Below are 576,716 nucleotides of genomic sequence, written 5' to 3'. Positions count from 1 at the left end.
CCATATGCCAAGGGTGCAGCTCTGAAAGAAAAACAAAAAAACCTGAAAAACAAAAAACCCAGGAGAGTCTTGGGCAAACTGAGACATGGTAGGTGACCCTCCAAGGGTGCCTTTTCCTCAACTCTGCCTGGAACTCAGAAGGGCTTCAGCACCCTGACGACTACAGGGCCTCTGCTTTCATCCAGGAGTCAGTGTCAGGGGTCTAGCCATTACCATGGTACAGGGGTGCCAGCAATAGAAATAATGGGGGTGATCTTGCTACCTCACCTCAGACACCCCCAGAAGTAACGGAGTGAAATGTTACAGGAGGCTGGAGGCAACATAGCAGAGGGGAAGAGCCGGCAAAATATGGGTTGTGACTACCATGGTGACCCAGGCAAGGCCTGGGGAAACTTGGGTTCCATGGAAGGGCTAACCCAGAATGTGGCACTTAGTGTGATTTTTGTCATTGTATTTTCTAATTGGCTGTTGATAGTCTAGAGTACTATTTTTTTTTTTTTCCACTTCGAGTCTGGTCTCTTTAGAAAAATCTTTCATCTTAATACCTCTTGAGTTGACTGCTAAATATCTTGGATATAAAGCCATATCACCTGCCATTAGTGATAAATTTTCCCTTCAGTTCCTCTATCTGTGCTCTAATTTCTATACCACGTCTCATTGCACTTCTTGGACCATCCAGACAACATTGGATAATAGCAGTGATGGTGTTGCCCTTTTTAAATTTTTGAATCCATTAATTATGCTCTAGTCAAATGCTTCTTGGTCTGGGGACACATTTTTTTTTTTTTTGGTCTTTGTAGGGCCGCACCGAGGCACATGGAACTTCCCAGCCTAGGGGTCCAATCGGAGCTGTAGCCACTGGCCTGTGCCACAGTCACAGCAACACCAGATCTGAGCCATGTCTGTGACCTACACCACAGCTCAGGGCAATGCCAGATCCTTAACCCACTGACAGAGGCCAGGGATCCAATCTGTGTCTTCATGGATGCTATGGATGCTACTCAGATTCATTTCCACTGAGCCACAACCACGACAGGAACTCCTGTCTTTTTTTGGGCAGGGGGGCCTGCACCTGAGGCATATGGAAGTTCCCAGGTTAGAGGTTGAATAGGAGTTACAGCTACTGGCCTACACCACAGCCACAGCAATGCTGGATCCTTAACCCACTGAGGGAGACCAGGGATCGAACCCATATCCTCATGGATACTAGTTGGGTTCATTACTGCTCAGCCACAACTGGAATTCCTGGGGACACTCTTTAGAAGGAGAACAACTGAGTTCGAGCCCTGGGGGCTTCACTATTAAATATCTTGAAAACTCTTTGCTGGAAATAAATATAATTCTTTGTACAAAGAAGCATCCTTCTATATTTAAGAGCCTTTATAAAGGATGGGTATTGGGTTATTGAAGACCTACATCAACCTCATTCTAAAAAAACCTCAACATCTTCATCTGTAAAAGGGGGCAGGGGTAGGAGAGTGGGAAGGATAGTAACTACTCACAGGGCCTTTGTGAGGATTAAGCGAGCTCATATACATGAAGTGCTTAGCAGAGAGCCTAACACAGTCAGGTTGGCCAGTGTCATTGCTGTCACAGGTCCCATCTTGGGACTGTCCTGACACTCTGCTCTCCTCCTCCTCCAGGCCGGGAGACCCTGCACTGCTCCCCTGCTTCTGCCATCAAGGAGGGGCAGCCAATAGTGATCCCAGCCCCCAGAAGCTCGATGATCCTTTCAGGTGGAATTGGGCTGAGGGCCACAGGCTGAGTGGTTGGGAGGCTGGGTGGGTGGGGATGAACCCCAGGGAAGGAACAATAGCTGGATGACCTCAGGGGTCCTGGCCCCATCCAGCTGTGGGACCTCAGTGTGTCATTGCCCCCCCCCCCCCCCCGTGGCAGCAATTCCTGAGGAGATCTGAGGCCCGTCCCACCTACTGGTGTGGTAGAGTGAGGCTGGCCACTGAGCCAGGGCTGGGTGGGTCTATGGGTCCAGTGCAGAAAGAGGGGAGGACTGTTGTTATTAAATAACAACATGACTGGAGTTCCCTTCATGGCTCAGCGGTTAATGAACCCAACTAGGATCCATGAGGTTGCAGGTTCAATCCCTGGCCTCACTCAGTAGATTAAGGATCCAGTGTTGCTATGAGCTGTGGTGTAGGTTGCAGATGAGGCTCGGGTCCTGTGTTGCTGTGGTTTAGGCCGGCAGCTGTGGCTCTGATTCGACCCCTCGCCTAGGAACCTACATAGGCCGAGGGTGTGGCCCTAAAAAGACAAAAGACAAAAAAATAAAAATAAAATAAATTAAAAAAAAAATAACAGGAGTTCCCGTCATGGCGCAGCGGAAACGAATCTGACTAGGAACCATGAGGTTGCGGGTTCGATACCTGAACTTGCTCAGTGGGTTAAAGATCCAGCGTTGCTGTGGGCTGTGGTGTAGGTTGCAGACGTGACTTGGATCTGGCATTGCTGTGGCTCTTGCGTAGGCTGGCAGCTACAGATCCGATTAGACCACTAGCCTGGGAACCTCCATGTGCTGCGAGTGCGGCCCTAAAAAGGACAAAAGACATTAAATAAATAAATAAATAAATAAATAAATAACAACACAACTGCAGGAGCAGCCCTGTCAATGTCTCCCCAGATGCCAAAGCTCTCCCTTACACTCCCGCAGACTTCTCTCCCCTGCACAGACTGCCCATTTTTTTGGGGGGAGGGGGGCTCGTAGGCAGAACCAGCATTGGTGTAAGTTGCAGATGAGGCCCCAGCATTTGTGGGCCTGGTGCAAAATGAAAATAGGAGGCTCCCTGTTTAACACTTGTTACAAATTTCAAGATGGTTGCAGCCAAGCATTAAAGCGAGAGTGGGGCCCTTCTAAATATGGGGCCCGGTCTTGGGAGAAGATACTCAAGTTAGGAACCTAGGCCGAGGAAGCTCCTCCCTGGTAGAAACCTGCCGTGTCGTTGTGGGGCTGTGAAAGTGGAGACACAGCTTCTGAAGGCCATGGTTTCAGCATCCCAGCAAACCTTGTCTGGAAAGTCAAGGTGTTAGGACTGTGAGGCACCTCCAGTGGTATCTGGGTCCCGGATCTGAGCTCCCCTTACCCTTCCTGTATTCTGGGGGACTGATGCAATCAGAACCCACCCCAGCTGAACTAGTGGAACTGGGCTTTGACCCTTTAAAACCAAATACAGAGTGAAAGAATTTTGGGACTTTCTCTGGTAGGTGAGAGATGATGTGACTCCTTGGCCTAGGATGGAACCCAGGTGCCGGCACATGCAGTCACTTGGTGGGAAGTAGAAGAGTCTGAGATGCAGGAGCTCAGACAGTCATTTTGAGAGAGGAGGCCCACACTGGGTTGTCAATCCCTGTCTGCAGGAGAACTGTAAATACAAGGTCTTGAGCCACATAGAAGAGAGCAATGCAGGTGCACATCTGAATTCTGGAGTCAGAGGACAGCATCCTGGGGGCTCCCTTCCACTGTTCTCACCTGCAGGAAGCACGGCTCCTTCCTTAAAGATCTGGCCTAGGGGCAGATCATCCAGTTCCTCCCTTATCTGAGGAAGGCTGGAACATTTAAACACTTCACTGAGGTACTGAAAGAAATAAAGATAAGGAGGCCCAGAGCCTGGAGAGGATGATCAGCAGAAGCCTTACATCTGGAGGCGGCTGGATCCCCTTATCTAGGAGCTGAGGGGGTGTCCAAAGAGTTCTGCTTCTCAATCCTTTAGCGCAGCCGGGCTCTATGTTTCCATTTCCCTTCTTCCTTCTGGAGCTGGGATGGGGTGAGGGGGATACATACCTTTTATTTTAATTTTAACTTTAATTTTTTTTTTCTTTCTAGGGCCATATCCACAGCATATGGAGGTTTCCAGGCTGGGGACTGGATCAGAGCCATAGCTGCCAGCCCACACCACAGCCACAGCAGTGCTAGATCCGAGCTGCATCTGTGACCTACACCACAGCTCAAGCAACACGGGATCCTTAACCCACTGAGCAAGGTCAGGGATGGAACCCACATCCTCATGGGTCCTAGTTGGATTTGTTTCCCCTGCGCCATGATGGGAACTCTCAGGATACATAACTTTTCACACAATTCAACTTTTAGGAGTCCATCTTCCTCCAGAAAAAGATACATTCAAGGATGTTCACTGCCCTGTTTTTGATACTCTTAATAGCTCTCTCTCTCTGAAATATATTTAACATAGAAATAGATCTGGAAGCATATGGTCCCAACTGTTCACAATAGTTACTCTAAGGAAGGAAGGGAGTGGGAAGGAAGAGAGACTTTCCTTTGCCTCTGCACATTTATGTACTTCTGCTTGGTTTGGTTTTTTTTTTTTCACTATTTTTTCCAGTATGTATTCATGTGTAAATTATAGAATTTTTTTTTTTTTTTTTGGTCTTTTTGCCTTTCTAGGGCCGCTCCCATGGCATATAGAGGTTCCCAGGCTAGGGGTCCACTCGGAGCTGTAGCCGCTGGCCTACAACCACAGCCACAGCAACGCAGGATCTGAGCCATATCTGCGACCTACACCCTGGCTCATGGCAACACCAGATCCTTAACCCACTGAGCAAGGCCAGGGATCGAACCCGCAACCTCATGGTTCCTAGTTGGATTCGTTAACCACTGAGCCACGATGGGAGCTCCTAGAATGTGTATTTTTTTTAAAAATTTTAAAAATCACCTGGCACAAAATTTTGAAAGGTAGAGAAATGAACCTGGTGAACTGCGATGCCACAGATTTGCAGGGGAACTGAATCTCGGGTAATTTCAGGTCCTGCAGCAGTTTTCAGCTGTCTAGGGGCAGGCCTGGAGGAAGGTTGTTGAATGGACCCAGGAGAAGGTGGAGAGCCAAGATGCAAGCACTCACTCATTATTCTAGGCATTTGATATCAGTTAGCCCATTTAATCCCTGTGCGGTAGATATCTTTAATCCTAGATTTACAGTGGAGGAAAGCAGCTGGGAGGGAGGGAGTCTGGCAGGATGAGGATTCAGACCTCAGGGCTGATCTTGTGGCTGCCTCAGCCCTCTACAACAGGGAATGCAAGGAGAGGAGTAAAAAATGGAGAGCCAATAGCAGTCTTTTATTTATTTATTTATTTTATTTTTAGGGCCGCACCCGAGGCATATGGAGGTTACCAGGCTAGGTGCTGAACTGGAGCTGTAGCCGCTGGCCTACACCACAGCAATGCAGGATCTGAGCTGCATCTGCTACCTACACCACAGCTCACAGCAATGCCGGATCCTTAACCCACTGAACGAGGCCAGGGATCAAACCTGCATCCTCATGTATGCTAGTCAGATTCCTTTCCACTGAACCATGATGATAACTCCTTTTTTTTTTTTTTTTTTTTTTTTTTTTTTTTTTTTTTTTAAGGGCTGCACCTGCACAAATGGAAGTTCCCAGGCCAGGGGTGGAATTGGAGCTCTAGCTGCTGGCCACAGCCACAACCACAATACTGAGCCACATCTTTGACCTACATCGCAGCTCACAGCAATGCTGGATTCTTAACCCATTGAGCAAGGCCAGGGATTGAACCTGAGTCCTCACAGGTAATAGTCAGATTCATTACTGCTGAGCCATGACAGGAACTCCCAATAGCAGGCTTCGAATGCTAACTCTTCAGTGTGGAAGGAAGTAGAGCCAAGAGGGAGCACTGACTGTATAAATGATCAGCTTAGGTATAAGAAGTGTGGAAACAGAGTCGGTTTGGGTTTTAGACAAATAAAGCTGTGTGGGACCCTGCATCTTCATGTCCCTCACGAACTGGTGAAGGGGGCCACAGGAGGAGTCTCCCGGGAATGGCCTGTGCTAGTGGGTGGACAGGGCCCAGGCTGGCATCTGTCCTAGCCCCACTGACCTCATGCCTGAGTCTGAAGAGTAAGAACTGAAGTTGACATTCAGCTACAACTCTGAGCCTGGTGGGGGTCAAGCAGCTCTGCTTGGGGGTCCATGCACCTGGGTGGAAGGCACGGGGGGTTGTGGCGGAGTGTGTTCCTGTGTTGCCCAGAACTTCCAGGTGCCCACAGAGCTGGGGTGCCTCTCTGCTATGAACTTCACCTTGAGAGATTCAACACAGGGGCTCGGGAGTCCTGGGTAAGCCAGCAGGTGGCACATTCAAGGTTTGGGTTATTTCTGTCATTGTAACACCTTTTGTGTCCCCCGTCACTCAAAATGCAAGTTATGGCCAGGGAAGAAGTAGGAGGCATCCGATGTAAGGCGCTTGAAGCTGGGATGGGAGGCAGGTGGCGGGAAGAGACTGTGACTTCCTGGAGTGTCCCAGGCTGAGTTCCAGAGTATTACAGAAGTGAGTGGGGGGTTACTCCTTGTGACCCCAGAAGCGGGCAGATGATTCCTACCTTTCCTGTCTGTCCCTGCTTCATTCTTAGCCTTAGGTCTTTAAGTCTAAGTCCCCAAATTGCAGAGCTGGGAATCAGTCAACATGGCTGTCCAGCAGTTCTCTGAGCACAGAGAGGGTAAGTGACCAGCTCAGGATGGCAATGAAGGTAGCCAGTGAGGCAGGGGCTGGGGATAGAAGTCCGCACTCCTAATTAGAAAAGGGGTTGCTCAAGAATTTCCAAGGAGAGGACAGGATGCTGAGGTTCTGCCTGTGAGGCAGGGGGGTGGGGGCGAGAGGGCAGTCTATAGTGGCAGGAGGAGGCAAGGTCAGTGCTGGGAGTCATCAAGGCCAGACTTCTCAGCGCCAGGAGGGGAGGACAGAGGGCGTGAGATAGTCTTTCAAGCACTCTGATGGTTCAAAGCGTTTTCTGCATGAATTACTCTTTATTTAGAAGGGTCCAGATTCTGCCTGGAAAAATTACCTTCTAAAATCTGCAGAACAAGCACAGAAAGCACACTACAATTTAGATGGAATAACCGATGACAGAAAAATCTTTTCCTGTGCCTTTCAACTGGGTACTTTTATAGGACGAGGAGGCATAAATCCCTAATTATTGCTTAAACTTGATAATGCTCGTCACGTGCCAGTGGTTTGGGCCAGCTCGGCTAGTAGAAAGGGCCAGCAGCACAAAGCTGCTCTCAAGTTACCGGTCATTTCTACCCAGTGCGCACCTCGGGCCCAGAAGATCACGGCTTGAGGTGCGCCGCCGGTTTGGATCCTAGCTCTTTGAAGCCCAAGCCATCGCGGAATCCGGCGCCCGAGGCTGTGTGATCCTAGCGCCGCAGAAGGGACTCCAGCCCAGAGCACACCTCCGGGTCTTTACAGTAGCTGGGCGTCCGGCTGGAGAGGCGGCAAACCAGGGTCGCTCCGGGGCCGCGCTAGGAAAAGGTGTGGACCGCGGGAGAGGAAAGGGACCCGCAGCGCCAGAGTCTCCGCGGACTTGGAGCCTCAGAGAGGGCGGGAGTGCGGGCAGGTCCGAGGTGGGCTGCGCCGGGGTACGTGATGGGACACCCAGGGGCGCCACCCTCCAGCTGATCGGGGGAGGGAAGACTCAGGCACGGAAAGGTTAAGTGATTCGCCCAAGGTCACACAGCGAGCTGGCGGCGATCTGTGTGGGATTGCAGTTCTGAAAGCGCGTCTGGCATCATCACAACCCTCGCCCTGCACGGCGGACGCCTGGTTCTGCTCCAGCAGGCCAGGGAGCCTTTGGGGTCTTGGGCGCCCCCGTCTTTGGTTCAGATGAGTATCATTGGTTGGCATCCCCAACCTGTCGCGAAAGTAGCTTCTCAGCATCCCAGCATCGCAGCCTCTCCGTTGCCAGTGCAGGCAAGCATGGTGCCCCAGGTCTTGGCGCGCGAGGGAGCGCACAGGGACTGAGACCCCCGACCATAACGCCCAGTCCCCACCTGCCTGGGATCGGAGTACGGGTGCCCTCATTGCCCTGTCCCCCCCGCCCCATGGAGATCCTTCCAGAGGCCTCTTTAATGGATGCGCGCTCCAAGGCTCAGAGATAGTGACCTGAACGAAGTCATGCAGCTGCTAAGTTATACAGTTGGGGGATTCGAACTCAGGGGCTTGGGTTTTGGCGGCCGCGGAACCGAGGTCAGAGCCCACGCGCCCAGGGTGGCTGTGTGTGGCCTTGGGCAAGTCGCTCTCCTACTCCCGGCATTGGGGCAGCGCGCCCCTCCCGTCGTGGCCGCGCATGCTCAGTGGCGGGCGGTGCCGGGAGGCGGCGGCGGGCGCCCCAGCTGCTTTGCATTGACGCCAGCACCCGCTGGAGGTCACCGCTGGGGGCTGGGCGCGGCAGGCTGCCGGCAAGACCCGGCCCGGAACACGGAGCCGGAGCTGCAGCCCGCAGCTCCCGGGTGAGCGTCGCCGCTTTTCAGCGCTTCTCGACGGCGCGGCCCCAGGTCCGGCTGGAAGTAAGGGCTCTCCTTCCCCACCGGGGCGTTCGCAGCCTCGCAGCCCTGAGGGGCTTCCTCAGGCCCCCACCCCTCAACGGCGAGAGACCTAGGCTACCTCTCTCCTCTACCAGCCCTCAGATCAGGGGCATTTATTCGTGGGACAGCAGGCGGAGCGGCGTGGGTGCCCGGGCCAGGGGAGGCAGCGGCTGCAGCGCCGCGGAGCGGGCGCGGGCTTGGCGGAGAGCTCACCTCCCCTGGGGGTCGCACCGCCCCACGGCTAGGGCGGCGTCGCTCGCGCGGCGCGGACTCGCCGGCTCTCGGGTCGGGAGAGCGCAAATCTCCTCCCCCGAAATTCCCCGGAAGCGCGGTGCGGCCGAGGCGAGCGCGGCGATGTGAGGGAGGCGGCCGGCGGCTCCCGCCTCAGGAAGGGCATGTTCGGAGGGGCGGCCGCGGCGCGCCGCCCGCCCCAGCGCCCCCTCCCCACCGCTGCCGCCGCCGCCGCCGCCGCCGCGCCCGCACCACGATAAAAGGGGCGGCCGCACTTCCTGACGCGAGACCCGCGCTCGCCGCCGCCGCCCGCCCAGGCGGCGATGACACGGCGCCCGCGGCGGCCCCGAGGCGCCGGGCGGGCCGTTTGCTGACCGGATCGCGGCTGCCCGCCAGCGTGTCCGCCGCGCCGCCGCCAGCATGGGCTGCGCCCCGAGCATCCACATTTCCGAGAACCGGGCGGTGTACCACGGCGGCAAGGAGGCCGAGGACGCGCCGGGCCCCGCGGCGCCGCCGCCGCTGCCGCCCGGCGGGCCGCGCTTCCCACACGGCCCGAAGACCGCCGCCTCGGCCCGGGCCCGAGGCGCCAGCCTCGCGGAGTCCGAGCCTCGCGGCAGCGGCGGCAACCAGGTAAGGGGCGCCAGGCGGGCGGCCGGGGGCTCTGGGGCTGCGGTCCGCCGTGAAACTCAGGCCCTGCGGGGCAGCCGCTTTCCCGCAGGGCCGGGCGGGGCTCCCTCCCGGGCCGCGGTGCCCTCTTGCCGGGCTTTGGATGACTTTGACGGACCGGGGGCAGCAGCGGAGGAGGACCGCCCGGGGTCCTAGGGATCCTGCTTAGTCGAGTTGTGATTGGGACGCTCCCCGAACGGCGGCGTCGGTTTCTGGGGCACATCCGACGTCTCGAGCAGGGACCGCTGTGAACTTGACCTGGGCGCTGGAATCAGTTCGCTACCAAACATTTGGTACAGGGGAACCCCCAGGGTATTCTGGCGCGACCCTGAGAGTTAACTCAGCATGAACTTTAATTCTTTTGGTTCTCGTAGTGGCCGGGGAGGGGTGACTAGCACTGTGAAGCCGGGGCTCTGGACCCTAGCACACCGTTGTGTTTTCCTCTGTCAGCTTTGCACAAGCATGCGGTTGCAGTTTTCCATTTTGTAGGGAACTATTAAAATGTAATCTGGAACATCAGCTTTGCTTCATTGCACTTGTATTTGAGGTCCATGTTTATTGGCATACATGTTGTACTTAAAGCATATGTAATTAGAAAGTATCATCACAAACGCGACTTTTGAAGCATTCAGCAGAACTTAATTTTTTATTAAGCAGTCTTACTGGGACATCCTGCGCCTGTTTTTTTAAATGGCGTGTCTTCTCCAGCCCTTATTGCTTTGGTTGTGCTTTTGTCAAAGTTTCTGAGCTTAGTCTTTGTTAAGGTTTTCTAGAGGAAAGGTAATCTCTTTTACAAAGGAGAAAATGTTCATGAAGACGAACTGCAGCGGCTTTCCGGATCTCTGATGTGAAGAGCTGAAATTAGGCATTTGTTTCTGTGATATTAAATTAGGGGAAAGTGTTCCTGTGTGCGTGGCTGTAGATTGTTGAAGATCATCCCTCTCATTGCCGCTGCGTTTTAAGAGTCATTTGCAAAATTGCCTTGATTTTCTTACTTACTGAGGACTGCTAGACCTCCCATATTAGAGAGATGGAAATTGATTCACTTGCTGTTTTAAATTTCTAGCAGTCATCATAACTTTTCTATAGGAAAGTGTAAAGTTTTTTTTTTTTTTTTTTCAGGGTGGCATAACATAGATGAAGTGATCTCTACCCCTCTTATACCCTATCTGAAAATTCAACTTAATTCTAATTATCAGGGTTTGGATTTCTTCCCTGTAGAGTCCTTGAAGAAACCTGGGATAGTTTTAAACGACTAACCTAAGCTGCTCTTAATGTCATTGTAATGCTTGTACATTAAGCTACCTAATTGGTTTTTTTAATGCATTACACAGGTGAAATTAAATATGGAAGTTTAACAGCTTTCAGGTTTTTGACCCAAATTTAATATTGGTTATCTTGCATTAATTAATATTGAACTTTTAGTTCACCAAAGTAGCTCTTTTAGAAAGGGTCCCTTGTGCTTTATTGGCCTTTTTATGGCACTTTGAGTGTCCTCAATTCACCCAGGTGTCTTGTAAGCATCTCCAATACAACAGCTTGCTCTTCTGCCATCCACACTGCCTAGAGGTCCCCTGAATTTCTAAGAGTTTCAAGTATTCTGTCCCATTGTCACACCATGAAATGGGGCCCAGAAAAATACATTGATCATTACACATGCCTCATGTAGTAGGTGCTAAATGAATGTGTGTTGAGTTTTGATTTTTGTTGTTAACTGAATGATGACACTTCTTCAGTTACTGGAATTTGATTCTGTAAAACCTCCAATGTAGGCTTTAAGGTTAGTCTCAAGAGGAGGAGCTAAATTATTATCAACGCAGTGTCATAGGTTACAGCTGAGCATTGGATGTAGTCCCTGGGAACTTCCATATGCAGCTAGTGTGGCTGAAAAAGAATAAATAAATAAATGAAGCAAGCCACGGTCACAGAGATAATAGCCCCATGCTTGTTATTCATGAACTATACATGTTGATAATGCATATCAGTTACAGATATTTGTAATTAGGCATAACAGGCGATAGGCAGAGGTAAAATATCAGCATTTATTTTAGTTCTGTATTTTTTTCTTTAAGGGAATGATTCTTTTGAAATTAAGATTTTCAATATACTATGGAAATTTAAAAACGCTTGTTTCCTCTTTAGAGAAGATAAGCTTTCAGCATTTTAGCAAAGTCAAATTATTATATAATGAATTTGTGTTCCTTTATATTAACATATTGAGATCCAATTTTCATTTATTAAAAAATGTCTCTTAAAATACAGTAAGTCAGCTTATTGTTGAATGAATTTCAGTCAGAAATTCATTGGGGGAAGTTTTTGTATGTTTATGGCTTATAGTAAACTCCAATTCAGCAGAATGCTTGGGAGGTTGATAATCAGTTACATTTTCGGATTAATTAAGTACAGTGTCCCCTATACTGTAATGTATCCCACATGTGTTCCCTGAAGCAATTTGTGGACCATAAAAAGTATTAGATGAAAAATGGGCCCATGGTCAAATTAGTTTGGGAAATACTGGCTCAGACTAAGCTTGGCAGATTTCTTTCACACAGCATTTGTCAGAAAACTTAATTTCCTAAAATACACTGTGAACCTCCAAGTGGTGTTTAGAGTGTGAAACATTTCCCGAGCTTGTTTGATTCTGGAGCCTGTTGATTGAGATATATCTTAGGCAGGCCACATGTTAAAGACACTCCTAACATGAGATACCAATATTCAAAGCACAAGAAATATATTTAACAGTAAAACTCAAAAAATGTAATTTACTTCTTAATGATTCCAAAGGTACTGTAGGATCTTGTAGTACCTTAGGCTGGGTCATCTTTATGAACATATTTCAGTATTACTAAAAATACTCTAGCTGTTTATTCATTTCAGGAGTTATAGTCTATGTGGTTACAGATAATGAAGGCTGTGTTCAGTTTGAACACTTACAGTTTTGTTTTGTTTTTAATCAGGGTGTGCGTTAACTGTAACATTTCATATTTTCTTGTCAGTCTCAAGTTTACTGTTTTTCCCTTTTCTTAGCTAGGACTTGAGTTGCCCTTGAAAGATCTGAGTGTGGGGGCAGGCGTGTCTGAGGAGACCCTATGCTTGCCCTCCCCTCTGTCTTTGCAAACACCCAGTGCACTGCTAAAGATGTGTCCCCACCATGTGTCACTCATCAGCTCTGTGAGGGGGCCGGCACGCCTGTTTTGTTCACTGCTATGTCTCCCCCCACCCCCAGCAGGCCTTCCACAAACATTGGTTGAATTGGAGAATTGTGTGAACCAGGCTGTAGAAGTGGAAAATCCAGCCAGCCCATATAAAGGAGAAATAGAAACCAGTTAACTAGAGTGGAGACTGTAGAATGTAGATTTGGTTTTTTGGAAGTCTCTGGTATTGCTCTTTCAGTAAGAAATATATTTCCACCCTGGTGAGCCAAGTAGATTTCCCTATAAAGATTTAAGGATTCGTACAGCTGAGTGGGCAGTACACCACAGGTGACAGATATTAGCGTGGCCACACACTAACCTCTAACCAGAGGTTCCTGCCTTCAGCGTTCAGAATCCTCAGACCGACTTTCCAGGTGTCTGTCTCTAGTCTTTGCTTCTGTCATTTTTTTTCCTCCACCCAGTTTTCTCTTATTTTTCACTACCTTTCCCTTCTTTCTAGTTTCCCTCCTTTTTCTTGCCTGCCCACTATCCTTCACAAAATGGATGAAATTAACTGCCCCATTTGACCAAAGTTTAATGGTTTTTTTGTGTTTCCTATCTATGGGATGAGATTTGTTTTGTGCTTTTAATACACAGAATGGATTAATCATTTTTCAATATTACCCCCAACAAAAGCAAATTTCTCTTGTGTGTGTTTTGACTTATCTCCCCCTACCCCCATTGGGGGGTCATTGACCCTTGATAGATTGATTATATGGTATTACTGAAAGTTTCCCTCTGAAAGTGTAGTTGAGAAAATGAGACCCAAATTTCTATTTCTGAAATAAGTGACTAGAACTTATCTCTGGAGCTCATGGGCTATGTGTTCTCTCATTGTGTTCTTATGCCTTTTGGTGTGTAGAATCTTATCTTGCCAGGCCTTGCTATAAAGGTACTACTTATAAAAATTTCTTGGATGCCTATTATATACATAAAATACTTTGTATTATATGTTTTTTAGCACTTAATATCATAACCACCATAACTTGAAAGTGTGGTTCTTAAGGGAGATAATATGAATGTCACAGCTCCATCAGCTCAAACCTGCCCTGGGCTGCCCTTGACCTTCTCCTTGCTGAAGTGGTCCCATGTGGCACACATGTTCCCTGTGACACTGGTTTTTTCTTGGACAGCTTGCCCATTTGGATCAGGTACTTCAGTAGGGGAAAGTTTGAGATGTGAGGCCACAAGGTGAGGCAGACATCTCAGAATAACCTAAAATGCCTTGACAGAGTATTTTTAAAAATTAAAAAGAAATCAAGAGAGGGATAAGTGGTTTAGGACAAGAGTAAGCCCTTGGTCTTGTTCAAAGTCAGTGACTTCAGCCTGATTTCCTAATGCAGTGAGACAGTAAGAGGCACTGTAACCTGAAGTTCTTAGAGTGCAGACTGTTTCACACTAGTAATATCCCCCACTCCTTGATGCCTTCTCTCGTAGGCACTGTACTGGATGCCTTACAGATGTTATCTCATTTCAGCCCTGTGAGGTGACTAGTATCATTTCCCTTTTGCAGATAAGGCACCACAGATTAGAAACTCAACCCAAGGCCATACAGTTAAGCTAGATTCAATCCCGTTGTTCCTGCCCTCATGTCCTGGGTTCTTGCTCTCTGCCAACCACCTGTCTCTGTTACATCTACCATTCTCTGGCCTTCTGCTAAGTTACAGTTGTCGCAGGTCCACTTGGGTTTTAAGGAGGCATCGTGTGTGTGTGTGTGTGTGTGTATAATTATTATTTTTTTTTGTCTTTTTTTTTAGGGCCTCACCTGCGGCATATGGAAAGTTCCCACATGGAATCAGAGCTGCAGCTGCTGGTCTACACCACGGCAACAGCAACTCGGGATTGAACCAGCATCTTCAACCTACACCACAGCTCACCACATGGCTGGATCCTTAACCCACTGAGCAGGGCCAGGGATCAGACCTGCATCCTCATGGATACTATTTGGGTTCATTACCACTGAGCCACGATGGGAGCTCCCTGAATCTATGTTATTAAGGTTTTGTTAATTTTTGACTTATGGGGAAATTGGCTCCAGCCCTACCTTGGGTTCCAAGGAAGTTGCAGCCACATTCAGCCCTGTCACAGTTAATTCCTGAAGTCAGGCATTTTGTGAGGCCTTCTAATCTGTCCTCATCACTCTAAGTGAGTTGGCTGGCATCTCTTAGGAGTACTCTTTCCTTTCACTTCCTCCTGCTTAGGCTGCCCTCCTTAGCCAGGAGCTCCCTAGGAGCCTATTCTTCAGCCTTTGCTCCGAGAGCCCCTTGCCCCCCTTCTTCTGCCCCAAGTTCTGCACATACATGTCCTCTCAGACTAAGGCCCAGTTGAAATCTTTCTTGAACCCCCAGCTGCACTTGCACGCTCTTTTCTCTGCTCTTGGGACCTTCCCCTATAGCCCTTTGAGCCAGGATTTCTCTGTTGAGCCTCCTGCTGGATCATAGGCCGCTTGAAGGCAAGGACTGTGTCCTAGTTTCATTCTAGTTCCCAAAGTGTTGGCGCACTAAGTAAATGTTTGGCTAAATACACCGATCTCTAGGCTGAAAGGTCTTTTACTCATATTCCATGGGTCTATCTCATTTGTTTAAATTTAACAAAAATTATTGGGGTGTGTTATTATATGTTTTAACAAAAAGCAAAAATACCCTGAAGCCAGTGATTAATCTGTATGATGATTAGTAAAGCTTCTGCCTCTCATTTTGGCCATGTCAGTGTTGAGCAATGTTCCTGGGTCCCCTCCTTCTGTCTGCTTTTGCTCTGCTATGGTAAGGAAAGTAGTGGAATATTTTGTCAGAGAGCTGTTTTGACAAGTTCTGTATTACAGTTTCTTAGCTACAGGCCTCATATGTGGTTTGCCCATCTACCCAGACAGGGAGGCTGTCACAGGTTTCCTTGAGCTTTGGGGATGGCCTCAAAGAACTCAACGAGAAGGGCTTGCCAGTGCTTTATTCCCTGTGGGTTGGAAATACACCTTTAGTCTTTTGAATCCCTGCTCATTTTCTGTCTGTGTGTCTCCCTTTCATGTCCTGCTAGTTCGTAAGTACAGCAGCTGTTTCAGCTTTCCCATTGCTCATGGGACAACCAAAGGGCTGGTGGCATATCCATAGTTTCCATATGGTTTTCAAATGTTTGAAGTTGATGGCAGCTCCTTGGTGAGGTGTGTTTGAAAGAATATAGGAGGAAAAGCTGGAGGTGTTCGTTTTAAGTCCAGCACCATGAAGTACTGGCTGTGTAGTATTTGGCAAGTTCTGATCTTAAGTTTTCTCAAGCATAAAATGAGATTAGGATACCTGGGTTTTGATGAGGACCACTTAAAATAATCTATGTGAAAGCATTTTGTAAACCACAAAGCACTAGCACATGTAAGAGTTGATCTTTTCCTTTCAGTTACCTTTTTCAAAGGCAAACTTTGCTCAAATATGTCTGCTTACTTTTTTTTCTCTTTTCTTCCTTGCCCGCTGTATGTGCAAGTTTCCAGGCCAGGGGTCAAACCCTTGCCACAGCAATGACAGCTGCACCACGAGGGAACTCCCTCCCTGCTTACTTTTTAAAGCACATGTCTTCCTTTTTAAAATCGACTTTTGTCTTTTTTCTGATGTTTTACTGTGAAAGTTTTCAAACACATAGCAAAGTTGAAAGAATTATCACATATATACCTACTACTAGATTCTGCAGTTAACATTTTCCTATTATTTGTTTTATCACATCTCTCTATCCCTTTACACACCCAGAAATCCATTTTATTTTTGGAATCACTTCCAAGTAAGTTCCATACATCATTATACTTAACTCCTAAACTCTTCAGTATGCATGTCACCTATTAGAATTCAAAATTTGTTTCTCTCCCACCTTTTTAATTTTGACAATTGTTTATACCCATGCAGTGCAAATCTGTCAGGAGACAAAATATTGCTATCACCCTGGAAAGTACTCTGTGCGCCTTCTTCATTCCTAACTCCACCCACTGACAACCATGGTTCTTATTTTTTTCCCTTATAAATTATTTTTGCCTATTCTAGACTTCATATAAGTAGAATCTTAACATATTCTTTCATGTAAGGCTTCTTTCACTCAGCGTAGTATTTTTGAGATTCAACTATTTGCATGAGTCAGTAGGTTCTTTTTTCTTACTGAATAGTATTCTGTTGTGTGACTAGATTAGAGCTCACTTATTTATTCTGTTGTTGAGGGATACTAGGGGTGCTTTTAATTTTTGGCTATTAATACAGCTGCTATGAATATTCTAGTATACATTATCATGTGGGTATATGTTTTCATTTCTCTTGGGTGACTACCAAGAAGTGGAACTGGCTGCGTCATATGATAGCTATTATGTTTAGCTTTTTAAGAAACTGCTTGACCTTTTTCCAAGGTTATGCAGTTTCACATTCCTGCCAACGGTGTATAATAAAAGTTTGGTTGGTTTACATCCTTGCCACGGTTTGGTGTTTTATCAGTCTTTTAATTTTAGCCATTCTGTAGTGGTATTTCCTTGTGGTTTTAATTTGCATTTCCTTGATGGGTAATGATTTTGAGTATGTTTTCATGTGCTTTATTGATCATTTATATAACTTTTTGAAGTTTTTAACACCTTTTTATGAAAAGGAAACATAAATATTGTCATGATCTCTGGATAGTGAACAGGTTACACAGAGCATTTACCATAAAGCAAAGGGTTGATAAAATCAGCCAAGTTAAAGAACTTTTCATCAACAGAAAGTGAAAAGGAAGGAAGCCATAAACTGAGAGAAGATGTATGCAACTCATAACACCAGTGAAGGATTAGTATCCAGGATATATATAGAACTCCTACAGTCAGTAATAGGCAAAGACTTAGGGAGGTCATTTAAAGAGGAAACCAAATTGCCAATAAACGTTTGCAAAGATGTCAACCTCCTTGGGGAAATGCAAATTAAAAGCAAAATGAACTAACACTCTACACCCACAAAATTGGCAAACTTTTAAAAGCCTGACAGTGTTTTGAGGAACTGTAATACTGTAGGTAAAAGTGTAAATCAGTTCAGCCACTTGGAAAACTATTGTCATTACCAAGTAGAGTTAAATATGTGAGTTCCCATCATGGCTCAGTGGTTAACGAATCCAACTAGGAACCATGAGGTTGCGGGTTCGAACCCTGGCCTTGCTCAGTGGGTTAAGGATCCGGTGTTGCTGTGAGCTGTGGTGTAGGTTGCAGACTCTGCTCGAGTCCTTTGTTGCTGTGGCTGTGGTGTAGGCCGGTGGCTACAGCACCAATTAGACCCCTAGCCTGGGAGCCTCCATATGCCATAGGAGCGGCCTTAGAAAAGGAAAAAAAAAAAAAAAAAAAAATTAAACACGTGACCCTGTGACCTAGCAATTTCAATCCTAGAAACCCACATATGTATTGAAAATATGAAAAAGAATGTTCACAGGGGCATTGTTTTGTTTTTGTCTTTTTAGGGCCACACCCCTGGCATATGGAGGTTCCCAGGCTATGAGCAGTCGATCGGAGCTCTAGCCAGTGGCCTGTGCCACAGCCACAGCAATGTGGCATCTGAACTGCATTTTCGACCTACACCACAGCTCATAGCAAAGCCAGGGATCGACCCGCATCCTCATGGATGCTAGTCAGATTCCTTTCCCCAGAGTCATGATGGGAACTCTGGAGTCTTGTTTTTAATAGCAAACTTTTTGATAAAACCCAGGTATCCCTCAGCAACCTAAGTTTTGATCTGCAAAGGAATGTTTTTCAGCTTTGGAAGTGAATGGCTTGGAAGTTTCCGTGTGACATGGTGGGTTAAGGATATGGCATTGTCATTGCGGCAGCATGCATTTGATTCCTGGCCCTGGGTGTGGCCAAAACAAAGCAAAAAAAAAAAAAAAAAAAAAAAAGAAGATGAATGGCTTATAGCTATAGTTATCAACATAGATCAAACTCACAAACTTAATGTTGAGAAAGAGAAGTTACAAAAAAATGTTAGAAAGTATAGTTCTTTATATTTAAAATTTAATAGCTAAACAATATGTTATGTAGGAATATACATAATAGCATACACATACATATAAATATTACAACTATACAGAAAACCAAAGAAGTAATTACTGTAAAACTCAATTAGGCAGAGAAAGTTTGTTTTACAGACTAAAACGATGAGCAGGTTAATTTGAATGCCTAGTATAGAGGATATTGGGAATTCCCATTGTGGTCGAGCTGGTTAAGAACCCAGCTAGTATCCATGAGGATTTGGGTTCGATCCCTTGCTCTCTCTCTAGGTTAAGGATCCAGCATTGCCTCAAGCTGCAGCATAGGTTGCAGATGCTGCTAGGATCTGGAGTTACTGTGATTGTGGTATAGGCCGGCAGCTGCAGCTCTGATTCAGCTCCTAGCCTGGGAACTTCCCCAGGCCGCAGGAGTGTCCCTAAAAAGAAAAAAAATAAGAGAGGATATTGGAGCAAAGAAGCAGGCCCTGCCCTCAGGGCAGAAATAGTGCTGTCTCTGGAAAGGTGGGGCGGGCCTCTGACCTCGAAGAGAGGATGGTGCCTGAGGGATGGAGTGGGTGTTCAGAGGACAGGCTGGAGCTTGGTCTGGCTTGATCATAAGGTGTGGAGAGAAGGGAGGGAGGGAGAGAGCGGTTTTGCCTGGGCCGAGAAGACTGGGAGGACCTGGACGGGCAGAGGGGCAGAGAATAGGGGATGTGTGTGGGGTGGGTGTTGGCTTGTTCTACAGACTGTCAGGAGGTCCACCGGGGATAGGAGGTCAATCCTGAAAGCCAGGTTGAGGAGTTTGAAGTCCATCCTGTAAACCTCAGAGAACTTTCATTTTCAGCACAGTAGTTAGGATAAACATATTTTATGAAGACTAAGTTTTAGGAGGAAATTGCAGTGGGTGGGGTGAGGAAAAGTTAGAGGTAGAGCACCACCCAGGGGGCTGTTGTGGTGGTTTGGGCACAAGGTCTGACCAGGTGTGACTACTTAGTGCAGTGGTTTGGAGAGAATGAGCAAAGGAAAAGCTGACAGGCTAGGGAATGGGTTGGATTTGGGGAGTGAGGGGTGAGGGAAGTGGAGGGTGACTCAGAGGTTAGGGTTTCCAGGCTTAGAAGGACTGTGATAACATGCCACAATTTGTACAGTGCTTTATAGTTGACTGAGTTATTATTTTTTTTAATTGAAGCATAGTTGATTTACAGTGTTGTGTTAGTTTCTGGTATATAGCAGTAGTTCTGTGTGTGTATGTGTCTATTCAGTTTTGTATTCTTTTCCAGGTTCTTCTCCATTACAGTTTATTACAAGATACTGAATATAGTTCCCTGTGCTATATAGTAGGACCTTGTTGTTTATCTGTTTTGTGTGTAGTAATTTGTATCTGCTAATCCTCCCCAACCCTTGCCCTTTGGTAACCTTAAGTTTGTTTTCTTTGTCTCTGAGTCTTAGGATTGTTTCTATCCATAGAAATCTTTAGTGAAAGGCAAAAGATTAGATCTGAAGAGAAACCAGAGTATACCGAGTGCTAATTTTATACATTATCTTTATTGGATGTTCCCCCAACTCCTATGAGGTGGGAAGGAGGGATTGTATCTTCCCTGTTGAAGACCTAAAAGAAGCAAAGAAGCAGAAGATCAAATGACTTGCCCAAGTTTGTGGTGACCACTTACAAAAACAGGTTCACTGTAATAGCATGGGGTAGAAGCCAGAGCAAAGAGAAGTTAGGGAGTTGTTTTGTTTTTGTTTTTTTTTTTTGTCTTTTTGCCTTTTCTAGGGCCGCTCCCACAGCATATGGAGGTTCCCAGGCTAGTGGTCTAATTGGAGCTGTAGCCACCAGCCTACACCACAGCCACAGCAACGTGGGATCTGAGCCACGTCTGCGACCTACACCACACAACTCACGGCAACGCCGGATCCTTAACCCACTGAGCAAGGCCAGGGATCGAACCCGAAACCTCATGGTTCCTAGTTGTATTCGTTAACCACTGAGCCATGACGGGAATTCCAAATTAGGGAATTTTTAAAAAAACCTTTCTTGTCTTTTGGTTCTGTATTTTTTTTTTTTAATAAAAATAAACTTGTATTACTTTTTCTCATTGCAAAAGTAATGTTCATTTTAGAAAACTTGAAAAATACAGAAAAGGACAAGGATCACTTAAATTTCACAATTACATTGCACAATCAGGAGATAGCTTCTCATTAAATGGTGGTATGAATCCGTGTAGATTACTTTAAATAACTATAATTGAAAACTATTTTTTAAATGGTTTTATTATTTTAGTTCTAGGTAACATTTAGCTGTTATTTCTTCAAATGTTGTCCCCCATTCAATTTCTTCTCTTCCACAGCTTCCTCCAAATGATTCAATTTAAGCAATCTTGATCTGTCCTCTGTCTTTTCCCTTTTCATTGACTTCCCATCTCTGTGCTGTAGTCTGGGAGATTTCTTTAGCCTGTTCTCTTAGTTCACTGATTGATTCCTGAGTTACCTAGTCCATTGGGCTTTTAAATTGGACAGTTTCTGTATTCAAGATTTATGGTGTGCTCCTTTACAACTGCTTACTCATTTTTTTGTGGGAGGGTTGCCTCATCCTCTCTTATCTTTTTGAGGATATTAATTATATACCCTTTTTTTTTTTTGTCTTTTTAGGTCCGCACCCATAGCATATGAAGGTTCCCAGGCTAGGGGTCTAATCAGTGCTGTTGCTGCCAGCCTACGCCACAGCCAAAGCAATGCAGTCGGAGTCGCATCTGCGACCTACACCACAGCTCACAGTGACGCCAGATCCTTAACCCACTGAGCGAGGCCAGGGATCGAACCCGCAACCTCACGGTTCCCAGTTGGATTCGTTTCTGCTGCACCACGATGGGAACTCCTTAATTATATACACTTTAAAGTCCTATTCTGATTGCTATTTATTTGAAACATTTTTTGAAGTTTAAATGCAGTTAGCAAAGTATGCAAAGTCTTGAAGTGAAGTGTACAGCTTGATAAAATTTTACCGGTATGCTGCATATAATGACCACCCAGATCAGGATAGAACATTTCCCGCACTCCAAAAGACTGCCTTGTGGCTGTTGACCTTTTTTTTTGTTTTAAGTACTGTAAAAATTTTATTATGAAAAATCTCAAGTATGTAGCATTCCTGAAGGACTTTTGCAGTGAACTCTTTTTTTTTTTTTTTTTTGTCTTTTCAGGGCTGCACCCAAGGCTCGTGGAAGTTCCCAGGCCAGGGGTCAAATTGGAGCTATAGCTGCTGGCCCACACCGCAGCCACAGCAACACGTTATCTGAGCTGCGTCTGAGACCTACACCACAGCTCACTGCAATGCTGGCTCCCTTAACCCACTAGATCCTATGGATACTAGTCAGGCTTGTTACTGCTGAGCCACAGCAGGAACTCCTGCAGTGAACTCTTGTACACCCAAACTCCTGTATTTTATGGTAGCATTTTACTGTAATTGTTTTATCACATATAGTTGGCCTCTGTATCCATGGATTCTTTATCTGGGGATTCAACCAATGAGGGTGGGGGTGGGGGGGTGATCCAGAAAGTTCCAAAAAGCAAAACTGAATTTGCCTTATGGTGGCAACTATTTACATAATATTTATATTGTATTTACAGTAATTTACATAACATTTACATTGTATTAGATATTATATGTAAAGTAGGGATTCACAGTATATTAGAGGACATACATAGATTATGTGCAAATACTATGCCATTATAAGGGATTTGAGCATCTGTGGATTTTGGTATCTGAGGTAGTCTTGGAACCAATGCCCTGAACATACTCAGAGACAACTGTATGTCTGTCTGTCTGTCCTTTTATCTATCTCTTTTTTTCTCTGTTGGATTTTAAAGTAATTGCATACATTGGTACCTTTCCCCTAAAATATTGCAGCATGCATATCATTAGAGTTCAGTATTTAGTTTTTGCTTTTAATGTAAAATTTACATGCAGTGAAATGCACAAATATTTATTGTGCATTTGCTGAGTTTGGCAAATGCATATATATCCCTATATAATCCAAACCTCTATCAAAATTAGAACATTATCATCATTCCAGAAAGTTCCCTCATGCTCCTTCCCAGGCAGCCGCTCCTTGCCATTCCTGCAACCACCTTCTAATTTTTCTCCTGCCATAGATTAGTTTTGTTTGTTCTAGAACTTCATATAAGTGGAATTATGTATCATCTACTCTTTTATGTAAGACATTTCACTAAGCATTATGTTTTTAAGATTCATCTTTGTTTCAGATGAGTAGTTTATAGTATTGTGACTGTTAATTTTTAAAAGCTCTTAATACATATTATTAAGTTGCCCTCTAGAAAGATGTGATCAGATTTGAATATCACAGCATATGAGAGTGCTTGTTATGCTTTCAACAATCTGATTGTGACAGAGTGGTGTTTTATTGGTATTTTACTGATATTTCATTTATCGTTACCTTTTTCTTTGCAAAGTGTTTTGGACCCTTGAATTTCCTCTTTAGTGAATTCATGTCTGTTGCCTACTTATCTGGGTTTTAGAGTTTAAAAATTTTTATTTATAAGAACTTTTTTTTTCATTGCGGCACTTTAAATTTCATTACACTCAAATTAGGAGATATATCTAGAGGACCATCAGCACCTGGTTAATAAAATACTGTGTATCAGTGAAGCCAGTGAATAGAATGAAGTAGCTCATAATGTATGCATAATGAAAGATCTCCAAAATACTTTTAGTAAATAAAAATATGAGTGGTTGTATGTCAGTTTGGTCCTTCAAGAAGCAGATGCCAGAGTTCCCATCGTGGCTCAGGCGTTAATGAACCCAACTAGCATCCTCGAGGACGTGGGTTCGATCCCTGGCCTAGCTCAGTGGGTTAAGGATCCTGTGCTGTGGCTGTTGTGTAGGCCGGTGGCTATAGCTCGGATTCAACCCCTAGTCTGGGAATCTCCATATGCCTCGGGTGTGGCCCTAGAAAGACCCCAAAAAAAAAAAAAAAAAAAAAAAAGAAGCAGCAGCAGATGCCAAGATGAGATTAGACAGGTAAGAGACTTGTCGCAGGAAATGCCTGTGAAGTATATAGGAGGAGAAAAACAATAATAGCCAATGAAATCTTTCAGACCACGGTGGTCTGACATCTGAGGAAGCAGAGAGGAAGGAAGGATGGGATAAAAAGAGTCTTAAGCCATAGTGAATTTAGGGAAATCCCTGGCTAGGCCTATAGGGAATCTGAGTAATGATTGTGAGTTGAAGGAACTCCATGATGGGCAGGATGGAGCCTTCGTGTGCTCAGTCATTGACTGAGGCCAGCCTGGGGGAGGTGTGGCCTCAGTGTGAACACTCTGGTAGATCCAAACAGGTGGCAGGTGGAGGCTCTCAGTCAGCTCTAATCAGAAGAGGTTTTCTTGAATGAGATCTAAGTGGTGCATCTCCACAACTAACCCAGTCTACTTAGGCCATGTCGATTTACTTTTCGAAACACCTTTGGAGGCAGTTCTTCTTGATGCCTGTGGTCCTCTCTTCCTGAGAAGAAACTGCTGTCTGGACTCACTGAGGTTCAGGTTCTTCATGCCTCCTCATGGAAGGAATTCAGCCAGAGACAAAGTGATAGGCAAGAAATAGATTTATTAAGATAGGATGCTTGGGAGAGATGCAAGTAGGCAGGCAAGGAGGCTCTGCCTATAAGAACTTTTTAATATGTTTGGAAATTAAGTTTTAATCTCTTATGTTTATTGCAGATCTTTTTCTCTAGTCTTTTTATTGGATATATTTTTAAAAATGTAGACTTTTTTATGAAATCAAATCTAGCACTCTTATTTTTTTATTTGGTTTATACAACATCCTCTTTTATTATAGAAGCAGTGCATGAATTGTGGAAAATTAGCAAATGCTTTCACAACCTAGAGATCATTTATTGTAACATGTCTGTACATATCCTTCCATATTCTTTCTCCCTCCGTCTCCCTCTCTCCTTGTCTCTCACACCATCTATATGCATTTTTTTCACTGAAAGTAGGTTATATAGTAAACATTACTGGGTTTTTTTTTTAAAGTAGTAAAGTATACATAAAATATACCATTTTGGTGTATAGTTTAGTGGTATTAAGTATATTCACACTGTTCTGCAACTATCACCACTATCCATCTCTAGAACCTTTGAACTTCTGGGTTCATCTTACAGGTTCCTTGTGGTGTCTTTTAGCTTTCCTTTTATCTGCTATATCTCATGCGAACTAGATATTATATGCAAAATGGATTAAAGTTAAATGTTTTGGATTAGAATACATCATTGGTGATTGCTGAGTCACATCAGAAGATAAATGATATCTGATTGCCCCACCATTATAAATCACTGGGTTAGGATGATGAGAATATGACGCCTCCACTAGAACCATTAGGTTCTCCTCATATGACCATTAAGTGACCTTGCAGCACTTGCCTCTATTCAAATGTTTAATTTACTGTAGGCTATCTAATGCCCTTCCTCCCTCCTGTTCCTTCTTTCTTTCTTCACCAATTGGTAATCCTTATCTAAAATGATAACTCTTGGAGTTCCCTGGTAGCTTAGTGGGTTAAGGACTGGTGGTGTTACATCTGTGGCTCGGGTTGCTTCTATGGCGTGGGTTCAGTGCCTGGCCTGGGAACTTTGGCATGCCACAGGTGCAGACAAAAATAAAAAAATAAAGTAACAGTTCTCATTAGGGTTAATAGATGATGTTTCCTAATTCAGTTTACTTTTCTACGTGCAGTAGTTTGCGATCTTCTATAAAGAAATTTCTTTAATCAGGTCGGCCTAGAGCTTTGTGATTACTATAAAATACAGTTCCTATTAGAAAACCAGTATATTTGCTTAATTTTTCTCTTTAGTTAACAGTTTTAATAGTGAGGAGTTGTTGCCTCAAATGGTAATGAATGTGTTGGGTTTTTAAAATACCCCCTTTCTTTTTTTTTGGCCATGCCTGCAGCATGTGGAAATACCCCAGCCAGAGGCTGAACCTGTGCCACAGCAGTGGCCCAAGCCACAGCAGTGACAATGCTGGATCTCCAACCCGCTGAGCTGCCAGGGGACTCCAGAATATCACTTTTCAAAAAATGTAATTATGGACATATGGAGTTTCACTAGTTAGATATATTTGGATCTATTACAGACTTATTTTCTTTTTGGCAGCTGAAATTGTAACACCTTTGGCTATTGGGGGCTCCAATCGATCCTATATCCTTTTGATACATTCTTCTAATCCTTAAAATCACAACCAGTTGTCCCTGGCTGAACTTGTTGTATCTATCTTGTCTGAGGCTGGCAATAAGCTGGGGTTTTTTTGTTTGTTTGTTGTTATTGTTATTTTTTTGTCTTTTAAGGGCTGTACCCACAGCATATGGAAATTCCAGGGTCTAACTGGAGCTGCAGCTGCTGGCCTACACCACAGCCACAGCAACGCCAGATCCCAGCTGCATCTGTGACCTACGCCATAGCTTATAGCAATGCTGGATCCTTAACCCACTGAGTGAAGCCAGGGGATTGAACTTGAATCCTCGTGGATACTAATCAGGTTCTTAACATGCTGAGCTACAATGGGAATTCCAGCAATAAGCCTTTTTTCCAAGGAGCCCTGGTCCCCTTACTGGGAAATGGTGTTGGAAACTACAGTAAAGGTGCTAGGAGTACTACTTATTCAAGCTATAATATTGTTTTGGAGCTATTTTGGTGGATAGACCTAGAAAATCTATACATTTAAAAAACTATGCAATTCATACATATTTTCAACTTAGATTTAATAATTCAGCATTTTACCTTTTTTCTTTCTTTCTTTCTTTTTATGGATGCACCTGTGGCACATGGAAGTTCTCAGGCTAGGGGTCCAATTGGAGCTTCAGCCTGCTGGCCTATGCCATAGCCACAGAAACACCAGATCCGAGCTGCATCTGTGACCTGTGCTGCAGCTTACAGTAATGCTAGATCCTTTAACCCATTGAGCAAGGCCAGGGATTGAACCCACATCCTCATGGCTACTAGTCAGATTCTTAACCCGTTGAGCCACAGTGGGAATTCCTTTTTTTTTTATCAGTTTAAAAATTAGATTCCCAGAGTTCCCGTCGTGGCACAGCGGAAACGAATCCGACTGGGAACCACGAGGTTGCCGGTTCGATCCCTGGCCTTGCTCAGTGGGTTAAGGATCTGGCATTGCTGTGAGCTATGGTGTAGGTCGCAGACACGGCTCAGATCCCTGTTTGCTGTGGCTCTGGTGTAGGCCAGCAGCAGCAGCTCCAATTGGACCCCTAGCCTAGGAACCTCCGTGTGCCACAGGTATGGCCCTAAAAAAAGACAAAAGACAAAAAAAAAAAAAAAAAAAAAAACCAGATTCCTCATATTAGCAGTCTAGTGATATTTGTCTTTGTCTAACTTCACTTAGTACAATAATTTTTAGCTCCATCCATATTGCTGGAAATGGCATTATTTCATTCTTTTTTCCGTGGCTGAGTATTATTCCATTGTATATATTTACCACGTCTTCTTTATCCAGTCCTCTGCTGGTAGACATTTAAGTTGCTTCCATATCTTGGCTATCGTAAATAGTGCTGCAGTGATCATTGGAGTGCATGTATCTTTTCAAATCATGTCTTTTTCTGGATATATGCCCAGGAGTGGGATTGCTGGATCATGTGGTAGTTCTGTTTTTAGTTTTTTAAGGGCCCTCCATGCTGTCCTCCATAGTGGTTGCATTATGCTTACATTCCCATCGACACTGTAAGAGGGTTCCCTTTTCTCCACACCCTCTGCAGCATTTGTTGTTTGTAGACCTTTTGATGATGGCCATTCTGACTGGTGTGAGGCAATACCTCTTAGTAGTTTTGATTCTTAATGAAACCTTTCACTTTATGTATTCCAGCTTCCTCCTTTCATGGAGGAGGAAATTGCAAAATATACTCTTTTCTATCAGTTTTATTGTATCAGAAGCAATAGAGAGATTGAACACTTGGGATTTCTGATTTCATTTGGTTATCAGATTTGGGTATCACTAATGGAGTTGCTTAATTATTGCAAAATGGTTCTGTTTTCATTTTAAAGCCATGTATAGATACCTATTTTTTTTTCTTCTCAGTTTGTAACCCTAACATTTGTAGTTGGAGTTGTCATGCTGTGAATCTCTAGTATTGTGTAGGCATTCACCACATATTGGACCAGTTTCCTTTACTCTGCTGTAACATTATTATTATTATTTATTTATTTTTGTCTTTTTGTCTTTTTAGGGCTGCACCTACGGCGTATGGAGGTTCCCAGGCCAGGGATCTCATTGGAGCTACACCTGCCCACCTACACCACAGCCACAGCAATGCCAGATCCAAGCCACGTTTGTGACCTACGCCACAGCTCACGGCAACACTGGATCCTTAACCCACTGAGCGAGGCCAGGGATCAAACCCCCAACCTCATGGTTACTAGTTGGATTTGTTAACCACTGAGCCACGATGGGAACTCCTGCTCTGACATTTTTAAGTAAAAGCAGGAAGTCTTGTTCCTTTTTCCTCCCTAAGCCTTTATGCCATGTCTTTTTGTTATTCTAGTGTCAAAAGACACAGGATCTTGAAAAGCCAAAGATTCTCAGTGAGGTGAGCTGCAGTAAAACCTTGTCTGCAATGAAGGCAGGCATGAGGTTCGCCTGATGCTGTGGGCCGGCGGTATTGATGATAAATCGATCATAAAGGGCCCAGAACACCATTATGGGGATAATGATAGTTGACAATATGAGCAAACATATACACGTTTTTAATACTAATGAATGTCAGCACTTCTATTTGACATTAATCTCTACAGAGAGATGAATTTTCAGAGACAAGTTGAATAATGTTTTAGAGGCCTTCTAGTCTCACTTCTCCCCCATTGTAGGAATTCCATCATCAACTTTCCATCTATACAGAGAACTCTGATAAGTTTGTGTGATAGTCACTGATTCCTTTTTTTTTTTTTTCTGCTTTTTAGGGCCACACATGCAGCATATGGAAGTTCCCAGGCTAGGGGTCGAATCAGAGCTGCACCTGCCAGCCTACACCACACCCACAGCAATGCGGGATCCAAGCTGCGTCTGCAACCTACACCATAGCTTGCTGCAATGCCTGATCCTTAACCCACTGAGCAAGGCCAGGGAGCAAACCTGCATCCTCATGGATACTAGTTAGATTCGTTTCTGCTAAGCCATGATGGGAACTCTTATTTAATTAATTAATTTTTTTTTTCTTTTTAGGGCTACGCCTGAGGCATATGGAAGTACCCAGGCTAGGGCTTGAATTGGAGCTACAGCTGCCAGCCTACAGCCGCAGCAACACAGGATCCAAGCCATGTCTGCAACCTATGCCACAGCTCACGGCAACACGGGATCCTTAACCCACTGAACAGGTAACCTCCCACTTTAGATGAAACACGGGCATTAGGGAATAGGCTTTCCTCTAATTGTCTGTGTCTCCCTGACCCCTCATTCTCCAGTGCTTGTTTAGAAATCTGAACATACCATTGCTGGGCTATAGTCAAAGAGGGCAGGGGAATTAGAATTAGACTTGGGTTTGAATTCTGGCCTTGGTACTTACCTAACTGTGAATTGGAACAAAGTCACATAACTGTCTGTGAGCCACAGTTCCTTGTATGTAAAATGAGTGAATGAGAGAAGGTGTGGGAAGATACCTGTCATGCACCATAGATGTGACAAACTTTTCCAGTTATTCTTTTCTTATTGATTAGAATTGTGTTTTCTCACCAGTGGGTCAGGAGAGAAGGAAGCTCTGTTACAGTCCTTTTCCGTGCTGCTAAATATACTGATAATGGAAAAATAAAACAGGGGGTTAGTGGCTTTCTGACCTGTAAACCAAAAAACAGTTTTCAGAGCCAAAAGCAGTGTTTGCCTTGAGAGGCCAAGAATATTTCTGCAATGTAGGACAGCTTCAGATCTCACGTGAATCTCTGGGGTAATCACAATTCCCGTTTGGGTTCACTTGTTTATAAGGCTCGCTTTGCTACAATGTGAAGTTTGCTTGTTGTGCTCAGTTTCTGCTGGAGTGAAATAGTGTAGGCTGACTGGAGGTGGTCTCCGGTAGGGGCTGGTAGGAATTGAACTTGTTCTTCCAGTGTGTAGGCACTGGCCAGTTAGAGCAATATGTTTGTCCCATCACAGGCTTTAGAAGATCCTGGGGTCATGACATTCTCACTGGGCCCTGGCTCTCGCCCACCAGGTTGTTTTGGAGTCAGCAGTTTCTAAGTCATGGCGCAAGGGCTTTGTCCTGCTCCTAGTAGGACTACTGTAGAGCCAGGTTGCTAAAATGATCTCCCTTATTTCTCCCTCATGAGGAAACTTTCTGGAATTTCTACCCGACCTAAGCTATTCTTCTGAAAAACTTGTCTTCAGACTTTTTCCTCTACTTCCCAGGTAAGTGGAACCCACATGCAGAGGTTCGGAGGAGGTGCAGAGTGATCAGACACAGACCTGATCATGGCATTCCGTGCCTCAGACCCTCTGCGGCTCCCCATTGCCATCTTCAGACTGTGTGACCTCAAAGCCCAGCCTGATATGGCTTCTCCTGCCTTCTTTAGCTTCATCTCGCGTCGTAGACATTGAATACTTCAAGTACTTATACTTCCCGGGGGCTTAAAGACCTCTGGCTTTTGACTATGTAGTTTCCATGCAAGCGCTCTGCTGAGAATTCATCCCCAGCTTAATCAGCAGAAATAGCAGAAAAACTTTGGTAAAGGTACAACTCTAAGAAGGATGTAGTTTTGTTGGAGGAAGTGTCGTATGACTGGAAAAAATGCCCTCACATTTTTGTGTTTGTGAAGTTCCATTACCAAAAAAAAAAGACAAGACTAAGATAGGATGAGGGTTCAAACTGTCAAAGTCATGCATGCTCAGAAGATGGAGAAGTCCTTATAGGCTGCTCTGGGACAGCATTTGACCCCCTGGCTGTTTTCACCCTAGCCCTGAGGACCCAGGGAATTGAAGGAGGTCAGACAGGGTGGATATCCTGTGGAGCAGAGGAGTGTGCTGGTGGCTGATAGAGCTTATCCTTGCTCCCTTCCCAGAGGAGTCTGAGGCTTCTGACATGGTCTCTCCTTGGGGGGCATCTGAAGAAGTTGTCTCTTCATTATAAATGAAAGCGCACTTGGATTTGACAGTGCACTTTGTTGTGTGGGACGAACATGCTTTTCTGTGGTCATTGTGGTGCCAGTTTTCACCTGGTTCTTCTACCTTGACTTACCGTGGGTCACTAACCTAGAAGTCAACTATGATTGATCAAATGTAACAATAAAACCATCATGTATGGAATGTGTGCTGCATACAAGGTACTGTTCTAAGTACCTTGTATTAATTAATCCTTACGAAAACCCAGTGGGTTTGGTGTTACCCTAAAGGTTCATCTTAGAGAGTAAGAAAACTGAAGCAAGTGGGAGGTTTTAACAATTTCCCCAAGGTTTCCTTACACCCAGTACCCTGGTTTCTGAGTCTGTACTAGACACTGCTACTTCCGTACTTTTCATTTTTACTTTTGGAGATTTGTGAAATGTTATGAATTTTTTTTTTTTTTTTTTGTCTTTTGTCTTTTTTTTTTGTTGTTGTTGTTGTTGTTGTTGCTATTTCTTGGGCCGCTCCCGCGGCATATGGAGGTTCCCAGGCTAGGGGTTGAATCGGAGCTGTAGCCACCGGCCTACGCCAGAGCCACAGCAACGCGGGATCCGAGCCGCGTCTGCAACCTACACCACAGCTCGCAGCAACGCCGGATCGTCAACCCACTGAGCAAGGGCAGGGACCGAACCCGCAACCTCATGGTTCCTAGTCGGATTCGTCAACCACTGCGCCACGACGGGAACTCCTGTTATGAATTTTTTTGTCTTTTTTTTTTTTTTTTTTTGAGACAATTGTCATGATTATATTGGTCAGGATTCTTTTGATTGCAAGTGACAGCAACCTAATCTAAACTAGCTGAGGCCAAAAGTGAAATTTGTGGATCACTGTTGTCTGGTTTACCTAACCAAACCATGGGAAGGGCAGGGGCATGGCAGCCTCTGGGACAGATGAAACCAGACTCTTTCTCCTCTCATGTGATGTCATCTTCATTTTCTTGGGCTGCTTTGATGTCATCTTCATTTTCTTGGGCTGCTTTTCTGTTCAGCAAGAAACAGTACCCACCAATAGCTCCTAGCCTCACATATCATAGTTTCATCAACAGAGAAGGATTGAGCCTCTTCCTTTAATTCCAATTTGAAAGTCCCTGGTAGGAACTAAGACAGGCCTGGCTTGGAACACCTGCCTGCCCAGCAGCCAGTGGTGGCTTTTATGATGGGCAACCACTTTCACAGAAGTGGGTAGTTGGATGGGAAGGAGCAGCTCTCAGAGGAAGGGAGAGAGCTGGTCAGACAGACGATAGCTGCTCCTGCTCTGGGGTTCAGCCTAAGCCCTCAAACACTTTTCAGTGTGAGAATTAATACCCCTTTTGTATGTAATGGGAGTTATTGGTCCTAATTCCGACTCTGAGCCAGTTTGCTATACAGCAGGTCCCCTTTCCAGTAATTCTGTTTGCTAAAAAGAATGGATACTAACTTGTGGGAAAATTGCCACAAGTTTTGACATAGAAAGGGCTTCCCAGTTGACCTTCCTCCTTACTTGTGTGTCCTGCCTGAAAGATACTTAGTGATGCTGTTTGCTCATTACTTCTCTTTTTATCCAGTGCTTTCATAGCTATTACTTGTTTTCATTCTGTTTTTGCATTCCCAAACGAGATCATTGCATCCTGTGTTTTTGTGCTTCTGTTTTGCCAGCTAACTGTATCTTGGACAAGTTATCCAACCTTCTGGGCCTTAATTTCTGGCCTAATAGAAGAGATTTACTGTTGTAACAAACCCCCAAATATACAAAAGTATCAACCTTGAAAGATGTTGCTCAGTCACCTAAAATTTAGAATAGGTGTTGCTGTTCAGTGGAGGACTCTTCTCTAAGTGGCAGTTCAGGGCTCCTTCCATCTTGTGGCTCTGCCATCTTTAGCACCCTTGCATGTCTGCACAGACAGCTTTCTGAAGGAGAAAGAGCGTGAAGGATTGTGGGTTGAGAAGTTTTTAGGGACCAGACCTGGAAATAATCCATATCAATTTGTTCCTTGGCCACTGGGCCACACACCTAACTTCACTGGAGGCTGGGAAAATAGGATCTGGCTATATCTATTTTTGCTCAGGAAGGAAAAGAACTGGGTTTAAACAGCCAGCCAGTCTCTGCCACACTTCTTTGGTGACCTTTGTAAATGTTCCCCTTTCCCTTCTCCCATGCATAGCAGTTGTGAAGCTTGGGTGGGATTGAGCCTGCCCCTCAGTTCCAGGGTCATCCCTAATATCCTTATCGCTACAGTTATTTGTTCAGTAGTAGATACATAGCCCAAGTCTAAGTCAGGCAGGACGTGAAATCCTTTTGTCCTAGCCACTAGTTCAGCGGCAGGCGTGTGATGTAAACTGTCTCATGAGACTGTAGAGTGGATGGGGGGGGGGTAGATGATGTCATTGCCTTTCCCCATTCCTGCAGTGAGGACGCAGCAGGCAGGCTCCAGGATGAGCATGAGTTCGCAGGATTGTAGTCGAGCATCAGAGTCCTACAAACCTCTCCTGAAGCTCAAAAGATCTCACTGTGGACTTCTGCATTTGCCTTAGTTGATAAATTCACTTTATCACACAGTAATTAGAAGTTAATTTTCCTTATTTGCAGCCAGAAGCATCCTGACTGATAGAATTTATGAAATGGAATGGGATCAGGGTGAGAGAAAAAATGGAGTTTGGCTCTTTAAGTTCTGCTTTGGTTTGTTGCTGCCACGCCTGTGATGTTTCTTCAAATACTTGAACACCTAAGCAGGGTCTGAATGGATGTTATCCTAGTTTGACTCCCACTTTTCTGGAATTACAGCTGAGATAAGTATTTTTAAACATTCTTTTTTTTCTACCTTTAGAAAATGATTTCTCTCTGGATTGAATGATAGTTTCATTGAAGAATAAATTCAGACATTTTTTCCTTCTGTCAAAGTGAAGGGAACATAGTTCATAAGCTTTCTTTCTCCATGTTTCATTTTAGCAACTTCTCTAAAGTTTACCTTTTCATTAAGAAAGTATATGGGGAGTTCCCGTCGTGCCCAGTGGTTAACGAATCCGACTGGGAAGCATGAGGTTGCGGGTTCAGTCCCTGCCCTTGCTCAGTGGGTTAAGGATCCGGCGTTGCCGTGAGCTGTGGTGTAGGTTGCAGTCGCGGCTCGGATCCCGCGTTGCTGTGGCCCTGGCGTAGGCCAGTGGCTACAGCTCCGATTCGACCCCTAGCCTGGGAACCTCCATATGCCACTGGAGCTGCCCAAAGAAATAGCAAAAAGACAAAAAAAAAAAAAAAAAAAAAAAAAAAAAGAAAGAAAGTATATGGAATAAATATATCATATGCATTGCAGGATGCACTTGGTTTATAGCAGCATATTATCTCTGTATTTTATAGGCCTTCTTTATTTCTTGAGTTGGTATGTTCCCAGCCCTTTTGGAATTTGAACAGTCAAATTTGCTGATTTTAGAGCACCTCCATCTTCAAAAAAATGCCACATGCCACATGGTATCCCTGAAAGAACATTTTGAGAGAATTATATGGTATTCAATAAGGCAATTTAAAATAAACTGTTGGAGTTCCCTTGTGGTGCAGCAGCTTAAGAATCCGACAGCGACTTGGATGGCTGCTATGGCTCACCCAGGCACTTCCATATGCCACCGTGGGTGCAGCCAAAAAAAAAAACAACAACAACAACAAAAAAACCACTACTACTACAGCAATAAAACAAAAACAAACCTGTTAAGTATTGAGGAATTGTTGTTCAAGAAACTGATTTGCACAGCCAGAAGCCATTAGCTCAGCACACATACTGCTGTGGTGACAAATGTGAGCCATGAAGCTCCAATCTGACTCATTCCTCTTAGATTATGGAGAAAGCAGTGGGCTCACATCCTCATCATTAGAACTGCCCTCCTTTCCTTATTTCAGAAAAAAAGTTGAGGTACTGTAGGATGAAGAAGCAAACAGATAAGAGAATTGGGGCCAAGGGAAACTAATGAGTTGAGTCAGGAGTCAGGTCATATGTGGCAATGCATGCCACAGGGACTTGCATGGTTCCTGGGGTAGGATCACACATTTGGCTCTGAGCTTCTACAGCCTCAACAAATAGGAGACAGTCCCAGAATTCTTGAGATTTAACAGAAGCTAGTGACTCAGGAGGAGTGTACTTTTTGAGCCAAGGCCAAAGGAAATCACTGTCCTGGGCCCTTTTTAGGGGACAAAACTCTTAACAGTGTTCACATAATAAATGCGGTGAGTGATCCTCACTGCAAGCTGAGGGCATAATGCTATATGTGGGTTCTAGGTCAGGCCAGAGTAAGTGGCCCAGGCACCCTGCTAATTTGATTCAGGAATTAAAATTTAGTTTGTCTGGGAGAATGTGATATTTATCAGCTTTTAATCTCAGCCAATTTTATGTATATGTATGTGATTAGAAGTGAAGATTGGTCTTCTTCCAAATGTGTTCAGCCATATGTGATTTCTCTTTTGTATGTTGCCTGTTACTTTTGGCCATTTCCTATTGGAGAACTGGAAGGGTTTTTTCAATTTGTGTGGAAGTTTTTTTTTTTTTTCTTTTTTCTTTATAGGGCCGAACCCGTGGCATATGGAAGTTCCCACACTAGGGGCTGAATCACAGCTGCAGCTGCCAGCCACAGCAACGCCAGATTGGAGCCACATCCGTGACCTACACCACAGCTCATGGCAGCGCCAGATCCTTAATGGACCAAATGAGGCCAGGGATGGGATCCTCATCCTCATGGATACTAGTTGGGTCTTAACCAGCTAAGCCATGACAGCAACTACATGTATGGAAGTTTTTTAAAAGTTAAGGATGTCATTAATTCATTTGTCATTTGTGGTAAATAACTTTTTCTGGTTTGCCTTTTACATTTGCTTATGATGAATGTTTCTAGGATTAGTTACTGAAATGGGATAAGTGATTGTCCTGGGAGTGGGAGGATGGGGTTCGGGATGCTGGCTTGAGAAGGGGGAACATTTGGAATAGTCTTTACATGGAGGGGAGGAGTGGTGAGGGATGTAGAGAAAGCTTCCGGGGCAGCACTTCTTGGCACCCAGCTGACGTTGCACATCGTGCATTTCTGTGCTATTCTGCAAGGTTGTGTGATTCTTCAGCAGTGCTTGGCCCTCTTGCATATTTAGTCACAAGCTAGACAGTTGGGCTGTTGGAATTGGAGTTTTGCTTTTCTCAGACTGTCCACTGGCTATTGACATGGCAGGTAAGAGTGAGGGCTGTGAGTCTGGGTTTGGCAGAAGTAGTAGACGCGAGAAGAGGCCTGGCAGTCTAGGAGAACAGGTGGGAGAAGGCCTGATAGCCTCGGTGAAAGGAACAAAAGGCTCATGCTTAGGACAGCACCTGCTGTGTAGACCGCTCAGCACTAATAACTTTCACAGCAGCGTGTACTGGTGGTGAGCAGTGAGGACTACAGAAGAGGCTGCCATGTAGATGAATTTTGCTGTTCAGGATCACACAGGGGCACTGGAAAAGGGAGACTGAGGGGCTTCTAGTATGCTTGCTGGGAATGGTGTTTTTTGATCTGTGTGCTGGTTACACAGCTGTGTTCCGTTTGTGAAAATCCATCTATTAGTACACTTATGACACATGTACTTTTCTCTCTGTGTTCAATACAACATAAAGAAATGAAAGAGTGCACACTTGGGTGCTAGTCCACACATTTTCAAATCCCAGCTCTTTCTGGCCACTTTACAGCTGTGGGGCCTTGGGAAAATTATTCAACCTTTCTGTGCCTCAGATTTCAAATCATAAGATGAGAAGAATAATAGCACTTACATCCTAGGAGTGCTGTGAGGATTAAATGAGTCAATACACGTCAAGGGCTTTGAATAGTGCTTAGTGCATGGTAAACACTTCCTGATATTAGTTATTTTTGTGAATAATGGTTATTGCTGTTGTAAAGCAAAGAGATATGAGAGGGAACTGATGAATTGGGAAGTTGCGGTCAGAGAAAGCTAGTGGATAGTCTGTCAAATGATGTCCTGATGTGGCAGTGCAGTGTGCCTGGAGAGGGGGTGTGGAGTTGGGGGGAGTCAGAATTAAATGGAAGGAACTGTGGTGTGGTGGTGTTGCTGCGTGAACCCTGACGTTACCTAGGACTTGAAGTGGAGAAGACTGATCTTGAGTTGCTAAGGCCCTTAGCAAATGTGAGTGGCCTGTGGCTTTGTGGGGTGACTCGAGTCTCAAGGGTCAGAGCTGGAGTGGCAGTCGGGGAGGGGGGATAGGAGCAGCCTCCCCCCTGGCAGAATAGTCTGGAGGAGAGCAGCCACAGCCTGTGTGGGGTCTTATTCCAGGGCTCTCCTAGGAGTCTCGGTGTCACACAGTTAGTGGCCCAGAGAGGTGTCGGAAGCCAGGTGACGTTTGCTGTGTTGTGACAGTGAAATATAGGTTAATTATATCTGCTTTATTTAATGTGTTTTCAGGGTTCCACTCTCATTCTGCTGATATCTGTAATGGTCTCCCTGTCACTGCCTTTCTCCTTGAAACTTGCCTGGATTTTGTCCCACTAGACCCTTCCTTCTCATTGGGTAACTAACCCCCATCCTCATTTTTTTTTGGAGGAAATTAAAGTCATCCTAGTTCCACGCTCTGGGACTTAGGTCTCACTTCTAGCAACTGGCCCTTGTTGGACATACTCCTGTCTTTAATTCCACTGTCAGATGTGGGTCCTGCTATTATATTCTATCTAGATCCTTGCCAATGTCCTGGCCTCCCCTGGCCTCCTCTGTTTAGTTGAGGCCTCCTTTGCATTTAGTTATCTCCCTTTTCTGACTCCAGGCCTCAAGGATGAAGTCCTACCAATACTCAATGACTCCTCCCCCACCCTTGCTGATCAGCTACCACTACCTACTCCTTTGCTCCCACCTTCCGCCCCGCCCCATCCTATCTTGCCCTGCTTGCTGAGCCATCCGCCTTCTGCTGAATCTCCTGAAAGCAGTGTCTGCCAGCATTGTTTGCCGGGGATACAGTGCTCTTCCTGACTGAGGGAGCCTCCCTCTCCCGTGTCTGAGTAGCCAGGCATCTACTCCACCTTAGTCGAGGCTGCCTGGCCACCTCCTCCCAGGCCAGCCCGTCCTTTGTCTTCAGGGCTCCTGTTCTGACAATGGGCACATGGGAGGGACAGGTTTTGAGTCCTGAAAAAAGAAAAAGGAAGGAAATGTCCTTCACACAACCTCTGCCCATTTTTCCTCATTCTTCCTGGGATGTAGTGTGTGTGATGTTTTGTTGTTTGGGGCGGGGGATATTCAAAGTGGAGAAGGATGGGAGAGTTGAAGAGTAATTTTTACTTTGTAAGTGGGCAAAGGAAGTCTTAAAAAGTTAACATTGGAGACCATTTTAGCTTTCTTCTCTCTGCCTTTTGATATGATACTGGAAGACTATTGGGCAGAATTTACTAAAGTTGAACATATGCATGTTCTCTCACTCATCAGTTCTACTCCTAGATATGTACCCCACAGAGATGTATATACGTTCACCAAAAGTCACATACTAGAATGTTCATGGCAGTATTATTCATGATAGCTAAAAGCTAGAAATGACCCCAGCGTTCATCAAAAGGAGAATAAATTGCTGTATAAGCGTACAAGGCCATACTTGGTAGCAATGCATACACGCTGCATGCAACAGCATGGATGAATTTCACAGGCAAAGTGTTGAGCAAAAGAAGCCAGAGGAGGCACAATGGTGGTGTTTTGGGAGCACTGGGGTGTAGGTTCCATCCCTGGTCAGCACAGTGGGTTAAGGATCCCATGTTGCCGCAGCTGCAGCTTGGATCTGATCCCTGGCCCAAGCACTCTATTCATTATGCTGCAGGATGGCCAAAAAACAAAAGGAAAAAAAAAACAAAAAAAAAAACCCAGGAAGCCAGATGAAAAAGGTTCCATACTATATGACTTAATTTATACGAAGTTCAAAATCAGGCTGAGCTGTCGAGTTGGGGGTCAAGATGGGGCTGACCTTTGGGGAGGAGCGGGGGGTGGTGACTTAGGGAAGGCGTGAAGGCTTCTGAGTATGGTAATGTTGATTTCTTCCCCTTGATGGTAGCTCTAAGGGTAAGTTCATTTTGTGATAATTCATACTTAAGATTTATATTCTTTTCTGTAAATATGTTAACCTTCAATAAAAATCTGTATTTTGAAAAACCCCTCAATATGTATTATACTTGATTCACAGTTTTCATAAATGTATATGGTCCTTCTGGTCTCCAGGACTTGCCTGGCAGGTGCTTTTGCCTCAGTCTGAAATAGTCTTTTACTTCCTTTTCACTCAGTTCCTTTTCTTCTTTCCCCCATCAGCTGTTTCCCTCCCTCCCCCAAACATGCAGGGTCCCGTTTCCCTATTACATACTCAGTTGGCACCATTTCCTGAAGCATAGCTCTGATTTCCCATGTCTGTGTGAGTATTTGCTTGCTTTTCCTCCTGATTTGTAGGCTTTAGGAGGGCAGAGGCCAGGCCTGTCCGGGGCCAGCCATTGTGTCTCCAGGGCCACCACTGCCCACATCCACTGGTGGTGGTCAAGTAAAAGAACTGAATGGACTGACTTCAAAGAAAGCAGCCTTTTTTTTTTTTTTTCTCTACCATTTTCAACTTTTAGTTTTGGGAAGTGCAAACTTGAAGGAACCATGAAGTTGAAGCCCCTCTGAAGTTGCGTGGAACATTTTGGGATTACAGTAACTTTAATTGCCTTAAAGTGTGACCTATAGAAAAACTGAAGGAGTGCAGTAATACTGGCTAGTCAGTTAGTGTCCCCTCACCTAGTTCTGTGCCCACTAGTCATGTTGTCGAGAACAGTTTATATATGATGACTTCATTTGTTCTGGCTTTTCTCATGACAATCCTAAGGTCAAGCCTATTTTAAGCCTGAGAAATATGTCCTGGAAGTTAGTTCCAGAGTCCCTACTTCCTTTTTCTTTCCTTAGTATCGAAATCTTGGCTGTCTTCCCTATCCTCTCTCTCTCTCCTAAACTGTTCTCAGAAACAACTTTGAAAGTAACGTAAATATCCTCTCTGTTGATTTTCTCTGAACTTCAGTTGTTCTTTTTCAACTCCATGTGGGAAAATGACTTGCTCTTATTTACCATTCTAACTGATGGAATTAAGCCAAAAGCCATGTTCACGTTGATGCAGAAAGAAAAAACGTAAGATAGTACATTTATATTTAGGCTTTATTTGTTGGATGATTTGTGTGTGTGTGTGTGTGTGTGTGTGTGCATTTCCTTTTTGTATAAAGTAGTCAGGAGACAATTTTTGGAGCCAAACAGTATGGTTCTGCCACTCCCTGCCTTTTGACTTTTGGCAAGCCATGTAGCTTCTTTGGGCCTAAGCCTTTTATTTGTAAAGTGGGGGTAGTCATCAAGATTTGATTACATGATTAATATAAAACAATCTATTCAGTTCCTAAAAAATTATATAAACACCCAATAAAAAGCAGTTATCCAAAATGGAGAATTCAACTTTGTCATTAGGAAAATAAGGACTTTAACATATATAGTATCCATTAGATTCTAAAATATAGATTAAGGCTCTCTTTTTAAGAATATGTTTGGAAATTAGTTTTGGTGATTCTAAGTGATTATGTAATACCCAATTATAGAGTTTACCCTTGGGAACAGGAAGGAAATATAATATCATTATATTGATTTGCATAATTATTCCCCCCATCCCCAGTATCCTTAACTTGGGAAACAAAAGAGTGGTAGAGAATTTTGGAGAGTCTGATTCACTGTCAACTGTAATAATATTTTTTCTTTTTTCTGACATTTTTTTATTTAAGTATAGTTGATTTATAGTGCTGTGTCAATTTCTGCTATACAGCATAGTGACCCAGTCATACACATTTATATACACATTCTTTTTTTGATTGTTTGTTTTGCTTTTTAGAGCTGCACCTGTGGCATATGAAAGTTCTCAGGCTAGGGTCAAATCAGAGCTATAGCCACTGGCCTACTCCATAGCCACAACCGTGCAGGATCTGAGCCACGTCTGAGACCTGCACGATAGGTCATGGCAATGCCGGGTCCTTACTTCACTGAGGGAGGCCAGGGATCAAACCCATGTCCTCATAGATACTAGTCAGATTCGTTAACCACTGAGCCATGATGGGAACTCCAGGTGCTGTGTTAAATTTGTAAATTAGTACACACAGAACTGACATCTTTAGGTTGATGTATTTTTCTCCAAGAACATCATTTATCTTTCCATTTGTTCAAGTCTGTTGGGTTTTTCAGGTGTGTTTTTATACTTCTATAGAGATTCTTATTAAGCTTATGTTTAGGCATTTTGTGGATTTTTTTTTTCCTTTTATACGTAGGATTTTCTCTTCAATTTTATTTTATAACTGTTTCTCTTATTATAATTGAAGCCTATTGGTTTTTTATGTTTATTGCATAGCCTGCTAAATTTTCTGATTTATAGTGTTTTTTCCATCAGTTCTTTTGAATTTTCCAGATACATCTTTTTTTTTTTTTTTTGCTTTCTAGGGCCACACCTGCAACATATGTAAGTTCCCAGGCTAGGGGTAGAGTTGGAGCTGCAGCTGCCAGGCTATGCCACAGCCATGGCAACACCAGATCCTTAACCCACTGAGTGATGAGGGATCGAACCCTCATTGTCATGGATACTAGTTGGGTTTGTTACCAGTGAGTCACAATGGGAACTCCCGATTTTATCAGTATTTTAAAACATATTTGCAACATGTCTGGAATAAGCGTGGTTTGATGTTTTGATTGCTGGGAAAAAAGCCCCAATCACTTTTGGCTACTGAGAGGAAAATGGATTATAGGGGCACAAAAGTATCAGTAGGCTAAGTGGAGGACTTTCACAGCTGTCCAGACAAAGAGGTAGTTTGGGTTCAGTGGTCGCAATAGATGTGGAGGGATGTGGGCAAACTTGGGCTGTTACTTGGGGAGGTAGATTCTATAATGGTGCTATTCACGGAGTCAAATAGGCAGACTGTTTCTGACAGTTTCACGTCAAGGTAAGGAATTTGTTTCAGGTGTAAATCAACACACTGGTTTCTTTAATGCAAATATCTTGCTGTTAAATTTCTTTTGTGGTTGATCTACATTCTGGCTTAAAGTCTTTATTTTGTTGTGGGCTAGTAACGGTGGGTCCATGGACCACACTTTGAGCAGCACCAATCTCTAGTATTTTTCTCTTAATACCAGTTTATTTAACCAGTCTCATGCTGTTGGACATTTAGGTGGTTTAGTACTTCTTCCCCACATCTTTTTTTGGTGTTAGAAATAAGTAATAATGCTTTGAATTCTTATTTATATAATCAAGTATACATTTCTTATGATTTCTTTAGCACAGTTCCTGGAATAGAATAAGAGTTTTGGAACATATTGACAAGTTGTTCTTCAAAAACATTGTACCTACTTACAGAGCCATATTTTTTTGCCATCATTGAGTTTTTTTAAGACGTTTTTGCTAATTTAGATGACACATAGCAAATCATTATTTGAGTATGTATTCATTTGATTACTAGTAAGACAATGTTTTTCATGTATTTTTTTGGAATTGATATTTCCTTTGCAAATTTTTTATGTTCTTTGATCATTTTTATTTTGGAATATAGAATATATTTTGTGTTAGGAATATTTACTCTTTTTTTTTTTTTGTCTTTTTGCCTTTCCTAGGGCTGCTCCCTTGGCATATGGAGGTTCCCAGGCTAGGGGTCTAATCGGAGCTGTAGCTGCCGGCCTACGCCACAGCCACAACAATGCAGGATCCAAGCTGTGTCTGCGACCTACACCATAGCTCACAGCAATGCCAGATCCTCAACCCACTGAGCAAGGCCAGGGATCGAACCTAAAACCCCATGGTTCCTAGTCGGATTCGTTAACCACTGCACCACAATGAGAACTCCCAAGAATATATACTCTTTGACTCTATAATGAAAATATTTTCCTACATTAAAAAAATAGATTTTCGCATTTTTGTGTTATATAGGATGTTGTTCCATTTAACAGAGTCTCGCAGCATAGTTACTTGGCTGGAGGTGCTCCAAGCTCTCTGAGTCCATGTCTAAAGAGGCTATCCTCTGAGGCAGCAAGTTCACTATTGGTCCACCATGCTGGGATGAAGGTTTTGGCATGAGGAACTTGGGAGTTAAGGCTCTCGTGTCTGGGAAATGTGAATGGGTGATAGCTATTAAGAGAGTACTTTTAATTTTGTTATATGTAATAATGAAATTGTTGGGTAGAAACGCACACACACACCATACACGGAAATGTTGAGGGGTGAAAAATGTCAGAAATTTGTTTTAAAATACTGCAGTAGGGAGTTCCCGTCGTGGGTCAGTGACAATGAATCTGACTAGTGTCCATGAGGATGCAGGTTCGATCCCTGGCCCCGCTGAGTGGGTTAAGGGTCTGGTATTGCCATGAGTTGTGGTATAGGTTGCAGACACGGGATCTGAGCTGTGTGGCTGTGGCTGTGGTGTGGGCCAGCAGCTGTAGCTCTGATTGGACCCCTAGCCTGGGAACTTCCGTATGTGGTGGGCTCAGCCCTAAAAAGCAAAACAAAACAAAAACTACCAAAAAAAAAGGGGTAGGCATAGCAAGTATGTCTCAAATTATGGTAATTATTAAATCTGAGCGATGGGCATATGGAGGTTCTTTATACAATTTATTTTTGTGTATGTTGGAAAACATTAATGATAAAAGTTTTAAGAAGGCTCTTCTTGGATCTTTGCAGTGCTTTTGGGGGATTTCCTTTGGAGTATCTGGGATTCTCTTCTTACCCCCTTTCTCTTGGCACTCTGTAGGTGATGTGATGTTCTACACACAAATGGAGCCAGCATTTAACTCAGCAGTGAGTCAAAGGTGGAGGCCCATTATTGTCCCTTCATTTAAATGTCCACAGTCATTTGCAAATAATGTATATTCTCTCTCAGGTACAAAGTTCTAAGTATATCAGTTAAATCAGGTTATTAATCTTCTGAATCCTGTGTCTGTTTGAGACAGTTCTTTTGTATTTGTCTATTGGAATCTAGGCATTTTTGAAAAGTACAGCAAGTTATTTTGTAGAATTTTCCTTATTTTAGATTTGTCTGATGTTTTCTCATGATAAATTCAAGTTATGCATTTTTGGCAGGAATACTACAAAAGTGATGTTGTGGTCTGCTCAGTGCATCATATCAGAGGGCATCATATCCTGTGTCCCTTTGCTCCATTGCTGGTGCTCTTCCCTGTGTTTTCATTGATTAGGATGGTATCCTCTGGGTTCCCTGTTTTTTTCCCTTTGAAGTTAATATTTTGTGGGCAGATATTTTGAACCCATGTAAATCTCCTTTTTCTCATTAAACTTTTCACCAGCTAGTTTTATTATCCATTAATGGTTTTTGCCTGAAACATTTACCATCATGCTTACCAAATGGTAAGTGTAAATGCTGGGTATCATGTTTTGACATTTTGTTACTCAGCCACTCCAGTTCTGTCCCAGATCTTTTGGGTTGCAATGTATAGCAACTTTATGAAAAAGAGCAACTAGTTCCCCACAGTGGTCCAGGCACATGGGTACCTGGCAGTTGTGTTATGCTTCCTTAGGACTGGTTAAGTCCTTTTATCACCCCTGCTTCAGTTGGGCACCAAGTTGCCTCTGCCTGTCTGCTGTCCTCTTAGCTCTAGCACCAATCCATGGCCCAGGCAGCTATGTCTGGGTATTGGGATCTGTGACACAGATGATATCAACGAGAATAAATGAGCTGAGGTGGCTGTTTTCAGAAGGGTAAATGGCATGATGGCCTGTCATGGATATGTGATGGGGTCATATATCTAATGGGGTCAAGAGAAGATTTGTTCATTTTTGTTAAAATGAGAGCTCTATGAGCATGGTAACATGCTAAAGGGAACAAGTCAGTAGACGAGAGATTAATGATGAGGACAGAGGGGACCGTTGTGGGGATCCTTGAAGAGGTAGGTCTAGGCTCTGGGGAAGAGGATGGACACTTCTTTCAGGAAGGCATTGGAAGGAAAGAGGTGAGTATGGACGTGAACATCACTGTTTTATAGGCTAGTAGGCACAGATATTAAGGTGTTATTGCCTGATGGCCTCATTTTCCATTATGATCTAGAAGTGAAGATCATATCTTGAGAGTGAAGAGAATATATCCTAAGAGTGAAGGGGCACAGACCTTGAGGACATCAGTGAATAGGGAAAGAGTTGTGAGGAAATAAGAGCTGCCTGGGCTCACAGAAAGATTTCCAGGTAGCTGGTGGTAGAGACCATGAGTTTTTGGTGGCCTCAGTCTATAAGGCTTTGTGATTTTTTTTTTTTTTCCCAGCAGCCCAGGTAGGAGATGGATAGTTTTTCCAGCAGCCCAAATGGACAGATGCATTGATGGGGGCATGTGGCTTTGCCACATACTGTGTTGGCAGGACATGAGGAGGTGGGAGAGCAGACGAGGGGTTGGAGTGTAGAACTTTGGAGAGGTAGGTTTGAGTCATGGATCGTGTGGTCTCTATAGGATGGGAGAGGTGGTGAATTGGGAAGAAAGAGGAGTGAAAAGATTGAAGTCAGAGAATTATAAGAGGAAGTATAAGGATTCCAGAGAACTGGCAGGATAGGTACATTGGTCAGGCTGTTGAAGCTTAGCATTTCTTATGTGGGACACTTCTGGCTGATGAGGGACTGGAGTGAAATAGGATGGAGGTAAAGATCACAGGGTTGTGAGGGGCCTTGCTGAGGTTGATGAATGGGTTATTTACATGGATGTTGCCACTACCAGATGATAGCAGGACATTGGTGGAGGTGGGCGGGTGACTGTGTTGCAGGTGTTGAGGGAGAGAGGGAGAGGTGAGCAGGATTGAAGCATGATAGCAGAACTGCATGGACAAGCTTAAGGGAAGGTGGCATTTTGTCTGCCAAGGGATCAGAGATGGTTGGATCTGGATGTATGCTGGAACTAGCTGTCCACAAGCCTCCAAACTTGCCTTGAAGCTGGTGGGAAATGGCATTTACTCAGGCTTCCAAAAGTTAGTCATTGAGTCTTTGCTTATATAATTTCTTCTTCCTATTGCCCCCTTCCCTGCACACCATATGGTCATTGTCTGTCATTCTTTCCTCGAGACTATAAGTTCCTCGGATGGAGGGAAGTTATACTGTGTCTTTGCATCTCTGGCACAGTGCCTGGCGTATATTTGGTTGAACTGTATGGAATTTCCATTTAGTAAGTGAATTTGGTCTAGTTTATCATTTCTTTCCCTAATCCGTGACTTTCCGTTGTTAGCTCTTGTTGAATCTTTTTCTAAAATCGTAAGACCTTTTCTTAGTTTGACCTTAGCCAAGTGCCATGAAGATGAATGGTTGTTTCTTAGTGACCAGCTAATTTCTATGCAGGCCACAGTCCATCACTTCACCTGCTTAGGCTTTTTTTGTTTGTTTTGTTAACTCCCCTTTTGCTCTCCTCTACATGTGGTAGAACTAAAAAGAAGCTAGTTTGTACTCATTCTTCCCCAGTTGCCCCAAATTTCCTAGCCCATTTGCCCATGTATTTCATTCTCTTATTGATTCTTACTGAGTACATGCATGCCAAGCAAAAATCAGGACCTTTTCTGTGTCTCGTGCCAGTGCTCACTGTCTTAAATGTGTTAGTGAACCTGCTGCTGCTGTTGTGGTGGTTAGTTCCTCTGAATGGTGACTTTAGTTTAAAAGTTGCCCCAGACAGCTTTTCAAATTCCTAATGGCCTGTGTGCATTACACATTAAAGAATTCATTGAATAGCCATATATCTAGATTAGAAACAACTCAAACCAAATTTATCTCATGTAATAGTACAACATTTTCCTTTATAGGTTAGGGGAAGACAGGTATAATTCAGTTAAGTTGGTTTAGGCTTTTTCAGGGGTTTCCAGTTCTCCTTTCTGGTTGCTCTTTCATTGTCTTGAACTCAGAGGTGTTTGTTCTTGCTTTCGTGGTCACCAAGAATGTAATATGGATATGCTCTTCATGTCCCAAGGCCACCATAAGTCTTGGATCAGACTCCTCCTCGAAGTGACCTGAATACTGACTTGAGAATTTCCTTAGCCCCTACTCCCACTACTCTCTGATCTGGACCTTTCCTTTCAAGGGGGACTCCCTTGAGGTCAGTTCCTTGAGAGGACCTACTTCCGTGAGGAATACACGCTGAAAGACCTTCCCTTCCCTTCCCTTGGAGGGTTTCCTCAGGGCTCCCACTCCCATGCTGGCCTTCCTGGGAGGTCTAGCCTAGTCATGAATTTCCTGGTTTTTTCCCCTCAGGGCCAGTACTATAGTATTAATAAAACCAATGACATTTAAAGAAAGAAAAGCTCGATTAACCAGTTATAGATCAATTTTCTGGCTCCAGACCTGCTGGACACTCTCCTTTTACCAGAAATGCTTTTCACGTCCCCCTTCTCTGCCTAAAAGAATCTACTAATTCTTAACAGATTAATCTGAGTTTATATTTAGATGAGAGTTATCCATTAACATAGAAGTCTGAAACTAGATAGGGCTGACAGCGTTGAAAGTGGCTAGAAGTTAATATGCAGCTTTTAGACCACAAAGTTTTTGTGGAGACCTCGGGTATCTGTTGCCTGGCCATTGGCCGTCCTTAGAAAGCTGGGAACACCTTGAGACTCAGACCAGAAGAGTATGATCCACCTTTGAGTTTGAGAGTTTGGCTCCAGTGAGTCTTGAGACTTTTTGATGCTGGCACATTTGTATGAGGTCAAACATCCCACTATCTACCTTACCCCACTCCACCCATCCCATTCATTTCCAGTTACAAAAATTTCAACCTGTCTGGGTATGTACAGAGTCAGCAGGAACTTTGTAGTGTTGAATGCCAGGCTTCCGATATTGAATCAGAGTCCACTGAACCAGTGTTTGTCAAACTGCCCTAATGGATCATGACATCAGTTTTGCAGATTATGCCCAGCACTGTTGTTCTAGGTATTATGGCTGTGTACCCAGCCACCCCAAACTTAGTGTCATTAAACAACAACCATTTTATTATGCTTATGGATTCTGGACCAGGAATTTGGACAGGGCATGGTAGGGAGTGGTTTGTCTCTGCTCCAGGATGCCTGGGGCCTCAGATGGCAGGGAGTGATTCCAATGACTGGGAGTTGGAATCATTTGGAGGCTCTATCACCTACGTGTCTGGTCCCTGGGCTGAGATACCTTGAAGGCTGATGGGGTCAGCTGGGGCTGTTGACCAGAGCACCTATACTTAGCCCCTGTGTGTCTATGTGTGGTGTGGACTTCTCACAGCAAGGTGGCTGGTTTTCCAAGAGGGCGCTTGTAAAGGATGTATCTAGAGAGCAGATAGTCTCTATTGGTTGAGGCAGTCTTGAACCTGCCCAGATTCAAGGGGAGGGGACAGGGTCAAAATAAGTGCAGCTGTCTTAAAAACTACCATAGGTTGCTTTCAGAGTTCCTGTCGTGGCTCAGTGGTTAACAAATCCGACTAGGAACTATGGGGTTGCAGGTTTGATCCCTGGCCTTGCTCAGTGGGTAAAGGATCTGGTGTTGCCGTGAGCTGTGGTGTAGGTCACAGACGCGGCTTGGATCCTGCATTGCTTGTGGCTCTGGTATAGGCTGGCAGCTACAGCTCCTATTAGACCCCTAGTCTGGGAACAGCCCTAGAAAAGGCAAAAAGACAAAGACCAAAAAAAAAAAAAAACAAACAAAAACCCAAAAAACTACCATAGGTTACTTTAAAATGAGATGGACTATAAAATAACAGAGCGCCTCATGTAGTAAGAACAGGTACTGTTGTGAAACTTCAGTTTTTATCCGTGTCTGTGTGTTCTGGTTCATGATGTAACATGTTTTACTGTGGACTACAAAATGTTTTTTTTAAAGCACTGCTTACCTGTAGTAACGTCTCATTTGGTTTATGAACACCGCATTGTATCTTAATACATCAGTTAGTAAGACCCCAAGGAGTTGATTGTCACTTTCCCATAAGGCCTTTGCTTTTTGGATCCATTGTCATCCCTCACCAGGAAGACCTTGAGGTCCTGTTGGAGAGTCACTGCATTTCAGAATGAGCTGTGGTCTGGACTGGCAGCTACAACTTCCCTAGAGTTTTAATCTAAGCTTTGCCAGTCAGTTTCCTAAAAGATTAGCCAACAGATGTGAAATGAAGAGGGCATACCTCTCTTTGTAGATGATCAGAAAATATTTAGGGATCTGGAGGCTGAAGAATGACCCATAATAGGAAAAAGTCTGCCTTTTCTGCAGAGAGTGGGGTTTGAAGTAAAACGGTCTCAGGAGGGGTGTTCCACCGTCGGTGTTGAAACCACAATGAAATATTGAGATTGAGGTCTGCTAAAACAATCAGCTTTCCTTTCCTTCCTCCCTGTAGTTATTTCTATCCTTGCAAGGAATTGTGTAAAAGTTGACTGAGCAGTGGCATTCGCTATCATCTTACAAAACATTGTACTGTATTTGAGGAATAGTGCCATTAAAAAAAACCCTAAATTTTTACTCTGATATCTTAGAACATTTACATAAATTTGTGTTTTTATTGGTGTGAAAAGGATACATGTTCACATTAGAAAAACTGGAAAATACAAATAAGTAAAAATAAAAATCATCTTATTTTACCACTTAAAGAAAATCACTGATTTTGTTGTTGTTGCATATCCTTCCTGTCATTTTTCTGTGGAGATGTGTATATAATGATGGGCTCTTGCAGTACACTGTTCTGAAACCTGCTTTTAAATTTTTTTAAATTTTTTTGCTTTTTAGGGTTGCACACGCAGCATATGGAAGTTCTCAGTCTAGGGGTTGAATCGGAGCTGCAGCTGCCAGCCTTCACCATGGCCACAGCAACTCAGAATCTGAGCCGTGTCTGCAACCTACACCACAGCTCATGACAACACCAGCTCCTTAATCCACTGAGCCAAGGATGGAATCTGCATCCTTATGGATACTAGTTAGGTTCATAACCCGCTGAGCCACAATGGGAACTCCTTAAATTCTTTATTTTTTTAGATTTAAAATTTTATGGGCACACCTGCAGCCTATGGAAGGTCCTGGGCCAGAGATTGAATCTGAGCCTCAAGTGCTAAGATGTAGCTTCGGCAATGCTGGATCCTTTAAGCTACTGCTCCGGGCCAGGGATTAAACCTGTGCCTCCACAGTGAGCCCAGGTGCTGCAATAGGATTCTTATTAACCAACTGTGCCACAGTGGGGACTCCTGAAACCTTCTTTATTTATTTTTTAATGAAAAAAAATTTTTTTTTGCTTTTTGGGGCTGCACCTGAAGCATTTGGAAGTTCCCAGGCTAGGGGCGGAATTGGGGCTGCAGCGGCTGGCCTATACCACAGCCACAGCAAACGCGGGATCAGAGCCGAGTCTGTGACCTACACCACAGCTCACAGCAATGCCAGATCCCCAACCCAATGAATGAGGCCAGGGATTGAACCTGCATCTTCATGGATTATAGTTGGATTTGTTTCCGCTGCGCCACAAAGGGAACTCCCTGAAACTGCTTTTAAAACTTAATGTTGGAGTTTCCATCATGGCTCAGTGGAAACAAATCTGACTAGGATCCATGAGGACGCAGGTTTGATCCCTGGCCTCACTCAGTGGGTTAAGGATCTGGCATTGCTGTGAGCTGTGGTGTAGGTCAGAGATGTGGCTTGGATCCTGCATTGCTGTGGCTGTGGCATAGGCTGGCTGTAGCTCCTATTTGACCTCTAGCCTGGGAACTTACATGTGTGTGAGTGCAGCTCTAAAAAGCAAAAATAAAAGTGAAGTGCCTTGTTAATAATTACTAACAGTTTGTCAGTTTTCTTATTTCAGCCGTAGGTAGTAGAATCCCCTCAAGGTAGAATTTTTTTTTTTTTTTTTTTGGCTGTCCCACAGCAAATGGAAGTTCCTGGGCCAGGGAACAGATCCAAGATGCAGTTGGAACCTATGCCGCAGTTGTGGCAACACTGGATTCTTTGACCCACTGCGCCGGGCTGGGGATTGAACCTGTGTCCCAGCGCTCCAGAGACACTGCCTATCCCGTTGCACCGCAGTGGAGAACTCCAGAATTTTTTTGTTTGTGACCCAACTTTCCATAATAGTTACTTTCTCAATAAATCAGTATTGGCTACACTCAGAAACTTACATTTCTTTCTTATTTTACTGCTTTTCCCTTCCCTCCACACCATGTATTTGCTTTCAGACTCCTTCAGATCTGTTCTGTCCTCATGGGTCTTTTTCTTTTCTAAACTTTCTTACTTTGGAGAATCTTTCACAAGTTTGCAGAGATAATTTTTTTTAAACCAAACTCTTTTCTGTACTTATAACGTCCATTACATTTGCCTTTTATCATACGTCTTCTCAATTATACAGCATTTTGTTTCCATTTATTCTCGTTTTCCATACTGGAATTCTTCTGGTGATGCTGGGTAAAATTATGAGGACAGTAGTAAAACAATCTATAAAACTTTAGGATAGAAACAGTTTCTGGTGTCTGACTTTGCCTTATAGTTTTCTTGCCAAGCCTTAGCCAGGACCTTTCTTTTTTTCTTTTTTCTTTTTTTGCTGTTTGCTTTTTAGGGCCGCATCTGTGGCATATGGAAGTTCCCAAGCCAGGGGTCTAATTGGAGCTACAGCTGCCAGCCTACACCATAGCCACAGCAATCGTCAGATCCAAGCCACATCTGAGACCTACACCACAGCTCACAGCAACACCGGATCCTTAACCCCCTGAGTGAGGCCAGGGATCGAACCTGCTGTTTCCTAGTCAGAGTCATTTCCGCTTCACCACCATGGGAACTCCCAGGACCTTTCTTTGAAACTGCTCCTTCCATCTTTGTTCATTTCTGAGCCTTGGACTGTATCAGCTGCAGCTAGTATTTATAACTACAAAACTACTTGCTTTTTTCATGTAACAAGAAGTTTGGAGGAGAGGTTCTGGGATGGTTAATTCAGCAGCCCTCGGGCAGCTTGTCTGCCTTCACCTGCAAGGTAGCAACTCTGTCTTCAGCATCATGCACTCGCACAACATGGTCTCAGGCAGGAAAGGACACTGTTTTAGCAGGGAGAAAGAGGTTTCCTATAAGACCTCCACCCATCAGCGGGCTGCCCCTCAGTTCCTCTTGGCCAGGGCCTCTATGTGCCTGTGCTCTGCTTCAAAGAAGGCTGCAGCAATGAGCATCTGGTGGTCTCTGCTGATGCCAGGGGAAAAGGCAAAAAGTGAGATGTTACTGAGAATGCATCCTGCAGAGACTGTCTACAGGTATAATCCTCTCTTGTGTTGAGCTCAAACCTACTGTTACTGCCATAGGCTAGTTCTATTCATTGGAGCCCCCCCTCCCACCAAGACCATTTTAGCTCTTCTTTCTGCATGTGAAGTTTTCAAGATATCTGACAATGGCTGTTACGGCTTTTCCTGGAATATTTTCAGTAGCCTCCATTGAATCCACCCTGGTTTGGCTTGGTCTTCTAGCCACTGCCTCCCTTAGTCCCCCAGCCACACTGGTTTCCTTCTCCAGTGGACTTACTTCCAATTCTGGCCTTGATCGGAGTGGGAGATGTGGGAGCAGCTCTAATCTGCTAGCTGCTGGTATTTGGAATCTGTTTTACTGTTTTCACCTGGTATTTGTGCTCTGGCATTTGAGTACTTGCCTGATTTCAGCGCTGTTAATTGCTGAGACCTGCCAGTGAACTAGGCCCTCTATCATCTGACCTAGCCCCTCTGCAGCCTCAGCTGCAGTGGAATCTTCCATCTCAACCACATTCAGCCAGTTGCTATTCGCCGTTGTCTGGGTGGCTTCACATCTGCCTTTGCATATAGTATTTTCTCTTTCTAGAATGCTTTCTTTCTTTCTTCCTTCCTTTCCTTTCCTTTTCCTTTCTTCCTTCCTTTCTTTTGTTGTTGGTCTTTTTAGGGCTGCACCCGCAACATACACAGGTTCCCAGGCTAGGGGTGGAATCAGAGCTGTAGCTACTGGCCTATGCCACAGGCACAGCCACACCAGATCTGAGCCTTGTCTGTGACTTACACCACAGCTCATGGCAACACCGGATCCTTAACCCTCTGAGCGAGGCCAGGGATCAAACCTGTGTCCTCATGGATACGAGTCAGATTCACTTCCACTGAGCCATGACGGGAACTCCATCTAGAATACTCCTTTCTTTCTTCTTAGCTGGCATAGTCCTACATTTCCTTCAAGATGGTGATCCCCCTCCCCCACCTTCCTGGGCGGAGTTAATCAGTTACTTCTAAATCACACTCTGTACTTGCTTTTGTTGTTAAACATTCACAAAGTGTTGTAATTACTTGTTTATATTTTCTACACTTCTATATTTAGCTTCTGGAAGATAAGATCCATGTTTTTATTTCTATAACTTCAGCATTCAGGGTTAGTGCATAAAAAGCGCTCTATAAATATTTGTTGGGGGAATTCCCAGGGTGGCACAGTGGAAACGAATCCAACTAGGAACCATGAGGTTGCAGGTTTGATCCCTGGCCTTGCTCAGTGGGTTAAGTAAGGATCTGGCATTGCTGTGAGCTGTGGTGTAGGTTGCAGACATGGCTCAGATCTGATGTTGCTGTGACTGTGGTGTAGACCGGCAGCTACAGCTCCGACTGAACCCCTAGCCTGGGAACCTCCATATGCCACAGGTGAGACCCTAAAAAGCAAAATAATAATAATAATAATAATAAAATAATAAATATTTGTTGGAATAAATGACAATTTCACATCTGAATTTGCTGATCGAATAGCTATTTCATATCCTTTTTTTGGCGGGGGTGGGGCATACCCATGGCATGTGGAAGTTCCCTGGCCAGGAATTGAACCCGAGCTGCAGTTGCAACTTGCGTCACAGCTACAGCAATGCCACATCCTTCACTCACCATGTCCTTTTCACAACAGGAAATCTATGTATATTAAAAGATTATACAATACAAAATACATGAGATTGTATTATGCTACCTAAACCTGGACCTGATAGCCCATTACATTTCTTATTTGGCAGTCTAGACTGAGGCCCAGAGTGGTACATGACTAACCGAAGGCCACATAATGAGGAGAGGCAGAGCTGGGATTTGCCTTTCACATATCTTCCAGTTTCTAGAGCAGGAGCTTCCCAGGTACATGGGGGAGGGGAGAGGTGGATAATTAGCATCACCCACGTGGCTTTCAAAGACTCTGCCTTTGCTTTCCTGTGTGCTTTTGCTTACATGGACTTTGATCTTTCTCTGCCTCTTCACTTGCACTCCTGCCTGCTTTTCCAGACCCAGCGTGGCTCTTGCCTTTTCTGCCTTCCTTCATCAAAGCCACTTACCCCTCTTCTGAGTTCCCATAGCTGGTTAGCACATGAGGCAGAATTGTGCAGTGCAGGTATGAGGCTTGGGGTCACACAGCCCTGGGTCTAGGCTCCACACTCTCACTTATTGGTTGTATGGCTGGCAAGTAGATTAACCTTGTTGAGTCTGTGTTTCCAGTCTGTAATGAGGAATAATAACAACAGTTCCTACTTTATAGGGTTGATGGGAGGATTAAATTAGACACTCCTTGGTACATGGTAAACACCCAGATGTTACAAGCTCTTGATGGTGGTGGTGGCTTGATTATAGTAAATCACTGGAAGTGGATTACCCACCTTCTCTGGCTCCAGTTCTTCTTGGGCCTGGCTGCTGGCTGCTGAATCAAGGGCTACCTAACTTTGTAAGGGGTTTGCTAACCTACAGGCTACACTCAGGCACTTGTTGGAGTATTTTGGTGAATTGTGAGCCACATGGGAAGTCCATGGAGTATTTCAGTGAGTAATGTTCACTTATAATTATTGTTACTTGGCACGTGCCAGTGCTTTGCCATCTGGAGTTTTGCTCATTTGTGTAGGGGACGTTTCATAGAAGAAGTTGTTGTCTCGGGTCTACTGAAAGAAAGAACAGAATGTTTTCTCTCTTTATTTCACAGCTACAACCAGCTTTGAGATTCAGTGTTTATATAGCCCTAAGTCTCTGTTAATTAAGGAAATGGATTAGAAGAACCAGTTTAATGAAAACTCACAGACTGCAGGCAGTTTACACACATTCCCTTGTTTGACACCATAGTACAGGCTCACCTTGAGTTGTGAAAGGAGCAGCCTGAAATTCTTTTGGCTTTCTTCTTGATTAATAACCTGTAGATTGTCTGTCGTTGGTATAAAAACTTGGATAATTTTGTTGTTTGGATTTCTCCTGCTTGTAAATGAGAAACCAGAAAAATACAGTGTATTTATTATAAGGGGAACAAAGGTCGTGGAAACAGTAACTTTTAAAAAGAACCCATAGTTACCTAGCTTTTAAAGGCCTAGACCTGCTTGTTTTAGTCCTAAAAGACTGTGGAATAAACCCCTCATTTTCTCTGATTTACAAGGAAACTAAAATGTGGAAAATTTGATCTTTTAAGAGGCATGACTTCTGGTTTTATGGGATTGTTTATTTTAAAGTTTAAACATTTCAGTGTCTCATGGTACTCTTAGTTAAAAGGAGGTTCTCGTGAATATCATGTAGCTATTAAAATTATAATTTTAGATCTATGTTGCAAGAAAATACTCAGTTTTAAGTGAAAAGAAGCAGGGGAAATGGTCACTTTATGAAATGTATCAGGATATGTGCTCATTTGTTAACAGGGATTACTACTTGAGGTTAATAACTTAGATTTCAGGTAATTAGCGTTTTATTTTTCTCCTCTGCATCTTTTCTGTATTGTCTGGATTTTGGAGTAACTATGTATTACTTTAGATTCAAAGAAAGTATAAAATAATTTTCTTTACTGAGGAAAGAAAGTAAAACCTAAGATTTAAACTTTCTACACCCTTCCCTGGAAAATTATCCCAAGAAACTAGGAGGGGGAAAAAAAAAACAGAAATTAAGGGTATCTTTGAAGAAATGAGGAGATGTCTGAAACTCAAACCAAAAAATAAATGAAAAGCGTTTTTGAAAGATTGGACCAGATCTATGAGAGGAAGTAAACAGAAGATGCTTGCAGCTGCAGACTTCAGGAAAAGAAAAATCAACTAGCAAATAACACTTTCCAAGGTGAAGGATATATACCCTGGGGTTCAAAACCAAAATGTTTGGTTTGAAATAGTGGAAACGAGTACACAGGCTGGTGGCAGTAGCTTCGCTGGATCCAGTTTGATTCCAAGATGCAGAGGAGTCTGGCCTGAATGAGGACTTACACAAGTAGCATTTGCAGGGAGCAGGCTGAGCTGTGGTGGCAGGAAAGAGCGCAGTCCCCACAGTGCACATGTACTGTCCTGCCAGAAAAAGAAAGAACACTCCTGCTTCCCTAAATGTGGCTCTGGCTCTTCTCCCAAATAAGTCTTCAAATAACTGGTCTAGGAAGAACTGCCTTCAAAAATGAATAATCAAGGAGTTCCCGTTGTGGTTTAGGGGGTTGGTATCTGTGAGGATAGATAGTATCCATGAGGATGTTTGATCCCTGGCCTCTCTAAATGGGTTAAGTACCTGGTGTTGACCCAAGCTGTGGTATGGGTGGCAGACATGACTCTGACCTGGTGTTGCTGTGGCTGTGGTGGAGGCCGGCAGCTGCAGCTCTGATTCACCCCCTAGCCTGGGAACTTCCATATGCTGCAGGTGCGGCCGTAAAAAGAAAAAATTAGTAATCAAAAACTGGAGCTCTCCTGTGGCTCAGCTGGTTAAGGATCTGGCATTGTCACTGTAGTGGCTTGGGTTGCTGCTGTGGCGCAGGTTCAGTTCCTGGCCTGGGAACTTCCACATGCTGTGGGTGCGGCCAAAAAAAAAAAAAAAAAAAAAAGGACCAGTTTAGGATCTAGTCAAACATAATTATTTAAAAAATGTTGAAGAAACATGAAAAAACAAAAAAGATGATGGATAACACTCACTAGAAAAATACTGCTGGCACATGACCAAATGTTTCGTAAATTAAAGAAAAATGTCACTGCTGTAAAGAGCTGGAGCACAAATCAGAAATACAGGCACTCAGGGAAGAGACAGCAAGTCATTAGGCAGAAATACCTAAGTTCAAGAAAGAAAGGAGTTCCCGTCATGGCTCAGTGGCTAACGAATCCGACTAGGAACCATGGGGTTGTGGGTTCGATCCCTGGCCTTGCTCAGTGGGTTGAGGATCCGGCTTTGCCGTGAGCTGTGGTGTAGGTTGCAGACACGACTGGGATCCCATGTTGCTGTGGCTCTGGCGTAGGCCAGCGGCTACAGCTCCTATTAGACCCCTAGCCTGGGAACCTCCATATGCCTCGGAGGGGGCCCCAGAAAAGGCAAAAAGACCAAAAAGAAAAAAAAAAAAAATGAAAAAAAGAAATGAAGTGAGTGAATGTGAAAATAGATATAGTTAAGAAAGATATGAATGACAAGTACAAAAATTCCCTGAAGAAAACAAATAATAGACAAAATAAAAATTTAAAGATATAAATCAACAAAAGTTCCCAGAAACAGAACTTGAATCTACAGTTTGAAAGGTCATACTGTACTCAGGAAAAATTAATGTAGAATGGCTAGGTTTGCTGTGTATCCCAGTAAAGTTATTGGACTTCAACGTAAAGAATTATTTGGACCCAGGCCAAAATATCAACTCATTTATAAAAGGGGAGATTTTGTCTGCTCCTTATCATCTAAGAACACTGACAAAATCTTTACGAGAAATAAATTTGACCTAAGGAGTTTATATTCATTGAACTTGGGTTTGTTTTGTTTTGTTTTATTTTTATAAAAGACAAGTTTTTAGATAGAAGAAATTGAGAAAGAGGAGTTCCTGTTGTGGCTCAGCAATAACAAACCCAACTAGTATCCATGAGAACTCGGGTTCGATACCTGGTCCTGCTCAGTGGGTTAAGTATCTGGTGTTGCCGTGAGCTTCAGTGTAGGTCACAGACACAGCTCAGATCCCAAGTGGCTATGGCTGTGGTGTAGGCTGGCAGCTGCAGCTGTTTTGACTCCTAGCCTGGGAATTTCCGTATGCTGCAGGTGTGGCCTAAAAAAAAAAACTTGAGAAGGAATATCCCCATGATCTCTTCTTGAGGAATCTAATCAAAGACAAATTTCAGTCCACCAACTGATAACTGGAAAAACTGCAGCAAAAGAACCATTATAAGCAATGAGTCTGTAGGATCTGGTGTTGCTGTGAGCTGTGGTGTAGGTTGCAGACGTGGCTCGGATCCCGTGTGGCTGTGGCTGTGGCGTAGGCCAGTGGCTACAGCTCCAATTAGACCCCTAGCCTGAGAACCTCCTTTTAGAGGAGGTGTGGCTCTAAAAAGACAAAAAATAAAATAAAATAAAGCTACCAGACAAACTATAGAGCTGTAGGTATATTTAAGAGTACAAAGTTAAACAGGATATAGTATGATGGATTAAAGTATGATGGTAGAGGAATGGTACAAGAGAATTAGATATCTTGAATCCATCATTTATTTTAGGGGATTAAATAGATACTATCTAAAGAAATAAATGTTCTCAGATACTAATAAAAGTAACCACTGGGAGTTTCTTGTGACTCAGCAGGTTAAGGATCTGACATTGTCACTACTATAGCTCAGGTAGCTGCTGTGGTGCAGGTTTTATCCCTGGTCCCAGAACTTCTGCATGCTGTGTGCGGGGCAAAAAAAAAAAAAAGTCAACTAGATTAAAAATAAGCCATCTTATTTAAATATCAAAGTATACACACAAAAGAAGACAAATAGACCCCATTAAGGATAACAAAAATAATTGATAGGACGAAGGCCACTGTCTTGTCATAGCAGTAAATATAGCTGGAAATCGGAGGTCATCAGCTTGGTCATCAGGAAGTCGAATCTCATACTCCACTAACAGGGTTCTTTAACAGGAGAGGCACTGCCCATCAGAAGGGATGGATACAGCACGAGACTCTCCAGAGAAACCACAAAAATGCTCCCTCCATGAGAGAAAAAGCTTTAAAAATCCGTCAGGCTCCAAGAGTAAGAAGTCATTGAATAGTACCAGTCAAGTGAGTTCTTCTCTCTGGTCCTTTTCTGTGCTCCCTGCTCCAGAAATTGCAGTTAGCACATACAAGGGAGGTAACAGGGGCAGGGGGTGGAGGGAGTAGCACCCCCTGCTCCACAGCTGGCCCTGTTGGTGAGGAGAGAATCTTCTTCAAATGAAAACTGAAGTGCTGCTAAGATACTGGACTAATGTCAGATAATGTTTTGCCTATGTTCTCTTCTAGGAGTTTGATGGTGTCCTGTCTTATATTTAAGTCTTTAAGTCATTTTGAGTTTATTTTTGTGCATGGTGTGAGGGTGTGTTCTAGTTTCATTGATTTGCATGCAGCACTATTGCCTTTGGAATGGATAAGCAATGAAATCCTGCTGTGTAGCACTGGGAACTATGTCTAGTCACTTACGATGGAGCATGATATGTGAGAAAAAAGAATGTATATACATGGTATGTGTAACCGCATCACCATGCTGTACAATAGAAAATTGATAGAACACTGTAAACCAGCTATAATGGAAAAAAGAAAAATCATTATGTATATATCTTTATATATATATAAAGATACCAGACTGATAATTTTCTTTTTAAAGTACCTAACCTCTTTTTGAAAGTTAATGCAATTAGTGCCTAACTCATAATTACACAACTTGATAAATTTTTGTAAATGTGACCAGCACTCAGATCAAGGACTAGAACATTCCAGGAACCTATAAGGCTTCCTGGTATTCTCTGTCAGTCACCCACTACCCTCACCCCCCAAATACTCTGAATTAGTTTTGCTTGATTTGAACTGTAAATGTAGTAGATTGCTTACTTCTAATTACAAAATTGAGGCTTATTTGTGGCTTCTTGAGTGTACAGGGTTGAATAGTATCTTCTCAAAATTAACGTCCAGTGGACCTCAGAATGTGACTTATTTGGAAAGAGTCTCTGCAGATATAATTAGTTAAGATAAGGTCATACTGGATTAGGGTAGGCCCTAAATCCAATAACTTGTTTCCTTATAAGAAGTCCATGCTATGACAGAGGCAGAGATTGGAGTGTGGCAGATACAAGCCCAGGAAAGCCAAGGATTCCCAGCAACCACCAGAAGTTTGGAAGAGAGGGACATGAACTAACTTCTCCCTCAGATCCTACAGCAGGAATCAACTCGGCCTACACCTTGATTTTGGACCTCTGGCCCCCTGAATTGTAAAAGAATAACTTTCTGTTGTTTTCAGCCACCTAGTTTGTGGTAATTTGTTAGGGCAGCCCTAGGAAACTAATAAACTCTAGGACTAAGCATAAAATTTATGAGACTCGTCCCAGTTTTAGGAGTAGAGGAAGCACTATTTCCATTAGACAGGTTTAAAGTGGGAGAATGACTTAAAATCACTTTTGGTGATTTTAAGAGCCTTGCATTTTCAACATACCAATTATAGAAGCAAACTCTTGGCTCCCTGGAATATCAGACTCTTGTATTATGTTCACTTTCCAGACGGGCAATGCCAGTAAAACCTTCAGATTTATTTCATACGTTTCATTCTGCCAAGCTCTTTTGCGGGGGGTGCTTTTTAGGGCTGCACCCGCAGCATATGGAAGTTCCCAGGCTAGGGGTTGAATTGGAGCTGTAGCCTCTGGCCTACACCACAGCCACAGCCACGCCAGATCTGCGTGGCATCAGTGACCGACACCTACAGCTCACAGCAACACCGAATCCTTAACTCACTGAGCAAGACCAGGGATGGAACCCGAGTCCTCATGGATGCTAGTCAGATTCATTTCCACTGAGCCATGATGGGAATTTCACTGCCAAGCTCTTTTTTCAAAGTGAGTCCTGTGACTCAAGCACATTCACCTCTGGAAGTCCATTCTTTGAGAAGTTCTTCAGTGACTCCTGATGGGGCTCTGTCCTCAGAACCACCACAGTTCAAATGATTGCTCTGCCTTGCAGTGCGTATAGCTAATCCAAGTTAAAAGATCATGAAAGCAAAACTGCATATTCAGATTTGTTCTCTCCCTTTAAGTCTTTTCTCAGATCGCCTGTAGTATGGTGAATTAAGCCAGCCCCATGGACCTGGCCCCACAGTGACAATCTCTTGAGAAGTCTTCAGTGTGCTAGGAATCTGTGTTTCTCCAAAACACAGCCACCTGTTTACTGAAAACAATTTAGGAAGAATTAACATATAAGTGAAACTAGCTACTTACAGAAGTGGTCTGCCCTAGTTTCATTTTCTGAGGTTAATTATAACTTCATGTTTTTGATTTGTGTCTTATCACAGTGATATATGTTTGATACTTTAATACTTTTTCTAACAACTTTTTATTGGGGAAATTTTCATACACCATTAAATCAGCATGATAAAATTCAAAATTCTTTAACTTGCTACATGAAGATATTTTGAGCATATGTAGATGAACATTCAAAATTTATTTATTTATTTATTTTTGTCTTTTTAGGGCCGCACCTGAGGCATAAGGAGTTTCCCAGGCTAGGGGTCTAATCGACGCTACAGCTGTCAGCCTGCACCACAGCCACAGCAATGCAGGATCCAGGCTGCATCTGCAGCCTACACCACAGCTCACGGCAACGCCGGATTCTTAAACTCACTGATCGAGACCAGGGATCGAACCCGCAACCTCTTGGTTCCTAGTCGGATTCTTTCCACTGCATCACGACAGGAACGCCTCAACATTTATTATTAATTTCCGAAATATTTTTGCTTTTATTTGCTATTGGTCCTATAGATTTTTTCTACAAAATCACATGGTCATAATCTAACATTTTTATATGAAAATTGTGCCTTTAATTGAAATGGAGAAGGCTTACTTCCTGTTTTCATACATCATGCTTTCTTATGAGATTCAGCTAAGTGTGGTGAAAACCAGTGTGGTTTTTCACGTATATGTTATAATTTAATGTAAAGCAGTTTTTCAAAAGGAGATCAGGAACTTTCTGTGATATCTAAACAAAACTGGTTAACAATAGCAATTAATCTGGGGAGTCAAAATGCCAAGAGTAGCAACAAGACAAGAATCTAATCAATCAGAACTTTGAATATTTGGCTAATTGAGAATATACTCCACTGTAACAAAATTGGATCATTTCTTTGGAGACCTTGGAGAGTGAGATAGAATATCCATTCAGCTGGAAGGATTTCGCAGTGAAATTAGAAAAAGAACAATGATTTATAATACAAGCCTGTCAGGAAATCTAGCCAGTCTTTTTAAAAATTTTTATTTATTGAAGTATAGTTGATTTAAAATATCATGTTAGGGAGTTCCCCATTGTGGCTCACCGGAAGCGAATCTGACTTCCATGAGGATGCAGGTTTGATCCCTGGCCTCTCAGTGGGTTACGGATCTGGCATTGCTGTGAGCTGTGGTGTAGGTCGCAGATGCAGCTCAGATCTGGCAGTGTTGTGGCTGTGGTGTAGGCCAGCAGCTACAGCGTCTGTTAGACCCCTAGCCTGGGAACTTCCATATGCCACAGGTGTGGTGGCCCTTAAAAGACAATAAAAATATCATGTTAGTTTCGGGCATACAGCGCAGTGATTCAGTTATACCTGCATATATATATGTTCTTTTAAAAATTTTTATTGGAGTATATTGACTTAGAATGTTGTGTTATTTTCAGGTATACAGCAAAGTGAATCTGTTATACATAGGCATATATCCATTCTTTTTCAGATTCTTTTCCCATATAGGTCACTCAGAGTACTGAGTAGATTTCCCTGTGCTATACAAGTAGGTCCCTGTTCTTACCCGTTCCATATATAGTAGTAGTTATATGTCAGTCCCAGTCTCCCAATTTATCCCTTCCCCCAGCATTTCCCCTGTGGTAACCATAAGTTTGGTTTCAAAGTCTTTTAAGTCTGTTTCTGTTTTGTGAATAAGTTCTTTTTATCATTTTTATTTTTATTTTTTTACTTTATTTTTTTTTAGGGCTGCATGTGAGGCATATGGAAGTTCCCAGGCTAGGGTCAAATTGGAGGTGCAGCTGCCAGCCTATAGCAATGCTGCCACAGCAACTCAGGATCCAAGCTGAGCCTGTGACCTATACTGCAGCTCACAGCAATGCCAGATCCTTAGCCCAGTGAGCAGAGCCAGGGCTCCAACCTGCAGCCTATCCTTGTGGATACTAGTCAGGTTCATTACTGCTGAGCCACAACAGGAACTCGATCTTTTATATCTTTCTTTTTTTATTAGATTCCTAGCCAGTCTTGATTTTTACTCTCACAACTGGGCTTTATCCTTTTTTTTTTTTTTTCTTAGCTATTTCCTTTAGGATCATTTATTATGAAAATAAGGGGAAATGTTGGAGAGTTCAGTTATTTGGTAATTGAATTCAGAATATAGTAATTTCATTTAGCAGTTACCAAGCATTGTACTTTTTTTTTTAGTTTCCACTTTTATGAAAGCAAGTAGAACTCAGAAGCTCAGTCCAGTCAGGGAAACAAGTGAATATGATCCCACTGTGATGATTATAAACCCCAGGATGCTTTGGGAACACGTAAGTGTGGCGCCTCATCCAGATGGAGTTTGGAGCTAGAGGCATAGTTAGAGTTTCCCCATGATTGAATCTGGAAAGAGGAGGAATTAAAGGAGAAGAGGAAGAAGGGAATATGCCACTCTGAGTGATGTGGCCATGGCAAGAGACAAGGACTTTTAAGGACTTCTAAGTGGTTGGGGCAGGTGGTTGAAGTTTAGGCTTCAAGCACAACAGGAGCCTTGAATGCCCTACGAGAGGGTCCAGGCTTTACCTAGGGCAATGTAGAGCCCCTGAAGGATTTGACACTGTAAAATCCTATTTTTTACTATATTTATTCATCATATATTTCACTCCTTTTGAAACAACATTCTGATGTTTTTGTGCTTTTAATATGCATTCGTATCCTGTCCCACCTCCCCACAGTATACAGCTTATCTGGTGAATTCAGATAGTGGTTATGGAAGATAGAACTGACTTTTTTGTCTTTCTGTTTACACGGTTAATACAAGAGAATGTTTAAGTGTAAGAGATATGAAATGAGCAGAAAGATATTTTGAAATGTTTTGTGTTCTTTATGTATTTTTGTACATCCTGTAGAAATATGTCATTCCCTATATATTTTCAGGCACTTAGGAAATTTTGGGGATATGAATTCCGTTTTAGGACTTGTGTGGATGTATTCTTATTAATTATTACTGAAGTAAAGAGGAAATGATATCAGCAGATGTGCAGAGCTTTTATTTGCACTGAATACACTATTCATTTAGACAAAAAGATCATTTCTCAATTCAATCGAAATATTCTAATTTAAGGCCTAAATCATTTGTGTCATAATCTCTATGGAAACAAAGCTTTCTACTGTGTAGTAATTGCATAAGTAACTCATTTCCCCTTGTAGACACACAAATTGTAGATGCAGATGCCGCTTTTTCCATTTTCTCTCAATAACTCTCTCAAAATAGAAGAGACTTTAGCTGATGACGTTTGTTTATATGTTTTATAAAGTTTAAAATATCTGTTCAAATTTCCTGCTTACATATATTTTTATCAAATTGTCAAAACTTAAAAATTGTTGATGAGCTCCCTTTCTTTTCCTGGTTGAAATTCCAGTGCAGAGGGTTGAATTATCTTGCTTAGTTCTTAGCATATTAACATCATCTGTGTGTGCAAGGCTCTTTCCAGTTGGATTGTCTAGTTTTTTTTTTTTTTTTGTCTTTTTTGGCATTTCTTGGGCCGCTCCCGCGGCATATGGAGGTTCCCAGGCTAGGGGTCCAATCGGAGCTGTAGCCACCAGCCTATGCCAGAGCCACAGCGACGCAGGATCTGAGCTGCGTCTGCAACCTACACCACAGCTCACGGTAACGCCAGATCGTTAACCCACTGAGCAAGGGCAGGAACCGAACCCGCAACCTCATGGTTCCTAGTCGGATTTGTTAACCACTGTGCCACGACGGGAACTCCTGGATTGTCTAGTTTTGCCTCACTGATCTTCAGGCATTCTTTATATATTATGGGTATGAGTCTTTTGTCAGTTATATGTTTTGCAAATACCTTCTTCCCCCCTTCTGTGATCTAGCTTTTCAGTCTCTGACTGGAGTCTTTTGGTGAACAAAAGTTCTTAATTTCGAAATCTAATTTATCAGTATTTTCCTTTCTGGTTTCCTTTATTTAAAAATCCTTGCCTACCTTCCAAGGTTCCTCTCTTTTTCTTGTTTTTTTTTTTTTTTTTTTTTTTTGTCTTTTTGCCTTTTCTAGGGCTGCTCCCATGGCATATGGACCTTCCTAGGCTATGGGTCTAATCAGAGCTGTAGCCACCAGCCTTCGCCAGAGCCACAGTGACGTGGGATCTGATCTGCATCTGCGACCTACACCACAGCTCACGGCAATGCCAGATTCTTAACCCACTGAGCAAGGCCAGGGATCGAACCCACAACCTCATGGTTCCTAGTCGGATTTGTTAACCACTGAGCCACCTCAGGAACTCCGTTGTCTGGTTTATTTTTATCTGATTCTCCACTCCCTCCCTGCCTAACACAGGTAACCATTCTAGTGTGTTTAATATATGTCATTTTGTTTTTATGTGTTCTTATAAAGTATGTATTGTTATATGTTTATGTATTTTAATTTATGTAAATGGTATTATAGATCTCATTCTGTTTTTTACTTTTTTCACTTTTAATATCTGCCATATTACTGTCCCCAGTTAGATATATCCATATTGCTTGCAACTCCCTGCCATTATGATTAACCTTGGACAAATGTCTTTGTACATGTCCCCTTACAGGTCTTTGTGAACAGACCCAAAGTTTTCACTTCTGGGTCATAGGATATGCAGGTATAGGCAGTGTTGACTTAACCTTAGTAATTAGTTCCTTAACATCAACTGTAAAAGTTTCAACCAGGAGTCATTTCTTACTTTTTTTTTTGGTCTTTTTAGGACCGCACTCATGCATATGGAAGTTTCCAGGCTAGGAGTCGAGTTGGAGCTGCAGCACCACATCACATCACACCACAGCCACAGCCATAGCCGCACCAGTTCTGAGCTGTGTCTGCAACCTACTCCACAGCTCACGGCAATGCTGGTTCCTTAACCCACTGAGTGAGACCAGGTATCAAAGTCAACTCAGAACCCTGAATTTATTTCCTAAAGCATAACTGAAACTTAGTAAAAAACTATACTTAAATAACAGTCTAGCATATTAGGCAGTAAATTGCTTAAAACCTCACTTTCTAACCACCAGTAGTTGTTGTTTTTTTTTTTTCTTCTGTTGATTTACAATGTTCTGTCAATTTCAGCTGTACAGCAAGGTGACCCATTCATACATACATACATACATACACATGCACACACATACATACATTCTTTTTCTCATATTATACTCCACCACATTCCATCACAAGTGGCTAGATATAATTCCCTGTGCTATGCAGTAGGAACCAATGGTTATTAACAAGCAGTTGCTTTGCATTAACAGGGGCCGTTTGCCTGCCTTCCTATAACCTGCCAAACAGAGGAAGCAGAGAGCAGCTCCCAGGAGGATGGTGCTGGGGTGCCCTCTCTGTACCAGCTTCAGGGATGCACACCCCCTTTAACACTGCCCGCTTCCCAAAATGCTTATGCAGTTGTGACTGCTGTATGTTCTAAAAAGTGTATTTGGATTGTAATCCTGCACATCATTTTGTTTACAATGTATTGGACTTCTGGTTTCTAGTTCTTTGCATAAGAGCTTAGATGTCAACACTCTGTCCTAACAACAAGCAAAGCTTGAATAGACTGAAAAATCAACAATGGTTCAAAAGTCAATAAGAGAGGGGAAGACACAGGGCAAACTGTAGCCCCCAAGACTGGGTAGGTAGGTGAATACAGGGGGTCACTGCTTACGAGACTCATGAGGAAAAACCTCCACACCAGTCCAAGTCAGGATAGGAAACCTGAACTGTGACTGATGCATTACTGGCAGCTCAGTGAAGACAACTCAGAGTTGAGATCTCCAGGGGCACTGTGGCATGGGGGACCCCCCACAACAATGTGAGATTTATCTTTAGGAGCTTGACCACATTCCCACAGTCAATACCAGAAAAGAAAATACTGGCTTTAAGAAATACACTTTAGGAGTTCCTGTTGTGGTTCAGTGGGTTAAGAACCCAACTGGTATCCATGAGGATGCGGATTTGATCCTTGGCTTTGCTCAGTAGGTTAAGGATTGGATGTTGCCACAAGCTGCTATGTAGGTTGCAGATGTGCCTCTGATCCGGCATTGCTGTGGCTGTAGCTCCAATTCGCCCCCTAGACTGGGAATTTCCATATGCTGTAAGTGCTGCCCTAAAAGATTAAAAAAAAAAAAAAAATTAGAGCAGAAATCAATTAAATTGAAAATAGGAAATCTGTAGAGAACTCTTGAAACCAAAAGCTGGTTCTTTGAAAAGATCAGTAAAATATATAAGCCTCTATGGAAGGCTAATTAAAAAAGAGAGAAGACACAAATTACAATATCAGAAATGAAAGAGGAGACTTCACTACAGATCCCACGGAAATTAAAAGGGTAGTAAAATAATACTGTGAACAGCTCTATGCCCACCAATTTGATAACCTAGATGAAATGGATCAATTCCTTAAAAGACACTGTCAAAACTCACATGAGAAGAAATAGATGATCTGAAGAGGCCTATATCGATTGAAGAAATTGAGTCAGTAATTAATAACATTCCAAAAGTGAAAGCACCAGGCCCATATGGTTTCATTGGTGAATGCTACCAAATATTTAAGGAAGAAATCTGTTCTCCACAATCTATTTTAGAAGATGGAAGCTCAATGAGTTAGAAGCTTTCTAACTCATTCTGTGAAGCCAGCATTCCCCTGACAAAGACATTACAAGATAAGAAAATTATAGAGCAAAACTTGTCATGAACATAGATGCAGAAATTCTCAATATTAGCAAATGAAATAGAAAAAGTATAAAAATACCCAGGTAAACATCAGAAAATCAGTTAATGTAATTCCTAACATCACCAGACTAAAAGGGAAAAAATAACATGATCATATCAGTATATGGAAAAAAGCATTTGAAAAAATATGAAACCCATTCATGATTAAAAAAAAAAAAAACACTCGGTAAACTAAGAATAAAGAGATTCTCCCATTCTCATTTCAAGGAAAAATATTATTTTGTATCTGTGGGAAACTGAATTATTATGGCAATCATTTTATGAGATATATAGGTCAAGTCTTTATGCTGTACATCTTAAACTTTTCCTGTGCTCGTGTCAGTTATAGCTCAGTAAAACTGGAAGAAAAAAAAGAGAAACTCCCTCAACTTGATTAAGAATATCTATAGGAAGTTTCCCTGTGGCACAGCAGGTTAAGGATCCAGCATTGCTTCGGGTGTGGTGCAGGTCGAAACTGTGGTGTGGGTTTGACCCCTAGCCCAGGAACTTCCACATGCCATGAGTTCAACCAAAAAAAAAAAAGGTGTATCTGCAAAAACCTATAACTCACATCACATTTAGTGGTGAGAAACTTGAAGCATCGCACTAGAAGTCCTTGCTAATGCAGTAAGGTGAAAAAAAGGAAATTAAAAATTTGTGAAGGATGACTTGTTCACAGACGACATGACTATCTATGTAGAAAATCCAGAACAATAGACAGAAAATTTCCTAGAACTAGTAAGTGATTATAGCAAGGTTATGGGATACAAGGTTGATATACAAAAGTTGATTGCTCTCCTATATGCTATTAATGAGCAAGTGGTATTTGAAATTAAAAACATGATACCACTTAACATTAGCACTCCAAAAAACAAAGGAAATACTTAGGTATAAATCTAACAAAACATGTGCAAGGTCTATATGAGGAAAACTGCAAAACTCTGATGAAGAAAGAACCAAGTAAATGGAGAGATATTCCATGTTTATGAATAGGAAGACAGTATTGTCAAGATAGCAGTCTTTCCCATCTTGATCTATAGATTCAATGCAATCCCATAAAAATCCCAGGAAATTACTTTATGGATATTGACAAACTGTTTCTAATGTTTACATGGAGAGCAAAAGACCCAGAATGGCTAACACAATATTAAGAACTAAGTTGAAAGCCCAGAAATAACACCCATGAATATAGTTAAGTGAGCTTTGACAAAGAAGCAAAGTTAATACAGTGGAGCAAAAATAGTTTCTTCAAATGGGGCCTGAATAACTGGACATCCACACACTAATGAATTTAGATACAGATGTCACACCTTTCACAAAAATTAACTCAAGGTGACACATAGGCCTAAAAGTAAAATGCAAAACCATAAGGGTCCTCGAAGATAATATAGGAAAAGACTTAGATGATCTTGGTTATCATGATACTTTTTTTCCTTTTTTTGTTTTCTTAGGGCTGCACCCGTGGCATATGGAAGTTCCCAGACTAGAGGCCGAATCAGAGCTACAGCTGGTGGCCTATGCCACAGCCACACGGGACCTTATGGATAGTAGTCGGGTTCATTACACTGAGCCACAATGGGAACTCCAGTGATAGTTTTTTAGATATAACACCAAAGATGTAATCTATGAAAGAAATAATTGATAAGCTAGACTTAATTAAAATTAAAAACTGCTTTGTGAAAGTATCAAAAGAATTAAAAGACAAGTCACAAACTGGGAGAAAATATTTTCAAAGACACATCTGATAAAGGATTGTTGGTCAAAATATACAAAGAACTCTTTTTTTTTTTTTTTTTTTTTTGTCTTTTAGGGCCACACCTGCGGCATATGGAGGTTCCCAGGCTAGGGATCAAATTGGAGCTACAGCTGCCGGCCTCCACCAGACCCATAGCAATGCAGGATCTGAGCCGCATCTGCAACCTAGACCACGGCTCATGGCACCGCCAGATCCTTAACCCACTGAGCGAGGCCAGGAATCAAACCCGTGTCCTCATGGATGCTAGTCGAGTTCGTTAACCACTGAGCCACGAAAGGAACTCCACAAAGAACTCTTAAAAACTCTACAGTTAGAAAATGAACAATCTGATTAAAAAATGGGCCAAAGACCTTAACAGACACTTCACCAAAGAAGATGTACAGATGGCAAATAACTGTATGAAAAGATGCTTGTGTCATATATCATCAACGAAAAAGCAAATTAAAACATCAGTAAGATACTACTCCACACCTATTTAAGTGGTCAAAATCTGGGACACTGACAACACCAAATGCAGTGTTATGTTGTGCTGATGTGGAACAACAGAGAAGGAATGCACACAGTGCTGGTGGAAATGCAGAATGGCATAACCACTTTGAAACATAGTTTGGTAGTTTCTTATAAAACTAAACATAGTCTTATCATATTATCTAGCTGTTGTTCTCCTTGATATTGACCCAAAAGAGTCGCAAACTTATATCCACGCAAAAACTTGCTCGGGGATATTTATAATAGCTTCACTCATGATGGTCAAAACCTAAGAGCAACCAAGATGTGCTTCAGTAGGTGAATGGATAAACTGTAGTACATCCAGACAATAGAATATTATTTAGCACTAATGGAATATTGGTCAAGCTACCAGAACAGCAGCAACAACAACAACAAACCCATAGAGGAAACTTGCATATTACTAAGTGAAAGAAGCCAGTCTGAAAAGGTTACATACATACTTGTATGATTCCAACTATGTGGTAGTCTAGATAAAGCAAAACTATGGAGACAATTAAGAAAAAATGGTTGCCAGTGGTAGGGGGTGGGGAGAGATGAACAGGCAGAGAACAGAGGATTTGTAGTGAAAATACTCTATATGATATTAAAATGATGAGTGTGTATCACCATATGTTTGTCTAAACCCATAGAATGTACAATAGCAAGTTTGAACCTGAAGGTAAAGTATAGATTTGGGATGATTATGATGTGTCAATATAGGTTCATTCTTGGTTAAAAAAAAAAATGTTCTGTTGAAATAAGAGAAATCTCTTACCACCCTCTCAATCTTATTGTAAACCTAAAACTACTCTGAAAAAATTGTCTTAAAAATATGTTGTATTTGGAGGACATAAATAAATACACATTTTTTTTCTATATAAATACCAGACAACTTCTGGTCAAAATTTTACCTTGAGACTCTCAGGGAGAAGCAGCCCTGGGAGAAGAGTCTCCCTTGCAAACCTCTAATCTGGGCTGTTGCTGTTTGCAATGAAGGGGGACCAGTTGCTTATTCATTTTCTCCTCCCCCCCACCCCCCTTCCTTGATCCAAGACCTTCATCAGCCCCAGGGATTCTTGACACTCTGGTAATGTCGTTAGTGCCTTTACTATATAATATACTTGCCTCTCTTCCCTGTGGTTCTTCTTCTGGCATTTAACTGTGTGCCAGGCACCATGCAGAAAGCATGGTTATCTGTTACTCAAGTCTTCACCATCACCTAACAACTTGATCTCCAGGTGAGACTTAGCAAAGTGAAGAGACTTGCCTAAAGTTAATAGTTTTTCAGGGGAGAGAGGTCAGAGTTCAAACCCTTATCCGTCCCACCTCAAGAATACTGGTTATGGGAAGTTTGGGTGATTCTAGATAATCTGTTCTGTTGTGCGGGTTGTCATTCTCAGTGTAATCTATCACTGAGGTTCATTAAGCTAACCTAGTAAAACTTAGCCTGGGGTTTGCAGTCAGGATAATAGGTGTGGTCAGGTAGGCAGGCAAACAGCTGTAGAGCCTTCTGAACCAGGCTCACTGCTGTCTGAGTGATGTAAACAGCATGGTGTAAACATGATTGATAAATGTAAATATGCCTGAAATAGGCTCGTCCCAGAGAGAAGCAGGATACAAATTTATTAACTTTTAGTTAGGAATATTCCTGTTGATATCCAAATCATCAGTGCATGTTGATTCAGTTTTTCTTGGGGAGGGAGCTGAATAAATAGCATTGAATTCTCAGCCTCTTGCCTCCCTCTCCCAGGCAACCTGTACACCTTCCTTCTCATTCTGATGGTTGGATACAAGCGACCAGTTTCCTCATTTTTGAGGGCATGGAGGAGAAGTAGGTTCTAGTCTGGCCTCCATGATGTTATATCTCTGATTTCTGCAGTTGGGCAGTTGGATTTGAAGCTTCTTTTTTTTTTTTTTTGCTTTTTAGGGCCACACCTGTGGCATATAGAGGTTCCCAGGCTAGGGGTCTAATTGGAGCTGCATCTGCGACCTACACCACAGCCACAGCAACGCCAGATCCGAGCTGCATCTGCGACCTACACCACAGCTCATGGCAATGCTGGAATCTTAACCCATTGAATGAGGCCAGGGATTAAACCCACAACCTCATGGTTCCTGGTTGTATCCGTTTCCGCTGTGCCACGATGGGAACTCCTGGATTTGAAGGTTCTTAAATTTCAGTGACACCCAGTTAAAGAAAGTCTCATGGGCTGGGTTATCCTTCACCTGGCTATTTTCATTGTTTATGGGTCAGTTCTTTCTATTTTCACCTTCAGAAGTAATCTTTCAGAGTTTCAGGAAAACTTTTATTTGTCCCCTGTACCAAATACATTAATATATTAAAGAAGAGCATCTGGAATTCCTGCTATGGCTCATTGGGTTAAGAGTCCAACCATAGTGGCTTAGATTGCTGCAGAGGTACAGGTTCAACCTCCCCCACCCCCCGCCCCACCTTGTGCAGTGAGTTAAAGGATACGGCATTGCCACATCTTCAGTGTAAGTAGAAGCTTCAGCATGGATCATTCAATCCCCGGCCCTGGAACTTCCATATCTGCAGGTGTGGCCATTAAAAAAAAAAAAAGTGTGTCCTATTTTTTTATACAGTATTTCAGGGCATTATGAAGTTAATTGTTTGATTACCTTAGTGCCTTGAAAGAAATAATTCTTTGGGGAAAGAGAGTTTTAAAAATACCTGCGTATGTATTTGTGTGTGGGTGTGTTTCTATGTGTGAAATTATAGTTTCATAGCAAAAACTTCTTAGAAAACCTTTTCTGTAGAGATTTAGAATTTATTGGGCATTTTCACTGTCAGGCGTTGTGTTAAGCTCTTTAAATAGCTCATCTAATCCAGATAACCATTTTTTGTCCAACACTATGGGTTTGGGAAAAAGGGACCTGAACGGTTTTATCCTAGCACACATCTCAGTTTTGGCATCAAATTGGGTAACATATACAAGGTTTCTTGTAAATATTTGCTATTTAAGTTTACTTAAGGGCAAATTAGAAACAGGTGAGTGGACAATAAAGCCACTAGGACGTTGAGGGTGGTTATATGGAATATTTTGCTTGCTCTGGGAGAAGGACCAGGGGAAGCTGCTAGGAAGGAACTTTGCCTCAGGGTAGATCTTGGTGCCATCTTGTGGGTGGATCTGGAAAGGACCAAGCAGATCTCTGCCAGCTTCTACCAGGATGCCTTGCAGAACCCCAAATTTCCATACAACACTGATATAAAACTGCAAGTCACGAATAAAGCTGCAACTCTGGTCTGAGAAGTAGTGGATTTGATTGTGTCCTCTCCCATCAGCAAGTCCTGATCTCTCTACCTCCAAAACACACCCCACATTCATCTGCTCTTCTGCTCTTCTCCATGGCCGCTGCTAGGCCAGGCTAACCATCCTCTCTCACTCGGACTGCTACAGAAGCTGCCTTACTAGTTTCTTTGCCTCTTCTCTGACTCTCCTATGGACCGAGGTAGCCAAAAGGATCTTTAAAAAAAACAAAAAAAAAACAAAAAAAAAATCAGATCATGTCCTTCTCTTGTGTAAAACTCTCTAGTGGCTTTTCATGAAATTTAGAGTAAAACCCAAGTTTCTTGTCCTGGCTTGGGAAGCTCTGCATCTTAACAGCTCCTGCCTAGCCATGAGCTCATCTCAGTACTCTTCCCTTTCCTTCCCTCCAGTGTTCCCCTATACCCACCTGAGGTCCTATGCACCAGCTGTTCCCTGAGCCTATCTATGCTCCCTCCCTCTTGGCATGGATGACACCTTGTCATTCAGATCTCACCTTCCACAGTGCTGCGTCAGAGAGGTCTTCTTTGATTCAGAATAGCAACCCAGTTACTTGCCATCAAATCCCTCCCTGATGGAGTTCCCGTGGTGGCTCACTGGGTTACAAACCCCACTAGACTCCATGAGGATGCAGGTTCAATCCCTGGTCTCGCTCAGTGGGTTAAGGATCTGGCATTGCCGTGAGCTGTGGTGCAGGTCGCAGACATGGCTTGGATCCCGCATTGCTGTGGCTGTGGTGTAGGCTGGCAGCTGTAGCTCCAATTCAACCCCTAGCCTGGAAACTTCCATATGCCACAGGGAGGGCCCTAAAAAGACATTAAAAAAAAAAAAAACACAAAAAAACTCTCCCTGTTGTATAGAGATATTATCTGTCTTGTTCTCTGTTGTATTCCCAATCCCTTGCTTTGGAAACCATTTAACAAATAGTAGACGTTCAGCATAGATTTGTCGTATGCCGCTTTGTAGTTTTTTGGTCTTATTTCAGGTAGATACACCTTGGGTCAGGTGATTTTAGGCCTTTCCCAGTGAAGCATGAGAAGATCACAAAAATTAAGTTCCCATGAATTGGGCCCAGTTCTGTTACCAGAGATTTAACCATACTGCTCTGAGCTTCAGTTTGGTCACCAATAAAATGGAGTTACGAGCTTCCCTTACTCATAGGGTAAGGAGTAATTTGGATTTAAACATAATTGGCAGCAAAGTATTTAGCACATAGTAGATACCTTCTTTCTCTTAAAATTGCGTCATGTTGTCCTTTTTTTTTTTTTTTTTTTTTTTTTTCCTTTTTAGGGCCACATTGGCGGCATATGGAAGTTCCCAGGCTACGGGTCTAATCGGAGCTGTAGCCACCGGCTTACGCCACAGCCACAGCCACTCCAGATCTGAGCCTCGTCTGTGATGTACACCACAGCTCACGGCAACACCAGATCCTTAACCCACTGAGTGAGGCCAGGGATCGAACCCTCAACCTCTTGGTTCCTAGATGGATTCGTTTCCGATGCATCACGATGGAACTCCGATAAATCCCTGTTCTTTTTGTCTTTTTTTGCCTTTTCTAGGGCTGCTCCTGCGGCATATGGAGGTTTCCAGGCTAGGGGTCTAATCGGAGCTGTAGCCACCGGCCTACGCCAGAGCCACAGCAACTCGGGATCCAAGCCACATCTGCAACCTACACCACAGCTCACAGCAACGCCGGATCCTTAACCCACTGAGCAAGGCCAGGGACTGAATCCACAACCTCATGGTTCCTAGTCGGATTCATTAACCACTGTGCCACGACAGGAACTCCTCCCTGTTCTTCATAGAACTTACATTCTCATGGGAAAGACACTCCTTTTTCTTTTTTCTTTTTTTTGGCTGTACCTGCAGCATGCAGAAATTCCTGGGTCGGGGAGTCAAACCTGCATCACAGCAGTGACCTGAGCTCCTGCAGTGACAACAGTGGATCCTTAACCTGCTGCACCACAGGAGAAGTCCTGACACTCCTTTATTAAGAAGGCAAATAAAATATGTAACGTGGCAAATGGGGACAAAAGTTACAGTAAAAAAAATGCATACAAGAGACAGGGAGCTTCAGGGAGTATAATATTTAGGCAGCTTGGAATTATGTGTCTCTCTTCTCTCCTACTCCCAAAGGATTCATAACACAGTCACTTTGCCCTCTAGTGTCATGATGTTAGGTCATTTAGGCAAACAAAATAAGTCTTATAGGTGGTTCACCAAAGCATCTAATAATAATTTATTTCTGATTTCTATCAGCCATATTTACAAAAAATTATTTTGAAATATTAAAATACAGACATCTGATGTCCCAGTTTAACAATCTTTTTAAACAGTAAATCTTAAATAAATATTTAAAAACTGAACAGCTTGTATGATTGCTGATTTAACTCATGAATAAATTGTTGTTTCTATATTACCTGAAAGTATTAGTTGCTTTGAAGCTGACAGATATGTTGTTAAAATTGATTTGAAAATAAAAAATGTTAAAAGGTCTCTGGCCTGAAGCACTAGGATAGTTGGATTCTGATTTCATACACAGAGAAAGGATGAATACATGAATTCTAGTAGTTCTGATCCCCTTTATCCAGAGCGGCTGCGAAGTTGTTTACTCTGAGGGCCCACTGCTGACGTCTGCTCACTGAGTAATGTCATCACATTTCCTGGCGGTGGTTATTTGGGGGGGCAGCAGTGGTAAGTAGTTGTCCTGCTCTGCTGGGACACTGCTCGGCAGAGGTCCCGAGAGCCGGATATACCCCGTAGACAGGATGTAAGGTTAAAATGCAATGTAGTTAAGTAAATAAGTGTTCAATGGTAAAATGGCATTGCTCAAACAGTAACATTTTAAAATAATACCACTAAAATTATATTGAGGCAGAGTCCATGATCTTTAAAAAATTAGTCTATAGCTTCTTTTATTTCTTAAAATTAAGGGAGTGGTGAGTTATTTAACAAGTCGAGATCATAAAGTTATGCTTTCCTTTGTAAAAGTTATTTTACCCGCCTGTGGTGTAGATCATGTACTCAGAATTGTTTCCCAGGTGAGATGAGACCTTGCCTCAGCCACCTATACTTTTATCTTGCCCCTCAGCTTGTTACTAATACTGTATATACACATAAATGTATTTTTTAAAACCAAATTAGTCACTAACATTTAAAAATTTTATTAATTGTTACCTTTAACTTAATTTTCTCCTCCTGGTTTCCTTAAGTTTGTATTGTTAACTTTCTCAAATTTAGTGATTTGAAAGCTTAGTATAATTACTTAATTCTTGTTTCATGATAAGAAGATTTAAGACTGAATTTTGCCTCTAACCATAATTTTGATATTATTTTACTAATATCTTAGTACATGACATTCTCATTTTTGTTATTTTCAAAGTAATCATAGGTATAGTTTTCATTTCCTCTTTAATCCAATATTAACTGAGTTAATATTTTAAAATTTTCCGGGGAGGGGGTATTTTTTTAACTTACATTTTTAATTTTGTCCTGATTGCATTGTGGTTGAAAATAAAAACTATACAAGTTTTTGTTTGTTTGTTTTGTCTTTTTAGGGCTGCATGCGAGGCATATCGAGGTTCCCAGGCTAGGGGTCGAATGAGAGCTGTAGCTGCTGGCCTACTCCACAGCCACAGTAACGCCAGATCCGAGCTGCGTCTGTGACTCTACAGCTCACGGCAACACCAGATCCTTAACGCACTGAGCAAGGCCAGGGATTGAACTCACATCCTCATAGATTCTAGTGGGATTCAGTAGCCACTGAGCCACGACGGGAACACCTAAGTTTTTACTTTTACGAATGTGTTTTAAGGTTTTCTTTGTGACCTAGTATAACATGTTTTTATGCTCTTCATGAATATTGTCTTCCTCTCAGACTTTATTTTTTATCTGCTTAATAATACCTCCTAGCAAATCTCATGTGTATCCTCTGTGAGAGGCTGCAGTCCCCAGTTTACACAGAGGACCCAGATGCTGTCTAACAACCACTTTATCCTGGGCAGAGGCACATCCCTCCTACTGATGGGTTTTCTGCTTTCTTTTATGAAACTGCACCCCCTCCCCCAATACTGTAGAAAATTAGCAAAATGGTTTTCCTTTCATTTTTTTTTCTTTCTTTTTTCTGAGTAGTTCCACTGTCTTCTCCAAGCAGTAGGCCTGTATCATTTCTTGTTCATTCATTCATCCATTTCTTTAAACTTTGTTCAGAAAAACCCACAAAAAACTCATTGTTCAGACTGCTGTCTCAGCGTGTCTCTTGCTTTCTCACTGCTCTGTGGGAGTATGATTACATAGAGCAGATCTCTGGCTTTCAAGTCTTTCTTGGCCCTCCTAGATCATCTTCTCTCAGAACCTCTGGCTTTAGCATCCAGCTGTGCGTCTTGATACGAGGCTGGCCTGTTGCTGCCCCGCTCAGGAGGTTAGATGGTGCCATGGGGTGTCTGTGCTCACGCTTCTCCCTACTGCAGGCCTTCCTCCTCAGTCTTAGGTCCAGAGTAGTAGCCACCCTCACTCTTACACCTTCTGAGATGAAATTACTACAAAGCAAATCAGAAACTGAGCCTGTGTCCCATAATTAGTAGACATCAGCTTCTAGCAGTTAAAGATATACACAGACTTCCTCTATCACTAGAAGGGTTTCGTTTTCTGTATTTAGTGTGGGTTAGATCACTGCTTGAGAGAGAGATGGGAGGTGGGCAGTCAGGGAGTATCTTGTGGGAAGGTGAGTAGATCTAGTTCTGCTGCTGCTCTGTTCTCAGTATGGAATCACACCGTCACTCAGAGGCCGTAGGAGGGTAGGGGTCCCTTCAACACATATAGTGTTTATGGAAAAATTGCAAAAATGTGTCTCTTTTGGGTAGCCACAGAGGGCCAGGGGTTATGGCTTGATGCTGGATTTCAGCCCTATATTTCCCTCCCTTGTGTTCCTTTGTGCAGTGCACAGACTTCCCAAACCTTCCAGGGGCCCTGGGTCTGCAGCACAGGTTATAGAACTAAACAGACTGGTCAATGGAATCCCAGCCGCCACTTGCTTCTGTGTGGACATAAACTGCTGGGAAACTGAGTTTTCCAACTGAAATCTCTCATCATGTTACGAAGATCAAGATCATGAGATGACATGTTCAGCCCTTAGCACAGTGCCCAGCGTGTGCTCAGCCCTCCATTGGCACTATGACTATTACTACTCACTGAGGTTTGGTTGTGACATTGTGTTTATCTTTGTGTCTTGGTATTAAGTTCTCAGATAAGCATGTATTGATAAGCATTGACTGCTCCTCTGTATGATGAAAGTGGCAACAACGTCTCAAAAATCTTTGGCTCTGATGTCTTGTGTTTCTGATTTTTTTATTTCATTATTTATGTGCCATTCTAGATGTAAGATTTCATTGTCAGGGGAAATAAGTGGACATAGAAGGAACAGTGTTTATTCAGTGTCTAATTTAGGGGGGCTCTTTATATTGTAATCTTGTTTGATCTTTGTAACAAGGGAGAAATCAAGGCTAAAGGAAGTTGAGTAACTTGCCTAAAGTCACACACAGCTGGGGAAAAAGAGGCAGGGATCACTCATTTTATTTCTCCTGCTCTCCACCTTTAAAGCAAGCTTGCCTTTTTTCATTCTTTTCATTTTTAAGCAGTTCTTTTTCTTACAGGTAGCAATAGCTGATGTGCAATTTGGCCCCATGAGATTTCATCCAGATCAACTTCAGGTAACAATATATACCACACTGTAATTTCCATGTTGGTTTTCTTTACAGAGGGGGAAGGAGTGGGTTTAGAGTTATACCTTGAAAATAGTCTTCTGTTTTAAATAAGATATTGAAGCAATGTTCAGTTTCCTAAACTTGGTAATAGTACTCAAGCTAGAGAATGTACTTTTCTTAGGAATATGCATTGAGGTATTTAGTGATGAAGAAATGTTTGCAACCTATTTTAAAAGGTTCAGCAATAAAATAATGTGTATACTTGGGAGTGGGGGGAGCAAAGGTGGCAAAATGTTAACAACTAATGAAACTAGAAGAAGGATGTACCAGCAGTCGTTGTCATTCACAGCTTTTCTGTAGGTTTGAAATTTTCCAATATAAAAAGTAAAGGCATGGTCCACTCTGTGTTGCTGAATCAGCTCTAGCAGAGAAAAACTATCTATAAATTATCTAATCCAGAATATTAAATAAAATAGCCAAGTGAAATTTAGCTCCAAATTTAGGTGATGCTTCCTCTACACAAATGCATGCTCATCTTTTAAAACATGAAGGGACTGGCAAAACATGCTTGCTTTTAATTCTTTCCATTTGTGGTATTGGTGCATTATTTAAAGTATTAGGTGCATTATTTAAATAAAGTGCATCATTTAAAGTGTTAGGTATTCTGGGAGTTCCTGTTGTGGCTCTTAGAGGGTTGTGAACCTGACTAGTATCTGTGAGGATGTGGGTTCGATCCTGGCTGCACTCAGTGGGTTAGGGAATCTGGCATTGCCACATGTAGCACAGGTCGCAGATGCTGTTTGGATCCCATGTTGCTGCAGCTGTGGTGTAGGCCAGCTGCTGTAGCTCTGATTCAACCCCTAGCCTGGGAACTTCCATATGCTGCAGGTGCAGCCCTAAAAAGAAAAAAAAAAAAGTATTCTAGGAGTTTGACTGAAATATTACCATAGCATTTGCCATCTAAGGACCTACCTAGTTAACTTATTATTAACTAAAATAAATGTTTATATGTTTCAATTGATTCAGTTTTAAGATAAAATACATAATCAAGTCTTTGTTGAGTTCTCCCAGTGAGCTTGTTAGCAAAAGAAATAAGTATATGATCCATGCACTGGCTTCTAGACTAAGAACGGATAGAATAGCACTCATTTCAGGGAGCTGAGTGATAACATCTCTGAGTTACGTGTAGGAAAAGGATTTATTCAACAGATGGTAATGTTCACAGCTGTGTACTTGCCTTGAAAACGCTTCAAGTTTTCTGTGGCTTGTTAAGAAATGACAATTCTAGCAATATTCTTTTTTTTTTTTAAAGTATTCATGCTTTTTTGATTCAGGTACTTTTAGTGTTTACCAAAGAAGATAACCAGTGTAATGGATTCTGTAGGGCATGTGAAAAAGCAGGGTTTAAGTGTACAGTTACCAAGGAGGCTCATACTGTCCTTGCCTGTTTCCTGGACAAACATCACGACATCATCATCATAGACCACAGAAATCCCCGGCAGCTGGATGCAGAGGCGCTGTGCAGGTAAGCCTGAGACCCAGGCCTCACTATCCCCACTCGCATTTGTGACAATAAAGTCAGCCCAGAAATCTGTCGGGTTAAATTCAGTGTCTTTTAAGTTGCCTTCCATGCATGTAAAATAAGCAAGGTATTAGAGTAGCATTATTTCTAGGACTGATCTTTGATCTTTATCTTTTTTGTTTTGCTTTGCTTTGCTTAAAACAGTAAGAATTTGTGAATGAGAACCATTAAGGGTTAAGATGAAACCCTATGTGTAATTAACGACAACTGTCACCTTCATAGTACTGCAACAAGGCATATTATATTATATTCTAGATGTTTTTAAAGTTATAAAAAATTTGGAAAATTTTGTCTCCTAACATTAGATGAATGTGCTTTTTACTGACACTGCAGATATCAATATCAAAAAAGAATTCTGGGTATCCAGACATAAATCTAAGAAAAATGCTTTTTAAAGAAAGTCATTTGCTGCTGATGGAAGCAAGGCAAAAGTGAAAGATCCATTTTATTTAAAAGAAAATTTTATTTGAGGAAGAAAAATCATCATTTTAATATATGATCTAAAATTTTATGATGTATTAATTTTAAGGACATTTAAATCTTGACTTTCAGGAGATGGAAAAGACTAAAAACCAAGTATAACAGGAGTTAAAAACTGAGCTGCCAGAAAGATGACATCTTATCACAGGGTTGTTTGCAGGAACATGGGCATTTCCATGTCCTTGTCTCCTTGGTGGTGAGAGTTCACCTTTCAGGTAGTCAGATGAGGTGGCTCTCACCCCGTTGCGACCCACCTCCAGCGGTCTCAAACTTCCCTGTGGTCTGAATCTAGTGCCTGCTGTGCTACTTGTGTTTCTTTCCTATTTCCACATTGTCACTGTAGCCTAGTTGGTTTTTGTGTGTGTGTATGTGTGTGTGTGTGATTTTTGGCTGTGCCACAGCATATGGAGCTCCCAGGCCAGGGATTGGAGCCACTGTTGCAACCTAAACCACAGCTGTGGCAGTGCAGGATCCCTAACCCACTGTGCTGGGCCAGGGATCGAACCCACCCCAGTGGCTCCTGTTGTACCACAACAGGAGCTCTCCCTCACCCCCACCCCCCCGCCCACTTTTTTTTTTTTTTTTTTTTGGTCCAGCCCAGATTTTTTTGATGTGTTATCTGATGCCACATCCATGGGAGATGTGGAGAGAGCTTTGGGCCCAGCACCGGGCTCTTCCCTGCCCAGCTGTTTGCCTCTGGGTAACTCTCTGCCTTCTCTGGGGATGTGTTTTCTCAGCTGTAAATTTGGAACCCTTGGTTTCCAAGATTCTTGCTATCGCTAACTTTTGATGGGGAGCACTCGGAGAAGGTTAGTAAAACATCTTAGTTTTCTGGTGCTGGCAGTCTTGGGGGACCACTGCGAGGCAGGAGAAGTATCTAAGGAGGGCTGGGGGGCACAAATAGAAAAGGTGACAGAGGGGCGAGGTGCTGAGGAAAACTTGGCTTCTTTGTCTTGTTCAGTCAGGTCCATAGCCGGCCACAGATAACGTGCTAGACAGTGGAAATTCGTACTCACAGAGATGGCTCTGCTGGGTCATCTTGTGTTTATAAAAGAAAGATTAAGTTGTGCTAGCCATGCCCTACTTTCTTTTTATTGTGGTGAAATACACATAACATATGATTATGCTCTGTTTTTTGAGGGAGGAAAATATGCTATTGTTACACATTTGGGGAATATTGTAAACAAATAGGGTTAATTTGTTCAGCATATTTTTAAATGTATATAAAGTTAAAATTGGTACAATTTAACAGGGAGTTCTCTGGTGGTCTAGTGGTTTTAACACAGTGCTTTGACTGCTGGTCCCTGGTGTGGGAACTGAGATCCCACTCCAAGCCACCGCACACTGCAACCAAAAAAAAAAAAAAAAAATTATACAATTTAAAAATAGAGACAGTGACGTCGGTTGCTTACTATGTGGTTTTAGAGAAGCATAGACTGTCATGTGTGCATGTCCTCTCCCAAATCCCTCCAGCTTCCATCCAGCCTCTGCTCAGGGTCAGGGCTTCCCAAGGGAAAGCTCTGAGTTTCAGAAGTTTCACCTTCGTATTTGGCTCACAGGTCCCTGGAACTGCTCTCATCCTCTTTCCCAGATTGCTGCCATTTGAGGGCAGGAATGGTCTTTTCTGGGTAGAGCACATCCTCACTGCTGTCAGTGGCTTCTCGCAGTGGTTTCATATTCCAGACCCAGCAAGGGGGGCCTCCTCTGAGGACCTTCTTCCCTTCAAGAACTCTTTTAATCATGGCTCCAGAACTGAAAATCTCACTCTAGGTTTGGTGGATGAGTGAAGAGGAAGCATAGCAGTCATCCCCCTGTTATCCAGAGAGCAGACCTCTGCAAATGCACCTCAGTTACATTCCTTCCCTGATGGCTGTGTCCTGGCCAAGAATCTGACATCTTTCCCATTTGCTGTGTTCTACCACATCATCTTTGTCTTGTTGGCTGAGGATTTGGGGGTCAGAGCTCTTGTGCCATTTATAGTGAGTTTTCTAGGGGTAAGAGTGGGCCCTGGTTTCTCTCCCTTTAGATCATCCATTTATGGGTGCCTGCCCACCAAGGGACTGCTCTTTCAGGAATCTTTCCAGTCTCCCCTTCCTGAACCTGCTTGCTCTCTCCATTCACTTACACAGCTCACAAGACCTTAGCCCTGGCAGAGCTCTGTCCCTTAATCTTCCTTTTGGGATACCCAGTTAACACCCCCTGTGAAGGATTCTTCATCGTTTGCTGACTTGTCCAAATGATTAGCATTCACCTGTATCTCTCTGTTGGGGACATTTGGAAGTCTTTATACACCTTATCAGATGCCTTCCTCAAGGCTGAGTATTCTGTGTCTGTGGTATTTTCAAATTCACCACTTGAGGGATCCCAGCTTGGCAGAGCTTTTTGGCTCCGGGCACTGTGAGTAAGATACGGTTCTTGCCTGTGAGGAATGAATGCTGTAGTTGGTGGGGCAAGTGAGAGATTGCAGTACAGGCTCATAAATGCCCTCAGAGGGGGTATGTACAGAGCAATGCAAGTGGCATGTGTCAAGGCAGGCTTCACAGGGGATATTTGAGTTGAGTCCTGAAGGAAGAAAGGTGGACAAAACATTCTGGGTGGTGGGAGCAGCCTGTGTAGAACAGGCAGGGCAGTACTGCCTGGTGTTGGGTGGCTGCTGGGTCGGGCAGGGCCAGGATGTGGCTCAGACTGAGGCTGGAGCAGCAGACGAGGCTGCTTGTGAGGGCATGTGTGCTGAGCCAAAGGCTTTGGACTTTGCCCTGTAGGCATTTGAGAGCCTGGTTTATGCTACACAGGGGAGCATCACAGGCATAATGGGAGATCACTCTGGCCCCTGACTGGAGAATGGAGTAGAAGACAAAGCAGCTGAGGAAAATCAACCAGCTATGAGGCTGATGTCAGTGCCCCCTCCCAGCCTCCTATCAGAATACTCAGGAAGGTTACAGAAGAGACAAAAACTGACCACTGCAATTAACCATCCCAAGATAAGATGTCAGAAGTTGGGAGACAGAAGAGGACAGGGATTCTCCTTGTACCTCTTGTGCTCTGGGGACAATAAAGAAGCCTGTTCCTGGAATGTCCTTTCTAGAGTTGAGCCTCTGAAGCTGAAATACCAGCATCCCTGATAGGAAGGAAGTGGTGAAGAGTCTTTGCTTTACTCCCACCCTGTCGGGCTGAGCCTGGGATACTGGAGTTGCTGGGTACCACCCCTTCTGTGACTTACCTTCTACATCCTAGTAGAGAGCTGGAAGCACCCTCTGAGTAGGAACTTGTACCTGCTGACCTGATCTGCAGGCCCAGACCTGAGAGGAGAATGGCTACTAATGCCAAGGATCTAGCAAAGGGGTGCAACTCCTCTGACCCCTCTGCTGCAGACGCTCTGCCTGGGTTGATGTTGTTGCTGTTCAAGGATGAAGAAGGGGATCTCTAAAAAGCTGGCAAATTATGAAGGGGGAAGACCAGCCATGGAGACTAAAAAAATTATTTTCTGTAAGAAACTGAAGAACCTTTTAGAAAACATATACTTAGTATACTCAGAAAAAAATGAAGGAAAGATTCCTCTGTGCAACAGGAGCAGAGCTCTGTAATGAAAGGCAAGATTTTATAGAGGGAGACGAAATAAAGCACTGTGTGGACACTCACAATGCGTTAACAGCATTAAAGTCTGTGTTGACTGCAGAAGCGAGCTTGAATTCAGAGTGTCAGGTGCTTTCACACAACCTCTAGATTAACCTAGTTGTGAAGATCCTTTTTTACGATTGTAAACTCCATACTTTTCAATCTGAAACTCCTTCCATGTGGCAGAGGGAACAGTGGTGAAATACAAGCAATGGAGTTGAGCTTCTGTAAAATTTAACTCATTGAAAGACTTTGCTATGTTCTTAAAGTAAATCTCCATCATGGGGCCTTTTTTCCAGTTTTGTTTCAAGGCTATTATTAGAATTATTTGTAATTGCCTAGTATCGTGAGACTGGTAGTTATCCCCTAATACCGACTTCTTTTTCTTTTTCTTTTTTTTTCCTTTTTTGGCCACACCTGAGGCATATGGAAGTTCCTGGGCCAGGGATCAAATCTGAACCATAGCTGCGACCTACACCACAGCTATAGCAATGCTGGATCCTTAACCTGCTGCCAAGCTGGGGATTGAAACCAGGCCTCCATAGAGACAACACCAGATCTTTAACCTGTTGCTCCACAACAGGAACTCTTCAATACCCATTTCTACTCCTTCTTTTTTCTCTTCCATATGGCACCTGTACCATATGGAAGTTCCTAGGCCAGGGGTCAAATTGGAGCAGCAGCTGGGCCTACACCCCAGCCACCAGGTCTGAGCCACATCTACGAACCATGCTGCAGCTTGGAGCAATGCCAGATCCTTAACCCACCGAGTGAGGCCAGAGATCGCACCTGTGTCCTCACAGAGACAATGCCGGGCTTTTAACCCACTAAGCCGCCATGGGAATTCCTCTTTTTTTTTTTTTTTTTTTTTTTTTTTGTCTTTTTAGGGTCCACCCCTGGGAAATGGAAGTTCCCAGGCTAGGGGTCAAATCAGAGCTATAGCTGCCAGCCTATACCACAGCCACAGCAACGCCAGATCCTTAACCCACTGCATGAGGCCAGGGATTGAACCTGGGTCCTCATGGATACTACTTGGGTTCATTACTGCTGAGCCATGACGGGAACTCCCTGCTCTTTTCTTAATAGTAGGATTTCTTGTGTTCAGCTGAGGAGAATACGACCCCTAGAAGATACACTGTATTCCCTAGCTTTTTTTCGAGCTGGCCAGTGGAAGTGTCATGGGAATCTTCTAAGTATCCTTGAAGGGAGAGTGCATGTCCCTCTTCCTGCTGTCTGGAATGTGGAAGTTTTGGCTGGAGCTCAGCATCTATCATGGGTCATGAGAAAGAAACCATATGTAGGTAATAATAGAGAAACAGAAGGTGGAATGAGCCAGGTTCCTGGTGTTGCAGAGTGCCATTGCAGCCTTGGGCTGCTGACCTCTGCACATCTTTTACGTGGGAGCCAAGTCTTGTCTAAGCCACTTTCTTTGGAGTTTTCTGTTATGCATAACCAAACCAAACCCAAATGTTATGCCAGGTAACATGGCTCTGAGAGCTTTCTGGTATGTTTGTGCAGACTTTGAGAACCTCACGCCTTGTCTTTTTTTCTGACTTCTTGAAATCAGCCTTCCTAATGTCTGAGTGTACATTCTGATGACACCATGTCATTTCTTCCTTAGTTTTCATGAATTCTAAAGTAAGGAATGTTATTTTTCAACCCAGGTTCCTGACATTTCTGTTTCCTGGCCAGTTCTTCCTTCTTAATGAACCAGGAAAACCTAAGAATACATCTCTGCCTTTCCATACAGTGTTAGACCCCTTTGCAGGGATCTCCAGGAAACATGGTCTTTCCTGCCACTTTGTCCTTATCCTAGTGCCCCTCATCCTTATGTCTTATGCCCAGATTGACTTACTGAGATCATTTGCATGATTGCCTACTTGATATTGTACCACTCAGACTCTTGTGGGGTTTTTTTGTTTGTTTGTTTTACTTTTTAGGGCCACACCCACGGCATATAGAAGTTGTCAGGCTCGGAGTCAAATCAGAGCTTCAGCTGCTGGCCTATACCACAGCCACAGCACTGCGGGATCTGAGCCATGACTGCAGTCTACACCACAGCTCATGGCAACACCGATCCATGACTCACTGAGTGACTCCAGGGATCAAACCCGCATCCTCTTGGATACTAGTCAGATTCATTTACACTGCACCACACAGGAACTCCCTCAGACTCTGTTTTTCTTGTAAATAGATGAGAGCTAGTTTGAGATGGCTGGCTGCATGCTCAAATTGCCCTTTCCCCCTCTAACTCTTTTGTCTTTTTGCTATTTCTTTGGGCCGCTCCCTCGGCATATGGAGGTTCCCAGGCTAGGGGTCGAATCGGAGCTGTAGCCACTGGCCTACGCCAGAGCCACAGTAACGCGGGATCCAAGCCGCGTCTGCAACCTACACCACAGCTCACGGCAACACCGGATCGTTAACCCACTGAGCAAGGGCAGGGACCGAACCCTCAACCTCATGGTTCCTAGTCGAATTCGTTAACCACTGCGCCACGACGGGAACTCCTCTAACTCTTTATGATACAGTAGAAGGATAAACTGTAAGAACAAATACAGTATCCTAAGAAGTCATGGCAATACCATTTGTGAGTCCATGTCATTCATTCCTTCTTAAGATTACTGCTAGGGTGAATATTAGTCAACAAGTTTGAAAAGTGAGTCGGCTTTGTTTGTGGGTGTCTGCCATGCCAGTGACCTTTCTGAGCTTGAACAGCCTTTCTTGTGGCTGCTTCTCTAGGAAGGTGAGCTTGGTTTTTCTCCAGGCAGAGAGACCATGGTTGGACCAGGGCTTGGCACTTGGTCAGCAAGCCCTGCAGTGACCTATTGAGAGGGCTCTTCTGGTTGAGCCATGCAGTGAGTGCCCTTTAGGTTTGGCTCCCTCTGTAGACAGTAGGCATATGGAAGCTGGAGGAACAGAGTAGACAGTAGAAATGTTGACAGAAGAGAGGGAGGGTGTGGGAGAGAGGGACGGGGAGAGAGAGGGGTGCCAGCCACATGGCCCATGAGAGATCTGGCTGGTCCCTAGGGCTGCTTTTCCATCCCTGAGCAACTCTCCTACCCCAGATCTAGTCTGCATCCATTGCTGGACTGTAACCTCTTCTCAACCTGAGCTCCATGAGAAAATGAAGCCCAGTGCCCCTAAGGCAGGAGTAGGCAAAGGGGAACAGAGATAGGCCCTTTCATTTATGTATTGTCTGTGGCTGCCTTTCATGCTACAGTGGCAGGATTGAATAGTTGTGATGGCCCAGAAAGCCTGAAATATTTGCTCTCTGGCCCTTTACAGAAAAATTATGCCCAAACTGAGGCATCCATTGTAGATGATGAATTGACTTCTCTCTTATGCATATAGAATGGTTGTGTTATATACCATCCCTGGGAGAATTGAGAAGTGGTCGCTCAAATCACTTCCTGAGTTGTATGATTCAGAAGTGACACGAGTGATTCTTGAACTAGCAGAACTGAGTAATGTAGTGAGTCTCGGCTGTCCTCTGTCCCACCCTGGACACATTCTCCAGGAGGCCAGCACGCTTCTGACTGCTGGGCAGTCTGGGTCTGGTCCTCTCCATTTCCCTCCCTCTGAAGTCACCCTTCTGTGAGCATCCACTTCCTTCCAGGCTGAGGCTATTTCCTCCTCCCTCCTGTGGCCTGGTTCTTCTTCTCCAGAGTCCTTTCCCCCAGTTAGGACGGTCAGAGTCATTGCATATCTCCAGTGGAGCTATGTCTTTTCCTTTTACTCCTCTCTGTTACATTTATCTCACCCTTCCTGAGCTCTTAGCGGGATTTTCATTCCCCATGGCTTCCTGGGGAGCTGCTTCTCCAAAAGGGTTGAATTCAGTTCCTGTGGGCAGCCTCATACTCACTCCTTGGGTAATTTCAATGGGGTGTCTTCTATTCTTAATTTTTCCTATCAGGTATTGATTTTCCTCTTCCTGACTGATAAGAATATCTTGCATTTCCTTGTGTTGAGTATTTATTGTTACTGTTTTTGCCTGCATTCTACCTGAAAACTCTTCTTTGTACCGCTTAGAATACAGTGGAGAGCCGACCCTTGGGCTTCTTAACTCCCCCCTCCCCCACTGTAATCGTAGCCATTGGCTTGTGGTGATACACATAAACCTTCAATTTCCTTTGGTAGGAAGGGACAAGCCCTCTCATGTAAGCCCCAGGGAGGGAAAATTCTCCATCTGAAACAGCTTAGGTTAACAAAGACCAGATCAGGTAGAAGGCACATCATCTCAGCTAGCTGTTATCTTCACACCTCATAGTTGTTGGGGTTAGCACAGGGCACTAGTTAGGATTGTCCCCAAAAGAGAAGAAGATCAAGTGGCCAAAAAAGGCGAATCCAGAGTATGAAGAGGTCTTTTGCTCTCCCTCTCCCCCAACTTTAATTATTCTACCAAAATTAGGTGTGATTTTTTAATAGCTTTATATTTATTTTAAAAACTTTTTTTTAAAGGTCTATCAGATCATCAAAACTGTCAGAAAACACAGTTATTATTGGTGTAGTACGAAGGTAAGATTTTTCTTTTCTTCTTTCTTTCTTTTTCTTTTTGTCTTTTTTTTTTTTTTTTTTTTTTTTTTGTCTTTTTGGGCTGTACCCATGGCATATGGAGGTTCCCAAGCTAGGGTTCGAATCAGAGCTGTAGCTACCAGCCTATACCACAGCCACAGCAGTGTGGGATTCAAGTCCTGTCTGTGACCTATACCACAGCTCATGGCAGCGCTGGATTCGGAAACCACTCAATGAGGCCAGGGATCGAACCTGTTCCCTCATGGATACTAGTTGGGTTTGTTACCCCTGAGCCACAACAGGAACTCCTTTTTTTTTTTTTTTTTTATATTGAAATTCAGATGTCAGTGTAATGCTTGCTCATAACAGGGGCTTAAGTAACAGTTTGCAGGTTGTGACAGGCATCACCCTTTTTAGTTTGACCTTTTTTTTTCTGTTTTTTCTTATTTTCTTTCACTTTGCCAGTTAAATTCATGGTGGGCGTTTGTATTCTCTCACTCGGTCTTGTGATTTTGGGTTGCCTTTCACTTTAGAAATAGGCAAACCACAAGAGAATTCCATTCCTAAAGTATGTATGAATGTTTTTCCAGGTGTATTTCCTATGGGCTCCTAATACTACATATCTATGAGGTTTTGAATTATACATAATTGGGGGAAATCTAATATTTTTTAATTGGGGATAAGGAAAGAATGGAAATAATTTATATTAAATTAAAATTTTTATGTATCAAGTAGATATATGGTCATTCCTGTATCCTGGCTGTAATCATTCCTGTATCCTGGCTGTAATCCTAGTGTAATCTCAGTATTTAAAGCATTGCTATATACTGCCAAAAAGCCAAATGTGAAAACAGAAAACTATTTTCATCTTAATGAATGTGTATTAATCTAATTCACCTAAAAGTAGTCATTGTATGACAATGATAATATTATGTAAATTAGTGAATAACGATGTGAAATATAATTGATAAAAACTGTCTTAACCATTTACTGTGTTCTTTTGAAGGGTGGATAGAGATGAGTCATCTGTAATGTCCCTCATTGCTGCTGGCTTTACAAGGGTATGTACCTACTTCTTTTTTACGCAAGTATAATTCAGCACGAGAAATTATTTTATTTCACTTTAGAGCTCAGCAATAGTTTTGAATTAATTCAAAGAAAAAAAAATGTTGTCCTTGTGCTGTGTTATAGTTTGGTTTAACTTTATAATCTAGTAATCTAATAATCCACAACACTTTGCTTTCTTGGTCTCTCAAAACCATGCCTGCTAAAGTCATCTAAACGTAATAAAATCTTCTTTAATGGCTGACTTGTTAAAAGTCATACCATAAGATATGTTGTTTTAATGCTTACATGTATATGCACAACTTTAAAGCTAGTTCAGGATTCTGAAAATAAGGCCACCCCAGCATAGCTTCCTTTCTCTTTAGCCTTAGCAGCTCCAACCTGTTGGTTTCTCTCATGCCAAAAGGCTTCTGAAGGCTTTGGTCAGCTTTGCCAAGGAGCCTCAGGAATCATGATGGAAAGAGCTTATGTGAGGCTGATCTTTAGGGTAGATTTGCAGCCTAAATTAATAGCAATGAGGTAGTCCAGAAACCTCACCCTTGATTTAATTAAAGTGATTCTGGGTGGTGGCACTCCCAGGTATCTGGCAGAAGCAAATACACATCCTCCCAGAGGAAGACACCTTCTTCTTTGGCCTCAGAGAATTTCTTCAAATAATCATTCCAGGTCAGCAGGCAGCACTCAGTCAGTGCTAACCAGTCCACAAGGAGATAACATTGCAAGTGAGAACTAGCAAGGGGAAAAAGGCAGCAGGACAGACTCCCACTCTCCTAAGAAATCAGAATGATCAGACATGGTTTATAAAGCAATTATGCTTATTGTATGTAAAGAAATAAAGACAAGCTTGGTAATATCTGTAAGGAATAGGAAGCTATAAAAAGTGACATAAATTTTAAGCAGAACATAATTGAATTTTGAGAAATGCACACATAATAACTGAAAAATTTAAAACTTAGTAGATCAGAAGAAAATATCCACTGTCTAGCACAAAGATACAGTAATAGAAAATAAGTTAGAGAGGTTTAGAAATGTGGTAGAGTACATAGGTTTAGCATATATGTAACTGGGGTTGCAGAAGGACAGGAGAGAGAATGGGGCAGTGTGTATGGAGAGAATTTTCCAGAACTGATGAAAGAGAGAGTCCAGAGTTTCTAAAATTGCAAAGTAGAGTAAATAAAAAGAGGACACAGGAAGTGAAAAAAACAAAACAGAGAAGATTCTGAAATCAGAGAGAAAAAATACCACCTTCAAAGGAATGGCAAACTAATAGCTAGCTTCTCAGCAATAAATGGAAAATGGAAAACAGTGGGAAAATATTTTCAATGGGATTAAAAAAAATAACTGCCAACCTAGAAGGTTATACCTAGTATAAATACTTTTTAAAATGAGGGTGAAATAAAGACTTTGAGAAATATGAAAATTGAGGCAGTTTGCAATTCGCAGATTCTCACAAGGAAATTGTTAAGGATGTACTTCAAGCAGAAGCAAGATAAATCCCAAGTGGGAGGCCTGAAAGACAAGGAGGAATGAGAAACAGGAAAATGTGAATATGGGGCCGATATAAACCCATACTTACTATGTAAAAGACCAATAATAGTGTCTCATCCAATTAGAGATTACAGTGAGAAAAGGACTGCAACCTGAGAGTCATACACTCAGTCAAGTTACTGTTTGCCCTTCAGGGCAAAAGAGATACTCTTCTGGGGGATATACATAAAATTCATAGATGTTTGTTCCCCAGAAGCCCTATCTGAGGAAAGTAATTGAGTAAGGACGTCGACTGTACAACAAATGAGCCAGAACAGAAACTTGCAGATGAGGGAGAAAGCCGTGGAGAGGAGAGGTGCTGAGCAGTGAGCCTGCTGTTTGCTGCACGCTCTCCCCTCTGCCTCCCTCTTTCTCTAGATCTTCCTTTTTATAATTTTTTTTGTTGTTGTTGTCTTTTATCTTTTCAGGGCCACACCCACAGCACATGGAAGTTCCAAGACTAGGGTTTGAATCAGAGCTGTAGCCACTGGCCTATGCCACAGCTATAAGCAACACAGGATCTGAACCGTGTCTATGACCTACCCCACAGATCATGGCAACGCCGCATCTTTAACCCACAGAGCGAGGCCAGGGATCAAATCCACGTCCTCATGGATACTAGTCAGGTCTGTAACCCATTGAGCCACAATGGGAACTCCTCACCTGTGCTACTAAATCAGGGTGTCCTCTGAAGCTTTTATTGGAACCACGGTTAGGTACATGTCCCTGTGAAAACACTTCCATGCAAAAAACATAAAAGATTTAAGATAGTCATTTTAGAGGTCACCGACTTAGGAAATATGGAGGTATCAGCACACTCACCACTTCGTAAGTGACAAATCCAGTCCTCAGAGACCCCACATGGTAGCTAACCTTCTCATGCAGAGTCCTGTACCTTCATGTAACAAAAGGATTTCAAGGTGACAGAGAGCACTGAGGCAGAGCAGAGCATCTTGACCTAGAGGGAAGGTGATTCTCCCACGTCTCATGGCTGGTGGGCAGTGGGGCCCAGGCTGGAGGCTAGCCCTAGACGTGAAAGCCATCACTGCAGTGAGATTTCTGGGATTCAGGGGACGGTCAGCTCTTTTGTGGATTGGCTATACTTCCAGATTTCAGAGTGGGTGGAGACTTGCTTGCCTCCTCAGTTGGACTTAGCAGTTGAGCATTTGCTGACTCAAGATCTCAAAGGTTAGGTTTGGTTATCTCTCAACACAGGCTGTGCATTAGGAATGCCCCAAAAAGTTCCCCTGGAGATATGTTGTAGTTGGTGTGAGGAGGGGCCTGCATGTTGGTATTATTTTTTAAGATTGCAGGGGATTCTAATATGCAGCCACGGGTTGAGAAGCACTGGATGGGGCCCAGCATGGTGGGCGTGTTATGCTGTGGAGAAAGTGAGGTTGAGTCAGCTCAGGAGTTGGCAGGATTTGTGGCCCCAGCCCCTTTTGTGGGTTGTGTTGGAAGAGGAGACCAGCTGCTGTTTAAGCAGAGGGAGTAGCAGCCTGATTGCTGAAGTGATGCTCTTCTTCCCCCCCCCGCCCCAATGGAATGTTTGGGACATGAATGGAAGTTGGAAAAGGGCAGGAAAGACAGGATATTTAGACATACAGAACAAAGCAGAGGTAGTGAAGGGGAAGGGCAGAGAGCAGGAGCAAGATGCTCTACTTTGAGTCACTTGTGTGTTTTTTAACCTTGATGTCCACCTTTAGGGTAAAAAAGTTTGGATATGTATATTCACACCCAGTGAAAATTCTGGTTGCATGCATGGGAGGCCATTATACATAATACACATGGCTCCATGTCCCAAGATCTTGCCTGCCAACTAGGTGAGGCCAGGCAAGCACTTGGACAGCTGCGTACCCCCATCCCTCTCAAGTCCCCACCCCTTGTCTACTGGTAGGGGCACAAGCACTATGCCCAGAAATCTCTCCTCCCCATTCCTGCCTGGTCAGCAGTAGGCACCTCTGCAGGTGGGCAGCATTCTTGGGTGTTCTTGTGGGGTCATGGCTGACAGGGGTGAGCAGCAGGGCTAGCACTCTTCTCCCCATCTCAGTGGATGGGAGCTGGCCAGGGATCGAACCTGCATCCTCATGGATACTAGTCAGGTTGATTACCACTGAGCCAGGACAAGAACTCAAACATTTTTTATATCTGAATGCAACTACGTGACAGAAGACAGTGACTTACTTCTAAGATGTCTTCATGAAATATACAATTTGGTGGTGGAAATTCAAGTTACATACAAAGAAGTTCAGCCTTCTCATTGTACATAACTTGCTTTGTTGAGATATGTTCATTATGTAAAGGTTATTATACAAAATAGTTACAGTGCACAGCATTGAGAGAAGACTGGGCAAAGCCATGGCTCTGCCAGTACCTCCTCTGTGAACAGTAATGCTTTGTTGGCTTAGTTAAGCTGCTGTTTAAAGTTAGTGTAGGAAAATGTTTTCCAAGTAGGAGTGATCTTTGTGAAATACAGCTGCAAAGTGATGTGCAAGCATACTTTTGCTTTCCATGAGCTTGTTCAACTTGAAAGAGGACAACATACTCCTCTTAAATAAGTGAATAGTCTCTGAAAGTTAATATAAATAAAACTTTATTAATAAATTTCTGCCTTTTGCATTTTCTAGGCTCTGCTACTGACATGCAGACACCAAAAATCCTCTTCAAGGCATTGAAAGAAAAGTAGCCCTAAGCCCTCTTCTTTTCTAATTCCATTTATTTAATTATTGAGATACCATTCATATATCATGATGTGGTTCCACTATTTTATTTTAAACTTGATGTAATATTATTTTAATAAAAGATATACATAAAATAATTATAATAGTCTTCTATTTCCTCATTTCACTTGACATACATCTCATACATCATTCATATGAACAAATATTCATGTCATTCTTTTTAATAGCTGCATGCTATTCCATTGAACGTTATGCTGTAGTTTTTTTTAATTTTGAAAATTTTTATTATAGTTGATTTACAGTATTTTGTCAATTATGGTGTAGCACAAAGTGACCCAGTTATACATATATATATATACACACACACACACATTCTTTTTCTCATATTATCTTCCATCATGTTCCATCACAAGTGATTGGATGTAGTTCCCTGTGCTGTACAGCAGGACCTCACTGCTTATCCACTCCAAGTGCAACAGTTTGTGTCTATTAACCCCAAACTCCCAGTCCATCCTGCTCCCTCCCCTTCCGCCTTGGCAACCACAGTTCTCCCTGTCCATGAGTTTGTTTTTGTTCGTAGATAGGCTCATTGTGCCATATTTTAGATCCCACATATAAGTGATATCATATGGTATTTGTCTTTCTCATTCTCACTTATTTAATATGAGAGTCTCTAGTTCCATCAATGTTGCTGCAAATGGTATTATTTTGTTCTTTTTTGTGACTGAGAGTATTCCATTGCATATATATACCACATCTTCTGATCCATTCATCTGTCAATGGACACTTAGGTTATTTCCATGAGTTAATTTATTTTTTAAATGTTTTTTATTTTATTTTTTCTCTTTCCAGCAATTATCTTGCCCTTTCTGTCTTTCTTTTTTTTTCCTTTATTGAGGTATGGTTGATCAGGTCAGCCACTTAAAGTGTATAACCCAGTGGTTTCATTCTCAGATAATGTACAAGTCCTATCTTTTAAAAGCTAATTTAGTACCCATAAGTTTTCACCTCTTACTTCCTGTTCTTCATTAAAGATAAATTATTTTTCAGATTTCAGGTAACAAGTTGAGAAGTCTGTTGGAAAGAATTATTTTTATATATGTATATAATAATTTAAAAGTACACATGTGTTTATCCACAAAATCCCCTTTCTGTTTGTAGAGGTATGTAGAAAACCCCAGCCTCATGGCCTGTTACAATGAACTGCTCCAGCTGGAATTTGGAGAGGTGCGATCACAGCTGAAACTCAGGTAATTCTGCTGCTTCTGGAAAGCCCCCACCATACCACATAGGGCATGGTTGCAAGTGAGGACTTTGGCTGTGGGCAGCTACACTTTGGCTGTTACTGAACTCCTGCTAAGATGGAATGGGTGGCAGGAAGGCATCTCTCCTCACATAGACTTTTGGAGTCTGCTTGGATGTCTAACAGTTGGTCGAATTAGTGATTAGAGACTAAATATTTAAAGATGAGGCTCCAGGAGTTTCCATTGTGGGTCAGTTATGGGTTCAATCCCTGGCCTTGCTCAGTGGGTTAAGGATCTGGCATTGCTGTGAGCTGTGGTGAAGTTCGCAAATGCAGCTCAGATTATGTGTTGCTGTGGCTGTGGTGTATGTAGGCTGGCAGCTGCAGCTCCGATTCAGCTCCTAGCCTAGGAACCTCCATATGCCAAGGGTGTGGCCCTAAAAAGCAAAAAAAAAAAAAAAAAGGTGAGCCTCCAAAATAATAGCAAATGAAAAAGCAGGATGTAAAAGTATATATACTGAATTATCTGTTTTGTTTTTTAATTTAAAAAATTTTTACTTTTTTTTCACTCAATGTTATTATATTTATAGGTGTACAACAATCATCACAACCAAATTTTATAGCATTTCCATCCTAAACCCTCAGTGCCTCCCCCCACCCCCCCAACCTGTCTCCTTTGGAAACCACAAAAAAAATTTTTACTTTTATCATACATGCGTGCGCACGCACGCTCACACACACACACACACACACACACCCCTCAACCCTTAACATTGTTTCTGATAGGTGATGTTTTTTCTGCATAATAGCATTTTGTAATTTGCTCTTGATAAATAGGTTTTTTTTTTTTTTTAATGTGAAATGAGTGGAAACCTGGTTCTTTGTAGAGTGAGAAAAGTAGAAAAAATAGTAAAATTATATGAGGTTGACAGAAGTGAAAAAAATGTCAGTAGCTCTATTTCATCCTAAGTCTCTTTTTTGGGTGGTCTGCTATTCTTTTAACATTTCCTTTTACCAGGATCAAAAAGAGAATAAAGTCATTCTGTTTGTATGTACCCAAGACAGAGATAATGGGATCAGAATTTGGAGTATTAAGATTAGTAGGAGGAGTTCCCATCGAGGCACAGTGGAAACAATCTGACTAGTATCTGTGAGGATTCGGGTTCAATCCCTGGCCTCAATTAGTGGGTTGGGCATCCATGAGCTGTGGTGTAGGTCGCAGACTCAGCTGGTATCCTGTGTTGCTATGGCTGTGGTGTAGGCCAGCAGCTGCAGCTCCGATTTGACCCCTAGCCTGGGAACCTACACATGCTGTGGATGCAGCCCTAAAAAGCCCAAAAAAAAAAAAAAAAAAAAAAAAAAAAAAAGATTAGTAGGGATACCACAAGATTCTACTTGCAGGGAGGAGAAATACTTCATAGAGAAAAGTGAAATGAAATATGAGGTAGCAAAGAAGTGCTGCCAAGCAGAGATGTTTTGCAGCTAAGGAAGCCTGCAGAAAAGCTCCTTTTGGTGGTCAGGAAAACTTGGGATGGATGGTTGGCCTGGGGTCTACCTTGTCTCTCTCTCCTGGGTCTTCCGCAGCCTGGCTTCAGTGCTCCCACAGTGAATTGGGCCACCATCCTCTCTCAGAGGAGAGCAGAATTATGGAGCAGGAGAAGTTAGAGCTTATTTTTTTTCGAATCAAGATGCAGAAGCTGAGTTCTGGAAGGTTAACTGACCTATATTCAAGGTCTCACACACAGCAAATGGCAGAAGTGGTCCTTTAGGTTGTAGCCCACATTTGCCAAACTGAACTCATTGTCTCTTTGTCTCTCTTCATGCTCTGCTTTGTTCTTTGTGCACCAGCTGACAGCCAAAGGGAGATGTCTACTATAAAGGGGGGTAGGCAAATACAAGGGGAAGGCGGGAATGTGGGGCTGGGGAACTGGGAAGAATAGAGACTTGTTCTGCCAGATAGTAAAATGTACTAAAAAGCTATAATAAGCAACTTTGTGCTCCTTCCAGATTGGTAAATTAGAATGTAAAGTCCAAAAATAGATGTGAGTATATTTAAGAATCTAAGAATTAAGAACGTAAGTATATGTGTTCAACATGGCAATTTCAATCCATGTAGAAAACGGTGGACTTTTCAGTGAATAGAATCATGACAACTTGTTAACTATTTGGAAAGAAAATTAAGTTATATCCCAGTCTCACATCCAATCCCCAAATAAACTGAGTGAATTAAAGACTTAATGTTAAAAAGTAGTGCCACATATCCGACATTGCTGTGAGCTGTGGTGTAGGTCGCAGATGGGGCTTGGATCCCATATTGCTGTGGCTGTGGCATAGGCCAGCAGCTGCAGTTCCGATTCAGCCTCTAGCCTGGGGACCTCCATATTCTGTGGATGCAACCCTAAAAAGACCAAAAAAAAAAAAAAAAAAGGGCCACATAAGTACTAAAAACATACATGAACACATGTCATTGGATGATGAAGTCTTTTTAAACTCAGCATGGCGTAAAAGCCAGATTCCATAAAGGAAGAGAACCAGACAGTATAAGAGTGTTAACCTTGGAGTTCCTGTCGTGGCACAGTGGTTAACGAATTCGACTAGGAACCATGAGGTTGCGGGTTCAATCCCTGCCCTTGCTCAGTGGGTTAACGATCCGGTGTTGCCGTGAGCTGTGGTGGAGGTCGCAGACGCGGCTTGGATCCCGCGTAGCTGTGGCTCTGGCGTAGGCCGGTGGCTACAGCTCCGATTGGACCCCTAGCCTGGAAACCTCCATATGCCTCGGGAGTGGCCCAAGAAATGGCAAAAAGACCAAAAAAAAAAAAAAAGAAAAAAAAAAAAGTGTTAACCTTGTCTCAGTAAGAAGCAGACAAACAACAACTTTAAATAACGTTAAAAATATAGACAAAAAATAAACTGGGAAAAATACATTAATAACATACTGGCAGGTTAGTATCCTAAATAGTTAAGAGCTTTGATTAATCCGTTTAAAAATGGAAACACCCATTATACACAGGAAAGATTGCTTTTATTTAGAGGGGTGAGCAAATAACCTAGAATGATTGTACTTGCAAAGTTCTAGGTTTTATGACTCAGAAACCATGTGGATCGAACTTTGAATCTAGCCAAGAGGATTTCTGGTAGGTCCTATTTTAGGACGGATGCAATACTGTTGAAACGCCAACCTGCTTTGGTTCAGACAGCTGGCTTTTCAGCTAGGTCGCCATTTCTTCTTCTTTTTTTCTTACTGACTTACTGAACTATGAAACCGTGGCGGAAGGAGAGACACAGTCACCTGGACCCAAAAAGTGTGGTCCCTCTATCTCATCTGTGACTAGCCAGAGTGTGAACTTGATGATTCAAGCAGTAGTCCTCTTTTTTATTGGTGTATTTCTTGCATCAGTGTTAAATTTGCTTCAGATTCAGAGAAACGTGACACTCTTTCCACCAGATGTGATTGCAAGCATCTTTTCTCGGCATGGTGGGTACCACCGTGCTGTGGCACAGCTTCAGCTGTGATTGGGTTATTATACCCCTGCATTGACAGGCATCTAGGAGAACCACATAAATTTAAAAGAGAGTGGTCCAGTGTAATGCGGTGTGTAGCTGTCTTTGTTGATATAAATCACACCAGCGCTGAAGTGGATTTTGATAACAACATACAGTTGTTTCTCACACAGTCCCATTGGACTGTGGTGGACTTGTGATAGATCTAGAAGTGGTTTTGGCCTTGGAGTAGGAATTGCTTTCTTGGCAACCTTGGTCACTCAACTGCTAGTCTATAATGGTGTTTATCAATATACATCTCCAGATTTTCTCTATGTTCATTCTTGGTTACCCTATATATTTTTTGCTGGAGGCATAACAATGGGAAACATTGGTTGACAACTAGCAATGTATGAATGTAAAGTTATCGCAGAAAAATCTCATCAAGAATGAAGAAGGCAAAAATATATCTTTTGTTCAGAAAAACAAGATTAAATGCCCTTTATACACACACACACACACACATATATTAGTGCAATCTGTGATTTCTTCATCTGTAAATCAAGTACAAACCTGTATGTATTTGACTTAACTGTAAAATATATATGCACTACTTTAAAAAAAAAAACACCCAGTATAAAAAAATAGGACATGATTAAGCAGTTTACAGGAGATATAAATGGCCAATAAACATGAAAAGATGTTCAGCTTCATTAGTAATCAAAGAAATGAAAAAGATGTGCCATTTTTTTATTTACCAGATTTACAAAAATTAAAAGAGTGATAAAACCCAGTAGAGCTTCTCACAGATCTTTTTCCTCTAAGCTTGTTATATCAGAGGTGGGAACTTACTCCTTGTTGTTTTATGGTTCTTCTTTTTTTCTAATTAACAACTTTAGGAGTTCCTATTGCTTCTCAGTAATAACGAATCCGACTAGTATCCACGAGGATGTTGGTTCGATCACTGGGCTTGTTCAGAGGGTCAGGGATCTGGTGATGCTGTGACGCTCACAGATGCGGCTCAGATCCCCAGTTGCTGTGGCTGTGGTGTAGACTGGCAGCTGCAGCTCCAATTGGACCCCTAGTTTGGGAAACTCCATATGCCACATGTGCAGCCCTAAAATAAAGGGGGAAAAAAAGACCTCCCCCCCAAAAAGCCCCCCAAAAATTAAAATAACAGCTTTATTGAGACATAATTCACATATCATCTGTTGATTTTTATATGCCAAGAAATAAGAGCCATTTTTTTTTGTTGGCTAAGCTGCTTTGTCACATTTAGATAGACAGTTTAGTAATACCAAGAATAATGTAAAAGCATTGTAATCGTTATCATCTCTGCACTATATGAACGGGTTGCTCTCTTTTTTTCATCTTCTGAGACATATGCAAGAAACAACCTGGAAGCGACCTAAATGTTTGGTCATGGGGAATTTGTTGAATAAATTATGGTATGACTTTATAGTAGAATATCATCATATTAAAGTGATGATAAGGCACTTAATTACTGATATGGAAAGACATTAATGTATATTGTTCAGGGGGACGAGCAGATCATAAATCTAGAGTATGATTCTATTTTTATGAATACATATATTACAGAAATTGCTTAGAATACCAGTTGATATGTCTAGGTATTGAGATTTCAGATAATTTCATCTCATTTATTTTTAAACAGATTTATTGAGAGATAAATTCACATTTGATACAGTTCACCTATTTAAAGTGCACAGATCAATGGCTTTTAGTATATTCATAGAGTTGTACAACCTTTGCCACAATTTTAGAATGTTTTCATTACCTTCAGCCCTAGATAACCACTAATCTAACTTTTCTCTCTATAGATTTCCCTGTTCTGGACGGTTCATATAAATAGAATCCTATAATATGTGGTCCTTTTGTTTTTGGTACTGCACCTGCAGCGTATGGAAGCTCCTGGCCTAGGGGCAGAATCCGAGCTACAGGCCTATGCCACAGCCATAGCAACACCAGATCCGAGCTGCATCTATGACCTACACCACAGCCTGTGGTAATGTTGGATCATAGTACACTGAGTGAGGGCAGAGATTGATCCCATATCCTCATAGACACTTGTGTCAGGTTCTTAACCCACTGAGCCACAATGGGAGCTCCTATGTTGTCCTTTGTCACTAGCTTCTTTTAAGATTCATCCATATTATGGCATGTATCAGGACTTGGGTTTGTTTTTTCTGGGTTTTTTTGTTTTTTTGTTTTTTTGCTTTTTAGGTCTGTACCTGTGGCATATGGAAGTTCCCAGGCTAGGAGTTGAATTAGAGCTGCAGCTGCTGGCCTACACCACAGCCACAGCAATGCCAGATCTGAGCCACCTCTGCAACCTACACCACAGCTCATGACAATGCCAGATTCTCAACCCATTGAACAAGGCCTGGGATTGAACCCACATCCTCATGGATACTAGTTGGGTTCTTAACCCTCTGCACCACCACGGGAAATTATATTTTTATGTCTGCAAAATATTCCACTGTATGGTTATACCAGATTTTACCATCTATTCATCAACTGATGGACATTTGAGTTATTTTCTTGGACAACTATAAGTGTTTACATGGACTTAAGTTTTCATTTCTGCTGGGTATCTACCTAGGCGTAAAATTGCTGGGTCGTATGGTACTCTGTGTTGAGCAGCTTGAGGAACTGCTGGACTTCTCCAAGGGAGCTGCACCACTTTGTGTTCCCACCAGCACTGTATGAGAGCTCCTTACCAACACTTGTTTTTATATGTCTTTGGTTATAGCTGTCCTCGTCGGTATGATATGGTATCTCATTTACATTTATTTGCATTTTCTAATTTAAAAAATAAACCTTTGTTGTCTGTGCATTTAAGAAGTGTTTTCAAACACGAAGGACATGGGAGAATGCTTATAATACAAGGCTAAGTGGAAACAGGGAACAAAACTAGTGATCTTGATGATCCCAGTGTTGTAAAAGGAATTTATTGAAAATGATAGCTGTTGGAGTTCCCATCATGGCTTAGCAGTTAATGAATCTGACTAGCATCCATGAAGATGCAGGTTCAATCCCTGGCCTCACTCAGTGGGTTAAGGATCAGGTATTGCCATGAACTGTGGTGTAGGTCACAGACTCGGCTTGAATCTGACGTTGCTCTGGCTGTGGTGTAGGCTGGCAGCTATAGCTCCTGTTTGACCCCTAGCCTGGGAACCTCCACATGCTGCAGGTGCAGCCCTAAAAAGCAAACAAAAAAAAAAAAAAAAAAGAAAATGATAGCAGCAAATGATTGGCTGCCTCCTTTCTACCAGACTTTGTGTTGGGTTCTTGACTTCATTTTCTCATGGAGTCCTCACAAGGGCCCTTCAGATGATGAAAACAGAGACTCAAGGCGGTTCAGACGTGTCCCACAGCCAGTGAAGGGCTGTGATTTGAATGCTGGTGTGTGATCCACCTGGTCCACTAGTCTTTAGAATGGAAGGAAAGGCACCAACTTGTGCATAGTCCTGATCCCAAGTAGTACAGTGGCAAGTGTTTGTTTCTTCCTTACACTTTTTATTATTTCCCTTCTACTTTTTCTTGAATTAGTATTAGTTACCTTTATGATCAGAGAACATATTTGAAATAAGTGAATGTCTTATCTCTCAAGATTGTATTACACTTTGGAATATTTACATTAATCCTTTTTCTTTTCTACCCATAAAGGGCTTGTAACTCAGTATTTGCTGCATTAGAGAAAAGTCAAGAAGCAATTGAAATTACAAGTGAAGACCACATTATACAGGTTTGTCATTGTGGAATTTTGTCCTTCTAGACTTCTTGTTGGCTTATGTGTATTTTTAGGATTGAACCCTTCTGGTATGATTTTTTTTTTCTCTCTTTGAAGTTCAGGGGGACCAATTTTTTATTAGAGGATTATCAGAACAAAATTATTAAATATTTACTTCAAAGTAAACTCCCTATAGGTTAGAAAATATTCTAATAATTGGTTAATATGCTAGAAAATATTCGGTAGAAATACAGCATTTGCACTTATTATTTCTCATTTTTTTGCTCGCTCATTTTATTTAGCAAGGAGGGACTTCTATCCAGAGTATTATTTCTGGGGTTAGGTGGGGTGAGACTATTCCGACAAGGAAAGGCTCTGACTGTAGGGCCGCATGCTCTACTGTTTTGAAGATTGTTTACACCTATAGAAATTGCCTGGAAACTAGTCAGAATTTCAAAAATAAACTAGTAATTACTGACCCATTATTAGTGAAGTGGGTTCATATAAGTGACTTAAGTAACATGGCTTATACTTCCAGGTAACAGCAAAAGAGGGAGTTGTACCAGAAGAATGTTCCTTTTGTCAGAGAATTAGCTCTACTTTGATTTGGTTCTGAGCACTCCAGTTCTTCATTTTAATCTGACTAGTGACTTTCTTGGTAAAGACTTGATGATGTTGACGTTCAGGAGTTTGTGTCCCGGGGTTAATGAATCCGACTAGGAACTATGAGGTTGTGGGTTTGATCCCTGGCCTTGCTCAGTGGGTTAAGGATCTGGCGTTGCCATGAGCGTGGTGTAGGTTGCAGACGTGGCTCGGATCCCGAGTTGCCATGGCTCTGGCGTAGGCCAGCGGGTACAGCTCCAATTCGACCCCTAGCCTGGGAACCTCGGTATGCCATGGGTACAGCCCTAGAAAAGGCCAAAAGACCAAAAAAAAAAAAAAAAAAAAAAAGGAGTTGGTGTCCTGAGAAGCAACCTGGGCTGGTGGTTGAGGAAGCAATTAAAGGTTGATACCAGGCTTGGTATCAAGTCAGGTCTGATCTCTTTTCAGCCTCAGCCCCTTCCTTGCTGAGCATCTATGGGTAGATTACTTAATCTGTCTGAATCTGTTCTCTCATCTGTATAAATAGGAATAATTATTTTTTTTGCTTTTTGAGGCATGGGGTGCACCTGTGACATATGGAGGATCCCAGGCTAGGGGTCAAATCAGAGCTATAGCTGCCGGCCTACACGACACACAGCCACAGCAATGCAGGATCCGAGCCGAGTCTGTGAACTCCACTATAGCTCACGGCAATGCCAGATCCTTAACCCACTGAGCGAGGCCAGGGATCGAACCCGCAACCTCATGGTTCCTAGTCAGATTCATTTCTGCTGCTCCAAAATGGGAACTCCTAAATAGGAATAATATTAACACCAACAACTATATGTACCTTTTGTAAGGATGTTCTGAAGACTAAATGAGTTAATGTCTGTAAAGTGCTTACTGTAGTGCCTAATGAGAAAAATAAACCTTAAACAGTATAATTATTGCTTTAATCATTGTTATTATTTGTTATTATTAGCACATGTATAGTTTACCCATACATTTTCTTCTTACAGTCCTATTTGAAATTTAACCATAAAGCCTTACATTTGTAAACACTTCCTAGTTCATAGTCTGCTTTCCAAACACATTGTTCATTTCCATCATGAGAGAGGCAGAAGCCCAGCCCAGTGTCACCAGAGCAGAGGGTTTCATTCCCATTAAACAGATGTGCAGACTGAGACTTGGGGTTGTGTGATTTGTTGGCACAGAGGCTGGGTGTTTGAGCCTCTTGGTCTGGTACTTTTTATATCCACTGTGTCATACTCTAAACAGCTCTTTGGGAGCAGTCCCTGGTCAGTCTCCATGCTGCTTCTCTCCTCTGCTGGTGTTTGAGTGGCAGCAGGCCTGCTGTCCTCCCTGGAGTCTCAGGAGAACAGGGCAGCAAGCCCAGCCCAGTGTCACTAGAGCAGAGGGTTCTATAGACCCAGGGTTTTTCTAGGGTTGTGGTCCTGTGGCTTTGGAACCATGGTAGTGAGGGCCAGGCTCCTGAGCTTTCTGAGGAAAAAGTATGATGGTTTCAGTTGAACAACTTTGATTGTCCCTTTTCAAAATTTCTTGTAATTCTCTTGATGTGTTTTCTTTTGTCTGTCCCTAGTATGCAAATCCGGCATTTGAAACAACAATGGGCTATCAGTCAGGTGAATTAATCGGGAAGGAGTTAGCAGAAGTGCCTATAAATGAAAAAAAGGCTGATTTGCTTGACACTATAAATTCATGCATCAGGATAGGCAAGGTAAGTAAGAGGTCAGCCCTTTGTTACTTTCATATGACAGAGAGGGAAGGACGAAGACTTGGTGCTAACTGAGCGTTGCTCACCAGGTAGTCTCCGGTCTCTTCCCAGGAGCCTGGGGAAGTGTAGGTAGTGTTATCCTGTTGTGTCCATTTTGCAGATGCGGGAACTGAGGCCAAGAAAGTATATAACCTGATCAGCCATTTCTGACACTTAAAATCGTTGTTGTTTTTGGAGTTCCCACTGTGGCACTGTGGGTTAAGAATCCAACTTCTGTGGCTCCAGTCACTGTGGAGCCCTGAGTTCGATCCCTGGCCTGGTACAGTGGGTTAAAGGATCTGGCCTTGACACAGCGGCTGTGGCTGAGGTTCAGTCCCTGGCCCAGGAACTTCCATATGCTGCTGGTGTGGCCATTAAAAAAAATTTGTTTTCATTTTTGTAATAAGTTGATCTTTCTAATAGTCGATCTTCTCTAAGTGGTAAATGTTGGCAAATGGTCTGGATAAAAGATTACCAATGCGTTGACACTTTCTCAAAGCACATCTAAGCCCGTTGGCTCTCCAAGCCTCTTTTCATTCATTCGACATTTTTTTTTTTTTTTTTTTTTTTTTTTTTTTTTGGTCTTTTTGGGGCTGCACCTGTGGCATATGAGGTTCCCAGGCTAGGGATCACATTGGAGCTGTAGCCGTCAGCCTTCGCCACAGCCACAGCAATGCAGAATCTGAGCTGCATCTGCAACCTACACCACAGCTCATGGCAAAATCGGATCCTTAACCCACTGACCGAGGCCAGGGATCAAACATCCATCCTCATGGATACTGGTTGGGTTTGTTAACTGCTGAGCCATGACGAGAACTCCATTATGACAATTATTTTGGATGTATTTTTGATAAGAAATATGGTCTCTATTAAGTAAATATATTTTGTTTCCATTGTTGACTGGAAAACTTACAGGCAAACTGTTACCCAAGCAGAGTCATTGTCCTCCATAAGCTGAACTGTCCAGCTTTGGCTAAATTGGCTTCTGGAATCTGGCAGCTGCCCACATCTGTTCAGAAAGGATTGGAGGAGGAAAACCTAAATATATTTTATGAGTGCTGAGTGATTGACTGAATTGGTCTCCCACATTCCCTCCCCCCTTTTGTATATAACAGCTCTACTGAGAGATAATTCATGTACCATACAATTCATCCATTTAAAGTATACAATTCAGTGGTGGTTGGTACATTCACAGAGTTTTGCAAACATCACCACAGTCAACTTCCCATATTTCTCTTGATTGTGAACTTCAGAAATAACTCTTAGACCTGTCTGCTGAAGCCTTCTGAGATGGCTGCTTGGGGCTGTCCATTCCTGCCTAGGGATCCCTGTCTAGTGCTTGTCTGTTTCAGGCATAGGCCACTCTCCCTCAGAACTGTAGTGAGTAAGGCTTGCACCTCCCTTCTGCTCCAGGGCAAGTAAGCACCAAGCTGGGCTCTCAGGCTGTTTTTTAAATTTAGTCCTTTCTTGATGCCCATTGTTTTCAGAAGTGTATCAGGAAGTGTCAGTAACCGTCCTTTACTTCTATCAGAGTGTCCTGGTTTCTCTTGGATCCATTTTCCCAGAGGAGTCTAAAGATGAGATTTTTACCATTCGCTTTTGCAGGCAGGTGATTTCAGAATTGACTTTGTGTATGTGTATGGGCAGGAGGCTTGAGCTAAGCTGTCAAGGCTGCCATGGTGATCCACTTCTCTCCTGGGTCAGCTCTAGATCCCCAGGGACTCTGGAAGGTCAAGAAGGGTATGAAATACACTAGGAGTTCACTAGGTGGGCTTTAGGGATTTTTATAGTTAGGGACCTTGGTGACTTTTGGATGAATTTAGAGCATTTTAGATGGCCGCAGAACCCAGCTCTTTCCCAGGCTTCTCTCCACTATCCCAAGAGTAAGGGAGCCACCTGTAGCCCTTGTTTGCTCACCGTGGTATTAGCCTGTGCATACCTCTTCTCCCCGATTGCAGTCCCTATATTCTTTCTGATCAAGAGCACACACAACTAAAGCAATTGCAGCTCTGGCTTTTAAGGTCTACCTGAGCCCAGTCCTGGCTGCTATCTCCTCATCCGCACCCTACCTGCAAAGAGTACATAGAAGGTGGTAGCAGCCATCCATGCTTACGGCCACAGAATAGACCCTTCTCTGCCCCAGCCCTGATTCTCCCCCTCCAAATGCAGGGGGCAGAGGCCACACTCCCCCCACTCCCTCACCACCACCACCACAGCAGTCAGGAGTTATGAGAGGAGGATCCTGTGTGTGGAAGTGAAAGAGTGCGCTTCATCTGTGGGCCCAGAGCCAAGCAGAAAGCCACTGAAAACACATGACCATTTAGGCTGGCTTTTGTTGGCAGTCTAGGAGGAGATGGACTTGGGAGGTTGAGGAAGAATTTTCAGCTTGCTCAAATTGCGTTTGGGCTATTTGGGATGATTTTATTGTCCTAATTGCTTTGGTGGCCCCAGTGAATGAATTGAAACCTGAGGTGAAAAATGCGCCTGGGTTTATGTTTTGAACACAGTGTGTAAAGATGCTTACATTCCATTTATAGGAGTGGCAAGGGATTTACTCTGCCAGAAAGAAAAACGGAGACAATGTACAACAGAATGTGAAGATAATACCTGTCATGGGACAGGGAGGGTAAGTGAAAAAAAAACAAGTACTTCAATCAACATACATGTTTGACTTATTGCAGAATTTACTTTGAATACTTAATTAAGAACTGTATGCAGAAATTTATAAGAAGGACTTGCACCAAGGTCAGGTATCATCAAAGAATGGACTTCCAGGGTGGCTTCCTCGTGGTCACAGCGTGCGCCTCCAGCTGGCAACTCAGAGCCACCAGATCCCAACATCTTGCTTAAGCTGTGTGAATCCATATAAGAATACAAAATATTTAAATCCCGAATGTCACCTTACTGAGCTGTGTGCTAAGAACACTCACTGGTAGACTCCCTATATTTAAAATATTTCTATCTAGTTTGATAGCCCATGTGCTGTTTCTGCCCAGAAGTATCGAACTAGATAAAAGTATTTTATTTTATTTTATTAAATTATTATTATTTTTTGTCTTTTTGCCATTTCTTGGGCTGCTCCTGCGGCATATGGAGCTTCCCAGGCTAGGGGTCGAATTGGAGCTGTAGCCGCTGGCCTATGCTACAGTCACAGCAGTGAGGGATCCGAGCTGCGTCTGCAACCTACACCACAACGCCGGATCCTTAACCCACTGAGCAAGGCCAGGGATTGAACCCGCTACCTCATGGTTCCTAGTCGGATTCGCTAACCACTGAGCCACAACGGGAACTCCTAGATAAAAGTATTTTAAATACTATCATATAAGGAAACTCATGGAAAACAGATGTGACCACAGATTGGAAGGCAGTATATACCAGGAGCCTACAAATTTCATATGGTTTGTCTCAGAGTCTATCTTTAAAGCAAACAGTGGAAAATTATGAATATGAATTGTAGAATACCCAACAAGAAAACATGCAGCCATTAGAAATGATAATAATTAAACTATAAGGGGAAATGTTTATGATAAATGCGAAAGTATAAAATCATACCTAGTATGCGATCTCAATCACAAAAGCAAAAGAAGGAACAAAAGAGCAGGAGGAGGTGTGGCGGTGGTAATGAGGTCAACACTGATCATCTCCATCTGACAGATGAGGAAACTGAGGCTTAGAGAGGTGAGGTGTCAGCCGGGTGGTACTCGGCTCAGCAGACCTCTGCTGACTGCATGGCTCACATGCTTGGTCACCAGGCTTTGCTGCCAGTTGGCGATTGCCTCCCGGAGATGGATCTGTGTGGGCTCTCTGTTCTGATTCTTTGCCTTTTTATGTCCTTTCCAAATTTTTTTTGGATAACTTTGTAGGGATTGGATTATCAAGGGGAAAAGCTGAAAAAAATCAGAGGAACAATAAGTAAGTGAGGAGAGTCAGCAGCTTCTGAGATAAGCAGATTGTTCGTTGAAACTTGAGGAAGAGCATCAATATAAAGAGTTGTGAAAAGGAAAACATGTTAAGGAATTGAAGGCCTTTGGCTGGTTAAACATGTAGTACCTTTTTTTAAACATAGGTATTTTTTATTGTATGTTGTGATGACTCAGGATTTTGTTGTTTTTACTGAAGAGTCAACTTCTTTTTTACAGAGACACTAGAGAATATTCGTAGATGCTTATTGTTTGTTTATTGGTGGCCTTGGCTGCAAACAATAGCTCTCCTTGAGGCATTGTGTGTATTGTGAAAGAGAAATGCTCTATTCATAATGAAAAATAAGCTGCATGTCCATCAGAATAGAGAGCCGGGAGGGAAATAATGCATTGTTTTCTACTTGCAGAAAAATTAGACACTATGTGTCCATTATCAGAGTGTGCAATGGCAACAGTAAGGTATGTAAGGAGAGCCCTGGGGACCCCAGGGACCCAGCAAGATTTCCCTTATTGCATAACTAGGCACCCAGAACTAATGCCTTCTCAAATTCATTTTTAGGCTGAGAAAATAACTGAATGTGTTCAGTCTGACACTCATACAGGTATGGTGCCCCATATTCATTCTTAGGGTTCACTGAGCTTTTGAAAAAAAATAAAAACAGACCCTCCCTCTGACAGGCTTGCCTGGTGTGTAGGCAGGACTGTATTTCTCTAGCGCCGTGGCAGCATTTCTGACTCCCAGGCTGCTTTATGAGTCAAAGGACCTGAGCACTGGTGGGTGTTCCAACAGGTGTCCTGGGGTGGGTCTTAGCCTATGGGGGGAGAACTGGTCTCCTCAGTGCATGAACCTATGGAGTGGAGTGTGCTTTTTTGGCCTGATCTGTGCTTTAAGGGACAACAGTACAGTACTTTAGCAGAGATACTTTCACCTCCAGCCTGCAGGGAGATAGGTGGACCCCATCAGACCTGCCTTACTTGGTATCTGGCTCATAAGGACTAACTGTGCCTTGGACACCATCTGCTTATCCTATGTCTGTGTTACTGAAGATGTTTTTTCCTAGCTTGGAATCACCTCTTTCCTTCCAGCGTATGTCATGGCTTCAGCAAGCCACCTTCCTACTCTGGCCTTTACCTGTGATGGTGCAGGTCCTCTCCAACTTCATGCCAGAGGCTGCCCATCAAGCCTGTGTGGATGCTTTACAGCACCCTGCCCCTCCCAGGCACCTCTCGTTGCTCAGCTAGTCTGTCCATGGAAAAGACTGTCTCCCATCCCTTCAGCTGTTGATGTGCTTTCAGCAATACCAGAGCAGTTCACTCTTTCATTCTAGGAGTGTTTCCTACATGGTTTTCTTTCTTTTCTTTTTTTGGTTTTTTTAGGGCGGCACCCGTGGCATATAGAGGTTCCCAGGCTAGGAGTCTGATCAGAGCTACAGCTGCTGGCCTACACCAGAACCACAGCAGGGCGGGATCTGAGCTGCATCTGTGACCTGCACCACAGTTTCATGGCAATGCCAGATCCATAACCCATGGAGCGAGGCCAGGGATCGAACCTGAATCCTCATGGATGCTAGTCGGGTTCGTTAACCACTGAGCCACAATGGGACCTCTGCTACATGGTTTTCTAAGTGTTTACTGTGTACAAGGCACTGTGCCAAGTGCTTAACTTACAGTGTATTTAACTGAAGACTTGCAGTAACCCAGTGGGGCAGGAACTTGATAGATGAAGTTACCTTTGTACAGATAAAGGAGCTGAAAGGCCAAATAATTTGCCAGGGATACCCACTTAGGAAGTGGTGGAGCGGGCACTTGAATCCAGACAGCCAGCTCCAGAAGCTCTGAAGCATGTGCTGGGACAGTTCCACACCCAAGAGCCATCTTAGTCGAAAAAGAGTGCACATTGATACCGAAGGACATATAGCAAGTGATCAGAAGTCGGTGAGGGAGGACCAGTGGTGCCATGGTGGCTCAGAGGAAGAAAGAAGCTCCAGACAGGGAGAGGCAGATTTGAGTAAGAGGAGAAGCGTGGGAGGAAAAGCATTCCAGAGATAAAAACAGGCACTGAAGAGGAAAAGTACAGAGTATATTCTAGAAAGAGCCGGGTTTAAATTTGACTGGTATAAAAGGCTGGTGTGGAAGGGAGTTGGGATCATAAAGCCTCCTTAGATGCCAAGTAGAACATCAGGATTTTCATCCAGAGGCAGTGGGAGTCTGAGGATTTTTGAGCAAGGGAGTAGCATGGAGACATCTGAGCACGAAGAAGCTCTTAGAGCCTGTCTGTAGCAGATTACACGGAATGAGGGCCCAGAAACAAGACTACTAACCTTGCCATGTAAGAGGAAGAAAACAGGCCAGGGCATCGTTCAGCGAAAGCTCAGTGCACGAGCACCACGTGCAAGGCCAAGTGGATGTCTCTGCCTGCGAGAAACCTGCGTTCTGTGTTTCTTGAGTAGGGGGATGGGTAGTGCAGGGGACAAGGAGGTGGTCAGGAAGGTCTTTGCCACTAAGGTGACGAGTTCTGGGCTAGGTGGTGTGGAGCAGGGAAGGGCTTCAGCATATTTTACAGGTATTCTCGCTGCCAGAGTTGGGCCATTGATACTGGCCTCACAAACCTGAAAGGAGTGTTATCTGCATCAGGAGAAAGTGAGATTCTCAGGGGCAGGGGGCGGGTACAGTGTCTGAAGCTGCAGGGAGCACAGGGCTGACTATCAGCTCTAGACAGGGCAGATTGGAGGTCAGTGAAACCCTGAGAGCCTGGTCTCCATACTGAGCAGGCGCTCCCCAAATGCCTGGACTCTTGAACAGTGTCCAAGAAAATTCTCTGAAGACTGGTACCAGCATTTTACATAAGAGACCTGGTTCCCATCTTCCTTGTACCCAAAATGGAGCTTATCCTGGCAGATAGCAGCATTAGTGCAGGGATGAAGGCAGCTGCTGTTCCTGGGGCAGCTGACTAGTTACTGGGCCTCACAGCTTCTCCAGGGTTTCCTGGGTTTACCCAGCAGGCCAAGGAAGTACTGCTGACTTTCCTCTGCTAACAAGATGGGCAGTGCAGAAGGATTGCGTTTCACGGAACAGGAAGCCAAGAGCGGAGACACGAAGTTGCAGGTGATGCTGAGCCCAAGCCCAGGTCTGAGGAGGCCTATTTGGCATTGTCTCCACTGCCAGGCCAGATGCCTCAGGTCAGTCCCTGTGTGTGGAGCTCTTGGGAGGCAGGAGGGCCTGTGTGGGGCTCCTTCAGGGGCCCGAGCTCAGGTTGAGATGTCAGGCCCACATTTCTGCTCGAATCCCCTCAGCCCAGAAGATGAAAGTGCTTTAAGAACCATTGACAAAGTGCTGTAGGGAATCAGAGGGGAGCAGTGATCTCAACGGGGCTGTCAGGGGTAAGAACGTTGAATATTTAGGGTGAGGAAAGTATTTAGGGTGAGGAAAGTATTAAGGGTGCCGAGTGGAAGTTAAAGCCTGCTTCGTCTCCTTCCACTCCTGCCCCAGCCTGTCCTCAGGACACCAGCTGGTCTTGCTTCCCTCCAGCTGCACTCTGCGCCATCTCCGAAAGCAGCTTCCCCCTAGAAGTGCCTTCCTCCTCTTTGAGTTCCATCTACAAAACATCAGTCATCTCCTTCCTGCTCCCTCTCCCAGAGGAGGCTCTGCTCCTTCTGCACTTCCAAATTACTACTGTCACTCTTAGGCCACCCGCCTTTGTTCCCCTCCATACCACCCTCTTTGAGGATGTGGACCTGACCTTATTCATCTTCACATCCCTAATGCCTGGCTTAGAGCCTGACACATGGTAGGTGCCCTCCAAGTGTTTGTCGAGTGGCAAAAAGGGAAAGAGTAAAGGGACACCAGAAAGCTCACAGCAAAGTCTTAACAGCCAGCTGTGTGAGCGCTCATCTCCATGAAGCTCAGAGGAAGGAGACGTGCTGGTGTCTGTGTGTGGTTGAGAGAGGTGTGATTGGAAAGGGTGAGCATTTAGGTAGGGCACAGTGTCATACGTCAGAGGCAGAAGGAGCCGATGTCCAGGCTGTTCCTGAGACAGAGCAGGGAGAGCTGTGCTGACCCAGCCCACGTGTGGTCAAGAAAGTGAGAGATGAAAGGCAGGCTGTTGCAAGCAGACGCTTCCTGTCCTTGACTGCCAGCAAGTTTCTCTTTATCTCTGAAGTGCTGAAGGGTTTTAGAGTGGTTATATTAGTGATACTTTGACTTGTGCTCAGGCATATGCAGATGTTTGGAGAAGCAGACGTGTGTCTGTTGAGCATCTGTTATGTGCTGGCAGTGCTGGTGCCCTAGGAAAGGGAAAGGAAGATTATTTCTGCCTTCATGTCCTTCACAGCTGGTGAGGGACACGGACAGTAAAGAAGGCAGTTACTGGAGGGTTGAGGGGTAGACATTAGGGAAAGGTTTCCTAAAGGAGATGATCCCTGAACCTCATCTTAGCTGCATCTTCAAAGAGGCTCGGGAGTCAACCAGGTGAAGAAGGTGGCGGGGGGGGGGGGTTCCTAAGCGGAGGTAACTGGTTTGTACCAAGGCATAGAGGTTTGGGAGGTGAAATAGCATGTCACTTAAGCAGTAGTTGACTTGGCTGTAGTTGATGATGGCCAGAGAGAAGAGGTCCAGATAATCATGGGACTCTGGGTGTCACATTGGGGAATTTAAATCCAATCCTAAAAATAATAGTGACCCATTAAAATGTCTTAGTCAGGAGAGTTAATCCGGTCAGATTTTCGTTGTAGAAGGACCCCTTGGCTGCCTGTAGAGAATAGGTTGAAGGGTACAAGGTTGGGGCCTGAGGGACAAATGAGAAAGGCCGTCATTACAGTGACAGTGGCAAGTGTCTGAGCCAGGACAGGGACTGAGCAGGGAGAGACTGGAGAGTATTTAGGATGTAGGATCTACAGATTTATCTGACCAGATGAGGGGGAGAAGCGGGTCTGACCTGTCTCCAGCTTAAGCAAAAAGGTAGATGCTGTTCAGAGACCTGGGAAAAAGAGTGGATTGGGAGAAGATAATGAGTTCATTTGGGTAATGAACTCGTTCGAAGTACTTGAGGGGTGTCCAGGTGGAGGTGACGAGTGGTCAGTTAAGATGTAAGTCTGGGGCTCAGGAGGAAGGCCTGGGTCAGGCCAGCAGCACGGGAATTAGTTGCGGCTGTAGGAAGGAATGCGGTCTCCCGGGGAGATTGTGTTATCTGAGAAGAGCAGGGGTGCTGAGGAAGAGGGGATCATGATGGAAACTAGGAAGGAATAATAGTAAGAGATGCAAGGAAAGCCAGCGTGGACTTGTGTGAGCCAGGGGTTTGCAGGAAGAGGGATCAGTGGTGTCTAGGACCACAAGTCAGTCAGTCAGCTAAGAATTGAATTGTGTCCTTCAGATGTAGTGACAACCAGGTCCTCAGGGACCTTGACAAGGTCATGCCAGTGCCCACATAGAAGGGAATGTAGCAGACAGCAAGGGAGCAGCTTCTCAGTGGTGGGGAGGCATACCAAGGGCCTGCACTTGGATCCTGTTCATGAGAGGATTCCTGGTGAGGAAGCCAGGAGAAGACAGAGAAGTTACAGGAGGGGAGACCTGAGCTCAAGCACCTGCTTTGTGCTCACTCATCTGCGTGGTGACTCCCAGTTTCCTGGCCTGTGAAATGGGGACAGGATGGAGAGGCTTGGGTCCCACATGTGACATCCAGGAGGAGCACAGAGGAGGGCATAGGAAGGAAGGTTAAGTTTGCCTTGTCGTTGATTGGCGTGGGGTTGAGGTTAGGGACTGAGAGGAGTCGAAGACAACCCCTGTTTGGAGCCTCAAAGAGCAATGGTGCTGTCCACAGGAAGCAGGGGCAGAGGAATAGACCCCAAACTCATGTTCCTTGTACTACCCTCCAAAAGAGAGGCACCTTCTTCTCTGGAACATTTTATTTAGAGCTTGTATTGTAGGAAAAAAAATGCAAGATTTTTTTTTCCTTTGGGGCAAGGGTGGATGGGGATCAGAATTATATAGAATCATGATAGGTGAGTTCATTTCTGCTAGTTTTTGCATTATGGGACTCAGTAATTATGTAACCTGGCAACTGTAAAGCACTTGTTTATGTCAGTACCAGGTAGGACATTTTGAGAAAGTCAGCCTCCCTTAAAACCGAGTTGCTGACAGTCTTCACGTCTGTGCACTGTGTTGATTTTTGTGGCATCCTAAATGGTATTCTAATTCTTAAATTACGTCTTAAAACTTTTAGATTGGTAATTTTCCTAATGTGTTATTGCAGTCTCTTGGGAGAGGTAATTTATAATTTAATTGTTTCCACAGATAATCAGACAGGCAAACATAAAGACAGGAGAAAAAGCTCCCTGGATGTCAGAACTGTTGCCTCTCGAGCAAGCGAAGGTAGGTGACAAAGACCAGAGAAGAGAACACTCTTCTCTCAGTGTGGAACACGCGGAGATGTCTAATGCTCCCTCCCCAGCCTCAGCTTCTGGCGCTGCCTCCCTCTGGCTGGCTCCCTCACTGCCACCCCCCCACAACTCCTTTGCCAGTGGGTTCCATCCTGACCCTTTTGATGGAGTCAGGGAATAAAAAAAAATAGTGGATACTTTTTACCATCTATTCTGTAGTTGATTTTCTAAACTGTAACAGCTTAAGGTGTCAGTTTATCTGCTATAATTGTATGAGCAACGATTTCCAATCATTGGAAATTCTTAATGATTTATTCTATTGTAGGTTACAGTCTGCCATGGAAGCTTGCCTTTTGGTGGGGAAGTGAGCCGCATTTGGGGATGTAAAAGACTCTTATTAAGCAAATATTCTTTAAGTTCTAGTTGGAATATGATTTTTTAAAGATTATATAGCTATGTGGCCTGAGACATCTAGGAGTTTTTTGTTTTTGTTTTGGGGGGGTTGCTTTTTAGGGCCGCACCCGAGGCATATGGAGGTTCCCCCCAGCTAGGGGTCGAATCGGAGCTACAACTTCCACCTGCACCACAGCTTCCAGAAATGCTGGGTCTTTAACCCACTGACCGAGGTCAGGGATTGAACCCGCATCCTCATGGATACTAGTTGGGTTCATACCACTGAGCCACAACAGGAACTCCTAGGAGTTTTTGAAGTGCAATGAAAATTATTTGTAGATAGTGTGAAGGCAAATATTCCTGCTAGCTGTGTACTTTCTTTGACTGAGAGATGAATTGGGAAGCATATGGAGTTGATTGTTACTAGATAAAAAGCCAAAATTTGCCTGTTTTACAACTGAGATCCAGTGCCTGCCCTCACTTCTCTCGTGGGTTTGTTGCGAGGACCAGAAGACATGCTGCGTATCCCTCGCATTGGAAGGACAATACAGATCCCACCCCTGCTGCAAGGCCAGGGAGCAAAGTGGTCTTATAGAGAAGAGTGTGGACTTGAGCCTCAGAATGACCTTGATTCAGGTCCCAGCCTCATCTACTTTTTGTCCATCCTTGGGACTGGACTTCCATGCTTGCATTTCCTCGTCATAAAATGGAGATGATTGTGCTGTCCACAGAGGATTATGTGAGGTTCCGTGTGGCACCTGGCAAGGTTAGGGGTCACTGCCATCACCACATGTTAGGGCCCTTGGGCAGAGTAGAGCAGAGCAGGGTCAAGGTCACTGATGCCCAAAACCGTCTTCACTCCCACATGCTGACTTCTTTTTATCCTTTGGATTACTTTGTCCATTTCTGTATTTTTAAGAGTAAAACATTTTTCTTTTAGTGTGTTTGGTTTTTAACCAGTGTTCTTTTTAATTGACTTATAATTCACATGTAATAAAATTCCTATTAAGTGTTGAGTTCAGTAAGTTTTGGCACTTCTGTACATTGAACTGTATAGAATGTAACCACCCAAAATAGATATAGAAAATGCATGCATGCACTCGCATTCACACGTTTCACCACAGAGGCAACCACTGATTTTGCACAGAAGTTAATTTGGCCTCTTTTTGTGCTTCAGAGGAATGGAATCGCACTCTTTGTGTTTGGCCTCCATCACTCATTTTAATGTTCTTGAGATTCATCCACGTTGTTAGGTATATCAGGAGTTCATTCTTTTGTATTGCTTGGTAACATTCCATTCTATGAATATGCCGCAATTTGTCTATCCATTTTCTTACTAATGGCCCTTTGTGTTCATCTTTCTGCCTTGCGGCTGTTAGTATTTTGGCTGTTAAGAATATTTTGGAATGTAAGGCTGTGGTGAATATTTTGATACTGTCTTTTTTTGTGGAATGTGTGTTCCTCTCTTACCTAGGAGTGGAATTGCGGGGCCTTTGGGTAGTTGCAGACAGTTCTTCCGTGTGGGATATACCATGTTCCTTTCCGTCACTGTCTGGGAGAGTTCCGGTTGCTCTGCACGCACCCCCACCCCCCCGCCCCCCGCCTTGGTTCCCCAGAGTTTTAAACCTTAGCCATGCTACTGGATATAATTTGAACTTAATTCGCCTGATGACTACTGAGATCGAGCAACCCTTTCATATGCTTATTGGCCATTTGGATATCCTCTTTTAAGTGCTATTTAAATATTTTGCCCATTTTTTATCATTGGGTTATTTATCTTTTTCTTGCTGGTTTGTAGAAATTCTCTTTATATTCTAGATATGGATATAAATATTCCAAGTATATTGTTCTTAGTCTGTAAATTGCCTTTTCACTCTCTTAATAGTCTTTCAGTGAATAGAGGTTCTTTTTTTTTTCTTTTAACTTCATTTGTTTTATTTCCAACTCTTTTCATGTATTTTCTTCTCACCTATAACTGTTCATTTTCAGAATTTTTCTCATGCTTTCTCTATCTCTCTTGAAACACATATAAAAAATACAAAAGCTGGAGTTCCCGTCGTGGCTCAGTGGAAACGAATCCAACTAGGAACCATGAGGTTGTGGGTTCAGTCCCTGGCCTTGCTCAGTGGTTAAGGATCTGGCGTTGCCATGAGCTGTGGTGTAGGTCGCAGATGCGGCTTGGATCTGGCATTGCTGTGGCTGTGGCGTAGACTGCAGCTGCAGCTCTAATTAGACCCCTAGCCTGGAAACCTCCTTATGCCACTGGCACGGCCCTAAAAAGACCAAAAAAAAAAAAAAAAAAGAGAGAGATAAAAAAATACAAAAGCTGAATTCAGTGACAATTTACATCCAAATTATGGAGCCTTATCAATTTCCAAAATTCTGTCACTCCTTAAGAAGATATTACAACATTAAACCAAGGTTTCATTGCTCTTATTATTTTTTTTTTACTGTTTGTTATCACTTATATATGGAATCCAAAACATAATACAAATGAATCTATATACAAAATGGAAATAGACTTACAGACATAGAAATCAAACCAGGGGCTACCATAGGGGAAAGCGAGGGCATAGTGATAAACTAGGAGTAGGATCAGCAGGTACAGACCACTACGCATAAAGTAGACAAGCAACAAGGATTTACTGCATAACACCAGGAACTCCATTCAGTATCTTGTAATAACCTATAATAGAAAAGAATTTGAAAAAAAATATATATATATATGCACACATAACTGAATCAGTTTGCTGTATACCTGAAACTAACACAATGTTGTAAATCAACTATACTTCAAAAAAATATATATGTGTGTGTGTGTGCATATTGAAATTATTCAACCTCTATAGTACCCACAGCAAAAGTGCTTTTTTTCCCCAAGGACCAATATTTTTTAACTGACATTGTTTAAAATTGCTAGTTTATGGTGGTAATAAAAAGCAAACCAATTACCAGACAGCTTTATTACTGTTTATAAGTTCTCCACAGACAATGCATCCCCCTTGTTGCTTATACATGCAACAGACAACCCAACACCACCACTCTTGGACCTCTGTTAAGGGATACTCTTTTTATTTATTTATTTAAATGATTTTAATTTTTTCCATTATAGCTAATTTACAGTGTTCTGTCAATTTTCTACTGTGCAGCAAAGTGACCCAGTCACACAAACACAGGTTCTTAAATTATCAGTGTTTTCTATTAAGGTACTGCTTTTTGTTCTATTTTAAGAAATCATTCTCTGTACCAAAGTCATGAAGAATATTCTTCCATGTTTCCCTCTCCCATGTTTTTTCCTAGAAACTTTATTTCTTTATCTTTCACTTTGGGTCTGTGATCCATTTCAAATTAATTTTATATCTAGTGAGGATAGGACTCAAGAATGAATTTCCCCCCTTCAGGGAAACCCAACTGGCCCAAAACCATATTCAAAAACCATCTTTGGAAGTAACATCCATTTTTGTAAACCATGTGACTATAAATAGATGGTCTCTTTCTGGACTCCGTTCTGTTTCATTGTTCTGTCTGTCCTTGGTTGTATCAATACCACCATCGATTACTACAGCCATTTGGTAAGCCTTGGTATCTGGCAGTATAAAGTTCTCCTTCAGCACTCTCTTGGCTATTTTAGGTCTTTTGTGTTTCCATATAACATTTAGAATCAGCTCGTCAGTATACATACCCACGGCCTCCTGGGAGTGTCTTAAATCTGTATGTAGATTGATCTATTTGGGGAAAATTGAAATCTCTATGTTCATTGTCGTTATTTAGACTATCTTTATTTTTTCTCAGAAATACTTTGTGTTTTCAGCCATATAACTCTTGCACATCTTTCCATTACATATATCCTTAAATATTGATGTTTTTTGATGCTATTGTTACAATGTTTTTTATTTCAACATCCAGTTGTCTGTTGCTGGTATATAGAAAAAAAATTGACTTTTATGCATTGGCCTTGTCCCCAATAACCTTGATAAACTTACTCAAGGTGTTTGTAGGTTCTTTCAGACTTTATACACACACAGTCACGACAATCTCTATACCATCTGTTTCTTTTTCTTGCCTTATTACATCCACAGAATTGTTTTTTATAAGTATATGTCACTTTCATTCTATTTTTAAATGAGAACAAGTTCTTTTATGACATGGTGATAGAATAGTGGGTTTTTTTTGGTTTTTTTTTTTTTTGGTTTTTTTTTTTGGTTTAATGGCCTTGTTAGGTAAAATAGAAAGTTGGAAACCATGTGCTAGTCACCAAAATTAGATTTAGGAGTTCTGCTGAGCTCCGAAATGTAAAGCATTCGAGAGCTCCTGAGTTGGTTCATCTTGCACAGTGTTTCTCCTTGGGCCTTAGTTTGGTAAAAATAAGGCTGACACATCAGGCTGTTGAACAGTCTGTGGTCCTTTAAGGTCTTTGGTAAACAGCATTTGGCCTGACAGTGGGGCTTTCAGGGAGATACACAGAACACTGTGTGAATATTTCCTCCTGCCTGTGTATTGCCCAGGCTTCTCCCCACCCCAGAGGAACTGGATCTTGATAGGAGCAACAAAAAATTAGCACATTTTAGAGCCCAAGATTTGCTGCCCTCCTCACTTACAGTATTGACCCAGTCACTCTAGATAAAGTATGACAGTGGAAATCACTAACAGATGCCTTGAAAAATTGAACCAGAGATTCATTATTTCAGTTCATTGAGTTGTGTTTATTGCTCACACCGTATATGAAACCAAGAGCCTGCGGGGCATTGTCTTGCAGAACATTTGCACTCCTGGATAGTGGCAAGCTGAGTAATTATAAAGCCTTATTGTTGTAAACACAAAAAGAGGCTGTTTGGCTCTGACTCGCTAGATTGTTTTCTCTCTTTTCTCTCTGGCCTGTGACCTCAGATGTTGTCTACAGGGACACATGCATCCTAGTGCCTAGAACTGAAGGAAGCAAGGTTGGTCATGCCAGAATCCCAGGCTTGTTAAGATAGAAAGGAAGTTCAGGGACCATGTAGTTGTGCTTCATCATGCAGCTGAGTACTCTGGGGCCTGGGGAAGGAGGGGAGACAGGTGCACAGCCCTGATTTCTGCATCACGTGATCTCTCCACAGTTTCCAGCCAGAGACGACACTCCTCCATGGCCCGGATACATTCCATGACGATCGAGGCGCCCATCACCAAGGTGAAACAGTTTGTGGTTGGTTTCCACTGAGCAGAGCAGTCTCTCGTTCTCCCAGTTGATTGTTTTCAGCGAGAAGAAACAGGGACCCACCGCAATAATAATGCACTCCTGATTGTATGGAGCTGCCTGACACGCACATTTTAATAGTCTGAAGTTAGCACTGAGTACTGCTGCCAGCCTGACTCTCTGGACTGCTTTTTCATTGTCTTTAATGTTATGAAACTCAGGCCTTGTCTTAACATATTGTAGGTAATCAATATCATCAATGCTGCCCAGGAAAGCAGTCCCATGCCTGTGACAGAAGCCTTAGACCGTGTGCTAGAAATTCTGAGAACCACTGAATTATATTCACCACAGTTTGGTGCTAAGGATGATGATCCTCATGCCAATGACCTTGTTGGGGGCTTAATGTCTGTAAGTATATTCCACCAGGCTGCTGGCTAGATCCTGCCGTTCTTGTGTGTTTTCCCAGAGGTGATTTGTTTGTGGGCTGGCCTACACAGCACTCTTTGTGTGTGGAGCTCAGTCGAGGCCTAAAGCCTCCACTGCCTGGGCTTAGCTGCCCTCTGGCTGAGCTGTCACTCACCTGCTGCCTACCACCCAGGAGAAGGAGGAGCCTTCTCAGTCTGCTGAGCTGATTCTTCACTTTGGCTCAGGGGTTCTGCAAGTGATTTATTTAAAGAAAATTGAATTGTTTTAAGATTTTGAAAACTGGGGCAGAATAAAAAAATATATATAAAATGATCCATACCATATTATAAAACAGAACTACTATATATGTTTAAAGAGGCACCAGGAGATAGGGCATGTGGTTTTCCTCCAGAGCATCCTACAGATTTGGGGAAGTCCACAGATTTGATGACTTCAGGGGAAAGAAGGGCTTGGGACCATTTCATTAGAGGGGGGCTTTCTAGTGGGCTCTTGAGGGGTCGTGGATCCCCCTCCAGCCCATCTAGCATAGAGGTCTCACAGGGAAGAACAACTTCATGGAAAACAGATCATTCCCTTGCTATCTGTCACTTTTAGAAAAATTCAGAAATAAAAAATTTACTTCCCCTCCTAATTCCTGCTTTCTGAAGTCACTTGATTCCATAAAATAAGGTTTCAAGCAGTAATCTGAAGGGTAGAGCAATTCCCAGAGATGGTGTTGCCTATTTGAGACAGAGGCTTCTCCAGCCTGTGCGTGTGTTGAGGGTTGGGGGAGCTGGGACGGGGGTGATGAGGGATGGGGTGGGATAGCGTCCCAGGGATGAGGGGAGAAAAGAGGCAAGGCGGGGAGAGAGCAGCCGCAGGCCTGAGGAGGGGCCTGCCCAGGGGCATGGGCAGTGGTCTGGGAGCAGCTCTCAGCCCGAGAGGCAGCTGGGCAGTGTGTGGGCACTTAAGAGAGCAAGGAAGGGTCTAGTTTTCCAGAGGAAGCCTGGTGTCCATGAGCCAAGTGTGAGGAAGATTAAGGGCAGAGGCGTGTGGTCCCTAAGAAAGAAAGTGGGTCCTGAATGCCAGTGGGCTTTGGGGCATCTCTTGCACTCACCTCCCTGATGCTCCCCCTGCCCCCGAGTTTAGCCAGTCCTTCCCAGCATCTGGCTCTGTGCTCTTGTGTAAGTGACTGAGCGTGTGGTTGACCACGGTGGTGATCACAGCGGAGCCTTGGCATGCGTAGATGGCAAGGCCTGCCCTCATCTCTCCTCTGGGACTGGCTGTTCTGGGGTTTTCGAAAAGTAAAAAAGAGTTGTGACTTCCCTTTTCCTTGTTTCCTTCATTTTTATCAGGATGGTTTGCGAAGACTATCTGGGAATGAATATGTTCTTTCAACAAAAAGTAAGTTTTCCCTTTTTAACTTTTTGGATCGCTATTAATGCTACAGCTAAGCTGGGAGCTCCCGTTGTAGCTCAGTGGGTTAAGAACCTAACTAGTATCCATGAGGACGTGGATTCCATCCCTGGCCTCACTCAGTGGGTTAAGGATCCAGCGTTGGCCTTAAGCTGTGGCATTAGGTCACAGACGTAGCTTGGATCTGGTGTTACTGTGGCTGTTGTGTAGGATGGCAGCTGCAGCTCCATTTCGACCCCTAGCTTGGGAACTTCCATATCCCACAGGAGCGGCCCTAAAAAGAAAAAAAAAAATTACAACTAAGCTTAAATGATGAAAATAAATTTTTCAGATGAAAATTTTCAGGTAATTTTTTTCATCAAGTTTGTTAGTATATCATAAAACCTGAGAAACAAAGCAACTGTCCCCTTAAGCCGTACTGTTCTCCCTAAGGAACAGTTAAAGCTATAAAGCCTATTAATTTTGTTCTCCAAATCACATCACTTTGTAGGCCTTCAACAAGTTTCCAGCAGTATAATCACCCCCATCTCCCTTCACGACATCCCACCACGGATAGCTCGGGCCATGGAAAATGAGGAATACTGGGACTTTGACATTTTTGAACTTGAGGCTGCCACTCATAAAAGGTGAGTCTCTGTGGAGCTCAGCAGACAGAGAGCTTGATTCCAAGGACTGATACGGAAAGAGCCACCCAAAGAGTGTGGCTTCTGCACAGAGCCAGTCCCTGGTCAGGGAGGAGGCTCAGGAAAGAGCAACGGGGCCCAGGCCTTGACCAGAGATCTGTGGGAAGCCAGGGGGACTTCTGTGGAAAGAGCAAGCATGAACCTGAGCAAGTGACTTAATCTCCCCAAATAGCCAAAGTTTCTTTTTTCTTCCTTCCTTCCTTCCTTCCTTCCTTCCTTTCTTCCTTCCTTTCTTCCTTTCTTCCTTCCTTTCTTCCTTCCTTCCTTCCTTCCTTCCTTTCTTTCCCTCCCTCCCTCCCTCCCTTCCTTCCTTCCTTCCTATAAAACATAGTAGTTAATTTCTCCTGTAGGTAGCGATATGTTGAGATAGCAGGCAAGAGCCCCACTCAGAGCCTGGAACTAAAACTTAGAAATACACAAATGCACATTTGATAGGAGCTATTCCCAGATCTTGGTTGCTATGTTGGCGACAGGCATGGGGACACTCAAAACTCCAGTCCTCCTGATCTGGGTGGGGTCACAGAGACTAGTGTGGTATTGGGGTTTTACCTTCAGCGTTATACCTTGCTGGAAAAGAACAGTTAGTCAGAGGGGTGTGATTGGCTTGGCATGCAGAAAAGGGTGTCCAGGGCCCATGCCAGCCAGAGCTGACCTTCCAAAGGGTGAGGCCCTGACCCCAGCAGACAGAAGGCAGCTGCAAGAGAGGCATGCTCTGTCGGCTGTGGGATATCTTAGCAGATCTCATCCTGGTCTGTGTGACTGTCCCCAAGACAGGCCATACCCTTTGCTCATGCTCACAGCGAGTCAACCTTCTGATACATTCTGCATCCATGCACCCACCATGGACAAGGACAATGGAAAAGAGTATTTCCAAAACAAATCTTTGGGCACCTGGTTAACATACTAGTGAGACTGTATTCACATGAACTGGTCAAGGCAGGTCAGTTCAAATCCTGGGAGCCTGACTGTCTCTGGATACTGCCTCAGCAGAGCCAAGTTTCTTGACCTTCCAGGCAAAGGCCAGATGCTGGATGAAGATGACTTCTCAAGGATGGGTGATCAGTTGGGAAACCTCTGGGAAGCTTCTCTGGGAAACCTCTTCACACTGTAATGCACACCTCCAGATTGTCAAGACCATTACATGACATGCGACGACATCTGGCTCATATGCCATCATCAGGAACTGTAATTTTCTCCTAGGCAGGACATCTGGCCAATGACATAGGTCCTACAAGTCCAAAGGAGGGGATAGGGTTCAAGGTAGCACAAGTCTAGCCTGGCAACACTTTGTTTTGGGGGATCCTCTAGTCCAACAAGTAGGGTCTGAGCCAGAAAGGGCAAGAGGAGTTCCCATCTTGGCTCAGTGGTTAACGAACTTGACTAGCATCCATGAGGACACGGGTTCAATGGCCTCTCTCAGTGGGTTAAGGATCCAGCATTGCCATGAGCTATGGTGTAGGTCGCAGATGCGGCTCGGATTTGGCATGGCTGTGGCTGTGGCGTAGGCCAGCAGCTACATCTCCAATTCAACCCCTAGCATGGGCACCTCCATATGCTGCAGGTGCAGCCCTAAAAAAACAAAAAAAAAAAAAAAAAGAAAGAAAGAAAAAGAACAAGAGAGCAAACCTCACCCCAGTGGGGAGCACCAGATGAGTGCTCCCAGAGTTGGGGCTAGGCTCCACCCAAGGTTGGCGGTGGCTACCAGGAGGAAAGGCAACAGTGTGCCACTCATGCAGGCCCCACTTTGCAGCCCTGCACACTCTCTGAAGTCTGGTTCTAGTTTTTCTCTTTGATTCTGTTCAGATCCAACACTTTGCCTGTTTCCTTGCTTTGTTTTAATGTTGTGGGTGTTTTTTCTCTATAGGCCTTTGATTTATCTTGGTCTCAAAACGTTTGCTCGCTTTGGAGTCTGTGAATTTTTAAACTGCTCCGAGACAACACTGAGATCGTGGTTACAAATTATCGAAGCCAATTATCATTCTTCTAACCCCTACCACAATTCTACACATGCTGCCGATGTGCTTCATGCCACTGCCTATTTTCTCTGCAAAGAGAGGATAAAGGTGAGTGGTGTTGGTGCGCCATACTTAATAGGTGGGAGCAGTGGAGGGGTTGCTCTGCGGTGCGATTGCTCGGGAGGGGCATGTCCTGCGCATGTGCAGCCTGGCCTGGGGGGGGCGTGGCCACACGAGGAGTCAGGAAGGAGGCCATGCCTTGGCTGTGGGGAGGTGATAAGTTAATTCATGACTTGTTCCCAGTCATTCCATAGCAGGGAATTTGGTCCCCAGGGAAAAAGCCAGCGAGAACAGGATAGGACTGCTTTTCTGGGAGTCTCTGAATCTCCAGCAAGTCTAGCCAGCTAACTGTCGGTTGTTCCCGCTTTAGGGTCCCCATCTACCTGTCAGAGTCAGCAGGGTTTGAGGCCAAGTTCATCATCTTTGCCCAACACTGCTCCCACCCACAGTTGCCTACCTGATCCAGATTTTCATCATCCAAGCAGATACCCAAGTCAGAAATCTGGCGTCATCTTCAGTTCATTCCTTTCAAGCTCCCAGCATCTGGTAGATATCTGACCTTGCCTGCTACAACCTCTCCATGTCCTCAGAATTGTTGCCTGCACATAGTGCCCCTGCTGCTGTCCCAGTGAGGGCCCCCTCATTTGTCATCTAAATGGTGCCAAACGAGAATTCCTGACTTGCCTCCTAGGGAACTCACTCTGACCATATTGTTCCCAGGAGCAGCCTCCCATCCTCCTTCAGGGTTTAAACTTTAAACTCCATGGACAGTGTATACAGCTCTCATCCCGCAGGCCATGTTTGGGCCGTGCTATACCACTTTAGTTTCTGAAGCTCCCATCCTTGCCATACTGTTCCCTTTGCTGGTGCTGGCTTCCCTTACATCTCCCCCGTCCTTCAGGGATCTATCTCGGTCTTCATTCCTCTAAGAAGCCTTCCCTAGAAACCCTCTACCTCCAACCCTGACTTGGCTGCCCCTCGTCCATACTCCCACACCCTCCTGGGCACTCTCCTGATTTTGCTGTATTAGAATGCTTACCTTCCACTTCCTTTGGACAACAAGCTCCTTCAGGATCCCTGATGCCTGTCCCTCTCTGTCCAGGGAGTGCAGCGGAGGAAGGATGAGGACCGTTCACTCAGAGGCTCCTAGTATCAGGTTCAGTGGCCACTGGCACCTGCTGGTGGCCAGTTGGAACTGGCCCAGAGACATTTAGCAGCTTTAGCTCCAGCTTTGGGGCCTTTGGAGAATGGGGGATAGGAAGAGGCCACAGTAAGAAGAGTTCACAGAAGAAAGGTTCCTTCAAGGAATGTTACTCACTACACACTCCTAAATCGAGCTTCCCAAGAAAGCTTTCCATGTTGTAAACTATTTCATTAGGGAATTTTTTGAAGTAGTGACTAGACTTGCACTATTTGTCAAAGTATTTGTGTTACTTCCTTAGGTGTCCATCATAAAATGGCACAGAGGGTCCAGGGCGGTCTAGTGAATGGCCAGTTCACTTTCAGAATTACTCAAGAGCAGAAGAATCAAACCACTGGTTTTGTGTCTAAGAAAATGGCCTCCTGAGGAATAAGACAGTGAGGTGTCATTGCCTGATGTCCTGGCATCTGGGGAAGGCCTCGTGGTGGCCAGGACCAGCCCAGGCAGGCAGCAGAGCAAGGACAAGTGCCTCCTGGTCCCGCCTCCTCACCTGTGACCAGGGGCAAATGTAGGGAAGAAAACAACCTGAAAGGATGATTCTAGCACATGGACGTGCTGAGCAAATGTTATTAATGCCTTACCCTGAAGTCACACCCTCTCAGAGTTGGGTCTCATGTCTCTGCTCCCTCTGTTTTTTGTTTGTTTCTTTTTTGTTTTTTGTTGTTGTTTAAGAAAGGTCATGACTAAGACTGTAGGTAGAATAAGGATTTAGAAATAGGACTATTTTTATAGTGTGAATAAAAATGGCAGAGGAGAGATGTCTGTGTCAGTATGGTTCCGCATATAAACAACCTGATTTTTGCTGTTTTTTGGGGGTTTTTTTTTGCTTTTTAAGGCCACACCTGAGGCATATGGAAGTTTTTAGGCTAGGGGTCAAATCAGAGATGCAGCTGCCGGCCTACACCACAGCTCACTGCAACGCCGGATCCTTAACCCGCTGAATGAGGCCAGGGATCGAACCCACAACCTCATGGGTATTAGTTGGATTTGTTTCTGCTGTGCCACAATGGGAACTCCAATTTTTGCTGTAATTTATTGCTTTTGAATTACAATATAGGTAACATACAACTATATATTCCGACAGCTAACTTAATTTTTAATTGCATTTGTTGAGATATAATGAACATTGTCAAATTCACCCATTTAAAGTTAAAACTATTGAATTTCTTTCTTTTTTTTTTTTTTATTTTCCCACTGTACAGAAAGGGGATCAAGTTATCCTTAAATGTATACATTACATTTTTTCCCCACCCTTTGTTCTGTTGCAACATGAGTATCTAGACATAGTTCTCAATGCTACTCAGCAGGATCTCCTTGTAAATCTATTCTAAGTTGTGTCTGATAATCCCAAGCATATAAATTTATAAGACTGATTTATTAGCTGTACACCTTCTTTTCATGTGTCCATAGAATATTTCCAAAAATGATCTTTTCACTAGGGCACAATGAATGTCTTGATAAACTTAAATTTCATAGGCTAGATTTTCTAACCACAACAAAAACTAGAATTTAATAACTAAAGGTTAATTTAAAAAAATGTCATTCACTACAAATGAGAAAATATTTTGAAAAATTTGGGGAGAAATAAGACATAAACCAAAAGTAACAGATTATTTAGAAAACAGGAACATGAGAAGTCTATATATCAAGACCTATAGGATGGAAAGAGCAAAATGATAATCCAAAAGGGTTTTTTTTTTTTTTTTTTTTTTTTGAGAGGAAAAAAACCCAGAAAAGTATGTTCTAGCCAAACTAATAAAAAAATACAGAAAACACAGAAATATACTTGAAATGGAGAATGACAGAAATGTATACTTTTGGGTTTTTTTTGGTTTTTTTTTTGTCTTTTTGCCTTTTTCTAGGGCCACTGCCACAGTTCCCAGGCTAGGGGTCTAATCAGAGCTATAGCCACCGGCCTATGCCAGAGCCACACCAACACCAGATCCGAGCCACAACCTACACCACAGCTCACGGCAACACCAGGTCCTTAACCCACAAGCAAGGCCAGGGATCAAACCCGCAACCTCATGGTTCCTAGTCATATTCATTAACCACTAAGCCACAACGGGAACTCCTAGAAATGTATGCTATATACTTAAAATAGATGGTTTCTATACTTCTATACTTAAAATAGATGGTTTCTTACAGAAAGAAAAGAAAGTTTTAAATCAAATTAGTTCTAGAAGTAGAAAACTGAAAGAGGTGAGTATCATGAGAGTTGTTTTTAAACTATCAGTTTCTTTAAAACTTGCCTCCTGCCCCAGATGGACAGGTGAGTTCTTTAGCCCTTTAGGGAATTTTTCCTTGTTACATAAAACTTTTCAAAGTCTTGAAGAAGATGGAAAACTTCCAGATCATTTTATCAGACTCATAAAACCCTGACATCAACCTGACAAAGCACCAGAAGTGGGGAGAAAATTGTAGACCAATCCCCAGTTAATGAGTGATGCATATCTTAAAAAATTTTTTCCTTTCTTTAAATTTAGTGATTCTAGTTTCTTTTGGTCTAAGTCAGTATGTCAGACTAAGGACTTTTATTGTGATGGGTCTAGAGACAGGCTGGCTGAGGGGGTGACTCCTACCTGTATCTTGGTAAGTCCTTAACTTGTGTGAGACTGAGAATCAGATAATGTTTCCTAATAAACATATGCAAAGATAGAACTGTTTCAGAGTGGAGACAGGAAAACTGGATTTGCTCAACAATATCCTTTCTCAGAAATCCAAAATATTCTTAATAGGGCAAAAAGAAAACTACACAGAAGGCTTCCTTGCTTTCAATGCCATGCCCCAGTTTTTAAAAGATCTCTTGTTTTCAGCAAACTTTAGATCCACTTGATGAGGTCGCTGCCCTCATTGCAGCCACTATTCATGATGTGGACCATCCCGGGAGAACCAACTCCTTCCTCTGCAATGCTGGCAGCGAGCTGGCCATCTTGTATAATGACACTGCAGTGCTGGAGAGCCACCATGCGGCCTTGGCCTTCCAGCTGACCACTGGAGATGATAAATGCAATATCTTTAAAAACATGGAGAGGTAAGAAAGCATAGGAAGGTATGTTTCCTTTGTCTCTCTCTCTCTTTAAACAATTTATTAAGGTATAATTCACACACAGTACAGTTTACCCATTTAAAGTGTGCTGTGGATTTTAGTCTATCCGGAGTTGTGCAGCCATCACTACAGTCAACTTTAGAACATTTCCATCACCCCTAAAAGAACCTCAAGCCTGTTAGCACTCACTCCCCATCGGCCCTCCCCCCCAACTCCTGAAGTTCTAGGTAGGCAATTACTGATCTACTTTCTGTCTCCATAGATTTACCAGTTCTGGGCATTTCATATAACTGGAAGCAGCCCCAATGTGTAGTCTTCTGTGACTGGCTTCTTTCACTTTAGCACAATGTTTTCAAGGTTCAGTTCATTTGTGTCTTGACATTTCAAGACACTTTGAGCCTTGAGAGATTCAGAGAAGCTGTCATCTATATCTCTGTCTGAAAGACTCCACTGTTCCCAGCAAACTTTTTTCAGGGGGTGGGGGTGGGGGTGGGGGGCCCTCACCTGTAGCACATGGAAGTTCCCAGGCTAGGAGTTGAATCAGAGCTGCAGCTGCTGGCCTGCGTCACAGGCATAGCAACAGCAGATCTGAGCCACATCTGTGACCTATACTGTAGCTTGCAGCAACACCAGATCCTTACCCCACTGAGCGAGGCAAGCCATTGAACCCGCACCCTCACAGACACTATGTTGGGTTCTTAACCTACTGAACTACAATGGGAACTCCTACCCTGCAAACCTATCATTGTCTTTGTTCACACGTCGCTTTCTTGAGGAAGCCTTCCCTGACCCTCACACTAATTATTCAGTCCTAGGTTCCTTCATAGCACTTGTCACACTTTAAAGTAACCATTTTTCAGAGTTCCCCAGTGCTTCATCAGGTTAAGGACATGGTGTTGTTACTGCTATGGCATAGGTTTGATCCCTGGCCCAGGAACTTCTGTGCGCAGCCAAAAAAATAATCATCATCATTTTTCATTATGTATCTAGGATCTAGTTTGATTCTTAAGCTCTGTCTTTTTGTCATCACTGTGCCCTCTGTGTCACAGAAGGGACTTAAATGTTAGATGGCAGAAGTATTCTATCATTAGGAATATTTACTCATTTGGATTTTTAAGAAAAGTTTTAAAACTTTTAAGGGATTGAAAAAAAAAAAAACCTCTCTTTTGCTATGCTTTAGAATTTCATAGGTGGAGTTAAAAGTTGCCATCAGAGTTGCTTGTATAGACAACAACATAGAGTTATCTCTGGAAAAACACACAAGACGCTGATAACTTTGTTGTCTCCAGAGAAAATCTCTATTCAGCTGGGGCTGAATAGAGATTTCAGTTTATATTCTGTGTGCCTTTTAAATTTTTATTTCTATGGTTTGCATCCTCAAAAAATAAAGTTTTTTAAGTAATTAAATAGAATTAAGGCCTGAAAGAAGCGTTAACAAGTACTCTGTGATCCTCTCAGCTTTCAGAAGGTCTGGGTACTAAAGTTGCTGGGTCTCAAGGTATCTCTGTGTGGGAGTACATTCTTCATAACCCCAGATCTCTGTCTTCATTCAGAGAACTGGCTTTGCTCACCCTGTCTACGTTCCACCTCATTTTATCCTAAGAACTATACGCCCTGCACTGTAGGATGACAACAGCATGAACAGTGTTTCTATAAAGCCTTGTCCATAAGCTTCTTTTTTATTTATTTATTTTTTTTTTTTTTTTTTGTCTTTTTGCCATTTCTTGGGCTGCTCCCTTGGCATATGGAGGTTCCCAGGCTAGGGGTCTAATCGCAGCTGTAGCTGCCAGCCTACGCCAGAGCCACAGCAACGCGGGATCCGAGCCACGTCTGCAACCTACACAGAAGCTCACAGCAACGCTGGATAGTTAACCCACTGAGCAAGGCCAGGGATCGAACCCTCAACCTCATGGTTCCTAGTCGGATTCGTTAACCACTGCGCCACAACAGGAACTGCTAAGCTTCTGATTTTAATTTGTTTGGGTTTCCCTTTATAACAACAATCTAGGCAGTAACCTAAAACTTCCACAGTCTTTTAAAGCATGCCCTGCCACTGACGTCCAGTGCATTCGAATTTTAGCTGCAGTGGACAATATCCCAGGTAACAGGTAGCTTTCAGGAGCACCTGCCTGGTCTGGATCAGTAACCGGCAGCAGCCTCTCATTTGTCGTCTGAAACAGGAATGATTACCGGACGCTGCGCCAGGGTATTATCGACATGGTCTTAGCCACCGAAATGACAAAGCACTTCGAGCATGTCAACAAGTTTGTCAACAGCATCAACAAGCCCTTGGCAGCATTAGAAGAAGATGGGGTAAGAGAGCCGGCGGCAGAGGGAGCCTGTGTTTGAGCCCTTATCCTGGTGCTGTGGGAAACATGGGCGTAGGAAGTCATGATTGTGGAAGGGCTCATTGAATTTCATTTCCATTGGTAAAAACATTATAGAAAATACATAAACTTGGCAAGAAAAAAGAAGACATAAAAATAGACGTGAAAACTCTGAAGGGAGGGTCAAGTTTTAGATAAACTTGCTTTAGATGGGTGGACCGTTCCTACGTCCTTTCTCAACAGTTGTTCCCTTCCCCTCCTTTTTTTTTTTTGTTTTGGTTTTTGGTTTTTTTGTTTGTTTTTTGTTTTTGTTTTGGTTTTTTTTTTTTTAGGGCCACATGCACAGCATATGGAAGTTCCCAGGCTAAGGGTCCAGTCAGAGCTGTAGCCACCAGCCTACACCACAGCCACAGCAACACAGGATCCAAGCCACGTCTGCGACCTACACCACAGCTCACAGCAATGCCGGATCCTTAACCCACTGAGTGAGGCCAGGGATCAAACCCACATCCTCATGGTTGCTAGTCGGGTTCATTGACCGCTGAGCCATGATGGGAACTCCACCTTCCCCTCTTCTTGAGCATCCTGGGGTCAGCTGGGGCCCCTGAGGTCTTTTAGCGCCACTCTGCACCATGCATATTCTGTGGTAGCAACAACTGTCCCATTGGTCTGTGTCACAGGAGGGTGGGGGTTGGAAAGATTCCTGTATTTCAGCCACAAAGGTGATGTTATTGTTGCCACTCACTTCTGGATTTGAGGCATGGAGTCCAGAGCAGCTTCCTGTCAAGGAGAACATAAAATCTCTCACCAGGTAGGAGACCACCGCTGAGGAGGCAGGGCTCTCTGAGTTCCACTTGTAGTTCTCCTTCACCATCTCCTTGTCTGCAGAGTGGGCATAATGGTCTCAGGGCATAGGACTGAGGAGCATGGCACAAGGCAGGCACTTAAATGGTACCTGTTGTACTAGATCCATCGTGAGATCAGACCTAGAGCATATCTTCTTCCAGGGGCCCTCTTCCTTTGAGGTCCACAGGTCTGCCCTCCCACCTACCCCCCCAACACTGCATCTTGGCATCAGCTCACAGCCTTTTCAACATTCCTCCTCCCAACTCCTATCACCACCTTGTGAGTCTGCCACAAGCAGGGATGACCTATCCTATCAGGCTGGGATGACAGTTCCCTGAATTCTGACTCTACTTCTGCACTCATTTGCTCAGCCATAGCTTTTCCCTGTCCTTTAGCTTATTACTTCCCAGCCTGTTACTGCCCTTCATGCTTGTTCCAGTTTAACCTGATTTAAAACCTTGAGAATCTGCTCCCTTCCCCCTTCCCTGTTCTCCAGCGTGTCCGTCTGCCTTTGACTACACCCCCTTCCCAAGGACTTCCAGTGCAAGGGCACCCACTCCGGCCTTTCTTATTGGCTCCTTCCCTGCCATCCAGGCTGGTTGTCACCTGGGACATTTCTCCTGGCAGACCCCATTCCCACAGAAAGAAACCACATGCCTTATAGACTTGGTTTCCTCCAGCTAGTCTGGGCAGTTCCCAGACTCAGTTGAGTCCTCCACTCCCCTGGACAGTCATGTTTCTCATCTCTGTCGTCAGTACTTGGGGTTACTTCTGAGACTAGAAATCAATATCCAGTGGTTCAAACAAAGCAGGGAAAACGTATCATGAAAAGAAGTGGCTTCCAGCTGGCAGTACTGAACTGTGGTCACACATCTGAGAGAGAAGGGTCAGCACAAAGCTGGCCAGCAGTGGGACACAAGGAGCACTGAGGATACTCTGGCACTCTCCAGAGATGGGGCAGCCTAGGCTCAGTATGTCACCTACCCATATTTTTCTTTTTCTTTTCTTTTCTTTTCTTTTTTTTTTTTTTTTTTTGCTTTTTTGGGCTGCAGCCATGGCATATGGAAGTTCCCAGGCTAGGGGTGGAATCGGAGCTACAGCTACTGGCCTGTACCACAGCCACAGCAATGCCAGATCTGAGCCTCATCTGCAGCAGCACCGCCAAATTCTTAACCACTGAGTGGGACCGAACCCTCATCTTCATGGATACTAGTTGGGCTTGTTACCACTGAGCCATAACAGGAACTTCCACAACCTCCCCATCTTGATGGTAGATCTGTCCCCACTGAGATGGGACCATCAGGCCTTCTTGGACTACTGGGACTACTCACTGAAATCACATGACTGACTCCTCTGGAAAATTGCCCGATGGGCACACAATCAAAATGAGAGGCCCGCTCACATCTTTGATTGTGTTCTTTGCCCCAGTACTCCGTCTTCCAACCTGCGTTCACTTCAGAAGGCCTGTAACCAGAGGGTCCATCACACCGTGGGTTGAGAATCCATATCCAGAGGGGCTCCTTGTGAATCAGGCAGCATACAGTACTGAATGGACAGAATCCAAGACTAAAGGTAGAACTTAGGTTCTTATTCTGGCTCAGCTAGGTAGATTTGGCTAAGCGTCTTTACCATTCGGAGTCCCATGTCCTCCCCTGTAACATGTAATAGTAAATAATACTGCTTTTCATGTCTGCTGCAAAATCTGGTTGTGAGCACAGATAAGAAGGGAATGACTGAGTCCTCTGTACACCGTAAGGGCAGTGTTTAGGAAGCACCACTCTATCTGACACGTCTGCGTTGACGGCCCATTCCAAAGATCACACCGATCACAGAGCTGACTTAGGGATTAGACTATGAGAAACACAGCACGTCTTTTTGTTGGGAAGGCAGAGAAATCTTTTATTTTTCAGTTTACACTGTCTTTTAGTGAATGTAATACAGTCTTTGAGTGCTTACCAAGGGAGAGTGATAGACATAGTAGAACAGAAAGAAGAGGTAACTATGAGAGATCAAGTGAGAGAATGAGCCAGGAAGGCAGGGAATGCAGCCTGCAGTGCACCCTCTACTCCTGGCCTGGCTGGAATCGCATCTCACTGGGCAGTGGTTTTCCCCCTTTGAAAAGTGAGGAGCCAAGCTCAATGGTCAGAGTATCTTCAGCCCTGTTTTGTGAGACAAGGGTCATTCACTTGTACGTCCTGGATAATGCCTTACTGTGGTGACAGTGGGACCACACCAGTAGAACAGGGCTTGGTACCTGGGGACCCATTTTGATTGCTTTGAATTCCACTCATGTTTTAGGAAACTGATAAAGGTCAAGAAGCCATAAACACTATGCTCAGGACTCTAGAGAACCGGACTCTGATCAAACGAATGCTGATTAAGTGTGCTGATGTCTCCAATCCCTGCCGACCCCTGGAGCAGTGCATTGAGTGGGCCGCACGCATCTCAGAAGAATATTTTTCTCAGGTAAGATGCAGCCTCTTAAGTTTCTTAAGTAAAAGAGAGAGAAACAACAGTAAGCCCCTATGGAAGCCATCAGCTTAAAACTAGGAAGTAGAGTTCTAAATGAGATTCTGTCCTTAAGTAAAAGAGAAAAACAGTAAGCCCCTACGGAAGTCACTGGCTTAAAACTAAGATGTAGAGTTCTAAATGAAATTCTGCTCTTGAATTCGCTCTTGAATTCGCTTGTGTACACCCTTACTGGTAATGAATTCCATTCGTTTTTCCTTATCTGAAAGTGTTACGTTGCCTTCCTTCTTGCAGAATTATCTTCCCTGGATATTTGATGTTTTCTCCTAATAGAACTTTGAAGATGTTATTACACTTTTGTCAGCCCATCATATTCTCTGGATAGAAAAACGTTCCCGTAAGGCAGAAAAAAAAGTTAGAAAATACAATGGCTAAAATTTTTCCAAATTTAGTGAAAGATATATACATACAGATTTAAGAAACCCAGCAAATCCTAACCCTTGTGCAGGCATGTCATAGTCAAGCAGCTATAAGCCAAAGATAAAGAGAAAATTTTGAAATCACCCAGAGAAAAATGACACATTACTTCTATAGAGAACTTTGATTCTCATTTTTTATGGCCTCATGTTAGAAACTATGAAGGCCAGGAGACACTGGAACAACATCTTTAACGTGGTGTTAGGAGAAAACCGTCACCCTAGAATTCTGTATCCATTGAAAATACCCCTTGGTAATGAAGACAAAATAAACGTATTGTCAGATAAGGAAAAGCTAATAGAATTCGTCCCCAGTAAACCTGAAGTATAAGAAATGAAGTTCTTAAGGCTGAAAGGAAATGATACTAGATACGAACTTGGATCTTTGGGAAGAAATGAAAAGTACCCAAAATGGTAAGTATCAAGACCACAATGAGATATCACCTGTCATCTGTTAGAATGGCTGTTATCAAGAAGATAAGAAATAACAAGTGTTGTCAAAGATGTGGAGAAAGAGAGTCCTTGTGCACTGCTGGTGGGAATGTAAATTGGTGCAGCCACTATGGAAGAGCATGGAGGTTCCTCAAAAAATGAAAAATAGAAATACCATATGATTCAGCAATTCTACTTTGGATATTTATCCAAAGAAAGCAAAAATACTAACCCCAAAAGATATATGCATTCTTACGTTCACTGCAGTATTATTTACAATAGCCAATGTATGGAAACAACCTAAATATCCACTGACAGGTGAATGGTTAAGAATATGTGGGTGGGTAAGTGGGTGTAATAATAAATAATAATGAAATATTATTTAGCCATTAAAAAGGAATGAACTCTTGCCATTTATGACAACATGGGTGGACCTTAAGTGTTTTATACTAAGCAAAAATAAGCCAAAGAAAGACAAATTCTATATGATCTTACTTATGTATGGACTCTAATAAGCCAGAAAAAGACAGCTTCTGTATGATCTTACTTACATATGGAGTCTTAACAGAGAACAGATTGGTGATTGCCAGATGAGTGGGTGTGGGTGCAAAACTGGTACAGGGAGGGAGTCAAAAGGAACAAACTTCCAGTTACAAAATAAGTCATAGAGATGTAATGTATAACATGTGACTGTAGTTAATAATACCATACTGCATATTTGAAGACTGCCAAGAGAGTAGATGTTAAAAGCATAATTACAAAAAAAAAAATTCTGACTATGTATGGTGACAGATGTTAATTAGATTTATTGTGGTGATCATTTTGCAGTGTATGCAAATCATCACATTGTACACATGAAACAACAATATCATGTTGTACGTCAATTATATCTCAATAAAAAGAAAAATTTTAAACACTTTAGGAGTTCCCTTGTGGCCCAGTGGGTTAAGGACCAGTTTTGTCACTGCCGTGGATATGGTTATAGCTGTGGTGTGGGTTTGAGCCCTGGCCTGGGAACTTCCGTAGGCCACAGGCATCCCCCCAACCACCTGCCAAAAAAAAAAAAAAAAAAAGATACAACACTTTTTAAAATGGTAGGCATTCCCACTGTGGCTCGGTGGGTTAAGAACCTAGCTAGTATCCATGAGGATGTGGGTTCTATCCCTGGCTTCGCTCAGTGGGTTGGGAATATGGCATTGCGGGAAGCTATGGTGTAGGTCTCAGATGTGGCTTGGATCTGGTGTTGCTCTGCCTGTGGCAAAGGCCGGCAGCTGCAGCTCCAATTCAACCCCTAGCCTGGAAACCTCCATATGCCACAGGTGCAGCCCTAAAAAAGAAAAAGATTTTTTTCCCTTTGTGTAATTTCTCTAAATGTATAGGACTGTTTTAAGCACAAGTGATAACATTGCATTGTAGAGGATATAATGTGTGTAGCTATAAGATACATGACAACTATAACACAAAGGACGGGGAAGAGTAAAATGGACTATGTGAATCCAAGGTTTCTACATTTTAGGTGAAGTGTTTGTTGAAGGATATATTTAGTAATCCCTAGAGCAACCAGTGTAGCTAATAGATATAATAGAATTCTAAAATTTATTAAATTATACAAAAGTGGCAGAAAGGATAAATAGAAGAACAAAAAGGAGAGGAGTAAATGGAAAAAAAAGTGAAATGGGGACATTCCCTGGTGGCCTAGTGGTTGGGGATTCAGCCTCTTTACTGGCTTGGGTTACTGCGTGACACAGATTCGATCCCTGGCCATCAGTGCAACCAAAAAAAAAAAAAAGGAAAATAGTAGCTCTAACTCTAATCATGTCAATACCTACATTAAACGTTAGTGGACTAAACATGTCAATTAAAAGAGATCATCAGAGTGGATTTTCAAAAAATAATGCTGACTATATGTAGTCTACAAAAGATATACTTAAAATGTAAAAAGCAGGAGTTCCCTTAGTGACTCAGCAGTTAACGAGCTTGACTAGCATCCATGAGGTTGTGGGTTTGATCCCTGGCCTTGTTCAGTGGGTTAAGGATCCGGCATTGCCGTGAGCTGTGGTGTAGATTGGCGGCTACAGCTCCAATTCGGCCCCTAGCCTGGGAACCTCCATATGCTGCAGGCACGGCTTTAAAAAGACAAAAAGGCAAAAAAAATTTTTTTTAATTATATGTAAATGTTTATATAAGAACAGATAGGTGCAAAGTAAATGGATGGAAAAAAAAGATATATTGGAGTTCCCATCGTGGCTGAGTGGTTAACGAACCTGACTAGGATCCATGAGGATGTGGGTTCAATCCCTGGCCTCGCTCAGTGGGTCAGAGATCCGGCATTGTCATGAGCTGTGGTGTAGGTTGCAGATGAGGCTCGGATCTGACGTTGCTGTGGCTGTGGTGTAGGCTGGCAGCAATAGCTCCTATTGGACCCATAGCCTGGGAACTTCCATATGCCGCAGGTGAGGCCCTTAAAAAGGGAAAAACCTTTTTAAAAGATATATCATGCAAATTGTAAATATAAAAAGAACTGAAATGGCTATGTGAATCTCAGACAAAATAGACATCTAGACATCAAGATAAACAATATTACCAGAGATAAAGTGGACAGTTCTGATAAAAATTGTATAGGAAGATAAAACACATAAATATATGTGCATCTAATAACAGAACTTCAAAATAAATGAAGCAAAATTGACAGCAGCAAAGAGACAAGTAGAATCATAGGGATATTAATACCGTCTTTCAGCAATTGATAGAACAGCCAGATTAAAATTTTAGTAAAAGAAAAAAAAAAAGCAGATAATCCAGACAACACTGTTAATCATCTTACCTTAGTTAACATTTATAAAACACTACATCATAAGTCTGCAGAATATACATTAAGTGCATGATATGTTCACCAATATACATCATATGACGGGGCCACAAAAAAGCTTCAATAAATTTAAAATATTGGAAATACATTAAAACTGTGAGATGTAACTAAAACAGCAATTAGAGGGACATTTATAATTAGAGAAAAAGCCCTAAAGTTAATGACTTAGATTTCATCTTAAGAAACTAGAAAAAGGAGTTCCCATCATGGTTCAGTGGTTAACCAATCCGACTAAGAACCATGAGGTTTCAGGTTCGATCCCTGGCCTTGGTCAGTGGGTTAAGGATCTGGCATTGCCATGAGCTGTGATGTAGGTTGCAGACGTGGCTTGGATCCCGCATTGCTGTGGCTCTAGCATAAGCCGGCAGCTACAGCTCCAATTAGACCCTAGCTTGGGAACCTCCATATGCCTTGGGAACGGCCCTAAAAAAGACCAAAAAAAAAAAAAAGGAAGAAACTAGAAAAAGATGACAAAGCCAGCTCAAAGTAAATCGGATATAAATAATAAATAAAACAGCAAAAAATGAGGAAATAGAAAACAGTTGAAAAAATTACAATGCCAAAAGTTGATTCTTTGACAAAATTAACAAAATTGGTTAAGTACCTAGCTGGAATAATCAAGGGGAAAAACAAAATTGCCAGTATCAGGAATGAAAATGTATTGTCACAATAAATTTGACAACTTTTTTTTGGGTTTTTTTTGTTTTGTTTTTTTTTGTTTTTTGCTTTTTTAGAGCCACACCTGCGGCATATGGAGGTTCCCCAGGCTAGGGGTCTAATCGGAGCTGCAACTGCCAGCCTGCACTACAGCCACAGCAATGCAGGATCCGAGCCACGTCTGTGACCTACACCACAGCTCACGGCAACGCTGGATCGATCGTTAACCCACTGAGCAAGGCCAGGAATTGAACCTGCAACTTCATGGTTCCTAGTCAGGTTCGTTAACCACTGCGCCACAACGGGAACTCCATGATTTTTTTTTATGTTGAAAACGCAAGTATAAAAAAACAATCACTAGCATTGATAAGTGGATATTATTTAGCAAGGATAGGACACAAGCTCATTATACAATGTCAGTTGTATTATTTTATATACAAGTTGCAAACAATCAGAAAATGAAACTAAAAACATTGCTGAGAAATTAAAGAACATTTCAGTAAATGGGGAGTTATACCAGGTCCACAGATGGGGAGGCTCAATATTGTTAAGATAAAATTCTTTCCAGATTGATGTACAGACTTATGCAATCCCATTCAAAATCCCAGCAGGTTTTTTTTTGTTCGTTTGTTTTGTTTTGTTTTTTGGTAGAAATTCACACATTGATTCTAAAATTTACATGGAAAGGTGAAAGACCTTGAATAAATAACACAAACTTGATAAAGTTGGATGATTAACAGTCTTTGACCTCAGGACTTACAGTAACCAAGCTAGTAGGGTACTGACATAAAGATAAATACATTGATGGGACAGACTCGAAATCCCAGAATAAGGCCACATTTATACAATCAGTGGGGAAAGGAAAATTTTTTTAGCAAGTGGTGTTGGAATATTTGGATATCTCTTTTCAACAAAAAATGAACCACAACTCCTGCCCTTTACCGTGGAGACGTATCAGTTCACAGTGGATCACTGACCTAACTACAAAACCTAAACCATAAAGCTTCTAGAGAAAACACAGGAGAATGTCCTCAGTTAGGTAGAATCGGACAAGTGTGTCTTAGGTACAGAAAACAACCACCGTAAAAAGAAAATTTGGTAAGAATCAAAATTCAGAAATTTTGCTCATTTAAATACAGCTAAGAAAAGGAAAAGGGAAACCACACTAGAAGAAAATTTTCACAAATCATATTTGACAAAGGACTGTATTCAGCGTATGTAAAGAAATGTTGCTCAATAATAAGACAAACCACCTAATTTAAAATGGCTAAAATTCTTTTTTAAATTATAGTTGGTTTACAGTGTTATTAGTTTCAGCACAGATTCAGTTTTACATATATATGTGTGTGTGTGTGTGTATCTATTCTTTTTCAGATTCTTTCCCCTGAAAGGTTATGACAAAATCTTTAGTTTCCTGTGCTATATACTAGGTCCTTGTTGCTTATGCATTTTATGAACAGTATTGTGTATATATTAATCCAAAACTCCTAATTTATCCCCCCCAACCCTTTTCCCTTTGGTAACCATAAGGTTGTATTCTGTGTCTTGGGTCTGTTTCTATGAAATGGCCAAATATTTTAACAGACACTTTACCAAAAATGATATGTGAATGGCCACTAAGCATATGCAAAAATGCTGAACATCATTTGTTATCAGGGAAATGCAAATTAAAACCACACTGAAATACCATTACACATCCACTAGGATGGCTAAAAATTTAAAAGACTGACAACATCAAAGGTTTGTGAAGAGGAGTTCCCTGGTGGCATGGCAGGTTAAGGATCCAGCGTTGTTACTTCTGTGGTATGGATGTGATCATTGGCCCGGGAACTTCCACATTCCACAGGCACAGCCAAAAAAAAAAAAGTTTGTGAAGATGTGAAGTGAATGGAATTTATTCATCAGTGATGAATGTGTAAAATGCTCACCACACAGTGATGAGGTGTAAAATTACTCTTACTTTGAGAAGCAGTTTTATTTTTGTTTTTAAACCGTGGCAAAACAAAATTACCATTCTTTTTTTGGTTGCATCTCTGGTGTGCAGAAGTTTCCAGACTAGGAATCAAACCCATGTCACAGCAGTGGATCCTTAACCCACTGAGCCACCAGCCTCTAGCTTTCATTCATTCATTCATTCATTTATTTATTTTCCCCGCTGTACAGCATAGGGATCAAGTTATTCTTACATGTATACATTTTTCCCCCCACCCTTTGTTCTGTTGCAATATGAATATCTAGACATAGTTCTCAGTGCTACTCAGCAGGATCTCCTTGTAAATCTATTTAGCTCTCGTTTTTTTAATGTGATGTTTTATAACCAAGTTATTTCAGATGCTGTGTCATCCTTGCATTGCAGGACTAAAATCCCACTTGGTCATGGTGTTTGATCCTTTAATTTGCAACTGAGTTCTGTTTGCTAGTACTTTGTTGAGGATTTTTACAGTAGCATTCATAGGGGATATTGGTCTATAGTTTCCTTGGAGTGCCTGTCAGGCTTTGGTACCAAGGTAATGCTGGCCTTATTGATTGACTTATGTTCCCCCCTCCTCAGAGTTTTAGAAGAGTTTGAGAAGGATAGGTCTTCATTCTCTTTTTAAGAGCTCGGTAGAATTTGCAAATGAAGCCATCTAGTCCTGAACATTTCTTTGTTGAGAGGGTTTTTTTGGTTTGTTTTTTGGTTTCTGGGGTTTTGTTTTTTGTTTTTTGTTTGTTTGTTTGTTTGTTTTGTCTTTTGTCCTTTTAGGGCCGCACCTGCAGCATATGGAGGTTCCCAGGCTAGGGGTCTAATCGGAGGTACAGCTGCTGGCCTACACCACAGCCACAGCAACACCAACACCAGATCTGAGCCGCATCTGCAATCTACACCACAGCTCACGGCAACGCCAGATCCTTAACCCACTTAGTGAGGCCGGGGATCGAACCTGCAACCTCATGGTTCCTAGTCAGATTTGTTTCTGCTGTGCCATGGCAGGAACTCTAGAGGGAGGTTTTTTTAAAATTATTATTACAGACTGAATATTCTTACTAGTTATGGGTATATTCAGATTCTCTCTTCATGATTCAATCTTAGTAGGTTGTTTCTAGGAATTTGTTCATTTCATCTCGGTTATCCAGTTTGTTGGCATATAGTTGTTCATAGACTCCCTATAATCCTTTTATTTCTATAAAATCAGTAGTAATGTCCCCCAATTCTCTGATGGTAGTAATTTGAATCTCCTTCTTTCCTTCCTTTCTTTTTTATTGAAGTATACTTGATTTACAATATTGTATTAATTTCTGCTGTATAGCAAAATAACTCAGATATATGTACACACGTACACATATACATATATTCTTTTTTGAAATTCTTTTCCATTGTGGTTTATCAGGATATTGAATATAGTTCCCTGTGCTATACAGTAGGACCTTGTTGTTTATCCATTTTATATATAATAGCTTGTTTACTTTTGCTAAATAACCCCAATCCCCTCCCCCTTGGCAACCACAAGTTCTTTCTATCCATGGATCTGTTTCTGTTTTATAGATAGGTTCATCTGTGTCATATTTTAGAGTCCACATATAAGTAATATCGTATGTTTTTTGGTCTTCCCTTTCTGATTTACTTCACTTAGTATAAGAATCTCTAGTTCCATCCTTCTTTCTTTTTTCATAATCTAGCGAAAGTTTTTTTCAATTTTGTTGATCTTTTCAAAGAACCAGCTTTTGGTTTTGTTGATTTTCTCTGTTTGTTTTTCTGCTATTTTACTTATCTCTGCTGTAGTTGATTAGTTTCTTCATTCTGCTAGCTTTGGGTTTGTTCTTTTTCTAGTTCCTTAAGGTCTAAAGTTCAGTTTTTGGTTTGAGAGCTTTCCTGCTCTTTAACACAGGCATTTGCAGTCATAAATATCCATCTTACTACTGATTTTACTGTATTCCATAACTCTGCATATGTTTTCATTTTTATTCATCTGAAAGTACTTAAAGAGTATGTTAATTTCCACATAATTGTGAACTTTTCAGTTTACTTTCTGTTATTGATTTCCAGTTTCATTCAATTGTTATTGGTAAAAGTACTTTGTATGACTTTGAAATTTTAAGATTCATTGACTTGTTTTGTGGCCTAACATATATTCCATCCTGGAATATGTTCCATTTGCACTTGAAAAAAATATCTGTTCTGTTGTTGTTCTGCATATGTCTATATGGAAGTACCCAGGCTAGGGGTCAAATTGGAGTTGCAGCTGATGGTCTACACCACAGCCACAGCAATGCAGGATCCAAGCTGCATCTGTGACCTACACTGCAGCTCACAGCAACGCCAGATCCTTAACACACTGAGCAAGGCCAGGGATGGAACCTGTGTCCTCATGGATGCTAGTCAGATTCGTTTCCCCTGAGCCACGATGGGGATTCCTTGATTCCTTATTGATCTTGCATCTATATTATTCCTTATTGATCTGGTATCTGTAATTGAAAGTGTTATTAAAGTGTCCAGCCATTATTGTAAGTGCCTGTTTCTCCCTTCAATTTATACTCTGGAACTCTAATTGTTTGGTGCATATGTGCTTAAAATTCTTATACCTTCTTGGTGAGTTTACCTGTTTATTAATAATGTCCTTTGTCTCTTGAAATGATTTTTGACTTAAAGTCTATTTTATCTGATACTACCATAGCCACCTCAGCTCTCTTTTGGTTATTTGCATGGAATATGTTTTTCCATTTTTAAATTTTCAGTCTATGCCCTGGTATCTGATCTGAGTGAATCTTCTGTAGACAGAATGTAGTCAGATCATGTGTTTTTATCCATTCTGCCAGCTGTGCCTTTTGATTGGGGAGTTTAATCCATTTACATTTAAAATAATTATTCTTGGAAGACTTAACTTATGCTGTTTTATCTTCTGCATGTCTTACAGCTCTTTTGTCCCTCATATCCTCCATTACTGCCTTTGTGTTTCTTTGATTTTATTGTAACAACATGTTTGCTCACCTTCTTAATTCCTTTGCAGATATTCTATAGATACCTTCTTTATGGTTACCATAGAAATTACATATAACATCCTGAAGTTATAGCTAAATTTTACCTTTACTGGAGATCTTTATATCTTAAAGTCCATATGACTTTAAGTAACAGTATAACTTCCTTTCACTTCAACTTGAAAGACTCCCTTTATCATTTCTAGTGGCCACCTCTAGTGGTAATGGACTGTCTCAGCTTTTATTTATCTGGGAATGTCTCATTTCCTACTCCATTTCTGAAGGACAGTTTTGCCAGATACAGAATTCTGGTTGACAGGTTTTTTCCTTTTAGCACTTTATGGAATCATTCCAGTGCCTACTGGCCTCCAAGTTTTCTGCTGAGGAATCAGCTGATTGTCTTATTGAGACTCTCTTCTCAGGTGTGTTTGTGATGAGTCACTTTTCTCTTGCTGCTTTCAAGATTCGCACTTTGTCTTGGCTTTTGACAGTTGGGATGTAATGTGTATCAATATGGTTCTTTTAAGGTTTATCCTACTTGGAGTTGTTTATCTTCTTGTTTTTGTATATTCATGTCTTTCTTCAAGTTATTGAAGTTTAGGGCTATTAAAGGAGCTAATAATCTCTGCTCCTTTTTTCCTCTCCCCTTTCCTAGACTCTGATAATGCATATATTGGTCTATCTGATGTTGTCCTGTAAATCTCTTACCCTCTTGTCAGTTTTCCTTATTCCTTTTCCTCCTCCACAGACTCAATCATTTCAAATGCCCCATCTTCAAATTTATTGATTCTTCTGCCTGCTCAAATCTGTGGTAGAACACCTTTAGGGAATTTTTCACATCATTTTTTATACTTTTCAGCTCCATTTTTTTTTTTTTTTCCTTTTTACAGCTGCACCTGTGGCTTATGGAAGTTCCCAGGCAAGGGGTCGAATTAAATCTGCAGCTGCCAGCATATACCACAGCCACAACAATGCCAGATCTGAGCTACATCTGCAACATATGCTGAAGCTTGCAGAATGCCAGATCCATAACCCACTGAGCAAGGCTAGGAATCGAACCTGCGTCCTCATGGATACTAGACGGTTTCCTAACACGCTGAACCACAGTGGGAACTCCTCAGCTCCAAAATTGTTATTCAGTTCCTCTACATAGTTCCTGTCTCTTTACTGACATTCTCATTTTGTTCATCTATCATTTTCCTGATTTCCTTTAGCATTTTGTCAATGTTTTCCTTTAGCTCTTTGAGCATGTTTTTCTAGGAGTTCCCCAGTGGCTCAGTGAGCTAAGGATCTGGCATTATCACTGCAGTGGCTCTTACTACTCTTCTGGCACGAATTCAGTCTCTGCCCTGGGAACTTCCACATGCTATGGGCATAGCCAAAAAACGTCTTTGTCTGGTAAGTCAATGCCTGTGCTTTTTCAGGGATGGTTTCTGCCAATTTGTTTTCTTCTTTCAAATGAGTTCTCTTTTTCTGTTTCTTTGGTCTTGTCAATTTTTTTAATTGTTGAAAGCTGTAAATTTGAAAAAACAGCCACCTCTCTCCACTCATCGCAGTTTGGCTCTGTGCCGGGAAAGCACTTAACTAAATATCTTGCATGTGCTGAGCCTTGGGTTTAGCCCAATGTTAAAGCTTAAGGTTTCTTCAGGTCTTTTCTGAGTAAGTCTTTCCTTGGACATTTCCCCTCTATATACATCTGCTTTAAAAAAAAAAAAAAAGTATTATAGTTGATTTACATGTTTTGTCAATTTCTGCTATACAGCAAAGTGACCCAGTTATATAATTATATACTCTTTTTTTCACATTATCCTCTATCATGTTCTGTCACAAGTGATCAGATGTAGTTCCCTGTGCTATACAGCAGGACCTCATTATTTATCCACACCAAATGCAATAGTTTGCATCTGCTAATGCCAAACTCCCAGTCCATCCCACTCCCTCTCCCACCTTCTACAACCACAAATCTGTTCTCCATGTCCATGAGTTTCTTTTCTCTAGATAGGTTCATTTGTGCCATATGTTAGATTCTAGATATAAGTGATATCATATGGTATTTGTCTCTTTCTGACTTATTTCACTTAGTATGAAAGTCTCTAGTTCTATCCCAGTTGCTGCAAATGGCATTATTTTGTTCTTTTTATGGCTGAGTAGTATTCCATTGTGTATATGTACCACCTCTTCTTAATCTGTTCATCTGTCATTGGACATTTAGGTGTTTCCATGTCTTGGCTATTGTAAATAGTGCTGCAGTGAACATAGGGGTGCATATATCTATTTCAAGGAAAGTTTTGTCTGGATATATGCCCAGGAGTGGGATCACTGTATTGTATGGTGGTTCTTTATTTAGTTTTCTGAGGAACCTCCATACTATTTTCCATAGTGATTGTGTCAATTTACATTCCCATCAGCAGTACAGGAGGGTTCTCTTGTCTCCACACCCTCTCCAGCATTTATTATTTGTAGACATTGTGACTGGTTCGAGGTGGTACCTCCTTACAGTTTTGATTTGCATTTCTCTGATAATTAGTGATGTTGAGCATTTTTTCATGTGCCTGTTGGCCATTTTTATGTCTTCTTTGGAGAAATGTCTATTTAGGTCTTCTGTCCACTTTTCAATTTTGTTTTGTTTTGGTTTGTTTGTTTGTTTTTTCTATTGAGTTGTATGAGTTGTTTGTATATTTTGGAGATTAAGCCCTTGTCAGTTGTATCTTTTGCAACTATTTTCTCCCATTCCATAGGTTGTCTCTTTGGGGTTTTTTTTGTTTGTTTGTTTGTTTGTTTGTTTGTTTGTTTGTTTTATGATCTCCTTTGCTGTGCAAAAGCTTGTAGGTTTGATTAGGTCCCTTTGGTTTGTTTTTGTTTTTATTTCTATTGCTGTGGGAGACTGACCTAAGAATACATTTGTGTGGTTGATCTCAGAATGTTTTGCCTGTGTTCTCTTCTAGGAGTTTTATGGTGTCTTGTCTTATGTTTAAGTCTTTAAGCCATTTTGAGTTTATTTTTATGCATGATGTGAGGGTCTGTTCTAATTTCACTGATTTACATGTAGCTGTCCGGTTTTCCCAGCACCACTGTTGAAGAGACTTTTTCCCATTTTATAGTCTTGCCTCCTTTGTTGAAGATTAATTGACCATAGGTATCTGGGTGTATTTCTGGGTTCTCCATTCTGTTCCATTAGTCTGTATGTCTGTTTTTGTTCCAGTACCACACTGTCTTGATGTCTGTGGCTTTGTAATATTGTCTGAAGTCTGGGAGAGTTATGCCTCCTGCTTGATTTTTGTTCTTCAGGATTGCTTTGGCCATTCTGGTTCTTTTATGGTTCCATACATATTTTTAGATTGTTTGTTCTAGTTCTGTGAAAAGTGTCATGGGTCATTTGAAAGGGATCACATTAAATCTGTAGGCTGCTTTGTGTAGTATGGCCATTTTAACAATATTAATTCTTCGAATCCAGGAGCACAGACTGTCTTTCCATTACTTTGAATCCTCTTTAATTTCCTTAATGAATGTTTTATAGTTCTCAGCATATAAGTCTTTCACCTCCTTGGTCAGGTTTATTCCTAGGTATTTGATTTGGGGGGGGCAATTTTAAAAGGTATTGTATTTTTATTTCTCTAATATTTCATTGTTAGTATACAGAAATGCAACTGCTTTCTGAATGGTAATTTTGTATCCTGCTACTTTGCTGAATTTGTTGATCAGTTTGAGTAGTTTCTGTGTGGAGTCCTTAGAGTTCTCTATATATAGTATCATGTCATCTACATAGAGTGATAATTTTACCTCATCTCTTGCAATTTGGAAACCTTTTATTTCTTTTGTTTCTGATTGCTGTGGCTAGGACTTCCAATACTATGTTGAATAAAAGTGATAAGAGTGGGCACCCTTGTCTTGCTCCAGATTTTAGTGGTAAGGCTTTCAGCTTTTCTCTGTTGAGTATTATATTGGCTGTGGGTTTCTCATAAATGGCTTTTATTATGCTGAAATATGTTCCCTCTCTATCCACTTTGGTAAGAGTTTTTGTCATGAATGCATGTTAGATTTTTGTCAAATTCTTTTTCGTCATCTATGGAGATGACCATGTGGTTTTTGACTTTTCTTTTGTTAATGTGGTGTATGACTTTGATTTGTGTATGTTGGACCATCCTGTGAACTTGGGATGAATCCCACCTGGTCATGGTGTATTATCTTTTATATATGTTGTTGCATTTGGTTAGCTAAAATTTTGTTGAGAATTTCTGTGTCTATATTCATCAAAGATATTGGCCTGTAATTTTCTGTTTTGGTAGTATCTTTGGTTTTAGTATTAGGGTGATGGTGGCTTCATAGATTATATCTGGGAGTGTTCCTTCTTCTTCAGTGTTTTGGAAAAGTTTAAGAAGAATGGGTATAAGTTCTTTGTATGTTTGGTAGAATTCGCATGTGAGGCCATCTGATCCTGGACTTTTGTTTGTAGGGAGTGTTTTTGTTACATACTCAATTTCATGTCTAGTAATCAGTCTGTTCAACTGATCTATTTCTTTTGGATTAAGTTTTGGTGGGCTCTATGTCTCTAGAAAGTTGTCCACTTCTTCTAGGTTGTCAAATTTGTTGATGTATAGTTGGTCATAGTATTTTTTTTTTATTTCTGCAGTATCCATTGAGATTTCTCCTTTTTCATTTTATGTTGTTTATTTGAATTTTTTCTTTCCTGTTCTTAGTGAATCTGGCCAGAGGTTTGTCAGGTTTTTTTTACCCTTTCAAAGAACCAGTTCTTGGTTTTATTGATTTTTTTTCTATTCTTTTTTTGGATCTCTGTTTTAATTTCCTCTGATACTTATGATTTCCTTCCTTCTGCTGAATTTGGGTTTTGTTTGTTCTTCTTTTTGTAAATCTTTTAGGTGGTGGGTTAAGTTATCAATTTGAGGAAGGCCTGTATTGCTATGAACTTCCCTGTAAGCACTGCTTTTGTGGCATTCTAGAGATTTTGGTTTTTTGTTTGTTTTTTTTTAATCTTTTTGCCTATTCTAGGGCCTCACACATGGCATATGGAGGTTCCCATGCTAGGGGTCTAATCAGAGCTGTAGCCCCTGGCCTACGCCAGAGCCACAGCAACGCCAGATTCGAGCTGCATCTGCAACCTACACCACAGCTCATGGCAACACCAGATCCTTAACCCAGTGAGCAAGGCCAGGGATTGAGCCCGCAACCTCATTGTTCCTAGTCAGATTCGTTAACCACTGAGCCATGATGGGAACTCCAGCATTCTATAGATTTTGAATAGTTGTGTTTTCATGATCATTCATCTCAAGGTATTTTTAAATTTCCCTTTAATTTCCTCATTGACCCATTCATTTTTTAGTAGCCTGTGATTTAGTCTCCATGAGGTCAGTTTTTTTCTCATTTCTTTTCCTGTGGTTAATTTCTAGTTTCATGCTATTGTAGTCAGAAAAGATACTTGAAATAATTTCTATACTCTTTAATTTGTTGAGATTATTTTTGTGCCCCCGTATGTGGTCAATCCTTGAGAATGTTCCATGTGCATTCGAAAAGAATGTATATTCTGATTTTTTTTTTTTTTTTGGATGTAATGTCCTAAAAATGTTGATGAAGTCTAACTTTTCTATTGTGTCATTTAGGATCTCTGTGACCTTACTGATTTTCTGTTGAGGGGATCTGTCCATTAATGTGAGTGGGGTATTAAAGTCTCCTACTATGATTGTACTCCCATCAGTTTCTCCTGTTAGCATTTGTTGTATGTATTTGGGTGCTCTTGTATTAGGGGCATATATATTGACAAGTGTAATATCATTCTCTTCCTGAATCGACCCTTTTATCACTAGATAGGGTCCTTCTTTGTCTTTCTTCATAGCTTTTGTTTTAAAGTCTATTTTGTCTGAGTATTGCAACTCCCACTTTCCTGTCTTTTCCATTCCAGGTGCTGGTATCAATGGTCTTTTTGGCTCTCTCTGCCTTGCCCTCCTTAGTCCAGCTGCTATGCTTTCGTCTGCAGCTTTGAGGGTCCTCTGTCTCGACTGAGCTCCCCCTCAGTGGCTTCCCAGGGTGTAGGTTCCTCTCCTCTTTCTCAGCTCCCTCTCAGGAGTTCTGGTCCCATGCTGATTCCTTGTTTTCTCTCTCACTCTTTTTCTTTCGTTCTACCCAGTTATGTAGAGGATCTCTGGTGCTTTTTGGAGGTTTAACATCTCCTGCCAGCATTCAGTAGGAGTTCTCTGTGAATCATTCTATGTGTAGATGGGGTTTTTTGGGATGTGTTTGTGGGAGAAAGTGAGCACCATGTCTTACTCCTCCGAGATCTTGATCCGCAGTCCACCTGTTTTTGCATGTTTTGGTTTCCCTAAGAGGCTTTTCCTTGGAGCCTTAAGTGGTGCATTTGTATGTCTCCACATACAAACTCCTGCCCCAGGCTTTCTGCATCTGTCATCTCCAGGCAGCTCTCCCAGGCAGTAGCCATTGCTTTTCCTCCTGAGAGCTCTGTTAGGTGAAACACAGACCAGTCCTTCGGGCAGCCTCTAGACAGGTAGAATGTTGCAAATAAGGCCAGCTCTACTCCTTCCAGTTTGATGTAGAGTTCAAACATGGAGCAGCTCTTCTCAACTGGGCTGTCACCTCCTCCAAACCAAGGGAGAGGTGGGACAAGGGTGAGTCAAAACACCATGACTCTTCCTACCATGTAGAGTACAGCTTTTCCTTGACTGGGGGTTCACTTGGTTGCTGTAGGATCTTTGGCTGTTTTCCAGGGTTCCTGTAAGCTTCTCTATGGGCATGGAGTTCTCATTGGTGACCCAGAAGGGAGCACAGATGACCTCACTGGCAACATTGCCAATGAAGAGACTAGGGGCCTTAGGAGCACCATGTACCAGCCACCCTGGGCCACAGAGAAGAAATATGAGCATGAACGTTTTCACAGCCCTTCAGCAAGTCAGCTTCCTCAGGGTGGATAGGAAGGCAGGCCTGGAGTGCAGCACAGAAAGAAAGCCGCTGGGGTGTGAGTGGCTGAGCACTGCTGTGGCTGTTCCAAGAGAGCTGGTTCAGCATCCACTGTGACCAGGGAGGGGGCGTCAGGAAAGACACTCCCCCCTCCCGGGACGCTGCTCTCTGGGCCAGTGCGCTGTGAACCTGAGGCTATTCCTGCTCCCTCAACCCCCTCCCATTCACATGGTGGCAGAGACTCACCTAGAGCCGATGCTGCAATCTTCCACACTGCCGGCCTTAGGCCTGACAGCAGAGGCCAAGGCTTGTCAAGGTTCCCTACTTCTTCTCTTCCCAGAGCACCCTCCTTCCACACCTCCTGGGGCTGCTCCTGGCCCGGCAGCAGGTGTAGATAGTCTCTGCCCTGGCCTCTCGGGAAGCCCTGGCCTGGAGCAGCGGGGCTCTTTTTTTTTTTTTTTTTTTTTTGTCTTTTTTTGTTGTTGTTGTTGTTATTGTTGCTATCTCTTGCTTCTTGGGCCGCTCCCGCTGCATATGGAGGTTCCCAGGCTAGGGGTTGAATCGGAGCTGTAGCCACCGGCCTACGCCAGAGCCACAGCAACTCGGGATCCGAGCCGCGTCTGCAACCTACACCACAGCTCACGGCAACGCCGGATCGTTAACCCACTGAGCAAGGGCAGGGACCGAACCCGCAACCTCATGGTTCCTAGTCGGATTCGTTAACCACTGCGCCACGACGGGAACTCCAGCAGCGGGGCTCTTACTGCTGGCTTCTGCCCTGTCCCGTAGTCCAGCACTGTGCACCTGAGCCCAGGAGAGCCCAGGCATCTTTCTTGGCACCTGTCCCCAGCACTGTCAGCATCCACCTAGCAGAAGTACATCTCTAGCAGCATGGTGCTAGGTCCACTCCCTCCTAGGAAAACCCCCAGGGGTCACCTGCTGCCCCCACAAGGAGATTCCATGTTGAGAGCGGCAGTTAAGTCCTTGTTACTTCTAGGGAAAGTCACCTGCTTTTAGCTGTGGGGTCTAGTTCTTCCAGTGACTTGGGCCTCAGATCCACCTACGTACAGGGCAGGGTGGCTGTACCTTGTAACCAGTCCCTGCAGCCCTGCTGCTGACTGCCAGGCCCTGGCAAAGCCAGCAGAACAGAAGTACAGTGGAGCAGAGGAGGCAGCTCCTGGCTAGTTGTCAACACCAGTGCTGGCTAAGGGGATAGGGGAGCCCTGGCCCTAGGTTGCCTTGTGGGAACACTTCCACAGGCAAGAGCTGGAAGGGACAGGGGCTGTTTCTCACTCACCATCAGCCCCGGGGTCAGGCCCTGAAACACCTGCCAGGGAAGGGTGGCCAGGGGACAGGAGTAGCCGAGCTGGGCCAACTAGCGTGCTCATGTACTGCAGGTACTATGAGCAGTCCTCGCCCAGGAGCTTCACCACGAGGCTTCCGGGTGCTGAAAGCATGGCTTGGGTGGGTGGAGATGCCCTGAGGCGCCCCTGGCACAGAGCAGTTCCCGTGCTGTGGGCTAGTGCTGTGACTGGCTTCTCCCCACAGGCTCACTTCGCTGCCAGGAGGGCTGCTCCTGGGGAGTGGGTCCAGATAGTGGCATCCATAATTCCAGCATTTCCTGCTTTGCAGACTGATGAAGAGAAGCAACAGGACTTGCCTGTGGTGATGCCAGTTTTTGACAGAAATACCTGCAGCATCCCCAAGTCGCAGATCTCCTTCATTGACTACTTCATCACGGACATGTTCGATGCCTGGGACGGTAAGAACTGGTAGCATGCACCTGCCTAGGTGCCAGGGGCGGCAGGGTGAGCAGCGGTGGTGTAGATTCTGACTGTAGAGCATGCTGGGGGCTCAGACTTGCAGGAAGGGCTGAGGAGAGGCAGAGAACTGTCACCAAGGGCCCCAGAGGCCTGGGCGCTCTGTGGAGGTGAGGGACACAGGCGAGCCACTCAGGGCCTGGCTCTTGTCATCCGGGGCCCAGAGGTGCTCATTAAATGGTGATTAAGCGATTAGTTCCCTTCTGCTTTATTTCCCAGCGTTGTCAGCTCAACAGGTGGTCATGGAGCAGCTGCTGGCACTGAGCACAGGACCTGACCTGTTCGTTCAGGCTGTGTATCTGCCGTGGCTGTTGAGCATCATGCGACTGTCCACTCCTCTCCCCCCACTTCCTTAAAGTGCTCTCCTTTTAGCCTAGACGTCTAAACTGAGGCTGTGAAGGGCTATCACATTCCCATCTTTTTCTCCAGCCTTTGTAGACCTACCTGAGTTAATGCAGCATCTTGACAACAACTTTAAATACTGGAAAGGACTGGACGAAATGAAGCTGCGGAGCCTCCGCCCGCCTCCTGAATAGTGCGCGACAGAGCCGGGGCCCCAACGCCATGCCCCTCTGGTCATCTGAATCCCTGAGTGCAGCCAGATTCCTTGGTCTTTTCCATATTAGGCAGGACAGAACCCCGGTCTGCAGAGCCTGTAAAAGCACACGAGGACGTCAGTAACCTTCCTTAAACACCATCTGATGCCACTGCCATAAAGTGAGACTTAGTCCACTGTACCTGGGCCTGCTGCTCTTGAGAAGGTCACACGAGGACCATGGTTTGCATTTGCTGCCATTAAAACATGAGCTCAGGACTGCCCCTGCAAAGGATATTGATGGATTTCCTGCCAGTGACAGAGAAGGCCTTGTTGCAGAGAATTCTCTCAGTTACGTTCTGCACTAAAGAACAGCTAATGGCAATCGGATCTTTTCACCGCATAGAAGGTGCAGTCACTCTGGAACACTACTGAAAGTGACTTCTCAAATTGAATAGCAAATGAAAGACAAATTTTGAAGTTTGATTATTAATATCAAATATTGAAATGTTTTATTTATTTTATTAGAAGTTCAATATTTTCTGTGAATTTAAAAATACTTTAAAGCCAAAGCCAACTTGAAATGCCATGACCAAATTCACATGATTCATAGTCCTTAAATATGTATTACTTGGTGTACAGACTTATTTTCATAATGCAAATTTAAAGACATAAAATGACATTTTTACTGGACTGTAGAAATATTTGTGTGTGTTAAACTTTTCTGATTGATGCTCATCAGGCAAAGCTGTTTTGCGGGTGGGTCTGAGTCCAGAAGAGCTGAGTGAGAAGGGCCCCTTCTGTGGGGATCGGGGCTCTGAGACAGCTCATGCTGTCTGATGGGCCGTGCAGGTGACTCCTCAAAGGGAAAGAAATTACTAGGACTTCACACTTTTTTCCTGAAATTTTATAACTGAATTTCCACAGGTCTGCCTTATTTTATACAGTGTTTCTATAAGATATTTCCCGATAAAAACAGCGAAAATGAAATATTTAGTGAATTGACATTTTATAACCAGTCTTGTTTTTTCATCTGCGTTAGGAATCTTTGATTCCAGGAATTTATAAAGGTTCTGTATCTTCACATTTTGAACAAGTGTAGTACCATAAAAAAATGACACCTGGTGACATGTCAAACGCTTGTCATTTCCTTTTAAACTTGTATGTTTTTTTCCAGATAAAAATGAAATTAAACTATTTGTTTTTAAAAAAAAAAACCACGTATCACCTTTTCTTTGAAGTTTTATTCTACTTAAAATACCTTATCTTGGAGTTCCCGTTGTGGCTCAGCAGAAACGAATCTGACCAGCATGCATGACGTTGCAGGTTCGAGCCCTGGCCTCGCTCAGTGGGTTAAGGATCCAGCATTGCCGTGAGCTGTCGTGTAGGAGATGCAGCTTGGATCCCGAGTTGCTGTGGCTGTGGTGTAGGCCAGGGGCTACAGCTCCAATTCAGCCCCTGGCCTGGGAACCTCTATGTGCCACAGGTGTGGCCCTAAAAAGCAAAAACAAAACAATCAAAAAAAAAAAAAAAAAAACCTTATCTTTTTCTCCCTCTAACTTTATTTTACAGAAAAGATGGTTACATGCCTTTTTCAAGGTCACAAAGGGCCTTATGTGGAAAAATGCTCAGAACTACCTTTAACTCACCACTGGGTACCCGTTCAGAGATATCATGCACCCTGGGGGACTGACAGAGGGGCTAAGGGCTGGGGACCTGATGCCCATTCAGAGATGTCAGGGCACTCTGGGCGTCTGACAGGCCAGCCCCTCAGCGGTCTCTGTCTAAAGAAACAAAGGCCCCTTTCTCCTGGGTGAAGACGTGTGACAATAATCGTGGACTGAAGTAGGAAGAAAGCCGTCTTCCCTCCTCTAGATGCCAGGAAGGAAAAGGAAGTGAACCCACAAGGAACTCAACCATCATGAGGCAGAGACAATAAACAGAGCCTTTAAGTTGAGCATGCTTATTAACATGTCTAAAGAGAGAAAAGAAGCAACAGAAACCATACGGTAAAGTTCCCGCTCTGATGCAGTGGATTAAGAATCCGACTGCAATGGCTTGGGTCATTGCAGAAGCATGAGTTTGATTCCTGGCCTGCCCCGTAGGTTAAAGCGTCTAGCACTGCCACAGCTGTAGCACAGGTCACAGCTGTGGCTTGGATGCAGTCCCTGGCCTGGGAACCTCCATATGCCATGGGCGCAGCCATTAAAGAAACAGAAGAAACCATAAGGTAAAGCAAGGTAGTTTCAAAAAACTCTTTTCATTTGAAAAAAAAAAAAACAGACATTGTAGGTATTAAAGAATATAGTCATCAAGGGAGTTCCTTTCGTGGCTCAGCGGTTAATGAACCCTACTCGGATCCATAAGGTTGCGGGTTCGATCCCAGGCCTCACTCCAGTGTTAAGGATCCGGCATTGCCATAAGCCCTGGTGTAGGTGGCAGACGCAGCTTGCATCCTGTGTTGCTGTGACTGTGGTGTAGGCCGGCAGCTATAGCTCCGATTCGACCCCTCGCCTGGGAACCTCCATATGCCATACAGCGCTAAAAAGACTACACACACACAAACACACACACTCATAAAAACAAATGGAAAACTGTTCAGGTTTAACAGAAGACCAATATAACTAAAGAATTAATACACTGGAAGACATAAGGAAATGACTTAGCCTGTAGCACAGAGAGGGGAAAATGAAAGTTAAAATATGGAGGGTAGAATGAAATGCCTCAAAATGTGTCTACATTAGGTGCTCCAGAAGGGAGACAGGGAGAAGGGCTCCCCAGAGAAAGTCAAATCCCTCAGGATTGGACAGAGACAAGTCCTCACATTTACAGAGTCCATCAAATTCCAAGGAGGATGAATGTACACAACACAGTGAAACTGCAGAGCACTGAGTTCAAAGAGAAAAGCCGAAAAGCTGGGAGAAAAGACAGATCCCTTACAAAGGAACCCGTAGCGTCAGCCATCAGACTTCTTTGCAACAGCCAGAAGACAGCATACACTACTGCATAAAATAGATCATTACTGAGAACCTAATGTGTAGCACAGGAGAATCTCAGTAGTTTGTAATAACCTACACGGGAAAAAAGAATCAGTATATGTATGACTAATTCACTTTTATTTATTTTTTGCTTTTTAGGGCCGTACCCGCGGCATATGGAGGTTCCCTGGCTAGGGGTTGAATCAGAGCTACAGCTGCCTGCCTACACCACAGCAATGCAAGATCTGAGCCTCGTCTGCGACTTACACCACAGCTCACGGCAATGCCGGATCCTTAACCCACTGAGCAAGGTCAGGCATCGAACACACAACCTCATGGTTCCTAGTCGGATTCATTTCTGCTGCGCCACAATGGAAACGTCCATGACTAATTCACTGCTGTACACCTGAAAGTAATACAATGTTGTAAGTCAACTATACTCCAATTAAATGTTTTAAAAGGCAACAACAAACTCACAAGACAAAGGAATAATGTTTCAAAATACTGAAGGAAACTGTCCGCCTAGAATTACAAACCAAACCAAACTCTCTTTCAAGAGTGAGGTGAAATGAAGATAATTTCAGACATGCACCCATCTTAATTATGAACAGACCACTGTGGAAAAAACTGCGGAAAGTCTTTAACATGAGTCCAGAAGTAAAAGGTGGGGTAGAGGAAGCAATAGTAAAGAGGGATTGGTAAACATCTGGGCAAAACTAAGGTATGTTGAGTGGGTAAAAAGTAACAGCGACATACAATCAGGAGTAGGGGAAGCCTGGTTTACAAAATAGGACAAGCTAAATGTGCAGGACAGAGGAGATTTTTATCACAGGTTAGACCTGCAACATTGTTACCTAAAAGGGAAGTGGTCAAAGGAGAATTTAAAATCACTAAAAGGTTATAAATCAAAACTATGATGAAGTACCACCTCACACCAGTCAGAATGGCCATCATTAGCAAGTCCATAAATAACAAATGCTGGAGGGGGTGTGGAGACAAGGGAACCCTTCTGCACTATGGGTGGGAATGTAAATTGGTACAACCACAATGGAAACCAGTATGGCGGTTCCTCAGAAAACTACATATACAACTACCATATGATCCAGCAATCCCACTCTTGGGCACATATCCAGACAAAACTTTCCTTGAAAAAGATACCTGCACCTGCATGTACATTGCAGCACTATTCACAATAGCCAAGACATAGAAACAACCTAAATGTCCATCAACAGCTGAATGGATTAAGAAGGTGTGGTGTATATACACAATGGAATACTACTCAGCTATAAAAAAGAACAAAATAATGCCATTTGCAGCAATATGGATAGAACCAGAGACTCTCATACTAAGTGACATAAGACAGAAAGAGAAAGACAAATACCAAATGGTATCACTTTTATCTGGAATCTAACATATAGCACAAATGAACCTTTCCACAGAAAAAAAAATTCATGGACTTGGAGAACAGACTTGTGGCTGCCAAGGGGGAGGAGGAGGAAGTGGGATGGACTGGGAATCTGGGGTTAATAGATGTAAAGTGTTGCCTTTGGAATGGATAAGCAATGAGATCCTGCTGTATAGCACAGGGAACTATAGTCACTTGTGATGGAACATGATGGAGGATAAAGTGAGAAAAAAAATGCATATATACATATGTGTGTATGTGTGACTTGGTCACTTTGCTATACAGTAGAAAACTGACAGAACACTGTAAACCAACTACAATGGAAAAAATAAAATCATTAAAAAATCACTAAAATGAAAGCTATGGGAGGAAAAAATGTAATTAATGCAACCACTAAAAGATAAATGAAAAAAGACATGACAGAAATAAGTACAAATATAAGATCACAAAACATGCAAAATCAATTCTGGAAAACAGTTTAAATGTCATTTAAGAAGAGTAAATAAGTGATGATAGGTCCTTAAAATAGAATACTATGTTGTTTTTTTAGGGCCACACCCACGGCATATGGAAGTTCCCAGGCTAGGGGTCGAATGGGAGCTGCAGCTGCCGGCCTGCAGCCTCCGGTGCTGCAGCTCATGGCAACACTGGATCCTTGACTGAGCAGGGCCAGAGATCCAATCTGCAACGTCATGGATACTAGTCAGGATGGTTACTGCTGAGCCATAATGAGGACTCCACTCTGCTGTTTTAGGTCTAAAAAAGAATGAGAATTTCTGTGCTGATAATGAAGAGATTGCCAAGATATATTAATAAGTAGGGAAAAAACATAACACAAAACAATATACATGTGTGCTAGCATTTGTTTAAATGCTGAATAAGCTTCAAATTTCTAGATGTGCACACAGCAGACGGGTTGCTTGTGGTGACTAGGAATACAAATGATCTGCATAAACAATAAAGGCAAAACTGTTTTCAGGGTGAGTTATTTTTGCAATTTCTTCCTAAATTATTCTATGAATTTAGCATGATTCCCAATTAAAAAAAAAAAACCCTTTTAAATCTAGTTAAGTCATTCTAATGTTCATGTATTGCATGAAAGAAAGTCAGGAAAAATCTGAAAATGAAGTGTAAATAGAGAAGATTAACCCCAGACGTGAAAACATAAAACCGCCCTAATTGAAACAGTGAGACACCCTGTCTGGATGAGTAAATGGAGCTGAATAGAGCCAGGAAACATCAGCACGGGGTTTAGTAGAATATTAAAGGTGCTGTTTCACGTCCCTGGAGGAAAGATGGATTTATTCAGTAAATGGTGTTAGGATGACTCGGTGTCTCTCTGAGAAATAGATTCTTTCTCTTTAATTTTCATATCTAAAGCAATATGCCAATGTTTTAGATGTGAAAATTTAAAAATTAGGAAAAAACCATGAAGAAAAGATCTTTATCATCTCATGGTGGAAAAGGCATGACATAAAATCCAGAGTTTACTTAAAATCTCCCCCACCCATGTTTAAGAGACCACCTGCCCTGGCCCAGGCCCGGGAGGCGACCAAGAGGGATGTGTAGTTGGATCAGAGCACTAACGCAAGGGACAGTCAAGCTGGGGACGACACAAGCCTCAGGGGTGCTCATCACAGCTGCATATCGGTTTGAGAAACTGGAAACAACCGAAGTGCCCAGCTCCAGGTGACTGTCAAGAAGACAACTTTGGGATGAGTCCAAACAGGAATTCTTTGCAGCCACTAAAAATAATGATTTAGAAAAGCATTCAGTGGGAGCTGTGGCTCAGTGGTTAATGAACCCAATGAGTATCCATGAGGACATGGGTTCGATCCCTGGCCTCGCTCAGAGAATTAAGGATCCGGTGTTGCTGTGGCTGTGGTGTAGGCCAGCAGTTGCAGCTCTGATTCAAACCCTAGCCTGGGAACTTCCATATGCCTCGGGTGCAGCTCTAAAAAGCCAAGAAAGAAAAAAAAAAAAAAAAAAAAGAAAGACAAAAAGCATTCAGTGAACTGGGACAACTTCGAGGCTGTGTTACTAAGTGAAAACCCACTAAAGAACAGTAATGTGGGGAGGCCCTTTGTGGACGGAAGGGAGATGAAGCCTGTGATTAGAAGAAAAAGACTGAAAGGAAACGCAGGGGCGTGGCTGTCCACAGGCGTTCCCTCTGTAGGTTGGGGTTACAGGGGGTTCACTGCCTGCCCTGTGCTTTTCTGGGTTTTCTCAAACGTCATTAACATATCTGATTACTTCTGCAGTTAGAAGGTCCTAAGGTTTGAAATCTGAAGGACTGAGAAGGTGGTGTGTGTCCCATAAGTAGGAAATGCGGGCCTGGGGCGGACTCGCAAGGGGAGGCGGCCAGTCCAGACCTGGACATGCGGGGGGGCCCAGCTGGAGGTGAGCAGGGATCCGGGATGAAGCCTGTGCCATGTTTAGCTCCATGGACATGACACAAGCCTTGAAGTAGTCGAGGGTGAGGCGGGGAGGGGACAGGTGAGTGGCCCAGCTATGACCCCTGCCACTGAGGTCCACAGGCAGCCCCAGACAAGGCAGGGGCCCCCAGGGGCTCCCTTGGCTGGAAGAGCCCAGCGATGACTGTGTCCCACGTTTTTCACCTCCTGCCTGAGCAAGCTCTGAGGACTCTGGCCTCCCAGCTGGAAAGGACAGCGACAAGTGGGCACTGCCAGTGAGTCCCCGGAACAGAAGGAGCCACACTGTGAGGCGAAAGATACCAACCTGGGAGGAGACACAGCTCTGCCCGGCCCCCTTGTTCGAGCTGGACCTTTCCACAAAGGGGAGAGAAAGGTCAAAGAAAAGCAGGAAGCAGTTTCGCTCCCCCATTTTCTTCAAAGAAATAACTGGATGTGGAAGAACTGGCTTCTGAGTCACAAGGAAACCTTTTCCCTAAGGACTGGGATCAGAAACAATGGGGGAAGGAATTATTAAAATCCATCAGCTCACAATAAGCTCAGGAAGAAGCTGAATAAACTTTAAACAATTTGTCTCATCCTGCTATAAAAAGAGGAAATTTCAGAAAGTTAAGAACCATCACTGTGTAGTTACAGGCCCTTTCACTCCACTGACATGGCCCTGCATCAGAGCTAAGAGAACGTTGGAGTTCCCATTGAGGCTCGGTGGTAATGAACCTGACTAGTATCCATGAGGACGTGGGTTCGATCCCTGGCCTCACTCAGTGAGTTAAGGATCCGGCATTGCTGTGAACTGTGGTGTAGGTCACAGATGTGGCTCAGATCCCACCTTACTGTAGGCTGGTGGCTGTAGCTCTAATTCAATCCCTAGCCTGGGAACTTCCACAGGCTGTGAGAGTGGCCTTAAAAAGACAGGAAAAAAAAAGAGGAACACCCTTGATTCTTCCCCGAGGCCTGTGCGCAAGACAAAGCCCACAGCCCCTCGCCTGTCACTCTGGGGCAGCTGCTGGGGAGCATTCGCAGCTTGGGCCAGACCCCTGCCGCCTGGGACCCACAGGCCTGCCGCCCAGAACCTGCCTTTCATTGCTCTGCCCTCTGCGGGCCGAGCACAGTGGCTTCACAGATGCTCTTTGCAAAATGAAGGGCCCTGACATGGGGTGTTTTCACAAGTCACCCTTCCCATTTTCTCTCACCTCTGTTTCACCAATGCCACAAACCCCAGCTAAAAGGTCCCATTTTCATCTCACGGAATAAGTCCTATTTAATTTAGAAAAGGAGGAAACACGCTCAACGGTCAGGAAGCAATAGCATTAACTTAGGGGCCAAAAACAACCCTGCAGATGGAGAACAATGCAGGAGGCGGCAAGGGGAGGGTCAGGGTGGCTTAGCCGGATGGTTCTGGTCACTAAGTCAGAAAGGAGAGTCGAATGCAAATTACACACAGAGGGTGGACTGTGCAGTGTTCCTAAAATGAGTAATAATGGTTTAAGAATTTATCGAGGATTTTCAGATATTAAAAATGAGTGTTCTTCCAGACAAGAGAGATTAGTCTCACATAATGCATTAGTTTCAGCTCAAATTGTCACAAAGTACCTAGTGATTTGCCTACAGACCTGGTTTAAGGCCACTGCCTGCAGGTGAGGGAGAACTCCCCAGAAAGGAAAGGATTTCAGAAGGAAAAAAGTGATTGACCTCCCGAACAATTTATGAAAAGCCAAGACTCAAGTGTCCCTTAGCTTTTAAAAAGGAAAAAGAGGAGATCCCATGGTGGCACTGCAGAAAGGATCCTGACCAGTACCCATGAGGATGCGGGTTCCATCCCTGACCTCGCTCAGTGGGTTAAGGATCTGGCGTTGCCCTGAGCTGTGGTGTAGGTCACAGATGAGTCTCGGATCTGGCATTACCGTGGCTGTGGCTTAGGCCAGCAGCTGCAGCTCCAATTCAACCCCTAGCCTGGGAACCTCCATATGCCGAGGGTGTAGCCCTCAAAAGACAAAAAGACAAAAAATAAAATTAAAATTAAAATTAAAAACACTATTTTTATTATGCTCCATTCCAAGAATGTATAGTTTCCAGAATTTCACACAAGATTATTAAAAATGAAGATAAAATAAACTAATGTGAAGATAAAACATGCTACAATGTCCCATAATTGCTACAAGTAATTGCTACTTGGAATTTTCTAGTAGCCAAAGTGAGAACAGAACAAGATCAATTCAAAATTGTAACACAATAAGCAGGTATCTAGAAGTCTTTTCTTTGTAGAAATTTGAGAAAAGTTCTACTTTCGACTAAATTCTGTACCTGTACTGTGCTATCAAGACCTTAGAACAAAGCTCCAAGGTCAGGTTTGTTGTTGTTGTTTTTTGTCTTTTGTCCTTTTAGGGCCGCACCCATGGCAAATGGAGGTTCCCAGGCTAGGGGTCTAATTGGAGCTGTAGCTGCCGGCCTCTGCCAGAGACACAGCAACGTGGGATCTGAGCCGCATCTTCGACCTACACCATAGCTCACACCAACGCCGGATCCTCAACCCACTGAGCAAGGCCAGGGATTGAACCCACAACCTCATGGTTCCCAGTCGGATTCATTAACCACTGAGCCACGACGAGAACTCCCAAGATCAGGTTTAATGTTGATCCTCATTGCCTATAGGTAAGCACCATCTCTGCTTCACGGACACTGTGGCTGCCTCTCCCACCCGGTGATTACCCTGCATCTACCAGTAATGCTCCAGCAATGGACAGGTGACCCTATCCTGTCCAATAAACCACAAAGAGAAGTTTGCAAGGATGATGCTGAATTAAGTTCTCACTCCGACTGGAGAGCCACAGGAAGAGACAGTCTCTTCTCTCTGTCTCTCACACTCTCTGGGTGTGGACATGACAGCTGGGACTGCTGCAGCCATACAGCTACCAGCCCAAGGATGAAGCTACCGCCAATAGGGACAGTGCAGAAGGATGGAAGAGACCTGGGTTTGCAGTGTTTTCAAGCAGCATGGGACTCTCAGAACTCCTGGACTTCCTGCCAATGAGATTAATAGCCTGTCCTTGTGGTTTCCGCTAGGTCCATTCAGGGTTTTCATTTCTATGGACACAAATGTTAAAGCCTAGTTTTCAGAGTGAAAACACAAAATTCACACAAAAGGAAAATATCCTCACACAAGAGAACTACTGCCTAAATTAGACTATTCATCCAGCATTATTCAAAAGAGCCAAAGACTGGATACAGGAGTTCCCATCGTGGCTCAGTGGTTAACAAACTCGACTAGTATCCATGAGGGCACGAGTTTGATCCCTGGCCTTGCTTGGTGGGTTAAGGATCCAGCATTGCCATGAGCTGTGGTGTAGTTTGCAGACATGGCTAGGGTCCCATGTTGCTGTGGCTGTGGTGTAGGCCGGCACCTACAGCTCCAATTAGACCCCTAGCCTGGGAACCTCCATATACCGCGGGTGCAGCCCTAAAAAGACAAAAGATAAAAAAAAAGAAAAAAAGACTGAATACAATCTTAATGTACATCATTGAGTTAGTGGAGGCACATATCCATCATAAGTTATTGGTCAAATGCGTGAAAAGTAGAATCTCAAAAAGAGTGATAAAAAAGGAATGGAGAAATGGTACCTTCTTCACTGCTGGTGGGAATGTAAATTGGTACAACCACTATGGAAAACAGCATGGCAGCACCCATAGAAAACTAAATATAGAACTACCATATGATCCAGCAATCCCACTCCTGGGCATATATCCAGACAAAACTTTCACTGAAAAAGATACATGCACCCCTATGTTCACTGCAGTGCTATTCACAATAGCCAAGCCATGGAAACAACCTCAATGTCCATCGACAGATGAACGGAAGATGAGGTACATATACACAATGGAATATTACTTAGCCATAAAAAAGACAAACTAATGCCATTTGCAGCAACACAGATAGAACTAGAGATTCTCATACTAAATGAAGTAAGAAAGAAAGAAATACCATAAGATATCACCTATTTGTGGAATCTAAAATATGGCAGAAATGAACCTATCTATAGAAAAGGAATCTCTGCATGCCATGAGCATGGCCCAAAAAAACCCCAAATAAAGCAATGAAACTACATGCTAATTACAAGAAACGCACTAGATTCAGACACAAATAGGTTGAAACTAAAAAGACAGAAAAGTACTATACCATTCAGTTTTGTTTGTTTGCTTGCTTGATTTTTTCCTTTTTTTGGCTGCCCCATAACATATGGAGTTCCCAGGCCAGGGATCAGATTTGAGCTGCAGTTGTGACCTATGTGACCTATGCAGTTGTGAGCTGTGGCAATGCTGGATCTTTTAACCCACTGTGCTGGGCCAGGGATCAAACCTGCATCCTTGGCGCCACAGAGACACACCAAAACAAACAGTAGGAAAGAAATAATAAAGATTATAGTAGGGTAGATGCAATAAAAATAGGAAAAATATAGAAAAAAAAATCAGCACAGGACCAGAAGTTGATTCTTTGAAAGATGAACAAATGGAAAAACTTTGAGCTAAACCGACAAATAAAAAAGAGCATCAAAGAGAATAAAAATCTTAGGAAAAAAGAAGTATAAGGCTTGTGCACTGAAAACTACGGAGCATCACTGAATGAAATTAGTAAGTTCAAAAATATTCCATGTTCATGCATTGAGAGACTTTATATCGTTAAGCAGACAAGAGGCCCTTTTTTAGGGTTGAAATAGTCTTCCCCAAAATGATATGTTGAAGTCTTAATCCCAGTACCTTGCAATGTGAACTTATTTGGAATATAATCATTTGCACATGTAATTAGTTAAGATGAGGTCATACTGAAATAGGGTAGCGTCCTCTATCAATAGATTGTTGTCCTTATAAAAAGATGCCATGAGGAGTTCTCCTGTGGTGCAGTGGGTTGAGGATTCAGCATTGTCACTGCAACAGCTTGGGTCACTACTGTGGTGTGGATTCCATCCCTGGCCTGGGAACTTCTACTTGCCGTGGGCATGGCCAAAAGATAAAAAAAAAAAAAAAAAAAAAAAAAAGGCCATGTTAAGACATTAGAGTGATGCATCTACAAGGCAATGAATACCAAAGATTACTGGATCACCACCGGAAGCTAGGAGACAAGGAAAGATTCACCAATAGGTTTCAGAGGAAGCGGGGCCCTTGAAGACACCTTGATTTCAGACTGCTAACCTCCAGAACTATGAGACAGTAAATTTCTATTGTTTTAAGCCACCTAGTTTGTGGTTCTTTACTATGGCAGACTTAGGAAAGTAATAAAGTTTACACATTGATCTATGGATTAAATGCAATCCCTTTTAGAGGCCCAAATGCCTTTTTATTTTGCAGTAATTAAGCTGATACTAAAAATTCACAATGGGAATACTGAAGACCCTGAAAAGCCAAAATAATCTTGAAAAAGAACAATGTTTGAAGACTCACAGTTCCTGATTTTAAAATTTTCTATAAAGCTGTAATAATCAAGACTATGTAATACTGGCATAAGGATAGGCATATAAATTAATGGACTAGAAATGAGTTAGAAATACATACATTTATGATTAACTTTTTTCCTGCAAGGGTGCCAAGATCTTTCAGTGGGGAAAATAACAGTCTTTCAACAAATTAGCCTGGGATAATTAGAGATCTACATGCAAAAGAATGAATTTGGACCTTTACCTCATACCACATACAAAAATTAACACAAAATAGACCAAGGACCTAAACATGAGAGCTAAAATTACAAAATTTTTAGATGAAAACATAGGCATAAATCATAGTGGTCTTGGATTAGGCAATGATTTCTTAGCTATGACAAAACACAAGCAACCAAAGGAAAAAAATAGGTAAATTGGATTTCATCATAACTTAGAACTCTGCGCTTCAAAGGACACTATCAGGAACATGAAAAGATGGTTGATAGAATGGGAGAAAGTGAGAGTTCCTGCTGTGGCATAGTGGGTTAAGAATTCAACTGCAGCAGTTCCAGTTGCTGTAGAGGTGTGGGTTCAATCCCCGGCCCAGTGCAGTAGGTTAAAGGATCTGGTGTTGCCAAAGCTGTGGCGTCATCACAGCTGTGGCTTAATTCAATCCCTGGCCCGGGAGTTTCCATATGTCATGACTGCAGCCATAAAACTAAAAAAAGAAAAGAAAAGAAAAGAATGGGAGAAAGCATTTGCAAATCATATATCTGATTAGGTTATAGTAATCAGAATATATAAAGAACACTTACAGCTCAACAATAAAAACATAATTCAGATTTTAAATGAGCAAAAAAGGATTGAATAGACATTTCTTCAAAGACTACATACAAATGGTCAATAAGCACATAATCAACATCATTAACCATCAGGGAAATGCAAAACAAAACCACAGTAAGATATCACTTCACACACACAAGCATGGCATCATCAAAAAAGGCAGTTGGGAGTTCCCTTCATGTCTCAGTGTTTAGCGAACCCGACTAGGATCCATGAGGATGCAGGTTTGATCCCTGGCCTCACTCAGTGGGTTGAGGATCTAGCGTTGCCACGAGCTGTGGTGTAGGTCACAGACGCGGCTTGGATCCTGCGTTGCTGTGACTGTGGCATAGGCTGGTGGCTACAGCTCCGACTGGATCCCTAGCTTGGGAATCTCCATGTGCTGTGGGTGCAGCCCTAAGATAGAAGAAAAAAAAAAAAGAGCAGTTCATAACAAGTTTTGGTGAGAATGTGGAGGAACTGGAACCCCCATACGCTGCTGGAAGCTGCTTTATAAAACAGTTTGGCAACTTTTCAAAAAAATTAAACATCAAGTTACCATGTGACCCAACAACTGCACGCCTAGATATATACTCGAGTGAAATTAAAACACATTCACACAAAAATTTTTGTACATGTTCATAGCTACATTATTCACAATAACTAAAAATTTGAAACAAACCCAAATATTCATAAATTGATGTATAAACAAGATGTGGTATTATCTATACACTGAATACTATCCAGCCATACAAATGAGGGAGGTTCTGACACATGCTACCACATGGATGGAACTTGAAAATATTATGCTAAGTGAAGGAAGCCAGACACAAAAGGCCACATACTGTATGATTCCATTTATATCAAATTCCCAAGCATATTCATAGAAAGCAGAAGTAGATTAGTGGTTGCCAGGGGCTGGGGTAGAGGAATGGGGAGTGAATTGGTATGAGGCTTCTTTTGGGGGTAGTTGAATATGTTCTGAAATTAGACAGTGGTGATGGTTGCACAATCTTGTGAATATATCAAAAACTACTATATCTCCAAAAGGGCAAATGTTATGGTATGTGGATTATATCTCAATTAAAAAAAAAAAAAAAAGATGTTATCCAGGCTGCAGTCATCTACAAGTTTCCCTGGGGCTGGAGGGGTGGTCCAGGATGTCTTTTTTGCATTGCTGCTGCTGGGCGGCCTCAGCTCTTCACCAAGGGGACCTCTCAAAAGGCTGCTTAAATGTCTTTGCAACATGGCTGCCCCCAGAGGAAGTGATTCCAGAAAGAACAAGGAAGAAGTTACAAAGTATTTTGATGACCTAGTCTTCGATATAACACTATCACTTCTGTCATGTTCTATTAGTTATATGGGCTTGGTTAGGTCCAGCCCATAACGAAGAAGAGGGATAAAACCTACACTCTTGAAGGGAGGGGGTTTTAATAATGTGTGGACACACTTTAAAAGCTGCCGCATATAGGAGTTCCCATTGTGGCTCAGCATAAACAAATCTGACTAGGAACTATGAGGATGCAGGTTCGCTCTCTGACTTTGATCAGTGGGTTAAGGATCTGGCGTTGCCATGAGCTGTGGGGTAGGTCACAGATATGGATTGGCTCCCATGTTGCTGTGGTGTAAGCCAGCAGCTGCAGCTCCGATTTGACTCCTAGTCTGGGAACTTCCATAAACTGCACCTGGGGCCCTAAAAAGATCTAAAAAAGCAAAAGAAAAAAAAAAAAAAAAAAAAAGAAAAGAAAAAATACCCTTTATGAATATCACTGCGAAGATCCTCAAAAAAAATACTATGAAACTAAACTTAGTGCATTAAAAGGATTAAACATCATGACAAAGTGGAATTTATAATAGAAATGCAAGAGTTCAATATAAGAAAAAAATGAGTGTTAATATATCACCATAGCAGAAGGAAAGAAAAAAAACCCATACTATCACCTCAATTGATACAGAAAATGTTACAAAAGCCAACACTTTCATGATAAAAATTCTCAGATAACTAGGAATAGAGGGAGGATTCCTCAACATGATAAGGGGCATTTATGAAAAAACTACAGCTAACATTATGCTTCCTGATGAGACAAGAATGCCTACTTTTACACTGCTGTTTAACACTGTACTAGAAATTCTAGCCAGAGTAATAAGACAGAAAAAAAAAAAAAAAAAAAAGGGAAGAAAGGAAGGGAGGGAGAAAGGATGGAGGTTCAATAATTTGCTATAAAAGCTCACAGAACTCTGGGAATAAACTTTCCCATTACTAGTTTATTATAAAGGATACAAATGAACAGACAGATGAAGAGGTACATAGGTGAGGTCTTGGAAGGATCCTGAGCACAGGATCTTCTGTTCCCAGGGGTTTGGGATGTGCCAACCTCCCAGCACACATTCACCAACCTAGAAGCTCTCCAAACCCCATCATTTAGAATTTTTATGGAGGCTTGATTATGTAGGCATGATAGATTAAATTATCGGCAATTGGTGATTAACTTAATCTCCAGCCCCTCTTCCCTCCAGAGGTCAGGGGATGGAGCTGAGAGTTCCAATCCTCTGGAGTTTCCCTCTTGGCTCAGTGGTTAATGAACCCAACTAGCATCCAGGCGGGTTTGATCCCTAGCCTCGCTTGGTGGGTTAAGGATCCAGCATTGCCATGAACTGTGGTGTAGGTCGAAGACATGGCTCAGATCCTGCATTGCTGTGGCTGTTGTGTAGGCCAGCGGCTCCAGCTCTCTTGGACCCCAGCCTGCAAACCTCCATATGCCATGGGTGCAGCCCCAAAAAGAAAAGCAAAAAAAAAGAGTTCCAAATCCTCAAATCACACATTTGGTTCCTCTAGCAACCAACCCCCAACCTGAAACTATCTATAGCTCACCAAGACTCATTTGTATAAACTCATGACTTATTATTAATAACAAAACATGGTTGTCCTTCCACCCCTAACACTCAGGAAATTCCAAGGGTTTTAGAAGATTTTGTGCCAATAACTGGGCAGAAAGATCAAACATATATTTCCTTTTTTTTTTTGGTCTTTTTAAGGCCACACTCATGGCATATGGAAGTTCCCAGTCTAGGGGTGAAATCAGAGCCATAGCAATGCCAGACTGGAGCTGCATCTGGGACTACATGGCAGCTTGTGGCAATGGTGGATACTTAACCCACTGAACGAGGCCAGGGATTGAACCCACATCCTCATGAATACTAGTTTGGTTCTTAATCCACTGAGCTACATCAGGAACTCCTCAAACATGTATTTCTTATTTTATCACAATGGCACAATCTATTAAAATACCTGGGAATAAATTAGGCAAGGAGTGAAAGACTTGTTTCCTGAAATACAAAACATTCTTCCAAGAGATTAAAGAAGATCTAAATAAGTGGAAGACATACCATACTCATGGATTAGAAGAATATAGTTAAGATGTCAATATTGGAGTTCCTATTGTGACTCAATGGGTTAAGAACCCAACATAGTGTCAACATGGATGTGGGTTCAATCCTTGGCCTTGTTCAGTGGGGTAAGGAGCCAATGCTGCCACGAGCTACAGCTAGGTGAAAGATGTGGCTTGAATCTGGCATTTCTGATGCTGTGGCTTATGCTAGCAACTGTAGCTCTGATTCAACCCCTAGCCTGGGAACTTCCACACGCTGCAGGTATGGCTGTAAAAAGAAAAAAAGAAAAAAAAAAAAAAAAAAGATGTCAATAATACTCAAAGCCACATATAAAATTCTGAACAATTTTTTTTATTTTGTTTTTGGCTGCATCCATGGCAAGCAGAAGTTCCTGGGCCAGAGATTGAACTGGAGCCACAGCTGTAACCAGAGCCACAGCAGTGACAATGCCAATCCTTAACTGTTGAGCTATGAGGGAACTTGCCGAACGAGTGAGCGACTTATTAAAATTCCAATGGCCTTTTTTTGCAGGAATGGGAAAGCTGATCCTCAAATTCATTGCATGGAGTCCATGTCATAGGCTGAACTTTGTTCCTCAAAATTCAAATATGGACGCCTTAATCCCTAGTACCTCAAAATGTTGAGTGCATTTGGAGACACAGCCTTTAAAGAGGTGATTGTGTGACAGTGACTCTGTTAAGGTGGGCCCTAGTCTACTCTGACTGGTGTCCTTGTAAGAGGAAATGCGGACACACACGCAGAGACCAGGGATGTATATGCACAGAGAAAAGACCAGGTGAGGACATAGCAGGAAGGCAGTCATCTGCAAGCTGAAAGGCTCAGGAGAAACCAAACCTACTTACATCTTGATGGACTTCTAGCCTCCAGAACTGTTAAGAAAATAAATCTCAGAGTTCCCATTGTGCCTCAGCGGAAACAATCTGACTAGCATCCATGAGGACACAGGTTTGATCCCTGGCCTCACTCAGTAGGTTAAAGATCCAGAGTTGCCGTGAGCTGTGGTGTAGGTCACAGACATTGCCTCGGATCCGTGTTGCTGTGGCTGTGGTGTAGGCCAGTGGCTATAGCTCCGATTCGACCTCTAGCCTGGGAATCTCCATATGCTGCAGGTGTGGCCCTAAAAGGACAGAAGGAAAAAAAAAAGGAAAGAAAAGAAATCTCTGTTTAAGCCACCCAGTCTGTGGTATTGCGTTATGGCAGAACTAGCACACTTATACAGCTCTGGCATCCAAAAAAATCTCGAAAAAGGACAAAGTTGAAGGACTCACACATTCACGGCTCACTACACAGCTACAGTTATCAAAAGACTGTGGTCAGATTTATAGATCAATAGCAAAGAACTGAGAGTTCAAAAATAAATCTATCCATTTACGGCTGTTGACAAAGGTCCCACATCCATTCAATGGGGAAGGTAGTCTCTTTAACAGATGATGCTGGGACAACAGGACTTGCACACACAAAAGAACCCCCACCTCATACCATATACAAAAATTAACACAAAATGTATCAAAGAATCAAATTCAAGACCTAAACACCTGAAACTAACACAACTTTGCAAGTCAAATATACTCCAATTAAATTAAAAAAAAAAAAAATATATATATATACATGGGCTAAAATCATAAAACTCTTGAAAGAAAATATAGGGGTAATTCTTCATGGCTGTGGATTTGGCTAAGGATTAGATATGTCACCAAAAACATAGGCAGTAAAAGAAAAAAATAACAACTGGACTTCATCGAAATTTTTAAAAATTTTGTGCAACAAAGGATACTATCAACAGAGAAAAGGTGACCACAGAATGGGAGAAACTCTTTGCAAATCATATCTGATAAAGAATTAATATCCAGAATATACAAAGAACTCCTACAACTCAATAACAATAAAATAACTCAATTTACTCGACATTTCTCCAAAGATATGCAAATGGCCAATAAACACATAAAAAGATGCTCAACATCACTAATCATTAGGGGAATGCAAATCAAAACTATAATGAGATACCACCTCACACTAAGGAGAATGGCTATTATAAACAAACACCTCCCTCCCCCAATCCAGAAAGTAGGAAGTATTGATAAGAATTTGGAGAAACTGGAACTCTTGTGCATTGCTGGTAGGAATGCAAAATGCTGCAGCTGCTGTGGAAAATAGTATTTCCTCAAAACAATTAAACACAGATTTACCATACGATCTAGCAATTCCGCTTTTTGGTATATACTAAAAATAATCGTAAGCAGGGATTTAAACAGTATTTTTATACCCATGTTCATAGCAGCATTATTCACAACCAAAAAGTGGAAGCAACCAAAACGTCCACCAAAAAAATGAATGGATAAACAAAATGTGGTATGAATGAATGTATGTATCTATGTGTGTACATACATCTCAATATTATAGAATATTACTTACCCATAAAAAGGAAAATAATTTGATATATGTCACAACATGGAAACATGGACACAGAAAATATGTTTTGTGAAATAAGCCGGTCATAAAAAGGACAAATTCTTTTTTTTTCTCTCTTTTTAGGGCTGCACCTGCCGCATATGGCAGTTCCCAGGCTAGGAGTCAAATCAGAGCTGTAGCTGCTGGCCTACATCACAGCCACAGCAACGCCAGATCTGAGCCGTGTCTGCGACCTGCACCACAGCTCAGGGCAATATGGGATCCTAACCCACTGAGCGAGGCCAAGGATTGAACCAGTATTCTCATGGATGCTAGTCAGATTCGTTTCCACTGAGCCATGAGGTTAACTCCAAAAAGGACAAATTCTGTATGATTCCACTTACACGAGGCACCTAGAATAAGCAAACTCATAAAGACAGAAAGCAGAACAGAGGTTACCAGATGCTGGGGGGAAGGGGGAGTGGGGAGTTTTTGTTGGAGGGATGATGAAAGAGCTTTGGATGACTATGGTCACTAACACCTGTGATGTGTACACTTAGGAATGGTTAAAATAATAAACATTGTTACATGTTAAAAAAACAAAAATAGGGAGTTCTCTGATGGCCTAGCAGGTTAAGCCTCCTGTATTCTCACTGCTGTGGCTCTGGTCACTGCTGTGTGACACAGGTTAGATCCCTGGCCTGGGAACTTCCACATGCTGCCAGTATAGCAAAAAAGAAAAAAAATAAAAATAAAACAAAGAACTTGAAATAAACATTGCAACTCTCATTTTAAAAGTAAATAAATGAATAAATAAACTTAACCACAGTTAAAAAAAACCCTTACCAAAATTCATGTAACTGATGATGGCTGTACAAGAGTGAAATGCACTGATAACAGTACTGGTTCAGTAACTGACAGATTTAGGTATTTTCTACAAAATACATACCAATGAATAACATAATGAATTGTACAGGTTTTAAACACTTTACATTTTTTGCAGGCTTTGAAAGATGACCAAATAAGCCCTTCCTGCTCTGCACATTTATTTCCACAACATCAGCTATAATATTAGCTCAACCAATTCCCACTTCAGGTTATACTGAATCACTGATTTCTAATCTTTAAAAATATTCTCACCTGGGAGTTCCTGCTATGGCGCAGTAGGTTAAGAGTCCGACTACAGTGGCTCAGGTAGCTGCAGAGGTGTGGGTTCAATCTCCAGCCCTGTGCAGTGGTATCCAGCATTGCTGCATCTGTGGCTCGGATTCAGTTCCTGGCAGGGGAAACTTCCATGTGAGCAGGTGCAGCAATCAATCAAATCAAATAAAAATATTCTCACCTGTAGTTGCTCTATGCAGATTTTTCTAGAGACTAATTCTTTAGTCTCTTCAAATCTGGCACTGACTCTTACATAAAACAACTGAGAAGCACTGATAACATTTTTTTGACTCAATAGCCAAGGAAAATCATTCGAAATCATTTGCTTTTTTTTTTTTTTTTTTTTTTTTTTTGTCTTTTTGCTATTTCTTTGGGCTGCTCCCACAGCATATGGAGGTTCCCAGGTTAGGGGTCGAATTGGAGCCGAAGCCACTGGCCTACGCCAGAGGCACAGCAATGTGGGATCCAAGCCGCATCTGCAACCTACACCACAGCTCACGGCAATGCCAGATCGTTAACCCACTGAGCAAGGGCAGAGACTGAACCTGCAACCTCATGGTTCCTAGTCGGATTCATTAACCATTGCGCCACGACGGGAATTCCTGTTTGTAATTGATAACTGAAACTGCTCCCAATGTTCTCAACTCTTTAGGCAACCGTCCTCACCCAAAGGCTAATAGTTTTGCTTTTTTTTTTTTTGTCTTTTTAGGGCTGCACTGGAGGTTCCCAGTCTAGAGGTCAAATTGGAGCTGCAGCTGCCGGCCTACACCACAGCCACAGCAATGCTAGATCTGAGCTACATCTGTGACCTACACCACAGCTCATGCAAATGCTGGATCCTTAACCCACTGAGCGAGGCCAGGGATCAAACCTGCATCCTCATGGTTCCTAGTCAGATTTGTTTCTGCTGAGCCACAATGGGAACTCCCAAGTCTTCATTTCCTCTTGTTTCTTCCAGAGAAATTAACTCACCATTGCTAAACAGCTTCCCTTGCCTAGCTAATGAATGAACTGTAAAAACCCATGTAAAGCCCAGGTTTTCTTTTTTTAAACTAAGTATGCACTAATAATTTTTTAAAAGTAAAATGTCACGATAGGTGATAGGTAGTTTCCTCAAAACACTATTGAGTTATAAATATGTAACTACAATCTATAACGCAAAGTGATATACACTGCCACCCTTTAGAACTGTAAAAACTGTTCTTAGTTCATGGCTTACCAACAAACAGGCAGCTGGCCATAGTTTGCTGACCCCTGCTGTCAAAAAAGAGAAAATGAGCTTTATTCACATTCCTCACAATTGGTTGGTTGTTTTTTCCCAGTACTAATGAAGAAAAGAGGCAACCCTGAGGAAAATAGAAGGGTAAAGCTCCAGGTGCTGGTTCTTTGAAACTCTCAATAAAAAAACCAAAAGTCTGACAAGTTTAATTTAGAAAAGAATAACATTTAAAGTGATACATAGTAACAGGGAATTTTCCTAATTATGAGAGAAAAACTAATTATGCACTTATAAAAACTGAAAATCTTAATGACATACAATACAGAGAATATGAATTTACAGATAGAGGGGAATCTTTGTGTGTCAATTGTTAAGAGCAACAAATACATAAAAAGCCTTGGAGGGAGTTTCCATTGTGGCACAGAGAAAACTAATCCATCTAGGAACCACGAAATTGTGGGGTTCAATCCCTGGTCTTGCTCAGTGGGATGAAGATCCAGTGTTACCCTGAGTTGCGGTGTAGGTCACAGACGCAGCTCGGATTCCCATTTGCTGTGGCTCTGGTACAAGCTGCCGGTGGCTACAGCTCTGCTTGGACCCCTAGCCTGGGAACCTCCATATGCAGTGGTTGTGGCCCTAGGAAAGAGAAAAAGACAAAAAAAAAAAAAAAAAAAAGAAAGAAAAAGAAAAGCATTGGAGGGAATGCTGAAAGACATGAAAACTAGATGCAGTGATTCTCTGTTGGATCCTGGACCAGGAAAAAACTATGAAAGACATTATTGGGAAAATTGGCACAAATTGACTCTGGGCTATGGATTTAGGAAACAGTATTGTATCAATGTTACATTTCCTGATTTTGATCATTGATCTGTGGTTAAGAAGTTTCCAGTTCTTAGGAAATTGACATTTGTAACAAAAGGGCACCTCAATGGATCAGAAAAAAGCATGTGGGAGTTTGCTTGCCTTGATGCACATTGAGAACGCAGTATTGTCACTGCAGCTGCTGTAGTATGGGTTCTATCCCTGGCCCAGGAACTTTCACATGCTGAGTGCAGCCCCCTCCCTGCCAAAAAAAGAAAAAAATCGTGTCTATATATAGAATTTAGAGCAATTGAGGCAAAATGTGAACTGGTACTACCTTGCAGAGATCCATGTGCACGTGTACACAAACACGCCAGTGGTATAACCATTCTTCCCACCCAACACAGACAACTGGACTAACAGCCTCAGCAGACCCCTAAGCTCAGATCCATCTACCCAGTGTGCTCTGCCTCCCCTTAAGATGACATGTTATTTCATTAATGCTCCTCCACACACATGTTGTTTACACTCCCCTATGCTCCAGGTACTGGGCCCAACAATGGATAGAGACAAAGAACACCACTGGCCCCACCTCCAACCTTGTCACCCTCTCAAGATGGGTAGGTTAATTCAAATTGTGGGTACCCGGGAGAGACATGGACACTTGAAGCATGCAAGGCAAGGAGGCAAAGGCATCTCCTGACTTCTGCCTGAAGCCAGAGTGAATGCTCAGGGCCTGCAAGGACCAGGCAAGACAGAGCTGGCAACCAAACTAGTAGTGCAGTTTTCAGGCTCAGGCCTCTGAACACATCCATTATCTGTATAGGCACTGCCCGGGGGCCACTTACAAGTGCTCACACTGCAGACCACTCTTCTTTAGAACACTTTTCCCTTGAGAAAGAATTCCTGCCCTTAGTTCCACTGGCACCCAACCCCACAGATGACACAGGCAAGGTTGTTGACTGAGGTTTATTCAAAATATTACAGCATAGCAGAAAGACTCAAACGGCTCCACGTGGTGTTTTGAAATTCATCCCAACTGTAGGCTGAGTGACTTGCAGGTTGGACAGACTGCCAAAGTCCTGGAATAACAAAAAAAAATGGACTTAGTATGGCTATACCATGAGATCTGTGGTCAGAGTCCCAGTACTACCATTAGGCCATGGTTTTGTCAGCCTCCAATGGCTTGGGGCAGATTGGTGGGACCCTGCAGAAAACCAGAGAGCTTTCTCTTCTCCACCACCCCAGAGCAATAAACTCCTAAGGTGGTCTATCTGAGATCTGAAGGACACTATACTCCAACAGCCATTAGGGAGCTGTCATGTGCATTTTAAGACATTTAACAGCATCCCTGGCCTCCATCCACTCATGTCTGCTGGTATCTCCCAGCTGTAACAACCAATAACGTGTCCAGATGTTAACAAATGTCCCCTGGGAGTGAGGAAAGCAAAACCTGGCCCTTTGAGAATCACTGGTCTAAGGCATGAAGTGCCACTTCATTTCCAGGAGCAGCCTCAGGAAGGACAAGGTCAGGGCCTGCCTTTAAGCTGGCTCAATCTCAGTGACTGGGGCAAAGCATCCAATAGCCCACCACATACCTGGAACTTAATTTCCCATTTTATCCTCAAAAACCAGTGATCATAAAAAGGAAAAATGAAGTTGCTCTAATTCACAAACTGCCTCCTGGACTTTGAAGCTCATTTTCCTCAAACTGCCTCAGCACTAAGATAAGCCACTGAAAAGACACACATCAAAACTGTATTGAAGACAGCTGAACCACTCAAGAAATGCCCCATCAGCAACTGGGAATGAGACCACAGGTGACTGGAATGGGTCAGCATACAGACACAGAGGAAAGCAGGCAGAGAAAAGAACCAGGGCTGGAACCAAGGGGAGGCAAATGTGAGAAGCCAGCCAGGAAAGAAGGAGTGCCCTGAGAAGAAGAGCCACTGGATTTGGGAGTTATCTTCATGAGAAAAGCAAACTGAACCTACAGTAACAAGCTAAACCCATTTTGGAGGCAGTCTAGTTTAGTGGTTAGCAGTATGGATGAAATTCTCATTCCTGCCACCTACTAATTTTGCAATTACCATCTTATAAAATGTAATTAACAGGACATGCCTATAGGATATTGTGAGAAAAAGGAAAACAACGCACAAAGAATGTTGAGAATACTTGATGTATTTTATGGATTCAGTAAGTGTTACCTATCACAGAGAGAATGCTACTGATGGTGACCAGGGGCGCCCTACTTCAGGAATTCAGCAAACACTTACCAAGAGTTTCAGCATCTCCTTAGTGTCAGGATCTACTTCAATGATCTCCTGATCCAGGGCTGAGACCTAGAAGGAACAAGGCAGGCCCCAAATAGCAATGAGTTATCTCTCACTTTCCGTGCCTTTTCTCCAAGATTCTTAAATGAGGAAAAAAAAGGGTGGTGGGGTGAGGGGGGAAGACAGGGGACATAAGAGGACAGAACGGGATCTCACAAGTTCGCTATGTAGAAAACCTTAAGACTGGGTTTATACTTCAGAAATACCATGCTAGAGCAAATAAACCAGATGACATGGTAAGTCACCAAAGCAGCATCGTTACAGGCCCTCATGTGTAAAAGAGAATGAACTCACATGGGCCCAACAGGGAAGAACAAAAACTAACACACAGGCAGGTAGATCAGGGGCAAGTTCAGACTCAGCTAAGGTCTCCTTGAAAACCTTGTATCTCAAATGGTTCTCAGGAACACTGTTTTATCTTCTAAGATGAACCAGAGGCCCAGAGAAAGATCTACAAAGTTTACCTCGGGCACGTAGTTGTCTCTCCTCTCTCTCTCCTCCTCCTGCAGCTTAATGGAGATACCCCTCACTGGTCCTCTCTGAATCCGCTTCATCAGATGTGTGACATAGCTACAAAGCACAAATGTCCAGGAACACTGAGAAGGCACGCTGGCTCCCACTGGTACAGGGAACCTCTGGAGGAGTTTTAGTTCTTTCCACAGTGAGAAGGGAGAGGATTTACCATTTTAGGAGCCCTGATTCTGAATCTCCTGCACACACCCAACCCCTACACGCAGCTCCGCTTACACAGGCACGCCGGTCCCTTCGGGGTCCTATATCCTCTATGCAAATTCACTCTCCCAAGTTACTAAAACCTCCCAACAAACTTTCCTGCTCTCTCCCAGGAATCATTTTCTTTCCTCCGAGTTACAATCTACACAACTGAGCATTTAATCTCGTTGTCCTTTACTGTAAATGTCAACCTTCCAGGGATCGACCGTGGCCAACCTCGTCAAGTGCCGTCGCCCGTCAAGCCGCCAAACACAAAGCGAACACAAGACAACCGCTGCAAGAAACCCGGCAAATGCACACCCCCAGCGCCCCGCCCGAATCGGAGCCCAAACGGCCCCGCGGGGCCGTGGCTCCGCATCTCCCACCCGGCGCGGGAGCCGAAGGCCGGGCCAACTCACCCTGCGATCTTGTTGCGGAGCTTCTTGCTGGGAATAATGGCAATCTCCTCGCACACGCGCTTGTTGGTGTGGAAGTCGTTGCCCAGGCGCGTGTAGTACTTCTCAATGATGACCCGGGCAGCCTTCTTCACGGTCTTGGTGCGAACGCGCCCCTGCGGGTGGAGAAGACAGGGTCACTCCTGACTCAGGGTGCCCCTCCGGGAGCAGCGCGGGGACAGCCTGACTGGAGCGGGGTTCGCGGCCCGGAGCTAAGCCCGGGAGAGGGCCAGCCAGGTGAGGCTGGAGCGCCGGGTCAACGCGGAAACCAGCGGCCCACGGAGGCTTCGGCCTCACAGGCCCCGGCACACCGCCCTGCGGGCTGGGGGCGGTGGAAAGTGGCGGATGGAGGAGGATTGGAGGGATGGCAGCTTTGAGCCAAAACACCTACCATCTTGGCGGGTTCTCGGTAAAAGAGGAAACAGGAAGCACAAGAGAGGCCTATAAAGCGCAGGCCAGAAAGCCGCTTCCGCCTAGCCTGGGACTTGCTGAGCCGCCTCCAGGGAACCACAGCGACCCCTGGCAGAGCGGGGCGGAAGTGTGGCCGGAGCCGCCGTCCAGTAGGCGGAGCGAGTGCTTGAGCCTCCCCCTGATGGGTGGAGCTTACCTTCCACCTCCAGCCACGTCTAAGGCTGTCTTGGGCAGGCTTCTCAAGCCCGATTCTTGTGATTAGATCGCCGGAGTGCTCTACACTAGGAGTTGAACATCTCTTCTTCACAGGCCGAGGAGAAGGAGGAAGGCTTAAGAGCTCTAGCTAAGGCAGGAGCGAGGAAAAGTGAGGGGATGCGGATGGCGCCCGGGATAGGGCCGCCTCCCAGTGCTTGGGTCAGAGACTTGTCTAACCTTGCGTAGGTTAGACACAGGTGCAACTGGGAGAGAATTGTCTCACTTCTTCCCAGTCGTTTGCTCAGGTGTCACTATACCAAAGGGGCTTTCCCTACAGTTTATATAAAGTAGTACCGTTACCCTTTTAGTTTTTTAGCATCACTATCTTTTTTTTTTTTTTTTTTTTAACGGAGCGCAGCAGTAGTTCTCCTTGTGGTGCAATGAGATCAGCGGTGTCTCTGCAGCCACTGGGACTCAGGTTCCAGCACAGCACAGTGGGTTAAGGATTTGGTGTTGCCACCCTCAGATCTGATCCCTGGCCAAAGAACTCCACAAGCCTCAGGGAGGCCAAAAATGAAAAAAAAAGGGGGGGGTGTTCCTGGGTCAGGGATTGAATGAGAGCTGGAGCTGCGACCTACACTGCAGCTGTGGCAATGCCAGCTCCTTTAACCCACTATGCCAGGCTGGTAATTGAACCTGCACCCCCAAAAGGCACCCAAGCTGCTGCAGTTGGATTCTTAACCTATTGTGCCACAGTGGGAATTCCTAGCATTGCTATCCTTTTAAAGTTGCTTTGGTATTTCTTAGCACATGTCACAGTGACTTGTCTGTTTTCCCAGCCAAGAGTGAGTTCTGTACCCGTAAGAGCTGTTTTGCCCTTGAACAGTGCCCAGCAAAAAGTAAATTTCTCAAATATTTAAGTGAAGGGCCCAGTTCACCTGCAGTTCTCCCAACTAAAACAGCTCCTCCAACCACCACTGTTCTTCAGGCTGTTCCTGCCATACTCATCCACAAACCAGGCCTTCTGAAGCCAGCAGCACAGGAGACCTCTGATGGCCTCATTAGCCTAGAGAGTACCCTATTCCTTCTCTGCAACTCTGCTCAAGTGGGTTCTAGGCCCCCACCCAACTTAAGAGGTGGCTGCCCAAGTTGGATGAGTTAGTGGGCACTGGCTGTCATCCCTCAACTCATCTCCTGGTCACCTTGGGCAGTCCAATCAGACTCTTTAAACTGAATGGGAATGGAAGGCTGAGGGACATCAAGCCCTTGCCCTGAAAGTAGCACCTTGACAAAGGGGAGAGGAGATGGCTCTCAGAAAAAAATACCAAAAGGGAAGGTCAGACTCTTCCAAAACCATTATAGGAACTGAGTTTCCAAGACCACTGTAGGAATTGAATTTACAGGCAAACTTCAAATTAAGCTGATGCCGGCCAGGTCTCAAATGAAAGATGAGGCCACTGATTCTTGGCTGAGGGACTCCTCACCAGCTACAATAGTGGGTTCTTGCACCTCTCACCCAACAGATGCTTCAGTATGCAGGTCTCCTTCCACCTCAGATTAAAATGGAAACTTTCAAAGGATCACTCCAATATCAGGCCCAGGCACACACAACCTACCTGAAAAAATCATCAGTAGACCCTTTCACAAATCCTGGGAGCCTGTGAGAAAGAGTCTAGATGATAGAGCTCTCTGCAGAAGAGCAAAAATTTACTCCATCTCAGGAAGGATCTGGGTCTGCACAGGTAGCCTGTCAAGAAGAATGAGCTCTGAGGCTTACAGAAGCTGAGAACCATCGGTTCGTGCTGACCACTGAGGAGCTATGCCTCCAGTTTCTCCAAGCTGGGTCTGGGATTATGGGAAGAGGAGCCCCAAGAAGTTTAATTGTGAGGGCTTTCAACACACTTGGACTAGAAGTACCCACTTACCAGAGAGATGCCTCCCAGATGCATTTGGCCATGGAAACGTTCTTGCCTGTAAGAACGACTTACAGGGGCAAGACTTCCACACTGCCCCACCACCACAGAAAATCCAAGGAAACATAAGTTTTTACTTTGGAACCTAATTACCCCTCTGCCCCCCTGTTCCCACACTGCAGACACAGAGACAGAACCAGAACTCTGCTGCAACGTGTTTATTATGTGCCAAAAAAACTACACCACAGCTTACTCCACACATCTGTAGGAGAGTGCAGTCTTGCCTGCATATACTACAATGAGGTAGAGACTTCACACACAGCTTCACAAAACCCACAGAGTAGCTGGGATATGCAACGATGCAACTCAGCAGGAGGGAGGAGGGAGGTTATGACACTGGTTCTTTGGCACACAGCTTCCCAAAGAGGGGCAAGTCTTTTTTTTGTTTTTTGTTTTTGTTTTTTTTTTTAAAGAAAAAGTCAAGTTTTCAAATTCCAGTAGCATTTTAGTCAACTGCAACTGTGGGTTCATACATTTCTCAAATGAAAGAAATAAGGGAAGGGTACTTGTCCCCTCTGAGAAAGGGCTCCTGTGAGCCTTCATCTGCCCCCACCAAAAAGCAGCCCTTTTTAGCTCAGTTTACAAAAGAAAAAAAGTCCTGTGACTTTGTGATTAAAAACTTCTATCAACCCTCCCCCCCCACATAAGTGCAACTTAAGAAGGTGCAATATACAGCAGCCGCTCAAACACCGTTTATCAGGTCCAGTTTCAAATCCAAAAAAAGGTTTTTTTTTTCTTGGTTGCAAATGTCTTGATTTGCAACTGTGAGAAACAGTGACCAGCAGTCCCCCAGACACAAATTTGCTATAATGTTAAAAGCTGCCAAGAAAGAAAAAAAAAAATCTCTTGTTCCAAACGACTTAAAAACTGTTTTAAGGAGTGTAAAAAGGAACCGGTAAAAACCCTGGAGCGTGAAATATGAAATATGATTTTGGTTTAAATGAAGAGCAAAGTCTCCTTGTTGTTTACAGTAAAAAACACCAGCTGAACACTCAGTTTATGCCGTTCAGGTGGGGGTTAAATAAATGGAAAGGCACTGTATGGCAACTGCAAGAATGAAACCAATGAGACCTGCACATCATCACCATCAGTATTGCAAGGAATGTAAAAAAGCGCTTTTAATAAATAAACCTAGATGTAGGCTCGTGTCAATACCTCCTGGACACGTAGTTTCTTTTTTGCTTTTCATCCGCAAAATGAGAAAACTAAAATCTGGGAAAACTACAGAGTCGCTTGGAGGGTGAGCCAGAGGGTCCTTGCCCTGGCACACCCCCTGAAAACAAAACCCGACAAAACTCATTGTGCATTAATTAGTGCAGAAACAAAGACAGATGCAGCAAGTGCAAAGGTGACTACGATTTTCCCTTGTCCTCGGGAAGCCAGCTCCCTGGTCGCCAGTGGCAGGTGGTGCAGGCTATGGCTTGACCTGCCAGCCTTGGGCGCCACAGGCCACTGGGCAGGGCCAGCTCCTCTAGCTGGCATCTCGGTTCTTCTGGTTCCGCATCAATGGGCTGTGGTGGCGTAGGCCCTCCACGCTGTGCCGCCAGTGCCAGCAGCTTCGGCAGAAGTACTTGAAGCACACCTGGGTGGAAGGGAGAAAAAGGGAAAGAAGCCAGCCTGTGTCAGCACCAGCCAGAAGGGCAGGTATATGAGCTGTCTGCTCCACCTGAGAGGGGGTGGGGGATTCTGATGGCCTCTGTGGGGCTAGAAGAGATGGCCCTGGAGATCGTTCTCACCCCTAACACAGACACCTGACCGACCACAGCAAATCCACTGTCTATGTTTCTACAGGTGCCTGACACAAACACGCTGGGCTCCAATTGTGTACAGACACCAGCCAGCTTCCCTCATCTTCTCTCACCAGCACAGCTGCTCTTCCAGTCCCCAACCTTCTCACCTTCTGTAAGAGCAGTTGTATGTCACAGCTGCTAACATGGGAGAACATTTAAAGACAGTGACTTCAGGTCTTAATGTCAGGCAAAGTGGCTTCTTCTTCACATTTAGTGTTGAGAGGTGACTGGGCACAGACCTCAGTGCCAGCCCCACATTCTTGGTGGCTGTGTAAACTCAGGCAAGCTACTAACTTCCAGTCAATTATCTGAAAATGGGGATTATCCATGAATGATGCTGACACACAAAAGCCTAGAAGAGGCTAATCTGATCAGAGAGATACTTATTCTCAGGCTTTACTTAGCAACCCAAACTTATTCCACACTCTCATTTTGCAGTCTCTGATTAACTAATCTACCCAGAGTCTCCACACCTGAGTGATAGTACCACTACTAAAATCACTAAGTATGGACACGTTGCTAGTGTTCAAACAGGCCCAAACTTCTCTTGTTGCCAGCAACACTGACACCACTTGGAAACTTGTCAGAAACCAGAAATCCCAGGCTACACTCCAAACCCCCGCATCAGAATCTGCAGTCACACAAGATCCTCAGGTCGTAGTATACATTGGTATGAGTATAAGAAGCACTGTCTGAATGCATCCAGATCTGTGCTCTCACCCAGAAATACTCAACAAAAACTATTGTGCTGCTTTCTGCCTGCTTCTGACAACTGTGAGTACAAGTAGGTACAAATATCAAAACAGTCCAGAGGTTCAGAAGTAAATCAAGAAGGCTTCCTTGCAAAGGGGAAAATCAATCGAGAAGGCTTTACAGTTAGAACAACAGTGCTTGGCTTGTAGGTACTGCTGACTACACCCACCTGGGCGCCTATCACCCTCAAACACCACCTATGAGCACTAGTGCCAATACTGTACACCAACCTCCCAGGCAAGGAGATAGCTGAAGCATCAAGACTCAATGAGCTTTCCTAACAGCTCTGGGCCAAGTGTGTCTCTGGACTGACCATCAGCAAACATTACTGCTGCGTCTTCTCTGCTCTCAGACAACCAGTAGATCTTCAACATTCCATGTGACGAATGTGGCAAGACGATCTTAAATTGAGGGTGGGGGCTTTACAGACATCTCAAGTGCCCAGGGGACTCACCTGATCACGACAGAAGAAAGGACCAGGCTGAGAACTGCAGATATGACACAGAGAATCTTCCAGGTAGGGGTCAATCTGAACCTGCACAAAGTAAAATAAGATAATGAAGATGGTTCTCACCAGGAAGCTAAATGGGTCAGAGGAGAGAGAATGCTATGGGCTATCCATATGAATACAGGGTTTTTCCTGTTTTTTTTTTTTTTTTTCCCCATCTTTTCTAGGGCCGCACCCTCAGCATATGGAGGTTCCCAGGCTAGGGGTCTAATCGGAGCTGTAGCCACCAACCTACGTCAGAGCCACAGCAACATGGGATCCAAGCCGCATCTGTGACCTACACCACAGCTCACGGCAACACCAGATCCTTAACCCACTGAGCGAGGCCAGGGATCAAACCCACAACCTCATGGTTCCTAGTCAGATTCGTTAACCACTGAGCCACGACAGGAACTCTGGTGTTCCCTGTTTTAAAGGAGGCCTAGAGAGACTTAAATGCAGAATACAGAGATCTTCAACAGCAGATATCCAAAAGTGAGAGGCACACATATTACTGCCCGGTCAGCAAAATGGACCCCAGCACTCCACCATCCAGCAACAAGTAAGCAATCAGAGGATGCACATCAGGCTATCTCACACTGCTGGTCAAGTGCTACAGCAACAGTCCTCCAGAGCAAACCAGGACTAAGCTCAATCTCAACCCTACCCCAAGTGTGTCCTCAGCAGCTTGGCTCATTCCCCAGAGCACACCCAACACAGGGACAGTGTCCATCTCAGAACGGCCCCAGGAGTAGCTGGCTCAGATCCCTCTCGATGGCCCAGAGTGAGCGTATGGACCAGCCCACTCACCTTCTTGGTGAACTTGGTGGTTTTGATCTCCACGAAAGCAGCACTGACTGCTTTCAGGTAACTACGTTGGTTATTGAAAGTCACACGTCCAGACCCTAGGAAAAACAGAAAAACTTACCTTCTAGCCAAATTCTACCAAGTGCCCACTTGCCAACACTCAGGAAACCCTGTTCCCAAATGCCGCGCTGTCCAACAGAACTATAATGTGGGCTACTTAGGTAATTTTAAGTTTTCTACTAGCCAATTTAAGTGAAAATAATGTAGTGGAATTAATTTTAATAATATTATTTTCTTTAAATATACTATTTATATACATCCAAAACATTATCATTTCAACCTATAGCACTAGGCACATTTCAAGCACAGAGTCACATTTAGCTGGTGGGACTGTATCAGACACTACAGCTGTAGACCTCGAAGGCACCAGCCCCTCGGGAACTGGCAAAGGATTTGCTGACCGTAAGCGGGAGGGAAGAGACTCCGTGTAGATGCACAGGTATGTTTGTTAAAAGGGTTCAGAGTGGAAAGCAAGATGCAAATAGGATACCCTTCTGAAGGCAGGCCCAGCCATCAAAGCCCCCCTGGCCTGGAGGTACTCCCTCCACAGACCTAGCAAGGGAGCCGGAAGCAGTTGCATTCTGCCAAGTGCCACCTCTGAAGTCCCTGTTCTCAATCTGTGGAGCAGCACAGGCAAGCACACGGTGCTCCTTCCTGACCAGATTCGGTGTGGGTGGCCGACAAAGTGTGTGGGGAGGTGGGTTAGCCATGTGTTGATCAGGCTGTTCAGGCCCTGCTCCACCTCCGAACCCCACCACTGAGATTATTCTGCCACGACTGGGGAACTGACCTCCTTCTTCAGGGGGGCCAAAAACCCAGTGATTAAGCCCCAGACTCTCCTACGCTAGGACTGCATAGGCCATGACTACCCTCTGTTGCCCGAGTCACCCAGAGTCCTCCTTCAGCCTGACCTGGTCTCTGACCCTAGAAAAGGCTGTTTTTCAAGAACTCTTAATAAAGGAAACCAGGCAAGTTCACCAGAATCCTGGCCTTTTAATGAAATACTTATTACTTGCTGTCTGTGCCAGAAGGGTTTGGCTGTGAACTCGGAGCCTCTAACCAAAGTTTCGGTCTCATTTCCACCACCTATCACCTCCTGTAGTGCTCCTACCAATGTTTCCCCTTCAAGGGATGTAGGAGAGAAGTATGGGTGCAGAGAGATCAGTACTGGTGGCTTATCTAGGAAAAGATGCTCTGCTGCTAGTATATGCTGATCTGCAGACCTGGGTCAGGCTGCTCCCTCCATTCCCATGGGGAGGTATCATAAGCTTGCTCTATATCCCAGGGGCTGCCAAGCTTTCCCAAACAAAAGTGGGACACTTACCAATGGGATACTTGTGCTTATCAGTGTCAATCCCAGCATACACCACGCCACCAAATAGGTCGTTCAGAATGGCTGCCAGGGCCTCGGCATTGAGCATTCCATGCAGGGCACCGACAAACACCGTCCTGCTGGGGTCAAGTCTCTGAGATGGGCTCCGAACAAAGTTGCTGTCAGCCAAGACCCAGGGGATCACTTGTACCTGAAAGCCACCCAAAGATAAATTAGCCCTGGCAGGAAGCTAGAGACAGGGAGGCACCTGCTCTGGAGATGCTAAGCTGGGGCTACTGAGACCCACAGGACAGGTGAGAAAGTGCAGCCCCAGGTACACAGGCATTCAGCAAGCCACCCTCACCCCAACATAGCTAAACTTGAAATTTACTGAGTCTTTGTGTCCAATATGGTAAAACTAAATGGTAGAACAGTGGTCACTCATCCTGGAAAGTAAGCAAAAGAGTCTCAAACTGTCATACCCAGGAACCTAGCACTCCATCGCAACTTTCAACTGTGTGGTTCCAAAGGACCATGGGAGCCTGATGAACAGAGAGCAGGGTCTACATTCCTTGGGACAGGAAGGATTCAGAGAAGTGACAGGACAGGATCTTGGAGATGCTTAAGGTACCCGTATGAGATGGTTACTGGCCTCATGTACACATTAGAAGGCTTGTGCCAGGAGCAGTGGGAATAAATGGAGAGAAGCAGTGTGGAAAGTCACACACAGGAGATCGCAGAGCAGAGTAACACTAGGACAGGAGGTGACCATGTCCTTTGTCTCCGAATCCCGAGCCTAGAACAACATCTGGCATAGCAGGCAGAAGGCTCCAGAATAAAGTGAGTTGACAGATGATCAGTAAATGTTTTAGAAGATTAATCTGTGAAGACTTTTTTTTTTTTTTTTAACAAAATGTCTCAAGACAGGAAGAGCTTTGAGGCAGAAACCAACAAGGAGGCAAAACGGTAGTTCAGAGGACAGATGGTGAAGACTGGAGAAGGCTGGTAGTTCACTGGGCACAGAACAGATCAAGACTAAGAAGATCCTTCATCAGGAGAATCTGCAGAATTCAGACCATCTAGGGCACAGAGGGAAAACAAGGAAGAATCAGAACTGCTGGCTTATGCACCTAGATGACCTTGGGATGAGAAAGCCTGGCACAAGTTTCCAGGGGAAGCCAATTTCACCAGAAGATGAAAAAGCCCCTTTTGCTTTTTTTCCACTCCCATGGGAAAGTATCCCAATCTTGGTCCACATCCCAAGGGCCATCAAGCTTTCCAAGCTTTTTCTTACACCAAACAGAAGAGTTTATGGTCAGAGGACATCTCAAAGAAAGGCCCCACAGGAAAGTGGTGTTCATGTAGGACCTGAGACTAGAGAGGTGAGTCTGGGTCTAAAGCTTCGAGCAGAGCCACAGAAGTGAGTAATTTGTCTGATATGGGAAAGCAACAGGGGGGACTCAAACACCAACTACACTGGTGGTGCAGAGGGTGAACACGAAGGACATACAGGGTCAGAGAGGTGTGAGAACCATGGCAGCCTACAGTCTATGCATCAAAGAAGGACACTAAAACACCGCAAGGTGATGAGGGACTAGGAGCCAGGAAGGCATCTGCAGGGGCACTGACCTGCAGTGGTCAGTGTAACAGCAGCCTCTCCCTGTGGAGGCAGGGGACAGGGGAAAAGTCCTAGAATATCCTAAGGTGGGATGACTGCATGAGCTCCACGCAGCAAGAAAGGAGAGAGGGTAGGGAAGCCGTAGGTCACTGCCAGAGGACAAAACGTGAACTAACACCAGGAAACACCTGTAAAACAAAGAACCAGCTTTGTTACATGGATTATTTATTTTAAATCAAATGTGACCATCTCAATAAAATGGGCGTTTTCTTCCCCTTACCCTACAGATTTTAATATACTTTCCTTTTTTTTTCTTTTTTTTTTTTTTTTGTCTTTTTGCCATTTCTTGGGCTGCTCCCGTGGCATATGGAGGTTCCCAGGCTAGGGGTCTAATCGGAGCTGTAGCTGCCAGCCTACGCCAGAGCCACAGCAACACAGGATCCAAGCCACATCTGCCACCTACACCACAGCTCACAGCAACGCCAGATCGTTAACCCACTGAGCAAGGCCAGGGATCAAACCCGCAACTTCATGGTTCCTAGTCGGATTCGTTAACCACTGCACCATGATGGGAACTCCTCCCTTTTTTTTTTTTTTTATTTTGTTTTTTTAGGGCCACACCCACGGCATATGGAAGATCCCAGGCTAGGGGTGTGGGATCTGAGCTGCATCTGCAACCTATACCACAGTTCATGGCAGCACTTGATCCTTGACCCACTGAGTGAGGCCAGGGATGGAACCCGCAACCTCATGGTTCCTAGTCCGATTCATCTCTGCTGCGCCATGACGGGAACTCCAAGAGCAGTTTTAGATTCACAGCAAAAATGAGCTGAAAATGTGGAGTTTCCTATATACTTCCTGCCCCCTACACATGCACAGCCTCCCCCACTTTCAACACCCTGAGGAGTGGTACCTTTGTTAAAATCAGGTAGCCTACACAGAAACATCATCATCCCAAATCCATGGTTTACTTTAGGGTTCACACTTGGTGTTTGTTGTACTCCTGTAACTCTATGGGTGTAATGGCCTGTATCTACCATCATGGTATCATAGAGAGTGTTTTCACCATCCTTAAAATCCTCTGTGTGCTGTCTAGTCATCCTTCCCTCCCCCATTACCCTGGCAACTGCTGGTGTCTTTACTAAAATAGGCATTTCGATTCCCCATTTTTTTAAAGATGAGGAAATGAATTTTCAGAGATACTAAATGTCTAGTCCAATATCACAAAAGTAATGTACTCTGGGGAGTTCCCATTGCAGTTCAGCAGAAAAGAATCCGACTAGAATCCATGAGACAGCAAGTTTGAGCCTTAGCCTTGCTCAGTGGGTTAAAGATCCGGTGTTGCCATGAGGTATGGTATAGGTTGCAGACTCGGCTCAGATTTGGCATTGCTGTGACTGTGGTGCAGGCCTGCAGCTGTAGCTCCAATTTAACCCCTAGCCTGGGAACCTCCATATACTGCAGGTGTGGCCCTAAAAATACAAAAAAAAAAAAAAAAAAAAAAAAAAGGCAATGTACTCTGGAATCAAATCTTTAAAAGTAACATGTACTCCTGAGTTCAAAATTTCCATGGACAAATGGTTCTCAAACACCACCACTAGGACCACTTGGAGAACTTGGTTAAAACAGAGATTCTTTTTTCTTTTTTTAAAAATGACTTTCCTGAATGTGGTGATGGCTCTAACTTGTGAAATGGTCCAGTGGGCTCTGGCTCCGTGCGGTGGCTGCACAGCACTCAGCACTTGCTGTGCTGCAGTGGAGGGTGCTGGCAGCCTCAGTTAGCCAAAAGCAGGGAAGAAGCAGCACTCTCCCCAGCAGACGCCGCTGAGAAGGTATGTGTGAATCAAGTTTTATAAATCAGGGCTCTCCTGGAACCATAGATCTCTCTGCTCCTTGCTCCTTCTAACAGTACATTGTGCTGTGAATGTCTCACTTTCTACTGTGTTTTATTTATTTGTTTTAATTGAAGTATAGTTGATACAATGTTGTGTTAGTTTCAGATGTACAGCAAAGTGCTTCAGTTATACATACATATATATATATATATATATATATATATATATATTCTTTTTCAGATTTCTTTCCCATATAGGTTATTACAGAATATTGAGTAGAGTTTCTTGTGCTATACAGTAAGTCCTTGTTGATTATCTAGTTTATACACAATAGTGTGTATGTGTTAATCTCAAACTCTTAATTTCTCTCTCCTCACTCCATCCCCTTTGGTAACCACAAGTTTGTTTTCTATGTCTATGAGTCTGTTTCCGTTTCATGAATAAGTTCACTTGTACTATTTTTTAGATTCCACACAGAAGTGAGACCATATATTTGTCTTTCTCTGACATACTTCACTTAGTATGATAAAAAGTGGAGCTTCTGAAGCTCCACAGAAACGGACTTAGTCCAAGAACATGCAAGGAGGCTCCCAGGTAGGGTGACTCTAGCTAGAGACCCACAATGCAGAGGGCACACACAGTTATTGCCAGAAAAGGTGCACAGAGAATCATCGGGAGAGAACTACACACTAATGACACCCTGAATGAAGTGAAGAAGTGATCCATGGGTGGGTGTGGGCTAAAGAGGGATACACCCACCCCAGCCTGGTAGAGGTCAGAAGGCACAGCCTGAAGGCAGGACTAGGGAGATATGACTGGAGATTATCAGTTAAGGCCAAGCTGAGAAAGTTGCTATTTTCAATTTCATTTCTAAGATGACAGGTTTGGGACAGAAGTGTTGGCCAGAATAAGAAGAGGAAAATACGAGATGAGAGAGAGTTTGATCTCCATGGGCAGAAGCACACGCATACCATTCAGGTCCATGGTGGTAGTGGTTTTAATGTAACCGAGAGACTGTTGTTGTATTTACTGTGAGGCAAGAAGAACAGCCCTCTTGCCTCAGTAGGAATACTTACCTGCAGCCTGTGTGTGTATCCACCCACCCCACGAAATCCACTGTCTCATATGTGCCAATTACCAGTCCAGAAAGATGCTGTGCCAACTCACCTCCTTGCAGCGCATCCTTCGGCTGGACATCTTGAAGTAATATTCACTCAGGCCATCTGGGTTCAGTGAGTCACGAGAACAAGCCTGAAGCAAGGCCCGGACAGACTTCTCTAGTTCGAAGACCAGATACACATACCCTATTCCCAATGGAAGGAGAAACTGCATTAACATCCCTCAGGCGACGACTCCTCAGCCTTGATTTCACAGCAGGGAGTTTCTGCCGAGAAAGATGGCTTGTGTGTAAGATACAGTTCTGTCCTACTCCTGCAGTCTCGCTAAATGAAAGCACTGGCTGTGCTGGATACCTGGCCAAGGGAGGGAGAAGCACACTGCCTCCCACCCTGGTAAGGACAAGGGACTGGCAAAGTAGAGCAGAGGATCCCACCAAGACCACACTGTCTCTCTCCCACAACACACAGCATGTTCAGGTCAGTGAGCCTGGCCTTCCTGGGGACAGGAGCAATGACAGATCTGTGGCCAGGGGATGGAGGTGTTCCTTTAAAAGCCTAGTTAGACCACTGGTTCAGGTTGCTGGAACATTCTCAGTGAAGGTGGGGCAGAGTGAAAATAGCATCTGCTCCTTTCTACAGGGAAGGGATCTCATTTCAGACCAGTGAGGAATCAGATGCTTGATCCTCATTCCTGCTAACTCCAAAGGGATCCCAGAATTAGGTCGGGCAACAACCTAACTGGGCAGAAAAGGCAGGAAAGCTTTTCAGACACCTCATTCTGAGAGGAAAGGAGCTGCTGGTTCAGGTTGGGAAGGAAGTGCACCAGGCAGTGTCAGAGGCAGCTCCAGCTGCAGTGTGGGTCTGGAGAGATGGAGTATTAGGTCAAAGAAACAGGGATGTGCAGGTTGAGGAGAAGTGCTGACAGCTGAAAGTTCTGTGCTCTCAAGTGCCCAAACCATGTTACCAGCATGCAGCTGTGACATCCCAGCATCCCTCAGTGCAGTGACGTACAAGGGAGGGAAAACAGCGCCTACCATGTCTTTATTACCTTTAGGCGTATTACCTTTGGGAGGACACCGGGGGTGCTTGCCATCCTTACCAGGCCACTCCACACTCAAAGAGCCAAAAACACGGAAGGTGTTAACCAATCCAGCTGCAACGAGATGGAAAAGAATGGCACAAACTGGGGCCACCATCCTCCCCAGGAAGGCAGCAACATAGGGCCACCAGTGTTCTCCCAGGCTCATCCTCTTTGACAACTCAGAAGTGACCTCTGGTCTCAGGCAACAAGTGTAAGTGTGAGCCCTGTAGGAGTCTATGAAATGTACCTCTCCCTTCATGGATGTTCCTATAATACCCTGTGCCCAAGCAAAGGTTCAGTTCCTGACCTCAAGTCCAAGTTCCATGCTCCTCAAAGACATGCCCCACCTTCAAACACTTGAAGCAGAAGGTCTCAGGGCTCACCTTCCGTAATATCCCAAGGAACACCTCCTAGGAACACCTTGCAAGAGTAGATGGGGTTCTTATAGTTCCGGGGAGGAAGCTGGCCACTCCAGGTACAGGTGGCTTCATTCACAGCTTTGGTAGAAGACAAAGAGAAAAACAGGGGTCAGAGAATCAACAAAGTGACTGTCCTTCTCTGGGGTGAACTTGTCCAGGCAGGAGCAGAGAGGCCACAGTCCTAGCCTGGCTGCCTGGGAGAACACCCATGATTAGCTCTTTTGAAAGGCAAGAAATCTTACACCTCACCAAACCAGTCAGCCCAATATGGTAACCCTAATTCACTAGTTCTACCCCCACTAAAACTGAGAGGAAGAGCAAACCGAATGTGCAGGGGGAAAACCACAACCCAAGCTATTTCCAAACATGTAACTGGTATGCTAACCAGAAAGCATCTTTATGAAGACACTGCTTACAATACTAATGAATTTAAATTTATAGCCATAGGGATACCTCAGAGATACTGCGGGGTTTTACTCCAAATCACCACAATAAAATGAGTACCACAATAAAGCAGGTCATACAAATTTTTTGGTTTCCTAGTACATATAAAAATTACATTACACTGTAGTCTATTAAGTGTGCAAAAGAATTATGTGTAAAATACAATGTAACCTACCTTAATTAAAATATACTTTATCACTAAAAAATGCTAACCGTTATCTGACAACACAGGGTTGCCACAAACCTCCAATTTGTAAAAAAAAAAAAAAATGCAGTATCAGTGAAGCTCAATAAAACAAAGTGTGCTTGGGCCTGAACGTAAACAGAGCCATACTGTATACAGCATCCTCAAGGCTTAGGTTGCGTCGAATGGACCTTCTCTTCAAATGTTCAAGTGAGGAACGTTCTACTGTGTCCCTGCCTTGCCTCTGAACTTATCAGTCAGAGAAGTTAGGGCACTGCCAGTAAGAACCACCACCAGCAACCCACTAAGACAAAATGTCCACCTGTTCCAAGTCAGAACCATGCCCCATCATTTTCAGAGCTACCCTTACGATACACTGAGACACTGGGCCTTTCCTGATGCCAACACTTGAGATAATGGATCTTCTCTCCCAACCCCTCAGCTTCCTGTGTAAACTAATCCCAAGTTTGTCAAAACCCACTGTGAAGTTTCCCTGACTCTGACTCAAACATCTTGTTAAGAAACGCTTTGTTGCTATACAGAGGAGAAACTGTCTTCTGTTTGGCCTGCACTGACAGCTCCTAGAGGCCTCACTGTTCTTGGTGACCAGTCCAGCCCTCCCTCATACCAGTCTTCAATCATGTCCCCACTCAGTCTGTGCCCTTCCACACCAGAGACTGACCCCAGTGGGGACTGGCCAGTCCTTGTCTGCTTCACTCTCCTCCTCCAGCACTGGAGCAGAGAGATAGCCAATGAAATGAACCATCATTTTTATTCAGGACAAAGACACGAAAGGCCATTCTCTAAAAGGCACAGGCCTACTGTGTTGCTACAGCAAGAAATTAGGCATCATCAGCAATATTTTGCAAACAGAAGTGGATATAACGGTCTTATCCAAAAGCATGGTCCTGTCACTTCATAAGAAAACAACGGCAGCAGAGAAAGTACAAAGTCAGGCTGACGAAACCATTAAGTAAACAGGGTAGCAGCACTATTAGGGGAGAATGAGATCAGGGCTAGCTCTGAATACACAGACAGACATGCTGAAACCTATGGAACAAATGGAACGGAGAAACTCAGCATTCAATCACCAACTCCAGAATCTGAGAACCGTGGTCAGTGAGCACCTCCCTGAAGCACTAGTAAACAATGACTCATCTGCATTTGCTTCCAAGAACCGGTGTAAGATGAAGAACAGATTTAATATGTATTTAATTTAAACGACACAAGGTTCCTGAGAGACCAGTAGATCTTGGGACATCCCTTACTTTGGAAGTTGACAAACCGATTACCCACCTCCCAGTGCCTCCCCATGTTTACCAATCAGAAAGCCCTGGGGAAGAGAGTGCAGTGTTTTTCCTGACATGTCTTCGACTCAGAAGTGGGGAGGGGACAGTCAAAATTCTAAGCACCATTTCTAGTGTTTCTCTTGAAGACATCCACTCATGAAAAGAATCAAAGGCCACAGGGGTGTACAATCTCTGTGGAAGAGAACAAGTGAAAGATGGATCCAGTCCTTAATGGGCACCCTGTGTTCCAAGTTACCTGCTTCTCTGTTCAGCCTCAAAGAAGTTCCCAAGTTTGTCCCCATTAGCACAAACTCATCAGAACAGACCCTTCTTTGCAGATGCAGACTGCACCATGCAATCGAGTCTTCTTCTGGACAGTATACCGGTCTGCGAACTGAGGTCACTTACTCTCTGCCCCGAAATGAGGCCTCAGGCCTCCCACATGCCCACAGACACACTCACCTGCAGCTTGCCTGTGTAGCCTGGCCTCTCTCTCTATGCTGAAGGGGTCTTTGGGAGCTTCGAGGAGGTCCCAGGATGGCCACACAGAAGCTCCTGGCCATCTCTTTGATGCACTGGTTGGGGAAGGAGTGACTGCAGCCAGAGCAGCTTGCTCTTGGTCCATCCGGGACCCAACTCCCATCTTTAAAGGGTCTCTGGGACCACCCCCTGTCAGAGACAGGAAGGGCAGGGGAGGGGAAATTCGGAGGCTTGACTAGGGAAGGAAAGAGGAAGATACAGGTTTTTAAAGGACAGTTTTGTTATAAAATAATCACACTACAGAAATTATGAAAAATTCCATTTAGCATTTTGATATAGTGTCTTTTAGATTTTCCTCCTATGCATTTTTAAGATTAGTTGTGCTTACATCATAATTTAAACAAATTCTTTTCTCCCCAATTCAGTTTTTTCCCCACATCACCAGTCTTCATAATCATTTTTAAATTGTTTATGATATGCTATTTAGGGAGTAAGCCACACTTCGCAGACCTTTCCCCCTACTGTTAAACAGTTAGATACTTTCAAGTTTTCAGGATTATAAATAAAAACTTTAAGTTGTAGCTGCTTCATATTCTGTATGTTCTCTGGTCAGATTCTCAGATGTAGGAAGTCAAAATACCGTCTATGAGGGTTCTTTTGTTCTATCAGAAATGGATGAGAACACAAATTTCACTACAAGGCTTTAAATTCTACTAATTCAAGTGGGTAAAAATGATACCATGTTATCAAAAATAAAGATAATTATTCAACAGAATATTTCCTATAAGTTCAAATGCTGCCTCTATTTCCTCTTCTGTGGGTTGTTTGTCCATACCCTCTCATCAGTAAGACTTTGGGGTGGGGTATCTGAGACAGTTCTTTACACAAAATCCCCAAATATTAAAACTGATTATGTGATAAATTCCCAAGACTGAGCCCCATCTAAAAGAACAAACAAAATTAGGAGCATCTTATATAATCCCATTTATAAGGAATAAACTGCAGCCCAGAGAGTCAAAGGGACACGCTTATGGCTACCATCCTGAAAATACAGCCTGAACACACAACCAATGAGCAGAGGGGATACCAATGCCAGCTTTCACATTCTAGGACAGACTGACTGGGGGGCAAAGTGAGACCTAAGAAGTTATGCTATGAATGTTGCCAGTCTTGAATATGGAAGAAAAGAGGGCAGGGGAATAAACCATTCTATTAACTTAACAGTCAGTTCGGGGGGTTGGTAATAGAGAAGCCAGGCTCAGAAGGCACCTGAAATTGTATTTTACTTTAGGATGATTTCTTGCTGCCATTCCTATATATTTACTTCTGCTATGCCCTATTCCTCCTCTATTCTAAGCCACCTGCCAACTCCATTTGGAATGAATGTCACTCATGTCACACACGGCTGTAGATACAAAGCAGGAGATGTGGAAATGAACTCTGAGGCATTATTTCATAGATCCATCATGGCCTCTGAGAGTTTCACTGGCGTGGGTCCGTGAAAAACAATATAGGAGCTAGAGTCAGTAAGATTTGGATTAAACCCTAGACCCACAGATTACTAATATGTGATTTTTGTCTTTTTTTTCGCCCCTTTTTTCTAGGGTCACTTCCCACGGCATATGGAGGTTTCCAGGCCAGGGGGTCTAATCAGAGCTGTAGCCGCTGGCCTACACCAGAGCCACAGCAACGTGGGATCTGAGCCGCGTCTTCAACCTACACCACAGCTCACAGCAACGCCGGATCCTTAACCCACTAAGCAGGGCCAGGGATCGAACCCGCAACCTCATGGTTCCTAGTTAGATTCGTTAACCACTGCGCCACGAGGGGAACTCCCTAATATATGACTTTTATTTCTTTCTCTCTCTTTTTTTGGCTTCACCCCTAGCATGTGGAAGTTCCTGGGCTAGGAATCGAACCCGTGCCACAGCAGCGACCCAAGACGCTGCAGTGACAATGCTGGATCGATCCTTAACCCACTGAACCACAGAACTCCTAACGTGTGATTTTTTAAATCATCAGTTAAGAAATCTGAGGTATCATACATAAAGGTACATAAATGATGCTGTTTAAAGGTTAAAGAAAACACCCATGTAGGTCAAGAAACAGTACAATGCCAGGACTCCCACATTTACTTCTGAAACTGTTTCCCATTAGCTCCTGCAGTAACTGGCAAAGAAGCCTCCACTCAGGTCCTGAAATGTACTGCCCAATGGGTATAATGGGTATACAAAGCATCCTCTATTCCGTTGAGGATGGAAAGTTCTACACCTGTCCACGTGGCCTCCATACCCCCCCCATCATTCCACTCCCAGCATTCTAGTGGACTCGCATCCCGCTCAAGCTCACTTGCTGTCCCCACCCCACTCCCCAACAAATTACATACAATCAAATCTGAGAGATGATCTGATCCAGAGCTGAAGCCACTGGTATCTGAGTCAGAGGGGCTGCTAGAACGGGAGTCCAAGATGGGCCGGGTGTCCAGGCGGGATCGTCTAACTGAGGGTGCTGGAAACTTGTCCACCAAGTCAGATCCAAGGGGGTCCAGAGGCAGGAAGCTCAAGGGGGGTTTCCCCAGGACATTGCCCAGTGGGTTGTGGAGCATGCTCAGTACTAGGAAGAGGGGGGAAAAAAAAGAAAATCTCATGACCTCTTAGTTTTCCTCCCAGCCAATAGCCCTTCCTTTTACTCCCTCAGCCACCCAACAAGCTATACCACACCACGACCACCGAAAAGCATGACAGAACCACAGCTAAGAGTGTAACGAGATATACATCTAGTACTGACACTGGCCACCGAGGGCCCATCAGAAGCAGGAACAAGATGGCTTTCTGAGGACCAGAGTTCCTGCTGTGACAGGAGCAGCTAAACTCCAGCTCTCTGCCAACCAGGCTTCAGGGTCAGTGTTAGCATTTGGGAAAACTGTGCCACTGGGCACCCTTATCACAGGTCCTATTAATGTCCAGATACACACGCCCATGCTGCTATAGGAGATACTTTCAGCACAATTAGGAAGCCCAAACCATACTCCTTCCATGCAGCCTACCATGTGTTTATTAAACCCTCACCTTTCTAACACTATACAGCTAAAAGACAGAATTTCATGCCATACCCCATAAGTCTGGTAGAGCATGAACATGCTTCTCATCTGAGAGGTTTCTTCATGCAAAATTCTAGCACATGCACTCTCTCCTATGCACTCCTGGATTTCATACATTTAGGATGGAAGCAGAATGACACTGTAGTTAAGCCTGGTCTGGTTTAAGACAATGTTGGGATGAAACCCTTGGTCTGACACCACCTTTATATGACTACGTGCTCTGGGAAGCTCTCTGAGTCTCCATTTTCTCATGGCATCTTGGGTGGAATACCAACTACATCATAACATTGTCAAGAGAGTTCAATAATCAAGATAGCAGATGGAAAGTACTCAGCACAGCAGTGCCCAGCACACAATAAATATTTAAATATTAACCATCAAAAAAGAGTAAAGCAGAGGCCAGGAAAGATAAGGGAGGCAAACTGCACAGCAGAAGAGAGCAGCCTTTTTCCACATTTGACCTTGGGGAAAGAAGGAATCCAAAGCAAAGAAAAACACTCTTTTATCCATGAGGTGGGTGTATGAGGGGGTTTTGGCCATGGAGCTATAACAGTGCCAAGGCTAGGTGAGAAGCCTTATTAATCCGATTTTTTTTCATCTGCAGAAAGGGGAAAATACCCACCTCAAAAGGGCTGTGAGGCGAAACCAAAATAATGTGTTTAGTGTGAAAGTGCTCAATAAATGGTGGCTGTGACTGGCTCCATCTCACAATTACTCACTAGTAACTGAGTGGAACACAGGTCACCAGAGCTGTTTCCTCTCAGGGTCCAAGTAGTCTGAATGTCTGGCTGGGGCTGTAGTGAGTCTCAAGAGGCAGGAATAAACCTCTCTAAGCATGAAATCAGAGTGAAAGCATGCTTTCAGGGGATGCTGTTCACAACTGAGCCTACGTGCAAAATCAGACCAGTCCACTCTCCTTTAGCCAATGACTTCCTTCTTAGACTAAGACACGGTAGGTGTAGCCTTAACTCTTTGTTTAATGCAGGGGAATCGTGTATGTATTTGTTTATTTTATCATGTTTATTTACCCTTAATTTTTATGAAACCTGTTGCATGTACCATTTCACACTCCCAGCAGCACTGATGAGCTTCAGTCCCTCCAAGCACTGGCTAACAGTCATCAGGGTTGGTCCTTTATTTAAATTTTTTTTTTTTTTTGCTTTTTAGGGCCACACTGCACATGGAGGTTCCCAGGCTAGGGGTCAAATCTCAGCTACGGCTGCTGGCCTACACCACAGCCATAGCAATGTGGGATCCAAGCTGTGTCTGTGACTGAATGTGTGCACAGCTCACGGCAACACCAGATCTTTAACCCACTGAGAAAGGCCAGGGATCGAATCTGCATCCTCATGGATCCTGATCGGGTTCGTTAACCACTGAGCCACAAGGGAACCCCAAGGGTTGGTCTATTTAATTTTAGCCAGTCTTACATGTTTGTGTGTTGGGGAGGGGGGAGCTATACCATCTTCAGCAAGGAGTTTTATTTCATTTTTTTAAGAAAACAGTCTTTTAACTAGGCCTTTCAAAGCAGTTTCCCAGCACAAGCACTTAACCATATGCTGAAACTGTCTGTCTAAACTTGGATTCTGACACTTACCAATAAATCTCTGCCAAATTTCTCAATACTCCTGACAAACTCCTGTCTCAATACTCCTGACACACTCAAAGTCCAAGCCCCTAGAACTCACGCCCTGAGAAGGCAGGAGGTGTGAAGATTTATTCCAGGCTCCTCCTTGGTGCTGCAAAATGTGGTAAGAAAAACACTGTGAAAACTAACAGATCATCCATATTGATCTTAAAAGCAGTACCACTGCCCTAGAGGACTCATCTTCACATTTTACAAAAACAAGCTTAGGGTGGTGAATGACGAGGTAACAATCAAATCATAAAGAGCTCTTTTTTTTTTTTTTTTTTGTCTTTTTTCTATTTCTTGGGCCACTCCCGTGGCATATGGAGGTTCCCAGGCTAGGGGTCGAATCGGAGCTGTAGTCTCCGGCCTACACCAAAGCCATAGCAACGTGGGATCCAAGCCGCATCTGCAACCTACACCACAGCTCACGGCAACGCCGGATCGTTAACCCACTGAGCAAGGGCAGGGACCGAACCCGCAACCTCATGGTTCCTAGTCGGATTTGTTAACCACCACGCCATGATGGGAACTCCCATAAAGAGCTTTGAAAAGCAACTTAAGAGTGTTCAGATTTTATCCTACGGGTAAGTGGGAGACAGTGGTCAGTTGTTGTGGGGACAGCCAAGGAGGCTGACCAGGGACACTAGATAAGATTACATGGGTACCCAGCACCCAGTGAGAGACTGATTAGTAAATCAGACGTGGGTGGAAGTTCTCTTGTGGAGCAGTTTGTTAAGGATCTGGTGTTGCCATGGTTGTGGCACAGGCCATAATTGTGGGGCAGGTTCAACCCCTGACTGGGGAGCTTCCACAAGCCTCAGGTGTGGCTAAAATAAAATAAAATGAAATGAAATAAAGCAAGGAGTTCCTGTTGTGGCGCAGTGGAAACGAATCCAACTAGGAACCATGAGGTTGTGGGTTCAATCCCTGGCCTCGCTCAGTGAGTTAAGGATCTGGCATTGCTGTGACCTGTGGTGTAGGTCACAGACATGGCTCGGATCTGGCGTGGCTGTGGCTGTGGCTGTGGTGTAGGCTGGCAGCTGTAGCTCTGATTAGACCTCTAGCTTGGGAATCTACATATCCTGTGGGTGTGGCCCCAAAAAGCAAAAAAAAAAAAAAAAAAATTTAAAAAAAAATTAAAAATTTTTAAAAAGTGAAATGAAATAAATCAGATATGGGTGATCTGGATACACCCTGGACCCATACAGGACCATGGGTTTTTTCCAAAGAGGTTTTGAAGGAGGAAATCGATAACAGAGTTGAAGAAGAGCAGGTCATGTACTACAAGTAGAAGACAGGAGAGAGTCAAGAGACTGGAAGCAATGGAGAACAGCAATGGCCAGGTGCTGGCAGCTACCCGGGGAGGGGGACAGATAGGAGAAACAGGAGGAGGAAGCACAGAGAAGACAGTTCTGAAGACCACAAGGTCCAGGGTGTGTGACCACAGGTGGCTGAGGTGGACTATGTGGAGTCTAAAGTACTGTCTAGGTCACCTATAAGGACATTAAAGGGACCCATAGCTGTAAGTGGCTCTGGGGTTAAAACAAACAAAAACTAGATACTGAGATCTTCAGAGAAGGGAAAGGACTAGGAAGTTGGAAAGGATGAACAAAAAGAATGACCCAGAGGTAGACAGTAGATGAGGCTTGGGACACTGTGCAGCCTCCACGTGAGCAAGCAGCATTCTGATGGAAAAACCTGCCATGGAGGCAGAAGTTACAGGGACCATTCACCAGGGACAAATAAGATAAAGGGCACTTTGTCAGTCCCAGAAAACGGCAGCACAGGAGAGAGCTCCAAGAGTTGTCAAGGGGAAAGAAATAAAGCAGGATACAGAAAAAAACGCTCAAGGAGATCGCTGGCCAAAAGGGCTTCTGTCTGGAGGCAAGGATGATAAATGTGGGCTATGGTGACTATGTCTTCACCCAAGGTTTTAAAAAAGTGTGGAGCAATATGGGAGCCAGTGTCAACCACTTTTCTCATTCACATCATTCTGTGTTCATTACTGTGTTGATACATCTGTTCTAACGGCCAGAAATCCATCTACCTCAACTAACCTAGGACTTTTTTTTTTTTGCCATGCCCAAAAAGACAGCTTGAGGCGTTGTCAAATTCCTGTGTCAAAATTAGAAATTATGTCTGTAAATAACACTCCTCTCATCTGATAATAAGCCTGTCTAAAAACAAAATGGCATGACAATCCACAATAGCCACTAATGAACTCCACCTCCTTAAATGTTCAGAGTTCATGGTCACATGGACCAGGTTCACCATTCACTAACAGCAGCTTCCATCTACTGCACATCTAGTGTATGCCAGATACTCTGTTAGAAGCACTTCGGTAAACAATCTTCACTGAATCCTAAGAAATGGATACTATTATCCCACATTTTTTTTCTTTTCAGGGCTGCACCTGCAGCATACGGAAGTTCCCAGGCTAGGGGTTGAATAGGAACTGCAGCTGCTGGCCTATGCCACAGCCACAGCAACACCAGATCTGAGCCACGTCTGCAGCTCACGGCAACGCAGCATCCTTAACCCACTGAGCAAGGCCAGGGATCAAACCTGTGTCCTCCTCATGGATGCTAGTCAGATTTCTTTCCACTGAGCCAAGACAGGAATGGGAACTCCCCCCCCCCCTTTTTAAATACTCAGGACTTCACATCTTCTTGATGCCTCACTTTTTTTCAAAGTCCTTTAAGACCATCAACTACAGACAAGCTATCTTAGATTCCAGAGGTCAGTACCTTGGACTCTAAATCATCCAAGTCTTAGAACTTCTCTAGGACCTTGCCACTGTAGGAACTCATTAGAAAATGTATCTTGGATTCTCTCTAGACCTACTGAATCAGAACCTGCATTTTAACAAGATCCCCAGGAGATGCGTGTGCACATTAAAGTTTAAGAAGCACTAATCTAGAAAAATCTGAGGCTTGCTATTTCAAGCTTCTAATCAGTTCCCCTTATCACACCCCAAAACCTTTCATATGTAATTATTTCCCTTGACTTAAAAAATCTGTAGGTTATTTAAATACAGCTCTTACAGCACAATGGCAACTGTGTTTTTTTTTTCCAGAAGGAAAAAAGAAACCAAGGTGACTATGTATTTCCTAAAGAGCCTGATCTCTGAAAACTACCTTCTCCTCCCCATCCCATGGTAGAGAGAGGGTGCTGGAGGAGAGGAGAGAGGGGGAGAGACCTAACCAGGAACAAATAAAGAATATAGAAAATGATCGGCAGGGATTGTGATAATAGCTTCAGGAAAAGTGATGGCCGGAAACAAGCTGAACATTGTGAAAGACACTGAAGACGGAGTTCCCACTGTGGTTCAGCGGTAATGAACCCCAGTAGTATCCATGAGGACGTGGGTTCAATCCCTGGCCTCACTCAGTGCGTTAAAGGATCCAGCATTGCCATCAGCTGTGGTATAAGTTGAAGATGCAGCTCAGATCCCTCGTTGCTGTGGCTGTGGTGTAAGGCCAGTGGCTACAGCTCCAATTTGACCCCTTGCCTGGGAACTTCCACATGCCGTGGGTGTGGCCCTAAAAAGACAGATAAATAAATAAATACATTAATTAATTCAATACAAGAACTTTGTAAGCTCATACCAAGCAAATACAAAGAGAGCTCAGGCCTACTGCTCAGGGACAGACAACTGCTAAGAGACAAGGAAAAGAAAAATGCTATTAAGGATACTACCGGGCACCAGACAAAGCTGGAATATGAACAATAGCTTAATGAGAGCATTACATCAATTTTAAGTTGACTGAAGTTCATAGCTTTTGTTGTATGTGAATGTTTGTAAGAACATCTCTATTCTTTATGGTACAGAAAGAAATCAGATCTAGATATACATACAGAGAATGTGCAAATGATAAAGCAAATGAGATAAATGTCAGTAATGGGAGAAACTGGATAAGGGGAATACAAGTATCTTTTGTATAATTTTTATAACCTCTGTAAATTTTAAATTACTTCCAAACAAAAAAAAATTTTTTAAATGACAAGAACGGAAACTAGTCAATTCCCATTTGACCTTCTTAACCTTTTTCGAGGTAACTAATCTGACCAGAAAAGGGAAACCAAGCACAACTAACAGAGCCTAGAATCCCCAGGGGGAAAAAATGGTTAACTGAATACCTTTGGAGTCTTTGCCTATAAAAGAAATCATCTTATTTTGAACAAGCTTTTTATTTTTTATTTTTTTTGCTTTTTAGGGTCGTGCCCACTGCATATGGAGGTTCCCAGGCTAGGGGCTGAACCAGAGCTGTAGCTGCTGGCCTACACTACAGCCACAGCAACACTGGATCTGAGCCACATCTGCGACCTACACCACAGCTCACGGCAGTGCCGGATCCTTAACCCACTGAGTAAGGCCAGGGATGAAACCTGCATCCTCATGGATGCTAGTTAGATTTGTTAACCACTGAGCCACGACAGGAACTCCTAAACAAGCTTTTTAAAGTCTCAAAAACATCTGTATAGATATTTTCAGGCACACACGTGTATAAAGCTCTGCCTTCTCAACCAAGCATACGAAGGGCCATTCTTACCACCCCACTCCAGCAGTAACTGGCTCAACCATCTGGCACAAGGCAGGTGATCAATGCTTACTGAATAGTACTGAAAGAAAGGGAGTATCATATGTCCCCAGGAGCCAGTATACTCACTGAGGCTATACCCCCTTCCTGTCAAGGTTATCCAATTTAAGAACACAATGCTGACTTACATGCAATTCAGAATTAAAGGAAAAAAAGAGTTCATCCTGACTCAGCCCATCACCAAAACAGAGGCCAAGAATACAGCTACTTGCTACACCAAACTTGTGACAATACTACTAGTTTCAAATACCTTCTTCAAAAAGAACTGACCATACCTGGATACGGGCTGCAGAGAGCACCCTCCCCTGACCAATCTTCCCCAGAGTCTGCTGGGATCTCCACAGCCCCTGAAACGTATTTCTCCACGCAGGTACAAGGAGCAGGGGTGCCCACGGAACACTATAGCAACCACAGAGGAAAACAAGGGGAAGGGATGGACCAGTGGCCCAGAAAGGGGCAATGCCAACCGGCAAATGTATAAGGTCAGGGTGTATCAGAGTTAACACCCCTGGGTCACATCAGTGCCTCCATGCACCAGTTTCTTACAATTATTACAGGGGAAGGGGCCAAGAATAGAGACATTTGACTAGAAAATATACGGAAGATAGGAAAACCTTTTGTTAACAGGGCTGGGATTTTCTAGGAGATTTGATATTTTCTTCAACCCACAGAAGGAGCAAAGTTTCTGGAAAATGTCACTCATGGTCAGATGCCCTACAGTGACCTGAGTGTCCCTCTATAGCCTAACCTCACAAAGGACTTGACCAGGTAGTTCTTTGAGTATCTACAGATCAAAGGGAGGAAAGCAGCAGAGCTACTGGGCTTCTAGGGAAGGAGGGACCTCACTTCAAGGGATGGCACCTGTCTTGCTCCCAGCTCAGTCCACGGGACTATACTCCCCCTTATGTAAGGTTGCTGGAAGAGCAGCACTGATTCACACCAGTGGGGAATCAGGAGGGAAGGAGCAATCTCTTCTTCCTAACTAACCTACAGCAGGAAGTATACCTACTGGAAAGGTACTCTCTTCAAGCCATATAATCTAAAATCCAGCGCAAGTGACAGGCATCTTATGCTACAGGCCACTGACTGACCTCAAACTCCACTCCCCATCACATAGCACAGAGCTTCACCAACAGATGTCAAATATTAACCTAGATGGCTTAAGGGATGGGGGAATGTGGGAGAGAAGTCCCATGGTCACCCTTCAATGGTGGCCATGCCCTGACCTCTCTGCTCTGCTCCTATACTGGCCGCTACAACTCAGGAATTACAGCAAGTCTGAGGTTACCATGGGCCTCCAGCCCTGGTGGCGAAGTGTAGAGCAAATTCTTCCAAAAGCGATGAAGAAAACCAATGTGCTCTTCCTAGGGCAGAGGTACCCATCCCCACTCCCATGCTGGCAGAAATCCGCATCAGCTACAGACAGCTCTAAGGGAAGTCACAGAGAGGAGAGGACCTGGCAGAGGGTTCCAGCTCATTAATGCTACCTCAGAGGTACAAGAGACCAAATCAGCAGTAATATTTTTAGACTGATTGTTAACTTTCTCCACTTTCACCCTTCTGTGCCAGCTCCTGTGGGTTTTACAGCTGAGTCACTGTTCGAATTTTCTGAATCTTCCCCAAGAGTACAAAGGCACCCAGAGCCTGATGGCGGCAGCAGCAATGGCAACAAGAGCTTGGATGTGGATGCCTGTGCTGCAAGGCACTGAGCTTGAGCTCAGCCTGGGCAGAGACCAGGCCCAAGACATAACAGCCAGATGCCACTTGTCTAATGAGAGTAGTTGAGTGAAAACCCAGACCAGGGGCCATTGTTTTCAGCCTGAGATACAAGGCTGCATGCCTAGAACCTTCTTCCCTATTCCAAGCCTTAGTTCTAGGCTGTCTGCTCAAAGTCTATCTGAAGGTACAGGACGAGGAAGCGGGAAGGCAGCACTCATTCCGGGTATAACAGAATGCTCTTTGCCTATGACTCCAACTCTGCACCTATACCACATCCCAACTCAGGTGGTGATCTTGTAAATCTGAACTCCCTCCACCAACTCTGGATCCCACAGGTCCAAGGTGGCAACCAACATAAGCCTTTCTTCCTGATCCCGACCACTGGACGAGTTTTGTACATGAAGAAACAACATACCCAAGTCTCATGTAAGGTCAGCACACATTCGGTCCCTGCACCACCTCAACTTCTTTCTCACCTAGGAAGTGCTCCACCATCACACTGCTTCCCAGGCCCTCCTTCCTCTCTGCACTAAAAGCTATTCCTCAGTGGACTACTTGACTCTGGGGCAGAATCCATGTTCCAGGGTATGACAAAAACTTTCTGTAAATCAATGCCCTAAAAGCAATGAAGGTTGGAGATTTTGATCTTTTGACAATCTGTTGGTCTAGATGATCTCTAGGAGGCAGAAGACTGGGAGACACCTTGCCTGAACTCTGCAGTTCAAAATTACCCAGAATTTACTCAGCACTCTTCATTCATTCAATAAATACTTATTAAAAAACCAGAAGCCAGGCATTGTGCTACACACTGGGAATACAGTACTGGAGAACTGGACAGTTGAGGCAGATTCGCTCGAAAACCTGGTTGGGGCCAAGAAGTCTATGTTCCACAGAGGAGGAACCCAAGCCTATTCTGTATGTTGCCTGGAAGCAAAGCAGCAACAAAATTAAAATGCCAAGACTCCCCTCTCCTTCCAGACTGATTTAGTCTGCAGACCAAAGGGGAGCCTGCAAGTGACACAGCACAGGGAACACACTATTCACTGGTTAGAAGTTAGGGCAGAAACCAGAGAGGGTGAGCAGGTTAATCCCCAAAGGACTTCCAAAGGAGAGTGAGAGGAAACAGGCCACGTCCTCTGGCATCTTTAGACAGAGCATCTGGTCTGCACACTGGGCTTCCGCACAAGGCATTCATTAGGAGTCTTTATTTCTAGGTCTCCCAAAGTAGGTTCTCAGTCACCCCACTTCCTGCTGAGTAATGCAAAAGAGTCACCAGGGGAACGCAGGAAGACAAATCCACTGGGTGGCACAGCTGATGAGCTGAGTCTCAGAGTGAAGAGGGAGTCAGAACTGTCTGTCTTGTGCCCTGGCCTTGAGGGATAACCTCAGCAAGAGAACACAACACCTCTGACTGAAGAGCCCCGGGGGCTGTATAAAGACATACCTTAACATCAGTGTTCCTGCCCAACATGTTAGGGTTCTGCCTACAGGATGACAAGTATGACAGTAGAGAGCATGAGAGGTTTGGAACCAACGAGACCCAGGTTCGAATTCTGGTGGTTCTATCACTTTGGGCAGTTGACCTCTTCTGCGCACGTCGTTTCCTCATCTTTCAGATAGGAACAGTAACAGTGCCCATTTCGCAGGACCATGCCAGCCTACAGTCATGTGATATCCTTAGCATTGGAAGCAGTCGATAAATAGCGATTCTTAAGTCCCTCTCTCCCCCATCCCAGGATATCAAGGATAGCTTTCATAGCTCTCTGTTCCATTACAGGTCTTAGGATGCCGCAAGTAGGATGAAGGTAACCCTGGACACGTCAATGGGGTCACTTCTAACATTTATCTCGCCCTGATGGGAAAGAAGCTTCTTTCCCAGCATGAGGAGAAGAGGCACAGTCTAGAAGGGAGGGAACCCCAGAGAGCCCTACCTTCAAACCTATGTTGGCCTTACAGGCAAAACACTCAAAAACAAACTCCACCCCAGAGTCTTCCTACAGGCCTCTGAGGCCAATGAAATCCACACAGCAGAAGGACCCTAGCCCATGGAGAAAGGTCCTCACATACCAATATCATGCTGAGAATACAATGAAAGCCTGCCCCAGTGCAAAAAAAACCCCAAAAAACAAACAAAAAAAACCCTTAGTGGAGGCAAATGGCAGCCCCCATCACAGCAACTATCATGCTGCATTTAGTACCTTCCCATCTATTTTTCCTTGATAGTCAGGAGGACTTTTAAGGCTAACAGCTTTATTTAATGATATACCTTCAGTGCCTAACACAGTGCCTGGCACACAGCCAGCGCTCAACATTTGTTGAATGAGTTTAGCCAAGATTTTTTAGGCAAAAGTCCTGCTATCTCCAACCTTGCCCCCCACCCCCCACATTGCTGAAAACTTAAAAGAATTATAAAAAATGGTCAGATGTGAACCCATAACCACACAGGGCAACGCTGCACAAAGCAGAGCCCAAGGAAGAAGCTTGCACCACATGCCCCATGCAGAGACATCAAGGTACCAGGCTGTCTGCAGGATGAGTCCCAGACTGTCCAGAGCTGGTGAAACACCTCCTTCCTCCCTCAAGAAACTGAGCTAGTTGGTCTTCAGATGGGAAGGCAGTGTAGGAACTGGGAGTGTGGGCTGCATGTTCCCGCAGTGCTGGCAAGGATGCAGCTGGCTGGTGGGAGGGCTGCATCCTACTCCAGGAGGCAGTACCCTCAATGTGGGCTTTCCAAGAAGGCCCAGTGCTCAGAGAAAGAGAGACGGCTATCAATACAGCTCCAAAATCCATGGATAACACAGGGATTAGCGATGGGTGTGTCCTCAACCCTCAGAAAGGAAGACACACTCACACTAACCCTGCCCGTGGCCAAATCATACCACTGGGGCAACTCTCTGGTTCCCATGAATTCTAGGGCCACAGAGTGCAGGCCTTGCCTGATCCACGAAATCATGTAATATTTATCACTAAAGTGCTAGAGATGGAAGGTGGAGAAGTAAATACACCCCCACTTTAGAGACAAATAGCTATAAACACAGGCTTTTCAAGAGGTGGAGAAGCCGAGGAAATTATGGCTGGACTCGAGTTATTTTTTACAGCCTAATTTCAGAATGAAATTAGGTTCAGGCCCACCTCCCCAAGCCCCAAGTTAGCCCCAAGCCCCTCTTGTATTTCTTTGTGTTATAACACCTTTCAGAAGGACCCCTGTAGCTAAGAGAAACCAGCGGCAAAGAAGGGCCACACCCAACATGATACCAGTGAAAGGTAGTGCCTTGGTTAAACACTGATTGCCACAGACAGGTGCCAGTCTCCTGTGTGAGCTCCCCTGACTTTTGCTCAGTTACAGCTGTGAGGGTGAGGACAAGGTCAGGTACAGAGGCCGCCCAGGTTGGCTTCAGAGTACCACATTCAAGAAACTACCGTGGCCTCCAAGCCAACATCTCCAGGCATAGGACACCAAACAGCGACACCACACTTCCTTGCCCAGAGAACAGGGCAGTTCCTAACCTTTCTGGAAAAACCTGCATCAGCTAAAGGCCAGTACTTCAAGAAATTCTACCTTAACCCAGAGGTAGTGACTTAACCCTACCCGCAAAGCAAAAAAAAAAAAAAAAAAAAAAAAAAAATCCACCCTCTACCCCTGAACAAACGGGATTTACCAAAACAACTGGGCATTAAAATGCCAACAGACACAACAGTCCCAGGCTCTGCTAAGCATTCTAAAAAAAGACCTGCGCCAAGTAGGGTGGAGGCCAGAGAAATCAACGAGACAGTACCTTGCTGCCTTGACTGCCGGGTTCTGGAACAGGGAAGGCAGGGAGAGGGTGGCAGGCTCAGTGAACCCCACCATCAGCACCAACAGCAAAGGCCGCCCCCACCCCCACTTTCCATTTTCCTAAAGTATCTGCTGCCAATATTCTTTTTTATTAAGGTATAATTTATACAAAGCAAAATACGTAGACTTTTAAGTATAGCTATTGTATTTCTTAAGTTCACATTTCCTTTTGAATAGTCTAAGACCTGCATCTGGCCAACCCTCCCCTTGAACCACAAGAGGGAAATAAATGGGCAATGGGAAGGGATGAGCAGAAGCAGTTCAAGGGCTTGCCAAGAAGCCCCTTCAACTGCCCCATCAAATCCTTCCAAGATGACAAGCGATCCTAAAGGGGAGTGGCTCTTCCTTCATCCACTTGGTTACCCTTAACACAAAGAAAGAAAGAAAAAAAGCCTCTGTAGCTGAGAGTTACTCCACCCCACTTCCCCTGCTACCCCTTTCCAGGATCAATGCTCTTAACCTTATATTAAGCCAGTTCCAATATCCCAGTATTCCCCAGCCTCACTTATGTTTAAAATTCCTCCCTTGCCACGATTCAGGGACCACCCAACCTTCACACATAGCTCCCTAGCTTTAAAAGCCACTGAGAAACAGAATCTGGACATCCAGTAATCAGCCCCTTAAGTCCCCTCCCCCACCTAAAAGTGTTTTGCTTCATCATCTCTAAGACAGGCCTGGGCACTAGGGGGTTAGCTGGATCTTTTCTGCATAAGACTGTCACCTTGGGGACCCTTCTCAGGGCCACCTCAGGTGCAGACTAACAACTCCAGGGAATTTATCAGGGTAAGTGGAAAAGCCATGCCTGCCTTTACGAGCAACCATCTGTCCTGCCACACTAACAGCCAGCATTTCCATCTTTTGCAAAACAGCTCCATGTTGTATGGGGCGGGGGGGAGGCAGAGGGGATCAGAACAACTGTTGCTGTGGATATCTTCACTCACCACCCCATGCACCCCCCACCCCCAGCCAACTCATTTTCTGACACTCACCGGAGTGTGTGCCGCTCTGGGCTGAGGAATCTGAGTCCTGGGTGCTCCAGGGTCGGTCCCAGCCTATGAGACTGAGGGACTGCAGGCCAAGGCACAAGTCATTTGCATCTGGGAGGCCACGGGAAGAATCTTGCGCAGAGGTGGGGAAAAGCATCCTGCTTGAAACTGTTTCTTCAGAGTCCTGGAAGTCTGCTTTGGACAAGAGGACAGCAGAAACCCCAGAGTTAAGGGCTGTTTTCCCCAGTATTCTCAACAATAAATATTAATACTAGTTTCCTCAAGCTCAGGGACCAGACATCCAAGCTGGCTGGAAGCTGCAGTCGCTGCCTCTGCACTTTTAGGGGTGTTAAAGCAACAGCAGTTGCCATACAGCCCCTCTCCCCACATACACACCCCTATCCCGTCTGCATTACAGACTGGGCCAGCATGTGATCAGGCTGCTGATGCTCCCCGCTGCCAGTGACATCAGCCGGCTGAGCCGTGCAATAGAGAGCGGCATCATCCCTCACAGAACGGGGGAGGAGCAGGAGGGGACGACAGGGAGGAGACTTGCCTACCAGGGAAAAGAGAGCACAACAGCTACTTGGAACAGTCCGGGTGCAGTGCCGGTAAGTCAGGGTTGCAAGGCAGCGCCCTCCGGTCTCCAGCAATGGTGGCCAAGCGGCCCTCAGGCACGACTGAAGTCCTCTGCTGACAGCAAAGCCAAAGCAGCAGACTGCCTGCTTGTGCAGCTCTGCCCTCCTGCCCCTCCCTTTCCCTCCCTCTGCTCTCCACCCCCAAACCCAAAAACACTCTAGTCCTGGACTCTCTCCAGCTGCTTGCTCAAGCCCTGGTTTTGCAGCCCAATGCAAAGCCTCACAATTCTGCTGGCAAAAACCTATGTGCTCGAAGTGGCCTCTGAGCAGCACCCTGACACAGCAGTGTTTGCCACTGATGATGGGACAACCTCCAGAAAAACACTGTACACTCGAACCCTGGGGAACAACAAACACCTGGTGCTCCAGGGTTGTCAGGAGAAGCTTATCACAGAGAAAGGGGGTCAGAGCTTTGGCAGGGGGAGGGGGAGACAGAGTCACTGGGCTACTCCAAGTATGGCCCACAGTCCACAAGGAAGAGTAAGATTGGTCTTGACTAGGATACTCCACTGCTCCCAAGTTCCCTCACCCTACAAGGATGGACCTCAATTGTGAGCAGATATATCAGGACCAGCTCCTCCTCCTGCAAATGTAGGCACAGACTGAGGAAACACTGCCCAGACAGAATCTCAGATCAAAACAAGAGAAAGTGGTATTATGCACTGTCAGAAACCCCATGTTCGGGAGCTCACATCACCCCGCTCTGTCAATACTGCTTCTCTTGCCTTCCAGGAGCACTCAGAGTATAGTGGCCAGGTGTGAGGATCACTGATGTCTCTCGCTGGCTGGGTCCCCTCTCAGGGCACTGCCCAGGACCAAAAGTTCTACTTCTGTGACCACTCATAGTTCCAGCACAAAGCCCAGCTCCACCCAGAGCTTCTGGAACCCATGCCATGCCCTGTTCGCCAATGTTCTCTCCTGCATCAGTCCTTTCCAACATGACCTCCGGTCACAAGGCTTCTTCCTCAGAAAGGAGGGCAAAGCCAAGGTCCCAGCCTCGGCAGGCAGGATGGCAGCACCCCACCCTGCTGGTCCTCCCATGTTACAAAAAGTAACCAGAAACAGGAAGCAAACCCACCTGGGACTGCCCAGGACAGGGTCCGAGGTGGGCAGAGTGGGGGATGATGCCGCTGGCCATAGGGACAGCTGGCCAGAGCCTCCCGAGTATACCCTTCTGTCCACAGGCACTCAGGCATAGCCTAGAGGGGAAAATGGCCAGTCTGTGGGAGGAACTCCTCCCACTGGAGTTTTTTTTTTTTTTAGAGCTTTGCTGCTGTGTCATCCATCCTCGTTATTCCTGTCTGGCTCTGCTTGCTCCTTGTCTGTGTCTGTCAAAGCCTTGTTCACCATTGCACAGGCTAAGCGAGAACTCAACCATGCTGGTGTTGTCCCTACCCCAGGCCACTCCCTCCTGCTTCTTGGACCACTCTTCCCCTAAGTGAAGAATATAGTTTAAAAACAATCCATATGCATTAATTATAAAAATAATTATAATTATTTTATGGCTGAGGGAGCAGTTCTGTGACCATCCGCTGGAGCACTGCGAGGACACGCGGCTCCATGACGCGGCCTACGTGGGGGACCTCCAGACCCTTCGGACCCTGTTGCAAGAGGAGAGCTACTGGAGGTGAGCACGGTGGCCCTTGGGGCCTCCCGGGACTGGGCCCTGGGGTCTGCAGGAAGCGACGGCCAGCTGTGAGGGCACGGCCGTCTCTTAACATATGCATATTTACACAACCATTCCCCCACAAACCAGCCAACTACATAGTCCCTTCCATCATGACGTGCACCTACATCTAGAAGTCATCGTTTCTCCCTCCCTTCTAAAATCAAGGCATTTGGGTACAGGGCTACCTTCAGGCCCCAGCAGAAAGAATCCAATCAACCATACTCCTGCTTCCCACAGACAGTGTAGCAGACCAGCATCACCAACATCACCAGGAGCTTGTCATAAATACAGAATCTCAGGCTCTACCTGAGACGTATGGAATTGATCTACATTTTAACAAGATTCCCAGTTGATATTAATGCACAGAAAAGTTTGAGTGGCACTGATCTATACAACTACCACAAACCTCCCAACCCAAGCAGAAAGATCCCAAGTCTGAGCAGCTGGTCCATTTAAGGCCATTTAGGAACAAATGGCTACAAGCATCCAGAAGCCTGGAGATCTAAATACAGTATAACTCTCTCTTTACTCCCAGCACCCCCACTAAGACATCATCTTTATCCTTATCCAGACATTCTCCACTCCACTGTTTCTTTAAGATAAAGGCTTTCACTATTATCATAGGATTTCTTCACTATATCTTTTTTTTTTTTTTTTCGCTTTTTAGGGCTGCACCCGAGGCATATAGAGGTTACCAGGCTAGGGGTCCAATTGGAGCTGTAGCTGCCGGCCTATACCACGGTAACACCAGATCTGAGCCATGTCTATGACTTACACCAGAGCTCACAGCAATGCCGGATCCTTAACCCACTGAGAGAGGCCAGGGATCAAAACCACAACCTCATGGTTCTAGTCAGGTTCATTAACCACGGAACTCCACACAGCTTCTATTAATTTGAAGATGCAGTGAAGAGGAGTTCCCATCATGGCGCAGTGGAAACAAACCCAACTAGAAACTGTGAGGTTTAGGGTTTGATCTCTGGCCTTACTCAGTGGATTAAGGATCCGGCATTGCCATGAGCTGTGTAGGTCACAGATGTGGCTCGGACCCCGCATTGCTGTGTCTATGGTATAGCCCATCAGCTATAGCTCGGATTCGACCCCTAGACTAGGAACCTCCATATGCTGTGGGTGCAGTCCTAAAGAGACAAAAAAAAAGAAGATGTGGTACATATACACAATGAAATACTACTCAGCCACAAAAAAGAACAAAATAATGCCATTTGCAGCAACATGGTTGCAACTACAGATTCTCATAGTAAGTAAAGTAAGTCAGAAAGAGAGAGACAAATAACCATATATCACTTATGTGTGGGATCTAAAATATGGCAAAAATGAGACTATCTATATAACAGAAACAAATTCATGGACATAAAGAACAGACTGGTTGCCAAGAGGGAGGGAGTGGGATGGACTGGAAGTTTCGGGTTAGTAGGCACAAACTATTACATTTAGAATGGAAAAGCAATGAGGTCCTGTTGTATAGCACAGGGAACTCTATCCAATCACTTGTGACAGACCATGACAGAAGATAAAAGGAGAAAAAAAATGTATATAAATGTGTAACTGGTCACTTTGCTGTGCAGCAGAAACTGACAGCAACAGTGTACATCAACTGTAATTTTAAAAAACTTTAAAAAATAAATAAATAAAACATTCTCTCAAAAAAACAAAACACTCCAGGCCCCGATTGTTTCACTGGTAAATACTACCAAAATTTAGAGTACTGTAAATTTTACATAAATTTTTCCAAAGAACAGGAAAAAAGGAACTTCCCAATTTGTTTCAAGAAGCTAGTATAACCTTGATACTAAGGATACTTTAAGGAATGAAAATTACAAGCTAATGTCTTTTGCGCATCAATACAAAAATCCTGACGACATTTGCAAATCAATCCTAACAATATACTACATAAAATACTTTATGACCAAGCTGGGTTTGTTCCAGGAATGCCAACTTGGTTTTACTTTGGTATCTTTTCTGAATGTTAGCCCCACTTTTTTTTTTTTTTTTTTTAAAGAATAAGTGAGAAGAGTCAAATGAACAGATGTAGGAAAAAAAAATCATTTAACACCCAATCATGATTTTTTAAAAAATCTTCTCAGAATTCCCATCATGGCTCACTGGAAACAAACCTGACTAGTATCCACGAAGACCGCAGGTTCGATCCCTGGCCCTGCTCAGTGGGTTAAAAGGTCTGGCGTTGCTGTGAGTTGTGCTGTAGGCCGCAGATGCGGCTCGGATCTGGCATTGCTGTGGCTGTGGTGTAGGCTGGCGGCCACAGCTCCAATTGGACCCCTAGCCTGGGAACCTCCTTATGCCTCGAGTGCGGCCCTAGAAAAACAAAAGACAAAAAAAAAAAAAAAAAAAAAAATTGAAAAATCTTCTCAGCAAATTCTAAAAAGAAATTAAATAAAACCCATCTAAAAAACTTCAGCTAACAAACTTAATAGTAAAATGCTGAAATCTTCCAATTCCTGAACTCCTTCCACAGGACTAGAAACAAGGTACAGATGCTGCTTATCATCACTTCTATTCAACAGTCTACTGCATACTCTAAGCCAGTGAAAAATAACAGGAAAAAAGGTAGAAGGACTCAAAAGGAAAAACAAAACATTTATAATTTACAGACAACACATTTATGTATGTAGAAAATCCCTAAGAATCTCTAAGTAAACTCAATATTTACAAGTAAATTTAGCAAGGTCACTGAAGGCAATATCCAAAAAGCTTTTCTATGTACTAGAAAACAATCAGGAAATGTATTTCTTTAAATCCCATTCAGAATATTAAACAAAAGAAAATCAACCAAGAAAGCTTCTCATCGATAACACAAAAAAATCCTCATTTCTATGTATGATATGAAAATGATAACTATTTTAAAAAGTCAATAAATTTGAACAATTTTAAAACGAAGAACTTATGTTCATCAAAAGACAAATTAGAAGACAAAAAAGACAAGCCAAAAAGTAGGCAATAATAGCGATGCATATATCCAACAAAGGTGCCTACAAATCTGATTCACCCAACTGAAAACAGCATCAAGGACTTGCATAAGCACATTACGAAATAATATTTCAAATGGCCAACAAAAACCTGGAAATGCTGAATCTCAGCAGATATTAATAAGATACAAAATTTAAAACATAATGCGATATTACTCCATTCCACAAAAACAGTTACAAGAAAAAGCACTAATTCCAGTACATGGTTATGGTGTGAAGAAGCTGGCACTGACATACCCTGCTAGTGGAAAAGTAAAATGATACAACCTCTTAGGAAAAGTTTGGCATTATTTGTTACTTTTGAAGATACAGCTAGATAGAGAACTTGTGTGCCAGGATTCATGCACAAAGTATTCATTACACCACTGTTTAACAGCCCCAAACTGGTAACAACCCAAATGTTAAACATCGAAACTGATAAACTGTTAGATAGTTCATGACATCAATGCTAACAAACTACAGTTGCATGTAGCATGGATGAGTTTTGCAACAAGCCATCCAAAAAAGAATACAATATGAAATTCAAAATTTAAATACTTTTTAGGGATATATGCATGAGGTTGAAATCTATCAAAATAAGCACAGAAAGAGAAATGGTTATATCTAGAGAAAGAGAAATGTGCTCATTAGGGAAAACATGGGGAACTTCTGGTGTTACTGGTAATGCACGAAGTAGTTATAATGTTTATAATTTATTAGAGTGTATAATGGTTTTAGCAATCTTCTAGATATGCATGCTACACTTCATTTAGAAAAGTCAAACCAACCAGTCTAAAAATGAATCAGGAGTTCCTGTCATGGCTCAGCAATAATAAACCTGACTAGTATCCATGAGGACATGGGTTTGATCCCTGGCCCCACTCAGTGGCTTAAGGAGCCAGTGTTGCTATGAGCTCTGGTATAAGTTGCAGATGTGGCTCAGAAACGGCATTGCTACGGCTGTGGCTGTGACATAGGCCAGCAGGTATAGCTCCAATTTGACCCTTAGCCTAGGAACTTCCATATGCCACACGTGTAGCAATAAAAAGAAAAAACAAAAACAGAAAAGAAGAAGCCAGAGTAAGTTCCAAATATGTGACATAAGTGTATATACACGCACATCAAAACTGCAACTAAAATCCTAGATGTTAGGAGGATTCTGGGAAGATGAAAGAGAAGGAAGCACCAGGAATCTGTCTCCCCAGCTAGAGCACTAGCAGAATCTGTATGATGCAACCATTTCAAAATTCTAGAGTCATGAAGGTTTGAAACTTCCAGAGGAAGACTGAGAAGGCACATTGCTATTAATTTGTCAATTTCAGCTCTCAGTACAAGAATGCTACCCATCTCCCACCCCAAGCTGTCCACATGTTCCTGTAGCAGCTTGTATACAGCTGTGGGAGTCAGGGTGGGCAAAAAGGACCTTGTCCTCCAAATACTGGGGATCTTCGGTCTGATCACTAACTGCTGCTTCTGCTCACAAACATGCAGAGGTGGGCAGCCATTGTTGCAGCAATTGAAACGAAAATTTCACTAGAGGGATTCAGAAGCAGATCTGAGCAGGCAGAAGAATCAGTGAACCTGAAGATAGGACAGTAAAAATTATCAAGGCCAAGCAACAGGAAAAAAGAAAGACTTCAGTGCACAGAACCTCATGGAGCTGTGGAACACCATCAAGTAGGCTAACAAATGCACCATGGGGGACCTAGGAGAAGAGAGAGAGAGAAGCCCAATATTTGAATGATGGTTGTAAACTTCTGAAATCTGTGGTGTTACCAGTTAGATCCTTGGCCCAGCACAGTGGGTTAAATGATCCGGCATTGCCACAACTGCAGCTCAGGTCACAGCTGCAGTGTGGATTCGATCCCTGGCCTGGGAACTTTCATATGCCATGGGTGTAGCCATTTAGAAAAAAAAAAAAAAGTTAGGGAAAAATTAAGACATGCCCAGATAAACAAAAGCTGAAGGACCTCATGACCACCAATCGGTCCTGCAAGAAATGCTCAAGGGAGTCTTATAAAGTGAAATGAAAGGATCCTGAACAGTAACTTGAAGCCGTGTGGAGGAAAAAAAGATCTCAATAAAGGTAAATACACAGGTAATTATAAAAGTAAGTATAACTGTAAATAGTTTATAGCTGTATCCTTTGTTTTTCTACATGATTTAGGAGACTTAATACATTTAAAGAAGAAAATAATTATAACATAAAAAAAAGCTAGTACTATTATAACTTTTTTAACTCCAAATCTTGTTGTCTACAGAATTTAGGAGACTAATGCTTTTTTATTTTTATTTTTTTTTTTTCCCCCAGCTACACCCACAGCATCTGGAAGTTCCCAGGCCAGGGATCTAATCCAAGCCCCAACTGTAACCTACGTCAGAGCTGCAGCAATGCCAGATCCTTAATCCACTGTGCCGGGCGAGGGATCGAACTGGCAACACCACAGAAACAAGCCAGATCATTAGCCCACCACACCACAGTAGGAATTCCAACTAATGCATTTTTTAAATTATTAATTTATGTTTTGGAACATACATAGTTTAAAGGCATAATTTTATGGCATCAATAATTGAAAGGAGTGGGGACAGAGCTATAGAAGAGCAGAGGTTTTTTTCTATGTTATGGAAACGAATCTGCTGCAAACTCAAATTAGAGTATTAAAACCTTATGACATTAAATGTAATCCTCATGGCAGCCACAAAGAAAATAGCTATAGAATTTACATAAAGGGATATTAAGAATGGATATAAACATTTAACTACTATAAATTAACTAAACACAAAAGAGGACAATAATGCAGGAAATTAGAGACAAAAAGGCTCTAAGACTTTAACAACAAATTAACACAATGACAAAAGTCCATCTTCTCCTTATGAGCAATTACTTTAAATCATGTAAATGGATTATACTCTCAAATCGAAAGACAGAGATATACAGAATAGATTTTAAAAATGACCCACATATGTCCTGTCTACAAGATACTTGAGATCCAAAGATACAAACAGTTTGAAAGTGCAAAGAGAAAAATAAATTCTACAAAAATCAAAGAAAGCAAAAGAGAGCAGGGGTGGCTATACTAATGTCAGGCAAAACAGACTATGTCAAAAAAGGTTAAAAGAGACCAAAAAATGGTATTATGTATTAATGAAAGGCTCAATATAGCCAGAATATATATATATATATATATATATACATACACACACACATATACACACACACACATATATATATAACATTTATAAGCATTTATGCATGCAATGATAGGCCATCAAAACATATGAAGCAAAAACTAACAACTGAAGAAATAGATGGTTCTATATCTATTAAGTTGGAGATTTAAATATCCTAACTCATGATAATGAATAGAATAAGACAAGATATTTAAATAAGGAAATACAGGACCTGAATAATACAATAAACCAACTAGATCTAAGATATGTATACAGAAAATTCTACTGAACAATGAATACACATTCTCAAGTGCACATGGAACACATTCTAGTGTGAACCATTATCTTCTCTGACAACGACAGGGCAGAGTTCGAAATCAACAGCAAAAGTAAAACTGAAAAGTTCACAAAACTGTGGAAACTAAGCAACACACTTTTAAACAACCAACGGATCAAAGAAGGAATCAGAAGGGAAATTAAAAGATATTTTGAGACAAATGAGACCAAAAACACAATATATGAAAACTTACAGGATGTAGAAAAAGTGGTGCTATGAAGGAAATTTTTATCTGTAAAAGCGCACGTTAAAAAGAAAGATCTCAAATCAATATCCTAACTTTACAACTTAAGAACTAGAAAACAAACTAAACCAAATCTAGAAGAAGGAAGGGAAGAAAATAATAAAGATTAGAGCAGAGATATCAAAAAACAAACAACTCAATCAAAAAAAGGAGCAGAAGATCTAAATAGACATTTTTCCAAAGAAGACATACAGATGGCCAAAATACACACGAAAAGATGCTCAACACCACTAATTATTAGAGAAATACAAATCAAAATTACTGAGTACCACCTTACACAAGCCAAAATTCCACAAACAATAAATGCTGGAGAGGGTGCAAAGAAAAGGGAACCTTCTTACACTGTTGGTAGGAATGTAAACTGGTGGAACCACTATGGGAAACAGTATGGAGGTTCCTCAGAAAATTAAAAATGGAACTACCACATGATCCAGCAATCACACTCCTGGGCACCTATCCTGAGAAAGCCATAATCTGAAAAAGTACATGGACCCCAGTATTCACTGCAGCACTATTTACAACAGCCAAGACATGGAAGTAACCTAAATATCCATCAACAAGGGAATGTATAAAGAAGATATAAGACACATATACAATGGAATATTACTCAGCCATAAAAAAGAATGAAGTAATGCCATTTGCAGCAACATGGATACAACTAAAGATTATCATACTAAGTGAAGTCAGTGAAAGACAAACATATGCTATCAATTATATGTGGAATCTTTTTTAAAAAGGATAAAAATGAACTTAATTGCAGAACAGGAACAGACCTACAGACTTTGGAAAGCTTATGGTTAACAATGGAGACTGGGGTGGGGGAGGGATGGACTGAGGGTTTGGGATTGGCATATGCACACAGAGCTATATGGAATGATTGGCTAATGGAGACCTGCTGTATAGCCAGAGAACTCCACCCAATATTCTGTGATAATCTATGTGGGAAAAGACTATGAAAGAGAATGGATGTGTGTACAGGTATAAGCGAATCACTTTGTTGTATGAAATGATCATGATACCATAAATCAATTATACATCAATAAAACTTTAAAAAACTAAAAAAAGGTTAGAGCAGAGATAAATAACATAGAAAACAGAAAAATTAATAAAATCAAAAGCTGGTTCTTTAAAAATAGCAACAAAATCAACAAACAGGCATGCTAAGAAATACTGAAGAGAGAAAACTCAAATTACTAAATAAATAATTGAAGTGAGGACATTGCTACCTAGTCTACAGAGATAAAAAGGACTAAAAGAATACTGTAAACAACTGTATACCAAAAAATTGGAGAACCTAACACAATGGACAAATTCCTAGAAATACATAACCTACAAAAACTAAATCACAAAGAAACAGATAAACTGAATAGATGTATTATTAGTAACAAGACTGACTCCATAATCAAGACTCTCCCAACAAATTAAAGCCCCAGGCCTGCAGCACATAGTTTCACTGGTGAATTCTACCAAATATTTAAAAAATAACTAATACCAACCCTCCCCAAGCCTTTCCAAAAAACTGAAATGAAACCAGCATAGTCCTGATTCCAGAAAAAGGCACCAGAAGAAAATCATAGACCAGTATCCTTTATATGAACACTGATATAAAAATCCCCAACAAAATACTAGCAAACAGAAATCAACAGCACACTAAAAGGATAACCAAATGGGATTTATTTCTGGAAAGCAAGGATGATTCAATATACCAAAAAAAAAAAAAAATTTAATGTAATACACCACAACAAAATGAAGAGAAAAAACCCCCCATGTAATCAGTTCAATTGATGCAGAAAAACACTTGTCATGGAGTTCCCGTCGTGGCGCAGTGGTTAACGAATCCGACTAGGAACCATGAGGTTGCGGGTTCGGTCCCTGCCCTTGCTCAGTGGGTTAACCATCCGGCGTTGCCGTGAGCTGTGATGTAGGTTGCAGACTCGGCTCAGATCCCGCGTTGCTGTGGCTCTGGCGTAGGCCGGTGGCTACAGCTCTGATTCGACCCCTGGCCTGGGAACCTCCATATGCCGCGGGAGCGGCCCAAGAAATAGCAACAACAACAACAAAAGACAAAAAGACAAAAAAATAAATAAATAAATAAAATTAAAAAAAAAAAGAAAAACATTTGTCAAAATTCAAAACCTTTTCATGATAAAACACTCAAAATAGGAACAAAAGGAAATTACCTCCACATAATAAATGCCATATACATAAAACTCACATAAGATATCATTCTCAATAGTGAAAGACAAAGTTTTTTCTTAAGATCAGGAACAAAGCAAAGGTGTCTGCATTCACCATTTCTACTCAACATAGCAATGGAAGTTCTGACCAGAGCAATTAGCCAAGAAAAATAAATGAAAGGCGACCGAGTTAGAAACAAAGAGGTAAAATTGTCTATGTAGAAAATTGCATCTTATATGCAGAAAACCCTAAACTCACAAAACACTTAACAGAATAAATGAATTCAATAAAATAGCAGATACAAAGTCGACACATACAAATGGGTTGCGTTTATATACACAATAAATAATCTGAAAAGGAAATTACAAACACAATTCCATTTATCATAGTATCAAAAGAATAAAATACTTAGGAATTAACTTCACCAAGAAGGTAAAAGTTGTACAGTGAAAAGCACTGCTGAAAAATTAAAGGTGACATAAATAAATGGAAATGCAACACATGTTCATGAATTAGAAGACTTAATGTTATTAAAATGTCAATACTACCCAAAGCAATCTAAAGAGTCAACCCAATCCGTACCAAAACTCCAATGATACATTTTTTTGAACAGGAAAAACCCATCCTAAAATTCATATGGAATCTCAAGCAACCCCAAATAGCCAAAACAATCTTGAAAAAGAACAAAACAGAAGGACTGTTTCCTGATTTTAAAACTTACTACAAACTACAGCAATCAAAACAGGGTAGAATTAGCATAAAGAGAGACATACAGACCAATGGAACAGAAGAGAGGGCATATAAATCACTGCATATACAGTCAAATGATTTTTGACAGGAATACCAAGATCATTCAATGGGGGAAAGAACAGTCTCTTCAACAAATGGTGCCTAGAAAACTGGACATCCACATGTAAAAGGATAAAGCTGAACCTCTTTACTCAACACCCTTTTACTCAGAGTGGATCGAGACCCTAAATATAAAACCTAAATCAATAAAACTCTTTAGAACAAAACAGAGGACAAAACCTTAACAATATTGGATTTGGCAATGATTTTTTTCTTTTTACTTTCTTTCTGCTTTTTAGGGGCACACCTGTGGCACATGGAAGTTCCCAGACTAGGGGCTGAATTAAAGCTGCAGCTGCCAGCCACAGCCACAGCAACTCAGGATCCAAGCCACACCTGCAACATACACCAGAGCTCACAGCAATGCATGATCCTTAACCCACTGAACCCAGCTGGATTCATAGTCCACTGAGCCAAAACAGGAGCTCCCTTTTTTATTTATTTTTTAATGATTTCTTTAATATGACTTCAGAGACACAAGTAACAAGGAAAAAATGAGATATTAGACTTCATGAAAATCTAAAAATTTTGTACATCAAAAGACTCTAACAGTGGAGTAAAGCGTCAACTCTCAGAATGCGAGAAATATTTGCAAATCATACATCTGATAAGGAATTAATATCCAGAATATATAGAGAACTCTTGAAACTCAATAAGAACCCAAATAACCTAGTTAAAAAATAATCTAATTCAGGGAGTCCCTGCTGTGGTGCAATGGATTAAGAATCCAAATGCAGCAGCTCAAGTCACTGCGGAGGTGCAGTTCAATCCCTGGCCTGGGAACGTCCATATGCCACAGGGGTGGGCAGACACACACACACACACACACACACACACACACACACACACACACACAAATTCAAAAGTGGGCCAAGGGCTTGAACAGATATTTCTCCAAAGAAGATACAAAAACGGCCAATAAGTACATTAAAAGATGCTATAACATCACTCATCACTGGAGAAATGCAAATTAAAAACTACTTCACATTCATTAGAGTGGTTACTATCCAAAAAAAAAAAAAAAACCAGAAAACAAGTGTTGGTGAGGGTGGAAAGAAAGTCGAACCCTCGTGCACTGACTGTGGGAATGTAAAATGGAACAGCTTCTGTGGAAAACAATGACAGTTTGCTCAAAAAATTAAAAACAGAGTTACCACATGATCCAGCAATTACACCTCTTGGTATATACCCAAAAGAGTTGAAAGAAGGATCTCAAAGAAATATTTGTACTCTTGTGTTCATTCACAGCAGCAACATTCATAACAGATAAAATGTGGAAGCTAACTGAGTATCCATCAGCAGATGACTGGAGAAGCCAAAGGTAGTATTTATGTATAATGGAGTATTATTCGGAGTATTATTCAGCCTTGAAAAGAAAGGGACTCCAAAACATGCTAAAACATGGATAATCCTTGAGGACATTATGCTAACATAAAATAAGCAAGTCACAAAAAAGAAAAATATAGTATGATTCCACTCATATGAGGTAAAGTAGTCAAAACCATAAAGACAAAGCATAATGGTGCTTGGCAAGGACTGGGGAAAGGGGAGAAGAGGAATTATTGCTTAGTGGGTACAAAATTTCAATTTTATAAGATGGGAGTTATGTGAATGAATGGTGCCAACATCTGCACAACAATACGAATTTAATATCACCAAACTATACACACTTAAAAATGGTTAAGCTGGTAAATTTTGTCACAGCAAAAAAAAGAAAAAAAATCCTAGATGTTATCACTATTGAATGTGGCAGAAGTATAATTGATTTGAACATAAAATTAGGGCCTCTTTTGGCTTAAGGCATCCAGTTTGTGAGGACGAATTCATTAATCAACTGCATAATGATACCCATCATGTGCCAGGCCCAGTACGGAAGACTAGGAACCCAAGATTATTTAAGACTTGGTCCTTGACTTCACAACTCTTAGTCTAGGAGTTCCCTTTGTGGCTCACAGGTAATGAATCCGACTAGTATGCATGAGGACACAGATTCAACCCCTGGCCTTGATCAGTGGGTTAGGGAATCCGGCATTGCCATGAGCTGTGGTGTAGGTTGCAAATGCAACTCAGATCTGGTGTTGCTGTGGCTGTGGTGTAGGCCGACAGCTGAAGCTCCAATCTGTCCCCTAGCCTGGGAATTTTCATATGCTGCAGGTGCAGCCCTAAAAAAAAAAAAAAAGAAAAAAGACTCAGTCTAAACCTGAAACCAGTAGTTCACCTTTTAAAAATACATGAGGCTTGGATCTGGCATTGCTATGGCTATAGAATAGGCCAGGCAGCTGTAGCTCCAGTAAGACCTTTAGCCTGGGAATCTCCATATGCTGTGAGTGCGGCCTTAAAAAGACCAAAAACAAACAAACAAACAAAAAAGGAGTTCCCATCACGGCGTAGCACAGAAACAAATCCGACTAGGAACCATGAGGTTGCGGGTTTGATTCCTGGACTCTCTCAGTGGGTTTAGGATCCTGCATTACCATGAGCTGTGGTGTAGTTCGCAGACACGGCTCGAATCTGGCGTTGCTGTGGCTGTGGTGTAGGCCATCAGTTGTAGTTTCGATAAGACCCTTAGCCTGGGAATCTCCATACGCCATGAGTGCAGCCTTAAAAAGACAAAAAAAAAAATGAAAAAATAAAAATACATGACCCCAGCAATGCTCTCACAACTGCATGCTTTATATACACACACCATCATAATCATCATTTAGTGAATGAGTTCAGTTATGGGCATCATTCAACATGATATTCAACACATATCTTATTTAAGCTTCACAAAAATCCTATAAATGTGTACTATTACTACTCCTGTGTTACAGTTCAGGAAACTTCACCTCTGAGAGTTGGACAAGGTTAGAGCAAGAAAGTAGCACAGCCAGGATTTGTTCTCAAATAACCTGCATCCAGAGCCTGCACTTTATTTTGTATCGGTTTACTATGAAATGGGTAAACTGAATACACCTTTTCAAAATTATACTTTAACCTCCCCACTTTGAGAATATATATGTTTACATTTATAACACCACCCAGTGGGTCAACAAACAATCTAGAAGAGCGAATGATCTTGCTCCACGCTACTGAGCCAAAGAGACAATGCGAACATGTTAGGCAGGAGAATGTGAGAAAAGTTCCCAGAAGTGATAACCAAGCTAATCTTGAAAAAGAATAGCATTTTTCTAGCCAGAGAATATTCAATTTAATATATGCTTAACAATTCTACTATATACTAGAACAGCACTCCCTGTGTAATTTCATATGTCAGTAATTTTAATTATATAATACATGATGGAATCTCAAGAAACACACCAAACACAGCAGTATAATGGAAAAGAACCCTGGGGCACAGTTCTAGAGACCTTTTCTGGGCTGATGCCAGATCACATATGCTACATGTATTCTTTTAACTGCAGAAAATATTGAATAATATAAACAAGACAAAATTAAGTTGGCTTTACACCCAGATTGACTGAAATTTTGAAGTATGACAGTAACTAAGAACTACAAAGATATGGAGAAAAACTCTCATGAAATCCTGGCCTGATTGCGAACTGTTACATTCTCTTTGAAAAATAAGTTAGCAACTTAAAGTTTAAAGATAGGCAACCAATTACTCTCCCAATTCACATCTAGGTGCATATGGTGAAGAAATTATTATTACATGCACACAAGGAGATATAAACAAATACTATATAATAACAGAAAACTGGAGTTAGACCTAAACATCTACCAGCAGAGATTAGATAATGTATATATTTATGTAAAATACTAATACACAGCATTTAAGATGCACTGGTTTGACTTAAATATCAATATGGACACAAAGTAAATGGAATAATACATGGAAAAAAAAAGAAAATATCAGAAAGACAACACATTTACACAATTTATGTAAACCTTAAAAGTACAACATTTAGGAAGAAGTTATGAGGGTCTTCTTAGATGCTGGTAACATTCTGTATCTTGATCTGAACTATGGTTTTACCTATGGATATATTTTCTTTATGATAATTCGCCCCATTGTATCTGAGGTGTGCACTTTCCTAGATGTTATGTTGTATTCATTTAGAAAGTTAAAATCACTAAACAATGTTTATAGACATATACATATAAGTATAAAGGAAATACACCAATTTTAGGAGAGTCGTTACCTCTAGGAGGGAGAGAGGCAAATTTTTTATTTTACGTCTTATGTTGCCTTAAAAAAGGTTTGAATCAAATACATCAAAATCTTAACATTTGATAAAGATGGGTAGTATGTACACAGGGATAGTTGATTTTCTTCTCTTTTCTCTATTTTAAAATGTTTAATAGTAAAAAGTTCTCTGCAAAAGCAAAACAAGCACATTTAAAGCTTACCATTCAGAGATAACCACTGTTTTGAAACTGTTGACAGCTCTACTGAGGCGTAATTGACATCATAAACTGCATATATTTAAAGAGCAAATTTTGATGTTTCAACATTATGCATGAAACCATCACCATCATCAAGATAATAAATACATTCATCATCCCCAAGTTTCCTCATGTGCCTTGGTAATCCCTCTCTTTTCCCATCCTTGTACCTCTTTTCCCAGTAAACTATGGATTTGCTTTCTATCATTATAGCTTAGTTTGTATCTTCTAGAATTCCGTTTAACTGGAATCATATAGTATATAATCTTTTTTTGTCAGGCTTCTTTCACTGAGTCTAATTCTCCTTAGATTCATCTATGCTGTAGCATGCATTGATAAAAATGTTCTTTCGTATGGACATGCCATGATTTGTTTATCCATTTACCAACTGATGGACATTCAGGTCAGCTATCACAAATAACCATGAACATTTGTGCACAAGTCTATCTATGGATATATGCTTTCATTTCTCTTAAGTGTAACTACTACTCCCTAAATTTGTTAAAGTCAATAAAAACAGGAAAAGTGAGAAACTGTCACACTGTCTAGAAGAGCCTAAACAGACATGGTGACTAAATGTAATATGGGATCTTGGTACAAAAAAAAAAGGACATTAGGCAAAAACTATGGAAATCCAAATAAAAGATGCACCCTATAGTATCAATACTGGTTCATTCGTTAACTGTAACAAATGGGACAAAAATTCACCATACTAATGTCAGATGTTAGCAGTAAGGGAAACTGGAAGTGGAATATAGAGAAACTCTCTGTATTATCTTTATCATTTTCCTATAAATCAAAAACTATTCTGGAGTTTCCTGGTGGCTCAGGAGGTTAAAGATCTGGCATTGCCATTACTGTGGCTCTGGTTACTGCTGTGGTGCAGGTTTGATCCCTGGCCTGGGAACTTCTGCATGCTTCAGGTGCAGCCGACCCCCCCCCCGCCCCCAAATTATTCTAAAGTAAAAGTTTCTTTTAAAAAAGTGTGAGTGGAATGTTAGGTAAGCATTTAACTTTTTAAAAGAATCTACGAGGAGTTTCCCCTGCAGCCAGGTGAGTTAAAGATGCAGAACGGTCACTGCAGTGGCTTAGGTCACTGCTGCGGCACAGGTTCAATCCCTGGCCCAGGAATTTCCACATCCTGTGGGCACAGCCGAAAAAATAAATTTAAAAAAATTTTTTAAAGAAATTAAAAAAAAAAAAATCTACCAAACTGTTTTCGAAAGAGTTGTGCTATTTTGCATTCCTACCAGCAGTTTATGAAAGTTCCAGGTCTCCCACATTTCTAACAATTCTTGGTAAGGTCAGTCCTCTTAATTTTAGACATTCTAATAGGTGTGTACATTGTTAATATTTTAATATAAAATTGTTGGTGTATATTTTGCCAAGATATTTGAAAAAAGTATGCACATGCAGGCACACACATAAGATCAGCAAGATCCAATTTCTTAGTTCCTATTGGAAAACATGCAGCTGCTTAAATCCAAATCTTTCCATATATCTTTCAAAACCACATGGATCAACAAAAGCGAATAAAAGTGCTTGTAGCCTGAAACTACAGAATATTTAGGAAATAGAACATCATAAACTTAAATGTAAGAAGGATTCAAATTTCCCAAAGTAGTATGTATACTCAGCTCCGGACTTCACATTGGAACACATTAGGCAACGACAAGCAAACAGAAAATGACACAGAAAAATTATAATTTACAGGAAGTTCCTTTGTGGAAGAACAGGATAAGGATCCAGTGTTGCTGCAGCTGTGGCAGAGGTTGCAACTGTCACAAGGGTTCAATCCCCGGCCTGGGAACTTCCACGTGCTGTAGATGTGGCCAAAAGGCACATTATAATTTACAACAGCATTAGAGACTTACCCAGACCTCGAGATAAACCTTAAAAAATGTCCAAGACATCTAGAAAACATTGAGAAAAATTAAAGACCTGATCAATGAAAAGACATACTAGCTTTGTTGAATTCAAAGATTTGTTGTCAACATATTCTTTTCACAAATTGATTCATAGATTCAAGGCAATCCCTAAAGAAAAATGAGTCTAAGACTTGAAGGAGCACTTCAAGAAAGAAAATATCAAAAGGTCAACAAACATATGAAAAGGTGTTCAACTTCATGAGTTATCAAAGAAACGAAAATTAAAACTGCAACAGAGATGCTATTACACACTCTTCAAAATGGCCAAAGTGACGAAGACAATACCAGTTGTTGGTGAGGATGTGGAACAACCCAAAGCATCTGACACTGTCACGAATGTCAACTGGCTCAATCACTGTGAAACATCGTCTGGCAGCATCTACTAATGCTAAAAACATACATACCCCTATAAGCCAACACTTTCCTAGGATTACACTCAATAGAAATAAGTTCACCAAAAGGCATGTTCATAACAGCACTATTCATAATAGCCCCAAACGCCTATTAAAGGTAGAATGAAAAAGCCTGAGTATATTTATACAACATAACACTGTACAGCAATGAGAACCAATGATCCACAACCACTGCCTGAAATATGCATGAATCTCACAGATGAAAAGTATATATTTGTTATCTTATTATATATGTTCAGAAACAGGCAAAACTGTTCATGCATTTAAATGCCAATTGGATGGTTTACCCTTCACTAGTTAAAAGACTTCAGGGCTCTAAGAAGGCTTCTCATCTACCGCTTCTATACATGTGTGGATATACAAGATATTTGGTGCATGAATATTCACTGAATTTTCATATTTACCATTTGTATACTTTTCTCTTTGTATGTTATACTTCAATAGAAAGTTAAACTTTTATCAGTTAACTGTTAAAGCCATATATTAAGGTTCCACAAAAATTTTGTGGGAAACAAGACTTCGCAAGAGTAATTTCAACTGTCTCTTTTTAACTGTGACTGAATATATTAAAATTTATTTCAGAATACCTTTTCAGATAATTAAGTGACAGTACTGTTTAATGATCCTCCAGAATAAGAAAGAAATCCATTTCGGAGAGAAATTCAATATATTGGACTACAACTCTACACTTCCTTGGTCCTAAATTTAAAGTTGGTAGCTCATCTAGATCTGGGAGTTGCTGGTTACATGCTTGTTTTCAGTTTGCGAGCTCTTCACTTATGATGTATACTTTTCTTTTTTTTTGTCTTTTGTCTTTTTTTTTTTAGGACCGCACCCACGGCATGTGGAGGTCCCCAGGCTCGGGATCTAATTGGAGCTGTTGCTGCCAGCCTACACACAGCCACAGCTACACAGGATCCAAGCCGCATGTGTGACCTACACCACAGCCCAACACCAGATCTTCAACCCACTGAGCAAGGCCAGGGACCGAACCCGCAACCTTATGGCTCCTCGTCGGATTCGTTTCCACTGCGCCACGACAGGAACTCTGATGTATACTTTTCTGTATGTACATTATACTTCAATAATAAAAGTTTTTCGGAGTTCCCGTTATGGCACAGTGGTTAACGAATCTAACTAGGAACCATGAGGTTGTGGGTTCAATCCCTGGCCTTGCTCAGTGGGTAAAGGATCCAGCATTGCTGTGAGCTGTGGTGTAGGTTGCAGACATGGCTCGGATCCCGCATTGCTGTGGCTCCAGCTCTGATTCAACCCCTGGCCTGGGAACATCCATATACTGCAGGAGTGGCCCAAGAAATGGCAAAAAGACAAAATAATAATAATAATAATAATTTTTCTTTTTTTTTTTTTTAGGACCACACTCACAGCCTATGGAAGGGGTCATACGGGAGCTAGGGGTCATACGGGAGCTAGGGGTCATACGGGAGCTGCCGCTGCCGGTCTATACCACAGCCATGGCAACAAGGGATCTGAGCCACATCTGCGACCTATGCCACAGCTCACAGCAACACCAGATCCTTAATCCACTGATCGGGGCCAGGGATCAAATCCACATCCTCATGGATACTAGTCGGATTTGTTAACACTGAACCACGACTCGAACTCCAAAATAATAAAAATCTTAATCAGCACTTCACAGCTTAATTACTTTGAACTACTTTGGCTAATCTATCCCTTTTCTAAGTCTTCAAGCTATTTCAACTGGTTACTGAGAATTCTCATCTCAGTGAGTTAATGTGTAACTTTTTTCCTCCAGTTACTGCTGCCAGCCATACTATACATTAAATCTCCTATCCGTCTAGTCATTAAGATGTCCCTTAATGTCATCTTACCAATTTTCACACTTTACAGGCACTTACTAAAAACTCATTTCATTTACAGTTTAATCACATGCCCATGTACAGCTTATTTCCTTCCTTCCTCACAGAGTTCAAAAGATTCTGACTTAAAGGACCAGGGAGCAGGGAAAGGCCCTGTAGGTGACAGGCATCCCTTTCATGAGGAGTGTGTACATCCCCACCACACAGTTGCCCGGGTAACGGATCCCAGCTCTGGCCTAAGCTTCCAGCCCCATCCCAACTCCTACTACCCCACACACAGCAAGGGCCTTCTTGGTGGGATTCTAGCCCAAAAGCTCAGGCCTTCTGCAACTTCTCCTAAACCTCCTGAACCACGTTAAGTCACAGCTTCCCTGTGTGTCCACTGGTGGGAACTCAGATGCTTCAGCCATCTTCCCTCCCTCCCTGCCCTACATCATCTCTCCATTTCTCCTTCATCTCTACTTGTCAAGGACAGAAAGCAAGTCTGCTGCCTAACAAGGGGCTCAACTTCTGCCTTCTTTCTTAGAAGCACGCTCAATCTATACAAATGCTTCTCTTGAAGGGTCCCCCTGTGTGGCTGAGCAGAGGAAGCAGCATCCCAGTCTACTGTGCTCCACTGGGAGAGGAGGGACTCACCCCCCAATGCTACCCTCCCTAAGCAGTCTCCTTATACAGACCAGGAAAAGACAGATAATGTTTGTGGTGGTAGGGACAGCTCTGTGTTCTCATGGTAAGCCCTCAGTGAGGTATCTGGTTCCACCTCTCAGGCACTGTCATTGTACCACAGGTCATTTAACACCTCTTCATTCTCAGCTTTGGACCCCACTACCAATTCTGAAGCAAAAAGGAAAAAAATCTATTCATTATCCAGTTACTCTGAAATAACTTTCCCTTCTTCAAGGCCTATTTCAAAGGCTGCTTCATCGAAAAAGTGTTTCCTAGTTCCCTAATACAATCTCTCCCTCCTCTGACCCTGACACAGCACTTTTCTAATAGCTTAACTGAGTGTGTAGTTTTATTACTACTTGCACTGCATACCATATGCAATGAAATTCTGTCCCAGCTAACACAGCCTTGCAAGTGACAAACATGTGTTCAAATGAAAAATATAAATGGTACATAACTATTGCAAAGTTAGGCATACCTAGGAAACGAGTTGTGCAATTAAAATTAAATGTGCTCTTTACAAAATCCAAACAACAATATGAAACACTGTGCCAAGATATACCATTTTGAACAGGCTGTTTTTATTGTAAAACACGTTTGTTACAGAAGAACTAGTAGGGAAAAGCACACAGAAAAAAGATTACTCATAATACCTTCACTATTACATTTATGTCTTGTCATTCCAGTCTTATCCATGCATTTATACATACCTAAGACTATACTGTTTTCCACTTTTCTTTTTCACCTCGTATTGCAATTATATCATTAATTAGTCTTCTACAAACATCGTATTTAATAACTGCAGAACTGCATGGCTGCTGATACACTGAATGTTCCATATGCTGCAAAACACTCCACTGTCTGGTTACTTAAGCTTTTACTGTCACCAAACTGTTCCTAGTTATAATGCTGTGATAAACAATCTTGATAAGATTTTTTTTTGTCTTTTTAGGGCAGCATATGGAGGTTCCCAGATAGGGGCTGAATCAGAGCTGTAGCTGCCGGCCTATGTCACAGCCACAGCAACACAGGATCCGAGCTGCATCTGCAACCTACACCACAGATCACGGCAACGCCAGATTCTTAACCCACTGAGTGAGGCAAGGGATGGAACCTGCGTCCTCATGGACGCTAGTCAGATTCATTTCCGATGAGCCACGATAGGAACTCCCTTGATAAGTTTTTATTTTTTTAATTTTTTGTATTTTTGTCTTCTCTTGGGCTGCATCTGTGGAATATGGAGGTTCCCAAGCTAGGGGTCCAATTTGAGCTGTAGCCACTGGCCTACACCAGAGACACAGCAACGCCAGATCCGAGCCTCGTCTGCGACCTACACCACAGCTCATGGCAACACTGGATCCTTAACTCATTGAGTGAGCCCAGGGATTGAACCCGCAACCTCGTGGTTCCCAGTTGGATTCGTTAACCACTGAGCCATGACAGGAACTCCTGATAAGTTTTTATAATTCTGATTATCTTCTTAGGTAACAAGACTGATTTTGACCAGAAGCTACACATTATTTCTTGAAGTTTTTCATGAAAAATACATACCCAGGTTTACTTCCTCATTAACCACAAGATGGGTTTTCCTGCTTGGGAAACCTGGGAGAGCTGCTCTCTGCTGTAGGCCAGGCAGCCCTGCCTCACCACTTGAAACCATGAGCCCACAGCCCCGAGTCAAGACCTCAGGTAGGGACAGGGAAAGAGCTGACCACACAGTGGGGGCTAGGTTACCTGCAAAGGGTCAGAACACCAGCTACCTTGACCAGAACCTCTGCCACACTCCCGTGAGGTCCCTTCAAACTGCAGCACTGCTTCCTCATCTAAGCGCCACAGGAGAACCCTGCGAGGCATTTGGGGCAGGTACCATTCTGTCCTACAGCTGGAAGAACTATCTACTTCATTTTACTGCCCAAGGTCAACTTAGAACCCATTTTTTCTCTATTCAACATATTCTTCTGCCCTGAGAAGGCTCTGAAGAGGCCAAGAAGTCTACTTACTCCTTGTAGTTTGACCAGTCTGTGATGTGGGCGGAGTGCAACGGTAACAGTTTCACCAGGGCTTGGCATCTTCCTAGTGAGGCCATGGAGTTCCCTAGCCAACTGCAAATGTACACCCTCAAAGCTCCTCTCTCACCGACCATGCGTCTTACACGAGTCAACAACCTAGCATTACCTGAAAAATACTTTGCTATAAACCATCCAAGTTTACAGCATGTCTGAAGCAATCCAGTGAAATTTAAGCCATTGCTGACTATCATCCTTAATGGAATAAATGTCATGCAATTTTCTCAAAAGAGAAAAACAGCATGTATGTAGAACCAAGCAGGTCCTCCGAATTTTTAACTTGGCATAAGCTACATAATAAGGGTTAGCTCACGCTTATACCAGTTAACAGAAAATATCACATGTATACCTTTTTGGAAATTAGAAAAGATAAGACCCTCCTCTGTCCCCCAGCCCCCACATTCTTCTCTCATTTCCCCTCCAGGACAATTTAATAGCAAATGCTACAATTCCACAGGTCAGTCTCCTCCCTAAGGAACTTCTCCCTTAAACACTTAGCTAGTTTATGTTCACATGCTCCAGCACTTCTGTGGGAATTATTTCCAAGGCCAAGTTAAAAATAACTCAAAGAATTTATAACTAAAAAATAGCAATTACCAGTTCCTGTTCTGAGAAGCCCTGTTGTTACAAATATTTTCAAGGTCCATTTAAAAAATTATAAACATGTTCACTTTCATCTAAAATAATTCAAAAATATTTCACAAAATTCTTATATGCTGCAACTCCCACAAAAAGATAATGAAACACTGTTAGAACATCCAAGCTCCTCCTGAAGGATCATCTTCAGGAGATGCTGCCCTTTCCCTCTACTATTCTGTGGAATATCCTAAATATCATAAAAGCTGAATGCTTGTTGACCTGCATTCATGTTTAAAAGCAATTAAAATATTCAGGAGCTGCACCATCCAATACAATAGCCACTAGTCCCATGTGGCTACTGAGCACTTGAAATGTAACTAGTTCAAATTGAGCTGTGCTGTAAATTTAAAATAAGCATTGGATTTTGGAGTCTAAGTCGTACTAGTATATACAAAGACATACTAGCAAAAGAATATCTTGTTAATATTTTATTGATTACATATTGACATATCTTGAATATGTTGAATTAGACCAAGTATTGATTACCCTTGAAAAAATTTTAATATACCTGTAAGAAGATCTATCATAAAATACATGACTCACATTGTATATATAAATACTCTTGTCACATCTGACCTATCCTTTTTCACCCAATGTTCTTACAAATCATAAAATAGATTTCTATAAAATAATCAAAAGGTAGTCTTGGAGTTCCCGTCGTGGCGCAGTGGTTAACGAATCCGACTAGGAACCATGAGGTTGCGGGTTCGGTCCCTGCCCTTGCTCAGTGGGTTAACCATCCGGCGTTGCCGTGAGCTGTGGTGTAGGTTGCAGACGCGGCTCGGATCCCACGTTGCTGTGGCTCTGGCGTAGGCCGGTGGCTACAGCTCCGATTCGACCCCTAGCCTGAGAACCTCCATATGCCGCGGGAGCGGCCCAAGAAATAGCAAAAAAAAAAAAGAAAAAAAAAAGACCAAAAAAAAAAAAAAAAAGGTAGTCTTCACCCTAAAGGGGACCCAATCCACAAAGCAAACTACAAAAGGGGCAAGTATTGCCAGAGATTCAAGGACATTTTTCACAGGTTTTACAAAAAGCTGCCTAGAACAGCTGTATACACATGTCTAGCACATCCAAGTTTTCATATCTAAATCACCTGGCAAATGATCATGAATTCCTCGATTTATGGGTGTAGTGCAGACTCTGCTGAAATCCAGAGAATTATCCAGTATGGTATTTATCCTTCGAAAGATATTGGCATTGCTACACGTGGAGAGTGCAGGTGCTTCCTGGTTGTCCCAGCAATCTTTTATCTTTCCTGCCTCTTCTTCCTAGACACAAAGAAAATATATTTAGGTTTTCTACTTTCCCTGATGATAGAGACATCACACCTCTTTCTTCCAATCCAAGTCCAAGATAACAAGGACTTGGGTTTCTTGTCTATATATTAAAATACTACGAGCAAGGTACCCTGAGAGAATTGTGAGAGGGAAAAACACTGAAGTATATAAGACACTGCCTCAAGAACTTTCTCATGCAATGGGACATGGATAGGAAGTATAGAATGGCATAGTAGCAACAGCATGAACCTTACAATGAGACATACCTGGTTCAAATCTTGAGTTTATCTATACAATAGATTTGGCAATAAAAAGGAATGAAGTACTGATACATACTACAAGACAGGTAAACCTCAAAAACATTATGTGAAAGAAGCCAGTCACAAGAGACCACATATTATATGAGCCCGATTATATGAAATGTCCAGAATAAACAAATCTAAAGTAGATTAGCTGCCTTCACCTGGGGAGCTGGGGAGGGGGTTAGAGGGTGGTATCTAATGGGTTCAAGGTTTCTTTTTGAGATGATGCAAATATTCTAAAATTAGATTATGGTGATGGTTGCAAAACTCTGTAAATACATTAAAAAATTAATGAATTGTACTTTTGAAGCTGAACTTTATGGCTATGCAAATTGTATCTCAATAATGTTATTTAAAAAGTTTGGCTTGCCATTTATCGGCAATTATTAACCTCTGTGCCGTGGTTTCCCCATTTGTGAAATAGAAAGAATATCTCTCGGAGTTCCGATCATGGCTCAGTGGAAACAAATCTGATTAGTGTCTATGAGGACATAGGTTCGATCCCTGGCCTCACTCAGCCGGTTAAGGATCCGGTGTTGCTGTGAGCTGTGGTGTAGGTTAAAGACACAACTCAGATCCCATGTGGCTGTGGCTGTGGCATAGGCCAGTGGCTACAGATCCAATTCAACCCCTAGCCTGGGGACCTCCATATGCCATGGGTGTGGCCCTATAAAGACCGCCCCCCCCCAGAAAAGAAAGAGTACCTCTCAACCTTTTGATGAAATATATACATCATTTGCCATGGTGTGCTGACATATGGTGGCTGCTATTTTTATTTAAAAATATAATTAGAGGAAAATACATGGTAAGGACCAAGAGTGGTACAAACACTACCCAAAAGGAACCGTTTAAGTTATACAAGTCTATGTGTCATTAAAAGCACATACAACAGTAATGTCAGTAAGACATTACTGAATCACTCCCAGATACATAAACATGAACTGAACCCCCACACAGGTGATTTTTTAGGTATTCTCTATCTCAGTAAATAACACCACCATCCACCAGGTGCCCTAGACGAAATTCCAGTGCCATTCTTCCCTCTTCATTTTCCCTCACTCACCACATCCAATGTCCAATATATAAGCAATGAAAAACTGGCTGACAGACAATCTTCTAAGGGGAGTCTGACTCATCAGTTCCATCATTCCCAATTAGCTTAGGGGAAAATAAACAAACAACAGACCAAGTAAGGAAACCAGCACCTAAGATCTTGTAGCTAATCACTTCGGAACAAAACTAAAAAAGGACTGGTGTCATTTTGCTTAGCCTATTAAAATCCAGGTATAAGCATAAGGATGACCAGAAGCATTTACAATTTTATGAACTCTGCAGGCTGGCCTTCAAGGGACAATCTTGACTCCTGTATCATTTTCAAGCTCTTGAAAAGACTGGTTATCCTTTGTGAGCTGTGAGGATGACCAGAACACACAGCCTGCAAGGTCTTTTTCCCAAGCCCTCCAGAGAGGTACCATTGAGAATGGTTAAATCCACCAACACAAGGCCCCTTTCACAACTGTAGATTTCTAAGATGATTACTTCACTAAGGCAACTTCACAAAGGCTAAGGTACAAGCATTTACAATCAATATGCAGATCTCAGGTTATGCTTCATTCATTCCCTGCCTAATAAGCATTAACCAAATGCCTGCTATCTATAGCAGCATTCTATGGGTGGGCAGATTAGACAGAGACACAGCTAAAAATTTTTTTTTTGATATCTAGAAAGGGAACGAAGACCTGACTGTATCATGAATAACCTCAAGCTATGATGTGTTGTAAAGGTACATTATCCTCTAAGCCAAGGGGACTGAGGGGGAGAGAATGTGTCTGAAGTGGGGAATGAGGAGGGTCTGAAGAACACAGACACAGCAGCATTACCAGAAGTGGTGCCATGTGGTGGAGCATCACATACGGGAGAAAAGCAGACTGGAAAGACGGTCCTGTGTGCCAGGTTAAGGAGTTAAAATTATCATCTACATCAAAGATTTCCATACTTTAAAAGGTCTTTCTTAATATACAAAAATTAACTGAATTCGGAGTTCCCGTTGTGGCTCAGCAGGTTAAGAACCTGAGAAAGAGTCTGTGAGGATAAAGGTCGATCCCTGGTCTCACTCAGTGGGTTAAGGATCTGGTGGTGCCACAAGCTGCAGCATAGGTCACAGATGCCGCTTGGCTCCAACCCCTGGCCTGAGAACTTCCATATGCCATGGGTGCTGCCATAAAAAGAAAAACAATTAATTTAATTTTTATTTATTAGGATTCCCAGATCCTGACCACACTTAAAAGGCAAGTAAATAACTATATGCAACACCTAGGATACGCAGTAACTACATGAAAGATGGGAGGCAGGAGAACAGGTAACGAGAATGCCACAGTGGTCTACGGTAAAGATGCTGATCTGGGGGCCTTCTGGGACAAATCTTCCTCCCCAGGAGGAGGGAAAGTTCTAAGACTCTTATCATCTCACTCAGCCTGAAAAAAATCTGACTTAGGCATATGCCTGGCCAACTCTGCCCCACTCACATTAGGAACATACATTATAACCTCCAAACTCAAGGCAAATGCTATCTGGAACACCCTACTTCTCCCCTCAAGTACACCAAGTCAGAGATCTAGAGGACTTTATATAAATTAGAATAAAGGTAAATGAAGTGTTCAATTCCAAACTGCTTAATCAGGTCAGTAAGTACCAACAGTCTGCCTTGAGTAACCAATTTGGAAGGAAAAAAAGATCAAAGCCAGTAACATCAGATGGGGATAGACTACTTTCCTTATACAACAGGAATAAAAGGAATAATATTATTTCACAGGGCTTTCTGTGAATCAATGCACATAATGTGCTTGGCACAGTACCTGGCACGCAATTATGTGCTGACCAAACTACTCTGTAGGATCACTATTATTACACCAAGGGGTCAGAAGTCACAAGGATCCTTGAAAAAAAGAATATTAAAGGAGAAAAATGAACTAAAAACCTACGCCAACCATTCCCTGGAAGACCCCAGGCCCTTTCATGCCTAATCTCTATAATCATGTCATTTAAAAAGCTTAAATTAAAAGACAAAGACGTGATAAAAATTCAACTGCCTAAAAGCAGAGCCTACTATAGAATATGACAATCCTTTAAAAATTCCCCAGTTAAATGAATTCATAGTTTCTCTGCCTTTTTTTTTTTTTTTTTTTTTTTTTTTTGCCTTGCGTGCAGCATACAAAAGTTCCCAGGCCAGGGCGTGAACCTGAGCCACAGTGACAACACTGGATCCTTAACTCACTAAATTACCACCAGGGAACTCCGTACTTTCTCATTTTTGAAAAAGAAAGCTTCTATCCAACCCCTATACTTACAGACCCATTACTTTGTATATTCTGTCTTAACCCTGATCAATTTATAGGTCTGAGTTCACATCCATGTTTTACTCTAAGGAAAAATAAGTTCTTTCCCCTTAGTTTTGTTACTATTTCTTGATAGCTCTCCCTGTTATTTTTGGCACATATTGCCATAAAGTGAGATAATCTGCAGCTTTTTTGGATATTTGGTTTTTCACTATGGATAAGAAAGCAGGCCTTAAAGACAGATTAGAGACTTATAAGAGAACACAAACTTTAATACTAATGAGAATCATGGATCAATAGGAAGAATTACTTGGCAGTGCCAGAAGAGAAAAGCAGTAATTCTTACTGTTAGCAGCTAAAAATGGCCTCAAGATAAAACTAGTTATACCTACTTATTATCAGAAAGAATGGTTCACTAGGAATTTCTGCTAATACAAGCTATTTTATAGCAGGTCACAATTTTCTCCTCTTCAACAGAAAAGGGTTGACACTCCCATCATGAAACAGTGGTTTTCTCTAGCAATAAACCTCAACTGTAAAGGGGATGATGGCGGGGGTGGGGGGTTGGGGAGATGACACCACAATCTGAAAAAAGCACTTCCCTTTTCCGCAAGGGAGGAATCCTCCCCCAACTGTGCATCACTGTTTTGAAAAGTAGAAAGGCTTTGGAGTACAAATACTAAGTCTACCACTGAAGTATCTTCTCTGAGCCTTGGTTGCCTTGGGTACAAAATGGAGTACCACCTACTTGTAGACTGTGTGGTGATGAGAAATATATAAAGTGCCTGGATATGCTCAGTAACTCTTTAGGGACAAATGCTCCTCAACTCCATCACCGTTACTGAAAAGTATGCTTTCAACTTACAAGTTCACCAAGAAGCTTATAGCATGTAACTGTGGAGGATTTTTGTTTTTAAATTTATTGGAGTATAGTTGACTTACAATGTTGCATTAGTTTCAGGTGAATTGGGTGTGTGTGTGTGTGTGTATCTTTATTCTTTTTTTCCTTACAGGTTATTACAAACTGTTGGGCAGACTTCCCTGAGTTATACAGTAGGCTCTTGTTAATCATCTGTTTTATACAATGGTACATACATGTTATTCAACTGGAAGGTTTTTACATTTGTGGTTTGAAACTCCAACTCAGAATTCTTCAAACATATGAACCCACACCATGTAGCCATGTTTGCTAGTTCAGGAATAATATCCCAAAATACTTATTTGTATGCTATAACAAAACTGTAACTGCCCTATTTGGGAACCCTGGCCTTGCCTTCAAATACCATATAACCCAGGATCAACATGGTGATGAAATGGCAAGTCCTTTAAGTCAAAATCCTGGTTTGGGGATATTTAATTGTCATAGATGATTGCCAACTCTACCATCTCTGGGTTTGTTTTTATTCAGTTTGTCTTTAATCAACAATAAAATATCTATACTGCAGACCACTTGTAGACTATTACTGCTAATCATCTCCTATGGATTCCTCAAAAACTGGTTGAAAGATTTATGGAAGCTTATCTGAATGGCACACAATTTATCTACTCTTCCTAAGGGAGTTTTAAACCTGGGGTTCCATAGACTGGAATTCACTAAGCCCCTAGCAAAACTGTTCACACTAAAAATTTTTCTGAGAATAAAATCTTATAATTAATCAGGTGTTTTTAGTTAAAAGCACTGCTCTTGAATATTTAGATTTTGTTTTTTAATTATGACACAGCAATAAAAGTAACACTTAGATATCCCCAAAGAGCTGCTTCTGAAATGTACTTGCAATTTAGTCTTAGTTTCATATATATGTAATAATAAATGTGAACAAAGCCTCTTGGCATTCATATTCAGGATGTTGAGAATACTGTTTACTTCAATTCTGAACAGCACTTACATGAACACTTGCTTAGAAAAATGTCATCCAGACCAAAGACCAGGAAATGCTATAGGTTCCCCTGAGGAGTTGATGTTTTCCTTATATTCTTTATGGAAGGATGTAAATCTTTCGGCCAAATTCCCATGTTTGTTTTAGTCACCTGGCCATTCAAAGCCAAGTTTTTGGGTGAACTTCAATGACTCTATAGTTGTTAAGAAATGCTTCTCTAAACAAACAAACAAAACCACAAGGAGTTCCCGTCATGGCGCAGTGGTTAACAAATCCGACTAGGAACCATGAGGTTGCGGGTTCGATCCCTGGCCTTGCTCAGTGCGTTAAAGATCCAGCATTGCTGTGGCTGTGGCATCGGGTCAGCAGCTACAGCTCCGATTGGACCTCTAGCCTGGGAACCTCCATATGTCACGGGAGTGGCCCAAGAAATGGCAAAAAAAAAATTCTTCTCTATGTTTAACTGTCTCCCTGGTCCTTACTTCTCCTTTTTTTTTTTTTTTTTTTCTTTTTATGGCTGCACCTGCAACATTTGGAAGGTCCCAGGCTAGGGGTTGACTCAGAGCTGCAACTGCAGGCCTATACACTACAGCCACAGCAACACTGGATCCAAGTCACATCTGCAACCCATGCCACAGGCATTGCAGGATCCTTAACTCACTGAGCAAGTCCAGGGATTAAACCTGTGTCCTCAGAGACATCAGGTTCTTAACCCTCTAAGTCTCAACAGGAACTCACGCTTGTCCATTCTTACCAAACTTCCACCTCAAGTCTTCTGTGCAACAATATAAGAAATAAAAAGTTATTAGCCTGATCTCTATGCAATTGTCAATTATACTTACCTTTTCTGACCAAAAAAAAAAAGGCAGCCTCATATAGTTTCATTTAATATTTCATCATTACTAAAAACCTGCTAGGTCAGATGTTGAGATAAATAAAACATAATCCTTGCCCTAGGCAGAACTAAGTAAGTGGGAGAAAGAATCCAGCTAGGTAAGTGGAGATCAAGGTAAGTAAAAAAATACATAGAACAGAAGAGTATATTTGGTTTAGCAATGGTTTAACAATGACTTTCAATCTAGAAAATAATGAAAAAGCAGAATTTCAATAAGCAAGTCTGAGGAAGAACATTATAGACAGGCAGAAAACAAGCACAGAGTGGATACAGAACATAGTAAATTAAAGAAAAGGAAGTGGAGGAACAAGACTGGACAGAGGTTTACCAGGAATAAAGGAGATATGGCCGCAGGTCCTTACCCCGCAGAAAGAGAAAGCAAGTCAATCACCAGATACAAGAAGCAAGATATCACCTCCTCTTCATTCAGGATCTGACTTCCCTCTCCTTCTCCACTGGTCCCTTCCCATCAATCTGTAAGTATGCCCAAGGTTCTCATCTCAAAAACAACCACATCTTCCTTGACTTAAAACATTCTCCTTTAAGCCACTGCCTTCTTCCTTTTGCTCTACCACCAATCTTCTAGAAAATATGCTACATTTACTTCTTAACCTATTTCATCCTCTCAACCCACAATATCCTGCCAGCATGTCCCTCTCCCCCAAAAAGAAACTCTACAACTGCTCCTAAGTTAATGACTTAAGTTGCCAAACCCAACTTGTACTTCATTGGCATTTTGGGTATCTGATCTTCGACTATTCTCTACTCATTTAATTCAGGAACCACTTTTTCCAGGCTCTTTCTTTACTTTTCTGGTTATTCTTCAGTTTCTGCAGAATGTATCTAATGCCTAATATTCTTTTTGCTTTATAAACTCGGGAAGAGGAAATAGTACAATTTACAGGACAGATTTATGAGAACATTAAGGGAATATTTAATATCCAGACTGCTCAAGAATATACAGAACACACAGTCATTCTAACTGTAGCTCCGGTCACACTTAACCTATCAAACTGCTCGCTGTATGCACTGTTAGCTCTGCATCTGACAATCTGTAAGATCCCCCAAAGCCTTTATTTAAGCAGCACCCCAGCATAAATATCTGCTAAATTTGCAGGTACTCAATACAGACCCCAGAGGAAAGGCAAAGGCAGACTCATATCCTACTCCTTTCATAGGTATTTTTACCATCTCCATCACAACCTCCTCCAAATAGTAGTGACTCTTTTTTTAAAACGTTAAGGTAAGATCAAAAATCAACATTCACTCACCAATTCTATCGCTCTTCACTGTCAAAGCTCTCGGCCACTCAAAATCATTTCAGGATTTGGGATTTTAAGTTTGGAGCAGAGACAATTGCACATGAACAAAAAACAAGGAAACCATGAACAAAATGACCTGGTGCTTTGCGGACCCAAAGATTACATGTGCGGATTATATTTTCCTCATACACTAGAAGCCATTCTGGGGACAGAGGATAAATAAGACAGCCCGAGCTCCCAAGGAATTAATCTAATGGGAACACATAAACAAGTTATATGCTATAATTGTAAGCCCAATAATAAATATATACAGAAATAACAAGAGTATTAGGTAGGCAAAAAAGATCAAAAGGTTTTTGCCAAATAGGCATATTAGGGGTGGGGAAGGCATTCCAGGCAAAAAGAATAACATGTCCAAGGGCAAGAAGGTATGAAACAGAGGGATACTTTTAGAAGTACACCACTGCTAGAATTTTAAATACAAGGAATGACTTAGCAATTGCACTCATGCCCCTATATGCAAGAGAAGTGAGTACCTAAGACAACTAAAAGGCATGTACAAGAACAATCAAAACAGATTTATTCATTATACTCAAAATCCGAAAAGAAATAAAAATTAATGGCTCTTGTGTTAGTGGTCCCCAAGACCACCCCCGGCCCAGGTTCCATGATTCACTAGAACGACAGGACTCACAGGATTCAGCACATAGGTGTACTCAGCACACATGGTTACGACCGATTACAGCCAGAAAATACAGAGCAAAATCAGCAAAGGGAAAAAAAGCACAGGGGCAATGCCTGGGAGAACCAGGAGCAAGTTTCCAAGGGTCCACCCTCCCCCTCAACCCAGGGAGTCACACAGGACATGCTTGACTCCCCCAGGAACAAACTGTGACACAACACTGAAAAATGTTGCCAACAAGGGAAGCATGGGCACCCAGGGATTTTACTGAGGGCTGGTCACACAGGCAGCCTCTGTCTATAATACACCAAAATTCCAGACAACAAGAGGAAAGCAGATGTTCAGCATAAACCATATTGTTTGTGCACTTTACATATAATAATTCACCCTGACCAGTTCTGGGAATGGTAGAAACTCAAAATCCATGTTCCCAGACACCAGCCAAAGGACAGCAGTCAGGTCTACTTTATTAACTTTTTTTGCACATCGTAAGCATAAGTATGGATAAACTGTTCACCTCTGTAACATCTGTAAGACAGGTAATTATTCACATCTCTAACATGCCAAACAGCAAAACAAAAACAAAAATATCTGTACTACACTGAAACTTATAGAAATCTCAGACACTAAATTAAGGGAAAAAAGCCAAACTCAAGAGTACATGCTACATGATTTCATTTATAAGAACTTCAAAAATAGGCAAAGATGACAAGTCAGAATAGCAGTTAACTGTGTGTGTGTGTGTGGCCAGGCGGGGGTGTAAGAGTGGAAAGGGCGCAAGGGCACCTTATGGAGTGCTGGAAACGTCCTCCACCTTGATCTATGTGATATACTGAAAAAAACATACAGGAGTTCCTGCTGTGGCACAGGAGGTTAAGAATCTGACTATAGCGGCTTGGGCGGGAGGAGTGGGGTGGGGGGGTGTGCAGAGGTGTGGGTTAAATCCCCAGCCCCAGGCAGTGGGTTAAAGAATCTGTCCACTGCCACAGCTGCAGGTCGGATTCAATCCCTGGCCTTGGAAAGTCTATATGCCACGGGAATGGCCATTTAAAAAAAAAATATATGTAAAAAATGTGAATATATAAAAATTGATCAAGATATGTACTAACAACTAGCATCTATTACTGCATGTATATTATCCCTCAATTTAAAAAAAAATTCAAGGAATAAACCTTTAGGCCTCAAACTTGGCCACCACCCTGAAGTGAGACCTTGACAGGTTTTGTATGCTAACTAAGGAGCTTGATTTTACTTACTCTGTGGCAGCAGTTCTCTAAGTAAGGTCTATGGACCTACCCCTCAGAGGTCTACAAAGTCAAAAACTGTTTTCATAATTCTAAGCTATCAGTTTCTTTTTTCACTTTGTTGATATTTGCACCAATGGTATAAAGGCAATGGGAGTGGGTAACACCAGCATGTTAGCAGGAATCGAGACACTGCCAATAAACTGCAGCAGCAGTTATTGTATTCTTTGTGCTCTGAATTCCCAGAAAAAGCCAGATCTACTTATAAATGTCCTTGGGTAAGCAGTAAAATTTTCATTAAATCTCAATCCTTGAGTACATGCCTTTAATATTCTGTGAGACAAATGGATGTAAGTGTAAAGCCCATTTGCTTCATACTGAAATATAATGATGGACTCAAGAAAAAGATTTTGTGACTGAGTTCCAAGAAGAATTAGGAGTTCCCTTGTGGCTCAGCGGGTAAAGGATCCAGCACTGTTGCTGCTATAGCTTTGGTTACAACTGTGGTGTGGGTCTGATCCCTGGCCCAGGAACTTATGCATGCCACAGGTGCAACCAAAAAAATAAAAGTTTAGAAAAGTTTAAAAGAGAAGAATTAGCCTTTTGTTTTCCATGAAACATCTTTTGTACTTGAAAAAGTAACCAGCGTACTATGGTTTATCAGCTTTGGGTATCTGGCTTGAAAACAAAGTAAGCCAGTAGCTTCAAAAAAATGAATAAATCATTATCTGTCACTAATGATAAAAACTGAGCTTTGAAGAAAAAATTAGAATTCTGGAAAACCTTTATTTGCCACCACTTGAAACTGACACTTTCCTCAATACTTATAAAAGACTTTTCTGATGAGACTGGTCGTGCTACTAATCAGTGTTCAACATTTACAATACTGCATAACTCAGCGAAGCAATATTTGTCAAATGGTTAAAATACGGTATTACAAAATCAGGCATGGGTAGATGACTCATCCAAAGTACGAGACAGACCAATGCATTTTAATGTAACAGAACATGAGGAGTACAACCATATGGTTTCAGATTTCATGCTGCAACCAGAGTCAGTCCTTTGTGTCCTGGGGTTCCTCATCTGCAAACTCAACCAACCACAGAGTAGAAACATTAGCAGAAAATATTCCAGAAAGTGCCAAAAAGCAAAAGCTGATTTTGCCATGCACTAGCAACTAAATGGCATTTTCCTTGTAACTACAACTATTTACATAGTATTAAGTATTATAATCAATCTAGGGATGACTTGACATGTATGGGAGGACTGCCTAGGTTGTAAGCAAATACCACGTCATTTTATAGATGGAACTGGAGCCTCCTCAGATTTTGGTATCCATGGGGGGGGGGGGGTCCTGGAACCAATCCTCCGTGGATACTGAGGGACAATTGCAACCTTTTACAACTCCATAGGTTTCAATTGTGGCTCAGATCTGATACCTGGCCCAGGAACCCCACAGCCTTTGAGGCGGCCAAAAAAGAAAAAAAGTTATCACTTGCTGAGTTTTGTTGAAGTATCAAAGAGGAACAGCCACAATTACTTGAAAAAGCTATTAAAACATTTCTCCTCTTCCAATTGCTTATCTGTGTAAAACCAAATTTTCTTCATATACATCAATCAAAACAACACACAGAAACAGATTAAATAAGAAGAAAACAACAAAATCGTTTTCTTCTGTTAAATCAGATACTGAAGAGTAAAAATGTAGAGGAATGCTCATTTTTATGATTCATATTTTTGTTTGTCTTAGGAAATATAAGTGCATTAACATGGAATGGATTTATTTTTTAATGACTAGTGGATAAATTTATTTTTTCCACTTCTAATTTCTAATGAGTAAATATTGATAGATATGATCCACATGTGCAAAAGCTCCTGAGATTCTCAAAATATTAAGAGTTTAAAGGTAGCCTGAGATGAAAATGTTTAAGAACCACTGCCTATAGAGTAGGTGATCAAATCTGCACTTTCCAAAGATCTTAAAAGAACAGCCAGCGGAGTTCCCTGGTAGCTCAGTGAGTTAAGGATCTAGTGTTGTCATAGCGGCAGCTTGGGTCACTGCTGTGGCACAGTTTCCATCTCTGGCCCCAGACCTCAGAACTCCCACATGCCATGGACATGAACAACCAAAAAACCCAAACACATTCAAGCAAGAATGCAAACATTTTAAAAGGCGTGAGAAACATCTCTAAGATTTGACAAGGCACAATGAACTTGGTAAAGAGTTTCAGAACAGAATGTGTGAGGGGGAAGGGGATTATATAATGTCAGATCTCAAGGAATTAAGAGATGAGTAGAGTGAAGCAGTAAAGAAAGGGCTGGGTTAGTTAACACTCTGTACAAAAGCTTGATGGGGAAACCAAGGAAAACCAGTGAGGCTGGTTGCTGGAGGGGGTTGCTGTACTAGGAAAGACCTAAGCATGGGAGAAAGGTGACCATGTTTACAGACAGAGATGAAATATGTGGCAGGGACACAAGAGGCCCTGAAAGTGTGGGAGAAGATGGGCCCCAAGACACAAAACTGCTCTCTGAACAGGGAGGAGGACACTCATTCAATAACCAGAGAAAAGGGATAGTAATGGAAGCTAAGTCCAACTGGAGAGGACAAGCATAGGACCTGTATGACCAACCATCCAGTGCCTTCAGTTTCTCTTGTTCATCACAAAAATTTCTCAGCTTGTCTGTCTCATTACAAAGAAAAAGACATGCTTATCAGCAAAACTGAAAATCTTTCTCTAAGTCAGCCAGTTTAACAGGGCACTAGTACTCAAATCAGAATCCCAGACCCTAAAACTCCTCTTCCTTCTGCATCAAGGCAGTCTGAAAAACAAGGGAGGAGGAGAGGAGATAGCAGGTCTGGAAACCACCCTGTGACAACTCTGAAGCTGTGTAGGGAGTCTTTTTCGAGGGCAGGGAAATACTGTTATCAGTGCTTCACCTGAAACATTCAGAAGCTTTAGTATTAAGAGATCCTCCCAAACACAATAATACAAAATCTATGGGATGTCACCAAAGCAGTTCTTAGAGGAAAGTTCATAGCAATATAGGCCTTCCTCAAAATAACAAGAAAAATATCAGGAGTTCCCATCGTGGCGCAGTGGTTAACGAATCCGACTAGGAACCATGAGGTTGCAGGTTCGGTCCCTGCCCTTGCTCAGTGGGTTAACGATCCGGCGGTGCCGTGAGCTGTGGTGTAGGTTGCAGACGCAGCTCGGATCCCGCGTTGCTGTGGCTCTGGCGTAGGCTGGTGGCTACAGCTCCGACTCAACCCCTAGCCTGGGAACCTCCATATGCCGCGGGAGCGGCCCAAGAAGTAGCAACAATAACAACAACAACAACAACAAAAAGACAAAAAGACAAAAAAAAAAAAAAATATCAAATCAACAACCTAACAGACAACCTAAAAGAATTAGAAAAAGAAGAACAAAACCTTAAGTCAGCACAAGGAAGGAAATCATAAGGATCAGAGAAGAAATCTATAAAATAGATTTAAAAAAACAATAGAAAAAAATCAATAAAACCAAGATCTGGTTCTTTGAAAGGGTAAACAAAACCGACGAACCTCTGGCCAGACTCATCAAGAAGAAAGAACCCAAATAAACAAAATAAGAAATGAAAAAGGAGAAATCTCAACAGAAATACAAAAACAAACAAACCCCATCTAAGAGAATACTATGAACAACTCTATGCCAACAAATTTGACAACCTAAAAGAAATGGACATTTTTCTAGAGACATACATACAGCTAAAAATGAATCAAGAAGAAACAGATCATTTGAACAGACCTATGGTAGAAATAAAATTGAGTATATAAAAAAAAAAAAAAAAAAACACTCCCTACTAACAAAAATCCAGGACCCAATGGCTTCACAGGCAAATTCTACTAAACAAAGAAGATCTTATACCCATCCTTCTTAAACTTTTCAAAAAAAAAAAAAAAAAAAGAAACACTCCCAAAGACATTCTATAAAGCCACCATCACCCTAATACCAAAACCAAATATACTAACAAAAAAGAAAATTATAGGCCAACATCAATGACAGATATAGATGCAAAAATTCTCAACAAAATTTCAGCAAATCAAATCCAACAACACATAAAAAAAATTATACACCACGACCACATGGGATTCATCCCAACTTCACAAGGATGGTTCAACATACACAAATCAATGACATATACCACATTAACAAAAGAAAAGTCAAAAACCACATGATCAATGATATAAATTGCAGAAAAAGCATTTGACAAAATCCAACGTGCATTTATGATAAAAACTCTTACCAAAGTAGGTATAGAGGGCACATACCTCAACATAATAAAAGCCATTTATAACAAACCCATAACCAATATAATACTCAACAGAGAAAAGCTGAAAGCCTTCCTGCTAAAATCTGGAATAAGACAAGGATGTTCCACTTTTATTCAATATAATATTGGAAGTTCTAGCCACAGGAATCAGACAAAAAATAAAACAAATTGGAAGAGAAAAGGCAAAATTGTCACTACATGCAGATGACATGATACGGCATATAGAAAACTCTAAGGATTCCACACAAACTACTTGAACTAATTGACAAATTCAGCAAAGTAGCAGGATACCAGATTAATATTCAGAAATTGGTTTCATTCCTGTATACTAACAATGAAATATTAAGAAAAGGAATATAAAAAAATACCTTTACAAATCACACCAAAAAATTAAACACTTAGGAATAAAGCTGAACAAGAAGGTGAAAGACTTATATGCTGAGATCTATAAAACATCAATCAAGGAAATTAAAGAGGATTCAAAGAAACAGGAAGATATTCCATGCTCCTGGATTAAAAGAAAATTATTCAAATGGCCATACTATCCACAGCAATCTAAAGATTTAATGCAATCCCTATCAAGTTACCCATAACATTTTTCACAGAACTAGAACAAACAATCCAAAAATGTATATGGAACCATTCTGTTAAGATCCAGAATTGCCAAAGCAATCCTGAGGGAAAAAAAAACAAGCATAACTCTCCCAGACTTCAGACAATATTACAAAGCTACAGTAATCAAGACAGTGTGGTACTGGTACAAAAACAGACACATGGATCAATAAAACAGAATAGAGAGTCCAGAAATAAATCCAGACACCTATGGTCAATTAATCTTCAACAAAGGAGGCAAGAATATAAAATGGAAAAAAGACAGTCTCTTGAGCAAGTGGTGCAAGGAAAACTGACAGCTGCATTGAATCAACTAGAACACACCCCCACACCACACACAAAAATGAACTCAAAATGGTTTAAAGACTTAAACATAAGACATCATACCATAAATCTCCTCAAAGAGAACATAGGCAAAACATTCTCTGATGTCAACCATACAAATGTTTTCTTAGGTCAGATTCCTAAAGCAATAAAAATAAAAACAAAAATAAAGAAATAAGACCTAATCAACCTTAGAAGTTTTTGCACAGTTAAAGAAACCATTTAAAAAAAAAAAAAAAAGACAACCTACAGAACGGGAGAAAACAATTAAGAATGATGCAACCAACAGGGCTTAATTCCCCAAATATACAAACTATTCATATAACTCAACAACAAAAAAAGCTAACGACCCAAATGAAAAATGAACAGAAGACCTAAACATACATTTCTCCAAAGAAAACATACAGATGGCCAGTAGACACATGAAAAAATGCTCAACATCACTAATTATTAGAGGAATGCAAATCAAAACTATGAGGTACCACCTCACACTAGTCAGAATGGCCATCATTAATAAGTCTACAAACAACAAATGCTGGAGAGGGTGTGGAGAAAAGGGAACCCTCCTACACTTTTGGTGGGAATGTAAGTTGCTACAACCACTGTGGAAAACAGTATAGAGGTTCCTCAGAAAACTAAATATAGAACTACCATATATGATCCAGCAATCCCACTCCTGAGCACATATCTACACAAAACTGTAATTCAAAAAGATACACGAGCCAGATGTTCATAGCAGCACTATTCACAATAGCCAAGACATAGAAACAACCTAAATGGCCACTGATGGATGAATGGATTATGAAGATGTGGTACAGGCAGTTCCTGTTGTGGCTCAGCAGTAATGAACCCAACCAGTATCCATGAGGATCCTCACTCAGTGGGTTAAGGATTTGGCATTGTTGTGAGTTGTGGTGTAGGTTGCAGACACAGCTCAGATCCTGTATTGCTGTGGTGTACCGGCTGGCAGCTGCAGCTCCAATTTGACCCCTAGCCTGGGAACTTCCATATGTTGCAGGTGCAGCCCTAAAAAGCAAAAAAAAATTAAAAATTTTAAAAAGATGTGGTACACATACACAATGGAAGACTACACAGCCATAAAAAAGAAGGAAATAATGCCACTTGCAGCAACATGGATGCGACTAAAGATCCTCATAGTAAGGGAAATAAGTCATAAAGAGAAAAAAATACCATATGATATCACTTATATGTGGAATCTAAAATATGGCACAGGAGTTCCTGTCATGGCTCAGTGGTTAACAAACCTGACTGGTATCCACGAGGACGTGGGTTCAATTCCTGGCCCCACTGAGTGGGTTAAGGATCCAGCATTGCTGTGAGCTGTGGTGTAAGTCACAGACACGGCTCGGATCCCAAGTTGCTGTGGCTGTGGTGTAGGTAGGCAGCTACAACTCTGATTCAACCCCTAGCTGGGAACCTTCATATGCTACAGGTGAGGCCCTAAAATAAACAAAAGACTAAAATAAAATAAGGCACAAATTAACCTATTTATAAAACAAAAACAGACTCACAGACATAGAGAACACATCTGTGGTTGTTAAGGGGGAGGGACAGACTGGGGGTTTGGGACTGGCATATGCACACTGAGGCATATGGAATGATTAGCCAACAGGGATCTGCTATATAGCACAGAGAACTTTACCCAATATTCTGTGATAATCTATGTGGGAAAAGAATCTGAAAGAGAATGCATGTTTGTACATGTATAACTGAATCACTTCGCTGTACAGCAGAAATTATCACAACACTATAAATCAACTATACTTCAATAAAATTTTTAAAAATTGAGAGAGAGAGAGATTGATCCTCCTAAACTCAGGCAGGGCAATATGAGCAGGAAAAGTAGCAGGATGGTGGAGCTAGGATAACCTCCTGACCAGCAGAGGCAAATTCAGCTTCTTCAAGTCCGAAAATCCAAGGCTTGTTTTTTGGTTTTTTCTTCCTTTTTAGGGTCACATCTGCGGCCTATGGAAGTTCCCAGGTTAGGGGTCAAATCAGAGCTGCAGCTGCTGGTCTACACCACAGCCACAGCCATGCCAGATCTGAGTTGCATCTGCAACCTACACCACAGGTATGGCAATGCCAGATCCTTAACCCACTGAGTAAGACCAAGGATCAAACCCACATTTTCATGGATACTAGTCGGGTTCTTAACCCACTGAGCCACAGTAGCAACTCCCTTGAGTTTCATTTTAAAACTTCTGTATTTATTAACACCTCTCTAGTTATTGCCCTGGTGCACAGCGGGTTAGAAAGGATATAGGAAAAGGCCCTCTCATTCAGAGCTCACTACTCAGATTGGGACATACAATTAAGACCGAAGGACCAAGGATCTGGGGAGCAATAAAACCATTACTATGGCAGAGCTCCACACAGAGTGGTAGGTATGAATAAGGAGGAATTACTAAGGAGGAAGGTGGAAAGATCAGATTGAAAATATTCATCCAAAGGAGAACTGGATGGTGGCGATGGGAATGGAGAAGGGATGAGAGGGGCCAAGGGAGACAAAGTGAGCACAGCAAGGCTTTACAGTTACAGAAAGTGGGAAGAGGTTTCTTAGGAAAGCTACAAGGACATGTTTACCTAGTCTCTTCCTGTACTGGGGCCTTTAGTGATGCAAAAATTAAAACAAACAAACAAAAACCACCCAAACACCATTCTTTCCCCCAAGAGGACACTAGAGTGTAGTCAGGGGGAAAAAAATAGACCAGTAATTGGGTGGAGGAGACAGAATTGGATTAGTCCCAGGAGATGAGGAAAGGGACAAAACTGGTTGTTTTGAGATCTGCTAGGCTTAATATGCCTCAGACAGAGACATTAATTCAGTAGGTTAACCAGAACTATGGGTCTTGAGAATGATCAGGGTTAAAGAGCTCAACCTAAAACTTGACCACATAGAGTGAGAACTGGTGCTACAAGAACATACGGGCTCTCTGTATAAGAAAACAAGAATGAGCCAACAGAACGAGCCACAGGGAATGTGGCATTCTGTGGGAGGAGGAGGAAGCCTGTTAAGAGGCAGGACAAGGAAAGATCTATCAGACAGAAGAAGAAAAACCAGGAACCCAAAGTTTTATGAACCAAGTGGAAATTTTAAGTAAAATAAGATAATCAGAGACCAATATAGCAAGATGCATGAATTCTAGAAATAACACTAGTCTGGAAATAAAGAAACCGGGGTTCCAAGTTTTGGCTTTATCATTCTCTCGTTGTATAAACAACCACTTTTCATTCTAAACTTAATTTTCCTTGTCTGTGAAAATAGTCAGACACTATAATACGGGCTTAGTGTCAACTCTAAGATATACCTGGAAGGCAGACAGGTCTCTAACACCTCCTGAGCTTCAAAACAATTCCAAAATTACAGCTTAAAAAAAAGTCTCAGGAGAAAGGGCAGACTCGGGAGACAGATGGTGTCAGAGCCAGAAGTACAAAGCCAGGATGCAGAGAGCACAGGTGTTAGGTAGTAAGAGATTAAGTGTTCCGTCAAAAGACACAAAAAACCCAACCTGCCCTTCGAGGTAACTGCTTTCCTTCAACAAGAGGAAAGCTACTCCCACACCTTTATCAAAGGAGACTTCGGGCCACAGTGCTAAACCTGTCAGGACAGTACATTTGGGCAAGAATAAAGAAACCAGTAACACTATTATAGTCAAGTCACTCCCAGAAACAGCAGCTACACGCAACTGTGACCCATTTTTAGCTCACAAATCAATCTTCAGATCTGCCCTCTGAGGATTCTCCAATTACCTCAAGAAAAGTCATCACAAAATGCCTTAAAAATCAAAACAGTGTTAACCCACTATAATCTAAAAAGGTGCTCTAACCATGCAGGAATACTGAAAAGTGAAAGCAGCAGAATGTTATCCAGGCCTAAATGATGTTCTGCACCTCTGAAAGCAAAGCTCAACCCCATTTAGTCTGGAATGTTTCTCCACGCCTGTTATTTAAAAACACTCACTGTTATATATTTAGAAGGTTAAATGGGAGTTCCCACTATGGCACAATGAGATTGGCAGCGTCTCTGCAGTGCGAGGACGCAGGTTCAATCCCCAGCCCGTTACAGTGGGTTAAAGGATCCAGCCTTGCCAATGCTGTAGTGTAGGTCCCAGCTACAGCTCGGATCTAATCCCTGGACCAGGAAGTCCATATGTCGTGAGGCAGCCAAAAACGATTTTAAAATTTTTTAAAAAGAGGGAATTCCCGCCATGGCTCAGTGGTTAACGAACCTGACTGGCATCCATGAGGATGCAGGTTCGATCCCTGGCCTCACTCAGTGGTTAAGGATCTGGCATTGCTGTGAACTGTGGTGTAGGTTGCAGGTGCAGCTTGGATCCTGCGTTGCTGTGGCTGTGGCACAGCTCCAATTAGACCCCTCGCCTGGGAACTTCCATATGCCATGGGTACAGCCCCAACAAGACAAAGACAAAACAAACAAAAAATTTTTTAAAAACGAAGGCAAAATAATCCCAACAGGAGTCTTTAAAACTCAATAACAAAACTCTCAAAATTATGTTTATCATGTAAATTTAACACTCAAATTTGGATACTGACTTTTTTTTTTTTTTTTTTGTCTTTTTGCCATTTCTTGGGCTGCTCCCGCGGCATATGGAAGTTCCCAGGCTAGGGGTCTAATTGGAGCTGAAGCCGCTGGCCTACACCAGGGCCACAGCAACACGGGATCAGAGCCGCGTCTGCAACCTACACCACAGCTCACGGCAACGCCGGATCATTAACCCACTGAGCAAGGGCAGGGACCGAACCCGCAACCTCATGGTTCCTAGTCGGATTCGTTAACCACTGCGCCACGACGGGAACTCCTGGATACTGACTTTTTATGGAAAGTCAGATGATTTTCCTACGGCAAAAAAATGAAATACTATACACACTATGTACCTTTTAATTCAATCTTTTCAGCCAGTTTACTGTAATTGGGAAAAGTCTTGTTTTGGAGGTCCTATCTTAAACATAAATACTTTCAGCATTTGGAATCTCTGCTTACAGAAGGTGGCATACCCTCACTCACAGGTATAACTAAAATCAGCCTGCAAGAAATGGCAGGAAAGAAAACAAAGGGTACTGGTATTACCAAAGCTACAATATGTGGGGCAAAGGAGGGGGTTAGCAGTATCCAAACACTGAATGGGTGCAATCAGTGTTTCTCAGGTTTTAATTCAACCAACAGAGAGAAGCAAAAATTCTTCATGTAACTGTCTCCACTCCAATCTCTAGTCCAACCCCCTTCCTATTCTTCTCATCCCCTACCCCCAGGCTTTCTGGCAAGTTCTCCCTGGAGTCACTACAGCTTATATACGGCCTAGGAAAATTCAGATTTGCAAAAGAGTATGGGATTAGCATAGCCCTTCCATATGAGAGAAAATAATTTGCCATTTGATCCTACAATTCTTTTACTGCCTCTACCACTAGCTACTGAAGACAAGAGCCTAACTAATATCTGGGTTTGACACACATGCCTACCCCAAACTTTAAGCCAGAAACACTACCCACTAATTCCCTTGCCCTTTAAACAAACAGATAACAATTTTAGAGGAATACTCATTTAGCTAAAAACAATGAATGAGAAACTCTGCTTAGATATTACCTATCACATAAACACTAAAATACCAGCAGAGAACTAGTTTAGTCATCTCACACCCTTCCCCTCCATCCCTAAATTCATAAACATTGAACTCATAGCAGAGTGCTTGGGCTCTAATGACACGTGGAGATAGATAACATTTTAAAGTTTCCATCTTTCCAAAAACTTCCCAAACCACAGGTAATTAAAAAAAAACAAAAAAAGGTGTCTGGTTTGTATTTGAGTCTGCATTCTCACTGAAAAATTCCTTCGGTAAAGTCTCTGAATATACTCTTCACTTCTTTATGCTTTAAATCCTTTGGGAATAAGATACAAAAACAAAGGTACATATATCCCTTCACATCTGCTAGTGTGGCTATGTACACTGCTAGGATTCTAAGTTTTGCCCGAAATGAAATCCTAGCCCCTCATTCTTGGCACAGGGCTCTTCTATGTCCTGGGAGCTTATCCCAGAAAATTTTGCCATGTCCTGCTAAAACCCTTATTAATTCTTCCTGTAAGCTTAAGAGATAGGATTATGGAAATTTTAGCGAAGAGAGAAAAAGGTGAGATTTAATAATCTTTCTACTTTTATAGGTCTTAAAACAATTACATAATTTCAAATATGCCTTGTCTCAGAATGAAAATGTTACTGAAATTTAACTGTCCTGAAAGAGGAAAGTCTTTTGTGCAGAGTTGGGAGGGTCACCCCCACAGTGGGAGGAGCCTGACTTCTTCAGACCTCTGGCTCTCTCAGGATCAGCTAACTGCTCTGACACACATCGTGGAATGATAGACACAGCACATTCCTCCCGACATCAACACTGCTGCACTAATGGTGGAAGACCCACACGGACTTCCACAGCAACCAGAGCCCCTCAAATGCCATTAAGTCTCCGTTTGACCAGCCCATAGACTACTGCACATTCCATACAACGTAGACCACTAATAACTCAACTCCCCAGACATACCAGAATACACATGATAGGCTGTGCTATGGCACCAGAAAGACCTAGACTCGCACACTGGTTCTATCACTTAATAGGCTTGTGAGTTGATTTTTAAGCCTGTTTTATCATCTGCAAAATAGGGGGTGGGGAATACAAAAGGGATATTTTAAGGAGTTTCCCTGTGGCACAGCAGGTTAATGATCTGGCACTGTCTCCGCAATGGCTCAGGTTGTTGCTGTGGCACTGGTTTGATCCCTGGAACTTCCACATGCTACAGGCGAGGGTCTCCTCCCCCCGAAAAAAAATAATGTTTTAAGACAGATATCCCAAACTAGCCCTCAAGTTGAATCCAATCTTCAGAATGGTGTTGCTTCAATCCATACAGTGTTTTCATTTTTTAATTGCTACATTTAAACAATAGAGATTATCAGCTTAACTAGTAAAGAAGTCAGAGATCCGCTAACTCTGCACCCACATTTTTGCAGCTACTAGCTCTCCTTTAGGGTAAATTCTATAGTTCAGCAGGCCCTACTCTTCTTTCTCTCCACTCACTCACGTAACCTCAAGGCCCTGTACGAATTTGGGTTTGCAACCTTTTTTAAGGATTAAAAACAATATAGATAGCTTGGTGACCCCTGAAAATACTTATAAAGTCAGCTATCATCATTAGCTTGTTATCAAGCTTGGTGTTGAGCCTGAAGTCTTACTACTTTTACCACCTTCCTCCACTTCCAGCCTCATGGACACTGGTACACTGTACCACAGTCAAAGACCAGAGCTATTCCTATATCAACTGCCTATGGCCCAATCCAAACTGCTAACGTTTCTACAATCACTCACCATATGCATCAGTTCTCTAACCTCCTGCCTGCTGTATTGGCTGACACAACTTCCCTCCCCCACATGAGATAACCTTCAGGAAGAAGAAGATACTTCTATACTACAAAGATGGACTCATATATGGTAGTCGACTTCCAAATCCTAATTCTATAAACTGAGCAGGGACTGCCAGACCACTCCTCAAGCTTAAAGTTACCTCATTGTGGCAAAAGCAAATCTCTATGACAAGGTGCTCTGGGAACAGTTTAGTCAATGCAAGCTCAACAAGGACACTCCAAGACCAGTGGTCAGTTCCAAACTCTACTCCTGAGGGGCTGCCCACAGCCCAGAGCTCCACGCAGTTTCTGAAGCAGAACTTCCCTCCACTCCTCTTCTACCTACGATAAAAACAAACCAACCAGGAAAACCACCACCAGCGCGAGGTTTCCAAGGTTTCCTTCTGCCTGTTTAGATTTATTTTTGTTTTTAACACAGCATGTGTCCCCAGGCTCCAACAGATCGTGAGCCTAAGGGTGCAAACTATCCTCAAGAGACACACACTTCTAGCTGGCACATGTCAGCCCAGTCACCTGAGGCGCAGACAAAAAGCAGGTAGCACACTTGTGGCTTCCAGAGAACCAACTCCGGCCACTCGCCCCTCGCCCAGCAAATGACGCAGACCAGCAGTTTACTCAGGTGCCAGAGAGTGAGGCGGCAGATCGGTAGCCAGGGAGACCAAAGGAGGCGGTTGCCAGCGAAATGCAGCGCTAAGCAGAGCCCAGCCTGCAGAGGGGTGCGGGTAGGGTGGGGGAGGGGACCACGGCTGACAACCCAGGGTCTGAGAGTCGTCGTGGAGTCTTCCGTGCTTCCCACTCGCCTCCCCAGTAATCCTAGCAGACGGCGCTTGCAAAGGGGCAAGGCCTGCAAGGCGCAAAGTGCCACCAAAAAAGAACCCGAGCGCATGAGCACGTGCTCCAGAACCCAGGGGTCCGCTTGGTCTTTCTCAGTCCCTTGAGCGGCGCTGAGCCACTTACGAGGAATGACGCAAGAAAGTCAGGGTCGACTTGACCATACACAACACCCACTCGAGGAAAAAGCCGGGGAAGGACGCCAAGTGGGACAGCCAAAGGTGAGTAACCTTTGCTTGGCCTGAGTTCCCCCCACAGCTCCCCCACCCCCACCCCCAGGGGCTCAGGGCAGGCATAGGCCTACCAGCAAAGCAATCCGCTTCTCCCCCACAACCACTGCTCCACCAGACTAAGGCTGAGTCTGCACCAACCCCCTACGCGAGTGTGGGCACCTGCTCCGGTCCTGACTGAGGGGAGAATGACAAAGCCAAGGCCACACTCACGCTTCTCCACCGGTCAGGGAGCCCGGGGTGGGGAAAACGAGGCAGGTGTGGCCCAGGTCGGCTCCACACTTGGGGCACCTCCGCCCACACCCCCAAGGCCCGCCTCCGGGCTTCGGGCTCCCCAGCGTGAAGCTGCGCTGCACGTGCCGACCACCCACCCGCGCTTGACCCCACCAAGCCAACTCCGCCCCCAGAACTCCGGTTCCTGCGCCAATCGAACGTGTGAAGCCACGTGACCTCCCGGGCCAGGGAAGCGCGCGCTGCCCGCACGAGGGTCCTGATCCCTCCGCCTTAAAGGAGCCGCGCCCGCTGCCGTCGTGGGGCTCTCTAGTAACTGGAGCCCCACTGCTGGGAGAGCGCGGGGGGAGGGGGGTGGGGTCTCCGCCTCCAGCAATCCCGCCCCGCCCGAGCCGCCCGCCCCCGCAGCCCACTGGGTACGAACACGACTCGCGGGTAACGCTGCGAGGTGCGTGAGGTCCCAGCGCCGGTGGCTTCGGGTCTCACGTGCGACGGCTGCGGGAGAAGGAAGTGTTCCGGGCGCGGGGGCGCCCTTCCGTCCGGCTAGCTCCCGTCTGGACATACACTCGAGGCCAACGGGAGTTTGCAGCGCAGCTCCGAGGCCCCACCGGCCGCCCCCGGAGGGCCGCGGCGCCTTTAAAGCCAAAGGCCCTGAGTCACGAGGAGGCTCCTACCCCCCCCACCCCGCCACACACCCCTCCACGAGGCCCCACGCCCGTGGGCACGTGACCCGCGCCCCGCCCGGGACTCGCGCGCACGGCGGGGGGGGGTGGAGGGAGGAGGTTACCGCGGAGCCGGCCGAGGCTGCGCGCGGACCGTTAGCTGCCGCGGCCGGGACCGCGGCCCCGCCCAGCCCCGCCCTGGCGGGCGGCAGGCGGCGGGCAGCTCTTACCAGCGGGGACGCCATGGGGTTGGCGAGGCCCTGCGGGACGGACGGACAGGCGGGCGGGCGGCAGGCCGGCGCGGCGAGGGACGCACAGACACGTGGGCACTATTTTTGCAGCGAGCCGAGGCCGCTTATAAAGCCCCACGGAGCCGCACCACCCCCCTCCGGGCCGGATGAGAAGCACCTGTGTCGGCCCCGCCCGGGGCCCCGCCCCTTCCAGCCAGCCGGGCGGAGGGCTTGGCCGCCCACCTGGAGCCGAGCGCCCGGACGGGGGCGGGCTCTGCGGCCGCAGCCCCTGCTGGCCACAGCTACACCCTTGGGCCGCCGAGAAGCTAGGTTAAGCACGCCGCTCACCTAATGACCCTGGTCGAGTCACTTCTGAGCTTCAGTTTACCCCTTACGAAGTAGGGCGTGATTTCCAACTCCCTGCGACGGGGCGGCAATGTAGCTTCGTCAGTAAAGCTCGCTTTGCAGTGTCCACTCTTCTTTTCTTCCAAGAACTCCTCCAGGCCGGGAGCCAACCCTACACCCCCTGTCTGAGCCTTCCCTCCTGGGATCCAGCAGGCGCGCTCACTCTACACCCGCTGTTCCGAATGCTGGAAAATGGGGGGAGGGGAGGAGATGGTGCGCGGGTGTCCGGGGATTCCGGAAAGTTCCGTAGACACCAGGGGTCCCCTTCGGACCGCAGTTCCCTGGAGAGATCGCTTCCGACGCTTCTGCGGTACAGCGATGGAAAACTATTTCAGGAGTCAAGAGAGGGGGCGGGGGTCGAGGGGCGAAGAGAGACCACCATGGGTCGGGCGGTTTTCAGGAACGGCGTCCTGGGGTAGCCGGGGCGGGAGCGGACCGGAAGCCCCGGGCAAGCACAGAGGCGGAGGTGGCATTCCTGGCGGGGAGATCGGGCAAAGGCTGTGAAGGAGGGCTGAACAGAGCGGCTCAATGTGACCAGGGCGGAGGATAATGCTTGCTGATGCCGCAGGAGGGAAGCCTGAGCCCAGTTTGTGAAGGGCCTTTATTTTGCAGGCAGCGGGGAAGTATTAAGAATTGTAAACAAGAGAGTGGCAGTATTAGGTCTCTTTTAAGGAGAGAAGGGACCAGCGTTTGTTGCGCATCACTAAGTGTTTTGTGTATCTGTTACCTCATCAGCTGATGCTCTTCTATAAAGCGCTCACTGTGCTTAAGGTTCCTCGTAGCAAATGGGAAAGCGGGGCTGTTGCCGTCCTGGAAGGCTGGTGAGGCTGGCTTGGCTCTAATGGCTAAAGGGAGGGAGGTGCAGAGGCAATGGAAGGAGAGGAAGGCACGGTCTAGCTTACTGTTGTAGGAGGCTTAATGGGAGAAGGCGAGGGTAAGAACAGATGCTGGAGTAGAAGTCCACAGGAGGACTCAGTGACAGTGAGAGTTGGCCATAGAATATCCCCATGCAGGAACCTCCTTGGGTTACTGAGGTCATGACCAGAGAGGGGAATGGCTGCAGGGAGAGGCAAGAGGGGGCCCTGGCATCCCCTAGCCATAAACTGCTCCACCATCTCTTCCCCTTCAGAAGAGCTACTTGGCCATGTGCCCTCCCTCCTCAAGATGGCTCATTCCAGCTGCCCAGGGAGCCACCCCTTCTAGTTTAGCTTCCCTGAAACCCTCCTGCACCGGCCCTACTGGAGGCTCTTTCTTCCCTAGGAGCAGCCCACCCACAAGTCTCACCCTGGCCCACAAACAGCATAGGACAGCTCATCCAAGATGGTATATCTTGCTTGTCCTGGGGTGGGGAGGGTGCCACACTCAAATACATACAGCCCAAGAGCCAAATGATGGTGGATGACGGCATTAAGAAGGCCCAAGGCACATCTTAAAGGGCAATTAGTTGATAGATACCAGGTAGGAATGACATCCCTGCTCAGCTGAAATGCAGTTTTGTTTTGTTTTTTAAGGTGAAATCTTCCTACTTTTAAATTTGGTCACTAATTCAAATGTAAAGAGCCAAGCCCAGTGTGTCCAGGGGCCTCATGCAGCTCATCCTTTCCATCCCTTCTTCCCTCACCCAAAGCTGAGCAAGATAAGAATCTGAAACCTGGAATAGTGCCCAGAGGAACAGGTATCTGGGAGCTCTTTCATATTTTAACACTCCCAGGCATAAGACAATGAAGGCATATTTCAGGTGACTTGGAACAGAAATTTCTGCTGCATAAAATCCCTCTTCCTAAACTTTCTGTTGCAGGTAATAATAAATGATCTTCAGTGAGCACTTACTATGTGCTTGACACAACTCTAAGTGTTTTGCCTATGTTAAGTCATTTGTAGAAGAAGAAACTAAAGCTCAGAGAAATTAACTAGCCTAAGCACTCGCAGCTGGAAGTGGAACAATGAGAACTTAAATGCGGCAGTCATCTGGCTTCAGAGCCTGAAGCCTTAACCAGATAAGAGCAAAATGTCCAGCATCTTTATGCATTCAGTTCCTTCTGAATGACCCCAGAGCTCTCTGTAGGCAGTGAAGGAAGGGGTGACTGAGTGCACATACAATCATATATCTGATGAGTCCTTGCTCCCTGCCCTTTCTTGGCCATGCAAGTGACCCAGGAAGAATAGTACCTCTAACCATAAGCTGTCCATGATTCACAGGGGGCAGGGGGTGGAAGATGGCAGAGCTGGAGATATGAAATGACTTGGTCAAGTCCCCACAGCTGGTCACTGACAGAAGTAGTGGGAACAAACAGGCAGCATTATCCATTCTCCCAGTCAACAAACAGCCTTTGAGCAGAGCTATGCCTGGCACCATCTCTGGCAGTCATGCCCCACATTTACAATACAGGTTTTAAGTGTAACTGTAATTGGCTGGACTAAGTTTTAAATGCATGTACTACAAAGACAGGAGAGACCTTGTATTACATGCTCAGGTGCCTCCACAGCAGTCGGAGAGCTAAAAGGAGAAAGGAGACTGCAGGGAGAAAATTTCCCTGGTTGGAAAAGATCAGAAGGAGGATTCATTTAGGAACTCAAGACCACAAGGTAAAGTAAGCACATCGTGTCTACTCAAGTTTTGTCAAGCTCTCTGCAAAAGAAATCATAATTCTTTGCTTTTTTTTCATGCCCTCTAAGTGGGACCAAAGAAAGTGGACCAGCCCCAACTTTCATCATAAACTTTAAGAGGGTTAAAAATACAAATGTTTAAAGCATTACTTGGAATTTTTTTAGAAGAAAATATTAGGAGAATATTTTTATTACCTCAGAGTATGGCCAAATTTGTAAATATGGAACAAGAAGCACAGGATGTAAAGGAAAATTGATAAATCTGACCACATTGGAATTTAAACCTTTGGTTTGTCAAAAGATGCTTAAAGCTCAGGATGTAAGGGAAATTGATAAATTTGACTACCTTGGAATTTAAGCCTTTAGTTTGTAAAGAGATATTTAAAGCACAGGATACAAAGGAAAATTGATAAATTTGACTGCGTTGGAATTTAAGCCTTTGGTTTATCAAAAGATATCCAAAACTTGAAAAAACAAGTCATAGACTAGAAGAAGGTATTTGCAATCCATGATCTACAACAGACTAGATTCCAGAATATATAAGAACTTCTGCAGTGAGGCAAATAGAAAAATGGGCCAAAGATTGGAACAGGCAGTTGACAGGAGTGGAAGCCCAAATGTCTCACAAACATGCACGAGATGCCCACCCTCACCAATAAGCAGGGCAATGCAGATGAAATACAGTAGGATACCATTTCACACCTCCCAGAGAGACAAATGAAAAGTCTCACTGTCCCAAGAGCAGGCTCACGTCCAGTTAGGGTGTAAACTGGTTCAGCCACTGTGGTTGGGGCTTTTATTTTCCACATTTCTTAAAATTAAGAGGTAACCCACAGAGAGTGCACAGAGTGTACAGTCTTAGGTGTACAGGTTGATACTTTTTACCTACCTACATAGCCACCACCCCTATCAAGGCAGGAAATCCTTCCAGAACCCCATAGGTTTTCCATTGGACCTCTTTCCACTTTAACCTCCTCTCTTTGAGGTAACTAATACTCTTACAGCTCTCCTCACAGATTCATGCTGAGCATTTTAGGACTTCATAAACTTTTGGCTCTTTCATTCAACATAGCATCTGTGAGATCTATCCATATCATTGCAGGTAGCAGTAGTTAAGTCTTTTCGATTGCTAAGCAGTAGTCCATTGTATGGATATACCATAATTTATTTCTCTGTTCTCCTGTTGATTGGCAATTTGAATTGGACTCTTATGAACATTCTTGAGGGGAAGTCTGGCTACTCTGGCAACCAATTTGGCAATGTTGTTAAGTTGCAGGTGTGTATACTCTATGACCTAACAATCTCACTCCCAGGGAAACGTGTTGGAGAAACTTTCACATGTGTTAAAAAAGGCAGGATAGATATGTTATTCAAAATTGCAAAAATAGAGGTTCCTTGGTGGTGCAGTGGGTTGGAGATCCAGCATTATCACTGCTGTGGCTTTGGTTCATTCAATCCCTGGCCCAGGGAACTTCTGCATGTGGTTTGTGTGGTAAAAAAAAAAAAAAAAAAAAAAAAAAGCAAAGATAAAATAAAATACCTTAAATACCCACCAATAGGAGAGTAGATGGATAAATTGTGGTCTAGTCATACAATGGAATACTACATATACATAAGAGTAAACAAAATAAATCTAATCATATCAACATGGATGACTCAAACAACATTGAGTGAAAAAAAGCAAGATTAGGCAAATACATACTCTACAATGCCATTTCATACAAAATTTAAAACATGTAGTTCATTACCATCGTGAAGTACAATACAACATATTGTTTAGGACTTCATTTGTATGTAGTAAAAGTACAAAAAAATGCATGGCATTGATAAATAGAAAATTCAGAATACTGATTTACTTTGGGTGGGGAGGGAAGAGCTTGGCGTATAGGGTGTATCCAGTGAATTGATGAGTGCTTTAGTCCTTAAACTGGGTGATCAGTACACAAGAGGTTATTTTATTCTTTAAACTTGAAATATATCATAATTATTTAAAGAGGTAAAGGGCAATGGTGTGCTGGTAAGTGACAGTTGTCTGCAGGGAGGGGAGTGATTTATAGTATTCACTTATTTCTGTGGCATAAATACTTCTATCATGGCTGAGTTCAAACTACCAATATAAGCACTACCAGTCAGTGCTCATGAGCTAGTATGAGCCAGCTCCAGCACACCACTGACACTGAATGTGGGAGCAAACTGCTCTGAAGGACTTTTCAGATACCCTAGGAATAGGTTGGGGGGTGCATTGTTTTAATTTTATGCTGTTAAGTTATCCCAAAACTAAGCAGATTGAATCAACAAATATTTATTGTCTCACACAATTTCTGAGAGTCAGGAATCCAAGAATTACTTAGCTGGGTGGTTCTGGCTCAGTCTCTCTCCTGAGGTTGCAGTCAAGCTGGCAACCGGAACTGCAGTCATTTGAAGCTCTGCCTGGAGCTGGAGGATCTGCCTCTTAGCTCAACCTCAAACTCACTCAGTTCCTCGTCACTGAACCTCTCCAGAGGGCTGCTGGCTTTCTCTAGTGCAAATGGCCAGAGAGACAGAGAGAGACAGAGATAGAGACTGAAATGGAGGTGCAGTGACTTTCACAAGCTAACCTCACAAATGATATACTCTCGCTTCTGCAGTATCCTATTGTTTACACACATCAACCCTGATAAGCCACAGGAGAGGATGACACAAGGGTGCAAATGCCAGGAAGCAGGGATCACTGGAGGTCAGCTGTCTCACTGATCACGGGTGAAGCTGAGTGCTGGTTGTCCTGAGTGTTCATAAAGGGGTTAGAGGATGCCTCAAGTCTCAGCGCAGGGGGAGACATGGGGACCTAAGAGGCCATCCCCTTTGTTGCAGCTGAGGAAACTGAAGACTTTAGGGGTTTACTGGAGAATGTGCAGCCACTTTTGTCCGGAGCCCAGGGTCTCAGTTTTGCCTTAGTCCTAGTGAGAAGGACCACACCTCACCCTCTCCCAACCTCATCTCTCCCTGCCTTCCCTCGGCAGGTGCAGAAGGTGGAATCCGGCACATCAAGGCATAGATCAAGGTCACCAAGTCCAAGCCCTCAAGAGTTCCTTCCTTCCTATCCAGCAATCCCACTCCTGGGCATCTATACAGAGAAAACCATGACTCAAAAAGACACATGTACTCCAATGTTCATTGCAGCACTATATACAATAGCCAAGACATGGAAACAACCTAACTGTCCATCGACAGAGAAGTGCATAAAGAAGATGTGGTACATATACACAATGGAATACTACTCATCCATTAAAAGGAAAGGGATAACGGCATTTGCAGCAACATGGATGGACCCAGAAATTATCATGCTAAGTGAAGTTAGTGAGACACCAACATCATATGCTATCATTTACATTTGGAATTTAAAAAAAGGACACAATGAATGTCTTTACAGAACAGATACTGACTCACAGACTTTGAAAAACTTACGGTTTCCAAAGGAGACAGGTTGGGGTTGGGGGGATGGGCTGGGGTTTGGGATGGAAATGCTATAAAATTGGGTTATGATGATCATTGTACAACTACAAATGTAATAAACTTCAATGAGTTAAAAAAAAAAAAACCAGGGAGTTCCCATCGTGGCTCAATGGAAATGAATCTGACTAGCATCTGTGACAATGCATGTTCAATCCCTGGCCTCGCTCAGTGGGTTAAGGATCTGGTGTTGCCATGAGCTGTGGTGTAGGTTGCAGAGTCGGCTGGGATCTGAAGTTGGAAAAAAAAAAAAAAAAAAACAATAAAAAAGAGTTCCTTTCTCCTTAGAGCTGTTTCTTCACAAAAAGACAACCCCCCCTGATTTCCACACACCCCGCCCCTACCAAAGGGGGTGTTGGTAAACACGTCTTGTAGCCCCAGAGAGCATTCATATGCTACCATGTTGGCATGGCCAGGCACAAGTTCGCATAGGCCTTCCTGGATCCCACCACCATTTGCAGTCTGGTATTGAACCTTTGCAAAGCTTTGCAATTGATCTCTGAGTGAAAAAAAACACAGCCCCAAACTAGAAGGAGGCACATGGGAGGGGTGCTATTGCACTTCTTGATCTGGATGCTGTTTGCATGGGTTATTCATTCAGTGAAAACCCATCAGATCGCACGCTTACAGTTTCTACAATTGTCTGTATGATTATTATACCTAAAAGGTTTTTTTTTGTTTGTTTGTTTGTTTTTTTAACAGTCTCAAAGACAGGAACACAGGTATTTGGGAAAATCCCAGGCAGAAACATTTTTCTGAGCTGTTGGCAGTCTTTGTTCCCCAGGTACCACTGGGAAGCTCCACTCTGGTAGATTCTTGGGCTAAAGTTAGAGGGTCCTTGACAGCAAGATAAGTGACTTTCAAGGTAAAAGTGACATTCAGGTAAGAAATGACCCCCAGGTTTGCTTACTCTCCTCAGCACTGTCCCAAGCCTCAGTGACCCCAAGCATTCTCAGCAGTATTGGGGTAACCAGGTTGGGGGTTCCCAACAGTCAAAATTAAACATTGTGGCCCTAAGAGGACAGGTCAGTGGGATGGGGGAGAAGATGACAGGGTCAGACCAGCACCATCAAGATCCAAGAAGGTGTGCACTTCTTTTCCTTTGGATGTACCCCACTTCATCCCCCTGTTCACCAAACCCCATCCTAGGCTTCACCCTTCCAAGAGCTGGTTCACCGTCCTTGGAGATGACACTGACTGGGCCATCATAGCAGGAAGACCCATGCACATCCTTCCTACAGCTGTTGTCCTGCCTCACCCCTGAGCTGGGGCTCTCCCAACCCAGCAGGCTCTGCAGCCAAGTGTGGGCTGGTGGAATGAAATAGGACCCAGTGGGCTGAGTAATCCCTCCTTGGTGCATGCCTCAGTCCTATAGCTTCTTTGCCACCACAGTGCCTAGCACATGTTGGCTGCTCAGTAAATGCTTAATGAGGAAGGAGGGACCGAAGGCAGGTCTTTCTCCACCCCCGCCCCCAACATACTGCATCATGTGGAGCATGGTAGAAATGTGTGTGACTAACAGGGACATGAATGTGGCTGGAGAGGCTGGGAAGAAATTGGTAGTGGCGATCCTGGCTGGCCAAGAGCCAGGCCTCTGGGTGTGTGCCGGGGGGGAGGGGGAGTCAGATGTTTGCTATTTTCCCTTATTTGCCTGCTAAGGCCAGGGACAGTCCTGTCACACTGACTTACACACCCAACGTCTGTCCCTTTGATCTGCAGGCTATGCTAGGAGGTGACCCTCAAAATGCCCTGCAGAAGGGGCAGAAGGAGCACAGGGGCTTGCCCGAGGGCTGACTGGCTGGGGGGTTCAGGCATGGGCACATCTAATGTCCCCTACTCTAGGGTCCTTGGAGTGGCTTCCTTGTGTCCCTAAATGGGTCTATTCCCCAACCATTGCAGCTAGTTAGCTACAGCAGCCTCACCAGAAACTGAAGCTATTCCTCTTACCCATTTGCCAGGGCACCACTTTGCAGCCATCTCAGACTAATCTCCCGTTCTCAGCCCCTCACTGAGTTCCTTGTCTTCTGACCTGTCAAGGACTGCGGTCAGGCTCAGACCACACTTGGACCTCACCAATGCTCCACCTGATCCTTGCTGGGGGCACTTTTGGTCTCTGTGTCAGTCCCTCTGCTTCTATCCACTTCTGGGCCCCTTCCACAACCCCTCCTGTGCACAGGCAGAGTCCTAAGAGCCCTTCCTAGTCTGCTCTGTAGTTCAGTCTGATGGTCCTTGTTCTACTTTCTTAGATAGGTGCTCCACCCTCTTCCTGCTGTGGGCACTGCTGATTCAGACAAACGCAAAAACGAGTCCACTATCCAGGTTGCCAATGATGGGTGGATCAGTCCCATTTCAGAGCCTGCAGTGACAAAAACAGCGATCCCAGGGAGATTTTGGGGCCCCAAGGCTCTCAAAGAAGCACCGGGCCCCAGCTGCTCTCTGGTGCCACAGAGCCCCATAAGTCCCTGGAGCTGGAGGCAGGGCTGTCCCCTGGCACTGTCTTTGTTCTCCTTCCCTGAGAAGAGAGCCACACCTGCTTCACCCTGTCTTTCCCTGAACAGACTTGCTTAGGGACCCTTAGGGCTGTAAAGTCAAAGAACTAGAGTCTTGGTTATGAGGATCAGGGCTGAGGCAGCACATCTCGAACCGTAACTGGAGTGTGTTTCTTTTAACACAGTCAATCAAGATATTCTGGGACAAGATATCCCTGGTGGCTCAGTGGTAACAAACCTGACTAGCATCCATGAGGATTCGGGTTTGATACCTGGTCTTGCGCGGTGGGTTAAGGATCCATCATTGCCATGAGCTGGAGTGTAGGTCACAGATGAGGCTCGGATCTAGCTTTGCTGCAGCTCTGATTTAACCCCTAGCCTGGGAACTTCCATATGCTGCAGGTGCAGCCCTAAAAAGACAAAAAACAAAAACAAAAACAAGTTCTGGGACAAATGCATCCTAAGGTCAAAACCAAGTGCGGATAACATTGTGAGGTCTAGCCCCTCTTGGAAGGGGTTGGGGGAGTGGTCACAATGGACAGGAGCATAGTAAAGGCTCTGAGAATGCCTGTGGGAAACTTACTGCATTAAATCCATGATTCCTAAACTTATTTGATTATAGACTTTTTTTTTCCCCCCAGAACCTGTTAATGGAACACCCATTACACCTTTAGGAACCAAGGTCTGCTCAGCCTCTTTCCTCACCAGGAAAGGTATCAGGGTGGGCCCTGACCCTCACTGCCACTACCCCCAGAAGGTTTGTCCCCAGTGTGAAGGCTCTACATCCTCACTACTCAAGTGTGTCCATGGAGCAACAGCATCAGTTGTTGGGATCTTGTTAGAAATGTGGAATCTCAGGCCTTACCCCATACCTACTGATCTGAATCTGCAAGTTAACAAAATCCCCTGGTGATCTAATAAAGGGCAATTTGAGAAGCACTGTTCTACATCTCCTGTTCTTCCCCCTCCAAGATGGCCAGTTGGTCATGGCCCCAGTTAGGTCAGGGCTCTAGGCCCCATGTCTAGATGCAGTTGACATATTTTGAGCCTTGCGCCTATCTTTGGGAATTCCCCACGTTATGAGTTCTCCTTCCCAAGAACCCCTGAGGGGAACCAAAAGGGACTGCCAGATGTCAAAGAGGCCTCATTTTTGCAGAGGCTCATAAAAAAGACCAGGGAGTTCTTCCGGCTTGGCCTCCCGATCCCTGATCAGATGTCTCATCCATAGAGACGCCTGGAGACCTGAAGATGGTTATCTTGGGGGTCCAACCAGAGTCACTTCTGAGAGTCAGTCACAGCCTCCCCTAGAAGGTCAGTGGCAACCACAAGGGTCAAACACAGTCACTCTTAGGAGCTTTCCCCTGCCCCCTCCCCGCCCCCATTAACCCCCTCAGGCAGAAGCCAGAAGAAAGGAAAGGGGAGCCAGCATCTAGGGAGAAAACATTTTATTGAGATTTTACTACTTAAATAGCCACAGAAATCTGGGAGGACTGAATGGCACTGTCGTCCTGTGCACAGGTCACTAAAGAACCCATGGAGAGGGGAGTTAGGAGGGAGCCTGGCAATGACCAGGGAGGGAGAGAGGACCCTCGATGCAATCTGGAATGAGGACTCTGATAGGAGAGAGAGAGAGAGAGAGAGAGAGAGAGAGAGAGAGAGAGAGAGAGAGAGAGAGAGAGAGGCTAACAGCCTAGATGTCATGAGGGAGGGAGAAGTGGGGGTCAGAGAGGTCACAGCACTCGCAATCACTGGGTCAGAGCCTGTACCACATCTTTCACCAGCATGGTACCGATCACCATCTTCTCACTGTTGACTGTTAGCTGGGCAGCTCCAGTGGGCCGAGCATCCAGGGTCAGCAGGACCAGGCTCCCACTAGTCAGTGTCCTCCCTGCAAACCTGGAGTATGGGTAGAGGAAGGGGCTCAACCCTGGGGCATGGGGCCCCTTCTTCAAACCCAGCCCAAGAGCCAATCTCTTCCCCTCTGCTGGTGGTCAATACCTGTACTCATCAGATGTCCCACAAGGGACACGACCCAGATTGGCAGTGGCTGTCACTTTCTGCACCACGATGTGGTCACTCCGACAGGTGTCGGGCAGTGTGAGCTTCTCTGTGATCTCATTCATGCCTGTCAGCTTTCCTGGGGGCAGAGGTCATGATGAGGGCGGGGGGTGGGGGGTGGGGGGTGGGGACACCTGCATCTGCCCACTGAGCATCCTCACCAGGTCCTCCTCAGGAGGGGCAGGTCTGAGTCCTCACCGCCTCTCGGACCTGGGCCTCCCTCAGGGAGGCCTGTCAGCCCCCTACCCCTCTTAGGGTTCTATCCATATTGCTGACCAAAGACTCATTTGGCATCTGGGCCACCAGCCCCTTGGGAGGAGCCAATGGACTTGGTGGCCAGTCAGTACTTAGAGGTTGCCTCCACCCGGTTCCGACATCCTTTGGTTGTTCCTGGTTGGCTCTCCAACCCAAGTTCACATGTCTCCCAGCTCCTGGAGGCTGAGTCCTTATAAAGAGATGACTAGTGGCTGCTGCTGGTCCTTACCAGATGGGCCAGAGTCCAGTCGTCACATGCAGCCCTCATAAGTGGCAAAATTTCACCTGTGGCAAGTTTTCAGACCCGGCTAGGGCTCCTGAGGCCCCTGGGCACTCACAGCACCCTCAGAAACCCTCTCTCTATAGGGCTGACCTTTCTTCTCCACTCACACTCTAGCCAGCCTGTGCGCTGCTCTGTCCCCCTCTTGCCCACCTCCTCATCAGTCTCTCTCTCCTGGCCCTGCTGCTTCCTCCATTCTTCTCCTTTTAAGAATGAACATCCCTCTTCTGTTGCTTTCATCCTCTCCCTTCTTGACTAGTTACCTTTTCTTGCCCCTATACCTTTAGTCTGTCCATGTTCAAGTCTCCCTGTTGCTAAGAAAACCTCTCCAGAAGCAAGATCCCTCATCATGCCAGCGCTATGTCTGCTTCCCCATTCACGGTCAAGGTCCTCCAAAGCGGACTCCATTTCTTCAAGCCCTGGTCTCTCTCAACCCACGACAACTGGCCTCAGTCCCCACTCTCTCTGTGTTGTCAGTAGCTTCCTATCTTCTGGATCTGAAGGTCTTTGCTTATCCTGGCCTATAGACCAACCAAGGCTATCTTCCACCGCCTTATCGCTCATGGTTCTCCTCCCACCTCTGGGTCTATTCCTTCTCTTCTCCCTCCCCCTGCCCTTTTTCTCATGAAGAATGAAGCTTTTCCTCAAAGAAGGTCTTTGGCCTTCTTATCTTTCCACCCATTTCTCTCCCAGGGTGATCTCACTCATATTCACAGCTTCAGTTACCACCTCTAGGCTCCTGACTCCAGCCTAAGAGTGTTTCCTGAGAGTTGCGTGCTAAACACCTCCTCCTGAATTTCCCAAATCTATTTCAAAAGCGGCTTACCCAAAACTAACAAAGATCTCCCCTGTACCTTACGCAACCCACTCTTCTTTCTTCCAGATCAGGGGTTTAGCAAATTTTAGCCTGAAGGCCAAGGACAACCCACTGCCTGCATGGCTCACAATGTTTTTCTAAATATTTTTTAAGTGTGGAAGTGAAAATCAAAAGATAGATATTTCATGACACATGAAAATTATACAAAATTCAATTTTACATATCTATAAATAGAATTTTAATGGGACACAGCCATACTCATTCATTTACGTATTATCTGTGGCTGTTCTTAGGTTACAGGAGCATATTGCAGCAGAGATCACACGACCCAGAAAGCCTAAAACATTCGTTTTATGACCACCCACTGCAGAAAAAGATAACCAAGCCCTGGTCCAGGTGAACGGCACTGCCATTCTCCCCACCATCCAAGCCAGACATTCTAAAGCCATGATACGTCTCCTCTTTTCTTTCATAGGGCAAATGCCCGAGGCTTCTTTCTCTTCCACCTCAGCCTTTCATTATTTTTGCTGCGGCTCTAATCCTCGTCCTCACCACCTCTCATCAGAACTATTGCAATAGCCTTATAACTGGTCACAGAATTTAGTCCAAGGTCACAAACCAAGCAAGGGGCAGGTTCAGAACTCAAAGCCAGGACCCATGAAGCCCATCTTTTCTCCCACTTCTGATGTTCTGCCTCTTTTTCCTGCTGCAGATGATCTCAGCTCCAGTCCTAGCTGTAAATGGTACCAGATCCCTCTTTCTGGAGCAGAGGTCTCACCTTGGCCCCTTCCTCACTCAAAAAACCTCAGTCATTCCTCCACAGCTACAAAAATGAAATCAACAGTCTTTCTCTCTCTAATGATGGAAATGGACCCAATAACTTCTGTGACCCCTTTCCAGCTCTGAAATTTAAGGGCTGAAATATTTTAGCCTAGCATTTAAGGCTTCCAGAAACTAGTCCAGACATATTTTCAGCTTTGTTCTCACTATTCCCCAGTGCTAAGGACTGCTCTATTCCCCAGAGCAAACTGCTCCCCTCCACTCCTCCTGTAAAATTTCACTAACACCTACTCTTAATGTTTTTTGCAGCTGGAATTCTGGCCTAGAATTTTCTGCCTAGCTGAGTCCCAATTCTCTCCAAGGCCTCACTGAAGGGTCCTGGCCTCTCTGAAGCTTTTGCTGGAGCCACAGGCTGTGAGGCCTCCCTCTGTCTGCAGGAACTGAGGCTCCCTGAGCATGACCGTATGGAGGAGCTGAATGAGCCCCAGAGGATGTCCTGAGTGCCCTCCCTGCCCACCACATGGAGCACTCACCCTGTTCCTTCTTGAACTCGTTCTCACTCATGAACACGGGGGCCATCAGCTCCCCAACAGGTGGCTGAATGGAGACATAGAACTGTCGGGTTTGGGTGCTGGGAAGGGTGGGAGGAGACAGAGAGAGAGGGAGTGAGGCCAGCTGCTCTCTCCTCACCTCCCACGTTGTCCAGAGGCAGAGCTGGGAAGCAGCAGGAGAGGCATCAGGGCATCCCTGAGGTCCTGCAATGCCTTCCCGACCCAGCAGATCATGGGGTGTCCCCATGTGCCACACCCCCAGCTCCAATTAATTTTGACCCCACCTCTCCCCAGCCATCCTCCTACTCCCCCACGAGGGGGACACATACCACAGCTGGAAGTTGGCCGCCTGGGTTGAGTCACAGAAGTTGATGCCCATGATAGCAGTGGCAGACTCTCCAGGTGCCAGGGACTCTGCAGCCACGTGAGGCAGGGCAAGGGGGATAGGGAGATGCCATCAGCTGGTAGGCCTGGAACCCAGGCCCCCTCTCCCCTCCACTGCCAGAGCTGACCACCCCACTATGGAATCCTGGTTTTCTGGGCTCCTAGAGACTGTGCCTGGATTTTTCCTGAAGCCTAAACATGCTTCCCCCATTTAGTCCCTCACCCCATTTAGTCAGTGCTGAAACAATCCAGCCTCGAGCCCCTCATGCCCTAATGTGGACTCACTCATCTCCTAGTCTATCTTGTGCACAAGGGCATGGATTGTGTTAGATGCCACCTCCATGCCTCCAGAGCCTAGACTCTGGCCTGGCAAGAGGGGGGGCTTCAGCAGCCACCAAAAGTCCAACCCCCTCCCCCGGAACCTCCTTTGCCACCATGTCCAAGTCCCTTCCGCACCAATTTCAGGAAATTCCTGGATGCTTATGCCAGCAGGCAGTTTGGGGGTGCCCACGTGCAGGCCTTTGATGGGGGTATCAGAGCTGTTGGAGAAGTGGATGTGCACTGACACCATGTGGGGGTCCCCAGAGAAAGGCTGGCGGCTGAAGGTGTAGTCCACAGCCAGCCCCTCGCCAGCCACCCGGTGCAGCAGCTCCTGCCTCCCGACACCCGACACTGGACTCAGCAGCTAGAGGGGAGGGGGTTATGGAAAGGAACAAGAAGGAGAGACCATGACCCAGCCTTGTCCCCACCTCTGGTCCCAGCAACAGGGACTCAAAGCTATCCCCTCTGCCACCCCCTTTCCACAAATCCACACCACAGGGTGCTGCACAGAGCTGTGTCCCTGCCCCAGCTCAGTCCCTCCCCATTCCACTCACAGAGGGCGCCAGGGGTGAGTCTGTGAGTGTCAGGCCCTCCAGGTCAGCGGCCAGACTGGTGGACACAACCGCAGGGGAAGACACAGGCTGGATACTGGGAGGGGTGACTGTGGGAGTGAATGAGGAAGATTGATGGGGGGGGGCAAAGTGGAATTGGAGCAGGGAGCCCAAGCTTCGGGAACAGGCAGTTCAGCACCACGGACAGCGTGGCACATGGCAGGCGGGTGCCTACCCACTCCTGATCCCAACCCCACACCTGGGGAGGGGTCCTGCTGCCTTCAGGCCCAAAGAGGTATTCCATCTGCTCCCCCACCCCGAAACCCTGAGGAACCCAATCTAGACACCCACAGACCTTCCTAAGTCATATTCCCCAGGACTTAGACCGCCCAACTCACAGTCCTCTAGATCAAGCAGGGAGATCTCCTTGGCTGCAGGTGCACTTTTGCTACTGGAAGGCTGAAATGGGAAGAGAAAAATGGGATGTGAGTGTGGAAGAGGAGTACCTGGGCTGCTCTGAGTGGTGGAGAGATGCCTGGGCCTGGCCCAGAAGTGGGGAGGGCCCTGGTCCATGAGCCCGCCCCATTCCAGCCCCAAGGCTCTCACTGTTTTTTTCCTCCAGGAGGCAGGTTCCACCTGCTCCTCCTCAGTCTCGGATGTCATCTCAGACTCCGACGAGCTGCTGCTGGAGTCGCTGCCCTCATCTGAGGACGAGCCGCCTTCTTGTCCCTCTGGCACCTTCTTCCTCTTCTTCATCTGCCTCTTCTTACCTTCCTCCTCACTCTGGTCACTGGAGGGAGGGTGCAAGCAGGGATCAGGCTCAACCTGGGAGGCCTTTCCTCACAGAAGAACAGGGAAAGCCTTGATATTGGGGGGTGCAGGTGGGGAGCCTGGGCCAGTGGGCTCCCACCTGAGCTCCTGTGCCTGGGAGCTTTAGACTGGCCTGTGTCAGCCGGGACCCTACCTCAACTCCTTCTCCATGCTGCCCCAAGAGGCAGCAGGCCTGTCGCTGAGACTCCCCGTAGCCATCAGCTGAGCCCACCGGGTGGGGGTGTCTGCAGGCCCCAGCAGCTCATGAGGAGGCTTGGGGCTCTTTGGGGACTGGCTAAGGCTGAGTGTTAGCCTTTCTTTTCCAGAAGAAGAAGCCCTGTGGTCATCTTACCTCTCACTGCTCCTCCCTTTCTCCTCATCCTCATCCTGGTCTTCATTGTCGGACTCACTGCTGGACCCCCCAGAGCCGCTCTCACTGCTGCTCTTACTGTCCGATTCACTCTCAGACTCTGGGTCTGTGGAGGCAGGGATGGTCTCAGGTTTCCCTCCCTCATGTGCAGGGCTCCTGGGTGCCCAGCTTCAGACTGCACTTTTCCCAGCCTGCTCCTCGCCCCAGAGGCCATCCCAGATGAACAGGACATGGGGGGACCTGTATGGATAGAGACCTACCCAAGCACACACACATCTGGGCTGAGCAGTTCCTTAGGTGCATAAACACACCTTCAGGTGCACACAAGCAGGTGCACAACCCCTTGGACACGTGACCCTATAAAACAGGCGGGCGCACACACTCCAGTCAGCCAGCCACCAGGCACACACACAGGCAGGAGCACAGGGCCCCAGCTCTCCCCATCGTCTTACCACTGTCTGCGGACTCGGTGGGGCCGGACTCTCCCTCGGAGTCGGAGTAGAAGGGTTTCTCCTTCTCCTTCCTTTTCTCCCTACTGGAGCACTTGGTCCATTCAGGTACCTGGAGATGGACAGGGAGGGGGAGGAAAGCACAAGGCCCTCTTATCCTTCACCCTAGCTCTTCTCGGGACCCACGCGGTTCTGTCCCCAAGAGGAAATAATGGGGGAAGGAAAGGGACGCTGTCCACGGAGGGGAGGGTATGCTGCTCACAGAGGGGCCCTGCCAACAAGGAAGACACAGCGTGTAGGGAAGGCACAGGGATGCAGCACACGAGGCAAGGGCAGGGGGCAGCACAGGCTGGGAGAGAACACTGCACACAGAGCAGAGGGCCCACAGCACACGGGGGCAGGGGGACCTCGGTGTATTCGCCCAACAGGCCCACGTGGGTCTCAATGAGGGAGAGATCTTCTTCCTGCGTGTGGGGAGGGTGTCAGGAGGGCCATGCCCACCCTGCCAGGGCCCCCTGCTGTCTGTCCTCCCGCATGCCCCACTCAGCCCTTTGCCCCTGCTGACCTCCACATTGCGCACAGATGGGTCCGGGGCTTCCTCTGGCCAGTCTGGGAGCTCCTGGTAGCCTGTGGCCTTGGCATTGAGCAGGTGGGACAGTGAGCCCAGCTGGAAGTGGTCCCGGTCTGGGGACAGGGTGAGATCAGGGTGGTAGTGGCAGTGAGGAAATGGCCCGGGCGTTATTTCCTATCAGGATGGGGCAGCGATGCTGGTGGGAATGCCCAGCCAGACAGAAGGAGGCGGTGGACCCGTCCCCTAATGGCTCTTCGGCCCTGACTCAACCTCCAGGCCCACATGCTGGAATGACGGTTGTATGGCCCAACGCCAGCCGGGGCTGAGGGGCAGGGGAAACCGGGACTGAAGTAGAGGGCAGTGGGGAGGATGCAGGGCCCAGAGCTGCTGCTGGCCTGTCCGCCCAGGTTTGCCTGCTGGGGAGGCAGAAATGTGAATGTGGCTTCCCTTCCAGTGCAGCTGGGGCTGGGCTGCTGCAGAGCTGGGCTCAGGAAGGAGGCCTGCTTGGGGCAAAGCAACTGTGAATTCGGGGCTGGCCAGGCTGGGTCAAAGGGCGGGAGCCATGTCTGCTCAGGCCCTGGACTCCATGGGGGAGGGGTGAGCATTCCAGATGCGAGTGGGAGGGAGTCACGGCCAGAGGAGGGCAACACTGAGACCTGTAGCTGGGATGGTGCTGAGGAGGACAAAAGCACCGGCCCCTTCCTCCTGGGGGTTTTCACATCCTGCTCCACCCCAGCCTAGAATCTTCCTATACCTGAGACCCACGGCAGAGAAAACGCAGAACAAAAAGACATGCAAGAGGAGTTCTTGTCATGGTTCAGTGGTTAATGAGCCTGACTAGCATCCATGAGGATGCAGGTTCCATCCCTGGCCTCACTCAGTGGGTTAAGGATCAGGCATTGCCATGAGCTGTGGTGTAGGTTGCAGACGAGGCTCAGATCCTGCATTGCTGTGGCTGTGGTGTAGGCCAGCAGCTTTAGCTCCGATTCGACCCCTAGCCTGGGAACTTCCATATGTTGTGAGTGTGGCCATTAAAGCCAAAAGAAAAAAAAAAGACACGCAAGAGGACCAAGTTTTATGAAGGAGGCTCCCCTTCTGGTTAGGTTCCTGAGTCCACGGAGCAGAGCCGGTGGGGGATGCTTCTCTCAGAACCCTTGTTAGGGGAGAACAGCCCGAGAAAAGAGGGAAGGCTAAGGGCTTGGGGTCTGGGTTGACCTCTAGGGACAGCCCACTAAGCGCAGGCAACTGCTTTCTCAGGACTCATACAAACACAGCCCTCTTGGAGTTCCCACTGTGGCGCAGCAGAAACAAATCCGACTAGGAACCATGAGGTTGCCGGTTCGATCCCTGGCCTCATTGAGTTAAGGATCTGGCATTGCTGTGAGCTGTGGTGCAGGTCACAGACGTGGCTCGGATCCCATGTTGCTGTAGCTGTGGTATAGGCCAGGGATATAGCTCCAATTAGACCTCTAGCCTGGGAACCTCCATATGCCACAGACGTGACTCTAAAAAGCAAAACAAACAAACAAACAAAAAATCCCTCTCCTTTGTGTGGTGTTTCACTTCCTGCCTACCTGAGCCCTTAGGATGGTATACAGGGCCTGCTTGGGGAGGTGGGTGCAAAGGGAGAGGAGCCAGGAGCCCATCCTGCCTGGGAAGGCAGAGACTCAGGTGAGATGATGCTAGCAGTGCTTTTAAGGAGGTCAAAGAGCAAGCCCTGGGTGCTGCAGGATGGCCAAAGGGGCAGGCCAGCCGGCAGGACTAGCATTTTTCCAGAAGTCCTGGCCACCGGAGCCTGATGCCTGGCTAAGACTGAGACCTCAAGGGGAAGGGCTGGGTCTGGGGTGCCAGCCAATTCACCGTCCCCACCCCCAACCCCCGGGAAGGTTCCCCTTGATTTCAGCTCCCACCTTTGAAGGATGACTCCAAGACTGGGGCTGGTTTGGGCGCCAGGAAAAGCTTCTTGGCATGGCGGCTGAGGGCCCCGCCCTGCTCCGAAGGGACAATGAGCTGCCGGGTGAAGCGCGCTCGGTCTCGGATGTCGTAGTTCTGATCATACTTGGCCAGACTCAGCACATACTGGGTCAGCAGCTTGGTCTGGGGGACAAGAGGTGGGTCAACAGCCATCACAGAGGGCGGGGACGCAGAAGGTCTCTGAACCAGATTCTTGGTTTTTTGTGGGGTTTTTTTTTTTGTCTTTTGTCTTTTTAGGGCAGCATATGGAGGTTCCCAGGCTAGAGGTTGAATGGGAGCTGTAGCCGCTGGCCTACACCACATCCATAGCACCTCCAGATCCAAGCCGTGTCTGCGACCTACACCACAGGTCAGAACAGTCCCAGATCCCTAACCCATTGAGCAAGGCCAGGGATCGAACCCACAATCTCATGTGAACCAGATTCTTTAAGCCAACAGCTCCAAGCAGTGCTGTCCCCACCCCTCTTTTGCTCCCACCCTGCCCCCATGCCAGACCCTGAGTTTTCCTTACCTCTTCAGCCCTGAACCCTGACCCCCACTTTGAAAACTGTCTTGGGCCAGCAAAAGACATTGCCCTTCTGCAACCCTCCCTTTTGGCCCTAGATACCATTCTTCTCAGGTTTGTGGTCCCTGCTGCCCCAGGCCCACTCCTACCCAGTCCGGTCCAGGCTGGCCCAACCTCTCTATGCTTGGGTGCCACAGAGAGGAAAGTCTGCATTATTCTGCAAGACCTCAGTTTCCAGGCTCTAGCTTCCTCTGTCTGGTTCAGGGGAAACTAGACAACAAAAAGAGAAAGTAGGAACACATAGGAATCCCCTTGGCGGGGGCTGCCCTCATACCCCACTGAGCCACATAGTAGATTCAGAGCAGCCCAGGGATCTCAGAGGCCATAATCCCCCCCTAGAAGGTTCTTTGTGTGTGTGTGTGTGTGTGTGTGTGTGTGTGTGTGTGTGTCTTTTTAGGGCTGCACCCACAGCATATGGAGGTTCCCAGGCTAGGGGTCTAATTGGAGCCACAGCTGCCGGCCTAAACCACAGCCACAGCAACACCAGATCAGAGCCGAGTCTGCAAACTACACCACAGCTCACGGCAATGCTGGATCCTTAACCCACTGAGGGAGGCCAGGGATCAGACCCGCAACCTCATGGTTCCCAATCGGATTTGTTTTCACTGCGCCATAACGGAAACTCCCCCTAGAAAGTTCTAATGAGATCAGAACAAACTGCAGCTGCCTATGGGTTTGCTAAAGTCACATGGGATTCACAGTCTGCAGTCAAGGCAGCCATATCCCAGACCCCAAATCTCAATTTCTGCCCTGATCCTGACCTAGTCTAACTTGTCTTTACAAAATGACGGTGGTAGCCATCATTTATGGAGTGCCCTCTAGTGCTAAGGACCCTGCTCCGTCCTTCACAATCTAATGCAATCTCCACAACCCTTCTAGGAGGTGGGGGCTACTGCCCCCATTTACAGAGGAGAAGCAGAGTCATGTGACTTTTCCCAGGTTAAGGTGCTAGTCAGGGCTGCACCCAGGCCGGGACCCACCAAAGCTGGCACTCTACCTGCTTTCCCCCACTGCCTACATCCGTGGCTGCCCCCATCCAGGTCTCCATCCCTTTTGACCTAGACAATCAAAAACCACAAAGTAGCATTGCTGTCTGTGGCTGTGGTGTAGGCAAGTGGCTATGACTCCAAGTCAACCCCTAGCCTGGGAACCTCCATATGCTGTGAGTGTGGCCCTAAAAAAAAAAGACAAAAACAAAAACAAACAAACAAAAAAATTCACAAAGTATATCCATCCTGTGTCACCACAGCCAGAGTACCTGGGGAAATTTTTTTCTTTTCTTCTGTCTTTTTAGGGCCGCACCCTGGCACATGGAAGTTCCCAGGCTCAGGGTCAGAGTTGTAGCTGCTGGCCTGTGCCACAGCCCCAGCAATGTGCAACCTATACCACAGCTCACGGCAACGCTGGATCCTTAACTCGCTGAGCAAGGCCAGGGATTGAACCTGCGTCCTCATGGATACTAGTCAGCTTTGTTACCACTGAGCCATGATGGGAACTCCTGGGGAGATTCTGAGGGGTTGGGACCAGCAAACTGACTCTGAGGCCTTCCTGAGGTTTCTGGTTATTTGGTGTTAGATCAAGCCTTGGACATGGCTGATCCAGGTAACCTGGCAGGGGCATCGGGAAGATGTCCATGAGGAACAGAGCCCCAAGACGTTGGCCCAGAGTCAGAGCTACTGCTGTGGCAAAACTCTTGTGAGCTACCATGACTCCACTCCTTCCTACACCATGGCCCATGCAGACTTGGGTGGCCTCACATTCAGCTCAGTCCCTTCCTCTGTTGTGGCCCCTGCAACCCTGTTTTCATCTCAGATAAGTACTCCAAACCCTATACTCCCTAGAATGCCACCATCAAAATGGACTTCATCACAGACCTGCCTCTCCTTAGCCAGACCCCATCTCACCAGCCAAGGCTGGCAGATGCCCTTAACAACATATTTCATTATCAAGAGGCTGCTGATCTCCTTCCACAGACTTCCCAGCGGGCTGATCAGATCCTCTCTCCCCTCAAGTCCTTGACTAGTTCTGGAACGAAGTGTTCAGGATTTTGATCCATCCACAGTCTTTTTTCTTTTTGTCTTTTTAGGGCTGCACCTGCAGCATATGGAGGTTCCCAGGCTTGGGGTTGAACCGGAGCTGTAGCTGCTGGCCTATGCCGCAGCCACAGCAATGTCAGATCCGAGCCACGTCTGTGACCTACACCACAGCTCATGGCAATGCCACTTCCTTAACCCACAGAGTGAGGCCAAGGATCGAACCTGCATCCTCTTGGATGCTAGTCAGATTCGTTTCCTCTGAGTCATGATGGGAACTCTTGTCCACAATCTTAACTGCATGTCGACAACCTACATGAGAAGGGACTGCTCCACCCACCTCAACACTGCAGGATTTGCCTATAACAGGCAAACATCACCCTGCATCCATTATGGCATCCAGTCTGCAGCATCAAGACCCTCAACTCACCTAGCCAGTGTGTGTACAAGAATTATAGGCTGCTCAAGAGGACTGAGAAGAGGCTTCACTGCACTAAGAACAGAATAAAGCTCCCACTGAGCAGTGGGCTCCAGGTGCCAGGGAGAATTTTAAGTGGGGAACATTCATTGATGCCTTTTTAAGAACCTATGCCAGTGTAACTGCTACCTGGCAAATGCCTGTTAAATCATGCTGGGGAAAACAGCTCTTCAAAAAAAAGAATTAAAATACATTCTCACCTCACACACTACATTAAAATAAGCTCTAGATGGAGATGTGGCAGATGGACGCCAAAGTCCTCCCCCACAATCCCTGCCTCCGGATGCTCAGGCCTTGATCTCCACCCCCTTGATTGTGGGCAAGACCTGCGATGTGCTTCTGACTGATAGAACGTGGCAAAAGTGACTGGGGGCAAGAGGCAAGCCCATAATTACATTTCATTATACAAGACTCCAGCCTTGCTGGCAGACTGGCTCTAGCGACTTGTTTCCCTTGTGGCGCTGAAGAAATAAGCAGCGATGGAGGAGCCACATGGCGGGGAGCTGAGGGTGGTCTCCAGCTGACAACCAGCAAGAAGCCAGGGCCTTGTCCTACCACCAACCCTGTGATCAGAGCCTCCAGATGAGAGCCCAGACTGGACCGGCACCTCAGCTGAAGCCTCGCATACGAACCATAGAAAAAGGAAATAAACATGTTGTTTTGAGCTATAACTTTATGGCACTTTATTACACAGCAGCAGAAAACTAATACTGTGGATTTGAAAATACGAAAATAGGAGTTCCCGTCGTGGCACAGCAGAAATGAATCTGGCTAGGAACCATGAGCTTTCGGGCTCAATCCCTGGCCTCCCTCAGTGGGTTAAGGATCCGGCGTTGCTGTGAGCTGCAGTGTAGGTCACAGATGTGGCTCAGATCTGGTGTAGGCTTGCAGCTACAGCTCCGATTAGACCCCTAGCCGGGGAAACTCCATATGCCATGGGTGCGGCCTTAAAAAGACAAAAGACGGGAAAAAAAAAATGGAAAAAAATCTGGAGGAAATTATACATGAAAAATTTAATTGATCTGTGAATGTGGAAACAATTTGATAAATATAAGGCATTGGGAGGAAACAGAAATGAAAAGATTAAGGTATTAAAAAAGACATAAATTTATCAATTCTGGATGACTATACATAGGCACCAACCTTTTTAAAAAGCTACAGAGATATAAAATTAATGGTGATCTTTTCTAAGTGGTAGACCTATGGGTAATTTAAACTTTTTTGTTTTTTGGTCATGTCCATGATATGCGGAAGTTCCTGGGCCAGGGATTGAACTCACGTCACCACCACAGCAGTGACAATGCTGTATCCTTGACCCACTGAGCCACCAAGGAGCTCCTAATTTAAACTTTTAATTAATATTTTTCTGAATTTTCCAAATGTTTTATGATGAGCATGCATTTCTTTTATGATATTTAAAAAGTTATTAACTTTTTAAAAATACTGCAGAGCCTAGCAGAATCTTCCATCCACTGTAGAGGCCAGATTCTCCCTCCCATATCTCACCATGGCTAAACAGATTCTCCCTCCATATCTCACCAGGCATACGAAAGCAAACTCACCTCCAAAAGCATTCCAGGCAGTTGCCCCAAGTGACTATAACAGCTACTGCCACTATCACTGCCACCCCAAGCCCTGTCAGTGTGTCTTCTGTTAGAGGCCTTGTGGCTTCTGACCTAGAACCTGATTATCTGTTAAACAACAGAGGAGCACAGCTCATTGGTCATCTCCTTGGCCTCAGCCTGGGCCAGAATCTGAGAGGCAATGGGGATCAGCAAGTGGGTGGGTGGGTGGGGGATGGCTGAGTTGTTGTGGCCCTGTGGCAGGTCCAGAATGTCACCCATGGTACCGGGATGGGGAAAATTTCACTGGTGTTTTACACAGAGGGCCAAGGGCACATCCAAACCAACTCCCTCCTAGTAGGTCAAGAATTCCCCTTCCTCCACCACTCCCAGAACGGGCTGGGAAGAAAGAAAGAGAAAGATGGGGAGGGTGGGAGGGAGGAGGAAAGCTCTTTATTGAGTCAAAGAACTATTCTAAGGGGCCTGTGCCTGGAAGGACTGGCCTTCAGGTGAAGGGCATCTGAAGGTCAGTGACCACTTGCCTGAACGGATGATTCTGGGTGACCTGATGGGGGCTGAGACCTTGTGTCCCCTATGAGAGGGATTGAGCCATCTATACCTACAGCTCTCTGTGCCATCCTGACCACAGCTCTCATTGCTTGGCAGTTTGTGCTGTCTCCGCTACTTGACTATGAGCGTTTGGAGGCCAGGAAACATGTTTTGCTCATTGTCATTACCTCAGGACTCAGCTCAGTGCCGGGCATAATAGGCACTCAGGAAATGGACGTTAAATAAATTAATGAATAAATGAATATGTAGCTAGCAGTGACAACTTGGGGGAATGCCATGTGGCCGCCCCCAGGCTTAGGAAAACATGCTGACATCACCATTCTGGGGCTCAGGACGCTGGCTCAGTCCTGAGCCTGTCAGACGCCCCCCCACTTGGGTGGCGACCCACTCAGGCCGCTTCAGACATTCTTCCCACTTGAATAAAGGAGGCACACAAATATTTGCTTTATGATGAAGGCTTCCCCATGATGTTCCTTCTAATAACCCCCTCTGTCTCCAATCTGCTTCCCCCACAATAAAGACACCGCCGACCCAGCCCCTCATTGCTTCCACACAACTGCCATCCCTTCCAATGCCTGATAAGAGTCCCAGCACGTGATGGCCCTGCCTCCCTAGTTTCAGTCCTCTGGGGCCCATTTAGCCACCATGGATCAAAGAAGCCGCTGAAGACGCACAAGTGCCACCATTCAAAGACTCCATGGGATGGCAAAGAGGCCACCTTCAGGCCAGCAGGGACATCACAGTCTCCAGGGGATGGCCCGGATGCTTTGCTCCAAGGGTTGGCAAACTCTTTCTATAAAGGGCCCAAGTAACTATTCTAGGCTTTGCAGGCCATGTGGACTCTGTTGCAACTACAACATCCACTGACAATAAACAAATGAATGAATGTGGCTGTGTCCCAATAAAATTTTATTTACCAAAACAGGCAGCAGGCCAGATTTGGCCCATGGCTGGCAGTTTACCAACCCCTTTCCTTCCTTCCATCCTCCCCTTTTTTCTTGCTTGCTTGCTTTTTAGGGATGCATCCATGACATATGGAGGTTCCCAGGCTAGGGGTTGAATCAAAGCTGCAGCTGCCGGCCTACATCACAGCCACAGCAATGTGGGATCCAAGCCGCCTCTGCAACCTACACCACAGCTCACAGCAATGCCAGATCCTTAACCCACTGAGCGAGGCCAGGGATTGATCCCACGTCCTCATGGATACTAGTCGGGTTTGTTGTTGCTGAGCCACAATGGGAACTCCCGACACATGGCTGGTAGTCTACCAACACTTTTCTTGCTTAACTGAATGGGGCAGTGAGTGTGGGAACTGTCATGGTGCTTAGAGTTCCCAGTACCTTTAAAGCTCTGCACATACGCTTTATTCCTTTCAGAATCTCTTGAGACCACCCCAGAGGATTCAGGACACTCAAGAGGCTTTTCATATCCTGACATTCCAGTTTGGCTGAGCCACGTCCTTGGCTACAGAGCCTCTCATAACCTTTCACCTTGGCAGTGACAATGGCTGACAATATTACCCAAGCCTCAGCAGAGATTTGCCTTCTTATCTCTGGCACAGACTGGCATCACCAACCTTTGGGAGGAAGTACAGACCACATCTCCTGGGACACATATTCTCCCATAAGTGCCTGTCACTGCTGGCCCCTCCCCTGGACTCCAGTGCTCCAAAGACAGCAGGTAGGGCAGATTAGAAGTCAGAGCCCCATAGGAGAGCTTCTTCATCAATGGCCACCATCCCTATGACAGGACCTTGAGTCTCCAGAGTAGCTGCGGACACTGGGGGAACACGGGTTACCTGCACAGACCAGCCACCTACCCTGAATTCTCTTTCAGCAAGAAGAGCTGGAGTTCGCGCCTACCTGGTGAGAGCCCACAAAGGACTGCCTGCATCTCTCAATTGGTACCTGCTTAGAGTTGGTCAGATAGAGCTTGGCTGCCAGGTTGATGACTTGCAGCTTAACAATGTCCTCCTCTGCTGTGAAGGACTTGGCCATTTTTCTCAGGACATCAGGTGCAATCCTGGGGACGTGCTCACAGTACTCGCCAATGAGCCACAGGATGCTGGCTCGGGCCATGGGTACCTGTGGGTGTGGGAGAGGGGACAGGACTGGGGTTAACTTGAGAAGCGGGGTGAGCACATGGCCTGCCAGGGAACTGGCACTCCTCCCATCTCTGCGGGCCTGATGTATCATGAGATTCTCTGGCAACGGGAGTGGGAGGTATTGGGAGAGAGATTAAAAGGTGGGCATTTCCTGAGCAGCATTTCCCCTCTTCCTTAGGATTTCATGAGCACGGGCAGGGCCATTAAGCCCCAAATTCAGTCGCAGTTTGGAATAAAAGACTGATTTTCTGGATCCATCGTACCCTCGATGCTTTACCGCCATGTTATTCTTCCTGAGTCTTCAGAAATGCCTTGTTTGAATGTTTCAACTTGGCAGCACAACACAACTTGGCAGTCCGACACAAAAACACAGGATTTGTCGATCAGCTACCTTGGGCCAGAGAAAATTTGAGTGGCGGTACAGGCTGCAGAGCTCAGCAAGGGACCCCACAGGGAAGGTGAATCAGGGTTACGTGTCTCCTCTTTTCTCCCCTTCCACCAGGAGACCTTTCAGAGCCCGTATGGAAGGTTTGGAAGTTGATTTTTATTAATGCTAGTGATTTCTTACATTTTTTTTTCATTGAAGTATAGTTGATTTACAATGTTGTGTGAATTTCTGCTGTACAGCAAAGTGACTCAGTGACACATATATTCTTTTTCATATTCTTTCCCATTATGGTTTTGTTTTGTTTTTCTTTTTGTTTTGTTTTATTCTGTTTTGTTTTTTTAGGGCCACACCCACAGCACATGGATGTTCCCAGGCTAGGGGTAGAATCGGAACTGCTGCTACTGGCCTACACCAGAGCCACAGCGACTCGGGATCTGAACCACGTCTGTGACCTACACCACAGCTCACCGCAATGCCAGATCCTTAATTCACCAAGTGAGGCCAGGGATCAGACCTTGTCTTCATCAAAACCTTGTCGGGTTTGTTACCACTGAGCCAGGATGGGAATTCCTCCATTACAGTTTATCACGGGATATTGAGTAGTTACAGTCCCCTGTGTCATACAGTGGGACCTTGTTGTTTATCCATTCTGTACATAAGGCTAGTGTTTAGTTAGAGAGTCTTAAAACCCTGGGGGGTAGCAGGGAAGACCTTGGGGTGGGGCAGGGCTACTTCCTCACCTGGATGTTGTCTGTGAGTTTTGCCAAGTGTTTGATGATCTCTCCGTGTTGTGCCGGCTGCATCTGCAGCAGCTTCTTAATGACGACCACTGACTCTGCGACCACAAGCTCTGTGGAATGGGAAAAGAGCCCAGGACGGTTAGATAATCACGGATACTGCACAGACATACCTGCAATGCCTTCAGACCCTTGGCACTCTTCCTCAAGCTCCTGTACATCTCCGGTGGCCTTCGGTAATGTAGATGCATGGGGACACTAATTGAGACAGATGAACACACATCGTGTCTGGACAGACAGGTAGATACCCACTGGCCATCAGAGTCAGACATGCAGGCGGATACCCACTAGACATCAACATTGGACATTCAAGCAGACAAACACTGACCATCACGGTTGGACAGCAGCTGCACTAGGCCGTTGAGGCAGGTGTCACGGACCCGGCCTATGTTCGTTGCACAGCGCCCAATGGCCTGGATTGTGGCCGCCACAAAGTCCTTGTCCATGCTGCGAATGTAGGTCTGTGGGACACCACAACAGAGTGAGCCCCCTGCAGGTGGTGTCCCCTCAGGCTTGACTCAGACATGACTCTGCAAACTTGAGGGTGACCTTTGGAAAGCTGTTACCCTGCATGCAAAGACTCATCATGCCAGAGATAAAACTCTGGGAAAGGGAGGGACGCCCTCACCCATCCCCAAGCCAAAGCCAGCAGAAGGCACTGGGAGGGACCCAAAATAACAGCTTCTCCACTTTGGGCTCATAAGAGAAGGTTTGACCCATCAGGACAGTTCTCACTGAGCGCAAGGAGCTATAGGGCAACTCTGGTGGGCCCCTCTGGCCATCAGCCGGCCCCTGGCCTGTACCTGGAATTCCCGTAGGACAGTGGGGATGTTGGTCTCATTGGCCAGGTTAGTCAACACTTCCAGCTGCATGGAGGCAGAAAGTGGGCAGAGTGGTCAGTGGGCTTTTTGTGCTCTCATAACCCTTCATTCCAAACACACACACACACTTCACTGACCAGAAAACAATGCTCAGATAGGACAGTCCTGCATCATCCTTAGACTGATGATGAGGGAACTGACAGATCCCAAAGCTTGTCCAAAATGCAGGAGGACCAGTTTGCTTCTTATATACATATATATTTTTTGTCTTCTGTCTTTTGTCTTTTCAGGGCTGCACCCACAGCATATGGAGGTTCCCAGGCTAGGGGTCTAATTGGAGCTATAGCTGCCAGCCTACGCCACAGCCACAGCAACACCAGATCTGAGCTGCATCTGCGACCTACACCACAGCTCACAGTGATGCCAGATTCTTAACCCACTGAGCGAGGCCAGGAATCAAACCCACAAGTCCATGGTTCCTAGTTGGATTCACTTCTACTGCACCACGACAGGAACTCCCAGTTTGCTTCTTAAATGGACCCCCTGACAGAGTATGCTTACAGTGGGAGCATGTCACCTCTCCCCTTCTAGCAAAAGTTAACATCTCCTATTGCTTCTAAAATAAAGACAAACATCCATCCCACGGTCTATAAGTTTCCAAATGGCCTCACTGCTGCCACCTCTGACCTCTCATGCTTCTCCTCCTGACCTTCTGTGCCCAGCCACACCGGCCTTTAGCCGGACTGCTCCCGCCTCATGGCCTTTGTACCTGCTGTTTCCTCTGTGTGGACACCTCTTCCTATTCTTGTCCCTGCCTTGACCTAGAGAGTTCATGTTCATTTCTCAGGCCTCAGCGCAAGCCTCGCCTCCTGTAGGAAAACTTCCCTGACTTGAGACTAGGTCAGGTCCTCCGATTTATGCTCGTACAGCTCTCTGTACTTGTCTTTCACATTCTGTTTCACAAATGGATTTTTACCTGTGCTCTGTGATCAGCCCTCACTGCCTCCTCCAAACCCCAGCTAGACTGTAAGTGCCACAAGGGCAGGGTGCCTGATTGGTTTGCAGTCCTAGATCTAGCTGGGGATATGCAGGAGATGTTCAGAAGGCTTAGGAGGATTAACTGTTGCTGAAGGAAGTCACTCAATAATGAGGCAGAGAAGGGATGGAAAATGGATACGAGCTCCTGCCACCTTGCCTGTGGATGTGTGTCTGCGCTACAGCCTGGAGGTAGGTGTGTGGGGCCATAACACTGTGGAAAGAAGACAGAGTCTGCAGCGGGGAAAGTGTGAATTTGGAGTCTACATACCTGACCGTGAGTAGTTACCTTACCTCCCTGAGTCTACATTTTTATGAAGTGGAGATAATGTACACTTCCTGAAGTGATTATGAAAATTAAATGACTTCGGAGTTCCCTTTGTGGCTCAACGGTTAACGAACCCGACTAGGATCCATGAGGATGTGGGTTTGATCCTTGGCCTCTCTTAGTGCGTTAAGGATCCAGCCTTGCTGTGAGCTGTGGTGTAGGTCACAGAAGTGGCTTGGATCCTGCATTGCTGTGGCTGTGGCATAGGCTGGTAGCTGTAGCTCCAATGTGACCCCCTAGCCTGGGAACCTCCATATGCCACAAGTGTGGCCCTAAAGAGCAAAATTTAAATTACTTTAGTCACCATGCTGTATAGTAAAAAATTGACAGAACACTGTAAACCAGCTATAATGGGAAAAAAATCATTATATAAAAATAAATAAATTACTTTGTATGTGACAAGTGGCAGGTGTCTGACAGGTTCTGGACAAAAGACAACTCCTTTCACCCTGTCCCCCCACCCCTCCCATTAGCCTGGCTTCCTGAGCAAACACTTCCGGCTGGAGCAGCAGTGAGCTCAGCCCTAGAAATAGGCGCCAAGGTGGCCACTGTGGGTATATGAGTGGGTGCTGGGGGTGAGGGTAGGGGCAGAAAGGCCACAGGCACTTCTGTCCATCACTCACCTTCAAGATCTTGATCTGGGTGGGGTCAGTGGACCTGATGTAGAAGCTCTTCAGGTACGGCTCAAACATACCCTGGCACAAGAGAGGCAGCCCCATAGAACTCCACCACAGCCTGAGACCCGCTTCTCCCTCAGGGCATCCCACCACCTCCTGACCCAGGGCTCAGTGACCTTCCCGCCCCTCGCTCTCCTCCTCTCTTCAGTTCTTCCCCCTCCCCCTCCTCACATCTGACTGCGTCTTGCTTCATCAGGTTTTCCTTCCTCCGTGGCCCTAGGGACCCAGGCTCTGCTTCTCCATCTGCATGTAGAGTCTCCCCTGCTATGCTCTGCACAGCCAAGGTTTTCCCCCCATCCTGTCCTTCCCCAGTGCCCCCCAGCCCCGCAGGGCACCCCCACCTTGACTTCCAGGACAGGCCTTGGTCACTGACTCACCCGACGCTTGATGGACATGGTCGCCACATTCTGGAGCACCACGTACTGCACTTCGCTGTGGAGAGGAAGGTCAGAGGTCCCTAGGCCCCTCGGACGGGTCAAGGGGCGGCAGGTGGGGAGAAGGGAAGGGGGCCAAATAGGAGGGAAGAGAGGACCGGCGCGGGGAGGGCACCAGCTGGAGGAGGCAAGACCAGGGTGAGTGCTGGGCGCTAGTGGACTCGAGTGGGGGCCTGTGTTGAGCTCAGGGTGGGGAAGAAGCGGGCGGGGCGGGTGCGCACCTGTGGCTGCGCAGCAGGCGCACGAGGGCCTTGGCAATGACGCCCACCTCCGCCTTGGGCGCCAGGTGGAAGTAGAGCTGCGCCACCGCCATGACCACGGCTGCGCTGCGGCTCTGCAGGAGCGGCTTCGTGTTGCGCAGCAGCAGCCGGTGGTCCGGGTCCATGACATAGGGCTTGCGGGCGGGCAGCGTCGTGGCAGCCGCCTCCTCCGACCCCGGGCCCTTAGCCTCGTCCTCCTCGGAGCCGTAGAAGGCTTTCTCAGGATTCTCCTCCAGCAGAGATTCCTGGAGGCAGGGACAGGTGGGGCAGTGGGCATCTCCTCCCGGAGACCTTCCGAACCACTCCACCTGGGTGAGGGTGTGGGTCCTGCCTGGGGGTCTGGGCCACTCACGTTCTGGGTGGGGCTCAGGAACTGCGTGCGGGCGTAGCGGGTGAGCATGCTGATGATGACCACCTGGCCCCACTCCTCCACGTCGATGAGCAGGTTACAGAGCTTCCGGTAGTTCTTGTGGATCAGATCGATGCGCTCTGGGCACACCTCCTCAAAGGCCATCACCACGCTGCCCGCCACCAGCTGGGGAAGCGACAGAGGCAAGGGCGCATGAACAGGAAGGACAGAAGGGCCTCTGCCTGACACCCTTCCACCACCCATCCCTGTGTGGCCCTATACGAACCGTAGTCTTGTCAGCCAGAAGCTTCTCAATGACTTCAATCAGCTGGTCCTTCTGGTCAGAATCCAAGCTGAGAGAGAACGTATTGAGAGGTGCCCTCATCTCCAGCTTTCCCAGTACCTGTCCTCATCCCAACCCTATTCATAAAAAGGTGGGAACCACTGCTGCCAATGTCCTCCATCTCCATCAGTTCCCCAAACTTCCTTAAACCATCTGAAGAGTTTAAGGAAAAAAAAAAAAAAAAGGCAGCCTGAAAGATTTGGGAGAGGCCAGGGGTGGGCTGGGGCCTTGGCGTATACCTGTAGAGCTTAGGGATGGCATGGGCCGCCGTTTTCCGCACATAGGGTGACATATCCGAGGCAGCTTCCTTGATGGCCAGCATCATGATGGGTACTATGATGGGCACACGGATGCTAGAGAGGACACGAAGGGCACTGGCACGGATGAGCTGGTTGGGGTCCTAAGGGCAGAGATGGAGGCAGAGCCATGAGAGGGCAGCAGGTGGCCTGATGGGAGAGGCCACACATATGGAACTCACTGTCTCTGGTTAGCACCAGCTCTGCCTTCCCTGCCTCCCATCCTGAGCCTGGATGATAGGCTACTTCTGGGCACCTGGGGGGCGCTGCCTGAAGGCTCTGGCTCTTGGCCCCAAGCAGAAATCTGACACCTGAACAGATGTGGCATTGGGCTGCTTCACTTTCAGGAAGAGTGACAAATTTTCAGAAGTTCCTGGGAACACCTCCTATTCCTTAGGGGTAGGGGGTGAAGAGGAAGGTACCTCTGTGCTGGAAGGGACTGCCAGCAAAGGCAAACTGGTCTTTTTTTCAAAGAATTTATTCTTACATTCCTCTCTTCCTACTTCTCAAAAGCTGCTTCTCTCCTCCCTCTCCACAAGAAAAGAACATTTTAAAGAGAATAGGTGTGTGGAGTTCCCATCGTGGCGCAGTGGTTAACGAATCCGACTAGGAAACATGAGGTTGCAGGTTCGATCTCTGGCTTTGCTCAGTGGGTTAAGGATCCGTTGTTGCTGTGAGCTGTGGTGTAGGTCGCAGACGCGGCTCGGATCCTGTGTTGCTGTGCCTCTGGCGTGGGCCAGCGGCCACAGCTCCAATTCAACCCCTAGCCTGGGAACCTCCGTATGCCATGGGAGCGGCCCTAGAAAAGACAAAAAAAGAAAGGAAAAAAAGACAGTAAGTATGTGAGCCCCTCCTATTTGCTCTTATTGCATCCTACAGACACCTGAGAAGAGCCTTAGACACAGGTAGTGTAATCATGGGATTACAGTAGCAGCAGCTGCAGCCATAAATGACTGTCTTGGAAAATGGTGAACAATGGGAGAGGTGCTGGAACACAAAGGGAAGATGCTACCTTGACTTTCTAAAATGGACAAAGAAGATTCATAGAATTACAGGTGAAAATGATGGTAATCCCTTTTAAAATTCCAGAATTGGCTTTTAAATAGATAGTTTTGAAGAACTTATTTAAAAAGCAGGAGTCTATATTCGAGTCAGATGATATCACATTCACTGCTAAAACCAAGTTCCTTTTTTATTTTTATTTTCTTCTGTCTTTTTAGGGCCCCACCCATGGCATATGGAGGTTCCCAGGCTAGGGGTCGAATTGGAGCTGCAGCTGCTGGTATATGCGACAGCCACAGCAACGCCAAATCCAAGCTGAGTCTGTGACCTACACCACAGCCCACTGAGTGAGGCCAGGGATCGAGCCTGCATTCTCATGGATGCTAGCCGGATTTGTTTCTGCTGAGCCACGATGGGAACTCCATAGATTGCTATTTCTGATGTAGGCTTTTGTTTCATTTAGTATGTAAGCATTTTAAGAGAATTCATGTCTATTTTTTATCTCTGATAACCATAGCCCTTTATACATAAAAGGTGTTAAATTTTTTTGCTGTTAAGATCCTTCCTAACAGTAAGAGAAAATACCAGCTGACTGCATAGTTAGGTGGACCCATAATTTGGTTAAATGTGGTGCTTGAGGAAGATTTACTAACAGATCACTGTCTGCCTGAAAATGGGACTCAAGTCCATTGCCCTGGTCTGAATAGTCTATCAACATCTTGGAGGAAGACACAAGATCAGGAGGACAAAACTGAGATTCAGAATCACCCTGGCTTGGAACCTATGCTAAACCTATATCAGCAAATATAGTAAGGGAAGTTCCTGTTGTGGCTCAGCGGTAACAAACCCAACTAGTATCTATGAAGATGCAGGTTCGATCCCTAGCCTGGCTCAGTGGGTTAAGGATCTGGTATTGCTGTGAGCTGTGGTGTAGGTCACAGATACGGCTCAGATCTCACATTGTTGTGGCTGTGGTGTAGGCCGGCAGTTGCAGCTCCAATTTGACCCCTAGCCCGGGAACCTCCATATGCCACAGGTGCAGCTCTACAAAGACAAAGAAAAAGAAAGAAAGAAAGAAAGAAAGAGAGAGAAAGAAAAAGAAAGAAAGAAAGAAAGAAAGAAAGAAAGAAAGAAAGAAAGAAAGAAAGAAAGGAAGAAAGAAAGGAAAAAAAGAAAGAAAGGAAGGAAAAAAAGAAAGAAAGGAAGGAAAGAAACATAGTAGGGATTCACAGGGGATTCAAGGGACCAATTGCATTAAGACAGGGTATGGAGAGGCCTAGATTCTGCTTGCCAACTGGAGGTTTGTCTGAATTGAGGCATCAACATCAGCAGGCTGCAGAGCAACACAGCCTCAGCCTGGGCTGACAGAAAAGGCTGGTTCAAAAAGGACATCCTCCCAAAGAATAACAATAACAAAAAGAGAATGAGTTTTAGAGGAACGCATAACACACTGTTTACAAAACAATATCATACCTTATTTAGGAAACAAATAAATAGTAAGAGAATAAATACATGCATATGAATAACAGGGGAAGATGCATGGAGGCTTTGGCTGATAAACCTTTCATTTCTCATGCTGGGTATATAGTCATTTTATTATCTTTATATCTTTTGTGAACCTGAGATAAATTTTTTAATATTATGGCAATAGAAGTTTCAATACAATATAATGTGTTTTTTTGTTAATTTTTTTTTTTTGTCTTTTTAGGGCCACATGTGAAAGTGGCATGTGAAAGTTTGTAGGCTAGGGATCAAATTGGAGCTGCAGCTGAGGCCTACGCCACAGCCACAGCCACAGCAACGCCACTGAGCCACATCTGTGACCTACACCACAGCTCGTAGCAATGCCAGATCCTTAACCCACTGAGCAAGGCCAGAAATTGAACCTGCATCCTCATGGATACTAGTTGGGTTGGTTACTACTGAGCCACAACGGGAACTCCAACACAATATAATGTTTTTTTCTAAAAAAAAGCTATAATCACTTCATACCTTTCAAAATGGCTATCATCAAAAAGGCAACAAAAGACAAATGTTGGCGAGGATGTAGCGAAAAGGGAACCCTCCTACACTGTTGGTGGGAATTTAAATCGGTATAGCCATTGTGGAAAACAGTATGGCGGTTACTCAAAAAACTAAAAACAGGAAGTTCCCTTGTGGTGCAGTGGGTTGAGGGCCCAGCATTGCTGCAGCTGTAGCACAAGAGGGTTTGATCCCTGCCCTAGGCAACTTCCATATGACGCAGGCGCAGGCCAAAAAACTCCCCAAAACAGAACGTTCGAATGATCCAGCAATTCCACTTCTGGGTATATATCCAGAAAAATGAAAATACTTATTTGAAAAGAGACATGTACCCCAATGTTCATAGCATTTTTTACAATATCCAAGATAGGGAAGCAACATAGGTGTCTAACAACAGATGAATGGATAAATAAGATGAGACATATATATAAAAGAATGAAATTCTGCTATTTGCGACAACGTGGATGAGCCTGGAAGGTATTATCCTCAGTGAAATAAGTTAGACAGAGAAAGATAAATACTGTGTGTTTTCCTTTATATGTGGAATCTAAAAAATAAAACAAATGAATGAATATAACAGATGAGAAACAGACTCAAAGATACAGAGAACAAACTAGTGGTTACCAGTAGAGAGGGGAGAGAGGAGAAGCAATATAGGACAGAGGATTAAAAGGTACAAACTACTATATATAAAATAAATAAGCTATCAGGATATATTGTACAGCACTGGGAATATAGATAATACTTTATAACTTTAAACAGGGTATAATCCATAAAAATATTAAATCAATATGTCAAACACCTGAAACTAATATGACATTGTAAATCAGCTATACTTCAATTAAAACAAAAACAAGGGGAGTTTCCATCATGGCTCAGTGGTAACAAACCTGACTAGTATCATGAGGACGCAGGTTTGATCCCTGGCCCTGCTCAGTGGGTTAAGGATCCGGCATTGCCATGAGCTATGGTGTAGGTCCCAGATGTAGCTCGGATCCCGAGTTGCTGTGGCTGTGGTGTAGGCTGGCAGCTGTAGCTCTGAATCAACCCCTAGCCTGGGAACTTCCATATGTTGTGGGTGTGACCCTAAAAAGACAAAAAAAGGGGTGGTGGTGGATGGACTGGAGTTTGAGGTTAGTATATGCAAACTATTACATGTAGAATGGATAAGCAATGAGATCTGCTGTATAGCACAGGGAACTATACCCAGTCTCCTGGGACAGACCATGATGGAAGATAATACAAGAAAAAGGAATACATATAAATATAACATATAAATGAAATATAAATATATTTATTTATGAATATATAAATAAATACATATATGAATGATGGGGTCACTTTGCTGTATAGTAGAAAATGGCAAAATACTGTAAATCAACTATAATTTTAAAAAAATAAAAAGAAAATGGAATGACCTATCCCTATGTTCTCTGTGCTGATCCTGGAATCCAATTTCCTTATCTGAGGATGCTCTCCTGCTTGTGGTTTTCTTCTTCATGGAGCTCATTTGTTGTCAATAAATGACTTTGTCCTCCTTACCAAATTTCAGATGAGGAGGTTCCAAAGTCACTGTTCTCAGATACCTAGGCCCAGTGGGCCTGCCAGTGGCAAGGCTCTGACACCCAGAGGTGAGGAATCCAGGTCAGCAGCTCCCCTCACAGAATCCTGTCTTAAGAAGACTGATGTCTGGCTGTGGGCCACAATTCCTTTACACCAGGGCAGGAAGGGTCAACTCTCAGGGGCTCAAGTGGTCCATGTTTGAGGCAGCCTTTATCAGAGGCTGCCCTCATTCTGACTCTCTCAACTTTAGGCAAGTTGGAAAGGGCCTCCAGAGCTACCCCTACCCCATTCCCACAGGCTCACTCCTCCAGTATAGTGCCAATGAGGCTCGGACCCCGGGGAGGCAGAGTGAGGCCTCTGACCTTTAGGCCACGCTGGAAGGTAGAGATAGACAGCAGGGCTAGGTCTTGCTGCTCCTCCGCGTAGCGCACCAGATACACGTAGACAAGCTTCTTCACCTGGGGAAGAGGCAGTTTCTCAGCAGGGACTGGTGCCCCCACCCAAGAGATGTCATCACCCCAGCTGAGTTCGGTCCATGTGCAAAGCATCCTCCGGGTACCCTGAGCCACATCTAGTTCGGGGACACGTAGTCAGTGTCTTTTCCTGGATTAGGGACATTTCAAAGCAGATTGGTGCCCCAGGGGCTGGATCGTTCTCTTCCTCACCCCCAACCACCTCCAGTTTATTCCTGGTGAGGTGGGCACGAAAGACCCCCCGCCCCAGGCAGTGCTCACCTCTATGTTCTTACAGGCCACGTTCTTCACCACAGCAGGAAACAGGTCGGAGGCATTCTTTCCCCGGGCAATCATCTGGGTGGTGGGTCAGGGCAAGGGGAGAAGAAGAAGGTGGGAGGCCAGCACTCAGTACAGGAAGGTCCACGAGGAGCCAAGAAGATCTGCTCTTTGATTCCCAGACCCCTCCCCCAAGGTAAGCGCCCCCCACCTCCGCTTCCCCCCTCACCGCTACAATCCTCTTCATGGCCTCTAGCTTGAGGGAATCCTTGTTGGTGTCCAGCATCTCCTTCAGGTCATCATGCCTGGTGGGAGACACAAAAGGTCAGCTGAGGACACAATGGCAGGGGCTGGGCTATCAGTCAGTAGGATCCAGGCAGGAAGAAGGGCCATGGGCAGGGAAGGCTCAGGCAGGACCCAACTACAAGAGGAGGTGGTCAAATATAGATTGGGGGACTTGGGGTCAGGAGAAACACGTGGGCCCAGCCAGATTACGATTTGAGTTGTATCCCCTTCAAAAAAGATATGTTGAAGTCCTAACCCTGAATATCTCAGAATGTGACCTTACTTGGAAATAGAATTGTTTTGTTGTGGTAAGTTAGAATGAGGTAATACTGGAGTAGAGTGGGTCCCTAATTCAATTATGTTGGGTTTTTTTTTTTTTTTTTTTCCCTTTTCTAGGGCCACTCGCATGGCATATGGAGGTTCCCAGGCTAGGGGTCTAATCGGAGCTGTAGCCGCCAGCCTACGCCACAGCCACAGCAACATGGGATCCGAGTCACGTCTTCGACCTACACCACAACTCACGGCAACGCCGGATCCCTAACCCACTGAGCAAGGCCAGGGACTGAACCTACAACCTCATGGCTCCTAGTCGGATTCGTTAACCACTGAGCCACGTCGGGAACTCCTATGTTGGGTGTTCTTAAAAGAAGACAGCCTTGTGAAGAGGCAGAGATGCAAGGAGAAAGCCTTGTGAAGACAGAGGATTGGAGTGATCCATCTATACCAAAGATTGCAGGAAACTCCTAAAGCTAGGAGGGGGCAAGGGAGGATTCCCCTACAGGTTTCAGGAGGAGTCTGGCCCTGTAGACACCTTGATTTTGGATTTCTAACTTTCAGAACTGTAAGTCAATACATTTGTTGGCTTAAGCCACCTAGCTTGTGGTTATAGAAACCCTGGGGAACTAATAGAGCCAGGAGACGAGAAGATGGATTTGGGGTGGGAAAGGTAAGCACCTGCCCAGGACATGGCCAGTTGGATAGACGAGAAGGACCTAGATCCAGGGAAAGGGAGGGGGTGTCAAAACAAGAACAGAATGCCCTGGCTTCCCCCCCTCCCAGGGTGTTCCCAGAATGATCTGATTCCAAGGACTGGCCTGGATGAGTCCCAGATGCTCCAGAGTCTGTTGAGATGGCCTTACAACAAAGGCTGGACCTATCACTCAACATTTAACTGTCATTCAAATAAGTTATAAAACCCAAATGGGAGAAAGAAATGAGGAATAAACAACCCCTGGCACATGGTGGAGGGGAATAAAGGTATTCCTTAAACCAATGTATAAATTCCATGCAATGGCTGTTGAAATTTCAATGGAGGTCTTTTGTCAAAGGTTGTTGAGACAGCTGCTATGTGGCAAAGAATTTAACTTGTATTTTAAATCGCAAAATAAATCTCACATCTGTTTTATAGTTATTTTTACATATGGAAGAAGGGTAAATTACAATTTTCAAGGCCATAAAATTAAACGGTAATATGATGGCAAGGCTTAATTATTTAAAATTTTGGTATATAAAAATAAATTTAAGGGAAAAAAATAAGGCAACTGTATTCGTTTGCTAAGTCTGCTTAACAGTACCACAGACAGAGCAGCTTAACAATCTAACCTTATTTTCTCAGATTCCGGAGGCTAGAAGTCTGAGACCAAGGTGTCAGCAGGGCTGGCGTTTTCTTAGGTCTCTCTTCTTAGCTTGTTGTTGGCTGTCTTCCTATGGCTTCACACAGACTTCCCTCTATCTGTCTTTGTGTCCAAATTTTTCTTCTTATAAGGACACCATTAAGGTGGATTAGAGCCCACCTTAATGACCTCATTTTAACTTAATTACCTTTTTATTTTATTTATTTACTTATTTTATTTATTTATTTTTTCTGCTGTACAGCATGGGGACTAAGTTACACTTACATGTATACATTTTTTTTCCTTCCTTTGTTTTAATTACCTTTTTAAAGGCCCTATCTCCAAATGCAGTCACATTATGAATTTTAGGGGGATGCATTTCAACCCGTGACAGCAACAGAAAGGAATGCATTTGAGATATGGTGCATAAAAGTTTAATATTCAAAACAGATGAAGTACTGATATAAATTTAGGGTCTATATCCAGGGTTCACTGTCAGGGCTTTTACAAGCCCATCTGCCATACATTTGCCCCTCCAGGTAGACGCAGCCCTGAGCTATTGCTCCCCATTCAGTGAAAGGAGCATGGTTTGGTGTGCCTTGGCCATGTGACCTTGTGCAGTGAACAACCAACCCAGAGGTCCAGGGGCTGGTGGTCAAAGAAATGAACAGAGAAGTGTGAATAACTTTGTGGGAAAATGTGTCTGTACACAGCTGACAGAGCTGGGGGACCATTGGTGCATTCATATCTTGCCCAGACAATTCTGAACATTCTCTAATCTCCCAGATGATACTCAGATAATCCACAGCTTTGACCCAGGCATGAGAACCTAGCCAGAACAAGTACCACCAATGGTAAGAATTAAAAAGCAGTGTGTACAAAAAATTGTCACTGAGGCAAAACATTTAGAAGTGACAGAAAATCAGAAATGGGAAGCAGTGATATTAGGAGAGGGAAGAGCATGATAACAGTCATAAAGAGGCAAGTGTGACTGGTGCTGATGCTGAGAAATGAGTAAGTGACAAATGCTAAGAGGAAGAGAAGCTGACATCACATACACCTAGTCATAGGGCTGCATTTTGCAGAAATGTGTGAATGCTTAACAGATAAAATCAGAAAGGACAGGAGGAGTGCTAAGAAATGGATGTTCCAAGGATTTAAAAAATATCTTTACTGAAAAAATTTTTGATGGAAAGCAAAGTACATAATTGATACTTTGCAGAACACAGAGGATTTGCTAGCTATCAGATGAGGGCAGACGATCCAGCCCCACCCATGTTAATCTAAAAATTCTCCATTTATGGATCCTACTCACCCATAAAAAAGAATAAAATGATGCCATGTGCAGCAGTATGGATGAACCTGGAGATTATCATACTAAGTGAAGTAAGTCAGAGGAGAAAGACAAATACCATGTGATACCACTTATATGTGCAATTTAAAATATGATACAGGAGTTCCCCTCGTGCCGCAGTGGTTAACGAATCTGACTAGGAACCATGAGGTTGCGGGTTCAGTCCCTGCCCTTGCTCAGTGGGTTAACGATCCGGCGTTGCCGTGAGCTGTGGTGTAGGTTGCAGACGCGGCTCGGATCCCGCGTTGCTGTGGCTCTGGCGTAGGCCGGTGGCTAAAGCTCCGATTCAACCCCTAGCCTGGGAACCTCCATATGCCGTGGGAGCAGCCCAAGAAATGGCAAAAAGACAAAAAAAAAATATATATATATATGATACAAAACAGAAACAGACTCACAGACACAGATAACAAACTTATGGTTACCAAAGGGGGAAAATAGTGGGAGAGGGATAAATTAGGAGTGTGGGATTAGCAGATACCAACTACTATATGTAAAATAGATAAACAACAAGGTCCTATATAACACAGGGAATTGTATTCAATATATATAGCAATGGGATCCTGCTGTGTAGCACTGGGAACTACATTGAGTCACTTACGATGGAGCATGCTAATGTGCGAAAAAAGAATGTATATACGTATGTGTGACTGGGTCACCTTGCTGTACAGTAGAAAATTGACAGAGCACTATAAACCAGGTATAATGGAAAAAAAAATCACTAAAATAAAAAAAAATTTATATATATGTATATGTATAACTGAATCACTTTGCTATAAACCAGAAACTAACACATCAGTGTAAATCAACTATACTTCAATTTAAAAAAACCAACAACACAGGAGTTCCCACTGTAGCTCAGTGGGTTAAGAACCTGACATAGTATCTGTGAAGATTCAGGTTCAATCCCTGGCCTCCCTCAGTGGGTTAAGGATCCAGGGCTGGATCCCATGTTGCTGTGGCTGGGTGTACACTGGCAGCTGCAGCTCTGAATCGACCCCTTGACCAGGAATTTCCACATGCTGTGGATGTGGCCCTTAAAAAACAAAACTAAACTAAATTAAAAAACTCCTCCATTCAGGAGGATAACCTCCCAAACTAGAGGACATCTTCTACTCCCCATGGCCAAGCCAGAAGACAACCACCTTGTCCCTCTCATAAACACAAACCTAGGCTTGTTGAGTTCAGGACACATGGCTGCTGACAGAGGTACAGACCATTCAGCTGGGCCTGGGCAGCAGAGAAGGTGTGGAAAGAATGACAGAGCTGAGTGCAGCCTTTCCCAGTATACAAATGCACACCACTGCACACCTAGGATCCTCCATACATACAACCACACAGTCAACACACCCCGACAGACACACGCACACACCAACACCCCCGCCAAACGCTGGTACTACCCATACACCCCCATATCTCTCCCACAGACATATCCATACTCCCAAAGACACACCTATATCCCCAGACACATACAATTCATACATAACTCCCCACACACACCACAAAAATCCTACAAACACCCACAATCCCCACACAATCATAGACACACATGCCACACATATAGACACTTCCCACAAAAGCAAACTCTCAACACATAAACCCACACACCTATGGACCAAACACCTCACCTACAAATCCCTGTAAACATCCACAGACACATTCCCACCGTGAACCCTGGGCTAGACATGCACATCCCACATGATGCACATACCCCACACGTGTTCCCCCACAAACACACACACTGCATACACAAACACCTCTTTTTTTTCTTTTTTGGCTGCCCGCAGCATATGGAGTTCCCAGGCCAGGGATCAGATCCAAGTCTCTTGTGACCTACACTGCAGCTGTGGCAACACCAGATCCTTAACACAACTGTGCCAGGCTGGGGATCAAACCTGCGTCCCAGTGCTCCAGAGACGCCATGGATCCCCTTGTGCTGCAGCAGGAACTCCCACAAACACTTTTTTGATGACTCTGGGTTACTTTAGTCTTGTTCACCAAAATGGCCTGTGGACCCCTATTTGAGATTCTTGATGATAAATTTAGGCTTCCAAGATCAAATATGTCCAGACTCACAGATCCTCTGACCTCCTTCTGAGGGGTCACATCCTCACTGGTCAGCCTGGGGTAACTTCCCTGGGACCTGGCCCCTTTAAATCTGGGAGCTCCCTAAAGCAGACTCCCTCACACCCGGGGTATCTGCATCAGCCCCACAGATGCCACACACCCGTGTCAAATGCGCACACCCACACTGCTGCCACTGGCCCAGCCTAGTGCATACCTTACAGGCTCCTGAGGGCTCCAGGGCCCTGTGCAAAGGGGAATAGAGGGAGAGGACAGACTGCAAGTACACAGCAGATACAGCACAGGCAGGATTGTCAGCTGCCCACCAACACAGACAAAGCTCCCTCCTGGAGTGTGACACCCCTCCCCCCCCACCGGCCCTCATCTTTGCTCCCACCAGCCTATGTTCCCAAGACGGGGAGGAAGGGAACACAGCCACACTCTCAGGCCTTGGAAGGTTCATCTCCCGCAGTCAGATCCCCTCCCATGGCTCTCACAGTGACCTGATCCCTGGCCTGGCTTGGCCAGAGGGACTCTCTGAGGGTAGCTGGAGCCAGCCAGGGGGTAGAATATGTCATCTGAGGCCAGACATACTCCCCTTGCCTGATATACAGCTTTCTCCCTCCCCTCACCACCCAAGTTTCAACCCACTGGATGGGAGAGGCCAGCTTATCCTGTGCTTGTCCTAACCTAACTCAGAACCCCCTCTAGCCAGGACCTGGGGGGAGGAAAAGGTCAAACATTTACTCTACCCTCAAATAATCTACTATCCTCCTCCCCTTGGAGCTTCCAGGGAACTAAGCTCACCTACCCTCATGCAAACTTTTGTGCCCCAACACCTACCTCCCCCTCTGGACCCTAAATTCCGGCCCAGTCCTCCCGCTGAAGAGATGGGCCTTAAAGGGGTCTGGCATGAGAATGGCAGCTTCCCACCCCTCGCCTTTCTGGCTGAGGGTCCCTGGGGCCCCTCTGTACCGTAGTGGCTGGTTCTGGCTCTGGCCTTGACCAGGCTCTGGGCAGGGTCCTTCCAGGGATGTTTCTGGGGTCGTGTCTTCCTCTGGAGCCTGGAGCCACCGAAGCTCCTCCGGCTGCAGGGCCTGGTACCAGGGTGGGGGCCCGCCTTCGGGGGCCAGTACAGGGCTGGCAGCCTCCTGATCGGCCCCACACGCCCCTCTGCCCCCTGGCCTCCCTACGGCCCCTGGGAGCTGCAGGAATCGCTGCATTGGGCACCAGGTCCTGCTCCAAAATGGGACCAAGCTGACCAGGGAGCCAGGAATGCCTGTCGCTGTCACCAGATGGCCCGCCCCGAAACTCAGAAACCAGACACTGACGGGGAGGGAGGCTCTGGTTTCCTTTTCACTGCTCAGAGACAAGGACTCTCGCGGGGGAGGAGAGCAGGGACTGGGGACAAAGCCAACCCCCAATCTCCAGGCAGGGGACCAGGGGCAGGGGAGTTGATCCAGATGTAGGTGAGGAATTCTTCACCACTTTCCTGCCACAACTGGACCTCCGCCTCCCCAGAAATGCTCTTCTTCAGAAAGCTCCCTTCTCACTCTGATCCTGACTCTTGATCCTCACCTGCTTTTCCAGGGCCAGTTCCTTTATTTTTTCCCTTCTTTTCAGGGCTCTCTTATCCCTACTTCCTCCATACCTGGTCTAAGCCCCCCAGGTCCACCCCTCCAACTGCTCCTCACTCACATCCTTGGCCCTCTTGTCCCCTGGGCCCCTACCCTGCCAGGAGTGGTTGGCTTTATTGGCTGTCTTTCAAACCCACTCGATGATCCTTAAATTCGCACACACAGCTTTGCCCTTGATGCTTCCCTACTTGCTTCTTACAGAAAAAAAAACAAACAAAAAAACAAAAAACAAAAACCCAAAACCAAAAAACCTTAGATCAAATCCCCTGCAGCTCCCAAACATCTACATCTATGCTCTCCTCCCCTGTGCCCGCCTACCCCTGGGCGGAGCTGGTCCTCCTCCGAGGCAAACCAGTCCTCCCACCTGACTCAGCAAGCCTCCCCTCCTATCACTCAGGGATCACAGCCTCCTTCAGTTCCTTTCAGCCTCTTCCACACTACTGGCTGCTCCCAACTGGCAGTTAAACCTGCTCAGGGCTCTCCCATCCTAATAGTAAACAAACAAAAACAACAACTAAAATAAAATAAAGACACCGTCTTGAACTGATGTTCTCCTCCAACAACTCTTTCCCTCGCTCCCATTTACAGTCACATTTCTTGAAAGCAAAATTCCCATCAACTGTGTTGCATTTATTCACCTCTTATTCACTTTAATATGGCTTTATTTGTTTATTTATTTATTGCCTTTTTAGGGCCACACTCGTGGCATATGGAGGTTCCCAGTCTAGGGGTCGAATAGGAGCTACAGCCGCTGGCCTACACCACAGCCACAGCAACGCAGGATCTGAGCTGCATCCACGACCTACATACACCACAGCTCACAGCAATGCCGGATCTTCAACCCACTGAGCAAGGCCAGGGATTGAAACCACAGCCTCATGGTTCCTAGTTGGATTGGCTTCCACTGTGCCACGACAGGAGCTCCTAATCTGGCTTTAGATGCTGATTAGAATTTAGGGCTGAGGGGCCATGATGTCTGTAATTCACATGGTTCAGCCAAAAATATTTGTAGACAGATGGTTAGACAAAGCAAATACGGCAAAATGTCAACAATGGTTAAATCTAGGTGGTGGGTATACATATATTCATTGTATTATTCACTCAACTTTTCAGTATATTAAAAATTGTTCATAATAGAATGTTAGGGCGAAAATGGTCTACCTTCTTCTCTTCTGATTTGGCCAGAGCTGGTCCCCTCAGGGCAGGAGATGAAGTGGAGCAGGGAGGGGTTGACTTGCTCTTTGTCAAGCCAATGGTCACCATTTATTTATCTTCTTGTTTGAGTTGACCTTATGGGGCATTGACAGTGCTGACTGTTCCCTTCTTGAAACCACATTTTGCTTTTCCTCTGGCCCTTGCCTTACTTTTTCTCAGTTACCTTTAAACACCTTCCCCCTGCTCTCTGGTCACCCTTAATTCCATGCCTTCAGGGTTCCTATCTGTGCCCTGTCTGAACTCATTTTATACATGCTTCCTAGGTTATCTTCACTTCACATGCTTTAACAAAATATATATATGCTAATAATCTCTCCTGGAATCCAAAGTCTAATATCCAGCTACCTCCTAGACTTGAATGTGCCTCTAAATTTACAATATCAGCATGTCAAAAGGCAGGATCAACACGGTTTTCCACAAATTTGTTTGTATTGTCTTTCTTTCCAATCACACCACCAAGGTGTGCATGACACCACCATCTATCCAATTACAAGAACTAGTAACCTAAAATTGTCCTTCTATTCTCCCTGCCCCTTCCCCTTTCTGTCCCCGCCAGTTAATCGTCAGGTTTGTGGCTTCTACCACCTCAATAGTCCTCAGGTCCTCTGCCTCACCCATAGTCTAGGCCACCATCGTGCTCCCCTTCTCCAAATTAAACACCCCTTTATTGTCTTCTGCTCAGTCCAGCATGCCTTGTTCTCCATAATCCAGCTTGGGATCCTTCTTTCTTTGTTTTTTTTGGCCCTGCCCACAGCATGTGGAAATTCCAGGGCCAGGGATAAACCTGAGCCACAGCGGTGATAATGCAGGATCCTTCGCCACGAGGCCCAGCAAGGAACTCCCTGCTTAGGATCCTTCTAAAATGCAAATCTGCTATTGCCTGCTTGGAACCCTTCAGATTCTGGCCATACCATATTAAGACCTATGAAACCTGTGACCTGACTTACTTTCACCTCCACACCTTGATAAAAAAAGCTCTTTCCTCTGCTTGAAACATCCCTGGCTCTCCCCTCTCCCTTCACTCCAGGCCCAGGGACCAGCTCCTCTCATCTGACAGCCCCCACTATTTGAATTGTCACTGACAGATTCTTCCCTGCACTCTCCCCTAGAGCAACTTGACAAAGACTATTTTATGTTCACAGCTGCATTCACAGTGACTAGTACAAGACTTGACAGAGTAGGCACTTAAAAAAATGCTTGTTTTCAGGAGTTCCCGTTGTGGCACAGAGGAAACGAATCTGGCCAGGAACCATGAGGTTGCAGGTTCCAACCCCGGCCTAAGGATCTGGCGTTGCCGGGAACTGTGGTGTAGGTTCCAGACACAACTCAGATCTGGCGTTGCTGTGGCTGTGGGGTAGGCCAGCAACTGTAGCTCCGATTAGACCTGGGAACCTACATATGCCCTGGGTACGGCCCTAAAAAAGACAAAAATGCCAAAAAAAAAAAAAGCTTCTTTTCAGAATTTACAAATGAACGAATGAATGAGCCAAAGGCGGAGAAGAGAGGGAAGTTAAAATAGAGTTGAACTATAGGAGCGATGTGGGGTGCAGGAGTGTGAGCGCCAGACAGAAGATAGGGATAAGAACGTGGGGACGGCCAGAATGAGGGGGGAAGGATTTTAGGAGGGGCCAGGCCTAGGAGTCTATTTCAGGACCTGCCTTGGAGGACAGGCGTCAGCGCAAGCTCGCCGGATCCCTCCCCCACATTCTTTTGAAGTCAGTTCGCCAAGCATAAAAAAAGACGGGGAACCTGTAATCCAGCCTACAAACAGGAGAAACACCTGGGGCGGGAGGCTCCGTCCTCCAGAAAAAGAGCTGGCTGGCCCATCCCCCGCCAACCTCCACCCTCCCTTCCCGGGTTCTAGGCTGGTCCCTCCCGGCAGGGTGCTGGCGTAGGGGATTGGGGTCTCTAGGGCTGGTGCCCGCGGCGGGAGGGGGCTGGGCGGGGCCTGGGCTGGGCCACGGCGGACAGGCCAGGGCGCTGTCCATGGTACCAGCGTGCGTCTGCCGAGGCCAGGCCCTGCCAGTCCCGGCCCATTCACCCTCTTGGCGAGTTCCCTCACCGCTTGTAGTCAGAGGAGAAGATGCCGCCGCTCGCTGGGTCGTGGCCGTACTCGGGCTCCCCGGGGCCAGCGGAGCCGCCCTTGTCTTCGCTGTAGGCGGGGGCAGCCGACATGGGGCAGCAGGGGAGAGGGCCTCGCTGAGGAGGACGCGGCGCCGCCGGGATACGACAAGGGCCGAGGAAGGGAACGCAGGCTGGACCGGCGAGGTTGGCGGCGCGGCCTGGGCTCTGCAGAGGCCGCAATCTGCGGTGCTGGAGGCTGCGCGCGGATTTATCAATCAGGACAGAGGGAATTGAGGTTCTTAAAGCTACCGGCGCCTGCGGGGCGGAGGGCGTGTCCGCGGAGGGAGCGGGAGGGGCGGTGCATCAAGGGCTAGCCCCGCCCCAATTCCTTGGAAATCCCCCACCCCCTTATAAGGAGGGTTCCTTCTCTTTAAAGGGACCTGATGCACCTGCCAGTCTCGGGGTGGGTGGAGGTTGCTGGACCGATAATGGGACGGCCTTCTGGGATTGCAGAACGCCTTTACTCACCCCTGACTACCGGGTCTCAGCGGAACGGCCTCTAGGGGCTCCACTCATTCCAGACACAAGCTTGGATGCTCGCATCCTTGCTGAAGAAGGAAAGGGGGTGGGGGTCTAAGAGAGGACTGTGCTACAAGGCTGAGGGTCCTAGAATGGGAAAGAGGCACCGCATTCAGAGGCTGGGTCAGAGATCAAGAATCGTCCCTGTCCTCCTTCCACCCCTCTGACCCAGAGTCCTGGTTTCTCACCGGGAAGCCAGAGGGCTTCCTGGAGGTGATAGAATTTAAAGAAAATTGGTCCAAGAGCACCAAGGAGCCTACAGAAGTCTGCTGTAGATGTAGATGCAGATGTAGAGAGATGGGGACAGAATACAGAGGTCAATGAACCTTGAATTCAGCTTTAGAAAATAGTTTAATGACCATTTCTGAAGCCCCCATGCCCACCCAGGAGTGCCTGAGGTCATAGCTGGTCCATGGTCAAGTCCACCTCCACCGACACCTAGGAAAGAAGGAAAAGGGAAAAGGTTAGATTAGGGTTGGGTTTGACTGCCAGGACTCCTGGATCTTGTGAGGTCTCCAGCTCCTCTCTCACGGCCGACAGTACCTCAAGGAAAGACAGCTTGGTTCCAGAGGGCAAGTAATGATTAGGCTGGGGGAAGGGTGGGTTCTAGCTGAGTTTGGGGCATCAAGGTGAATAGCTGGGGTCTCTTGGCTGGGCTTAGGAGAGGAGGTGAGGAGGGCTGGACTTGGAGAGTGGAAGGGTCCATAGGGCTGAGTCTTGATCTATATATAGATGGGGTACCTGTGTCTTCAGAACCAGAACTGGTGGGCTTGGGTGGAAATGGGCAGGCCCAGAAAGATGGAGCTTGATTCTAAAGGTGGGTTGGGGGTGGGGGGAATGGGAATGAGAGTGGACCAGGCCCACACCAGTGCCTGGCTGATGCAGGCTGAAGTAAATGGATGTGATAGTTACGGCGAGCTGGGATCTTCCTAGAGTGGGCCCAAAAGGGTTTCTGGGGAGTAGAAACTTGATGAGTTAGCAGGCCGAGTTTGCAGCTGGGGGCTTTGGGTCTGCCAGAGTAAAGTGGATCTGGAGTTTAAGAAACATGCCCAGGGAGTTCCCACTGTGGTGCAGTGGAAATAATCAGACTAGTATCCATGAGGATGTGGGCTGGATCCCTGGCCTTGCTCAGTGGGTTAAGGATCCAGTGTTGCTGTGAGCTGCTGTGTAGGTCGCAGAGGCGGATAGGATCTGGCGTTGCCTCTGTGGCTGTGGCGCAGGCCGGAGACTACAGCTCCAATTCAACTCCTAGCCTGGGAAATTCCATATGCTGCGGGTGTGACCCTACAAAGCAAAAAAGAAAAAAGAAACATGCCCGGGATAGGAAGGCCCTGAAATTTCCAGGAGCTTGTTCATTAGCTACTTTTGTTAACCGGCTCTGGAGGCGAGGTTAGAGTCCTGCCTGGTTAGCTGGGCCATGCTCACCGAACTAATGGGATTCCCGTCTGTTTGTCTGATATCCACGTTGGGCCTTGGACTGAGCAGTTGCATTGCAAAGTGCACACAGTTGCTGAGCGTGGGGTGATAGGGAGGGGGGTCAGCGTCCATGGCTTCACGGATGCGGCGCTCCAGCACTTCGAGGTCAACGCCGCTGCATCTACCCAGTACATACCAAAGCAAGGAGGAGTGCAGCAGCGGCCCTGCCCTTGTTTGGATACAACGCCTTTGCAGTAGCCCAGAAATGTGTGAGGCCCGCAGCGACCAGGATTCTTGCCTGCGGGACCATCGGATGAGTGCGGATCAGAGCCAGGTTAGGTCCTATATGGCTCCAACCCCAACATCCCGCACCTCCATCTCCCGGGGGTCCCGAAGCCCGAAACCCCATAACCCGGGTGCCCAAGCATCTGTCTTCAGAGACCCGCACCATCAGCTTGTGGACCTGCAGTCTTCGTCCCAGCGAGGCCCACTCACTGGTGGAGTGAGGCTTGATGGGCAGTCTCCGAAGACTGGGGCCTGTGTTTCAGCCGAGACACTCACCCTCAAAGTGGATGATCTCTCCACGGCCGCAATACACGCCCACGTGGGCCCCACACCAGTGTCCAGTAGGGGACATCAGCCTGAACAGGAAGAGTCTCCCGGCTCAGGGTCACTGCCCTCCTACTCCACAGGCTCGAAATGGTGACCCAAGGAAAGCTTCAGTGAGGAAGAAATGGTGCTGACTGCGCCGGTCAGGCCCTGGGAGGAGAAATGGACCAGATCGCTGGGCCGGGATGAAAGATAAGCCGGTTCCTTCCACTAATCATGGGTCAGATGGGCCACCCAGGGCACAGGGAGGCCTGGCTTGGGCTAGGCCCCAGGTAAATGTCTTCATTACCCCACACCTGCTTCCCTGTGCTGAGGAACTTCAGAGGCCTGGGCATCATGGATAAATTCTGCCCTGAGCCTTCCTTCGGTGTCCAGTAATTGGGACCTCCGTCTCACCCCCAGTTTTCTTATCTCAAATTCCAGTCTCTCCATTCTTCCCCCCACCCAGCCCCTTCCCCAATCATCTCCCCTCTTGCTATTCCCTGGAGGCAATGCCAGGGGGCATGTGTACCTGAGACGAGCAAGAGTCCCAAAGAAACAAACCTGGGTGAGATCTGGCCCAAGACAGGGATCTCCTCCCAAGTCTAAGTGGAGAAAGAGTCCTCCAACAACTTCAGCCACCAACATCTGTTGAGCAGCAGCTCATTTCATGTGTAATACAATCCCACAAGATAGGTACAGTATCTGCCTTTTCACAATAAAGAACTGAGGTTCACAGAGATTACATGTTGCCAGAGGGCCCACAGCTTAATACCTCTAAGACTCTGTTTCTTGTGCCCTTTGATCTAAACATCAATCACCTCCCTTTCCTCTTTTTTTTTTTTTTCTTCTATAAGGAAGTGAGAAATACATTTCGGATTTCTCCTATCTTTACTGAGAACAGAGGGCTTTTGGAACTTGGGAGGATGGCCTGCTGGGCTACGCCTGAGCTTGGGTCTCAGAGAGAGCCTGGGAAAGGGGCTAAAAGTAGGGCTTATTGAGCACTGAACCATCCGGAGTTAGCAGAGGAGCTGGGAGAATAAAGTGGCCCACCACCCCAGGTCTCTGGGTATCTATTTTGGAAGGGAAGAGATTGACTCCTCCAGATGTGATTTGGTGGGAAGGATCCACCTAAAAATGAGGAGCCGAGCTGCCCAAGCCCACACTGCAGAGTGCCAACCACTAGGTGGCCTGCCAAGTCTCTCCTATCTCTGACCCTCCCCTTCCCTCCTGGCCCCAGTTTACAATATCCTTTATGTATTACAGGGTGAACCTCATTTTTCCAAACGGGGAGCTATGGAAGACTCAGGGGATCAACTCATCCCAGTTTGTGTGGGACTTTCTAGGTTTTAAATTTGAAAACTCGGTGGAGTTCCCTTGTGGCACAATGGGTTAAAGATCTGGCATTGTCACTGTAGCAGCTTGGGTCACTGCTGTGGGATAGGTTCGAACCCCAGCCTGGGAACTTCTACATGTGCAGGTGCGGCAATCAGTCAATCAATAGAAAACCCTGCATCCCAGGAACCCAGGAAAACTTGGACAGTTGGTTACCTTAAGCTCAGGTCTCCCCTCTCCCATCTCTCTTAACCTCAGGAGACCACAGGGAGGACCCGGTTATGTGAACAGCTCTTTGGACTTTAGTCACATGCTCCTGTAATCCACTAGCAGCATCTCTTGCTTCCCACTCCTGCCATACCCACTAGGTCAAGTAGTGGTCACAGCTGTGGAAGAGGGTGGACTGTCCTGGCCTGTGTTAGGGCAGCAGGCACCCCCACACACACTGGGGAAATGACAAGACAAGCTGAGGACTTCTGTTCCATTTACCTGGGAGGCGAAGCTCATCTAGGGGGTAAAAGACAAAACAAAACAAAAATGGCTGTCACCACCTGGCTCCTGGGGAGTGAGGGTCCAAACCACTGCCCCTCACCTCTCTCTACTCAGCAGTGCGCCCTGCATGTGCGGCTCTTTGTCTGTGTGTCAATGCATGGCTGTGGATTTGGTGTGTCCGTGAGTCTGTGTTGCAATACTGGCTACAGTCTGGGCTGGGCTGCTTCTCTATATGGGACATCAAATAAACTACTTCCTCTCTCTGGGCCTCAACTTCCTCATCTGTGAACTGGGGATAATAAACTTAGAAGGATGGGCATCACAGGACCATTGTGAGGCACTGACAGCTCTTTGTGAGCAAGACAAGGAGAGACAGGCAGGGTTTGTTTATCTTCAGTCTGCGCTTGAGCATGCAGCGTTGGACGTCAAGGGAGGAGGGGTGGGGAGAAAGTGTCTTTCTCAGCTCAGAGGAGAAAAACAATGGGCCCTCAGAGGTTGGCTGCCTCCCTGTGACCCCTGCCCCAGAGCTCTCAGGCAGTCACCCAGCTGGAAAGGCCTTGGAGAGCAGGGCCCCACCCCTGACTCTCCCTCTGAAAATTTCCCAGTGGTGATGGGGGTGATGAGGCACTTTGGCTACCATCAGCTGGGTCCCTGGACTTTGAGTCAAGGTTTGGAAAAGGAGACGCCCCCTCAGATAAACATGTAGGCTCCATCCATAATAACATTTATTGCCAGAAACTATGTTAAAGCCCCATTTAGCTCTTACAGCAGTGTCATGAAATAGATACTGTTGTTACCTTTCCAATTGAACAGATGGGGAAACTGAGGCTTGGAGAGGGTGCTGGGGTTATAAAGTAGTAAGTGGAGGAACGAGGATTCAAGCCCAGGCCGTCTGGTTCCAGTACCCATGACCTTAACCACTGTACAGTACTGTCCCCTCATGCTGCTGGCAGAAGCACCCTCTTCCCAGGAGCCCACCACCAGGAATTATTGAATCCCTGTATTCTTCCTGACCTTCCCCTCAGCTTTCTTTGAGCCTAGCCACCGTTGTCTTCATAATAAGGGAAAAGGAGCAGGGTCCTGGAGTTGTGGGTAAGAGCTCAGGGAACAGAGCATCCCACGCTCTGGGCACCTGGCTTGGCAATGTTGCCACCCCATTGGGGCTCCTCACTGGAGGCCTGAGCTCCTTTTCCTCTCACCCTGAGGCCTTCAGGGGAACAGTGGTGAGGGTGGCCCTGGAACTGGGCATGGGGATGACAAGCAGTCTCTTCGGGGCCCCAGAGGTTGGTTCCAAAGGGCCCCTGCCCTTCTCCCAGAGATCCCTGAAGCCCAGTGGGGTCCTATCACTGAGCATTAGGGCTTGTAGTGACTCTCGGTCATGGGGCTGTGGTTTGGCTTGACTTTCCATCCCCCGTTGAGTCTAACACTAGACAAAGGATTCCTTTGTGAGAGGCAAGGTTTGGCAGTCACTGCTCTTGGCTGGCCACCTCCAGCCAGAACAAAGGTTAGGGCTCCCCACTGGGGCAAAGCAGGCTGTTCCTATGAGCCCCCAGCACAGCTTAGGCTAGCCCTTCCTTCCTTTACAAAGCCTTTGGTCACCCCCTCCCTCTTGGCCCACTGTAATCCCACCTGAATGCCAGCCCCCAGCCCAAGAAGATCACCTTGCAGTAGTCCCCTCTGTACCTTGCTAGGTGCTCTCCTCTGTGGCCAGAGCTGGAACGACTAGCTGTCCACCCCTCAGGGAGACAGAGGAGCCAAGCAGGAAGCCCTGGAGCCCCGTTTTAAGCATCACCATCTGGGCCAATCTGATGGCACTACTCCCACCTCCTGGCAGCTTGAGGGGCAAGTGGCAGCCAGAGACGGCAAGGCTGGGGTCTGGAGTGGGTAACTGGTGCCCTCACCCACCTCTCTCCTCCTCCTGGTGTTCAGCCCCTACCCCATACCTGCTTGTGCTGCCACTGCCACTGGTGCCTGCTGACTGAACCCACTCTTCTCCCTTTACTGCCCCACACCTACCCTACTGTGGTCAGAGAATAAACTGCATGGTTTAATTCCTTTCGTGTTATTGAGACTTGCTTTATTGACTAACATATGGTCTATATTAGTAAACATACTGTGTGCACTTGAAAATATTTGCACATTTAGCCTGTAATGTTCTATAAATATCAATTAGGTCAGGGTGACTGATAATGTTCAGATTATCTATGTCTTTGCTGATTTTTTGTGTAGTTTTTCTATCAATTGAGGCATAGTAATTATGATTGTGAAACTGTCCTTTTTCTTTGCTTTTTAGGGCTGCACCTAGTTCCCAGGCTAGGGGTTGAATCGAAGCTGCACCTGCTGGCCATAGCCACAGCAACACGGGATCTGAGCTGTGTCTGTGACCTACACCGCAGCTCATCATAACGCTGGATCCTTAACCTACTGAGCAAGGCTGGGGATCAAACCTGCATCCTCATGGATACTATTCAGGTTTGTTACCATCAAGCCACAACAGGAACTCCCATTTCTCCTTGCAATTCTGTCAAATTTTGCCTTGCGGATTTTGAAACGCTATTATTAGCTGTGTAAACATTTTATTATTGTTATGTTTTTCTAATGAATTGACTCCTTATGGTTACAGATGTTGATCCTTATCTCTGCTAATAGTTTTTGCTTTGAAGTCTATTTTATTTAATATTATGCTCACTATTTGCTGGTATATCTTTTGCCATTCATTTACTTTTATTTTTTTGGACACACCTACTGTGGCATGTGGAAATTCCAGGGCCAGGGATCAGACCCCTGGTTGCATAGCTGCAACCAGAGCCATAGTGGTGACAATACTGGATCCCCAATACAATGAGCCACCAGAGAACTCCACCATTCATTTACTTTTTATCTGTGTCTATATTTGAGGTGTATCTCTTGCAGACAGGATATAGTTGAGTCTTGCTTTTTATTCACTTTGGTAATCTCTGCCTTTAAATTGGACTGTTTATACTATTGCCTTTGGAATGAATTAGCAATGAGATCCTGCTGTGTAGCATTGGGAACTATGTCTAGTCACTTATGATGGAGCATGATAATGTGAGAAAAAAGAATGTACACATGTATGTGTAACTGGACCACCACGCTGTACAGTAGGAAAAAAACTGTATTGGGGAAATAACAAAAATAAATAAATAAATAAAAATAAATTGGACTGTTTAGTCCATAGATATTTAATGTAATAATTGATATGGTTGGATTTTGATCTATCATTTGTTTTTATTCCCTTCTGGCTTTTGTTCCTTTGTTCTCCCTTTCCTGTCTTCTTTTGGCATAGTTATCTTTTTTAAAAAATTTCATTTCATGTATTGACAATTAGCTGTACCTCTTTATCCTATATTTTAGTAATTTCTCTAGTATTACAATGTAACTACTTTAGTTTTCATACCTACTTAGTATTGTAAGACTTCACAAAAAATGTAGAAGCCTTATAACCAAATAGGTCCATTTACTACCATCCCTGCTCCATACTTTATGCTATATCTGTTGTAGGTATCATATCTACACACATTATAAACTCCACAAGATAATGTTGTAATTTTTTTTTTTTTTTTTTGGCTTTTTGCCATTTTCTTGGGCCGCTCTCGCGGTATATGGAGTTCCCAGGCTAGGGGTCCAATCGGAGCTGTAGCCACCAGCCTACGCCAGAGCCACAGCAACGCAGGATCCGAGCCGCGTCTGCAACCTACACCACAGCTCACAGCAACGCCGGATTGTTAAGCCACTGAGCAAGGCCAGGGATTGAACCTGCAATCTCATGGTTCCTAGTCGGATTCGTTAGCCACTGCGCCACGAGGGGAACTCCAATGTTATAATTTTTGCTTTAAACTGTCCTGTATCTTGACTCACAAACATGGAGAACAGACTTGTGGTTGCCAAGAGGGAGGGGGATGGAGTGGGATGGACTGGAAATTTGGGGTTAGTAAATGCAAACTATTACATTTAGAATGGATAAGCAATGAGGTCCTGCTGTATAGCACAGGGAGCTCTATCAAGTCTCTTGGGAAAGACCATGATGGAAGATAATATAAGAAAAAGAATGTATGTATACATATGATTGGGTCACTTTGCCATACAGCAGAAATTGACAAACCATTGTAAATCAACCCTACTTCAATAAAAAATTAAATAAAATACAGCACTAAGAAAAAAAAAAACTGTCCTGTATCTTAAAGAAAATAGAAAGAAAAAGTAGTCTTTCATATTTACCCAGATATTTATACCATTTTTTTTTTGTCTTTTGTCTTTTTGTTGTTGCTATTTCTTGGGCCGCTCCCGCGGCATATGGAGGTTCCCAGGCTAGGGGTTGAATCGGAGCTGTAGCCACCGGCCTACGCCAGAGCCACAGCAACACTGGATCCGAGCCACGTCTGCAACCTACACCACAGCTCATGGCAACGCCGGATCGTTAACCCACTGAGCAAGGGCAGGGACCGAACCCGCAACCTCATGGTTCCTAGTCGGGTTCGTTAACCACTAAGCCACGACGGGAACTCCTATTTATATCATTTTTGATCCTCTAATATTCATTCTTGAAAGTCTAAGATTTTGCCTGACATTTCCTTTTAGCCTGAAGAGTTTCCTTCACCATTTTGTTTGTTGCAGATCTGCTGGTGATGAATTTTCTTAGATGAATTCTTTTATTTGAAAATAACTTTATTTCATTTTCATCATCCTATTGGATGTAGAATTCTGTATTAACAATCTTTTTCTTTCAACAGTTTAAAGGTTTTCCACTGGACAGCCACATGGAAAAGAATGAAAACAGAATACTTTCTAACACCATACACAAAAACTCAAAATGGATTAAAGACCTAAATATAAGACCAGATACTATAAAACTCTTAGAGAAAAACATAGGCCAAACACTCTCTGACATAAACAAAAGCAATACCTTCCCAGATCCACCTCCTAGAGTAATGACAAAAAAAACCCAAAATAAACAAATGGGACTTAATTAAACTTAAAAGTTTCTGCACAGCAAAGGAAACCCTAAACAGAATGAAAACTCACAGAATGGAAGAAAATATTTGCAAATGAAGTGACTGATAAGGGATTAATCTCCAAAATTTATAAACACCTTCTGCAGCTCAATAACAAGAAAACAAACAACCCCATCAAAAAGTGGGCAGAAGATCTAAACAGACAGTTCTCCAGAGAAGACATACAAATGGCCAAAAACACATAAAAAGATGTTCAACAGCACTAATGATTAGAGAAATGCATATCAAAACCACTATGAGGTACTACCTTACACCGGCCAGAATGGCCATCATCAAAAAGTGTACAAACAATAAATGCTAGAGAGGGTGGAAAAAAGGGAACCTTACTACACTGTTGGTGGGAATGCAAATTGGTGCAACCACTGTGGAAAACAGTATGGAGATTCCTCAGAAAACTAAAAATAAATTACCATTTGATCCAGCAATCCCACTCTTAGGCATCTATCCAGAGAAAACCATGACTCAAAAAGATACATGTACCCCAATGTTCATTGCAGCACTATATACAATAGCCAAGACATGGGAACAACCTAAATGTCTATCGACAGAGGAGTGGATACAGAAGATGTGGTACATGTACACAATGGAAAATTACTCAGCCATTAAAAAGGAAAGACATAACGGCAGTTGCAGCAACATGGACGGACTTAGAAATTATGCTAAGAATTCAATCAGACAGTGAGACACCAACATCATATGCTACACTTACATCTGGAATCTAAAAAAAAGGACACAATGAACTTCACTGCAGAACAGATACTGATTTACAGACTTTGAAAAGCTTATGGTTTCCAAATGAGACAGGTTGAGGGGGTGATGAGCTAGGGGTTTGGGATGGAAATGCTATAAAATTGGGTTGTGATGATTGTTGTACAACTATAAATGTAATAAAATTGAGTAATTTTTTAAAAAAGTTTAAAGGATTTCCCCCACTGTTATTTGACCAGGTGAGAAATCAAAGATATCTCAAATTATTGTTCTCCAATATGTCATGTATTATTTATCTTTGCTATTCAGATTTTATATTTGTTTTTGGCGGTTTGACTATGATGTATCTAGGAGTGGTTTTCTTCATATATATCTCATTGTGGTGCCCTGAGATTTTTGAATATATAAATGTTGTGTTTACAAATTCGGGGATTTTTGTCATTTTTTCTTCACATGTTTTTCTGCCTTGTTTTCTCTCTCCTCTCCTTCTCTAACCCCAATAATACCATTACTTTAATATTGTTTGATATGTCTTTTTTTTTCAATTTTTATTCTCAGTCTTTTGACTGGAATGTCTCCCAGTATTTCATTAATTTCACTGATCTTTTCATCTGACAACTTAAACTTGCTGTTAGACTCATTCATTGAATTGCTCACTTAATTTCAGTTTTAGAATTTCTATTTTTAAATATAATTTTCTTGGAGTTCCCATTGTGGTTCAGCAGGTTAAGGACACGACATTGTCTCTGTGAGGATGTGGGTTTGATCCCTGGTGTGCTCAGAGGGTAGAGGATCCAGTGTTGCCATGGCTGTGGCATAGGCCCCAGCTGCAGCTCAGATTCAGTCCCTGGCCCAGGAACTTCCATATGCCACAGGTGTTGTCCTTAAAAAAAAAAAAAAAAAAAAAAAAGAAAAAGAAAAAAAAGTAAATAGAGAGTTCGTTGCGGCACAGCAAAAAAGAATCCAGCTAGTATCCATGAGGATGAGGGTTCGATCCCTGGCCTTGCTTAGTAGGTTGGGGATCTGGTGTTGCCATGAGCTGTGGTGTAGGTCCCAGATGTGGCTTGGATCCTGCATTCCTGTGGCTGTATTGTAGGCTGGTAGCTGTAGCTCCGATGCGACTCTTAGCCTGGGAACTTCCATATGCTGCGAGTGCTGCCCTAAAAAGCCCCTCCCCCCAAAAAAAGTAAATATAATTTTCTTTTGCTGAGATTCTCCATCTATTTATTCATTGTAACTATCTTTTGCTTAAGGTCTTTTGTAGATATTTATAGTAAAATATAATAAATTTCTTCCCAATATTTGGGTGGTCTTGGTATCTACTGTTATTGTCTGACTTTTCTAATGATGTTAAGTTACATTTTCCTATTTTTTCTTTTTTTTGGCATGGCTAGGATTTAAAAAATCTGTATAATGGACATTGGGGATGATACATTGTACAGATCCTGGATTCTTTATCTTCCTCTTAACAACACCACAGAATGGAAGAAAATATTTGCAAATGAAGTGACTGATAAGGGATTAATCTCCAAAATTTATAAACACCTTCTGCAGCTCAATAACAAGAAAACAAACAACCCCATCAAAAAATGGGCAGAAGATCTAAACAGACAGTTCTCCAGAGAAGACATACAAATGGCCAAAAACACATAAAAAGATGTTCAACATCACTAATGATTAGAGAAATGCATATCAAAACCACTATGAGGTACTACCTTACACCGGCCAGAATGGCCATCATCAAAAAGTGTACAAACAATAAATGCTAGAGAGGGTGGAAAAAAGGGAACCTTACTACACTGTTGGTGGGAATGCAAATTGGTGTATTAGGAAGCAGTCAAATTAATAGCTTGAACTTGACTCAAACTTGAGGAGTTTGGTTCAATCCTTTGTTATGATGAATCTGTTTAAGTTTCACCATTATTATTAGGGTGAATTCCTTAGTCCTAGTCCATAGTCTTCTAATTCCACAGTCCCTATGGAATTTCAGTGGGCAGTCTAAAGTCATTACCAAACTTCTTTAAATCTATGGAAATCAAACTACAAATTCTGTCTCTTTTGCAGCAGCAGCAGCTGAAATACCTGCTTTTCAGCTTTTGCTTTCCACTGGGCTCTTTGGAGTCTCACCTACTTGATGTGCAGTAAGGAGCTATCCAAGGATTTGTGGGGATTTTATATCCAGATTTAGGGGATCCTTTCTCTGTAGATACCTCCTGTCTGGGATATCCCCCCCTCAATTTCCAACTTCTCCACCCTGGAATTTATCCACTGATCCTTTTGTGTGTGTGTGTGTGTGTCTTTTTAGGGTCACACTCACAGCATATGGAAGTTCCCAGGGTAGGGGTTGAATCAGAGCTGTAGTTACAGGCCTACACCACAGCCACAGCAATTCGGGATCTACACCACACCACAGTTCACGGCAACGCTGGATCCTTAACCCACTGTGGTCAGGGGTTGAATCCACGTCCTCATGGATACTAGTCAGGCTCATTACCGCTGATCCATGACAGGAACTCCTATGCACTGATATCTTAAACCAAGAAGTCTGTGGCTTTCTGCCTGAGGCCTAGCCACTCCACCCTGTACAGATAAGGGAGTGCTCTAAGGGAAAAGTTTGGAAAGAAAGATCTCATCCAATGCAGTTCTCTTCATTCAAGGGTCAAATCTCCAGGTTCTGTTTTTTTTGTTGTTGTTTTTGGGGTTTTTTTGGCCTTCCTGTGGCATATGGAGTTCCCAGGCCAGGGATCGGATCCAAGTAGCAGCTGTGACCTACGCTGAAACGGCTGCAATGTTGCATCTTTTAACCCACTGTGCTGGGCTGGTGACTGAACCTGTGTCCTGGAGCTCCAGAGATGCTGCCAATCCCATTGTTCCACAGTGGGAGCTCTGCTGTTGGCTCTTGATTGCTCCAAATAAGTTTTACTTTTATCTTTTAAATTAACATTTAGTAAAATTGGCTATTTTTGCTGTACATTTCTATGAATTTTAACACATGAATAGATTCATCATAATCAATAAAGAAAAATTACACTATCCCCCAAACTAAATAACCCTTTTTAACATCTCATATTAGTATGATCCACATGGCACAATTAATAAACCAATATTGATACATTATTATTAACTAAAATCCATCCTTTATTTAAATTTCCTGGGGAGTTCCCGTCGTGGCGCAGTGGTTAACGAATCCGACTAGGAACCATGAGGTTGCGGGTTCGGTCCCTGCCCTTGCTCGGTGGGTTAACGATCCGGCGTTGCCGTGAGCTGTGGTGTAGGTTGCAGACACGGCTCGGATCCAGTGTTGCTGTGGCTCTGGCGTAGACCGGGGGCTACAGCTCCGATTCAACCCCTAGCCTGGGAACCTCCATATGCCGCGGGAGCGGCCCAAGAAATAGCAACAACAACAACAAAAGACAAAAAGACAAAAGACAAAATAAATAAATAAATAAAATAAAATAAAATAAAATAAAATAAATTTCCTTACTCTTTTGCAAAGGTTCTTTTTTTGTTCAAGGGTTCCATGCTAGATAACATATTACATACATATATCTTAGATACCATATTGCATATTACCAATAACATATTACAATTACATGCTATCTCCTTGGGCTTCTCTGGTCACAATGGTTTTAATTTGCCTTTCTTTAATATGTTGAACATATTTTCATGTGCGTATTGTCTTCTATTATAATCTCTAGTAAAGTATTTGTTCAAGTCTTTTAGCTATTTTGTTAATTGAGATAGAATTTGCATACAATAAAATTCACCATTTTAAAGTGTGCACTTCAGTGGTTTTTAGTATGTTCAAAAGTTTGTGAAACCATCGCCACTACCTAATTCCAGAACATTTTCATCATATCCACTAAGCAGTCGTTTTTCATTATCCTCCCCACCTTCCCCCAGCTCCCAGTAACTACTAATCTTTTTCTCTCTGGATTTCTTATTCCGGACATTTCATATAAATGAAATTATATATTCTGTGGCCTCTTCTGTCTGGCTTTTCTCACTTAGCATAATGTTTTCAAGATTCACCCATAGTGTAGCATATACCAGTACTTCATGTATTTTTATGGTCACATAATATTCCACTGCATGATTATACCATGTTTTCTTTATCTATTCATCAGTTGATGGATATTTGGGTTGTTCTCACTGTTTGAATATTATGAATAAGGCTTCTATGAACATTCATGTACCAGTTTTTATTTGAACTTATGTTTTCACTACTCTCGGGTAAATACCTAATACTTGCTGGGTCATATGGTAATTCCATGTGATTGTGCCTACAGCACTCAGAAGTTCCTGGGCCAGGGATCGAATCCACACCAGTGGATCCTTAACCGCTAGGCCAGGAGGGAACTCCTCATGTTTAACTTTTTTGAAGAACCAACCAACTGCTTTCCAAAGCAAATTCATTCCTGTCAGCACTGTTCCAGTTGCTCCATATTCTTGCCAACACTTGTTGTCTATTTGATTATAGTCATCCTAGTAGGTATGAAGTGGTATCTCATTGTGTTTTTGATTTGAATTTCCCTAATGACTAATGATGTGAGCATTTTTCATGTGCTTATTGGCATTTCTATATCTTCTTCGGGCAAATGTCTTTAATACTTTTGCCCATTTTTCATTGGGTTGTGTTTGTACTATGAAATTGTAGGAGTTCTATATATATACTATGGTTACTAGACCTTTATCAAATATATGGTTTACAAATATTTTCTTCCATTCTGTGGATTGTCTTTTCACTATCTTGAGAGTATCCACTGACATGCAAAAGCTTTTCTGCTTTGATATAGTGCAGTTCATCTATTGTTTCTTGTGTTTTTGGTGTCACACCTAGAAACTATTGCCTAAGGCAAGGTCTCAAAGATTTATATTTACGTATTCTTCTAAGAGCATTCTAATTTTAGCTCTTACATTTAGGCCTCTTATCCACTTTGTGTTAATTCTTTTTTTTTTTTTTTTTTTGTCTTTTTGCTATTTCTTTGGGCCGCTCCCGCGGCATATGGAGGTTCCCAGGCTAGGGGTCTAATCGGAGCTGTAGCCACTGGCCTACGCCAGAGCCACAGCAACGCAGTATCCGAGCCGCGTCTGCAACCTACACCACAGCTCACGGCAACGCCGGATCGTTAACCCACTGAGCAAGGGCAGGGACCGAACCCGCAACCTCATGGTTCCTAGTCGGATTCGTTAACCACTGCGCCACGACGGGAACTCCTGTGTTAATTCTTGTATATGCTTTGAGGTAGGGTTCAACTACATTCTTTTGCATGTGGATATCCAGTCATCATAGCACTATTTGTGAGAACTGTCTTTTTCCCACTGAATGATCTTAGACTCTTGTTGAAAATCAGTTGAACATAGCTATATGGATTGATTTTGGGTCTCTCAATTATACTCCATTGATCTATATGTTTGTCTTTATGCTAGTACCAAATTGTCTTAAATGTTGTAAATTTGTAGTAGCTTTGAAATTGGGAAATGTGAGTCTTGCAACTTTATTCTTCTTATATAAAGTTGTTTCAGCTATTTAGGTCACTTGGAACTCCATATGAATTTTAGGATTAGCTTGTTTGTTTCTTTTTGAAAAGGCAACTGGGATTTTGATGGCAATTGTGTTGAATTTATAGATCAATTTCAGAACTGCCATCTTAATATTAAATCTTACAATTCATGAACATTGGATGTCTTTCCATTTATTTATGTCTTAATTTTTTTCTTGCTTTAGATCTTTAATGTCTTGTGTTTTTCAGTGTACAATTCTTGCACTTCTCTGTGTAAGAGGAATTCTATGTATTATTTTTGATACTATTATAAGTGGAATTATTTCTTGAATTTCATTTTGAGATTGTCCATTGTTAATGTATAGACATACAACTGATTTTTGTGTATTGCTCTTGTATCTTGCAATGTTTCTAGAACTTGTTTATTAGCTCTAATTAGCTTTTTTGTGGATATTCTTTAGTATTTTCTAAATATAAGATCATGTCATCTTCAGAAAGCAACAGTTTTACTTTTTTCTTTCCAATCTGGATGCCTTTTATTACTTAGTTTTACTAATTTCCCTGGCCTGACTCTACAGTACAATGTTAAGTAGAGTGGTAAGAGCAGACATCCGTATCTTGTTCCTGATCTTAGAGAGCGTTTAGTCTTTCACCACTAAGTATGATGTTAGCTGTAGGTTTGGGGTTTTTGTGTGTGGTAAATTATATGTAGCAAAATTTACTTTTTTTTTTTCTTCCTGTACCTGAGGCATGTGGAGGCTCCTGTGCCACAGCAGTGACTCAGGCTGCTGCAGTGACATCGGATCCTTAACCTGCTGCACCAGAGGAGAACTCCTAAAATTTACCATTTTAACAATTTTTAAGTGTACAATTCAGTGGCATTAAGTGCATTTACATTATTGTGCAACTATTACTACCATCCATCTCTAGAACTTTATCATCCCAAAGTGAAACAACTAACAATATCTGTCACAGACCCCACATCAATTTATGAGGCTATTGAAAAAATACACAAAACAGAAAAACAACACTAAAAAAATAAATAAATAAACCCCCAAAACCTCATAAGCCAGTCTTTCCTATGAATACAAATGAGAAAACTGTGGGACTTCAAGGCCTTTTCAAGGAGATAGAACTCAAAGCCTCTGGCCAAGACAAGAATTTTAAGACCCTCCCACCAATCTCATTGTAATGCCCCTTTTCCCACCTTGAGCAATCTGTTCTACTCCTTCCTACCCCCTATAGGAAATGTATGTGGCCCACTCCTCACCCCGCCCCTATGGGGCATTGTATACCCCCAACCAACTAGCAAATGTATCATAAGACCCTTCTTTCCCCAACCAATCAGCAGGCTAGAAGGTGTATCATAAGACCCATCCTCTCTCCCTGGGCTATAAAAACAGACAGAACCATGCATGTCAGGCTCTCCCTGATTAAGAGGAAGTTGTCCCACTGTGCTAGCAGCATCTCTTATCTTTCTTTTCACCTGCTATGAATCTGGGAAATTCTTTTTCTAACCCATGCCCACAGACAATGACAAAAACTGTCTTCTAAAATATCAGCAAATTGAAATCATGATCAAGTTTAGCTTATTCTCAAAATTTCAAGAATGAGTTAACTTGAGAAAACCTATTAATATAAGTCATTATATTAATCAATTAAAGAAGAAAAGTCACATGTTAAGCTTTTTTTTTTTCTTTTTAGGGCCATACCCACCAAATAAATAGTTCTCAGGCTAGGGGTCCAATTGGAGCTACAGCTGCCAGTCATAGCCACAGCCACAGCAACGTGGGATCCAAGCTGCATCTGTGACCTACATCACAGCCCACGGCAACACCAGATCCCTGACCCACTAAGCCAGGCCAGAGATCAAACCTGAATCCTCATGGATACTGGTCAGATTCATTTCCACTGTGCCACAAGAGGAACTCCCTAAATCTTTTTTTTTTTTTTTTTTTGTCTTTTTGTCTTTTCTAGGGCTGCACCTGAGGCATATGGAGGTTCCCAGGCTAGGGGTTGAATCGGAGCTGCAGCTGCCAGCCTACACCACAGTCACAGCAATATAGGAACGAGCCATGTCTGCGACCTACACCACAGTTCACGGCAATACCGGATCCTTAACCCACTGAGTGAGGCCAGGGATTGAACCCTCAACCTCGTGGTTCCTAGTCAGATTCGTTAACCACTGAGCCACGATGGGAACTCCCCTAAATCTTTTTAACTACATAAAAACACTGAACAAAGTTTAACATCTGCTCATGATAAAAGCTTTTAGCAAACTGGGAATGAAAGACAACTTACTTAATAAAGATTATCACAGCAAACATATTTAATGGTAAAATGTTAGGGCATGGTGTCCCACCAAAATTCATATACTGAAGTCCTAATCAGTATTTCAGAATGTGACTGTATTTAAAAATAAGGTCACTGCAGGTGTAATTAAATTAATAACAGGTCATTAAGGTGAGTCCTAATCCAATATAACTGGTGTCCTTATAAAAAGGGGAAATCTAGACACATAGGCAGATAAACACACAGATAGAATGCTATGTGAACATGAAGGCAGAGATCAGGGTGATGCATCCTAGGAATGCCAAAGACTGCCAGTAAACCACCAGAAGTTAGAGAAAAAGCATGAAACAGATATTCCTACACAGTCTCAGAAGGAACCAAACCTGCTGATACCATGATTTTGGACTTTCAGCCTCCAAAACTGTGAGACAGTAAACTTCTATCAAGCCACCTAGCTTGCGGTACTTTGTTATGGTAAACTTAGAAAATTAAGGAGTTCCCATTGCCACTCAGCAGTAACAAACCCATCTAGTCTCCATGAGGATGTGGGTTTGATCCCAGCTTCACTCACTGGGTTAAGGATCTGGCATTGCTGTGAGCTGTGGTGTAGGTTGCAGACACAACTCAGCTCTGGCACTGCAGTGGCTGTGGTGCAGGCTGGCAGCTGCAACTCCAATTTGACCTCTAACCTGGGAACCTCCATATGCTGTGGGTTTGGCCCTAAAAAAGCAAAAAAAGAAAAAGAAAATTAATACATCTGCCTTTTCAAAATTAGAAAAAGACAAAGATGTCTGCTATTACTGTTTTTGTTCAACACTGTATCGAAGGTATTAACTAGTGTAGGGGAGGAAAAACGTATCTACCTTCTTAGGGTCTCTGGCTGGGCCTAAGAATTAAACTGGCTGGGCCTAAGAATTAAACTGACATAAGCCAGACTAACAGGAGAAAAGCATACAAATTCTATTAAATGTACATGTAAGAATGAAAACCCAAATAAGTGACCAGAGCAGTGAACGCTTCACAAAAGAATGAAAACCCGAAGAAGTGACCAGAGCAGGAAGCTTTTATACCTTTTAGACAAAGAAATAATGAATTGGTAAAGAACACATAAGAGAGAAGGGTTTGGGCTAAGGATAGTAAATGGTGAAGAAGTGTAGTGTAATAGAAATACAGACAGAATGATCAAGAGGAGGATTAAGACATGGAACTCACCTTCCCCCCCAAACACATCAAAAAAAAAAAAAATCTACATGTAGAACAATTTGCATAGAACATCTACTGAACGCTGGCAGAAGACCTCAAACCTCCAAAACGGGCAAGAAACCCTCCACCTAACTGGGCAGAACAAAAGGGGACAAAAGGGAGAGAGAGAAAAAGAGAAAAGGAATCAGGATGGGACGAACACTCCAGAGAGGAAGCGGTTGAAGAGGAGAGGAACCCACACCCTGGGAAGCCACCTAACGGATGGGGAGATCAGCCAAGACAGAGGGACCTCAAAGTTGTGGAGAAAAGCGCAGCAGCTGGACTGAGGAGGGCAAATTAGAGTGAGAGCCACACAGACCATCTGTGCCACTGCCCCCAGGCACCACAGCCTGAGACGCTTGGGTGGGGGCTGGGTGCTGAGACTCAGGCTCTGGATGCTAGTTCCTATGAGAAGACTAGGGTTGGCAGTGTGGAGACAGACTGAGGGGCTAGGCAGCAGTGCACCACGGGTGGGGTCGCCAAATGCCATGAGCTGGGGAGCAGAACGCCACAGCCAAGGGAACCTGGGAGGAGGTCTGGCCCACAGGAGAAATAAGGAGCCACTGTTAGGAGGGTGAGAGGAGGCGGGGTGGACCGCCATAGGATTATCTTTCCCTGAGCACCCGTGGACTCTCAGAGGGTGGGGTGCCTTTATCACAGGCTATAGGTATCGAGGTGCCACTTGCTTGGGTTAAGGAAGACTGGGCGCCTCCTGTGCAGGCTACACATGGCCAGACACTTCTTGTGTGGAGTAAGGGAAGCAGGGGAGCTAAGCACAATGTGGCACCTCTTGAATGTTCTACAGGCCATGGGGACAAACCACAGCAGTCATCTGTGTGGGGCATGGCTAGGGGTCTGTGAACAGGCACCACCTGGGCCCCAGTCACATCATTTGCCCCTAGAGGTTGGCAAAGAAGAGGGCACTGCAACCAGGAACCACCCCTTGTTGCTCTCATTACCCTGGGAACACACCGGCCCTGCTGCTGCCACTATAGGTAGGGTGCTTCCTACACATGCCTGATCACTGTCACTTCCCAGGGCCCTGCATCTGGGAGCAGTCTGTGCCACCTTCCCACAGGTCCCTGACACTGTCAAGGGCCCAGCAACCAGGCACTGGCTACTAGCCCTGCCCATTGCCTCCATCTCCCTGGAAGCACATGCAGCACCCTAAAAATAAAATGTAAGCCCTACCTAACAAAATACCCAGGGGTACTCATGCATATAAATAGTCCTCCAAGACTACAGTAATTGTTTTCCCTAAACTCACAGAGTAAGAAAAATATAAGCAAAATGAAGAAGCTGAGGAACCATTCCCAGTTAAAAGAACGGGAGAATTCACCTGAAGGAGCAAATAATGAAAGAGACCTCTGCAGGCTAACAGACATTGAGTTGAAAAAAGGAGATGGTAAAAATACTGAAGGAATTAATAGCGAATACAAAGGAATTAAGATTAGATATGAACAGTAAAGCAGATTACTTTAGAAAGGAACTAGAAAATATAAGGAGGAGCCAAGAAAAACTAGAAAATTCATTTGCAGAGACACAAGGTGAGTTAAAGGCACTGAAGAGCAAAATGAATAACACGGAGGAACAAATTAGTGACTTGGAAGATAGAAGAATGGAAACCACCCAAGCAGGACAGCAGAGAGAAAACCAGATGAAAAAAACATGGAAGCAATATAAGAGATCTATAGAATAATATAAAGTGGGCCGATCTACACATAATAGGGATTCCAGAAGGAGAAGAAAAAGAAAAAGGGAGAGAAAATGTATTTGAAGAAAACTTCAAACTGAAAACTTTCCAAATCAAAAGGAAACAGATATCAAGATACAGGAAGCACAGAGGGCCCCCAAAACACTGAACCCAAAAAGGCCCAAACCAAGACATATTATAATAAAAATGGCAAAAGTTAAAGAGAGGATTCTAAAGGCAGCAAGAGAAAAACAGAGTTAATTAGAAGGGAACCCCCATAAGGCTCTCAGCTGATTTCTCTGTGGAAACACTACAGGCCAGAAGAGAGTGGCATGATATATTCAAAGTTCTAAAAAAAAAAAAAAAAAAAAACATAAAAAAAGGACAACCTACAGAATGGGAGAAAATAGTTTCAAACAATGCAACCAACAAGGACTTAATCTCTAAAATATACAAACAACTTATACAACTCAACAACAAACAAATCAACAACCCAATTGAAAAGTGGGCAGAAGACTTGAATAGACATTTCTCCAAAGAAGATATACAGATGGCCAATAGGCACATGAAGAAATGCTTGACATCACTACTTATCAAAGAAATGCAAACCAAAAATGCTATGAGGTACCACTTCGCAGAGGTCAGAATGAACAAATAAATGCTGGAGAGGGTGTGGAGAAAAGGGAACCCTCCTTCACTGATGGTGGGAATGTAAATTGGGACAACCACCATGGAAAACAGTATGGAGGTACCTCAGAAAACTAAATATGGAACTACCATATGACCCAGCAATCCCACTCGTGGGCATATATCCAGACAAAACTTACATTCAAAAAGATACATGCATCCCTATGTTCACTGCATCACTATTCACAACAGCCAAGACATGAAAACAAAATGTCCATTGACAGATGAATGAATGAAGACGACGTGGTACATACACACAACAGAACTCTACTCAGCCATAAAAAAGAACAAGATAGTGTCAGTTGCAGCAACATGGATGGAACTAGAGAGTCTCATACTAAGTGAAGTAAGTCAGAAAGAGAAAGACAAATACCATATGATATCACTTATATCTGGAATCTAATATATGGTACAAATGAACCTTTCTACAGAAAAAAAAATCATGGACATGGAAAACAGACTTGTGGTTGACAACGGGGAGTTGGGGGGTTGGATGGAGTTTGGGCTTAATAGATGTAAACTATTGCATTTGTAATGGATAAGCAATGAGATCCTGCTGTATAGCACAGGGAACAATATCTAGTCACTTATGATGGAACATGATGGAGGATAATGTAAGAAAAAGAATGTGTGTGTGTATGTGTGTGTGTGTGTGTATGGGTCACTTTGGTGTGCAGCAGAAACTGATAGAACAATGTAAATCAACTATAATAGAAAAAATAAAAACCTAAAAAAAGAAATAACGTGTGTATGTGTGTATGTATGTATGTATATGTGTATATATATATATATATATATAATATATATATATATATAATATCTCCCTGGCAGTGTCTTTTGTTCTAATAATAACTCTAGGTGAGCTCCTGGATGAAGCTGGTCACCAGAAAGGCTAAGCCATGATTACAATCTTGCAATTTTCAGCCCCACCTCCCATTCCTCAGAGAGGAGAGAGGTGCTTGAATTGGAATTATTGATACATCATACCTACATGATGAAACCTCCCTAAAAATCCCAAAAGTATAGAGTCCAGAGAGCTTACAGGTTGGTGAACACGTGGAGGTGCTGGGAGAGTGGCATGCCCAAAGATGGCATGGAAGCTCTGTGCTCCTTCCCACACACCTTGCCATATGCATCTCTTTCATCTGGATGTTCATCTGTATCCTTTTATTTTATTATTATATTTTATTTTATTATTTTATATCATATTATTTTATATTACATTATTTTTTTTAATGGCTGCACCTGTGCCATATGGAAATTCCCTGGCCAAGGATGGAATCCAAGCCTCAGCTGTGACCTAGGCCACAGCTGCAGCAAGGCTGGATCCTTTAACCCAATACACTGGGCTGAGGATCAAACCTGAGCCTCCGTAGCAACCCAAGCTGCTGCAGTTGGATTCTTAACCTACTGTGTCACAATGGGAACTCCTATCCTATCCTTTTATAATAAACTGGTAAATGTGTAGGCCTGAAATAGGGAGACTGCCCCATATTTCTCAGGCAAAAACAGGTTTATTTGGGATCAGCAGAGAACTGTAATTCGAGGTCTATAGCTCTGGAGGAGAAACATGCATGTCCACAAAAGGCAGGAGATGGAGAACGAATTCATGGGGAAGAAAAAGAAGTTGGGAGCATTATAGCAAGCAAAGAGTCCATGGCTTTTCATTGGCTGGGTCCTTGCCAGGAAAGAAGAGGCATCTTTCTTCTTCCTCTTGGGCTCTGCTACCATTTTAGGGTGTGAGAGCTCCCCCTTCTGGTCTCCCAACTCTACTTAATTGAGGTTTCTGTCAATTTTTTAATAATACTAAGTACGTTGTTTTCCTGAGTTTTATGAGCCGTTCTAAAAAGTAACTGAATCCAAGGTGGGGATGGGGGAGGGTCACGGGAAGCTCCAATTTACAGCCAAGTCAGACAGAAGTTGTAGGTAACCTGGAGACCTACTACCTGAGATTGGCATCTGAAATGGGAGGCAGTCTTGTGGGACTAAGCCATTACCCTGTGGAATCTGATGATATCTTCCAAGTCAGATAGTGTCAGAATTGAGTTAAACTGTAGGATACCCAGTTTCACAAGCAATTCAGTTTCACAGAATTGCTTGGTGTGGGCAAAACCCCACACGCCTGTGTCAGAAGTTGTATGAACGTGTGTGAAGGTAAAGGAGAAACACACAGGAGGAGAAGTGAATTTTTTCCTACTCAAGAAGTAACTGGGAAGGTAAGGGTTAACAAGGTTTGTTTGTACAGATTTCTCAGCCCAAATGCCCCATCTCTGGTGCAAGAATGGCTCCCTTCCTCCTGGTATAGACAGGGTACTTTTCACATGGGGGTTTACCTCCTGCTTTCAGGAAGAAGAGGCAGGTCAGTGTCCTTCTTCCATCTGCCATTTCTTCTTGTCCTTAATTCAAAATAATCAATACACCAAAGTGGCATATTTTGAGGTGACAAAGTCTGGTTCCCTTCACTATACAGTGGGAGGACAAAAAGTAGAAGGAAAGACGGGTAAAAGGCATGGTCCTGCCTCTTGGAGCTTACAGCGTGGGGCTCTATCAACACTTCATGGAGAAAGGGGAAGGAAACAAAGTGAAAGATGTGTGTCTTGACTCCTGATCCTTCATCAAGACTACCTTCAAGAGAACGGTTTCTCTAGATTTATAAGAATGGCCTTTCTCTGTAGGATTTTCTTTTAGAGACTGAAACCTAAGTCTAGAGAATGAATTTAAAGGAATTTTTAGCTTATAGCTACTATTGTTGTTATTATTGTTTCACTGCATGAGATATATTGAATTCTATGTATGAGACGTTATATAAACTTAATGTTTAAAACAATCCTGAAAGGTAGATTGCAAGAAACCTTATATACCATGGAGAGAATTTGATCCATCCTGTAGTCCCTTGAGGAGCTACTGGGCCATAGGACTTTTTTAATTAGGTACGTTTTAGAGATTAACTGGTGGCCACTGTGAAAAATAATGGCAACAGGGTAAACAGGTTTTTGGGGTGACTAGGTGAGAGCACAAGAATAATTAATGAAGAGATGAATGTGAATTAAGGCCATGGCAGGCAGGGTAAAAAGATGGGAAGATGAAAGAGAGATTGAGGTAACTGATACTTGTGAATCCTTTTAATTGGGTTGTCCCCAAGCATCCTTTCAAATTTCTTTTTCTAACTGAAGTAGGTTAAGGGTTAGGGTTTCTTCTACCCCAGTTCTTCTTTTTTTGCTTTGCGCATGCATACAGAAGTTCCCAGGCCAGGGGTCGAAACCACCACAGCAGCGACAAGGCAGGATCTGTAACCTGCTGTGCCACAAGAGAACACCTACCCTACTTCTTTATTCATATTCACTTTATGCTTTCAAAATGCTATAACATGAATTTATTGATCCTCTCAAAATAAGTATAGAGAAGTTTCTCTTTTGTGTTTGTTTTTTTGGCTGCACGCGCAGCATATGGAAGTTCCTAAGCTGGGGATTGAATGAGCCGGCTGTGATCTATGCCACAGCTGTGGCAATGTTGGATCTTTAACCCACTCTGCCAGGCTGGGGATCGAACCCCAGCCCCTGTACTCAGATCCTTAACTCATAGTGCCATAGCAGGATTCCCCTGCAGATAAGAATTTTACAGAGAATGATTTTAAGGGGTCTTTTTTAGGGTTCAAAAGGCACAATCAGGACCAGATCCCTGATGTTCTGATAGTTGAACCCCATGAGTAGAAATATAGAAGAACTAAAGTTTGTTTAGCTGATAGGCTACTGAGAGAGAACACAGATTTTTATGAGGTTTCACTCCTGGTTTAAAAAAAAACCATTAAAATAAAGCTTCTTCTCTCATCTGTATTCAGAATCATCCTGAGAAATATGCATTTAAAGGCCTTCAAATCAGGAAGATCATCACCAATATCTTTCTTATCTTTCATAATCATTCCTATCTTCCCTAATGGCCAAGTGGGACATCTCAGCATATAGACAAAACTATGGTATTGGAGTTCCCTTCATGGCTCAGTGGTTAACGAACCCAACTAGGACCCATGAGGATTCGGGTTCAATCCCTGGCCTCACTCAGTGGGTTGAGGATCCAGTGTTGCTGTGAGCTGTGGGGTAGGCCGGCAGCTGTAGCTCCAATTCAACCCCTAGCCTAGGAACTTCCATATGCCGCAGGTGTGGCCCTAGGAAAAAAAAAAAAAAAACGCAAAAAACAACAACCAAAAAAAACCTGGTGTTTTACCAACTGACTCTTTCCAGAGCCTAGGAAAAGCACAGAAGACCTGTCTATCCCCTGCTCTTGATTATGTTATCCTCCCCACTCCACAGCTGGTTCCTGCTTTCTCTGGAATGCGAGGTTGGTTGGTTGCCCAACCAACAAATGCTGTAGCAAATCAGAACCACTTTTCCTCTAAAAGAGTGTTTTATCGCAGATTACTGCCATAAACTGGTCTCCTCAGAAGAGAATAAGGGTTTTTTGTTTTTGTATGTAACTATAAATGTATGTGTGTCTGAATGGATTGATCCTTCCATGTTAAACTTAAGAAAACTTTTAGGGTGCATCTTTGAAATTCCTGCATTTGCTTTTATTTGTGCTCCTGAGGTCCCAGTTTGGATAAACTGAGAACTTATCACCATCATGGATCTCATCCTCGCATAGGTATGAGAGCAACTGAACACTCATCTATGTAGGGCCCATTAACTACCACCAACCTGGTTTTACTGGCCAACCTACTGGAGAGTGAAGAAAGAGAAGGGAATGACCCACTGCAGCCTTTAGAGGACACAGTCAGCATGACTTGCTGCCATAACACTCAGACCACCTTTGCACTAGAGACAGTCTACAGAGGCAACAGCTGACCCATCTGAGCACACAGAGGTTACACTCTAGTTGATTCAAAGCCTTGGACAACTGTACCACCACCAATTATGTTCCAAAACTTGTCAGATTTTTGTGTGTGACTGATTAGAGGCAAGGTCATCACAACAATAATCAAAAGTGAAATACATCTCTCAAACATACAATGAAGAAACAACTTGGAGTTCCTGTTGTAGCACAGTGGAAATGAATCCAGCTAGTATTCATGAGGATGCAGGTTCAATCCCTGGGCTTGCTCAGTAGTTTGGGGATCCAACATTGCTGTGAGCTGTGGTGTAGGTCACAGACGAGACTCAGATCTGGTATCACTGTGGCTGTGGTGTAGGCCGGCAGCTGTACCTCTCATTCAACCCCTAGCCTGGGAACTTCCACATGCTGAGGGTAGAGCCCTAAGAAGAAAAGAAAAAAGAAAGGAAGGAAGGAAGGAACTACAACTCAATTGAAAAATGGGCAGAAGACCTAAGTAGACATTTCTCCAAAGAAGATATATGGATGGCCAACAGGCACCTGAAAAAATGCTCAATGTCACTATTAGAGAAATGCAAATCAAAACTACAATGAAGTACCACCTCACACCAGTCAGAATGGCTTAATAAGTCTACAAACAACAAATGCTGGAGAGGGTGTAGAGAAAAGGGAACTTTCCCTTACTGTTGGTGGGAATGTAAACTGGTACAACCACTATGGAAAACAGTATGGAGGTTCCTCAGAAAACTAAATACAGAACTACCATATGATCCAGCAATCCCACTCCTGGGCATGTATCTGAACAAAACTTTCATTCAAAAAGATACATGCACCCCTATGTTCACTGCAGCACAATTCACAATATCCAAGCCCTGGAGACAACCTAAATGTCCATTGATAGATAAATGGATTAAGAAAATGTAGTATGTACACATAGTGGAACACTACTTAGCTATAAAAAAGAACAAAATAATGTCATTTGCAGCAACATGAATGCAACTAGAAATTTCCATACTAAGTGAAGTAAGTCAGAAAGAGAGACATGATATCACATATACATAATCTAAAATATGGTGCAAATGAACCTGTCTACAGAAAACAAACTCATGAACGTAAAGAACAGGCTTGTGCTTGCCAAGGGGGAAGGAGGGGGATGGGCTGGGAGTCTGGGGTTAGTAGATGCAAACTATTGCATTTGCAGTGGATAAACAATGAGGTCCTGCTGTATAGCACAGAGAACTATATCTAATCACTTGTAATGGGACATGACGGAAGATAATATGAGAAAAAGAATGTATGTGTGTATATATATACACACACACACATATGTATAACTGGGTCATTTTACTGTACAGTAGAAATTGACAGAACGTTGTAAATCAACCACAATAAAAATTTTTAAAAGACACATATAGATGAGAAATAACAAAACTGAAGTTTGGAAAGTAAGTAGTAAAGCCATATTTGAGCCTAAAATGGGAACCTTGTGAAAATCTTTAAAAAAAAGATAAACCTAGGATCAATAAAGAGCTTACAGCACATGTACACAATTTGCTCCTAAGTGGTAGTTTAACCAGAAAATTTTGCTTTTAATCTGATACAATTCACAAACCACAGGGAGCTCCCGTTGTGGCTCAGTGGTTAACGAATCTGACTAGGAACCATGAAGTTGCGGGTTCAACCCCCGGCCTTGCTCAGTGGGTTAAGGATCTGGTGTTGCTGTGAGCTGTGGTGTAGGTTGCAGACGCAGCTCGGATCCTGCATTGCTGTGGCTCTGGCATAGGCCAGTGGCTACAGCTCCGATTCGACTCCTAGCCTGGGAACCTCCATATGCCGTGGGAGTGGCCCAAGAATTGGCAAAAAGACAAAACAAACAAAATTCGCAAATCACAAACTGACATTTGAAAAACTTGTAGTGAATAAATATTTTAAATGTTATATCTCAAGAGTGAAAAGAGGATTTGTTCATTTAATAATCACAGAAACAAATGAGGTGAAAAACTGAAGACAAATTAAGAAAAAAATTTGCCTCCTACCATTATGTATATGTATACTCCAGGTTAATGAAGGAATAGATATCACTAACTGTTGGTTAAAGTCACAGAAATTACTTTCCAGATGTTTCTGCTCAGTCAAGAAATGAGGCAGTGATCTGTATCCAATTCTAAGCAGAAATCGAAAAAAACAAACAAACAGTATCTTAACTCTGTTTCAATTATGTAGTGTCATAAGAACAGACTAGCTCTCTTAAGAACAGATTGTTCTGTGTGAGAAAACTTATACTCATCCATATAGTTATCACTGCTGATGTGCTTCATTTCTTTGAGTAGATCTAGGTTTCCATTTGGTGTTATTTTCCTTCTGCCTGAATGGCTTCCTCCCTTTATTTATTTATTTATTTTTTTTGTCTTTTTGTCTTTTAGGGCCACACCCACAGCATATGGAGGTTCCCAAGCTAGGGGTCAAATTGGAGCTACAGCTGCTGGCCTACACCACAGCCACAGCAACGCCAGATCCGAGCTGCATCTGAGACCTACACCACAGCTCACAGCAATGCCAGATCCTTAACCCACTGAGCGAGGCCAGGAATTGAAACTGCAACCTCATGGTTCCTAGTCGGATTCGTTTCCACTGCACCACGACAGGAACTCCCTGAATGGCTTCCTTGAATATTTTTAGGAAGGTCTGTTGCTGAATTCTTTAAGCTTTTATATTTCTGAAAAAGTTTTTCACTTTTGTTTTGAAAGAAGGAATAGAATTGGTAAAGAATTCTATCTAGCTTGACAGTTTTTTTAAGGATGCTGCTCCACTGTCTTCTCACATCCAATGTTTTCAACAAGTTATTTGCTGTCATTCTTACCTTTGTTCTTCTGCATGTAATGTCCTTTTTTTCCCTCCACTCTGATTGCTTTCAAAGTTTTTCTTTTTCACTGGTTTTGAGAAATTCGATTGTAATGTGCTTGGTACTAAAATTTGGTTATGATGTGCTTTTCTTCATGTTTCTTCTTGCTGTTCACTAAACTTTGATCTGTGGATTTGTCTATTTGGGAAAAAATCTGATCATTATTTCTTCGAATGTATTTTCTCTCCTCCCCTACCTTATCTCCTTTGGGGATTCAAATTACATATACTAGGCAACTTGAGGTTATCTCATAGTTTGTTGATATCCTGTTCATAATTTTTTCCTTTTCTGTGTTTCATGTTAATTTCTATTACTATGTTTCAAATTCACTAGTCTTCTGTAATATATAACCAGCTGTTAATTCAACCCAGTTTCTCATCCCAGACACTGCATTTTTCAGCTCAGAAAGTTCAGCCGGAATATTTAAAAAATCTTCCATGTCTACACTCCTTGTGTTCAAAAAGTTAAATGTCTTCCATTTAACTTTTGAACAAAACATTATGGACTGTAGTTGTAATTAATTTGTATGTCCTTCTCTGCTAATTCTAATGTCTTTAGTTCTAGATTGGTTTCAAATGATTTATTATTCACCTCATAATGGATTGTACTTTCCTGCCTGGATTCAGTTGATTTACTATTTACTCCACTTGGGTTGCATTCCCTTTGCATATCTGGTAATCATCAATTAGACGCTAGCTATTGTGAATTTTACATTATTCACTGCTGGATATTTTGTTTCAACAAATTTTGGGGGTTTGTTTTTGTTTTTTTGGCTGCACCTACAGCATACAAAAATTCTGGGGCCAGGGTCTGAACCCACACCACAGCAGTGATCCAAGCCACAACAGCAACAGTGTGGTGGTTACCATGAACTACCAGGAAATGCTTTCTTCTTGCCAACAAATTTTTGGTGCTTTGTTCTTTTTGTTTTGTTTTGTCTTTTTAGGGCTGTACCTAAGGCAATATGGAGGTTCCCAGGCTAGAGGCTGAATAGGAGCTGTAGCTGCTGGCCTACGCCACAGCCAGAGCAATGCCAGATTTGAGCCGTGTCTGTGACCTACACCACAGTTCACGGCAATGCCAGATCTTTAACCCATTGAGCTAAGCCAGGGATCAAACCTGTGTCCTCATGGATACTAGTCAGATCTGTTTCGACTGAGCCATGACGGGAACCCCGTGGTGCTTTGTTCCAAACTGCAGTTACGTTATTGGAAACTGATCCTTTCTGGTCTTCATTTGGAAGTTATTAGGTGGGACTAGATGTGTATTTAGGGGATAATTATTTCCCGCTAATGAAACAAGACTTTTAAAATATTCTCCCCAAAGCCCAATGAATTATGTTTTCTGTCTTGCTGGTGGGAACAGGAACCATTTTTGGCCCTCCATGAGCACTGGCATTATTCTAATTCTTTCAGGGCGTTCTTTTCCTGGCATCAGGTAGTTTCCTGATCAAACATGGGCTATCAGCACTCTACTGAATACTCAAGGCGAACTCCCTGCAGATCTCCACATTTCCCTGTGCAGCTCTTTCCTCTGTGGTATACTGTCCTGCAGACTCTACCAGTATTGTCTCCATGGATTCCCAGTTCCATCTCTTCAACTCAGTGAGTCCACTGGCTTCTGACTGGGTACTCCCTTTCTGCTGTGGATTGGAAACTTTCTCAAGGCAGTGAGCTGGGCAATTTTAGGGCTCATCTAGTATTTTCAGTCTCTCAGAAATCACTATCCTTCCCGCATCTTGAAAATTGTTGTTTCATGTATTTTGTCCATTTTATTGTCATTATTACTTAGGTGGGAGGGTAAATACATTTCTTGTTACTTCATCTTAGCTGGAAACAAAGTCCACATTTATTGCAATTCTTCACTCAGCAGTGTGTACTATGTGCCAATATTTACCATAAAGATAAAAGTAGCTAGTTTCTGTTATAGGACATGAAATAGTGAAGAAAAAAGGTTCATTAAGGCAAGTATTTCAAATTCATGCCAAATGCTAGTAGAGCCTGATATAGAAGGATTAATTTATCCTGAGTAGATATCAAAGAGGAGCTATTGAATGAGGACCAGAAGAATTAGCAAGAGTCCTTAAAGGGAGGACCATGCTTAGAACTATGGCACATGGTGGCTAGGTAGAAGTATACTTTAGCTTGATCTAAAGTGATGCAATATTGGTGAGAGTGTCAGCATCCCTAACCCTTGAGTTGCTCAAGGATCAACTGTAATATTAAATGAATAAATAAGGTACGAAACTGTTCACACATAGAATGAACAAACTGGCCTTAAAGTAGTTGGTTAATTCAATGAGCTGTGAGTAGGAAATTTTTAACTCCTTTTATAATACCCCAATACTAATTTAGTAGCAAAAGAGCATTTTTTTTACACAAAAAGTAAACTCTAGAAAACAATGGAGCATCATAGGAAGATAAGAAAAACTTGTATTATGTTGATTATAATGAAGACAAGACTTATAGAGCTTCACTAGAAAAAAATGAGTCATTTAGAACTCAACTTCTAAATAGATACAAGTTCCAACTTCCTCATCCAGCAAGTGAATTCCTACACAGTAAATACCATATAGAGAGAAAGCTGCAGAACACACAGTCTAGGTCCTGTATTTTATAGTCAAAATGACTCGAAGTCTTGTGCATAAGCTTCATTCCATAATCTTTCCACCCACATTCAGCTGGATCAAGTTTTCACTGCTTAGGAAAACAGTGACCAGTTCACTACAGCTGTTATCCAATGACAGAGAAACAGTGTAGAGGGTAAAGACAGACACAGGAGAAGTATCAACATCAGTCACTATGTATTCTTTACTTGCCTGCATTCCTAACCTATCTCTTATGGTCTATCATCATTACTTTCTCTTTTATTTCTCACGACTTTCGGGCCTCATGCTAAACGATAATAACAAAAGCGTACATCTTAATCAGCTTTGGCGGCTGTAACAAAATACCACAGACTGGGTAGGTTAAATAACCTATGTTTGTTCCTTGCAGTTAGAGGTCGGTAGTCTGAGATCAGGGTGCCAGTACGGTGGAGGCCTGCTGAGGGCTCTCTTCCTGGCTTTTACATGACTGTCTTGCTGTTTCCTAACATTAGGGGGTGGGGGGAGAATTCGCTGGTATCTCTTTTTATAAGGGCACTAATCCCATCATGACCCAGTTATATTCCAATGGTCCCACCTCCAAATAACACCACATTGGTGGTGGGAAAGGCAAAATTCAGTCTATAGCATTGTACATAGTCAGGATAATTCCTTCTTATAATAGTCACAATGACAGTAATAATAAATATAACTTAAGGGCTTGTTATATACCAGCATTGTGCCATATGCTTATATGGACAGTTTCACCTGGTCCTTATTACATAGATGAGGGAACAGAATCTAGCTCACTAACCACGGTTACAGATGGTAAGTTATTGTAGAGCTAAGATTTGAGCTCAGGCAGTCTGACTATAAGTCAACAACTCCTAATTCCCTCCCTACTCTGCCTCAACCGGAGGAAAATAATTTTGAAATCTGATGAACAGAGTTCAGGAATTTATTGTTTTAGTCCTCACATTTTTGTACACTGGTAGAGAAGGGCTTAAAATATCAAAGTGATTCTTTTGATAACTACTCATAACAAAAATAAACCAAACAAGAGTTCCTGTCATGGCTCAGTGGTTAATGAATCCAACTAGGAACCATGAGGTTGCAGGTTCAATCCCTGGCCTCATTCAGTGGGTTAAGGATCCAGCGTTGACGTGAGCTGTGGTGTAGGTAGCAGATGCAGCTCGGATCCTGAGCTGCTGTGGCTCTGGCGTAGGCTGGCGGCTACAGCTCCAATTCGACCCCTAGGTGGGAACCTCCATACGCTATGGGTGCGGCCCTAAAAAGACATAAATAAATAAATAAATAAACAAACCAACAACCAACCAGACAGGTTTTTTAAAATGATGATACTAGAAAGAGCTAAAAGCAAAGAAAAACTTTGGAGCGTGTCCAAACACCAATGTGAAAGGGGTAACTCCTTGAGTACTATTAAGATGAGGCATGCCTTGAAGAAAGAACCCGAAATGATAACCTATCAAATTGGCTAATGAGGAAAAAAAATAAGTGATGATCTATCATTCCTTGGCTTCGGTAAGGGTTGATGAAACTAGTACTGTCAAATACTGCTCGTAAATACATACCTGTATTCTTTCTGGAGAGGAAATTTTAAAATATGGATTTAAAGCTTCAGGTAATGAACAAATAATTTCAATATGGGTACTTAGCTTAAGGAAGTGAAGATGTACACATAATTCCATATACATGGATAGTCATTATTTCAAAAATAGATTTATATATATATTGGTTATTAAAAACATGCTGTTAAAAAGTTCAAAAGACACAGAGACATCTAAAGAAATGAAAACAAATAACTTTGGATATTACCTCTCAGACTTAACCCTTGTTATGACTGGGCTCCCCTCTCCCCTCAGGCATGTGTATGTATATATAATTTATATTTCTATAACTCAATGCTTTGTAACCTGCTTTTTTCCCATACTTACTATGGAGTTATTATGCCAAAAATACATAGTTACATCATTCTTAACAAATGCCAAGTACTTCTTGCATAAACAGACCACAGTTTAACTAATTAACCCTTGATGGACTTTTAGTGTTTTTAATGATGAGGATTGGAAAGATGTGATGTAGAACTGTTATTCTGGGAGACTGAAAACACTGATTTATCATCTCATTATCTTAAGACCTTGTTAAAATAATACTTAAGAAATAAAAAGAGACATAAAGATATAAACAAGAGAATTGGAAAAGAACCATCAGTGGATCAGAGATTTCAAGAAAATTCTGGAAGATGGAAATTTGATGGAGGAATGATAAATGACAAGAAAAAGTAGAAGAAACACTGGAGAATAAGAGATACAGCCAAAGAAGAAGCCAATTCACCCTACAGAACACTAGGAGGATGCTGAACCAGGAAATATCAGGGACCCTGAGTGCAGGAGAGCTAGAATCCACACATGAAATAGTTGGCTCTCCCTCCTACCAGCATTCAGCCTGCCCCATAGCCAAGTATCAACCCCCTGGGTGAGGGTGTGGTAGGAAGAATGGAGAACACCCAGAACTTCCCACATGCATATACACATAAAATACTGAAACATTATTCACTAAATAAATTTGATAGCTCCATAGAAAAGACCCTGCATTCTTCCATTAGAATAAAATGTCACCATTTCTGTCCCATCATCTTGGCCAAATGACAAGTCTCACCTTCGTACAGAGAGCTCATAGCCACCTCATTCTTAAATATGCACAGTCAAGACACCCCAGACAGTTGAAAAAGCTCCTGGTATGAAATAAAGAGACTGAAAAGAATGGACCCTGAAGGAAACAGTTAATTCAGGGCACAGAAGAGAACATGCATGCATGTGCGCATGCAGGTACATACATGGAGTGAGAAAAACGCAGCCTTAAAACAATAACAGGATGCTACTAAAGAGTAACTAACAAAGAACAAAAGCTCCAGAAAGTTAAAACTGTGCTTAAATTAAATCAACAGCATGGGAGAAGATATTTGCAATGATATATCTGACAAAGAGTTAATATCCAAAATATACAAGAACTCATACAACTCTACACCAAAAACAAAAACAAAAAAAACAAACAAACAAAAAACAGCAAACCAAGCCAATTAAAAATGGGCAGAGGACCTAAATGGACATTTTCCCAAAGAAGACATACAACTGGCCAACAGACATGAAAAGATGCTCAACAGCACTAATCATCAGGCAAATGTAAACCAAGACCACAATGAGATATCACCTCACGCCTGCTAGAATGGCTGTTATCAAAAAGACAAGGGACAAGTGTTGGCAAGGAAGTGGAGAAAAGGGAACTCTTGTGCACTGTTGGTGGCAATGTAAACTGGTGCAGCCACTGTGGAAAACAATATGGGGATTCCTAAAAAAAACAAAAACAAAAACATGTAACAACCATATGAGGTAGCAATTCCACCCCTAGGTATTGATTTGAAGAAAATGAAAACGCTAATTAGAAAAGATACATGCACCCCCATGTTCACCGCAGCCTTATTACTATCCAGGTGAGGAAAGGGCACTTGCAGAGAATTGTACATCCCTTACTCTAACATCACTGGAACACAGGACATGGCGTTTAAGTGCTTTCCAATGTACTGGCAGTACCTGCTGTCAAAGTGGGTCTCCTTTCTTTTGTCTCCCTCACACCCTTAGGTTTACACAGGTGTCTTGAATTCGTTTAAAAACCATCTCACACCCGACCAGGCTTTGCCCTTCACAGGAGAAACCTATTAGCACCTTCTCTTCCCGACCAGGTGTAGCTCTTGCGCTCAGATTCCGCTTAGCATTGAGAGAAATCAGTGTCCAAACACTGATTAAAATTGACAGATAACGAATGATGGGAGTTTCCACAAAGCTCACACAGATAAGAGATAACGCCCTGCTATTCTGTTTTGCTGTCTCTAAAGCAAGACTTTAAATCTCGATCTAAGGTTTCTTACATAACTCCAACATTCTGAGTTATAGAAGAGGAGGAAAGGAAGGTGCACCGGAGAAGCTCAAAATTTAACGCTGGATTAGAGACGGAGGCAGGGATGTGGAGAAAGAAAGCCCAGAGAGCAAGATAAGTTGCGCTGGTCCTAGAGGGATATTGGGGGAAGGCCCTAGGAGAACGCAGGCAGTCGGGCCGCGATCTGATTGGCTCTTGCGCTTCTGGCCCTGGAAATCCTGTCTTCCAATTGGCTCTCTTGGGAAGACTAACCTGAGCTAAAGTGGATGGAAACACTTAGCCTCCTATTCTCAAGCCTATACTGAGCCTACCCTCTCACTTCCTCATTTTGAGTAAAAGGAGGCATCTTTTTCCCCTCCACGGCAAGAGCCCTAACAGGGCCCCTGACCCCATCTGCTTCTGATGATTCACAACTAGAAGGGTGTGAAGAGGCAGGGGTGATCTCGGGCAGGGAATAAGGGAAAGCAAGGATAGTGGGTCTGGGCTTTTAGGAACCTACTGGCAATGAAAAAATTAATAGTCAAACCAAGGAAGAAGTGGAAATTTTTATTCCAGCCAACCTGAAGATTATAACCTGAAAGACCATCTTTCAGAAATCTCTGAGGACTGTTTCCGCTGCTAGGGGTCAAAGCACAGTTCTATAAGTCTTTGAGACAAAGGGTTATACATCAAATGGTGTATCATTTAGTTTACACAATCCAGATGTACACATACAAAGCAAGAAGTGGGTCATTGGTCATTGTGACCCCTTACAAGATTAAGAAGGAATGTTATCTCCTAAGGTGGTCTGGTTAGTATAGATGCATGATATATTCTAAAGGGAAGGGGAGGCTGCCCAAATGGACAAAAAAAATATATGTTTAAATTATTCTCATCTTGCCATAAAACAGGAATTTTTACTTCATCACTATAAAGTCTTTTCCCAGGACACCTGAAATATTTAAAGAATGAACATAATCATTACCAATGGAAAGTCAAATCCATGACTCCATGCAAATCACTTTGTGATTTCCTTAGAATCAAATTCTAGCTATATGCTAAGCTGTTTTTGCCAAAGTAAATTCTGATATAAGAAACATGATGTGAGTGGCTGGCTGTACATTTAGACCCTAGTGTTTAATTAGTAGATACAAATTTTTATTTTCATTTTTGGCCATCCCACTGGCATATGGCTCTCCCAGCGGAGCCACAGTTGCAGCCTAAGCTGCAGCTGTGGCAATGCCAAATACTTAACCCACTGTGCCTGGCCAAGTATTGAACCTGCATCCCAGTGCTCCTAAGATGCTGCCAATCCTGTTGTGCTACAGTGGGAGTGCCAGTAGATGTAATCTTAACAAAGTTATGCAGAAGAGAGATGGAGGTAGGAGACACACATCGAAGTTTAATAAACCATGAAGGATATATTTTAGAAAGAAATAGAGATGGCGTAAGTGGCAGTGGGGAGATGTACTATTAATTAAATGTCAACTATGGGACAATAAATGCAGGATAAACTCATGCAAAAATGAAATCTCCCTTTTGAAACATAATGAAATACTACATATAAAACTTTATCTTTTGGCATGTGGAGATTCCCAGGCCAGGGATGGAACCTGCGCCACATCAATGACCTGAACCACAGCAGTGACAATGCTGAATCCTTAATCTGCTGCACCACCAGGGAACTCCTAGATATCATACTTTAAAAAAACTAAACACATAGTTGAGCTTGAAATCAGGAGGCTTTAAATATATATAATACATATATTATTACATATTTATATATTAAATATAATGTATTTAACATATATTGATAATATAATTATTTTAAATAATATAGTATATATTATTAATAAAGAACTCAAATAAACAAAATAAGAAATGAAACGGAAGAGATGTAACAAATACTGCAGAAATACAAAAAACCACAAGGGAATACTATGAACAACTCTCTGCCAACAAATCTGACAACCTAGAAGAAATGGACAACTTTCTAGAAACACACAGCCCACCAAAACTCAATCAAGAAGTAATAGATCAACTGAGCAGACTGATCACTAGAAATGAAATTGAATATGTATTAAAAACATTCCCTGTGAACAAAAGTTCATGACCAGATGGCTTCATAGGCGAATTCTACCAAACATACAAAGAAGAACTTACACCCATTCTGCTTAAACTTTTCCAAAATGTTGAAGAAGGAACACTCCCAAAGACATTCTATGAAGCCACACTCACCCTAATAACAAGACAAAGATACTACCAAAAAAGAAAATTATAGGCCAATATCTTTGATGAATATAGATACAAAAATTGTCAACAAAATTTTAGCCAACTGAATGCAACATGTAAAAAAGATTATATACCATGACCAAGTGGGACTCATCCCAGGTTCACAAGGATGGTTCAACATATGCAAATCAATCAATGCCATACATCACATTAACAAAAGAAAAGTCAAAAATCACATGGTCATCCCAATAGATGCATAAAAAGCATTTGATAAAATCCATTCATGATAAAAACTCTTAGCAAAAGTGGGTATAGAGGGAACATACCTTAACATAATCAAAGCCATTTATGACAAACCCAGACCCCTTCTGCTAAAATCTGGAACAAGACAAGGATGTCCACTCTTACCAGTTTTATTCAACATAGTACTGGAAATCCTAGCTACTGCAATCAGAAAAACAAAAGAAATAAAAGGTTTCCAAATTAGAAGAGATGTCATTCTGTGAGATGATATGATACTATATATAGAAAACCCTAAGGACTCCACACAAAAACTATTCAAACTGACCAATGAATTCAGCAAAGTAGCAGGATACAAGATTAACATACAGAAATTGGTTGCATTTCTGTACACAAACAATGAAATATTAGAAAAGGAATATAAAAATATAATCCCTTTTAAAATTGCACCCAAGACAGCAGCTGCCGGAGCCTCAGAGTTCCTAATTTATCCTTGAGACTCCTCTACTCTCATCTGTCCTCATGGATGAACTCCAGGATGCTCAACTCACAGAAATCAAACCACTTCTTTTTTATTTTTTTGTCTTTTGTCTTTTTGAGGGCTGCACCCACGGTATATGGAGGTTCCCAGGCTAGGGGTCTAATCGGAGCTGTTGCTGCTGGCCTACGCCAGAGACACAGCAATGCCAGATCCAAGCCGCATCTGCAACCTATACCACAGCTCACGGCAATGCCAGATCCTTAACCCACTGAGCGAGGCCAGGGATTGAACCCATGACCTCATGGTTCCTAGTCGGATTCATTTCCACTGCGCCATGATGGGAACTCCTCAAACCACTTCTAAATGGTAAGAATGGTACACAAAACTTCCAGGACTTTGAATGTCAGGAACATGGTATAGAAACAACTCATGGTATGGTCCACATTACTATAAAAGGTCTACCAAAAGGAAACAGACCAGTTATTATGACACACCATGACAATGGCCTCAATCATAAAGCCTGTTTCAATGTGTTCTTTTAACTTTGAGGGTATGCAAGAAATCACCCAGCACTTTGCTGTCTGTCACGTCAATGCCCTATGCCAGCAGGAAGGTGTACCCTCTTTCCCAACTGGGTACCAGTACCCCACAATGGATGAACTGGCTGAAATGCTGCCTTCTGTTCTTGCCCACTCAAATCTGAAAAGCATCATTGGGGTTTAAGTTGGAAATGAAGCTTACATCCTCAGGAGATTTGCCCTCAATCATCCAGAGCTTGTGGAAAGTCTCATGCTCATTAACATTGACCCTTGTGCTAAAAGGCTGGATTAACTGCGCAGCTTCCACACTCTCAGGATTGACAAGCAATTTTGTGGACATTATTTTGGCTCATCACTTTGGGCAGGAAGAGTTGCAAGCCAACTTGGACCTGATTCAAACCTACAGACTGCATATTGCCCAAGATATCAGCCAAGAAAACCTACAGCTCTTCCTGAGTTCTTATAATGGATGCAAAGACCTGGAGATTGAAAGAGCCATCCTGGGACAAAATAACAAATCACAGGCATTAAAGTGTTCCACTTTATTGGTGGTCGGTGACAATTCACCTCAGCTGAGGCTGTGGTTAAATGTAATTCTTGCCTGAATCCTGTAAATACAACTTTGCTAAAGATGGCAGACTGTGGACTACCCCTAGTTCAGCCCAGGAAGCTCACCGAGGCCTTCAAATACTTTTTGCAGGGAATGGACTACATCCCATCTTCCAGCATGACTCGGCTCACCCGATCACGAACCCACTCAACCTCGAGCAGCATCGGCTCTGGAGAAAGTGCCTTTAGCTGATCGGTCACCAGCGATCAGTCAGATGGAACCCAAGAATCTTCTGAGTCCCCTGATGTTCTGGACAGACACAAGACCATGGCGGTGTCCTGCTAAGCAGATGCTCCTCCCTGGACCATGCAAGTCCAACCTCCTTCAAACGACCACTCCATAATATAACACTTCCTCCAGCCAACTGGCATCTATCTTTAACTCCTTCATGGCCACTGATACTCTCTCTCTCTTGTGTCCTGGATTTATCATCCTCTCTGCCTGCCCACTCCCCTTTTTGTATGTACCAAGAACCACTTCCATGCCATTACTCTAACATTCCACATCTTCCTCTGCTCAAACCTCCATATCTTCTCTTGCCAGCTTTTCCCTGTGCTTTCCCAACTACGTATCTAAGATTCTTTGATCCTGATATATGTGTGTGAGTGTGTCTGTTTGTGTATGCACAGTTCTGTGATTTTAGACATGCTTTCTTGTAGAGCTTCTGCAATAAAAAAAAGTCACACTCATTTTTTGCATTTCCAGTGACGTTTTTAGCGGAAATATGTAGATCAGATTTCTAGGTTGGGTAGGCCACTGCATTCTCTTTTCAATTCCAAATTATTCAACATGATTTGCAAAGTGACTTCAGGAGAAGGCAGCTCTGAGGGTTGTGGAAGATCGTAAGTGCTGTTTTGACTGTTGACTGATGGTGACAGACAGAAAGGAACCTGTTATATACAGAAGCAGGCTGGAGGTCCAGCCATCTTCTCCTGTCCACACAAATTCACATATGCTGTTCTACAAATAAAAGGGAGGGAGATGTTCTCCTAGAAGCCCATAAACGATGAGGTTCTGATGCACTGTGTTTTTCCCAAGGAGTGAGTGTGACTTAATTATTGGACTGTCTTAGCACAGAAATGTGGAAAAAGAAATTCCAGACCTCAGTTTTGTCAGAGCAAAATGGATGTGTCTGATACCACATACCACACGTCTGTAGGAAGCATCTCCCAGGGAAATACTCTCCAATCAATCACCCAAAAAGGGAGAGGTATGGCCTGAAAATTATGTATGATAAGAAAATGGCTAGAGGAGATGGGATTAAGATGGCAGAATAGAAGGACTGGAGCTCATCTTTTCTCATAAAAACAACAAAATTACAACCAAATGCCAAACATCCTTCAACTGAATGGACTGGAAACTTTCAAAAAGATATCCTACTCCAGAAGACAAAGAGGAGGCCACATCAAGAGGTAGGAGAGGTGATTACACAATATAAGCAACCCCATACCTCCCAGGTGGGAAGCCCACAGACTGGAAAGTTACTTTATCACAGAGACCCACCTACAAGAGTGAGAGTTCTGAGGCCCACATCAGGTCCCCAATCCTGAGGATCTGGCATTGGGAGAAAGAGCCCCCAGAGCATCTGGCATTGAAGGCCAGTGGGGCTTGTGTGCAGAAGCTCCACGGGACTGGGGGAAACTGCAACCCCATTCTTGAAAGGCACACACAGGCTGCCATGTGCACTGGGTCCCAGGGCAAAGCAGAGGCTCCATAGGAACCTGGGTCAGACCTGACTGCAGTTCTTGATGGATCTCCTCAGAAAACAGGGGGTGACTGTGGCTTGTTGTGGGGGAACGGCAAAGCTTTCGGGAATATTCATCAGCATGTGTTCCTCTAGGGGTGGCCATTTTGGGCAAATCTGGCCCCAACCCATCAGAGCTGAGAAGCCCCAGGCCAAACAATAATCCAGGTGGGATCACAGCCCCACCCATCAGTAAATAGGCTGCCTAAAGACCCCCAGAGGCACACAGCCACCTCTAATCTCACTCAGAGACAAAGCCCCACCCACCAGAGGGATAGGAATCAGCCCCACCTACCAGCGAGCAGGCACCAGTCCCTCCCATCAGGAAGCCTACAGCAAGCCCCCCTGTAGCAACTTCAGCCACAAGGGGGGCAGACATCCTAAGTAAGAGAGGCTACAACGCTATTGTCTGCAAAAAGGTCACCACATCAAAAACCTATAAGAATGAAAAGACAGAGAACTATAACTCAAATAAGGGAGCAAGAAAACACCCCAGAAAACGGCAAGTGATCTGGAGATTATCAGCCTCCAGGAAAAAGACTTTAGACTGAAGATGCTGAAGATGATGCAAGATATTAAAAATGGCTGGAGAGTGAGGAACAGACATTAACACAATATGATAGTAATAATACACTTATTATCTGCCTTGATTTCAGCAGACTTAATGGAAGATACATGAAATTCAGACATAACCCGTTTCTCAGAAAGTTAATCCTGTGAACTTCCTTTTGGAAGAGGAAAAGGGCCATCTGTAAGGGCAGCCTGTCCAGGTGAAATTGTGTTTAGTTGCTGCTATTTGAGGGGGTCACAACCACCCAGAGAGCGTCACCAGGAGGAGGGCGAAAGCAACTGCCACACAGCAAGGGCCCAGCTTTGAGGGCATCGAGATGTCAGCTCAGAGTTACACAGTCAGATCTTAAGAAGGGGCTTTTCAGACGGAGCATTCGTTTTCTGCTGAGACAGAGAATGCGTCTCTGCTGGAATATGACTTTTTACGATGACGAAATAAAGCTGTAGGGAGTTCCCACTGTGGTGCAGTGGTTAACAAATCCTACTAGGAACCATGAGGTTGCAGGTTTGATCCCTGGCCTTGCTCAGTGGGTTAAGGATCCAGCGTTGTCGTGAGCTGTGATGTAGGTCGCAGATGCAGCTCGGATCTGGCATTGCTATGGCTCTGGTGTAGGCCAGCAGCTATAGCTCCGATTAGACCTCTAGCCTGGGAACCTCCACATGCCACAGGTGCGGCCCTAGAAAAGACAAAAAGAAAAGAAGTAAAGCTGTATATGTCTCATTGTTAAAAAATAAATATTAAAAAATAATAAATAAAACATTAAAAAAAATAAAATTGCACCCCCAAAAATTAAATACCTAGAAATAATCCTGACTAAGGACATGAAAGACTTATATGCTGAGAACTATAAAACATTAATCAAAGAAATTAATGAGGATTCAAAGAAATGGAAAGATATCCCATGCGCCTGGATTGGAAGAATTAATATTGCAAAAATGGCCATGTTACCCAAAGCAATCTACAGATTCAATGTACTCACTATCAAATTACCCATGACATTTTTCACTGAATTAGAACAAACAATCCAAAAATTTATATGGAACCAATAAAGGCCCAGAACTGCCAATCCTGAGGGGGGGGGGGAAACTAAGTAGGAGGCATAACTCTCCCAGACTTCAGACAATATTACAAAGTTACAGTATGCAAGACACTGTGGTACTGGTACAAAAACAGACATACAGCCCAATGGAACAGAATAGAGAACCCAGAAATAAACCCAGACACCTATGGTCAATTAATCTTTGACCAAGGAGGCAAGAATGTAAAATGGGAAAAAGACAGTCTCTTCATCAGGTGGTGCTAGCAACACTGGACAGCTGCATGGAAATCAGTGAAACTATAACACACCCTCATACCATGCACAAAAATAAACTCAAAATGGCTTAACGACTTAAACGTATGACAAGACACCATCAAACTCCTAGAAGAGAACACAGGCAAAACATTCTCTGACATCAACCACATAAATGTTTTCTTAGGCCATTTTCTCAAGGCAACAAAAATAAAAACAAAAATAAGCCTCCTAATCAAACTGACAAGCTTTTGGACAGCAAAGGAAACCATAAAAAAAAAAAAAAGACAATATACAGAATGGGAGAAAATAGTTTCAAATGATGCAACTGACAAGGGCTTAATCTCTAAAATATATAAAAAAACTTATACAACTCAACAGCAAAAAAACCAACAACCCAATTGAAAAATGGACAGAAGACCTGAACAGCCATTTCTCCAAAGAAGATATACAGATGGCCAACAGGCACATGAAAAAATGTTTGGAGTTCCCATTGTGGCTCAGAGGAAACAAATCTGACTAGCATTCATGAGGATGCAAGTTTGATCCCTGGCCTTTCTCAGTGGGTTAAGGGTTCAGCGTTGCCAGAAGCTGTGGTGTAGGTTGCAGACTCAGCTCAGATTCTGTGTTGCTGTGGCTGTGGCGTAGGCCAATGGCTACAGCTCTAATTTGACTCCTAGCCTGGGAACTTCCATATGCCACAGGTGCAGCCCTAAAAAGCCAAAAAAAAAAAAAAAAAAGTTAAACATCAGTAATTATTACAGAAATGCAAATCAAAACTACAATGAGATACCACTTCACACCAGTCAGAATGGCCATCATTAACAAGCCAACAAATAACAAATGCTGGAAAAGGTGTGGAAAAAGGGAACCCTCCTACACTCTTGGTGGGAATGCAAATTGGTATAACTACTATGGAAAACAGTATGGAGAAACCTCAGAAAACTAAATATAGAACTATCATATGACCCAGAAATTCCACTCCTGGGCGTGTATCCAAACAAAACCTTTACTGAAAGAGATGCATTCATCCCTATGTTCATAGGAGCACTGTTCACAATAGCCAAGACCTGGAAACAACCTAAATGTCCACTGACAGATGAGTGAATTAAGAAGATGTGGTGTATATATATATATATGTACACATATATATAATATATATATTATACATAATAATATATATACATACACATACACAATGGAATATGACTCAATCATAAAAAAGAACAAAGTAATGCCATTTGCAGCAACATGGATAGAACTAGAGACTCTCGTACTAAGAGAAATAGATCACAAAGAGAAAGACAAATATCATATGATATCATTTATACCTGGAATCTAATATACAGCACAAATGCACCTATCTACAGAAAAAAAAAAAAAACAAACCCATGGACATGGAGAACAGACTTGTGGTTGCCAAGGGGGAGGAGGAGGGAGTGGTATGGACTTGGAGTTTGGTGTTAGTAGATGCAAATTACTGCATTTGGAGTGGATAAGCAATGAGATCCTATTGCACAGCACAGGGAACTATATCTAGTTACTTGTGATGGAACATGATAGAGGATAATGTGAGAAAGAATATATATATATATATATATATATATATATATAAACCTGGGTCACTTTGCTGTACAGCAGAAGTTGATAGAACATTGTAAATCAACTATAATAAAAATTTTTTAAAATATATTTATATATAAATTTTATGTATTATATATTATATATCAAATATACTTGATCCATATGATAATTATTCATATATCTATCCTTAATAAGTTATATATTAAATATAGTATATATTAAATATATTAATATAATCAATATATTATATATTAAATATATACTTATATATTATCTATATTTAATACGTATATTAAACAGGTTCTCTCCTCTCTCTCTATACACACATACACACATATGTATCTACCAATCTACATATAGAGATATTCAGATGCCCTAAACAATGAGGCAGCAACAATGAGAACTGAAGCCTTGTGATCCACAAAGTAACTGAACCAAATATGTGCCTTAGATACTGGGGTTTTTTTTTTTTTTTTTTTTTTTTTGCTGGGCCGCTCCTGCGGCACATGGAGGTTCCCAGGCTAGGGGTCGAATGGGAGCCGCAGCCACTGGCCTACGCCAGAGCCACAGCAACGTGGGATCCGATCCGTGTCTGCAACCTACACCACAGCTCACGGCAACGCTGGATCGTTAACCCACTGAGCAAGGGCAGGGACCGAACCGGCAACCTCATGGTTCCTCGTCGGATTCGTTAACCACTGCGCCACGACGGGAACTCCAGATACTGGGTTTTAACACCTGAAGCACAGGCTTGTGCTAGTGGGAAAGCTGCAACTGAGGCAGGAGCCAGGAAAGGACAGCCCCTCCCATGAACTAAAACAATAAAAGCTCCAGAAAAGGACTGGCAGATTTAGCAAATAAAAATATAGGACACCTGGTTAGATTTGAATTCCAGATAAACAACAAATATTCAAGACATACATACTAAACAATTACTCCTTGTTGATGAGAAATTCAAATTTAACTGAGTATTCTGTATGATATCTGGTAAACCTACCCCAGAATGAAGTGAGAGGACAAGTCATGAATGTGTTTTAGAGGATGATGGCTCTGCGCAGGGACAGTAGCAAGTACAAAGACTGTGAGGCAGGAACACGGTTGGCATATACGAGGAATAAGAAAGCTGGAATGGCTGAAGTGGTGAGAGTAAGCAGGACAGTGGTAGCAGATGGGTTGGAGAGGCACTCTGAAGTAGAGATCTCATAGGCCTTGCAGACCATGGTAGGGATTTATGATTTTATTTTAAAGTGTGGTGAAAAGTCATTGGGCAGTTCGGCACAGGAGCATGACTGGTGATTAATAGGATTACGCTAATTGCTGTGTGATGCAGAGAGAAAAGGATAGAAGCAGAGTCCAGTTAGGACGCTCAGGCAGCAATCCAGGCAAAGATGCTGGTGGCTGGGACGAGGTTAGTAATTATATTAGGGGAAAAAAGTGGTCAGATTCAGTATATATTTTAAAAGTAGAAGTCATTTGCTGATAGAGACTGCGTTTGATATAGATTGCGTTTACAAAAGAGGCATCAAGGATGAGCCCAAGGTTTCTGATCCTAATGACTGGATGAATGCTAGTATCATAATAAGATGAGGAATACTATGGGAAGAGCAGGTTTGAGGGTGGCAGAAGTCAAAAGTTTAATTTTAGACTTGTTAAGTTTGAAATATGTATTAAACAGCAAACTAGAAATGTTAGGTTAAGGTCTGGATATATGAGTATACAGTTCAGAGGAACTGTCAAGACTAAAGAATTAATTTGAAGGAGTTCCCATTGTGGCTCGGGGGTTATGAACCTAACTAGTATCCATGAAGATGTGGGTTCAAGCCCTGGCCTTGCTCAGTGGGTTAAGGATCTGGCACTGCCATGAGCTATGGTGTAGGTAAAAAAAGAATTAATTTGAGGTGCGTCAAAATTAAGATGATTAAAGTCATTACACTGGAGGAAACCAACAATAACATCAATGTAAATAGGACTGGGGTATCTAACCTTGAGGGTTGGGAGGAAAAGGAGAAGAATTAAGCAAACAAAAAGGAGAGCTAGCAAGATAGGAGAAAAAAAGAGGAGTGTGGTATCCCTGGAACAACCAAAGAGCAGATCAAGAAGTGGAGAGCAATGAAAGCCCAGAAGTGGAGTAGTGGCTGCAGTTGTTACAAGCTATCCATAGACTAATGGGAATCATTCAGCAGAAAGGGGAAAACTGACCATTCAGAAAAGAGAGGATGAATGGCAGGATCACAGTCCTTGAGTGGTTGGGAGGAGAGGGAGTCTAGGTCACGGATGGAGGGACTGGGAGTAAATAAGAGCCTAGACTGATCTATACTAACAGGAGGGAAGATTAAATGGGACAGTCAGGAGGGTGGGTAGGTGGGGGCAAGGGGAGGACTGATGGCTTCTATTTTATCAATAAGAAATCAAGGACATAAGAGTTCTGATGAGAGAGGTGGAAAGTGTAAAATGTTCTCCTGGAAAATTAAAGAGTTAATTGACAGAAAAAAATATCATGGTATCTTTAGGAGAAATCACATATGTATAGTAGTGAATCCTCATGTTCAAGGTCTTGATGCATGTTTCCATCATTCAAGCCTTCCTTTTTGTTTTTCAGAACTTTCAACAAGTTTTCTCCATATAATTCTGTCCCTTCAAATTCAGAAACAGTATCTGGGTGATGAGCTTTTCAAAGCTAAGTGATATGAGGGTACAGAGTTTAAAAAAAAAAAAAAAGAGCCGGATTTTTGTCTTCAAGGGGTCATAGCATCTGTGTGTCTAGGTATGTCCCTTTATAGTGGGACTACAGCAGATAGTGGGAAAAGAACAGAATGCAGGGGGCTGATCAGTTTACTAGGAGAGTTCACAGCAGGCAACAGCCACTCAAGAAGAGGGGGACAAAAGATGCCCAGTAGCTTTCTCAGGAGCACCTATGCTCCTGCAGTCCTGATCATTAACCTGTCACTCAAGGACACTCATGTGCAGCTGCTGAAGTCACAGTGAAGTCCTGACTGGTTAGCAATTCTGTTTGATTTGGCTGTTCTACTTGAGACTTTTCTTGATCTCCACTTTTAGAAACGTATCTAAAAGGAGTTAGCTGTTTGTTTCTTTGTTTTTTTAATAGCGTAAAGCTACCAAATGTACTGGGATAAAGGAGAGGGGGTTGGGAGCATTGGTATACTGTTTCTAGCTAAGGAGATGACAGGCTTTTGATCCTTGGCTGATTCTATACAGCATGTAAATAATCTTAACAATAGTCCCCGTGTTTTCATTACAGAATAGCCTGAGAAATCTACTGTCAAGATTTTGACGGCTATGTTTCTAGGCTATCTTTTGTACTTAATGATTTTACAAGAGTGATACCACAAACTAAATTGTAAACTACTGTTTATTTTAACATCAGTATAATATTAAGGAGTTCCCGTCCTGGCTCAGTGGAAATGAATCTGACTAGCATTTAGGAGGATGCAGGTTTGATCCCTGGCCTTGCTCAGTGGGTTGAAGAATCCGGCATTGCTGTGAGCTGTGGTGTAGGTTGAAGAGGTGGCGCAGATCTGGTGTTGCTGTGGTTGTGGTGTAGGGCGGCAGCTATAGCTCCGACTAGACCCCTAGCCGGGGAACCTCCATATGCCATGGGTGTGGCCCCAAAAAGACAAAAGACAAAATATATATATATATATATATATATATGTATATATATTAAATTTTCTTTTGCAACATAAAAGTATCCCAGCTCTAAGCCACCATGAATCTTCAGATCTGCTCATGATGGTAGCTGGCTTCTGCACAGTAGCTAAACTCTCCAGGTGAAAAAGAAAACTCAGGCTGCTCATTTGTTATATCTATACTTTTTTTAACTAGAAATGAAACTTAAGGTAAAATGAAAGATTGAAAATAAAGACGAAAGACAAAAAAGAAAAGAAAAAAAAAGAAAGAGAAGCAGACAAACAGAGGTAAAGTGAAGAAAGGAGAAATGGTAACATTAACATCAGATAATGATATATTGGTTAGATATAAACTGAAAGCACCAGGAGTTCCTGTTGTGGCTCAGCAGGGTAAGAATCCAACTAGTATCCATGAGGATTCAAGTTCGATCCCTGGCCTTGCTCAGTGGGTAAGGATTCAGTGTTGCTGCAAGCTGCAGCATAGGTCACATATATGGCTTGGCTCCTGCGATGCTGTGGCTGTGGCTTAGGCTGGAGGCTGCAGCTTCGATTCAACCCTCTAGCCTGGGGATTTCCATATTCTACAGCTGCGGCCCCCCTCCAAAAAAAAGGAGTAGTAGTAGAAGGAGAAACTGAAAGCACTAAACAGGAAAAAAGGTAATTTATAAAATGCACAATTTACAAAAAGGAGCATGCTGTCATAGTCCTATATGAACCAAAGACACAACAACTGAATACATAAACCTACCTTTAGGAAATGCAAGAAAAACTTGTCTAAAATATATTTAAGTTGGAAATTTCAATCACACCTCCTTTAGAATTATACTGATCAAGGAAATATATCAGAGAATTGAATTCTGAAATCAATAAATTTGAATACTAAAACCAATAAACCTGTGTAATAGAAATGTATGCAATTTCAAACATAAGTAGAAAATATGCATATTTTAAATGTCCATGGAATATGTAAACATTGATTATATACTTGACAAAGAAGAAAATCTCAATTTAATAAGCACAGGATCTAATTCTTTGTACACAGAAAAAATAAAAAGCTGATCAAAAACTTAAATATTTTAAAAATGTGATACCAAGTCCTGAATAACCACTGGATAAAAGAGAAAATTACAAGTAAAATTACAACATATGTAAAGAAGAATGAAAAAAGACTTTTTCTTTTTTTTTTTGCCTTTTCTAGGGCCGCTCCCCCGGCATATGGAGGTTCCCAGGCTAGGAGTCGAATCGGAGCTGTAGCTGCTGGCTTACACCACAGCCACAGCAACGCGGGAGCTGAGCCGCATCTGCCACCTACACCACAGCTCACGGCAAGACGCCGGCTCCTTAACGCACTGAGCAAGGCCAGGGATCGAACCTGCAACCTCATGGTTCCCAGTCAGAGCAAGGCCAGGGATCGAACCTGCAACCTCATGGTTCCTAGTCAGATTCGTTAACCACTGCGCCACGACGGGAACTCCGAAAAAAGACTTTAAACTAAAAACTACAGAACAAATGCAAGCTGTACTCAGAGGCACATTTATGGCCTTAAAATATTTTCATTAAAAACAAAAGATTAAAAATGAAGGCACTTAGAAAAAACAAAGAATCTTAGATTCATATCTGGAAGTTAGAAAAGAACAACAACAACAACAAAAAAAAGAGTAGGAAGAAGAACTACCACGAAAAGTAAAATTGAAAAATAGAAGACAATAGCAGAAAAATACACTCCAAAGCTCGTTCTTTGCAGAGTTCAGCAAAATGGACAAATCCCTTGTGAGCCTGATTTAGAAAAAAAGAAAGCAAAAATATGTAAGGTTAGAAACGAGAAAGTAAACAACCACATGTGCAGAACAGATTTTTAAAATCACAAGAGAATTCTATGTCTAACACAACTAATTTGAAAAATCTTTTAGAAATGAATGGATTCCAAGCAAAGTATAAATTATAACTGATCCCAGAAAAAGTAGAAAAGATCGGCAATTCAATTACCGTAGAAGAGAGTAGCTTAAAACCCACAGATAACAATGCTTCATATAACATAATTTCACAGCTGAGCTCTCTGTTCAGCCTTAAAAAAGATAGTTCTAAAGTTACTTAAATTACTTCAGACCACAGAAAAAATGTGAAATGCTTCCTAATTTATTTTAAGGCATCTCATATAATTTTAAATCCCAACATCTGATTAATGTAGTACCAAAAAAATCCTATATACCAATCTCACTAATAAGATATATTCTATATAAAACATCAATAAATGGAACCCAGGAGTGTATCAAAAGAATAATATACTTTGGACAAAGAAAGCTCTTCGGAGTTCCTATCAGCATTTAATAGGCATTGTATCAAAACCTTTTGTCATAAACTTTTATCTTAAAATTGCTAAATTTTCCCATCCTGGAACATGAATATCTCTGTTTACTTAAGTCCTTCCTGCCTTTCAATACTTCTTATTTCTTATAAACAGTCTTGTACATCTTTTGTGCAGTGTATTCAGATTGGATTCCTTTTTAAACCCTATTTTATCACTAGCACATAAGAAAATTTTAAGTTTTTTCAGGCTGGGGTCAAATCAGAGCTGCAGCGGCACGCCTACACCACAGTCACAGGAATGCCAGATCCAAGCCACATCTGCAACCTATGCTGCCCCTTGTGACAACTCAGGATCCTTAACCCACTGATTGAGGCCAGGGATCAAACCTGCATCCATCACAGATACTAGTCGGGATCTTAACCCACTGAGCCATGACGGGAACCCCAAAAACTTTCAGTTTCTATACTGAATTCAGCCACCTTGCTGAACCATTTAGTTTGTCATTTCATTATCCTGCGTCGTCTAGAAAGAAGATCATATAATCTGAAAATAATGTTTTTACTTCTTCCTTCCCTAATTTTTTTTTCTTGTCTTTATCTTGTTTTGTTGCATTGGTTAAAAAGTCTAACACCATGCTGAACGTTAGTAGTGAAAGTGGGTATTCATTTTTTCCTGACTTTAATGAGAATGTCTCCAAGTTCCCACTATGGTGCAATGGATTAAGAATCCAACTGCAGGTCACTGTGGAGGCACAGGTTTGATCCCTGGCCCAAGAACTTCCATGTGCCAGGGGTGCAGTCATAATTTTTTTTTTAAGTGAGTAATGGGAATGTTTCTAGTGTCTTACTATGTATAATGTTTACTAGAGACTTCCGGTGCCTTTTATCAAGTTGCTATTTATCCATTCCCATTTTGCTGAAAGTGTTCTCTCCTTTTTTTTTTTTTTTTTTTTTTTTCTTTTTCAGCTGCACCCTCAGCATATGAACGTTGCCAGGCCAGGGATCAAATCCAAGCTGCAGCTGCAACTTATGCCACAGCTGCAGCAATGCTGGAGCCTTAACCCACTGCACCACAGTGGGAACTCCTGAAAGTGTTCTCTTTGAAGTCAAATTAGATATTAAATTTTTAAGACATTTTATCAGTTGAGATGATGATATAGTTTTAAACTTCTAAATTATTAACAGAATTCATAGCAACAGATTTTCTAATATTAAATTATTTCATAAATGCTTTCTTGTTTCAAATGGAGTACCCCGGTGCATTTGCTGATATTTTACTTCAGAGCTTTGTATCTATGTGAGTTTAGTCTCTAGGTTTTTTTTTTCCTTGTGCTATTTTTGTCAGGTTTTGCTATTAAGGGGGGATGTTAATAATACAAGTTGAATTACAATGAGGTATCATCTCACACTAGTCAGAATGGGCATCAACAAAAAAATCTACAAATAACAGATGCTGGAGAGGGTGTGGAGAAAAGGGAACCCTCCAACACTGTTGGTGGGAATATAAATTGGTGTAGCCACTATGGCGAACAATATGGAGGTTGCTTAAAAAACTAAAAATAGAGTTACCATATAATCCAGAGATCCCATGCTGCTACCAGCATATATCCAAAAGAGAGGAAATCTCTAGTTCAAAAAGATACATGCACCCCAAAGTTCACAGCAACACTGTTTACAATAGCTAAGACTTAGAAGCAACTAAATGTCCATCACAGGTGAATGAATAAAGATGTGGTACATATAAACAATAGAATATTCGGAGTTCCAGTCGTGGCTCAGTGGTTAACAAACCCGACTAGTATCCACAAGGACTCGGGTTTGATCCCTGGCACCACTCAGTAGGTTAAGGATCTGGCATTGCCGTGAGCTGTGGTGTAGTTCGTAGACTGGGCTCAGATCCCTTGTTGCTGTGGCTATGGTGTTGGCCAGCAGCTACAGCTCCGATTCAACCCCTCGCCTGGGAACCTCCATATGCCATGGGTGTGGCCCTAAAAAGACAAAAGACCAAATATATATATATATATATATATATATATATATAGAGAGAGAGAGAGAGAGAGAGAGAGAGAGAGAGAGAGAGAGGGAGGGAGGGAGAATATTACTCAGACATAAAAAGAATGAAATAATTCCTTTTGCAGCAACACGGGATGGATGTAAAGATTATTATACTAAGTGAAGTCAGTCAAAGACAACTATCATATGATATCACTTATAAGCGGAATCTAAAAAACCGATACAAATGAACTTAATTATGATTAATTATGAAACAGAAATAAGACACAGATAGAACACCATTAGAGCAGAGTTAAGAGAATGGAATTAGGCAACTACAAGCCAAAGAATGCCAAAGATTGTGGGATGGACCACACCAGAAACTAGGAAAAGGTAAGGGTTTTACCTAGTCTCACAGGAAACACGATCCTGATGACCCCTTTTTTTCGGACTTCCATCTTCCAAAACTGTGAGAGAACAAATATCTGTTGTTTTAAACCATTCAATTTGTGTTACTCTGTTATGACAGCCTAGGATACTAGGACAACAGCAATTTTAATTTCTAATTTACCTTCCCGGTCCCCAAAGTGCCATAGCCACAGTCCAGTTCAGGACTACTTAGGCGCTCAATCCTGTCCTTGGTAAAGGGATGAGTAAATTTCCATCAGTCCAGTAGTCAAGAATTACCAGGTACTTATGAGCTACTGCTGTGAGATGCACAACCAATGCAGCAAATGACAGCCATTACTGCGACAAGATATGGACCCACATTGATAAACGAATGATAGTAAGGTACTAAAAACGGCACGGGGAGGTGGAGCGAAGCGAGAAACGAGGACAGCTGGGGGCAGAGGGGCTTCGATTTCCCGGAGGACACCGTTGGGAGAATATGGTTGTTTTTTGAGATGGAGTCTACAAGCTGCTCTCTCAAGCCCTGCTGAACGGGTCCCAGGCCTGTCCCCACCGCCATGGACACAGCAGCAATAACCTCCCACACTGCGTGCCTCCAGTCGACCCTACAGAGTGGTAAGCAGCCCATTGAAGTGGCGTCATCGCCTAATCCTTTACGCGCCTGCGCGGCGCCTCGACGCGACCCGCCCCCTCACGCTGTTGCGTGGGGCCGGACTTCCTCCAGCGCCCCGGAAGCCGGAACGACCTGTTTTCCGCCTGCTGAGGAAGGAATTGCCACCGAGATCGGAGACGGTAGGGGATGTTGTTTACACGGCGTAAAGTGAGGCCGAGTTCCGGCCACCCAGCGGGGTAGGTGACAGCAGCGTCCTTATAGGCAGTCAGTCTGGAGTATAGGGCTTCAGAGGATGCGGCGGGGAACCGAAGTAGAGGTGAGGGGTCGAGGTATCTGTCGCCGGGCCAGGGCCACCAGCGAGGAAGGGCTCATTCCAAACACACTGTGCTCACCTTTCTCAACTTCGTGTGAAAAACGAGCTTGGTTGCACATGGAGCTGTCGTAGGGATAAATGTGGAAGGGAGAAGTCCACACTCAAAAAGATTAAGAACAAATTTCAATAGGCGAAATTTCACATGGGAAATGCCCTTTGTTGCATGAGGTATGTAACGTGAAGTTCTGTACAAACCCAGACGTTGTAAGACGGCTTGAGGCAGCAGCTCATGTTGCATTAATTGGAAAAAGTACACCCTCAGTTAGTAATAAGTTTCCCGAATCAGCCAGCAAGTTCATTTGGTATTACGGTGGAACTGAGCTGTATAGGTCATACCCCTCCTTTCCTCTTAAGCGCAGTGTCTGAGAGGAGACAGGCTGAAAGTTAAACAGATTATTATTGACAGAAACAGGACTAGAAATGAGATTTCTTCATTTCCAACCCCAAATTCTTTCCTTCACATCGTACTGCCTTCGCTTTTTATTTTTAAAAAAATTTTATTTATTTATTTATTTTTGTCTTTTTGCCTTTTCTTGAGCTGCTCTCGCGGCATATGGAGGTTCGCAGACTGGGGGTCTAATCAGAGCTGTAGCCGCCGGCCTACGCCACAGCCACAGCAACGCCGGCTCTTTAACCCACTGAACAAGGACAGGGATCGAATCTGCAACCTCATGGTTCCTAGTCGGATTCATTAACCACTGGCCACGAGGAGAACTCCTTTGCTTTTTATTTATTTATCTTTGCCTTGTATTTATCTTTGCTATTTATTTATTTATTCTTTTTAGGGCCCCACCCTCAGCATATGGAAGTTAAGTTCCTAGGGGTGGAATGCGAGCTGTAGCTACTGGCCTGCCACAGCCAGGGCAAAATCCCTACCGCATCTGCGACCTAGTCTGCAGCTTGCTGCAAGGTTGGATCCTTAACCCCCTGATTGAGGCCAGAGATCAGACTGCATCCTCTGGAGACTATGTTGGGTCCTTAACCTGCTGAGCCACAATGGGAACTCCTCATATTGTCTCTTTGGATTACTAAACAGTTTCTCTTCAATATTGGCTTATGTTTGGGTTGTTTTCTAAACCTCTTAGGCTTGCCCACTTTCCTACAAGACTTTTCCATCTAATAGTATGAGAAAGATAATAAAGACAATGCACAAAACTTTTAAACAGCACAAGCACTAAACAAGTATTACTTAAGGAGACAGATGAAGTGTGACTGCATTGTAATCTACAGGATCTGACCTAGACTTCAGGGCTACTTATAAGTTCTTTATAGCTAGTTTCTGACTCAGACAGTGTTTTGGGTGAACATTCCCACAGAATTTTACAGAGATATTCATAATGAGAACTCATATGATAAGTAGTTGTAAGTCTTCCTTGGTGAGCATATATTTATGAATACCAGGCCTTTCTGCATAAAGGTATGTAACAGGTACTGAATATTTCATCTTCACATTTTGTTACTAGATTTACATTGCTGAAAAGGAAATGACTGAAGCAACACAAGACTCATCTCCATCTACAGAATACCTAAAAAGACACATACTGACTTTGCCCTTGATGAGTTAGTTACTGCAAAAAAAAAAAGTTCAACATCAGTAATTATTACAGAAATGCAAACAGTTAGCATCACATAGGGGAAATCTTTCTACTGAGGAACTCATTTAACCAGATGTTCATTGTGAGGGAGCCATTATTACTGTATATAAATTATTGTTAAACTTTTTGCTCTCAGAGCTCCCTTAAAAATTCTGAGGACACCAAAGAGCTCTCATTTAGGTGTGTCATACATATCACTGTTTATGGTATTAGAAATTAAAACCTATAGTGTCTTTGAACACAAGAATGTGCATGCACACACTCTGTTAGCTGTCAGAGTGAAAGGATCTCAGGGGCCCTCACAGGGACCAGACTTTAAGAATAACTGCTCCATGCAAATACTTCAAAGAAATTTTAGATAGTGTAGACAGATGATTGCTGTAGCAAGTGATTGTGACATGAGCAGAAGAGTCAACTTAAACAAGTAATAACAGGGACAGTCTTGTATTTCTTTAATGTCTGCTAGAATTATACCAAGTTCATAATCATTACATAAATAGGTAATTGGTGTTGAAAATGCCTTTTTTTATAGACATCTTTGATACTTACCTGTAGTTATTTGGGAGAAATTGCCTTGAAGTTCTTTGCAGGGCTGGAGACATAATTTTCTGGTTTATCGTAGTGAAAAGGGAAGTTTTTATTGTGGCCAGCAGTAACGAGCCTGACTAGTATCCATGAGGATGCAAGTTCAGTCCCTGGCCTTGCTCAGCGGGTTAAGGATCTGGCATTGCTGTAGCTGTGGTATAGGTTGCAGACACAGCTCTGATCCCACGTTGCTGTGGCATAGGCTGGCAGCTGCATCTCCAATTCAGTGCCTAGCCAGAGAACGTCCATATGCTGCAGGTGCGGCCCTAAAAGGCAATAAATAAATATAAGTAAAGTAGTGAAATGTAGGATCCCACTCTCTGAAATTTTTAGCCCTCCATCAACTTTTTTAGGAAAGGATGAAATTTCAGTAATGAGGGGTGCCTCTGTCTGATTTTCACCCTGTATGTAATACATAAATTTAGCCCAAGTTGTTTGGGGGAAAGGGTGGTTGTTTGGCACTGAACTACTGTATTGTTGCTTTGTATCACTTGTGAGGAAATCTTTCCCATTAAATGATTTTTTAAATACATTTGAGAAGCAGTCACCTGTGATCTTTGTAAATTCCTAAATTTTTCATTACCTTGACAGCATATAATTTCCTCCATAAAGTCTTAGATCGGAGTTCCCATTGTGGCTCAGTGGGTTAAGAGCCTGACTGGTATCCATGAGGATGTGGCCTTGCTCAGTGGCTTAAGGATCCAGTGTTGCCATGAGCTATGGGGTAGGTTGCAGACTCAGATTGGATCTAGCATTGCTATGGCTGTGGCATAGGCTGGCAGCTATAGCTCTGATTTGACCCCTAGCCTGGGAACATCCATATGCCATAGGAGTGGCCCTGAAAAGAAAAAAAAAGTCTCAGGTCCTAAGACCAGCAGATAGCCACAGAGTCATATGGTGCCATAATATCAAAACATCTATCAAGCTTAGGGCCAAGGGGGTAACTTCCACTTATCACCCTCCAGAGCATACGAACCAGAGCATTTTAAATATAAATGTTGTAGATCTTTGGGTTCTCTCAAGAGTAGTCAAAACTATGAATGTGTCAGAGGTTCTTCCCCATCCCCTAGATTCTTTTCAGCTCTCTGCTCAGATTTGAAGTCACCATGGGGCACTCTTGCTAATGTGATTATCAGATCCTTAGATGTACTGGAACAGAAGAATGGTTAAGAATCACTTGTCTGTTTTTTGTTGTTCTTTGTCTTTTTAGGCCCACACCCATGGCATATGGAGGTTCCCAGGCCAGGGGTCTTATCGGAGCTACAGCCGTCAGCCTACACCACAGCCACAGCAACATGGGATCTAAACCATGTCTGTGACTTAAACCACGGCTCACAGCAATGCCGGATCCTTAACCCACTGAGCGAGGCCAGGGATGGAACCCGCAACCTCATGGTTCCTAGTCAGATTCATTTCTGCTGCACCACAATGGGAACTCCCACTTGTCTGTTTTTAACGTCTCCCTGCTCCTGCCAATACACACAAATTTGAAAGCTACTTTCTATTTTTTTTTCTTTTTTTTGTCTTTTTGTCTTTTTGCCTTTTCTAGGGCCGCTCCCGTGGCATATGGAGGTTCCCAGGCTAGGGGTCTAATCAGAGCTGTAGCCGCTGGCCTACGCCACAGCCACAGCAATGCGGGATCCGAGCCGCATCTGCAACCTACACCACAGCTTACGGCAACGCCAGATCCTTAACCCACTGAGCAAGGCCAGGGATCGAACCCGCAACCTCATGGTTTCTAGTCGAATTCATTAACCACTGCGCCACGACAGGAACTCCGAAAGCTACTTTCTATTAAAGAAGCTTTTCTTTTAACTTGAAAGACAATTATGTGTCTCCTTTTTCTTTTCAGGTGTATGAGCTCTTTTAAAGGAGAACACTGTGGTTTTCATGTTCTGAGCATTCTGAGATTGTGAAGGCATAATTCCTTTGATTTGCTTACAGCCAAGTGGAGTTGCACAGGTCATGGTGGCAGTATAGCCACTTAAGTATTCTAAAGGAGGTGAGTGTGTGGCACTTGACCTGGGAGAGGGAAGAATTAGGCAGTGCTTCTAAGAAGTGACTTTTGAGCAATACAGGGATTACTTAGGTGGACCAGAAAGGGGAGGTCCATTCTAGGTGCCTAGGAATCTGTGGCTGGTTTATAATTTGTATAAAAGATACTGTCAAGTGTCTTTTCCAGAGCTCTCTTCTTATTTTTGGATAGTGCTTCTCTTGTTTTCCTTCTCTCTCATTGTCCCCTCCCCCTTAATGGGGTGGTATTTGGGATATGAAAGGAGGTCAGAGGGTAGAAATCCTTCTGAGTGGCAGAATGATAGGATGGCTTTACCAAGAAATAATGTATATACTCAGTGAACCCATCCCTGAAAACTAAGTTCCTGCTTTGTTTAAATGCATAACTGGGAAGCCTCAATTTTGTTGGCTGGGTGCTGACCCAGCGAGTGGATTATATTCTTGTCTCCAGTCCAGTCTGTTTGAATATGAGGACATCTCTTAAGCTGTTTTCAAGAAGGGACCCTCATTTAGGTTAAGGAATGAGCACAGGGGAGACAGCAAGATTAGAGTCCAAGTTCCTACTACAAAAACATTTTTATTGGCTATGTCTGGGTGACTGCATGTTGTTTTAATCAGCCGTAAGCTGTTTAGCTGAATTTGCATAATTCAAATAAATGATAGTTTAATTCCACCAGGATTTGAGTGAGGTGGAAATAGAGCAGAAAAACCTGATCCTGTCAAAGTTTGGGGAAATGAAGAAAAAGCAATCAGTTAGTGGGTTGGGCTTCATTTTTTTCTGGAATTGGGGAATAGCAGAAAACAAGCTGTAAAGTAGTAAGACATGAACTAGCCCCTGTTGAGTATCATTTTGGAAAAGTTTGGGGCATTTTTCTGACTTGGGACATTGTACCCAGCTCATTGTTATGCTCCTTCCAGGAGACTTCCTGACAGAAAAGATACTGACTGGGTGGGATCTTTCCATCACAAACTGTTATCTTGCATTTAGATTCATTACCCATTGGTTGCAGTGAAGCACACAAATGTAAGAGTTGAAATCTCTTAAAACTTGAAATTATAGTAGCAATGAATTACTATTCCCTTAATATCTTCACATGCTAGAGGACAGTATTTTATCTTTTTTTAAAATTTTTTGGCCACACCTGTGGCATGTGGAAATTCCCAGATCAGGGATCAGACCCGCACCACAGCATTGACAACACTGGGTCCTTCACTGCTATGCCCCCAGGAAGCTCCTAGAGGACAGTGTTTTGAACGTTGGATTGTCAGGTTCTTCTGGAGACTAAGAAAACAGAGTCCTTGAAGTCAAGCCGATTCTGCTTTTAGCCTCCTAAATGAAAAGGTAGATAGAACAGGTCTTGTTTGCAAGATGAATTCAAGACCTACTTTTCTACCAACAGCAATTACACACTTTCCATTGTCTTCTGTAGAAAGTAGCAGTAGTACATTTACAGATGAGCGAGGATGAAGAAAGACATAGTGAACTCATGAGCATCTTACTCTAATTGATGGGACCGTGACTAGAACTTGGCAGTTGATGAAAGCAGAGGAGAGGACCTTTCCTGTAGTGCAGTCTTTATAGGAAGTTTTCTGGTAGCTAAACCTCCTTAGATAGAAACCAACATGATCTCATTTACAGAATGTCACATCATGGTGAATTGTGCCAGGGGCAGCTGTCAGTGTGTGAGCCGTATAAAATTGTGATTTAACAAATTTTGGAGGACGAGAAGAGCAAATTGATGACCAAGCACATGTGATTGCATATTGTTGTTTGAACCATCAGGAAGTCAATTATTAAATATAAACTTTTCCAAATAAAAGGCAATTTCATTTTATCAGAAATAGTATCATTTTATAACTCCAGTCTCTAACCAACCTTCCAATCTCATCTAATAAGGGTGACTTAAATTCTGAGTATTCTGAATCACTAAACCTGGATTAGTTTACACTAGGATTCTTTGATTGTTTTCCATATTCTCTTTTCCCTGTAAGGGTGGGGAAGCCAAAGATTATGTTAAAAACTTGCTCAAGAGTTATAAAGTCATACAGGTAAAGCTAAGGATAGAACAGATTTTGATTTCTCTCAACTGTCCAATGTGAGGGATTGTGACTACAATTGTCTGATTTTTAAAGAAATCTTTTTTTTGTTTGTTTTGTTTTTTGACAGATTTATCAGCAGGTTGCAGGTGAACATGGCGTTGAGGTAAATCCTGCCCCTTGTGAAATTTAGTTTCAGCAGATTGTTCTTGGCATCTTAAGGAATTAGAATATTTTACAAACAATCAAAAGTTTTGTTTTGGTTCTTTTTTAGACTTGCTTTTGCTTCTTGTAGAAGATGAGAAACATGTTTAAACAAAGGTTCTTTATGCTGAATAAATAGGTTGCTTGAAGTTGGTTATCTGCCTTATTTAAATTAAGTGAATTTTGGCGTTCCCATCATGGCTCAGCAGAAACCAATCTGACTAGCATCCATGAGGATGCAGGTTCAGTCCCTGGCCTCAGTACGTTAAGGATCCGGCATTGCCATGAGCTGTGGTGTAGGTCACAGACTCAGCTCGGAATGGCGTGGCTGTGGCTGTGGCGTAGGCCAGTGGCCACAGCTCTGATTGGACCCCTAGCCTGGGAACCTCTGTATGCCGCGGGTGCGGCCCTAAAAAGACATAAATAAATAAAGTAGATTTTAAATGTCAAAGCTAATCCTAGACTGTTTTTCCTTCATCAAATAATATCTTATTAAAATCTTACAGATGCCTAGTTTTTATCCATTTTATTTATCCATGTTATATTACATGTGAAGTAAAGCCTATTAGAACCCTGAATTCATTCACCTTGCCTTGCCTTATCTGTGATGTCCTACTTCCTACTTGGTAGTTTTCTTTTTAAGTAGCTGAGAACATTTTAAAATATATACATACATATATTTTAATCGTTTGTAATTTGAACCATCTCTGTGTTACATTGGTTGTACCTTCCTTATTTCAGGGTAGTGATCCATGTTGGGAGGGCAGAGGGGTGTATGTGTGTGCAATGAGCTTCAAGACTGTCAGGTTGAGTTGTGAATTCAAGACTCTGAACTTCTGTGTATACCAGCAGGCTGTTTTGGGTAGGAGATAAGGTGTTTGTTGTGTCAGACTCGAATGTACTAGGAAACTGAAAGGTTTCGAGTGAAGTTTCTCTGATAACACAGAATCTCAAGTGATGAGATCAGGGGCACATATGTTTAGAGACACATCCGTGGGGCATGACACTAAATTATCTGAGAATTGCTTCATAATTGGAGTCACTTCCTCTGCATCTTGACCCATAAGCTTGAAAATGCTGTGTGTGCAGAACTGTAAGTGGCAACCGGAAACTTGAACCCAGTACCAGAAAGGTAGCTGTTGGGCTGGGCAGTGAGGTCACAAATTGGCACAAGAGGAGTGAGGCAGGATGCCCAAAAGCCATGGGCTGGAGACCACCTCTCCCGCCAGGACTCAGCTCTGCACTTGGTGGGCTGATGTTTTCTCTTAAAAGATTGTTATGCATTTGCTATATGTCACGCAGTCTCGTGTTTGTCATTAAATTTCCCATCCTGTTAAGACAAGTATTTTTCTATTGTTTAAAGGGAACCAGAAGCCAAGGGAGATAATGTGATTTTTCTAGGGTCATAAGGCAAAGTAGCTGCAAAGTAGCAAACTCAAGTCTTCTGATTGCAAATCTGGTTCTCTGTACATTATAAAACAGTACCTAGAATCAGTCGAAACTAATGTTTTCTATTTTTTTCCAGACCTATCCCTCCACCCCCTGCCCCAACACACACATAATGAAAGCAGCACTCATTTATTATTATTTATGTATGAGCTGCTGTGTGACACTAGGAAGCATGTAGTGCGTAGTGTTGCAGTTTTTTTCCCAATCTTGCCATCAAGCCACAGGTGCCCGTCTCTTCCTTTATACTCCCTCCTCTCCAGGTTTTTCCATCTCTTGGTGGTAAGTCTTTTGCTATAGTTTGAGTAAGCCCTGCCATTCCTCACATGGAGAGCAATGAGAGGCCGAAGAACTGTGCTTTTTGAAGAAGATGCTCTTTTATTCAACAAATATTTGGTGTGCACGTGTTAGCCATTGGTGGTTGAGTGACGAACAAGACAGACACTGTCCTGCCTTCATGGAATTAGGCATTACAAAGATCATTTCAAAATTAGAGGGGTGAGTACTATGAAGGGGAAGAACAGTTGTTAGAAAGAGTGTTCAGTGTTCAGTGGGAGAAACCTCACTGGAGTGCCACTAACACTAGCAAAACAGGAGAAGGCAAGGCCACGTGGCTTCCCTGGTTCTCTTTGTGGGTGGCCTCTTGCGGTCTCAGGTCTGTTCTTGGCTGACTAATGAAATGTCACCAGTGGACTAAAACCACTAACTCTTCCGTCTCTCTTTCCTCCTCTCCCAAGCTCCACAGGCCTTGGAGACTCAGGTACTTTGCATGTACACAAATAGACCAATACAGTTTGACCACCTGAAAGTCTGAGCCTTCATTTTACATTAGGGCCTGGAACTGACTAATCTAGCATCACACAAGTGGCAGCGCACAAGACCCAGGTCAGGTGCGGTGAATGTCAGCACACCAGTCCGCCAGATAATGACATGAGCCATAAATGATGCTAGTGCACGGGGCTTGGATGCCCAATTCAGCCAGCTGAGGCGTGAGTGGCTGGGAGAGGAGTAGGTACCGAAGAGAGGATGCTCGGCATCAGAATGTGGTCTAATAGAAAGTGACATGCTTTGGCATTGAAATGCCATTGTGTATCTTTAGACATCCAGGCTTTTCCAGAGAAAAACAGGGATGCACGAATTGGTGAAGCTGACAACTGAATGTGTACAGATGCTGAGAAAGGCCCACGTTGAAAAATGACAGTTTTGAATTTTCATAGTCTAATAGGATGCCAATCTTCTTTGGGGAAACCGTTATTCTTATGTCTGGAGTCGTCTTGTTGTGTAGAAATTCGTATTTATGCCTGAAGATTAAATGTTGATAAAGCTTCAGAAATTCTGTGAATGGGCTATTTATAGAACATTTCATTTTTCAAATATAACTATAATTTTCTTTTATTAAATGACTATCAAAGTAACAGCCCATTTCTAAAACTATGTATCTCTTTTCTAAAACATGCCCTAAGAAACTTATTTTTTAAAACTTTTTTTTTTTTTTTTGAACATGCTCGCAGCACATGGAAGGTCCTGGGCCAGGGATTGAACCCGTGTCATAGCAACAACCTGTGCCACTGCAGTGATAACACCAGATCCTTAATCCGCTGCACCACAAGCAAACTCCTTAAACCTGTTTTTGAGCAACTGCTTAACCTAAGAAACTTACATTCAATATAATAAACTCATACTGCATCCGAATCTCCATAGAAATAATACATTAAAAAATTTGAATTTCAAGGTTCAAATATGTAAATCCCTTGTAACAAAGACATGTGAAACAGAGAATCTTAGGATCTTTCGTGCACTGAGCCTGTGCACACATACTCTAAGGCATCCTTTTCTTAAAACTTTCAAACTGAACCGGGCACCTCGGGGCTCATCACCACTCCCCTCATGCTGGGGAGGTTCCCACCATGAAGGGTGGTTGCTTCTCCTGTGTGCTTTGAAAATGGCTGAAATCAAAGCCAACCGTAGGAATTTCCTAACTCTGCTACCTACAGACATTTGCAGAGCTCTGTGTGCCGGCACGCTGGTCCATGTGACTGGGATGGACACTTAGAATATGATGCAAATGTATCAGAGCCAGCCAGCCTGTTTCCATCCCATTTCACCTTATTTTTTCTTAACTGAGCAGCCACCAGAAGCTGAATGAGGAGTTCCCGTCGTGGCGCAGTGGTTAACGAATCCGACTAGGAACCATGAGGTTGTGAGTTCGGTCCCTGCCCTTGCTCAGTGGGTTAAGGATCCGGTGTTGCCGTGAGCTGTGGTGTAGGTTGCAGACGCAGCTCGGATCCCATGTTGCTGTGGTTCTGGCGTAGGCCGGAGGCTACAGTTCCGATTCGACCCCTAGCCTGGGAACCTCCATATGCCGCGGGAGCGGCCCTAGAAATGGCAAAAAGACAAAAAAAAAAAAAAAAAGAAGCTGAATGAGTCCTTCCCTCTACTTTTCCTCCCACCAGTAGAGTCTAAGACTATGACCCCAAAATTCCTCCCTATTAAGACACGCTCATAGAGACATCTTTCCAAGGTGGGACTATTAACAGCTCTAGGGCTCAGATTTTTGCCCTTCTTTTTTCACTCTATATGTGGTGTTCCCACCCCTTTTCTGTCTTGTAACCGAGCCCTCCCACTCCACACAGACCCCTGCTCTTTCTTTTTGCTCCTCCAGATTTTGTCTGCCCCTGTTCTTAACCTTTCTAGGAGAGGAGACTTTGATTTTTAGTCTAACTTCAGGCAGAATCTCCTAAAGCGGTCTGTGGCTCAGTGTGTAGTATTTCTTGCATTCCCCAAACTGAGTCTGAGGTTTAGCAGAGTCCCTCATGGGCTGAATATCTCACAGGGAGAAAGTTGGTCTTCTCGCCTTTGCTGGGGCATGAGAACACGTAATCATGATGGAGGCTCATGGCACAGAACATTGGATGCAATATTCCTAGGGCTCAGCAGGTTGAAGGTCAGAGGCCCCATAGTACACAGGGTGCTGGGAAAGTGGTGTGGTAAAAGTTTTTGCAATTTTTGAGATGAAGGGAGGTTGGAACCCATGGCCTTTTAAGTCTGAAATGCCCTGACCTGGGCCTCAAGGGATTTTCCCTGCTTTATGGAACTGCTCCCTTAGAGGACAGTGCTTAGCAGCAGAAGCAAACCAGAATTAGCCATGACCTATAAGCCTCATCTACATCTACTAAAAAAGATGGAATTGGAGCTTCACATCATACTGTTCGTTTAGTAACACTGAAATTAGGCATAAATAAAAAAACCAATCACTTGGTGGAGAATGCTACCTTTGGAGCTAGACCGCCTGGGTTTGAATCTGAGCTCTGAATCCATGTTGCGTGGATTATGGAACTGCTGTGAGGCATAGCTTTCTTATTTTTAGAATGGGATAATAGAAGTAAATAAGATAGTTTATGTAAGAGTGTAGAACAGTGCTTAGCACACAATAAGCTCTCCATGAATTTTAGCTGTTTTATCAAAAGTATCCAGAGCTGCACTTTCTCTTTCCAGCTGGGCTTTAGGGAAAAGGGGGCTAAAAACAAGTCATGAAGTATCTTCGCATAGTTCATAAAACAGAATGTAGGCCTTAGTTAATACTAGCAAAAAGTTCTCACTCTATTCCTGCCAAAGCATGTTTTCATCGTGGGTGTCCAGATTTCACCTTACCTTGATGATGCAAACGTGTGTCTCATGCACCAGGAGAGGTGGTTTGCTCCCAGGTCCTCCTGTTTAGGGACATCTTCAAAAGCCACACCCACTGTGTAGTCCAAACACTCGTCCACCTCCACTTCCCAGTAATGGCGCCCTCGGACTGGAATTAGATTTCCCATAACAGCAACACACCTGGTTTTAGAAAGTGGAAGCAGGTGTGATTTGGGGTGAGCCAAGCCTGGCTGTGCAGGTGAGTGATGCCTATTGCTGGGGTGTGGTAGTAGGTGGTCTAGAGGTGTGGGAGCAAGTGTTTGACCACCTCACTTGCAAAGCGTCACAGCCTTAGCTCTCAAAGCTCACCTGACCAATGCTAAAGATTAGAAGGGGGTTATTACACTGCTGGTCATAGATGAGGAAGAGACAAACCATAAAAAAGGCTCTATTTGCTTTTTTTCCTTTTCTTTCTTTTTTTTTTAATGGCCACACCCATGACATATGGAAGTTCCCAGGCCAGGGACTGAACCCAAGCCACAGCTGTGACCCATGCTATAGCTGCAGAAATGCTGGATCCTTTAACCCACTGTGCCAGGCTGGGGATTGAATCTGTGCCTCAAACTGAGCCACTGCAGTTGGATTCTTAACCCACTGTGCCACAGAGGGAACTCCAATTTGTTTTTTTAGGTGACTGGGCTCTTACAGTAACAAAGAGGTTTGGTTACCTGCAATGTTGGTGGGAATGTAAGTTGGTGCAGCCATTAGGAGGAGAGTATGGAGGTCCCTCAAAAAACAAAAAAAGAGTCGCCATGCAATCCAGCAGTCCTATTCCTGGGCATATAGCCAGACAAAACTATAATTCAAAAAGTTACATGCACCCCTATGTTCATAACAGCACTAGTCACAATAGCCAAGACATGGAAATGACCTAAATATCTGGACAGATGAATAAAGAAGATATAGGGAGTTCCCGTCGTGGCGCAGTGGTTAACGAATCCGACTAGAAACCATGAGGTTGCGGGTTCGGTCCCTGCCCTTGCTCAGTGGGTTAACGATCCAGCGTTGCCGTGAGCTGTGGTGCATATGCCGTGAGCTGTGGTACATATGCTGCAGGAGCGGCCCAAGAAATAGCAAAAAGACAAAAAAAAAGGAAAAAAAAAAAAAGAAGATATAGTATATATACACAATAGAATATTACTCAGACATAAGAATGAAACAATGCCACTTGCAGCAACAGAGATGGAACTAGAGATTATCATACTAAGTGAAGTAAGTCAGAAAGAGAGACAGGAGTTCCCGTTGTGGCTCAGCGGGTTAAGAACCCAGCTAGGAGTTCCCGTCGTGGCGCAGTGGTTAACAAATCCGACTAGGACCCATGAGGTTGCGGGTTCAGTCCCTGCCCTTCCTCAGTGGGTTAACGATCCGGCGTTGCCGTGAGCTGTGGTGTAGGTTGCAGACGCGGCTCAGATCCTGCGTTGCTGTGCCTCTGGCGTAGGCCGGTGGCTACAGCTCCGATTCAACCCCTAGCCTGGGAACCTCCATATGCCGCGGGAGCGGCCCAAGAAATAGCAACAACAACAACAACAACAACAAAAGACAAAAAAAAAAAAAAAAAAAGACAAAAGACCAAAAAAAAAAAAAAAAAAAAAAAAAGAACCCAGCTAGTATCCATGAGGATGGGGGTTCAGTCCCTGGCCTCGCTCAGTGGGTTGAGGATCCGGCATTGCCGCAAGTTGAGGCATAGTTTGCAGATGTGGCTTAGATCTGGTGTTGCTATGGCTATGGTGTAGGCTGGCAGCTGCAGCTCCAATTTGACCCCTAGCCTGAGAACTTACATATACTTCATGTATGGCCCTAAAAAGAAAAGAAAGACAAATACCATACGGTATCATTTCTATGTGGAATTAAAATATAAAAAACATCTACAAAACAGAAACGAACTCATGGAGTTCCCGTCATGGCTCAGTGGTTAACAAATCGGACTAGGGACCATGAGGTTGTGGATTCGATCCCTGGCCTTGCTCAGTGGGTTAAGGATCCAGCGTTGCCGTGAGCTGTGGTGTAGGTCACAGACGCGGCTCGGATCCCACATTGCTGTGGCATGGTGTAGGCTGGTGGCTACAGCTCCAATTGGACCCCTAACCTGGGAACCTCCATATGCTGTGAGCGCAGCCCTAGAATAGGCAAAAACAAACAAACAAACAAAAAAAATAACAACTTGGAAACAAACTCAGACATAGAGAACAAACTTAGGGCTGCCAAGGCAGAGATGGGGTGGAGAGAGAGGGACTGGGAAGTTCCTCATCCCTGGCTCAGGAACTTCCATATGCTGCAGGTGCAGGTGCGGCAAAAAAAAAAAAAAAAAAAGTGACTCTATTATACTTCAATTTAGAAGGGGGGGGTTGTTCACTTGTTCATTAAAAATGAAAAGGATTGAAACCCGATAGAATGCAACACAGTCAAGGGAACCACATGCTTGAGGTTCATGAACTTGCTTATGCTCCAAAATGGCATGGAGGGTCTCTGAAGTGATGCTTGTGTTAGAGATGACTGCAGGAGAAGACAAGAATTCAGATTTCAGAGGCAGACCCTCAAAAGAGCAAAACGGCAAATTCCTCACAAATTATCAAAGTCTACGTCCAAGGTTTCACTGGAAACAATTACACTGCTGAAGGTCGGAGTTATGTTTTGTTCCACCACAGTAAAGAAGTCTCTAGAGGAGGGGTTTCATCGGAAATAGATCCAATCATATCTCCAAAGTGAATGGTCTCCCTCCTGTAGGAGCCTCCTCCCTCAGCCAAGCTTTATGTGGCTCCCAAGATCCCTAGGCAGATTGTTCAGCTGTCATTAACACATAATCCTGGGTTCTGGATGCCCAAGCAAAGCTCTGGGAGAGGATATTGCACGTTAGCAACTCCTCACCTATAAAGTCAGGCCAGCTCTATTCCAAGCTCCAGATCCACCTGTGGTTTCTAATTCAGAATGTTCCAAACTAAAATGATTACATTCCCACCTGCCAAGTTTGTGCTTTGGGGGATATATTCCTCATATTTTCTGTTAATAGACTCACTGACTACCCAGTAACCCAAGGCAGAAAACTAAGACAGGAATAAAGTGGTTATAAGCTCAGCTTCCAGTTTAATTCCAGCTCCAACCCTTAACAGCAGTGTACTTTTGGGCAAATTACTTAATATCTCTGCCTCAGTTTTCCTATCTGTTATATGGGAACTCAGATATTGTGATGATTCAATGAGGGAATCCATGTAAAGCACTGGAACACACCTAGTACTCGATAAGCACGCTGTAAACATAGCAGTGCTATCATCCCTCTCCCGTTTCCCATGTAACCAGGTGGCACTAGCCTTGCTGGGTTTGTGTGCTAAGTATGGCCTAAATCCCTTGGCTCCTCTAGTCCACCTACTGCTGATTTAGTCAAGGCTCCACCCCTCCGCCCTGGTCTTGTTCTCTATCTGCCTCTCCCTGTCCTTCCCTAACTCATACTTCTTTTTGACATGTAAATCTGATCCTGTCACTCCCCACTTTAATCCTCCAGTAATTCCCTTCCCCTAAAAGGTAATATCCAAACTTCTCTTTTGTCCTGGACCGTATCCATCTTTCTTGCCTGTCCTCCCCCTCTTCCTGTTATACACCCCAGACTGCAGACACACTAAACTTCTCACAGTCCTCCAATTATCTGGCCTCCAAACATCTGATCTTTCTGGCTTGGTTGGTACATATACTAAGCACTTAACCTGTCTTGTCGTCCTGAAGAACTCCTCTTTATCCTTCAAGACCTTGTCCCTCCAGGAAGCTCTCTCGGGCCCTTGTCCAGACTTTTATCTTTTATACGTGTGCTTTTACATATGTATCTCTCCCACTTGTTTGTCAGAGTCTTAGATGGGCAGGGCCTTTGTCTTTGTCTGTTTACCCCCAGCACACAGCACAGTGTTTCACGGGGCAACAGATATACTGGTAACAGGATATTAAAATGGGACTCTAGGAGTTCCCATCGTGGCACAGTGGTTAACGAATCTGACTGGGAACCGTGAGGTTGTGGGTTTGATCCCTGGCCTTGCTCAGTGGGTTAAGGATCCGGCGTTGCTGTGAGCTGTGGTGTAGGTTGCAGACATGGCTCAGATCCCGCATTGCTGTGGCTCTGGCGTAGGCTGGCAGCTACAGCTCCGATTGGACCCCTAGCCTGGGAACTTCCATATGCTGCAGGAGCAGCCCTAGAAAAGGCAAAAAGACAAAAAAATAAATAAATAAAAACTTAAATAAAATGGGACTCTAACTCAGCTTGGATGGACCCCCCAAAATGAAGAACAGAATAATCAGTGGTAAGTACTCCCCTATTTCAGGTTGAGAGGCTGGATGACCTACACAGAACTTGCAAAATAGATGACCAAAAACTTTTCTGCGACCTTTAGTGCAACATCAAAGGGTTGGAGCAGAAGATGCTTGAGGCTGCGTCTGCCCAGAGAACTGTCTCTTAATCCTCATTGGAGCTGTCTCCAATCTTTTTATGGCCACACCTGTGGCATACAGAGGTTCCCAGGCTGGAGGTCGAATGGAGCTGCAGCTGCCGGCCTACACAACAGCCACAGCAACGCCAGATCCAAGCCTCACCTGTGATCTACATCACAGCTCACGGCAATGCCAGATCCTTAAACCACTGAGCGAGGCTCAGGATCGAACCCGAATCCTCATGGATCCTAGTCAGGTTTGTTTCCGTTGCACCACAGTGGGAACTTTATTTCCAATGTATCTGCCCCTACTTTAAATCTTCCTTAAGTATTTGGAAGTTCCCGCCTTTAATGGACACCCCTCCCTCAGGCAGTGCGCTAGGACCACCATCGTTTCCCCCACCAGCTGTGAGTGAGTTTTTCATTAGGAGTTTGGTTAGAAAGTGTCACAGTGTGGGAGCAAGTCCTGGGCTAATCCCTGGGAGACCTGGGTCCTTGCTGTTCTCCCGCTGTCCAGTGGGGTGACCCTCTTCCCACGGCTTCCTGATCTGATGCTTCCAGCTCTGGCAGCTGCGGACTCCACCTCAGAGGCCACGAGGTGTCTCTTCTGCCAGCACCAGCTGGACCCCTCTCCCCCTCTTCCCCTCACTTCTGGGAGTGAGAGCCTGAAGCCCCCCCTCAAGGCTGCATCTGTCATCATCTAATTTTACCTGAGTAACACTGGGTTGTGTTGGTTCACGCACTGTTCAAGTGAGGGGCTGATGATGTACCTGGTAAAGCGGGTGTCGCTGGAGAGCAGCTCACTGGCAGGGGCTCTCCTTTCACTTCGTACAACTGTGAGCCCATCTTCAGAAATGGTCAGCCAGGGATGGCAGGTGTGCTCATTCAGGTGAAAGTAGCTGCCTGTGCGGGGAGGAAGCACATGGAGACGACCAGGCAATCACTCCACTGCCTTCTCCACGTTGTGTTCCCCGGGGCTGGGTCTCACCACGTGTGAGCGGCTTAGCTTCCTGTACAAAACACAGACACACACAGACACACACAGACACACACACACACACACAAACACACACACACACGCCTGGACCTTGCATGGTAATGACCCTCGTGCTAGTAATGATGGCAGTTAACACATGTTGAGGGTTACTGTGCGTCTAGTACTGAGCTTGTTTTGCAAGTCTTCTTTCCTCCTTACAAGTACCCAGGTGTTAGTATTTCTGTTTAGTAGAGGAGAAAACTAAGGCACAGGGTGGTTAAGAAGTCAGCTGGCAGATCCTGGAACTCAAATTTGAATCCCCAGCCTCTCTGCTTCCAGAGGCTGCGCTCTTAACTGGGAGGCTGTAAATACCTGCACATGAATAGGAATTTCTAACCTCCTGGTTAAGGGAAATAGGAATTGAAGGAATTCTTAATGATCAATTTGACACAGGTTAAGTAAATGCAACATTCAGTTTTCGGCGGGAGGAGGGGGGAGACAAGGAAGGAAATTGTAACCATCTCCAAATCATGGTTAAAACAAAGCACATCAAAAAATGGTACAGAATAGTTTTTTGTTTGTTTGGGTTTTTTTGTTTTTTGTTTTGTTTTGTTTTTTGCTTTTTCGGGTCGTGCCTGCAGCATATGGAAGTTCCCTGGCTAGGGGTCAAATCAGAGCTGTAGTTACCAGCCTATGCCACAGCCACAGCGAGCCCATATGTGAGCCTTTGTCTGCCACCTTGAGTGAGGCCAGGGATGGAACCTCATGGATACTGATTGGGTTCATTCCTGCTGATCCACAATGGGAACTCCCCGGAATAGATTTAATAAGAAATTTGTTTTTAAAAATCCTTTGTTTAGGAACATGGTAACACCTTCTCCATTATTGTCTCTTGGCCAGTTCCTAGGTTCCCATTCTATCACTTTCATTGCTTCAGACTCCAGTTCAAGCCGCACCATCGAGCTGTTTACATTTATTTCCACAATGCGATGCTCCTGGAAATTTCATTTGCTATTTGAGCTGGCAGGCGAGGGGGAGGCAGGTTCCCACCTTGCAGCTGACAGATGTGGCCCTTGGTGCCTGGTCTCAAGTCCCAAATAAGGACTGTATTTGTATGTATACATATAATGTCTTTTGCTAATTCATGTTCAAGTCTTTTGTAAATACACACTTAACAAATTATTTGAACAAATTTCATAGATGACAATAACCAAGGTTGTTCTCTTTTATTGAAATAGCCAGAATCTGATATTTCAAAACACCAAGTCAGAACAGGAAATCAGAAATGCCAGTCAACCAAAGGAAGGTCCCAGCACAATAAAAAGGAAAAACCTGGGTCATAAACCCAGCACCAACCCCTTCCACCTTAGGCAGCCACGTAACTTATTTTTCCCCATCTGTGTGGAAGGAACGTAAGTGGGTACCAATCACATACCTCTCCTCCTGACACTGGAAATGAAGGCAGATGTCACAGCATCCCTCAGGGAAAGATCTCAGGCAAAGGAACATTGTCCCCTGAGCCCTGGGCCCAGGTTCCTTGCTTCTGCTTCTTACCTGCACGTCACCTAATCAGCTGGCCTGAGTTGGACTCACTCTGTGAGGTGTGGGAAGACCCCCCGGCTTCAGGGCACCCCAGCAAAACTCAGAACCCAGAGCCGTGGTGGTGCCAGGACAGCAGGGGATGCTGAAATGTTTCTGGAGATGTCTCTGCTAACTCAAATTTGGACATAGGATGTGACGATTCTATGACGATAGCAAGTTGGAGGAGGGGCACCCATCAGGGCAGCCAAGACTAAGTTGGGCCTATGAGTGGGGAGATGCTTAGGCTGATGGCGGGAAGATAAGCCACAGCCAAGGGGTCTTCCTGGGAATTTCATAAAGAGCCCGTCCCAGAGGTGATGCTCAGCCTATGTGAAACATGCGGTGTCTGGGCCACCCAGGTTCAGTGCGACAGGCCCTTAGCCCACCAGAAGGGTGTGGAGAGAAACCTTGACTTCTAATGCTTGTTCAGCCACCCAGCTGCTATATGACTTGGGCCTTCAATCTCCCCGCCTATAAAATGGGATCACAGGGTTTGATCACTCCTGAGCCCCTTCCCAGCCTGATTTGCTATGCATTTGTATTGATGAACATTCACTGATTTTCCACTGAAGCCATAGCAGCCCTGAATCTGCCACAAGGTGGTCACTTTGGGCCCAGAGAGTATGCGACGGGGCACAGACCTGTGGTGTGGACCGTAGCGGGCTGGCTCCTAGCACTGGGGCCCCCCACGTTGAGGGCTCGCACGTAGATGATGTAGCTCTGCCGGGGCTGCAGCTGCACCAGGCACTCGCAGGTCGGGATGCCCACAACAGACCTGGCAAGGAGGCAATCCACAGTCATCCTGGGGCTGGGGCAGCCAGGCCCAAGCATCGGCTTCCCTTTCAAAGCTGGGATTATTCTCTTTTCTTTTTTCTTTTTAGGGCTGCATCTGCAGCATATGGAAGTTCCCAGGCTAGGGGTCGAATCTAGGCTGCAGCTGCCAGCCTACGCCACAGCCATAGCAACGCCAGAACCGAGCCACGTCTATGACCTACACCGCAGCTTGCAGCAACAGCAGATCCTTAACCCACTGAGTGAGGCCAGGGATGGAACCCGCGTCCTCATGGATACCAGTCAGGTTCATGACTGCTGAGCCACGACAGGAACTCCAAAGCTGGGATTTTTAACTCCTTCTCGCATCCCTGTCTTCTGATTGCCAGCAGCACAGTAAGGAGTGTGGACCCTCTTAGGGATCCCTCTCACTCAGGCCCATTTTTCTCATTTCCTTGTATCCTTTCTGTCTGTGGCTGTCCCTCCTCCAAGATCCCCACCCTGGGTCCCAGGCACCCAGCACCATGCTTGGCCTATGCCTGATGCTGCATCAGTGGAGGGTGCATGCAATTGAATCCAGTGTGGACTGTCTGGTAGGACCATAACCTCTCTGAGGGCAGGGGCCAGGTACCACTTACCTAAGCACAGCGCTGGGCCCAGAGCAGGCTCTCAGTCCATGCTTATGAACACATGATCTGACTGTTGCTGAGAGGCCCATAGAAGCCCACTGCTGGTAGCTGCCTACTGGGAATAATCCAACTTATTTAAATCACAAGTTCATGGTTGTCACTGTCTGTACTCCTGCAGTTGCCAATCCCATTTCAGTCCAGTGGGAAAGAGAAGCCTTCAGGGTAATGTCCATTTATAGTCTCAACACCCACACCTGGCAAGGCCAGGATGTCCAGGTCACTCTGGGGCTGCAGCTCTAGCCAGAGGGGCACTTGTATATATTCATTCAATAAACATTAACAAAGCACCTTAGGTTCCAGAGACTGTATAGGGAGGCCCTGTGGGAAACTGAAGTGTAGTTCCTGCCCTCCTAGAACTTGCAGTTAGACGTGAAGAGAGGCATTTCTCAAGCTATCACTGGAAGAAATGTAACATGGCAACTATGACAAATTGACAGTGTACTATAGAAGGTACACTATGGGGAGTGGTGTAATTAAAAAAAATTATTTTACTGAAATTTACAATGTTGTGTTGGGAGGTGACTTTTGACCTGAGCTTTGAAGAATGACTAGGAGGTAATGGGATAAAAAGGGAGTAGAGGATTCTCCTACATAGAAGGAGAAGCATGTGCAAAAGCTGGAGGAACTGAAGCATAGAAAGCTGGAGGAACTGAAAAGCAGGACCCGTGTGGTTGGATTGAAAAAGGGAGGGAGAGCTGGTGCGAATGAGCTGGAGAGGCAGAGAGGGGCCAGAGCCTGTGAAGGAATTTTGCCTTTTCTTCAGAGCACTGGGACACTAGGATGAGTTTGTATTAGGAGCATAAGCCCCACCCCAGATCACCTAGGTCACAGACCAGCCTTCTGATAACCTCCATCATGGGTGGTCCCAGGCATCAGGTGCTCCTAAAGTAGCAGCACAAATTGCAAAGGAAGTCCGAGTCATTTGTGAGGCCAGACCCCTGGACTCCATGCCCTGCTCCTGAGCATCTCCAGAGGTAGATAACCAAGGTCAGCCCTGATGTGGCTGTGGACATGGGTTCTACCTGGAACAGATGGGAGTGGGGATGACCAGGTTCCAAGCCTGGCAGTTAGCACAGAAGAATCTGTCTCCCTCAAAGATGACACCAAACCCCTCCTCCTCCGTATCTCCAGAGCTGGGCAGGTACACAGCAGGACAGCCCCTGGCCTTGGTGGTTGGTACTAGCTGCCTGGTTCCCCTTCCACAAGTTTCTATACTGCCGAGTTGTAAATTTTTTTTTTTTTAGTTTTTTTTAGTTTTTTTAATTTTTAGGGCTGCACCTGCAGCATAGAGAAGTTCCCAGGCTAGAGGTCAAATCAGGGTTGCAGCTGCCAGTCTACACCACAGCCACAGCAGTGCAGGATCCGAGCCTCATCTGCAACCTATGCTGCAACTTGTAGCAACACTGGATTCTTAACCCACCGAGCGAGGCCAGGGATCGAACCTGCATCCTCATGGATACTAGTCAGGTTCTTAACCTGCTGAGCCTCAAGGGGAACTCCTGGACTGCCTGGTTGTAAACCAGAAGTACATCCGTGATTCTTCCACTGAACACGGCTGCAGACTCATAGGGTCTGCAGGCTCTTGCGGTCACTGAATCCAGCCCTCTTCTAGCTGTGAGCCCCTCTGGATCTCCACCAACCAGAGAGGAACGTGAGTCCCCAGACAGCCTTCTGCTGTGGACGTGATGTTCTTTGTACATTGAACTCTAATCCCTTTCATTTCTGTCTCCTGCAGTTCTCTTTCCCCCTCACATCTCAGCCAGGTGTGTCTTTGGTTCCTTCAGCACGTGAAGCTCACTCCTGCCCAGGGGCCAAACGTGGCCTCTGCCCGCAGCGCTCCTGCATCCAGTCATCTCAGGCCTCAGTCCTTCCCATTTGGTCAGGTCTCAGTTCAAACATCCACTCAGTCAAAATAAGCCCCATGTCCACCCCATTCCATATTTCATTATGTTTTTCACCCTTCATAATACTGGGTATTTATTTATTTATTTTTGTCTTTTTGCCTTTTCTAGGACCGTTCCCGTGGCACATAGAGGTTCCCAGGCTAGGGGTCTAATCGGAGCTGAAGCTACTGACCTGAACCACAGCCACAGCAACTTGGGATCCGAGCCATGTCTACGACCTACACCACAGTTCACCACAATGCCAGATCCTTAACCCACTGAGCAAGGCCAGGGATCGAACCTGCAACCTCATGGTTCCTAGTTGGATTCGTTAACCACTGAGCCATGATGGGAACTCCCTAATACTGGGTATTTAATGCTTTCGTTTTCTTGGTTTTTGTCTATCCCCCATCACCACTTGACTGTCAGTTCTAGGAGGGCAGGGAATTTGTCTAGTTCACCAGTGCCCAGGCACAACCTATGTGCTCAGTATTTGAATGAATGAGTGATAGTAAACTTGGGCTAAGAAAGTAAGCCTGAGGTTTACCATGTATTCACCTATCCTTGGCTCCTCCATTCACCTTTGATCCTGGCATTCCAGCTATTTCTCATGAAACCAGCTATTTCTCATGAAACCGAGCAACCTCAAAGTAAGGATGCGGGCTGTCACAAATCCTGACCTTCTCTCCAGACTCGACCCATTTCTTAGGGTGTGTCACTGTGTCAAGTGTTGAGGCCTCTCCTTCCCGGCAAGTGCCCCTTGTGACTCACTCAGTTACACCCGAGGCTCCCGGTGCTTCTGCCTGGCTCAGCTCCACTGTGTATGAGTCCACAGGATTCAGGTTCCCAGACTCCCAGCAGATCAGCGCAGCCTCTTCACAGCTCCTTATCTCTCTGCTTTTTATGGTTGGGGGAGAAGGTGCTAAATGCAGAGGAGAGGGAGAGGAGATGAATGGCTCTCCTGTCCATATCCAGTCCTGTGGTCCAGAGCACAGGCTGACATGGCAAGCTGGGAACTCTCTTCCCACAAGAGAGGCAGTGCCATAAAAAGCAAGCTGTGCTAGAGACGGAATACTTGTGTCTCTCCCAAATTCACACGTCGAAACCTATTCCCCAATGTGATCCTATTGGGAGTCCTTGGGAAGTGACTGGGTCATCAGAGTTGAAGGGTTTTTTAAAACTTATTTTTGTCTTTTTAGGGCTGCACCCACAGCATATGGAAGTTCCCAGGCTAGGGGCTAAATCGGAGCTGTAGCCACTGGCCTACACCACAGCCACAGCAATGCCAGATCCTAGCCATGTCTGCAACCTACACCAAAGCTCGCAGCAACGCCGGATCCCCAACCCATTGAGTGAAGCCAGGGATCGAACCCATGTCCTCATGGATACTAGTCAGGTTCTGAATCCACTGAGCCACAACGGGAATTCCTGAAGGGGTTTATTACACAAGAAAACCCAGTGAGCTCCATTGCCCCAGGTAAGAACACAGCAAAGAAAACTGATGACTGACACTGAATCTGCTGGCGCCTTGATCTTGGACTTCCCAGCCTCCAAAGCCATGAGGAATAAAAAAAGTTCTGTTGTTTATGAACCACCCAATCCATAGTATTCTGTTATAGCAGCCTCCACAGACCAAGACACCAGAGAATCTCTTTCAGATCTTCCTGGAGTAGAGGATGGTTGTAAGGGTCAAATGGTACTGTCTGGTGCTTTTTGATATTTTTGAGACCAAAACTATGAGAAAATCTCCCTGTCACATCAAGCATGTAGACGCGTTGTATTAAATGAAAGAAGAAATATGAAATTCTTCCTGCTCTTCCAAGTAAAATCAAGAGCCCTGCCACAGCAAGAAAGCCACAACTCCTGTGTCCCCTTTCCTGAAGGTCCTGCTACAGAAACAAGTGGCCCCATTACCTGTCATGTACACTGCACGCTCACTGGCGGGGCTGAGGCCAGCCCTGTTCCGAGCTGTGACCCAAAATTCATACTGGGTATTTGGCACAAGGTTTGTCACTGAGCAATATGTTTCTTTGATGGTCATCGTAAACTCTAGGGGAAAAAAAAGACAAGAATTCAATCCTAAAATAGGCCAACTGGCTCCAAGTTCGTTGTGGTGTAATCTCTTATCCTCTTCATCGATTGAAGACCTGGCCACAAATTCCTCCCACCCCTGCACACATGTCCCTCTGCAATGTGACTTTGCAAAGCCTTCCACTGAGAGGTTTGGTTTTTCTCACTATCCCTCGAGGCTGGGTTTAACCACCTGACTTGCTTCTGCGAGGGGACAAGAGCAAACGTGGTGCAAGCAGAGATTTGGGAAGTGCTGGTGCAAAGGGGCTTGTTCGCTTCCTGCCAGGAATGCTTCCACTTCCATGTGAACCTGCCTGAGCCAGCCTCTCGAAAGATGAGATCACAGGGACAGAGGCCCCAGCCATTGCAGCTGAGGCCCCAGGCATAAATGCAAGGCCATCCTAGCCCATCCAGCCTCACTCAAGCTGGCACAGACCAGAACTGTCCATCCAACTCAAAGAATTATAAGAAATGATTAATGTCATTTTAAAAACTGAAACATAGTAGATTTATAATATTATATTCATTTCAGATGTACAACATAGTGATTCAATATTTTTATAGATTGTACTCCACTTAAAGTTTTTGATATTGTTAAAGTTATTGCTATTGATAAAGTTAAGATATTGGCTATATTCCTTGTACTGTACAATATAGCCTTGTAGCTAATTTATTATATACCTAGTAGTTTGTACCTATTTTTGTATGTGTGTGTACTTTTTAGGGCTGCACCTGCAGCATATGGATATTCCCAGGCTAGAGGTCAAATCGGAGCTACAGCTGTGTCTGTGACCTATACCACCTCTCATGGCAACGCCAGATCCCCAATCCACCGAGTAAGGCCAGGGATCGAACCCTCATCCTCAGGAATACTAGTTGGATTCGTTACCACTGCGTCACAATGGGAACTCCAGTAGTTTGTACCTCTTAATACCCTACCTCATCTTGCCCCTCCCAAAAAATGAATGAAAGTGAGTATTTGTCAATTTTAGCTGAAATATTGTATATATGTGTGGGTTTGGGAGTGGTATTGTCACACAGCAAAAGCTAACTGATATACCTCCAAACATCCCCAGACTCTTTAGCTTAAAAAGGCAGTGACAAGTCATTAATTCACCCTCTGATATTAGTTTCTTTATAACAAAATTGGTCCATTGAAAAGATCTTTATCAATCAGCAGGACATAGCCCCAACACAGTGGCCCCTTCTGCAGAGAGTGTCAACAGGGTTGATTTATGGCAAAAACTGAGTAATCAGATCTGATTTTTTTGGTCCCCAACTCCCTTTCCAAATCTCCTCATTTTCCTCCATGCTCTCTGTAGTCCTTATTCTGACCACCCTTGCTCTTCTTCGTCCTTAAACTTACTCTTACTTTTCTCAAGGATTCCCCTTCCTTCCTAGTTCCTGGGCAAAACCATCCTCACCGTCAGTGCTCAGAACCCTTCACCTGCACGACCTGGTATAACAAGAAGAGCTCTGGGCAAGAAGCCTGCAGACCTGATTCTCATCCTGCTTCTGCCATAACTCATGGTGTCCGTACGGACAGCTCATTTTGCTCCAGGTCCCAGTTTCCTCAGCCATAAAAATGGAGATTTCAAAGTCCCCTTCTAGCAATCTCACCCTGACCCCATGAACACAGGACAGTCCTACCAGGTTGGCCCCATCCCTGACTCCTTGAGGTGCCTGGCAGGGGCTCCTCTGCCATCTGACCCTCCCTTCTCAACAGGAGACTGGCTCATCTATGATGGGGGTGGGGAGAGGCAGCCACCCCAGCTCTAACCCCATGCCCTCCAGCTCCATTGCCATGGGAAGAGGATGGGCCGAGAGCTGCCCACACTGGGGGCAGGGGGCCATTCCCAGGAGCTGGCTCCATCTGGGAATGTGGATCAGATCCATAGTAGCCCTTCCAGGCTACAGAGCCCCACCTCATCCTGCATGAGGGTCTGAAGACTAACTCTCCAGTTTCTCCCAACACAGGGTTGCTGTGAGTAGATCCAGCCTGGCCTCACACCCAGGACCAGCTATAACCCAGCCAGTCTAGCTGGGCCTCTTCAAGGATGGGGTGTCCTCACCCTTCCTGCACACGGTGTGCAGCCAGACACTCATCCCCAGGACCCCTCTGGCCGGGTGGGTGTAGACACACTCCACACATCTCAGCATGGCCTTGTGGGTGGTCCTCTCCAGTTAGGTCCCAACTTGCCTTTCTGGCCCTTGCTGCTATGCTCTGCTCCTGCATCCCATCCCTGGGTAGTTCCCAGGTTGTGACAGCTCCAAGGGGCAAGGTATACAGATCCACCTTCCCAACTACCTGGAAGGCGGGCCCCTGGCCTCTGAGGGAACACGATTCTGTTTATTCTGTTCCTGGCAGAGCCTCACCTGCTTGGTCCTTCTCAGGTGAGCTGTCCCGCACTGGCCGGTAGGACAGTTGATAGCTCTCCACGGTGTCATCGGAGTATAGGCTCCAGCACACTCGGACCGAGGAACCTGTGGCGGAGTTGGGGGCCTGTGGGTTTATCACTGGAGCAGAAGGAGCTAGACAAGGAAAAGGGAGAAGAGGAAGAACAACTGAGAACCCTTAAGTAGAGATATGGGATGGGAATGGCCCTTTTTACAGGGCAACGGATCCCTCCACAGGCTTTGGAGATGGACGAGGCAGCTCAGGGTGAAGGGATGGGACAGCCAGACCTCCCAAGCATGAGCCTCAAGCAACAACCGGTGTGTCCATTCCTGCTTTGACCAATCCACACAAGCTCGGGGAGATGGGATTGGTGACAGTGCCTCAGGCTGAGGTGTGGTTCACAAGTCCTGCCCTAGGTATGGTCCTCTGACCCTCCCACACCATCTGAAGAGGCAGGACAGCCAGGACCACAGTACTGCTGCCCAGGGCTCTGGAGTGAACAAAGGAGTGAAAGAAGCCTTCGGCAGGATGCTCCACGTCCTCTGGGGGACCCGTCCAACAACTGCCTCCTTCACTAGACAAGAATCATATCTCTCCTTGACGAGACAAGATTGAGTCTGACCAAGGTGCGCTTTTTATTATTTTTTTAGTATTGTTTTTAATTAAGTTGCGCTTTTTAGACCCAACTGCTTGAGAGTCCATCTACTGACTAAATTCTTTTCTTTTCTGTAAGTTAATACTTCTGCCTTCTCCATCTCCACACAGACTCACACACAACTGAGAAGCACTCCTTGTCTTTTCTCCATAGTTCTCCCATGGCAGCACCTCCCTCCATCCCAGGCTTTTAAGAACATCCTTAGTTTCAAATCCTGAGATTGTTCTGTCCAGGGAAGACTTAAACTTAAAGGAATGTATCAGCCTTTCCTGGCTGGTTAGGGGCTAGAAGACCTTCACATGACAAAGGTGAGAAGAAGAGAAAGAGTCTATATCCCCAAATGACAGAGTTCAGGAGGCACAGAAGAGACTCGTCCATATCCTGCAAAGAACAGCCCCACCAGAGGATGCAGAAAGAAAAGGGGTGGCTCCATATACAGGAGGGAACTGGTCTGCATGGGAGCTGGACACAGGCGGGTGAGGAAACAACTCCATGCTTCTCTGACTTGGGTGACAGTCCCTTTCTTTCCAAATGACTAGGCCTGATTATTTAGACAGCACCATTCCTAGACCATCCAAAGGACATCATCGCTCAATGAAATCTCCCCTTGACCCACTGAGTCTATGAATGTCCTCCAAGAGGAGTTCCCATTGTGGCTCAGCAGAAACGAATCTGACTAGCATCCATGAGGATGCAGGTTCGCTCCCTGGCCTCGCTCAGTGGGTTAAGGATTGGTGTTGCTGTGAGCTGTGGTGTAGGTCTCAGATACGGTTTGGATCCGGATCCTGTGTTGCTGTGGCTGTGGTGTTAAGTCAGTGGCTATAGCTCTGATGTGACCCCTAGCCTGGGAACCTCCATATGCCTCAGGTGCAGCTCTTAAAAGACACACACATACACACACATACACAAAAGAATGTCCTTCAAGATTTATGATTAAGGTATGGTACATATTGGTAAAAATCTAGAAACATCTTAGCACCTAACAGTTGAGGACGAAATAAACAGGTATGTAGCCATAAAAATGATGTTGTGGAAGAATTTGTCAGTGTGAGAAAATATTCATCACAACTATTTGCTAAAAAAAAAAGCAGATTACAAAACAAGATGATTCTGTTTTTACTTTAAAAAACATATGTGTGAAGGAAAAACCTAAAATGATATGTAAAACATTGTTCATAATGTGGCTGGGTGTTGGTGAGAAAGGGAAGATGAGCAGTCCAAAAAAAGTTGGATACTAGCAAACAAAGTTAAAATACCAAAACCAAAAAAAGTTGAATTCTAGCGTTATTCTTAGAAATAAGATTTTTACGAGCTACCTGGCACCATGTGATGTGTTGTACATCTATTACCTTATTTATTTCTCACCATGTCCCCATGAGTCATTATTATGTCCATTTTATAGACAAGGAAACCAAAGTTCAGAGAGGTTTGGTAAGTTGTCCAGAGTCACACAGCTAGGAAGTAGCAGGGTGGGGATTCTCACCAGCTCCATGAGATTCCAAAGCCCATCTCTTAACCCTATACTAAACACAGCCACCCTAGGAGGAACATAAATATAACATTCAGGGAAATAAAATTCAGGATACTTGCTTTGAGTAAACTAGGCTTCTTGGAGCCAGATGTTGGTACCCTGGAGAGGGAGGGCAGACATTTACCCCTGGAAAGGTCAGCTCTGTTCTCACCCTAACAAGCCACAAAGATGAAAATACGAAGCCCATGAAGCTGAGGGGGGAAATGCTTGTTTCTAAACCTTTATGATTTTTTTTTCTTTTCTTTCTTTTTTTTTTTTTTTTTTTTTTTTTGGCCATCAAAGTTTCTCTTTTAAAGCTCAAGGAAACCCGTGTGAAGTATGCACACTGAAAATATACACAGGTGGTGGGGAGTTCCTGTCGTGGCACAGTGGCAACGAATCCGAGTAGGAACCATGAGGTTGGGTGTTCAATCCCTGCCCTTGCTCAATGGGTTAAGAATCCGGCATTGCTGTTGCCATTGCCGTGAGCTGTGGTGTAGGTCGAAGACTCAGCTTGGATCTGGGGTTGCTGGGCCTGTGGTGTAGGCTGGCGGCTACAGCAATGATTGGACCCCTAGCCTGGCAACCTCCATATGCTGCGGGTGTGGCCCTAAAAAGCGGAAAAAAAAAAAAAAAAGATATGCAGGTGGGTATCACTGGTGAGATATGCACCTGGGATGGTGTTAAGAGAGTCCATCAGCTGCTCCACATCAGAAAAGTCCAAAGTCTGGTCGTCGAAGTCAGGCTGCGTCGAGATCTCAACATCTGTTTTTGTTTTCAGGAATTTTCCGAGTCTGTGGGTGTAAAAAGACACACTGACAAGAATGGAGGGGCACTCTCCTGAGGGGTCACTAGTGTAATGCAAAGAGGGCCTCTTGGCCGAAGTTTGATTTCCTCATTCTTTTTTTTTTTTTTTTTTTTTTTTTTTTGTCTTTTTTGTGTTTTTCTTGAGCCGCTCTTGTGGCATATGGAGGTTCCCAGGCTAGGGGTGGAATCAGAGCTGTAGCAGCCGGCCTACACCACAGCCACAGCAACGCAAGATCTGAGCCGAGTCTGCAACCTACACCACAGCTCACGGCAACGCCAGATCCTTTAACCCACTGAGCAAGGGCAGGGATTGAACCCACAACCTCATGGTTCCTAGTCGGATTCGTTAACCACTGCGCCATGACGGGAACCCCCTGATTTCCTCATTCTAACATGCTGCGGGCTGCCTTCTGGCTTCGGCTTCAGTGACTGACCTACAACATCAGCATCGGGCATCGGGCAGGGTTGGTTTACGACTCTGAGGAGAGGAGGATGGTCATGTCAGAGGGTGGGGGTTGGGAGATGTGTGCCAGTGAGCCAAAAATCCATAACCCCTGGAAGATCTGCAGATGCTGACCTGGAAGCTCCGTCCCCCAACACCACCCCAGGCACCAAAGACATGCAGCCTCTCTGGGGCTCCCTCTCTGTGTGGCCAAGTGCTCAAGTTTTTTTTTTTTTTTTTTTTTTTTTTGTCTTTTTTTTTTTTTTGATATTTCTTGGGCCGCTCCCGCGGCATATGGAGGTTCCCAGGCTAGGGGTCCAATCGGAGCTGTAGCCACCGGCCTACGCCAGAGCCACAGCAACGTGGGATCCGAGCCGCGTCTGCAACCTACACCACAGCTCACGGCAACGCCGGATCGTCAACCCACTGAGCAAGGGCAGGGATCGAACCCGAAACCTCAAGGTTCTTAGTCGGATTCCTTAACCACTGCGCCACGACGGGAACTCCCAAGTGCTCAAGTTGATGACTGGGGCTCTGGGTCTTCTGCACCTGCTCCTGGCTGTCACAGGGTTTGTAAATAGCAGGAGAAGAATTTGAAACCATGTCTGTCTTGCCAAAGCCCACGCTCTCAACCCTTACATGATCAAGCTTCAGTCTTTGTGTTGCTTTAGAGACACTGTCTTATTTTATGTCCACAAAGCTATCCCTGTTTGTAGATGAGGAAGGAGAGTCCTAGACTGGTTGGACTTGCCCAAGGTCATGGGCGTAGCAGGATTTGAACTCCTCTGACTCTATAACATCTATAACATGCTTTCCATAGCACACTGTCTGGGTCCTGGCTCAGCTGGGGGACACTCTGTGGGTCTCTGTTTCTCTTGGTGAAAGGAGGGGTTCAGGAGGTCTGCCCTGGGCTTGCAGGCTGGGCCTTGCCATGCACCCCCTGCCAGCTCAGAGATTTTGAGATTTGGTACTAGAGGGTCCTTATGATCCCACAGTGTCATTCCAAAGCCAGTGCTATTTATTCCCTTTTTTTTTTTTTTTTTTTTTTTTGGCTTTTGAGGGCCAGCCCCAGGCTAGCGGTTGAATCAGAGCCACAGCTGCTGGCCTACACCGCAGCCACAGAAACACTGGATTCAAGCCGCATCTGAGACCTACACCACAGCTCACGGCAATGCCAGATCCTTAACCCACTGAGCGAGGCCAGGGATCAAACCCACATCCTCATGGATACTAGTCAGGTTCGTTACTGCTAAGCCACATCGGGAACTCCTACTCATGAGGCACAAAAGCTGAAACTGGGAACCTGTAACCAAGCAGAATTGAATCTATTTGGATATCTAGAAGTAAAAGGAGCAGAAAAAGAAAATACATGTCAGAACAAAAGTATTACCTGTCAGCCATGGCCACAGCATCCTGAAAAAACAGAAGGGACAAAATATTAAATTGACTCAGGAAATAAATTTCTCAAGCTATAGAATAAACATATTTAATGGAAATTGGGAAAAGAAAAAAGAAATCAGCCATGTCTCACCCCTAACAAAAACCACTCTTATGTCACCTGTGGGGCTGCTCCTGTGTTACTGCTTTTCCGTTACCATTAGGTAAAACTTGCCAGGTTACAAATGGTCTTTGGGTCATCAGCCTGAATCGTTCATCGAATGGGACCTCCATCATTGACTGTTGGATATTGTGGTTGTTTCTAGTTTCTCACCATCATAAATTACAGAGAAAACATCTTCACATCTGTCACCTTCTCCACAGTCTGGATGGTGTCTCTGAGCTAGAGTGATATTGTGGAACCCCTGGTTCAAAAAGTCTGAGTATGGAGGGCTTTAGCGATGTCTGCCAACCTGCAGTCCAGTTCCCAAGCATGGCAGGAAGGACGTGCTGCTGGGCTTTGAGGGACCTCTACGGGCGTGGCCCACATCAAAGCTGCATGCGGCAATTTAGGCAGCTCTGGAGGCTGAAGGCCCCTCCCTTACATCCCAGACACCACTACTGCCCCCTCATTCCTATGGGACCGTATGGAAGAAGGAGGCCCCAGCTCTCATAGAGGTTGAAATTCCCACAGTCTGGCTGCATGGGAACGTGGGGTCAAATGGAAAGTGGATTTCAAAGAAATCACGAGATGGACTTATTTTGCATGTCTGAACTTATGAAGCAAGATCTGTAACTGCTGCACTTGTAGCTGGAAAGAGGAGGTGCCTTTTTAGCCTGGACAACTTTCTCCCCAGAGCTCCGAGATGGCCAGAAAAGTCTCAGAGCACTGTGTTTGCCCTACTCCAGGATGAGGGGACAGATGCCTGGGTAACAAAGAGCTGGTGCTATCTGAGCAGTGGTGGAGGGAAGGGTCAGCTGTGCATGAGCCTGCTCGACCACTCAGGGCAAAGCTGTGCAGAGAGATGCATGTGGAATCATCGTGATACATCCAGTGGAGTCAAAGGGATGCTGATGGTAAAAGCCAATTCCAACACCTCCAGACAGAGAGGGAACAACCTAACCTACTCTGGCCACAACCATCATTTCAGTTCATTATTTCATTTCACTTTGTTACTGACCTTTTTTCTTTTTTCTTTTTTGGGGGCTTGGGAGGCTGCCCCACAGCATATGGACTTCCCAGTCGAGGGATCACATCCAAGCTGCAGCTGCGACCTATGCTGCAGCTATGGCAATGCCAGATCGTTTAACCCACTGTGCCAGGCCAGGGATCGAACCTGCGTCCTGGTGCTGCAGAGACGCTCTGATCCCTTTGTACCACAGTGGGAACTCCTTGCTACTGACCTTTATGAAATCAACCTTCTCTTCGTGACACATCTCCTCTATTGTTTCCATTAGTTCTTTGCAGGTATCAAGATTTTCTCCACAGCTGACCAGCTGTCCATACAAGGCTTCTAGCTTCTCTTTCTTTTTCTCCCCTAGAGCTTGTATTTTTTCTTCGTATTTTTGAGCAAGTGTTTCCAAGATCTCATTGTAATGTGACTCAAAGTTTTGTTCTTGTCTTCCAAAATTCTCCTGCAAGATAGTCAACCTCAGCCATCATTTCAGTGTATGAATGTTCACGACAGAGTCATTTGGGGACATGAAAATGTGCCTCTCCAGAGACGTTTTAGTCCCTCCCTGTTGTCCTATCATCTCTTTCCAGGATGCCGAGGTGGATGAAGGGGGAGCTAGGACCAGGAGTCTCCAGCTAGACCCTCAAGGATAATCTTAACAAAAAGTACTGCTTTCTCTGCTGGCAGCATTTTGCAAGCCTCTTCCTCATACCCCACCCACCTCTGTTTTAACCACCTTCCATCACCATGACAACTGCCCAGGAAGATTGTCAGTGGTGGTGAGTCAGCCTGCCAGTGGGAGCTTGGACCTTAACATGGAGAAGTTTGCCCTGGGAGATTCCCACCTATCTTTCCCTGTCAACATCTCATGACACTCACTACTTCCACTCCCTCATGCTCATATTATACAAACAATAGGATCATGCAGCTCCTTATATAAAACTAGAAAAAGATGCAGGAAGGGGAATAAACGTTGTGACCAGGTAGCACTGCCTAATAGATGAGAAAAGGCAGGAAGGCAGAGGGAGGGTTGTGACAGTACTTAATCTTGGAACGCAGTGGATGAGACACATTAATCAAAGCAGATCAACTCCTGGCTGCCCTTAATAAGATTGAAAGCCCAGGAGAGCTCTGCAGTTTCTTTCTCTGTCTCTCTCTGTCTCTCTCTCTCTACATGTATATATACACAGCCTTTTAGGGCTGCACCCATGGCATATAGAGATTCCCAGGCTAGGGGTCAAATTGGAGCTACAGCTGCTGGCCTACACCACAGCTCACAGCAATGCCAGATCCTTAACCCACTGCGTGAGGCCAGGGATTGAACCTGCAATCTCATGGTTCCTAGTCGGATTCGCTTCCGCTGCACCACAACGGGAACTCCTGAGGGTTCTGACTGATGTCACCCTTATCAGATAACAGAGACATTTCCGAAGAAGTGGTTCTTATCAATCATTCAAGAAGTATTTACTGAGCACCTACTGTGTGTATAAGACTTGCACAGAATGGTGGAAGAAAGGGAAAAGCAGCAGATGCCCCCCAGGGTAGAGTTTACGAGGAAGAGCTCAGAGTCCTCACTGAGGGTGGAGGTGCTCTGAGCTGAGAGCGAGCTGGCAGTACTGAGCAAGGGAGTTGTCTACTTACCCTTCTACCTCCATCCGCCTGTGCTTAGACATGGAAGGGTTTGACCTTCCTCTGCCTTCCATAGGGAATTAGTGCAATAGTTCTCCTCCCTTTTAAGATTGGGGGTGGGGAGTTCCCATTATGGCTCAGTGGTTAACAAACCCGAATAGTACCCATGAGGACGTGGGTTCCATCCCTGGCCTTGCTCAATGGGTTGAGGATCCAGCATTGCCATGAGGTATGGCACAGGTAACAGACACGGCTCAGATCCTGCATTGCTGTGGCTGTGGCATAGGCCAGGGGCTGTATCTCCAATTCGACCTCTAGCCTGGGAACCTCCATATGCCATGGGTGCGGCCCTAAAAAGACAAAAGACAAAAAAAAGTTAGAAGGTTGGGATGGGGAGGAAAGTCTAGCTTCAGGGGAAAGGGGCCCAGGGCTCCGTGAGGTGCTCCGGTTGATACACCCCAAGGCTGCCTTCATAGAAGTAGAGCATCCCTGTGAAGAGAGGGGACACAGGAAGTCCTATGGTCCTTAGTCCTGGTCTGTCCATCTGGATGGCTAGGTTGAGTGCTGGCAGTGCACACACAGCAGTGTATACACTTCCTGGGCACACCCAGGGAATGTGTTTGGTGCCAGCACAGAAACATTATTATTATTATTTTTTTTTTTTGTCTTTTTGCTATTTCTTGGGCCACTCCAGCGGCATATGGAAGTTCCCAGGCTAGGAGTCTAATCAGAGCTGTAGCTGCCAGCCTACGCCAGAGCCACAGCAACTCGGGACCCAAGCCGCGTCTGCAACCTACATCACAGTTTACAGCAATGCTGGATCCTTAACCCACTGAGCAAGGGCAGGGACCAAACCTGCAACCTCATGGTTCCTAGTCGGATTCGTTAACCACTGCGCCATGACGGGAACTCCACAGAAACATTATTAATCTTGGAAGAAATAGGTAAAGAAAGGAAAAGAACACTTAGTCATAACAGCCTGGGTGTCTTGCAATGCCTTAATAGGCTGGCCATGAAAGAGTCCAACCTTATAGCAGGAATGGGGATATAAAGACATCGAAGACTCAGCCTCCCCAGGAGAGCTGACAGTTCATTAGGGAATGTTGCCATAGGTATACGCCCACCATGCTACGGGAGGGCAGAAAGAAGGGTGAGGGGAGAGGGGCAGTACTGACTCGATACATTCCAAGAAAACAGATTCTCTAACTGGTGCCAGACACAGCTGCTGACCCCACCCCCGATGGAAATGACATGTGTGTCTGACAGCGTCGTCAGGTGTGCTCTTACCTCCACAGTGATGAAAACCTCCTCCAAGTGACTTGCAAAATTTTCCATCTCAATAATCTGCTTTTCCAGTTTGTACATGTTTTTGTGAATTTCGTCCTATTAAACAAAGGATCCCAAGAAGGCATTAATGCTCTGTCTTTTCTCTCTCTCTTTTGTAGAAGGCATTTTATTTTTATTTTTATTTTTTTGCTTTTTAGGGCTGCACCCACAGCATATGAGGGTTCCCAGCCTAGTGGTCGAATTGGAGCTACAGCTGCTGGCATATGCCACAGCCACAGCAACAAAGGATCTGAGCCATGTATGTGACCTACACCACAGCTCATGGCAACGCCCGATCCTTAACCCACTGAGCAAGGCCAGGGATAGAACCCGCAACCTCATGGTTTCTAGTTGGATTCGTTTCCCCTGAGCCACAATGGGAACTACAGTGGAAGGCATTTTAGATTCATATCCTCCCTACACCCTTGAGATAGAAATGCAATATCAAGAGCAAGAAGAACTAAGGAGATCTATTTACCTTGGCGCTTTCCAGTGCTTTATGGAGTGGGGTTACCTCATGTTCCTTGTGTTCATCAGAAACCTCCAAAGCTCTGACTGGTGTTTTGCAGGTGACACAGAAGACATCCGCAGCTTCATCCTCGTCTTCCTCCTCTGGGATGACGTAGCATTCATACTCCTCACTGGCACGGCCATGGGTATACCTATAGGCTTCCCGCAAGTCCTGGCACTGGTCCGCCGAGCCCCAGCCCCCCAAGCCCAGGTCCTCTGCATTAGCCTCCTCCCCGCTAAGTCTCCAGTCTCTCTGCTCCCTGGCTGCTTCTCTCCCCGTCATCCCATAAGGAGGATACTCTGAAACCTCTATTCTGGGCATGCTTTCGTCAACGAATGCATCGCCTAATTCATGATCATCTTCAAGTCCGTAAAGATGGACAAGTTCATCCACTTCTTCTTCAAGGTCTCTCGGAGCCTTCCCTTTCACGGCTGCTCTTGGTTCGTTGGTCATTTCAGCCTGGACTACCTCTCTTCGCATCCGAGCGTTTCCTTCCGGGAAGATCTGCAGTCTGTCTTCAGAGTCGTACAGATCCACGTGATAAAAGTGGAAATCCTTAGGAGCAGCGGGCCTGCCCAGCCCCGGGGCCTCACCTGCTTCCTCTTCCATCGTGGCTCTGGATGCTCGGGGCAGCCCCTCTGCACAGGAAGGTTTCTTTTTGGACAGTTATTAATAGATATCCTGGGTCCTAGAACAGAAAACCCCATTTCTGAGGTCAGTGCACTAGATGGTTATTAGATTGGGCTCAACTCATCCACAATTTTTTAGAAAAAAAAAATCATCCAAGCATCTTAGTTGTAGTTTCACTTTAAGTGATCTATAAAGAAAGATTTGTTTTTGAAGCTCCCGTTGTGGCTCAGTGGTAATGAACCTGACTAGGATCTATGAGGACGCAGGTTCAGTCCCTGGCCTTGCACAGTGGGTTATGGATCCGGCGTTGTGAGCTATAGTGTAGGTCACAGATGCAGCTTGGATTCCAAGTTGCCGTGGCTATGTTGTAGGCCAGCAGCTATAGCTCCGAAACGACCCCTAGCCTGGGAACTTCCATATGCCGAGAGTGTGGCCCTAAAAAAGACAAAAATTAAATAAATAAATAAATAAATAAAGGAGTTCCCATCGTGGCTCAGTGGTTAATGAATCCAGCTAGGAACAGTGGGGTTGTGGGTTTGATCCCTGGCCTTGCTCAGTGGGTTAAGGATCCGGCGTTGCCGTGAGCTGTGGTGTAGGTCGCAGATGTGGCTCAGATCCTGAGTTGCTGTGGCTGTGGTGGAGGCCAGTAGCTACAGCTACGATTAGACCCCTAGCCTGGGAACTTCCATATGCCAAGGGAGCAGCCCTAGAAAAGGCAAAAAGACAAATAAATAAATAAATAGGTTTTTTTTTTTATGGGTGGACAGGCTTCCTAAGCGTCAAAGAGGAGAAATTACGGAAAAAAAAAATCTGTAAATTGATTTCACTAACAAACAACTCCTATGTACTTAAAAAACCTAAAAATCTCCAAAAGCCAAATAATGGGCTTGTCTCAGGCAATTATTAATAAGCAAATTATATAAATTAATTGAAAAGAAGAAATCTCAATAGATTACTGAGCAATGACAAGTCACAAAATAATTTCTTTTGCATGTAATATTACCTGTATAAAAACATTTGGAAAATAATTCATCTTTATGAGTAAAAGATTACAAATAAGTAGATGCCATTTTGCCTCTTGATGCCCAAGGCTAGGTAAGCCTCCAGGGAAGTAAGTACTCTTAACGTGTTGTTGGTTAGAATGTACATGGCCCCACCTTTCCAGAGAGAAGATTTGGCAGTATGGATCAAAAGCCTTAAAAACATTTGCACTCTTTTTTTTTCTTTTTAAATGGCTGCACCGGTGGCATATGGAAGTTCCCAGGCCAGGGACTGAATCCAGGCTTGGGCTGCAGCTGTGACCCAAGCCACAGCTCGGCAATGCTGGATCCTTTAGCCCACTTCTCAGGGCCGGGGATCAAACCTGAACCTCTGCAGCAACCCGAATTGCTGCTCAGATTCTTTACTCACTGCACCACGGGGGGAACACCTACACTCTTTAACCTAAGAGTCCTCTTCTAGGACCCTAAGGGAAAAAAAATCTCAAATATGGTGGAAAAAGTTATTTGTATATAAAATGTCCACCACAAAATGTTTTATATTAGCCCCCCAAAATTGTAAAGCCCTGATGATTAGGAGAACGGTTAAGGAAACTGTGATATGTACACTCTATAAAATATAATGTAGCCTTTAAAATATCAGGCAGAGCCAATGATAATTTGGAAAAATTCCAATATGACATTAAGTAAAATAAACTGAATACTCATTATATATAGACTACGATGTCTACTATTTTAATGGAGACACATAAAATCTAGAAAGAAATAATAAGTATCAGTAAATACATTATTAGTATTTATACTAATATAACACTTGCCCTGTGCTTTTTCTGTGATAAGCAGTTTATATACTTTCTTCTCTGGGTAGGCGCTGCTATTATTCCCATTTTACAGATGAGGATACAGAGGCTCAGAGACAGTATCTTGTACAAGGCCATGTGGCTGGTAAGTTGTTGAACTGGGATTTGAACCTTAGTGTGTGTGGTGGCCGTGAGACTGTGCCTCGCAGATACCCAAGGAAGGGAGGCATAACTGGCCAGGGGGTTCGGCTGCACTCTGAAAGCCACTGTCAGCTTTGCCTGGAGGATGTGCTTCCCGTGGGCATTTCCCATCAACGACAAAGTGTAGCAGGGACACTAGGGCAGATTCATTTCTGACTGACACCAAACTACTCCGACGCCAGATTTTCCAAACCTTTCTTAGAATACGTGGCAGTCTAGGATGATTGCTCCAAACCTTCCTTCCTTTTCTCCTTTGCTCAGGGTCAGACTTGCATCATGGTGTGACAGCTCTCTCAGCCTTTCCCTTCTTCCTCTCCTTTTTATCTTACACAAGTGTCTCTCCTAATAAAATTACTGCATATCTAATTCCATTTGGTACCTGTTTCTTGGAGCACCTTAGCAGTCTATTGGACTACTAAATCCTGGCTTGCCTCTTGGCACAGAACTGCCATTATATTATTTTTTTGTATAATTTTACTGATGCATAAGGCATGTTACACACAATTCACTTGTTTAAAATGTATAATTCAATAGTGTTCAATATAGTTACGAAAATGAGCTGTGATCACCACAATCAATTTTAGACAGTCATTTTCATCACCTCAAAAAGAAACTCTGCATCTGTTAGCTATCACCACCCACATTCTCTCTTTTCTACAAGCTCTAAGGCACTACTAATCTATTTTCTGTCTCTACTGAGTTTCCTGTTTGGACATTTCCTATAAGGGAAATTGTATGATATGTGGTCTTTCGTGACTGGCTTTGTTCTTAGCCAGTGTTTTCAGGGTTCATACAGGTTGTAGCATATGTCAGTACTTCATTTCTTCTTAGGGCTGAATAATACTTCATTGCAGGGACAATTCATATTTTGTTTATCCATTTATCAATTGATTTGTATTGTTTTCCACTTCGTTTGGGTTGATTTCACCCTTTGGCCATTATAAATAATGTTGTTAAAATATTTGTATACATATATATTTCATCTCTCTTGGGTATATACCTAGGAGTGGGATTTCTGGGTCAAATGATAACTCTGTGGTTAACACTTGCTGGGGTATAACTTTCTGAGGAATTGCCAAATTGTTTCCCAAAGTGGCTGTACCATTTAATATTCCTACCAGCATTGTATAAAGGCTCTGATTTCTCCACATCCCTGTCAATACTTGTTATCATATGATTTTAAAATTATAGGCATACTAGTAGATATGAAATGGTATCTGTCTCATTGTTTTTGTTTTTGTTTTTGTTTTGTTTTTAGGGATGCACCCATGGTATATGGATGTTCTTAGGCTAGGGGCTGAATGGGCGCTGCAGCTGCCAGCCTTGCCACAGCCACAGCAATGCCAGATATGAGCCACGTCTGCAACCGGCACCACAGCTCACGGCAACACCAGATCCTTAACCCACTGAGTGGAGCCAGGGATCAAACCTGTATCCTCATGGATCCTAGTTGGGTTTGTTACTGCTAAGCCACAATGGGAACTCCTCATTGTAGTTTCAATTTGCGTTTCCCTGATGAACAATTATGTCAGGTACTTTTTTCATGTATTTATTGGCCATTTAAATATCTTCTTTTGAAAAATGTCTGTTCACATACTTTCAGTTGGGTTATTTGTAAGATTTCTTTATGCATTATAATGGAGACTAGTCCATTATCAAATAAATGATTTGCAAATATTTTTCCCATACTATAGGTTGTCTTTTCACTTTCTTTTTCTCTCTTTATGGCTGCACCTACTGCATATGGAAGTTCCCAGGCTAAGGGTCAAAATGGAGCTGCAGCTGCAGGCCTGCACCACAGCCACAGCAACACCACAGGTTGCAGCAATACCAGATCCTTAACCCACTGAACAAGGCCAGGGATTGAACCCGAATCCTCATGGAGACTATGTCAGGGTCTTAACCTGCTGAGCCACAATGGGAACTCCTGTCTTTTCACTTTAATGATGATGTCCCATGAAGCACATTTTTAATTTTGATAAAATATGATTTACCTATGTTTTCTTTTATTGCTTATACTTTTGGTGTCATATTTAAGAATCCATTGCCAACACTAAGTTTAAACCATCCTTGCATTCCTGGGATAAAGCCCACTTTGTCATGATGTAAAATTTTTTTATATGCTACTGGATTCAGTAACATACAGTGTCAGTAGACAACAAATACATTGTCTCAGCCTAAAAACTACTTTTTCCCCTTTTGCTATCATTCTCTCCTTCCTTTTTCTTCACATTTGGGCTTCTCCAAAGGGTAGCAGTTAAACTACTGATGTTCAGACGGCATATGTACACAAAGACTTTGGAAGGGATACATGGCCATGAACAATTTTAAGAGTATCAGTTTCCAGGAGTTCCCGTTGTTGTTCAGTGGAAATGAAACTGACTAGTATCCATGAGAATATGAGTTCAATCCCTGGCCTCTCTCAGAGGGTTAAGGATCTGGCATCAGTCTAAGCTAAGGTGTAGGTGGCAGATGTGGCTCGGATCTGGTGTTGCTATGGTTGTGGTGTTGGCTGGTGTCTGTGGTTCAAATTCAACCCCTAACCTGGGAATCTCCATATGCTGCAGGTGTGGCCCTTAAAAAAAAAGAGAGAGAGAGAGAAAGAGAAACAAGAAATATAGTAGGGATTCCTAGGGGATTCAAGGGACCAATTGCATTAAGACAGGGTATGGAGAGGCCTAGATTCTGCTTGCCAACTGGAGGTTTGTCTGAATTGAGGCATCAACATCAGCAGGCTGCAAAGCTACACAGCCTCAGCCTGGGCGGACAGAAAAGGCTGGTTCAAAAAGAACATCCTTCCAAAGAGTAACAGTAACAAAAAGAGAATGAGTTTTAGAGGAACACAAAGCAGACACTGTTTACAAAACAACATCATACACCATTTAGGAAACATAAATAAGTAGTAAAAGAATAAATACGTCATAAAAAAAAGAGTATCAGGGAGTTCTGCGCAGCAGAAACGAATCCGACTAGGAACCATTAGGTTGTAGGTTCGATCCCTGGCCTTGCTCAGTGGGTTAAGGATCTGGCGTTGCTGTGAGCTGTGGTGTAGGTTGCAGGTGTGGCTCAGATCTGGTGTTGCTGTGGCTCTGGCGTAAGACGGCGGCAACAGCTCCAACTAGACCCCTAGCCTGGGAACCTCCATATGCAACGAGTGCAGCCCTAAAAAGACAAAAAGACAAAAAAAAAAAAAAAAAGAGAATATCAGTTCCCAAATGCCCAGATGCCCAACATAATATTTAATCTTTCTCAGAGCTTCCATACCTGGAAATAAGCCAGCAGTTGAAGGTTTCTGCGTGTTATCTTTTCACAATAGCCCTTTTTTTTCTTTATTGAAAAAGTAAAACTATACCTCTCACTCATCCTGAATATTCCATTGCACTGTAAGATTTCATTGCTTTGGAATTATAAAACCTCCAGTGGGCTAAATGAAAGGACAATCTGAAGTACTGGTATCAATGTTGAGAGAGCGAATGACATTAATGAATAGGTAAGAAAATTTATTGTAAGCTGAGTGGTTTCCAATTCTTTGCTTTCAACAAAAATTGAAGGAAAATTTAATCAAGCATTAGCTGACACATGATAAAAATGATTTTTCATGGTATGTTACTATGTAATTTTTATATACATTTCGGAAAGAGTTTAAAGAATTGAGTGACACTGCTATAACAAAGCAGCCTCCATTTCCATCTACTTAAGTAAGTAAACAATATTGCAAAGTGCTTACATTTACGAAATGAAAAGCAGAAAGACAATTGACACTAATTCCTATTGCACTTGAGAATATGTCATTTTCATCCATGGATGCATGAATTAACTTCTTAAAAAGGAAAAGGAAAAGCCCCAACCACCTTATCAAGAAATGTACTTCCATTTTACTTTTTTTTAAAAGAACTATTTAATCAAAATTTGCAGTATATTATATCATTCTGCTTACAGGTGACTAAAAACTGTATTGATAAATTAATGGAGAAGAAAAAAAGAGGTTATTGAAAAAGTAAAACTATACCTCTCACTCATCCTGAATATTCCATTGCACTGTAAGATTTCATTGTTTTGGAATTATAGAACCTCCAGTGGGCTAAATGAAAGGACTACTATATGACCCAGGCAAGAATGTACAATGGTAAAAAGACAGTCTCTTCAATAAGTGGTGCTGGGAAAACTGGTCAGCTACATGTAAAAGAGGGAAATTAGAACATTTTCTAACACCATACACAAAAATTAACTCAAAAGGGATTAAAGACTTAAATGTACAGCAAGATACTGTGAAACTCCTAGAGGTAAACATAGGCAGAACACTCAGCAATAAACTGCAGCAATATCTGTTTTGATCTGCCTCCTAGAGTAACAAAAATAAATAAAAGGGATCTAATTAAACAAGAGAAGCAGCAAAGGAACCCATTAAAAAACTGAAAATACAACCCATAGAATGGGAAAAAATCTTTGCAAACAAAGCAACTGACAAGGGATTAATCTCCAAAATATACAAACCTCTCATGCAGCTTTTTATCAAAAAACAAACAATACGATCACAACATAGTCAGAAGATCCAAACAGACATTTCTTCAGAGACAGACATTTGGCCAAAAAGCACATAAAAAGTTGCCCAACATCGCTAATTATTAGATAAAAGCAAATCAAAACTACAATGAAGTATCACCTCACTCAAGTCAGAATGGCCATCATCAAAAAGTCTACAATTAATAAACACTGGAGAGGGTGTGGAGAAAAGAGAACCCTTCAACACTGTTGGTGAGAATGTAAATTGATGCAACCACTATGGAAAACAATATGGAGTCTTCTCAAAAAATTAAATATAGGACTACTATAAGACCCAGCAATCCCACTCCTGGCAGACATGTGGAGAAAACCATAATTTGAAAAGGTACAAGCACCCCAATGTTCATAGCAGCGCTATTCACTGTTTTTTTGGTTTTTTTTTGTCTTTTTAGGGCCGCACCCATGGCATATGGAGGTTTCCAGGCTAGAGGTCGAATCAGAGCTGTAGCTGCTGGCCTACACCAGAACCACAGCAACACAGGATCCGAGTCTCACCTGTGACCTACAACACAGCTCACAGATCCTTAACTCACTGAGTGAGGTCAGGGATCGTACCCATGTCATCATGGATGCTAGTTGGGTTTGTTAACCACTGAGCCAAGATGGGAACTCCCATAGCAGTGCTATTTATAATAGCCATGACATGGAAGCAACCTAACAGAGGAATGAATAAAGAAGGTGTGGTACATATACACAATGGAATATTACTTAGCCATAAAAAAGCACAAAATAATTCCATTTGCAGCAACATGGAGGGATCTAGAGATTATCATACTAAGTGAAGTCAGACAGAGGAAGACAAATATCACTGATGTCACTTATATGGAGAATCTAATAAAAATGATACAAAAGAATATATATATATATATATACACACACATACACACACACACACACGTGTGTGTGTATATATATATTTGCTTTTTAGGGCTGCACCTGCAGCACATGGGAGTCCCTAGGCTAGGGGTCAAATCAGAGCTGCAGCTGCCGGCCTACACCACAGCCACAGCAACTCTGGATCCGAGTTGCGTCTGCTACCTACACCACACCTCATGGCAATGCTGGATCCTCAACCCACTGAACGAGGCCAGGGAGTGAACCTGCATCCTCATGGATACTGGTCAGGTTCATTACCTGTGAGCCACGATGGGAACTCCCTATTTATAAAACAGAAACAAACACAGATTTCAAAATCAAACTCATGGTTACCAAAGGGGAAACTGTGAGGCAGGAGGAATAAATTGGGAGGATAGCATTAGCACATACACACTACTAAATATAAAATAGATAACAAGGAACTACTGTATAGCACAGGCGGTCAACTTCTGTAATAACCTACATGGGAATAAAGAATGGATATGTGTGTATGTATAATGCATTCATTTTGCTGTACACATGAAACTAACACAACATTGTAAATAAACTACACTCCAATAAAATTTAAAAAGAGGTTATTATTTTGAAATTTCCAATTGTAAGAAAATAAGAAAGCATTTAAATCTCAGGTCATAGATGTGCATTTTTTGTAGAGAAACAGAGATGATCAATAAAAGACTTTCCAAGCATAGAGAAATAATACATTAGGAAAAAATTCCTCTGAAAAGTGAAATGGAAATACAAGCTCAAGAGGAAAAAGAACAGTGTAAAATTTCTGATGTTTTAGAAGAGTTCTTGCATTTTTAAAGATAGCTGAGGAAGGATAACAAATTGCCAGAGTATTTAAGACTCCACTGAATATATTTAAAAAGGGCTATAAAATAGTTTTATTTGAGTGGGAAATATTTATAATAGGCCACAAAGGATATCTTTTGCAACCATTTACACTTTAAAAAGAATAGCTTTATTAAGATAGTTAACATACTATAGGGTTTACCCTTTTAAAGTCTACAGTTTAGTAGTTCCCATCATGGCTCAGTGGTTGACGAATCCGACTAGGAACCATGAGGTTGCAGGTTCAATCCCTGGCCTTGCTCAGCGGGTTAAGGATCCGGTGTTGCCATGAGCTGTGGTGTAGGTTGCAGATGTGGCTCGGATCTGACGTTGCTGTGGCTGTGGTGTAGGCCAGCGGCTACAGCTCTGATTCGACCCCTAGCATGGGAACCTCCATATGCCGCGGGAGCGGCCCAAGAAATGGCAAAAAGATAAAAAAAAAACAAATAAAGTTTACAATTTAGTATTTTTAGTATATTTAAGAATTGTCCATCCAGCACCACTAATTCCAGAACACTTTCATCACCCAGTCCTTCAGTGCCCAATAACCACTAATCTACTTTTTGTCTCCATGCATTTGCCTATTCTGGATATTTCACGTAAATGGAATCCTATAATACATGACCTTTGGTGTTCGGATCTTTTCATTGAACATAATGTTTTCAGGGTTCATCCACATTGTACAGTGTATTCTTTTAATACCTGAATAGTATTCCAATATAGGAATATACCATATTTTGTTTATCCATTCATCAATTGATAGATACCTGTGTTGTTTCCACTTTTTGGCTACAATGAATAATGTTGCTATTAATAGTCATGTACAGGGTTTTGTATGGACATAACATTTTCATTTCTCTTGGGCATATTTGGCGGATTGAAATTGCTGGGTAATATGGAAATTCTATGATTAACCTTTTGAGAAACTGCCAAACTCCTCCAAAGTGGCTGTACCATTTTTGCCTTCTTATCATCAGTGTATGTGGGTTCCAGTTTCTCCATGTCCTCATCAGCACTTGTTTAATCTATCTTTTGGAGTGCAGCCATCCTAGAGAACATAAAGTGGTATCTCAACGTGGCTTTGATTGGCATTTCCCAGGCGGCTCATCATTGGCACACACTGGCATTTGTATATCTTCTTTGGAGAAATGGCTATTCCAATCCACTGTCCACTGTGATGGTTAATTTTATGTGTTAACTTGGCTGGGCCACCATGTCCAGACATTTGGTCAAACATTATACTGAATGTTTCTGGGAGGGTGTGTTTTGGATGAGGTTGATATTTATATTGGTGGACTTTGAGTAAATCAGATTGCTCTCTAAAATGTGATGGACTTCTAATCCATCAAAGGCTGACCGCCCCCCCCCACCCCCAATCAAGAGGGAATTCCTTCAGCAGACAAGCTTGACTTAAACTGCAACTTTGGCTCTTCCCTGGGCTCCAGCCTTCTAGACCCCCCTGAGACTCCATATTTGCCAGGTTCAGTTTCTCTGAGGAAGCATGACTAATACACCTATTTTAAACATTTTGTTTTAAATGGCTGTCCTGTAGCATATGGAAGTTCCTGGGCCAGGGATTGAATCTGAGCCACAGTTGTGACTACAGCTATAGCAATGCCAGATCCTTTAACCCACTGCGCAGAGCCAGGGATCGAAACCACCCCTCTGCGATGACCCACTGCAGTCTGGTTCTTAATACACTGTGCCACAGCAGTAACTCCCATCTATTTTATAAATTAGGTTATTTGTCTATTTTGGAGGGATTCCAGATAATTTTTATTTTTTCTTATTTGTATTTTCTAAAGTTTCTCCATAAACATATATGTGTGTGTGTTTATACACACACACACATACGTACTTTTAAAAAATTATTGAAATATAGTTGACAAACAATATTATATGTTTCAGGGGTACTACATAGTGATTCGACATTTGAATACACTACGCTGTGATCACCACTATAAGTCAGTCTAGTAACCATCTGTCCCCATACAAAGTTATTACAATATGACTGACCATATTCCTTATGCTGTATATTAAATCCTTGTGTCTTATTTATGTTAGAACTGGAGGTTTGTATCTCTTAACCCACTTCAGCTATTTCACCCACACCACCCCTGCCCTTCTGCAACTACCTGTTTGTCTTCTTTATCTATGAATCTGTTTTCATTTTGTTTCGTCTTCTTGTTTTAGACTCCATATAAAAGTAAGATCATAGGATGTTTGTCTTTCTGTCTGACTTATTTCACTTAGCATAATACCCCTAGAGCCATCCATGTTGTCATAAATGGCAAGATTTCAAATTTTTATGGCTGAGTAAATACTTCATTCTATATATAAACCTTCCAATCCATGAGCACAGTACATCTCCCATCTGTTTGTATCATCTTCAATTTATTTATTGTTAGTTATTAAGAGTTCTTTGTAAATTCTGGATACAAATTCTTTATTAGCACTTGTATGGGGTTGCATATGGAGTTCCTGGGCCAGGAATCAGATCCGTGCTACAGTTGCAACCTATACCACAGCTGAAGTGATACGGGATTCTTAACCCACTGGGCTGGGCCAGGGATTGAACCTGAGTCCCAGGGCTCCAGAAATGCCACCAATCCTGTTGTGCTACAACAGGAACTCCATCTTGACGGTGTCCTTTGAAACATTAAAGTTTTTAATTTAGATGCAGCCAATTTATTAATTTTTTCTTCTTAGCTCTTGTTTCTGGTATCATATCTGAGAAACCAGTGCCTAATCCAAGGTTATCTAAACTCTTTTTTGCTTTTTTTAATGCCACACCTGCGGCATATGGAAATTCCCAGGCTAGGGGTCGAATTGGAGCTGCAGATGCCAGCCTACGCTCTCTATAGCAACACCAGATCCCAGCCGCATCTGCGACCTGCACCAACAGCTCATGGCAATGCCAGATCCTTAACCCACTGAGCGAGGTCAGGGATCGAAACCGCATCCTTACGTATACTAGTTGGATTCATTTCTGCTACATCTCAACAGGAAATCCCAGTCATTTAAACTTTTGATAAAAAAATTGTTTAGATAACAGAAATATTACAAGGGAGTTTACAAGCAAAAAGCTTTGTTTATGGACCTCTGATTTATAAACAAGAAGATGACTATTTTTCCTTAAAGAAGCAGGTTTTCTTTTTTTTTTTTCATTTAACTGTACAAATCACAAACAGGTACGGTTGATGTCCAAATATTGACCTAAATTTCCATATACCAGAATTGTTGTACCACAATAACAACATATTCCTACATAAAACCAGGAATTGTGTGAGCTGCTTATCTTGTTCCCTAATATCATTTAAAAATAACTTCACTGAATTATAATTATACACTATAAAAATTCACTTGTTTTAAGTGCACAATTCAGTGACTTTTAGTGAATTCCTCTAATTGTGCAACAATCACTACAATCCAGTTCCTAATGCCACCCTGAAAAAAAAACTATAGTAGGAGTTCCTGCTGTGGTACAGTGGGTTAAGGATCTGGCATTGCTCTAGCTGTGGTGTAGGTCTCAGCTGTGGTCCTGGCCTGGGAACGTCCATATGCCACAGATGTGGCCAAAACAGAAAAAAAAATTGTAGTAAACCTAATGCCTTTTTTTAAAAAAGTAATATTGCTAAAATCTTTCAACATAGCACATATGCAATAAGGCCTTGAGGAAAAGAACAAAAGCAAAAACATTTTTAAAGATACAGTTTCGCATTCTCCCCCCTCCAGCCATAACTTTTATGATCCATACAGCTTCCCTTAATTTCCAATTATGGGGTGAAAGCCAGCAGCCAGCCATTTGTCTAAGCACTTGTTGAGCAGTCAGTTTCAGGGAGTGGTTGCCCCTGTGGACTTTGCTCGTCTTTCTGCAAGGAGGGACTTTGTGACCTTCGTTGACAGTCTATCCTTTCAATACCTTCAAGCTTCAAAAGCTAAAGCTATATTTTTTAAAAAGTGCCAATTCATTTTTCTTTCCACTATTACCACTTTTCATTGCCTTTTATTATTTATTTATTTATTTATTTTATTTTCCCACTGTACAGCAAGGGGGTCAGGTTATCCTTACATGTATACATTACAATTACATTTTTTCCCCCACCCTTTGTTCTGTTGCAACATGAGTATCTAGACATAGTTCTCAATGCTATTCAGCAGGATCTCCTTGTAAATCTATTCTAAGTTGTGTCTGATTTAATGAATAATTTTTTACTTTTATTTATTTATTTATGTTTTGCTTTTTAGGACTGCACCTACAGCACATGGAGGTTCCTAGGCTAGGGGTCGAATCAGAGCTATAGCTGCCAGCCTATGCCACAGTCACAGCAACACAGGATATGAGCTGCATCTGTAACCTACAACATGGCTCACAGCCACGCCGGATCCTTAACCCACTAAGCGAGGCCAGGGATCGAACCTGAGTCCTCCTGGATACTAGTCAAATTCTTAACCCGCTTAGCCACAACAGGAACTCTTCATCGCCTTTAAATATATTTTTTTCTGATGGCCTAATTGTGAAAGCCATGGACACTGCCCCGTGCTCTTTTGACTGCTCTGTGTCATCGGATCCTATTCACCCTCCCTTCTCCCTTGGCTCAGCTGTGATCTCCTCCCAGGCCACTGCCTGCTGGAATCTGTGCTGAGTCCCTCTGCTCAGCTGCTCCTCACCCATTGGCCCTCCCCAAGCCTCCATCTCATTCCTCCTCTCACTCTCCACCTGCTCCAAGTGATCTCGGCGCCTCTGTGACAGCTTTCACACCATCCCTGCCCTGAAAATGGCTCCAAACCCTTGTCTCTGGCCCTAACTGCTCCCCAAGCAGGGGCAGAGCTCACGAGCAGCAACTTCTTTCCTGAACACCCCCAGTCACCTCAAACTCAACACCTCCAGATGTTGTTGCCTCTTCTTTCTACTCTAATGCGTGGTGTGACATCCACTCTGCCTCCCAAGCCACGAACCTGTAGTCTACACTAGAAGATGCCTGGAGATCCAGCTGGCTTGGCAGAGGTGTTGAGAACCCACTTTCTTCAGCCTCCCTGCACTTTAGTGCCCAAGTTCATGGGGTCCTGACCTGATGATCTGGGTCCCAGTCCCCTTCCTGGACATTCCTACTATAGGCCTTCAGTTTCATCCTTGTTTCTCTGCCTCTGTCTGTAGAGATCAAGGATCACTCAACTTTTCTTCCCATGCCCTTAGGGAAAAGAACTCGGCCATGCATCCAAGGCTGGTCAGAGAAGACTCTTTGCCCTGTTGGCTCAGACCTCCCTCCTTACTCCAGAGACCGCCAGCCAGGCTCCTCTAGCTGCCTGCCCCCATGCACTCTGAGTTCTGTCCTGTGAGCCACAAGGAAAGGCTAAGGGTGATGATGAGCAGAGAAGAGAATGGAATAGTCCCCAGGAGGCCCCATTTTAGGAAGATTTAACCCAAGAACAGGAGGTTCTGCATCCCAGTAGATCTCGTACAGTCCTTACCTTGGAGGGTTCCCCAGCTACATCCCTTCTTCTGGGGCTCTGCACCAAAGATCACTCCCACAGTTTAATGATGGCCATGACCCTCCTTGGAAGTCCCTCAAACATCCCTCAGTGGCTCTTGCTGATGGCAACACAAAAGCAAAAGAACTGAATAGCCTCTGGCCATGGTGGGGACAACGAGGATGTGGCCACAGAGACTTGCCTGCTGAGCCCCTGGGCATCTTCTCTCTTCTTTCTCTCTCACTCTGCAGTTCCCAGGGTCTGCTGTTTTTCCATTTCCTCTGTGAGCACCACACAGAGAGGCAGACTTCCAACAGGAATTAGGGGACAAAGATGCTGCTATCCTAACCCCATACCACACGTGCAACTGGCTTACGCGGTTTGGATCCCCATGAGGAAATCTGACTCCTGAGACTCCAAGATTGGGGGGAAAATCATGCTTGGGATTCATAAAAGCTTCAGTCTCATTCCCTAGTGCTCTAAAACTCTTCATATGGAAGAGCATGGTAAACGTCACTTCTGTCATGTCTCCTGAGGTTAAGTACGATGACTGCTCAGGACTGATGCACAAAATACTAGCTCCACTGTGTCCTGGACCACCATGGGGTCCATGGACACCTGGGCCACGTCCCAGAGGAGGGAGGGATGAAGGAAGATCACTCCCAGAGGCAGCATCACAAAAAGGCAAAGCTCTGGTGCTTTGCCTCCCCAGTATCCAGGACTTATGAAGATCCTAGAGCCTGGATGTTCTTTGGGGTTACTACCAAGAACACTGCCCACCATTAGACCCTGGCTTGGTGGTCCTGGAATGTCCTCATCGATATAGCCTGTTTTAGGGATGCTTCAAGTGATGTAGGACATATCTCTTCACAATGGGTATGTATCCCAACAAAACGAGGACTGAACTGGACCAAGAAACACCTCTGAGCATGTGTGCAAACACACGCGCGCACACACACACACACACACACAGGATTCCTAAATCTTTCTGGATAGCATGGACATCACCCCTACCTTAGGCCAGATCTCCCCTAAATTGTTGGTCCCCAAGACCAAAGGGGCCATACAACTATAGAAGCACCATGTTGCCTTCTCCCCAATATGGATCCATCCTAGGTTCCCACATCCTTTACTGGTCAACAGAGCAACCAGAACCTACTATCCTAAGCCTACATCTTCTGCTCTCCTGGGTGTCTGATTGTGTAACTAGTCAGAACCACTCTCTTGTAGGAAAGAATGTCTTTTCAATAGATAGTGCTGGGAAAACTGGATAATCATATGCAAAAGAATGAAATCGGACACTTATCTTACACCACTCATCAAAATTAGCTCAAAATGGATTAAAGACTTGAGTGAAAGAACAGAAACCATGAAAGCTCTAGAAGAAAACACAGAAAAAAAGCTCCATATAACACCAAAAGCTTAAGCAACAAAAGCAAAACAAGTGGGACTACAGCAAACTAAAAAGCTTTTGCATGGCAAAAGAAACATTGACTAGAAGGAAAAGGCAACCTATTGAATGGGAGAAAGTATTTGCACACCATCTATATGATAAGGGGTTAATATTCAAAATGTATAAGGAACTCATGCAACCCAATAGCAAAAAAATCTGATTTAAAAGTGGGCACGCAAAGCAATCCTGAGAAACAAAAACCAAGCAGGAGGCATAACTCTCCCAGACTTCAAGAAATACTACAAAGCCACAGTCATCAAAACAGTGTGGTACTGGTATCAAAACAGACAGACAGACCAATGGAACAGAACAGAGAATCTGGAAATAAACCCTGACACCTATGGTCAATTAATCTTTGACAAGGGAGGCAAGAACATAAAATGGGAAAAGGAAAGTCTATTCAGCAAGCATTGCTGGGAAACCTGGACAGCTGCATGCAAAGCAATGAAACTAGAACACACCCTCACACCATGCACAAAAATAAACTCCAAATGGCTGAAAGACTTAAATATACGACAGGACACCATCAAACTCCTAGAAGAAAACATAGGCAAAACACTCTCGGACATCAACATCATGAATATTTTCTCAGGTCAGTCTCCCAAAGCAATAGAAATTAGAGCAAAAATAAACCCGTGGGATCTCATCAAACTGAAAAGCTTTTGCACAGCAAAGGAAACCAAAAAGAAAACAAAAAGACAACTTACAGAATGGGAGAAAATAGTTTCAAATGATGCAACAGACAAGGGCTTAATCTCTAGAATATATAAGCAACTTATACAACTCAACAGCAAAAAAACCAATCAATCAATGGGAAAATGGGCAAAAGACCTGAATAGACATTTCTCCAAAGAAGATATACAGATGGCCAACAAACACATGAAAAAATGCTCAACATCGCTGATTATAAGAGAAATGCAAATCAAAACTACCATGAGATACCACCTCACACCAGTCAGAATGGCCATCATTAATAAATCCACAAATAACAAGTGCTGGAGGGGCTGTGGAGAAAAGGGAACCCTCCTGCACTGCTGGTGGGAATGTAAACTGGTACAGCCACTATGGAGAACAGTTTGCAGATACCTTAGAAATCTATAGAACTTCCATATGACCCTGCAATCCCACTCTTGGGCATCTATCCGGACAAAGCTCTACTTAAAAGAGACACATGCACCCGCATGTTCATTGCAGCCCTATTCACAATAGCCAGGACATGGAAACAAGCCAAATGTCCATCGACAGATGATTGGATTCGGAAGATTTGGTATATATACACAATGGAATACTACTCAGCCATAAAAAAGGATGACATAATGCCATTTGCAGCAACATGGATGGAACTAGAGAATCTCATACTGAGTGAAATGAGCCAGAAAGACAAAGACAAATACCATATGATATCACTTATAACTGGAATCTAATATCCAGCACAAATGAACATCTCCTCAGAAAAGAAAATCATGGACTTGGAGAAGAGACTTGTGGTTGCCTGATGGGAGGGGGAGGGAGTGGGAGGGATCGGGAGCTTGGGCTTATCAGACACAACCTAGAATAGATTTACAAGGAGATCCTGCTGAATAGCATTGAGAACTATGTCTAGATACTCATGTTGCAACAGAAGAAAGGGTGGGGGAAAAAACTGTAACTGCAATGTATACATGTAAGGATAACCTGACCCCCTTGCTGTACAGAGGGAAAATAAAAAAAAAAAATGGTTAAAAGTGGGCACGAGTTCCCATCATGGCTCAGCAGTTAATGAATCTGACTAGCATCCATGAGGACACAGGTTCAATCCCTAGCCTTGCTCAGTGGGTTAAGGATCTGCCATTGCTGTGAACTGTGCTGTAGGTTGCAGACACAGCTCGGATCTGGTGTTGCTGTGGCTATGGCATAGGCCAGAGGCTACAGCTCTGATTTAACCCCTAGCCTGGGCATCTCCATATGCCACAAGTTTGGCCCTAAAAAGCAGAAAAAAAAAAAAAGACAGACCTGAATAGACACTTTTTTTTTCTAAATAAGACATGCAGATGGCCAATTAGTGTATGAAAAGATGCTCAACATCACTAACTTGGGAAATGCAAATCAAATGCACAATGAACTATCATCTCACACCTTTAGCATGGCTATTATAAAAAAGATAAGCGATAACAAACGTTGACAGGGATGTGGGAAAAGGGGAACTCTTGTTCACTGCTGCTAGGAATGTACACTCATGTAGCCACTACAGAAAACATTATGGCGATTCCTCAAAAAATCATAAATAGGAAGTTCCTGATGTGGCTTAGTGGCAACAAGCCTGACTGTTATCCATGAGGATGCGGGGTTGATCCCTGGCCTCATCCATTGGGTTAAAAGATCTGGCATTGGAGAACAGACTTATGGTTGCCAAGGGGGAAAGGGAGGAGGAAGGAATGTGATAGACTGGGAATCTGGGGTTAATAGATGCCAACTATAGCCTTTGGAATTATAAGCACTGAGATCCTGCTGTACAGCACTGGGAACTATATCTAGTCACTTTATGATGGAGCATGATGGAGGATAATGTGAGAAAAAGAATGTATATATGTATGTGTGACTGGGTCATTTTGCTGTACAGTAGAAAACTGAGAGAACACTGTAAACCAGCTATAATGGAAAAAATAAAAATCATAAAAAAAAAAAGATCTGGCACTGCCATGAGCTGTGGTGTAGGTCGCAGATACGGCTTGGATCTGGCGTTGTTGTGGCTATGGTTGTGGTATAGGCCAGAAGCTTTGACTCCCATCTACCCCTAGCCTGGAAACTTCCATATACTGTAGGTGCAGCCCTAAAAAGAAAAAAAAAATTATAAACAGAATTGTCAGATGATCCAACAATCCCACTTCTGGGGTATATACCTAAAGGAAATGAAATCATTATCTTGAAGAGATACGTGCATTCCTATGTTCATTGCAGCATTATTCACAACAGCCAAGACATGTCTCTCAATGGATGGAACAGATAAGGAAACACAGACATAATGGAATACCATTTGGTCATAAAAGAAATAAATCCTGCCATTTCCAACAACATAGATGGACTTTGAGAGCATCATGCTAGGTGAGATGAGTCAGAGAAAGGCAAACGCTGTGTGATCTCCCTTAGGTGTGGAATCTGAAAAAGCTGAACTCATAGAAACAGAGAATAAATTGGTAGTTTCCAGGGACCGGGGATTGAGGGAAATGGGGAGATGATGGCCAAAGGATAACGACTTCTAGTTATGTGATGAGTAAGTTCTGGGGATCTATACATACAGCATGATGATGATAGTTAAGAACCCTATATTATGCCCTTGAGAGTAGCTAAGAGAGTAGCTCTTAAATGTTCTCACTATACGCATAACCCAAAGGTCATTCATTGTGTGAGGTGATGGGGCTGTAAGTAACTTTATTGTGGTAATCATTGCACAATACATATGTGCATCTCATCATCGCATTGTGCACCCTAATCTTACAGGTTTTTTTTTTTTTTCTCTTTTGGTCAATTACATCTCAAGAAAGCTGGTGGGAAAAGAATAACTCCATTGCATAGAAACAATGACTTACACTAACATGTGCTTTGGCGTGGCATCACGGAGGTGGGGGAGGGGTATGGGGTGGAAGGCAATTAGATCTGGAAAAAAAGACGGTCATGATTCCAGGGGCCTCTCTCAGGCCAGCAGCAGCAGCAGCAGCAGCAGCAGGTCTCCTGAGCTTCGGAGTAATTCCCATCTTCACTCCTGGCTGCTGGCTACTGTCTCTGCTCCAGGAGTGTTACAGGCCCCACCTGGTCAGGCCAGAGACTCAGAAGTCCTGATCCAGCTCAGTGTCAGGCAACACGAGTGACCTGGGAAGTCTGCATCTGCACAGAGATCACCTGGGGAAGCCTGAGGTCTTTCTGTGACTCCAGGTGACCCCACCACGTGCCAGGGCTGTGGTGCTGGGCATTGTTCATTGCATTGGCACCGGCTGTTCATGGGCCTGGAGAGGTGGGGGTTCAGGTGGATTCAAGAGAACAGGACTGCCCTGGGTGCCAGAGGCACAATGGACAAGACATGACTTCTGGTGAAGAGGAGACCCCAGGCAAATGAGTTATTGTTATTATTATTATTATTATTATTATTATTACCAGGACCTCAGTTTCTCCCACCTGGACCATGCTAGAAGTCTCCCTCCGGTCACTCATGGAGTGGGAGGGCCAGGGTCAGAAAGTGAAAATTCAAAATGACCACAGCAGTGTGGAAACTCCCATGGCCACTGTGGGATCATTTTGTCCCTTGAAAACAGCTGAAAAGGGCAGAAGGCAGCAGAGCACAGGCCCTGGCTATGAGGTCACCCCACCTAACAGCCAAAGCTCAAGGGGCCTAGGCAGAGATGTGCAATTCTAAGAATGGAGGGCCCCTTGGAAAGCATCTAATTCAGTTTCCTGACTCTAGGATGGCGAAACTGAGTTCTTGTGAAGATAAAGGGGTTATTATGGCCGATATGATTTAACACGGATTGATCCGGGGCTACTCTGTATCCAGCCCTGTGCTGAATGCTGGACAAACCCAGGCAGGTAAAGAGCTGGATCTGGACCCATTTTTCCATGAAGCCACACCAGACCAAGGAGCAGCCCAGCTAAAAAGAAATAACACATTTCCACGTGCTACCAAAAGGGAGAACCCCAGAATTCTGTATTACCAATAAATCATCCTGATAAATTCTTTCAACCAATGGCCGGAATGTGAAACACTAAATTGAACTGTTGAACAAGCAAGAAGACTGGAAAACACGGAGCACAGATAATGATAAGAACAAGTTCTTCCATGCTGGCATCTGCCCTGTGAATACACTGACACAAATCAGTCTGGGAGCTTGGCAGCAAAGGAGGACTTAGCAACACACCGCAGAGGTGACACTCACTTTCCCCCTCAACATCCAAACCCTTAACAAAATATTCAGAATTGGGGGAGAAAGGAACATTAACAGTAAATTGTCATTTTATAAATGATAAAACTGAGGCTTAGAGAAATATAGTAATAAATCATAGTAAAGAATATAAAGATATATAAAGAATATGATGGATAGCTTCTACTCTATGCCATTGATCTGCAGTTAAAAAAATAAAGACTTCTGCTCAAGTCTTATATGGGAAGTATGCTTTAATTAGAAAAGTCTCTGGAGGTTCCCATTGTGGCTCAGCAGTAACAAACCCAACTAGTATCCATGAGGACTCAGGGTCAATCCCTGGCCTTGCTCAGTGGGTCGAGGGTCCGGCGTTGCCGTGAGCTGCTGTGTAGGTCATAGACATGGCTCAGATCCTGCGTGTCTGTGGCTGTGGTGTAGGCCGGCAGCTGCAGCTCTGATTCTACCCCTAGCCTGGGAACTTTCACATGCAGCAGGTGTGACCCTAAAAAGCAAAAAATAAAAAAATAAAAAATACATTTTTTAACTTTTAATGGGTCGTGGGTACCTCTGAGAATCTACTGAAAGCTGTGAATTCTCTTTCCAAAAGTGAGCCCAGAAAGGCACAAACATAATTTTGTACATAATTTTAGGAGCTCACCCATGTAGCCCCTGGCAATTTTGGAGCCAGAGCTAGAAACTTGCTTTAAACTGTTAGCTGTATGGTTTTACAAAATGGTTCAAATCAGCACAGTTCACACCTAAAAACTTTCTATGGGAGGACAGGGTGTGCATAACAAGTGAAAAATGATGTTGATGCTGTTTTTCAGTATTTGAATCAAAGCATAAAATTATGATTTGTCAGCACGCACATGCAGATTGAAATAAAAGGTATTTATCAACCGAATACCATAGTCAAATGACATCAACATTTAGAGTTTCAAACCATTCTAACAAATGGGAACCCGCACCAAAAATACCCTAAAGACGCATTCTACTGGTTGCAAAAATCGCCAGCCTTTCTGTCTGCATCTGAGGCTTTCATACCCTGTACCAACCCCACATTCAGTAAAGCTGAACCCTGGCTGCAAGAAGGCACAGGAAATAGTCACACTGTTTATTGCAATGTACACCTGCAATTTCAGATGATCTCTCTTCCCATCTAAAGGAAAGGCATTGTAGCACTCCATTACTGAGTTTCTAATAGTATTAATTTGCATTAGAAAAATAACAACTCTTCAAAAACTTGCCTGCTAATTTAAGGATCCATACATTTTTCTTTTAACTCGGAGGCTCCGGGTAACTACTAGAAAACTGCATCCACGGTCAGCAGGCTTTCCCTCTGGGTGACCTCTGTACGCCCGGCAGGCTGCCCCTGCCTGTTCTACCCCAGAGTCCTACAAGTGGGGCAGCAAAGGCAGGGGTAACACGAGCTGGCTCTGGCTGCAAATAGCAACAGGCCTGCCTGAGTGGAAGCCCAAATATAGACCTGCCACTGCTTACTGCTCAAGTGTCACCAGGGTAGGTCACATGTAATAAATGTTACTTCATTTACTGTGGGGATTTGAGTGCTGTGGCTCTACCCAGGGACTCAGGTGGCTGGGCATGTGTAGAGGGCAGGGGGCTGTCACTGTGAGGTTGGGAGGGCAGCTGCAGGCCACACAAGAGAATGGACTCTGAGAGGCCAAATGCTGTGCACCTTCCACCTGGCCTGAGGGGCAGGAATTACTCCCCTCTCTGGAGAAAAATCCAGCAGACTGGAGTTCCCCTTGTGGCTCAGCAGAAACTGGTATCCATGGGGACACCGGTTCAATCCCTGACCTCACTCAGTGAGTGGGGGATCCAACCTTGCCATGGGATGTGGTGTGGGTTGCAGATTCAGCTCAGATCTGGCGTTGCTGTGGCTGTGGTGTGGACCGGCGGCTGCAGCTCCACTTCAATCCCTAGCCTGGGAACCTCCATATGCCATGGGTGGGCCCTCAAAAGATTAAAAAAAAAAAAAATTCAGCAGACCCATGACCTTCTGCTCCCTCTTAGGTAACACACTTGAAGGCATAGTCTCCATTTGGTAATACAGTCCAGTCCAGTACATTCACTAAAAAGTCAAATTTAGCTTAGCCAGCATTGAAACCTTCTCCCCTTCCCAGCTTAGGCCTCTGGAGCTGGAAGTCTGCCCTGAAAAACGAGGGATGAGGTGGCGCTCTTCTTCCCACACTTTCTCCCTGAGCTCTGGCTTGTCTGCCACAGGCAGGAGGCGTTAAGGTGATAAGACAACTCCTATGTGTGCTGGTGCCACAGACGATGCTAGCTTCTAGCCCTTTGTGGCAGGCAGATGCTTAGAGCTTTGTTTATCCCTCTAAGCTTGTATACACCTCTGGGGTTTCCCATTATGGAGCCCTTTCCCATGGAGTTTCCACGTCCCTCTATTCTAGGCGGTTCCCTGCACTCCTCCTCCAGGCCCTGGTGAGCCACCTCCAAGATTTCTCAAATGAAGTCTCCTCACCCATGCAGCTCATTCTCTTAGGCTGAATCTAGGTGGCTCCTTGCTGGCTCTGTCTTCCTGCTGGCCCACATCTCGAGCTTGGGAAGCAGACGGCATCCTAGGTCCTAGTAAACTCTGGGATGCAGGTGATGCCAATGCAGCCACTTCCCTTGGCTCTGCCACTGAAGCAGCCAATCCTCTCCTCTCAGGCCACCATGCGCCCACCTGCAGGAAATAGAGCAAGCTCCCTGAAGTGTCCCTTTGAAGATGGCTCCACTGGGCTCACAGATCGGGGATGGGGTTCCAACCCTCCCCACAGTGCAACAACAGATCTCTCCAGAAAAATCACTCCAAAATGAAAGCAAAGTTTATCTCTTACGAGTTATTTTACTTTTCATAACTCCCAAACATCCTCTTTTCTTCACTCTGATCCCTTTTCATTTTCTCCCATTGGCAGAAAACATAAAGTGGGTTCTGGACCATCTCCTAAAAATCTGTATGTGGTGATCTGATCTCAGATTTTTACCTCTACTGCTTTTTGTGTGTGTGTGTGTGGGGGGGGCTCTCCTGTGGCATATGGGAGTTCCCAGGCTAGGGGGTCTAATCAGAGCTGCAGCTGCTGGCCTACACCAAAGCGACAGCAACACCTCATCTGTGACTTTATACCACAGCTCAGAGCAAAGCTGGATCCTTAACCCACTGAGCGAGGCCAGGGATCAAACGTGCATCCTCGTGGATATTAGTTGGGTTTGTTTCTGCTGAGCCACAGCAAGAACTCCTCATCTACTACTTTTTGAAGTTTTAATCAAAATTGCATTTTTAAAATACTTTTACTGCCAGGTAGCTATACAATAAAAATATTGGAAGCAAAATAAAATATTAAAAGCAAAAAATTTGAAAGAAAAAATTATGCAAAGATGTGTGTACAGGAATGTTCGCCAGGGTATTACCTATACTGGCAGAAAACTGAACTTAATCTATTTCTACCAATATAGAATTCATTAAGCAAATCACAATACTGTCAACTTGATATTGACAAATATTAAAAATAATGTAGATGCCTATTATTTTAATGTAGATGATGCCTACAATATATTTGTAAGTAGAAAGAGTATGCAAAACATCATTACAGTATAATCATATATATATTCACAAATGTATACATACACACACAAAATGAAAGCAAGGTTTATCTCTTATGAGTTATTTTCCTTTCATAACTTTTCTATGTCTAGTTTTATAATATTATTCATACCTTTTATTATTTTTAAAAACTCTTTAGTTTTTATTGTAAAATAATATATAGTATTTGGCTTAGAAAAGAGCAAATACTACAAAAGAATCATAAAGGAAATGTAAGCCAGTCAGGCACCCCGGTAAAAATGATTAGGTTTGGTGTGTACTTTTCTGTTTTTTTTTTTTTTTTCCTAAGAATGTATACATTTATGCCCCTCTCACACAAAACAGAAATTACCTTTATAATTAGAAAGTCTGCTAATTTCATTTTGAAAAAGCAAATAATTTAGAACTACTAGAAAGGATTAAACAATATAACACAAATACGGTAAAAAGATATACTGTAAAGAATATACAAAACATATTAAAACAGGCTATTAAAGAATAAGTAAATCATTTTTAGCTAAAACGATAATGTTAAAAAATAGTTTGAGGGAGTTCTGGCCGAGGCACAGTGGGTTAAGAATCCGAGTGTAGCGGCTTGGGTCGCTGTAGAGGCGGGTGATTGGATCCCCAGCCAGGTGCAACAAGTTAAAGGATCCTGAGCAGCTGCCCAGCCCTGGAAACTTCCATATGCCCCGGGTGCAGCCTTTAAAAAAAAAAAAAAAAAAAAAAGTTTGAGGAAAAATAAATCTCTTTACCTAAAAGGTTATCTGTTCAAGAGGACTGAATAATAGCCAGAGCCGCTGTCTGGTATCCAGGACCCCACAATCCCCCTTCTCCCGGACAGATACAGGCAACGTTAGACTTTCCAGCTACATTCCACAGAGGTTCCTAGATGCCCTGGGATTATCTTCAGCGGGAGAGATGCCTAACGGTAGCTTTCACCTAGCTCTGTTTTTTATTTTTGTTGTTGTTGTTTGTCTGGGGATAATAACCAGTGCAAATCTGATTGCAGGCTTTCCCAGCCCCCAAACCTTCAAAAAGTCTTTCATTGGTTCCCGAATCAAACCCTCACAAACCTTGTGATGAAGGGTTCCTTCTCAGCTCCTTGTGCACCCCCTCCCTCCCCTCCGCCCTCTACCCCCACTAGCCTCTCAGTGCACTGGCAGGATGGGAGCGGACCTGTGTTGTATTTCTCAGTACACAGTGGGTAGAGACCAAGGCTGTCTTATTCCCTGTTGTATGAACAGCTCGAGCTCCAAGTCACACTCCCTCCCCACTGCAAATTACATCTCCGGATCTCCTTAAACAGGTCTTCAGCAACCAGGTGGTCTGAAGGGTGTGAAGTGCCTGATTGCCTGTGTAGCTTAAGAAAAATTTCTTTTCTGAGCCTGTTTCCTTATCTCTCAAATGAAGGGTTTTAACATAGATTGTATTTAAACATGCTGCTTGAAAGCTGGGGTGCCTTGAAGAAGAGGTATCTTTTTGTATGCTCCCTCTGTGCCCAACCTCCCAAAACACGCACACAGCATACATTACGTAAAAGTTTGTTGAATTGATACCAGTGTTTGTGGCTTCTACCTAGTGCTTGGTGCTTAAAGACCTCCATTAAATAACTATTGCTTAAATGTTTGATCTCACCACTCTTGAAAGCAGGAATCATGTATTCACTAGGGTCCTGATAACAGAAGACAGAATCTCCATTTTCAAGAGGTTCACAGATTAGTGTAGGACTCTTCATTTAACAATTTTTCAACGTCAATATGTATACAGGTGGAAAAGGGGAGGCAAGAGTGGTAATTTCGGGCTCTCGACTAGGTTGCTACCTTGATTGCCTGGGGTGGGAGGACGATCTTTTGACCTTTTCATTGGTTGTCGAGAGCCCTCCCTTCTATTACCCAACCAATCCCGGAAGCGCGCTGGAAACCATAGCTAGCCAATCAAAAGTGCCGATGGTGGCGCTAGTCTGGGCGCTGACCCCGATTCTAGTTCAGCGAAAAATGACGCTGTTCGGACCTTCCAGTGAGTGGGAGTGCCAGGCCAGGCCCCGGCGAGCCAAGCCCTACGGGTGCTGACCGTCGGCGGCCATGGAGGACGAGCAGCCCGATAGCTTGGAGGGCTGGGTGCCGGTCCGCGAGGACCTCTTCGCCGAGCCAGAGCGGCATCAGCTGCGCTTCCTCGTGGCCTGGAACGACGCGGAAGGCAAGTTCGCTGTGACTTGTCACGACCGCACGGCGCAGCGGCAGCGGCGGCGCGAGGGGGACCGGACGGGGCCCGAGCGCGAGCCCAAGCCCGTGCTCGAGGCCGCCGCCCCCCCGCCCAGCTGGGCGGGCCTGCTCTCGGCCTCCGGGCTCCGCGGCGCGCACCGGCAGCTGGCGGCGCTATGGCCGCCGCTGGAGCCCTGCTTCCCGCAGCTGCCGCCAGAGCTGGACGCGGGCGGCGGCGGGGCCTGGGGCCTGGGGCGCGGGCTGTGGACGCTGGTGTGGCCGGCACGCGCGGGCCCGGGCGAGGCGGCGCTGCAGGAACTGTGCGGGCAGCTGGAGCGCTACCTGGGCCAGGCGGCCGACGGCTGTGGCGGCTCCGCGGTGCGCGACGCGCTCTTCCCGGCGGATGGCTGCGCGGCGGACTGCGAGAGCCTACGCGAATTTCGGGAGCGGGCCCTGCGCGCGCGGCGGGACGAGGCGGGCTCACGGCTGCGCCAGGTATGCACCCACCGGGCGGACACCCGGTCCTCTCCCGCTCGGTTCAGCCTTGGGGCCTTTCCGAGGGTGGGGGTCCTTCCGTAGACCCTCGCGGGGAGGGGGCCAGTTTTTAGTGTGATGCACAGGAGAGCACAGTCCCATAGGTGCCCTTCACCTGTTGGGGAGCAGCTTGGGGAATTCTGAGGAATCCACATGGGGTCTAGTAAGAGGACTAAGTTACGGCAACAACATCAACAACCTTTATTCGCTGTGAGAAGCTGGGTAGGCCCTTAAACCATTCCGCTGAAGCTATTGGCGGAGCAGGCTGCTGTGATGCAAATACTAGAGGATACTGAAAGCAAAACTAGAGCTACCCTCTCCGTGTAGGAAATGACAACACGGACTAAATGTAAACAAAGCCAGGTTCTGTGCGTGAGCGGAGATCAGTAGTGGGGACAAAATGTTCTAGAGGATGAAGCGGCTTCTAGGAGACGGTTACATGGAATAGCCGATGGGACGTGAGCTGTATTCATCGGTCTTTAAGAGCAGCAACAGGAGTGCAATTTTAAGCTTGAAAGAGGTAATTAGAGAGATCAGACAATTTATTTTTTGAGTGGTAAGCTACAGAACTGAAGGGGATTCACAAATTCACAAAAGAGTTTAAGAGGAACTATGGCTCATATATCCACAGCTATCCCACACCCTGACTTGCCTCTATTTTGCCGGTTTCTCCCTAGGAGCCATTCTTTTTTGTTTGTTTTGTTTTTTGCTTTTTAGGGCCGCACCCGTGGCTTATGGAGGGTCCCAGGATAGGGGTCGAATTGGAGCTGTAGCTGTCGGCCTACACCACAGCCACAGCAACGCCAGATCCCAGCCGCGTTTGCGACCTGTACCACAGCTCAGGCAACGCCGTCGGATCTTGGACCCACTGAGCAAGGCCAGGGATCGAACCCTACCCCTCACAGAGACTACACTGGGTCCTTAACCCACTGAGGAAACTCCCTTAATCGGTATTTGACATTGATGCATTAAAGTTTAGAACATTCAGGTATCTTCAGCTTTGGTATGCTCTTATACTGTCTGTACTGGAGCTTTGTTTACATTTTGCCTTCTAGCTGCTTCGAGGTCACAAAAAAGCCAACACCATGGTGGCATTAATGGAAGTTTATCAAGAGGAAGATGAAGCATACCAGGAATTAGTTACTGTGGCAACCATGTTCTTCCAGTATTTACTGCAGCCATTCAGGGATATGCGAGAACTTGCGACTTCATGTAAGCTTGCTATTTTGGTACGTTTTCTTTATATTTTTATTTTATCAGATTTACTATTTATCATATACTCTTTCCTTAGTCACATTTAAGATTCAGTCTATGTTAGCACTTTGAGTTCACCATTATGTTTAGATAACCTTAAAGATATATCAAATTCGTTTTATTTTTTAAAATTAAAAAAAAATAAATTATTTACAGTGTGCCAATTTCTGCTGTACAGCAAAGTAACTCAGTTATACATATATATACATTCTTTTTTATATTCTTTTCCCTTATGGTCTATCCCAGGAGATTGGATATAGTTCCCTGTGTGGTACAGCAGACTTCATTGCTTATCCATCCTAAATGTAATAGTTTGCATCTACTAACCCCAAAGTCCCAGTCCATTTTTCTCCCTCCCCCTTTCCCCTTGGTAACCACAAGTCTGTTCTCTATGTCTATAGGTCTGTTTCTCTTTTGTAGATAGGTTCATTTGTGCCATGTTTTAAATTCCACATATAAGTGATATCATACGGTATTTGTCTTTCTTTACATAGTATGGGAATCTCTAGTTGCATCCATGTGGCTGCAAATGTTCTTTTTATGTTTTATGTTTGTTCTTTTTATGGCTGAGTAGTATTACATTGTGTATATGTGTATGTGTATATGCTCCACATCTTAATCCATTCATATGTTGGAGACATTTAGGTTGCTTCCATGTCTTGGTTATTATGAATAGTACTGCTATGAAAATGGGGGTGCATGTATCTTTTTGAATTACAGTTTTGTCCAGATATGGGATGGGAGTGGGATTGTTAGATCATATTTAGTTTTCTGAAGAACCTCCATACTCTTTTCCATAGTGATTGCACCAATTTATACTCCCACCAAGAGTATAGGAGGGTTCCCTTTTCTCCACACCCTTTCTAGCATTTATTTGTAGGCGTTTGTTTGTTTGTTTGTTGTCTTTTTGGGGCTGCACGCGAGACATATGGAGGTTCCCAGGCGAGGGGTCAAATCAGAGCTATAGCCACCAGCCTACACCACAGCCTACACCAGCAACGCTGGATCCTTAACCCACTGAGCAAGGCCAGGGATTGAACCCACATCCTTATGGATGCTAGTCGGGTTCATTAATTGCTGAGCCATGATGGGAACTCCTCTATTTGTAGACTTTTTAATGTGGCCACTCTGACTGGTATGAAGTGGTTCCTCGTAGTTTTGATTTGCATTTATCTAATAATTAGTGATGTTGAACATTTTTTCATGTGCCTGTTGGCCATCTGGATGTCTTCTTTGGAGAAATGTCTACTTAGGTCTTCTGCCTATTTTTCGATTGGGTTGTTTGGGATTTTTTGTTGTTGTTGAGTTGTATCTGTTGTTTGTATATTTTGGAGATTAAGCACTTGTCAGTTGCATCATTTGCAAATATTTTCTCCCATTTTGTAGACTCTTTTCATCTTGTTTATGGTTTCCTTTGCTGTGCAAAAGCTTGTAAGTGTGATTAGGACCTATTTGTTTATTTTTGTTTTTATTTTTCTTGCCTTAGGAGACTGACCTAAGGAAACATTTGTATGATTTATGTTAGAGAATGTTTTGCCTATGTTCTTATCTAGGAGTTTTATGATGTCAAGTCTTATGTTTAAGTCTTTAAGCCATTTTGAGATTATTTTTGTGCATGGTGTGAGGGTGTGTTCTAATTTCATTGATTTTCTTGTGGCTGTCCAATTTTCCCAGCACCATTTACTGTCTTTCCCATGTTATATTCTTGTCTTATTTGTCAAAGATTAATTGACTGTAAGTGTCTGGGTTTATTTCTGTGTTTGCTATTCTATTCCATTGGGCTGTGTGTCTGTTTTTGTACCAGTACCACACTGTCTTGATTACTGTAGCTTTAGAATAGCATCTGAAGTCTGGGAGAGTTATGCCTCCTGCCTTGTTTTTTTGTTTGTTTGTTTTTCCCCTCAGGATTGCTTTGGCCATTCTGGGTCTTTTATGGTTTCATATAAATTTTTAGATTTTTCATTCTAGTTCTGTGAAAAACATCATGGTAATTTGACAGGAATTGCATTAAATCTGTAGAATCCTCTGGGTAGTATGGCCATCTTAACAATATTAATTCTTCCAGTCCAAGAGCTTGGAATATCTTTCCATGTCTTTGAATCCTCTTTAATGTCCTTGATTAATGTTTTGTAGTTTTCAGCTGATATGTCTTACATCCTTGGTCAGGTTTATTCCTAGGTATTTTATATCCTTTGGTGAGATTTTAAAAGGTTTGTTTGTTTGGCCATGCCTGTGGCATGTGGAAGTTCCTGGACCAGGGATTGAATCCAAACTGCAGTTTCTGCCTGTGCCAGGTATGTGGCAGTGCCAGATCCTTAACCCATTGTGCTGGGCTGGGGGTCGAACCAAACCCACAACACCACAGAGACAACTGGATCTTTCACCCACTGTGAAATAGCGAGAACTATCCCGTTTCTGAATGTTAATCTTGTGTTTTGCTGCTTTGCTGAAGTCATTTATCAGATAAAGTAGTTTTGTGTTGAGTCCTTAGGGTTTGCTATATGTAGTATTATGTTATTTGCATATAGTGGCAATTTTACCTCGTCCCTTCCAATTTGGATACCCTTCCTTCCTTTTTTTTTTGTCTTTTTTTAGGGCCACACTGGAGACATGTGGAAGTTCCCAGGCTAGGGGTCGAATCAGAGCTGCAGCTGCTGACCTACACCACAGTCACAGCAATGCCAGATCCAAGCCACATCTGCAACCTACACCACAGCTCATGGCAATGCCAGATCCATAACCCACTGAATGAGGCCAGGGATCAAACCTGCATCCTCATGGATACTAGTTGGGTTTGTTACCACTGCACTCTGGGAACTCCCAACTTTTTACTACTTTTTCTTGTCTGATTGCTGTGGCCAGGACCTCCAATACTGCATTGAATAAAAGTGGTGAGAGTGGGCATCCTTGTCTTGTTCCAGATTTTAGCAGGAAGGCTTTCAGCTTTTCTTCTTTGATTGTAATATTGGCTGTGGGCTTGTCATAAATTGCTTTTATTATGTTGAGATATGTTCCCTTTATACCCATTTTGGTAAGAGTTTTTTTTTTTTTTATCATGAATGGATGTCAAATTTTTTCAAATGCTCTTGCATCTATTGAGATGATCATATGGTTTTTGACTTTTCTTTTGGTAATGTGATCTATTACATTTACTGATTTACATATGTTGAACCATCCTTGTGAATTTGGGATGAATCCCACTTGGTTGTGGCATATGATTTTTTTTAATGTGTTACTGAATTTGGTTTGCTGAAATTTTGTTGAGAATTTTTGCATCTATATTCATCAAAGATATTGGCCTACAATTTTCTTTTTTGGTGTTATCTTTGTCTGGTTTTAGTATTAGGATGATGGTGCTTTCATTGAATGTCTTTGGGAGTGTTCCCTCCTCTTCAGTCTTTTGGAGGAGTTTGAGAAGGATCAGTATAATTTCTTCTTTGTATGTTTGGTAGAATTCACCTTTGAAGCCATGTGGTCCTGGACTTTTGTTTGTAGTGAGTTTTTTGTTTGTTTATAGATTTTATTTCACTTCTAGTGAACGACCTCTTCAAATTATCTATTTCTTCCTGATTCAGTTTTGGTGGGCTGTATGTTTCTAGAAAGTTGTTCATGTCTTCAAGGTTGTCAAATTTGTTGGCATATAATTATTCATAGTATTACGATTTTTTTGTATTTCTGTGGTATCAGTTGAGATTTCTCACTTTTCATTTCTTTTGTTTATTTTGGTTCTCTCTTTTCTTCTTGGTGAGCCTGACCAGAGATTTCTGCTGCGTCCTGTGCTTCAGGCAACAGGAGGTTCTGAAAGAGGGATGGTGCGGTATACAAAACACACAAGACTCTTTTACATTTTATTTATTTTATGTATTTTGTTTGTTTTTTCCCCACATTATCATTCCATCTTTATTTTTATATTTTTAATTTTTTTATTGTTATTTCCCCCAACACACTTTTTTCCCCCACTGTACAGCATGGGGACCCAGTTACACATAGGTGTATACACAGTTTTTTCTCCCACTGTCTTGCTCCATTATAAGTATCTAGACATAGTTATCAGTGCTACACGGCAGGATCTCATTGTTAATCCATTCCAAAAGCAATGGTTTGCATCTATTAACCCCAAGCTCCCCAACCACCCCACTCCCTCCCCCTCCTCCTGGGCAACCACAAGTCTATTCTCCAAGTCCATGATTTTCTTTTCTGTGGAAAGGTTCATTTGTGCTGTATATTAGATACCAGATATAAGTGATATCATATGGCATTTGTCTTTCTCTTTCTGACTTACTTCACTCAGGATGAGAGTCTCTAATTCCATCCATGTTGCTGCAAATGGCATTATTTCATTCTTTTTTATGGCTGAGTAGCATTCCATTGTGTATATATACCACATCTTCCTAATCCAATCATCTGTCGATGGACATTTGGGTTGTTTCCATGTCTTGGCTATTGTGAATAGAGCTGCAATGAACATGCAGGTGCATTTGTCTTTTTTTAGGAAAGCTTTGTCCAGATACATGCTCAAGAGTGGTATTGGAGTTCCCGTCATGGCGCAGTGGTTAACGAATCCGACTAGGAACCATGAGGTTGCGGGTTCGATCCCTGCCCTTGCTCGGTGGGTTAACGATCCGGCGTTGCCGTGAGCTGTGGTGTAGGTCGCAGACGTGGCTCGGATCCTGTGTTGCTGTGTCTCTGGCGTAGGCTGGCAGCTACAGCTCCGATTTGACCCCTAGCCTGGGAACCTCCATATGCTGCGGGAGCGGCCCAAGAAATGGCAAAAAGACAAAAAAAAAAAAAAAAAAGAGTGGTATTGCTGGATCATATGGTGGTTCTATGTATAGATTTCTAAGGTATCTCCAAACTGTTCTCCATAGTGGCTGTACCAGTTTACATTCCCACCAACAGTGCAGGAGAGTTCCCTTTTCTCCACAGCCCCTCCAGCACTTGTTATTTGTGGATTTATTAATGATGGCCATTCTGACTGGTGTGAGGTGGTATCTCGTGGTAGCTTTGATTTGCATTTCTCTAATAATCAAGATGTTGAGCATTTTTTCATGTGCTTATTGGCCATCTGTACATCCTCCTTGGAGAAATGTCTGTTCAGGTCTTTTGCCCATTTTTCAATTGGGTTGTTGGCTTTTTTGCTGTTGAGTTGTATAAGTTGCTTATATATTCTAGAGATTAAGCCCTTGTCTGTTGCATCATTTGAAACTATTTTCTCCCATTCTGTAAGTTGTCTTTTTGTTTTCTTTTTGGTTTCCTTTGCAGTGCAAAAGCTTGTCAGTTTGATGAGATCCCACTGGTTTATTTTTGCTTTTATTTCGGTTGCATTGAGAGACTGACCTGAGAAAATATTCATAAGGTTGACGTCAGAGAATGTTTTGCCTGTGTTCTCTTCTAGGAGTTTGATGGTGTCTTGTCTTGTATTTAAGTCTTTAAGCCATTTTGAGTTTATTTTCGTGCATGGTGTGAGGGTGTGTTCTAGTTTCATTGCTTTGCATGCAGCTGTCCAGGTTTCCCAGCAATGCTTGCTGAATAGACTGTCTTTTTCCCATTTTATGTTCTTGCCTCCTTTGTCAAAGATTAATCGACCATAGGTGTCAGGACTCTTTTACATTTGAAAAGTGAGGGACCAGGAGGCACTCAGTTCTGAGGAATAAAGGGCCCTCGGCTTTAGCCCACAAGACTTTTTTTAGGGAAAGTGACGTGTTTGGATTAGTGAGCAAGAGCAGACATAGGGAGTGGTGAAGCTGTCTCTTAGTGAGATTTAGGGAGACTACCAGCAATAAAAGTCACAGGTGTATACATCTAGGATATAGTGCAGCTGCCTAAAGAACAACATAGTTAATGTATAAACCCCTTATTTTATTTTGACAGGAGACCCTGCACTTTAGAACTCTGTGTCAGCAGACATGCTTATATGGCTTTTGCCATCACAAGCATTTCTTGGCTTATCGTGCACATACCAAGTTTGCTTTCTGCAGAGTTCTACTTCCTTTAGACTGATAGTCTTATAGCCTCAAACACATTCTTAAAAAAAAAAGTCTATATTTTCTTACTCTCTTTCCCCACATTTTATGATTTTTATGATCTTTTCTATGTCTTCATGTTTACCCTTTTGCTCTTGTGTTCATCATCACTTTCACAAATAGGGTCTCAATTTTTTTTTTTCTTTTTGATCTTCATACTGGCTTACTTAAATCATTACTTTCCAATCATGAATTCCTCCTTTTGGTATCTTCTTGCTGCTTTTCTCTTTAGAGGAGATCTTCCAACACTTCTTTTAGGATAGGTTTAGTATTGCTGTATTTATTTATTTGTTTATTTATTTATTTTATTGCTTTTTTTAGGGCTGAACCCATGGCATATGGAAGTTCCCAGCCTAGGGGTTGAGTTGGAGTTGCAGCTGCCGGCCTACACCACAGCCACAGCAATATGGGATTTGTGTCTGCAACCTAGACCACAGCTCAAGGCAACACTGCATCCTTAACCCACCGAGTGAGGCCAGGGATCAAACCTACATCCTCATGGATACTAGACAGGTTTGTTACCGCTGAGCCACAATGGGAACTCCTTGCTCTATTCTTTTAATTTTTGCCTGTTTGAGAAATTCTTTATTTCTCCTCCTATACTAAATAATCTGGGTAGTGCTCTAGATTGTAAAATTTTCCCTTTCAGAACTTTGACTATATCTTGCCATTCTCTCCTGTCCTGTAGCATTTCAGTAGAGAAATCAGCTGATAGACTTATGGGGGTTCCCTTGTAATTAACTGTTTTTCTCTTGCTGCCTCTAAAATCATCTCTTTAACTTTTGCCGTTTTTATTATAATACGTCTTGGTGTAGGTCTGTTTGGGTTCATCTTATTGAGGACCCTCTGTGCTTCCTGTATCTTGACATCTCTTTCCTTCTTTAGATGTGGGAAATTTTGAGCCATGATTTCTTCAAATATACTTTCAATCCCCTTTTTGCTTTCTCCATCTGAAATCCCTATTATGCGTATATTAGCATGCTTTATATTATCTCATAAATCTCTTATATTGCTTTCATTTAGCTTTCTGTCTGCTGTCCTGATTGGATGATTTCCATTATTCTAACTTTCAAGTCATGTATTCTTTCCTCTGCATTATTCATTCTGCTGTTGGTTGCCTTAAGCTCAACTTTTATCTCAGCAAATGAATTTTCTAATTTTTCTTCACTCCTCCTTATAGTTGCTAGTTCCTTTTTACAGTAATCTACATTCCTGTTGCCAGCCTTTCTTAATTCCTTCAGTATTTCCATCACTTCCTTTTCTTTTTGAACTTGGTGTCTATTAGATCAAAGGTGTCCATTTCATTGTTTGCTCCTTCAGGGGATTTTCCTATTCTTTTTACTAAATGGTTCCTCTGCTTCTTTATTTTGCTTATACTTCTCTTATTCTGTGAATTTAGGGAAAATGCTTATCTACTGTAGTCTTAGAGGGCTATTTATTTATTTATTTTTGCTTTTTAGAGCTGCACCACAGCATATGGAAGTTCCCAGGCTAGGGGTCGAATTGGAGCAGTAGCTGCCAGCCTACACCACAGCCACAGCAACGTGGGATCCAAGCAGCATGTGGTACCTACACCACAGCTGATGGCAATGCTGGATCCTTAACCCACTGAACGAGGCCAGGGATCAAAGCCACATCCTTGGGAATCCTTGTTGGGTTCATTAACCACTGAGCCACAAAGGGAATTCCCAGGAAGGCTATTTATATGCTGGAGCATCCCTGGGTAGCCTGTGTGGGTTCGTGATTGTTTTTGGTGTGAGGACTTCTTTTGGTTTGGATTCTTGCTGTCTCTTTCCTCCGAGGCTTTTTTCCTCTTGATGGGGTGCATATGGTCAGCCTGTGCACACTCCCAGGGAGGTGGTGGCAATGGGTGGTGCCAGGTAGCTGGACCCTAGGCAGCTGTGGGCCACACCCACCTCTGGAGTCCAAGATGGCAGTGGTGGTTTGTGTCCACCCCCTTCGCTCATATGAGAGCTGCCCTGCTGTATGAGAGCCTGCCTGCGGAGAAGGAAGTTCCTATGGCAGTCCTGCCCCCTCTTCTCCCACTCCCCATCAGTGGCACCTTGCTTCTCTGGTGGACCCAGGCCGCCTCCTACACTCCCTCAGCTGTGGCGCACCACTCCCCAGCCCCCTCAGGCATTTCCACACAGCCAGCTCCAGCCCTCTCCCCAGGCCTGACCTCTGAAACCCGAGCCTTAGCACTAAGGCCCCACCTGCCCCAGCAGACTGATGTCTCAGGTGGGGGTGCCCTGAGCCATGGCATGACCATCTGTGGGGCTCTTTCTCAATTTTGCTCTCCTCAGACTGGGTGCTGTGCTTTTCTCCGAAGCTTTGAAGTTCCCCTTCTGCCCTGGCTGAGCTCCCTGCCCATCAGGGGGCCTCCCAGTGTGCAGACGCCTTTCTTCTTCCACAACTTCCCAGGAGTGCTGGTCCTGTCCTGACTCCTTTTTCTCTTTTTTTTTTTTTTTTTTCTTTTATCATACCCCGTTATGTGGAGATTTTCTTGCCCTTTTGGAAGCCTGAGGTCTTCTGCCAGCGTTCAGTAGATGTTCTGTGAGAATCATTTTACATGTAGATGTTCTTTTTTGGTGTATTTGTTGGAGCAGGTGAGCTCCACATCCTGCTCCTCTGCCATCTTGATCTGATCCTCTGATTTATTTATTTATTTATTTTCTTTTGTCCTTTTAGGGCTGCACCCACAGCATATCGAGGTTCCCAGGCTAGGGGTCCAATCGGAGCTACAGCTGCTGACCTACACCACAGCCACAGCAATGCAGGATCCAAGCCGCGTCTGTGACCTACACCACACCTCATGGCAACGCCGGATCCTTAACCTACTGAGCGAGGCCAGGGATCGAACCTACAACCTCATGGTTCCTAGTTGGATTCATTTCCACAGCCCCATGACAGGAACTCCTTTTTATTTATTTATTTATTTTTTTGTTGATTTTTTAAAAAAATATTTTATTACTCAAATGAATTTATCACATCTGAGGTTGTATAATGATCATAACAATCTGATTTCACAGGATTTCCATCCCACATCCCAGGCACATCCCCCCACCCCCCAAACAGTCTCCTCCGGAGACCATAAGTTTTTCAATGTCTGTGAGTCAGCATCTGTTCTGCAAAGAAGTTCATTCTGTCCTTTTTTCAGATTCCACATGTCAGTGAAAGCATTTGATGTTGGTGTCTCATTGTATGGCTGACTTCACTTAGCATGATAGTTTCTATTGCAAAAAATGCTGGTATTTCATTCTTTTTAATGGCTGAGTAATATTCTATTGTGTGTATGTACCACATCTTCTTGATCCACTCCTCTGTCGATGGACATTTAGGTTGTTTCCATGTCTTGGCTATTGTAAATAGTGCTGCAATGAACATTGGAGTACATGTGTCTTTGTGAGTCGTGGTTTTCTCTGGGTAGATGCCCAGGAGTGGGATTGCTGGATCAAATGGTAGTTCTATGTTTAGTTTTCTGAGGCATCTCCATACTGCTTTCCACAGGGGTTGCACCAATTGACGATCCCACCAACAGTGTACTAGGGTTCCTTTTTCTCCACACCCTCTCTAGCACTTATTATTTGTAGACTTTTGGATGATGGCCATTCTGGCTGGTGTAAGGTGGTACCTCAGAGTGGTTTTGATTTGCATCTCTCTAATAATGAGTGATGTTGAACATCTTTTCATGCGTTTTTTGGCCATCTGTATGTCTTCTTTGGAAAACTGTCTGTTTAGATCTTCCGCCCATTTTTTGATGGGGTTGTTTTTTTTTTTTTTTTTTTTTGGTATGGAGCTGCAGAAGTTGTTTATAAATTTTGGAGATTAATCCCTTGTCAGTCGATTCATTTGTGAAGATTTTCTCCCATTCTGTGGGTTGTCTTTTTGTGTTGTTTAGGGTTTCCTTTGCTGTGCAGAAACTTTTAAGTTTGATTAGGTCTCATTTGTTTTATTTTTGTTTTTGTTGTCAATACTCTGATAGGTGGATCTGATAAGATGTTGCTGTTGTTTATGTCAGAGAGTGTTTGGCCTATGTTTTCCTCTAGAAGTTTGATAGTGTCTGGTCTTATATCTAGGTCTTTAGTCCATTTTGAGTTTGTTTTTGTGTATGGTGTTAGAAAGTGTTCTAATTTCATTCTTTTCCATGTGGCTGTCCAGTTTTCCCAGCACCACTTATTGAACAAGCTGTCCTTTCTCCATTGTATATTCTTGCCTCCTTTGTCATAGATTAGTTGGCTGTAGGTGCGTGGGTTTAATTCTGGGCTTTCTATCCTGTTCCACTGATCTATATTTCTATCTTTGTGCCAGTACCATGCGGTTTTGATGACTGTTGCTTTGTAGTATAGTCTGAAGTCCGGGAGCCTGATTCCTCCAGCTCTATTTTTCTTTTTCAGGATGTCTTTGGCTATTCTGAGTCTTTTGTGCTTCCACACAAACTTTAAAATATTTTGTTCCAGTTCTGTGAAAAATGTCCTTGGTAGTTTGATAGGGATTGCATTGAATCTGTAGATTGCCTTAGGTAGTATAGTCATTTTGATAATATTAACTCTTCCAATCCACGAGCATGGTATATCTTTCCACCTATTTGTGTCATCTTTGATTTCTTTCATCAGTGGCTTATAGTTTTCAGAGTATAGGTCTTTTGTCTCTTTAGGTAGGGTTACTCCTAGGTATTTTATTCTTTTGGATGCGATGGTAAATGGGATTGCTTCCCTAATTTCCTTTTCTGCTCTTTCATTGTTAGTATATAGAAATGCCATCAATTTCTGTGTATTGATTTTGTATCCTGCGACTTTGCCAAAGTCGTGGATGAGCTTTAACAGTTTTCTGGTAGAGTCTTTAGGATTCTCTAGGTATAGTATCATGTCATCTGCAGATAGCGATAGTTTTACTTCTTCCTTTCCAATTTGGATTCCTTTTATCTCTTTTACTTCTCTGATTGCTGTGGCTAGGACTTCCAGAACTATGTTGAAGAGTAGTGGCGAGAGCGGACATCCTTGTCTTGTTCCTGATCTCAGCGGGAATTCTTTCAGCTTTTCACCATTGAGAATGACGTTCGCTGTGGGTTTGTCATATATGGCCTTTATCATGTTGAGGTAGTTTCCCGTTATGCCCACTTTCTGAAGGGTTTTTATCAGAAATGGGTGTTGGATTTTGTCAAAGGCGTTTTCCACGTCTATTGAGAGGATCATATGGTTTTTATTCTTCAGTTTGTTAATGTGGTGTATCACACTGATGGATTTGTGGATATTGAAGAACCCTTGCATCCCTGGGATAAATCCCACTTGATCATGATGTACAATCCTTCTAATGTATTGTTGGATGCGGTTTGCTAGTATTTTGTTGAGGATTTTTGCATTGATGTTCATCAGTGAAATTGGCCTGTAGTTTTTTTTGTGGAGTCTTTGTCTGGTTTTGGTACCAGGGTGATGGTGGCCTCATAGAATGAGTTTGGGAGTATCCCTTCTTCTGCAATTTTTTGAAATAGTTTCAGAAGGAGAGGTGTTAGCTCTTCTCTAAATGTTTGATAGAATTCACCTGTGAATTTGTTGATTTATTTTTTAAAGTTCATTTAAAAGGAGGACATTTTACCATCGTCATCTTCTTAAGATTTCCATGGATTTTCGAGGATCAAACACTTTCTTGGCTGATGACTTGTTTTTGATAGGATGTTTTTTACTTTAGCTTATTTTCAGCTTCTAAGGACACATGGGAATTTCTGAGAAATAGGATGAAAATTTAAATAGCAAGGCCCTGGATTGTAATTCACTACATTAAACTTCAGTAAATTTTGTCACCACTCTTATTCCATCCTTGCACATATGCACTCACAACCCCTGCCAGGCTACTGTACTGTAAAAACGGTACCACGTTTAGATGAAATGCATGCCAGCTTAACTTGTGGAAACAGTTCTGTTATTATTTTGAAAGCCTGTTATTTGGATTATCTTTACTTCCTGTATATATTTCTTCCTTTCTTTGGCTGCACCTGTGGCATATGGAAGTTCCTGGGCGAGGGGTCGAATCAAAGGTGCAGCTGCCGGCCTTCATCACAGCCACAGCAGTGCAGGATCCGAGCCACATCTGTGACCTACACCTCAGCTTGCAGCAATGCCGGATCCTTAACCCATTTAGCGAGGCCAAGGATCAAACCCACATCCTCATGGAGATTCCTAAGCCAGGTTCTTCATCCGCTGAGCCACAACAGGAACTCCTATTTTTTTCTTTCTTTAATTAACAGCTTTATTGAGATAGAATTCACAGATCGTACAGTTCACCTATGTAAAGTGTACAGCTCGCTGGTTTTTAGTATATTCAGTGCTGTGCAGCCACCACTAAGTCCTGAACACTTTCATCTCCCTGAAAACAATCCCATACCCATAAACACTCCCTCCCCATTCCATGCTCCCCCATCCCCAGGCATCTACTCAATCTGCTTTCTGCCTCTACATCTCCCTACTCTGGACTTTTCATACTGTCTGGACTCATTTGTGTATGGCTTCTTTTGTGTAGCATCATGTTTTCAAGTCACAGCCATGTCACTGTATATTAGAACTTCATTTTTTTTTCATTGCCTGCTAATATTCATTATATGGATATAGCACATTTTACACATCCATTTAACAGTTGATGGACATGTGGATTTTTCCACTTTTTGGCTATTATCAATGTTGCTATGAACATTTGTGTATGTGGACATATGTATTTCATTTCTCTTGGTTGTATACCTTGGTGTGGAATTGCTGGACCCTGTAGTAACTCTATTTATCCTTTTGAAGAACGGCCAGACTGTTTTCCATAAATGCACCATTTCACATTCCTACCAGCAATAAACAAGGGTTCTGGCTGGTCCACATCATTGTCAACACTTGTTGGCTGTATTTTTACTGTAGTCATCCCAGTGCATGTGAAGTGGTATAACACTGATACACATTTCCCTGATGGCGAGCTTGTGTACATTTCTTATATCACGAAATCATGCTTGGTAGAAGAAGAACTGGATACTAGATGACTATGTGTTAGGTTGTTGTATTACTTATGTCCTTCGGAAGAGAATCATGGTATTGAAAGGCTTCCTGACATGTCCCTAAAATGAGCCACAGCAAGAGCTAACACTTGAGTGCCAAGTACCAGGCTCTAGGCTGAGGGCTTAACAACATAGCTCTCATTCAGTTACTTATTATTATTATTATTATTATTGGCTACACCCTCAGCATACGGAAGTTTCTGGGTCAGGGATGGAATCCAAGCTGCAGCTGCGACCTACACCACAGCTGTGGTGATACCAGATCCTTAAGCCACTGCACCAGGCTTGGGATCAAACCTATGCCGCGACAAGGCCAGATCCTTAACCTGCTGTGCCACAGCAGGAAGTCCTCATGTTTTATTATTAATAGAGAAACATAACTTTCTAGAAAAAGTTATTCAAATAATGCACAGTAAGGTTTTTCTTCTTTGTTTTCCAGAGGATGCCCCCTTTAGAGTCTTGTTCATATTCAGTAGGGACTTAATGAATGAATAAAATTTGGCAAAGTATTAGTGATAAAAGTAGTTGAAATAACCCATGTGACCAGTTTCCTTTCAATTTCTTAGTGGGTCTACATTACTACTCTCTCTAACTAAAACAATCTTTCCTTCTTTCTATAGAAGTCCTTGGATGAGGATGATCTGGGTCCTAAAAGGATCGCTGCCCTGCAGAAGGAAGCCCAAGAATGGACCAGACGTGCTGAAGAAGCTGTAGTGTCTATTCAGGATATTACAGTGAACTATTTTGAAGAAACAGTAGAAGCATTAGCAGGTAATAATTTAAAACGCTGTACTAAAATACATGGAATTTTCATTTTTTTCAAAAAACTTTGAAGGAGTTCCCATTGTGACTCAGCAGTAGCAAAACTGACTAGTATCCACGAGGACACCGGTTCGATCCCTGGCCTTGCTCAGTGGGTTGTTGCTATGAGCTGTGGTGTAGGTCAACAGATGAGGTTTGAATATGGCATTGCTGTGGCCATGGCATAGGCTGGCAGCTGCAGCTCCAATTCAGCCCTTAGCCTGGGAACTTCCATATGCCACAGGTATGGCCGTAAAAAGCAAAAAAAAAAAAAAAAAACCCAAAACGCAAAAACTGAGTGCTTCTTAAGTACCAGATACTCTATTTTCTAGGTATTGGGGATTCAATAGAAGGATAAGCATGAACAGACACTGTACAGCCAAGTGAGATTATATATAATCTTAATTACTATTGTAATAATATATTTTATAATTATAAATATTTAATTATATAAGTATTATATAATTATATAATCTTAATGATATGTTCATTCACTCACATGGAAATTGGCAGTGGCAACAAGTCACAAAGAAGAGCAGCAGGGCTCTGAGAGCCAACGAGAGAGAAATGAGGCTCCAGCAGGGTGTCAGGGAAGTCCTCTGAGACTCGGCCCTTGCCCTGGCATCTGAAGAGTAAATGGAAGCCGAGAGAGCAAAAGAGTGAAGGAGTGTTCCAGGCAGGAGAGGAGCCTTTCCGAGGCCCTCTGGTTTGAGCAGCTTACGGAAAGCCCACGGGCTGGCACATGGTACAGGCATGCCCCATTTGGCTGCACTGCATTATTGCACTTCGCAGGCATTATGTTTTTCACAAATTGAAGGTCTGTGACTATCCTACATTGAGCAAGTCTATTACAAAGTAGCAAGTGCAGTTTTTCCAGCAGCACTGGCTCGCTTCATGTCTTTGTCATGATTTGGTAATTCTCATATTTCATACTTTCCCATTATTACTATATTTTTATGGCAAGCTGCGATTAGTGATCTTTTGTTATTCAAAATGATATGTTATTCCAAAAATGCTGTTTAGACATAGTGCTATTGCACACTTACTAGACCGCAGTATAGTGTAAACATCATTTTTATATGCAACAGGGAACCAAAAAATTCACATGACCCGCTTTATTATAATGCTTGCTTTATTGTGGTGGTCTGGAACTCAACCTGCATGCTCTCCCTTGTGCGTCCGTATGGATAATGCAGTGTGGGACAGGCTGGTGAGATGGGCAGGGATGGGACCATGGGGTCCTGGGCGCTGGGGTGAGGGACTTGTGTGTTATCCAAAATCATTGCTGATAGCAGCCTCAAGTAGAAATAACTTATTGTCAAATTATAGCAATTCACAAAATGGAATACCATTTAGCTATTTAGCATGATTCTCTGTATCTGTCTTTATGAATGGCAAGAGTTCCATGATATATTCAATGAAATAAAAACAAGACATAAAGCAGAATGATGACCTGGTGGGGTTTGGGGTTTCTGGTTTTTTTTGTCGCAGTGGCGGGAGTCAGCCAAACTCTCTATATCACCCAGTCTGTCTAGTAGAGACAGAAACAGTCTAGAAGCATATGCACCAAAATGTACAAAGCAATTGCTTTAAGTGAGATTCCTGGTTTATTGTTTTCTTATTTTTAAAATGAAGTATCTAGGGGTTCCTGATGTGCTGCGGTGGAAACGAATCTGACTAGTATCCATGAGGATGCAGGTTCAATCCCTGGCCTCGCTCAGTGGGTCAGGGATCTGGAGTTGCCATGAGCTGTGTTGTAGGTCACAGACACAACTTGAATCTGGCGTTGCTGTGGCTGTGGTGTAGGCCAGCAGCTGTGGCTTCAATTCAGCCCCTAGCCTGGGAACTTCCATATGCCATGGTGTGGCCCTAAAAGCAAAAAAAAAAAAAAAAAATGTATCTAAAATTTTATACCAGTGGTCATGTATTATTTTTGTGACAGTAAAAAGCCACTAAAATACAACCATTTTTCTTTTTAAAAAGATGTTTTACAGGTAATATGGGAGGCAATAAAGAATTAGTCCAGGATATATTTTTCTCTTTAATGAGTTGTAATTGTTTTATTTTATTAATTACAATCCAACAGGAATGCAGAAACAAATGGCACAAGATGAGAAGAGATTTGGCCAGGCTGCTTGGGCCACAGCCACTCCCAGGTTAGAAAAACTCAAGCTGATGTTGGCTCGGGAGACACTGCAGCTCATGAGAGCTAAAGAGTTGTGTTTAAATCACAGAAGAGCTGAAATTCAGGGAAAGGTGAGGCAAAGATAAATGAAACTTTGTTTTAAAAATACTTGTATTTATTTTTAATTTTTTTTTTTTGTCTTTTTTTTTTTTTTTGTCTTTTGTCTTTTTAGGGCCGCACCCACGGCATATGGAGGTTCCCAGCCTAGGGGTCGAATCAGAGCTACAGCTGCCAGCCACAGCCACAGCCACAGCCACGCAGGATCTGAGCCACGTCTGCAACCTACACCACAGCTCATGGCAACACCGGATCCTTAACCCACTGAGCAAGGCCAGGGATTAAACCTGAGTCCTCATGGATCCTAGTCAGATTCGTTTCCGCTGAGCCACGACGGGAACTCCATAAAAAATACACTTTTATTTTAGGTAGCACCTTTCTTTCTAGGCACAGCAGTAGATGAGAATTTAGAGATTGTGGAAGGTTGGCCATGAAGTTTCCTTTTGGTCAAAATGTCTGAAATATTGTAGGATTCATTTGATGGTAACATTGAGCTCAGTCCTGAAGCAGGTAATGTATTTTAAAATCAGTCAAGCCATGTTTTCAGCACAGCTTTAGAATGATCAATGAGACGCTTCATCCTAGGATCTGCACTTAATTTTTTTTCCTATAACATTATGACTTTAAAACAGAAAACATAAGTACAGTGAGTGCCATTTATTTTTCTCAAAACCTAAGTCTTGTCATGTTTCAAGGATGAGATAAAATATTTGTGACAAATGTTGAAGGCATTTTTATTCCATTAACGTGAAATGGAAAAGTGTTTCTTTTCTATTTGCTTTTGTAATATTTGATACTACGTGAGGAATAGAAAATAATTTGAATGCTCATAAAGTTTGCCTTGAATGTACTAATTATTTTAACTTGCTCTTATTTTTTCCTGAAAACAAGATGGAAGATCTTCCAGAACAAGAAAGAAAAAAAAATGTGGTAGATGCATTAGAAATACAGTATTATGAAGTTCAATTAGAACTCTATGAGGTTAAATTTGAGATATTAAAATATGAAGAAATACTGCTTGTTACCCAGTTGGACTCTACTAAAAGACTCATAAAAGGTAAACTTTTTATTTATTTATTTATTTATTGGCCAAACCCAGAGTATGTGGAAGTTCCCAGGCCAGGGGTCCAACCCACACCACAGCAGTGACAATGCCAGATACCTAACAATGAGACCATCAGGAAACTCCAAAATTTATATTTAAGTGTATATATTAATATGTTTACACATTCAAGGACCTACAGACCACATTATCAGTTATCTTGTATATGGTCTAAAACATCTATTGAAATTTTCTAAACAAAGTTTCCCTTCCATATTTTTATTATTCAAATAATATATTCATTGGTAAACACACAGCAAAGCAGAGGAAAACTCGTATTACCCCAGTTCTGTTATCTAGAGATATTTAAGCTCTATAGCTTTGTAGCCTTTTTTTGGTATGCTGATGTTTATAAATAAATATCTATTGATTTTTTTTAAATCCCAAACTGTATATCCTGTACAGTAACCTCTTTTTTATTTAATACGTAATAATCATCTTTTCATTTCAGTGAGTAATAAAAACCACAGACATTTTAATGGCTGCATAGTATTCCATTATATGGATAGCCTGGGATTTCTAGTTTTTCACTGTTGTGAATAGCAGTATAGTCAAGAACCTTCCTTTACACATGTCTTTGGGTACAGGATAGATTATTTCTTTGGAATAAATTTCTAAAGATGGAATCAGGTCAAGGACATGATTTTACGTTTTGACACATACCTGTTGACACTACAGCCATAATGTGATAGACATTTCTGAACTTTTTTTTTTTTTTTTTTGTCTTTTTGCCATTTCTTGGGCCGCTCCCGCGGCATATGGAGGTTCCCAGGCTAGGAGTCTAATCAGAGCTGTAGCCGCCAGCCTGCACCAGAGCTACAGCAATGCGGGATCCGAGCCACGTCTGCGACCTACACCACAGCTCATGGCAACGCCAGATCGTTAACCCACTGAGCGAGGCCAGGGATGGAACCTGAAACCTCATGGTTCCTAGTCAGATTCATCAACCACTGCGCCACTACAGGAACTCCGATATTTCTCAACTCTTAATATCTTCTGATTTCTAAAGTTCATACTACATGTCTCTCTAGATAGGTTGTATAAAATGACACTCCCATCAGCAGATTATGAAAATATGTTTCCCTGTACTTATTCATTTAAATTCTTGACTATTTGATAGGGGGGGAAAATGGCATCTTCTAATTTTCATTTATTTGATTACAAGTGATGTTGAAGCAGTTTTGTGTGTTTACGGGCCATTGCACTTCTTTTATTCACTGCCTGCTCATGGTCTTTGCCCATTTTTCATTGGAACATTCCCTTTCTATATTAGAGATATTATTGTTATCTGTCATGAGCTGCAAATAATTTCTCTTGTTGTTTGCTTTTTCTTGTCTTGTAGAATTTTTTTTTTTTTTTTTTTTTTTTTTTGTCTTTTTGCGATTTCTTGGCCGCTCCCACGGCATATGGAAGTTCCCAGGCTAGGGGTCCAATGGGAGCTGTAGCTGCTGCCTACACCACAGCCATAGCAATGCAGGATCTGAGCCAAGTCTGCAACCTACACCACAGTCCATGGCAATGCCAGATCCTTAACCCACTGAGCAAGGGCAGGGATCGAACCCGCAACCTCATGGTTCCTAGTCAGATTTGATAACCACTGAGCCTCGACGGGAACTCCAGAAATATTTAATTTTTATGACATCACTTCTATCAGTCTTTGTGCTTTGGTGTTACACTTCCTTATCCCACGATTGTAACAGTATTGTGTTTTGTTTTAGTATTTTTTTTATGATTTTGATCTTAAAAACATTTAGTTCTTTCATACAGGTGAAATTTATTTTCATGTGGGTAGGAATCTTTTCCCCCCAAATTGTTAGCAGTCCCAATCCACTGATTTTAAAAATATTTCCCCCATTGCTTTGATTTGTTACCTGTCTCATACCCAGAATTATCATATTTATTTTGATCTATTTATGAACTGTTATTTTCATTGATTTGTGAGTGGCTTCTGGTGCAGGTATCATGCCATTCCTATCACTGTACCTTAAAGGTACTTTTTTTTTTTTTTTTTGCTTTTTAGGGCCGCACCTGCAGCATGTGGAGGTTCCCAGGCTAAGGGTCAAATCTGAGGTACATTTTAATATCTGATGAAGCAAGTATTTCCTTCATTATTCTACTTTGCCATAAGTTTTCTGACCTTTCTCACTCCTTTATTCTTCCAGATGAACTCTAGAATCATTTTGACAAGTTCAGTACAAAAAACCAGAAACTCGAAATTTTTATTGGAATTGTGCTTAAAGTTAGTGGTTAATTTGGGGAGAATTGCCATCCAAGAACATGGTATGTCTCTCCATTCACTTAAGTGGTTTTTTTTCCCCCCTAAGTTTCCTCCAAGTTTAAAACTTTTCTTCATGTAGATCCTGAACATTTAATTTAGTCCTAGGTATTCAAAAAAAATTTTTTTAAGTAGTTTCAGGTTATAAGCCTTTTGCATATTTAGGGAAAAAAATGTATTAGAAAAAAGTTAATCTCGAAGGATGCATGCCACAACTGTTCATGTTTTTCCTCTGGGAATAAGACTCCAAAGAACTGGTGAGAGAGGAAGAAAATTTCACTTTTTATTTTGTGTACTGCTTGAATTGTTAGGGCTCGAGGTGTTACAATTAGCATGTTGTTTTAAAAAAAAGTCCATATGTAATCAGGATTAAATATTGCTGAGGCACCTTAATGATACATTGCTGATAGAAGGGAAGCTGACTTTCTGGAGGAGGGTGATTTGATAGTCCTCGAGAGCCTTAAATATTCATCTGGTAAGGAAGTAGTAAAGAATGAACACAAAGGTTTATATTCAGAGATGTTCATCACAGTGAAATCAGTAATAATGGAACACTGGAACGTACTAACAGAGGGCACGTAAATTCAACAATACTGTGTTGCCATTAAAATTCCATTACATGGAAGATTTTTTCTGAGAACTCTGTTGACATGAGTAGCTATAAAGGTGTGTGTGTGTCTGTGTACATATACATACATACATACAGACGTTAGTCACAGTTCTCTCTGGGTAATGGGAATATAAGGATCTTTAATTTTCCTTACATTAAAAAAATTATGCATTACTTTTGAACACACCATTTTTTAAAAAATCATTGTTTCTAGCAGAAAGGCAGATATCATATGATATCACTTGTATGTGAAATCTAAAATATGACACAAATGAATACATCTACAAAAAGAAACAGACTCAACAGATGTAGAGGACAGACTTGTTGCCAAGGGGGAGGAGGTGGGGCGGGGGGGCGGGGAGAATTGGGAGTTTGGGATTAGCAGGTGCAAACTATATGATGGATAAACAACAAGGTCCTGCTGTATAGCACAGGGAACTATAGTCCATATCCTGTGGCAAATTATAATGGAAAAGAATGTGAAAGAGAATATACATACATACATACATATATATATATATATAACTGAATCACTTTGCTGGACAGCAGAAATTAACACAACATGGTGAATCAACTCTACTTCAGTAAACATTTTAAAAATCATTGTTCCTAGGGAGTATCCATTGTGGTGCAGTGGAAACAAACCTGACTAGCTAGTATCCATGAGGACATGGGTTCGATCCCCGGCCTCGCTCAGTGGGTCGAGAATCTGGTGCATGGCTGTGGCTGTGGCTGTGGTGAAGATCGGCAGCTGTAGCTCTGATCAGACCCCCCAGCCTGGGAACTTCCATATGCTGCAGGTGTGGCCCTAAAAAGAGAAAAAGGAAAAATAAAAATCACTGTTTCTAGATAAACAGGATGAAGTTGTCTACTATGATTCGTGTGAAAGTCCGGAGGAACTTAAAGTCATTGATCACGTCCTGGGACTGCGGGAGGAGAACTTGGAGGTGAAGGAACTCCGCCGGCAGTGCCAGCAGCTGGAATCTAAACGGGGCAGGATCTGTGCCAGAAGAGCCTGTCTCAGGAGCAGAAGGGTAGGAGCCCAGGGCAGCCCTCCTTGCTTACCCCTCTGGGCTTTTCTTTGATGAAAGATAGAGGTCTTGAAAAGAAGTCATTAATTGTGTGTGTGTTTCTGTAGATACCAGGGGCTACGATGGAAGTGTATTTATTTATTTATTTATTTATTTATTTTGTCTTTTGTCTCTTTTTGTTGTTGTTGTTGTTGTTGTTGTTGTTGTTGCTGCTATTTCTTGGGCCGCTCCGGCGGCATATGGAGGTTCCCAGGCTAGGGGTCCAATCAGAGCTGTAGCCACCGGCCTACGCCAGAGCCACAGCAACGCGGGATCCGAGCCGTGTCTGCGACCTACACCGCAGCTCACGGCAACGCCGGATCCTTAACCCATTGAGCAAGGGCAGGGACCGAACCCGCAACCTCATGGTTCCTAGTCGGATTCGTTAACCACTGCGCCACGACGGGAACTCCGGAAGTGTATTTAAATTGTTCTTCTTCAGAAGATTCTTTTTCCTTCTGAGTTTAAGCATTTACCATAATCTTTAGATTTTCATTAATTCTTTCAACAACTGTTTACTGAATGCCTGTTACATAGGTATTTTCAAAACCACAATAGGTAGAAACTTCTAATCTGAATACATGCTAAAATTGTATTGTAAATTGTCGATTATAAAATGTTAGAGATAATACTCAGCTTATCTCAATCCTTGTATTTGGTGAGTGGTTTTTCTCCTTAATTTTTGGAAACTCCATGATTACATAAGAAGGTAACATACTAAAATGGGTAAGCATAACTGTGATAGAGTTTTTAACATAATTTTTCAGGTATTGTATGTCGATTTGTTTATGGTAATATTTAGAACATGGGAAATGTGTTTAACACAACTGCTTTGAGAAGTTCCCCTTCTGGTACAGTGAAAAAGAATCCGATTAGTATCCATAAGGACGTGGGTTCGATCCCTGGCCTTGCTCAGTGGGTTAAGAATCCAATGTTGCCGTGAGCTGTGGTATAGGTCACAGATGAGGCTAAGGATCCTGCGTTGCTGTGGCTGTGGTGTAGGCTGGCAGCTGTAGCTCTGATTCACCCCTAGGCTGGGAGCCTCCATATGCCATGGGTGCGGCCCTAAAAAGCAATAAAAATAAAAATGAAACAACTGTACTGAGGAACTCCTGCTGTGGCACAGCTGGTTAGAGATCCTGCAAGGTCTCTGGAGTGGCTAGAGTTGCTACTGAGGCACAGGTTCAATCCCCGGCCAGGCGCAATGGGTTAAAAGGATTTGGTGTTGCTGTAGCTGTGGCATAGGTCACTGGCCTGGGAACTTTCAGTGCCACCAGTGTGGCCATATAAACAAACAAGGAAACTGCATTGAAACATATTCTTAGGCTACATCCCACTTAAGAATGTGGAGCTGCCTGTGTATCGTCTCATTTCCACTTAGTTGGAGGGTTTGCGTTTTCACCTCTCTGCAAGCACTACATGCCAGCTGCAGCTCTCCTGACTGGGGACAGGGGACCCTTGTAAGCACCCCATCAGCCCATATAACATGACAGAGGAGGTGGACCCACTGAGCCACACTAATGCCTATTAATAAATGCCTTATACTAGAGCCCAGGTGCAGTGCTTTTTGTTCTTTTAACCTTTTATGCTGTAGCCCATGCTAACATTAAAAACCTTTGTAGTGTTCAGTTTATAACCATGTAAAAATCAGATCTATGAAACTGTATTATTCCACCAGGATCAATGCAAAGAAAATCATCGACTGAGACTGCAACAGGCTGAAGAAAGTATAAAATATTTTCATCAGCATCACAGTGTCCAGAGGGTGAGTGGTTGAAGAAAAATGTTTTCTATTTGCAGAACGTGACCCACTGGCTTAAGTTTGTGCTCCCCTGGCCCGTCAGCCTCCGTCCCGGGGGGAATGCTAGAGTCCAGCCCTGCAGACCGGTGGGGAGCAGGTCAGGTTATGGTCCCTCTCTTTCTCAAGACGCTTGAGAAATTTACAAGTGTATCTTTGCTTAAACATAGAAAAGAGACAACAAAAAAGAAGAGGAGCAAAAGAAAAAAGAGTGGATAAATCAAGAACGCCAGAAGACACTCCAACGATTGAGAGCCTTTAAGGAGGTGAGTTCCAGAGGTAATCACTTCACCTCCATTTTCTGGAGAAATAAATGAAGATCACCCATGCCAAGAGAAATGTATAAAGGATTAGGAACAGATAATTTGGAACATAAAATGTTCCCCAAATGCCATTATTTGTAAGTAAAAAACAAAAATTACAGAATTCCCGATGTGGCTCAGTGGTAATGAACCCGACTAGTATGCATGAGGACATGGGTTTGATTCCTGGCCTTGCTCAGTGAGTTAAGGATCTGGTGTTGCCATGAGCTGTGGTGTAGGCTGTTGGCTACAGCTCCGATTCAACCTCCAGTCCTGGAACCTCCATATGCCGTGCGTGTGGCCTTAAAAAGCAAAAAAAAAAAAAAAAAAAAGTAACATTAAACTTGTTGAATATGAAACATAGAGCTGTTCTCTTCACACACCCTCAACACACACCTTCACACTGACTCAACCGCACCCGCCCAGAGATAATTCTGGGATGAGGCATTGGAGGTGTGCTGTGCGATTCCAGCAAGCAAAATCAGGGCCGCTGGAGTGAATACATCATGACCTGTCGAGTCATCTTGTCTTCTGATAGGCTTTCTACTCTGACCACTGCTGTACACTGGGCACTGGGCTAGACACTTACATTCATTCTCACTTGATTTTTTTTTTTTTTTTTTTTTTTTGCCTTTTAATGGTCCCACTCACAGCATATGGAGGTTCCCAGGCTAGGGGTCTCATCGGAACTACAGCTGCCGGCCTGCGCCAGAGCCACAGCAACCCAGGATCTGAGCCATGTCTGAGACCTACACCCCAGCTCACGGCAACACTGGATCCTTAACTCACTAAGCGAGGCCAGGGATGGAACCCGAAACCTCACGGTTCCTAGTTGGATTCATTTCCACTGTGCCATGATGGGAACTCTGGTTCTCACTTAATTCTTAAGCAACCTTGTGAGATGTCATCACCACTACTTGAAAGATGAGTAACCAACTCTCAGAGGGCTGCACAGCTCAGCTGGGGATATACAGAGCCTGGTCTAATGTCAGAGCCAGAGCAGAGATGCTCCAACCCGGGCAGTCCAGCAGAAGTCCCGCTGGAGCATCTAAAAAATACTCATGCCCCACCTCTGAGATTCTAGTTGTCCCAGGTGTTGGCCACGGGTGTGATGGAAGTGGGAAGAGTGAACTGAAGGGGAGCTGCATGGACACCAGAGGGGGGAAGTAGATGGTGACGTGCTGGTCAACTGTCACCAGGTTAATTAGTGCAGTGGAGTCAGTGTTGGGGGGAAGGGATTCAGGGGATGCAAGACCGGCTCCAGAGCACTGAGCTGCTCAGAGCAGTGAGGGACCTTCAAACAGAGACAGTGTGTAGATGACAGACTCGGCTGCCTCAGTGCTCAACAGACAGGAGCAAGTTGACCTCAAATTGGTTTAAGTTTGCAGTTTTTTTGGTCCATGGAGGTATGGAGATTAGATCTTTGTAAGTTAGGTTTTTCTTTAGCAGATAATACCTGAGAGAGCAGAACTTTTGCAACTCACATGTTGTCTTTTTTTTTTTTTTTTTTTTTAGGGCCACACCTGCAGCATATGGAGGCTCCTAGGCTAGGGGTCCATTCGGAGCTGTAGCCGCCGGCCTACACCACAGCCACAGCAATGTGGGATCCGAGCTGCATCTTCGACCTACACCACAGCTCACAGCAACGCTGGATCCTTAACCCACTGAGAGAGGCCAGGGATGGAACCCTCATGCTCCAGGATACTAGTCGGGTTCGTTAACCACTGAGCCATTACTCTAAACCTAAAAATTAGAGAAACACCCATAATTCTGGTTTTAACTGTCACTTTGAAATCCACACTGCTGGCATCTTTCACAGATCTGAATACATGGTTTTACATTTGACACTAGGTCATCTGAATATTTTAAGGATGTTTCATAGATATTTTGTATATATAATGATTGTGATGACTGCGTAATAACTTTAAGTAAATGCACTATAATCTTTTTTTTTTTTAACTAACTTCCTATCATCTAACTTTGGTTTGATTTTTTCATACTAAAAATATGAATGTTTTCAAAATTCCCGTTATGGCTCAGCGGCTAACGAACCCGACTCGCATCCATGAGGACTCGAGCTCGACCCCTGGCCTCGCTCTGTGGGTTAAGGATCCAGCATTGCCATGAGTTGTGGTGTAGGTCACAGAGGCGGCTTGGATCCCACATTGCTGTGGCTGTGGTGTAGGCCAGCGTCTACAACTCCAGTCGGATCCCTAGCCTGGGAACCTCCACATGCCGCAGGTGCAGCCCTAAAAAGACAGAAAGATAAAAAATGAATATTTTCATCTGTATGTATCCTTTCATATATTTACTTTATTACAGAGAAAATGTTACCTGAAGGGATATGAATGCTTATTCCTTTATATACAGATTTAGGAGCAAGGGTGGTTGTGAAAAGTGAGAAGGGGCCACTTTGTGAATTAGAGCCACCCATTCACAGAAACTGCACTGTGAGTTTATAGAAGGCGTCACCGTTTCGATGGTTTGCATTGGTGGCAAGCTTCTCACGACAGTTTCTCATTTTCAGAGATGTCCGGGTCGGACTGCAGTCAAGGCCTCTCGCTCACAACCTGTGGCTCCACACCTGGCAGGTGGACTTCCCCAGCAGGTGTCCCCACCGCCTTCTCAGATGGCGGCAGTAATCCATCCGTCCTCTAGGAAAAGCACACGGGCTCCCTCGCCCCCAGTTAGTAACGTAACCCCAGAGGGTCAAGACTGTGCTGGAAACATCCCTGTCCAGATTTTTGTCCCAGTTGGTGACCAGACACACTTCAAACCCAGTGAGGAGCTGTCACTGCCTCCATCGCCTCTGCCTCCGCCACCGCCGCCACCACCACCACCACCACCGCCTCCACCCCTCCCTGCTCGGCCCTTTTCTTCTCAACCTGCAAATCATCGGGATTTCCACTTCAGGACTTCAGTGAGTGATGAGCAGCCACTTCCTCTTGTGTGTGAATCGCCCACTCAGAGCCTGCCTGGTTCCTCAGACAGTTTGAACTGCCCAGGTAATCCACGGGACTGTTGCTGCTCACCACGGGTGGTTGAGCGGTTCAGGCATTCTAGCTTCAGAAGCCGTCTTCAAATCAAAATCTCCAGAATTCTCCACAATCTTAAAATGTTCCAGTATTTGTTCCCTTAAGTATTGCTCTTTAGTTGTAGCAACTAAATCTGACTTTGATAAATGCTAATGCATCTTGAAGAAACATCTCTATACATTGAAAGGTTCCATGACTTGGGATCTCTGAGGCAGTTAAAGAATGGACCTAGTTCAGGTTCTTAAGACTCTTTGATTTCTGCCATTGGAACATGTTTCAGTGTTGCTTTGAAGTAAGCTTACTGTTGCATCTTTGAGTCCTTTACACAATGAAACTTTTGCTCTTTCCCCCCCCCCCTTTATGGCTGCACCTGCAGCATATGGAAGCTCCCAGGCTTAGGGGTAAAATCAGAGCTGTAGCTGCTGGTCTACCGTACACCCACAGCAACGTGGGATCCTTAACCCACTGATCAAGACCAGGGATGGAACCCATGTCCTCATGGATACTAGTCAGGTTTGTTAACCACTGAGCCACGGCGGGAATTCCTACACTTATTCTAAAGACTAGGCCTGAGTAACTCCACCTGGAACACGCAAGGAGACTGTGCTAGGTGATGTGACTTATGTAACGGTTCCAAACTGTGGTTCTGTTTAATGCATATTCTGGTTATTCTGAGTTCAAGGTTTCACTGTACCTAGAACAAATGAAAATGTCCACACTATTAGGTGGGGACCACAGGGTTTATAGCAAAACATCGTGTAAATGATAAAGTGAGGGCTCACGGGCCTGGGCCTAGCTGAGAGATGGGGTGTGGCAGGTCTCTGTGGGGCACCTGGTCAGCTCACACACACACTGCCTCACTTCACTGGAAAGAGGAAGACAGTGTGAATTGTGAATTAGCACCACAACATGCCCCTGACGGTGAAACTTGGTATCGTAAACACAGGTTACAGCCTAACATCCAAAGTGTTTTGTGGCGTTCCCGTCGTGACTCAGTGGAAACGAATGCAACTAGGAACCATGAGGTTGCCGGGTTTGATCCCCGGCCTCGCTCAGTGGGTTAAGGATCCGGTGTTGCCGTGAGCTGTGGTGTAGGTTGTAGACGTGGCTCGGGGCTGTGGCGTATGGGCGGCTGTAGCTCCCATTCGACCCCTAGCGCGGGAACCTCCATGTGCTCTGGGAGCAGCCCCTGAAAAGCCAAAAAAAAAAAAGCCTTTCAGTCCAACTCAGAAATGACTATTCACCTTGAAGCCTCACCCGGGAGTTCTCTCGGTTAGTGGCCAGTCACCCCTGTCTCCAGCAGGTGGTCATGGATTCTACCCGTTCACGGGTACGTGCCAAAGTGAAAAATAGCTTCTCCCCACCAAGCCTTAAAACTCTGATCTCCTTTGTGTTTTGGCAGCATTTCACACCCTCAAAAATAGAACACGTAAGTTACCTCAGGGTAATGTAGGTGGAATTAAACACACTGTATATGAAAGACGTGCAGACCCCCCCCCAATCAGGCTCACTGAGCTGCTGATTAAAGTTTGACTTTAAGCCTTTTCATGTGTGGAAACCTGCTCCCTTGGCTGTCACAGAACGAGTTAGCACTGATTAATCATCCAAGACTGGAGTTAGAGAAATACAGTGGGTACATTAAAACAGAAACTTTAAGTGGGAAGAGAAATGGAGGATGACAGTTTCAGACGTGTCAGGGCACCATGGCTTGGATCACTAACACCCAGGTATTGAGAACTATCTTCAAGGTCACACGAAAAGATGCCAACACCTGTATCTTGAAAAACAGCCATGCCAACAGAAAGCGTACTGGCCTATTTGTCTTTTAGGGCCGCACCTGAGGCTTATAGAGGTTCCCAGGCTAGGGGTCGAATCAGAGCTACAGCTGCCAACCTACACCACAGCCACAGTAACACGAGATCTGAGCCACATCTGCAACCTACACTACAGCTCACAGCAATGCCAGATCCTTAACCCACTGAGTGAGGCCAGGGATCGAACCCTCATCCTCATGGATCCTACTTGGGTTCATTACCGCTGAGCCACGACAGGAACTCCAAGGTGTACTGACTTTTGAGTGTGCCTGTGAGTTGCCATGGATTTGAGGAAACAAAAAGGAAATTAAGTGGTGGAGGTAAACTATAGGCGATTAAACGACCCTGGATTCAAACAGGGAGCTGCGGGCCCACCTTTCCAGCTGGTAATCACGGCACCTGTTCAGTGGAATGAGGATGATATGTTTAAATCAGGGCGTTACCCGACGGGTGACCTCACACCTTTGGGGGATGCAAAAATGTCTCGACATCCCCGGGAGAGAGAATGATCTTGACTCCTTGCTCTGTTGGCTCCTTTTCAGGCTCGATGGACCAAGTGCTGGCCTCCTTACGGCACGGCAGAGCCCCCCTCCGGAAGGTGCAGGCGCCCACTCTGCCCCCTCCCCACACCTCAGTCAATGAGCACATTCTGGCCGCCATAAGGCAGGGGGTCAAGCTGAAGAAGGTTCACCATGACCTTGGCCTGAGCCCCAGCAGGAAACCCACCAGCGACCTGGAGAGGAGCATCAAGGCGGCGCTCCAGAGAATCAAGCGCGTGTCCGCCGACTCGGAGGAGGAGGAGGACGAGGAGGAGGAGGATGAGCAGGGCCCCGGCGACTGGGACCATTAGCCCTCCTCCTCCTCCGGGGCCCCAGGCCTGTTCCAGAAAAGTGTGCCAACGGAATGCTGGCAGACTGGCCACACGGCACCCCGAAAGTGTGGCAGGGCTCAGTGTGAGACGCTGCAGCTTTATTTAGCGCTGTGGCTCTTAGCGTCAGGGATGGAGGGAGAGAGGCTGTGCCTTCACACAGCTGAGGACCCTTAGCGGGCACGGCTGGCCTGAGAAAATGGTAGTCACTGCTCACCATGGATAATCGAGACTCATTCCCTTATTCTGAAAAACGTTTACACTGCTGCGGAAAACAGCACTACTGACCGTGCCTCCCGAGCGTGTGCAGTGGTGTCCTCAGATTTAAAGGTTTAAATGTGAATGTTATTTTAATAATAGAATAAACTGCTTATAAGCAGGCCTTTAAATATTTTAAATGAAAATGTATTTTATGTATCAAGCACTATACAAACTCATAATAAAGAACTCTTTCTAATGTCACTCATGTGGAAATGAAACCTATGGCAACACAGCTGTCCCTGCCTTGGGACAGTTTTTGAAGTTTTCAGCTCCACGTTCATTTAAGCAAATACTCAGGGTAGAGGAATAGCAACTGAAGTCTCAGGCTGGAAATTGGTTCTCCTCCTTGCTTTGTGTTAAAAGTAGGAAAGGAGACGAGACCAATCCAAGGCAGGCTACCCGTTCCTCAAACTGTCCAAAGCAGCCCCACTGGCCAGATCATCCTCAGTCTTGCCTCGCCAGTCCTAGGTTTCCCCAGAACAGGATGAATCCATCCTCCTATGTTTCCAAAGAGAAGTTGTCATAGACCAAACCCTTCCTACTTCCTCTTCCCTCTTCTTCGCTGACTCTGAGGGGCCTCAGCGGGTGTAGCTGGGAGGGGTCTGGGTGCTTCTTCGGCAGCTGCAGCCTGGCCCTCCACGCGTGGCTGGAAAACCTTCAGCGTGGCCACTGCCAGGCGGTCCTGCCTTCCCTGACCTCCAGTGATGCTGACCCGATCCAGCTCCCCTGCACGAAGGTCCTCACTCTGCCCCTGGGCCCAGGGACTGGCTTCTGTCCCCAGAGACTGGTTTCTGTCCCCACTGCTCCCTTTCCTCTCTGCAGGTTCCCAGGGGTGCTGCACAGGGGGACGTTCCCTGCATGGTCGCACATCCCAAAGGCAGGTCAAGCAGCTGAGCCCCCAGGCTGCCACCTCCACCAACAGACAGGCCAAGCTCAGCACTACAATTTTCTCTAGAAAGAACTCTGTATTTTTGAAAATGGCAAAATCAGAGCTTTGTTGGACTTTCTTACGCTTATTTTGCGATTTGGTATATTTATTTTAATTATTGTGATGTTAGCATTTTGAGACACCAGTCAGCTTATTTAGGCTTGGATGAGTCTCAGAATTTGCTTCTAAGGGCTGCCAAAGATGCGAAGCCTTCCAAAAAAGATCCTTTTTTCAGGACAAGTTCTCCCAATTAAAACTCCTCCCCCAACTATCCTCAGTGCATTGAAGCTTCTCCTTCTCTGGAAACTTCTCTCCTTCATTTCCCCCTTTTCCCCTTCTTCCAGCCAAGCCTTGAATTAAGCCTCTGGCCACAGGGAGTCCAGGGCCAAGGGGAGGAACAAGTATTGTCAACTCTTGTGAAGCTTCAAACTCTCCACCATCCCCTGTGATGCTCTCCCCTGTGATGCTCTCTGGCCCCCACAGGGAAAGGCCTGCCCCTCAGCACAGTGTACCAACCCTCAGAGACCTGGTTGCTGTACCCACACCCCCCCCACCCACTGCCTCTTCCCCCAAAGGGTCATTCTCTTAAGCCTAAGTGCCTGGGATGTCCCAGTCCTTGGCCACCCTGTCCCAGCAAATCCACAGCCACCTTCAGTCTCAACCCCACAGCATCCAGCTTTCTGCCTTCCACGGTCCCCGATTCTCCTACAGGCCCACTGCTCCTTGTCTCGGACGTCAATCGTGCTCCCTCCCCAGTCCCCAGCCCTGGCCATAAGGGCAGTGCGCTGCAAACATGTTTTAAAACCCTGAGATGGCCCTCTGCCCAACGCTGATTCTTGGAGAGCCAATCTGTAATGTAACTGGAAGCATCCTATGGATTGTTTTGGAATGAAAAACCATGAGCTGGGCCAAACTTCCTTCTTCATTTGTTCCCTTGTCTAGTATTAGAATTGGGGAATCAAGCAGGGAGCAGCAGGGACCAGAATCAAGAGGTTTTTGATTAATGACCATCCACCAGGTTAAACCATGTAGTTGACTGAATTTACATGGCAGAGCTTCTTAATTCCTAGATGCATAAACTCACATGAGAAATGTATTGGTTTTCTGTTGCTGCCATAACTATCTACCACAAAGGCAGGGGCGTAATAACTCAAATGTATTATCTTACCGTGTCATGGGTCCGCAGTCCGACTTGGGGCTCAATGGCCTGACATCATGGTGTTGGCAAGGATGCATTCCTTTCTGATGGCTCTGGGGGGGAAGCTGTTTCCTTGCCTTTTCCAATTTGTAGAAGCTGCCTTCCTTGCCTTGTGGCCCCTTCATGTCTCTTCAAAGCCAGCACGCTGCATCTCTCTGACTCTCCTTCTGTCATCATCTCTCTCTGACCCCAGCCTGGAAAGATCCTCTGCTTTTAAGAACTCATGTGATGGAGTTCATGCTGCGGCATCTTGAGCGCATGGGATGTAGGTTCGATCCCCAGCCTGGCACAGTGGGTTAAGGATCTGACATTACCACAGCTGCAACTTAGGTGACTATGGAGGCTCAGATCTGATCCCTGGCCTGGGAACTCCATATGATGTGGGGTGACAAAAAAAAAAAAAAAATACAAAATACAAAAAAGAACTCATTTGGAGTGCCAATCACGTCTCAGCGGTAACAAACCCAACTGGCAGCCATGAGAATACAGGTTCGATCCCGGACCTTGCTCAGTGGTTTAAGGATCCGGTGTTGCCATGAGCTGTGGTGTAGATTGCAGACTCAGCTTGGATCCTGCGTTTCTGTGGTTGTGGTGTAGGCCAGCAGCTACAGCTCCAATTTTACCCTTAGCCTGGAAACCTCCATATGCCGTGGGTGCAGCCCTAAAAAAAAATCATATGATTATGGCGTTCCCATGTGGCTCAGTGGATTAAGAACCTGATGCAGTGTGAGGATGCAGGTTCCACCCTGGTCTTGCTCAGTGGGTTAAGGATTCGCTGTAGTTCGCAGATGCAGCTCAGATCCAGTGTGGCTGTGGCTGGGGTCTGCAGATGCCGCTCCAATTTGACCCCTAGCCCGGGAACTTCCATATGCCATAGATGCAGCCATAAAAAGAGAACAATAAAAATTTTTTAAAAAAGAACTCTTGTGGGAGTTCCCGTGGTGACTCAGTGGTTAACGAATCTGACTAGGAACCATGAGGTTGCGAGTTCAATCCCTGGCCTCGCTCAGTGGGTTAAGGATCTGGCGTTGCCGTGAGCTGTGGTGCAGGTCGCAGATGTGGCTCGGATCCCGCATCGCTGTGGCTGTGGCATATGCCAGCAGCTGCAGCTCCAACTGGACCCCTAGCCTGGGAATGTCCATATGCCGTGGGTGTGGCCCTAAAAAGACAGAAAGCCAAAAACAAAAACCAAAAGGTCCAGGTCAAATGCCCTGGAAGTGAAACATGGGAACTGACTGGTATAAGGAGGCCCCTCTGGGCAATGGTCTGAGCAGTGCTCGGGGTCAGAGACCCCCCCAACAAGCAAACGGCAAGGGCCTGCAAAGCCAGTGGGGATGGGTGGCTCAGAATCAACTCCACTTGGAGTGTGTGCTCATGCACACATGCACCAGCTTATCTAGCAGGGCCTTCACATGAGGTCACCCTCCACCCCAAACTTTTGTGGCCAACAGGGTGTCAGGACCTAGGACAGCCTCATGGAGGTTTCTGCAGCATGGGAACACCTGAGGAATGCTGGTATCCCAAGGGTGCAAGTGTGAAACAGAGGCAGAGGTGTGAGAGGGCAGGGGCAGGAACAGGGGACACCTCCCAAGAGATTCCCCCCCCCCCAGACCCCATACCTGGAGAAAAGAGGGGCCCAAGATTGCCTGAGATCAAATTCTATGAGCCTGGCAGAGCAAGGGCTCCAGATAGAAATCTACAGGAGCGAAAGGAAAACTGAGAAGATGTGGGCTGAGAGTCACACCTCCCCCACATATTCGGGAAAAGCTGGTTCTCTGCCTGGCACAGATTTTGCCAGGCGAATAACCTGCAAGAACAGCTCTGGAAAAATCTTTTCTGGGAGAATGAGTCTCTGAGATGAGCTTTTCTTCCAAAAGCCAGGAACACAAACATACATTCTCTGCTGCCTTCTGCTCAGAAGGCCAGGCTTGCAGAAGAAAAGTGCCTCCTGGGTTAAGAAAAGCTTCAGGAGCTCCCGTCATGGCTCAGGGGTTAATGAACCCGACTCGTGTCCATGAGGACTCGGGTTTGATCCCTGGCCTCTCTCAGTGGGTTAAGGATCCAGTGAGGCCATGAGCTGTGGTGTAAGGTTGCAGATGCAGCTCGGATCTGGTGTTGCTGTGGCCGTCGTGTAGGCTGGCGGCTACAGCTCTGACTCAGCCCCTAGTCTGGGAACCTCCATGTGCCACAGTGCAGCCCTAAAAAGACAAAAGACCGGAAAAAAAAAAAAGAAAAAGAAAAAAGAAAAGCTTTGCAATCAGCCCCATTGAGGCAGAACGTGACCAGCTGGAGGGCAGGTGTCCCCAAAGCATACCAGGCATGACGCTGCCCCCAGGCAGAAGCTGGAAATGACATACCCCCAAACCCTCATTCTGTTCCAAAGGCTTATGTGCCTCAACCCACACTGCCATCCTTGCTTTGGCTCAGGGAGTTACCCCAGAGAAAAGTCAACCTACCCTTAGGGAGATCCTGAGTTTCCAAAGTATCTTAAGACACAAAGAAAACTTTCATTGACTTAAAAACAGACACAAACTTTTACTGAACTATGTATTTCTACATAAACAACTCTGTTACAACAAACTCAGGTAAAATCCACAAAGGTATACACGTCTTTAAAGGAAAATCGTTTTCTCTTAAGTATAAAAAGATATTTTGCCAAATAACACCATACTGAAATACATAAAGCAAAAACTGTTAGAAACAAGAGAGACAGAGATACAATGGGAATGGGAGACTAACATATTTTCCTTAGTCTTTAGTGAATCAAGGAAGCAAAAATTAAAGGTCCATGATTTTGCAACTAATAAGGTCAAATTAATACATACAGATTGAATTCTGTTCCCTTCTGAGAATATACCTTCTTTTCCAGTTTTCTGGGAATATTGATTAAAATTAAGAATTTATTAGGTCCCAAGAAAACATCAGTAAACTCCAAAATGCAGAAATTGTACAGGCCATACCCTCTTTGACGGCAAGACAGTAAAAGTAGAAATTTATAACAAGTGTTAAAAACAACAACAACAAAAAGTATCGAACTATCTAGAAATTTAAAAGTATAATTTCAAATAACTCTTCAGTAAAAAATAAAGTCCAATCTGAAATTACAAATTATTTAAGGGATATGGATAAAGACCTATTCAGAAGAAAAGCCATATATATATAGCCTGGTGATTGCTAATAACTCTATCTACTATCAAACATGTTAAAATGGCATTCAACTTGAGAGAGTGAAAAAATAATAAAGGGAGAAATAAGAACAAAAGCAAACCAAAAAACTCCTAAAATGGTAAAACGGTACCTTAAGATATCAGTCCCAGAGTTGGTTCTTTGAAAAGATCAATGAAATAGACTAATTCTGAAAAACCGATCAGAATAAAAAGGGAAAGCAAAGACACAACTTTATGAATAACAAAAGAGAATACAGCCCCATGCCAGCAAATCTGAAAATCTTAACAGAATCATTATTGATGAAATTTAAACTGCCAAAAACTTAGAGACCAGGAAGAAAGTTTAAAGAGACTCATGAGCAAGGATTAACACTGAAAAAACTGCCAAAGAATTATTTCCTAAAAAGGCACTAGACTCAGACAGACTTATACATGTTATAAAAACTTCAAAGAGCAAAAAATTCTAAATATTAAACTGTTCCAGGGCATAAAAAAGAGAGAGCTTCCCAAGTTTTTTTTTTTTTTTAAGAAGTTAACGCAAACCCAACACCAATACCTGACAAAGAGAGCAGAAAAAACAACAACAATCCACCTTAACATATGAAAAATCCCAAAATGATGAGCAAATCAAATCCAGAATATTTTTCTTATTTTAAACATTTTATTTTAAAGCTCTTATTTTATTTCCATAGAAAAACCAGAAAATAGAGATGAGAATGAAAAATAAAAATCTACCAGAAACCAACCCATCATAAATAACCACTGTTAACATTGAATGAAGATGTACAGTGAAAGAATAATACACTGTGACAAAAACCAGATTTTCCTAAAAATGTAGAGATGGTTTAATACCAGCAAACCTATTAAAATGGTTATGTGAAGTCACGATAAAGAAAACTCATTCAATCATCTTGACAGATGTGGGGAAAAAAAGCCATTTAAGAAAATTCCAACATCTATTACTGATAAAACTTTCGGCAAACTAGAAAGAGAAGGGTGTAACCTTAATATACAAATTCAAATATTAAGAATATTTTATATGAAGAGTCAAATTTGTACTTTTGGAGAAACACTAGAGATTTTCTCGCCAGGTAAAAAATACATATATATAAAGAAGAATGGACCATACCGGTACCATTTATGTACGTGTTATTTAACATTTTTCTAAAAGTGCTGGTCCGGGTGATAAGGAAGTGAAATCAGATTATTAAAAATATGGAGGTAAAGTTGTCATCACTGCTCAGAACTACTGTCCACCTGAAAAAGGCAGAAGAATTAACAATAACAACAAAACTATTAAAATGAAAGGAAATTCAGTAACTGGCTAGTTACAAAATAAACAAAGGACCAACTGCCAAGTTAAACGCACTTACTAACCACCACACAGCTCTCTATGCAGAGTTAAGGAGAGTGAGGTAGATTTCTATGTGCCAACAGGAAGATGGCCAGATCTATCGCCAGTAAAGAATGTGAGTAGCGGAAGGGTGGTACCATTTGGTCCAAATGAAAAAAATGTATTTTAGGGAAAAAAATTTCTTTTGAGGACTATGCATCAACTGTTGACCATGTGGTCAAAATGAAAAAAAAAAAAAAGTTAGGAAAAAAAAATTTGAGGACTATACATCAACTGTTGACTATCTCGGGGCAAGAGGGATGGATTTTAATTCAGGGAACTTTCAGTTTCTTCACTGTGTTTTTTCATTATGTGTACAATTATGTATTTCGTTAATATTTTAAATCAGAAAAAAACCAATGGATTTAATTTCCATTAAAAAAAAAAAAAAAAAAGGAGTGCCGTACTTTTTTTTTTCTGTATTTTGTCTCTTTAGAGCCACAGCCACAGCATATTGGAGGTCCCCAGGCTAGGGGTCCAATCGGAGCTGAAGCTGCTGGCCTACACCACAGCCACAGCAATGCCAGATCTGAGCCATGTCTGTGACCTACACCACAGCTCACGGCAACAACAGATCCTTAACCCACTGAACGACCCAGGGATCGAACCCCCGTCCTCATGGATGCTAGTCTGGTTGGCTAATGGCTGAGCCACAATGGGAACTCAAGGAGTGCTGTACTTTCATACTACCAGTAAGCACATAGAAAACGTAACGGACAAAAGAGCTCATTTACCACAGTAACCAGAACTACCAAAAATTATCTAAACTAGAAAAAATATACTGAGGAACATAATACTTTATAAATTTACTAAAATGGAAGGTTAAATATTACAAAGTAACATCAATTCTCTCTATGGTAACCTATAAATTTTACACAACCTTATTTCCAATTCTTCTAAACGTTACAAAATGATCCTGAATGACTTTTGGAAATATTAGCATCCGGAAAGGACTAGGCCTTCTTTTTTTTTTTTTTTTGGTTTTTTAGGGCCGCATGCATGGCATATGGAAGTTCCCAGGCTAGGGGTCCAATGGGAGCTGTAGCTGCTGGCCTATGCCACAGCCACAGGTGTAGCTGGCATCTAAGCTGCAACTTCAACCTACACCACAGCTCGAGGCAATGCCAGATCCTTAACCCCTTAATTGAATGAGGCCAGGGATCAAACCTGCATCCTCATGGGTACTAGTTGGGTTTGCAATTGCTGAGCCACAATGGGAACTTCTAGGACTTTTTTATTTTTTTGGTCTTTTTGCCTTTTCTAGGACTGTACCCATGGCATATGGAGGTTCCCAGGCTAGAAGTCTAATCAGAGCGGTAGCCGCCAGCCTGCGCCAGAGCCACAGCAGTGTGGGATCCGAGCCGCGTCTGCGACTTCCACCACAGCTCACGGCAGCGCCGGATCTTTAACCCACTGAGCGAGGCCAAGGATCGAACCCTCAACCTCATGGTTCCTAGTCGGATTCGTTAACCACTGAGCCACGACGGGAACTCCACATTTTTGAAGATGTTTAGTTAATGGGAATATTTAGTCTAAATCTGAGATGCTCAAACAATGTGGTACCAGTGCCAGAATGTACACAAAAGACCACAATGCAAAGTTCAGAAATACGCTTAGCGGTGTGTAACGGCTGGATACACAGTGAATGGGATTTCCTCCTAGCAGGGAAAGGATAGATGTTCCAATAAATGAGGTTGGGGTGATTTAGAAAATAAATTCCACATGGATCATATATTTAATCATAAATACTGATGAAAATTCATATGACCTTGGAATCAGAATTGCAAAGATCTGCATAAGCATGAGAGCAAAGGTTGCAATCATAAAGGAAAAGATAGATTTGACTAAAAATTTGTTAAATGAACTTTTAAAAAAATCATACGTGCAACTTTAAAAAAAATACATTTATGGGAGAAAAAAACTTAGAAATCAGTGAGACAGCGAAACGCTTTCTGAGGAAACTGGCCAGAGAAGATGAATAGGTAAACGACAAAAGGACATAGTCTAATAAATATTTTGGCTAGCGAGGGTCACACTTGAATCAAAAAATGCTTATCGAAATTAGCCTCCAGTCCCCATGGTAACACCAGCGTGAGAGAGGGAGTCGAACATTCTCACACGTTGCTAGTGGGACTATAATTTGGTATCGTCTTTCTGGAAGGCAATTCGAGGCAAGGGATGTTAAAAGTCCCCAAAACAGGCGTACTTTCTTACGGTCACACCGCAGGACCAAATTAACCCTGACATCCCAGTGCTGTAACACGTACCGCTGAGCCTTTCTTCACGCTACACGTCCGTGCAGGTGGGTGTCATGATGGGAGACGGGACACTCCACAGTTGCTCAGGGATGCGAGGGGCCAGCAGCTCCCGCCCTGGGACGTCACCATCTGTGGGGCAAGGTGACAGGGAGACGGGAGACCTGCACAGAGGCATATCCCAGTCTCGGCCTGGACGTTTCTCATGTCACTTTTGCTTATAGCTCCTTGGCCAGGATTAGTACCAGGGCCCCAAGTGACTTTAAAGGGCTGCAAAGGGGCATCTCCTGCATGTCCAGGAGGGAGAGGAGGGGATGGAGCTTGTATTGTCCATCACACTTTTGAGCCAGCAGGTCTAATTTTAGAAAATTATCCTCATGTTCTGAAAAATTCATCATCTCATTGAGTATGGCAGTAAAAAAAAACTGGAAACAACTTAAGTATCCAAGGTGCTACCTACATACATGTTAAAAATGAAGCAGTTACATACTTACTGGCATAGAAATATATTCACAATATAGCGTCAAAAGGGAAAAAAGCAAGTTATAAAACAGTACGTATAATATGATTGGATTTCATGGATAAAGGTAGTAAAACAAATACAGCTGCATAGAAAAAAGTCTGAAAAGAGATATACCAAAATGTTAACAGTGGTTATAATCAGATGGTGTAATAACAGGTGATGTTTTTCCTTTTCACGCATGTGCAGTTTCTTTTTTTTTTTTTTAAAAAAAGCATATATTAGTTATGTACCAAAAAGGCATTTTAAAAAGGAAAAAAAGAAACAAAAGAGTGTTCTTCAGAGAGTCCACTTATCCACCTCATACAGATCATTCAGGTCTTAAATTTGATGCAAGAAATGCCTACTTGTCAGTCACACCATAAGACATTGCTACACCTATTTAAAAGTCAGGACTTTGTATGAAAAGTGGTACAACAGGGTAAGAACAGTGACACATTCCCCACAGCTGCATATCATCAGACCTGTCAATCATCTGCTGAAACGTTCCCCACCCCCGTCTGGGCTCCGCCATGGCTTCTCTGGGCTCCTGCCAGGTACACTAGGGCCGGTGGCCCAGGGGCCACTCTTCACAAGGCTCTGCATTTGTCAGAGAGAGTAGGGCACTGGATGAACTCCACTCAAAAGATCCACAGGAGCTTCTCAAAGATGGATTCCAGAACATACAACATCACTACCTGGATGATTGCAGACTCCTCGTAGCTGTACATATTTTTTTATTAACATCCTCTCTTTGTTGTTTCTCCTGCATCTCTCTGCTGCTTCCTCTCCTAACACACACACACTCTTCAAAGTTCACTAGACTGTTTCATCCAGCTGCCAAATTCTTACCAGAGTCATCTGTTGCCTGGCTGGTGTTTAAAGCGGAACTGGAAAAACCCATATTCTTGAGATAGGAGCATGAAAAAAGACAGAGAAAACAACACACATTCCTATACGGGATTCCCCTCCATGCCGTCACCCCCACCAGCCCCAGAATATGTAATATTTCTTTAGGGGAGAAACCATGTACTCAGAAATCAGGGTCCTTTAAAACCATGCAAGTCACTTAAAAGTATATATGGACGTTGATTTGCAAGCTTTTCATTTAAATCATCTGTGCTTCAAAAGCCAGTGCCGTTTCAAGTGAGTAAAAGAATCCCAGCCTTCTGAAGAGCATGCAGCTACTTTCCGGGATGAGCAGAGCACCATGGCCGGCTCTGTCTTAAAGGGCAGCCTCTGCTCAATGCCATCCCGGCTGCCTGCCTTCTAAGGCGCACTCAGCCACACCAGACGTCCCACAATAAGGTCCCTGGCACGCCCTGTGGTTGGCTCTGGCTCTCACCCAAAGGCGCCCCAATTTCTACAGACAGCAATCTTTTCTATAGAAGGGGAGTCCTTTAAAAATGGGCAGGTCCGAATGCCTCTGGGCAGCACATTCACCACATCCCAGCCTTTCCTTGATGGTTTCTGTCAAATGCACTGCATACCAGTGAGGCATCAGTCAACCACCATCCAGGCTGTGTCTGTGGGCTGCTTGAGTCTAGAGACATCCATGGGGAGCTGGCGGGACAGGGACCAACTGCCCGCTGTGGACGGTCTTCCTAGGGGCTGGTCAGGTCCCACTCAACCTGCTCTAACCACTGGCTGGCCTGCTCCTTCCCAGAAAGGGGGTGGCAGGGACCTGTGATCTCTCGGCCAGCACTCTGTTGACCATCTTGAGGCCTCTCGCTTGTTTGGAACAAACTGCTCTGCCTCCACAAGAGCCATCCACGAAGACCTCAAAATGTGTCTCATTTCTCTGGCCTCTCACAGCACCCACAGCATTTTAACCAACAGTCTCTTGGAAAGATCCCTGTGAAACCAGAACCTTTGGAAAGTGGAACTTCCCGCAGTCATCAAAGTAATTCTGATTCACTCATTTCTAAGCTGTCATTTGCTGTGGACACACGGCAAGATGGGATAATTATGATGTGCTCTTAAACAGACATGAGATTTTTTTCCCTTGGCACCTAAAGGTCAGAGAAGAGCGCATGGCTCACGGAAAGACACTGGACCAGGGTCTAGAAGACCTGGGTCTGGCCCACGTCGCTGCTTCTACCAGGCTACCTCTGGGGCGTGTCACTTGTCTCTGTGGCCTCTGTAAAGTGAGTTCTGCTCTCTCACCAAAGTGAGATCCAAAGTGACAGCGTGCAGGAGAGTGTGGAACAGAAGGAGCACACAAGTTCCAGGCGCATGTGGATGTGGGCTCTCTTTTAAGGCCTGACCACACTGTCCCAGCCTGTCACTTGAGTGGCTCTCTGTGCCCCGGACTTCCCCTCGCTGCACCCAGCAGGTCTTGATTAGGAAGAAAAATTACTTTTAAGGGTTATTATGATTAAAGGACTCCAAATTTCACTTTGCTTCCTTTAGCCTCAGGTGTCACGGACACAGGGACAAAAAGCTAATCAAGGCTGAGGCAGCCAGTCTCGGAGATGTCGGCTTAGGAAATGTCACGTGGAAATGACAACACAGCCCTGGCCCTAAATCCTCCAACCACACAACGTGGCTGGGGTGTTTGTGAGTGACAGGTTTATGCTCTGCCTGCACTTGGCTTAAGATAATGACAACCAGAGGGCATAGTGCTGAGACTGGAGCAGGACTTCTGAGAAACGAGAGCGTCGGAAACTGGCTCAAGGGAGACGAGGATGAATTCAGAGGGTCATTCTCATTGCAGCCCCTGCAGTGCCAGAAGCTGTCAGACAGGACCAGTCTCTCAAATGTCTAGGTTGTCCTGGGCCTTTTTTTTTTTTTTTTAAGAAAGAAAATGAAGAAAAGCAGGAGGAACTGAAGGTCCAGGGCTTTTGTAAAGGTGCACTCTCCCTGCTGAGCCCAACTTAGCTTCCCCTTTAGAGGCTCCCCTACTGCTCCTAGTCCCTGGGCTGCAGAGTTTCGGGCCAGCCAAGGCCAGGGAATGTGGGGCTCTCAGCTCCTCACCTGCTACCCACAAGGGCTCCCCAAACTCTGCAAGGGTCGGTGAGTGGGGGTCACAGCTCTCGATCACACAGGGACTCAGCAGCCCACCGCAGTAATGGCTCTCCTGCTGCCACCGTTGTCTACAGCCACAGCTACGGCACGTGCAAGTGGCTTTGGCAACTCTATCCTCGAGGAATAGGTCCCCTGAGTCGGTTAAGATGGCCCCTTCTGGATGAAGAAGCCACCTGACAGGGGTGCTGGGCATCAAAAGACCCAAGGTGAGGTTTCAGAATCCCAGTGTCCACTGCTCCTGGGCAGCAACTTGCCCAGTGTGCTGACGGGTGGACTGGCCTGGCCGGAGAAGACTCCCCATTAGACCGACTCCTCCCAGCCGGCCCAGCTCTCTGGTCTCGTGGTCAGCAGGGAGCTGCTAACCACTGTCCTGAGAACCATCTGGAGCTCTGGGGAAAGGGCAGGGCCAGCGGTGCCCAATCTCAAATCACCAGGAGGGCTGGCCAGGCTTTCCATTTCAGCGTGCGGGTCTCCCCTACATGCCCCTGTGCTCCAGATCAGCAGCCTTCCCTCCTTCCCATCCTCCCAGAAAGACCTCCCTGCTCAGGGGGTGGTCTCAGCCAGACAAAGGAGGGCAGCAGGACTTGTAAAGTCCACCCAGGGCCTGGGTCATATCCCCAGGCTACTTTATTGTCTATGGAAAACCAGCAGAGAGAAATCCTAATGTGTGAGAGGTCTCGAAGCCAGGAAGGGGTACCAAAGCCTCCCCCCACCTCCTCCAAAAGCATTTAGAAATGCCCACAGCCAGGGATTCAGACCTTCTGGCCATGCACAGGGCAAACCAAATGGCCACTGGCCCCACTGAGAAACTTGGTGACAGAGGAGAAGTGTAGGGCTCTGGTTTCTTCAGAGCAGGAGGCAGACCTGGGCAGAACACCTTCCTCTCAGGCTGAGGCTCAGCCACGTGGAGCCAACTCTCTCCCTCGTGGGCCTGTGTGATTTCATTTTCAACTGACTAAATCCAACAGAGGATCCCACTTTAGATCTCAAGCCCTGGGTAGCCCCTGGGTCAGGGCCCGTCAGTGGTCCTGGAATCCCCAGGCCACAGGCGCCCACCTGGAGAGGAAGGGTGGCTCCAGTGTCAGGGGTCCCCAGGGACAGAGCACCAGGGATGGGCTCCTGAGGGGGCCTCAGACCAGCTCCTGCTGCTTCCACTGCCATGTTCCCAGCCTCAGGGCCACCTGAGCCAGTCCGTGAGGTGGACCACAAAGTCACATTCATGCCTGATAATGACCCAGGGCACCAGAGCAGTGGACTGTTCACCAGGAGCTTGATGGGGGGGGGGGGGGTTGATTAAAACACTAAATTCTGTTTATATGTTTAATTGAACAAATATTTATTAAGCACCTACTTTGTGCCAAGCACTGTGCTAGGTACCCTTACCACGTGCTGTCCCCACAGCAGGGTCATCTGCTCAGAAATGAAAACCCAGAAAAGGAACATTGTTGCAACCCTACAAACCGGGGTGGGGGACAGGGGGGAGGGAGTGGATGCAGGTGATTCCTGCGCCAGAAATCGCACTCATCAGAAACTTGTTTTCCTTCTCTGGACAAACCTCTCCTAAGTGGTGGCTGTAAAGCATCTCTACACACAGAGGGAAGCTTCTCTCGCCTCGCCCCACACACGCGTGCCTGGCGGACGTTCGCATACTCTGGACGCTACTCAAAAGGAGCTGGAAAGGGTATTCATATTTGGATTAGAAAATACTTTTTTTTTTTTTTTTTCAGTTCTTATGGTTGCAACAGCCCTTAAGAAAGATAGAAACATCCCTGCCCTGACTGCGTAAACGTTTTAAGGTAGACCTAGTTCTGGATTCCTGAGTCAGCATCGTCCAGGCGTCCACAACCCCGCCAGGCCAGAGAAGCGAGGGCGGATTTCGATTCTGGGGAGGAGAGAGTGGACGGCGTCCCCCGGTTTGGAAACACGACAAACGGCGCCTGCGTTTACAGAAGCCACGCGAACAGGAGGAGGTCCTAGTGCTACCAGCTCACGCGCACCCCAGGGACTCCCGAGCCCTAGTTGTCGGCGCCCAGCTTGGAGAGGCCCCGGCGGAAGTCGTGCAGGTCGTCGATCTTCCCGTCTAGCACCTCCAGGAAGCTCTTGAGCTCCACCTTCAGGTGGCGCTGTCGGTACCTGCTCTCCTCGATGTCTGTCTTCAGAGACCGCACTTTGTCCTCCAGGTTCTGATTGTCTCTCTCGGCCGCCTGAGCAAAGCGAGAGAGAAGGGGCTGGGCTACCGAGCGGTAGGAGCCCCGCTGAGACCCAGGACAGCCGGACTGTGCGTCCCCGCGGGCCCGCCTCCACGGAGGTGTGACATCCCCGGGCAGCAAGCCTATGCTCTCTGGTCCCCGCTGTTCTCCCCCGCGGCCGGTGCCAATGGGCGGGGCGCATTGCCCAACATCTGGCCTAAAAATCGATGTTCCCCGCTCCTGGCCTCAAACGGAAGGCAGAACTGCCTAAAGGACGCCTCCTGCCCAAAGGAGCCTGCTGCTAAGCGACACTGTCCCAAGTGCCCAGCAGAGGAATTCTGAAAGCCTAGCACACCGGCTTTTCAGCCCCAGCCCCAGGCTGGTCAGCAGAGGGCCCCCTTTGGGTTCTGATCTGAGACAGGGAGAAGCAGCACAAAGAGGAGAGTGACTTGATGCTAGGGGTCACACAGGGAAGGCGAGGCCTCCTCTGCCCCAGGCCAGCCCCAGCCCCAGCAAGGGAGGACTGGCCCGGCCAGACACAGGGACAGTGGGTCTGTGCACTGGCTGTCCTGCGGGTGCCGTGGAGACGTTCAAGCTCCCGGGGGCCGGACTGCTGTGCGTCCTTCCATGAGGCTCAAGCCCTACTCTTCATACCAACCAAGAGCTTCCATCTTTTGGGTACAAGACGAGATTTTGTGAACATGTGTAAAGGAACCAGTACTAATACTGAATTGGGAACCTGAACAAAGTGCTCTTTGAAGCAAGGAGACCCTCCAAGGTGAAAATGGAGCTGAAGAGACTCCTTTCCTTTTATGGTCAGAAATCTGATGCTTGCAAATGGGGGGCCTGCCTAAGGACATGTCCAAGGTCACCGGGTGGGGAGATGGAATAGCCCTCGGGTCTCATGCCCTCAGCCCTCCCTTCTGTCATTTGCTTCTCACCCTTCTGTGGTTCTGTAGGGACGTCTATGGGTGGGAAACAATCACCCACACCACGTTATACACAGGATACCTTCGTGCAAGGGGATGAGCCAAGAGACAAACGCCAGGGGGCAGAGCACACAATCACCCTGGCTTTTTAGGAACACAAAGTCACTTGTCCTTAGCCAGCAAGGCGTGAAAGGGAGGGGCCTCAAAGAACGGGGTAACCCGACAGATGCCAAGGGGGATGTGTTCCCCGTCCTTACCTCTAACTTCTCAGAGACGTACTCACACTCTGACATGAGCTGAGGTATGATTTCACTTTGTTTTCGGAGGTCTTTCAATTCCTGCAGGAGACGGAAATTTGAAAAGAATGTGAAAGCACGTCAGATAAACACGTATTCTTGAAAATCCCCAACCTGTGCAGCTTTTGGAACCAGTGTTGTCTGCGTAAATGATAAGATGACAGTGCTTAACACACATCAGGTAATTCCAGAGGCTGAGTAGGTTACGTGCGTTCATGCCCCAACTCTGTACCCCGCCAGGCATGGCGAGGTCTTGGTATGATTCTTGCTCTGCAGATGGGGAAACCAAGGCTGAGAGAGGACCGGCTCCTTGCCCTGGGTCTCCATCCTCTGTGTACTGAGCTGCCCAGAAAATAAATGACTGTGTGACTGGGGGTTCGGGCAGCACCGGAGAGCAGATTTCAAATTCTGATGAGAGACCATCTACAAAAAGTCTCCAAGTGTTTTTGCAAAAGTTCCACTGCCTCTTGGATCTGAGTGACTGACTATATACGTACAATGAGGAGGCTGCAGAGGGTCGTCAGGCCTTTGTCTGGACTACGTGTGCCTTGGTGTGACTCTCGGCTTTGTCTGTGTGCTGATGTCCTGGCAGCTGCCAGGGCCGGTCACATGCGCCACAGCCATCTGCCGTGTCCTTGGGCGGAGATCAACCCCCAAAGGCCCCGGGGACACCGAGTGGCACTGCTCAGCGCTGCTCCACTCACCGTCTCCTTTTCTCGGAGTTCCGACTCCAGGTCCTCAATTCTTCTCTTCAGCTGGGTGTTCTTCTCCTTCTCTCTGTTGATCTCACTGCACTGCTCTTCCAGCTCGTCGATCTTTATCACATGTTAAAGCAGGGATTTAGTCATTAAACAAAAACATCACCGCAGCTCTGTTGGTACTTTCTTTTAAAATCAACCATAAATTAACACTTAGAAATTCTTCCTTGTGGCTATGAACAAACTCTCTGAGGCTCCCCTGAGCTGCTTGCCCCTGCGGGCAGATAGCTTATTTAATACCAACTGAGTATAAGTCATAAAACCTGGCTTCAGGATGCTCTGGGCTTCTGGTCTGCTCTCAGTCACAGGACAAAAGCTTCAGGTTTGCTTTAAGGATCCGTCACAAACAGGGGCCAGGTGTCCCATGAATCCAAATGCTTCTCCCCAGAATGATTTTCACATCATTTGAATCATGCCCTGAATGATTCTGTTGCATCTCAAGGGTTTTTACGCCAGCAGGGTAGAGAACTGAGCAGCTCTGTGAGACAGGGGCCACCAGATGGGGCGCAAGGACATTTCAAACGTTTTAAATCAAGATGACCTTTCCCCACTGACGCACGCAGGAGTCTGGCCTGTGGGCCTCTTCCTAGAGAGATGATGCGACCACAGGCTGACTTGGCAAATCCCCAGAGCGTGTCTTTCTCTCCTTCCCAAGCCTGACCCCCTAGAAGGGATCAAAGGCCTGAAAACCTTGGCACGGCTGTCAGACGCCAGGCATTTCCCAGGGGCCAAGGTGCGGGTGCCGAGTGGATGTCAGGACCAGAACCAACAAGTAACACAAGAGCATCACAGTGATGGGGTCACCCCATGCAGGTGGCAGCCCTCGCTCAGGGTGAAGGGCCCTGGGCTGGTACCACGAGGATAATTCTCAGAGGTGACCTGCACCAACCCTCAGGGTCTGAACCCCCGGCTGTAGGAGCTGTGGGAGGTCCCGCCCACTTCCACCTCCCCCTGGAAATGACGTTTTCAGTTCTTCCCATCCAGGGAAGCTGATGCTCCTCTCAGGGATCAAGCGCCATGAGATGCACTTCCTCCACTACCCCCGCTCCACTCTTGGGTTCTTAGACACAAAGCAAGAAACCCAGCTCTCTGCTCAGAAAAAGAAAGAAAGGGCAATGGATCCCTCTGGCAGGCGGATCAGCCGGGCCTCCAGAAGGGAACCCGCAGAGTCAGCTCTTGGCCTGTGCCCCTTCCTGTCAGCACTTTCTGCAGAATCGACACGAGGCAGTTTTACGTGCCATCTGCACCAAAGTAACACGTGAAACAGGGGCGTGGTTTCCAGAGGCTCCACTCAGGACATGGGGAGCAAGTACCAATCTCAGCAGGACATGGACCCTGAAATCCTGCACCTGCAAAGCAGACTGTGCACCAACTGGGGGGATAAACGTGCCGGCCACCAGACGTTCTCTCGTGGCTCCGCGGGTTAAGGATCCAGTGTTATCGATGCAGAGGCTTGGGTCACTGCTGGGGTGTGGGTTCGATCCCTGGCCCCAGAACTTCCACATGCCGGCAGGCATGGCTGACGACCGAAATGGCACAGCAACCTCAGGACCTCACTTGGGGATTTTGTGGTCACCCCAAAACTTCCTCATCAACTCGGCCCAACACCAGAATGTGAGTGACTAATTACAGGAAAGGGAGCAGGTGAATTCTGAACCAATCGAAAAGCTCAGGTGTGAAGGTGAGAGGGCAGAGGGCACATGACGGCAGTTGGCACCCACCCACTACCCACCTCACACCTCAAGTGCTAGGTTCCTTTCCGCACTGCCAGATTCACGTTTGTAGAAATAGCGAACTACACATGGAAGCGAGGGTTCTGACCCATCACTCCTCACCATTTCCTGAATCTGTTCTCCTCACTCACCCTCTGGCTCCCTTTCCTCTACTGAAAATCACTGGACCACAGAAAATGCCGGGGGAGGCCGCCCACAAAAGGCCAGCCCATAGCCGGCATCAGAGGGAGCTTGTGGTACAAGGCCAAGCTGAAATCTCCCACCAATCTGTCTTCTTTGCAATAGGAATTATAAAACTTGGTTCAATGTGTGTACTAAGTCAGTTCTGTACGTGGTTGTGTTCCTACTAAGGCGGGCAGGAGGTGGGGGGGGGGGGTTGGTCAAAGGGAGACGGCAGGGGTCATCCTCCTGCCCAGGGGCCAAGGGCCAAGTGGAGGCAGTGGGGAGAGGAAGACTGGGGTGCTCCCACCCCCTGACCAGGCTGCCATCCCCATGGCTCCCCGCGCCCACCTTGTTCCGGAGCCGGTCATTCTCATCCCGGCAGAGGGAGAACTGCCTCTTCCACTGCTCCACACTGGCCGCCGACTCCTGCAGCGCTGTGGTCAGCCGGGCGTTGCTCTCCCGCAGGGTCTGCAGTTCGATCTCCCATTTCTTCACGTTGGCAGCACTGCGGAGCGGGGGACAGGCGGTGACGGGGATGGCAGGCACTGCCACCCCACTGGGAAGGGGGAACCCAGCCGCCCCGTCCACCCGTCTCCTGGGGCCACAGCCTCTCCCACCGGTGGCCTGGCTCTGAAGACCACGTGCCACGCGGGACCAGCGCTTCCCTTCAGGGGGAGCGTGTCACCTTGCTGGGCCACTTTCTCATGGCACTGCTCTAGAAGAGAGCAGCACTCAGAGAGGGAAGACATGAAACGAAGAATGAAGCCCCAGACGGCGGTGGAGACCCCCGGCCGCAGGACGCTTCTCTCCTGCTGCATGTCCGGTTCCGTCCTGAGATGCGCCTCAGGGACAGAGGCTCTGAAGTGCCAGGGGTACCTCTGAGACCCTCGTGAAGGCTGAGGACCCATTCAGCAAGCTCTGACACCCTCTCCCCGGAGCCCAGTGAACTGGATTGTCCCAGCCTGACCCCAGGTGGCAACAGTCTCAGCACAGCTTGTGCCTCCTCAGGTCTTTCAAGGAACCCAGGTTTGAGAGCCGAGGACTTGAGGACAGAGGAGGCAGTGGCTGGGAGTCCTGTGGGCAGAACTGGGGTTCCAAGCATCCCTGGTGCCGAGCGTGACCTGCATCACAGCTCATAGCAACGCAGGATCCTTAACCCATTGGCGGGACAGGGCAGAGCTGCACAGCACAAGCCCATCGGAAAGTAGCTGGCCTCTCATCAATATTGCCTGGCCAAGGAGAGTTCTGACTCTAAAGGCTTCTTCTTTTTCTCTTTATGGAAATACAACTGTATTTGAAGAATCTGTGTTATCTTCTATCACTGGAAAGTCACTAGGAATGTGACTGGAAAATACATACTTTGGGTTTCAAACACGCCAGACTGAAAAGATAGAAAAATACTATTATGTGATGAATTTCAGAGTTGACTGAGAATTTGAGCTAATTTCGGGAAACGGCTTGCACACTGCTTTCTGTACTTCACTAGTCCATTAAACTGGGACTTCTTTTTTTTAATTTTAAACATTTATTTTTAGGAGTGAAACGTTTTCATCCAGGCAGCCCACTGTGAGTTAAACAACCAAAAATAGTCCTCACAAGCATCTGATGAGTAAGAAACAAGACCAGCCACAGCTTTGTCCTGTGAAGTGCCTGACAAAACCCACAGATCAAAGAAGGTGGCTGGATCTCAGGGTCCCATGTTCTTCCTGGAATTCCTAGGTTAGGGCCCAGGAATGAAGCTCCAAGCACTGGTAAGGCCCGCTGGTTGCAGAGGTAGGTGCCAACCCTTTGGTGTCGCCAGCTGTGGGATGAGACTGGCTGCCTCTGGGAAGGTTCTGAAAGAGACTGCAGCTGCAGCTCTGAGGAAAGGTAGGCAGTGGGGGCCAGTGGGAAATTTACCAGCCATGTGACCTTCGGCAAGGACTCACTGTACCACCTGGGACTCAGTTTCTTCCTGTGTAAATGGGGAAAGTGATACGATAGAGCTCTTAAACAAGGCAACTCTTAGGAAAACAGCTTCTCAGTCACAGAGAGGCCGGGGGAGTGGCTGAGTCCCCTGCCAGGTGAGCAGCTTGACCCCAAAAGACAGTGGCTCTGAGGGTACTCATGGACCAGTCTACACCATGAGGTCCAGACCAGCTTTTGGGAAAGGGGCCATGCTCTCAAGACATGAAAACACAAGCACAGCTAGAGTAGTCATTAAAAATTAAAATCTTGGAGTTCCTGTTGTGGCTCAGCGGTAATGAACCCAACTAGTATCCGTGAGGACGTGCGTTCGACCCCTGGCCTCACTGAGGGGGTTAAGGATCTGGCACTGCCACAAGCTGTGGTGCAGGTCACAGATGCGGCTCAGATCTGGTGTGGCTGTGGCTGTGGCATAGGCCGGCAGCTGTAGCTCTGTTTCGACCCCTAGCCTGGGAACTTCCAAATGCCTCAAGGTGCAGACCTAAAAAAAATTTTTTTTAATTAAAATATTGTTGCCATCAGGGAGTTCCCATCGTGGCGCAGTGGTTAACGAATCCGACTAGGAACCATGAGGTTGCGGGTTCGGTCCCTGCCCTTGCTCAGTGGGTTAAGGATCCGGCGTTGCCGTGAGCTGTGGTGTAGGTTGCAGATGCGGCTCGGATCCCGCGTTGCTGTGGTTCTGGTGTAGGCTGGTGGCTACAGCTCTGATTGGACCCGTAGCCTGGGAACCTCCATATGCCGTGGGAGCGGCCCAAAGAAATAGCAAAAAGACAAAAATTAAAAAATAAATAAATAAATAATAAATAAATAAATAAATAAAATCTTGTTGCCATCAGTAGAGGAATTGTGTGACATTTATAGGTCAATTTAAGGGAAATTGATATGTTTTTAAAATATCAAAGCTTCCTACCACTTCCCAGCAGATTTCATCTGTTAAATTATTCACTATGGTCCGCAGAATCCCTGAGTTTTCTGCGCAAAGATCATGTAACTTTTTATGTTTTTTATAATGACTTTTATTTTTTCCATTATAGCTGTTTTACAGTGTTCCGTCAATCAGATCTTGTAACCTCCTTAAATTTATGGTTCTAGTCCATATTGTAAAGAAAATCTCTTTGAATATATATCCTATGTGAGGTTTGTGTGTATATAGAAAAGCTGTGGATTTTGTGAGACTTTGTATTATTTTAAATAGTTTCTTTGGTTTTTATAGTTTTCTTGGATGTTCAAGATGCAGTCTTATTATATATAAATAAATGATAAATCTGGCTTCTCCAAAAACAAAACATAAGCACAGGGACATAGCTCTCTTACACACACACACACACACACACACACACACTGGTGTGGACAGAGAGCAGCCATGAAGGCAGCTAGCCAGGAGTCAAGACTGGATGCTCCTTCTCGCACCCCAGCTTCTTCTCCCAATTTCCCGAAACCTGCCCAGCGGGAAAGGCCGCCGGGACACGCAGACCTTGGAGAAAAACCGGCACCTGGATCTTAACACCCTCACCTCTGCGTCAAAGCGATCTTCAGCTTGTCATTCTCCGACTTGAGGTGTGTGTCGGCAGGACCCGCACAGGAGGCCTTTTCATCGTCCGTCCCGTTGACACTGGATGGCTGAGTGGAAGATGGGAATGACCTTCATGAGTTACCGCTGGCTGTCTGGGCGGCAGCAAGTCAGGTGGAATGAAGACCTGGGTGTGCGTGAGTGCGGGAGAACCGCACGTCCAACCACAGCGCAGCAAAGACTAATACCCAGGTGTGCCCTGGGCAGAAAGTCTGTGCTTTTCACTCCCAAGACAGCCCCTGGGGCCACTGTGCAGAGCCTTTGGTACTCAGGCTTTACAGATAAACTTAACAAGCCCAGCCAGATAGCTGGTTTCCTTTAATAACACAGAAGCCACGGAGGAAACGAGGAGGAGGGGTTTATAGTAAGAAACAGTGAATGAGGAAAAGAGAAGGATCGGGAGCTGCGATGACTTAAAAACCCAGGGGCTACAGAGAGGTCAACACATTTGAAAAAGCAGGAGTTGGATACGGATGTCTGCTGTCCCCGTTACTATTCAGCTTTGTTGTGAACATTCTGAGACATCTTCTACAATAAGGCATGTCACTCGGAGGTGATATCGCATCGGGTCTTGGATAAGATCTTAGAAAGATCTTATTTAGCCTCCAATAAGTATAAAGGCACAGGAAGGAATCATGAAGGGAATGACGTATGACTAAATTTCTACATTGAAAAAAAAAAAAAGCCACCCATTGTATTAGAATGCAAACAATGTAGGGAAACCATTTCTGCAGTAGATATGGGGAAAAAATGCTAACACCTATCCTAGATTAAAAAAAATCTCATTAGAATCCTCAACTTTTAGAGCTCCACACTGAAACAGTTGGGGATGAAATGATAAGATGTCTTAGATTTGCCTTAAAGATGGAGGGAGAGGAGGGCGTTAAAGAAACAATTGGTCATAGGTTGCTAATTGCTAAAGCTGATCTCTGGGTCCATGGGGGGTTCATTTACACAATTCTGCCTAGTGTTGTGTATGTTCAAATTATCCATGTTAAAAAAATAAAGTTCTTGGCAATAACACACACACACACACACACACACACAAAGGGGGAAAGAATACGCCACTGACATTTAGAGAAGAAGAAATGCAAAGACTCAATCACCAAAAAAATGTCATTTCACTTATAAAGAAATACAAAACTTAAAAAGCCAATAAAATACATTTGTCTTCTGTCAAATCAACAAGGCTTTGTTGGGGAGGGTGTGGGAGGAAAAACTGTTCTCACGCTCTGCTGGTGGGAGTCAGAACTGTGCATTTCTGTAGGGATGTTTGCAATACGTGGCAACAGCTTTTACAATATCCCTACCTTTAACCCAATGTGCCGTTTCAAGAATTTACCCTGCAGAAACCATCAAATGCACAAAAGGTGTGCAGGAATGAGAAACAACACAGATGTCCCAAATGACAGCAGGTTAATGCGCTAAGGTGTGATACCAACAAACACGAGGATACTATCTAGCCATTAAAATAGTTTTGAAAACATGAGGAAATGATCATAACATGTAAGTTTTTTTTTTTAAAGGGTTAAAAAAATTACAAAAATTAGGAAAAAAGTTAGAAAACTATACTAGGAAGAAACACACCAAAATACTAACAAAATATCTTTGGTAGGAAAATAGGTAATTCTTATTCCCTTCTTTAGAGTATGGTATACTTTTTATTTTTGCAACAAATATGTATAGCTTTTATAATCAGAAAAAACCTGTATTAAATGTTTTTGTAATTAGGTTGTTTAAAATCTTCAAGTATTTGGAAAATTTGGCCAAAGTATTCATTCTCAGGGATTTTTTAAAAATCAACCAATGGTATGATTTCAACTAAAAAGAAAAAAGGACAGTGATCTCCATTATCTGGGGAAATATCAATAAGGGTAAATAAAAATGAAAACTTAGGGACAAAAAGCCATTTATAAATAATTAATACACATAAATAAAATAATATCTGAGTATACTTGACTTTTTTAAGGTTTTTAAATACTTTTGGGGACAAATGTAAAACAAAAACCTTAGGTAAAGAAATTCAGGGAGTTCCCATCGTGCCTCAGTGGGAACGAACCCAACTAAGATCCATGAGGCTATGGGTTCGATCCCTGGCCCCACTCAGTGGGTTAAGGATCCAGTGTTGCTATGAGCTGTGGTGTAAGTCACAGAGGTGGCTTGGATCTGGTATTGCTGTGGCTGTGGCGTAAGCAGGCAGCTGAAGCTTCCATTCGACCCCTAGCCTGGGAACCTCCATATGCCACAGGTATGGCCCTAAAAAGCAAAAAAAAAACGAAAGAAATTCAGACATTAGAGATATCACTATAAATGTGGTATTCTGAAAAAGATGGTACATTAGAAACTTTTTCGATCATGGACCATTTCAAGTACCCAATTTTATATATCCTCTGAGATTACTAAGTACTGTAATTAGTACAGTAAATTAACAGTATCATTTAGATAATATTAGAGATTACTTATAAAGATTCAGGGAAGTTCCTGTCCACCTGAAGTCTAATATTCATTCATTTCCATAAACCCACAGGGGCATTTGTTTATGCGATTCAGTTTCAGCTGCTGCTGACAGTCAGGTCTGGAGGGTTGATCTTTACCGCTCACGATGCCCAGGCCTCCTGGGTCTCTCCCCACGAACTGCCCTGACACCTATCCCTCCCTCTTTACCCCCATGGCTGTCCTGGCCTGGCCATTCTCCACCCACAGTCTCCTCGCCCATCTCCCCGCCCTCAGCTGCTCCCTGACCGCCTCACCACCCACACGCAACCTCCGTATCAATTCTTGATCAGTACCCATAAAATATCTCCAGGGTCTTGCAACTATCCAATGATAAATAATAAGAAACAATGCACCAATGAAGAATTCTAGGTCCCTCACAGTGCCTGAGTGCATCTCTGTTCCTCCCACAGGACACCTGACCCCCAGCCAGTTAGAGTCCTGGATGTTGGGCTATTACCTCATATTTTTTTTCTTTTTTGCTTTTTAGGGCCGTACCCCCAGCATATGGAAGTTCCAAGGCTAGGGAGTCGACTTGGAGCTGGAGCTGCCGGCCTGCACCACAACCACAGCAATGCAGGATACGAGCCTTGTCTGCAACCTACACCACAGCTCATGGCAATGGTGGATCTTTAACCCACTGAGCAAGGCCAGGGATCGAACCTGCGTCCTCATGGATGCCAGTCAGATTTGTTAACTGCTGAGCACGACAGGAACTCCACCTTCATGCTTCTTCTAACCCCAGATCCCTGCTCCTCAAGTCTCCCTTTTTCTGTTGTTCTACATAAAACTCTGTTGGGAGGTCAAGGCTTCTGCCTACCACTCCCTATTACCAATCTGGATGTCAGGAATGCAGGTGTTTTTATTTCAGGTTAAAATAGGTCCCTTTGAGTCATTAATCAGTTCTTGGCAAAGCCATATTTCCTTTGGCTGAACCAGAGCTGCTGTGATCCTGCCCCCCACCCCCGTCTTTGTTATAATAGGAAGACAGACGAGGACTCGCCGACGTTGATCAAGTTTCCCATCATGGGCACAGGTGCCCGCGTTTGTCCATGAGCATCCTTCCTGCAGACTTCACCACCCGACACAGAAAGAAAACACGTTACCCTGGCACTGGGATTTAAACAGTGGCCAGAGAACATCCCAGCCCAGGGACCTGCATTAACTCGCATCTCATCAAATGTTTTCCATCCAACACACATCACCACATCCTGAAAAATTCAAGAGTCTCATAAAAACATGTCACATTCATCTCACTGCAAGCAGGCTAATCGTTGAAAAAGCCTTCAAAATGCCCTACTGTGAAAATGTCTTACTTCTGTCAAAAGTAACAGGGAACAAAGAGGCTCAATCACGGGTCACACTCATTTATTTTACAGGCAAAATGACTTACCTGGGAATGATTACTTGAGGTCTCGATTTTCTCCTGGGATTTGTCTCTGGCTAGTTTGGCAGCTTCTTTCACCTCCAGGAATTTCTCTGCAAACTGAACATGAAGAAGAGTTATTAGAGATTTCCTTACCACTATACTTGGCTGATTCTCAGAACCCACTATTATTATTCTGCATTTGTTTTAAGACAATAAATTCTGTATAAATCCAGAAGAAGGACTTTATTTGAGATGAAAACGAAATAACTATAAGGAATCCTTTTCCAAAAAGAAACCCCACTATTGGCCCAGGTTAGATCTGAACGAATTTCTCAAACACTGAAGCTGGATTTGATGGTGAAATATTAAAAACACATACTTCTGATTAACAGTACCGAATACAAATGCAACAAAAGAAATTCACTTATAGCACAGAAGGAAAAACTTCACAATCCCTATTAAAAGATCCAAGAACTCTTACAAGCCAATGTCATGAAAAACAAAAACATCTAGAAAGTGGTGGTGAAGAAACTGTCCTAGATTTTAAAAGCCTAAGATATAAAACAGCGAAATGCAATGTCTAGCCTAGGACTGGATCCTGTTTTGAACAGACCAATTAAATAAGAGTTCTGGCAAGTTCCCGTTGCAGCTCAGCAGTAATGAGCTTGACTAGTACCTATGAGGATGCGGGTTCGATCCCTGGCCCTGCTCAGTGAGTTTAAGAATCCGGTGTTGCCATGAGCTGTGGTGTAGGTCGAAGACGCCGCTCGGATCCCACATGCTGTGGTTGTGGTGCAGGCCGGCAGCTGCAGCTTCGATTTGACCCCTAGCTTGGTAACTTCATATGCCACAGGCGCAGCCCTAAAAAGAAAAAAAGGGCGAGTTCTGAGCAACAACTAGGGAACATGGACTGGATTCGATGACATCAGGAGTTGCTATTAATTTTGTCAGAAGTGCTAATGATGTTGTTATGTTAGAAAACGTCCTTATTTAGACATACTGAAGTATGTAGGTGTGAAATGTCTTGATGTCTGTGATTTCTTTTAAAGTACCTCCACAACAATAAAACAGATGAAGAAATGGGGCAAAGTGTTGGCCGTTTAATCTATGTGAACATGTGGCTGTTCATTATACTGTGCTCTCTGCTTTAAAAACTATTTTAAAAAATCCTTAAAATTCCAGAAAATCACATCGATCACTGTTTAAGAGTCATTGACAAGGCAACCGATTCTTTTTGGTAAGTGTCTTTTTAGGGCCACATCCGCGGCATATGGAGGTTCCCAGGCTAGGGATCCAATCGGAGCTGTAGCCGCTGGCCTGCACCACAGCCACAGCAATACAGGATCTGAGCTGCATCTGTGACCTATACCACAGCTCACGGTAATGCCGGATCCTTAACCCACTGGGTGAGGCCAGGGATCAAACCTGCGTCCTCATGGATGCTAGTCAGATGCTTTCCAATGAGCCACGCCAGGAACTTGGGCAGCTGAGAACAGAGACCATTCTGTGGTCGCTAACACTGACATCGCACGGCAAGACAGACCAAACGTGGCTGCCGAGAAATAAAAAAAAGCTGGTGAGTGGCAAGCCTGCCAACAGTTCTGTGACTTTTGCTGAGAACTTGATTTCTGAGCACAGGCCACTCTCAGAGTGCTGCACGGTGCCAACAACAGTGGCCTGCTTTGGGAAACCCTGCCTGTGATCGTCGCTGGTGAACCAGGCAACTCGATGGAAGCAGAAAAGGTCAGCTTTGCGGTTCTGGCCTCTTTTGCTCCTGCAGGTCTGTAAATAAAACCACAGCCACAGGGCTTCACTTAACCAATCCAGAGCTCTCCGAGAATAACCACATTACCTGTTGCTTAAAACACATGAGGTCCAGCAGGGATGGACAAGGCACGCCCCCCTCCCCCTTTCGGAGGCCCCCTAAGTTAAAAGGGCCTGTCATGAACTTTGTGATAGAACGGTCCATGCTTCTCCTCTTTGCACCCTCCCCCATCCCAGCAGAAAGCAGGCACAATTAAGTTTGTTTAGTGAATGAACGAACTCTGGGTTCCAGATTTGCATACTGCCACTTACTTGGGGAAAAAAACTACAGCAAAGTGCAGGCTGATGCAGTGCCCTTGTGATGCAGTGGGTTAAGGTACTGGCGTTGTCACTGCAGCGGCTCAGGTCGCTGCTGTGGCATGGGTTCAAACTGGCCCGAGAATTTCTATACACCGCAGGTGCAGCCAAACAAAAGGTACAGGCTGAACCTAAGGACCTGGGGAGGTCTTGTGTCTAGGAGTATCCTGCTCCGTCTTTTTGATTCCTAAGCGTACCTGACTGGATCAACCGAGGAACTAGAGAAAGCATCACCTGGAACATGAACATTATCCCAGAAGAGACTTCATGCAGGCACCATGAGAGGCCTTTAAAGCTTATTAACATATTACAAGATGCAGCTTTTATTCCCTATGTATTTTTACTGATTTTTATTTTTTTCCATCATAGTTGGTTTACCGTGTTCTGCCAGTTTCCACTGTACAGCAAAGTGACGCAGTCATACATATATATACATACACATTCTTTTTCTCCCATTATCCTCCATCACGTGCCATCATGAGTTACTAGATATAGTTCCCTGGGCTATACAGCAGCATCTCATTGCTTCAAAAGATGCAACTTTTAAAAGGTATTATCTTGAAAGTTTTTGTGCCTCAGTGTTCATTAAAAGCCAAATATGATTGGAAGAAAATAGTAATGCTTGTGGTTCTCAACAGACATCCCGGCTCATGGAGTCCACCGGAACCGTGCTCAGGAAGGTGGGGGCTGGCGGGCTCCCCACAAGCATCTCAATCCTTTACCAGGCTCCCAAACCAAAAGCACTGTTTCATTTCATTTTGTTTTGACAGATCCTTCTTATCCCTATCAGGGACTTTGTCTCTCACGGGTTTTATTCAAAGTCGCTTGTCAACTAGATTAGAAATGTCATCAGCCAGAGTCATGCTCCTTCATTCGACAAACATGGTCTGGGCACCACTCACTCCTCCAGTGAGCACGTGTTTTCACTGTGAGCTGGGCTGTGCCCTCAGCTGGCTGCTGGCATGTTCTTGCCTCCCACGAGGCCCAGAGTTGGGTGGCAGGAGACAGTGGAAATGAGTCAATAAATAAAGCTCCACCACGACGGGACAGAACAAGCTACTTCTGGCTGCAGCCTGGGGCCTCTATTCTGTGGGTCTCCTCCTACCTGGCCCCGAACATCCCCCAAGGGATGACCCTTAGCTCAACTCTTGGAGACTCCTAGCCCAGAGCACAAATCTTCCATTCCAATGGGCCCTTCTCTCTTTGTCCTCTGACACCTGCCATGACACCCATCACCCTTCAGGTGTCCCACACTTTTGCCCTTGGGGGGCACACTCACCACCCTCTTCCCCGAGACCCTCAGCAGGGCCACATCTACATGGTAAGCTTGACGGCTTCTGAATACACATCTTCTCATTTGCTCCTCACCACCCTCTGAAGGCTGGAAATTTTTAGGATATCATTTCCAGAAAAGAAAATGGAGCCTTTGGAGTTCCCGTTGTGGCATGGCAGAAAAGAATCTGACTAGTAATCACGAAGATGCAGTTTTGATCCCTGGCCTCTCTCAGTGGGTTAAGGATCTGGCGTTGTCATGAGCTGTGGTGTAGGTCACAGATGCGGCTCGGATCCTGTGTTGCTGTGGCTGTGGTGTAGGCCGGCAGCTACAGCTCCTATTCGACCCCTAGCCTGGGAACCTCCATATGCCGCAAGTGCAGCCCTAAAAAGACAAAAAAGAAAAAAAGAAAGAAAAGAAAAGAAAATGGAGTCTTAGGTCAAAATTTGCCCATGGTGCCGTGCATAGGAAACAGTAAGCCTGAGCCCAGATCTGATCTCCACACGATCATCTACACACCAGTTACTCTCTTGTGCCAACAGGAATGCCTAGAGTCTTGCCCACAGCAGGTGCTAAATATTTAGTGACTGGATTTTCCATGTGCAAAGAGATGCCCTTTACCTTAAAGGAGAATTGTACTCAGTTCCTCTAGAAGAAAATTATCGATAAAAGATTTAACGCCAAAACAGGCCACGGGAAACCTGAAGGCAAAGACGAGGCCTGAGGATTAGAGCGTCCGACATGGAGTGAGGGGCCTGGAGACAAGGTCTGACTGCTGAGCTCTCCTCCTTCTCAAGGCAGGAGGCAGGCAGTGAGCACCTGTCACACATATGACGAAACACGCGTCCTTACAGGACCTCAGGGTAACAACGCTATTACACAGCCATACCTCACTTTAGGGCGTTCCACAGATACTGTGTTTTTGTTTTTTAACCAATAAAAGGTTTGTGGCAACCCTGCAATGAGCAAGTCATGGCTGGAAAATTTCTCCAGCAGCATTTGTTCACTTCATGCCTCTGTACCACATTTTGGTAATTCTTGTAAGATTTCAAACTTTTCTTTTTTTTTCTTTTTAAGGCTACACCCGCAGCACATGGAAGTTCCCAGGCTAGGGGTTGAATCAAGGCTGCAGCTGTTGGCCTACCCCTCAGCCACAGGAATCTTCGACTTGCACCACAGCTCACAGCAACACTGGATCTTTAACCCACTGAGTGAGGCCAGGGATCAAACCTGAGTCCTCATGTTACTAGTTGGGTTTGTTTCTGCTGAGCCACAACAGTCACTCCTAAAGACATTTTTTTTGTTTGTTTGTTTGTTTTTTGTTTTGTTTTGTTTTTTTGCTTTTTAGGGCCACACCCGCAGCATGTGGAGGTTCCCAGGCTAAGGGTCGAATAGGAGCTATAGCTGCCAGCCTACACCACAGCCACAGCAACACCAGATCCAAGTGGTGTCTTCGACCTACACTACAGCTCACGGCAACACTGGATCCTTAACCCACTGAGCGAGGACAGGGATCAAACTTGCAACCTCATGGTCCCTAATCAGATTCATTCCTGCTGTGCCACCAAGGGAACTCTCCCTAAAGTATTTTAAAATTAAGGTATGTACATTATTATTTTAGACATAATGCTGTTGCATGCTTAATGGACTACAGTGTGGTGTAAACATAAATTTTATAGGCACTAGGAAGCCAAAAAGATTTGTGTGACTTGTTTTATTGTGATATTTGCTTTATTTCAGTGGTCTGTAATCAAAGCCACAATACCTTGGAGGTATGCCTATCAACAATAACAGCCTAGAACCCTAAAAAGGGGGGAGAAAAAGGAACATGTATTCCTTTTTTGTTTTGTTTTTTGTCTTTTTAGGGCTGCACCCACGACATATGGAGGTTCCTAGGCTAGGGGTTGAGTCAGAGCTATAGCTGCTGGTCTATACCACAGCCACAGCAATGCCAGAACTGAGCCATGTCTGCGACCTACACCATAGCTCACAGCAACACTGGATCCTTAATCTACTGAGCAAGGCCAGGGACTGAACCTGTGTCCTCATGGATACTAGTCAGATTTGTTTCCGATGAGCTGCCACAGGAACTCCCCAGAACACATATTCTTGAGTGCTAGGGATGAGTTTAAGATAAGTGGTGACAAGATATAGTCTTACCCTGCACCCACGGCTACCCCTGGGTCCTCTTACCACTGTCACTATACAAATGGGGTATAGATGGGTTCCTAACTGGCCAAGGTCACACTGGGACCGAATACAGGCCATCTGACACCCATGCTGGACACTACAGAATCCTATGATTTACCTGCTTTACTGCTACCTTAGCTAAGATGCCCAACTCTGACCTTTATCAGCCTTTCAAATGCAGGCAAATGAACCACTGTGGACCTTGGTTTCATCGTCTATAAAATGTGGATAATACTACAACCTCCATGGATTGTTGGAGGAGGAGAGATGGGGCCTTGCTGGGTATATGATAGGGGTTCGACAAAGGGAAGCACAGCTTCTCTGGCCTTGATTTGACTTAAAATCATGGACTTAAGGAGTTCCCGTCATGGCGCAGGGGAAACGAATCCAACTAGGAACCATGAGGTTGTGGGTTTGATCCCTGGCCCCACTCAGTGGGTTACGGTTCCAGTGTTGCTGTGAGCTGTGATATAGGCCACAGATGCAGCTTGGACCTGGTGTGGCTGTGGTTGTGGTGTAGGCCGGCAGCTGTAACTCCGATTCGACCCCTAGCCTGGGAACCTCCATATGCCACAGGTATGGCCCTAAAAAGCAAAAAAAAACCAAAAAACACCATGGACTTTAGTAAACGAGCTCCACAGAAGGGTGAATGCATGTATTTAAATATATTAACTAATTATCTATATGTTAGGGAGTGTGCTGCATACACTGAAATACTTAAGAAAGACTTGGTTCCTGTCCTCAAAGGAGGAATTCTGTTTTATAGAGGATTGTTTTATATTCACATGGGTGAGAATCACAAGGATTTTTTTTTTTTCCCAGAAAATAAGCTTAATGGAGTTCCCACTGTGGCTCGGCAGTAAAGAACCCAACTAGTATTCATGAGGATGTGGGTTTGATCCTTGCCTCTGCTCAGTGGGTTAAGTATCCAGTGAGCTGCGGTGTAGGTCACAGATGTGGCTTGGATCTGGCGTTGCTGTGGCTGTTGTGTAGGCCAGCAGCTGCAGCTCCAATTCTAGCCTGGGAACCTCCATATGCTACATGTGTGGCCCTAAAAAAAAGCACAAAGAAAAGAAATTCAGCTTAAAATGTAATGAAGTAGGATAAGCCCTATCAGATAAATTTTAGGTAAATAAATAATCATTTTAAGAGAAGTAGTGTCAGTAGATGCATGATGGGAATAGATCCCACCATTTATATAAAAATTAGCTACGACAAAGGAGGAATCATAAATTAATGGGGAAGATCATTCAAAACATAATGATGGAGATCATTTTAGTAAACTGAGGGGAAATGGATTTTCCTTACCACAATCCAGTAGCATGATAAATTATGGATGCATTCGTTAAAGGGGTATTTCTTAAAAATCTGGATGCAAACAATTGAACATTCATCAAATTTCTGCATGAGGGGTGAGAGGATAATTTTCTAAACTTGGAAGAAATCAAAGAAAATCACAAAAGTGACAGACTTGACTGCCTAATTTAAAGCTTTTGAATATTAAAAAAAAAAAAACCCACCTAAATCATAAGGGAGACAACAGCCTGGGGGAAATATCCACAGCTAGGCTAGAACAACAGAAAAAGGGCCATTATTTAGCACAGAAAGGGTTTATACAAATTGAAAAGGAAAATATGAAAACCCCAATAGATAAGTGGCAAAACCCACGAATAAAAAAATACAATAGGCAACATATAGAAAAGATTGTTCAGCCTTGCTGGGAAGGCAAATCGAAATAATGAGGGAGCATTCTTCGCCTGCTAAATTAGCAAACGCTAAATACAATGCTCATACCTGATGCGAGCAAGGTATTCCCGGTAGCGCTGTGCACTGGTACAGCCCCACGGAGAAGCAATTTGGAGATACACAGCATAAGTGCAAAACAAATAAAAAATGCTCACACCCACTGCCCTAGTGATAGCACTTCTGGGAAACTATTCTACAAAAAATAATTGAGAAGATGAAAAAAATGGCCTTAGATACAAAGATGTTAATCATAGCCGAGTCTACCATGATGAAAAGCTGGAAGCCATCCAGGAACACTGGCAGAGGATGGGAGAATGATCCCCAGCCTCCTACCTGTTAGGGGAAAGGCACTCCTCACCCAGACGTGCCGGGTGATGGTCCTTGGGTGGAACATCCCCTCTCTCCAAGACTTAAGCTTTCTACTCTTCCCCACGTAGTATAAAAAAGCACATAAACTTGCCCATTTAGTAAGTATAGCTTAGGAAAAACAAATTTGTTTTAAACCCATCACTCAGAGATTAGGTACTAACCACCTCAACTTTTTCTTTCTTTCTTTTTAGGGCCATACCCGCAGCATATGGAAGTTCCCAGGCTAGGGTCCATTAGGAGCTACAGCTGCTGGCTTACACCACAGCCACAGCCACGCCAGATCCCTAACCCCTGAGCGAGGCCAGGGATCGAACCTGCATCCTCGTGGATACTTGTTACCGCTGCACCACCACGGGAACTCAACGTTTGATTTTTTTTTCTACCTGTATATATGTACCCACTACACATATGCCTTTTTAAAAACAGAATGACGCTGTGCGTCTCATTTTAAGGCTACTTTTGACATTAACAATGTGACTATATTTTCATGCAATTATGTGATCTTCTATTACATCCTCTGAATTGTAGCCCAATATTACCCTGAAGGATATACTGGAGTTTATATTTAACTAATTTTCTACTGCTGGACATTTAGGCTGGTGTTTCTGTCGCTTTGTTTTTGCTGTTACAGATGACGCTGTGAGGAAAACTCTTGTAGCTAATTCTCTGTACGCAAGTTTCAATTATTTCCTTAGAATAGATTCCTATAAATAAAACCCAGGGATCAAAGGACATTCAAACCATAAAGATTTCTAAGTATGTGCCAAATTCTCATGTCTTGACTTATTAGGATCCTTTTTGTAGTTTTTAAATGTGTGATAATAATTTTAATCAAAATAAAAATCATTATCATATGACGGAAAAATCAAAGATTACTGTTCTCTTTTATCTGTGTTGTTGTTGTTGTTGTTGTTGCTGTTTTGCCTTGGCCATTGAAGACCCTGCGGCAGATACCACCTATTTGTTTTTTCAAGATTCATTTCTTCTTCTTCCTTAGCATAACAGAATCTGAAATTTGTCTGGAGCAGAACATTTCCTAGGTGGCAGAGAATGAGAACTGATCTAAGCTGATCATGGCATTCCCCGCTTCCTGCCTTTTTTTTTCTGCCTGTGGGAGGGTGGCCTAGGGACCCACAATTCACAATGGAACCCTCCCCTCAAAAAGGGAGCTTACAGGGACCCTGTTATAGTACCACCCTTCTGTCTCTTCCCTCTTGAATCTGTCACAAATGCAGATGTGATGGACAGAACTTGTGCAGCCACCTTATCACCATGAGGGAAAAGGCCACTCAGAACACACAGAGCCCTACACCCAACATCATGCAGCCAAGGGACTAATGTTGGCAACCACCTGCCTCAGGACTTCCTTTTTGTATGAAAAGAATAAGCACTGTGATGTTGTTACTTTGTTTTGTTTGGAGTGTTTTGTTACTTTGTTACTTGCAGCCCGAAGCATTCTAACTAAACCATATCAAAAGGATGATCCACATGCCCTACTGAAAGAAAAATTGGCCTTTTAAATCAGAAAGATAACAGACAGGGCAATATTCTTACAACTACACTGAGTTAATGAAATGAGCATAAGGATAGGGATTCGAATTAGGGGCAAAATAACTGAAATGGGTCAAAGCAAATGCCATGTACGGGTCAGGGTGTAGACAGATCAAGCACAGGGCACTAGCAACTCCATCCTGGGCCACTCTCCCTCCCGGCAGACTGTGTTTCCTTCTGAATGCAATGAGTGAGCTGGAGCCAAACATCTCAAGGTCAGAGGCCAGAAACAATCTGAACCTTAACAGCTGGCTCATCCCTCCACTGGGTCCTCCTTCCTTTTGTCAAAACAGGCAAGTCCTTTTCTAACATTCTTGAGGAGGCTGAGTCTGATGGCCTTTCCAGTGGGTGTCCAGAGTCCCAGCTGACCTCTGGGAACATGCAGCTCCTGTTGTTCTGGAAAGCCTGCAGAAAGAGCAGGAACTATCCCTGTAATACCTTCTGGATTGGGGTGTAAAGGGGTTCTTATAATGGGACCAGCAGAGACCCAGATATCTATTTTCCTTCTGAGGGGGGGTTGGTGGGTAAGAACAGACGTGTGCATAAAGTGTTCTGAAATGCAAGTACCTGCCCTGGTGCTCCTTTTTGTAGCTTCATTATAGTGTGTCATTACCCATTCCCCTTTCAGGTGGTGGGGGGGTTGCTCTGTGCAGAATACTGAGCCACAGCTGTCCCCTCAGCCACACACCCTGGGAACCCATTAGGCCCAAGTTCCTCTTAGCTGGCTGATTGCCACTTGTCAAGACTGCTAGCCTCCCTCCACGGTATAATTTATCAGTGTGTGGTTAATCGTGCCCTTCAAAGAGAAGGGGAGACATTGATGGGCAACGTTCTGAACAAAGAAGACATCTGAGGGCTTATTTGATACATCTTTGTGACAATGGCAGGTTACAGGCACAGAGTGGGACTCCAGCACTGCTGCCGGAGGAGGCCGAGTGGCTTGGAAGACGGGCGCTCCTCCCTCATGCTAGGACATTTGCTTCCGTCTGGGAAAAATGAGAAGCGGCCACGCATGGAAGCAGGTGCAAAGCTCAAGGCTTCTCCAGTTCTCAGAGGCACAGAGGACGAACTCCAACAACTTGTTCTCATTTTTGTTTCTGAGTTCTCCTTTCTTCCAATTCTTTTCTGTGCAACATTCCCCCGGCATCCTTCCCACCTTCTCTGGCTCCTCCAAAGACCGAAGCAATTGTTCCAGGCAGCTGAGAGTAACCCTCAAACCATCCAGCGCTTCCACGAAGAACGCCAGCCACGGATGGGGTCCGGGCGAGGACCCTGTCTCTGACAGAACGCCCCTACCTCGCCCTTCCGAGGCTGCCAGCCCTTTCAGTCTGGACGTGGGACACTTGGCAGAGGGGGCCCTGATCCCATCACCCTTCTTCTCCCCACCGGGCACTTTTTCAGAGGGAAAAATACCTGCAATCCCTACCAGCCCCTTCAGAGATTCTGGTGAATTCTTCTTTCAACAAATCACCATCACACTTGATTCCACTTTACCGAAATTCTCTCTGGTCCTCACAGCACCTCTTCCTCATTTCAGCAAATGGCATCACACCATCCATCCATCACCACCCCAAAGCCTCTGCCTCCCACACCTACTCACCAAGTTCTGCCAATTTAGCTCCTCAATATTTCTTAAAGCTCTCCAACTCTTATGCAAGCCCTCATCATCTCTGATCTGGACTGAAACAAGCTAATCTGTCTTGATGCCAGAAAAAAAAAAATCAACCTAAAATGCAAATCTGATCATTTCCTTTCTTGGCTTAAAATCCTTCACAGGCCATAGGATAAATTCTAGAAACTCTGGCATGCCAGTACACGGCTTTCCAAGAGCTAGGCCCTATCAGCCTGACTCACCCCAGAAACCTTGGTGCCCTGCTCAGAGAGAACGGTTTGCAGCTTCCCTCATACAGTGTCAGGGTTTTGCTCGTGCTCCTGCTTTCTGGAGAACAATGGAAGAAGGAAATCCTCCCTGTGGCATGACTTGGAACATCTCATTGTCTGGTGTGCATGGGGGAGGTGGCCTGGAGCTGGGATCCACGATGAACCATGGGAGAAATGTCTAAGGGCCTAGCTGTGCAGGAGGGACTGGGAGGGGACTGGGAGGAAACCGGGTTGGAGGGGTTAGTGACAAAGAGGTCTGGGAAATGGCTACAACAATGGGCCCAAATGGAAGCAGAGCCGAGAGACATGCACATTCCCCATGAGACCTGCAATGGACTGCAAGTCTGAAAACGGAAATGACACCGCAAGTCTGTGTCTCCCTCAAACTCACATGTGGACATCTCAGCCCTCAATGTGATGGACTGGGAAGTGAGGCCTTTGGGAGGTGACTGGGTCCTGAGGGGGAAGCCCTCATACGTCGGCACAGTGCTCTTATAAAACAGACCCCAGACAGCAATGGTGCCCTCTCTCCGCCACGTGAGGACACAACGAGAAGTTGGAACATGCAAGCTGGAAGAGGGCCTTCAACTGAATGTGACCATGCTGGCACCCTGATCTGATTCCAGCCTCCAGAACTCTGAGTGGCTGTTGTTTATTAATGTAATTATCTGTGTGCTTTTTAGGGCTGCACCCGTGGCATATGGAAGTTCCCAGGCTAGGGGTCGAATCAGAGCTACAGCTGCCAGCCTACACCACAGCCACAGCAACGAAAGATCTGAGCCTCGTCTGCCACCTACACCACAGCTCGCGGCAATGCCAGATCCTTAACCCATTGAGTGAGGCCAGGCATTGAACCTGCATCCTCATGGATACTAGTTGGATTCACTTCCACTGCACCACAGTGGGAACTCTGAGTGGCTGTTGTTTCAATACCCATCTATGGTATTTCACTGTAACAGCCTCCAGCAACTAACATACTGCTTTTCTGAAGTCTCCACCCTTGAGCAAAGAGACTTCTTAGAACCAGGGCCAAGAAGGCTGCTCTATGGATACCCAGTCATTTTCTTTCCCCCGGCAGCCGGGCACTTGCTCAAAAGGCTTATGGACACACTGGCCCTGGTGCCAGGGAGAGAAGGGTGGCATGGCCTTGGCCACACCTCCTCCTGTTCCCCAGGGCCACCCTGACTTCTGGCCCTGCTGAGTGTCAAATGCCACCAACAGTGACCCACCCTGGGGCCCTGATTCTGCATCATGCCTTTAAGTGACCCGCCAGCTCCCCGGTGGAAATCTGTTTACACCGGGCCCTTCTCCCAGAGCACAGTGATTTACTCTCAGCAGACCAGACATGCGCCGTGGATCGTCAGGCCCCCTGGGCCCACAAGCCACAGGCTTACTAAGGCCTTCCGTACCACACAGTGCTGCCTCAGGTCAACCAACCTCTCTGCAAAGGAGACGAAGCAAGGGTCTAGTTGCCACAGGATTCCCAGTCCTCCCAGGGACCTCAGCAGCAGGCCTTCCAGAGCTCTGCTGGGCTGCCTGCTGGCACACTGCATCTTTCGGACCTGTGGGATGTGACGCTTCTCCTCAGAGCCACAGTCCAGGGACTGAGGGACCAGGGCTGGAGAGGTCGTCTCTCATGCTCATACCTAGTGAACTGCCCTTAAGGTTTCTGCCTCCTGCCCCATGCTTCTGAACCCCGGTGACCTGGGGAATTTCGTACCCAGGAAAGGATGCTTCTATGAGCAGGGGCATAAGAAGCTGTGCAGAGGGCCACCAGGCCACCTTGGGTTCCCTGGGCTTTTAGGGAGCAGCATCCACAGTACCTGGGGATGCAGAGGAGGAGAGTCTGTGGGGTACCCTTCACTGGGGGGTTCATTTGTGGCTGGTGCAGGTTGGCTGGGTCTGTGGGTGGGAGGCCTCCTTAGAAATAGGGGTGTGCGTGTGTGAGAGAGAGAGAGTGTGTGTGTGTACTGGTGCACACACCCAGGTGCACACACTCTGGACAAATGAAAGGTACATTAAGCAAGTCCCTGCCACGGCAGCCACCTGCCTCCATCTCCCTCTGGGAACCTTGTCCTCAGTGCACCCAGGGAACCCAAGCAACCAAGTCTGTACTGGGCAGCTCTGTCCACCTCCCAGGCATGTGGAGCTCTGTAAGGCCCTCCAGGGACGGGACCGCGTCTCTGCATCCTCGGGGCCCGGCACAGCAGGAGCTCAATACACACCGGCCCAGCAGTCGGTCGGACACTCAAGGGAATGGTCAAAAAACAGCTCCCTTAGCCGAGCTTCCCAAAACCAACCTGGCTGCAGCTCTTCCCAAGGCCTGGATTTTCAACTCCCACTTGGATTCCCTGAGACATTCTGATATTCTTCCAATAAGTTTTTTGTTGTTGTTGTTGTTTGTTTGCTTGCTTTTTTAGGGCCACACCTGCAGCATATGGAAGTTCCCAGGCTAGGGCTCCAATTGGAGCTGCAGCTGCTGGCCTCCACCACAGGCACAACAATGCAGGATCTGAGCCATATCTTCGACCTGCACCACAGCTCATGGCAATGCTGGAGTCTTAACCCACTGCAAGACCAGGGATCGAACCCACATCCTCATGGACACTAGTCGGGATCGCTTCCACTGAGCCGTGTGGGGGAACTCCCCCACGAGTTCTTGTGTCGCATAAACTAGCCAGTCTTGCTTGTACCCAGTACATTCTCAATACCTACAGAGGGCTCTCCATCATCCCAAAAGGAAACCTATTCTCCTAAAACAAGCTTCTGGCTCCTCAGTCAGCTGTGTGAGGCCTCTCAGAGGGGTCAGTTTGACCTCTCCGTCCCTGGGCTTCTCCAAGTCTGTGGTCACTCTCCTTCTCAACACTTTTCTATCCATCCATAGAGGGCATCCCCAGTGCCTTTAAGAATCAAAGCAAAGCTATGAGTCCTCTCCCTAGAAAAAAGGCAACATGCACACAAAACACTGTGTAACATTTTAAGGGTTGTGGGGACTCCAGGTTGAGAACCTGTAATAGTGTGACATGTAAGAAATAAAGAGTTTCTATTGTAGCTCAGCAGGTTAAGAACCCAACAAGTGTCTCTGAGGATGCAGGTTCGATCCCTGGCCTTGCTCAGTGGGTTAAGGAGCTGGTGTTGCTGCAAGCTGCAGTGTAGGCTCCAGATGCAGCTCAGATCCCGCGTTGCTGTGGCTGTGGTGTAGGCTGGCAGCTGCGCTCCGATTCCACCCTTAGCCTAGGAACTTCCATGTGCCTCAGGTGTGGCCCTAAACAAACAAACAAACAAACAAAAAGACATATATACCTGGTCTTCTTCCATGCTTCCTGGCTCACAGCTCCTGAGTGATGAGAGTGAAGGGAGCATCTTTTATCATAATATTGGGTCTCCTGTCCTCAGTTCTGAGTTCAGAGCCATAAAGATGAAATGGGTGTCCTGTTAGTCATAACAAGCCCCTTTCCATCAAAAAATGGGTTTACGTCCATGAGGTGACTTGGAAAAGACCAAGGATGGGGGCTGGTTGCCAGGGGAACCAATCATGATGAGAGGGCTGGAACTTCCAGTCCCCCTGGGGAGGAGAGTGGGCGTGGATTAATCAACCATGCCTCACCAATAACACCTCCCTAAAACCCCCAAAGCATGGGGTTTGGAGAGCCTCCAGGTTGATGAACATGTAGAGATTTGGGGAGAGTGAGAGACTCAGAGAGGACACGAAGCTCCATCCTTTTCCCACACTCTGCCCATACGGCTGTTCCTGCACTGTACGTACCCTTTTATAATACACTGGTGGTCTAATAAGTAAAATGTTTCTCTGAGTTCTGTAAACAGCTGTAAATAGCAAATTAACTGACTGTTCAGAGGGGAGTCATTGGAATGTCTGATCTGCATCTGGTGGGTCAGAAGCACAGGGGACCCCCGGGCTTGCGATTGCCTTGGAAGTGGGGAGGATCTGAACTCTTCCCCTGCAGGATCTGATGCCACCTCCAAGCAGATCAGAACTGAGTTGCAGGACATCCAGCTGGGGTCGGAGAACCCCCCAAGCCCCGCCTGCATGAATGCTGGAAAGGGGGAACAGACCCCTCTTTAAACTCCTACTGAGCATCACCTTACGCCCCCTCTCTGAGGGCTCCACCCAGACAGTCACCAACATTGATGGCCGTCAGAGACACGTGGGGCCCAAGGAACAGGGTGGTCCCCTGGGGAAGGAGCACCGGCAAAGCCACGTCGAGAGGCTGTGCCCTCAGGCTCTGAGCAGCATTATTCGAGATGTTTTCCTTCTCCAAACAACAGCTCCATTTTCAAGCCACCTGGTATTTCTAAAAGGTCCACTGGTCTGGCAGCCCTGCCGTGCCAGAAGGCGAGAAACTGAAGGATCGAGAGGAATCTGTACACCCACGGCAGCGCGTGGCCCCTCGGCGGGCAGGTACCGAAGGAGGGGAGCATGGGGCGCGCGCCTCACCATACAATGTGGGAAGGACCACGTTACCTTTGTCAGCTGCTGCTCCGAGGAGAACCCCAAACCAAACACCGTGTTGGCCCTGCTGTCGGCCCACTGCCCAAACTTCTGCGACGTTTTGGTGAAAGTCATATTGGGTGTGATCGTGCTGTTGATGATCACCTGCGGCCAAACAGCCCAAAGAGCAGACATTCAAACACTGAATTAGACACCAAAGTAACTCCTGGCTAGTAAAGAGAGCCTGCATCCCCACCGCCGTTCTAGCTGGCCTGGCGTGCTTCCTCTTCCGGCTCATCCCACGCTGAGTCATACATGCAACCATGAAAAGGGGCAATTTCAGAGACTTAAAAACAGCCAGCCAGCCTAAAATAGGATCTCACCAGTTATCAGTGGGAGAAAGCCTCTCCCAAGCAGAGAATAGTTTCCAAAACTGCTATTTATTTCCCCAAAGCTGCCGCACATCCAATTGTCCTTAACGGCCGGTCACGTCATACATCCTCTGAAGAAACGCGCTGCACACCTTTTTAAGTACCTGGAGCCCCAGTGTCCAGCTCAGACCATTCATTCACTCATTCATTCATTTGTCTTTTGTCCTTTTTAGGGCCACTCCTGTGGCATATGGAGGTTCCCAGGCAAGGGGTCCCATCAGAGCTGTAGCCACGGGCCTACACCAGAGCCACAGTAACACCAGATCTGAGCCGTGTCTGGACCTACACAGCTCACGGCAACACCGGATCCTTATCCCACTGAGTGATGCCAAGGAATCGAACCCGAAACCCCATGGTTCCTAGCTGGATTTGTTTCTGCTGTGCCACAATGGGAACTCCAGCTCAGACCATTTAAAATCTCCATGAGCAAGGGGGGCTTGCTGCTTCCCCAGAGGAAAGAAAAGGTACACTCCAAGTGGGATACCTGGTGGAGGTCCATTTACAAACAGACTAATCAGGCAGGTGTGAGCTGAGCGCAGGGACCCTGTAAGGGACAATGCAGGGACCTGGTGCTAGCTGCTGCCACCACACCTCGGCTTTAGAGGATGAGGGGACAAGAGGCTGTGGGACGTGGGAGGAGAGGGCTCTAGAGTACAGGCTGCCTTAACGAGAAAAGGGAACTTCTATGGAGGGACACACCAGCACATGGTGACCTCATAGGAGGGGCAGCCAGCAGAACAAATGCCCTCACCCTCTGTCCCTCTGGTCTCCTGCCATTGGCCAAACCCAACCAGAAGGCAGAGGTCTCACGAGCCCACTGACGTCATCTATAGGTCAGCCTCTCAGGGACCAGAGGAGGGTGAGGAGGAGCAGAGAATGAATCTGGAGGGATACATGGATGATGCCCAGCACATGGTGCATTCATTCATTCAACAAACATTTACTGAACATTCCCTATATGCCTGGCATTCTGCTAATCAAAGACACAAAGATGAAGGAGTCAAGATTTCTGGTCTTCATGGTGCAGACAGTCAGGAAGAGGGCAGAGACCTGTAAGTAAGTAGTCACTACACAATTGAAAAGTGTTATAAAGTATCAACACTAGGTTCACTCGGCAGAAATTGCTGGAAGCCTGAACACTAAATACTAAATTACTGGGAGTTCCTGCTGTGGCTCAGCAGAACGAGCCTCACTAGCATCCACGGGGACGTGGGTTCAGTCCCTGGCCTTGCTTAGTGGGTTGGGGATCTGGCGCTGTTGTGAGCTGTTGGCGTGGGTCGCAGACGAGGCTCAGATCTGGTGTTGCTGTGGCTGTGGTGTAGGCGAGTGGCTGTGGCTCCAACTCGACCCCCAATCTGGGAACTTGCATATGCTGCGGGTGCGGCCCTAAAAAAATAAAAAAATAAATACTAAATTACCAAAGACTAAAAAACCACTTATATCAGTTCACAGAAACCTCATAACAAACCTATGAGGGAGTTCCCATCATGGCGCAGGAGAAACAAATCCAACCAGGAACCATAAAGTTACGGGTTCGATTCCTGGCCTTGCTCAGTGGGTTAAGGATCCGGCGTTGCCATGAGCTGTGGTGTAGGTCACAGACATGGCTTGGATCTGGCATTGCTGTGGCTGTGGCATAGACTGGCAGCTCCATTAGACCCCTAACCTGGGAACCTCCATATGCCACTAAAAAAAAATTAAAAAAAAACCCAAAAACCTGTGAAGTATGACTACTGCCTTCATTTCATAGAAGAAATTGAGCTGGCCGGTGGCAGAGCCTAGAGATAAAATCCAGGTTGTCTGACTCAAATCTCTGTGTTCTGAACTTCTTTATGACGTGCTTCCCATGTTACACTGGATGACTCCTGTTCCCGCCCTAGCTATGAAATGCTAATGCTCTCACCGCACGCCAGGCTGATTTTTCGGCCCCGGGTGAGCTCCTCTGATACCCAAGTCCATGTGAATAAAGACACGTTATCAAAATTAATAATAATTCAGTTATTCAGGAGTTCCCGTTGTGGTGCAGCAGAAAGGAATCCAACTAGGAACCATGAGGTTGAGGGTTCGATCCCCAGCCTCGCTCAGTAGGTTAAGGATCCAGCATGGCCAGGAGCTGTGGTGTAGGTCACAGACACAGTTCAGATCCTGTGTTGCTGTGGCTGTGGCGGAGGCCGGCAGCTATAGCTCTGATTGGCCCCCTAGCCTGGGAACATCCATATGCCGTGGGTGCGGCCCTAAAAAGACAAAAGACCAAATAATAATAATGATGATAATAATAATAATAATAATGCAGTTATTCAGATAACTGAATGCAAGAGTAGAGAGTTCTGCCCGATCTCACCAGACACTATCAAGAAATGGGGGCGTGAGGTATGGAAAATGCAGATCTAAACCAGAGGGAAGTACAGAGGGAGGCTTCTGGGACCTGGAAGGGTGGCTGGGGTCTGATAGAGCCCCAGGCAGGACCAATACAGTGGAACCAAGGCAGGCTGAGGGAGCTGGATCAGAGTGGATCACTTGATCCAGCGTTGCTTTAGCTGCAGTGTAGGTGGCAGCTGTGGCTCAGATTCAATCCCTGGTCTGGGAACTTCCATATATGCCACTGGTGTGGCTTTAAAAAAAAGAAGAAGAAGAAGAAGACAACTAAACTTCAACATGCCAATAGAGTTTATCAGTATAACTTCAAATGGGTAGCTGAGATTAATTAGCTGCAGTCATTGCCCCAGTCCTCAGATCCCCCCGTGTTCACTCTAAGCAGTGATTCCAGAGTGACTGCTCATCTCTCCTCCCCTCCCGTATCACATGTGTGTTGGTGGCGGGTAGAAGGTAGGTCGGAACACCCAGCCTGGAATTCAGTCTGTCAAACCCACCCTCCTTCATGTTCTCCTGTCTCACAAGAGAAAGGTCCATTCACCTGCCCCGAACTAAGCCTCCCTCCATCCCCTAGGTCCCACCTTCTCACTCCCATGCCCAGAATGGCCCTCCTACCCATACAAATGCATGAGGTGCTCACCACCCCCAGACCCAGAGCAGGCAAAAGGTCTATTCACTTCCAGAACAAAAACTCCCAGTCCTGCAGAACCTCTTCATCAGAACTTGGCCGTGGGAGTGCCTCTGTCCTCTTCATTCTCTACTGACATGCCTGCTCTGCAGGGGGATGGCTTTGATTCTGGTTCAACGCAGCTACCTCTCACTCTGCCACTGGCATCAAGGTGCCTGGGCATTTACCAAACACAACCTATGGGATCCCACAGGCTGCAGGTCAGCCAGGAGGAAGAACAAAGAAAGCCTGCTCCCTTGCCTGGGCTGCTTCTGCAACCCCTCTACAGACTTGGCGATGCCCCGGCTGCTCCTGCAACCCCCCAGGCTGCTTCTCTGCAGACCTGGCAATGCCCTGGCTGCCTCCTAATGATTCACCAAAGGCTCTGGGACATCTGGAACCTTCAAGATCCAGAAGGGAGGAAGTAAGGGGAGGAGAGAGAAGAAAGGGGCAAGAAACGCCATTATCCACTCCTACAATGTCCTTTTCACGCCATGACTCACCAGAGGTCACTGGTCTGCACAATCTCAAGGTCATAACAGTAAACCCATCTCTACGATTAGTGAGATGACTGACTGCCTGGCTGTTCTCCCAAGAAATCCAGGGCACTGACCTTCTCAAAAGCAGCAAGACCGACAGCTGGGCAACCAAGCTGTCAAAAAAAAGCCATCACTTCCAGGAGCTTCTCCCTTCATTTCCCAGTAACATGGGAACTCTGCCCTGTGCTACTGTCGGCTCAGCCCACCAAGACCAAGTCCCCCGAGAAGCTGGGCAGACGGAAGCTGCTAAGGACACATGTCCCTTCTGTGTCTGTTCCTCTTGGTACCCAAATCAGTCCTGGCTAACTGCTCTTGCACCTGGAATCCACCTTCTTGCCTCTGTTTTTCTTTGAGGCTCTGGCTCATTGCTGACCTTCACCCCCCTCAGGCATGCATGAAGGACAGAAAGGAAGTGGACACATCTGAGAAGACCTCCGGTCTCCGCTGAGTCTGCTATGGTGAGTGCCCAGTGCAGCTGTGTGAGCAGGAGGGACATTCTCAGGGGTGGGGGTGAAGGGATGGGGCCCCAGGGAGGCTTAGTTCTGGGCAGGTACATGGACCCCTGTCTTGGGAGACTGGAAAGAATGAGGTCGGTTGAACTGGATGGACCTGAGCCACAATTTCTCCAGTAATGTGGAGACTGCATCACCATTATGTACTCGCCAAATTCGAAACACGTATGGAAATACCAGGGGCGGCAGTGATGATCCACAGCAATGAGGGCAAAATAACTTTGGAAACCCATGTGGGGAGTTCCCGTCATGGAGTAGCGGAAACGAATCTGACTAGCATCCACGGGGACCCAGGTTCGATCCCTGGCCTAGCTCAGTGGGTTAAGGATTCTGTGTTGCCATGAGCTGTGGTGTAGGTCACAGACACGGCTCGGATCTGGCGTTGCTGTGGCTGAGGTGTATGTCAGCAGTTAGAGCTTTGATTTGACCCCTTGCCTGAGAACTTCCATATGCCATGGGTACAGCCCTAAAAAGACAAAAAAAAAAAAAAACAAAAAAACAATGTGGCTCTCTCTGATAAAGTTTCAAATGCACACTCCTTACCACCCAGTAGTTCTACTCCTAAGTATATTATCTGAAGAAACCTTTGCACAGGTATACCGGGAGAAAGGTACAAGAATATAAGAATATTTGTAGTAGCAGTGTTTGTAAAAAATAAATGTCCATCACTAGCAGAAAGGATAAACTGTGCTTTCTTCATATAATAAAATAACTCATGCAATGAAATGACTTTCACAGCTGGACAGCCAAAGCTATAGGTATCAGCATGGATGACCACAAAACCTTAAAGTTTAAAAAGTCACAAAAGAAGACTTCCAGGATGGGTCTCTGGTGTGATTCTATTTATGTAAAAGAATCAAAGCCAGGCATAACTGAATAATACATTTAGGGCAAGGGCCAACAAACTAGAGCCCTCCGGTCAAGTCCAGCCTGTTTTTGTAAATCAAGTTTCATTGGCACAGAGCCACACCCATGCTGTACAATACTGGTCTCGGGCTGTTTTCGTGCTACCAGACAAGAGTTGAATAGCTGTGAAAGAGAATGTACAGCTCAGAAGACAATGACTCTCAGGCCCTTTAGAGAAAAAGTTTGCCAGCCTCTGGTTTAGGAACATACATACACAGGTGGCAAAAGTACAAAGACAAGCAAGGGAATGCTTAATACAAATTTCAAGAGCAGTGTAACCTTTTGTGGCAGGTGTGTATATTCAGGAGAGGCCCAGCAAGGGACTCGTGAAGGACTAGCAGAGGGCAGACCTCCTCCCCTGGGTGGTGGGCACATGAGTGTCTGCTTTATTATCAGACATGAAACGGCACAGGTAAACAGTTAAACATAAAGCACATACGACTACAACGAAGCTATCAGGGAGACTCATCCGCAGGGCGAGCAGAAGCTTAAGAAAGAGAAGGTGGTGCCCTGAGCCTGGCGACGCCAGAAACCTGTGCTGAGGGTGGGGGGAGGGGCTGCACCTGTGGGCTCTGGCCTCTGGGGAGGGGGGTGCTCAGCAGACCCTGGGGTCACAGAAGTGGAGGATGTCACCCAGCAGGAGGGGACAGATGTTCAAGAGAAGAGGCCTGGGTAGGAGATGACTTTAGGCGGCCCCAAGAAGGGCCAGAGAAGGGATGCAGAAATGCAAGGAGGCGGTCAGCCAGTCAGGAGGAACAAGGAAGACTGAGGTCCTGGAGTGGGGAGAGGGCACGGGTGGGGGCTAAATGCGGCAGACTGACTCAGCAGGACCACAAAGTGGTGCCTCCCTGGGGACAGGGGACAGGGGAAAGCTGGGGGGGGGGTGGCGGGGGGGAGTGTCTTCAGAAAGTGAAACCCAGGAGTTCCTGCTGTGGCTCAGCGGTAACGAATCCGACTAGCATCCATGAGGATGCAGGTTCGATCTCTGCCCTCGCTCAGTGGGTTAAGGATCCAGTGTTGCTGTGAGCTGCAGAGTAGATCACAGACGCACCTCAGATCCCGAATTGCTGTGGCTGTGGTGTAGGCCATCAGCTGTAGCTTGGATTCGACCCCTAGCCTGGGAACTTCCATATGCTGCAGGTGCGGCCCGAAAGGAGAGGGAGAGGGAGAAAGAGGGAGAGAGAGGGAGAGAGAAAGAAAGAGAGAAAGAAAGAAAGAAAGAAAGAGAAAGTCAAGTCCAAAAGGGCGAAGCGGCTGCTTGAAAGCCCAAATTTTAATATGGGCTTCCCATCCCCTTCCTCTTTTTTGTAAATTCTGAGATTTTTGTGCAGAGAAAAAATACTCTCTAGTAAAAGACTCAGTTCCTGCAGATTACTGGGACCAAGTTTTTTAAAAATGCACAAAACATATGCAATCAAGAGGTATTTGGAAGAAGCAAAAAGCTAATAATCTTCTGCAGGCTCCAGTCTGGCCCTGGACGTGAGAGGAACGTGCCTATCCAGAGACAGGCCCCCCAGATGCCTCTTCAAGGCAAATTTTCCCAAATCCAGGGAGACAGAAGTTGGAAAAACTTGGAAGTTTTCTACAAAAGAGGCTGGGAATGAGTTAACAGCAATTAAAAAGACTTGTTGCCTGCTTCCAGAGTAGGTATTAATAGATGCATTTAGTCTCTTTTTTTTTTTTTAATACCACAGTCAGGGAAGGAAAAAAAGGGAGCCTACTATGTGCTGAGAACCTTCCAAGTGTTTTCTCCCTGCACAGAAGGTGCTCTGTATTGCTCCCAAAGAGGAAACTCTGACGCTGGGGCGGAGGGACCCCTGACCGTGTTCTTGAGAGCAAGCTCACATTCCCAGAAGCAAAGGGCACGCACGTCAGGGTTTCAGAGGCTTCCATCCTCCGAATCATCGGAGGCAGGCAGTACCCAGTGGGTGCTGCTAAATATTTGTAGAATACATGGTCTCGAAGGTCTCGCCCAATATAGGTTCCTGTGATCCTATAAATAACTGAGCACCAAGGGCAGGAGAGCCATCCAGAGCGCCGGGGAGAAACACCTGCTCCAGGCAGGTCTCGTCCACAGGCGAGGGCCACTTCTCCCAAGGACGGCAGTGATGAACATGGCCTGTGAAGAGTGCCAAGAGCGCGATGACATCCAGTGCTGCGATGGCTCAATTAACAAATGCTCTGGAAATGGAGTGCCTGTGTAGGGGAAAGGGCTGCCCTGCCCCCAGACTCGCCATCAATCACACGGCAGTTGGCTGCGGCTGTCAGTGATATGCTGGTTCACATCAGGGCTCCGGGAAGCTGGGAGGTGGGAGGGTCCCTCGTGTGGCTGCCATCTGTCTGTGAGCGGGGTCGACCCTGGGTGACTTTCTGAGGTTTCTGTCCTGGTGCCCTCGTGGTAAGGACTCCACCCTTGTCCTTCTGTGGACCTGGCATACCTACTACAGGCCTGAACACATCACTCACTCCTTCCCTACCCCTGCCCCGGCGTCTGTGGTGCCGCCTACCCTGGCTTGGTGCTGGGACACCAAAGATGAGCCCAGTCCCCAGTCCTCAAAGGGCACAGTCTCCTAGTAGCCACATGCACACAGAAATGGCTGCAAGGAACCCCCAGGCAGTGCTGGAGCTACGCACCACAGCATTCCTACCCACTGTGTCTTTAGCAGGGGCTGGGACTGACATGTGAAATACTTTCCCAGAGAAGAAGGAAATGCCTGCGTGTTTCAGGAAGACTGAACAAAAGGTCTGAGCACAGATTTTCCCTACGATGAGCAGCGCTGATGGCTCCTGAGGGCAGGAGAGGGCTTGCCTGCACCCTTGCTCCCAGGAAAGCATGATGGCAGGGCTTGGACAGGGCAGAGGACCTCGCTGCGCTGGGTGTGGAATGACAGCTGCTAAAGCTTCCTCCCCCTTCACGGGAGCCTGGGCTCTGCCGGCTGCCCCTGGTTGACTCGGCGGCTGAGTCTGCTATTGGCCTTTGCTTGCAACCACCTCCGAATCCCTTCCACGCCGGCAACTTGTTCTGAAGCACATCCACTCCTCCATTTGGGAAGGGAGGAGCAGACTTCACCTTCCAGGCTGTAACAGCCTCCTGCCTTGGGAGGAACAGCTAGCTCAGAAGCACCAAGCAGAAGCTCAAGGTCGTGCACTTGATGTGGCCAGACCAAGAGAAAGAGGCAGGACCCAGAGTTGCTCAAGGTCAGAGGTGCAGCCCATGGGCCAAGACATGGCTCCAAAGGCTAAAAGCATCAGATAACATTGGGCTCAAGGGCCTAAAACAAGATTTTTAGGTGGCACACAACGATGGGAGGCAGGGGTGGGGTGAAGGGGCAAGAGGCCTGCAACAGGGCGGCTTTGGCATCAGCCCAGCACACTGCACCCTGCCCCGGGCCCTAGCAGCTGGGGCTGGAGAGATGAGGAACTCAGTGTGGGGGGTGGGGGGGAGGTGCATGAGATCAGGGGGTGGCAACAGCTACTACCACCCTGGGGAAGTCATTGTCCTGGGGTCCTTCTCCATGTCCCACCCAACCTGCAAAGCAGACAGAGGCACAGGATCTGACCTGGACCTGGCCTGCTGGTTTGCACGTTGCTGCTCACCAGCTGGCGGAAAGGTCCAGCAGGACTGAGATGGCCTTGGGACCACTGCCTGGTATTCTGCGCTCCAGTTCTCAGAGCAGGACACCTGCCCCCGCCCTCAGCCTCAAGCGCCAGCCACAGTAACTAAATGACTAAGGCCCCTCTCTACCTCCCCACTCCCCTGGGCCTTCTGCTCCATCACAGGACGTTCCCTTCTGCAGAACAAGGCCCTGTTCCTGTGCCCTGCTGGCAAGGCGGGACCTCTGGGGGAGCTCCTGGAACACCAAGTGGCCTGGTGCCATAGGAGGGGTGGCCAGAGATCCTCAGCTCCATCTCTGGATTCCAGCAGCACCCCACAGCCTAAGGTCCAATTCCCACTTTTTTTTTTTTTTTTTGTCGTTTTAGGGCTGCACCCGCAGCCTATGGAGGTTCCCAGACTAGGCGTCAAATCAGAACTACAGCTGCCAGCCTGCACCACAGCCACAGCAACACAGGGTCCGAGCTGAATCTGTAACTTAGATGCCACAGCTCACAGCAACGCTGGATCCCTAACCCACTGAGCGAGACCAGGGATCGAACCTGGGTCCTCATGGATACTAGTCAGATTCATTTCTGCTGAGCCATGACAGGAACTGCCCCAATTCCTATGTTTTAGGTGACCACATAACTTGACAGATCCTCACACTTAGCCTGAACTAACTCTATTCTGCAGCTGGGAGCTGGCCCACCCTCCTACACCCTTCTGACTTCTTAGAGCCGGCTCATCTGCCTTGGACCCCACTGCTGTAAGCCTTCGGGAACTGGGGGGCCCTGCAATACAGTGGCTGACACGCTGACAAATCACTAAAAGCCCAGCTAATAGGACTAAAGCACTTTCTCCAAGAGAGTCATTTTATCTCTACTTAAGTCCCCTGCATCCTTGGATAACTCAACTGACAAAAATGCCAGCCCATCTCAAGGATGGCAGATGAACTGACAGCACCTCTAGATAAAAGAAAGCAGGTCAGTTTGATTTACCGCCCTGGCAGCATCCTCGCAAGACCTGAGGAGAGTCTAGCTCAAAAGCACAGAGAAAGAAAGCGTTACTACAATTGCAGTGTCACCACGTCTCCCAGAAGATAAATAAATCAATCAATAAAGGCACCTGGGAGTTCCCGTTGTGGCTCAGCGGTAATGAACCCAACTAGTATCCATGAGGATGCAGGTTCGACCCCTGGCCTCGCCCAGTGGGTTAAGGATTCAGCATTGCCGTGAGCTTCGGTGTAGGTCACAGACACAGCTCGGATCTGTGGTATAGGCCGGCAGCTACAGCTCCGATTCGACCCCTAGCCTGGGAACATCCATACGCTGCAGGTACGGCCCTAAAGAGACACAAAATAAGAAAAAAATAAAGGCACCTTTCAGATCATCAATCCTCAAACACAAAGTGCCGACCTATTATGTGCCAGGCACTTTCCTACTTCCTGCACACCTCCAGAACCCTGCCATGCCTGAGCATGCTGCTGGTAGGGGAAGCCCGCCCCAATCCAGAGAGTTAGGAGCTGGTGTCCGGGGAAGTGGGTTGCAGGCACCTGACCAGCGGAGTGTACTCAGCCAGGCACCATCTCTCTTTGACCCCTGCTATAAAATAAGGGCTTCTAGACTGCCTTCCTAGGTAGGAGGAAGGGTTGTGGCAACTGGAAGGGAGAGAAAGAGGACCAGAAGGCCAAGCTTCTTCATCTGCAAGCCTCCACGGCGCTGAGAGTACAGAGGAGGCCCTTGGAGAACATAGGCTGAAGGGAGAATTTTGCCTTCAGACAGGGGGCTCATCATGGGATCTGGAGGTACCACAGGCTCTCATGCCTTTCCTGGGGGGTCTTCAATGGAGGCTTCCCATGCCTTCTGCTCTGTGGTTGTGGGGGTTGTGGAGGGAGAAGCCTACAGCCAGGCCCCATTCTACTACTCAGCACACCCCACAACTCTCCTGCTTCTGACTGCCTAGGAACGCTGACCTAGAGAGAGTGGGCAGCACAGACCGGAGAGGAGGAGGCTACTGCAACAGTCTAAGCAAGATGTACCAGGATGGGAGTCGTGGCCCCAAAACAAAGCATTTAGTATAAATACGAGACACTTCAAAGGCAGACTCTTTTGACCAACTCAAGTGGGAATGACTGTGCTTTTTCATTTTCTTTCTTTGAGACCAAATGACTGGGAAATGAAAATGGAAAGGTGGTTTAGAGGGCAAATGGGGAATTCAGCTTCAATACGCTGAATTTCAGGTGACAGCCGATAATCCGTGGAACGATGTCCAGCAGGATGAACACAGACTGAAGACAAAAAAGCAATTATAGAGCATCAGGTCTACCTTTTTTTTTTTCCTTTTGTAAATCCGGTGTCTGTCTATTGATATCCCTTCTTTATTCTGCTCTCATAATAACGTGGCAAAAACACTGACGAAGACAGTCGAATAATGAAAGCACTAGGAAAAAATTATTTTAAGAAACACTCCAAAATCATTTAATAAAATTCGACTCCCAGGCCTAATAACACCAAAATGAGACTAGAACTAATGCCCGAAGCTGGTGAGAGAGAGTACAATAAACTGGTATCTTCATTCGTGCTGGAAGAAAGAACTCTTTGGAAAGCCATTTGGCAACATCCTAAGGAGCCATAAAGCGTTACTCTCTTGACCTGTAACTATTCTTCTAGGAATCTATCCCAAGGAAATATCCAAAAGGAAGCAGCAGGCATGGTCAACACGAGGGTTATCTGCTTTATGAAGGTGCTCTGGATCTCCGTAGTCAAAAACTGGAAACCTCTTCCGTATCTAACCATAAGGGGAGAGACGAACAAATTCGAGGCCCCGATGGAATTATTAAAATGGCATTAAAATGCTAGTTATGAAGACAACATGCTAGTAGGGAAAGCTTTTTTTTTTTTTTTCTTTTCATTTGCCATAATTTTAAACAAAAAAAGAAAAAAGCAGGATCTGTGGTTATAAAGGCATTAATTATAACAATAACATCTCTGTGGAGGTGGCAGGATTTGGGGTGCACTCTTTCTCCTCCACTTTTCAAACGTATCGTATTCCTTTTGAGGGGAAATAAGTGACCAGAAACGCGAAAGTGAGCCCGAGGGACGGTACCTTGGCTCCATCCACACTGATGATCCGATAGCTGTTCCTTGTGACATCGTAGAAGTAGGAGACGGTGACGGCCTGCTTGCTTGCAGGCACCCAGTTCTTCTTGGTGCTGGGGTCGATCTGGAACACATGCGCTCGGGTGGTGAAGATGGGCTGCTCTCTGCAAGGGGAGAGGGAAGGATGCGCGTGTAAGTTGACGGAACCCGTCTTTACGTGTTAACTGATGATTTCTGCGCCACCTAAGAGTCTAATTTTTATGGGAAAAGATCCACATGCATGAAAACAGTTAAAATAAGAAAAAGGAAGACAGGCGAAGAAAAGACACACCAGCGGAGTAGTTACTGAAACCCAACACCCTGAGGCTGCTGGGGGCCCTTGGCCTAATGAGCCATTTGCTTAAAAGGCAACTTGCTGTGTGCAGTGTGTCTGCAGCGAGTCAAGGGTCCTGTTCTTTTTCCGAAATCCTGGTGGCCCTTTTAGGATTTTTGCAATGAATTTATTTTGGGGGGATTCTGCAACAGTTTTTGGATTTTGCACACCATTTGTGACTTCCTATTAGATTTCTATTAAATACTTCTCAAATTCACAGCATTTTATGAATAACACATTCATTCATAATGGACCGAGTACTAGTGTTATGTTTCCAATGTACAAACCCTTGGGTTTTATGTAACATTCATCAAATCTATCTCTTTCGCTATTCTTGCCTCTGTATTGTTCTTGCTTTTTCACTCCACATGCCTGTAAATTCTTAATGTGATTATGAACCAAATTAGCATAGTATCTGTGTTTCTTTCTCTTGAGTGGGGAATTAATTAGATCTTGACAATAAGCATTAAGAAATAAGGCAGATGGATAAAAATTGTAATAGATTTCACTGCATTTTTCACAGTTTAAATGTCCTTCACAAAGTAATACAAAAGGAATTACAGACTCATTACAGAATATAATTATTTCTGAAGAAAGGTTATTCAGGCAAACTGGCTCAAAAATCCTTTTTTGGGTTCAAATAAGACAAAACGGGGGCAAAAAAGCCACCAGAATAAAATAATCCCATCATTCATAAAATGCTATTGACTTAATAAGAACTTGTTAGAGATAAAAAATCAAAATTAGAAACATTAATTTTTTGGAGTTCCCATCATGGCTCAGGGGAAACAAATCTGAGTAGTATCCATGAGGACACATGTTCGATCCCTGGCTTTGCTCAGTGGGTTAGGATTCTGGCGTCGCTGTGAGCTGTGGTTGTGGTGTAGACCAGCAGCTACAGCTCCGATTCAACCCCTAGCCTGGGAACCCTCCATATGCTGCAGGTGTGGACCTGAAAAAAAAAAAAAAAAATGAAAAAATGAAAAACTACTCTTTTAAGCCTCACAATGAGAAGGAGATGACATAAAAGAATAGGACTCAAGTGGATACAAAATAATAAAAAGGGAAAGGCAATTTTAAGTGTTCTAGTCTTTGCATGGAGAGGTTTTAGGCAAAGCCATCTTTGAACCCATCCTGATCATAGAAGGCTCATTAGTGAAAGAAAGTGCTGTCTTAGGAGAGCAACTTTTTCTTAGAAATGCAATTTACTATGTATTTGAGCCTCACTCAAGAGATACTGAATAACACCATGAATATCAGCATTAACCATTGATATTGGTTGTGGATAAATGCAGAAATTTCTTCATGGCTACTTCTCCGAATGAATAAAAGCCAAAGGCATGCCTTTCATGCAACCTTGATGCACCTGTTCTAGAGTCCAGCCTTTCCAGAAGAATGGACAGAGCCCAGCATTCCTAGCCCCCTGAATCTTTCACTTTATGTCCTAGGAGCAGAGCAAGAGCCCCTGGGATGTTCATGACCGGTACGTTTGTCTTTGCTCAATAGCGACCAAGTTCTTCCTCCCACTCAACGCTAAACTGACACTCTTCCAGCCACAGGGTGACAGCCATAGAAACAAAAGGAATATTCTCACTGCAATTTCCTGCATGTGTTGTCAAGAGGGGCCAGCCTATGGGGGAGCGTGTGAATTGGAGCCCTCCTAATCAAGCCACATGGGGAAGCCTGACATCTGCGTCCCACAGCTGTGCCACTGCAGCCCAGGAGCCACGTTCTGCTAATCATCTAAGAACACCACCATCAGGGCAAACACTTGCTCACATGGCATTCTCCTGCCTCTGTAAGAGGAGGAAGCAACTGACAGGGCAGTCAGACAGAAAAGGTTTTCAAAAGAATCGAGTTATGCAATGTAGACAAATATCAAGTCATCAAGTTGTACAACTGAAGCTAACATCATGTTATTTGTAAATGACGCCTCCTAAAAAAAAAAAAAAAATGAATTGTGCTAAAATCTCTGCCTCCCTTGCACAGAGCACTCCCAAGCTGGGCAGGGGACATCGGTCAGGCAGGAGCCCTCCCAGCGGAAGGGACCAGGCTTTTGGGTCTTCCCTCGTATACTCTGTGCCAAGGAAGAGGGACTAGGTCTGGGTTTTAGGACCTGAGACCAGCGTTTACTAAACCTCTTGATAGGAATTAGCTGGGACACTTAGTAAAAACACAAGTTCCCAGGCCCCATCCTTGCCCCACAGGAACCTGGATCCAAGAAAGGGTTCTGGGTAGCTCTACTTTTAACAAGAGCTACAGATGATTTTGACCTCAAGGAAGCTGGAGAGAGACGCACGTCAACGCCATCATATGACCCAGCAATAAGGGAAGAAGTCACCCCTATAATTGGCATCTCTCCTGCAGAATGACACAGAAATGACTCCAAACACCCCTCCACTGCTCAAAGGGGCAAGAACAGAGGGACCAAGAATAGGCTTTTGGGTGCAAAGGAACAGGGAGGCAGAGGTGCTCCGGTCAGGACAGAAGGCAGCCCGTGGTGGCCAAGCAGTGACCTCCTGGAAGCACTGTGTGTCCCTGAGGCCTCCGGGAGTGAGGAAGTGAGGAAAGCAAGGTGGAGAGACACAAGAAGGAGGTAGAGCTATCTGGCCAGAGATGAACACAAGCCACAAGTCATCAGCCTGGCATGATTCAGGTCAAGGTGAGCATGCAGACAAGAAGGGCCCATCCCACAAATATCCAGACAAAACTGTAATTCAAAAAGATACATGGGCCCCTGTGTTCACAGCAGCACTAGTCACAATAGCCAAGACATGGAAACAACCTAAATGTCCATCGACAGAGGAACAGATTAAGAAGATGTGGACATATGCACAATGGAATACGACTCAGCCATAAAAAAGAACAAAATAGTGCCATTTACAGCAACATAGATGCAACGAGAGATTCTCCTATTAAGTGAAGTAAGTCAGAAGGAGAAAGACTAAGACCACATGATATTTTATGTATGTGGAGTCTAAAATATGGCACAAATGAACCTATCTATAAAACAGAAACAGATTCACAAACATGGACAACAGACTTGTGACTGCCAAGGGGGAGAGGGAGGGAGTGGGAAGGACTGGAGTTTGGGGTTAGCAGATCAAACTATTACATTTAGAATGGACAGACAGTAAGGTCCTACTGTATAGCACAGGGAACTATATCCAATCTCCTGGGATAGACCATGATGGAAAATAATATTTTTTTTAAAAGTGTGTTTGTGTGTGTGTGTATATATATATATATGCATGTATGACTGAATCACTCTGCTGTAGAGCAGAAGTTGGCACAACACTGTAAATCAACTATACTTTAAAAATAACTTTTAAAAAAGAAGGGCTCATCTCAAATCTGTCTGCTCAGCTCTGGGGGTGGACTGATGCCATGGTGGGACCCTGATCAGAAATGCAAGGATGCTGGGAGGGCGCTATGGGCTCACTGGCCACATCCTCGGTGGCTGCAGCCCTGGTCTCTGGGGTCAGGCCCCAGAAGGGGAAGGGGCCGCTCCAGCATGGAGAGAGCATGGAGACCCAGGGAGGGAGCCACATGCAGGGAGTCCCACGGACCCCGGTCTGAGGGTGGGTACCACGGGAGGAGCCACGGCTCTGCTGGTGTGTGTTCCTCAGGCCTGGGGCCCTGGGCCAGCCTGGCACAGATTTGAGCCCAGGAAACTACCCATAGTACTGGGATTTCCACCTGAATGACCAAGTCTGAGGCCACTGGAGAGAGTACTATTTTATTCTTCTAAAATTCAAAAATATAACAGTATTTTTTTTTTAAAGGCAAAAAAAAAAGAATGGTAAAAAAAAGCCAGTTAATATTTATTAGCTAATATTTATTAATAGTCAACTAATATTTAATGACTTTACCATCTATAAGGCTTTTTTTTTTTTTTTTTTTGTATTTTTGTCTTTTGAAAGCCACACCCATGGCACACGCAAGTTCCCAGGTTAGGGGTCAAATCGGAGCTGTAGCTGCCAGCCTACACCACAGCCACAGCAACACCAGATCCGAGCTGCGTCTGCAACCTACACCGCAGCTCACGGCAACGCTGGATCCTTAACCCACTGAGCAAGGCCAGGGATCGAACCCGCAACCTCATCGTTCCTAGTCGGATTCGTTTCTGCTGTGCCACGATGGGAACTCCCCCATCTATCAGGCTTTACATACGAGCTCTCATTTAGGATCTCCAGCAGTCCTAAGGGGAAGGTGCCATACAGGTGAGGAAACAGAGGCTAGAGAGGACCTGCCTTGGGTTACACAGTTAGTAAGTGGCAGATCTGAGACGTGAAGTCGGTTCTAATTGGCATGGACACCCTCCCTCTTAATCTTACACTCTTTTTCTAAAATAAAAGCCATATGTAGGGAGTCCCCATTGTGGCACAGCAGAAATGAATCTGGCTAGGAACCATGAGGTTGTGGGTTCAATCCCTGGCGGTTCGATCCCTCAGTGCGTTAAGGATCAGGTGTTGCTGTGAGCCGTGGTGTAGGCTGCAGATGTGGCTTGGATCTGATGTTGCTGTGGCTGTGGTGTAGGCTGGCAGCTGTAGCTTGGATTAGACCGCTAGCCTGGGAACCTCCATATGCCATGGGTGTGGCCCTAAAAAGAAAAAAAGCCGTCTGTAGTAGGCAGCTTCTGATGGGACTCCCTGTGATCTCCACCTCTGTGTAACCCCTCCCTGTGGGCATGGCTGGGACCTGTGACTTGCTTTTAACCAACAGAATATGGTGAAGGTGATGGGATGTCACTTGGGAGAGCAGGTTACAGAGGACTGTGACTTCTGTCCTGCTAGCAGACTCCCTCAACTATCTTCTCTTGCTCACTTTGATGGAGCAAGTTGCCATGTTGGGGAGGACTCACCCCAAAAGAACTGGGGGTGGCTTCCAGCCAGAGGAACAGAGACTCTTAGTCCAATATCCTTGAGGAGCCGAAATCCTGCCAACAACAGCTTAGAAGCTTATCTTTCCACATTCAAGCCTATGGATGAGACCTCAGTCCTGGCTGACACCCTCTAAGGGACCTTGAAGGAAAGGACCCAGTTAAGCCATCCCCAGACTCTGGTACCACAGAAATGTGGTTTAAAACAAAAACAAACAAACAAACAAACAAAAAAAGGAGTTCCCGATGTGGCTCAGCAGAAACAAATCTGACTAGCATCCAGAAGGATGCAAGTTCGATCCCTGGCCTCACTCAATAGGCTAAGGATCCGCTGTTGCCATGAACTGTGGTGTAGGTTGCAGACACAGCTCTGATCCCGAGTGGCTGTGGCGTAGGCCAGCAGCTGCAGATCCAATTACACCCCTCGCCTGGGAACCTCCATATGCTGCAGGTGTGGCCCTAAAAAGACAAAAGACAAGGAAGGAGGGGGAAAGGAAGGAAGGGAGGAAGAGAGAAAGAAAGGAAGGAAGGTGTTTTAAGCTACTAATAAATCTGTGGCACTTTATAACATAGTGTTAGGTAACTAACATATTCACCTTCACAGAAAATTTACCGCACTCCAAGTAGATTGTATATATTCTCATTTAACCCTCTGGACAGAGCTGTGAGTGGGCGCAATTCACCACATAGAAAACCGAGGGTCACAGAATGACTTCAAAGAACCTGGACAACAAATCATTACTTTTTTTTTTTTTTTTTTAAATGGGTCACACCTAGCCTAGCTCCCAGGCGAGGGTCAAATTGGAGCTACAGCTGCCAACCTATGCCCACCGCCACACCGGATCTGAGCCGCATCTGCAACCTACACCCCAGCTCACAACAATGCCGGATCCTTAACCCACTGACTGGGGCCAGGGATCAAACCCACGTCCTCATGGATACTAGTTGGGTTTATAACTTGCTGAGCCACGATGGGAACTTCCACAAATCTTTACATTTTTATGGGCAAAAGCAGAGTACAAACCTCAGCACAAAATCCAGACAGCAGACCCCAACTCTGAAAGAACACCCTGCCCTACCTGACAAAGTAAAAGAGCTGGAACTAGGACACAGAAGTCAGTTCCTATAAGTGTGCAAATCAATATAAATAGAAAAATTCAAGAGAAGCAGAACTTTCTAAGCCAGGAGGCCACGTTTCCTTCCCAGCAGGGAGAAGCTGCAGAGAGTTTATATCAGAGAACAGAAACTACCTTCATACCCAATTTTATTCTCCTTTCTTTGGTGTTTGATGCTTGGGGAGTACATTTCAAAAATACTCCCATTCCTTCTTCAGTGCTTTAAATAGAAAGCAGATGTTTTCCGGATGGCAAAACGTTTCTTTAAGCAGACAATATAACCTACCGTTCCCTTGTACGGTCTTTTTAGAGCTGAATAAACACCAATTGCTGCTCATTGAACACATTTGGGAACCTGACAGTAATTGTCCCCAAGAATAATTAGACACTTTGTGCAACATATGTATGTTTGGAATCTGAAAACTACTCGGCAGAGACCACTCCCGCTTTGAATGATTTCTGGCTCCATGTGAAATGATTCTGCAAAGAACTGGCATGACTACTATTTGCAAGGGAAAAAAAAAAAAAAGAAAGAAAATGATAATTTATCGTAATCCTTGCAGTGCTCACCAGGCTCTTCCTGATACGAACCTATAAAACCTCAGCATTCTTCTTATTCCTATTTCTATCTGATTTGAACGAAAACAAAGCATTCAGACATTATTTTATAGCCACTTAAAACAGTGTTGCAAAGTCTCACAGGATGCCCTAATTAGTTTCTCGGCCTTGAGTCCTGAATCCTTCCACATGGCACTCGGACAGCACCAGGAGAGAGGTCTGGCCCCAACCTTGATGAGCCCGGCACTGCTCGCCTGGCCTCAAAGGCCTTGCCTGGCTCTTAGCCCAGAGGACCAGCTCCAGGTGCACCAGCATGATCCTCAGGCCCCTGCCCACCTGGCCCTGCCCTCTCCCCAGACAGGCTCTGCTACTTCTCTGCTGGCACTTCCAAAGCACCTGCATTTTCACATGACCCTGCCCATGGCTTTCACTGGGCCTAAAATGCCCGTCCCCCTTGGCTGGCCAGAAGGGCTCTCATTGGTCCTCTGAGTCCTACCATAGCACCTTGAGTCATCGAATCCATGTCCTCGGGATACAGGCCCGGGACTGAGCCCCAGTCATGAGGAAATGGAAGCATGAGCTCACCAGGCTCTTAGCCTTTGGTCCAGGTGGTCCAGAGGCCTCTGGCTGGCAGGGTCAGATCCCCAGAGCCTAGGACAAAGATCTGGTGGGGGGTGGGGGTGAAGGATACAATGGAAAACAGATTCTAGCACATTCTTTCTTGCAAAGAACCTAACTCGTGAATACAGTGTAATTCTACTTTCATACAAAATCTCCATTAAAAAGTTATCATTATTTGCAGATAATAGGATTGCACATCTAGAACACCCAAGAAAATCCACTGAAAAAGTGAATATGAATAATAAAATCCAGTAAGGTGGCTACATATAAAATTACTAATAAAAAATAAAATCAGTAGCCTTTTCATATATACAAACAACCAGAGAGAGAATTTTTTTTTGGTTATTTTATTTATTGTTATTTCCCTCAACACAATTTTTTTCCCCACTGTACAGCATGGGGACCCAGTTACACATAGACATTTACATAATTTTTTTCTCCCATTGTCATGCTGCGTTGTAAGTGTCTAGACATAGTTCTCAGTGCTACACGGCAGGATCTCATTGTTAATCCATTCCAAAAGCAATAGTTTGCACCCATTAACCCTGAGCTCCCAATCCCTCCCCCTTCCCTGGGCAACCACAAGTCTATTCTCCAAGTCCATGATTTTCTTTTCTGTGGAAAGGTTCATTTGTGCCGTATATTAGATACCAGATATGAGTGATACCATACAGCATTTGTCTTTCTCTTTCTGACTTACTTCTTTCAGTATGAGAGTCTCTAGTTCCATCCATGTTGCTGCAAATGGCATTATTTCATTCGTTTTTATGGCTGAGTAGTATTCCATTGTGTATATATACCACATCTTCCGAATCCAATCATCTGTCAATGGACATTTGGGTTGTTTCCATGTCTTGGCTATTGTGAATAGAGCTATAATGAACATGCGGGTGGCATGTATCTTTTTTAAGGAAAGCTTTGTCCGGATATATGCCCAAGAGTGGGATTGCTGGGTCATATGGTAGTTCTATGTATAGTTTTCTAAGGTACCTCCATACTGTTCTCCATAGTGGCTGTACCAGCTTACATTCCCACCAACAGTGCACACCCCCTCCAGCAATTGCTGTTTGTGGACTTATTAATGATGGCCATTCTGACTGGTGTGAGGTGGTATCCCATCGTGGTTTTGATTTGCATTTCTCTAATAATCAGTGATGTTGAGCATTTTTTTCATGTGCTTATTGGCCATCTGTATATCTTCCTTGAGAGAATATTTTGAAAGATCCCACTTATAGTAGCAGCCCAAAAGACACAACTTCTAGGAATCTATTTAAGAAGTAAGCAAGATCTGTACTAAAAAAGAAAAATAACGTCACAGACGTTATCAAAAGAAAACTTTAATAAGACATCCTGTTCTTAAATGGGTAAAGATGTCAATTATCCCTAAATTAATACATACATTTAACAAAATACAAATATCAGCAGAATTATTTTTAGAATTAGCCAAGGTTATTCATGCAGAAAACCCTCCAAGAGAGGCTAGCCAAGAAAATTCTGAAAATGAAGAGCAATGCAGAGGTTTAGCCGTATCAGATATTGAAATATATTATTATCAAATACAGCCAATGGAACAAGGAGGTATTAGCAAATAGACAGGCTAATGGAACAGAAGAGAGTCTAGAAATAGAAGCCAAAGGAATTAAGTGTACGATGTAGCAGTAATACCCATCCAGGGGGACACAGAGATCATTCCATTAGAACAGTGGGCCAGTAACTCCCTGGACAAAACCTGGACCTTAACCAGAAGTCTGTCTCCTTGCCTGGTCTGAGCCCCTTCAAGTGGGTCACTGCAGACCCATGCCATCAAAGTTATTTCCACCTGCCCCCAAACTGCCCAGACTGACAAACCTGATAAATGAGAGATCTCACTGAAGTCACACTTGTCACGAATCTTCCTACTCCACTGCCCGGGGAGTCCCTTTTTGGGTCACATTTACATCAAGGAATAGAATGAGGCGAGCACCCCTGATGAAGGCCGACAGGCGTTCTTGATGACCGCCACCTGGTATCGTAGAGGGCTTGCTTGGCAGCTTTTCAGGAGCTCTCAGCCCACATTCTCCTGAGCGTCCCCTGTGACGTGGGTTCGCTTAAGTTCTGGGACTGGTTCTCAGGCTGAGGGCTGCCTCAGAGGGTCCGTCTGGCCCGCTGCTGCCTGTGTCTACACTCTGAAAGGGGTGATGAGTCCAGAGCAGTGGGTGAGGATCCCACCAGCCAGGAATGGGGAAAGCAGAATTCCAGAAGAGTGAATCTGTGCTGGAAGATACACATTTGCATGGTGTGGGGGGGGAGGTACGTGGGGGCATCTCCGAGGATGCGGGAGAGGTAAACAGATGATGGGAGGATGAGACCAAGAACAGGATCGAGGGAGAAAATAAAACAAAACTCACCAGCAACATGGCACTGCCATCTCGTGTTCAAATGGCACCCTTGACACCTGCACAGAAACCCCTCTCCCTCCTCCATCCAGCCCCCCTGCCCCAGCCCAAAGCCCAACAAATCTGCTGGGTTTATCAGCAGGTGAGGGGAAATGACTCCAGAGTGAGAGGTGTGCTCAGGGACCAGCCAGTGCAACTCGTGGCTACAGGAGACAGGTGGCAAGAGACGAAGCCTGAAGGTGGGCTAAAGCCAGAGAGCCATGGACTCTGAATGGCACGCTACGGAAACTGGGCTTTATCTTAGGGGCCAGCATCTCCCACTGTGAAAATTTATGTCAAAGCTATTTTCTCTTCCAAATACATTCCAAGAAATATCTATGCAAGCAAAATGTTAAATGCACCTGGACAGTTGTGCTCATAATTATGTGATACGACTGCTAAGAAACCGTGTTCTCTACCCAAGACCGCTGGGAAATCACGTGTGACCGCATCAACGTCTGTCATCTGAGCCGCACGTGGGCAAATAAAGTGTGACCCGCACTTACAAACTCGGCCACCGCATCAACAGGCACTTTCTGTGCCTGGATGTTTCATCTATGGAAGGTATCTTGTCTTAAGATTTCAACATGTAACGAATCCGACTAGGAACCATGAGGTTGCGGGTTCGGTCCCTGCCCTTGCTCAGTGGGTTAAGGATCCGACATTGCCATGAGCTGTGGTGTAGGTTGCAGAGGCGGCTCGGATCCCGCGTCGCTGTGGCTCTGGCGTAGGCCAGTGGCTACAGCTCCAATTAGACCCCTAGCCTGGGAACCTCCATATACCGTGGGAGCAGCCCAAGAAATAGCAAAAAGACCAAAAAAAAAAAAAAAAAAAAAAAAGATTTCAACATGTATTTGTGATGTTAGAACCTCCATATACCATGGGAGCAGCCCAAGAAATAGCAAAAAGACCAAAAAAAAAAAAGATTTCAACATGTATTTGTGAAGTTATTCCATATGTGGCATGTTGAACATTTATGCTGAAAACTCATTCCACCTGAATTTATGGTGAAAAATAGGAGTTTCAAACAACAACAACAACAAGCAGAGCTCAATGATTCACGTGCTGTGAACACCAAAAGCCAAAAATCATCCAAATGATTTCTAAAAAGCCTTGTGGCAAGCCGCCAAGTCATAACGATTAATGATTCCTGGGACAGCTAATTCAAGAGAACGCAAAATATTGCCGAAGGAGCAGTTTGCATCCTTCCTTTTGCTGTAACACATCTGTGCACAGAGATTTTCCTGTTACACTGCAATGAAAACAAAATACAGAAGATTTTCTGCCATAACAGCTATGAGGATACGGCTTGGCAACCTCATTCCTAATATTAAGCAGATACGATTTTCTCACAGGACTGGAAAAATAACGTTCTCAGTTTTAACTGCTGAAGGCTTTTGTAGTCATCGACAGGAAGAATGAAATGGGGAAAATGGGGAGTGACCGTCTACAGGTTCTGGGTTTCTCCGAGGAGGGAAATGTTCTAAAATTAGATCGCGCTCTGAAGAAAGAAAATCAATGAACTGCATGTTTGATATGCGTAAATTGTACGGTACTTGAGTTCTATCTCAGTAGAGCTAGTTAGGTTTAGGTTTTGGGTTTTTTTTAAGAGATCAAATGTGGAAGAGAATAAGAGGAGAAAAAAGACCCAAGCTTTTTGGCTGGCAGTTGAGAGGACGTGTGAGTCATGGCAAGTGAACCTTGCCTATAGACCGTCTGGGAGAGTTGCTAGACCCGCTTTGGGGGTGACTCTGCAGGGTTACAAGACTAGACTGGGGAACCCACTGCGGCAGCTGAATAGGAATCACCGGTGGACCAAACTGCTCAGGCGGAGTCCACAGGGACAGAGGAGGAGAGGGACAAACTAAGGGGCACGCAGGACATGGGCAGGAAGAGAAGCCCCCTCAAGGATGAGGGACAGGACCACGAAGGCAGCACTGGAATTCACGAGCCCTCGGCTTCAGGGCTGGTTGAGCTTTCCAAAAAGCCACCTGGATCCAGATCCTATGGAATGCCTACCCTTAGCAGAAAAGGAAAACCATGCGATGGATATCTGAGGTTTAGACCAAAATGAACTGACTGTCCTCATTTCGTCTCAGGAACATAAGAGGGTTTGGTTTTTTTACTTTTGTCAGAGCTGTTTCTACCTGTCAGAGACAACGCTGAAGAAGAGGGGGCTGCTCCACAGAATCATGTTACTTCTCTTCTTTAAGAGTAAGAGGGAAGTTCCCATCGTGGCACAGCGGTTAACAAATCCGACTAGGAACGACGAGGTTGTGGGTTCCAGCCCTGGCCTCGCTCAGTGGGTTAAGGACCCAGCGTTGCCGTGAGCTGTGGTGTAGGTTGCAGACCGGGCTCAGTTCCCATGTTGCTGTGGCTCTGGTGTAGGCCGGTGGCTACAGCTCCAATTCAACCCCCAGCCTGGAAACCTCCACATGCCGCAGGAGTGGCCCTAGAAAAGGAAAAAAGACAAAAAAAAAAAAAAAAAGAGTAAGAGGGACTGAGGTCCCACTGTGGCTCAGCGGATCAAGGACCCAACATAGTGTCTGTGACGTTGTGCGTTCGATCCCTAGGCTCGTTCAGTGGGTTAAGGATCCAGCAATGCCATGAGCTGTGGTGTTGGTCACAGACGTGGCTCAGATCCCAAGTTGCTGAGGCTCTGGTGGAGGCCGGCAGCTACAGCTCTGATTAGACCCTGAGCCTGGGAACCTCCATCTGCCTCAGGTGCAGCTGTTTAAAAAAAAGAAAAGAAAGAAGAATCTGACTGCAGTGGCTCAGGTTGCTGGGGAGGCGCTGAGCTTAACCCCCAACTCCGCAGCTGCAGCTCGGATTCAATCCCTGGCCCCGGGAACTTCCATATGTCATGGGTGTGTCCATTAAAAAAAAATTAAATGTGATAATGTGTACCAAATGCTTTTTCATTATTAATAGCAACCCCTTCAAGGAATATTACAATTCATTATTTACAGGCCTGAGACGCCACTGCAGGAAAGACAATGCCCTTTTCCAGCTCAGACAGCTCAACATGCCCAGAGAGATTTCGCTCTCCCTTGTCACCATCAGCAAAGGAACCAAACATCTTCAAAAAGAATAACTGGGCAATTTAAAAAATTTTTTCATAGTTTAAAAAATTTAGAAGCCTGGGACTTATTTGGTCCTCTCCTGGCAAATTAGTCCTAGTTATGGAAAATCGGTTTCGTGGTTCATTTTTCTCTTTTGGGTTCCTGGGGAGCAGCAAGGAGGATGCTGGCACCAGTTCTAGAAGCCAACCCTGGTTCAACATGTAGTTCACCACTCTCAAATTTGGGTTAAGGGGGAAAAGCTCTTTTTGTTTTCCTAGGAACCACTCGTTTAAAATTAGAAGCCCGCGGTGTGAAGAGGCTGATAACTTGCCAAGTCAATTACAAAAGGTGTAAAACACAAAACCAAAGGTGCAGACATACCTCAGAAGAGTGACTGTGATGTTTTCATTTACACTATCTATCAGTTGGTCTCTTGGGCTAATAGGCATTTTATGTGTGTATTACAATCAAACTATCGACAAAAAATAGGTGGCAAGTATAGAGTTGCCAGATTCGGCATCACACACACACACACACAGAGTCAGAACTTCTGGCTAAATTTCATATAAACAATGGATAATTTTATATTATTTCTATTGTGCTATAACTCAGATACCATAAAATTCATCCTCTTAAAGTGTACAGTTCAGTGGTTTTTTAGTTTATTCACAGATTTGCACAACCCTCACCCCCCCCCCCCAATCTAACTGCAGAGTATTTTCCTGGCCTCCTAAACCCAATACTCCTCAGCAGTCACTCCCATTCTCTCCCCACCCCAGGCAACCTCTGCTCTCCTTTCTGTGTCTATGGATTTGCCTGTTCTGGACACTTCATAGAAATGGAATCATACAATATGTGGCTTTACTGTGTCTGACTTTGTTCACTAGGCACAATGTTTTCAAGGTTTATCCATGATGTAGCATATTATCAGAACTTCATTCCTTTTTATGGCTGAATATTAGTCCACTGAATGGCTAAATCACATTTTGTTTCTCCACCCAACAGTTGATGGACACGTACTGTTTGCACCTTTTGGCGATTATAAAATAATGCTGCTACAAATATCTGGGCACTAGATTTACATGGACATATGTCTTCTTGGCTCTTGGGTTTGCACTTAGGAGTGGAATTGTCATATGGTTATATGGTAACTCAATGTTTAATTTTTGAGGAACTGCCAGGTTTATTTCCAAAGAGGCTGCACCATTCTGCATTCCCAGCACCGTGTGAGAGTCCCACCTTGTCCGCATCCTTGTCCAAACTTATTATCTTTTTTTTTTTTTGTCTTTTTAGGGCCGCACCCACCCCATATGGAGGTCCCCAGGCTAGGGGTCCAAGTGGAGCTGTACCTGTTGGCCTATGCCACAGTCACAGGAACACCAGATCCAAGCCAAGTCTGCGACCTACACCACAGCTCACGGCAACGCCAGATCCTTAACCCACTTAGTGAGGCCAGGGATCGAACCCATGCCCTCATGGATGTTAGTCGGGTTTGTTAACTGCTGAGCCATGACAGGAATTCCAACAGCAGAATTTTTTAAATGCTTGTAGAAATACTAAAACTTCAGACAACTGGGGATTAGTAAGAGGCAAGAAGAAGTTTAGTAAATACCAAAGCAAGTGGTTTTTATGTAGGGAAACCTTGGGAGATACAAGCAAACCTGTAGATTGCAGGCGGGTCATACTGCAGGAAAATGCCCTATTGGGCTCTGCCATTCTCTGCTTGTCTGGAGGGGCCTGGACAGAGTGCCTGAGGATGGGGGTAAGAGAAGGCTCCAGAGCCTCAAGAGCACGTCCGTGTTCTTACTTTGCCTCCAAATTACTCTGACCCCGACTCACTGAGGTTGACTCACAAGAAGAGAGCTCTAGATCCTTCTGAAGCTGAAAGCCCCTTGGCTTCCCCCTGGCAATGGTGCCTACTGGTAGGGCCTGAGAGTCTGACCTGGGACCTACAGCCCAGAGCACACCGCCTTCCTGCCCCTTGTCTTGGCCACTGTCCTTGCCTCTGTGGTCTCGTCCCTCAGGCCACCTTCCTTAAAGCCACAGAAGCCACTGCTCAGAAGAGTCAACCATGACAGGCAGACAGCGGATTACACAGTCGAGCTCTGCACGCCTTAGGAACCAGCTCCCATCCCAGGCCCTCTGCCTAAACCCTTTCCTCTGGACTCTCAGGTCCAGGCTCCCCGCAGGCCAGAGTCCCTTAGCCTGGCTCTCTGGGGAGTCACAGGTGCCATCTCTTCTGCTCACTTGTTCAAAAAGTGTGCTAACTGTGGAAGACAGTTAAACACAGAATTACTATATGATCCAGCTATTCCACTTCTAGGTACATCCCCACAAGACCCGAGATCCAGGGTGCAAACACACACTTGTACACTAATCCTCACAGCGGCAACACTCACAACAGTCAACGGCAGAAACAACCCAAATGCCCACCAACGGATGAATAGAAACAGAATGAGTTACAGGCACGTAATGGAATATAGTGCTCAGATGTAAAAAGGAATGAAAAAAATTTTTTTATCTTTGTCTTTTTAGGGCTGCACCCCGCGGCACATGAAGTTTCCCAGGCCAGGGGTTGAATCAGAGCTGTTGCCGCCGGCCTATGCCACAGCCACGCAGGATCCGAGCTGCGTCTGCGACCTACACCACAGCTCACGGTAACGCCAGATCCTTAACCCACTGAGCGAGGACAGGGATCAAACCTGCAACCTCACGGTTCCTAGTCGGATTCGTTTCCACGGCACCACAGCAGGAACTCCAGGAATGAAATTTTGATATATACTGCAACACAGATGAGCCTTGAAAAACACTATTCTAAATGAAATAAGCCAGACACAAAACGTCTCTACAATTCACTGATATGAATCAAACAGTCACATTCACAGAGCTGGAAAGGAGAATGGTGATTGCCAGGGACTGGGGGCAGAAGAGAATGGGTGTTACTGCTTAACTGGTCCAGAGCTTCTGTTTGAGATGATGAAAACATTCTGGAGACGGACGGCAGTGGCAGGTGCACAACACTGAAACATTCTAAACGCCACTGGATTGCAAAGACATCTAAAAGCGGTTAAAACGCTGAACTCTAGGTTATGCGTACTTTCCCATGACAGCAGCAGGGTGTGCTGGGAGCGGCTCCTGGGGAGTGAGGACAGAACAAGCCTTAGGGGGACGCGGCAGGGAAGAGCAACCTTGAAGGATGGCTTGATGGCGCCAGAGGGAAACTGCAAAAGGTGGGCATTGAAAGGGCTGGTGGAAAACTAAAAATAGAATTACCACTTGGGAGTTCCCATCGTGGCGCAGTGGTTAACGAATCCGACTAGAAACCATGAGGTTGCGGGTTCGATCCCTGCCCTTGCTCAGTGGGTTAACGATCCGGGGTTGCCGTGCGCTGTGGTGTAGGTTGCAGACGCGGCTCGGATCCTGCGTTGCTGTGCCTCTGGCGTAGGCCGGTGGCTACAGCTCCGATTCAACCCCTAGCCTGGGAACCTCCATATGCCGCGGGAGCGGCCCAAGAAATAGCAACAACAACAACAAAAGACAAAAAAAAAAAAAAAAAAAAAGAATTACCACTTGATCCAGCAATCCCACTCCTGGGCATCTATCCAGAGAAAACCACGACTTGACACATGTACTCTGATGTTCAATGCAGCACTATATACAGTAGCTGAGACATGGAAACAACCTAAATGTCCATCGACAGAGGAGTGGATCAAGAAGACGTGGTGTATGTGTATATATATATATATATATATATATATATATATATATATATATACACAATGGAATATTACTCAGCCATGAAAAGGAATGAAATAATGGACATAGAAATTATCATGCTAAGTGAAGACAATGAGACACCAACATCAACTGTTATCACTTACATGTGGAATCTAAAAAAAGGACACAATGAACTTCTTTGCAGAGCAGATAATGACTCGCAGACTTTGAAAAACTTATGGTTTCCAAATGAGACAAGCTGGGGGGGTTTGGGATGGAAATGCTGTAAAATTTGGTTGTGATGATCGTTGTACACCTATAAATGCAATAAAATTCATTGAGTCATTTTTAAAAAGAGTACTAGTTTTTTTTTTTTAAAAAAAGGAAGGGCGGGGCAGGTGGAGCAGAGGTGGGAAGCTGGGCGAGTGGGAGGGAAGCCAGCAAAGACTGCCGACCCCAGGCCTGGGCCGGCAGAGCATCAAGGAGGGAGCTGTCCACTCCATCAAGTGGCTGAAAGGAGCAGAGGTGGCTGAGGGCTGCAGAGAGCCGGAGAAACAAACATGTCCACAGCACTTGATGGCAAGTTACACCTCAGTCTAAAAGAACTGTGAGAACTACTACAAGAGGCTTTTCAGCATCAAATACCAAAGACTCAAAAAAAAAAAAAAAAAAAAAACTAAAAACAACAACAGCAGCAGCTGCCTGCTGAAAAAGTTCTGGAGATGGATGGTGGTGGTGACGGCTGCACGGCAATGTGAAAGCACTTATACCAGTGAAATGCCCACCTCAAGATGGTCCATCATATGTTGTGTACATTATTCCACAATAAAAAAAAAAAAAGATTTAAAAAAATCCAGCCTGCTAGAGTGGAATGCATCTGTCTCTTTTACAGCACTAATGGCGTGTGACTTGATAGAACTCTCTGGGATGCAATTTATCATGTGAATCAAAAGCCTTAAAATGGCATACTCCACAAAAACCAACAAATCCACTTTAGGAGGCTACTCGAGGGCACATAATGAGGATTATGCCAAGGTACACAGACAAAGGACAGTCACTGCAGAATTTTATTATTATTATTACTTAATGAATTTTATTACATTTACAGTTGTACAGTCATCACAACCAAATTTTAAGGCATTTCCATCCCAAGCCCTCAGTGCATCCCCCCACCCCCCAACCTGTCTCATCTGGAAACCATATATTTTTCAAAGTCTGTGAGTCAGTATTTCAGAGTTGTTGATTAAACACACACACGTAAAATACACACACACACAGCCCCTGTAAATAATCAAAATGCTCCAAAGTGAGGGATTGTTTAAGTATAATATACCAATGCAGGAAATAAAACTCGGCCTATACAAACTGTAGCATTTACCAACATAGAACGGTGTTCTTTTTTTCATTACCCGTTATGATTTATCCTCTATTTCGTTAGATTATTACTCAATGACTTACATCCAGAAGTTACAGGACAAGGCGGTCACCAAGTGTTAATGAGTCCAGTCCGCATGTCCCTTTCCCGCTGAACAGAACTACTGCGGCCTTGAAGAGTGTCCATGTTGCTCAAAATCTTTTTTCAGAGAAAACAAAAAGAAAACAAACAAAAAAAAAAGAACCCACAGGTTCCAGAATTCCAACAAGAGCTCGCCAACACTAGGACTGCGGATGTTAACAAGGACCTAGAGTGTTAAGGGGAAATGAGAAGGTTGCCACAAAAAGCATCAGACTGGGCTTCTATTCTTATAAATACGTATGCTCATGTAAGCATATGGTCACTTCACAAACATTTACTTTGCAGCTCCGGAGGAGAGGTGTGCTGAGTACTACGGACACCCCGGGAACATCGCCAAGGCCTCTGCCTTGGTCCCAGAGGCTCCATGCCTACCTATGTCCAAGCACCTGTGTGCACGAGAAACTGTATGTGGAATGGTGGCCACAGAGCCGGGCCTTCCCCTGGCAAGGGAGGGGCTAGGTTTACTGACCGCAAGTGAGGTGAAGACAGCGAGCCTTGCTGCAATGCGAAATCATGTCTGGGCAACCGACAGGCCGGTGCCGCTTGCTTCCCAGGCTAGAGGGCAAGTGTTAGAACCACCTGGTCCAAATCAGACAGGTGTGGGAGGGCTGACAGAGGGAGAGGGGAGGGCTCTCCAGAACATTACACGGCACAGTGCCCAGAGTCAGTATGATACAGTATGCTTAAAATTTTGCAAAGATGGAGTTCCCGTCATGGCGCAGTGGTTAATGAATCCGACTAGGAACCATGAGGCTGAGGGTTCGATCCCTGCCCTTGCTCAGTGGGTTAAGGATCCGGCGTTGCCGTGAGCTGTGGTGTAGGTCACAGACGTGGCTTGGATCCTGCGTTGCTGTGGCTCTGGTGTAGGCCAGCGGCTACAGCTCCGATTCGACCTCTAGCCTTGGGAACCTCCATATGCCGTGGGAGCGGCCCAAGAAGTGGCAAAAAGACAAAAAAAAAAAAAATTTTTGCAAAGAGGGTAGATCTTCTGTCTAGGGTTCTTAACACACACACACACACACACACACACACACTAAGCAAGGAGGGCAGGAGGAAGCTTTTGGAGGGAATGAATTTGCTTACACCACAGATTGTGATGATGGCTTCACAGCTCTTCTCTCCAAACTCATTAGGTTGTATATACGAAATACAGCCAGCTTTTGGGGTGTCATTTATACCTCGATAAAGTGGGTTTTCTTATAAAGTTCAGACAGCAATGGGACAGAAATGACGGGAGCAGAGTTCCCATCATGGGGCAGTGGAAACAAATCTGTCTAGAAAAGACAAGGTTGTGGGTTCCAGCCCTGGCCTCGCTCAGTGGGTTAAGGATCTGGCATTGCTGTGAGCCGTGGTATAAGTCGCAGACGCGGCTCGGATCCTGTGTGGCTGCGGCTGTGGTAGAGGCCGGCATCTGTAGCTCCGATTGGACCCCCAGCCTGGGAACCTCCAGATGCCGAGGGAGCGGCCCTAAAAAGACAAAAGCAAAAACAAAGAAACAAACAAAAGAAATGTCAGAAGCTGGATGGGGCTTTGGCACAACAGAACTGAGCCCCCGAGGAGCCCTCTCAGCACCCAGGTGCCTGGCTGGACAGCTCCAAATCACAGGATGTCCTGGAGAGAGCCTGGGCCCTCACCTTTAACGGTTGTCTGGTATTTAGTGGTTGTTTGGGCTTTGGGTCTAGCTCACAGTTAATCCACTTATTTCCAACCTACTGACCAAGAAGTGGTCATGTATTATTATTCCTGCCTTCCCTGTGGACCTCATTTATTGAAAGATTTTGGCCTTTCAGGCAGCAGGTATACAAGAATAATTTGTTTTCTTACTTCTTAATTGACTGAAGTCACCTATCACTACCAAATAGCTTTCTAATCAGCAGGGTTTCACCAAGGTGGCCTCAAGAATTGATAGGATTCCACCCAAAGAGGAAGGGACATTGGTTACCTGCTCAAGCAGCCTAAAGCGGAACAATTGCCCTTTGTCTTAGGGAAATAATAAAACAGCTTGGGCACCAGTTCCCACTTTCCCAGGCTCCTGTGTGGTAAGTGCTGGACAGTCATTTTCTTTGTACCCAAGGACACTGCACACGCCACTAAAGACACACATGAGGGAGTTCCCATTGTGGTTCAGCAGGTTACAAACCCAACTAGTATCCATGAGGACGCGAGTTCGATTCCTGGCCTCGCTCAGTGGGTTTAGGATCCGGCGTTGCCATGAGCTGTAGTGTAGGTCACAGATGCGGCTTGGATCCTGTGTTGCTGTGGCTGTGGTGTAGCCTGGCAGCTTCTGCTCCAATTAGACCCCTAGCCTGCCTGGGAACCTCCATATGCCACAGGTGCAGCCCTAAAAAGATGGCCCCCCAAAAAAGGCACACTTGAGAAAGCACAAGCAGGGGGGAATCTGATCCCCGGGTGGGGATGGCGCAACAAGTCCCATCACCCTGTGGGGGAGAAGTGACGTGTCTGTCAATTAACACTATGAGGCTGAAGCATTGTATGTCTTAAGGGAAGGAAACCTAGTAAATGAAAATAAATCCACTGTTCTAGAGCCACAGTGAGTTTACTCGGACAGCCTTTTACCTGCTGAAGTCCCACACACACAGGAATAAGTCCAAAATACTTGCTCAATTATTGGGCTTTGCGATAACGTAGAAACTGAATCAGAGGTGCCCAGCAAGGCAAAACTGCCTCCTATTATTTTCCACAGTAACAAGGGAAAAAGTATAACCAGCTCATCTGGTCCAAGAGGACAGGCGTGGGGACCCCAAAGAGGCTTCCTTCAGTCGCTGAGAGTGTTCCTGGGACAGCCATGGAGACCAGGGCTCCACGGGACTGGACCACACACTCCGAGGAGCGCTCAGAGTCAAGGTCAAGGAGAACACCTATGCACAGGATTCCCAAGGACACCCCAGGCTGAGAGCAGGCAGGGCTGCCAAAGCCCTGCAGCAGCCAGGCATTCCAAGTCCGGACCTCTGAGTACACTCATAAAAGCCCTTGAAATGTAAACACTCGGCCCAAGGGACAGAGAGATGAATGAGACGCCGCACAGGCTGGCAGTGACACCGAGTGAGTGCCTCGCGCAGAAAGGGTACAGGGCACTGAGGGTCGATGCCCGGGATCCTTGATCTTGCTGGAGCAGAGCAGCACCGAGCTCAGACTCCCCTCCCACTGGAGCCTCATGTGCATGTTCTACCTGAACACCAGGCCCCGCCTCAGCAGGGGTACTAGGTGGTTCACAGGGGCTTGCTTGCTCGCTCCCGAGCGCTTCTCCATGGAGCTTTCCCACAGGCTTACTTCCACCTTTACACGGTGATACCCAGACCTCGGCCTCCAGCACTGGTGTCTCTCCTGCACACGGAGCCCATGCCTTACCTCCCTACAGCCCTAGTTTAAGCACTCCCACCTTCGGATCAGTCAGCACGGCGGAACCCTGGGAGTCTCAGGCAAGCAGGACTGTCTCTGGTCTCTGTCCACTCACAGCAGCTCAGGCCCTCGGGCTTCCTCAAACGGGCCATGGGTGTGCTGAGCCAGGTCTGCACGGGCCAGAACTCGGAGGGTGTCCAACACAGCGTTCTCATAAAAGATCTGTACACTGACCCTGTCAACTGCCTGGCAGAGAGCAGACGTATGGAAGGTGCTTTGCGAAAGAAGCGGCTTCTTTCTCATCTGTAGAAAGATGTCATTGGGTGGGGAGGAAGCAGCTTGTGGAAAGGGGGATCTCCTCCACCCTTAGGTGCAGAGAAGAGGCCGGGGCAACTAGAGTCGTGCCCTGACCACGAGCAGAGGCTGGGGCAACCAGAGTCCCTCCTGACCACGAGCTGTCTCGTCCACTTACCCCTGTGCTACACAAATATTTCCCATGTGTTCATGACATTAAGAAGACCGGCAAACTCTGGCCTCACATACAACAATAGCATCTCATTGTTTCTGGATCCTTCCCGTTGGCATATAAACAAGCTCAGGCTTCTCCCATTTGTACCAGACCTGAAAAGCATCATGCCTGCCCCACCCACCATCCCTTCTGCCCACAGGCCACTGCTCAGGGAATCAGCACCAGGCTGCCTGCCAATACAGAACCCAGGAGGACCAGGGCCTGGTAATGGGGACTGTCTGGGTGAGTCAAGCAAACGCCTCCCTCCAGAAGTCCACTGTCATCCTTGCAGCCGGGGTGCCTCCCCCCATTACACATAATTATCCATCACTAGTCTAATAATTCAGATCTTTTTTTTTTTTTTTTTTTTTGCTTTTTAGGGCCTCACCCACAGCATACAGAGGTTCACAGGCTAGGGGTTATCAGAGATGTAGCCGCCAGCCACAGCCACAGCCACACAGAATCTGAGCTGCATCTACAACCTACACCACAGCTCATGGCACCACCGGATCCGTAAACCACTGAGTGAGGCCTGGCCAGGGATCGAACCTGCATCCTCACGGATGATAGTTAGATTCGTTTCCACTGAGCCATACCAGGAACTCCTAATTCAGTTCTTTAAGTCTTCTGACCAAGAGGCTTCATGAGTCAAACTGACCTCAGACTCCAGCAATAGTTACCCAAAAAAGTCAAAAAGTCAACCAGAAATTAAATGGGACGTCCAGTACCAGGAAGCGTTCAGTCAATACATTAACACAATAGAGCACTTTGTCATCAGGTAAAAAGAGAACATTATTATGACTATATAAATATTATTCCCTGCAGAGCCAAGAAAAGTGCTGGGATCCTATTTCCTTCTGTACAGTTCCAACGTCAAGAGCCAAGCGCTCCTTCAGGGGAAAAGCTCCCAGCTTCCAGCTCAAAGGAAGCCTCTCCTCTCTGGTACCCTGCCCATCGCTCAGAGCACGCGGTGTCTTTGTGTGCTTCGTATGCGGAGCACAACACGCTTGGTTTCGTCTTTAGGTCTTGTGGCGTTTTTCTGTTGCCTTCTTCTTCCTCCAGAGAACAGAGACACAGCCCAGCTTCCTATAACCCTGATGTCTTCCAGCTTCTTGTTCACTTTGAACACTGCCTGGAATCCGTGCCAGTCTCTGCCCTGGAGATATTATTCTTGGAGCCAACAGCTTCCGGTTCTAATTTGGACTGGGTGCTTCTGAGGCCCACTCACAGCCGTCTGTCTGTAAGTGCTCTCCTCTGGGCTCCCAGAAGCTTCCAACCCTCTTTTCGCCTCCAACTGCCTCCTCCATAGACTTCACCCTTGTTTTGCTGGCGCAGACCCTCAGAATGAGTGAGAGGTAAGCCTTTGGTCCTTGCATACCTGTAACGGCCTTCACGCCCCCGCCCACTTGATTGGTTTGGCCAGGGCTAACAAATTACCTCTAAGTGGATGGCTTAAAACAACAGGATCTTATTCTCTCACACTGTGGACAGCAGAAGTCTGAAATCCGTTTCAGTGCCCTGAACCTCCCCCTCCCCAAAGGTTCTAAGGGAGAATTGGGCTCTCGGCCTTTCCCCGGTTCTAGGGCTGCGTTCCTTGACTTCTTCCCCCTCCATCTTCAAGTCTCTCTCTGCTGAGTCCCTCACAACGCCACCTCTCTTCTGTGTGCAGTAATACCTCCTCTGCAGCTCCCTCCTAAGGACCCGTGGGGTTGCATAAGGTCCTGCTGGGATAACCCAGGATAATCTCAAGACCCTTCCCTTGGAGCTCCCGTCGTGGCTCAGTGGTTAATGAACCTGACTAGCACCCATGAGGCCACAGGTTCGATCCCTGGCCTCGCTCAGTGGGCTAAGGATCTGGCGCTGCCGTGAGCTGTGGGTGTAGGTCGCAGACACGGCTTGGATCCTGTGTTGCTGCGGCTGTGGTGTAGGCTGGCGGCTACTGCTCCAACTGGACCCCTAGCCTGGGAATCTCCATATGCCAAGGATGCGGCCCTAAAAAGATTAAAAAAAAAAAAAAAAGAAAAAAAAAGAGAAAAAAAAAGACCTTGCCCTTGACCACATTTAGAGACCCCCCTTTCGCCAGAAGGTAACACTTTCAGGTTCCAGAGGTTAGGGCCTGATATCTGGGGGGACATTTTTCAGTCTACCACACTGGATAGACACATTTTTTTCCAGTGGTTAAAGACATTATCTTCCCTCAGAGCCTTGAAGGCCTGGCTTTACTATTTATTGTCTTGTGTCAATGTTATCTGATTAGACGTTTATTTTGCTGGCTCTTCCTCTTCCTGACTCCTCAATATCAGAACACTCCACATTCCCTCCCTAGCTGATCTTACCTAGTGGTTTTAAACACCACATGCGTCAACCCGAATCCATGCCAGACCAAGGAAGGCTTTATCTTAGAACGCCAGCACCCACAATCCCAGCTCTGCCTCTGTCAACCAAGTTCACTAAATCTACAAATAATACATGCTGGAGAGGGTACAAAGAAAAGGGAATCCTCTTACACTATTGGTGGGAATGTAAGTTGGTGCAGCCACTATGGAAAACAGTATGGAAGTTCCTCAGAAAACTAAAAATAGAGTTACCATACGATCCAGCAATCCCACTCCTGGGCATGTATCTGAACAAAACTATAATTCAGAGAGAGAGACACACAGAGCTCCTGCTATGGCGCAACGGGATCGGCGGCATTTTGGGAGTGCTGGAATGCGGGTTCGATTCCCCAGCCCAGCACAGTGGGTTAAAGATCTGCTGTTGTAGCAGCTGCGGCTTAGGTCACAACTGCGGGCTTGGATGTGATCCCTTGCCCAAGAGCGCTATATGCTGTGGAGTGGCCAAAAATGAAAAAGGAAGAAAAAAAACACACAAAAAAAGATATATATGCACCCCAATGTTCATAGGCAGCATTATTCACAATAGCCAAGACAGAGACGCAACCTAAATGTCCACTGACAGATGAATAAATAAAGAAGATGTGGTATATACACATACAGTGGAATACTACTCAGCCGTAAAAAGAATGAAATAATGCCATGTGCAGTAGCATGGATGGACCTAGAGATTATCATACTAAGTGAAGTAAATCAGAAAGACAAATATCGTATGATACCACTTATATGTGGAAGCCAAAATACAGCACATATCAACATATCTATGAAACAGAAACAGACTCACAGATAAGAGAACAGGCTTGTGGTTGTCAAGGGAGAGGGGTGCTAGGGGAGGGAAGGACTGGGAGCATGGGATTAGCAGAGGCAAACTATTACATACAGGATGGATAAACAACAGGGTCCTAGAGTAAAGCACAGGGAATTCTATTCAATGTCCTGTGATAAACTAAAATGGAAAAGAATATGAAAACATATATGTAAAAGCGAGTCATTTTGCTACACAGCAGAAATTAACCCACCAGTGTAAATCAACTAAACTTCCATAAAATTAAAAAAAAAAAATAAAGTTCCAGCTTTCAGCACCACTCCTCATTACTGCCCTGGGATGGACCCACTGGCTTGGTCATGAGGCTCTCCGCGGTTCTGAAGGGCAGACAAGGTCTCTCCTCCCACCCCCCAGGCTCCCTCCACTTGGGCACCACTGAGCTCTGGCCTCCTCTGCTGCACATCTGACATGGCCAATGCCTCCACTTGCTTTCTAGAGTTCAGAAATTTGTTGGAATCTCTCAGCTGCTGATAATTCCCTCCCATTCACTTTGCTGTCACAGGATTACACTTTTAATCATCTCTTTATTATCATTTTAATGGGTTCTGGGGAGACAAGGTAGAAATAAGCACATGGGCTGAATCTTCCAGCTTGAACTCTAAGTTAATCTCATTAATTTCTCAGTTATAACTTCCATATGCTTCAAAGGTAACAGATGTTCTATTCTAAGCCCCTTGACCGTGGGCTCCTCTTGGTGGGATGTGGGGGTGGGTATCAGGCTTGCATCCCAGCTTGTCACCTTCCGCCCGCCTCCATCACACGTAGCCCTTCCTTGTCTGGCACACTGCTCCGGACACAGATCTGCCAGCACGAGTTACGGGACTGGCAAACTGCATGTGGGTTTCTTCTTTCTAGGATTTTTTTAAACAGCAATTACTTCCGTGGCCTTCCCTGTAATGCTGGAACACATGCGCTGGGACACGAAATGAAGAGAAAATACACCTTTAAATGCGGAACATTTTTGCAGGCTCCATCAGTCCAAGAGAACCTTTTTACTCAAAAGCAAAGCTTTGCATGATACATCCCTGCTTTACAAAGGCTCAAGTTTAAAAATAAACACGGGCATTTGAAGGAGCACAAAAATAGTTTGTGCCCGCAGCTCCACAGAGCCCCACAGCGCTAGGTGTGCGCTGGCTCAGAGGAGTTGAGAGAGGCCACGTTCAATCGAAAGTTAGCCCTTGGGGACCTCCAACAAGCGATGCCTGAGTAAAGGGAGCCTTTTTTGTGCTTGATTCCCTTAGACTACAACAGTGTCAACTGCACCCCATTCAGACAACCACAGGCGTCCACCCTGTCTAGTTATTCACACAAGGGCTGTGAAGGTTGCCCCCAGAGCTGAAATCCAAGACCTCCCCTGGCCTTTGTCTCCTCCTGACTTCGTGGCCTCCTCCCCATCAATCCCTGTACCAACTGACAGGATTAACAAAGAGAAGTACCTGCCCATCCATACCTGTGCTTTCACATGAGCTCTGCCTTTCCCCAGAATGCCTCTCACTCATGTCCCACCGCCCCCCAACCCAGCCCACCCCCACTACTCAGAATCCCACCATCTATCAAGGCAAAGTGCACACTGGTCCCTCTTCTAGCAGAGGCACCCAGTCCACCACCAGACCGATCCTCTCCCTGGAGCCCAGCTTTCCGTTATCACCTTTGTGGCCTTTGTGATTTGGCCTTGCCCTTGGGTAGCTATAGGTATACTGCATCCCTTAAGTTGGGCTGGAAGCCCCCCTGGGCAGGAATCAAGTTTCTATCTCCAGAGCCCCCACAGCACCTTGACAGAGGAAGGACTAGAAGTTGTGACCAGAAGCTTTGAGCGAACCCAAGTCGCAGAGGGCCAGAGTGCCCAGCCACCAGCTAGTGGGATGCTGTGAAAACAGGGCAAACAAACAGATCTTTGCCAGACAGGGGTGGGGACTCCTCTCTACAGCAGAATTGCTGGGTAACATCCTCCTCCTAGGTCCGCCCAAGCATGCGCGCACGCACCCACAGAGACGGCCCGCCCCTCTCAGCTCCAGGCTGCACCAGGACAGCTGGAGGCCCAGCTTACGGCTCCTCCACCAGCAACTCCTCCCTCTACCCCAGGTGCTGCACAAATGACCTTTCCCAGGGCGCCCTGCCTGGCCTGAAAGCACAGCTCAAGGGTGAGCTCAAGGACTGAGACCACGTCTCATGTGCCCTGACACAGCCAGAGCCCAGAGCCCAGAAAACACATTTTAGCAAAGAAATGAGAGAGTAGGGTGCACAGACAGAGAGCAAAAGGGCCAAAGCCATCACTCAGTCAGGTTTCATTTATACCTCCTGAGGTCTGGAAGGAAACGTACAGAACACTGGTAGGTCTTTAGCAGAGAGAAATAAGTGACCATTAGAATGACGTGTTTTCCTATTGCTCTGTGCTCCGGCCGTGGGTCACAGGTTATGATGAATCAGATGGGGGGCTAGCTATCACACTGGATCTTCTATAGCTTCTTGGAAAAAGTCTGACGCTCAACATTCAGTAGCATGAGGCAGCCAGCAGGTGTCCGGACGGTCGGGACCTACGTGTGCAGACCCAGAACGGCCTGTGCTCCTTCTCGTGAACCAAAGACACACGCTCCATCCTCACTTCTTTTTTTTTTTTTCTCTTTTTGTCTTTTTTTTTTATGGCTGCACCCATGGCATACAGAGGTTCCCAGGCTAGGGGTTGAATAGGAGCTGGAGCTGCCAGCCTATGCCACAGCCACGGCAACGCACCATCTGAGCCAAGTCTGCGACCTACACCACAGCTCAAGGCAACACCAGATTCCCAACCTACTGACAAGGCCAGGGATTGAACCCACGTCCTCACGGATACCAGCTGGATTCGTTAACCACTGAGCATGACAGGAACTAGCCCTCCCCCACTTCCTTTTTTTCTCCTCCAGGTGCTCTGCTTCAAGCCTCTATCCTCAGATTCTCAGATTCATGGGTTTCCATGCACATGGGTATCTTTAGTGCAATTCGCGTTCCTCTCCTCAGGGATCTGTTTTATAAATAGGAAATGCCTTTCCATGTCATATAGCAGCACTGAGAGCCACTCACCAGGTCTCAGCGGTACCCTGGAAAAGGTATTTCCTAGGGGTGCCGGCACAAATCGATCGTCTCTCATTGCCTGGCATTGCGCTGGGCGCTGACATAACATGGCTCCTCTCATTTTCTCAGCCACCTTGAGAATCAGTGTCTGTGTCTCTGATGTACGGAGGAAAACAGGAGGAAAAGATTAAGCATCTTGCCCAAGGGCACACACAGCTGTTAGGTGGGAGTCGCCGAAGTCACCTAAACCCAGCACGCACACGCTTCAGGCTTCTTCACGCTTGCTGTGTGGGCCCAGTGCCCAGCCCACACCCGTGCTCTGCTGACCCTCCTCCCCAGGCCGCCTCAGCCGCCTTCCTCTCCCCCGCCACCTCATTCAGCCAGAAGCCCCCTTGAGGACCTCAGCGGGTCTCTGGCAAACAGGTTCATCCTTATCCATCTCTGACCAAGGCTGTCAGGCCTGAGGAATGACCCAGAATGACCCAGTCTCAACAATCAGCAGGAAACCCGGAAAATACCTCCCCAGACCTCCTTCAGGTTCCTGCCCAAAGCCTCACAGCTCCTGGTGCCTCTGGGGCCCATCTGGACCACACTGAGGAAACAACCACAGACAGGAGGATGGGGCAGCAGGCAGCAGCTGGCTCACCTGCTGCTTCGACAGCCAGCCTCCTGGGCGGCCACGGAGACTCTCCATCTGGCCCGCCTCTGTCTCTCTGCAGCTACCAGACCCCAAAACGGGTCTCTTCCCACTGGCGGCACTAAAGAACCAAGTTAGGAAAGCCCTCTCCTCTCCGGCTCCCGGTCCACATGCACCCCTGAGCTGTGCAGCCGTGGAGAGAGTTCGTGTTCCCTCATGACCTCCTCTGAACCCCGTCTACCCACCTGCCACCTTCTCAAACAGCACCACCTCAGGGAAGCTGAGATTCCGCACCCAATTCCAAGGTGGGGGCTTTCTCCCACACCACCAGGCGGCTCTCCAAGACACCAGCCAGTTGCCCTACAATTCAACTCACCTCTGACACGATCCACCTGGAGCCAGCGTCAGATCCCACAGGTGGGGGCTCAGTCCCACCAGACCCCCTCCCACCCCCACTCTGCATGTCAGTCACAAGTCCAGTCCCCACCTGTGCCTCTGACCAGCTGGCTGCAGATTCAAGCTCCAACTATCCCAACCTTGGGTTCAACTAATTTGCTAGGGTGGTTCACTGAACTCGGAGAAACATTTTACTTACTAGATCACTGGTTTGTTATAAAAGGAGACAGCTCAGGAATAGCCAGAGAGAAGAGATACACAGGGCAAGGTATAGGAAAAGGATTCAGAGCATCAGGCTCTCTGAGCGGGCCACTATTTCCATGCCTCCATGTGTTCACCAACCTGGAAGCTTCCCAATTACTGTCCTATTGGTTTTTTCATTTATTTTTTTGCTTTTTAGGGCCGCAGCCTCGGCATATGGAGGTGCCCAGGCTAGGGGTTGAATCAGAGCTGCAGCTGCAGGCCTACACCACAGCCACAGCAACGTCAGATCCAAGCCACGTCTACAACCTACACCACAACTCTCGGCAAAGCCAGCTCCTTAACCCACTGAGCGATGCCAGATATCAAACCTGCATCCTCATGGATCCTAGTCCATGTTCTTAATCTGCTGAGCCACAATGGGAACTCCCCTTTTGAGGTTTCTTGGGGGGTTCCTTACACACACCTGATTCGTTGGTTACCTCACTGGCCACTTGGTGACTGATTCAACCTCTAGTCCCTCTCCCCCTCGAAGCGGAGAAGGGGACTGAAATTCCAACCCTCTAATCCCGTGGTGTTTTCCCCCCCCCCAGTATTCTTTAGGTGCAGTCCAAAAGCCACCTCATTAACATAACAAAAGATACCTCTTAGGCTCTCACTGCAGAAAATTTCAAGGGTTGGAGGAGCTCTTTGCCAGGAACAAGGAAGATCAAATATATGTTTCCTACTTTTTTTGTTTGTTTGTTTTGTCTTTTCTAGGGCCATACCTGCAGCATATGGAGGTTCCCAGGCTAGGGGTCGATTCGGAGCTGTAGCCACCAGCCTACGCCAGATCCAAGCCTCATCTGCAACCTACACCACAGCTCACGGCAACGCCGGATCCTTAACCCACTGAGCAAAGCCAGGGATCGAACCTGCAACCTCATGGTTCCTAGTCGGATTCGTTAACCACTGCGCCACGACGGGAACTCCCGTTTCCTACTATAAATCACAGTATCACAGAAGCCTTCCCAGGCCTCGTCCAGGGCAGACGCCCTCCTGGCGCCCTTTGACTCCCCCTTCAAAGCACTTTTCCAACTGGACTGCGGGGTTCCTCGCAGTCCCCTCAAGATGATCCTCTCCCCGCCTCCCTCAAAATCCCCAGCCTTCCATCGCTTGTCATCAGACTCTGTCACCCATTACCCCTCACTGCCGTCAACCACCAACCCCCATGTCACTCCCCCTCATTTCCTGATGATTTTAGCTCCTAGATCACAGCCCCTCTCTCCTACACTACTCCTGCCCTGATTCTCAGTCACCTCAGTCCTCGCATAGACGGTCCTAGCCCTGGTCTCCCAGTGGCTTAAACCTCCCTCAGCCTCTCCCTTGCCCTGTCATTACCTGCCACTTATCAGTAACTCCAAACCCATCTGCAGTCTTCACTTCACGCATCCCACTCTGCAACTGACACCCACTCACCCACCCCGGCCCGTTCCTACTCCCGATCACCTTGACAGCTCTACTGCCCACAGCATGGATCACCTCTAATATGTCATAAAATTTACTTATATTTTTCTTTACTGTGTCTCGCTGGACCGTAAGCTTCAAAAAGGCAGGGATTCTTGTCCCTCTGGTTCACCAGCATCCCCATCACCATGAACAGAACCTAGTAGACCGGACACTCAACACTCGTTGAATGAATGAATTTTTTTTTTTTTTTTTTTTTTTTAAGGGCCACACCTGCGGCATATGGAGGTTTCCAGGCTAGGGGTCGAATTGGAGCTGTAGCCGCTGGCCTGCATCACAGCTCAAAACAACGCTGGATCCTTAACCCACTGAGTGAGGCCAGGGATCGAACTTGTGTCCTCATGGATTCTAGTCAGATTCATTTTCCACTAAGCCATGACGGGAACTCCCTGAATGAATGAATTTTAATTATTTTTGTCATTACTCAAGATCCATTTTCCCTGCTATATATACTGTAAGCTCTATAAGGACAGAGGCCAAATCTGTCTCAGTTACCTCAAAAAGTGCTCAGTAAATACTACTTAACTGAGGGACTGATGGGGCCTAGTTAGGATGCATGAATTGTGGTGTTAGCTCTTACCTCCTAAGGGCAAAGCTGCCTGCAATGGTGACCGCCACCTAGACTGCTTGGATGCAGCTCTGTTTCCACGGGCAGCCACTCGAATACAGGTGACCTAAATAAAGCTGTTGACTCTGATAAGCACCAAGCAGCAGAAGCCCTTAGACACGGAAATCTGAGCACATACAGTGCTTTCTGCCGCCGCCATGCAAATACTTGATCCCATGGACCTGGAAGAAACTAATTTTATCTGTTACCAAGAATAGTTTCAGAGACCACCTGAAAATTTTCAGTCAAAAACCGATTACCTAGAATACCCGCAACCAGGAACTTCCTCCTAGCAAAAAACACCTAACAAGATCCTATCTAGGTTTCATAATTTTCAGTCTGTGACTTCCTCTTCAAGCTGCACTCATGATTCACTCCGTTAGCTTAGTCCTTCGTGGGTAAGATTTGCTCTAGGAAAAAGGACATATAAATAAACCCAACAACCAATTTTTGTAAGATGCACAAAGGGAACCAAAGGTCACTATTTCAGACTTAGTCTGACTTCTTGCCTAGGAGAGAGGGGCTTGAAAATGCCTCTCTCCTACAGAGATGAAGTGCTGGTAGGGAAACCAGTCCCGAAAACCACATCAAACACCTTCCCGCTCAGGTTCCCAGAAGGCAGGTCCTTGGATCACAGACAGGAGAGCTCCAGCTACAGCAAAGCCGCTACAACACACAGGGGGAAAGTTCTCTCGGGCCTCTGACGCAGGCAATCACCAAAAGTGTGAACCCCTGCCGAGTATGGGAACAGGCCCTGATTTACAGCCACAAAGCAGGTGAGAGCAACGAGGGCTTTGGCGTCCTTCCCACCCTGCTCTGCGTCAGGTTAATAGCGATATAACTCATCAGCTGTTAGACCCGGACTAACAGGTTTACTTACTGGAGACTTAAATTTCTATTACGTGATCTGAATAGTGTCTTAATAGATGTGATGACAGCACACAACTCAACAAGACTGAAGGGTTAAGTCATTCTGAGCACCTCTACTGAAATCTGAGTAATATAAAGGACCAGGGAGAAACTAGAAGAGAGAAGGATGACAAGGGCAAGACCACAGAATGGTTCAGTAGATTCAGGGCAAAAGAAATCTGCAGCGGAGTTCCCTTCGTGGCTCAGTGGTTAATGAACCTGACTAGGAACCATGAGGATGAGGGTTCGATCCTTGGCCTCTCTCAGTGGGTTAAGACTCCAGCGTTGCTGTGAGCTGTGGTGTAGGTCGGCAGCTGTAGCTCCGATTTGACCCCAGCCAAGGAACTCCCACATGCCATGGGTGTGGCCCTAAAAAAGCAAAAAAAAGAAAAGTAAAAAGAAATATCTGCAGAAAACTCACCTGCGTGAATGACCAAGGTGTTCACAGCAGAGTAAATACCTACTTTTGACCCCTGCCCTCTGGAAGGTGTGCCAACAGAGCTCCCTTAAAGCACGCCTCTGCTTTTCTTCCAGACCTCAAGTTGTACTTCTGAAACATTGTTTTTCTCATGGAACTGTAGAAGTCTCAGAGTCAGACAACAAATATAACCACCAACCCACTCAGTGTCCTGGCTGTGTGATGTTAACCAAGTAACTTAACCTCTCTGAACTCATTTCCTCATCCATGAAACATGAAGCTTAAATGAAATAATGCCTATAGATAATCAACACACATTAGTTCCTCTCCAGCTGGCAGAACTCAATCTTCGACAGAAACCAAATAAGACACCACAATGACTGTCTGGCATAACCTCTGTCTGTCCAGCAGACCATTCTATGGCCTCAGAGATAAAGAGCCTGTATAATCACAGGCTGACAGCTGGGAAATAACTGGCCAGTTCTGAGATGCCGCCATGGGTCATCTGCCAGAAGACAAAGCAGCCTTCTCTTCCCTGCACAGAGTTTCCAGAAATTTCCACCAAGTACATACAGAAACCAGTGCCAATACTACAGCGGCTGGGAGGGTGCAGGTGTGGCCCGAGGCCACAGTCACCTGACGTGGGCAGTCAGTCACATGGCCAGGAAGGGACAAATAAGACCAACTAAGAATTCAGGGGGCTGATACAAACAGCTCCCGGGGAAAAAACATGCATTTTGGTCACATGACACTTTTATCCTTTTTCGTGACATTTCCAGAGTTGTACCAATTTCACCGATTGCTTGAAAGGCAGCTCTGTGAAGCTGCATCCATTTCTCTACAAGGACAGCCGCCTCCGGCACCCACTCAAGCCCTCCCCTTGAGACAGTGGCTCCCAGGGGTCCAGTGTGACCAGGCTGCCAGCCTGCCCTTCGCTGTGTACTCTACTTAATTATTTAAGGAATGAGCCATTGTTTCCTTTGTGGGCAAAGCTTTCAGAATATTTAAAATTCATGGGAGAAGCCAAGGAGTGGCTTTTTTTAGCTCCCTCCCTGGAAGCAAGTGATAGGGCTTTCAATCAGGTTGTAGGATTCCAATTCCAGTTTTCCAGAATATTCCACCCTGGGTGAGACATGCCTGCTTAAAAAAAAAAAAAAAAAAAAAAAGGGAGGAAGCTCTGAAAAAAGTCTAACTCAATTAATCATCAGTTTTGTCCCATGGGAGTCACTTTCAAATTTAGCAGATCAGATTCTGTTGCTACCAAAGCAAGGAAGGACCCCACCGGGGTCCCAGGAACACACTGGGCCACAGGGGCCCCTCCAAGAGAGAAAGCTGTGCTCCACCTCAGGCCCAATTCAGGACTCGTCTTACCAACTCCATCCACGTCACAGAAAAGATGCCACAGACCATCTAAGTGGGCAACTGAGGGCCCTCGAAGGTGGGGCTCACCGCCCTTGATGAGGTGTGGGGGCGGGGCACGCCCTGGGGCAATGCCTAAGGAGTACTGTTCCCACACCACAGAGGAGCCACCTGAAGGCCCACTCCCCAAAAGGACAGTGAATGCACTGTCTCCAGAAAGGCAGGCAGGCCTCTGGGGACCTCAGCAGCCCAAAGCCACACCTCTGAGCACCTGCCGAGGCTTCATCTCTCCCAGCAAAACTCAGCCCACAGCCCGGTCTCCCTGAGGATGAGGAACACCTGGCAACGCCCAGAGTGGTTTGTTCTTCAGAACAAGAAGGTTTAGACAAAGCTTCCGCCCACATCACAGGCCACCTCCTTCCGTCCCTGCCCTGTGTACGCCCCACCCATGACAGGTGCTCTCAGCCTCCCTCAGACACCCACTGAGCCAAAACAGCTCCCTGTACCTCCCTCCCACCTCTCAGAGTCCCACCAGACGTGTCCACAGGAGCAAATCCCCCTCCTCCAAGTGGCAGCTGGGCATCTACGGGGAAAGAGCTCTCTCCTCCCCCTACCCTCACCTCCTGGCCCAAGTTCTCCCTTCTCAAAACCAAGTCCTTTAAACAGGTGGTTCTAACCGCTTTGGGGTCAAGGACCTCCCTTTGAAAATCTGGTAACAAAAAACTAAGGACATTCTCCCCACAAAACTACATACAGATAGACCGTTCTCTGTACAATTTATGGGGAGGGGTCTTCACAGACCCCTGGACTGCATGGAGAGACCCCACTTTAAGAAACCTCCCTTCAGGAACCCTTCTACACTGTTAGTGGGAATATACTAACTGTTAGTGGGAATATACTGTTAGTGGGAATATAGCTGGTGCAACCACTATGGGGAACTTGAAGGTTCCTTTAAAAACTAAATATAGAACTACCATATGATCCAGCAATCCCACTCCTGGGAATATATCCGGAGAAAACCATAATTTGAAAAGACACCATACACCCCAATGTTCACTGCCAGGACTATTTACAATAGCCAAGACATGGAAGCAATCTAAATGTCTATCAACAGAGGACTGGATAAAGAAGATGTGGTGCATATATACAATGGAATATTACTAAGCCATAAAGAAGCATGAAATAATGCCAATTGCAGCAACATGAATGGACCAAGAAACTATCATACTAAGTGAGGTCGGACAGAAAGACAAGTATCATATGAGACCACTAATATGTGGAATCTAATAAAAATGATACAAAAGCATTTACGAAACAGAAGCAGACTCACAGGTTTTAAAATCAGGAGTTCCCACTGTGGCGCAGCGGAAACAAATCCGACTAGGAACCATGAGGTTGCGGGTTCGATCCCTGTTCTCAATCAGTGGGTTAAGGATCCAGCATTGCCGTGAGCTGTGGTGTAGGTCGCAGACGTGGCTCAGATCCCACGTTGCTGTGGCTGTGGTGTAGGCCAGCAGTAATAGCTCCGATTTGACCCCTAGCCTGGGAACCTCCATATGCTGTGGGTGCAGCCCTATAATGCAAAAAAAAAAAAAAAAGGTTTTGAAATCAAACTTATGGTTCCCAAAGTGGAAATGTGGGGAGAGGGATAAATTAGGGGTTGGGATTGATATCGACACACTACTACATATAAAATACAGAGGGAACAAGGACCTATTGTACAGCACAGAGAAATCACCTCAATACTCTGTAACACTCTGATTGGGAAAAGAATCTGAAAAGGAATGGATATACATAAACGTATAACTGATTTACTTTGCTGTACCCCTGAAACGAACACAACTTCGTAAGTCAACCATACCCCAATAAAATCTATTTTAAAAAAAGAAGAAAACTTCCTTCAAATTATTCTCAGGGAGCATGCATCCAGACCCCTCCCACTCTGCTCTCCCTCCTCCAAATATCTTTCCAAGGTCTAAAATTAGAAGAACTGGCCCCCAGAACCAAATACAACATTCTAGACACAGAATGAAGCAGAGCCACCACCTCTACCACAGCCATCTCATACTTTGATTAAAGTCTTCAAAGTTTTAGCCGGCCTTTGAGACAACCACACCACCTGGGCTGACTCCCCTGAAACTCACCATCAACTCGAAATCCCACACGCTCAGAAAGATCTGCCCCACTTCCCACCCCTTTAGCTGGGGGAGAGCCAGGACAGCACATCCTCCCGGTCACTCAGCAGCATTCGGCCCTGGGTCCTTGCTGCTCTGTTCATTCCCAAACCAGAGCCAGTCCTTCCCTCCTCCCTCCTCTCTCCAGTCCTCAGGGGGCTTCACTGAAGTCCTTGAAATCAGCAGGGCACCAGCAGCCCAGCCAGAATATTCCCTTCACCTTCATGCCTTAAGGGACCCCAGGCTGGTCCCTGAGGACAGCCCTCACCCCCACACACAGCTCATCCGCTCCTCTCGCCTCCCACAAAAGCAGAACATCAGAGGAGATGGGCAACTGGCATCCTGGTGGCCCCCCAGTGTGTGGCTCTCTCCGTGCCCTTGGAGGCTAGGCCATTCCAGCCACCTGCCAACCACCCACTGTCACCAGCCTCCACATCATTTCCTGCCACTGATCAGGGGCTTCAGCTCCAAGTCCAGCTTCCTCCCCCACCCACCTCCCGTCACCACCACCACCACCCACTCGGATGACCCTCAACACCCTGGCTGCAGCTCCCTGAGCTCCTCCAGTCCAAGGCCTTCTCCCCCTTGCCTGCGGGGACTTCACCTTCTTCCTTGGAAGGCCCAACGGTCTATCGCTGTTCCCAATCCCGGAAGAATACCCTGCCTCCAGCCTGGCAAAACCCCACGGATACACCCTGACATCCGCCTCCCCTGTGCCTGCACCCAAGCAATTGAGCAACATCACGAAACGGGGTGGACGTGTTTCACTTTAAATGCACATTCTCTGACCCCGAACTGTCACTATGAGATGGCCCACAAGCCTGGGTTTCTCTGGGAGGTTGGTCACCTGCTCCCAGACAATTTCACACCTTTTTCTTCTCTTTGAGCTTCCCATCCCCGAGCCCCCACCCTTGCTGTCAACTGAAGATCTGGCCTCGCACGTCACGGAGAAAACGGGAGCCTAGGACTGGAGCTCATGCATCTTCCACCACACCCAGACCTGCCTTCATCTGCTCCGACTGTGGCCTCCTACCCACCTTGCCAGCAGAGGGTGCCTCCTTCTCAGCACGCCCAGGGACAGACTCTGCACTGGTGCCCTGAACCCCACCCTGTCATCTTCTCAAGGCCCCAGCTCCCCCTGGGCAGAACTCCCATTAGCATCCACGATGCTTAAGTACCTTCCCCTGGTTCCCACAGCTTCTCACGATGTCTTCTCTCTCTGCAACTTCTTGGAAAAGTGGTGCACACATTTCCCATGCAACTCCCTTCCCAGCCTCCTATTTATCTTCCAGTCCACCTGGTGCCCCGGCTCACCTCACCAGTGATGGGGCTCAGGCCCGGGGCCACCAGGCTACCCAGTTCCAGGCTGCACCCGCGGCACATGGAGGTTCCCAGGCTAAGGGTCAAATCGGAGCTACAGCTGCTAGCCTACAGTCACAGCAACGCAGGATCCGAGCCACACCTGGGACCTACACCACGGCTCACACCAACACCGGAACCTCAATTCACTGAGTGAGGCCAGGGATCAAACCCGCAACCTCATGGTTCCTAGTCAGATTCATTTCCGCTGCGCCACTACCGGAACTCCTGAGGCCTCCTTCTTGAGACACAGGGCCCGTTCCTTCCAGTCCTGAGCATTCCTCCTCTGTCTTTCTCACCAGCTCCTCCTCTGCTACTGCCCCCTCAATGATGGGCACTCCTGAGCCCTCTCCTCCTCTGCCTACTCCCTCCGTTGTGACCTTGGCAATCCATCTCCAGTCTGACCTCTGCTGAGCCCAAGATGCATGTAATTAACTGCCTTCTGCCCAGCTCCACCTCAAGCCTAATGTTTGGCTACTTGAACTTGGCCCCTGCACTCCCCTCCTAACCTGCTCCTCCTGCCGGCTTCCCCACACCTACTACCTGCTTAATGCCTACACCAAAGGGGTCCTCTTTATTTCCTCCCTCTACCTTACCCTTGCCCCACAGCCAATCCCTCTGAAAGCTCTAACAAAGCCATCTCCACACCATGTGTGGAATCTACCCACTTCCCTCCCTCCCCTCTGCCCCTTCTCAGGCTCAGCAGCACACTCTCTGACCTGGAACCCAGGAACCCTGTCCCTTCTCCTTGCTTCTGGCCTTGCCCCCTTCCAATCCATCTCCAAAGAGCACCAGACAAGTCTTCTTAAAACTGAAGAAGGGATGGAGCTCCCGTCATGGCTCAGTAGTGAACGAATCTGACTAGCATCCAGGAGGACGCAGGTTCAATCCCTGGTCTCGCTCAGTGGGTTAAAGATCCGGTGTTGCCGTGAGCTGTGGTGTAGGTTGCAGATGCAGCTCAGATCCCACATTGCTATGGCTGTGGTGCAGGCCCGGTGGCTACAGCTCTGATTTGACCCCTAGCCTAGGAATCTCCATATGCCAAGGGTGCTGCCCTAAAAAGCAAAAACGAACAAAAACTGAAGAAAGTCTGGGCCACAGTCCCGTTAAAACCCTCCCATCTTATCCAATCACACGGCACCTCGAATCAGAGCCACAGTCCAGGCCACAGCCTTGAGGTCTCGTCTGCCCTCATCCCTGCCTACTGCCCTCCATCCCCAAACTGGGCGGGTGCCCTCCCCTCACCTGCTGCCAGCCAGCCACGCAGGTCTGATTTCAATTTCTCAAACATTCAGGGCAGCTCCTTCCCACGCTGGGTCTTTACATCTGCTCCTCCCTCCGCCTAGAATGGTCTGCTCCCATTCTTCACACGATGTAGCAGCTTAAATGTCACCTCTACAGAGAGGCATCTCACAAACACACGTTCCTAAAGCCCTTGCTTCTCTCCCTCATGGCACTGAACACAACTTGCAGTTATTTGTGGATGCTTTTAAGAGGGTGTTCTGGGGGGTAGGGGGTGGGGCTGGGAGGAGGCAGAGACAGGTGGAAGCTGTCTCCCTCGCTAGAATGTAAATCCATGGGAATAAGAAGAACCATGTCTGATTTTATCATTACATGTTAAAATGATAATATTTTGGATAGGTTTGGTTAAAATACATTAAAATTCATTTCACCCATTTCTTGTGCTTTTTTAATGGACAACAGAACAACGTAAAATTACCTACGTGGCCTTGGTATTTCTATTGGACTGTGCTGGCCTGGTTGGCAGGGATGGGAGAGCAGATGATGATGTGCTGACACAGCCCTGTGTTATAGTCAAATGTTTTATGCGATAAACAACATAAAGTGGCATGAGCCAAGTATTGAGGTGTACAGAAGACAGGTAGGTCAGGCTAGGTTGGAGCAGGCTTGAAACGCCAAACTAATGGGGATGAAGTCATGAATCGCTGCTACTTAGCTGGCCGCCCTACAAGGAGCTTATGCCAACTATCCAGTACCTGTGCAAATGCAAAGGCCAATGTTGGAACAACAGAGGATGTGTTTCAACATGGTCATAGAGCACATATCCTAATGCCCATCCCAACTCCAAGGGATTCCCAGGCCTCTGCGAATGGACCTGCTGCATAAAAACTTGTCTGCATAAAAACTCAAAAGTCCCCACTTCTCCTTTCCCCGTCTCATACTTAGAGAATTAGACTCGTCACAAGCAACGAGGTTCTGCGATGGCCTGGTTTTTCTGGACCATCTCAACTTCAGGCCACTGCAGGACTCAGAGCGGGGCCAAGGAGAGAGCGCTGTGCAGAAGGACTCAGCCCATTGTCCGTGGACACAGGCTAAGTCAGAGGGTGGGAATAGGGAACAGACAAGCCGTACCCACCTGAGCCTCTGCTCTCTTCAGGTCACCACACTAACATTCATTCCCTCCAAGAGATTATCTGCTCCCATGGAGCAAGACAATCCACTTCTCACAGAGGTTAATAAACTTACAGATCTCATTACTCAAAGAGGTCATGCTGGCAAGAATTTTAATGCCTGTTTTAGAAAAAGTCTGGAAGAATTATTAACGACAAAGCAATGGCTGGCTGTTCAGAGAAGGGAGGGCAGAAAGGTGACTGACGGGGATGAAGCAGGCTCTCCCGCCTCCCACACAGCATCCCTGAGGGCTGCAGACAGCAAAGCACCTGGAGTCCAACCAGGGTGGCCATCTATACGGCCCACTATCTGGGTCTGGGGCTGCTTGCCTCTGCTCCTGCCTCCTCCCCCCGCCACCGCCCCCCCCGCCCCCGTCACCTGGCAGGTAGGCAACCTGTCTGGCTGTGGCAGCTAGCACCTTTACAACTCACGCTCCTGAATCTCCACCTCCCCACCCCCACAAGGTTGGTCATCAATCTGTATTTGCCTCAGCTAACTCCCTGCCCCAGAGCCTCACAACCAGCTCTATCAAACCATCTCCTTTCTTCCTGATCTACCACTTGGCTCTCAGATCCATTCCTTAGCTCACACTGAGAAGGAAAAGCCAGTCGACCCAGCTGCTTCATTCCCCCTTCCTACCTCAGCCTCAAAATGCCTCCATACCTGCACCTTGCCTGGTCTCTAAGGAAGGAAAAGCTGGTCCACCCAGCTGCTTCATTCCCCCTTCCCACCACCGCCTCAAAATGCCTCCATATCTGCACCTTGCCTGGTCTCTAAGGATGATCCTCCCAGCCCTCTTTGGGAGGTTCACTTCTATAAAGCTCTTCTTCTAGTGCCCTCCTGACTCCACACTCACTGTACCAACCTCACTGCCTCTCATCTTTCAATCTCCTCCTTGTCTTTCCCCTCAGCCTCCCAACATACTAATTTTATAAAATGAAAATCAGCCTTTCTTCTACCCTGACTCACTGTCAAGTTCACCTTCATCCTCAGCCAGACTTTATTCCCCTACCGCACACTCACTCCTTAAACCACTGCAGGTGGATCTGTGCCTTCACATTTGTCTGGAACTGCCCTTGAAATCTGTCAGTGTCCTAATACTCCCACCCCCACGCCGGGTTTTAACAGCCTACACCGGGGGTCTCCACCCTGCTTGAGGTTTCTGAGGCTTTCTCTGCCCCGGCTTCTGCAGCACCTCTCTCTTCCAGCTTTCCTCCCATCTCATCACCTCTCAGTCTCATCCACTGGCTCCTTTTCCTTCTCTTTAACTATAGTCCTTTCCCAGATTTCCATCTTCATCTTCTTGACCCTCTGTCTCCTTGAGTGATCAAATCATCTCAGGTGGGACAGCTCTCAAATCTGAATCTCTGATTCTATCCAAAATAGAATGGCTGAGTGCCAGAAGTGAATTTCCACCAATAGAGGCCACCCCATCTGACCCACCATGAGAAGAAATTCACAATATCCACTCAAGACTAAACTCTCATCAATTCCTCTCCCCGCAAAAAAACTGCATCTCCTCTTCTTGAGACTGGTGTTCCCAATCTCAGTCAATGGCACCACCACCCATGCAGTCATCCAGTCTAGAAATATCCCAATTGCTGGCAACTCCGCCTCTCCTTTTCTCATTCCAACCATCAAGAGCCATGGGTCCACCTCCCACATGACTCTCGGGGTGTCTTTGCACTTTCCAGAAAATGCATTTTAAGAACATGGATTCTGCTCTCAAACAGGCTTGAGTTTGGTTCCCAATTCTGCCACGTCCTGGCTGGGCGCTTGAACAGATTACTGAACCTCTCGAGCCCAGTTTCTCCAACGACGAAAGTGAGGGTTAACTGTGAGGATTACATGAGAAAAGGTAACAGACACACTCTGCCTAGTAACTCCAACCCACTTAGTCCTCAGTAAATGACAGTTTCATGTGCGTCCTGATCTAGCCACTCTATGGCAAAGGCCTTCAAGCTTTCTACCTCACGTCTCCAGCAAGGTGCCTTACATATATTTTTTCTATTTTCTGTATTTTAACATTCCTAAAAACTGTCTCAGATCTAGCAGAGAACAGGGCCAGGGTGTACGTTATATAAATTGATGCCATATCTGCGTTTGGCCCTCAACATTTCTTGCCTGGACTGTAGCTGGTGCTACTCTGCAATATCATCTCTGGAACAGTTTTCCTAAGGCAAGTATCATTCTTCTCTTCAAAACGGAAAACATTCCCTCCCTGCCTATGGACTGAAGTCCAGATTCCTTGCCATATAGCATGTTTCTGCCTCCTACCCCAAGTCACCTCTTCTCTCTGAGCCCACTGCCGGCCACCGCCCAGGCCTCATTCTTCGATACCAGGACCAACTGCTCCCGTACCTCCAAGCTCGCCCACAGCCAGCTCCCTGCCCCCCGACAGGATGAGGTCCCAACAACTTGGCCCAAAGGCCCTTCCTTCATGCCTATGCCTTCCTGACCCCTTCTCCTCATTCACCCTTTACTCCACCGCTCTTTCTCACCTCCCTGCCCACCACGAGCAGCTAACGCACATCCCAAAATGTGTTTCATTTAATCCTCACAACCACACTACAATGCTGGTACTGTTATTATTTCCATTTCATGGACAAGGAAACTGAAGCTCAAAGAGGGTCAGCATCTTGCTCCAAGTCAAAGAGCCAGCGAATGGCCAAGCCAGGCCTGAGTCCAAGGTCTCTGTTCTTGACCTCTGTGGTCCACTGTCTCCCAGGGGCAGCTCTCTTCATCTAAATGCTCCCCCTCACCCTGGAAAACTCCTCCTCAACGTTCAAGATCCAGTCCCAAGGTCACCTCTTTCAAGAAGCCTTCTCTGGAGTTCCCGTCGTGGCACAGTGGTTAACGAATCTAAGAACCATGAGTTTGCGGGTTCGGTCCCCGCCCTTGCTCAGTGGGTTAAGGATCCGGTGTTGCCGTGAGCTGTGGTGTAGGTCACAGACGCGGCTCAGATCCTGTGTTGCTGTGGCTCTGGCGTAGGCTGGCGGCTACAGCTCCGATCAGACCCCTAGCCTGGGAACCTCCATATGCTGCAGGAGCGGCCCAAGAAATAGCAAAAAGACCAAAAAAAAAAAAAAAAAAAAAAAAAAAAGAAGCCTTCTCTAACTTCTTGCAGAGTTAAGCATTTCATCTGTGTTCATATTTCAAGAACAAGGCTTATCTCATTACCCTAATTACCAGCCCACCATCCATCTCCCTCAGGGGAGAGCAGGGACCCTGTTCTAGCAATCTGTCTTCCCGGTGCCTGGTCCAGAGAAGGTGCTCAAGAGCTGGGTGATGGTCACTGGCTAAAGAGTCAAGAAAGCTACATGAGCTGATGAAGAGAAGAAAGGTGACCGGCTGGGTTTGGATCCATACGAATGGATGGAAGTCAGAGGTATAAGACCCTGAAACCAACTACTGTGTAGTCTACATGGCCCCTGGTCCCATATCCTCCCATGTTAACCCATTAGATCAAGTTTGTTTAAAGTCCACATCCCCCAGTAGACTGCAAGCATCATGGGACCAATGATGTTCATCACTGAGTCTGTTCTTGCTGTAGGTGCTGCCTTGTGTCAGGTAGACACAAAGTAGATGGCCACTATTTCTTGAATGAATAAGTGAAAAATACATAAATAATCAAACAAAGGGCTCCCTAACCAGCAACACAAATCCCCATTCTGATGTTCGCAATGGGGAGAAACCCCTTGGGACTATTTTGCCTACACTTGTATCTCTCCATGAATCCAACAAGGCGGCACATTGGCTGTCTTGCTGGCACAGGTGGGTCAGCTTCCTGACCTTCCCCATCCTTTGCCCATACTACCTGCGAGGCTTCGTGATATGCGGGAAGGCTTCAGAGGGCAAACCTCACACTGTCTGGGTCACTGAATGACAGGGAACCAATTCTGGCACTCGTGAGGTTTGGGAGTAAGCCTCTGAGGACTCGGGGAGTGCCCAAGAGGATTAAAGATGAAGAAGGGAAACTCATGGACTTGGAGAACAGACTTGTGATTGCCAAGGGGGAAAGGGGAGGGAGTGGGATGGACTGGGAATCTAGGGTTAATAGATGCAAACTACTGCATTTGGAATGGATAAGCAATGAGATCCTGCTGTATAGCACTGGGAACTATATCTAGTCATTTTAATGATGGAGCATGATGGAGGATAGTGTGAGAAAAAGAATGTATATATGTATGTGTGACTGGGTCACTTTGCTGTAGAGGAGAAAAATGACAGGACACTGTAAACCAGCTATAATGGAAAAAAATAAAAATTAAAAAAAAAAAAAAAGATGAAGCAGAGACCGCTCCCAACCACGTACTCTGAAGGGTACCTCAGGAGTCACCTTGGATGCCCATGTCCCATCCAAGGCAGAAACAAGGATGAGGATGATAATGAATCTGACCACCGTTCATGGAGTATTTACGTGTCAGACATTGTGCTGAATGCCTTACACACACTGTTCTTATTAATCATCTCAGTCCTTTAACAAGATGAAGGCAGGGAAGCTTAGAGAGAGAAAATGATGTGTCCAAGCTCACACAGCCAGCCTGGGGGGTAGGGTAGGGTGTCCTGCACTTAGCCATCCTCCCAGGCCCCCTGACAGGTGGCTCTCCATAACAATGAACTCATCCTGCTGAGGCAGCCAGCTGTACCTTAGGTCCACTCGGAGGGGCTGGAGAGGTCCTCATCCTAGGACCAGCCTCACTGCCGCCACCTTCACCGGGAGCTCCTTTTCCTGCCCTTTGGAGCCTTGGGGAACAGGCTCCGTTCCTCTTCGCCAGGAGGATCTTCTTCGTCACCCCTCTCTCTCCCCCAGGACAGCACAGACCCAAGCATCTCTCGTGTCCTCCATCTAGCTGAACGATTCCAATTAAAAGCTTTCCCAATTAAAAATCCCAAAAGGAAGCCAATGCCCAGGGAGCAGGGTCTGCAATATTCCTCACTAATTGGATCCCTGTGGACAAACCCCTACCCCATAACCTACAGACAAGACGTCCCCCCAGAGCGCAAAGGCAGGAGGACGACAAAGGGCTGGCTGGGCGGGCCTGGATCTGGACCAAGAGCTCCTGAGGGCAAGGCCAAAAAACGGGGCCTGGCAGAGCCCCTGCTGCAGCTGGGAGCCAGCCTCGACTCGGCTGGGAGGCACCTGGAGACTTAAGGGGGGTCTCCCAACGCGCAGCTCTCAGGCTACCTTATCCTAACCTCTTCTGCACAGGGTGGGGGTGCCACGGGCCACAATTCCCCAGCAGAGGACGACGACTATCAACCAGGCTTGTGAATAAAAACGTTTTTTTTTTTTAAATCTGTCTCTAGTCGTTGACAAATGTCTAAATGTGTTCCCCACACGCATATTTTTATTCTAACAAGCTAATTTGAAATATAATTTAAATAAATTCTACCAGAATGATACCATATGACTAACAGCACCCGGCGGCGGCAGAACTACTGGAGACTTCATCGTACATTCGGCAGAGGTTTCCAACCTGACACTCTTCCCACACATCGCACACACCCCGCTAGGAAACTGGCTGGCGCTGCCAGCGCTCACCTCCAGGCCTATAAATACGACCCGGGGCAGCCTGTGTGCGCAATACCTAGAAATGCAGATGTATCCATGCGGGGCTTGGAGACCAGTGTGTCCAAACCAATTCAAATTAGCAGCACTTTGCCCCCATTCCCACCCCCACCCCTAGGCTTCTTTTCCCTTAATTTATTTTCACGCCAGAAAAAAAAAAAAAAAACAAAAACAAAGTCTAACTCTCAAGATCCATAAGGACTTGGTATACCTGAGAGTTCTGAATATTCTGAAAAATGCCTTTTTTTTTTTTTTTTTGTCTTTTTGCCGTTTCTTGGGCCGCTCCCACGGCATATGGAGGTTCCCAGGCGAGGGGTCGAATAGGAGCTGTAGCTGCCAGCCTACGCCAGAGCCACAGCAACGCAGGATCCGAGCCAAGTCTGCGACCTACACCACAGCTCACGGCAACGCCAGATCGTTAACCCACTGAGCAAGGGCAGGGATCGAACCCGCAACCTCATGGTTCCTAGTCGGATTCGTTAACCACTGCGCCACGACGGGAACTCCTGAAGAATGCTTTTTCTCTGCTGCACACCTGCCTGGGGGCTGCTGTTCACTTCACTTTTGACAACCGTGAAGGAAGTTCTTCTTTCCAAATGGAAGAGGAGCGCCCATCTTCATGCCATACCCCAAAAGGAAGTCTTTTCCCAAAGCTTTCAGGCGCTGATGCAGGCTGCCATAACATGTCCCAGGACTCATCCAGGTGGTTTTTGTTTTTTTGTGTGTGTTTGTTTTTTTTCTCTTAATTGCCTGACAACGGGAACAGGGACTGTACCATCCTTCCTGTAGTATGTCCCTCCCAATCCCCTCGCCAGAGGCAGCCTCCCTGAAGGAGGGACCTGATGCCCACCAGACAAAGGATTCTGCAGCAGAAGGGGCGCTCAGGAGTGGGCACAGGGGGCTTTCTAATTGCAGGGGGCCTTCTCACCCGGGTCTTAAAGCAGAATCGCTCTGCCCTGCTATTTCCAAACAAGCAGGAACAGTTTGAGCAGCTGGGTCCCGGTCCACCAACCACCCTTAGCAACGACGACGAATCCTTGGTGTTCTTACCGAGATTCACTAAGGAGCGGTGACTCACCCAAAATTACACAGTCACCGCAAATTACCCAATGTTCATTGTGATCTTGGTCTCCCCTACCATTTCTTCCCTTCAGTAATTCATTTAAAGCAAACAATTGCTTTAAAAGATGATCAAAATGTCTTTTTTTATTTAAATTATAGCCTGCCTTGTTCTAGAAAGGGTTTGAAGCAGGTTAGCAAAGATGTAGCAAATTCAGCAAAACAACAAGTCAGAAGTAGGTTTGGATTTAAGTGATGACATGTATTTATAGCTACGGGCATGGAAAGATGTCCATTCAAGGTATTTTAAGTTGAAGAACTTATGTTACAAAACAGATGTATGATATGATTCCATTTTGATAAAAATAGACTTGCACTATGTAGACATCTCTCTAGACACAGAGACATGTATACATGGAAAAAAAACTGCACAGACATCCGTTTGATGATGGAGGTTATCCCTACGACGTGCGATGACAAGTAATTTTCACTTCCTTCTCTCCGCTGTTATTTTCTAGGATGAACATGTAACATTGTTATAATTAGAAAAAAGCGAAGCTATTTCCATTTCGTTGTTTTAAAAGGTGGTAGATGAGAAAGGATGAAGGTAAAACAAGGGTAGGACCATAAAACTGAACGAGGAAAAAAGGTAAAGGATGATGAGGTCTGATTAATTAGCTAAGGGTAGCTCTTAAGTTCCCCGGGAGCCATCACAGAAAGGAAACTTAGTAATTTACACAAATCCCTGAGTCCATCAGACAAAAACAAACCACCTGTCCTGCCCTGCAACCTCCTTCAGGGGACTGTGTACAAGCAGCCAATGTGCCCTCGACTGCATCCTGAAACCTGCAAGGCCAGGAGTTTCAGGACTGCTTCCAACAAGAATGATGGCATCTCCCCAAAGTGAAAGTCCACCCAGAGCATTCATTCATTCCTGAACACTCATTCATTCAGTACATACCTCTGCAGTGTCCACCCCATGCCATGTGTATTTTTATAACTCTGACACCAAGGGTGACAGTAAGGGCTGTCTATATAATGAGGGTGATCCGAAATACTAACAGTCCCCCTAGGCATCTGCCCACAGTGTTCCCCAAACAGTTCCTCTGACACCCTACGGATTGCAGCATTTTGTGTAAACTCACACATAAAGCTCGAACTTGTATATGTGGCTTATCTCTTCTTCAAAAATATAAACTCCACAAGGGCAAGATCTTACTAGTAGGTCTGCTCATCCAGGATCCCCAACAGACTCTTCAACTGCCAAACATCTGAAAAGATTGTGTGAACCTGAGAAAGTGAAGTTTTTAAAAACCCACAGAGGGAAGTTCCCATTGTGGCTCAGCGGTAACGAGCCTGACTAGTATCCATGAGGCTGTAGGTTCTTTTTTTATTATTATTTTTATTTTTTTTATTTTTTGTTTTTTGTTTTTTTTTGGAATGAGGATGTAGGTTTGATCCCTGGCCTTGCTCAGTGGGTTCAGGATCCAGCATTGCTGTGAGCTGTGGTGTAAGTCAGGGATGCGGCTCGGATCTGGCTATGGTGTAGGCTGGCAGCTGCAGCTCCGATTGGACCCCTAGCCTGGGAACTTCCATATGCCACGGGTGCAGCCCGAAAAAGCAAAAAAATAAAAATAAAAATAAAAAAATAAAAAACTCGTAACAGGACCAAGAGAAGACAAGTTCCCTCCATCCGAGAGACTGCCATCTATTTCAGTCAACAGAAACCCCAAAGAAAAGTCTGTAATTTGTAGGAACTATGTAATTAGGTGTGATTCAGGAGAAGTGGAAAATTAAAGGAGATGGAATAATCATCAAAAGAAAGCTAATCAGTATAGCTTTACCAAGAGCAGGCCCATGGTGTTAGATAACCAAGATTGTGGCATCTGTACATTGCAACATAATCTCGGCCGAACAAAACAAATGAATGTAAGCTGAAGCCAAACAGAAATACAGTAGATCTTGTTTGTAAACAGTGACAAAATCATCCAAAAGTCACCACGGCACACAAGCTGGCTTTTCGGTTAGCCTTCCGCAGGCGGGTAAAAAGATAATTTACAACCCCAATGCGCGGATGACAGCCGACAGCCTGAAAATTAACCCAAGTCACAATAAAAGCTACGTGGCTTGCTTTAGCATTAAAAGAAAACCACATCCAAACGTGGCTTCTTTCTCTCTTGGCCCTTGCAGCTCTCATTAAGCATGCTCTATAAAAGGTAATCCAAAAATTATCACAACTTCCAGGCCAGCATCCAAGCGAGGCTGCCCACCACTTTCAAGCATTACCTCAATCGAAAAATATTTATTGGAGGCCTAGACACTGTGCTAGGTGTTGGGATACCCTGGTGGGAAGGGGAGGCTCCCCTGTGGGATGCTATCAGGGAAGGCAGATGATAAACAAGTAGACAGAACCCAAACAACAGCAGGTGTGCTGGGGTGAGCAACTGTGGGAACAAAGCATGGCTGCATTCGAGTTTAACAGGGGTGGTCAGGAAAGACCCTGAGCAGGTGATCCTGAGATCGAAATGCCAAGGAGGAGGAGGAGGAAGGTACCTGCAGAGCCAGGGCAAGAGCTTTCCGGGCAGATAAAAGAGGACGTTCAAGCCCCCCCCCCACCACCACCACCACGGGCAAGGAAAAAAAGGAGGCCGATGCTAGCAGAAGGCGGTGAGGGACGGCCAGAGTGGTTGGGAAGATGGGCCACAAGCCAGGCCCTTGTCGGCTAGAGGGTGTTTAAGGAAAAGAGTGATGTGACCTGCTGTAGAAGCCCATCACTCAGGCTCCCACCTGGAGAATGGACTGGAGACACCCCAGGGTGGAAGCCGGGGGGCCTGTTGGGAAGTTAGTCCAGGAAGGAGGCAACAGTGGCCAGGACTTGAGGAGAAGCTATGATTACAGGGAGAGGTGAATGCACTCCAGATAACATCCCAGAAGCAGAACACCCCCCACCCCCACACCAGACCCTCTGCCACCCTGGATGTGGCAGATGAGGAAGAGAAGAATCAAGATATCTTACAAGTGGGTGGGTGATGGGGCCGTGGACTGGGATGGGGAAGACAGAGGGAAGGAGAGAACTGGAAGGGTATCTAGAGTGCCCTGCACGGACAAGAACAGGAAGCCCTGAGGAAGGGCTGTGTCCGGAAGCACAAACATGGGAGTCACTAGCATTCAGACAGGACTTAAAGCCATGGGGGGTGGGTGGGGTGGGTAGGGGAAATGAGGTGCCAGGATGGGATCATATTACCTAGGAAGAGCGTGTTGACAGAGAAAAGGAACCAGGACCAGTCCCTAACCAACCCCATCACTCTGAGGTCAGACAAAGAAGTCATCAGGAAGGGGAGAGGAAACCCAGAGGAGAGGGGTGTCGAGGAGGAGGGAGCGGCCCTGGGGAAGGAAGGCTGCTGAGAGGGGGAGAGAGACAAGGACAGAGATCTGGTGACTGGCGACGTGTCCCCAGGCTGTGCCGGTGGAGAGGTGAGGGCAGAAGCTAGACTGGAGACTGTCAAGGGCTAACAAGTGGAAGGTGAAAGATACAAATGGACACGGTGTGTTTGGACATCTCTTTGAGATGCGTTCAGGTGAAGGGCAGCGAAGAAGGGTAAAATGAGAGATGCTGAAGCTGAGCTGTCCAATATGCGGCCCCCAGCCACTCATGGCTATTTACGTTTAAATAAATTAAAAATTTGGAGTTCCCGTTGTGGTGCAGTGGTTAACGAACCCGACTAGGAACCATGAGGTTGCGGGTTTGGTCCCTGGCCTTGCTCAGTGGGTTAACGATCGAGCGTTGCTGGGAGCTATGTGTGGTGTAGGTCACAGACGCGGCTCGGATCCTGTGTTGTTGTGGCTCTGGCATAGGCTGGTGGCTACAGCTCTGATTTGACCCCTAGCCTGGGAATCTCCATATGCCGTGAGAAGCGGCCATAGAAAAGGCAAAAAGACAAAAAAAAAAAAAAAAAAAAAAAATCCCTCCATGAAATAGTATGTATACATGTATGTGTAACTTGGTCCCCAGGCTGTATACAGCGGAAAAATAAATAAATAAATAAAAATACAAATCCCTAAGACTGAAAAAAAAAAAAAAAAAAAAGCAACAATAAATGCTGGAATGTGAAGTTGAAAAAAAAAGTGCCGCTTCGGCACGCCAGCCACATTTCCAGTGTGGTTGGTGGCAGCCGTCTTGGACCGTGCAGACACAGAACATGCTCATCAGTGTGGAAAGTTCGACTGGACAGCACGGAACGAAAGCATGTTTGCACACTGATGGGAAAGACCTTGGACAGAGAGGGAGACGGAATAGTGAGAAATGCGCCCTGCAAGAGGGATGAGATGGACAGTCCCCCAGGAGGGGCGAGCCTCTGGAGGGACAACAGGTGGGAAGGAAAGCACAGGGGCAGCGGCACGCGGGACTGCAGGCGTGGCAGGGAGCAAAGATTTTTCCTTGGTCTGTGGCTATATTTTGTCAATGAACATGTGTGTGCTGAGGAGAGAGAAGTCTGAGGAGGGGAGCAGGTATGAAACCGCTTCCCTGGGGAGGGAGAGCACAAGCTTACCCGGGAAACCACACACTAAATGCAAATGACTTCCCAGAAGCGGGAAATAGCAGTGAACATCTGAATGGGGAAAAGCATCTTAAGTGGGGAAGAGAGAAATTTGGAGTTTTGTTTTTTTTTTTTTTTTTCTCTTAAGTCTTGGTCATGTCTACACAGTAGAGCAATGACAAAGCTGCAAGGTTTCCTACTGGCTGCCCTTTTTGGTTCATCCCCCTCCATCCTACTCAACTCTCGGAAAGGATGACATTGGTTCTATTTTCGGTTAATATGGCTCCCTCCACCCTCCTCTGTCTGAAAGGCTTATCCAGCCCTTAGCTCCATCTCAATTTACAGCTATGGTTTGTACGTTCACATAAATTATAGAAGAGGTAGATATATTTAAAATGGCAGAAGTAGGTAGGAGTTACAAACCAGCGCTTTCTTACAAGAGTGAGTAACAGACATTTATCGGATGATGTTAAAATTACATGAAAGACATATTCTGTGTTTAAACAAAATCCCCAAGCTACTCCTCCCTCCCTCTCTACAAACAAAAATTATTTTCTGACATTTTCTTTAAGCTTTTATGAGTAAACATTTTCATTTCCACAGAACTATTTGATCTCAACCACAGAGTTTCAATATTTGTTTTTTGATCATGCAAGTGTGTTGGGCTGCTTTGGCTGGGGGGAGGGGTTCAGAGACCGTTAAAATTACCAAATTCCTTTTATCTTCCATCTTGAGACCTACATTTGCCAACTCTTTCTTCCCATACATTTTTTTTTTTTTTTAAATAGGAAATCTGAGACTCTCAAAGGCTCCTACTGTACAAAGAGCAGCCCTTTCATAGACAACTAACAGGTCACTGGAAATGTTACAGAAAAACTGCTTCCCAGCCAGGGTGCGCCTCTGGTAAAATCGCTCACAGCTTCTGTACATGTGAAAACTGGGCTGGCACCAATGCCTTAAGCAAATCTCCTGGCCCCTCTCTGTCCCCCATGATCTGTCCATGTTGGCCTGGAGTTCTCACACTTCCCTTCTCAGAATTCCTCTTGGTCTGCCTCTGGTTCCTCCAAACACTTTACAGACCCCACAGATAAGATTCACTGGGTAAGTAAAGGGACCTCAGAAACTTATCTGGAGTAAGGACAATAAAGCCACTGACCCATGGCAGGCCACCAGGACAATCTTTTTTTCCCCTTTCCACTCCTCACCAATGCCACACAGCAAAGCAAGCTCTCTAGACTCACCCAGCAGAAGTCTTTGGGTCACAAGAAGGTCTGTCTGAAGGGCACTAAGCTCAGCGGCAGGGCACAGAGAAATTCAGGGACTCTGGTTCACTCACCCAGCCCCACCCCCACGCCCACTGTCAGGCTGCCGATGGGCTCAAACCCTCATCAGTTGCCCAGCCTGGGAGAAGGTACCCAACCACTTCAGGCCTCGGTTTCCGCACCTGTGAAATGGGCAGAACAACCATTCCCTGAATATGCACAGCGCATCATCAATATGCGCTCACATCAGGAAGCAGATGTAAGGAGTTAATTGTGTTATTAGCACCGCGGCTCCCTGACTCACAGCACCTACTGCTCAGAGAGACGCCAAGGAGAAATCAATCCTGCTTTTTAAATTACTTTATATACTCAGAAGCATTAGTCACTTCGACAGAGTACTTCAACTTCTCTGAGCATCTACTCAGTTGTTTCAAAGACTGAAGCCTTACCTTGACTCCTCGCAGACTTCCATCATCCTCAGCCATCTCAAAGCAGACTCAAAGTCCACTATTCCTACGCTGAGATTATTATTACGTGGTTTGTTCCCTTTCCAGGAAAACTTCGATTTCCATTTTGTTTGTAATAAACCCAATTGTAGAGAAAGACAAACTGCTTCTTGGACTCCCAAACACAGGCCCTGGAGTTGATCGCGTCCGGAGCAAGGGGACCGCGGAATGGCCGAAGCACCGAGGCCGGCCAGGGTGCCTGTCCCCGCCCGGTGCCCCAGCGGCTGGGCTGCTTCGGAGGAGAAAGGCCACGGGTGCGGGGCTGAAAGTCCGCGCTCAGGCCAACGTGTCCCTGCCCCGTGCCCGCGAGCCCGGGCAGAGGGCGCGGGGTCGGGCGGCCCCAGGCTCTCCGGAGCCGGCTGCGCCCCGACTTCAGGCTCCCGGCTCGGGGCGCAAGGGCCCGCCGGCTCGCTGGGCTCCGAGCGGGGAGACGCGATCCGCGGCCCCGCAGCCCCTCTGGGGCTGCGCGCGGGGCGCGCGCGGCGCGGGCTCACTCACCCCATCTCCGGCGCTGCTCCGGCGGCCGCTCCGACGGGGCCTCTCGCGCTCGCTCTCCGCCCGCTCTGCAGCCGCTCCCGGCGCGGCACATGCGGCGGCCCGTGCGCGCCCGGCTTAGCCCCGGCGCCGCTCCATTCCGCGGGGCTGCGCGGCTGCCGCTGCCGCCGCCGCCGCCGCCGCCACCAGGCGCGGGCGGGCGGGGGCTGGGCCGCCGGGGGCTGGGCGGCCGCGCTCGGGCGGCGCCCGCCCCGCCCCGCTCCCCCCGCCCAGCTCCTTACGTAACCTCGTGGCCCCCGGGCCGCGGCGCCCAGCCTAGGGGCGGGGGGCGCGGCCGTGTGCGCGTGGTCCCTCGGCGCCCCTGCTGGGTCGTGCGCGCCTCTGGGGCAGCCCCTTTACGTTTAGGTTTGGTCATTGGCGCGCCCCCGCCCCTTGCCCACCTGGGGGCTTGGCGCCGCGCCTCAAGCGAGCATCCGGCCTGTGGGACTGAGTCCGGCTCGCAGCTGCGGGGGGAGGGGGCGTGGGCCTGGGGCGACGCTTAGTTTGCAGATGCGGGAAGGATGCCCCCAAGAGAAGAAGCGATTTGCCCAAGGTCACACATTCAGATCTGAGCTCAAGGTCTTCAGAATCTGAGATTGGCAGGGCCCCCTGTCGGTCCTTGAAGCCCAGTTATATTTTGCTGTCCATTGCCAGGTGTGGGTGGTTCAGGGTACCCCCGCCAAGAAATTCTGGAAACCATCGTGGCAGGGAGATCCTACACCCACAGCAGGTGTTCTGGGTTCTTCTCTGGGTAAAGATAGGATAGAGGTTCCCAACTAGAGGGTAATCGCTTTTCAGGTGGCTTAATCACCTTGGCTTAGAACAAGGGAAATGGAGATGGCAAAAGTGGAGCTTAAAGAAGAGCAGTCTCTTAATCCCCTTTCTGCACATCAGGTCCTGATCCCCTCCTAAAGGCCAGCAATGGGACTAACCTAACCTTCATCCTCTTTCTGGGCCTTTCACGGGATCATTTTCTGCTGAGAATATACTGCTCACCTGAGCCTGGGCAGTATTTTTTTTTAACTCGGGACAGTTAAAAAAAAAAAAAGTCAAGGAACAAGCCTATGGAGCAGGACTACCACTCCAACCTTACCCTCATCTCTCCTGGGACCCCAACTTGGCCTTAACCCTCAAGGTCTCCTCGTGGGGCTAGCAACCCCTATGTGTATTTTTCTCAATTACAAATCTGATCATATCGCTTTTCTTAAAATCCTGCAGTGGTTTCCCTCCCACTGTCTTTGGGATGAAGACAAGATACAGACATGCCTCCAAAGCCTTGCCTGTCGTGCCTCATCGCCCTCTCCAGCCATTTCTCCCTCATTCTTGCCCTTTGCTTTTTCGCCATCTGGCCGCCCTCTCTTCAGCCCATGCTGTTCCCTCAGCCTGGGAAGATTTTTTCCTCTCTTGTCTCTGACACCCCACCTCCCTTGCCTAGTAAATTTCTACTCATTTTCAGATCTCTGTTAAACTGTCACTTCCTTGTGGAACCTTTACTGCATGCCCCAGACAAGACTGTGAACTCTTGTACTTTCTCTTCATTGCACTTAACTGTTTGTAACCTATATTTGTGAAATTATTACTTTACTGTAGTCTCTCAGGCACATGTGCACACTCTAAGAAGCCATTTTTACCCATCATTGTATCTCCAATGCCTAGAATTGTGGCGGAAAGTCCTCCATAAGCATCTGTTGAATGAATGAATTAGCCAATAGGCCAGGCCACGGATACTCTGAATTGGTCAGGGTCTGTAAGCACAGATGAATCTGTTTATAGAGCCAGGACTGGATAAGCATTTGGTCCTGGAGGAAACTTAGCTGAATTCCAAAGACCAGGTGAAGCCAGTTAGGGGTGGGGGTGGGGGTTCCTGGCAGCATCAAAGGGAGAAGCCAGCAGAAGGAGAATAAAGGGCAGAAGCCAGCTCAGCTGGAGTAGGAGTACCAGGCGAGAGAGTCACAGCGCAGTTGGGCCAAGCAGTGTCCCTAACCATGTATGGGAGTTTCCTTTTGCTCCATGGATGGAAAGGGCCCGCCCAAGTTACCTTGGGAAGATGTAGGGAGGCCAAACAGGCGGGGCTGGTGAATCACTTGGGCTGCTTCACGCAGTCAGCAGAAAGCAGGCCAATGCTAGAGGCTTGAGCCCACGCGAGATTAAATCCTCTGTGATTAAAGTGGCTGTCGCTCTGGGCAAAGCCTTCCCTATGGGGAGAGGAAAGGGGAGATGAGACAGGATTTGGAAATGGATGTCCTGCTTTCCTCCAATTCTGGGCTGCCATTACTGTGGGGGGTGGCCTCCATGCTTCTCCTTCAACCCCCACACCAGGCCCAAGTCAGGTCCTGCCTCTCGGGAGATTTCCCAAGTACTCAGGGCCCGGTCTAAGCTTCCACGGTAGTCCTTACCAGCAGTATTTCATCACCTTGGAATTCTCCCTCAAGAGGAGCTGCTTAATTTCCCTATTAGTGCCTCCTCCCTCCATCAAAGCCAGTATAATCACCCTGTTTCTGTGGAAAATCTCCCATCAACATGGTCTCCGTGGCCCCGTTGTCAAGGGATGTGATTGGTTAAGTCTCTCCAGAGTCCCAGAGTCGGAGTTCCCATCGTGGCACAGCGGAAATGAATCCACTAGGAACCATGAGGTTGCGGGTTCAGTCCTTGTCCTCGCTCAGGGGGTTAAGGCTCTGGCATTGCCGTGAGCTGTAGTGTAGGTCACAGACGTGGCTCGGATCTGGCATTGCTATGGCTCTGGTGTAGGCCGGCAGCTGTAGCTCCGATTCGACTCCTAGCCTGGGAACCTCCATATGCTGACGGTGTGGCCCTAAAAAGACAAAAAAGGGGGGGTCAAGGGGAGAGACTCCGTACTGGCAGGGTTTGAGGTGAGGTCACGGAGAGTCTCTTTAGGCCAAGAGAGGATCCTTTTAGACTGAGCAAGAGGAGCCAGCGAGCGGAGATGAGACTGAAGATGTGGGAAGGAAAGGGAGGTCATGGAGAAAGTGGGAGAGGATGGGGTCCAGGCCAGCGAGGAGCTGGCCTTGGAGAGGCGAGGACGGTCCAGAGGGGAAGGTGAGAGAGGCTGAGGGAACCCTTGCCTGGTGGGCTCCTTTTCTGAAGGATGCAAAGACACCTACTGAACATGTGTGATAGAGAGGAGGTGGGGTAGAAGCCAAATTTGAAACATCAGAAAAGAAAAACTGGCCTTTGGATAAGTGCAGAGTTGGGAATGAGCCCCTAGAAGTCTAGAAGGCCAGACCTTGACCAGCTCAACCTCAGGGACCTGGGATTCCTGCCATTCTGTGTGGGCAGCAGAGGCTCCAGAATCTGATCACCAGGCACAGAGAGTTGGTTTGAGCACCCTAAGGGGGCAGATCAGATGACTGTGGTGGCTCAGCGGAGAGCTGTACAAGCCTGTGAAACGAAGGAAACAGAGCAGCTCCACGTGTGTCCTTCCTCTGCACAGTCAAGGAATTCTCCCCAGCATCCCGGCCAGAAAAGCACTGTGCACATCTCTGGTTTCTTGTCTGGTGAAAGCCAGCTCCTGGAGAAATGGCTGATTTTAGTCTGGCGCAGGGAAAACACAAGATCGGCATAAAGCATAGTACCAGAGAGTAAAGAGGTCCTTAAGACCATGAAAGCCTGGGGGCATGTTTAATCGACATAGGCGCTAACTGAAAGAGCTCCCAGTGGCCAGAGCTGGAACAATTTGAGCAACCCTCTAAATAACATTGTGTAGGATCATAATACAAAATATAAAACACAAAGACACACATCCATATGGATATAAATTATTAAATACGTGGAGAAGAGACAAGTCTGCCCTACAGAAGAATCTCCAGTTATGTGTGTAGGTAGTCTCCCCCTCCCCCAGCTCCTTGAGAATCGGCTGCTCTTAGTGCTGAGGGATTTGCTTCTAAAGAGTAGAGACTGGAAAGGGGAAAGCAATAACTTTACAGTGGAGAAACCTGGCAGACACTACCTTGACCAAGCCATCAAGGTTAATGTCACCAGTGATGTGCCCTGTTGGTATCACATACCCCTCTGAAAGGAGGTGATGAGAAATGTACTTTGCCTGTAGGTTATTTTTTCCCTAAGCCCATAACCCAGTCTAATCATGAGAAACACACCAGATAAATCCACGCTGAGGGTCATTCTACAAAATACTTGATCAGTGCTTCTCCAAAGTGTCAAGGTCATGATAAAGAAGGAAAGGCTGAGGAGTTCCCGTCATGGCGCAGTGGTTAACGAATCCAACTAGGAACCATGAGGTTGCGGGTTCGGTTCTGCCCTTGCTCAGTGGGTTAAGGATCCGGCGTTGCCATGAACTGTGGTGTAGGTTGCAGACGAGGCTCGGATCCTGCCTTGCTGTGGCTCCGGCGTAGGCCGGTGGCTACAATTCCGATAGACCCCTAGCCTGGGGACCTCCATATGCCTCGGGAGCGGCCCAAGAAATAGCAAAAAAAAAAGACAAAAAAAAAAAAAAAGAAGAAGAAGAAGAAGGAAAGGCTGAGAAACTCATAGATCAGAGGAGACTAAGGTGACATGATGCCTACATGCATCTGGGATCCTGTATTAGATTCCGGAAGAGAAAGAAAGACCCGTGAACCCCAAATAAACTCTGGAGTTTAATAATAGTAATGTACCAGTGTTGGTTCCTTACTTATGCCACGTTTCCGTTTCATGGTGATGTAAGATGATACAGTGGGGGAACCTGGGTGAGGGTATATGAGAACTTTCTGTATTGTCTTTGCAACTTTTCTGTAACTCTAGAATTGGTCTGGGAGTTCCCACTGTGGCACAGTGAGTTAAGGATCCGGCATTGTCTCTGTGGCGGCTTGAGTTCCATCCCCACCCCATGCAGGGGGTTAAGGATTTGGCGCTGCCGAAGCTGTGGCCCAGGTCGCAGGGTGGCTCAGATTAGATCCCTGGCCTGAGAACTTCCATATGATGCAGGTGTGGCCAAAAAAAGAAAAAAGAAAAAAATTGGTCCCAAATAAAAAGCTTACTAAAAAGAAAGTAGCCCTGGGAGTTTCCTGTATGCCAAAATCCTTCAAGCGATCTAATCATTAGCCATGTCGGAAAGGTGAACATGTGGAAGGAAGACTGAACAACTTATGCCCCAACTCATCAGGGAATGCCTTGGACTTGTAATTGTTTGCATAACTCCAAAAGCAAGCCATTGAAATTCTTCCTTTTCAGCGTTCCCATCGTGGTGCAGCAGAAAAGAATCCGACTAGGAACCATGAGGATTTGGGTTTGATCCCTGGCCTCGCTCAGTGGGTTAAGGATCTGGTGTTGCCGGGAGCTGTGGTGGAGGTCGAAGATGCGGCTCAGATCCTGCGTTCCTGTAGCTGTGGCGAAGGCAGCAGCTGTAGCTCCGATTCGACTCCTAGCCTGGGAACCTCCATATGCCAGAGCTGTGGCCCTAAAGGGCAAAAAAAAAAAAAAAAAAAAAAAAGAAAGAAAAGAAAAGAAATTCTTGCTTTTCGATTTTTTTTTAAACTGCAACCCATAGTAAGAAATAGATTTTACACTGCAATCCAGTACATACTTGAACTTTATCTACATTTATATCTATACAAAGTGGAAATCAAAATAATATATATATAACTGAAAGTTATACAAAACGATTCTTATCTTTTCACCTGCAAAGCATTCATACATTTTCCATTCTGTTCTATTTTTAAAAGCAATGCTTCTCATAACCCACTAAATTGATTTCAAACCTATAATTCATATATTTTTTTCTTTCAACAGAAAATTAGGCTCCCCATGTACATGTATAATATTATTAGTGTGTTCAGTTTCTGATATTGCTGATCCATGGACTTAAAACATATTTTTTTTTTCCTAACCATAAAAGGTCTGTTCTCTCAACTGCATATGAAACAAGTGTCTTATTAAAGCCATTAATTAAATGGAGAATTATCAGGTATTGTTCAGCTATTAGATCACATTTGTGAAGATTATATAGTAATGTAGAAAAATATTTATTCTTTCAACAATTTTTTTTTTTGCTTTTTAGGGCCACTCCTGCGGCATGTATAAATTCTCAGGCTAGGGGTCTAATCGGAGCTGTCGCTGCCGGCCTACACCAGATTCACAGCAACGCCAGATCTGAGTCGCATCTGTGACCTACACCACAGCTCATGGCATACTGGATCCTTAATCCACCACATGAGGCCAGGGGTCAAACCCGAATCCTTATTGATGCTAGTCAGGTTCATTACCACTAAGTCACAACAGGAAGTCTCTGCAACAAATATCGATCACTTCCCCTGTCTGGTGCTGTGTTGGGCAATAGGGGTAAAGTGCTCAGCAAAAGAGATCATGGAACTTTAAGACTGAGTGAAAAATCTTAATGAAATAATCTCACAAATACATCTGTGATCTGTGTAATAAAACCGTCCTAATGTAGGTTGAGAAGGGAAGTCACGGAATGGCTTCTTTGACGAGGCGTTTAAGAAGAGGCCTGAGGGACAGAGGACTTATCCGGGATAGGGTGGAAGGACGAGCTCCCAGGCAGAGGAGCTCACAGAGGCACCGAGGTGAGAAGTTCTGAGGAGCTGCAAGGTCAGTGTGGTCAGAATGCAGTGAGTTTAGCATAAGATGAGGTGGGAGAGGCATATGGAGCCCTGACAAGGGGTTAAGGATTTGGGATTTATCCAAATGCACTGACTGGTTGGGAAATGCCATGATCTGGTTTACCTTTTTTTTTTTTTTTTTTTTTTTTTGGCTTTTTAGGGCTGCACCCACAGCTTATGGAAATTCCCAGGTTAGGGGTCAAATTGGAGCTGCAGCTGTCAGCCTAGACGACAGCCATGGCCACTGAGGATCCTCAACCCACTGAGGGGGGCCAGGAGTGGAACCCGCATCCTCATGGATACTAGTCAGATTCATTTCTGCTGCGCCACAACGGGAACTCCTGGCTTACTTTATTTATGTATTTATTTATTTATTTGTCTTTTGTCGTTTTAGGGCCGCACCTGCAGCATATGGAGGTTCCCAGACTAGGGGTCCAATCAGAACTGTAACCACCAGCCTACACCATAGCCACAGTAGCTCGGGATCCGAGCCGCATCTCCGATCTACACCTCAGCTCACGGAAACACCAGATCCTTAACCCACTGAGCGAGGCCAGGGATCGAACCCCCAACTTCATGGATCCTAGACAGATTCGTTAACACTGAGCCACGACAGGAACTCCCCAATGGTTTATATTTTTTAAAGCTCACTTTGGCTACCGGGCAGAGAAGAGATATGAAAGAGATAAGAGTGAAAGCAGGGAGACCAGTGAAGAGGCTCTAGCAGAAGCCCAGACAAGAGATAAGGGCATGAAGGGAAGTTGATTACAGATGAGGGATGCATTTTGGAGGTAGACTCAACAAGACGTGGTGATGCACTGGGTGTGTATTACGATATAAAGTTAAATTCAGAAAATAACCCTTGTTACACTCACTGCACTGTGACTATAATTAGGTAAAAACTATTAGTGCACATGGACAAGGCCTGGAAGCCTAGAAAATGAAAAGTTTGATTTGTTGGGGCAGCAGAAGGAATATAAGGAAAAAAACACAAACGTTGGAGTCAGACAGACCTGAACTATGTCCCAGCTCTGCCACTGACTATCTGTGATGTTGGGCAAGCTTTTTATCCTCTCTGAGCATCAGTTCTCTCATTTGTAAAATGGGGATACTTCCTCAGACTGTCAGGAAGATGAAATGAGAATACATGTAAAGTGCTTAGTTTAGTCCCTGGTATGGTGTGTTCTTAATACATTGTAAGTATTACTATTATTACTGGGAATAATGGTGGAACTGGGGTGAAATTTTCATTACCATAATTGAATTAATACAGTGATAATGGGGAGTTCCCATCGAGGCACAGTGGTTAATGAATCTGACTAGGAACCATGAGGTTGCAGGTTTGTTCCCTGGCCTTGCTCAGTGGGTTAAAGATCCAGCATTGCTGTGAGCTGTGGTGTAGATGGCAGACACAGCTCGGATCCTGCATTGCTGTGGCTGTGGCATGGGTAGGCAGCTATAGCTCTGATTAGACCCCTAGCCTGGGAACTTCCATATGCCTCGGGAGCGGCCCTAGAAAAGGAAAAAATATATATATATATATACACACACACACTGTGATAATAGTATTTCTATATCAGTAACTTGAAATTTAGTAGAGTCAATTTGAAAATTCTGAAACTGTATGGGGACAGCTCATGCACTTCCTGCCCAGTAACATTTTGCCAACCTGCATCCAGAGCTCTTCATAGCATCAGGATTTCTCTGCAGGGCACCTGAGGGTCAGAGAAGACTAAAGACCATCTCTTTAAGATGCCAGCTCCAGCCCCTCTGTTTCCAGTCTAGTCGAGGACAAGCTCTAAATGGTTTCCAACATGCTTACTGTCCTCTGCTCTTCCCATTTAGGGCTCTCCTAAGTCTATCTGTCCTGGATGTTTCTGGGGGTTCTGAAAATATTCCTTCATTCATTTAACCTTTTTTTTTTTTTTTGTCTTTTCTAGGGCCACACCTGCAGCATATGGAGGTTCCCAGACTAGGGGTCCAATCAGAGCTGTTGCTGCTGGCCTACGCCAGAACCACAGCAATGCAGGATCCAAGCCGAGTCTGCAACCTACAACACAGCTCACAGCAATGCCAGATCCTTAACCCACTGAGCAAGGCCAGGGATCAAACCCAAAACCTCCTGGTTCCTAGTCGGATTCATTAACCACTGGGCCACAACAGGAACTCCTTTTTTTTTTTTTCTCCATTTAACCTTAACTAAGCACCTATTCTGAGCCAACCCATGCCCTCAAACCACCAAATAAGCAAAATATAATGTAACCTAGGTATGAATAAAGTTCCATGAGAAACTGACTTTACCTGGGGAAGGCGTTGAAAGGGAGACATCTTAGCTGGATCTTAAATCATGCATGAGAGAGAAGACCCATTCCTGCAAATAGACCAGCACATGCTAAGTAAGACACCAGGGCATTAAAAGGCGTGACTCATATAGGGAATGACAGGGAATGTCCATGTGATTTGCTCAATAGTGTGTGCTAGGAAGTGGCCAGGCATGAGAGACAGAGCTCTATCTCAGGGTAGCACATCATGAAAGACCTCAGGAGCACATTAAGGAGTTTGGACTTGATTCTGAGGGTCACATGGAGTGGGGGAAAGTTTTGAAGTAGGAGGCTGGTGTGATCATATTAGCATCTTACATCCTCTGGCAACGGTTGGGAGAATAGTCTAACAAGGAAGAGACAGAAGGCAGGAGAAGCTTGTTAGGAAGATCTAAGCGAAGTTTCAGCCACGGCCAGAAAGGGAGAAGATGTGTTTTGACCAGCCTTCAGTAAGGGATAGGAGCCTGAATTTGGAGGGAGGGACCACCTATCTCCTGCAATGCAGGGTCCTGGGAAGGTGCAGCTGCTGGGCAGATGGGCCAATCATCAAACAACCCAACAGCTTTGAGGAGAGGCTGGACCTCACTGGCTGCCTCCTTGAAAAAAGAGGTAAACGTGGAAATGATGCCCTGGGAAGCCCAAACGGCAGCAAGGGCCCTCCAGTGACAGGGCAGTGATTATCCCTTTACTGCCCCTTTGGGATGTGTCAGCAGGTGAGTCTCCTCTACTAGGCAGTCATCTTCCAGGGCAGAGCCCCTCCCTGGGTTTTCCTTGCTCCATCCTCAGGCAAACTCTCTCTCTCTCTCTTTTTTTTTTTTTTTTTTTTTTTTTTTTTTTGGCTTTTTAGGGCTGAACCCGCGGCATATGGAAGTTCCAGGCTAGGGATCAAATCAGAACTGCAGCCGCCGGCCTACACCACAGCCACAGCAATGCCAGATCTGAGCCACATCTGCAACCTACACTACAGCTCATGACAATGCCAGATCCTTAACCTACTGAGCAAGGTCAGAGATCAAACCTGCATCCTCATGATTACTAGTCAGATTCGTTTCCGCTGAGCCATGATGGGAACTCCCCCCCAAACTCTCTTCTTGGCTCTAGTCGCACATTAATATGTAGCAGAAAATGAGCAGATTCCCACAGTTTAAACCGTCTGAGTTGCGCTGTATCTGACTGGCCTGCCTTGGGGCACAGGCCCATCTCTGAACCAATCACTGTGGTGGGGGCTGGTGGTAGGGGGTTAAAATACAACCTCCTGGCTTAGTCTGGGTTTCAGGAAGCCCTGGAGTGAGGTGTGGAGGCAGCTTCTCATAGAAGGCAATGGACTGGGAGTTGGACCAGAGCAGATGCCCAGAGGAAAATCAAGGGTTGAGAAAATCAAAGTACATGGATAGAGGATATGGCCAAAAATAACAGATGCTCACTATAAGCTAGTTATATTTGTTTCCCAATGCCAGGTACATGGATGAATTATTGGATGAATAAATAGTCAAGGATGAAGTAGAATCATCCTAAGTTAAGCTATTCCCTGGAGAAGAACTTGAAAGGGCCAGTCTGGAGAGCTGGATAGTGGGCCTAATTCTGAGCCCCCAAGTCACAGAGAGTAGAAATAGATATTTTAAATCAGTCATTCACAACCTTGACTGAGGATTAAAATCACCTTGAGAGCCATGACAAAATGCCAGTGCCAGGGCACCACCTCCAGAGAGAATGATTTAATTGGTTTGGTTGGTGCCCAGGCATCAGTAAGCTTTTTAAACTCCCCAGGTGTTTCCAACTTGCAGCCAAGCTTGCGAGCCACTGCTCTAAGCCTCACAGTGCCCCAAAGAAGTAGATGTGAGACCCAGAGCTCCAGGAGCTTGGGAACTGGCTGGAACAAAAGGGAACACACCATCCTGAGCTCATTGGCTAGGCTTTCTTGAGATGTAGGACTCCAGAGAGCAATCCAAGAGATTTGTGAAACCCAAGAAATTTGTGGGGCCGATGAGGTGCTGTACTGCCTCTGAGGACGGGGCAGAAGGAATCAAGTCTAAAGTCTGCTAGATTTCCCCAAGAGGGGCTAGAGTGATATGGATGAGATGCCTCTGATTGGCAGCAGCAAGACAACAGAGAGGTGCCTGTTTGTATCTGGAATAGCTGGGGTGGGACAGGCTCAGACCGGTGAGGTGAGATTGGAGTCGTGTCTGAGGTAGACTTGACAAGGCTGAGGATGCATTAAGATGACATTGGAGTCATGTGTGGCACTGAGGTTTCCAACCAGTGATGTGTCCATGATGATGTGTCTCAAGGATACATGGAATCCTGGAGGGAGAAGGGAAGCAGTAAATAAGAGAGGAGAGATGAGGCATGTGATTTTGGACATGCTGAGATGCAGAATACTGAGGAACAAACAAGAGGAGACATCCGGTAGGTAGTTCAATATGGCAGGCACAGAGCTGGGAAGGGAGGCTTGGGAGCCATTAGCAAGACAATATCTAACCCCAGGAAGAGCATGTTAAAGGAGTAGATGTGGGATGCAGGAAGGCACAGGGGAGGAAAGGGAGCTTGTGAGGATGCAAGAGTGGCCATTAGCAGCACCCGGAGGGCCATTCTCTTCTAGATGTGATTAACCCCCTTTCAGCTTGAATCAAATATCTTCTCTTTTTAAAAAATGTAATAACCCTTCACCAGAAAACTAAGAGCAAAATAAAAATAAACACAAAGCAGATAATACAGAGTAGAAACAAGTGGGTTTTCAATTCACTTCAATATTGCAAATATTTACTGAACGCCTACTATGTGCCAGACCTGCCCCAGATGGCTTGGCTGGCATGCTTAGCTCACCAGACACAGCCCCACTCCTACTCTTTCCCCAGCCCCATCTGGGAGGCCACAGTGGCTCTGCTTCCTAGCATCTTTGCCTCCAATAAAGCTCAGCTTGTCTACCAGTTGTCCTAAGTGAGGCCCCCCCCCATCAAATCTGGGGTCCTCCAGGTTAATAACACCTTTCCTGAAAGCCACCTGTTTCACATCAGCTGCCCAACAGGTTTTTGGCTCTGTCTGCTCCACAAATCCCTTGTCTATGCTGGGCCCCCTGGTAAGAGCTGGCTTCTGCTCCAATGCCCATCTCAGCTCCTTCCCAGCTCCTGCACAGGCAGAGATGCACAATCTGGCAGTGGGCCCAGAAAGGAGCACACATTTTCTGGCCATTTCTAACCATCTCTCCAACAGCTCAGCCCACAGGGGTCTCCAGGAGTTTCCTTTTGGTAACATGAATTCAACGAGAATATGCAGCAGAAAATCCCTCTGCATCGAGACAACACCTCTCTACTCACTCCCAGCAAGAGGCCTGTTTATCCCTCAGTCACCAGCCACCTGCAAAGACTCCTCCTCTCACCATTTTCTCTGTGATCCCTCATCGCCTCATTCCCTGAGCAAACACTTCCCATGCCCAGGCTGGCCAGTGGTGTGAGGGCCAACTCTGACAGACTTCCTTCTATTAGACAGGCTCGACTGTTCTCTTTGCACATGCCACCTCTTTCAGTTTCATAATTCTCCAGTCCAGCAATTCTTTACCTCCTTTGAAACCAACACAAAAGCTGTCTGAGTGTTTCGTTTACGTCACTCAGGTATTCCTCTAAATTCTCGTGCTCCTTTAC

At 44.8% G+C, this 576,716-nt stretch overlaps 7 protein-coding genes, 2 long non-coding RNA genes, 2 other non-coding genes and 2 pseudogenes across 25 annotated transcripts; 7 read left to right on the top strand and 6 right to left on the bottom strand.

The window, feature by feature from the left end:
• On the top strand, positions 7,296 to 155,012 carry PDE8A (phosphodiesterase 8A). Of its 3 annotated transcripts, none has more exons than XM_021098898.1 (22): positions 7,296 to 7,392; positions 78,513 to 78,569; positions 79,898 to 80,088; positions 88,699 to 88,755; positions 89,759 to 89,813; positions 95,187 to 95,275; positions 102,439 to 102,517; positions 104,685 to 104,822; positions 107,396 to 107,484; positions 109,186 to 109,237; positions 109,338 to 109,380; positions 115,067 to 115,144; positions 120,642 to 120,712; positions 120,962 to 121,126; positions 122,479 to 122,527; positions 123,030 to 123,165; positions 125,087 to 125,285; positions 129,255 to 129,472; positions 131,668 to 131,800; positions 134,959 to 135,126; positions 153,073 to 153,202; positions 153,690 to 155,012. In XM_021098898.1, the coding sequence occupies exons 2-22, from the start codon at positions 78,543 to 78,545 to the stop codon at positions 153,794 to 153,796; spliced, it is 2,274 nt and encodes a 757-aa protein (XP_020954557.1). In that variant the 5' UTR covers positions 7,296 to 7,392; positions 78,513 to 78,542; the 3' UTR covers positions 153,797 to 155,012. The 3 variants fall into 3 exon arrangements, with proteins under 3 accessions (XP_020954557.1, XP_020954558.1, XP_020954556.1); XM_021098899.1 differs by lacking the exon at positions 7,296 to 7,392 and adding an exon at positions 8,301 to 8,319; XM_021098897.1 differs by lacking the exon at positions 7,296 to 7,392 and adding an exon at positions 8,855 to 9,198.
• MIR9848 (microRNA 9848) lies at positions 9,442 to 9,525 on the bottom strand. Its single transcript, NR_128542.1, has one exon. It is a non-coding gene; the product is annotated as a microRNA 9848 (primary transcript).
• Positions 98,391 to 99,372, top strand: INSIG2 (insulin induced gene 2 pseudogene; annotated as a pseudogene).
• RPS17 (ribosomal protein S17) lies at positions 176,775 to 179,436 on the bottom strand (the record flags this gene model as incomplete). The annotated part of the gene is given in 4 exon segments (NM_001001634.1): positions 176,775 to 176,902; positions 178,097 to 178,162; positions 178,618 to 178,723; positions 179,284 to 179,436. Coding segments are annotated over 4 exon segments (406 nt in total), but the record flags the coding sequence as incomplete, so codon positions are not given.
• CPEB1 (cytoplasmic polyadenylation element binding protein 1) lies at positions 183,370 to 236,724 on the bottom strand (the record flags this gene model as incomplete). The annotated part of the gene is given in 11 exon segments (NM_001097510.1): positions 183,370 to 183,480; positions 184,896 to 184,976; positions 185,739 to 185,833; positions 187,120 to 187,318; positions 191,728 to 191,864; positions 192,727 to 192,831; positions 193,143 to 193,256; positions 195,558 to 195,810; positions 197,962 to 198,188; positions 211,450 to 211,638; positions 236,549 to 236,724. Coding segments are annotated over 11 exon segments (1,687 nt in total), but the record flags the coding sequence as incomplete, so codon positions are not given.
• On the top strand, positions 211,844 to 233,775 carry LOC110261547. Of its 2 annotated transcripts, none has more exons than XR_002345781.1 (3): positions 211,844 to 212,057; positions 213,602 to 213,711; positions 231,618 to 233,775. It is a non-coding gene; the product is annotated as an uncharacterized LOC110261547 (long non-coding RNA). The 2 variants fall into 2 exon arrangements; XR_002345780.1 differs by having other exon boundaries at positions 213,595 to 213,711.
• Positions 271,624 to 363,129, bottom strand: AP3B2 (adaptor related protein complex 3 beta 2 subunit). 6 transcript variants are annotated; one of them, XM_021098893.1, is made up of 30 exons: positions 362,992 to 363,129; positions 362,410 to 362,470; positions 309,916 to 309,970; positions 309,482 to 309,619; positions 308,952 to 309,209; positions 298,954 to 299,029; positions 298,728 to 298,802; positions 298,356 to 298,451; positions 293,350 to 293,510; positions 293,054 to 293,120; positions 292,771 to 292,953; positions 292,380 to 292,663; positions 292,102 to 292,156; positions 291,671 to 291,742; positions 289,667 to 289,729; positions 289,192 to 289,324; positions 288,807 to 288,916; positions 287,482 to 287,658; positions 280,303 to 280,489; positions 278,387 to 278,505; positions 277,825 to 277,933; positions 277,355 to 277,478; positions 276,799 to 276,982; positions 276,591 to 276,651; positions 276,196 to 276,302; positions 275,777 to 276,005; positions 275,266 to 275,350; positions 274,919 to 275,016; positions 272,194 to 272,332; positions 271,624 to 272,091 (listed from the first exon to the last, which is right to left on the bottom strand). In XM_021098893.1, exons 5-30 carry the CDS (start codon positions 309,062 to 309,064, stop codon positions 271,941 to 271,943), a joined length of 3,258 nt encoding a protein of 1,085 aa, XP_020954552.1. In that variant the 5' UTR covers positions 309,065 to 309,209; positions 309,482 to 309,619; positions 309,916 to 309,970; positions 362,410 to 362,470; positions 362,992 to 363,129; the 3' UTR covers positions 271,624 to 271,940. The 6 variants fall into 6 exon arrangements, with proteins under 6 accessions (XP_020954552.1, XP_020954551.1, XP_020954548.1 ...); XM_021098892.1 differs by having other exon boundaries at positions 362,575 to 363,044; XM_021098889.1 differs by lacking the exons at positions 362,410 to 362,470; positions 362,992 to 363,129 and adding an exon at positions 311,510 to 311,647.
• On the top strand, positions 348,066 to 349,397 carry LOC100158061 (annotated as a pseudogene).
• On the top strand, positions 363,128 to 371,664 carry LOC102161631. Of its 3 annotated transcripts, none has more exons than XR_002345779.1 (4): positions 363,128 to 363,263; positions 367,433 to 367,582; positions 369,761 to 369,796; positions 371,544 to 371,664. It is a non-coding gene; the product is annotated as an uncharacterized LOC102161631 (long non-coding RNA). The 3 variants fall into 3 exon arrangements; XR_001297890.2 differs by lacking the exon at positions 371,544 to 371,664 and adding an exon at positions 369,905 to 371,537 and having other exon boundaries at positions 363,129 to 363,263; XR_001297889.2 differs by lacking the exon at positions 371,544 to 371,664 and having other exon boundaries at positions 363,131 to 363,263; positions 369,761 to 369,983.
• MIR1839 (microRNA 1839) lies at positions 368,923 to 369,002 on the top strand. Its single transcript, NR_035401.1, has one exon. It is a non-coding gene; the product is annotated as a microRNA 1839 (primary transcript).
• Positions 371,636 to 421,309, bottom strand: FSD2 (fibronectin type III and SPRY domain containing 2). Of its 2 annotated transcripts, none has more exons than XM_021098895.1 (13): positions 421,137 to 421,307; positions 399,141 to 399,861; positions 398,624 to 398,719; positions 395,937 to 396,167; positions 394,546 to 394,568; positions 392,579 to 392,700; positions 389,720 to 389,875; positions 387,188 to 387,322; positions 386,045 to 386,195; positions 382,572 to 382,705; positions 380,144 to 380,276; positions 374,932 to 375,108; positions 371,636 to 372,581 (listed from the first exon to the last, which is right to left on the bottom strand). In XM_021098895.1, the coding sequence occupies exons 2-13, from the start codon at positions 399,780 to 399,782 to the stop codon at positions 372,329 to 372,331; spliced, it is 2,253 nt and encodes a 750-aa protein (XP_020954554.1). In that variant the 5' UTR covers positions 399,783 to 399,861; positions 421,137 to 421,307; the 3' UTR covers positions 371,636 to 372,328. The 2 variants fall into 2 exon arrangements, with proteins under 2 accessions (XP_020954554.1, XP_020954553.1); XM_021098894.1 differs by having other exon boundaries at positions 371,639 to 372,581; positions 380,084 to 380,276; positions 421,137 to 421,309.
• On the top strand, positions 425,445 to 456,911 carry WHAMM (WAS protein homolog associated with actin, golgi membranes and microtubules). The gene is made up of 10 exons (XM_001927315.5): positions 425,445 to 426,189; positions 427,284 to 427,457; positions 441,153 to 441,303; positions 443,420 to 443,589; positions 444,467 to 444,632; positions 448,412 to 448,596; positions 450,311 to 450,397; positions 450,601 to 450,696; positions 453,260 to 453,737; positions 456,124 to 456,911. Exons 1-10 carry the CDS (start codon positions 425,575 to 425,577, stop codon positions 456,429 to 456,431), a joined length of 2,430 nt encoding a protein of 809 aa, XP_001927350.1. The 5' UTR covers positions 425,445 to 425,574; the 3' UTR covers positions 456,432 to 456,911.
• On the bottom strand, positions 461,352 to 564,525 carry HOMER2 (homer scaffolding protein 2). Of its 4 annotated transcripts, none has more exons than XM_001927296.5 (9): positions 564,150 to 564,525; positions 510,351 to 510,507; positions 498,256 to 498,387; positions 482,666 to 482,758; positions 478,723 to 478,829; positions 475,593 to 475,749; positions 473,296 to 473,406; positions 472,553 to 472,633; positions 461,352 to 471,381 (listed from the first exon to the last, which is right to left on the bottom strand). In XM_001927296.5, exons 1-9 carry the CDS (start codon positions 564,152 to 564,154, stop codon positions 471,193 to 471,195), a joined length of 1,032 nt encoding a protein of 343 aa, XP_001927331.2. In that variant the 5' UTR covers positions 564,155 to 564,525; the 3' UTR covers positions 461,352 to 471,192. The 4 variants fall into 4 exon arrangements, with proteins under 4 accessions (XP_001927331.2, XP_005666167.1, XP_020954544.1 ...); XM_005666110.3 differs by having other exon boundaries at positions 563,595 to 564,163; XM_021098885.1 differs by lacking the exon at positions 498,256 to 498,387 and having other exon boundaries at positions 564,150 to 564,339.

The sequence above is a fragment of the Sus scrofa genome, chromosome 7 (genome assembly GCF_000003025.6).
Source record: "Sus scrofa isolate TJ Tabasco breed Duroc chromosome 7, Sscrofa11.1, whole genome shotgun sequence".
Lineage (NCBI taxonomy): Eukaryota > Metazoa > Chordata > Mammalia > Artiodactyla > Suidae > Sus > Sus scrofa.
The sequence above is the reverse complement of the archived record's forward strand: the minus strand, read 5'-3'. Positions and strand labels throughout refer to the sequence as shown.

Excerpts from the sequence above, each read along its gene's own strand:
- PDE8A (XM_021098897.1), top strand. The coding sequence starts at position 8,989 with ATGGGCTGCGCCCCGAGCATCCACATTTCCGAGAACCGGGCGGTGTAC. Across the intron at positions 95,276-102,438 it reads CGATCACAGCTGAAACTCAG|GGCTTGTAACTCAGTATTTG; the intron begins GTAATTCTGCTG and ends CTACCCATAAAG. Across the intron at positions 121,127-122,478 it reads TTGTTGGGGGCTTAATGTCT|GATGGTTTGCGAAGACTATC; the intron begins GTAAGTATATTC and ends CATTTTTATCAG.
- AP3B2 (XM_021098893.1), bottom strand. The coding sequence starts at position 309,064 with ATGTCGGCTGCCCCCGCCTACAGCGAAGACAAGGGCGGCTCCGCTGGC. Across the intron at positions 293,121-293,349 it reads GCCATCCCTAAGCTCTACAG|CTTGGATTCTGACCAGAAGG; the intron begins GTATACGCCAAG and ends GTTCTCTCTCAG. Across the intron at positions 287,659-288,806 it reads AACTCACAGACAACATCCAG|GTACCCATGGCCCGAGCCAG; the intron begins GTGAGGAAGTAG and ends CCACACCCACAG.
- FSD2 (XM_021098894.1), bottom strand. The coding sequence starts at position 399,782 with ATGGAAGAGGAAGCAGGTGAGGCCCCGGGGCTGGGCAGGCCCGCTGCT. Across the intron at positions 396,168-398,623 it reads AGGTTTTCATCACTGTGGAG|GAGAATTTTGGAAGACAAGA; the intron begins GTAAGAGCACAC and ends ACTATCTTGCAG. Across the intron at positions 387,323-389,719 it reads ACCTGAGAAGGACCAAGCAG|AGTTTACGATGACCATCAAA; the intron begins GTGAGGCTCTGC and ends TTTTTCCCCTAG.
- WHAMM (XM_001927315.5), top strand. The coding sequence starts at position 425,575 with ATGGAGGACGAGCAGCCCGATAGCTTGGAGGGCTGGGTGCCGGTCCGC. Across the intron at positions 450,398-450,600 it reads AGCATCACAGTGTCCAGAGG|AAAAGAGACAACAAAAAAGA; the intron begins GTGAGTGGTTGA and ends GCTTAAACATAG. Across the intron at positions 453,738-456,123 it reads AGACAGTTTGAACTGCCCAG|GCTCGATGGACCAAGTGCTG; the intron begins GTAATCCACGGG and ends GCTCCTTTTCAG.
- HOMER2 (XM_005666110.3), bottom strand. The coding sequence starts at position 563,620 with ATGATGGAAGTCTGCGAGGAGTCAAG. Across the intron at positions 510,508-563,594 it reads GAAGTCTGCGAGGAGTCAAG|AGAGCAGCCCATCTTCACCA; the intron begins GTAAGGCTTCAG and ends CTCCCCTTGCAG. Across the intron at positions 471,382-472,552 it reads ACGTCTCTGAGAAGTTAGAG|GCGGCCGAGAGAGACAATCA; the intron begins GTAAGGACGGGG and ends CGCTTTGCTCAG.